Raw genomic sequence first — 576,716 nt, forward strand, 5'->3', positions numbered from 1 at the left:
TGTTTCTCTCTCATTGACGTTTCTAGCTCTCTATCTCTCTCCCTTCCTCTCTGTAAAAAATCAATAAAACATATTTTTTTAAAATTAAAAATAAAAAGAAATATTAATCATGCTCTGTTACCATGATGGTTCTGTTCTGATTGGAGAAAGCACATTCTAACCTCTCTGGGAGTTGTATGCCCTGGGACATGGGAGCTAGCATTGGAATGCAGTCCATCCTCCTTTCCTGAGTACTGCCTGTCATTATGGAAAGATTTACAACCTTGTGGGCGAAACAATCTAGTCCAGGAGACACCTGCTCTTTACAACCCCAGACCCTATTACCTGTAATCTGGATCTGGGGTGCCCGGAGGCACCCACCTTCTGTAACTCCTCCTCTCAGCCCACTTTCCCATACCTCTAATTCCAACTTTTCCACATAATCTTTGTCCTTCTACCCAGTATAAGCAGCTGGATTATGGTGGGGCAGAGCAGGTTTTTGTGAATGACCTGCTGTTCTCCCCCTTCTGCCAGCACTATTGGAATATATGATTCAACCCTATCTCTGCTTAATTGGCTAAAATAGTGACAGGCAACCTGTACCCCTTGGTTGTCTGGTACACAATTACAGCTGACATTTAATTTTATATTAGTTTCAGGTGTACCGAATGGTGGAAATTTTATATAGTTTACAAAGTGATCCCCTGATAAGTCTAGTATCCTTTTGGTGCCATACAAAGTTGTTAGAATATTATTGTCTAAATCCCCTATGATATACTTTACATCCCTGTGACTATTCTGTAATTCCCAATTAGTACTTCTAAATGCCTTTATCTTTTTCACCCAGCCTCCTAACCTCTGGCAACCATCGTTTGTTCTCTGAATCTATGAGTCTGTTTCTGTTTTGTTTGTTCATTTATTTTGTTTTTTTAGATTTCACATATAAGTGAAATCATATGGTAGTTGTCTTTGTCTAAGCTATTTCAATTAACATAATATCCTCTAGATCCATCCATGCTGTGCAAATGGTAAGGTTTCATTATTTTTTATTATCAAGTAATATTCCATTGTATATTCTTTCCAACACTTCTTTATCCATTCCTGTATCAATGAACACTTAAGTTGCTTTCATATGTTAGCTATTGTAAATATCTTTTTGAATTAGTATTTTGGATTAACTTGGATAAAGACTCAGAAATGGAATTGCTGAGTCATAAGTTAATTCTGTTTAAAAAATTTTTGAGGAACGTCCATACTGTTTTCCATAGTGGCTACACCAATTTGCAATCCTACCAACAGTGTACAGAAGTTTCCTTTTCTCCTTGTCATCACCAATACTTATTGTATGTTGATTTATTGGTGATAACCATTCTGATGGGTGTGAGGTGATCTGGTGGATTTAATTTGCATTTCTCTGATGATTAGTGATCTTGAGCATCTTTTCATATTTTATAGCATCTGTCCTCTTTGGAGAAATGTATATTCAGGTCCCCTACACATTTTTAATTCAATTTTTTTTTTTTTTCGGGTGTTAAGTTGTAGGAGTTCTTTACAAATTTTGGATATTAACCTCTTATCAGATGTATCATTGGCAAATATGTTCTTCCATTCAGTAGATTGTCTTTTTGTTTTGTTGATGGTTTCCTTTGTGATACAAAACTTTTTAGTTTACTGTAGTCTCATTTTTTGTTTGTTTGTTTGTTTTGTTTTGTTTTCCTTGCGTAAGGAGCTATATCAGAAAAAATAAACCTAAGAAAATGTCAGAGAGTTTATTGCCTATGTTTTCTCTTAGGAGTTTGTTTTATGGTTTAGGGCACATGTGTCAAACACAAGGCCCGAGGGCCAAATCCGTCCCGCCAGGCCTTGCAATGTGGCCCGCACTGCGCTGTCATCACTGCACTCCGCTGCATTTCCATCACAATGACAGTTTATGACTGTTCAGTAAACCATTCGGCCCGCGATTTAGGCTGGATTTTAGATTTTGGCCCCTTCTCTGATTGAGTTCGACACCCCTAGTTTAGGGTGTTCTTTTTGAGTATTTAATTTTGAGCTTATTCTTCTATATGGTGCAAAAAAAGTGGTCTGGTTTCATTTTTTTACATGTATCTGTTCAGTTTTCCCAACACCATTTATTAATAGACTGTCTTTACACATTGTATAGCTTTTCCCTCTTAGTCATAGATTAATTGATCATATAGGCCTCTGTTTATTTCGGGGCTCTCTGATCTGTTTTATGCCAGTACCAGGATATTTTGTTTGTTTGTTTGTTTGCTAATTCTCACTGGAGGATATTGATTTTCAGATACAGTGAGAGTGGGGGAAAGGAGGAGGGGAGGGAGAGAGAGAGAGAGAGAGAGAGAGAGAGAGAGAGAGATATGACATCCATTGGTTGTCTCCTACATGAGCCCCGACAGGCTGGGTGGAATCTGCAAACCAGGTACATTCTCCTGACTAGAATCTAATTCTCGACCCTTCAGTTCGAGGGCTGTTTTCTATGCACTGAGCAAAACTGGCTACGGCACTTTTTTTTATATTACATTTACTAGTATAAGCAGGATAAAATCTGGTTAAAAAAATTATATCACTAAAAACCATGTGAGACAGCATTTGGCTTAGGTCTTACTGTCAAATGGTGGATTATTGCTTCTATGATTTTTTGTCCTTTCACAGTCTGCAAATTAAAGTTAATATACTATATCTTTGTAACTCACAATATGAACTATACTATCAATATAATTATTATATAATCTATATATAATGTATAACTATATACTTAAAGTGAATTGTGACTACATTTAGATGAGATTAAGCTTAACTTTTTGTGGTTTTATTGACTTAGATGGTTATTTCTGATTAATGTAGCAACATCAGGACAAACTGAAGCTGCTGCAAGAGGAAGAGATTAAAAACCACAATCATTTGTTGCCTTTTTTGTTATTGTAGATGGTGAGATTGATTTTCTTTTTGCATGCAGAGAAACGAGCTATAAATGAACCTTCCAAGGTGAGCAGAGGGAGAATGACTTTCCACACCACCTTCTGCATTCTCTGGCTTCCATTCGGTTATGCTGCGTGGCTGAAAGGAGAAGGACCTGGTATGTCCAATCAGTTTTGGCCAGATTGGGGCGTTTGCTTGCATACCTTCACAGCCCCTCCATGCTCTTTCTCCTCTGGGAATGTATACGTGTCCACTCTTACCCTCATTTTCCTTATGAAATCTGCTCTCAGAAATGTTGTCCTAAAGTGTCACTTTGGCCCAAGGTGCAATTAGAGAACAGACGTAAGGCAAAGTGGGGACTGGAATGGCCAAGTCTGGGAGGTCTGTGGAACTTGACCTCAGATCAGCTGAAGGGGAAAGCTCCCCTATCTCTACATCGATGAATGTACTCTCTCTAAAGTTATATCACCTAGGTTTTATCTCTAAACCCTATAGTTTAACTTACTTTTAAAAATATAGAAATCTTTTTAAAAAAATACATTTTTTATTCATTTTTCACAGAGAGGAAGAAAGAGGGATAGAGAGTTAGAAACATCAAAGAGAGAGAAACATCGATCAGCTACCTCTTGTACACCCTTTATTGGGGGTGTGCCCACAACTAAGGTACATGCCCTTGACTGGAATTGAACCTGGGACCTTTATTCACTGAACCAAACCAGTTTCGGCTAGACATCTTTTAAGTGTCTTCCAATTTTTCAAGTGCCCCTCTGTTCTCCTCTTGCCCTATCTTTTTCTTTACAACTTTTAATTTCACTTGTAGAGTTTCCCACATCTAGATTTTTATTTTTGTTTTTTTGGTTAATTCTTGACCAAGGATATTTTTCCCATTGATTTTTAGAGAGTCAAAGGGAAGGGGGAGAGACAGACATGATGTGAGAGAGACACATTGATTGGTTGCCTCCTGCATGTGCCCCAACCAGGGACTGAGCCTGCAACTGAGGTATGAGTATATGAATAAGAACACTTCTTGCAGCAATTTTTTTTTTTGAACCTGGGAAAAACTGGAAGTAACTTAAATGTGCATCAACAGGAAAATGGGTTTACTGAAATGCAATTCTAGATAGTTAATAAATGACCTAGAGTTACCATATTAGTATGAGATAAATTAAAAACACGTATATAAAGAGGAGAAAAAGGACATCACAGAATGATAAGTAGAATATGATAATATGTAAAATGTAAAACATGCATGTACAGCAATAGCACAGGTCATTTATAGATATATATTATGGTAAAAATAGGAAAAATATGTGGAAATGATCTGCAACATTTATAGAGTGATTTTCCGAGAAAGGGAGAAAGATGCTTCCAATACTTTAGAAATAAAAGTGATGACTAATAGGGTGAGTACCATATCCTATCAATCTACTTTAGAATATAGGTAGGCTTACTTATGTGAAGTTTATAAAGTCTAAGAAAAAAGTCTGTAGCTACTAGAATGGCACATGAAGGTGTCTGCTGTCAGTTTTCAGAATAGCTGCAGTTTTTATCATCAAGGCAATAATCTATATTCCCTGGGAAACCTGGCAAATGGGAACCACATGTTAGTTTTACCCGAGTTGTCCTTCACTTCATTTGTGGTTTATAAATAGTACACTCATGTTAAGTCAGGTTTGCATGGCTTTGGTCAAATTAATCAGTCAACAGTTGCACCTTTATTGAGTGTCATATCTGCAAGGCCCTGTAGAAAATTTAAAATAAATATAAAATATTTCCCCATACTCAGCCTTAAATCTAATTCTAGAGACAAGACAAATAGAGAATAATACAAAACCAAGTGTGGACTGACTTGTATGCCATGTGTTATAAATGTAGAAAAGCTGGAGATCAGGAGGAGCTCCGATAGCCGTTGATAAAGCTGCTGTGAAGTGAAATCTGAGCTGGGTTTTCCTCTGGTGCAGAGATGGGATTTCAAAGCAAGACTTTTCTTAGTTTGTGCTCCTGTTCCAGATGTGAGGAAGCTTTGTTTCCATCAACCATTGGCACTGGATTGAAAAGCAGCTCAGCTCATAAACACTGGTTTAGTATGGGAGGTTGGGGTTCTATTAGTGTTCAGCTCTTTCCCTAACCCAGGTCTCTACTCGGTTGAAAACTGAAATGAGAGAAAGGATCAGGCCATCCCTCCTTCTGTGCCCCTCAAAGTTTGATACTACTTATGGCAAGTAGTAGAATCCCATTCAAACATGCAAAAGTAAAAATAAGAGCTTATTGAACACATACTGAGGTTTAGTGGATATGAATAGCCAGGATTCAAAGGGCCTGTGAATTAGGAAGTTAAGCTTGAAGTCTGTTCTCCAAATCTCTCCCATCTCTTGCTTCCCTTTGTGTCCGGAATTGTGTGGCTTCCTTTCTTCATGCCTCTTGAACTTATCTCAAAACAGCAGCCCTGTGCTATCAAAACTTGACATGCACATTAAAAGAGTATAGGCTTAGAAATATTTTTAAATTATAAAATATAGTTATCTCTGGGTAGGTGGATGAGTAGATGAAACTGGAATTCTAGGGTAGAAAAGAAACTTTTACTTACCTTTGGGAACCCTTTTATTCCATTTGAATTCTCCAGGGATAGTCAATGTTGTTTTTAGACACAAAACTTTGAGGCAGTGTGTCTGGCAGTTGTAGATAAAATTAACAAAGATGAATATTAAAAACTTAGCAACAGCTAAGATGCAATAATTGGCTAATAACTGCTATGGCGGGTGGCAGTAGAAGTGAATGCAGGAGAGGGTGCTCATACATTACATTTGGAGCAGTCCCTTGGGAAAACAATCTGGCAGTTAGTTGTTTTTTTTCTTCTTTTTTTCTTTTTTTTTTTTCTTATGGGGGATGGTTGATCTTGAGCCTGCAGGGAGCAAGCTGGCTCCAGACTTCTCCAATTCCACATTTCTTTGCCTCCAGTTCTTATGTGTCCAAAGACATGTAACTACAGACACACCTTTGTAGGAGGGTTGGCAGTTAGTTTTAAAAGAAAAGTATGCATATGTTTGCCCCAGTAATCTCACCCCCAGGAGTTCTTAGAAATAAAGACACTAGTACATAAGAACAAGCATAAAAGACCTTTTTTGCAGCATTTTCTGTAGTGATAAAAAATTGGAACCAAAGTGTATGCCCATCAATAGGGAAATAATTGACTAAATGGCCATGTCATATACTATTGTATTAAGCAACATGGACTACTACATATTTTAAAAAATGAGTGAGCTCTCTATCAATTGACTTGGAGAGATTTCCAAGATGTATTTTTACAAAAAGAGGAAATGCAGAGAGTTTTATATTGTAAAACAGGGAATAGTTAATCCCCATGCATTATATGTTTACCTAATTAAGAGAGCCGAGAGAAGGTTTACAGGGACACACAGAGGTTTTTAATTTGCTCAAAATAAAGGAAAGGGGGTTACTGGGGAGAAGAAAAGAGAGGGGAGGTCAGCGAGATGGAGACAGAAGCAGGACAATGGAAGCAAGCAATGAGAAGCCTAGCACCAGAGCAGAGTGGGCTGATGCTTTAAAACTTTACATTTCTGAAAACTAACATACAAACTAACATGTTTTTGTATAGCTTTAAATATATATATTAAAAAATCAATTTATTTATTAAAAAATCAATAAAATATCAATTTATTGATATTTTATTAAAATATCAATAAATCAATTTATTTATTAAAAATCAATAAAATATATATATTTTATTGATTTTTTACAGAGAGGAAGGGAGAGAGATAGAGAGCTAGAAACATCGATGAGAGAGAAACATCAACTAGCTGCCTCTTGCACACCCCCTATTGGGGATGTCTTGCACACCCCCTACTGGGGATGTGCCCGCAACCCAGGTACATGCCCTGGACCGGAATCGAACCTGGGACCTTTCAGTCCGCAGACGGACGCTCTACCACTGAGCCAAACTGGTTTCGGCCAGTTTTGTATAGCTTTTATGGAGCTCTGGTGGCATGGGTGTTTTACCTAAATTAGGGAAGCATGCTATACATGTCAAGTTTAGCAATGCAGATTCTCTTCTGTAGAAAATTAAATAAATAGACTTTAATGTAGACAATGAAACAAGGCCAAAACAGCAGTTTTTTTTTAAACCTGGCAGTCTGTGTGCTGGTCATTATTTGCCATTCTTTCCCAAATAAATACTTCTAAAGCAATGGGACTCAAAAGCCAGAGGTAGATAATAAAAAAAAAAAAAAAAAAAAAAAAAAAAAAAAAAGATTTTAGAGAGAGAGGAAGAGAGAAACATTGATTGGTTGCCTCCTGCACATGTTCCAGGGCTTGAACCTGCAAGCTGGGTATGTGTCCTGACCAGGAATTGAACCTGAGACCCTCGGTGCATGGGGTGCTCCACTCAACTGAGCCACACCAGTTTGAGGTAGATAATCTTTAAGACTTATATAACTTAGGAAACTGCAAATTTATGGTTCACTTACCCCACTGTTATGAAAATAAAGCTATCTATGGCCAAATGTAAGGAAAGTAATAATTTATTTTTGCATATTAATAATATTATGGCTTGGGCTTCTTAAGCATAAAAATTGCATACATCATGTATTCCCAGAGTAAGTCCTTCATTGATTTGCATGAATTTTTTATATTGAAAGTTAGGAAAATTCACTTTTAGAAGTCTTTTAGTAATAAAAACAATTAAGTTCATTTAAGTAGTAAAATAGAGGGCATTTAATTTTTGCATTAAAAAAAGAGAAATCTAAAAAAAAAAAAAAAAGGAGAAATCTCTCAAAACTGTCCATATGAGCGATGAAATTTAATGTAGTAATGCTCTTCATGGACATTTGCATTATTTGAGGGGAAAAACTTTAGGACAAATGAATGATATTCTTAAATGGTATTTCCAACATTAATGAAAATCTGGATTTGGTCCGTAGTGAGAGCAGGCAAAACACTAGAACCAAGAGAAGTGGGCCCTCACCCAGTGCCACTTCTCAGAGCCCCCGCCAACAAAGGCCAGAAGCAGATTAGAACAATTACCAAAACCTCTTCAAACATAACCTGATCTTTTATTACTAGTGTGTTTCCCCGAAAATAAGACATCCTCCGAAAATAAGACCTACTTACAGGTTTCCTTCTGAGTGAAATATAAGGCATCCCCCATGAAAATAAGGCCCCCCTAGGCTAAACATGAAGAGATTTGGTCCACTGATTCTGAAAGAAATGGAGTCACAAGAAATTCACCAGGAAATTCAGGAATTGAATTGTTATGATGATGTTCCAGAAGATGATGACATGATTGTCATTGAATAAATGAGTAAATTCTTGATACTGTAGGATTCACAGTTTGTCTGGTTTGTGTTGACAACTACTGCACTACCGTACCGCATACAGGTAATACATTTCTTTTATTTTCATTTAACAATAAATGTGTACCGTATTCTTCTTCATGGAAAAATAAGACATCCCCTGAAAATAAGACCTAGCACATCTTTGGGAGCAAAAATTAATATAAGACACTGTCTTAATTTTGGGGAAACGGTATGTCTCTGACTCAGACAGTGTAGCCTCTCACCAACAACTCCCTTTCCATTCCACACCCCTCCCCCACGTTCTGGTTCTGCTTAGGGGCCATCCAAACCTGGGGTTGGGACTTGGCCTCCTGGGTGCTCTTTGACTTTCCACTCACTCTCTCAAATGACTCTGACCTGGAACCCCCCTTCTCCTCTGCAGGGCCTTGCATCAGCCCTAATATGCTGATGGAAAGCTCCGTGGCATGCAAATCTATAACCTTCAGGTTGCTTGGACAGTTGAATTGACATGAAGCCTAAGTGAAGTGATTTTTGAAGGTTAAAGGTCCTCCTTGGAGGCAGAGCCAAGAAGATGGTCAGTCTGGCTGCTCAGTGTGTCTCCAGTCTATGGGAATTGGTGAGGCTGTGCCAAATTCTACATCTCAATTCTCTTCCAGGCTTTCCTCTATGTCTTGCTGACTCATTGTTTTTCTAGAGGTGTGACTAATGTTAGCCCACTGTCTGATTCAGCTCTTCCCACTTGGACTTATGAGACAGTTTTCTGCAGATATCATATTTCATTCATGATAAATTGATTTTGTTAGTGTAATTGGAGTGCTCTCAAGTTCTTCAGGTATCAGAGGTCATTCTTGTTTAGGGCCAAAGTAGTGGGGCCTAAGCTCCCATCTCCAGCCCAAGGTCACTCTCTTGTTTTGGCTGCTGCTCCACTCCTGCCAATCATCTGTTACTCTCTTACATTTTTTTTTCATGTCACTCTTCTTTCCCAATAACCATACACTCAAGGTGTAGATATAGACCACTTCCTTGATTCCCCAAGTACAAGACCAGACTTAGTGTATTAGTCAGGATTCAGGATTGCAAGAAGCAGACAAGATGGTGTTAAAGAGTAACAACACCATCAGTAAAAGAGAAAGTTCTGGCTAAGATAATGAAAAATCCAAGAGCTAACCATGGTTCAATGCTCCGTGGGATTCCAGGGCTCAAATAGTATGATCAGAACTGTTGGTTTTTATTTTCATCTCTTATTCCGTTCCTCTTATTGGCTTTGTTCTCAGGCAGGTTGTTGGAGTGACAAAGCACAGGATCTCCCGGCTATGTTCTTAGCACTAGCAGGCTGAGCAGAAAAAGGCAATTCTGTCCCAATAAGTCCAGCAAATATCCTAGCATTGGCTCTTTTGAGCCTGGCTTGGGTTCCTAGCTTATCCCTTAAATAATCATTGTGACAAATGTTCTAAGAGTTACTGGATAGGGTGAAGGGGTTGGAGGAATTAAACCCACCCAACTGCATGGATGAGAATGAGGAAGTACTCCTGCAGGAAAATAGCTTCATGTTACCAGAGGAAAAATGGATGCTGAGAAGTAAAAGAGAAAGAGGAAGAGGGAGAGGGAGCATACCTTGGTTGTAGGCTCCTCCCAGGCCCCGGCCCTGGTCTGGGCTTGTGTAGGAGTCAACCAATCGATGCTTCTCTCACATCAATGTTTCTCTGTCTTTCCTTCTCTCATCCACTCTCTCTAAAAAATTAATAGAAAAATATCCTTGGGTGAGAGTTAAAAAAAAAAAAAAGAATAAACTACTAATGCAACAACATGGAATACTCTATAAAAAGCATAATGCTAGCCCTGGCCAGTATTACTCAGTGGTTAGAGCATGATCCCAAGCACCACAAAGAGTCCTGGGTTTGATTCCCAGTCACAGGCACGAACCTAAATTGCAGGTTTCATCCCAAGCCCCAAATGTGGGAGGCAACCAATTGATTTCTCTCTCTCTCTCTCTCTCTCTCTCTCTCTCTCTCTCTCTCTCTCTCTCTCTCTCTCTCTCTCTCTCTCCCCTTCCCATCCATCTCCCTCCCTCCTCCCCTCCACTCTCTCTAAAAGTAAAAATAAAAAACTAAAAAAAATCAGTGGTAAAATATTCTTGGGTTAGGATTAAAAAAAAAAAAACAAAAAAAACAAAGAGAGAAAGGCCTGGCTGGTGTGGCTCAATGGTTGAGCATCAACCTATAAACCAGGAGATGATAGTACAATTCCTGTTCAGGTCACATACCTGGGTTGTGGGCTTGATCCCCAGTAGAGAGCATGCAGGAGGCAGCCAATCAATGATTATATTCTATCATTGATATTTCTATCTTTCCCTCTCCCTTCTTCTCTAAAATCAATAAAATATATTTCTAAATTTTTTTTTTTAAATTAAAGGAGAGGAAGTTCTTTCTTTCTGCTCTTTCTCCCATTAACAGCTTCACTCAAAGGAAGATAAAATTTTGCACCATTTCACAGAGCTATTTACCTTCTAATTTTTTCAAACCCTCAGTTTTTAATTGTTTCAGGCTCTTTATTTTATACTAGAGGCCTAGTGCATGGATTCATGCACCAGTGGGGTTCCTCAGCCTGGCCTGAGCACTCTTGCAATCCAGGACTCCTTGAGGGATATTGGACTGCCAGTTTTGGGCCAATCCCCACAGGCTAGGCTGAGGGACTCCACCAGTGCACAAATTCATGCACCGGGCCTCTATTATGCTTATAAGATTTTGGTTAATCTCTTCCCACTCTCCCCCCTCCTACCTTCCCTTGAGATTCATCAGTCTGTTCCATGTTTCCATGCCTGTGAGTAGAGCCTCTGGTGGTCAGTGCATGTCATAACTACCGTTCAATGGTTGTGGGCATATCCCCAGTGGGGGCTGTGCAGGAGGTAGCTGATTGATCTTTCTCTTTCATCAATGTTTCCAATTCTTCCTCTCCCTTCCTTTCTGAAAATAAATAAATAAATAAATAAATAAATAAATAAATAAATAAAATATATATTTTTTAAAAGATCCTGAAACAAGTTTCATTTTCCTGATTTGCCCCTCATAGAAATGACGATTGTTTAAACTAAATTAGAGCTTTTTTATTTGGGTCTGAGAGCTTCATTTGCTCCCTTTCAATTGCCTCCTCCCATTCTGGGCAAAACTTGTTAAAGCATGGGAGTTAGACAAGACAGAAGAACAGAAGGGGAGGGCAAGCCTTAACCAGTTTGGTTCAGTAGATAGAGCATCAGCCTGTGGACTAAAGGGTCCCAGGTTCCATTCTGGTCAAAGGTATGTACCTTAGTTGTGGACACATCCCCAGTGAGGAGTGTGTAGGAGGCAGCTGATGGATATTTCTCATCAATGTTTCTAACTCTCCATCCCTCTCCCCTTCTCTCTGTAAAAGATTAATAAAATACGTTTAAAAAAAAGAAAGAAAGAAAGAAAGAAAGAAAGAAAGAAAGAAAGAAAGAAAGGAAGAGAGAGAGAAAGAAAGAAAGGAAGGAAGAAAGGGGAGGGCAAAAGCCCTAGCTGGTTTGGCTCAGTGGATAGAATACTGGCCTGCAGACCAAAGGGTCCCGGGTTCGATACCAGTCAAGGGCACATTCCTCCGTTGCCTGGTTGGACTCCTGCAGTAGGCAACCAATCAATGTGTTTCCCTCACATCAGCATTTCTCTCTGTCTTTTCCTCTCTTTTACACTCTCTCTGAAAATCAATGGGGGAAAAAAGAAAATATCAATTTTCTAGTGTTTCATCATCTTAGCTTATTAGGCTTTTATTATATAGGATGTTTATATTTAATATAGTTATATATTTTGTATATTTATAGTATTTTCTGAGGCCTGGTGCACAGATTTGTGTGCATTGAAAGGAAATTAATTAGAAGGTGGCCGGTGGGGAGGGACTGGACAAGAAGGGCTAGACATACCCCTGGAGCACCCCCCCCCCCCAAGCAGGTGGGATCTTTCAGCCTGGCCTGTGGGGATCAGGCTGAAACTGGCTCTCCAACATCCCTGAGGGGTCCCAGATTGCAAGAGGGTGATTCTTGGGTGATGCACCCTGGAATTGGGCTCCCTCCTCCTTGGTTCCGGGTGCATCACCCAATAACTGCAGCTCCAATTTACCACAGCTTGGCAACTACTGCGTTGAGCATCTGCCTTCTTGTGGTCACTATGCATCATAACTACTGGTCAGACAGTCAAACGGTCGGATTGTTGGATGGTCACTTAGGCTTTTATATATATAGATGTTTTTTATATTACATAATATATTGAATATATTTATAAAATATATTACATACACTTACATAACATATCTAATATAAACACAGAGCAAGTGAGCTCTGCGTTAATTAGTATTCTTTGGTGAAAGTAACAAAAACTCATCTGAGCTAGAAGGAGTTCATCTTTTCCAATAAGTTTCTAAGCAGAGATTCACTCTTTTATTAAGATTCACTCTTAATTCACGCTTACTCATATTAAGACTTTTCACCTCATCACCTCCTCCTCAGTAACCTCAGCACATATATGATGATAACATGCTCATTTGCCTATTTTTTAGTCAGCAAATGTGTATAGAGTAGCTACCATATGTCAAAGATACTTTAAGTACTGGGGATTCAGTGAATAACATAGAAGAGATTCCTGCTTTCTTGTAACTTTAGTATAGTGGGGACGAGGAAAAAAAATGATAGAAAAAAATTCAAATTGAGGAAGCACAGTATGAAGGAAACAAAGGAATTGATAGCTAGTAACAGTAGAGACTCTTTAGATAGAATGGTCAGGGGAGGATTTCTGATGAGGTGGTGTTTAAGCTGCACACAAAGGAAAAAACGAGGGAATTATGGGTGGGCAGTATTCCAGGATGAGGGAATGGTATGCAGAAAGGGCTTGGAGTATTGATGAATTGGACAAAGACTAGAGTGGCTAGAAGGAGAGATGAAGATGGGACACAGAATGAAGGTAGAGAGATAGTCAGGTGCCCCATCATATAAAGTCTTAGGCCATGGCAGGCAAATTGGATTTTACTCTAAGGGTCATGAAGATTTTCAAGCAGGAGAGTAATGTGATCAAATTTATGTTTTATGACAATCACTTTTGATGCAATGTGGAGGATGGATAAAAATGTGGTTACGAGTGATAGACAGGAGACCAGTTAGTAGCTTATTGAGTAGTCCAAGGGAAAGATGAGGTGACTTGGTCTAAGATGGCTTGAGGCAAATTGAAGTAAAGAAGATATATGTTTTAGATCAAGCATATCAAACTCAAAGGCTTACAAGGACCAAAGAAACAAGGTTTAAGTTTATGTAGGCCACACAAAAAAACAAAAGCTTCAGTTTTCATAGAAATATAGGTTTATTTTGATAGAGACATGTTGAATACAAAGGGTGGAAATAAATGAGTAATTATTAACATAAAATAATAGAACATTTTAATAAAAATTAATATTTTTTAACATTAACTTACCAGACACTGGAAAACTGCACAAATTAATAAGTGTAACTCAAATAAACCTATTTTTTCTTGTTCTCAGAAAGTGAAATATTTCCTGTTGCACACACCAAACAAGTCAGTCCGAGACTAATGACATGGCAATCAGCTGCTAAAATATTCGCTGCTAGTATCAGTGGAGAAAAATGGTGCGCCTGCGCATAAGGTGGGTAAGGGAAATGAAGGCAACATGATTATAGTAATCAGTTATTAGGAACGTTGTAGTTAATAATTATGTATAACTGGATGTTGTTAAAATTAAGTTACAAAATTTTATTAAAACGTTTCTTACATGCTGTTACATTGGCTGGGCCAATATTCGTTGTGGGCCGCATGCAGCTCACAGGCTGCGAGTTTGATATGCTTTTTTTTTTTTTTTTTTTAGATCTTACGTGTTTTAAAGGTAGACTGGACAAGACTCACTGATGGATTGGACATGGCAATGTGTGAGAAAGACAGGAATCTTAGCTTTACTTAAGGTTCACTGGGTGGCTAGTGAACATATCAGTTGGAATGATTTGGGCCTGAGTAACAGAAATCTTTGGTTGAAACACAAAGAAATGAATGGGTTCCTGTAAGTTCAGAGGTAAGACAGGCTTCAGGGTTTACTTAGCACCAGTAGTTCTGGAGAAGTCTAGCTCGTGGTTAAACACCCAGGTGTGGCTGTTTGGGCCTAACTGTAGGCAATTACAAAATTTACCTGGCATGCCTCCTGGGGATTAACTGCTTTTCCTTAGCTTAGCAGACTTGGTGCACAGCCAGTGCACTGCATTCTCTGAAGGGCTTTGCAGTCAAGGACTTGGGCCTCTCTGACTCATATGCTTCATATACTTGCATTCCTAGCTCCAGGGCCTTTAATCCTAGGTCTCTTAATCAGAGACCTTTGGCTGAGGTCTTTAGGCTCCTCTGCTTATCCCTTATTACAGGGGGAGGAGTACTTTTCTGCTCCTAGCCTTTCCTCCTCGGCCCTCCCTCCCCGGGTCCATCAAAATGCTGGAGCCTTTGTTCCGTGAGATGTCCTCCAGAGGCAGGTATATCTAACTCACCTGAAACCTTGACTGGTGACCTGTTCCACGGGGGAAATGGAGGGAGTATGCTTTGTCTGGTTTTAACCTTTTGTTCATACCACCGTAGTGATTAAAAGCTTAAGGCTTTCTCATCTTTGGCTTGCCCATAATCTGCTATACTGACACCTGACGGCTCTTTCTTTCTTTTTATTGAATGCCATTGGGTCAGTTTTACGGGCAGAAATAGACTATTGGGGACTACCGTGTTTCCCCGAAAATAAGACCTACTTACAGGTTTCCTTCTGAGTGAAATATAAGGCATCCCCCCGAAAATAGCCTCCCCCCCCCCCCCCCCCCCGGCTAAACATGAGAGATTTGGTCCACTGATTCTGAAAGAAATGGAGTCACAAGAAATTCACCAGGAAATTCAGGAATTGGTTTGTTATGATGATGTTCCAGAAGATGACATGATTGTCATTGAATAAATGAGTAAATTCTTGATACTGTAGGACTCACAGTTTGTCTGGTTTGTGTTGACAACTACCATACTACCGTGCCGTATACAGGTAATAAATTTCCTTTATTTTCATTTAACAATAAATGCGTACCATATTCTTCTTCATGGAAAAATAAGACATCCCCTGAAAATAAGACCTAGTGCATCTTTGGGAGAAAAAATTAATATAAGACACTGTCTTATTTTCGGGGAAACAGGGTAGCTATTAGTTATAAGAAATATTAATCATGCTCTGTGAACCGTGATTGCTTTGTTCTTACTAAAGAAAGCATTCTAACCTGGCTGGGAGTTTGCACGTGGGACCTGGGGGCTCACCTGGAAATTTGGCCCATACTCCCCATCCAGGAGCCTATTATCATGGAAAGATGAACAACCTTATTGCAGAAAATGGAGGCACCAGCCCTTTGCAAAACCCCAGCTTTTTGTACTCCTCACCCCCAGCCCTTTTCAGACCCTCAGTCCACATTGTCTGTAAACTGTAACCATTTTGCATATCCATTCTTATTCCTTTTGCCTATTTCCCCATGTAATATTTGTCCTTCTACCCAATATAAGCAACTGGCTTATAGAGGGAGGTGGGAGAGCAGATTTTGTGGATAACCTCTGCTCTCCCACACTGCAGGCAGTATTGGAATAAATACTCATATATGATTCAACTCTGTCTCTGATGAATTGGCCGGAGTAGTGACAGGCAGCCTGTCACCTTGGTTGTGTAAGTGATTAAAGGCTTAAGGCTTTCTAATCGTTGGCTTACTGGTTTAATCAGCTCTGCTGACATCTGACAGCTCTCTCCCTCTCTCTCTGTTTATTGAATGTCAGCAGGTCAGGATATGATGATGTCTGAACTACTGGGACATCTCCCCATCATCCTGAGGATAAAGGTAATAGGTGGAGTAGGGCAAAGATGAAAGATTTGTAGAGAAATAGAGCCAGAGCTGTCAGGAGTTCAGCTGGGTTGGGAGAGGCCATTTAGCATGTTAAATTTTTTTTTTTAATTCCATGGCAACTTGGAATTGTAGTGCTAGAAAAAACAAACAAACAAAATCCAACTGAGGAAATTTGGTAATCTAATTAGCTTTATTAAGTGACTCACAAATTGAATAACATGCCAACTAGCAACTCCTACGGTGCTTGAGGGACTGTACAAAATGGAAGGATTTTATAGGAAGAAGGATAGAGCAAGGGAGCTGTTGAGAACAGGAAGGATTGTCTATGGCCATACCACCCTGAATGTGCCTGATCTCAGAAGCTAAGCAGGGTTGGCCTGGTTAGTACTTGGATGGGAGAATAGGAAGGATTATTCTCAGGGCTTGACATCTTTTCTTTGGGGGAAGAAAAGGAAAGGGTTATCATCACACAGATTGCCTCTTCTTTCTATAGGGGTTGGAGAGGGCCCCTGTGACAGATTTCCTTACTGATGCTTGGCCAGAAAATTCCACACTTATTGGTTAAAATTACATTTCTGGGAAAAGTTGAAACTGAAATTAGACCCGCTATTAAATCTTGATTTGGTATCATGGGCTTTTAGTGCCAGTGATGCTATTTTAGGCTCATGTTTTCTTCCTTTAACAATTGTGAGAATTATGATATTTGAAAATAATTTTATACTAATTTATATTATAACTAGAGGCCCGTGCATGAAATTTGTGCATGGGGTAGGGGGGTGTCCCTTAGCCCACCCTGCACCCTCTCCATTCTGGGACACCTCGAGGGTTGTTAAACTGCCCGTTTAGACACTGTCCCACCAGGTCTAAATGAGCAGTCGGACATCCTTCTCACAATCCAAGACTGCTGGCTCCCAACTTCTTGTCTACCTGCCTTCCTGATTGCCCCTAACTACTTCTTCCTGCCAGCCTGATTACCCCCTAACCACTTCCATGCCATCCTGATTGATGTCTAACTGCTCCCCTGCCAGCCTGTTTGCCCCCAACTTCCCTCCTCTGCCAGCCTGGTCATCCCTAACTGCTCTCCCCTGCAGGGTTGATCACCTCCAATGGCCCTCCCTTGCAGACCCGGTCCCTCTCAACTGCCCTTCCCTGCTGGCCATCTTGTGGTGGCCATATTGTGTCCACATGGGGGCAGCCATATTGTGTTTTGGAGTGATGGTCAATCTGCATATTACTTTTATTAGATAGGATAGAGGCCTGGTGAATGGGTGGGGGTCAGCTGGTTTGCCCTGAAGGGTGTCCTGGATCAGGGTGGGGATGCCCTTGGGGTGTGAGGTGGCCTGCGCCAGGGGCCTGTGGTGGTTTGCAGGTCAGCCACTCCCCCTGGCAATCCAAGCAGATCTGGAATTTATTTACCTTCTACAATTGAAACTTTGTAGCCTGGAATGGAGCCAAGCCCCCTGCTCGCTCTGTGACCATTAGCCATTTCTATTGGGACTTACGTATCTTCTATAATTGAAACTTTGTAGCCTTGAGTGAAGGTCTAGGTAGGCCAGGGTGTGTGGAAAGCTTGGCTTCCATTGTTGCTGGGGAAACCCAAGCCTCTCTCAACTGCTCTCTGTGGCTGCAGCCATCTTGGCTGGGGTTAATTTACATATTTGCTCTGATTGGTTGGTGGGCATGGCTTGAGCGGAGTGATGGTTAATTTGCATATTATTAATTTATAAGGTAGGATATGCTATGTAGATATTAGTAATTATTATTGTCTCATTATCCCTAAAGCAGAATTTCTGCTATGAGTTTAGAAGAACTGAATTCTAGTCCTGGCTCCATTACATGCAGTGATTTAATCATTTAATCTTTATAATTTACTTAATATTTTTAAAAAAATATATTTTATTGACCTTTTACAGAGAGGAAGGGAGAGGGATAGAAAGTTAGAAACACCGATGAGAGAGAAACATCGGTCAGCTGCCTCCTGCACACGCCCTACTGGGGATGTGCCCACAACCAAGATACATGCCCTTGACTGGGACCCTTCAGTTGGCAGATTATTATCCTTTGGATAATTGGAGAAGTAGACACCTGGAAAAGAATCCAAAATCCCAACAGATATACAGGAATGTGAGCAATCTTTGCTGTCAGAACTGGTCCACAGCCAATAACAGGCTACCTGTCCTATCTTTTTCTCACTCTCTGGCTGCTGTCGTTTTAAGTTAGAACATCTCAAAATTGTTTTCTTGTCGAAGGCTTTGATCAACCCAACCATTTAAAACTCGTGTCAGCATTATAATTTAAGAAGCCTAGCATCTCCTTTTCCCTCATCTCCAAACCCCCATTTCTCTGCCTTCGCCTCCTGGGGCCTGTGGACAGTTGGGTTTGAGTGAGGCCTTGGGTTCTATGGACTCCGTTCTCAGAGGACTGCTATGAGGGCTGCTCTATGTGCACTGGCCCAGCTCTAGAAATGTGTGTGTGAGGAAGCAGGGGTGGGGTGAGGAAGAGGCAGGAAAGTAGCTTGGACGGTGCTTGCTCCTAGCCGTCTCTGGGACTCTCTGTCGGGGAGATGGGTTTAGCAATATGTGACAGTTTGAGGACTTCCTGGCCCCTAAGAGCTCAAAAAGGAGTTGTATAGCTGTCCCTGGGCTGGGAGACTACAGAGAGATAGGAAGCAGGAACACTCCTCTAGGGCCTTCAGCAGGGGACTTGGTAATCTGCTTGTTTGTTCACCATTAGCCCCTGGGAGGTAAACACCTCTTTGCTTTGCAGTGTTGTTTCACTGCCATCCTTCAGAAAACTAAGAACCAGACTTGAGCTCCAAGTGGACAATTAAGAAAACCTCAAAGGTGCCTCCCAGACAGAGAAAAGAATTTCAGTTAGGACAGATAGAATGTACCCCCAGCAAACTAGGACTAGGGAAGAGGATCACCAATGCATCACACCATGCTGTCTGAACGTCCAACTGCCAGTAAGTATCTGCATTTCTTTTCCTGAGGGCTTTTTCTGGACCCAGAGCCTGCCTTGTTACACATCTGGCAGGCTGGGGTGCAGGCCCCAGGGGCCACCCTCAAATAGTGGCAGATGGAAGTTAGTGTATAAAACTCCATCTTCACTGAAACCAGTTTGGCTCAGTGGTTAGAGCATCAGCCTGCAGACTGAAAGGTTCTGGGTTCGATTCCGGTCAAGGGCATGTACCTTGGTTGTGGGCACATACCTAGGGGGTATGCAAGAGGCAGCTAGTTGATGTCTCTCTCTCATCGATGTTTCTAACTTTCTATCTCTCTCCCTTCCTCTCTGTAAAAAAAAAATCAATAAAATATATTTAAAAAAATAAAATAAAACTCCATCTTCCTCACTCCTTGAGTGGGAAAACTCTAAGGTGTCTTTTATTCTGTCCTCCAAAGTTCTCCAGCAGGATGAGCGCTAGTTACAGAGCTAACTTCCCTAATAATAATTCTTTTATTGGCTTTCTTCCCTTCCTTGACTCACTTTCCTGTTTGCTACCAAACTTTCCCAGGATCACCTCCCACATAAACTACTTGTACTCAAATTCTTGTCTCGGGGCCTACTTCTTAGGACCAAATAAATTTGTACTGTGACAAGAAGGACTGAATAAAGCAAAGGGATATTCCAGCCTGTGCTCCCTGACTTGACTCCCAAAATACTTCAAGGTTGGCCTGAGGAAACAAAAAAGAAGTATGTAATAAGACTGACAAGCTCAGGGGGCCTTCTGGCAGGCCTGACATGCTCAGTAACCGAAAGTAACCACACAGAATGGTCTGATCACAAATTCCTAACTAGACAGATTATAGCAGGTAAACACTTCCCAAAGGTCAATCTTTACCTTAAGCAAGCTTTGCCCATTGTTCTTATACATCTAGGATAACATCCTTTAAAATGTCAGAGTAATTTTCTTTTTCTATCCCTCAAAGACACAACCAAGGGCACCAAAGCACAAAACCCACAGAATCCCTCATTGTTATCTTGTTCCCAAATACCATCTCTGTGCTGTAAATGTTAATCACTAACTATCCTGTACCCATCAATGTAAAAGAAGTACATGTTTCTCTATTTTGCCTTTCATCCAGTCCTAGAGATTCCCCTGCTATACATCTACTGTTACAGAATTCACCAGCTGACTGAAAAATACACAGGACTACTTGGAGGTCCAGAATAAACCCATTTATTTTCATACTAGAGGTCTGGTGCATGAAATTTCATAGACTGGAGGGGGGAGGGTCCCTCAGCCTGGCCTGCCCCCTCACAGTCTGGTAGCCCTCAGGGGCGGGAGGTGCCCCTGTGATCAGGGCAGGGAAAACAGCGCCCCCCATTACACTTCTGCTGCTGCCAGTGTCCGCAGCGCAAGCCTCGGCCTGCCCTGGTTACCTGAGCCTCAGACAGCCCTAGGTTGCTGGGCAGTTCTCCAAATCCTGAGTAATATGGAAGAAGCTTTCTCTTTATACCCTTTGGTTTCTTTGTTTTCTTTGAGTTTCCTAACTACCAGGCTTTTGTGGTGGGCTTCCATAGACCCTTCTGAGTCAGTTAGAATGGGGAAGTTAGATTGTATCTAAATGCCTGCTCTGGGTTGTACCAGTGACCTCCCCTCTAGCTAAGCTGTTACATTCTTTGTTTATGGCCCCTTTATAAATTGGGAGTAATTAGGAAAACAGGTCCTGCCAGACCAGATTGTGGAGAAAGGGGCAGTGACTTAATTTTAGGCTGTCAAGAATGTACATTAAAAAAAAAAGGAGGGATCCAAGATGGCTGCTCGGGTAGACACCTAACCGCAGCAGCACACAACAATTTCAATGGAATACAACTAAAATGTAGAGTGGACATTGCCCAGAGCTACAGGTAGTCGACTGACTGAAAATTCTACAACAAGAAGGAAAGAGAAAACCAGAAGGAAAATCAGAGGAGCTGAAAAAAAAGCCTAAGGTACGGAGACATGCTGCGCGCTCGCACGCACGCGTGCGGAGAGGTCACAGCCGGAGAGGAGGAGAGGGCTGGGTGCTGCCTGGCGTTCCCTAGCAGGAAGGAAATAAAACCCCCAGCCTGGGCTGAACCCCCAAACCGGCAGCGCTGAGCCCCAGTTATGAGCCAGACCCTGGGGACCCAGGCTCCGGCCGGGGAGACGGGGCTGTGAGGCGGAATCCCAGGGGAGCAGTGAAAAGCATGGCGGCCCCCTCCCCCCCCCAGAGTCGTGCGCACATTGCGTGCAGAGGACTGAATGTTGACTCTGATGCTGGATTACCCTAGCGTGAAGAAACAAAGCCTCCGGCAGCGCTGAGCCTCAGTCCGGACTGCTCTGAACCCCAGTCCTGGACCAGACCCTGGGGACCCAGGCTCGGGCAGGGGGAGACGGGGCTGTGAGGCAGAATCCCAGGGGAGTGGCGAAAAGCGGAGCCCCCAGAGTCGCGCGCACTGCGCGCAGAGGCCAGTCTGTTGACTCTGATCCTAGACTCCCCTAGCGGGAAGGAGAAAAAAAAGCTCCAGACTGGAGGAATGCGACAGGGAGCAGGAGCCCCTGCCGGACACCAGCCAGCCGGGCGCCAGCAGGGAGCCGGGCGACGGGGCTCCCAGCGGGGGGGTGCCCCTGAGCCATCGACCTCTGAGCTGGAACAACGGAGCCAAGGCCGGGGGCTGCTTCCTGGGCGGCGCCGACCCCGGCAACAGGCTGGAGCAGCGCGGGAGCCCGTGGAGAACAAAGGGGTGCCACAGGCCAACCTGCTGAGCTCCCAGGAAAAGGAGGAAGAAACCAAAGTTCTCAATGTGAAGAAATCAAGTGAGAGCAAAATATAGTAAAATTACTTAAGAAAGAATACAAAGAAGGTCTTGAAAAATCAAAGACTAAGTCAGAACTCAACTCACCAGTCAACATTGCAACATAAATGCATTAAAAAAAAAAAAAAAAGGACAGAATGTTGGAACAGCGGCAGCCAGGCCTAGAGTGCCCAGGCACAAAGCAATGGCAACCGGGCCCGGAGCAGCAACAGCCAGGCCCCAGAGCAGCAGCAGCCAGAACCAGAGCAACAACAGCCAGCACTGGAGCAGCCAGACCTGGGGCAGTGGCAGCCAGGCCTGAGGCGGAGGCAGCCAAGTCCAGGGAGGCCAGTCCAGGAACACCCAGACCCGGAGTGGCCGGGCCCGGAGAAGCCAGGCCCAGAGCAGCCAGGTTGGGAGCAGCCAGGTCCAGAACAGCAGTAGCCAAGCCCGGAGCATCCAGGCTGGGAGCGGCCAGGTCCGGAGCGGCCGAGCCCGGAGCAGCAGCAGCCAGGTCCAGAGCAACTAGGTAGGGAGCGGCGGTGACCAGACCCGGAGCAGCTGGTTGTGGAACGAACCAGAGCAACAGAGGCCAGGCCCAGAGCAGCCAGGCCCGGAACAGCTCGCTCCTCGCCTGCCCCTGCCCCACGGCTGCCTCTCAGACATGGCTGGAAACTTTTATGGGAACTTGAGTGTCTGCTGAATCAAGTGATGAAGGCTTAGATCTGGATGTGTTGAGTTAGTATAGGGCTGGGGTGTTGATCTGTGAGTGCCTTGGGTGGGGCCTGGATGAGGCTGGTTGACCTATTTGGAAATGTCTTTTGTGTGAAATGTATCATTGGGCATGTGGTGGTATTACTGATATGAGAAAATGCTAAGTAACTGATTTACTATCTGAAAAGGGATTTAGTATTGCGGAAAGGGAGGGAGGAAGAGACTGAACATAAACTGCACCTATGGATGAGGACAATGGGGGATGGGGAGGGGGCGGAGGGTGGGGTGGGAACCTGTTGGAGGGGGGAAGAAATGAGGAACCTTTGTAACAATATGAACAATAAAGATTGATTTAAAAAAAAAGTACATTAAGTTACTAGCACAGAATGCTAGCCTCCCCCAAAATGTCTTATTTTCCCCATCACTACAACCAGTGGATTTTATGCACCTTCTTTACTTATTCTCCTGTTGTGGGTTCGAACCATGGAGTCAAAATAAGATCACTGGAGGCTGCTAATTGATTTGAAAAAGCAGGCAAGGATTTATTGAACTGGCCAGGACGGCCTTGAAAGTACCACACACAGGTGGAGTTCATACTCACGACTGCACCATTTCAGGTGTAGGCAGTCCTTTTAAAGGTCTAAACAGCAAAAATTTTCCTTTGTTTTAAATTCTAAATTATGAATGTTGGGAATAGCCAACAAGGTCGTTCCAAGCCACATCCTGCTGGACATTGGAATGTGGACCTATCTTCAAAAAGCAGATAGTACAGAAGCAGATCTGAGCAAAGTTAATCTCTAAAGGTTATCTGCAGTTTCAACTCTTGGGGCTACTGAGTCAATGGGAATCAATCTCCTATGGTCCACGACATAGGAAAATTACCTTTGTGAGTTTTCAGGTCTCAATCTGGAAGCTGAGGGAACTTCTCTATTGTTTAAGCAAGTAAGTGAGTGCAGAAGCCAGAAGAGCAGGGTTAAAATTCAAACAGCATTTTTTACCCAGGTATGGTTGCTACCATACTTCACTCCCTTAATTCTAATATATAAAATAAGCTGAAAAACTGCCATTCTCAGGAGCACTTAAGATCTTGCTCACTAGCTATGTTCCCAGTTTGGCTCAAATAAAGTCATAGAAATTATCTACAGATTTGGACATTTCTTAACACCTGAAAGGATTTTGTTTAGGGAATTTGACTGGCAGGAAATAATGACCTACAGATACTGATGTCATGTGTTCCCAGCTTAGTCAAATCATCCTATAGAGCCGAAACCGGTTTGGCTCAGTGGTAGAGCGTCGGTCTGCGGACTGAAGGGTCCCGGATTCAATTCTGGTCAGGGGCATGTACATTGGTTGCGGGCATATCCCTGGCAGGGGGTTTGCAAGAGGCAGCTGGTCGATGTTTCTCTCTCATCGATGTTTCTAGCTCTCTATCCCTCTCCCTTCCTCTCTGTAAAAAGTCAATAAAATATATTAAAAAAAAATCATCCTATAGTGAAACTCTTACATGCTGGGAGCTTCCAATCACCTTTTATAGTACTTAACTCCAGTTTTTAGTTCCCTACCTTTAATTATGAACGAATACAAGAATACTTCAAAGATATTCTGGGTTTAGTTTCAGACCACTGCAATAAAGGGAATATTGTAATAAAGTGAGGCATAATTTCTTTGCTGGTGAGGATAGTCTTGTCTTCAATTTGTAAAAATATGCAACACCTGTGAATCGCAATAAAACAAAGTGCAATAAAAGAAAATAAAGTATACCTTATTTTATAGTTGAGTACCACCAGAAAATTTCTAACATGATAGATGGAGATCAAATTATTAGCAAAATTCCAGCTGAGAGGAATATGGTACTATTCAGGAAGAAGAAAACTTATAAAATGTAATATTAATATCTTCACAGGGATAAGAAATCTATGAAGCAAGGCTATGATGCTACACAGAGAGATCTGAAAAATAAAAGAATTCTAGAAAAGTAAAAACTCTACTATAGTATAGGTGGCCAGGAGATAAATTTAAGAAATTCTCCAATAAGCTGAAACCGGTTTGGCTCAATGGATAGAGCGTTGGCCTGCAGACTGAAAGGTCCCGGGTTTGATTCCGGTCAAGGGCATGTACCTTGGTTGCGGGCACATCCCAGTGGGGGTTGTGCAAGAGGCAGCTGGTTGATGTTTCTCTCTCATCGACATTTCTAACTCTCTATCCTTCTCAATTCCTCTCTGTGTAAAATCAATAAAAATATATTTAAAAAAAAGAAATTCTCCAATAAGTAGGAGAAGGACCAATATGGAAAACAGGAGAGTAAGATAAATGGCAATGGAACTCTAGAATAGATGTTAACAGTTTGGGCTTGATCATAGATAGTAACCTTTTTATATTTGAACAAAAAAACAAAACTTGGGCAAGAATGGAGGCAGAGGTGCTTGGCTAGGCAGCTCTTGCACTGGTGAGGAGAAATGTGAATCTGATGTGCACGTGGGCATTTTGACAGAAATGAACTGAAAGGATGGGAGATTAAACAGTGGAACTGACTCAACTAGTGACCTAGCAGGTGTAGGCGGTGGGCCTGTGGGTCTGATGTAAAAAGAGGAGGTGGTATCTCAGATGAATTTGAGTCAATTAAGAAAGAGGAGGAATGAATAATTAAGCAAGATGAGGAATGAATGAGGAGACTAGCAGATTGGAGTGCTGCGTAAAGAGGTAGGATGCAGATTTCCTAGGCTCAGGTTCACTGTGTGTCCCACACTGGGATAAAGTCCTGGTCTTCACCTTCGGAGCTTGGTGCCCGAACAGGGTCAGATGTGAACTACCACGAAACTGGTGGGGGCAGCGGTGAGCGTGTGTGCAGGGTATCTGCTAGGAGGAGTGTGAATGCACACTCCCGCAGAGCTCACAGCCCCTGCGGGGCCCGCCCGCTCCAGGCACAGCCCGCTCTCAATCAGGAAGGCGTGGGACCACGCCCAAGCCCCGCAGTTAGTCTCTAGCCCCGGGGGAAGCCCCGAGCCCTCGACTTCCTGGTAGCGCAAACGCTGCTCGGTGCGCACGCGCGTACCCACCCCCAGCTCAGTCTGAGGCGGCGGGAAGTAGGCTTTCTGAGGAGCAACTGAGCAGCAATTGAGCAGCTCAAGACGACGGATCAATAAGCAAACGTCTCATTGGCTTACGCGCGCAGGCTCCCCATTGTCCAGCTTCCCATTGGACCGTTCAAGTAGGACCGGGGCGTGGCTCCAGGGGCTCCGCCCCCCGCCTCGGCCCAGCCTCGGGGGTCTTGGGCTGAAGGCGCCGGACGGAAGTGAGCGGGTGTCGCCCCTTCCCCCGCTCTGGTTCCCGTGAGCGCCGCCGCCGCGCCGCCCGCTCTCCGGCCAGCCGGAGCCTCCGAGCCGTCCCCTCGTCCCCGGCCGCGCGGAGCCGGGATGCACTGCTTCTGCGGTGGGTCCTCATCATGGAGACGAAGCGGGTGGAGATTCCCGGCGGCGTCCTGGATGATCTCTGCAGGTACCGCGGCGCCCGCGCCATCCCGGCCCGCTTCGTCCTCTCGGGTTCGAGGCCCGCGGAGGCCTCCCGCCCGCCCGTCCGCCCACAGCCGGGCCCCCGCTTTCCGGTCCCGCCGTGGAGCCCTTTCCCTGGGGGAACCCCACCCCCACCCCCCTCCGGACGACACCACCCCTCTTTTTCCGCCACAGCCTCGGCCTCCCTAGATCTCACCCCCATCCACCCCCCCGTCGCGGAGCCCCGGAATGTCCTCCTTTTCTCAGTTCCCCAGAAGCTTGGGTCGGTAGCGGTTTTGGCTGTTCCTACCCCTGCCCCCCGCCGGCTTCTCTGGCTCCGGCTTTTTCCGCCCCTTCCCCCTCCTCCCGCCGTCTCTGCCGAGAGACCCCGAGGCTTTAAACCTTAGAGTCCCGGCTCCCGGACCTCCGCACGGAGCAGTTTTCAAACTTACCCTTTTCCCTGCTACATTGTTCTGCAAACTGCTATAAAGAATCACTCTTGTTCCCCCCGAAACTTATAGTGGGAAGAGGAAAACAATGGCTAGAGTTGGTTTTCTTTTCACCCCTTACTTATCCTTCAAGGAAGTTCTCGACTTCAGGGTTTTAACTCCCCGCGTACTTGTACAAATGCAATGCCTTGCATGCTTCCCTTTTGTCAGCTGTGATTTCAGAGAGCCAAACGTGTAACATAGACTTAAAAATATACATACCCTAACCCCCCACCCCTCCCGAAGTGAAATTTTTGGTGCAGTACTACCCCGAGTTGTGACCAGGTGTAAGGGGGCTGTGAACTAATTTTAAATTGCAAGTGAGTTAAAGCTCCGACAAAATACCTGTTCCATTATAGTTAACTGTATTTGTGTCTACAAGTCTGCTTTTTAGGAGTTGTCTCGCATTCACATTTTTTTTTTTTTTAAGTAGGAAAGAACTAAGATTTATGAGGTTACTACGAGGCGCCAGGTACTGAGTCCTCCCGTAACTTTTTATTTAATCCCCCAAACAACCCTACTTTGTAGGTGCATTTATTTCCATTTTCACCTGACAGACTCAGGAGGTTGTAATTGACCCAAGCTCATGTTCATCCTACGTATTTCAGAAGATCAAGATTTGAAATAGGCCTTTTTCTTTACGGTGCTTGTGCTGTTTCTTCGCCAGGTGGATGTAATAGAAAATCAGATACAGCATTTTAAGCCTTACAAAAGAAAGGCACATGTAATTAAGTAAATAGAATACTTTTGCAACTAATGAATACTGTCACTGTATTTCTGTGGCAGTGGTATGATTATAATAGATTTGGATGAACCACTTAAAAGGCACTTATTTTCTGTAGTCCCAAATTTTGTAAGAAAAGGAAAAAAAAAACACATTTGGTGTCTGTATGGATAAATGACTAGAAGAACATGTTCCATTTATTTCCCATTTCCTTCAGCTTCTCTCCTGATGAGCCTAAAATTAAAAAAAAGGTAATATTTACATTTCATTTTATAAACTTAGATGTCTGTTATACTTTTTACTATTGGTTGATTGCAAAAGCTGAACAATAATAAATAGCATTTGAAAAACATGTGCATGTTTTTCCACAGTAAAGGCAATTCTACAGTGGCTAGGGTCTTGTTTCTTTTCTGTCAGGAAACCTTGCTTTGTTTCTTTTCCATCAGTCATGTGATAAGGCTCTTTTGATTGTCTAAATGCATTTTCCTTTCTTAAATTTTACAGATTGATCAAAATGATGCTGCCTTTTAGTTTTTTTCCTCTTTATTCCCCTTTAGTTTTTTTCCTTGATTCCTTCTACCGTGTTTCTCCGAAAATAAGACCTAGCGCTTGGAAAAATAAGACATCCCCTGAAAATAAGACCTAGCGCATCTTTGGGAGCAAAAATTAATATAAGACACTGTCTTATTTTCGGGGAAACAGGGTAGCTATTCTTTTTTTAAAATTATTTATTTATTTAAAACATATTTTAGGGGTAGCTATTCTTGAAATCCTTTTTTTTTTGCATTGTTTTTCTTTTTTAATTTTGGTGTTTTGCTTCATATTTGAACTATGATTCTTTTTTTTAATATATTTTATTGATTTTTTTACAGAGAGGAAGAGAGAGGAATAGAGAGTTAGAAACATTAATGAGAGAGAAACATTGATCAGCTGCCTCCTGCACATCTGCTGGGGATGTGCCCCCCGACCAAGGTACGTGCCCTTGACCGGAATCGAACCTGGGACCCTTCCGTCCGCAGGCCGATGCTCTATCCATTGAGCGAAACAGGTTAGGGCTGATTCTTTTGTATATATTTACCCCTCTCACCCAGTACCTCCAAGTTTTTATTTATTTTATTTAATTTTCAATTACAGTTTTACATTCAGTATTACTATGTATTAGTTTCAAATGTATAGCATAGTGGTTAGACAGTTATGTACATATCCAAAGTTTTTAGCTGTCCTTCCACCTTCTCCCATCTGCTCCTTTATTATATCCTCAGTCACATCCTCAATCATACAGAAGTCCTTTTTTCCTCCAGCGTTCCCCTCTTGGAGACTTCCACTCTCCTAGTCCAATCTGGACTGGTTCACTTGTCATACAGCTAGTGTTCTAAAATTCCCTTCTACCGCTCTCCCTGGTTGTCCCTATTTTCTCTAGAATCTCATGTTTTATGCTTTCTTGGTTTTCATTCTTATTTTGCTGGTGCACATTGTAATTTCCTTTGAGGGAGGTCATTAGGAAGTAACCTAATAACCTATGATTAAAATGTTTCCCCTTTCACACTTCATGTTCCCACCTGGTCCAGGGTTAGGGTTAGGGTAACAAGGTTCTAGGAAACCAGCTTTTAAATTTATTTAATTTTTTCTTTGGCACGGCCCAGGTTTTCCTTAGATGTTGAGTGATTCTTGGTTGCCTTTTCATATTTACGGTAAGATGAGATAGTAGAGGGGCTTATGGGGAGGCTTCTCCTGTTATGTGAGTAGATAGAAAGCTGACTCTTATCTTGGAGGGCTCTTGAAAACCAGGTGTGTTGAGTTTTGCTTTGGGGTACTAGTACCCAAACCTATCTGCTAAAGTTAGGAAGCAACCTCTGGTGTTCCCTCTTTTCCAATCCTTTGCAGGAGAAACTTCTGAAAAGGAGTAAAAGTGATATAAACGCTACATAAATAGAACTTGCTGTCCTCTACCTCCTGCCCCCTTTTTGTCCTATTTCTTATACTCATCCTTCTGCTTACCTTCCTTCACTTGGGCCTTTCTTTTCTGGGTTGGGATTGGATTTCTCTTTGTCTTTAGGCATTTTCTTACTACAGTGGTTGGCACACTCATTAGTCAACAGAACCAAATATCAATAGTACGATTAAAATTTATTTTGAGAGCCAAAGTTTTTAAACTTAAACTAAATAGGTAGGTACATTGTTATTCACTTAATTAGGATACTCCTAAGCTGGCCTTTGCTAAAAATCAAGGGGCCAAAGAGCTGCATGTGGCTCGGGAGCCATGGTTTGCTGACCCCACTGGGTTAGGATCTCCTAGAAGTTTGTTGAAGTGGGAATTTCTAGTTAAAGATAATAGATTGAACACAAACATCTCACTAAAACAGTAAAGTTTAAAAAAAAAATACATTTTTGATTTCAGAGAGGAAGGGAGAGGGAGAATGAGATAGAAACATCAATGATGAAAGAGAACCATTGATTGATTGCCTCCTGCACACCCCCTACTGGGGATTGAGCCCACAACCTGGTCATGTGCCCTCATCAGGAATTGAGCCATGACCTCCTGGTTTATAGGTCAAAGCTCAACTTCTGAGCCACATAGGCTGGGCTGTTTTGTTTTTTAAATGTGTAAATCCACAAGGAAAGTAAGAATGGGTGAAGAGGTGAGCAACAACCTTTGGAAATGATAAAGCAAAAGGGAAAGTGGTATATGACTTAGCAGACCTGATAGACCAGAATGCGAGAATACTATAGTAGTGCCAGTCTACTGAAAAATGGTAGAAGTGAATTTATATATCTTGTATACATACTGACAGCCCTCTGCCCCTTTCGCCAGCTCAGCTCCCAGAATATGACAGCTTCGCCTTTACCTTCCAGGTAAGAGGTTGGAAGGTTCTTCTCCAGGCATCTGACTAGCCCCATAAGGAAAGACCTAAAGATAGTGACTGACATTGGAAGTTCCTCAGTGAAAGTTTGAACTAGGTTCTGCAGTTGAGGCTCTTTGAAATGTGTGTAGTCTATTAAAGAACAGAGTATTGATTTCTGTAGTATTTTTTTGTAATACTTTAAATGTGAAGATTAAGCAGCTGTGATCTTTTCTGTTTGATTATATGAATGCATTTGCATATGTTCTTAGAATATGTTACTAGACATGGGAGAAAATCCTAGGGAAGGTTTTCTTGTTCACCTTTAATTCATTGTTACTGAGCCTTTAGTTTATCCCTGTATTTGTGCATAGAATGTAAATGGCCTCTTAAAAAAAAAAATCAGCTGTTTATTCCATACTCATCTTCTCTATAGTAATTTCCCCAAATTTTGCTTTCTTGATCAGCACTTCATTCTTGGTCCCTTTTCTCTGGTGATGAGTCAGTGATGAAGCAATTAAATATGTTAAAACTAGAGGACTAGTGCACGAAATTCATGCACGGGTGCTGGGAGTGTCCCTCAAACCAGCCTGCACCCTCTCCAATCTGGGATCCCTTGAGGGATGTTCGACTGCCCATTTAGACCCGATTGAGCCTAAACAGGCAGTCAGACATCCCTCTCACAATCCAGAACTGCTGGCTCCCAACTGCTTGCCTGCCTGATAACCCACTAACCATTCCCATGCCAGCCTGATTTATGTCTAACTGCTCCTCTTCCAGTCTGTTTGCCCCCAACTTCCCTCCTCTGCTGACCTGGTCATCCCTAACTGCTCTCCCCTGCAGGGTTGATATCTCTGACTGTCCTTCCTTGTAGGCCTAGTCCCTCTCAACTGCACTCCCTTGCAGGCCTGGTGCCTCCTAACTGCCCTTCCCTGCTGGCCATCTTGTAGCAGTCATATTGTGTCCACGTGGGGGCAGGATCTTTGACCATATGGGGAAAGCCATATTGTGTGTTGGAGTGATGATCAATCTGCATATTACTCTTTAATTAAATAGGATAGAGACCTGGTGCATGGGTGAGGGCCAGCTGGTTTGACATGAAAGGTGTCCTGGATCAGGGTGGGGGTTACCTTGGGGCGTTGGGCAGCCTGAGTGAGGGGTCTTTGGTAGTTTGCAGGCCGGCCACGCCCCCCTGGCGAGCCAAGCGGAGGCCCTGGTATCTGGAATTACCCTGGTATCTGGAATTTATTTACCGTACCTTCTATAATTGAAACTCCGTAGCCTAGAGCAGAGCCAAGCCTCCCTGCTCCGCAGCCATTTGTTTGGATTTGTTTACCTTCTATAATTGAAATTTTGTAGCCTGGAGTGGAGGCTGAGGTCAGCAAGGTCAGGCAGAAAGCTTGCCTTCTTCTGTTGCCTGGGAAACCCAAGCCTCCTTCCTGTTCTCTCTGGCTGTAGCCATCTTGGTTGGGTTTATTTGCATATTCACTCTGGCTGGTGGGCGTGGCTGGTGGGTGTAGTGGAGTGATGGTTAGTTTGCATATCACTCTTTTGTTAGGTAGTATAAATCATTTTGGCTTGTAAATAATTTGTATATGTTTTGTTTTTGACAGCCGATTTATTTTGCATATTCCCAGCGAGGAAAGAGACAATGCTATCCGAGTATGTTTTCAGATTGAACTTGCCCATTGGTTTTACTTGGATTTCTACATGCAGAACACACCAGGATTACCTCAGTGTGGGATAAGAGACTTTGCTAAAGCTGATATCCTTTTTGTTACAATAATGATTGTCTTTATTTTAGTAAAATACTTAGCACAAGTTTTATTTTGCTTGTCCTTCAGAATTATCTATTTGATAAAATGTATTTGGTTTCAAAAATTGTCAAATATAAATAGTAGAAACATTCAGTCATGTTCTTACTATGTAGAGGACCCCTTGAAATGCACACTGATGATTACAAGTAAATTTTATTAATATTTTTTTCTAAAATAGTTATCCTAGTTCTAGAAATCTGTGTTAGTGTCTTCTGCTTCCTCTTTTTTTTTGTTTTTTTTTTGTTGTTTGTGTGTGTTCTTTTTGCTGTTTGATTTAACCAGGCGATCTTTAATCAGATTACTATCTGTATGGGATAGAAATTTTTTTTTTTTTAAATATATTTTATTGATTTTGTACAGAGAGAAAGGGAGAGAGATAGCAAGTTAGAAACATCGATGAGAGAGAGTCATCGATCAGCTGCCTCTTGCACACCCCCTACTGGGGATGTGCCCTCAACCAAGGTACATGCCCTTGACCGGAATCGAACCCGGACCCTTCAGTCCCCAAGCCGACGCTCTATCCACTGAGCCAAACCGGTCTCGGCGGGATAGAAATTCTTAAGAAATTATTAAGTACAATGTTCAAAGCAATGTTTTTGGTTATGTGGCAACTTAGTAGAAAAGTCTTTGCCTTTGAAGAAGCATTTTTTTTTTCCAGATAAGATAGAAGCTTATCATAATTTATTAGTTACAAGAATTATATGACTAAGGTTATAAAAGAAGCTGTGTCACAAGGCAAAAAATAGTGAATTGTTAGTTGTCCTGATATTAAAGGTTTTTAAATTTTGAAAAAGGGTTAGAAAGATTTTGGGCAATTTTATGTTTTTAAGAGAGTTTAGGATTTTTTTAAATAGCTTGGAACGGGGAATATATCCCAGGTAAAGAAAATGGATTGAGCAAAGTTGGTGAGTTGGAATGAAATGAGGTATATATATTGGAAGTAAAATTTAATTTTAATTTTATTTTATTTTATTAGTTTTTCATTGATTTCAGAGAGGAAGGGAGAGGGAGAGATAGAAACATCAATGATGAGAGAGAATCATTGATTGGCTGCCTTCAGCACATCCCCTATTAGGGATGGAATCTGCAACCCAGACATGTGCCCTTGACTGGAGTTGAACCTGGGACCTTTTAGTCCATAGGCCTGCTCTTTATCCATGGAGCCAAACCAGCTAGGTTGGAAGTAAATTTTTATTGAGCAGAGGGTTCTTACGGGATAATAGTGGCCCAGTGCACAGATTCATGCACATTGAAAGGAAATTAATTAGAATAGCAGTTGCCAACCTTTCGGACCTTGTAGACCACCAGTGGTTTGAGGACCATAGGTTGGTGACTGCTGCTCCAAACGTTATCTTAAATCAGTGGTCGTCAACCTTTCAGACCTCACAGACCACCGAATTAGAATTTGGCCTGTGGAGTGGGACTGGGTGAGAGGGGCCATTCACACCCTGTAGTCAACTTCCCACAGTCCCTCCCGAGGCATCATGGCTCAAAGGGTGTCTGTGGAATGAGATGAGGGTCCCTCCAGCAGGTGCTGTCTGGGGACTGAAGGGTCCCAGGTTCGATTCCAGTCAAGGGCAGCATGTCCATTGGTTGCTGGCACATCCCTGGTGGGGGGTGTGCAAGAGGCAGTTGATCGATGTATCTCTCTCATGGATGTTTCTAGCTCTCTATTCCTCTCTGAAAAATCAATAAAATATATTTTAAAAGAAAAAAAAGAAAAGAAAACAGAAACCTGGCTGGTATGGCTCAGTGGTTGAGCATTGAACCATGTACCAAGAGGTCAGCAGTTTGATTCCCAGTCAGGGCATATGCCTGGTGGGGGGATTTACAGGAGGCAGTTGATGGATATTTTTTTCATAGATGTTTCTAGCTCTTCCTCTTCCTTTCTGTAAAAATTAATAATAAAAAAAAATCTTTAAAAAAAAGATGCAAACAGAATCTGGAGGTTTTCAGAGGACTTGAGGACTCTTAAGAATATATCTTTGGTTTGAGAAATAGTATAAGTTGTTATTTCCCCATTAACACTTTTCATAATAACTGTTACAATGATGAGTTATTTGACAGCATGGAGTATTGAAAGCCTGAGCATATACTGGATGGGGTAAAAGTAGGTTTACAATTGTTTATATGGAAAACCTATATATATAAAAGCCCAAGTGTTCGTCTAACCATTGTCTGGTACCTATGATGCTCACAGGCCTCCAGGGGCCGACGCTTAATGCAGGAGCTGCCATGATGCGCACTGGCCATTAAACAGGAATGACACATGGGCCTGGCTCCGACAAACCAACACTTGGCTTCCCCCAAGTGGGACCTTAATGCAGGAGCTGCCATGATGCGCACTGGCCATTAAACAGGAATGACACATGGGCCTGGCTCCGACAAACCAACACTTGGCTTCCCCCAAGTGGGACCTAAGTCCTGCCACTACCTTTGAGTGGCAGCCCACCAAATTGCAGCCAGTGTTGCCAAGACCCCCATGGCTCTAAATGCCCACAGCCCAGCTCGAAAACGGCCTCTGTGGGTGCTGGGTAATGACATCACGTAGCAATGCCCGGCTTCCTCTTCTTAGCGACTGGCCTTCTTGGAGTGTCTTCAGCCCAGGAACACAACTTGCTTTATAACCAGGTGCAAACATTTTATACTTTAACCAAATGTCTGTGTAGTGTTTTCACATTCCTCATTTGATCCTCACAGAAATCCTGGAGTAGGTAGATAGGAGACTCGGTAGAATCTTGTTTTCATTAGCTGGGAAACAGAGATTTAGAAAGTTTAGAAACTTGACCAGACTGAAAAGAAGTAAGAAGTGGTGGATCTTGAAAATGACTTCAGGTTTTCTCACTGTGCAAAATTATAGTCAAACACTGCTGCAGTTAAATATTTTACCCTTTGTTCTCCCTGTGATCTACGTACTCTGCTTTGTGATGATATTTACTGCTGTGTTGCTGACAATTACCTGAAAGAGAAGTTGGGGTGCTTCACTGGGCTTGAAAAAGTTTAGCTAAATCAGAAAGCAGGTCTAATTAAGCAAGTTTGTGAGATATATATATATATATATATATATATATATATATATATATATATGGCTAAGTTGACTTGTGCATGCGAGTTACATATAAAGCTCTCGATAATGCCAATTGCACATGTGTTTCGATCTGTCATTGTCGATTGTGAATTTGGTTGACATTTCTATTATGGAGAAAGGGCGAGTAGTGATATTAAAATATTCTTTTTAAAAAATATATATTTTATTGATTTTTTTCAGAGAGGAAGAGAGAGGGATAGAGAGTGAGAAACATCGATGAGAGAGAAATATCAATCAGCTGCCTCCTGCACACCCCCTACTGGGGATGTACCCGCAACCAAGGTACATGCCCTTGACCGGAATCGAACCTGGGACCCTTGAGTCCACAGGCCGACGCTCTATCCACTGAGCCAAACCGGTTTTGGCTAAAATATTTATTCTAATTAATTTCCTTTTAATGTGCACGAATCCATGCACCAGGACACTAGTAATACAATCCTAATATATAAAAAGCCAGGGGCTGTCATGACCAGAAACAATCAGACAGATGACTGAATGCAGGCTGTGTGGGCTGACCTGGCCAGCAGTGGGATTAATGAGGGATGACCAAATGACAGAGCAGCCTGCGTGGGGCAACCAGGCCAGCAGGGGGTTTAGTGAGGGACTATCAAATGACTGAACAGGCTGGGTGGGGTGACCAGGCCAGCAGGGGGAGCCTGTTGGGGATGACCAGACAGGCCGGGGATGGGGTGGGGGGGAGGGACCAGCAGTGAGATGTGGCCAGGCCGGCAGGGCACCAGGGTGGGCAATTAGGTGTGATCAGGCAGGCAGGCAGGCAGATAGATGAGTAGTTAGGTGCCAGTGGTTCTGGACTGTGAGAGGGATGTCCGGCAGTTGGACATCCCCTGAGGGGTCCTGGATTGGAGAGGGTGCAGGCTGGGCTGAGGGGACCTCCCCCTTTCCATGCATGAATTTTGTGCACCAGGCCTGTAGTAATTAATAACTCAAAAATAAACTCTGTTTTGTGTACTCAAAATTGTAAACCTGCTTTTCCCCTTCCTGTACTGTGCAAGTTTAAGTTTTTACTTTAAAAAAAAAAATTATTTTACTCTGCCCAGTTTTTGGGAGGGGGCATGTCCAGTTTCTTTTGAAATGGGCTATATTTTAATACCCATATTTACTTTTCTCTATTATCCTTGGTAAATCTTAAAAAATGTTTTTAATTGTAAAAGCAATACATGCAAATGGAAAAGAAACACAGTATGTAGAGTGGTATACTTTATCCCTAGTTCTACTTCCATAGTTAACCACTTTAACTTATTCTGACAGTTTCTACCTCTTACCAGTATATATACTGTACTTGTTTCTTGCTATTCACTTCAGTGTCTGTTAACTCCTGATATGATGAATTTGACTCAATGAGAAGTATTTGAGGTGTTCACATGGTCCTGAATTTATTTATGTTCACTTAGGGATCCAGGACTATGAGTAACCAAAGCTTACTTAATTAACATCTAGGCTAAATGCACAAGTTAACAATGACATATTCAAGAGAAAACAAATGTGAAAAAAGCAAGAGGGTTAAACTTAAGTGAGGTGAACATTTGAGTAATTTCATAGAAAATACACAGTAGGTCTCTTTCTGAATATATGTGCTCAGGCTGTATTGGGGAAGAAAGTAACTTCCTTAACATTATGTATACTCTTCAGTCATTGTCCATTTTTGCTGCCTCAAGGCGAAGACGTGGAAAAAGTTTTGGATGAATGGAAGGAGTATAAAATGGGAGTACCAACATATGGTGCAATTATTCTTGATGAGACACTTGAAAATGTGAGTAATAAAATGAAAGATTTTTAGTGGAAAAAAAATAGAATTTCTACAAATGTCTGAAATTAACGTTTTTAAAAATACATTAGAGTTTTAGTGCTGAAAGGTCAATTTTTTTATGAATTTTGTCTGCATTCTGTCTTAATATTTTATACTTGTTACAGTATAGCTTATTGCAGAGTGCCCTTTCATTGTTGAAGGAATACTTTAAAATGGGCAGAATACCTTTCTTCACTCTTTCTAGTAGTATATCCAGAGTCATGAGAGATAAAGCAAATACTATATCAAATTATTGGTGATTAACTTACCTGAAGGAAGGAGAAAAACACGTTTGACTTTTAGAAAGGCGTGTGGGAAAGCAAGACAAGTTTTATTTCTATCTCTGCTTGTTTTGTAGGTACTACTGGTTCAGGGATACCTAGCAAAATCAGGCTGGGGATTTCCAAAAGGAAAAGTAAATAAAGAAGAAGCTCCTCATGATTGTGCTGCTAGAGAGGTGAGTTACAACTGTTGCTGCTTTTGGTCACACCTCTCCATCATTTACTCTTCCCTTATTTGTTTCTATTTTCTTCATTGTCTATTATCTCTAACTCGTATGAGGAGGGATAGCATTTCTTCTTACCTTTCCTTTTAGAATTGGATTTGCAATTATTAAAATATTTTGATTAAATTTATCTTTTTTAAAAAAAATATATATTTTATTGAGTTTTGCACAGAGAGGAAGGGAGAGAGAGAGAGAGTTAGAAACATCAATGAGAGATGTGCCTCTTGCACATCCCCTACTGGGGATGTGCCCGCAACCAATGTAGGTGCCCTTGACCGGAATCGAACCTGGGGCCCTTCAGTCCCCAAGCCGATGCTTTATCCATTGAGCCAAACTGGTCCTGGCTTTTTTTTTTTTTTTTTTTTTTTTTTTAATCTTGGCTTTCAGACAAGGCACAATTTGAGCTTTTCTAAGAAATTGATAATTGTTGTTCAAAACCCACTCTAGCTTCCCACTACCTAAAGGGTAAAGTTTAATTCTTTAAGTATTGATACTCCCTTCCTTACTCCAACACAAAACTTAGCCTTCCTAAATTTGTTTTCATTTATAATCAAAAGGATTTATTGTTTGTCCCTTGAATTTGACTGGTTTGTCTCAGCCTTAAACTTTTGCTTATATTTTTCCTACTGAAACTTCTCTCTCCTTCCCGACTTTTCAAGTCCTATCTACGTACCTTTCTAGACTCAGCTCAATTTATCCTCTTTTTTTTTTCTTCCTGAAGTACTGTCACCAACTAGTTCTATACCCAGAAACTGACCTTTTTATTTGTAAGATGAGGTTTAGCATGGATAGTTTCTAAAGTTTATTCTTTCTTTTTTTTTTTTTTTTTTTTTTTTTTTTATATATTTTATTGATTTTGTACAGAGAGGAAGGGAGAGAGATAGAGAGTTAGAAACATCGATGAGAGAGAGTCATCGATCAGTTGCCTCTTGCACACCCCCTACTGGGGATATGCCCGCAACCAAGGTACATGCCCTTGACCGGAATCGAACCCGGGACCCTTCAGTCCCCAAGCCGACGCTCTATCCATTGAGCTAAACCGGTCCCGGCGAAAGTTTATTCTTTCTTAAAATTTTCTTTTTAAATCTAATGAGTCAGCTCTATCTCACAGTAGTCTCTGAACTGTAATAGCACTTGTCTTTATCTTTTGTTTGTCATTAATTATGTAGTACCTTGTGATAGATTGTGTACTGTGTTCTTATTTATCAATTCCTTAGTGTTTATCATCATTACTATTTTTGACTCAGTATTTTCTTTTAAAAAAAATATACTTTTGATTTTTTTACAGAGAGGAAGGGAGAGGGATAACTTGTGATTTTTTTAAGTGTATTTTCTAATATAATTTACCTTTTTGATTTGGATCAATATGAAATTTTGTTTTAGAGTTTTTGTTTTGCTCTGAGAAACCGTAGTTCCTTAAATTCATGGAAAAATTATTTTACTTTGATAATAAGAATTGATCTTAACTTCTCTCTTTTTTGATCTTCATAACATCCTGATAGGGGACCTTGTTAGAAAAGGCTTGAGTTTAATTTATATAAAATTTTGGATTAGAATTAAAACAATTTTTTTATGAGTTTATTTGAGCTCAAACAGAGTTGCTGGGAAAAAGATCTCAAATGATCCCTGGATTAGAATTTTTAAAGGCAAGTTTTGATTTTTATATGACCACCATTGTCATAAAGAGAGAAAGATTTTGGTATTAAGGTAGAGTATTGCTCTATTAGTCTACATAGGCTGTCACAACAAAATACCACAGATTGGGTGACTTAAAGAGCAGAAATTCTTGTTCTGAGTTTGGGAAGTCCAAGATCATGGTGATTATTGGATTCCTGGTGAGAGCTCTCGTCCTGGCTTGTAGCTGGCAGCCTTCTCACTATATGTTCACAAGGCCTTTCCTGATGCTAGAGAGGGAGGAACTAGTGTCTCTTCCTTTTCTTATAAGAGCATTAGCCTTATTAATCCCATCCATATGACTTTTTAAAAAATATATATTTTTTATTGATTTTTCACAGAGAGGAAGGGAGAGGGATAGAGAGCTAGAAACATCAATGAGAGAGATACATCGACCAGCTGCCTCCTGCACAACCCCCACTGGGAATGTGCCAGCAAGCAATGTACATGCCCTTGACCAGAATCGAACCCGATACCTTTCAGTCTCTATCCATTAAGCCAAACCGGTTTCGGCCCATATGACTTCTTTTAACCTTTATCACCTCACAGGCCCCATCTCCAAATACAGTCACATTGGGGGCTTGGATTTCAGCATAAGAATTTGAAGGAACATAGTTCAGTGTATAGCAGTTGCCATTTTTGAGGGATGAAAGTGTTCAACTAGTTCTACAGTTGCAGTTTGTCATTCTGCTGCTGGGTGGTGCTGTAGTATAAGATAAGCAGCACTGTTTAAGAGGAGGAACCACCAGTGTTCAGTCTCAGATGAAAATTAGATTGCTATCCATTCTTAATAGGAGTTTATATTAATATCACATTGTTCATTTTATTTTCACCTTATTAACATACAAAGAGAGGTTTTATCCTAATTTTCAGCTGCCATTCATTAGACTTAGACTGATGTCTTAAGCACCTTTTCTCTAGCTTTTAAGTTATGCTGTTCTACCATGGATGATTAGCCTTATTAAGTTGCTAGTATTTTAATTTGCTTATTATTGCATTTTATTTTGGTTTATTATAATTTTATTAATATTATTTCACTATATATTGCTACATCCCATAAGGAGTGTGTATATGGACTGAGCGTAAAGAAGCAGGGGCAAGTTGGCTTCTCAGGGAGAAGGTTTTTTGTTTGTTTTTTAAATTGATTTGAGAGAAAGAAACCTATTTTGTTGTTCCACTAATGTAGTGGTCCTCAAACTTCGGCTCTCGAGCGACATGCGGCTTTTTGGTCCCTTGAGTTTTTAGCAAAGGCCACCTTAGGGTACCCTAATTAAGTTAATAACAATGTACCTACCTATATAGATTTAAGTTTAAAAAATTTGGCTCTCAAAATAAATTTCAATCATTGTACTGTTGATATTTGGCTCTGTTGACTAATGAATTTTCTGACCACTGCACTAATGCATTTATTGATTGATTGTTGAATGTGCCCTGACCAAGAATCAAACTTGCAACCATGCCATATGGGGATGATGCTCTATCTTAGGGGTGTCGAACTCAATCAGAGAAGGGGCCAAAATCTAAAATCCAGCCTAAATCGCGGGCCGAATGGTTTACTGAACAGTCATAAACTGTCATTGTGATGGAAACGCAGCGGAGTGCAGTGATGACAGCGCGGTGAGGGCCACATTGCAAGGCCTGGTGGGACGGATTTGGCCCGTGGGCCTTGTGTTTGACACATGTGCTCTATCTAATCAACTGAGCTTACCCAGCCAGGGTCAGGGAGAAGGTTTGAATGATTGTTGATAGAAAGCTAAGGTTTATCTTACTTAGTAATTTCCAGTGTTCTCTTTTGACCTTTTGATTCACCTTTGTTGTTTTTTTCTGATCACTTTTATTCAGTGAAGTAGATTTATGACAAAAATGAAAAATGTTTTCTAGATATTGTTGAAAGAATATGTTAGGATAACCTCACTATTTTTGTTGTTAGTTGTGAAACATCAGCTGATCTTGAGAACAGGCAAGGGATACGCGGCAGTTCACTTGTAGGTGTTTTTTTTTTAAAAAAATATATCTTATTGATTTTCCACAGAGAGAAAGGCTTGGTGGATAGAGTGTCGGTCTGCAGACTGAAAGGTCTCGGGTTCGATTCTGGTCAGGGGCATTACCTTGGTTGCGGGCACATCTCTGGCAGGAGGAGTATAGGAGGCAGCTGGTCGATGTTTCTCTCTCATCGACGTTTCTATCTCTCTATCCCTCTTCTTTTCTCTCTGTGGAAAATCATTAAAATATATTAAAAAAAAAAAAAGTGGTAGGTTCAATTCCTGGTCAGGGCACATACCGAGGTTGTAGGTTCGATCCCCAGTCGGGGTATGTGTGGGAGGCAACTGATGAATCAATCTTTTTCCCTCTCTCGCCCCTCTACCCCCCCCTTCTGCTGGGGGCATATCTGTCTGTCTCCTTTCTCCCCCCCCCCCCCCATCTCTTCCTTTCTCCTTCTTTCCTCTTTTCTTCTGTTCACTTTCTCTCAAATCAATATAATTTTTTTTTTTCATGTATGTTATTCAAAAATTTTCTCAGTAAATACTGCCCTGACCAGAAATCGAACCTGCAACCTTTTGGTATATGGGACAATGCTCCAACCAGCTGAGCCACCCAGCCAAGACAATATGTATTTCCCCCCCACAGTTTAGCATATTTCGGAGTGTATAGAAATTATGATAGAAATGAATTAGATGTCCTAGATGAATTTAAATTGACAGTCACAGACTTCACATGCCTGAGAAACATATAGATGTTCCCGATTGAGGAAGATAGGAAGATGTACATCAACTGACAAGGAGGGAAGAGATAAAAAAAAAAATTGGGTAAGAAGTGCCTCCACATGCTTACCTTGAAGAGATTCAGACCTGTGCACATGTTTTAATGTCTCTGCTCGATTGGTTGAGGAGATGCTAAATATAGAGGGAAGGGGAGGAACTCCAGCATATAAGATCCACAGTGATTTTTAGCTGCTGAGAGTCCAGAGTTGTTTTGATTTTGAGGGTGAAGTGGGTAAGGACATTGTTAGAGTATTACAATTGTTACTTGAAGGAGAACTTTAAGGCTAGAAGAGACAAAAAATAAGTGTTTTTTTGTTTTGTTTTAACAGAAGCCCAGTATTTAATCAGATTAAGCATGGCTTCTTTGGTTGCTGAAAAGGTGAGAGGGTTAGATGTAACATTAATTCCTGAGATTTACTTTCTTTCAATTCATCCTTCCCCAGCCTTTGAGGCCTTCCTAAGGAAAGGCAGTCTTAGAACCATTAACCCAGCTGCCCAGTTTTCAGTTCTTTTGCATTTATATCCCCACCCCCACCCAGTTGGTTGTAGCTATAATTTTGAAATCTGTCCATTTAAATGTTAGTATTCACAATTCAATTTTCATGTTTGAAAAAGTTTTATTTATATAAGACATTTAAAATCTGTAGTTTGGCATATATGTCGATTCATGGATCCTGTATCCCACAGAACTCAGAAAAACATTTTACTTACAAAGCACTGATTAATTAGAAAAGAATATAACTCAGGAACAGCGAGATGTACAAGATGCATCCGGCAAGGGATGGGGAAAGGACGTGGAGTTTCCATGCCTTCTAGAGCAACATTCTCCAAATCTCCTCGTGATCAAAAACCTTCAGGTTCTTGAAATCTGTTCTCTTGGGTTTCTGTGGAGGCTTTGTGACTCTGGTATGGCCTATTAAATCATTGGCCACAGGGAATGAGCCCAGTCTCAGCCTCTCTTCCCTCCCGGGAGGGTTCCAACCCTCTGCTCACTTCGTTGGTTCTCCTGGGAACCAAGGCTCCATCCTTCCCAGGGGATTTAAAAAACTTCATTGCCCTCGCTGGTTTGGCTCAGTGGATAGAGCAAAATGGCTTGCCAACTGAAGGGTCCCAGGTTTAATTCTTTCTAAGGGCACATGCTTTGGTTGCAAGCTTGATCCCCAATAAATAGGGGGCGTGCAGGAGGCAGCCGATCAATGATTCTCTCAAATCATTGATGTTTCTCTCTAACCCTCTCCTTTCCTCTCTGAAATCAATAAAAATATTTTTAAAAATCACGTCATTAACATAACAAAAGATACTTTGATGCTCTTATCACTAGGAAATTCCAAGGGTTTTAGGAACTGTGCACCAGAAAGAAGACGACCAAGTAAAAATATATTTATTATTGTAAATCACAATATCACAAATGTCCCTTCATTGAATAGCTGAAGAAACACTCAGATACGTAAAAAAGTTTTACCATATTGGAACAATTTAATAGAGGCAGAGCTAGAACTAGACCCTGGAATATTCTGCCTAGTGCTTTCATGCCTTTAATTGCCTGGATATACCTGAATTTTCACCTTTGAAATAAGCAAATTTTAGTAAATTGGAGGTCTGATAGCAAAAATTGAAAATTATTGCCCTAGCCGGTTTTGCTCAGTGGATAGAACATCTGCCTGTGGACTCAAGGATCCCAGGTTCGATTCCAGTCAAGGGCCTGCCTGTACCTTGGTTGCAGGCACATACTCAGTAGGTATATCAGGAGATAGCTGATTGATGTTTTTCTCTCATTGATGTTTCTAACTCTTTATCCCTCTCCCTCTCTGTAAATCAAAAAAACATATAACTAAAGTACATATATATAAAAAAATTGAAAATTATCATCCAAATTTTTTATTTCCAGGTTTTTGAAGAAACTGGTTTTGATATCAAAGATTATATTTGTAAGGATGATTACATTGAACTTCGAATAAATGACCAGCTTGCTCGTTTGTACATCATTCCAGGAATTCCAAAAGACACAAAATTTAACCCGAAAACTAGAAGAGAAATTCGGGTATGGAATTGAAAATACTTTCAGATGGCTGGGTGAAGTAGGAAATGGCTTTCAGAAACTCTGATAATCATATTAACTAAGTGAATTGTTTTTTTCTTGTGTTTCAGAACATTGAATGGTTCTCCATAGAGAAATTGCCCTGTCATAGAAATGATATGACCCCAAAATCCAAACTTGGTTTGGCTCCTAACAAATTTTTTATGGCTATTCCCTTTATCAGGTATGTTCATATTTCTTGAAATTAAAAAACAAAAAACTACCTTCATAATTCTGATACTCAGTTTTTTCATATAGTCTAGTTTTAAAAGTGAATTCTTAATGTTTCCATAGACCATTAAGGGACTGGCTTTCTCGAAGATTTGGAGATTCCTCAGACAGTGACAATGGATTTTCCTCAACTAGTAGCACACCAGCTAAACCTACTGTGGAAAAATTGAGGTAAAGAAATATATTTAAAAAATATATATATATATATATTCATAGGATTCTGACTTTCTGATAGTTTTTTTTTTTTTTTAAATCAATCTTTATTGTTCATATTATTACAAAGGTTCCTCATTTCTTCCCCCCTCGACCAGGTTCCCACCCCACCCTCCGCCCCCTCCCCATCCCCCATTGTCCTCATCCATAGGTGCACAGTTTATGTTCAGTCTCTTCCTCCCTCCCTTTCCCCGAAAGTAAATCCCTTTTCAGATAGTAAATCAGTTACTTAGCATTTTCTCATATCAATAATACCTCCACATGCCCAATGATACACTTCACACAAAAGACATTTCCAAATAGGTCAACCAGCCTCATCCAGGCCCCACCCAAGGCACTCACAGATCAACACCCCAGCGCTATACTAACTCAACACATCCAGATCTAAGCCTTCATCACTTGATTCAGCAGACCGTCAAGTTCCCACAAAAGTTTCCAGCCATGTCTGAGAGGCAGCCGTGGGGCAGGGGCAGGCGAGGAGCGAGCTGTTCCGGGCCTGGCTGCTCCGGGCCTGGCCTCTGTTGCTCTGGTTCGTTCCACAACCAGCTGCTCCGGGTCTGGTCACTGCCGCTCTCGACCTACTTGCTCTGGACTTGGCTACTGCTGCTCCCTTTCTGATAGTTTTTAATACAGTAGCATTTTGCTTCTAAAGTTTGCAGAGATGTTAGACTCCTTTATAGGAGCTACTTTGTTGTTGGATTTTTAAAATGTTTCTGAGATGAAAGGGAAGGAACTTTTGGCACATTAAAAAAATTATACAAAGAGTGTACCAACTCTTGAGATGATTCCATCGAAGAAGAGGAAAAGAGAAATCATCTGTGTGTGATTATACTGTTACTTCTCTGTTCTCATATTCTACTTTATTTCTAAATATATATTTTAATTATTTTTTTACAGAAAGGAAGGGAGAGGGATAGAGTTAGAAACATCAATCAGCTGCCTCCTACATACTCCCTACTCAGTATGTGCCTGCAACCAAGGTACATGCCCTTGACTGGAATCGAACCAGGGACCCTTTAGTCCACAGGTCGACGCTCTGTCCACTGAGTCATATCGGTTAGGGCTCTCATATTCTACTTTAGAAATACTTGAGTTTCTGAAGACAGTTGAATGGAACATATATTGAGGTCTGTTTCTTGTGTAGAGGAGGTGAAGGATGCTCATGTATTACTTGTTCAGAAAGAACTGAAGACTTGAGTGAAGACTTTGTTTGCCTCGTACTATAAAGAGTGACTATTACATGGTTATAAACCACAAGAACATTTTTTTGGTTGGAACTAAATAATATATAAATCATAATTACAGAGTAGGCTGAGTAATTTTGTTCAATAAGCATATATATTTGTAGTCAATTTGTTAGAACTTTGCCTATGTTAGGTTAAGAGAGTTGTTTTTACATTTTCTTTAATTTAGATGTTCTGTTTTTAATCCCAGAACTTCAAAAATTAAACAATAGAAGGAAACCACATTGGCAGTGAATATTTTTTAAATACATAGAGAATATTCCATTTTATTTGGGTTTTATGAGGACAGGTGCTTGAACTAAATGTAAATGTCATTTTTACCTATCAGAAACTGATTATTATAATCAAATTATATACCTCTAGGTATATGTGAAACAGTTAAAAAGTATAAAATAAGCAAGAATGCAGCCAGTTTTGAAAGATACAAGATACTGTTGAAAAGTTATAAAATAATGAGTGGGGAAAAAATATTGACCGTTTATGTTTGGAAAATCTGTATGAGATGACAACCATACCTTTTAGTCTTAGGGTTTATGGTGTTGGAGAGTAGAATAAAGAGATAATAAACCTTAACTACTTTAATCACATTTCAGGTTTCTTAGGGAAGGAAGTACGTGTTTTTAGCATAATCTAATGTCTGTGATAATGTATTGAAGTATCTGAATTTTTTCTAAAAGAGTTGATAGTCTAAAATTTTATTTATTTATTTTTAAAGATCATGGTTTATTTTATTTTATTTTATTTTTAAAATATATTTTCATTGACTTTTCAGCGAGGAAGGAAGAGAGAGATAAGAACATCAATGATGAGAGAGAATCATTGATCGGCTGCCTCTTGCACGCCCCTTGCTAGAGATTGAGCCCATAACCTGGGCATACTCCCTTGACTAGAATTGAATACAGGACCCTTCAGTTCACAGGTTGATGCTCTATCCACTGTGCCAAACCGGCTAGGGCAGTATAGTAATTTTTAGGGGAGAAAGAGGAAGAATTCCAAAATATTCAGAAACAATCCTACTGTATAATATGGTTCTTTGGATTAGCGACTGTGTTGTATTATACATGGGAGTGTATTATAGAACGGGATTTATTTATTCCAAACTATTGTGTGAGTGCAATCTTCCATAATGAAATTCTTTTGCATAAAAATTTATGACTAGGTCTTTATTTGCTCAGCCTTTGTCTTGGGCCCCTTAATATTTTGCTTTGGATTATAGCTTAATTTTTCATATCCTTTTCCAACATAGATGTGGTCCATAACTGACCTTTGTAGAATCAAACTGTATACTTTAAACATGCCAGTAAGAATATGAGTAGTCTGTCCTATTAAGAAGGAAAGTTTATTTACATTTGATTCAAGTACCATATTTTTCGGACCATAAGACGCACTTTTCCCCCCCCAGAAGTGGGGGGGAAAAGTCCCTGCGTCTTATGGTCCAAATATAGCCTACACATATACTTTAAAAAAAAAGTTTTTTTACTTGCCCGGCTCTGTGTGGTCTGTGTGCTTGCCCGGCTCTAAAATGGTTCTAAATGCTGCTGTTTACTTTACAGGGTTGATTACATGTGTTTATGACTGTGATGTTGGGTTTTAATGCACATAAAATATTTTAGGACACTATTTGTTTCAGAATCTTTTTTTCTTCATTTCCCTTCTCTAAAAACTGGTGCGTCTTATGGTCCGGAGCGTCTTATGGTCCGAAAAATACGGTAAATTTAGGCAGAATTGTTTTCACATTTTTAAATGTATAACCACTCATAGGGAAGAGATGGTATGGATAGTTCAGAAAAGTTTCGGATTAAAAATAACGGATTATTCATTCAAATACTCTTCTGCATGCTGGTGATATAGACAAAGCAGACTTACACTCCAAAAGTGGGAGATAGTCAATAAGAAAGTAAAATTTGTAATCTATAAGATAAATTATCAAAGTGGTAGAAGAGCTATAAGAGAAAATTTTCTGATGTGATTTTTATTTTTTTTATTTTTAAAAATTTTATTTTATTTTATTCTATTTTTTTATTTTTTAAATCTTGGTATAGTCGAACCAAATTCCGCCACAGTCAGCAGTTATTTCCGGAAGGTTCCCCAGGTGACCAGTGGGTAAAGCACAGGCAGCCCCTGCAGCAAAAGCCATATAATAATCATTCTGAAATGTCTGACCTTCTAAAAGCAAAGGTAAGTGATATACATTTAAAGATTTTCATAACTTTAGGTTATTTGTCTTTGAAACCTATCTGAGTTGAGGAATTGCTAATTAATAGTTTTAGAGCTCTAAATTGTTGATGAAAGAATCCTGTGTTCCTGATTTGTGATATGAAGTTGGCCCTAAGGCTCCTTAACTTTTATATCATGGTTATAAATTCAATAAGTGAAAGGATTAATATCTGACTTTGTTATATATGCTATCAGCGAAAAATTCCTTACTGTGTTGTATTTTAGTCTATGATTATACGACAGTTTATTCTACTCTTTAAAATTTTTATTTTTCAATTGCCATCAACAGGCAATATAAGAGTAGTTTCAGGTATAAAACAGTGATTATAAATTTATATAACTTACAAAGCTATCACCCTAAGTCTAGTACTCATAACACACCATCTATGGTTATTACAATATTACTAGAGGCCTGATGAATGAAATTTATGCAAGAGTAGGCCTTTCTTCCCCTGGCTGCCGGCACCAGCTTCCCTTGCAGCCCTGGCTTCATTCGGAAGGTCATCAGAAGCATATTTGGAAGGACGTCCAGTCTAATTAGCATATTATGCTTTTATTATTATAGATTGACTGTATTCCTTATGCTGTACTTTATATCTCTGTGACTCTTTTGTAACTGCCAATTTGTACTTAACCCCTTTACCTTTTCCCAACAAATTATACGTCTCTTGTTGGGCATATTCCTTTGGAATTGAATTTGTTTTTCATCTGGCAACCATCAGTTTGTTCTCTGTGTTTGTGAATTTGTTTCTATTTTATTTTTTTAATTTACTTTGTTTTTTAGAAGGCTGATTAATATTTCATTTATATACTACTGTGTTTCCCCGAAAATAAGACATCCTCCGAAAATAAGACCTAGTGCATGGAAAGATAAGACATCCCCTGAAAATAAGACCTAGCGCAACTTTGGGAGAAAAAATTAATATAAGACACTGTCTTATTTTTGGGGAAACAGGGTAGTAAGTAATACCTTTTCTTTATCCATTTATCTATCAGTAGACATTTAGGTTGCTTCCACATCGTTGCTATTGTAAATAGTGCTGCATTGAACATAGGGGTGTATATATCTTTTTGAATTAGTGCCTGGGATTTTTTTGTAGATAAATATTCAGTAGTGGGATTGCTTGGCCATATGGTAGTTCTATTTTTAATTTTTTTGTTGTTGTTAAAATATTTTTATTGATTTCAGAGAGGAAGGGAGAGGGGGAGAAAGATATAGAAATATCAATGATGAGAGAGAATCATTGATTGGCTGCCTGCTGCATGCCTTACACTGGAGATCAAGCCTGCAACCTGGGTATATGTCCTGATCAGGAATTGAACCATGACCACCTGATTCATATAGGTCAACACTCAACCACAGAGTCATGCTAACTGGGCTATTTTGAATTTTTTTAGGAACCTCTCTACTGTTTATATAGTGGCTGCACTAGTAATCTCAACAACAGCGTTCAAGGGCTCCCTTTTCTCCACATCTTACCCAACACATTTCTTTATTGATAGTAGCCATTCTGACAGGTGTGAGGTGATATCTCGTTGTGGTTTTAATTTGCATTTCCTTGATGATTACTGATGTTGAGCATCTTTTCATGTCCGTTGGACATCTGTATGGTCTCATTGGAAAAATGTCTATTCTGGTCCTCTGCCCATTAAAAAAAAAGTTATTTATTGATTTGAGAGAAAGAGGAAGAGAGAAAGAAATATCATTTTATTGTCCTACTTACTTAGGCATTCATTGGTTGATTCTTGTATGTGCCCTGACCAGGGATTGAACCTGCAACCTTGGTGGATCAAGAGGACACTTTAACCAACTGAGTCACCCAGCCAGGGCCTCTTCTCATTTTTTACATCGGATTGTTTATTGTTTTTTTTGTGTGTGTGTGTGTTATATGAGTTTCTTAGGTATTTTGGATATTAACTGTTTATCAGATTTATCATTGGCAAATATCTTCTCCCATTCAGTAGGTTACCTTTTTGTTTTGTTGATGGTTTCCTGAGCTGTCAAAAAAAATCTTTAATTTGATGTAGTCTCTCCCATTTGTTTACTTTTTCTGTTTTCCTTCCCTGAGGAGACATATTTAAAAATATATTAGCAAGAGTAATATGAAAGAGTTGCCTACTGATTTTTCTAGGAGTTTTATGTGTTTTTTTTTTTTTTTTTTTTTTTTTTTTGGGGGGTGTCTTATTGAAATCTTTAATCCATTTTGAGTTTATTCTTATATATGGTGTAAGAAAATTATCAGTTTCTGTGACATGAGTCTGTTTAGTGCTTTTAAAAATATATATATATCTTTATTGATTTTAGAGAGGAAGGGAGAGGGAGAGATAGAAATGTCAATGATGAGAGAGAATCATTGATTGACTGCCTCCCGCACGTTCCTCAATGGGGATCAAGCCCGTAACCTAGGCATGTGCCCTTGACCAGAATCGAACCTGGGACCTTCAGTCCACAGGCTCTATCCACTGAGCCAAACCAGCCAGGGCAAGTCTGTTTAGTTTTCACAGCACCATTTATTAAAGAGAACTGTCTTTGAACCATTGTATATTTTTACCTCCTTTGTCATAGATTAATTGATTATATAGGTGTGGGTTTATTTGTTTCATTGATCTATGTGTCTGTTTTTATGCCAGTATATGCAGTTTTGATTACTACAGCCTTATAGTTTGATACTAGGTCGCATGATTTTGTTCTTATCAAGATTGCTTTGGCTATTCAGTGTGTTTTTTGGTTACATATACATTTTTGGATTATTTGTTACAGTTCTGTGAAAAATGCCATTGGTTTTTTTATATGGATTGCTTTGAATCAATTGATTGTTATGAGTAGTATGGACATTTTAATGATGTTAATTCTTCCTGTTCATGAGCACTGTATATGCCTCAATTTCTTTCTTCAATTTCTTCTATGACATTATTTTCTGGGCACAGGTGTTTTACCATCTTTTTTTAAAATTTTTATTTATTTTTTATTTTTTATTTTTTACCCCCCCGCCCCATTCCTGTTTTACCATCTTGTTTAAATTTATTCCTGAGTACTTTTTTTTTAAATTAATTGGGATTGTTTGTTTTTTAAATTATTTTTCCGATAGTTTGTTATTGGTGTATAAAACTGCAACTAATTTCTGAATATTAATTTTGTATCCTGCTACTTTATTGAATTCATTTTCAATTCTAATAGCCTAATAGCATTTTAGTGGACTCTTTAGAGTGCTTTATATCATGTCATATGCAAGTAATTACAATTTTACTTCTTTTCAATTTGGATGTCTTTTATTATTTTTTCTTGTGATTGCTGTGGCTAGGACTTTGAAAATTGTATTGAATAGAAGTGTACTGAAAGTAGACATCCCTGTCTTGTTCCTGATCTTAAGAGAAACGCTTTTAGCTTTACCATTGCATATGGTGTGAACTGTGGGTTACGGTACATACGGTCTTTATTATGTTGAGATGTATTTCCTCTGTTCACATTTTGCATAGAATTTTTATAGTAAAAGGATGGTGAATTTTGTGAAATGCTTTTCTGCAACTTTTATATATGATTTTTATCCTTTTGTTTATGTGGTGTATTATGTTAATTAATATTGAACCAACCCTGTATCCCAGAAATAAATTCCACTTGATCATGCTGTAAAATCTTATTAATGTATTGCTGGATTTGGCTTGCTAATATTATGTTGAGGATTTTAGCATCTGTGTTTATCAGGAAGATTGGCTTGTCATTTTTTGGGGTAATATCTTTGTTTTTGTAATCTGGGTAATGCTGGCCTCATCAATTTTTTTGGACTAGTTTGAAAAGGAGAGGTTTTAAATCTTTGACTGTTTGGTAAAATTCATCTGTGATGCTATCTGATCCAGGACTTTTGTTTGTTGGGAGTTTTTTTTATTATTTTTTATATTAATGATTTGATTTCATTAGTATTTATTGGTCTGTTCAGATTTTTTGTTTCCTTTTGATTGAGTCTTAGAAGATTGTATCTTTTAGGAATTTATTCTTTTCTTCAAGGATGTGCAGTTTGTCATATAATTGTTTGCAGTGTTTTCTTATAATAGTTTGTATTTCAGTGTTCACATTGTCACTTCTCTTTTATATCTGAGTAGAGGCTCAGTGCACGAATTCATGCAACAGTGGGGTCCCTCAGCCTGGCTTGCAGGATTGGGCCAAACTGGCTCTCCAACAAACATCCCCTGAGGGGTCCTGGATTGTGAGAGGGTGCAGGCCAAGCCAAGGGACCCCACCAGTGCACAATCAGAGCCAGGGAGGGACTGCAGGAGAGCTCCAGGGCATGTCTGGCTTATCTTACTCAGTCCTGATTGGCCTGACTCCAGCACAAAGCTAACCTACCAGTTGGAGCGTCTGTACCCTGATGACCAGTGCACATAATAGAGAGCGATTGAGTGGCCTTAGCATATCATTAGCATATTATGCTTAGATTGGTTGAATGGCCGACTGGTCGACCAGACACTTAGCTTATTAGGCTTTTATTATTGTATATAGGATTTTATTTATTTTGTTCCTCTTTGTTTTTGTGATGAGTCTGGTTACAGGTTTATTAAATTTATTTTCAGCTCTTACATTCATTGATCTTTTTAATTTTTTAAAAAACTTTTTTTTTTATTGTTTAAAGTATTACAAATAGTAGTACATATGTCTCCTTTTTTCTCCCATTGACCTTCCCCCATCCTCCCCTACCTCCTGGCACATGCCCTCAACCCATTCCCCCAATGTCTTGTGCCCATTGGTTATGCTTATTTGCATGCATACAAGTTCTTGGGTTAATCTCTTACTCCCGCTCCCAAACACTCCCCAGCCTTCCTCTGTAATTTGACAGTCTGTTCAATGCTTTTCTGCCTCTGTATCTATTGTTTTGTTCATCAGGTTATACTATTCTTTATTATCCATAAATGAGTGAGATCATGTGGTATTTTTCTTTCACTGCCTGGCTTATTTCACTTAGCATAAGCTCTTCAGTTCCATCCATGCTGTTGCAAATGGTAAGAATTTCTTCTTTTTTACAGCAGGGTAGTATTCCATTGTGTAGATAGATGTAACATAGTTTTCTAATTCATTTGTCTGCTGATGGGCATTTAGGCTGTTTCCAAGTCTTAGCTATTGTAAATTGTGCTGCTATGAACATAGGAGTGCATATATCCTTTCCGATTGATGTTTCTGTTTTCTTGGGATATATTCCTAGAAGTGGTATTACTGGGCCAAATGGGAGTTTCATTTTAAAATTTTTGAGGAAACTCCATACTGTTTTCCACAATAGTTGCACCAATCTGCATTCTCACCACCAATGAAGAAGGGTTCGTTTTTCTCCCCATCCTCTCCAGTACTTGTCATTTGTTGATTTGTTGATGATACACATTCTGACACGTGTGAGGTGGTACCTCATTGTTTTGATTTGCATCTCTCAGATGATTAGTGACTTTGAGCATGTTTTCATGTGTCTCTTGGCTTCTGAATGTTTGCTTTCAAAAAGTGTCTATTTAGGTCCTTTACCCATTTTTGATTGGGTTGTTTATCTTTTATTAGGTTGTAATAGTTCTCTGTAAATGTTGGAAATTAAACCTTTATCAGAGATAACATTGGCAAATAAGTCCTCCCATGCAGCAGTGTGCTTTCTTGTTGTTTTGTTCGTTTCTTTTGTTGTGTAGAAGCTTTTTATTTTGATGCACTCCCATTTGTTTATTTTTTTCTTGCCCTAGGATCCGTGTCTGTAAAGATATTGGTATGATATATGTGCAGTTTTGCTGCCTCTCAAGTCTTGTAGGATTTTTATGGTTTCTCATCTTATATTCAAGTCCTTTACCCATTTTTAGTTTGTTTTTGTGTATGGTGTAAGTTGGTGGTTTAGTTTCTTTCTTTTTTTTTTTTTTTTTTGCATGTATCTAAAATTTCCTAGCACCATTTATTCAAGAGGTTGTTTTGATTTTGTTGTATATGCTCTTGCTTCCTTTGTCAAATATTAATTGAGTATAATGGCTTGGGTCAATTTCTGGGTTCTGTATTCTGTTCCATTGGTCTACATGTTTGCTCTTGTGCCAGTATCAGGCAGTTTTGAGAAGTTTGCTTATATAGTTTGATGTCTGGTATTGTGATCCTTCCAACTTTGTTCTTCTTTCTCAGGATAGCTGTGGCTATTTGGGGTCTTTTTTTATTCCAGATGAATTTTTGAAGAGTTTGTTCTAGATCTTTGAAATATGCCATTGGTATTTTAATAGGTATTGCATTGAATCTATAGATTGTGTTAGGTTGTATGGACCAGCTGCCTCCTGACTCCCCCTATGGGAATGTGCCCACAACCAAGTTATGTGCCCTTGATCGGAATCAAACCTGGGACCCTTCAGTCCACAGGCCGATGCTCTATCCACTGAGCCACACCAGTTAGGGCCCAGATAACTTTTTTTTGAAAGTCACACAAACTTGTCCCTCTACCCCCATTATTTGCTTTTCTTTAAAAAATAGTTTTTTATCTATTGATTTGGGGGGGGGGGCAGAGAGATAGAAATATCTGTTGCTCCACCAACTTAATGCATTCATTGGTTGTTTCCTATATGCACTCTAATTGGGATTGAATCTTGGTGCTTTGGGACAATGCTCCAACCAACTGAGCTACCTGGCCAGGGCTCTCTCCCATTGTTTATTCATGCATTGGAAACAAAATCTGTAAGCAGAAATGAAATAAGGCAAGAGATGTGGGAAGGTTCCTAGGGACCTTGCTTTGTGACACAGTATAATAATAATAGATCGGACGTCCTTTCAGACGAAGCCAGGGCTGCGAGGGAAGCCCAGGTTCCGGGTACCTGCTGGCAGCTGGAGAGAAGCCAGCCTGGGTCCTGGGTGCCAGAGGGAAGTTGGTGCGGCAGCTGAGGGAAGGAAGGTCTACTCTTGCATGGATTTTGTGCATTGAGCCTCTGTGCTTCTATAAGAAAGTATACTGATATGGTATGATTTCCCCAATGTTTTAGGAAGATTTATTTGGAGGAGGGGGTTGCTTTGCTAAACTCTGATTTAACCAGCTTATCAAATTCATATAGTATGATATTTGTCCATTACATAATACTATAGGTTTACATTTTATTTCTTATTGTAAATACAGAATCAAAGTATGAAGGGAAATGGCAGAAAACAGTATCAAGATTCACCTAATCAAAAGAAAAGAACAAATGGGGTCCACAGCCAGCCAGCTAAGCAGCAGAATTCCTTGATGGTAAGAGTTTCAGTTATTTCATGCTAATAAGGGAGTTCACTCTTTTTACAAGTGGGGCAAGGCATTATCAAGGCACATTGAATTGATAAAAGACTTCATTTTTATGGAGTGAAATTGTGTAGTTTGCCCACAAAAAATTCTTACCTTAAAAGAGGAATTTAAAGAATGTTTATTCCTTTACTCTTCTTAATAATGAAAAACTAGAAACTATGTAAATAATCTAAGAAAACAATATTAAATGCAGTGTTTTAGCCCTAGCCGGTTTGGGTTGAGCGTTGGCCTTCGGACTGAAGAGTCCCGGGTTCAGTTTTGGCCAAGGCACGTGCCTGGGTTTCAGGCTCAATCCTAGTGTGGGGTATGCAGGAGGCAGCCAATGATTCTCTTTCATCATTGATGTTTCTCTTTTTCTCTCCCTCTTCCTTCCTCTCTGAAATAAATAAAAATATATTAAAAAAAAATAAATGCAGTATTGTAGATCTATGTCATAGACTATTATGTAGTTATTAAAAATGATGGTATAGATTTGTGTTTAGTGAAAAAGAAATATGTTCAGAGTATATTACATTTTAAAAGTAGGTATCATTTATAATAAGTGAAATAACTAGAAATAGTATATTTTATATGTTTATGTTTTGTTTTTTTAATAGAAATTTGAAAAAAGACTTCATCCACGAAAACTTCAGGATAATTTTGAAACAGGCAAGTTATTTTCTTTTTAAAGCTTTTTCCTCATGGAATTTGGTTTTGGCCTAACCTTGATTTTACTGGAGTGTGTGATAAACTATAATGGATAAACAGAGAGTTGCACATGTCTGTAGAGAGAGTTTATATATATGGTCAAGTACACTATATATGAAACTGGCAAAATGAATTTATTTACATGATTAATATGAAATTATTTGCCCTTTCAGTGTGCTATTTATTTTGTGAATGCCAAACCTGTGTGCTGTGCATGAATATTATAGGTAAATAATAGCTCAAGGTTTAGAGAGGGAATAGAATCAAATATTGTAAAGATGAAGAGGCCTCATTCTATGTATTATATAGAATGTATGTAAGGGGTACACAGACTTAGAAGGGGAACATTTTCCCACTTTTGGAGGTAGAGATCAACTTTTTAAGCTGGTATTAAGGATAACTTATTAAAATGACGTTTAGAACTTCTCCATCTTCAATTATGATGAAGAGTAGGTGTGTGACTTTACTTGGAAAGTAATGTTGATGAATGTAGTAACCTCTTTGGTATTACTGATGTAGTTGGGATATACAGCAGACTGTTTTCTTCTTAGGTGCTATTTTGAATCTAATGAAATTCTCAATGTATTATAATAGGCATTTGTTCATCTAACTAGAGGCCCATTGCATGATATTTGTGCAAGAATAGGCCCCTGGCCGAGGCCGGTTTGGCTCAATGGATAGAGCGTTGGCTTGGGGACTGAAAGGTCCCAGGTTCGATTCCAGTCAAGGGCATGTACCTTGGTTGCGGGCATATCGCCAGTAGGGGGTGTGCAAGAGGCAGCTGATCGATGACTCTCATCGATGTTTCTAACTATCTCTCTCCCTTCCTCTCTGTACAAAATCAATAAAATATATTTAAAAAAAAAAAAAATAGGCCCCTGGCTTCACTACCAGCTTTCCTGGAGCCAGCAAGTCCCTGCTCCTATCAGGAGCTGGCAAATCCCCAGCTCCCTGGCCGCCTGCGATCCGGCCGGCAAGTCCCCGCTCCCCGGCCAGCTGAAGCCAGCAAGTCCTCATTTCTGTCTGGAGCCACAACTCCAGTAGCTCCATCCGCTGCCCCCATTTCCCTCATAGCAGGCTTCACACCGCTCTGTGCCTTCATAAGCAAATTAATCTCCATCTTTGTTGGGTTAATTTGCATACTCTGATCAGCTGTGTGTATGGTTAATTTGCATGTTTCTCTTTTATTAGGTAAGATTAAAAGATCTTAACAAATGAAAAACATCCTATTTTTTGGAGTATTGTCTATGATTTAAGCAAGATAAATTTTTAAAGAGATGCTTTAACCATATTTTGGAAAATTAAGGTTAACTACGGAGAAGCAGAAACTATCATTAGTTTAGTATAGGGTAGGAATCCTCTTCATGGGGTTTTTCTGGCCATCTTGGCTGGTGGAATCATGTAAGCTGTGGTTTAATCAAGATTTCAGAAATAAATTATTTCACAAAATTTTGAAAAAAATCTATGTTCAGGAATATTAAAGAAGGAGCACTATAACTTTGTAGCCCTAGCTTAGTTGGGCATCATACGGATGTATAAAATTTTGAGTCATCTTGAGAAGGAAGTATAAAAGAAGTCTTGTCCTGGGAAACCTCATTTCAGAGTTTTCATCTTGGCTTCTTCTTGTCTGTTCCAAACATATTTTCCTAGTCAGGCTCCTGCTCTACTTCAGAAAACTACCCCAAACCCTGATAATAAGTCAGTGCTTTGTTGTACTGTGGTTTTGAAAAGTTGGATTTTTCTTTAGGTTGTATATTCCCTGAAGATTGGTAAGCTCCAAATAAAGCTTTAGCTTGATTTTTCTATAATTAAAATCTTTACAAACTGTATGTTGTAATTATTATCTTACAATGCTTACATTTTTATTTCTGTCAAGAAGCTCCCACTATTTTGACACAGAATATGAATATTGGAGGTTAAAAACAGGTATGCCCAGTTTTGAAAATAAAGGCTGAGGTTAAGATTTTGAAAGTTTGTGTGGAAATAAGCAATAACAGGTAATACTCAAGAGTGTGGGAGATATAAAGGAATTTATCATGTACAGTATATTTTTAACAAAAGGTTACACATTACTGAGCTTATTTCTTTTGTATTTTAACACAGATGCTGCATATGACTTACCTTGCTCTGGTGAAGACCAGTTGTTAGAACATGCTGAGGGACAGACTGTGGCATGTAATGGACATTGCAAGTTTCCCTTTTCATCCAGAGCCTTTTTGAGCTTCAAGTTTGACCATAATGCTATAATGAAAATCTTGGACCTTTGAGGCAGCAGATGTGTTGTGGAAGTTCCAAGAGCCAGAGACCTGTTGCATTTGAGTGGGTGTCTCTCTGAGCCTTACCTTTCTCAGGTGTTTTAAAGAAATGCAGGAAGGCAATGACGTTTCTGAGGAGATGATTTTCCGTATAAGAGAGAGAAAAGAAACATGAGTTTGGACTAAATGCAGTTTTATAAACTTTTATACAGTGTACCTTTTCAGTGTTTGGCTAATGAATTTAAGTTACTTTTTATGAGGGCTTTTTTTTTTATGATTGAGGTGTGTTTTTTTTTATATTCTAATCAAGAAAATAGTATTTGAGTTTTCATTAAGTAAATGGAAATGCTCTATCTACTCACTTTAGTTTCCTTATATTGAAATTTTAAAAGAAACAAGGTATATAATTTGTTAAACATAAAAGCTGAAATATGGAAGTCAAGATTGCAGGTCATCTTTGGTTTCATTTTGTGAATTTCTTTATTTCTCACCACGTAGGTTCTTTAATCCTCCTCTGCTTGAAATTTAGTTGAAAGGTTTTTAGAGCCAGCATCTCTTATATAATGTTCATGTTCAAAATGAACTCTCTTAGCCCTTCGTTTAAGGACCCAGTTCTCAGCCTGGAGAGGACTGGGTTGTTGGGTGGGGAGTTGCTGCTCTCTCTGACCTGTGAGGCAGCCGGAAAGTGGGTAGCAGAGAGCATGGAGGCTGGGACGCAGCAGCTGCCTTTGTTAGGTCTTCATCCTGACGCCAACTCTTCAAGTGTTATACAATTATTTTGTTCTTGTGAAGATATACTCTATATACGGTTGTGTAAATAAGTTTGGAATACTGACATTATTAGGTTTTACATTGCATCTCAGTGTTGATCTCTGGAAACAGATGTTATATTTGGTTCCAATTTGCAGTAGTAAGAGACTGACTTGCTTTTATTAGCATGCTGAAGCCCCTGTGTGATGGAGTGAGAATGGAAGGGGCGTGCAGTGTACCCAAGTACAGGTAAAGCCTCTCTCTCGGGGAAGATCAGAACATGAAATTAACATACATAACTCACTTCTAGGAATGTATTTTTCATCTTCGGGATTTGTACTTCCAAATAAGGATGGTAGTGCCCATTTTAAGAATTTCAGCTATAATTAAGGACAATCACCAGAGCTTTAATGGGGCTTCAGTGTTTGGGCTATTTCTGACCTCAATGATGGTAATTCTTTGTGGGGGGTGGAGTTGTGGGAGCATATACGTGTGTGTGCATCTGTCATGTGGGTTTTAAAAATCGTTTTTACATGTGGTATCCACAAAATATATCTCTGCTTGTAAATTTTATCATAGAAATCTTTATTCTGTATAGGTAGCCTATTTAATAGGGGTTCATGTAACCAATGGGACTTTCAAAAGAAATGCTATTGTAAGGAATTTACTTGGTGTTACTTTGCTTTAGCTGTTAAATGGCTTGATTTTAAAGGAGAAATTATATTTATTAATGAAAGTTACCTTCTTGGTGCTAAGCAGGAGAATTCACAATTGCAGCATTGTGTTTAGCATAAAGTTATTTACAATCCTGCATCTTTTAATGTGACACATTTGTGAATCCTCTGTGACTTCTTAAAAAACATGTTTTATGATTGTGTGTGGAAGTTCTTACTCTTCTTTCCAGAAATACAACTGCTTTGCTTGGGTCTCCTTGAGCCATATTTATAGTTGGTCCCAGCATTCCAGATTTCTGTTCAGTTATTAAGGGAGTGAAACTTCGTTTTCCTGGTAGTTAAATCATTTTCACTCATTTACTGTCATCTGGAAGCCATTTAATTTTTAGTGTTTTTTCTTTTTAAGTGAGTGCTATATACCATGGTCAGTCTGGTGCCTAGATTTGGATTTTTTTTTAGCTCTCAATACTAAAGCAAAAGAGATTAGAGTCTTCAGAAGTGTGTCTAGTAATGTTGAGCCTTTCAAGAACCAACACATTCTCTCTTCAGTGATGGTGGTTTAACCATAGCTCAACGTTACTGCTATTGTACTGCTTCACACATGCACTGTGGAGCAAAATAGGTATTGTGGGGATGGTATTTTGATAATTTGAAGCTTTTAGCTATCTTGAGTTTGAGATTAAAAAAATGTTAAAAGATGTGAGTAAAGTTTGTGATGTGATTAAACTATGCAGAGAATGTGTAAGTTGGATGTATCTGCTTTATGTACATCTGCTATACTTATTCCCTCAAACCTGTGTATTAGTTTCTCAGTGTTCAGGTTTCCTTGAGAAAGGCCATGCTTAGCACAGAACTAGATTTCTCCTTTGAGAAATGATAGCATGGTCTGAAGAAATCAAGTGATAAAGAAGTGTGCTGTGAATATGCAATAACTTCTGTGTGCTGCATTTTAAGCTATATAAGAGTAGTTTTGTTAGCTTCATATTATGTTTATGTTTTTGAATCCCCTTTTTAAATGTTCTTATGTTCCAACTTTATATGTTTGAAGGTTCAGTGCACTGTGAATCTTTTATTTTTTAAATTTTGTAGGTGCTTTTATATATAACTGTAATGATTGGTAAGATGTTAAATGAATTGTTTTTGTACTTAACTGTTGTAATCCAAAAGATAGGGTATGGTTTATACGTTTTTATTAAGAAATAGCAAGTTAATGGTTTTATGATTTCAGATAGTGATGCTCTTCTGAGACATGAACATTTGAAGATTTCTGAGAACCTAATAGGATTCTTTTATGAGCATAAGTGAAATTTGATTGAAGATATTTGAAAATTAAGTTGGATTTTCCTACTAATATAGAAGGCAAGTCTTTGTTGTCAAAGGAACTGTGTTCCCTGTTTGCTGCTTTAAGCTTTGGAGATCCTTATTTTTCTATTAAATGCCAGTTAGTACAGATATTGAAGATATGTAGCAAAATTGATTTTATGCTATAAGATTGGGTTGGTAGTTTGTCTTCTAATAATTTGTTCAATAGTCCTCATTTATCTGTAGCTTTGCTTTCTGTGGTTTTAGTTACCTATAAGCAACTGCGGTCTGAAAATTATAAGCGGAAAATTCCAGAAATAGACAATTTAAAGTTTTAAATTGTGTTGTTCTAATTTGCGTGATGAAATCTCATGTTGTCCTGCTTCCTCCAGCCAGGGACTTGAATCATCCCTTTGTTTAGGATCCATGCTGTATATGTTCCTGCTGCCCATTATTCAGTTAGTAGCCATCAGATTCATTTTCATGGTATCACAGTGCTTGTGTGTTCAAGTGACCCTTATCCTATATAATAAAAAGCCTAATATGCTAAGTGTCTGGTCATCTGGTCGACCGTTTAACCAATCAAAGTGTAATATGCTAATGATATGCTAAGGCCTCTGAACTGCTTGCTCTGATGTGCATTGACCACCAGGGGGCAGACAGTCAACTGATCGACCAGTTGCTATGACATACACTGACCACCAGGCGCAGACACTCTGACCAGTAGGTTAGCTTGCTGCTGGGGTCCAGCTGATCTGGATTGAACAAGATGGGCATCTGTGGTTTCAAGCATCCACTGGGGATTTTGGAATGCATCTCTGTGGGTAAGTGGGGGCTACTGTAATATCACCTGAACAGAACTCAAATGTAAGTGAATAGCATCCTTCCAAAGGGATTAAATTCTATAAAATTTAATATATTGTGGTGGTCTTTAGAAATATTTAGGTCTGAATGCATGTTTTCATCTAAAAACATTTCATTACCTTTTCTCTCATTTAACTTTTTTTTTTCTGTGTGTGTGTCCAGTAGGTAGTTAATTTGAATAGTAAGGAACAAAGTTAGTTATAAAGTCAGCCAAGTAATTTTTCTTATTACCAATAAGAAAATCTCTTGTGTTTTTTTTTTTTTTTTTAATATCTTTGTATGGTTGGACTTTTTTTTTGCCTGCTCAGAGATTTTGTTTTGATTGACATGTGTTGTGTCTCAATGACTCTCTGAGGCAGCATTTCTTTTTTATATTAATCACTAGGAGCCCAGCTCGAAAAATCGTGCAGCCCCCACTCAGCCACCTGCCACCCTGCCTTGATATCCAAACCTCTCCCCGCAGAGCTCCAGTGTGCCTGGCCCAGCCCCCTTTCCTCTCTGGCCTTCTCTGGCCGCTTCAAGCCCCACCCTCAGTCCCTTGAGTTGCCTCCGGCTGGTCCTGCCTCCTGGTGCCTGCCAGGTTGAGCCCTGTCTCTGGAGCATGTGATAGGTTGTTAAAGTGTTATGACGTCCTGACCATTAGCATATTGGCTCTTATTACTATGATGATTATGATAGATATAAGGTCAGATTCATTAATATTTTTTGATTGGAGAAAAATAAGTCTTACTTAGTAATTTTGACTTGGATTATCTTCTAGCCTAGAGAAAAGGGCTCATGTATTGCTGTAACTAATGATAAATAAGACAAACTCTTATTTTGTCTGATGGTATCAATATACTTTTTTTTTAAGTACTTACCTGTCTCTAGGTTAACAGTTGTTAGTAAAACAAGTTTTGTTAAACTTTATTCCTGATAGCTTAGTAAAGCCTAGCTAGAGCTCTTCATTTTGTATTCTGTCCTAAGACTTTAAAGTGCTTTTGTATAGTTGCCAAACATTTTAAAAGTGAGATTTGATGGGCTTTCTCAGTCCCTTTTTTCCTGGAATTGAGTTACTCTTAAAGTCTGTACATCTCTGTCATAACGATGGCAGATTGCCAATGGCCAGGAAAGGGTCTGTCCATGCTTTCAAAGTAGAGTTCTGGATTGAAGTTTTAAAAATATGACAGGTTATTATTTTAGAATAAAAATGCCCTAAAAGAAGAAGATAAGTTTAGTTGCTGGGCAGAGAGAGTGTAAAGAAAAAAATTTAGAGGAGATAAATCAGTTCTTGAGTGCTTTATGATGTATTACACTAGAACTGTGAGCACTGCTTACCCAAGCAGAGTCTTAACATTATGTGGCCATTACCAGGTGTTTTCTAGCTCTGGATAGTTCATTTATCCTATGTCAGTTGCCAAGCAATCCAGGAAATCTGAAGTAAATTTCCTCACTTTAAAGATCAGTATTTGGGTGTCTGGTCCTTCCTTTGCTGACACTGCAAGTCCAGCCATACTGAAGTGCCCTGCTTTCTCACAGCTTAACCCAGAGCACACACAGCTGTAGTCAGTCATGTCATAGTCTCTTAATGCGGAAGGCATACATTTGTCTTGTATAGTGATCCATTCCTTCCCATTGAGTTGCCTTGTGACCAACAGCATTTGCCATTGAAATAGTAGTCTATATTTGGTTAGGGAAAACAGTAAAGCTAGCTCTCGCGCATGGGAGTAGACTTGAACGGCTGGCTTTCATGAACTTAGTGGCTCAGAGTTTAACATAAAGTACAAAGAAGTATAAATAAATAAAAACTATAATAAAGAATGGAAGTATTATATCTTGAGAAATGGATCCCCAGATTAATAATTTTGTCAGTTAAAAGATTCCATTTGTCTTTGGTCTTCTGTGGTTAGCAGAGAGGCTGGTACGCTGGGATAGCAGCTTGAAAGAAAAATGTAAAAGGCACTCACCTTGACAAGGTGCTTGTATTGACACTGTAGTGCTGGTCAGGTGCTCTGGGGAAAGGGATTCAATATAGAAACCAATTGCCCTTGTTTATAATTTTGTTCCATATGGACCCTATTCTTAGTAGACTTTCAGTCCAGTGGGGGAAGAATAGGCCCTGAACATAGATATGTTGCTTTTTTGGTGGGAGGATTCTTGCAGGTGTTTGGGTGTTTAGTTACTGGCTTCTATCTGTTGTCCACTTTAAGATTTGTTTTTTAATTCTTTTTCTTGGTGTGACTAGCCAGGAAGAGGCCATTGAATCCCTCTCCCTACTCCCCTACTCTTATATTGTAGGAGAGTTTTTTAAAATTTTTGTGCTGCATACTTAACGGTGAATCCGCACTCTGGGCATTTGTAAGCAGCGATAATGTCTTGCTTTTGAGAATTGATCTCACTATGGTCCTTGAAGCAGTAAGCACATGGGAGGGTATAGAAACCAGTGCTATTTTAAGTCTCGATATATGTGGCTGTCAAATTGGGTTGGGAATAAAGAAAACATCTATGCGTTTCTAGGGTAAAAGGAGCAGTGTTCTGCTGGTCCTCAGTCTTTTAGAGGTCTCAGTTAATATTCCTAGGCAGTAGACTTTTTTATTTTTAGATATTTTTTAAGGACTTTTAAAAAACATATACTTTTGCCCGAACCGGTTTGGATCAGTGGATAGAGCATCGGCCTGCGGACTGAAAGGTCCCGGGTTCAATTCCGGGCATGTACCTTGGTTACGGGCACATCCCCAGTGGGAGGTGTGCAAGAGGCAGCTGATCGATGACTCTCATCGATGTTTCTAATTCTCTATCCCTCTCTCTTCCTCTGTAAAAAAATCAATATATTTTAAAAAAATGTAAACAATGATGAACTACAGAAAGTACTTTATTAAAATAAATAAATAAATAAATAAAAATATATACTTTTATTGATTTCAGAGAGAAAGGGAGAGATAGAAACATCAATGATGAGACTCTTTGATCGGCTGCCTCCTGCACACCCCCTACTGAGGATCGAGCCCACAACCCAGGCATGTGCACTTGACCGGAATCGAACGTGGGACCCTTCACTCTGCAGGTTGATGCTCTACCCACTTAGCTAAACTGGCTAGGGTGGCTGTAGACTTTTTAAGGTAGAATTTAACAATTTAATCTGTTTTTAATTAATTGAATCTGAGGTCCTAAAGCAGTCTATAGCTACAGTGTATGGAATGAAACATTTGTGGCACAAATCTACATTTAGTCATTTCTCAAGCTTTAAGTAGTTAGCTAGTTCTTTGTAAAATTATATCTTGGCTTATGCTTTTGTGATATTTAGGAATAGACTACATGGCAGCAAATGGAAGCAAAGGTTTGCAATGGTGAATGAAATGGAGAGAGGCAGTAACTCTTCCTCAGCAGTTTGGCTAGATGTGCTGATACAGTGAGTAGCTGTGGACTGGCGCTCTGTGTACTTTACCTAGGATATGTATGGATGGAAAGGCACAGAGCACATCTCCCCACTGTCCTAGGGCACCATGATCTTTATGTTCATTTTGGGTTTGTGTTTGTATCTTGCACAAGTATCTTTTAGTTTCAAATGCAAGTGTCCAAAGAACTGTGTCTTTAATGTTACTTATGGTGTATATTTCACTTTGGAGTTAGGACAGGAGGCAGCTAACCTGACTTCTATTTGATAAATATTACAAACTTTCTTTAATAACAAACAGGGAAGGAAAATAAAAGTCATGAACTATTTTACATACATATATTAATATTTGTGTATATACATAATACATATATATTTCCTTATAATTGTTTTTGAACTTTGCTTATTGACTTAATACCTTATAAAATTCTTTGGTAGGTACTGACTCATACAAGTCAGATAGTTGATTTTACTTGTTGGCTTTAATTAAAATTTCAAACAATCTTATTTCAGAATAAAATGATTAATCAAATGGAATTATAATTCATGTATTATTATAGCTAACTTAAGTGAAATCTATGTATCTTTCATCTAAGCAAAATAAGGGCATACTCTTTAGTTTGGATGGGAAAGGGAGTTAAGAATTCACTTCTTTTTACTCCCTATTTCCAAAACAAGATATGAACAAATGTTTTTTATGCTGTGAGGACTAGATATTATTCATGGAAAATATGTAGTCCTAAAATAACTTCTTGGGAATAGTTTTTGTCTGAAAAAGGTGACATTTATGCTGAGCCATGTTAAACAATTTTATTTGGAACTTTAAAAGCTGGCAAAAAAAATTGATGAAATGGTCTAAGTATATGATATTCAATTGAGAAAACTGTACTTTAGGATAAATGTGATAACTAAATAGATTTGTAAATGTTATTCAATAATCAGTTGTTTTATGTGAAGTTTAACATTTAAATTTTGCCTTAATAGCATCATTTCATTACTCTATCTTAGGGCATTTTAATGTTTGCAGAAAGACTATGTAAGTAAACTTTACATTAAGAGTTATTCTGTCTGTAGTAGTAATGAAATTCTTGGTGCTTGTTTGGTTAATTGTCAAACATTCAGGGAGAGCAGAATACCTGTTGGGTTCACACCATGTAGTTATATCAGTTGATACTTCAGAATGGATTTATTACATCCTGGTTGAACCAGTAGCTTTGTCTCCTTCCCTTAGTGTAAATGACTGTTTTTCATTTATATTGGGTGTAACTATCATAAATGAAGACTCAAGTTTATGAACTGGGAGTTTAAATGTTTGAGGATTACTGCACTTCCAAAGTTACTAGAAATGCCAGCTGTACTCTCCACTGAGAGAATGAACAAATCCCTATGTGTTATGTATGATGTTCTTTTTGAAAGCGTTTTGATGTAACACCAATTTAGAAATTACAGAATACAATTTGAATAATGGAAGGTTTTCTTTGTAATTAAAAAAAAAAATTTTTAGTTGATTGCTCAAATACTGGCTTTCTGTAAAAACATTATCATGTTAAATTTTGACTAGTGCAATACTAATAAATTTGCTGCTTGGCAGTTTTACTTACTACCTTTTAATTTGCTTTCTGCTATTACTTGTTATAGGTTCCATGTTGCTCATATTATGGTTGCATCTCTTTGGACCGATAAGTATAAGATAAAGGTACGTTTATTTGATAGGAAGAAATATTAAACTGTAGAGGGTCTCTGCAATGGAAATAAAGAACTGGTATGTAATTTTCTATCTCAAAACAATTAGTTTGGTTGTTGAGTATGAGTTAGATACATAATCTTGCAATTCTTGAATTGTTCTATAATCATGTTTTTAATACTTGACAGTCCTTGGATCTCAGGGAAGAAATATATTCTCTTCTATAGATCTCAATATTTTTATTTTAGTTAAAATATTGAGAGTAACCAAGGTATTACACTCTTGTCAGAGGTACTTTGCCTTGAGATAGTGAGAAATGACATATTACAAAGCTGGTTGCCATCCTTTCTTGTAGTCACGTATGACTTCCTTGTATTTCCAATTCTTGATTATATTCCCCGTTTCAGTGATGTTTTAAAAGGAAAAGAAAATCCGTTAATAACTTCGCATTCATATTAAACTTGAACAGGCTGCCAAATAGAAATTTGGTGATAAATTAGGTTTCTTTTTAACCTAACTATAGTCTGTCTTCTAGTCCTGCTTTGACTAGGGCTGTGATTTAGTGTGAACCCCCACAGATCTGATATTTACATGTTAGACAAACAGTATTATGAAAGGACAGTCTTCCCCTTTAATGAACACAGTTCCAGTACATCTTGGAATTAGAAATATTTATTCAGAATATAAGAATGTTTGTAAAATATTATAAATGTCTCTGTATAAATAAATGGAGATTTTAAAAAACAATTATATATCAAAGAACACAAAGTAGCTATTTTACATCTGCTAATAAAATGAAAGGCATCTAGAAACATTTAAAGCATAGAAATGAATAATCTACAAGGTATAGAACAAGGCTAAGTAGCAACTGTAAAATGAGACTTTTAGTACAAACAGTAGAACAATACTGACAGTCACATGTGCTTTAATAACTGATAGTACATTCAAGCAGGTTTTTCTAATAGTTCAAGTGGTTTAAAAGTAGCACATTTTCAAATAGGAAACAAATCTCATGCAAAGTAAGTCTTGACAATGTCTAAAAACTTATCAGAAGTAGTAAGAAAGGAACACGTTTCATTAGCAAAGCAGATTATTAGGGTCCTTTGCTTTTTTCACTTGGCAGTCCTTTTTTCACTTGGCAGTCCTAACTTGAACACTATAAGTGAGTACCAGAGTTCTACAAACAGAACATTTTCCACATGGATTTAATTTGCAGAAAGTGCAAAAGTGAATGTAGACCAGGAACAACTACACATGTCATCATTATGAATATGGGGAATTTTGTATATAGCTTGTTCTATTCTGTTGAGCTGATATTTCAGATGATTATTGGATCAGTGATTTTGTATCTACCTACTATGGAAAAATCAAGAACTGTTGGTGAAGTCTATGGTTATCCAGTAGTAGTTGTTGTTATGGAGCAGAGATTTCTTGTCAAGGTCACATGCAAAATCTTAACTAAAAATGTAATTGTCTATATGTGGAACTAGCTTCTTTTATACAAGATTTAGCAAAACAGCTGCTATTCAGACTTGTACCATTTTCTAGTCTTATCAGTGATAATTCTAATTCCAGTTATTATATATGCTTTAGGCTAACTTTTATATCTGTTAGTGACTACAAATATAGTCAGGCAGGAAGTAACTGCAAAAAGTGGCATGTTCAAGGTTAACTTCAGCCTGGCCTGTGGACACACGGAGTTTCAATGATCTAGAATAGGATTTGGGTAAACTTGAGTGAGAATTGGGAGTGCAGGAAAAGGCATAATTTTTGTTTTGTAACAAGTTTTGTCTCTTACAAAATAGTGCCAGCTTCTGAGCACTAGTAAGTTTGTAAGCCTCAGTGAAAGGTGGCAGTTGTATTATTTCTTGACAAGACATTCTCTAGATAAAATGAAAAATAATTACATATGATTTTTTAGTGTCACCTACTATAGAAAAAACAAAAATTGTTATTTATGTCTGCCCACCCCAAATAAAAACTTGCCAATATAATGACTATGCCCTCAATGCAAAACTTAATCATCAGAGACCTTGCTCCCCTTTTGGCCTCTAGAAACTATATTTGCTGCATCAAGAAATAGATGCAGCTGTAAACTTAGTGAACATGATGAAATTTTCACTTTAAATAGTTCATGGTTGAGCCATACTCCTAATTATGCATTTTGCACGTCACTCTGGGGTTCCTGCAAAGTACTGCTCAGAAGAGAACTCAGAAGGGCATGCACCTCAAAGGAGAATTGAGCAATTATGTTTAACTGGTACTTAATTTTTTTTATTGACATATTTCCAGTTTCAAGCACTGGATATTAACTTCAGAAAGCTGACATGCCAGCAGATGAGAGTGAGTATGAAACAGTTAATTAGCTGCATTGGCAATGCTGAGACACTTTGTAATTCCTCTGGAGCTCGAGGGCATGATGAGTAAATATCTGTCATCAGACAGCTGACAATCATAAATAACTTTTGGTGGAAGTTTCAAAAAGCAATCTTACCACCCATGGTGTGTGGCTTGGCAGTTTTGGTAGCTGGAGCACTTGGAGCCTTGGCAGACATCAGATATCGTTGGTAGGCCCACTTAGACGTTGATGGTACTACAGTAGAATTCTCTTACTGATTTTTGCCTCCATTCAGCAGCGGGCAGGAACTGCACTCAAGAAAACTGAAATGGGTCTTTTCTTCCCATGCCCACTGCTCTAAGGGACAAAGACTGAACCCTGAACAGAGAAGTTAACTGCCTAAAAGGGGTAAGAAACCACTGGGAGAAAACAGTTAAAAATATGAAGATTTTTGTTTGTTTTTTTAATACCTCATACAAGTTAGAATTAAGAACATTGTTTTACCTCTGATGGAGATGTTAATATAAACCAGCTTCTATTTAGGAAGAATTCAGCTTATAAAAAAGGAAAATTACCCAGGCACCTGCAATCACTTAATGATCAATTCAGTTTTAGTAGGCCCCACAATTAGCATAACCAAGTGCCTGTTGGTTCATCTTCAATGAGGAGTATTTGAAAAATACCAGGAAAGGAAATCAACTATTTAATGATAGCTTTTTTATTCTACACATTTATAAAAGTAACAGTTTCACTGGGGAATAGTTTCACCTACTCAACACATATTTAAAAAGTATTATAGTGAAGTATAAACTCAGAATGAGGCCAGGTAGTTTCAGTAATACATGGGCTCTTAATGGAAGAGCCAAGACCTTCTGGTCTGGAGGGGTTACATGAACTAACCCTACAAGGGTGGGTTCTCTGTTTTAACTTGGAATGAGAATGGTAGGCCAGCTGATAGGACTTTATTCCTGTGTCAGAAAGCCATGAATGCATGCCCCATTTGCTTAGAGGAGGACATTCACCTAGGCCAGTGGTCGGCAAACTCATTAGTCAACAGAGCCAAATATCAACAGTAAAATTGAAATTTCTTTTGAGAGCCAAGTTTTTTAAACCTCTTCTAACGCCACTTCTTCAAAATAGACTCACCCAGGCCGTGGTATTTTGTGGAAGAGCCACACTCAAGGGGCCAAAGAGCCGCATGTGTCTCATGAGCCATGGTTTGCTGACCACTGCCCTAGGCAAGCTGGAAAAAGGGAGAAAACTAATTTTTGGAAATACTTTTCAGCCAAAACATTTTCCTTGTGACAACATGAAAATTTACCCAAAGAGTACACACGAACCAGCAGGCACTTTCTTAGTGACCTAAGTATCCACAAGCTAGTATCCACAAGCTAGTTCTTCCAGACCGATTCCAGTTGACTTTTTTTTTTTTTTTTTTTTTAGATTGGGCAGCCTCACTGCTTACCTGAGAAAGTTGGTTGCTTTTGGGATAAAACTCTGCCCTCCAAGGTTGTGGCTAGAGTGTCCTTGTCCATTGTGCCGAAGGCTGAGGACTTGGATTCATGCTCTCTGAAAACATTTAGCTTGGGGACGTAATTACCTGTCATAAGCAAAACTGGCATTGGGGTGGACATTAGGTACTATAGAATAAATGGCAAGTGGTCCTTGAAAATAAAATCTCTGTAGGGCAACTATAGTAAGTGAAAGGGTGAAGGTTACAATAGGAAAGAAATGATGAATTTAAGATGGAAGCCCTTCCTGAAAGAATTCAGGTACTTTGGTCCTGCCCTGCCACCATTTTGTTGAGATTTTACCTGTTTAAGCACCATATGCTAACCATCACCACGTCTCCGGGGAGAAAAGGAGGCCTCAAGGACCATTCCCTCACCCCTGCCCTTCATAGCCTTGGGAGCAGAGTCGAACTGGCAGGTCAGTAGAAATCTCTTAAATGGGTGGGATCAGCCTGCGAAACTCCTTCCTTTACAGAAATTAGAGGCAGGCCCAGAGCTACATATAATTTGTGGATGAACTTTGATTCATACAAATAGCAATTATGTAGTCCTCTGGGGTGGGTGGAAAGTACTAAAAATGTTCCTCTGCTCTGAAAAAAATTAGATGCAATTTTAGTTGCAATACACATATCAACAGGATTCTGTCAGCGCCAAGCCTTGGCTATTGATAAGGCTCCACTTGATAGGGGCAATACCAAAGTGAGAGCTGAAGGCAATTTCATTCTTCCATACAGAATTGTTCAGGCACAAGCCTGTGCCTGCTTTACCTATAACTTCATATCTGGGACTGAAACAGCTATCTGCCTTTTTCCTTTAATCTGCCTCCCAGAGCATCTAAGTGGCAACCTGTATCTTAGAGTTGAAAACCAAAGCCTTCAGTAAGCAAATCTAGACATGAAGGCCCCCCCATTCCCCTGGAGGAGAACGAAAGGAGAAATCAGGATGCCAGAGATGAGGTCACTGTCTGCCAAACCGAAGGAAAGGGTGGAAAATCCAATAAGACAAATGCCTGGGACACCACTGACGCAGGAAAGGTGGGAGCATGACAAAGCCAGTGCCGGAAGCAACAGCAAGGCCTGCTGAGCGTGGCGCGCACAGCGGGTATTTACATGCGGTCCATGGGCCGGTAGTGGAGGAACAGGATCCTTGGGGGGTGGTCTGTACAGTGTCACCAGGGATGCTCACCTCCAGGGCTGAGTTCACGGTGCTCTGTTGTCCTAGTGCTGACCTACCTGCCAATCTCCTTAATTTTCCCAACAGGTACTCTGTCACCTGGAGCCTTTCTCTCTCCAGTGACCTGCTATAATTTAGCTTCCACTGGTAGGACTTTGGTGCCCGAGTGCCAAGTAGTTAAAGAGAAGTTTCATTGGTGTGAGGCCTGGAGTTCTCCTCCTCTAGCAGAGCTATTCTTTGCTTGAGCATCCTTACTTGGGTCTCATGTCTCTCCACCATGGCCATCATCTGAGACTCCAGCTTCTTGAGTTTGTTTTGATGCTTCTTCTTTGCTTTCTCATAGGCAGCCACCAGGTTGCTATGTGGGAGCAGAAGGGAATGAGATTGAAGATTCACCTGAGATAGCACTGAGACAGACACACACACTCTCTTGTCCACTGGGTAGCCAGGTCCAGTCAGCACTGCTCCGAAATACAGGTCACTCAGCCTCTCAGTAAGAATCTGAAGTCAAGTGGTTAGTATTTCAGTGCTCATGGCCATGCATCTCTTGGTTTAACCATGACGCATTCAGCTCAACTGCTAGAGGCTTGTCACTAATGCATTACAAAGATTTAAACCAACAATCCAAACTAGCCACATCCAAAATAAGCAGAAAGAGAGCTGAAGTCCAGAAATCTGTCATTTAAATACAAATACTGTGTCTGTCTGTCTGTTCATGGCTCCCTGCAACAAACGGTCAAGTGTTCACTACAGGAAAGAGTGCCTCACTGTAGTGTAGACCTCTTAGCTCACCTGGGACGAGGGCAGAGTGGCTGGACAACTTCCTGTTATTCTGTGGACTGGTGGGATTCAGAGCACTCAGGCCAGAAAGCTAACGCCAGCCAGACAAGAATAAAATACAGGCCCCTGTGAACTGTCCCCGCTGGAAGCCCGTGAAGAGAGGGCAGGTTAAGCCCAGGGCTAGGTAAGTCCCGGTGCCCTCTGCCTCCAAAGCAGCACCCCATGTGCATTCAGATTCGCCTGAGCCTTTTTTGGGGAGGGAGGTGTGTGAGGTCCTGTATTTTCTCCCTACAGTGGAGGCTGATTTCCTTGATCTATTTCAAAACAAACTGTTGCCAGGAGAAGCAGTTGTGAGGTTCTAGCTGTCTTCTATTAAACCAGCTACTAGCAATGTATAAATTGTAAAACAGTACCATTCTATTTTTTGTAAAATAAGTTACAGTTTAAATAAAGGTCGCGTGTATTACAGGTAAATAATGTATATTTTTAAGTAAATGAATTAATAAAAACTTGCAAAAAATTGTGTTTTTGTTTCTAAAATGAAAAACGTCATTAGTTTTTTTATGAGTATAAAGGGGTCCTGAGCCCAAAAAGTTTGAGACTGCTGTCTCAGAGCAACGCTTCCTAAAATGTTCCCACCAGACAGTAAATGTTACTCAAATAAAAGGTCTGGGGCCAATTTTGTTTGGAAAACATTGGCATAAACACAAATAGGTTTTTAAAAAATTGCATGCTTTCCCAGAACTTTACTGTATGGAGTAAGAAGGGAAAGACCACACACTGTGCGGCATGTCCCAGACTCTTGGCTCAAGGCCGTGTCTTTACCCAGCATTTCTCAGGTTTCTGTGGGCAGTGGGACGTTGTGCCATAGGGAAGACCAGGCTCTAAGAGGGCAGGGAAGGACTTTTCCATTCCCAAGTGTGGCTCCCAGTAATTATGGAACCATTCTCCCTGGTGTGAGTTCACAAGCAAGGGGGCTTACCTGTTGGCTCTCTTCAGGTCATTCACAAACTCCGCTGATTGCTGGTGGCGGATTTCACTGCTCTTGGTGAGTCTTTCCAAGGCACTCACCAACTCCTGAACTCTGGACTTCAACTTCTTTTCTCTGTCATGGAGAGAGCATGCCAAGAGTAACTTGAGATGATGATGGAGGTGGCTAGTACTCTGGCAGTGTTTAGCCTGCCAAGTCCACAGGTGGTACGAAAAGGAAGATAGTACTAGAGGGTGCAAGAGTTCCCTTTCCCCTCACTGCAGCCTCCAACCTCCCTCTGCACTCCTGAAGGCCGGTGTGAGCCTGCTTCCTTTAATGGTAAGTCCCTTCCAGATGGAGAAACTGAGCTAATCTAGAAATTCCCTGTCCCAGTCTCTACACTCTTCTTTTTCCAAGTGTCCTAAGCATAACCCTAACCTTTCGGATTCAAGAACAGAAACCTCTGCTCTGGGCAGCCTGCCATGGACAAATCCTGACTCATTGAAATCATCATGATCCTACCTTGCAAAACAAAAAGGTGGAGTAGAATTAGTGTTACTCTCATTTCCAAGGTCCTTGTTTCCCTTGAAAATATTTAGGTTATGTTTGCATTTTCATTGGACTCCCCATTTAAGTTAACTGCCTCTGTTAGCGTCCTTGCATGGTGTCACACTTCACATCTGCTATGACTTGGTTCATCTATTTGAACTTCAGGCTCCCCACTGACATGCAGGCCCTGGGATTGCAAGGATCTCACTTGGTTTGGTTCCCCATGTGTCCCCAGGACTGAGCACCACAGGAGGGGTGGGAGGGTGAGCAGTTCCTCAGCGACAATGGTTAAAACCCCTTCAGAACAAAGGTATTGGTTCCCTGGAACAAACCAAGAAACCAGAATTTATGGAAGAAAGTCCTAGAAAGATCACTCCGAGTGTGAGGAATGTGAATTAGCACAATCATTTTGGAATGCAACTTGGCAGTATCTAGCAAAATGGAAAATGAACACATTCCTTGGCTAAGCAACTTGATTTCTAGGATTTTTTTCTTAAGAGGTAGTGTAGGCGCTGAAAGACAAGATCACAGCTGCATTCACTCAAGCATCCTATATAATAAAGCCTAATATGCTAAGTGTCTAGTTGGCTATTCAGCCAATCAAAGCATAATATGCTAATGATATGTTAAGGCTGCTCAACCACTTGCTATGACGTGCACTGACCACTAGGGGGTAGATGCTCTGACTGGTAGGTTAGCTTGCTGCTGGGGTCCAGCCGATGGGGACTGAGCAAGACAGGCTAGACACACCTTGAGCCCTCCCACAGTCCCTCCTTGGCTGGCCAACCTCTCCTGTCTCCCTGGACCTGATGGTACACTGTTGGGGTCCCTCAGCCTGGCCTGTGCCCTCATAATCTGGGACCCCTTGAGGGATGTTGGAGAGCGGTTTTGGTCCAATCCCACAGGCGAGGCCAAGAGACCTCACTGGTGCACCAATTCATGCACTGGGCCTCTAGTTCGCTATAACAGTTTAGAGGGGTGGGTGGAGGGGTGGGTAGCCAGGTTAGGGTATGTCTACCATTCTGCAACCTAAAAAAGTGCAGATGGAAATGCATTAGCATGGTGTCTGATAAATTGTCAAGTAAAAAGGAAGAGTTCTATTGGATGCCATTTTTGCAGAAACACTAAAAATCTGATATAGATCAGGTTATATAAATCTGATATAACCCTCAGCAAAGGTTAATGCACATAAAAAGGATGACAGAAGGCTTTCATAGTCTACTCATGCATTGCTTAGAATTTTTACAACTCGTGCTTTTGTCAAATATGTGAGCTCTCTGCTTCCTGTAGGAGGGGCAGGGAGGTAACCTGGGGGGAGGACTCAGGAGATGGTTCAGTGGCTCTCTAATCTGTTCCTGCCTTCAGGGAGTCAAGCTTCCCAAACAGTTAACAGAGGAATTGCAACACCAAACTCCAGCCTGCTTTGTGAGGGAGGTTGAAGGGGAAAGATCTTTCAAAGCAAAGCCTAGCCACCAGGCCCTCCTTGTTCCCCAGAGAGGCCTCCCTACCACCAAGGATCCCTGCAGAGTCTTGCAGCAAAGTGGGTCCCACCTGCTGGGGAAGGTGTGTTTCTCGGGCCCTAGAAGCCACCAGGAAAATTGGTTGCAATTCCTACAGGAATCTGAGAGTGGCACTATTTCCTACCAGAAGGGTGACCGGTGTGTAGGAAGGATGTCTGTCTCCTTCCTTCCCTCCTTTACTGTTCTCCTTAGCCTTCCCGCAAGGCTGAGGAAGGGTAGGAGAACACAAATGACCTCCCCCCTCCCATTTCCCTCTGACTAAAGTAATTAAAATAATTTTTTTAAAATAGAAAAGTGTTATTTCTCCTGCATTTTGTTACTGTTTTCCTTTCCATTCTAACAATGCAATAGTGCAAATGAAAAAAAAACACACAACTATGACAATTAAAAATGTCCCCATGAACTCAATAAATTCACAACAAAAAAATCTGCTAAGAGCAATACCCTCCCCCCCGTTCATATCCTTGCCCCACCCCGCATACAGGGAGAATATGGGACCCCCAACAAAACAAAGGGCTTCCTTCCCTGGTGCCCACGTCGCTGAGACACCAGAACCCAGCGAGGCCCTCACAGAGCCTGCCCAACGGTGAGGTGGAGGGGAGCCATTGCCAGGAGCTGAGAACTGCCTAGAAGAGCTCCCTAGGCCTCGGGGGGGAGGGAACTGCTCCTGTGAACTACAGGACAGTAGGATGCCGGTTATTTAAAGGTACAAAGGGAGGCTCACCCTCATGTTTAAACCTCAAATGCGGGCTACTCTGTTTTCCTCTGAGTGAGGCAGGAGCCTGCAGTAAACGTCCTGTCCCCGTGGCTGCTCATTTGGACGGAAACAAACACTAAACTACTGAGACAGAACAGCTCCAGACCCACAGACATGTGGTGAGTCCAAAATGGGATGTGCAGAAAATACAAAATCCACTCTGGGATTTGAAGATTTAATACGGGGGGAAAAAAAGGACTAAAATATTGCAATAATTTAAAAAATACTGATTACATGTTGAAATGGTAGTATTTTGGATATGCTGGGCTGTTATTAAAGCTAACTTCACCATTTTCTTAGTGTGGCTATTGGAAAACTCACAATTACACCCGTCCAGAGTGGCTGGGAGTGACTTACTAAGTTCCAGAGCACCATTGACAGTTTACAGTACTGGGCGGGTCCCTGGATTCCGATGCAGTAGGTTTGGGCTGAGATCTAGGAATTGCAGCTTAATAAGTGCCCTTGATGATTCTTATTTTCAGGCACATCTGGGAAACTGGATGGGCCTGTGGATGGGCTGCATGTGGTCCTGGAACTCAGTCTAGACTAGAGGCATGACTACACGCACGGGCACACTGGCTATGGCGCGAAGTCCGGCCTTCCTCGGATTCTCGAGGACAACCCGAGGAGGAGCCAGAAGCTTGCTGGTCCCAAGTTGCTTTGGAACCTCAACCATTCACGTCCAGTTCTGTCTGGTTTCTAGTTAGAATCTGCTTGGCCTTCAGCTAAGGAAGAATTTGTTGAGTTTGTCCAGATAAGGTAACAACCCCCAAAAGAGCACTTCCAAGACTCCACAAAGATGAGAAAGTAAAAATTAAACCCTGCATGCACATTTGCTCCCTCGATAATAATGCATTCATAAACCGTTTTCTCAAATGCCCAGGACTGTGTCATCCCGTCCTCACCCGTCCTTACTCCCAGTAGTGCAGGCACGCAGGACACATGCTGTATCACCACGTACAGACAGTCCCGGACCACACTGTTACCAGGCGCACCACGTCATCAGCATGCACGTGGATTTCAGTTACAGGTGTTCCCGCTCCACCAAAAATGAAGGTTATTTCTGATCACAAAAGGTCCTATTAATCTTACTCTAACCACACAGCAAGGGAGGTGCTTCTCTCTCTTTTTAGTTGAAACATGATTTTAGGCAGTGGCACATACACAGAGCATGCGAGGCAGACTCCTGGTGGCAGTTTGCAGGTGAGGAGAAAAACGAGGTGACCTGCCAGGGAAGTGAGCTGGGCAGGAGACCCAGCCACGCAGGCCTCTGCCATTGTGCCAGGGGAGCCGGGAGCGGAGCTCTGAGCAATCAGGGAGGAGGTGGCACTCTCCCTGAAATAAAAAGCCAGCCGCTCTCCTTTAATCACAAAGTCCAAACGAGCAGCTGGGGGAGTGGCCAGGGCCAGAGCCCGGGCTTGATGAGGTAGTGAGTGGCTCTGCAGCCACCAGGAACCCCTCCGAGTCACTGTAATCAGAGCAGACCGCAGGGAGTCACAGCCATGCCTCCACAAGGCCTGCAGTTCCTCAGCAGTTGCTCATTACGCGGAGTTAGTCACGGATTGTCTGCGTGGGCAGTTCCTCTGTTCCTCACCTTCCTGGTACCCGTGAGCAGGGCTCCATCTCCACCGAAGCTGCTCACAAGGTGACCGATGATCTTGGCGCTGCCACACGCCAAGTCTCCACTGTCCTGAACTCTCAGCACGGCTTTCCTCCGGAGTATCCGGGTTTTGCCTGTGTCGCTGCGGTTCCCCAGGTTCCTGCACTGACTCCTTGCTCTCTGCTCCCACCCTAAGTACTCAGCGTATTGAAGACTTGGGCTTGGACCCTATTTTGTAGCATACTGTTTCTCCTCCCCATTCCCATTTATTTTTCTAAAAACATGCCAAACACCTCTACATCTTTATCTCTGGACTTGTCTTTTTGACATCTCTACTTCACAGGCATCTTCAATGTAACATGTCTAAGGTGGGACTTCGGAGATGCTCTCGGAAACCATCCTTGCTCCCTTGCTAGCAAAGGGCAACACCCTTCGCCCACCTGCTGACACCTGTCTTGAGTCAGCTGTCGCTCCCCCCTTTGCCCGGACCTCCTCATCCATTCAACGGTAAACCCCACCTACCAAAACTCCATTCATGCCACAGCCGGCCCGGGGCCATCACTTCTCACCGAGTGACCACAGAGCCTACCAATAGTTGCTTGCTGCCCCTTTGCACTCTGATCTGGTTTTCACAGAGCACCCAGAACTTTTTAATATGACAGCTGCCTTTCCGTGCCTTCTGCCTGCAGTTGGGATGAAGTCTATGGTCTTTGATCTATAAGGTCCTATATGACCCTACCTCCTGCCTACCCAGGTTTTGGCATCCTCTCCCCCTTGCATGCCAGAATGCAGTCAATCCCTAACACACTGAGCTGTTTCTCTCTGCTTGGAACGTATTTCCTCCATTCAGCTGCTCTTCTTCCTCATCTCAGCTTAAAGGTCATCTCCGAGAAGCCCACCCACCTAAGCAAATGTCTCAGAGTCGTAACATCAGAGCCCCTTGTCATTGCTTCCAAATTATTCATTGTAATCTATTATTTAATATTTTGGAAACAAACTCAAGAGGAAGAAACAAATAAGTGGAATCATATAACATGCTCACACACAGCGTGATGATGTCTTGAATCTGGATGCCCGGAGCCCACAGATTCCTTTTTTATGGAAGAAATGTTTCCCTCAACTGACTTCAACCACTAGCTCAGTGATTTAATTCCTTCAAAGAGGGTGTTAGTTTCCACTTGATTTTTAAAAATAAAAACATCCTCAAGCCTTAGTTATCACTCAGGTGTCTGTGTTACATAAACTCATGAAATGATTATTCCACTTTTTGAGCTCCATTTACCACATAATCATGTTACTGCTCGTTTCCCTGTAGCCCTGTGGGTTCTGTCTTGGCTCCATCTTAACTGGGTCCTGATTAGAAGAAATCCATGCTAACCAGCTTAAGGCTGGTTCCTGGAAACCCGTTCGTTGTGCTGACCGATGTCTGTATGGTGTCAGCAGAACCTGCACCCTCCTGTGCCCGCAAATGCCCCTGAGGTCTGGGAAATGTAAGAAATGAAGGGGCTTAGCGTACGGACACCATGTCCACACGGCCCCCCGTGGGAAGCAGGCAGCGGGTCTGCCCCCCCTGCTGCTGGCACAGGGAGCTGCCGATGGGCTGAGAGAGTTCTCCCGGGAAGCTTCTCTCTCCACCTCAAGCCAAGCAGTTCCAATGGAACCGCATGGCCAGAGGCACTGGCAGCATAAAACCTGGGCTGGTGCACGTTGCAAGGAAAGACGGAAGGCACGGGGAGTGGGGGTAATGAAGTTCCCACGGGCAGCCCTCCTGCCGCCCACTCTCGGCCTGGAGGCCACGCTGTGAACAGCAGCCCGCTGGGCCGGGACAGCAGGCTGTGCCCTGTAGCTGTTCCTCCCTGTTGCCCCAAACCCCAGAAAGGATGGGAAATGTGTTTTTAAAAAATCCCCAAACATGTTAGAAAGGCGTGTTCTTTGTATACCAGAGAGGACGAGCATCCATAGGAAAAAAGGCAAGGAAGATGCATTCTCCTCGGAAAAGGAAACCGCACGCAGACGGCGAACAGAGGGCGGTGCTGGCAGCAGGGTGGTGGGGGGCAGGGACCGGGGTCAGAGGTGCCGCCCAAGGAGCTGCTGGGGCCCCAAGGACGTGAGCTTGTGAACCAACCCCAAGCGAGTCCCCGAACTCAGCTCCCAGGAGAAGGTGCTGTGAGGAGACGGTCAGCACAGCAGGCGGAGCAGCCTTTAGCAGCAGCACAGCCATCTCCTGGGCGAGGACCGCACAGCGCTGGGGAGATGACAGACGTCGTCACCAGGACGCCCAGCGCTGACCTAACGGGCCTCTGATGGGAAGGAGCGGCCACGTGGAGGCAGCATTCCCGCCGAAGCTGCACACGGGCCAACATGCCCATGTCCACCGTCCCACTGTCACCGTCCTGAAGGTTCCCGCCATGGCAACAACACAACAGAGAAGCAGGGACGGGATGCTCTCCCTTCGCAGGCGAAGCCTGCACGCTCGCCCGCCACTCCCCCTCTGCGAGGCCGGGGCCCATGTGGCTCTCCGTCTCACCGGCAGGGACGGACAGACGGAGGCCCCTCACTACAGGGACGGCAGGCTTCGTCCCCGAAATAAAGCTCAGCTTGTGAGCCAAACCCCACAGTGACGGAGCGGAAGCTCTGCCTTCCTAAGCCCGGATGCTGGCCTGAGCAGCAAGAGAGAGGATAGGGCTGTGCTCCCAGAATCAGCTGCTCGTGGGGGTCCCGGGCAGGTGCTTACCGGCGGATGGCGCTGGCGAACTCTGCGGCCAGCTCGCTGTCGCTGTACGTGGTCCTGAGCTCGGCCAGGGAGAGAGCGGGGGAGGCAGCGTCAGCACACTCCTGAGAACAGCAAGCAGTGCCTGTTAGTCCCGGAGCCAACGGCAGGCGGCAATTCTGCCCTCGGTGGCCCTGACCTCCGACCTCCGACCCCTCCCCGTGGGCTCCCTGGGAGCCAGGCGCTGGTCTAAGTGGCCACACGCATCTCCTCTCCCTGACTCATCATGATGACCCTGAGGTAGGTGCTGACATGATCCCCGTGCTACCCAGGAGGGAACGATGGCTGAGGTCACACTGCCCCCAGTCTCCAGCCATGACAGGGAGGACTGAGGATCCAAACCCAGACTGGGGCTGCCGATCAGGGCTCTTCACCCCTGAGCCAGCCTCTCCTCCTCAGGGAGACAAGTGGGGGGCAGCAGGTGAGAATCCTCCCCCAGCCTCACTTCTCCTGTCTTCTCCACCGTGAGGGGCTTCAGCGAGGGCAGTGCCGTCACCTCGGAAACCCAGAGAGGAGGGCACCCTCCCATGTGGTAGCATTAGACCGGGTCACAGGCATCTCCAAGCCAAACGAACTCCCACATCCCACACTGAGCCACACTGCTCCTCCAGCAGCGTCACACCGGCCCGCGGGCTCTGACAGAGGCCTGGGAGGGCACTCCCTGATGGCTGGCTCAGCAGACTGTTACTGAGCACCTCACAGCCCAGGCTGGAGAGGAAAGCATAGCGCTGCAGCTGCTTGTGTGCCCAGTGTAAGCAGAGACATGGCGGTGGGATGTGAATTTGGTGCTGGAAATCCAGACAACGGGAGGGCTCTGTGTCTCCCTCAGCCCTCGGATACAGAAATGCCACCACATCCAGGGGGTCCCCTCCCTCTGCCTGGCTCTCCCCCTGCACGGCTCTCCCTCTCTCCGCTCCCTCTCACTGTCCTGCAGACACAGCCCCCCCATCCCGACCCGCCCCCCCGCCCCCCCACCAGCCATGGATGCTGGGAGGTCCCAGCAGCCTCCCTTTTTGTATATCAGCTCCTGATGATGTGAACATTTCCTAAGCCTCCTAAAGACCCGGGCAGCTTTGTCTCGCCCGAGGCCTCTCCCTGAACATGCGCGGGGGCATAGTTGCAGAGAAACAGGAAGTGTAAAGAAAGACCTGATGCAACGTAGGTGAGACTTGGTTCCAGCTTGTTGTTGGAGGGGAGTCTTAAAACAGGGACCCCTGTCCTATGGAGCGAGAGTGCATGTCCTGGACCCACATCAGTCTTGCCACCTGTTTTTATAAGGCCCGCAGGCTAAGAATTGTTTTGTTTTTAAAATCATGCAAAAAGATTTAGAAAGCATTTTGTGATGTGTAGAATTTGTACGAAATTCACATTTCAGTGTCCGTAAGTGAAGTGTTAGCAGAACCCTGCCACACCGGTTGGCGCCCACAGCCTCTGCCTTCACACTGCCGTTCATTCCTCGGTGGCCACGCTAGGAGGTGCAGCCGAGTCTGTAGGGCTCAAACACCCTATCAACAGGGGTCGGCAAACTCATTAGTTAACAGAGCCAAATATCAACAGTACAACAATTGAAATTTCTTTGGAGAGCCAATTTTTTAAAACTTAAACTTCCTCTAACACCACTTCTTCAAAATAGACTCGCCCAGGCCGTATTTTGTGGAAGAGCCAGACTCAAGGGGCCAAAGAGCCGCATGTGGCTCGCGAGCTGTGGTTTGTCGACCACGGCCCTAACAGATTGGCTCTGACTCCTTACAGTTCCTCAACCCTAGCACTGGAAAGTCTGCTTCATCCACCAACGACAAGGAAAATGAACAGCCCAGAAGGGAGGTTTTATTGAAACGGTAAATGGTTCCAATATTTGAAGGACAAGAGAATCAGCTTATACTCTTAATTTCATTACCTGAACAACCCAAGATACTTTTCTAAGGCTCCTTACTCTAATGTTAAAAAAAATAAAAAATAAAAATCATCATCTGGCCTTTTCCATCAAAGAGACTTCTGTGCTTTGAAGCCATTCCACAAAACAGTGCTTCCCTGAGTCAAAATACCGGGGAGGAGGGAGAAGGCTCCGAGGGCTTCTGGCCCGACCCCAGAGCCGTTCCCACCACACCCTGAGGGCTCACAACTGGGCTCTGTCTCTGAGCTCTGTCCCCAGGTGACTGCTAATAGCCCGGGCTGCACAGAGATCACCGGGAGGCCTGGAACAGGAAACCCGGCCCCCGCCGGGACTGCGCCATAAAACAGTTCCGCAGGCCCTGCCCGCAGGCCCTGCCCGCTGGGGCAGCGGGTTGCAGGGTGCGCTCCAAAGCAAGGCGACCTGCCCCAAGCCCACGGGGTGTCACCCCCGAGCAAACCCTCCAGTGACTCCTCACTGTCCTGGGAGGGCACAGCGGCCAGGTCTGCAGCCAACGTGTCCATCCCATCCCCTCCCCTCCGGGCACTCCCCTCTGGGCATTCCATCGCCTGGAGCGGACTTGCTCTCCCCCCACCCTCTCCATCCCACTCTCCACAGGGTCTCAGCTCAGGAAACTGGTCCCGACCCCACACCCGATGCTGCGTCTGGGCTGCGGCCTCGTGGGAGTGATCCTGGCACTCCGGACATCTTGTCACTGTGCTAGGATCCTCTATTTGCCCCGCAGTGTCCCGTCCGTCCCCCCCCCCCCCCCCCCCCCCGAGTATAAACCTGGAACTGCCCCCAGCGCCTGGCCAGGACCAAGTCACAATTTGTCAAACGAATGGATAACTGAGGCGGCTGGGGTCCCGGCAGAGCTGGCCCAGCGGGAGCCACGTATGGATGCCCTGGCTCCCGAGGAGGGAGGGGAGGGCAGAGGGCAGCTGTGGCGCTTGGCGTAGCCGCTCCGAAGTCTTAGCTGGTTGGGGGGTGGCAGTTCACTGCCTCATGGCATCCGCAAGTGGCTTCGGTCCCAGGGGCACGACCCGCCCTCTAACCCCCCAACATGCGGGCTGTGAGAAGCCGCTGCTCCTTAGACCAGCAGTCAGCATGTGCCCATGAGTCTTGGGCCCGAAACAAAGCGAGGGCAAGAGAAGCTGGCATTCACTAGGCAGCTAGAATGGCTGGCAGGTCCTATGCCAGTAAGGAGAGTGCGTGGGCAGTGAGTGGTGGGAGGTGGGTGGGAAGTGAGGCCTGAGCCTGGGGGGCCCGAGCCCCCGGGCCCTACCTTGCCGGACTTGTCCTTGCCGCCGCTGCTGGTGGAGCTGAGGGACCGCATGCGCTGCTCCTTGTGCTCCTCCACCTCGGACTTGAGGTGCTCGATGTGCACCAGGTAGGCCTGCTCCTGGGCCTCCCGGGTGCTCAGCTTCAGCTCCAGGGCCTTCTTCTCCTTCTCCAGCAGGTAGAGCTGGGCCTTCAGCTCCGCCATCTCCTCCTGCCGAGGACACAGAGTGGGGAGGCAGGTGAGCGAGGTCTGCGGCTACCGGCAAGGCCCTGCGGTAGCTATTCCCTGAGGGACAAGAGCGGGCAGGGCTGCCCTGCAGACAAACCCCGCGCTGCCCCCTGTGGGCCAGAATTGAGATGCGTGAACAGAAGACCCAGGCAGGCAGGTCTGTCCCCCTGAGGAGAAACGCTCTAAGCTGCAGCCCCTGCACCTGCGCAGGGCTCCGCTGCCTGGGTGGGGACCAGTCTTCCAGTGTGGGCAGACGAAGTGTCGTCGGACAGAGAGGTTACACAGGAGGGTCGCCCACACAGGCTAAGGTGTGCGCTGCCCTTTACCGAGGCACCATCCACAGATTTGCTCACCCCTGAGGGCAACCTTGGTGCCCGGGACCTGAGTCAGACAGGAAGGGAATGCCCCCGGCAACGGTATCGCCCCCAGAGGAAAGCAACAGAAACAGCGTCCCTTACAGGTGACTCACTGAGGAGTGACTTCTCCAAGTGTCTTAGAGAACCCTGAGTAGAACTTTTGTGGAGAATTAAGCATGACTCCAAAAGGGGACAATGCCGTGCTGGGACCAAGAGCCCGGCCACAATGGTAATCAGCCGTGTTTGGTGGGCACGCAACACCGTTCAGATGCTCACTCAAAGGGCGTCATTTAACCCTTCCCACCACGGTATGAGTCTCTCCATTTACGGATGGGATGAGGAGGCACGTAGAGGGAGGACCCCCACGGGGTGCACTGTGGGCCAGAGCGCGAAGCCAGGCCATCTGCTCCGAACCCAGGCTCCTGGCCATGAAGCTCCAGCCCGTGCCCACCATCACATGACCCCAGGCTCCCAGCTGCCTCCGTGACCTTACGTAAGGGGCGTCTTGCAGGGCTGAGTCACTGTCTTGTCAGGGATTCGCCATGGTCACTGACTCGAGTCACCGTGGAGTTGCCCTCACCCAAGGTGACAAGCCACAGGCCTGGTGTGCTGCCTGGACACACCAGCCCCGGGGGAAACCAGAGGGCACCCATCACAGCGTGTGACGCCCAGGACCCGAGCCATCAGACATGGAGGAGGCCATGTGCTCAGCGACTACTCAAGAGGAGATGCCAAACCTTCCCTAAGATGAGACACGAGACCAGAACAAAGGGTTTTCACACACGGAGCCCTTCTTTTGCCCAAAGCAGCAGGACCTGAAGGGCCTGGGAGCTCCGCACACTGAGCTAACGCGGACAGTCAGGTCCACACACACGTGATGGCTGCTTGGAAGGAGGAAAGGCGGTTGCCAGCAGCGGGAGAGGAAAGGCCTGCGGGGACAGGTAAGGCGGCCACTGTGCGGGCAACAGAGGCTCAGCCCGGATGGGGCCGGGACCTGGGCAGAGCCAGGACGGAGACTTGACGTGCCAGGACTCAGAGGGCGACCTAGAATCGGAGACGAGGAAGTTCCTTTTCCAGAGACTTGGCAGGAAAGCTGGCCATTGCTCTGGCTCTGGGTGTTGTGATCTTAGCAGCGTTCAAACGGCTCCCATCCAAGTTCCGCCCATGGCCTTGCCCTGCTCGCTGGCCTCAGAGGCTGCTCCAGCCTGCAGGGGTCCGAGGTGGCTTCTCCTGGGGAACCAGGAGACCAACTCACCCCTCCAGGAACACGCGGGCCCAAGGGAGAGAGCCCCTGGCGCTGGAGTTGTCTGCCCTTATCTACAATGAGGTGCTGGAGTTCCCTGGGGAGAGGCTTCTGAGCAGGAACAGTGACTCCGCCTCCTTAGCTGACCTGTCTCAGGGGCCTTTCTCTCCTCCTCCCGATGACAGTGGAGTCAAAGGGAGCCGAGTTCTCGAACCCGCCCCCGCCCCCATACCTTCATGGCCATCAGCTCCTGCATCAGCACCGCATTCTCCAGGTCCAGCCGCTGGCTGTCTCCCCGGGGCTTGACGTCGTAGCTGAGAGGGTCGATGTGGATGCTCTCCAGCTCCAGCATGGTCAGCTTCACCGCCGCCCGGTCGTTCTTGAGCTGCTGGATGTAGTCCTTCAGCCTCTGCTCGTCCTCCTTCGTGAACTCCGTGTCACAGCTGCTGGCCGTGGAGCTGGTCGTGCTGAGAAGACAGACAAAGAGAAGCCATCGCATTTCCAAGTCACCGCTCCCGGGTGCTTTCTCCTCGCTCTTCTCCACACCCCGTCTCCCCAACAGTATTTAGATGGCAGTCCAGGGGGAAAAGGCATAGTAAACTGGTACCACCTTTTAGGAAATGAATGTAAAGAATAACAGAAATAGTCACACCCCTTAGCCTAACAGTGCGGGCCCTAGGAGTGAAATCTAAGGAAGCAATTCCACAAAAGCAACAAGATACACACAAGCAAAAGTGTTTCATGGAACAGAGGGCTCAGCCAGGCGGGGAGGGCTTTTGTTTTGCCATCTCTGCGAAGGGTTTCCTGTCAGAGAGGAAGGGAAGGAGAAAAGAACAGAAGAGCTCTCGCACAGATCCTACACCCCCCTCCTCTCCCCCCAACCCCTTCCTCGCCTGACAGAAGCTGGGAGCTTTACAAGGCTTTTACCGGGGGAAAGTTGAATTTCAAGATAAGTGCCCCAGCCCCGCACCCCTCCGACTCTCCCCTCTCCCTTCCAGGATGCCAGCGGGAGCAGACCAGGCGGGGTTAATGACAATCCTGCTTTGTGCCCTGAATGCTCCACCGCGGAATATGATTATGACGATGGCGGGAGGGAGGCCACTGGCCTTTCCTCCGGCCTCCTGCAGGCAAAGGCTGCCGGTCTCTGAGGGCTGGCTGCCGGCGCTGGGCAGGGGTTAAGTCATCCATTAACTCTCCGCCCGAACGCTGGGTGATCTCAGTAGTTAAGAGGGAATAAATCACTCTGTAGGGCGGGAGGCGGTCCGTGATCTCCGAGAGGAAAGGGCTGAGATGAAGACCCAGCCGCCTAAGCATGGGGAGCGGCTTTGGTTTGCGAGGAGCTGGGCCAGGCCAGAGGGGGTGTCCTCCCTGTGATGCTCCGCTGGCGCCTGTTGGGCTGGCTTCACCCTGTGGCCAGCCCTGCACCCGGTGCCCTGCGGCCGGGGACCCTGCATGGACCAGGCTGGGCACGCGGCCCTTCTGCCTGCCTGGCCAAGCAGGACGTGGGTGTGGGTGGGTTCGAGCCACTGTAGAGTTCAATGGTCCTCTCTGCTCCTCTCCACCATGTCTCATCCTTGTGCCCAAGACTAAACTCCCTGGCCTGCTTTTAAGAAGAAAAATCATTTTTTGGAGGGCTTCCTCGGCTTGTCTTGGCAAAAAGCTAGAAGGGCGTCTCCTTTGCCTGGAACACCAGGGATGTGTTTTTCCTGAAGTTTTATCACTTTACCGGCCCCACGTGAGGAGCAGCTTGTTTCCAGAAGGAAAGTGCCACGAGACTGGCCTTCTGTTTTGCTAAACACTCAAACTGCATTTGGAGGAAGGGGTTGGCCCACGTGACGTGTGGCCACATCAGCCACTCCTAAGTGGCTCTGGTCTTCCGAGAAGGCTGGACCTTGTCAACTGCCTGTGTGTCTCTCTCTCTCTCTCTCCCCAATTCTTGGTCACAAAGGACTAAAAGCACTAAGCACCATCCAAACTGTGTTCGCAACCCAAGCATGTGCCCTTGATCAGAACTGAACCCGTGACTCTTGAGTCCTCAGGCCGATGCTCTATACACTGAGCCAAACTGCCTAGGGCTGTAATCCCTGGTGTTATTTTTACAATGAGCATTTAATTATTTTGAAATCAGGAAGTTAGGTCTTAAAGAAAAGAAAAAAAAGCATTTCAGGTGTCTACCTCGTTTTCCTAGGACCTAACAGATAAGTGAGCAGGTGTCTGAGCAGGAGCATGGTGGGGAATGGTCTGAGCAGGACTCGGGGATTTCCAAACACTTTCGAGCATGACCCCAAGGCTTCCAGTGAACTCTTCTGAGACTTGGATGTTTCTCAGAAACACGTAAGGGTGACGATGATGGCAGCCAGGTCTGGTCCGGCTCTTATTCCCCGAAGCTTGCTGCTGATGGTGGCACGGGCCTGTCCTAACCGGAGAGTTGCTTCAGTCCCGTTCATACTTTTCAGTGGGCATGATTCTCGTCCCCAAGGAGCCTTCATCTTAATCCAGGCGAGCTCAGAGGGCGAGCGAGGGCTGGGCATCCTGAGCTCCACTGCCCTCCATTTCAGTTTCAGGGCACGCCCCGTGTGGTCAGCCAGGCGGCACCCTGGCTCCCACAGTGCCCAGGGCTCACCACAAGGCTGCGATCCCCATTCTCACACGGCTCGCCATGGTCCCCCACCTGACGGGGACAAAAGGGACTCAATTCTAGTCTCCGCGAGAGACCTGCTGAGGCTTATTCTGTCTGAGGCACACGTTCTTTTACAGATTGAGATAGATGACTCTGCTTCTATCAAAGGAACTGAAATTGTGATGCTTGACAGAAAGGGTGGGCTTCAGAATCCGCACTCCCAGCAGTTGAGTCCCTCTGCCTTTCTGCTGTGATAATGTTGACAAAGTGCTCCAGGCTACCAACAGAACCTCGTTACTGTCCATTAAGACGATGACACTTTGGGATGAGGCCAGGGCTCCTTTCCAGAGTCAAACAGCAGCGTTCCTGGGTTCCTGCCAACAGTCAATGGATGGGCTACCTGCCACTTTAAAAAATATGTATTTTTATTGATTTCAAGAAGGGAGAGGGAGGGAGAGAGAAAAGCATCAATGATGAGAGAGAATCATCGATCAGTTGCCTCCTGCACACCCCCTCCTGGGGATTGAGCCCGCAAACCTGTGCCCCGAATCGAACCATGACCTCCTGGTTTACATGTCAACGCTCAACCACTGAGCCACGCTGGTTGGGAGTTACCACTTTTTACTCTCCTCGCTGGTCACTACTCTGCTGCTCCTTTCCAAAAGCATGACCCTCTTGCCATCAGGAGCTGTCATGTGCTGCCAGGCAGGCCCAGTACTCAGCATTCCTTTCCTAAGACCCCCTGAGGAGCAGCTGACGGGTCCTCTGATTGGACTTCTCTACGCCAGTGGTTACGGTGGGGAGTGGGAATGTACGGAGCCACATGAAGCCCCAACCCAGAAAGCCCCTTTTCTTCCTTCCTTCCATAAACTGGACATGGGAGGATGTCTGAACCAGAATTGCCAGATTTACAAACAAAATGATCAGATAGAAGGGCTTGTGGTGACTGAGCCCATGTTCAGCATAAAGGTAGTCCAGTTGTGTGATGAACTGAGAATGTGGGGTGCATATGACAGCCGTGTGTGCGGTTCTCCTGTGTCCCCTCTGAGCTGCTCTGACGTGGGGGGTGTGGGAAGGTGAACTTCTAGGAAGAGCGGAGTGAGATCTGAGCTGAAGTCCTCTGTCCTTTGCTGGGAAGACCCACTGGTGACGGAAACTAGTTGGAGGGCCATTCTTTGGGGAGCTCACCCTCAGAAACAGGGGCTGTGTGCTGAATTGATCTTGACCTCTGAGATGTGTGATCTGAAAGTAAGTGTGTGAAAACTGCCTCAAAATCAAGGCTCATCCATGTCCCAGTATTTCTAACAGATTTTCAGAACCAGGATTTCCACCACATGAATGGTGAGAGTTCCCATTCCTGACTCCCAACTTGTCTCTGATTTGGATTAAAACAACGAAATTATTTTTGGGGTTGGGAGGTGTGAGCAAAAACCTGAGCTGCTGGGACAGCAGGCATTTCCTGTCAACCCAATTCTTCGGCTCACTAATTCAACAGCAAGATCGCTGACAAGATGAGAACCACATTCTCCTCTAAACGAACACGGGAATTAAGGATTGCACACATCTGGAAAAGCCATTAAGAAGATCATCTGCTTTCTGCGTTCAGACAGAAGAATCTGGTTTTTAGAAAGAAATAAATTATAATCTGAGCTTCCCTGAATAAGACAATTGTTGGTGGAGTTGAGAGAAAATGCGTCTCCTGTGCTGGTGGGCACCCGGCCAAGCGCCTCGCTGCGGATGTGCCCTTTCCCAAGGCCCCGGGGGCCGGGACAGGTGAGTGGATGCCGCGGGGTAGGTGACTGTCCTGCCGTGGGAAAGAGTCGGGCACCACGGAGACATCAGTATTTCTCCTTCGGCTCTTGAGAGTCAATCTATCCTCAGGTGGCTCTAGTCACTTGATCTGCAAGTACACACTGGGTTTTTGTGCATGTGTGTTTTTTTTTTTTTTAAAATAGTCTTATTGATTTCAGAGAGGAAGGGAAAGGGAGAGCGTCAGAAACACCAATGATGAGAGAAAATCATTGATTTGCTGCCTCCTGCACCTCCCTCCTCCCCCCCCCCGGGGACTGAGCCCACAACCCAGGCGTGTGCTCTCATCGGGAATTGAACTGTGACTTCCTGGTTCGACGCTCAACCACAGAGCCTCATCGGCAGGACAACGCTGTGTTTTGATATTCTGAGGTCCAACCTGGTAGAGTGGGAACACCACACGCTTGCTGCTGAAGCCCTGTTTTGGGCCCCGATTTCCCTCGCGGCTACCAGCCCTGTGACCTTGTCTGGGCAAGTCGCTTACACGTCTCTAAGCCCAGGTTTTTCCACCTGTGAAAATGGGGGTACGCTACCCCTCTTGTCTTTCCAGATTTAGTTATCACGTAAGAATTCCTAACAAACCCTAATTGGTTTGGCTCAGTGGATAGAGCGTCGGCCTGCGGACTGAAGGGTCCCAGGTTCGATTCCGGTCAGGGGCATGTGCCTTGGTTGGGGGCACATCCCCAGTGGGAGGTGTGCAGGAGGCAGCTGATCAATGTTTTTCTCTCTCATCTGTCCCTGTTTTCTGGCTCTCTGTCCCTCTCCCTTCCTTTCTGTAAAAAAATCAATAAAATATATTAAAAAAAAAGGATTCCTAACAAAGTACTTCCTAGACTGAGAACTGGCAAGGAGAGGGAAGGCATTCATGTTTTCAGGGCTTCGGTGGCAAGCAAGGAGAAGATCACTAGAAAAAGGTTTCATTCCGAAGTTCCATGGACGCCCCACCCGTCATCCAGAAGAGCCCAGAAGCCCCGGCAGGCTATGTGTGGCAGGTCTCCCCGCTGTCTGCCTCATCTTTTTCAAGTTCTCACCTGAGTTTTCTAGATGCACAGACCTGCACTCAGGCTCCTGACCAAGCATCCATTAAGCACGTGCTATGGCGATGGCGTCACCCCGAGACAAGAGGTGAGGCCGGGAGGCTGCTCTTCCCTGAGAGGAGCTCACAGAGGAGAGACTCGGGAGGAAGGGAGGGGGCGGGGCCTGGAGACCGTGCAGAGGTCCGGGCCTCAGGCGATTAGGGCTTATTTGCAACAAATAGCTGTCCCAAATGCTCCTGGGAAATCATCACTATAAAGAAAATGGAGAAGAGAAAAGCAAGACGAAACAGGAGAAAGAGCCCTGACAGGAAGGCCGGTGTGGGTGCCGGCCCTGCCACCTTTTTGAACAAATCACCCCTTCTCTCGGGCCTGCACTTCCCACAGCGAGAAGGCCCTTTCTGACCTCCCACTCTGACTCCCCTTGGAGGGAGCAGGCTGCATGCGGGAGAGAATCTGCCCTCTCCCATTGTTCCTCCCCCGCCCCCCAAGCCTGGCCACCATGTGCCATGCTCAGTGAGCAGATGACACACGGACACGGCCCCTCCCGGAGCCCGGAGGTACCTGGTGTGGCTGTTGGAGGACAGGCTCTCCCAGGGCTGCACGCTGCAGCCGGCCACGGCGAAGGCGCCCCCGCAGCTGCCGTCCAGCTTCATGAGTAGGGCCTTGGCCGCGTTCTCCGCCGTCTTCCTGCAGTCGTGGGCTCGCTTCAGCATCTGAGTGATGTTCTCGTCCCCCGACTGGTCTCCTGAGAGAAGCCCATGGATTAGTCAGCACAGGCCTGGGCACGACAAGCTGGGGACACGTCTGGGCAGAGGCGGCAGGGTGGGGAGGATGCCCGGACCCGGCTCTGCCACTCGGGAGCCAGGTAACTGGGCTGGAGCAAGAGGTCAGGAGTAGAGGCCACCAGCACCGAGTCAGGAAATGCTCTGCCCAGGAAAACACTGCACTGTTGCCCTAGTCCAGGTGTCGGCAACCTACTGCTCCAGAGCCGCATGCGGCTCTTTTGAAGCTTTGCCGCGGCTCCGACAACTTGCAAGCCTGTGTGAAAATGAAGGTAACGTCTTACAGCCCTGATGTGCTGACACTGTGCACTGAGGTTCAGGAGCAAAAATCCCATTAACCAGGTAAATTAAATATTTTAATTAGCTATTAATTTGCAAAAACATATTTTACATTGTTAAGTGAAAAAGTCCTTTTTTTCTTCAGATTGACAGCTAACTGCACCATCCGGTCTATAGCATTAAGGTAAGAAACAATATATGCAGTGTTATATTTGTTTTAAATGTCACAATGGTTTTGCAGCTCCCAGGTTTTTTTTTTTTCCTTTGAAAACGGGTCCAAGTGGCTCTTTATGTCTTAAAGGTTGCAGACCCCTGCCCTAGCCAGTTTGGGGACTACATTCAGCTCACAGACACAGGTGTCCTGGGTTCGACTCCAGTCAAGGGCATGCACCTTGGTTGCATGCTCAATTCAATCCCCGGCCCTGGTCAGAGCGCATGTGGGAGGTAACCAATCGATGTGCCTCTCTCACATTGATGTTTCCCTTCCACTCTTTCTAAAATTCAATGGAAAAACATGGCTGGTATGATATAGTGGTTGAGCACTGACTCATGAATCATGAAAGTCACAGTTCAATTCCTGGTCAGGACACATGCCTGGGTTTCAGGCTCAATCCCCAACAGAGGCTTGTAGGAAGCAGCTGATCAGTGGTTTTCTCCCATCATTGTTGTTTCTGTTCCTTTTTCCTTCTCCCTTCCCCTCTCTGAAATCAATAAAAAACATTTAAAAACAACCACCACAAAACCTGTCCTGCCCTGGCCAGTGTGGGTCGGTGGTTAGACAGGACGCGGACTCCGCCCGCGGAGAGCGGGGAGCAGATGCGGGCACGCACATCTGCAGGTAAGGTGCCCGGGCCCCCTCGGGCCATTTCTGACCACCTTTGTGCCTCTCTTCTCCCAAAATAACGTGTTTCCCAGCTCCTACCAAGTCACGCGGAAGCGTGGATGTAAGCCCAATGAAAGGTATCAGTCAAGGACAAAACGGTTTAAAACATTCCTCTGACACAAACGGGAAACAAGATGATTAATTCTCCCCCTCCCCCCTTTTTATTGATCGGTTTTCTTAATACATATATTTAAAAAAAAAAAAAACCTTGACAGCAGGCCAAGATCATTTTAGGATCTGTTTAATATGAGGAATAACGTTTTACGGTTCAGTTAAAAGACCCTGGAAAATGAGGTTTCTAATGGAAATGCTGGCAGAGTTTCTAGTTCTGGGCTGAGATGGTAACACTATTTAAAAAAAAAGAAACAGCAGAGAGAGGAGGGGAGGACGGCAGAGGCCTGCTGCCCCGCTGCGTAACGGGAAGCAGGAAATGAACACCAGGGTGCTTCCTTTCCTTCAGCCCGCTCAGGTTCCTGCCCACGTCAGAACCGTCAGAACCGAAGGAGGGAAACCATGTGGGTGTTCCCTGCAGAAGCTGCACCCCAGACCGGGGAGGGACCTGGCGGGCGGGCGGGGACACTCACTCCAGTTCCAGAGGTGCCCGGGGCGAGCTTTGCAAGGCGGTCCCGGAAGGACAAGCCCCGATGGCGCTCACAACTCCTGCCCCATAGGGAGGCTCGGCCTACCCACTCCGCCCGTCGCCGGAGACCCGGACACCCAGCTTTCTGTCCACGGCTGTTACTGCTCTGAAGCCGCTGCCATCATAGAGTGTGGGCTCCAGCCTCAGGGCTGCGGGGGGACCCTCTTTCCCGACCTCTCCTGCTGCCCACACACCAGTTCTACTGCAGACAATGGTTTCAGCCCATGCTGCTCATTAGGATGCCTTGCTGTGTCTTTTTCTGTTAAACTCCTACTAGTGACTCACATGGAGGACAGGAGTGGGGGCAGTGCAGGCCTGGAGGGGCAAAGAGGCTGAGGGGACACAGGGCCCTGGGGCGGGAGGGAGGCGGGCGTACACCTGTGCTCCCCCTCGGGGCAGAGCCGGGTGTTGCGCTCTGAGAGCGACAGCACAGGGTGGGGAACCATCTTCTGTGCTCCGGAGACGCCCGGGGACAGGTGGCGGGAACTCACGCTTCAGACACCCCGACAGAACAGGCCTGGAGAAAGGGCACAGCCACAGAGGCCGCGGTGGGCAGAGGCGGCGTGGGCACCAGAGGAAGCTGAACCTGGGCCTCCGCTCCGCCTGGGCCTCCTGTCAGCCCAGGAATGTTTCCTGGGAGGGCTTGTTTGTTTACCTCGTCTGCAATTGTTTCCACTCCAGTTCCCGCTGCATCCAACTAAACAACTCACTCAGTCACGAGGAAAAAAACGAAAAACACACTTGACAAGCAAATTTCAAATGTGTGTGCATGTGCGTGTGTGTGTGTGTGTGTGTGTGTGTGTGTGTGTGTGTCAGGGGGTGGGCTGCTCCAATGCCAGCAGCTGAGAGAGGGGCAGTGGGGCAGAAGAGGTGGGGGGGGGGATGAGGGAGAGGGGCGAGATCGGGCCACACTCACCAGGGGAGGAGCCCACGCCTGCCGCCCGGAACTGCCCCAGGATGAGGCTCTGCTCGGTCTCGGCCAGCGCCAGGAGGAGTTCGTAGGCTTCTATGCACTGCTCGCTGAAACAGAGCAGGGCATCTCAGCTTGGGCTGCGGGTGTCCATCCCCCCAACTCCCCTCCCCCCACCTCCCGGCTCCAGCCCTGCTCTCGGCTCCGTGTCCTGTCCGCGAGGGAACACCCTGGACGGAGCCCAGGCGTGCCCTGCTACGCTGTGCCTGCCTTTCACTGTAAACCAGGATCCAGAAAAAGACAAGAAACAATGCCTGTGGGAGAGGTCAGGTGGCTGCCCTTGGGGTGATCCACCGAGAGGGAAAGGTGACCCAACCCGTAGGGGGGTGTCCACACCCCGTTCGGTCCGGTAACACGGGCACCGGGTGGACGGCCCCCAGGACCACGGAAAAGACCCTGAGTCAGAGCAAACCTAGCTAAGTCACTCCCAGATTCCTGACCCTAAAAGCGGTGACATGGTAACAGTTATAGAATAATAGACAGCTGAGGTTATGCCCCAGAAAGGAGGCCATTTTGACCTAGTTCTGCACTATTCAGTACAGTAGCCACCAGCCACATGTGGCTATGGAAGAGAAACACGAAACAAAAAGTAAGCTGGGTGACAGTAGCCATATTTCACGTTGCACAGTCACATGTGCCTCCCAGTTCTACAGATACTTGTAAAATCGTCTCATGAAATATAAATTCTCTGACAAGAGTATGAGTTTGGATTTCTAAAAACAAAACCAAAAACATTAGTCTCTTGTCCTTCTGCCCATTATCATGGGCACACCAGGTAGAGGATGGAAAAGTGACCCCTTCTCATTGCCCCTGGTGACCCCCCAGGGAGCCACAGCCACAGGCCTCGGAGCACGTGGGCAGCGCCGAGTGGTCTGGGACAAGATGCCCGCGGAAGTCCACCCCTAAGTAGGTAACTGGTGAGCGTCTCCACGCTGAGTAGGGGGAAGACTGCTTAACTCAACAGACCCTGTTTTCTGATGACCCCGCCTTTCATCTTCCTTCGCTGAGCGATAGGAAAAGGGCCCCATCAGGAGCCCTGTGTGCTGGCACCCTCCTTCCCGGGTACAGAACCGGGGGAGGAGGGGGTGGAAGGCAGCCTGTGGGGCGGAGCGGCCTGGCTCGGCCTTAGCCACACGGCTCCCTGTTTGCTCCGGTGCGCCTGTGAGCGAGTGCGCCTGCTCTCTTGTATATCTTCGTTTGATTTTGTTTCCTGAAGGAACAACCTTTCTTAAAACAATATTGAACTTTTTAGAAGATGCCAAGAGTAAGATGCAATCGCTACGCTGGGAACCTGGCAAGTATGCTTAGGTGGGGACACTAATAAAATAACCTGTGAAGACAATCATAGGCATTCCTTGGTAGCTACTAAAAGCAGTCCTTTAAAAGTAGATCAATTCCCGGTTTGGCTCAATGGATAGAGCGTGGGCTTGGGCATGTACCTTGGTTGCGGGCATATCCCCAGTAGGGGGTGTACAAGAGGCAGCTGATCGATGACTCTCATTGATGTTTCTAACTATCTTTCTCCCTTCCTCTCTGTACAAAAATCAATAAAATATATTAAAAAAAAAAAAAAAAGTAGATCAATTCCAAAGCCGATGAGGCTTAAAAGAGGTGGTACGTTCCTACACTACTTGCCCATCAGTGACTGCGTCAGAGTTTATTCAGAATGGTTTGTTTTTATGGGAAAAACGGGCAGCTCTCCTGAGGAGCCATGAAAATATTCTTATCCTTTGACCTGCCATTCCTGTTTCAGGTATTTTATCCCCAGGAAAAGGTTAAAAAGGATGAAGATATTATCTGCGTGAAATTGTTCACCGTAGAATTATTTTCAACGTCAAAGTCTGCGCAAGTCTTTCAGAAAAACAGTCCATAAACCTGATGCAGGGATACGGCCCACGTACACGGAGGCTCCTAAGCAACATTACACAACGGTGGCTAACACGTTGGAGAAATGGAATGCACTAGATTCACAACAACGTAAAATATGCACGGCCATGCATACATACTGAAAGGAACAGCAAATGAATATGTAACGCGAAGACTGATATTTTGATTGACGTGACTTGAGCAAAATAACAGTTAAGTTGAATGTGCTGGCAGACACATATTTCCTTACTAACACCACACCCATGACTCTTGCTTCCTGAGTGGCGACAGGGTGCTCATGGATTTCCAATGTGTATCGCATGAGTACTTGCTGGTGCAACCCCCCTGGTGTCTCAGAAAGCCCGCTTTGTCTTCGAGCAGAAGGCCCCTAGGCCTGTGACAGCGGCCTGGCCCTCCGGTCCCACCTGTACTGCAGGGCCAGCCGCAGGGCTGTGGCGTTGGACTCGTATTTGCCCACCAGCATGCTCATCCTCTCCGCGTTGCTTTTGCATTCTTCCAGGGTTATGGTCAGGAGGTCATTTTGCGATTTGAGGTGTTCGATGCGGCTGCAAAGGAAGGAAAACCTCTTTCACAATTTCACACGAGGACCACAATGAATTTGCCAACATTTCAGGCGTCTAATCTGGCTTCAGGCTGGAAATGCAGGTTAGGAGGTGAGCCCGTCAGATGTTTTAGCAAATGCAACTGACAGGAAGCAAATGGAGGAAGTGACTGTAGATGGAAGGGCCACTGGGTGAGTTAGAAATGAGAATAAGGTATTTCCCACCCAGCCTTCCACCATGTACCGGGAAAGGAGCTGACGGCGTGGCTTCAGGCCCTCGGAGGGCATGGCTAGTCTACTTCGATAAACCACTTTCCACGAGGACAGACGAAAACAGCATCACAGTTACAGCGGCCACACACTGAGCCCCTGCTCAGTAACCCTCTCCATTGCCTCTTGCATTATTATCTCCACTTCTCAGAGGAGCGCATGGAGGCACAGAAAAGTTAAGTACCTTGTCCTGGAGTTTGACCCCAGATCCTGTGCTCTTAATCGCTAGCTACAGAGCAGAAGCAGAAGGTGAGTTAGTGAGAGAGAGAGACCGCCCGGCAGGCCTCGCCGGGAAGAGGACGGGGAACTGCGGAGCGTGTCCGCGGCTCCTTCCCGGTCGACATCCTGCAGCTGCTGACTCCCAGCAGGACCAGCAGCGGGGACACTGGGCTTCACAGAAACCAGAGCGACACACTCAGTGCAGATGAGCTTATGACGAAATCAGAAAAGCATAAGCCTCCAGCCTCTCTGTGTTCTGTCCCCGGACAGACACCGGCCCTCTTTCCCCCGAGACACACCCTTTTGTAGTGCTCTGACCGCCACCTCCTACAGAGGCAGAGGGAGTCACTCACAACATGCAAGCGACTCTTGACATGTGAAGGGGCTTGAGAATCCAGCTTACAACCACATATCTGAGCACAGAACACAGACACACCCCCATGGGAGATGCCTGGTGAACACTGAGACAGCGTGAGGCTGAGGCGGCTCCAGGTCAGTGCGATGTAAGGTGTTGCAAGAACATCCTTGTCTGTCCTTGCTCACACTGAGACCTCCTGACACATCCCTATTTTCTCATTACCCGTCAGCTTGCTTCTGCACACATTTGGTCCCCACGAATCAGAGGAAACTCTTTCCCAGCTCCCAGACCTCTGGGCGGCCAGAGCCGTCTTAGGGGCCTTCTCCGGGAACACCCTAGTGGGCCACTCCTTCCTCTTACAATGTTCTCCTTCGCCTGGGCCATGACAGGTCTCTGCTGGGTTCCCTCCTGCCTTAAAGGCTGTTTCTTCTGTCTCCTTTGCTGGCTCCTGTTGTCTATAAAAGCTGTGAGTGTTGGCATTTCCTCAGGACTCAGTCCCCGACCCCCTCCGCTGTCAACACTGTCCCCCTGGGGGTGCTGTTTGTCCCATCCTATGGCTCTCACAGGCATCTGTGTTCCCATGGCGCCTACACTCTCTCCTGTTTACTGTTTTTTCTGTTTTGTTATCACAGGGACCTCTTGATTTTCCCCAAACCCGTGTCCTCCCTCAGCTCAGTCACTGCCTCCATCGTCTACCCAACTACACAGGTGAGCTACCTGAGGATCTCTGAGACCATCCCTTTCTCTCAGATCCAGATCTAAACCAGACACCCTTCCCCTTGATTCTACCAGTAAACAAATACTGCCCCGCCCCTTCTCGGTTTCGGCCACACGGGCCCACTGCAGACTCTCTCTGCTTCTGCTCCAGCCCCACCCTTTCCATCCCTCACACCTGAGCAATCCTTCAAAATTTAGATCAGATCAGATCTGTTCTCCCTGCTACGTGACACCCTCAAACGGCATTCACTGACTCTTTGGATAAGGAGTAAACTTTGTCCTACCCCGTCCTGCCTAGTCTGCCTCCTCCTCTCACTCACTCTATTTTAGCTCCATTGGCCTCTGGACATGTCCTAATCATGCCAACCTCGTGGCTGATTAAGCTGGCCCATAAGAGACTTCTTACTTTGCCACATGGGTGCTCCTTTTTCCTCTTAGAATCTCAACTTAAACATTGCCTCTTCCGAGATGCCTTCCCCGGCCACCTATCAAAAATCAGTTCAGACTTGGAGCTTCTTATGATCTTATTCCTTTGCTTTTTGTCTAGGTCCCTAGCAGGGACCATGTCCGTTTTACTTTCTTTTGCATGCCAAGTAGCTTTGCACATAGTGGTTTTAACGAGGAAGCACTTTTGAGGAGCATGACTCTCCCTGCCAACACACAAAGGTAAAGGCCGTCACTTTTTGGAGTGAAACGGGCCTCCAACGTTGCCACACGTAGCTAAGTAACAGACGTGAGGGCATGCTGCTATGTTACTTTTAAGAACTCCCACGTCAGAGCTGCAGCTACGGCTGCAGAGAGGACAATGGAGGCAACGTCAAAGGGCAGGGCTTGGTTTCTGAAGAGGCTAATTCGTAGCTCTGGGATGGGGCGAGTCACTCATCCTGGAAGCCTGTGTTTCCTCATTTGCAAAATGGGGCTATTCCATCCTCCCACGGCGGTGATTAGGTGGTTTCTGTGAGCGCCCTTTGTAAACCGTTAACACTACAATGATGTGAGCTATGGCACCAAGTATTTCCTCCTCCTTTGATCTCTTCTGGTTGCTCCTTACTGAAGAGAATGGAGCCTCCCTCCAGCTCAACTGCAAAGCAGGCTTGTTAAATCCCAGAATCTGCAGAGAGGAGATCCTCTCTAAAACCAGGGCCCCCGAGGCAGCTGACTCCATTAAATTGCAAGGGGCACATCTGCTTCCATTTTTAAGCACCCCCGGGCCTGGGGTGTGCAGAGGGCCGCTGCTTCCCTGGTACAAGGTAATCATCAGGACTGCCACCCGTAAGTATTTTGGATTTAATACGGAAACCATTTAATTTCAAGATTTAAAATGACCTAGATTTGCCACATTTCCTTCATTCCCAAGCTCTATATTAAACAGCTTCAAGTCAGGGAGGACTAACACGGTAATTCAATTTATTCAGGTTTGCCACACGCAAGGGGAATGCTATTAAGCAACGGTGGATGGGAAGGCCGGCGCATTTCTTCCCAGTTAGTTCATAAGCCTTTCCAGTTCTCACTGTGCCCTCCCCCTGAAGACTGGGAGGCCGAGGCAGCCACATCACACATCGCGGGTGAGACTCCACAGTCCATTCTGCCACCACGGGCTGACTCTGAGTCAGTGTGGTTACCATGGTCTGGCTCTGGTCCTCTGCCTTTTTTTTTTTTTTTTTTTTTTAGAAGCTCTTGCTCATTGCTGGAAGGACACAGGAACCAGTCTTTTTGCCCAGAGGCAGGAGAGCAAACTCAACCTACCTCTGTTGTGAGACTTGGGAGAAATCCATAAAACTGGGTACATGACAAACTGTTCTAAGTAAGAATATACTTACCGAGGATTGTGCACATTAGCAAAAACCATAAATAAAATTAGGCGACCCTCAGAACAGGGAGGCTCAGACCAGCACGCCCTGTGAGCCGCAGGAGTGCTTCTATCCGATTGCCATGGCTGGCTCCTGGTGCCTCCCGCTGTCTCTGGGATGCCGACTCAACATTCCAGAACTTTCTCAGTGGTTCTCGGAAGCACAGGCCTGCATGCTTGGTGGCCATGCTGTCATTCTGACCTATTTGTCATCCTGAATGAACTGCTCCGGGAATTACAACATAATTTCCAACGGACAGTGCCAAATGAAAAGGCTGGGCCCTCGTTCGTAAATTAAGAATTTAAAACAGTCCAGCAGGCATGGCTCAGTGGTTGAGCATTGACCTATGACCCAGGAGGTCATGGTTTGATTCCTGATCAGGGCACATGCCCAAGTTGTGAGCTTGACCTCCAGTGTGGGGCCTGCAGGAGGCAGTCAATAAATGATTTGGTCTCATCACTGATGTTTCTCTCTCCCTCTCTCTCTCTCTCTCTCCCTCTCTCTCTCCCTCTCTCTCTCCCTCTCCTTCTCCTTCTCCCCCTTCCCCTCTGAAATCAATAAAAAAAATATATATATATATATGTAAAAAGCCAGCAACCAGAATGCAGTAAATAACACCATTTGGGGATGGGGCTGGCCCGCCGCCAACCTCCCATGGCCCCTTCCCGGGGCACTGACCCCTGATCGGCCTCTCTTCCCCATTCGGGGGTGGGGCCGGCCAGTCCACTACAGTCCCTCCCTCTGGCTGGCCTGGTTTTGACAGGGCGGGTGGCCAGCCAACCTCTGACCATCTCCTCCTCCTCCCAACAGGCCCAGCCCCAATCATTGGACCTCACCCCACCTGTGCACTGGGCTTCCCGTTATATAAAGAATTTAAAACAGTGAGAGCAGAGCAGTAAAGCAAGTGTGGAGTCCTTCCGAGTACGAGGCTCCACACATTCGAGTCTCAGGCCTCCCGCCTGAGAAGCATACTACCCACTAGCCTGGCAGCATCACAGCGCCACAATACACAAGCCCACTTTAGTCCATCTTTGGGAAGGGGAAGGAGGGCAGCTCCCACCAACATGCAAATATACACGTTTCCCTTTACCTGTTCAACCGCTCGGTTTCCACCTCAAACTCTCTGATTTTGCTTTCGGAGATGGCAGATCCGTGTGAGTAGAGCGTCTGGAAGATCTCTTGGATGTTGGAGCAGTCCTGAAGGGAGTGGGCCAGGTGCTCCGCCACGCTGCTGGATACCTGTACAGGGAGCACGAGTCCCCATTGGGATGGTGTCACTGCAGGAACACTGACCCCGGGCATGCTGTGCGTGCAAAATTACTTAAAGCTTCTCTTCCTGAGGATCAGGCCCCAGGAGATGGTTACCCTGATCTTTCCCATTTTTTATGTAATTCTAGTGCAGAAAGCTAACTACGAGCTGTGCAAGCAATACAGAAACAGGGCCAAAATACAGCTGCGTCCTTCAAATGCATGCTGCTGGGGACAGTGCCTCCTGAGAGTCCCCAACGCGTTGGATACTGAGCAGAGTGTGGGCCCTCCTCCCCCTTCCTGAACCGCTGCCACGCCAGGCCCTTGTCCCTGGCTGCGATAGCCACGGAGAATGGCTGACTCCTTTAATTTCATAATTTAAATCTGGCACGGAATCTGGATGCATGCAAATTTTGCTCAGTGTAGAATTCTAAATGAGGGCCTTAAAAGTGCCATTAAGGCTCTCTCCACCCCTGAGGAACAAACAGCTGGCTCTCCTAACCTCATCCCCAATCCTAAAAGGTATCCCTTGGGGAACCTAAACCGCTGCCTTCCCACCATCCCTCAGCCTAGCCTGGGTGCTGGCAGGCTCTACCAATGAGCACTCGGGCGCTGGGCGCGAGGGTCCTGGTCTGCCAGAGCGCTGGGCTTTACGTCACAGGCAGCGTTTGTCCCCGCTGGAGAGGGCACTGCCCTCCAAGGAGGGGTGCCAAAGGCGAAGTTCTTTCAGGGCTCCCGGCTCAGCCTCTGGGGAGCAGGCGGACAGAAAGCAAACAGTCCCAGACTTTCACGGACAGCCCCAGCAACGAGACTGAAATCGTTTCTTTCTGAACAGTTTGAAGTCGAGGAAAAAAAAGTCTCCCTTAAAGCTGGAGAAGTAATTCCCCATGTGGATTTTAATCTGACTCTGGGAGGAAGTCGTAATTACCATTATAATTAACTGGCCCCCTGGAAGTGAGCTTGGGGAGTTCCTCCGTGACCTCGAAGCCACTGTCTGAGCAGCTCCACTGGGAGCTTTCTGGCCCCGCTGCTCATGGACACTCACCCCGATGCTGCTGATTTCTGAGCCCAGGACGGGCCGATCAGACGAGGAGGACTCGGACCTGGTCTTGGATAGCTTCACCCTCTCAGCAATCTTAAAAAAGCAAAAACAACAAACCATCAAAAAAAAAAAAGGACACGCCATTCCCTAGATAAACCGTTCACACAGTTTACATCAGCCCACTGGTTAACCATGGCAACTACACCGATTCATATCTTAAAAACAATCCACTTGTCCGATTTTTCTACCATCCATTTAACCCAGGGTTTTCAACCCTAGCTCCGCTGGCCTTTGGGGTCGGGTGCTCTTGGTGGTGGGGGCTGTCCTGTGCGCTGTAGGATGTTTAGCAGCATCCCTGGCTTCTAGCCGCAGATACCAGTAGCACTACATTGGTGACCACCAAATTTATCTCCAATAACTGCCAACTAACTGTCCCTTGGGGGACAAAATGACTTGTCGTTGCGAATCACTGTTTTGACCTAAAGTATTCAACTTGATGGCTGAGAGCTGATCTTCTTGTGGAGACTGGCTGTCTACTGGGGAAGAGAAAGGGGAGAGTTTGAACCGTCTCTCTAGGATGGACTCCACATAGGAGCCTGGAGCTGTGGCAGAGAGCGGGAGGGGCTCCTTCTCGCAGCGACCGTGGCCGCCCATCCTAACCGATCTTCCCGCTGGCAGCGCCGGCAGTCTGATGAGTGGGGAGACCGGGGTTCATCACGTAGGGTCTCCTCCTGGGCTGGACCTTAGTCCTCGCAAGCACCTCTCCATCCCAACCCCCTTAGTGTTGTAGAACTGGACAAAACGTCTCCCTCTCCACAGGGACCTGCCAGTGGTGACATGCTCCAGCTGGCTGGCTAATGGGTGCTGGAGTCCAGGCTGCAGCTCAGAGAGACTTAAAACTGCCAGCGGGTTATCTCCCTGCAGCTCCAGCGTGGGAGGCCTGAGTGGGACCCTAGGGAAAGCCCTGGGCGTCTGAGCTCATCGCATGCCTGCACAGCGGCCTCCTCGGTACAGGCTGGGAAACACTGTTTTGACCTCAAGTGCCCAACGGGATGGCCGCCCCCAGAAGCTCACCTTGGCGATGGGGATGTCATTGCTGCTGCTGCTCGTGCTCAGCTCCCCGGTGCTGGGGTTCACGGGGCGGTTGGTGGAAGTGAGGCGGCCGGGGCTGGAGGGCCCTGTGGCCTGCACGCTCTGCAGTCGGGTCTGAAGCTCCCGCACCTGAAATAATAATAAAATAATAATAATAATAAAATAATAATAAATAATGCCTTTAGACACAGCGGGTGGATTCCCTGGCCAGATGGTGGATGTAGGACACTGATCTACATTATGGGATCACCTTCACTAACAAATTAAGTTGGTAGAGTCCACATTCATGTCACTGGTGTCACTGTGTTCTTTAAAAAAAAAACAAAAAACAAACAAATATATATATCTATATCTATCTATATATCTATATATCTATATATATCTATATCTATCTATCTATCTATCTATCTATCTATATATATATATATATATATAAAATTGGCTTTATGTTCTCTCTTTTTTAAGGTGTCATTGTATTCCTCACTAGACCTGCCATGGCCATCATCTGTGCTCCACAGACAGGAGGTGGGCATGCTGTCGAAGGCACCGGGAGCGTCTGGCAGGGGTGCAGCGATCCTCTCTGAGGGAGTCTGCTCCTCGTGTGCGTGACGCTGTGCCGGGCACCGCAGCCAAGGAGCCAGGATGGCATCTCCACTCCCCCGGAGCTCAGAGCTCAGAGGAGGGAGACTAATGGGTTCCACACTGTGCACACTGCGGGCTATACACGTCTGACCCAAAGCGGTGCAGGAGGCAGAGAAGGGGAGGTATGCCTCCATCTGAGAGGACCAAGGACAGGTTCTGAGGGAGCGGTACGCAGCAGCCTGACGGGCGGACAGGGCTGGCTTTGGTGGGGGTGCAGGTGAGTGGGCTGGGGAACAGCTTACACACGAACACAGGCACCATGCTGATGGGCCGCCTGTGAAGAACCGCAGGTGGAAGAGAGATGCGAACTGGTAAGGCCGCGAGGTTAAGGAGGAGACAGAGGTGGCACCTTCAAGACGGGCTTATCTCTGGGGCAGTGGGAAGGAATATCCAAATAGTGCTTTTGTATAAAAATGAACAACACGGCCCTCTGGAGGATACTGAGAACACACTTTTACCTGCACAGAATTTAAGTGTTCAAATCCTGCTTCTCTGTAACAAGTCAGTGAAGACTGTAGAGATTGGTCTCTCAGATGACCTGGAGCACAGCTTTGTCGCTGTGCACAGCGTCCATCTTAAAGGGCAAACAGACGGCAGCACCCACAGGCCCTTGCAAAAGGGTGACAGGCTCTAGCAAACGGGCAGCAGGCCCTGCTGGGAACAATTAGCACCAGGATGTCTAAGGCAGGGCTTTCCAAACGTGTAGGCGCACCAGATGTCCAGGGCTGTTAAAAACCCGCATCCCCCTGGGGGTTCTGGCCGAGCAGATGCGGTGAAGGCCCAGGAGCCCGCACTCCCAACAAGCTCCAGGAGGTCCGACGCCCCCGGGAAGGGGCCCACATCCTCAGCAGCACCGACCGTAAGGACTTCCAGGGCCATAAGCCCATTAGTCCCAGCGGCAGGAGGAGCAGAATCTGACCCTGCGGCCCTGGAGCCACACCCTGCGAGGCAAACGCTTCTCTAAAAGCAACTGAAAAGCTTTCATGTTATGTACTTTGGATGTCTCCATCCTGCTAAATTGGGAGCCAAAAGTAATTGAAATTTCAATAATTTATCAGCACGTTAGAAGCCAAATGGGAACATTTCCTGGGAGCAAAGGGCACTCGACAGTGACACGCCAGGCACAGGGCTGACCTCAAGAGAGTTAAAGACTGGAGAACACACGCCTGTCAAAGCTGAGGGTGTTGCTGGTGAGAGATCCGGGGCTTGTTATGGAATGTGCCCTGCAAACCACGAACGGGTGTAGTGTGGATGCCTCGTTACACGCTTCAGCGAAGGGAGCGGACCTGCTCCCCTCTCAGGCCTGCTCCCCGGCACCAGGGAAGCCTCCCTGATGGAGACCATGGATCTCACTTTCTATTGTGGAAGCCCAAGAGGCCCTGAAAAGTAACCCTGTTAACGCCGCTCCACAACCGCAGAGTGTCCGAGTCCCTCACGGCACCATCAGTGATCTGTGCCAAGAACCCCGATGGGCCTGCCCATCTTGCTTAAAAAAAAAAAAAAATACAAACTGCCCTGGGCAATTCATAAAAACCTCATTAAAACTTCCCATGTTTCAAAAAACGTTTCTCCTTATCACTAAAGCAAAACGTGTTCACTGTGGAGACTTTAGGTGACACGGAAAAGACGGAAACAGAGAAAGCACCAGGCTCTTTCTTACTCTACAGAGACATTTCTCCGCGTCCTTTTCCACGGCGAAGGCGTGCACAGGCATGCACGCTGAAAGTACCCCTGCGTCTACATATCCACTTTCACTGAAAAGCTTTGGACCCGAAGAATGTCTTTGAGAACGAAAGGATGATAAACATGTTTATTCTGATCTACGCTTTATTACTTAATGATCATTGTTATGCACTGAAAGAAATCGAGCCGAAGGGAGTGGGAGTTAAACAGCCTTCTCTCCTCTTGATTTGGGCTTGGGAGGGTGTGTGTGTGTGTGTGTGTGTGTGTGTGTGTGTTAATTTCAATGCACAGAAATGAAGGAACGGACTGGAATGAGAAGATAAAGGAGGCGAGTCAAGGGCTGTATGGATAGTTCAGGTGAGAAATGCTAAGAACTCAGTGATATGGGAGCAACCATGGCAAGTCCACCCTACACCTGCCCACCAGGAGTTCCGAAAGCGATGGTAATGTTCCGACCGCACTGTCCATCACGGTCACACGTGGTAGTGAGTTCCGGCCATGTGCCTGTATACCTCTGGGAGCAAGGGCACAGCCCTCCCTGGCTACTGTTCCACTTAGACTTCAAGGGAGGCATACCCACACCCACCCCCACCTTGGCACCAGGGCTGTGGCTTCAGCAGTGAGCAGATACGCACTAGCACCAGAGGATCCACCAGCGTGCTGCCATGGACAGAGGTAGATTAAGAGGTCAGCAGTGGGTCACCTCTGCGCACTAGATGTTTAGCTCAACCTGGGGCATTTGGTGGAACTGGAGCTGGAAGCTGGTGGCAAGCTGAAAAGATTAAAAATTGATATGTATTGTGGGGAAAAAACAAAAACAAAACTGAGTTTGCAATTGTATTCTATTTTCATCACCTTAAATTCAAACTTAAATTGCAGCCAGTAGCTACTCTATTAGCCATTGCACTTCTAAAACTACTCAAGGAAAAAAAAAAAAAAACCACTCAAATTTGTGGTGGGGTGACTCAGTGGACATGGTACTACTCGGTGAAATGGGGACAACTTGAGGAGGAGTTAATTTTTCAGAGAAAGATGCCAGCTTTGGACATGTTGAATTTGAAGAAGTACCGGGTATTCAGTCAACAACTAGGAATGTAATCTGGAGAAAGAAGGTCAGAACTGAATGCAGAGCTTCGGAATCTTGTTGTGGGGAGGCTGCCCAGGGAAGAGGGAGGAGAGAGCCTACGTAGCTTGTTGGGTGGAAGGGTCAGTGGAGGACAGTGATGGGGGGCACGCCTCCTCCAGGAGAGAAAGCAGAGGTAAGGATGGGCAATAAGAAGGTGAGTCTGCGGACTGGAGAATGAGGACGGGAGACAGGAGGTTTCTGTTTTTCTGAGAGAAAGGATTAAGGCCCCTCTGCTGGGAATGGGGGAGGGAATAGCAGATGTCAGAAAAGAAGAAGAAAGCTGACCTAGGTCCAAAAATGAAAAAGGGGGAAGGGGAAAGCTTAGACAGCACCGAGAACTCAGCTGAGCGCTTCCATTCAAGACAGTAGACCGAGCAAATGCATTGTTTCCTTCCAACTCTGGAGGCCTCAGGACAATGACAGGAAGGAGTAAAAAACGATTAAACCACACAGTGAAAAGAATACGCTTCAGCATTAGTAGAAACAAGATTTGAGCACATTCCTTAAAGCTAAACTGGAAGGAAGAGCTTATGAAAGAAACAGAGCAGAAAAAGCCAGACTCTCTAAGATATATAAGGGGAGGGGCCAGTGTACAGGAGAAGGCTGGCAGGGTCCGACTCTCCCCTTGGCAGGTTCCACAGGGGACGAGGATGAGAAGTGGGCTGAAAGCAGGGGGAGCAACTCTGTGTACAGAACAAATGAAAATGTCCAGCATGTGACAGCCCAGCTAAAATAAACAGGCACTCCTCCTATTAAAATTGCATGGAAATGCTGCCATAAAAAGGAACAATAAGAAAGAAATCCACTGCCAAGTTTAAAAGAAAGGCAATAAAATCTCCAGATGCCAGAAGTGAAGTGAAAAATAAGGCTAGAGGTTAGGGGGGGGGAAGGAGGGAGGCGGTGTGGGGGTAGGGGGAATTAGGGGTGGGAGGGAGAGCCATGGGAACTGAGGCCAGGGCGTGGACTGCTCATGTCAGGAGGGGCGGGGCATGAAGAGTTGGCCCCTGCCCATCAGTCTGTTTGAGCTGATCCTCCACATAAAGCCGGGAGCCTTCCTGCCCCACCATCTGTGGACAGGGGATTCAGTGCTGACCTGGAAGCCAGAGAGAAAGCCTAGAACGGTGCAGAGAGCCAACCATATACATTAAAATCCCAGGCCCATGACACACTTGGATGTGAAGCCGACATGTGTATCATCTGCATATTGCTGGCCCCAATCTTACAAGGCCTGGGTTTGGCCAGGCTACACACTGCCTTGAGACCTAAACTGTAAACCATCCAATAGCATGAGGGAACGGGAGACGTAAGCTTCCCATGTCGGGGAGCTCAGGACCAGGAAGCTGCTGGCCAGGGAGGTGTGGTGGCAGAGGAAGGAGGATGGAACAAGAGCTAGCAATCTCACTCAGGAGATGAACTCACCTCAGGAGAAATGAAAATAACGGAGACAGTGAGCTATATCACAGTAAACACGATCACCATCCTTAGTAAGATGAAAGGAATTTCCATAAAGAATAAGAAACTATGACATAAAAACAGGCGGGAATCCAATAAGAATAGGCAGAGGAGAAGAAAGCCAGCAGAAGAGGTAACCAATGCAATGAAATCAGTGTACTGGTTAAACTCTAGGCTGGATTACACTGAAGAGAGAATTAGTGAACTGGAACATAGAGCAGAGATTAACTCAGAACACAGCATGGGGAGCTAAAAAGATACAAAATATGCAAACATGGATGAGAGACATAGATGACTGCGAAGGCTCCTAAGTACTTTTAAAGGCGTTCCAGAGGAAGAGAACATGGGAGATGACAGAGAAACAGGACCTGAAAAGAAAGTAGATGAGTTTTCCAGAAGCAGAGTCTGAGGTCTTGAGACTGACTGACTGCATCAGTGCTAAGCAGAGGTTTGTAGATTCACCGGGCAGGAGGGGCAGGAGTCAGGACAGCCCGGCAACCATCTGACTGCAGCACATCTGAGCCCAAGCGAGACCTGCCCATTGCCCACCAACACGGGAGCCCACCACAGCTCACGTTACCTCTTCATCTCCACGGCACAACTGCCCCCGAAGCCCTTTTAGAGTAACCGGAACTATTTCCGAAGAAGACCCGGAAGAATCCTGGTTCTGAGGGGCTTTTACCCGTATCTCACTTAAAACTTCCTCAAACTACAGCGAGGAGGGGTGACAGGTTTTACCAGTAATGCTCTCCTGGGATCAACTCAAGATCAGTAAAATACACGCCCAAAAAGCTTCTCTTCTATGAAGCAAACTGTCTGCCTCTACTTTGTGTCCCCGAATGCAGGAAGATGGACCCATGGAGCCCTCAGGAAATCTGGCACCACGTGCTGTATCTAACAGAGGACGTTTTCTGACTTCGGGCCTGTGTGGAGGCAGGAAAGAGAATGGGAAAAACGGGTGAAGAGAACCTAGGAAAGGAATTCAAACAGCAGGACAGTAACAAACGCATCCCACAGTCAAGTTACCAGATCTTAAATGTTGGTGCTAGGGATTAACATCCGTGTAGACCAGGACAAGAGAACAAAACTTCTGTGGGCCTGAGTTTTCTCATCTCTAAAAAGAATATAATAGTAGTACCCATCTGGTAGAGTTCTAGCATAGGTTAAAAGAGAAGTGCATAAACCACTGCATTATCAAAAACAAATGCTAAAAATTACGCTCAGTGCTATAATACAGACTTTAAGTCCTGCTTTGTCTTCAGAGGTTTCTGTTTTTATTCTGGGAGGGGGTATATTTAACCTATAAATGCTCGAAGACTGTTAACTCTATCAATATTAACAGACTCTTAACAATAAACTCTTATCAAGATTGCATTGGAATAAAAAAGATTGCATTGGAAAGAGGCACCTGTGAAACTGCTCTCCTTCTGGGGGAGCCTGGGAAGTGCTGCCCGTGCCAGGCAAAGCCTCCGTGCCTCTCTGCAGAGCCCCAGGTGCCCGTGACCTGCAGATCCCAGTAAAGCTCACCCCTCACTACCCTCCCTCCTCCAACTCAGGGGACCCTGTGAGTGGGCAGCGCAGGGTCTTTCAGATGCAGGGCTCATCGCTGCCATACGCTGGGCTCCAGGAGGAACAGGCCACGTGTGAGTAGAAGAACTCAAAGAGCTGTGGATCTCTCCAGTGCATGACTGAAAGGCACCTCTTATTTTTTCCTGTTCTGAGCATTTGCTGGGATCGCAAGGGGAGGTGTGCTGGGTCCCTAACCCCACTCAGTGATTCAGCGGCTCATGAAGGGCCTGGAAGATGTCCTTTGAAAGAGCTTCCCAATGATTCTGACACACATGATGAGAACCATCCCAAGACGGGCGAGTGAAGTAGCCTCTTACTCATGTCCAAGTCTCTCTGATGTCACATCAAGTAAATAAAAAATAAGTCAGCTGTGATAGGAACATTTACTACTGCTCAACAAGTATCTACCTGGCTCCCACCCCATTTCTCGGTCCCTCTATGGCTAATGCGGAGCAACTGCCTAATTCTGTCCAACAGGCCGTGGGAGGAAGAATTTAGTGCAGGACGAGTCCGTTTAAGTGATGTTTTAGGGGATGGGCTGCCATCAGCCTGTGTTCCTGAGTGAATATATGGGGCAGAGCTGCGCTCCCGTGCCCACACCTGCACTGGACATGCAATGCGAGAAACAAGCGCTTCTGGTGTGCCATTCCCCTGAACTTCGGGGGTTCATTTGTTACTGCTGTACAACCTCTTCTTATCTCCACCAACAAACCAGCCATACAAAGAGCAGCCACCCGAGAAGCCCACATTGAGGTTGGAAGTAGAGCCAGACCCCCTCCTCTCAGCCCCTCCTACTTGGCCTGCTCAGGGCCAGAAGTGTTCAAACAGGGTTTACTCTTTTACAAACCTTTTTATAAATTTAAACTTAGCTAATATTAGTATTCTCTCCCTTGTCATATAAAGAAACACCTAAGAAGAGATGGGACAAATAAGATATGAACAAAGTTTCATTAAGGATAAAAGAGAAGAGTGTGTTTACATATAAACATCACATTGTTAAAGGCAGGAAGTAGAGCCTACTGTCCATAATCCATACTTTATTTTTTGTTTAATTTGAAAATGAAAAATGAAAAATATGACAGCATTATCGCTGCCTAGATTTAGCCTCTCATAATATTTTGGCATTTTAATAGAAGCTTCCCTTCTATTTCTGTGTTTAAACTTCTGTGATATAAAAATTGCACAACTAAAAGAACAACTTCATTTTAAAAAAGAAACTAGTATACTAGAAAAGTTCAACTAACCTTTGACTTACATCCAGTAACTCCTTACGACTATTATTATGAGACCTGCTGTATGTTGCTCTGGTCTATTTTAAATATTTTTACATACACACATACTATATATAGTTAATATAAATTTACACAAATTCACAGTAAATACGAAGTGTGGTTTCAAAGTCCTGTTTTTTCTGTATGCAGACACCGTGGTCAAGAAAAGTATCATTAAAGGAAAGACAGAGATGGAAGAATTCAGATGAGACCTAAGGCCAAATAAGGTGAAACAAAGATGAGTCTTTATCTGACCTGCACGAGGCCACACAATTTCACTTCCAGACATCTCTCCTGTCACTGACTTTCAGTTAAAAATATCAAAGAGCGGCCAGGCCCGGAGCAGCCGGGTCTGGTGCGGCCAGGCCCGGAGCAGCGGCTGCCAGGCTGGGAGCGGCCAGGCCCGGAGCAGCGGCTGCCAGGCTGGGAGTGGCCAGGCCCGGAACAGCTCGCTCCTCGCCTGCCCCTGCCCCACGGCTGCCTCTCAGACATGGCTGGAAACTTTTGGGGGAACTTGAGGGTCTGCTGAATCAAGTGATGAAGGCTTAGATCTGGATGTGTTGAGTTAGTATAGCGCTGGGGTGTTGATCTGTGAGTGCCTTGGGTGGGGCCTGGATGAGGCTGGTTGACCTATTTGGAAATGTCTTTTGTGTGAAATGTATCACTGGGCATGTGGTGGTATTACTGATATGAGAAAATGCTAAGTAACTGATTTACTATCTGAAAAGGGATTTACTATTGGGGAAAGGGAGGGAGGAAGAGGCTGAACATAAACTGCACCTATGGATGAGGACAATGGGGGATGGGGAGGGAACCTGGTGGAGGGGGGAAGAAATGAGGAACCTTTGTAACAATATGAACAATAAAGATTGATTTAAAAAATAAATAAATAAAAATATCAAAGAGTACTGATTTAGTCTACACCTATAGCTATAACTGAAGGAGACAATTCAAAGTGAAAGGCTGCTTCAGAGACAGACCATGCTCTGGACGCCTCAGTACGATACCCTAAATCTTATTTCCCAGTAGGGATGGGCAGCCCAATACTAAATATGTTACGAATGAACTAATTAGTAGAAAGAAGTACATAACGAAATACACGGTCAACCATTAAGATAATTACTCTTTCTAAGCAGGCCCATTGGTTTAATCTGGATTCCTCTTTTCAACTCCTTTAAGCGTGACCATTGATCGACCAGTGCCCTTGGAGATTACGTGGGTAAATACTGAAGGTGGATTTGATTTAGTGTTTAGAACCAGCTCAGTATTTGGAAACTGGTACCAATGGATTCATAACTAATGGCTCTGAGGGAGGACCTTGGGGACACAGAAGAGGATGCTCTGTACATTACCATGGTCAGAGAGTTCACGGGACAAATGCTAGACAACACTCCACCCCAACAAATCTGTGATATCTCCTGAATGAAATGATTATGGGCAGACACGGGAGCTCTGTCATAATCACAGACTTAAAGGTGGCCCAAAGGATAGAGGCCTGATCTCCCTGACAGAGAAGGAGCTGCATGTTGAGCTCCCCCACATGGCCAATGGTTCCATCAGTCACACTTACAGAATGGTACGCCGATAAAAACTTTAAACACTGACGTCTGGATGAACCTCCCTGGTTGGCAATGCTCTGAGTGTGGTCACATGTCTCAGCCAAGAGGAAAAAAGGCCATCCAGGACTCCACAGGGAGCTTTGCGTTTACCTCTTTCAGACCTCATGGAAGCATCTCTCACTTTGGCAGGTTCTGATTTGTATCTTTTTGCTGCCGTAAAACTAATCATAATTTAAAAAAAAAAAAAAAAATGGCCGAAAGAAATACATGAGAGGATTGTTACTTTGCAAAGCTAAAGGGGTAAATGGGCCCTGAGGGCGACAGTGCATGCAGGAAATGTCTCTCTCCTGCTCCGAGGCCTTCCTTTCATGCTTCCATTCCCACCACCACCTCACAGGAGGCTGCATCACCAGAAACTTGGGGCCACTTTTTGTTAAGGAGGCCAAGTGAGAAGGAAGGAAACAGTACTGCAGCATTCTGAAAGATTACCTGGCCTTTTTCTGGCTAAGGAGCCAAATGGCAGCCATGTAAAAACCTGGCTTTTCGATTATACAACTGATTAAATGCTGAATCCTTAAGAAGTGAATTTTCTTTACTTTTTAAAAAATACCTTTCTATTATTTCTAAGCAAAATAAAAGTTTGCTTGAAGGTTTTTCAATTGACAAGTCACACAATTTAATGTAAAATACAAAACACAGTCTGTCTATCATTAATAAATTCCATGTCTCTATGCTTCCACCCCCAAACTCCCCCAAAGAAATACCACCTGGACTTTGGAGTCCTCGTTTATATTTTAAAAGACTTTAGCTGAACAGGGTGATCATTTTATTATATGGGCCCTATAAACACAGAACAATGAAATCCCTTCATAAATTTAACACAAGAGTGATTGGATTAGAAAAGAGACACTTGTTACCATCTTAACATCGATAGAAATACTGCCTACCTCCTACCGAGGCAAGCTAATTAACTAACATTCAGGGTCTTAAGGACATTTTGAGGGAGGGTGCACAAAATTGAGAGGGAAACTTCAAATTAGGACAACTTTTATTTGATTCAAAACAGTGTGTCCTCTCGTCTCTTGAATTTACACTGTGGTGATGACCAGAGAGTCCAAGCAGAAGCCAGACCCGAGGGCTGAGGGCAGCCCAGGAGAGGTGATGGGATTCCTTCCCAGACATGTTAAAAATACCCAGGTGGGCACGGATGCAGGGAATAAACTCTGCTCCCACCAACCAATGCCACGAACTTGCAGAACTTTAGGAAGAATTTGAATAAAATCTCAGAAAGAACTTTTTTGGCCCACTTTTGATTCAAGTCTATAATTCGGTGGGTCACATAAGCCTGTGGTCACATCCAGTTTGCTTTATCAAACGATCATTTTGGAACATGGCAGGTGACCTAAAGGATTAGGTAAAAAATGTAAATGGTGTGTGTGGAGGAGCCAGACCTGCCACCACAGGTCCTTCCAATAAGGCACCCTCCGTGTACACCCTCCCGACCACTGGACATACACCATCGTAACGAGCTGTTTACCTGCCTGTCTCCCCAAGCCAGGGACTGTGTCCTATTCGCCACTGTGACCCCTCTGCCAGGAGACAACCAGTCACATTTACAAAATGAATAAGCAAATGAATGAAGAGCAAAGTGCTTCCTTTCGAGAGTAATTAATTCTACCTCACCTAAATTAAGTCTGTTTCTTTAAGTGTGAGGAAATGAATGGGTATATTACTGAGCATACAGATATAAGTGATTATCTCATTTAATAATGAGCTGGGACCAGTAATAAAAATTGCCTGCTGTCTGCTCTGCCAAGCAGCTCTATCTGTTAACTAACATTAAGGATGTAATTTAATTAAATCTTGAACAAGCTCAGAAAATCTACTGAGAGCACTTTGTTTAATTACAGTCAGGGGCCAAGCACCAATCCTATTGATCTGGTCAGTTCAAATTCTATACAATCAATGTGGGTAGTGAAGAAGAAAAAAGTGGCCTCAACTGCTTTCCAGGCAACTTTGATGAACTGTGGATTGGGAAGTGCCATGAAGGCAGCATGGACCATGTGGAATCACAAGGCGGGCACTCCACAGAGCTGCTCATGATGGAGAACAGAAGACAACCAACCACAAGAAACAGACTCCTCCTCGGGGAAATGATATATAATGAGTGGTGGTGGGTGGAAGTCGTCCAGCATTAAAGGCTAGTAAACTGGTAAAGGCATCTAGTAAATTCTGTGAGACCCACAACTGTCTTGAAATAAAGGGAGATAGATCCAATCCATGCGTATGTATACAAATTCCTGAGGACTTTTCCAGTTGAGGAAAAGGTACAAGTCCCTTGACACATTTTTATTTGGAGGTAATTGAAATATAAATTAAATACATTTAATATAAAACCATATTAAAAGACAGAAACACACACACACACACACAAAAACAAACAAACAAACAAAAAAACAACCCACATAGTCACTGCAAAACTTAAATTACCGTTTCAATATGATCAGAAGCAAGGTTAGTGCATTATGAGTATTAACTAATTTCCTTGCATTGGGTATTAGCATTATCCCTACTTCACGGCAGAGTAAACCACAGCACAGAGAATTAGGTAACTTGCCACAGACTCATGGTGACTTGGGTGTGACCCGAGGTGGTCAGGCTCCAGACCTGGCACAGAGCATCCAAAGGATGCGGTTCTTAATACTAACCTCCAGAGTTAGAGACAATACTTGAAGATGGGGACCAGCTTTTTATCTTCTGCTGGTCACAATCCAGGGCTCTCCTGTGCTTTAGTAACTCAAGTTAGAGGAGGACATTTATTCTAAACCACAACGTGTAATTACACCCGGGACCCCCATTTCCTTCACAAAACACGCACCATCAGAATGCACATGCTAAGAGCAAGCACACCTAATTAGGGCATTAGTCACGATCATCAGGGAGCTCAGCCCAGGAAATTACAGGTGGTGGGGGCCTTCGCACGCAGGAAATGTCATCAGCTGGCCCAGATAAAGCCTTGCTGACGGGGATGATTTACACCTGCTGATGCAAGGATGAAGAATGGCATCTGATACAGCTGGGTACTGGAAACAAGCTTATTATGCACATGAGTTCAGACAAAATGATGTTCAGATCTGAGCGGCAGGGAGGCTGGCCTTTTAATTATAACATTAGCCACAAGTGAGGAAAAGAGCTGATAACGCTGAAAAATAGCGATTCCTTCCATACACAAACGTACTTGTGGATTAGAAACAGAATGAGCTACACATGCTGACCTTTTGGAAGAACAAGGTATTTCCAAGATGTTCTTTAGAAGGAAGGGGTGGGGGGGGGGGGGGAAGAGAGAACAATGATTACAGATCTTTTTCTCCCTCTCTAATTCAATTCCACCTGTGTGCAAAGTTTCCAGTTAGAGCAGAACTAGAAAGCAAACTTCTACTATCGCCAAGAATGAGAGAGTAAGCGGTCTGGTAATTCAAAGTGGAGTTCAGAGGGAATTGCTTCTGATTGAAGAATTCCTTGCTTCACCTCCAGTCGATTCACAGATCAAATTCACAGCCAAACAAAGAAGTATTTGTGGGTTCCTGAGGAAAAAACCCCTCCATCTTTGGAAAATTGAGTGCTTTTAACAATTCTGCCAAACATTTCTATCCTAAAACATCAGCGTCTTTAGTAATGGATATATTTCCTACACAGAGTGATTAGCAAACTGCTTCAGGTCATAGAGCCATGGGTACATGGGGGTGAATACCAGGAGTCACACACACACATACTTAACACATATACACATACACAAAACACACATATAGACACAGCTATACATACATATGATTATTTTAACCTTCATAAGTCTGCACTAAAAGAGTTGACATTTCTCATTAGATTCACTGATAAGTGAAAGCAACTGCTATAAATTTAAAGAATGTTAGAAAAGACTGCAAAGGGGGAAAATTCTATATATTTTTGCAAATTATAAAATAGTATTAATTTATTTTAAAAGAAGAACATTTTAATGGAGCTGGGGAAGATGTGCACACCCAGGAGAATGGGTTGAGAATCACTGATATAATTTTATTCTATAAAAAAAAGTACATTGATTTTTCACAGAGAGGAAGGGAGAGGGAGAGAGAGTTAGAAACATTGATGAGAGAGAAACATCAACCAGCTGCCTCATGCACACCCCCTACTGGGGATGTTTCCGTAACCAAGGTACATGCCCTTGGCCGGAATCGAACCCGGGACCCTTCAGTCTGCAGGCTGACGCTTTATCCACTGAGCCAAACCAGCTAGGGCCACTGATATAATTTTACCATCCACTAAGATTTGCAATCTTGGAGAATAGTGTTCTTTAAAAATCTCTTCGCCACACCTCAGCGGTTTTAAATTATTTTCATTTTAAGAATCTCTCTTTTTTTTTTTTTTTAAAAAGAAAAACTGACTTCATAACCAGAAAGGGATGGTGATTCCAAAAGCTATAAACGCCCCAGAATTCCTGGGGCTGCCCCGGGCCCTGCCGCTGGCCCCTCTGGCCCGCACCCCGGGAAGAGGCCCAGGCCGGGCCGCGTGCTCACCCTCCTCCGGAGCCGGTCCCGCTCCTCCCGGACGGCGTTCATGGTGGCCTTGGTCCGGTTGAGCTCCTCCTCTTTGCTGCACAGCATGGCGGTCAGGCTCTCGTTCTCTTCCCGCAGCCCGGCCAGCTCCTTCTCCCAGCGGGACCGCTCCTCAGCCAGGTTGGGATACAGGTCCCGGCCGAGGACCCCCTCGATCTCCTCGACGGTCTAGAACACAGAGCCACAAAAACAAGCCAGGTGAGCGACGCGGAGAACGCGGAGGGGAGGAACACAGGCTGGGCGGAGCGAGTGTCCACAGCCTCCTCCTCACTGTAAAGTGTCATCCTGACCAGTGACACCCCAAACCCTCCTCTCCCTACTTTCAAACCAGACTCTGTTGCTTCCTTGGCTCCTAGTCTGTGTTACCCAGCAGTCCCGGGAGTAAGAAAAACACAGCCCAGATCCAGAGGCCGAGAAGCATCGATCAGACTGCCAGACCTCAGGGGGAAGCTAGGCGAAAGGGGAGAGATCAACCAAAGGACTTGTATGTATGCACATAAGCCTAACCACTGGACATGAACACCAGGGGGGTGAGGACGTGAATGGGGGGGTGGGGGTGGGGTCAATGGAGGGATCAGGACATATATGTAATAACTTAATCAATAAAGAAATAAAAAAAGAAAAAGAAAAAGAAAAACACAGTTCCTCCCTGGCGCTAACTGTCCACAATGTTTATCTCCTTCGTCCGCATTCCAGAGCTGGTGACTACGCACCAGCACAAGGCAAGCCAGTGAGTGAGCCCGACAATGCAGAAGTGAAGTTGCCAACTGCACACAAAACCTAGCTCGCCGTTTCCTGAATCACAGGCCTCCCCTGTTCCAACTGGGCCGCGGGAGGCCACATCGCCGTTCCCAGCGTCAGTGTCACCGCAGAACTGAGAAGGTGTGAATGAGGTTCAGTCCCAAGATGCCCAAGCCGAAAATAAACCTGTGACACAGAACCGAGGATTGCTCGTGGTGGAGGTTTCTAAGACAGCAGGGATTTAACTAATGAATAAGACAGCTGTGAGCTACGAAAAGCAGGATCTTAATAGCACTTGGAGAGTTTTTAAATAATCCACTTAAAACACAGTCTTAATGGGGAAGGAACGTGCAGAAAACTGGAGGTGGGGGGGAAAGGAAGAGCTCATTGTGGTGTTTTCAGAAACCACTCATTCACATTTCTTGTTGTTTGGAAAAAGAAGCAGAAGCCAAGTGGCATGAGAGAGGAGGGAGAACTCCCAGGTTGGAGTAGAAGGCAGTGAAGAGAGGTGATGAGAAACAGGTCTCGGAGACAAAACAAAACAACAACAAAAGGGGAGGTCACTGGCGGCTGCTCACACTGGTCTCCCAATGGCGCTGCCACTTTCCCTGCGGTGTGCACTGTCCTTCCTCTCAGCTCGGAGGCCTGGCCTGTCCCTGGCTGGCTGGCAGAAGTCCTTGGCTTCTCCTTCCCTCTCAAAGCTGAGGCTGGGGCCAGGACCCAAGTTGACATTAAGATTAAATATGGGGCCTGGGAGACGCCAGACAAAGAAACAACAGTGGTTGCTTCTCCAAACCACATCGCTGATATATTAATAATTGAGACGAATAAAGATGGAGAACCAGCTGTGTGATAAATATGAATCACGGTTCACCTTGAGATACCACCGCTCTTTTGTAAGATCCAGGGTTGTTGCTGATAGACACTTGGGCCTGGAGTGCTAAAATTTTTTTTTTTCTTTTTCCTTCAAGTAACACATCACGTTGTCCCTTCCCACAGGCCCCTCTCTGACTTTTCAGAATCAGTCACTATGCCTAGGTCACCAAGCCAAGGTGAAGTAACAGAAAGACCCCAGAGGCCCAGTACCAACAAGACTTGACGTCCCCATTGTCCATGATGAGTCTGTGCAGATGCAGCAGATTCCTCTCCTCTCACTCTCCTTTGGAGGGAAGATGAATGGACGGGAAAGGCGTGGCTGGGGCCGAGCACCATGTGCTCAGGATGCGTGACTCACGGAGGCCTGGGACTTCCCCCCGGTTAGCCCCGTGAACTGATAACTCCCGAAATAATATTCTAGAGGCCACGGAGCGTTCATAAAACCTCCAAGTTAATCTCTGGGCTACATGTCAAACCATACTAACAGGAGATGGTTCAATACGGGCAAGTCTGAGCGTTTCCAAGAAAACTGCCATTTTTGCTGCAAAGCCAGCGATCCTGACTGCGGACATAATGACTTTTTCCGAATGTACAATAGTTCAGCCCGACAAACACGTACAGGGCTCCGTCCGGCTTCTCGCTGGTGGCCCAATCCTTGAGCACGGCTTCCTCAGAAACACTCACTCCTAACAGGTGTCTGGGAAAACCACACTTCCAAAGAGAGGCATCTGATCATTTCCCCCCTGTGACCGCCGCCGAGAGCCACGCGGAGGGCGGGCGGGTTTACCTTAATGGCCAGGTCGCAGTGCTCGCTGGCCGTGGTGAGCTGCTCGATGTGCCGGTCCACCTCGGCCACGGACAGGCTGCAGCTGCTCTTCTTCCTGCAGCAGACGACGTTCTCCAGCCCCGTCAGCACCCGCTGCAGCTCCGAGTTCAGGTCGCTGCAGGTATCTGCGAGGGAACGGGGGCAGAATGAGTGGGGCAGGCGGGGGCAGGCAGCGGATGCTCTTCATTTCGTTCACCTTGGAAAACCTGTTCAAGTAAAATGAAATGGCAGCAGAGCTTGAAATGTCAAAGTTTGACTCTGGGCAGCCGAATCCCAGCCTGCTGGCGCCCTGAGGCTTGGAGACAGCGTAGAACCTTTCCTAAGGGGTTGCATTCACAGTCCTTTTCTACTTAGCCACGCCAAGTGGATCCTCCGGTCTTTCACCGAGGGCAGCCCCAACCTGAGGCTCTCTAATAAGAACGAAGAAGTGTCAGAGAGGCTGGTGGGGCCCCCTAAGCCATCTGGCCTACCTTCTTGCTCAGCCATTCAGACAAACACCGGCTCCAGAAAGAGGGGCAGCAAACACGGATATCATAACATTACTGAACAAACAAAACGAAACCCCCCCAGAGTGAGCAGACACACTAGGTATTTTAAAACATGGGAACTGGGTCAGACCCTGTCCTTGCCCTCAACGAGCTTACAGTCGGGACACGTGGCTGCCCCGACCACGGTTCCCTGCTCGGAGCCCCACAGGAGGACAAAGTGGATAAGCTGCAGGAGCGAGTATTCGGGGTCCCCTGACTGAGTGTGGTCACACAGCACCAGTCACTCACCACCAGTCACCCCCAGCACCAGCGCTGCTCAACCCGGGCTGGGATGCTCGTTCAGAGCCTGTGGCGTATTCTTCTAAACACAGACTCAGAATCAATGCTCAGTTCCTTCCGTGGCCTGCAACCCCCTGCGCAGTCTGGGCCCCTACCAGAGACTGGACTGTCGGCACTAAAGGCTGAGGCAGTTGGAGTCTCTACAAAAAGGTGAGAGGGTGTATGTTTCGGAATCAGAAGAGCAACAGAGGCTGAGACAAGGGACTCCGTGGGCTCGAGGGCGAACAAAAAGTGTCTCATGTATCAATCAAAATCACAATGAGTTATCACCTCCCTCATCAGGGTGGACCCTATATTCAAACAGAAAACAGCAAGTGTTGGCAGGGCTGTGGAGAAGTCAGAACCCTGTGCCCTGCCGGTGGGAATATAAAACGGTGCCACCGCTGTGAAAGGCAGTGTGGCAGTTACTCAAAGATTAAAAACAGAACTCCCATAGTATGCAGCAACCCCATTTCTGAGTACGTACCCAAAAGAATGGGAAGGAGAAATGAAAAAGACACGTGTACACCCTTGTTTATAGCAGCAGTGTTCACGACCGCCAAAAGGTGGAAAGAACCCAAATGCTCATGGATGGCCGGACAAACAAAATGTGGCCCAGGCCTGCCACGAGGTGTTCCTCAGCCTCCCAAAGGAGGGTCACCCAGACAGGCTGCAGCCCAAGTGAGGCAAGCCCGTCACAAAAGGACCAAAACTGTAGGACCCCACTTCCCTGTGGTGCTCAGGGCAGGCAACTTCAGAGGCAGAAAGTAGGATACAGGTTACAGGGGCTGTGGGAGGGAGGCAATGTGGCTTAATGGGTACAGAATGTGGGAGGACGAGAACGTTCTAGAAACGGATAATAGCGATGGGTGCACAAGTCTGTGAACATACTTATCACCGCTGAGCTGCACACCTGCCGTGGGACGCTGAGCAGACCCCCTGGCTGTGCTGTGCTTTACACCGGAAAGGTAACGGCTGGGCTCCACGCCCGCGAGACAAAGAGGAGGCGCTCGGTGTCAAATATGCTTTCTCCCAACGGAGGTTCTTAAGTCTTCCCACGGAAGAGCGTGGGGTTGTGCAGAGCGGACAAGCGGGGAAACACAGCGATGAGGGCCGATGAGGGCCAGGGAAAGGCTGAGGAAGCCAACAAAGTGAACAGCTGTTGGGCTGACCACTCTGCTTAACAATCACACGAGCATCCTGGCAGCCAGAGGAACAGTGAGTGATCGATCCCCTGTCGGGGAGGAGGAAGCATCCCAGGGTCACAAGGGAGACCATGTTTTCAGCAATAGATGCTACAAGAACTCAGGAAGGCGGACTTCATGTGTGGCACGAAGCGATGTGATCGCCAGCCTCCTCGCCGGTTTCACCACACATATGCAGATTTCAAAGGCTTTCTTCGTCTACAAGCCTTCAATTAAGATTAAGCTGCCGACCATTAAAGCACAATGCAAAGGGAGTCCTGGGAAGGACTAAGCTGACAGTCTTGGCACGCCGCCTTCCAGTTGTCTAATTGGCTGCGAAGATGAAAGAGCGCGCACAGGAGGATAAATGGGACGGACGTCTCCCTTCGACCAAGCCATGCAGATGAGCCACCTGCAGCAAAGATGTTTCGAGTGGAGGGCAGGGTTTGATAGCTGGCAGCCTTTTTTTTTTTTAAACAATTTTTAAATTAATTGCCAACATTTAAAAGCCATTAGAAGTTAGTATGACTCTTCTTGTAAAACGAGAAGGACTGGCCACACTGGGCCCCGCTTGGCACACAACAATCTGCAGCATGGCCAGCCGCCGGCCTGCTGGGCCTGGCATGGCCACAGCGCCCACGGCTCTGCCACCGGGCCTGCCCGCTGCCCACCTCCCGGGTCTGCCCCTGCTGTCCTTTCTAAAGGTAACGTTCCCAGCTAGACTTCTGCAGCCGCTGCAGGAAAGAGAGCTCAGGTTACATTCTTCTGGGGAACCCAGAGCCTTAGGCTTTCCTGTTGCCGTTGGAGGGAAGATGCAAGGACTTGGGAAATGTACTTGGCTATGAAAACGAAGCCTACCCGGCTTTCTTGCTCACTTACACACACACTGGTGGGCTGGTTTCCTTCTTTTCCTCTGAGCATCAACAAAGCCTACCCTGGAGTTGCACACAGTAAACTATACCAGAGTTGGTTCATTTTTTTTTTCTTTAAAGACTTTTATTATAATTTATTTTTATTGATTTCAGAGAGGAAGGGAGAGGGAGAGAAAGAGATAGGAACATCAATGTTAAGATAGAATCATTGATTGGCTGCCTCCTGCACGCCCTATACTGGGGATCAAGCCCACAACCCGGGCATGAGTCCTTGACTGAAATCAAACCTGGGAGCCATCAGTCTGCAGGCCAACGCTCTATCCACTGAGCCAAACCAGCTAGGGCAGTTGGTTCATTTTGAATAATTTTCAAAGGCTGTCTGGTTTGTTTGTTTTTTGAACCTCCTGTGAAATCCCTAATCCAAATAAAAACACAGCTAAACGGGCTAGGTGTTAGAAACCTTCCCCTGCTCCACCTAATTCTGCGCAGACTTTACAAGAACAAATCTGCTCCAAAATGCGGCAGCAGCTCCAAAACATAGGGACTCCTAGGCTCGGCATTCACTTCACAGCTCATGGCCACGTACCTGCCTTGTCAGGAAGTCCCTCGTTCTTCAGAGTGGCTCTTTTAAAGATTTGCTTTGAAGCCTTCTCTTCCAAGAAGCCTTCCCTGATTACCTATAGTCTCATACTCACTACTTCCACTAGCAGTATTTCCCAAAATGTGGTACAGGCACCCCCAGGGGTACGGGAAGAGTTTGGTGGGGGTACGCGTTGCACCGGAGTTTGGTGGGGATATGCACTGCACCGTGCTTAGCTGCGTCTAATTCTACGTTCTCATGAGGACGAGGGGTATGAAAATTATAGAAGGGGTACACATATGTCAAACGTTTGGGAAACACTGCACTAGGGCATTGCATTCCCTGTAATTACTTATTAACTGACATGATGACCCGACCAAGCCCAGCTGTGGGGAGCAGTGACCCTTCATGAGTCCACGTGTTCTGAGACACACAGCGCTGGGCATGGAGTGGCACTCAGTAGAGGCCACATGAGCTGAACGTGTGAGATAAATAAAAGGCTTTCTGTAAGTCGACTTTTAAAAGTATCACGTTTTTGTTAGCTTGCTCATGACCAAGTATCATGGAATCTAAAACATAGCATGTGGCACACCACACCCGGCTAAAACGCTTTCAATGAAGGTGGATGCTCAAGGCAGAGGCCCTTCCCGGGAAGTTAGAGGGACGAGGCACAGTGCACTTAGCCAGTCTGGGAAAGGGACGTGGCTGAAGGCCTGCTGTGAACGGTCCTCATGCCTGACCTGTGTGGAGAGCAGCAGGTCACGTCGTGACCGTGACCCCCACCGCCTTCTGAGGGCCGACACGCGCCCCCCACCTCTGTTCTGACCGGGCACACAGCATGCCTGACAGAGCAAGCCAAGAGGAGGAGAGAGCTGTGGAGTCTTTCAGCTTCAACGCAGACGTTCTGCTAGGAGGCAGGTCTGCTATCTTGGGGATGTAACAGCTCCGAGCCTGTGGTGGCTCTAAGTCTATTACCAGGAAGACGGGTGCTTTCCTTTCCTCCGCGTGCAGCCTGGCCCTCCCTGACTCCAGCGAGAAAAAAGCAAAACAACACAGGAAATGGGAGAATAGCCGACGTCCAGGTCTGAACACAAGACGATGGAAATGTCTGAGAGGAAAGGAGGAAGGGAGTTTCCTGGAGGTGACCCTGCGTGATGTGCAAGCGTCTGTGTCTACCGAAGACAAGAGGGTCAGCACGATGTCAGCACAGTTTAAAAACACCTCAACATCACCAACAGTGAGCAAACTGACATATGGCCCTCCTGCGCCTTACAGTGTGTGTGTTTTTTAGGTGATGGATGTTAACTAAATTCAATGTGGTAATCATTTTATAATCATGCTGTACACCTTAAATTTAAGTGTTGTATGTCAATTATATCTCAATAACACTGGAAGAAAAAAGAGAAGAAGGCATAGTGGGTAGGGATTCTAAACAGGAATGGTACAGGGGTCAGGGAAGGGGGATAGTACTGAGTGAGAGTCCAGTCAGGCCCTCAGCTCCGGGAGAGGTGAGGAATGGAGCTGAATATGGGGAGAGAGAGAAAAAGGGGGAAGAAATTTCTCTAAGAGCTTTTTTTAAAAGGCTTTTACTTATTACAGAAAATGAATGTTCATTCTAAATAAAATTCTAAACAGACAAGTTCCAAAGAAGCAACTAAAAATGATCCATAATCCTCCAACCTCATTTTAAGCTCTTGGAATTTTATTTTCTATATCTTTTCCCACAATGCATAGATCATGCTCTACATAATATTTTTATTGTGTGTTTTTTCCCCCTCACAAATATTTCTTAAATTATTAATTTTATGACTACTAAAATTTCATTCTTTGGAAACACCATCATTTTTTGGGCATATCACAGACATATTTCCCTTAAATTCCTAGACATGAAATAAATGGGTCAAAAGATTATGAATATTGGCGTATATTATCCTGTTGCTGGGAAACTATTATACATTTCCATTTGTGAATTGCACAACTTTCTTTCAAATGGCTCAGGGGGGGAAAATTGAGTGTTGTGCACAATCAAATGTGGCAAAATGTTAACAATTGGTGAATCTGGGCAAAGGATTTGGGGGGTTAGTTGATCTTTTATGTAAGTTTGAAGTTTTTCAAAAGTAAAAAGCTGAGGAGAAAACAAATACCTCAACATTCAAGGCAAGACTATGCTCAAGTGTAGTTTAACTCAGGGACCACTAGGACGATCAGCTCCTCAATGCGGCTGGAGAACAGGACTGTCTCCTGAGAGCGTCAGGCCACACCCGAATCTCCCCGAGCCTGTGCTCGGGCCAGGGCGATGGTGCCAAGAGGAGGGAGCTGCCACCCGGCTAGGCCCCCGCCAGGCCCCCACCTCACCGGGAAGAAGAACCTATTCCATTTCTTTCCCCCAAAAAATGAGGCTGCATTTTCACCACTTTATTTCAGCCAGATCGTATGGGTATGAGATCTGTTTTCATCTTTGCTGTTGTCCCTCTGCAGTTCTGACAGTTTGTCTCTCGACAACACTAAACTGGGTCTTAAATACGGTGACGGCGTAAGAAAGGTAACTTCGCATCAACTGTCGGAAAACTGTCCTTCGGCCAAAAGACCCCCCCCGTGGCCGGCTGCGTCTTCAGGGCCCCTGGCTCTGAGCTGCCCCAGCGCCCCACCCGCCCACCCGGCCTCTGGCGTGTAAAAGTCCTGGCAGTGGCTTCTGCAGGGCAAGGCTCCAACGACACATATGTAGAAAAGTTCAAGTTCACACTTAATCATTTTACTTATTTGCCTCCTCATCACCTGAACTGGCACAGCCTGGAGGATATGAGGAAACCTTTGTAGGCACGGAAGGGTGCAGTTTGGCAACCTATGGAGAGCCCTGAAGACCATTCCGAGCCTGTGCCTCTGGGAAGTGATCCAGAGGGAACAGGGGCACAGTTAGAGGGGTCCCCCAGCCCCCTCACTGCGCCTCCAAGCCTTCTGACGTTTTGGCCTCACCGCTGACAGTTCTCCCAAAGCTCTCTAACCTCTGGGCCAAATTCGCCTCTCAGGGTCTGCATCTCCCATCTCAACTCCAAGCCCCTTTCCAGGCAGCCCCCTCCGGCCCCTGAGAGCCAACAGCACGGAGCACAGGAGGCCAGCGGCAGCAGCAGGAGGAGGCGTGTGCTTCGGGCACCACCTGCGCCGGTAACCTCTCTCCTCACTCACACACGCTCTCCTCCGTGGCTGGAGGCAGGGACATGAGGGAGGCCCCAGGCCCCATGTCACTGCGGACTGACCCGGCGTTCAGAGGCTCGCCTCAAAGCCAGCACCCCCTTTTTAGGAAACTTACGTTGAGTTTCAGACACCCAGAAAGTAATCCTGCCTGAGAAGGCACGGTCTGTCTAGAAAACAAAGACTGCTTGCCGTGTCTTAGAAAAGGAGGCCGTGAATGCCGGTGATGGGAGCTCATTTTTTTTTTATTTAATTAATTTATTTTTACATATTTTATTGATTTTTCCCTCTCCCTCCCTCCCACACATCCCCTCCCTCCCCAGAGCTTTATGTCCATTGGTTGTACTTATATGCATGTATACAAGTCCTTCAGTTGATCTATTATCTCCCCCAGATCCTCCTCCCCTCCGCGCTGAAATTTGACAATCTGCTTGTTGCTTTACTGTCTCTGTATCTATCTTTTGGTTCATCAGTTTATAATGATCTTTATTATCCACAAATGAGTGAGGTCATGTGGTGTTTCTCTTTCATTGACTGGCTTATTTCACTCAGCATGATGTTCTGGGAGCTCATTTTGAACAAACGTCTTTCCATGTCTCTTACCCCCCAGGCCTCTTGTAGGGACGGAGCGTTCCTGAACGGTTGAATTCGAGGGCGACAGTCCACAGAGACACGAGGTGGAGCGGAGCAATGACCTTTCCTGCCCTCGAGTTGCGTCACGCTCCCGGGAAGCTCTGGAAAGACCTGAGGCGGGCTCCTCAGCAGCTCGGCCCCGTGACCACGCACAGGCGGCCTCACCGGGCCAGGCGCAGATCCCCGGGAGGAAGCCCCGGAGAGCCTCCGGTGAGCGGTGCCAGGGGGGACCGGCCCTGCGGGCCCCCGGGAGGAACTAAGCTGCATGTGTCGTTGGAGCCTTGCCCTGCAGAAGCCACTGCCAGGACTTTTACACGCCAGAGGCTGGGGTGGCGGGTGGGGCTGAGAATTCGGGGGGGGGGGGGGGGGGGCACTGGGGCAGCTTAGAGCCAGGGGTCTGAAGACGTAGCCGGCCACAGGGGTTCTTTTGGCTGTAGGAGAGTTTTCCAACAGTTGATGCTAAGTTATCTTTCTTACGCCTTCACCATACTTAAGACCAAGTTTAGTGCTGTAGAGAGACAAACCGTCACAGTAAAGGGAAGAGAAAACAGGCGACAGAGGGCCCGGCCGGGGTGTGATTCTCAGTCCATCTCACCTTTGCAAGCTGTGAACCGGTTCCTCAAAGTTCCAGAATCAGATCACAGACAATCCGATTCTCATTTAAAAACTGGTTGCTGGGGGATGGCCGACCCCCTTGCCAGCCTGCTCTAACGAGGGCCGCGTTTTCTCCGGATGGCGGGCGCCTTGCCTTCCTGACCGCGCTCTCGGGGCTGCAGGAGGCGTGCTTGGGGGAAGGCAGGGCCATCTTTCCCTTCTCCCCACTGGGAGTGGCTGCTTGACACTTTGGAACATTTTTCCCCCCCGAAGCCATTAAGCCTCATCGCCATTAGAGCCAGGAAAAATCTGGCTTTAACGTTAAACATATTTCACAGTCAGAGCCGTGCCAAAGAGCCAGGTTTCATGTGTAAATTCTTCCTTGGTTGTCCTCCAAAAACTACTCATAAGGAGGAAATCTCTATCTGAACGATCACACCAGCAAGCAAGCTTCCTTTCCTCCCTACGGGCATGAAGAGTTCAGCACTGCCAGAGCCCAGAAAAGTCATTTCTCACCTATACCCAGTGGAGATCTCAAAACAGGGGAGCAGAATCCATCCCGGGCTGTGCGCTAAGACCCCCGGATCAGGGGTTTTGTTAGTTTTACAAACAACGGCTCCTGGCCAGCTCGGCTGTCCTACGGACAGAGTTGGGAAAACAGCCTGCTAGAGAGGACACCACACACGTGCAAACACACATGACGCCATGAGCCACGTGTGCACATCTGTGCTCTGCTCTGTTGAGACACCCCGGTGCGCTTGGTGTAAGAGTGTCGTTTCTACGATGGAGATCTGCAAAACCTCGATCGACAACAAACAGCCTGCGATTAGCCAGGTGCTGTGATCCCACAGCTGCTCCCTACACCCCCCTCAGCACCAGACCTCAAAGGGCTGCAGCAGGCCCAGCGCACCAGCCACGGGCACGGCCCGCTGTGTAAGCAGAGGCGTGTCACAGCAGAGCCATCTGCAAAAACACAGCAGCAACAGCGGCTGAGCTGGATGGCCGTGGGTGGGTGGCTTACCCCTCTGCACTCTGTCTTCCCGACTTTACGGGTCGGGAGAGTCCCAAGGCCTCCTTCACGTCTGAGGATGCATGCAAACGCTTGGCACAGCGTGCGTAAGCAAAGGACATTAGCTGTTACAGCCAACCTCTTCTAATGAGCACTCCTGGTCAGATTAAGAAAATAAAAATCCCCAGCAGTTCCTACCTTTGTTTTTGTCCTTTTAATTACCTTCATTTTCCAAATAACTGTGCACCCAGGTTTGAATTGAGGTAACGTGATGTATTTTTAAGATGCGCTGTGGCCTTACCATGACTGCTCAGGGAAGTCAAACACTTTCCAAATTGCTGGCTTACACCCCTCTGCACCCCCATCCTGCTGCCCCCAGGTCCTCAGGGCAGTGCTTAGGTGCCAGCTTACTGAAAAGGCATCCTTAGCTCCGATGGGTGTGGTTTAAAACAACAAAAGAAAAGTGCCTTTTCAGTGATGGGTACAGGTTTGACTTACTCTTAAATGGAGATCAGCACAGATACCAAGGCAAACTGCATATAAAATCCAGCTCAAGGAAACCTCCGGGCTGCTAATGCATGTTTGCAGATATAGCAACCATAATGAAATGGCTGCTTTTTAATGATTTCCTATAATGGTGTTTATATATGGAAGCTTTTTCCCTAACCGAAGCAATTTAACTGGAAAATGGCAGAGGAGTAAGAGGAGGCAGGCGTCCAGCTCCGAGGAACACGCAGGCACTGTGCTCTGCTGCAGCCTTAACGAGCCTCCCTGCCGTCCCCAGGGCCTTCCCTCCGCAGGGACCCGGCAGGTGTGGGCCCTGTGCCCGCTGCCCTCTCCTCTGCCTCCTGCTCCTCGCTTGCGTTGCCCCTACTTCACTCAGTTTGAATGTACATTAAGGGCGACTCGCTTTCCAATGCTCCCATCCCAGGGAGTCACCGGGGGCCTCTTCGCCCTCTGCTGTGGTTCTGACCCCACTGCTGGCCATTCCCTGTTTTCCTGTCTACATCCACAAAGAATCCTGAGCTCCAAGATGGCATTCACTGCTACTCCAATCCGTGGCTGCCTACTGTGTGCAGGCACTGTTATGTTGGTGAACAGGACAGCTGCCCTCAGGGAGCTGCAGTCCAGCAGGAGAGACTGTGATAAAGGCTGGTGATAGGGAACGAAATCAATGCAGACACGCGACATCACCAGGCAGCACCGAGCGAGGGAGGCTGGTCAGGACTGAGGGTCAGTGAGGAAGGCCAGTGAGGTCAGAGGCTAAAAGAAAAACAGGGATACTGGGAAAGATGAGGTTTGAAATTTGAATAAGTGACCCACTCCAACCAAGTTTCTTACTCAAATAAGGCTGGGAAATGGAGAATAAAGGCACTTACACGGGCTGGGTGTCGTTACGATGGGACTTCTCAGGGTCTGTCCCTCCCTCCCCTCATGAGAGAGCCTGGGGACGCCCAGGTTCGGGGGGCCTGTAGGTCATGGTAAGAAGTCAGGATGTCACTCTGGATGTGAGGAATTGGAGCATGGGAGTACAGCCACCTGATGGCAGGGTCTGTCTTATATCCCCAGCCCCTAGCAGTTCCCCGTGACTTCCTGAATGAATAAATGCCTCCTGTTGTGGACAGAGAACGTATACAGGCACTGGGCAGACAAGGTTCAGCCGTAATGAACATATACGCTGAGTGGCCAGATTATGATGATCTCTGAACACATAATAATCTGGCCTGGTGCATGAGTTCGTGCATGGGTGGGGGTTCGTGCCAGGGGGAGGGGACATAGGTGGTTGGCCAGCCTGCCTGCTGGTTGAACTCCTGGTTGAGAGGACAATTTGCATATTAGCCTTTTAATATATAGGATATACACTGAGTGGCCAGATTATTAAGTGTTCAGAGATCATAGTAATCTGGCCAATCAGTGTATTTTTTTTTTTTAATGAGGGGAAGGAGGGACAGATGCTCTCTCATGTCAGGACCCTGAGGAGGCCCATGGTACAGATGCCCAGCCCCTGTAAGTGGCTTTCTTCCTCCATTTCCCAACCTCATTTAATTAAGACGCTTTGTTGGAATGGGCCATTCATTTTATTTCATAGAATAAAATCACAGAATGCAGGGACTTCCATAGTAATTGGGAGCTTTTTGGCTGCTTGCACTTGTCTGTCTGCCTAAGGCTGGAAGACAGAGTCCAGAGTGGGGGGCCTCTAGGGTTTAGAGGTTATGAGCTGGTATAACTTAGCATGGAGGACTTAGGCCCATGGGAGGGGCCAGGGTCTGGGTTAGGTTTGAAGGAGACAGTTTAGGCCTGAAGCCAAGACCCCAGATCTGAAGAGGTGTCCCAGCTCCTCATTTCTGCCTGGCTCAGCTGGGATCAGCTCTCAGTGACCCTGATGTAGCTCAATTGGTCTCATTTGGCTGTAGCAGCAACCCAGCCTGCTGACCCCTTCTTCCTTACTGAGCCTTCTCTGTCCCACTGGCTTCCGGACACCACGCTCCTCATTGCCTTCACATAGCTTGCTTGACTGACTGCGTGGTACTTGGTTGGCTGCTTCAGTCATTCACTTAAAGAAGTATCTCTGAACACATACGAAGTGCCAGGCCCTGTGGTGGGGCTCTGGAGAGACTCGAGTAGATAAAACAAACATGCTTCTGCCCAGTGGAGATTAGTGGGAGAGTCAGTCAAGCAAAGAAATACAAATATATTATTTAACATTGCAATGTGATATGGGGATCAGATGGGGACAGCGTCAGCACAGGGACTTGCTCATGAGATGCTTTTGAAGGATGTGCAATTAAACCCAGACCAAAATGAGGAGAGCCCGTCCCTGCCAATGAGCTCAGCTTGGGGCCCCCAATGCTGTCTGCAGGCACTCTTACTCTTCACTCCTCGCATAGAGTTCCATTGCCTCAGTGATGTCTGTAAACAGCCGGATGCCTCCTAGCTGCTTTCTTTAGCCCACACCTCTCCTCCCGGCTTATGTATATCACTGCCTACTGCCTTCACAAACATCTCCACCCAGATTATCTCCAGACGCCTTCAATTTATGTCCAACCAAAACACATGATCTCTAATCACCCTACCCTGCCCCCAAACAAAACAAGACAAAATTGAAAGCAAAACCACCTGGTCCTTTCTTCTTTTTTTAATAAAGATTAAAAAAAAAATATATTCTATTGATTTTTTACAGAGAGGAAGGGAGAGAGCTAGAGAGCTAGAAACGTCGATGAGAGAGAAACATCGACCAGCTGCCTCTTGCACACCCCCTACTGGGGATGTGCCCGCAACCAATGTACATGCCCCTGACCAGAATCGAACCTGGGACCTTTCAGTCCACAGACCGACGCTCTACCATTGAGCCAAACCGGTTTCGGCACCTGGTCCTTCCTTCTATGCTCTTGTATTGGTGACTGACCCCACTGTTCATCCACTGCTTAATCCAGACACGTATGCATGGTACATCGCCACCTACATACTGCCTTCACCCTCCATTCCCAATCCTTCAGCCAGATCGTGCCATTTTATACCCTTTCTATACCAGTCTGCTTTTTTACATCTCACATGCCACCACCCGAAATCCTAGCAACAATTTTGCCCACTTACACTTTTTCAATGGCTTCCCAGTTGGCCTCCCCAATTCACTTTTTTTTAAAAAGTATATTTAATTGATTCTTTACAGAGAGGAAGGGAGATAGTTAGAAACATTGATGAGAGAGAAACATCGATCAGCTGTCTTCTGCACACCCCCTACTGGGGATGTGCCCGCAACCAAGGTACATTCCCTTGACCGGAATCGAACCTGGGGCCCTTGAGTCCTCAGGCCGATGCTCTATCCACTGAGCCAAACCAGCTTCTGCCCCAATTCACTCTTGATCCACTGATTCTTTCTCCTTAGTTCAGAATGACACACTCAAAATGCAAATCTGGTCTTCTTTTCCCCTCCCTCCCATGATTAAAATCTTTCCATTGGTTTTTGTGGATCTTTGAAGAAAGATCAAACTCTAACACAGTCTACAAAATCTTGCATGATCTGGCTCCTGCCGGCCTCTCCAGCCTCCATCTCACACCTCTGTGCCCTTCACACATGAAAATCCTTTTTTCACCTCCTAGAAAGCATCTGTCCCTGCCCCCTGAATGCCATCTTCTCTTTTATCTACTTATCTTCCAGATCTCATTCAAATGAAGCTATCCTGAAAACCCTAAACTTAACCCAATTCCTTTGATACATTCTCATGGTACCAAGTTCTTTAATGTTGTAGTTCTTATATATGTTTCGTAATAAAACATAAATGTGTAATATTTGATTCAAGTGTCTCCAATGAAAGTTTAAGTTCTATGAACACTGCAGCACACTTACTCCTCCTTTTCTTGGTTCTTCTCCCATCTCTCCCCTACGTGTGAACATTTCCTAAGATGGGGCTCTCCTCCCTATTTTGACTCTCCACCCCTTTGACCAAAGGGATATGCTTACTTCATAGCTTCAAAGCCTTTATCCTCAACCGCAATCTCTCCAAAGAGCCAGTTAGGCATCTCCCAAGTAGTCCAGTGGTTTTGCAACATTTTGATTGCAACCAACATTTGGAACATTTCATAGGGCAACTTACTACATATACACAGGTGACACATAATTTTCATGAAACAATACTGTCATTCTATCCCCCCCTCCCCATTTTATTTCATTTAAAAATATTTTATTTTTCATATAATTCCAGAACCCACTAATGGGTCATGACCTGCAGTTTAAAAACACATCATACGAACACACAGGACCATATATTTCCACATGAACATTTCTCTGCAACCTCAAACATAATATATCTATTTCCCAACGATTTCTCAATCAAACTTCTTTCTGAGGAATATGATCATCTCTGAGTCACTCAGGATCAACATCTTAGAGCCATTTTGGATCCTCCTTACCCAACAGTTGCTTTTGGTTCTTCCACTGTAATGTGTCACCACCCATTCTAGCCTTTCCATTCCTTCTATCCTAATTCTGATTGTTATTGCAACTTGGAGCACTCCAGCAGCCATTATAACTGGTTTTCTCCTGCCAGGATTTTCAAATAGAGGTGACATATGTATGAATCACAAACATCAGGGCAGAAAGTGAATTCAACTCTTTGGTTCCATTTTGGCCAACACAGTAGTAGGTAAGGGACTCAAATGGATGTGCCTTCATCTACTCACCAAACTCCTTAATTAACATAATTAAATTTTACGCCAGGCTGCCTCACATTCCTATAAATCCCTATTATAGAAACCAGGCTCTGGCTTTGTGGCAGGCAGACTCACCCATGTCGGCAGTGACCATGGTGGACTGGTTCTCAGGGATGGAGACAGAGGTCTGGTCTTGGTCCATGCTCCGAGAGTCCTCGTTGACCTCTTGTTGACTCTGGCTGAGTTCTGATCGAAGTTCTGAGTACTCATCTTCCTCCCTGAGAAAAAAGGAGAGTTGGCCTCCACTTACAGGGGTATGAGGCAAATTCCTAGAGAATATGCCCTTTAAGGACAAGAAAAAAAGACATTCAGAGAGAAAAGAGATAGATATCATCTCCCATAATCCCCCTTCCCCTGGGCGCCTCTTGGAACAGGGTTTCTTCAGGCCAAATAGATGGTCCCATCTATGGTCGGTCTATGAAACTGAAAGGTTGCCGTGTCCACATACACACCCATAGAGCTAAGAGATCCATCCATCAGCCTACTAGAAACTTTTCCCCTTCAAAGATTTCCTGAAGAAATTAGATTTCTTCCTCCCCTCATATTCCAAGGTGAAAAAGAACCAGCGCTGATGCTACAGTGAACAAAATAATTAAGACTCTGGTGGACAGAAACAGTGTTCTGTTGCCTGGAGGGTCCCAATGGCAGGCCTCCTTCCTGGAAAAGGACATGAAGAGGTACTGGGGCCAGAGCTACTAGAAAGCCAGCACCTCATCCATGCAGAACAAAATGAATGCTTTGAGGGGCATGTCTAAAAAAATGCCACTCTTAATTTCCCCAAAGAAAGTAGATAGAGTTAGAGCTTAGGAAAAGAGGAAGGAGTGGGGAGAATAGTGGAAACAATGAGTGAGAGAATTCCACTCAATGGTCTATTTCCTTCCCTTTGCTAACCGGAAGACAATATTTACATGCAGCTATGTTTCATTAGCACAAGAATATCCACCCCTTCCCAGCCCTTCATGGATCCCTCGACCTTTGGTTTCTGAATTAATTATGAGCAAGCTGAGAAAACTTAAAGTTGTATATATTTCAAGGCACACCCATATTTCCTCTCCACACCACCCTCATCACTGTATACACACTGGACACAGATATGGAGAGAGCAAGGTTAACTCTCTTTGAAGCATTTATTGAATATTTTGCAAGTGAGCTAGAAGAGAAAATTGTCAGTGGATTTAATTACGACGTTGGAAAGGCCACAGGTGTCTCAGGCTGACATGCATTTAAAGTTTGTGACGTGTGTGTGTTCGCGCGCACGCGCGCATTCATATGCACAGAAAGTCTACAGTCCTGAGTTTGGGGCAGACCAAGATGGTCAGTGGTAATCTGGAACTTGGAGAAGAGGAAACTGCCTTTTTAAGCTGGGAGACAAATCTAAAAATTAATAAAAATTAAAGAAACATGAAGATCTTTTTCAGATTTCTTCGTTCTTTCAACAAATCACATCCTCCCAGGGAAGGACTTCAGCTGAGCCCCTGCTCCTATGGTAGTCTTAATAAAAGCCACCCGAATCTAGATTAACGTTAAACAGATATAAGCGCCCCCCCCCCCCCAATGTGCAAAATATGAAGTAGAATGGGTGTAGTGAAGGCAAAAAGAAATAGGTTAATGCTCTATGACTAAATTAATTACTAGACACCTGCAAAACTAACAATAATTAGGAATACAACAATTAAAAAGTACTCTTAAGTTTGATGAGTTGATAATTGTGTCCTGATATATGAGCTTTCTTTTCTTTTTTAAACTGTTTTTTTGTTTTGTTTGTTTTGTTTTAGAGAAACAGAAAGGGGGGGGGAGGAAGAGAGAGAGAGAAGGGAAGAGAGAGAAGAAAGAGAGAAGAGAGAAAGAGAGAGAGGAAGAGAGCGAGAGAGAGCAAGAGCGAGCGAGCACGCTCAATGTGAGAATAAAACATTTATGAGCTGCCTCCCATATATCCTCGCCCTTCCCCTTCCTCCACCCCCCTCCTGGCCACAACCTGGGCATGTGTCCAGACTGGGAATCAAACCAGCCCTTTGGTGCATAGGACGATGTCCACCCAACTGTGCCACACTGGCCAGGGCTTAGCTCTCCTTTCAATTAGCACTTAAAATTCCGATTTCCATTAGCAGGAGATTTTGTGTATGATGAATAAATTATCTTTGTTGCATGTCCAATGTAATCAGCTTGGCTGAGACTGTTTTATAGCTAAGAAAGCCAGGTAAATGCTGCTGCTGATCTGTGGTATAAATGGCACATGCAAAGTCTTTAAAAGCCACCTTAAACCATCCTTGCTTGGCAGGTTCCAAAACATGTAGCGCCTGCCAAATCTTCTGCTTTGTAAGGAATTACTTCTAGAGATTATTAGGATGAACTTTATAAAGGAGTGCACAGGGCAGGGGTGTGAAGGTGAATACGTGGAGGCTTGGAGAGGAGTAAGTGGTTTGGTGTAGCTGAAACCAAAATGGAGTGCAGGGTGGAAACATGAGGCTGGCGGGGGTGGTTCACTCAGGCCACTTGTTTAAAAAAAAAAAAAATTTATTGTAGTGAAGGTGTCAAATAATCAGGGTTAGATGGTAGAGATAAAGACAAAATGTGTGAGGCCTAGGGATTCAGGTTCCCAGTAAACATTGCCAAGATTTTGCCTGGAACAGATAACATAAGCAGAGGGAAGCGTCGAAGGTCTGTATTCTTGATCCCACAGGGGGGGTCTGAGCATGAAGGGTTCTTCCTTAGCTCTATATATTAAAGGCTAATATGCAAAGTGTCCCCTCAGAGGTTCAATGGGGAGATCGGGAGTTCAATCGCTCGCTATGATGTGTGCTGACCACCAGGGGGCGGCGCAGAAGGAAGAAAAGCCCTGGCCAGCAGCGGGAAGGCCCTGATCAGCCCTGATCGCTGGCCAGGCCTAGGGAACCTATGTGTGCATGAATTTTGTGCACTGGGCCTCTAGTAGTAATTATAATGCATCTCACAGTACAAAAAAGGTTGCCCTGTGAGAAGAGCAGACAGTGTTCTGTATCACAGAGAATGCAGTATAGGAAGGTTAAACCAAGCCTAAACATCAGAAAGGGTGCAACGTGGTTGTTTCTCCCACTGACTTTGGTAGAAAAAATCATGAGTTGCCTATTCTGACCTAAACATCGTCATGGGCATCGCTCCTGAAAAAAGGCTGGAGGCCGGGGCAGGGAAGTGACAGTCAATTTGGGGTTGCAGCATCTGTAGGAGACTGAGGCTAGGGGTTTTTCCTCCCTTTTGTTATTGAGGGGAGTTGATCCATCAAGAGCAACAGAACAGGAAGCCAAGTACACTCCAGCAGCCCAAGGCAGCTTAACAAAGGCAAAAATATGAGGTGTGTTTTCAGGGCTGTTTTGTGCAGCAGTGAGTCACCAAGCCAGTAAAGACGTTTAGCTGCTGACACAGCATCAGCATCTCAAAGGGACTTGATTGTTTGTTTACTTCTGTTGCGGATATAGTAACTCTTGGCGAGGGATAACTTACTTCCTTGGGGGAAAAGTGCCTCCCCAAAGAACACCAACTGTTAGTGTGGCGATGAAGCTTGATAAACTGATCAATGTTTATAATTACACACTATTGTGGTAGTTTCATAATTATGGAATTGCAAAGTTCTCAGGAACAAAGGATCATTTCACAGGATTCGAAATGTACATTATTTAATTCACTGTTTACAAGCACTTGTGAAGTGCTTCCCGGCTTTTCTATTTAGAGTTACAGTAATTGGTGCTTGCTACTAGCTTAAACAACGAAGGGAAAAACGCTTCTAAGGAGGCAGGCATTAGATTGCACACACACCTGGGTAGCTTGCCGTGGCAGAAATGTCACAGGCTGGCCAACTGGAAGGGATCTTAGAGACCATCTTTGGTCTATCTTTCTAAGACCATCTTTCTAAAACAATACCTTTGTTTTAGAAAAAAGATAGCCGAGGCTTTAAGAGGCTAAGCAACTTACCCAAGATGATGCTATTAGTGAGTATAACAGCCTAACTCCTAAATGTAGTATCAACACAACAATACTCGAGTATGGGAGCCTAAAGAAAAAAAAAAATTTTTGTTGTAATTATTTAAAAATAATTTAAAAAATTGATTTGTGAGAGAGAGATACACACACACAGAGAAACACTAACTTGTTGCTCCACTCACCCTACACTCATTAGAAGACTCCTATATGTGCTCTGACCAGGGATCGACCCTGCAACCTTGACACAACAGGATGATGCTCTTCTAACCAACTAAGCTATTTAGCCAAGGCTGTTGCAGTTATTTTTAAAGATTCCTTCTCTTTAATGGCCAGGGGTAAAATGATCTAATCAGAAAAGGGGAAAAAGTCAATGAAAGTACAATTCTTATCATGCTTTCCAGACCTCAAGCTAAAGTACTGTGGACTCAGCAGCATTTGATAAAAATATTACTTCATTAGCAAAGTCCATATCTATTTAATCTGGGGGAGTGCATTCATGCCTTGTCGCTTCGAGTAATTCTGAACAAGACCCATATGGACATCTGCCTGTCTTGGCAACTGTCAGTCACCTATGTCCTTCCTAACCACATTCTGGATTTTTTTGTGTGTGTGTGTGTGTGTGTTTTTTTTTTTTTACAATTAAAAGTGTACTGCCCTGAATTGCCCATCATTCTTTTAAAGAACAAAGATTTTTCAATATAAGGAGAAAATGTAATCCTTTCTGTTCTCTAATAAGGATCTAAATCAGGAAATAAGTGAAGTCTTGATTCTTTAATTCTACCTCTTCTAATGTTTTAATACAGCACAGAGAAGGCTCAGACTCATCTTTGGATCCTTTAGTTAATAACTGAACAAATGAGATTTTGAAAGGCTGGCCATCCTTGCCATCAACAAATACCAGTTTTAACAAGATCTGACATAGGATCGATATTCAAGAACTTCTAAATATGTATGTCAACCACCCAGGAAGACAGAGAGAGAGAAATCTATCTTATTTTTCTGGATTGTTATTTCAGTATATTTTACTTGTTAGCCCAGAAATTAATCAAAACAATATGTTTTGCTGGGAGATAAAGAGGCTTTGTTTACACTGTTCAAGATGGAGAAATGTGAAGCTAGACAGACAGACACGGTACACAGGTCAATGTATGGATTGAAAGATCAGAAGGAAGGCCAGGTTCATAATACAGGCCTGAGATCTCAGAGATGGAATTATGTTAGAGAGGGAAACTTTGGGTAGTATTTCATTCCCCAAATGAGGAACGTTTTGCGGACAAGGAAGCAGAATGGTTAAGTGCCAATGCCAGGTGATACAGATAGGATGGGTCAGTGCTCTCTGGCTTACGGTCATTCAGGATGAAAGGGGTGAGGGACAGAGCCCAGGGTAAGAGCCAAGGTTGAGGATGGATCTCAGGAACAGAAGAGAAGACCCAAGACCTATAGGGTCCTAGAGCTTCCAGAAAGAACACACCAGGAAGGAAAGAAGATTTAAGGTCAAATGCTGCAGAAAAGGATCAGTAACAAGCAAAAGTCATGGTTTTTTTCCGTTAAGAAATCACCGGTGATTTTTTTTTTTTTTTTAAGTGTCTTAGCTCAGGTTACTGTAACAAAATACCATAGGCTGGCTAGCTCAAACAACAGGAATTAATTTTCTTAGATTTCTAGAGACTAGAAGTCCAAGCCAAAGTGCCAGCATGGCCAGTTTCTGGTCAGGGCTCTCTTCCTGGCTTGCAGGTGGCTGTCTTCTCATTGTGTCTACACATGGCAGGAAGGGGTGGGGTTGAAGGAAGGGAGGGATGAAGTGAGGGTGAGTTTGTGTTCTCTAGTGTCTCGTCTTATAATGTTGCTCAATATCCCAACAAGTAGGCCCCATCCTCATGACCTCATCTAAACTGAATTATCTCCCAAAGGACCCATCTCTAAATACCATCACATAAAGGGTTAGGACTGTAATATATGAATTTTGGCGGGGACACAATTCAGTCCATAGCTACAGGAGTTTCGGCAAACCGTGAGGATCAGAAGCCAGACAGCAGAGGGCTGGTGAGCATGTGGGGAATGCAGCAGAAAACATGGCTGCTCATGAGAGTTGCTAGTGAAAGGTTGATGCTCTTATGAGTAGCTTTTGGAAAAAGAAAATAATCTTAGGAAACAAGATATCTCATGTTTAATTTGCTTTGACACCTCCTTCCCCAGATCCAAAGTGAGCTACTGATGTATTTTTCCCTTCCCCTCTTCCCATTACTAGGATATAAGTCAGATGAGCATTTATAAAATCTACTCATGATATACCGTTAAGTGAAAAAGAACATATTACAAAACAGTGTGTGCTATATGACCCGATTTGTTTAAAACATTCACAAATTAAATTCCTTTAGAAGGCCACATATACCTAATGTCATTGTTTATTCCTGGAGATGGGAGTAGGAAGTATTGAGCAAGGTTCAGCTAGGAATACAAACAACATTGGATGTTTCAAGTAGAAAGGATTTGACTTAGGCAGTTCTGTGCTAGCAAAACCAGGGCAGGGCTGGAGAAGGGAAGGGTGGACGGGGGCCACCAGGCGCTGCCAGGTTTGCCATCATAGCTGTGGTACTCTCTAAGGTCAGGAAACTGCTGCTGCTTTCACACCTGCCCAGAGCAGGTCTGACCAGTCAATGCAGGACCTCATGTCACCAAAGCCTGTATATCAGCTGCCACCATCATGGCCTGAGGGACAATGGCTTCCACCTCCCTTTTTGCCTTCCAAACCCATGCCAAGTGCATCTCATTGGCAGAGCTGAAACTGTATTCAGGACCTAGTAATTAAGAGAGTCTGGGAAGTAGTCCTCAGGACCCAATCTCTGATTCTGGGGAGTGCAGAGAAAGGAGGTGGGAATTGTACCAGGTCCAGACAATGTTCATGGTAGTCTACTCTCTTTGGTTACAAGACAACCAGATACACTCCCTTACACTTAAATTTTACAATTGCAATATCAATGGACACCAATCCTCATTCAAATTGGGGATTGTAACCATCCTTCATTCAAAATGGGAGACCCAAAGTCCCATCAGGTATTGCATCCATTGTTAAGTGATCATTCCTCTTCTAGTTCAATGTTAAATTCATCTAAATATCATGTAACCTAACTATTAAACTATAGGTTTCACCAACTTATTTGTTACTGGTCACGAGGCTAAGTTGGTATTTATAACTTCCTTCTTGCAAGTTGTTCTAATATACTAGTTTTTACCACTGGGCAATTTCTAGGAGTTAACTTAAAGCAGTGGTCAGCAAACTCATTAGTCAACAGAGCCAAATATCAACAGTACAACGATTAAAATTTCTTTTGAGAGCCAAATTTTTTAAACTTAAACTTCTTCTAACGCCACTTCTTCAAAACAGACTCACCCAGGCCGTGGTATTTTGGCCCCACTCAAGGGGCCAAAGAGCCGCATGTGGCCTGCAAACCGCAGTTTGCCAACCACGGATCTAGAGAATCCCTTGGGCTCCAAACATAGTCCTCCCTGCCCCATGATACAGCAACAATCCAATTTCCTTTTGATAGTTAGGACCACTCACCCCATCCAGTACAGAAACTCTCTTCATTGCCAAGGGCCTGGTGGCAGTCCATGGAACCACTGTGATAGTCTTTGATGGAGGCATAATTTCCTTGGGAACTAAGACTTCTATAACTTTTAAAAGTGGGTTTCTGAGTACATAAATGACAGGAGCCATTCCACCATTTGCAACCCCCCATCCCCACACCAAAAAAGAAAAGAAAAGAAAAGAAAAGAAAAAAGAAAAATAGCAGCACCAAATACTATTGCTTATCGGGAGCATTTACTGTATCTCTAGGGCACTGAAACATGTTTATCTCCCAAATGGTACAGTTAGGTCTATCATGGTAGGAATTCAGGTCATAATGTACTTGTCACCTGACCTTCTGCTATGGACTGCATTGTGCCCTCCGCCACCCCTGCCCTTCATATGTTGCAGCCTAACCTTCAATGTAATGGTATTTGGAGGTGGGATTTTTTGAAGATAATTAGGTTTGATAAAGTTCTGAGGTGGAAGCCTCAATGGACTAGTGACCTTGCTTCAGCCCTCTCCCTGCCAGGTGAGGACACAGTGAGGCCACCTTTTCCAAATGAGGAAGAGAGTCCTCAATGGGAACTGAAGTGGCTGGCACCTTAATCTTGTCCTTTCCAAACTCCAGAACGGTAAGAAATAAATTCCACAGTTGGTTAGGCCACCCAATCTGTAGTATTTTGTTACAGCAGCCTGAGCTGACTAATAATATACCTTTGTAAATCCCCACTCTGACTGCTTAAGTGTGGATATATCATAGTTTACATAAACTATTCCCTTATTAATAATTTTCAGCTTTTCCAATAAATTCCTAAGTCAGACCCAGACTGAAGTGAAGGCAAGTCAGCACTGTACGTGACCATAATGATAATCAAATCTCTAGACCCTGGCTATGCTAGGGAAGTTAGCGTTTGTCCAAGTGTCTGGCTGCTACTGTACTGAACCTATCATAGAATCTCAGGACCTGAGGGCGAACCAATTTCCTGGTGTGCTGGGGGCTGGGGCGGTGCCTTGGCCGCGGGAGTTCAGAGGACAAGAAGAGCCTTGTCTTACTGGCCCTCGTGCCCGCGTGTCTCCCAGCCCTTCAGGGAGGCCCCGCAAGCAGGGGTCAGCTCATTTACATAATGAAAACTGGCAGAGTTTAATGTGACATCTGCACAGATGCAATTTTCCTTCAAATAAGAGGCACTCATAAATGTTTACGGTCTAGAAGCTCAACTGTATTTTCACATGGAACAGTTTGGCCACTATATATTCAATTTAAACATCCAGGTGATGTGGGATGCATTTTTTCACAACTCACTGAGCCCATTTGCCTTCATCTTCAAGTGTTGAAAGTGCAACATGTTTTAATGAGAATTACACATCTGCCAATTTACTCTGTCAGCCTCCTTTAAATCCGCTATAATCGTTTCTCTGGGCTGAAAATTCCTCTCTGCTCAGGCACTGCTAACCTGCAATCACTCCGAAGGCCAGGATACAATTTAAAAGTCTGGAGTTCTAAATTGGAATATGAAATTTATTGTGTGGCTCCAGTTCAGTGTCAAGTTTTCCAGGATTTTGCCCAGGAAACACAGGCCCATCAGGGCCCTCATCAAGGAGCCCTGTCATTACTCCGACTCCCAAGAGTTGGAACAAAATACATCCCAAGTTTCTTCTAATGCAGGACTTTGAGGGGAAGAGTTTAGAGTAGCTGCCTCTAAAACTCTTGTAAATGAGGCTTGTGCAAACATTCAGCAAACAAAGCTCTCTTTCTCCATAAAGATATGGGCCAACCATTCGCTTTCTTCAGGGCTGTTTCCTGGGCACAGGCAGGAAAACAACAGTTCTCATCCTTGGCTCAGTACATCACTTACAGCAAACCTCTCCCTTGAACAGCAGGGCGGGCACACGGGCTGTGTGCAGGAGACGCAGGGACCAGTTGATCGACAAGCAAGGAAGAAACAGTCCCTTCATATTACGCCCCCACTTTTTCACTACTGATGGATCAAATCCTGTCTCCGCCTTAGGAGTCTACAAGAGGTTAAGCCAGTGTTGGTAAATCAACTGGAGGTACGCTCAAAATATTAGCTCACCTAGAAGCCTACATGATAAGCCTCATCCCGAAACCTCTCAAAATCCCCACGGAGGCCCACAGTTTACAGACCGAGAGCAGACTTGGTGACTAAAATGCGTGCGAGGGACACTGGTCTCTCAGGAAGAGGGGTTCCACGTGGCACTTGTGATAAGCATCTCACTCAACTTCTGATTCCACGCCCTTATCAATAAACAGAGGATTCCGCCTATCACCCTTAAGAGGAACAGAACAATAAGGGGAAAGTGCGTGGCTAACGGAACAAAGAGAAAACTACTGTATCATCTGTAGAAGTCATAATTCACAGGGGTGACTTCAACTCCGAGACCCAGGCTACAGCGCAGAGGGGCAGGGAGAAAGCATGCGCGGAGGCTGCTACCGGATGGCGGTGCCCTGCAAACGGTCTATCTTCTTGTTGAGCTCCGCGATGACGCTGTGCAGCTCCGTGATGCGCTCCTCGTAGCGCAGCGTCGTCCGCTCCTGGACATCCTCATGCTCTCTCAGGAGGTGGGACTGCTCACACTGGAATCACGAGAACAAGAGAGAAAGGGCGATGAGTTGACATACCTATAGGCTAGTGATTCTAAGCTGTGTAGCCTCAATTCATCACAGCTTCAACAACGAGCATGCCCAAGATAAAACATATGCCTGCTCACTGACCAACAATCCCGAGAGACACAGCGAAGTGCAATTTTACAACGTAAACATCCGCGTCCTGGCCTCTCTGCCACCCATTCTCTCTTTGGGGGAAGATCCCTTTGCCACCGCACATAACCCTCGTAGGACTAGCCAAGCCTCCTCTTTTCCTTAGCCAAGAAGTGGGGAAGGGGCCCAAGCTGGGTCCTTCGGATGCCTTCTTTGGGAATTTGAATCTTAAGTGAATGGACCGAGGGTGCGAGAAGTCGATTCACCTGACTGAGGGCCCTGAAGAGACTGTCCCTTCGCTCCTGGTCCGTATATCTCCAGAGCTTCCTTCCCAAGCTCCTTTATGGCTGTTTAGGCTCCTGTTTACCCATTCCTTCCTTTTTTGCTGAAGTCTGTTGGGTTCTGTTTCAGTGACTTTTCAATCAAAGAATCCCGAGTGATATGACACCATTTCTTATTTGGCTGGTTCTCTGCAGGCCAGAGTGGAAACTCCTGGGAGGCAGGGACTAGATGTTTCTGTGAAATAGCCCTGCACCTGGCACACGGCCTGGGTCACCGAGGATGACCAGGAAGTGTCATGGAATGAATAAACCACCGTGTTTCAGGCTGGCCTGAAGGATGCTTTGCAGAAACAATGACAAAAGAGGCTGAGGAGCTTCCCTTGCTCAGCATTTTATAAACTAAGAGGCAGCAGATGCTATAAAAAAGCATTTTTGTTGCCAGAGTTTAAATCCTAAGGAATCTGTTCACCTCTTTCATTTCTGTCCCTATTCAGAACCCCACACCAGTCACTGTGCATTTAATCTCATTTACACAATAATAAAACACTCGTCAGGGATGGAACAAGGAGTCTAGCTTATGTTCCTGTCTACTGTGTTCAGCCCTGATTAATTTCCTGTCTAGTAGAGGAATTTTTATTTCATTTTCAGCAAAAAGCCAAGAGCCATGGGTACTTGCCCGCTTTGCACTTGTGGGGCTGGTGACAGACAGGCAAGGGTAAGACTTCTCATCCATGCCTTCAATGTCCTCTCTCTTCCCTAAACCTGCTGGGGTCCCCATGGTGTGATGCAGAAGCCCTTGGACAGGGATAAAAAGCCTTCAAAGACAAGTGGGACACTGCACTAAGCCTATCCCAGTAATGAAGCACAGGTGCTCAGCACAGGAGTCTGATGTATACACTGGTATAGAGCGTGGCAAGGACCACACCTCTGAAGAGGACCCTGAACAATGGCTTGATCAGTACTAATGTGGAAACATCCCGAGGGCTGCTCAGGGTTCCAGAAACAAGATCAGATGCAGCCAGGTTGATGAATGCTTTCTTACAGGTTTTTGTGAGACAGTTACTCTCTGAGAAATTGTGATATGACTTTTGTGCTTAGAGACAGCCTGAAACATCCAGTAACATCCATTCAAACTCAAACACTTCGGAACTAAGTGGAAGCACTGAGTGATACTTTCCTAAGCAGGCGACCCTGCTAGAGGTTCTCACAGGTTGAGAACTGCTGCTATAGAGCCTAAGGCATCGGAAAACACAGATATTTACATTACAATTCATTAACAGTAGCAAAATTACAGTTATGAGGTAGCAACAAAAACAATTTTATAGTTGGGGGTCACCACAACATGAAGAATTGCATTAGAAAGGTTGAAAACCATTGTTACAGATGAACAGGCCATTAAGGAAGACAGTAAATTATAAAACCCACTTAAAAATGGAGAGGTGCAAGTGTTTATATTAGAAAAAAGCATATAACCAATTGGTAATCACCAAGACAACTCTCGGCATCCCTGCTGACTGTTAGGAGCTGCCCCCAAGGTAAGACCACATGGGGCTGCCCAGGTTGCAGAGAGATCAGATGGGTGATGACCAGGCTACAAGAGCATGTAGCTGGCGTTGTGCCATCATTACCCCTGGCTCTAACTGCAAAGCCGGCCAGGAAGGTGTCATTATGAACAAGAGACAACAGGAAGCCTGATGATTCAGTCAGATGGAAAAGTGCCTATAGCTAAACGGATAAAAAAGAGTTATATTGTATACTTAGAACTAAGGGGTTCATTTGGGAGTAGCAAGACTATATTGGGGGACATTTCTTAGCTGATGGCAAAGATATCTCCTTTACATTTCTATAGTTTACCAAAATTATGCGTTTAAAAGTGGTAGAAAGCCTCTGCAATTCTACGCTTCCTCTAAAATGAACAGGTATGTTTTGATTTCCCATTGATATCTAAGATACTGTGCTAGGTGCCCTGGTTGGGGCGGGGCGGGGGGGGGGGTGGGAGAGTCACTATGATATCTACTCTAAAGGGAATGGTGGTCACACCTTCTCTACTGGACAATAAAGCCATGGACCGAAGTGAGGGTGGGAGTAGAAGAGATGGTGGAATGGTACCTGAGGATTTCTTTCCCCATGAAAAGAGAATACTGGGAAATCATTATTAAAACTCCTGGCCTGTATGTGGATGAATGATTGAGAAGACTTTATTTAAGGTTTCACCTGTATAAATCAACACCCTCGAGAGGTATCTCATTAAAAACCTCCCCATTCTGTGCACACTGACTGTACACGGCCAAAGGCACTTGAAATGCTGATCTCAACATCAGTGAGAATCCCCTGGGCTTTCCAGGCCGGGGAGCAGGGGAGGGCAGAAGCACGGGAAGAAACAAGTCATCACCTGCAGGAGCCAAAGAGCCCAACAACACACCCTTGTCAGGCCTCCCCTTACACTGCACAGGAGCCAACCCGAGGAATGTGGCACTTCAGTGCAGGAGGAGGAGACGAGGGGGCGGAACCTGGGACAGACAAAGCCGCTCTGTGCACGCTGGGTGCCTTCCTGCCCCGGCAACCTCCCACTCCGGCAGGATGGGCCTGGTAAAGCGAGACCTGATTCTGTCATCACCCTCTAGTCCTGTTACTAATCGGGGCCTCTCACCACCACGAGTTTCCAAGACCTGTGAGAACACTTTAACCTGGGATTGCGGGTATTCGGTTGGACGAGGACAGAGGCTAGGTCACGCGCGATACCACAACTCCACATAAGGTCACCTGTGGCAGGGATCCCAGTAAAGCCTCATTCAAGAAGATAATTCAATGAAGACAGCTATAGAGGAAAAAAGGGTATTACCACTTAACATGTGCACGGTTTTTAAGTTGAAATTTAAGTATGTTATAGACATTTTTAAAAAATGATGATGAGACATCCATTCCGTGCACGGAACAGAATAACAGATCTCAGTGTGGGGTGGTGGGGCCATAGAGAGATTAACCAAAGAACATATATACATAACCCATGGACACAGACAACAGCAAGGGGAAGGCCTGGGGTTGGACGGGGGCTGGGTAGAGGGGGGGCACAAAGGGAGAAAGTGAGAGATACCTGTAGTATTGTCAATAATAAATAAAAATAAAAAATCAATTCTTTCATAATCTATTAACACAATCCTTTTCACATGGTGCTCATTTCTATCCAGCATTTTCTTATGTGGGGTGTGGGGTGCACAATGTGTAAGTATCAGCAACCCTGTAACAGCCAGCAGGGCCTTCACCAAGATGGGTTCACCTCCACCTGTGCACATAGTCAGATTACACTTCCCTTGAAACTTGATATGGCCATGTGACTTGTTTTAACCAATGAGGTGTTAGTGAATATAAATCATTTTTTATTCAAAGCCTTTAAGAGCTGGTGTGGGATTTGCCCCATTCCCTTCCCCAGACCATGGCTGCCTGGCCATGTTCCAGATGTTAGAGGCCCATCACTTTGGGAGGCTGGACCAGGGCAATATCACACAGTCTCCCTTTAGACCCAATGAGCTCCCAGCAAGAAGAAACTCACCTTCAGTATTTTAAGCCACTAAAAATGTGGGGTTGTTTGTTAGTACTGCATATTCTGATGATGCAACTATTTTGTAGAAGAAAATGGACTGTCAAGTGGCCAATTTATTTATAACTAGTGGCCCAGTGCATGAATTCATACACATTGAAAGGAAATTAATTAGAAGAAATATTTTAATATTGCTACTCACCATTTCTCTGTAATAGAAGTGTCAACCAAATTCAGGATCGACAATGACAGATGGAAACACATGTGCAATTGGTGCCTGCAACATCTTTATATGTATTGCCCATGCATGAGTAAACTTGGCCTTTTATAAATCTAGAACAAACTTGCTTAATTAGTCCTGCTTTCTGATTTAGCTGAACCTTTCCCAGCCCAGCGAAGCACCCCAACTTCTCTTCCAGGTAATTGTCAGCACCACAGCAGTAAATATCAACAGGAAGCAGATTATTGTTGTAGATCATACAGGGAGAACAAAGGGTAAAATATTTAACTGCAGCAGTGTTTGACTATATTCTGCGCAGTAAGAAAACCTGAAGTCATTTTCAAGGTCCACCATTTCTTACTTCTTTTTAGTTGGGTCAAGTTTCTAAACTTTCTAAATCTCCGTTTTCTGGGTAATGAAAAGAAAAGAAAATTCCACCGAGTCTCCTTCTCCAGAACTTCTGTGAGGATTAAATGAGATGAGGCACAGGAAAACACTTCACAGACATTTGGTTACAGTGTAAAGTGTTCCTGGGCTGAAGAAACTGCAAGAAGGCTAGTCAATGCTAGGGAGAGGAAGCCGGGTGTTGCTACGTGACATCATTACGTGGATGGAGGGAAGGACACTCAGCATATTAGCCTTAAAAAAAATTATACATACATACACACACACATACATATATATATATATATACACATACATACATACATACATACATATTATATATGGTAACAAGCAGAAACCATGTGAAAACCGCTCTCCTTCCTGTTGATGGCATTAAGCAGTTGCAGCTTCAAGCTTTGTAGCCACAATCTTTTCCTCCCTACTCCCTCTCAGCCCCCTAACTTGCCTCTTCTTTACAATCTGCCTGAAGATCTCAAGTGTCAGCACAGGGATCCCAGCTTGTTTCCTGCTCTGAATCGCTGCAGGTGAACCTCAGGAAATAGTGGACATTATGCTTACAACCAGCAGTTCTCTTCTCAAATCCCTGGGAGCACCCAAACAGCAAAGTAGACAAGGGAGGAGGTAATAAAATGGGGGAACTCCAAGTCCCTCCAGTTTCCAGCCTCAGCTGCCCACCTGAATCAATTATTCAGTGACAACTTTCCTGACAAGGAGTAATGGCAGCTTCTTTTAGCAAATTTTACAAGGGAGAGATTATTTTCTTCTAACCATATGGAACTGTCCCATACAATTTCAGCTGAACAAAATTAAGAAATGATTTCAAATGACACATTACTGCTTTTTTTTTTTTTGGGGGGGGGGGGTATTGGTAATGGCATCCAGGGTTCTCCCTCCTACCAGCCCATATTTCATTGTTGACCGATCCTATAGCACAGCCAAGCCAGAGAGTCCATGGCTGCAGCGTCTTGCCTGCCATTGAGTTTCTGGAGGTCAGTATTGTCAGGATTGTGGATTTCTCCTGCAACTACAGACTTCCAATTTGAAAGGCAAAGAACAAAAAGGCTAAGATTAGATATGATGAAATTTTCTTTTGCTGTATGTCACTGGGAGTCAGTACATATGCCCTAAGCCCTTTCTCTAGGTTCCAGCTCTCCCATCATGATGATGAAGCAAATAAAAATCTACAAAAATACATGTTTAGCCACACAAATTGATAAAATTGCCTAAATGCAAAATGTTTCATAAACATAAGCAACCAACAAGCAATTATACAACCACCAAGAATAAAACCCTTTAGGCTCATCGCTTCTCTGGGTGCAACCAGGGAGAGAGCAGTGAGTCAGCCTTGAGACGGGCTGGCCTGAGAGCTGAGCCCTCGTTGGAAAAACCCTGTGCATTGTGGTGATGCCAAGGAGCTTTATGGTTTCGTTAATGTTCTTCACTGGGTTTTATCTTATTCCACAGAGGCCACAAATCTTTAATCATCACATTAGTCTCAGCTGTCAAACCTGAGAGCGTTATGAGCTCGGTTCTTGAAAAATGCAGACTAATCATTAGTCTGTTAACCCTCTCCACCATGCTCTGGAGGGGGGGTCAGTACCGCTTCCTTGTAAAATACGCTAAGAAGTAATGCTACTTTCTCAGGGTCACATCGGATTGATCACAGCTAACAGCTCACCCCCATTTTCAGTCCTTGCCCAGATTCTCCCGAGGGAAAGGTGGGAGGAACCAGGCCAACTGAACGGAGGCCCAGCTCGAACTGAAACACCATCAATGAGCAAAACAGCCGGAGCAGTTAACCAAGGAAGAGCATAAACAAAAGAGGAGTGGAACGGGGGGTGGGGTGGGGATCCTGACAAAGAGAATGCATGTATATGTCTCATATAAAAAAAAAGAGACAGAAAACACTCTCTCCATTACATTTAACAGAAACAGTTTTATATATTTTTCCTAAAAGTCAAGAAATAGAAAACTCCAAAGACTTGCTTTCCAAACACAAAGAGCTTAGAAAGAGGTGTTCCTTATTGCTACTGACAAATTCAAAGGAGGTTGTCTGAAATATCTCCTCTGCAGTAGGTAAAAAAATACAATAAGTTAAAGGAATGATCAGTACTAAATAAATATCAGATATGCTGAAAGCATGATTGATTCCGTGCTATATACAAGAATGATCTTTGCCAGTTTCCCACAAGGCTGCTCCCCATGGGACTAACGTATGTATGTTGGCCAGAATGCATGCACTTGTCGGTATACCTGTCTTATTTGGGAGGGTAAGGATGTTTAAACAAATTATCCTGTGCCCCATTCCCCATTCCCTTCCAGATCCCCTCTAGATGCTAAGGGCCACCTGGGCAGCTTAAGAGACAATACAGGATTAATGCAGCTATGGGTTCCCATGAAAACTGGATTCAAGTCCTGACTCCTGATACTTTTTGAATACATAATCTTGGGCAAGATATTAAAATTCCCTACACCTCAATTTCCTCATTTGCAAAATGGGAATGTTTAATAGTATTTATGCCTGAGGTCATTATGAGAGTTCATATAAAACATGTGGAATGTTCGGCATAGAGATAAAGAAATGTGATAATTGTCGCTGTTGATACAAGCTAATAGTGATGTGATGAATCAAACCCCCCAGAAAGCTGCAATGAATAGACTCTAAGATGCTCCAATTAGTCTGTGTCTCCTTGTATTCAACCTTTTGGTGATACCCTCTCATTGAATCTGGGCAGGACCTGTGGCTTGCTGCTAACAAAATGCTCAAAGGTGACGGGATGTCACTCCAATGATTGCATTTTATTATATAAGGCTCTGTCTTGTGAGCAGACTTATTCTAGAATTTTTCTCAGCATTGTTGACTTTGAGGAAGCAAGCTACCGCAAATTATACAATCACAAAGAAACAAATTCTGCCAATGAAATGAATGAGTTTGGAGGCAGACTCCTCCCCAGTCGACCCTCCAGATGAGCATTCAGCTCTCCCCAACACCTTGAGTGAAACTTGCAGAGGACCCACCAAAACCATGCCCGGGCTCCCAAAGCATAGAGACTGTGAGACAACAAATGTGTGTTGTTTTAGGCCAGTAAGTGACAATTTATTACACAGCAGTGGAAAACTAACACAGAAGTGCTCTTTGTCTTCCTTATCATATTGGTTCTGGGCTCCTTTATGCAGCTCTCTTCCTTTTTCATCACTACTCTCTAAACTCTACTGACTGGTTGAATCCATGATCATGGATTAAACCTTTTCTTCAGCCAGTTCCAGTGTCACCATTAATAATTACTCAACAGATGCTAAAGCTTGTTTTGATTATTTCAAAAGAACACACTCAAGATTTAAATTTTACATTTTCGGTTTAATCATAGCTCTGTAATATTTAGAGAGCTGGTAAAACTTACTAAAGCCTTGGAGCATACATTTACACACGAACCTGTACTTCCAAAACCTGGTAAAGCCTCATTCTAACACAAATCATTTAGCAAGGCACATAGCACAGAAAGCATGGCACAGTCATTTCGTTGTTCTTATTTTTTCTTGCACAAATCTCACCTTTATATGAGTCTGGCAAATCTGGCGGGTTTTTTTTTTTTGTTTTTGTTTTTCATGCTCTCTTTCCTGGGCCCTAGTATCTGAACTGGGAACACATCTCCAGTGAAAGGAACAGAGAGTAGTTTTTCAGTATATTTAGTGTAAGAATGCAAACAAGCAAAAGTTAATTGGTGGCACTATGATGTGACTACTGTCATTAGGAGAAAAACCAACCATCGGAAACTATTCCATAAGAATGTCCTGACCACAGGTAAGTTAGAAGGGAGGTGAATCAGTCCTTGACACAGACCAGGAAAAGTTGTCCATTGCCTTCTAACCATCCTCTACTCAAGCTGCTGTGTCTTTTTAGGCTTATATTTTCAGAAATACCTTCCTGGTCACCTTTTAAAATCCAAGACATGGCAGCTTCCAATTAAAAGCATTCATAATTTATTTTCCTTTTTAAAAATAAATCTCATTGGAAAAACAACTGACAACAGCTGACTTTGCAGGGTTGTACAGTAGAAAACAGTCACTTCACACCATTGTTATATTTTCCCCTTTCTCAAAAAACTCCTTATGAAATAAAAGTATAAAGAAGTTTTAATTCACCAGAGCCCACCACTGGAGAGCTCTCTCTCTCCAGTTGATTTTCTATAACATTTTTATTACTTTTATAATCAAAAGGAAAATATTTGAAGTAAAGTTTCTATCTAAGTGAAAACTGAAAATCTCTGTCTGTTACAACATTCCATGTGAGAAAAGGACACTGGTGGCCCTGACTGGCTCTGGTCTAAGCAAGTCATTGCCTTGGGTAAATAAGTCAATTCTCTGAGTAGCCTGTCAAATGTGGACATAGATGATCTTAAGTACAAAGGGTCTTTCCTCCCAACTCCAACAGCCTATGATTATGAGACAGAAGGTTTCAAAACTTTCCACAGGTCATTCTAGATAGACCGATGACTGTGGCAGCCTGGTTTTTCAATCTCTCCAAATTCCCACATCAAAACTGACAGAGCACCTACATAGCACAACCAACCACTTAGAAACAAGGTACCCCCTTAAGCAACAGAACACAAGCAGGTAGAGACACCACCATTCACAAGACCCGAGTGATGTCTGTGTGGGCAGAAGCAGATGGAAGTCTGAGAACTGGAAGAGCCCAAAATAACCAAATCAGCATACACAGGAAACTGAGAGGAGAATAGCGGCTAAAGCCAGGAGGAGCTTTTGCCTGAGCCTAGAGTGAGTGAGTAAGGGACCCACAGAAAGATCTGCAGGGGCTAAAGCAGTTGATCTGAAAGGGCTAAACTTTCAAGTTGTCCTCTGCAAACTTTCAAGACTGATCCCAGGTTTCCTCTCCAGAAGGAAAAATTGCAGGGAGTGGGTCAAAATCTAACAGAATGGGGGTAACGGAGGCAAAGGAAAGAACAGATCCAGGTAGAAGTAGGTAAGGGGAACAGAGCCAGGAAGTATCAGAAAGCAGGCTGCCACATTGTAGATTACATGACAGCAGAAGACTTAGCTCTATGAACTTAAGAGAGAGAGAAAAAAAAAAAAGCCATAATAAATCCTGCCTCCTTAAAGTTCAAGGAAGCTATTTTTTCATATAAAAATGAAACACAAAAGTACTGAGGTCAAATTCCATACAAAGGTTATAAGAAAGAAGAAGAGGGGGAAAAAAAGAGCAGAATAACATCCCTATAAACCATGAAAGCATGCCACAAAATAGATGAGAGGGAGAAAAAGCCCAATATAATAGCTTACTATTTCAAAATAAGTTAAGAGATTTTCAGGAAATAAAATTACACAAGACACAAAAGAACATAATTCAAAATCAGAAAAACTCAGAAGGTAATAGAACACAGAAAAAACAGAAAGAAGAAAAAATGCATTTCAGAAATAAAGACTAAACTAGGAGAAACACACATGGGAATAAACAATATATAATACCCCAAGAGAAAGAGAAGGTGGAGAATAGGAAGAACAAAGTAAAAAGAGAGAAAGATATAAAGGATTTGACAGATACTTAACACAGGCAAAGAAAACCTCACATACATAATAAGCATCCTTGAAGAATGAAAAATCAAAGTAAGGGAACTGAACTAATATTAAACATTAACATTTTTTTTTAAAAAACCTTACCAGATATTAAAAACATTTATTTTAAAATATAATCAAAATAATGCACAGCAAACCTGAGAATATCTAACGAGAACGATTAAGATTACGAATTGCTCTAGTAAAATTACTGGACTTAAATAAAAAGAAATGAAATAAAATGCTATGAATATCTAGAATAAGTAAATGTCTTGTGAGGGAAAAGAAAGTTGTATTATAATTATCGACTTTGAGAGCAATGCTGTCTGCCAAAAGAGAATTAAAAAAACATATTCACGTAAAGAAAAGATGAGCCAAGGGCTTTCTATTCAGCAAAAATGCCTTTCAAGTATGAAGGGCACCGACACACTGTTATTAGCAAGCAAAGACTCGGAGAAGATTATTTTAATGAGTCCTTCCCGAGGAATTTAAAAGCAGAGGAGTGACATCGACCTGGTCAACATGAAACTTATAGTTCCTTGTTGAGGACTGAAAGGGAGGGAGGACAGGCTGCAATGGCCATCATCAGGAGTGTGGATGTAGTACAATGGCAAAAAATTGGGGAAATGAGGAGAGCATAATGACAACATTTTAAAAAATACTTCTCAGTAATTATATTTTTTATGGGCATGCTAATATTATCCTGAGCCTGTTTGTATATAATATGGAATAAAACAAATAAGTAATTATGAAATATTCTAATTCAGTCATCCTCTGTAACTTTAAGAACCAGGATTCTAAGTATGAAAAGAAAGATAAAATACAGAAGAGGTTAAGTAAAAGTACTCTGTACTTCTTTGAGTAACTCAGCAAGGTCAATGGTTCAGGGATAGTGTGGGGCTGCCTGATTCTCAATGAAAAAAGTAAGAGTAAGGCAGAACTAAATTAACTTTTACCTTTGGAAAATATGGAAGTAGAATAGGGCAATTCAATTTTTCCCAATTTGAATAGGAGCAATTAGCATAACTCCTATGGTATTTTATCTTAAAATTTATTTATATATAAAAAATTTACATACATATAAATTTTAAGATAAAATACCATAGGAGTTATGCTAATATATATATATATATATTATATTATATTATATTATATTATATTATATTATATTATATTATATAAAATTTCTATTATATAATTTCCTGGCTGTCTGTAAAAACAAGAACCAATCTAGAAGCAATAAACACCCTTAGCACCCACATTGTGGTCTTGAAATACCATTTTCCTTGAGTGAAATGAGGGCTACTTGGAGAATGGTTTATTCCAAGTTTGGGGCAAAAAATGTACAAGGTGAACCTGGAACAACTATTAGGCTCATGTCAAAAGACTCCGAAACCAAGTTGAAGAGGTTCTTACTGTAATTTGAGTTTCTGCAAGAAAAATAATTATAATGAATTGAAACCCAAATATGTTTAAATCTATAAATTCATGACAATATTAGAAAAAATAATTAGATACTTTCAGTAAATCATAGTTAATCAATTCATTACCTTGAAAAATGTTAAGTAAATTAAAAGAATAAAGCATTAATTCTGCTTTTCCTCTATGAAATATATCATTGTTTCAATAAATCATACATGATGGACATTGTCTCTTGAAAGCAGTTAATAAACAAGAAAGAATAACTAAAAAAGAAATGGTCAGAACTAAAATATAATGATTTATAAATCCTCATGAATCAATGAACTTAGGTACTGAGTGTGAATAGCTGCTAACATTACTGAAAGCAAGACAACCAGACATTATATGCTGCCCAGTGAATAAACAAGTGCCCTCTAAAGCCATGCCAAGGGTCTGGACATGATCTGACTGAGCCCCTGCAGCCAGCTAATTTGCAGGAAATACAGGGGACAGAGGCACGTGTGGAACTGCACTGAGTGTGCAATTATCAGCATCCAGATTGTGGGCAACCATAGGTCAAGTGGTTGGGTTTAACAGATTAATTATAAGGCAAACAAAGACTAGAGGAAAAACCTGATGATGAAGAGATTCAATGGAAACAGTTTTTAAATGGATTAAGACTAAACTCTGTCTATAGACTTTAGTGGAAAACTGTAAAGAAACAGAAAGTCTATAATAATAAAAGGGTAATATACTAATTAGACAGGATGTCTTCCAGACGTCATTCCGGACGTCCTTCCTGACGAAGCCAGGGCCGAAGGGAAGCCAGCCTGGGTCCCGGGTGCCTGTGGCTGGCCAGAGGGAAGCCAGCCCAGGTCCCGGGTGCCTAATGACGGCTGGAAGAGGGAAACCCGGGTCCTAGGTGCCAGAGGGAAGCCACTGCTGGTGCCAGCAGCCTGGGACCCAGGTGCCAGAGGGAAGCTGGTGCTGGCAGCTGGGGGAAGGAAGGCCTACTCTTGCATGAATTTTCGTGCATCAGGCCTCTACTATGACTATAAAAAGTCATGGTAGGAGTCACCTTGGTGGGAGGGAAAGTGGAATTGGATAACTGGCAAGTGCTATTTCTTGGCCTCGACAGTGGTTATGAGGATGTTTGCTCATCCTGTATAACAAAAGGCTAATATGCAAATCGACCGAACAATGGAATGACCAGTCACTATGATGTGTACTGTCTACCAGGGGGCAAATGCTCAATGCAGGAGCTGCCCCCCTGGTGGTCAGTGCGCTCCCACAGGGGGAGCACCTCTCAGCCAGAGGCTGGGTTTACAGCTGGCGAGTGCAGCAGTGGTGGCGGGAGCCTCTCCTGCCTCCACAGCAGCACTAAGCCAGCAGCCGGACATCCCCTGAGGGCTCCCAGACTGTGGGAGGGTGCAGGCTGGGCTGAGGGACCTCCATGAGTGCATGCATTTTGTGCGCTGGGCTTCTAGTTCACCTATAATTTGTTTTGTGGGAATGTCTATACCTACATTTTATCCCACAATAAAAAGTTAAAAGTCTTTCCGGTCCCTTACCTGTGCCTTGGCCAATTTCTTTTCCAGAAGGTCCCGTTCCCGCTCTGTTTGCTGCAGTCGTTTATTAAGCTCCACTATGTCTCCCTTGAGTGATGCCAGGGCTGCCAAGTGGAGCTGTGGCGACAGAAAGAAAGAAGCACAAGGTTAGAGCCTTCAGCAGAAACTCATTTCCTTCCTTTCCTTCCCTGTAATTAGTGTGATCATATACTAGTAAAAAATGTTTCATCTCCAACGGGATGCTTTGGGGCTTATTAATCTCAGGGGACACCAGACATAAATCAGATGTCTTACAGGAAGCTGGGTTGTATGACCGCCCTAAATGTAACAGGAGAAAACTGTTGTAGGTGGGCAGTGAGACCCAATTTTGGAAGGTCCAATCAGGATGGAGAGCAAAGCTTCTCATTCTAAGGGCTTCCGCTGAGTTCCTCAGCAAGGATAATATTAAGAGCTGATGTGGGGCTGCCTGATTTTCAACATGAGAAGGATGAGGCGGAACAGAATTAGCTTCTACTTTTGGAAAAAATATGCATGCTGAGTTGGGCAATTTAAATGTTTGTTGCCACCCAATCACCCACATTGCTCTGCAAACAACAGATAGACCAAAGAGCTGAGTTAAAAAAAATATTTAATTTAATTTAATTTAATTTAATTTAATTTAATTTTTTCCATCACCATTATCCCCTCTATGCCCTCTTCCACCTCCACCCATCCCTCCCTCCCCTGGGGCTGAGTTTTAATAAAAAAAAAAAAAAATGGGAGAGCTCATTTCTTCAGATGGCCTCCTCCTACAGTTGCCTGTTGGTTTTTTGCCAGCTCATTCCTCCTCCGTGTCCCTCAGCCCGACTAGACTGACCAGATGCTTTTGCACTGGCAGGTCCTCTCAGAGGAGCAGCAACCAGACTCTGATAAATTATGCTGTGAGCAGGCCAACCAAGAATCCATCCAGATACCTTCCCCTGGCCAATTCGCTCAGGTTAACCGGAGCCAGAAAGAATATCCTTCACAGAGGAACAAGCGGCACCGAGCACTGCCAGGATCTCAGGTGCTTGACGTTCAAGTTCTGAACACCGAGCTCCAGCTGCAGGTGCACCTGCCGCGCACCTGCCTGCTCCGGCTTCCGGGGCCAATGGCCGGGACCAGCCCCGAGATCCAATCCAAACACTAATCCCTTGGCAATGCCACCTTTCAACCTTTGCGAGTCCCCACTTCTCATCTGTCTGCATCAATTCCAGGTGGATTCAGCCCATTCCCTAGATCAGTTCCATGTTATATTTGGTGACTGACTAGAATCAACAAACCCTCCCTCTTTAGATTTTTTTTTTTTTTTTTTTGGTGTGTGTGTGTGTGTGTATGTGTGTGTTTTGTAGCTTTGCCAACAGGGACTTAAAGTAAGGAATGAACAAATAAATGTGATCTTTAAAAATGGATGCAGTACAATAGTACATAGTTCAACTCTGAAGACTTTAATTTCAGGTTTAGTAAAATGCCCTTTTCTGCAGCTAGCACCATCTACACTGCATGCTGTTGGCTGGCAGGCTTTGGGGAGGGGGTGGTGTTATGAGAGAGGGAGAAGGAAATACAGGGCAGACACTGGAACTTCAAAACAGTAGTTTCTGTTAGACTGTAACGGCAATGAAAGTGACTTCACCTAATTGCATCGGGGCTGCAAACCAATAGATCAATAGCCGACGTGAAATCAGGAATGTTTGAAGTTAAAGAAGGAAATGCCAGGCCATCTGGCGGTATTTGCCTTCTCATGGAGGGCTAGGGCCGCTCCGAAAGGTCACTGAGGGTTTCACACACGAGGATCTGTCTGATGAATTCTCAGCACAAATGCCACAGTGTTCCCATTGTGCAATCTTTCTGAGGCTGTTCTGCTTCCGTACGGTGGAGTGGAACACAATCCACTCCCTCTGCAACTGGGGCGACCCTCCGCCTATGAACTGTCAATCTGAGGATTTTCCTCCGGCGTCAGACACCGCACCCTGGTGCTGTTATGTCAGGTCTTAGGAGAAGGTTTTCCACATCACTTCTGGCGAGAAGGATAAACTATTAGTACATGGAGAGCTGAGATGTTCTTTCAGAAATAAAGGAGTGGGAACGAGGGCCTGGACTGTGTCAGCCTTTTCCTCCTTTAAAACATCTCCTCTCTGACTTCTGGGGAAGGGTTGCAGGAAGGGGCTGGGGGAGGATTAGGGGAAAAAGATGCCAGAGGAGGCTGCTGTACACCCCTTTGTGAACTGGGCCAGATGGGGAGACACTGGAGGAGCTATTTCCATCACAGTGCACAGCAGAGGGCACCCAGGATGGGTCACTGCCATCGAGGAGAGAGAGCACTGCTCTCCAGATTGGCAGGAAGATCCATTGGATGAGCATTTGGGGCAGGTCCCTTCACTTCCCTGACGGAAGGGGCCTGTCCATAGAGTGAGACCAGACCAGTGGTTCCTCACCTTCCTCAGGTCACAGATTCCTTAAAAATCTCATAAATGGCACGGACCTTTCTTCTACAAGAGTAAAAATCGGGGGTTCATGCATGTGTTCCACCTAATTATGGTGATAACACACTCTGGAAATATTCATGGATCCCAAATTAAGAAACATCCAGATTTGATGCCAGCTCCGCGATCCCGCATTAAGTGTTGTAGACGGTCTCATATGCCATAACACCAACGTCTAGTGAGGAAAAGGCCTTGGTACTTGACCTCTCCCACTTCCACGTCTGCAGGCGAGTGTCTGAAACCCAGAGGTAACTAGCTTCCTCAAGGTCCCAGGGATAAGTTAACATCAGAACCAAGGCCACCAGTGCCCGTTCCTCACTATATGATGATGTGACAGTAATTTTCAGGGTTTTCTATGAGAATAAAATTTTTACTTTAAATATTTCCCTCTAATTATTAAAAATATGAAAATGTAATAAAAAAAAATAAACCAGAAAGATGACACTCTAAAGTTTAGTGGTGGCATCTGGGTAGTTTCAAACTATTTTTGGATACTTAATTATTTTCAAAAGAGAAAGAGGCTTTTGTATTAAGCAAAAGGGTTGTGATTGTGTTTTCTGCACATACAAGCTGTAGCGGAAAAATTGGAAAGGGTTATGTTCCTTCCTTGCTGTATCTTCCTCCCCATCCACCAGCTTTTCTGATAGAAGGTAAAACTTTAAAAATGAGGTAGAATACACACATGTCCCTAATGTTATTGCCAATTACTCAGCAGAAGCCATAACTACAGAGGATGGGAGAGAGTGGGGGGAAAAGTTGGCTCAGAAGTCACAAGACCTGTTGCTTGGAATTGAGCTGACAGGCCCCTCCTTTACCACCTGGTGAGTGGACACAGATAGGTTAAGTTCCCACCACAAGGTTGCTCCCCACTCCCTGTGAATCTCAGGTCAGCAGCTCTCCTGGTCCCACCTTGCCAATAGCTCGGCAATCAAAAGCTGACTAGCCCCTCCTCTACCCCCCCCCCCCCTTCCTTTTGGGTCTCATCCGCTCATCCTGCCAGAGCTGGTGGTATCTCTGCAAATTCATAAGTTAGAGAGGGTGGGCGGTGGTACAAGTAGTATGATGGGGACCTGTGTAGTGTCAAGATAGGCATTAAAACATAAGTATAAAGTTCTTTCTGGGCAATTTTTAAAAGGAGTGAAAGTGGATTTAAATATCAGGAAAGATAAATTTACCAAAATTGACAATATCTATAGTAAGAAAATTACATATAGTAAATCATTTGGGGGGATGTAGTTACCTATATTTTGGTTTCTGAAATGGCCTCCAACTTGAGTTAGAGCTTCAGACATATGAACTATGAAGTACCATTACATGAAGCTGTTTACTAACCAAAGAGGAAGAAAATATATTTGGAGTCAGGGCTCTTCTCCTTCCCAACACGCATCTCTCTCATGCTCAGGAACAAGACCTTGATTTTTAACTGGTTATACGGCAGTTCAGCTACAATGTCCCAGTTTTCAGCCTCCCTCGCAGTTGGAGCTACATGTGGACATGTGACAAAGCTCTAGCCAATAACATGTAAGCAGAACATTATGGGGGAGTTCTGGGAAACTCTTTTTGAAGGAGGGCCTGCCCTTTTTCTCTTCCTTGCTTGGTATATTAATGTGATGGATGGAGTAGCCATCTTGCTTCATAAAGATGAGGTCACCTTCCAGGGAGCTTCTAGTGGCTCAGGGACTCTGGGGAGTCCCCAAGAGCATCACGTGTATTGTCGGTGATAATGTGCTCCCCCACCTTACTCTACCATAGGGGTGTCGAACTCAATCAGAGAAGGGGCCAAAATCTAAAATCCAGCCTAAATCGCGGGCCGAATGGTTTACTGAACAGTCATAAACTGTCATTGTGATGGAAACGCAGCGGAGTGCAGTGATGACAGCGCTGTGCGGGCCTCATTGCAAGGCCTGGCGGGACGGATTTGGCCCGCGGGCCTTGTGTTTGACACATGTGCTCTACCAGCAGCAAGAACAGCAAACACGTGCTGGCAGTCCTGTTCACTCGGCACTCTCCCATGCATCACCCCATGGGATCTTCACCCTTAACCCCACAGCTCCGCGGTCTGCAGGGAAGCCAAGAATCCCAGTTCGCTGAGGCGCCAAGTCCTTTCCCCCAGGATCAGAGCTGGTGACCGGGACCCAGGACCTGAATCGAGGCTGTCAAACTCTAAGTCCACCAGTTTGCTCGTCTTTCTGAGGCTTTGGTCTGCTCTTTAACAGCCATCAGTGGGACCAATGGCTTCCACAGCCACACCTGAGACAGAGGAACGGGTTCACCCCGAGTCTCCTCAGGGCACCAGGGTGTGATGGCTGAGCCCGCCTTCCCGCGCTGCTGGCAGGCAAGCTCAGCCAGGGCAAGGGGTGCCCGTTCTCTTTCTTTCTCCTCCACCTGACCTGGCTACCTGAATGGCACTCCCGTGAGTCATGCCATTCTCTGTCAGGGAACCTCTGTTTCCTCCCAACCAAACGATGACCACTCTGTCCTGAACGAGCCTCTTGCCCTCCAGGTATAGGGGATACACAGTGTTGCTCATGCTTGAGTGGTGACCACGGGTAGTGCCAACTTCCTTCACCACGTGAACTGTTCTCTTTGTTAAAGGCGAAGAAACAAATGCAACTGAACTTTACCAAACACATACTCTTGGCAGATTCTATGCTAAGTGCTTCCTCCCCTTTACCGGATCCCATCAGCTGAAGAGCCCGGCAGAAGAAAGGCAGGGTCAAAACCCCGTGCCAGCCTCTTGGAACATTTTGAGGATTCTAGTCAACTCCATAGTAATAATAAAAACCACAACATTAATAGTGACCACTGGCTTAATGTTTAATGGGTACCGGGCGCTTGGGCTAACTGTCTCATGTAATCCTCACCACAATGCTGGGAAGATAGGTATTATTACCTCCTGACAAATGAGGAAACCGAGACCCAGAGGATGAATAGGAAATCAGCCAGAAAGCAGAAAACTAATAAACAGTAGAATAAATATTAACATACACATACTCCATGCTCTAGTCTCTGCTGTGTGCTCACTAGCACTTCCAACTCAACCTGTCACAGCTCTCCCATGCTTGTAGGGTGTGTGAGTGTGAGGGCATGTACGTGGGAAGGACGAAGGATGAGGGGTGAGAGGTTGGCTGTGGGTACCGGCAGGGGTGGGGAAAAGCAGGGCAGGGGGGGAGGGAGCAGGGAGAGCCTCCCGCAGCAGGGATGAAGCTGGGGCTTGGCAGTTGGCTTAGCTCAGTGTGTATCTGGGACGTTCTCTTCAGTTTCCTGTGCTTTTTCATCCTTTTAAGAAGGGTTTGTACCCAACGGCCCCACCCTGAGTTTTGGCCTTTGCATACTTTCTTTGCCCACTGGCCCCGGAAAGGGTCTGCGGAAGCTCACCACACGAGGAAGCTTTGCCATGTACAACTGATCAAAGTTCTTCCCCCTGGAACTGAAAGCACACGACAATCTTACACCATCTTATCACCGCAGAAGAAATCCGAGAACGTCTAGTCCACTTCCCTTGCTATGAAGACATGAAACAGACCCAGAGAAACAAAGCTCATCACATTCTGGCTTCCTCTGCCCCGTCCACAGGCTCCCCCTCTCCCATATGGCACCCGGGAGCTCCGGGGAGTGAGTGACTGTAGACATCCAGCCCCGTCCTTGGAAAGAGCCACAGGCATCTGCACACGAGAAAACAGCCTCACTCAGCTTCCTCTCCAAGGCTCCCGCCAGCCCAGCGGCTCTCACTCAGACACACAAGAACAAAATCCCTGGCAAAAGGGGTGCGCTCCCTGCCAGATGGACACAACCAGGCCTGTCCAGCAGCTTCCAGGACTGGACATTCCTATTTGCTGCCAGAAGTCCAGCTGGGGGCACCTGCTAGGTAGTATTTCAAGAAAGGCTGCTCATAACCTTGAAACCTGAAACTCATTAAATATCATCCACGAGCTTGCTCACTGCGCGCAAATCAGTCTTTGCAGCCCTAGACCAGCTCCGAAAGCAGTAGCTTTTGTCTTTTCCTTTGCCAGTAATTACAATGAGAGCTCAGCTCTCCCTGATGTACTCTGTAAACCTCCGTTAAGTTCAGTTGTTGAAAGCAGCATTCTAGGGATCCTTCAATATGGGTAGGGTCCCTGTAAGAAAAATGGACCCCATCCAAGGGGGCCTGATATGGAGGATGGTGCCAACGTGATCACAAAGCAGTCACACCACCAGCCCTAGGGCCCGCCTGAAGCAGCTCTTTCCTTGCCTCAAGTAAATGGCTGGGAGATGACTCCCAAGGAAGGCGGTGACTCTCAAGGATGGGAGGCACCAAGACTGGCTGTTGTGGGATTTGCAGATAACCCTCAATCCCATCTGCTCCTCTAAAAATAAGTCTGGCTCAATGATTTGGAGTCGACCTATGAACTAGGAGGTCATGGTTCAATTCCCAGTCAGGGCACATGCCTGGGTTACGGGCTCAATCCCCAGAAGGGAGCATATAGGAGGCAGCTGATCAATAATTCTCTCTCATCACCGATGGTTCTCTCTCTCGCTCTTCCGCTTTTTATTCCTCTCTGAAATCAATAAAAAATATGTATATATTAAAAAATAAAATAAAAAACAAATCACATAAATTTACTGGAAATAATAATGGCTAGCACATGAGTGCTATCTGCTATACAAAGCATGTAACACTTTCTCAGTCATTATTCACATAGCCTTATAAACTGGATACTATTCAACCCCAATTCAAAGAGGTAGGAATTGAAGCTTAGAAGTTCAGTAAACTGTCGAACTAGTAAATAGCAGAGCTAGAACGAAAGCCCGGGTACATCTAACACCTGAGCTGATTCATAACCACTATGCCTCATGCTTTGCAGCAGAATATCATAGCACTTCCCAGGTCCTTGCAGATGCTGAGAAGGTAAGGTTTCAGAGGTTCCTTTTATGAGAGAGAAAAGCAGAAATGCAAAATTAGAATGGGGGTGGGGGGAATGGTATTATTTAAAACTTCTAATATTTTTGAGAAATAGAAGACCATTCAGCTGCTATCAGATCCAGGAAGGAATCAAAGAAAAATTAATCTCCAGCTATTTACATAACCTCTGAGGGGAAGTTAAAAAGGAAAATGTCGCAGTGGAGGTGAAAAAGCTCTTAATTTTACTAATTAAACTACATGGGAGGAAAGCTCACTTTAGTTAATAGATCTTAAAGAAATAAAAACATCTAAATAGGAGAATATTATATATATTTAAAATTTTACTATACAAATATTATAATACAATAGTTGCCAGTAAGAATAAATAACTTGGTATTTTCCACTAACAAATAACTTCATGAGTTAATTCCAAGGGAAACCAGAATTACATGTGCATACAAGGTTATTTGTAGAGGAACACAGGCAAAATAAAGACACTGCCATAAACTGGCAGTCTCCACTTACATTTCAAGGTGGGCTGCATTCTAATGACACATCATGAAGGAGACGAAGATGTAACAATTAAATCCTGCTAATCAGAGGACATGAATATTTCAGCGTACACTAACTACTGATGTGATCCCCGAGGCAGACACTCCCACAGAGAGTTACATGAACAGGAGTAAAGAGCTCCTGACAAGGCCTGCATTGTTCATAAATTTTTATATTGATCCAATTCAGCACGTATTGAGTTCCTCATTCTAGAGAAACAAAGTACCTTTAATGGTGAAATAGTCAATAAACTCCGCAGATTAGGAAAGGCCATAGTATTTTATGGCAATGGTTTTGAAAAGAGCCCCATCTCCCCTCCTTTTTTTAAAATGAATTGAGGACAATGTTTTTTTCTTTGGGAAAAAAACTGAAAATTTAGATTTGAGTGTGTGGGTGTATTCACAGATACATATATATATATATATATATATATATATATATATATATATATATATATATATATAAATTTACATGTATGAACATATACATATAAACTTTATATAAAAACTCAAAGCACACAAGTTCAGACTTTCCATTAGAGCATAGCATATAGCCAAGTTGTTGCTGACGGAGACACTCCATACAATCGTTAAATGCACTGTCAACTTTTAAAAGAAACTTTAACACACGCTATTTCATTTAAAGAAAGTCACTTTAAATGCTCGATGCCATAAACAAGCTCCGGTTTCGGCGAGGGCACAGGCAGGCGGAGCTTCTCCGTCCTCCCGGCACCCCTGGCTGATAATGGCGTCCGAAGCACCAGGAAAGGTAGGAGGGACACATTTCCAGTCTGCTCGCCATCCTCTCCCATCAGAGCCCTGCAGGCTGCTTCAGAGAACAGTGTGTTTAAATAGAAGGAATGACCTGAACCTTCTCTCCTTTCCAAACCACCTAAACCAGCCAGTGCTAATCCCCAGTGGGATCATCGTCTTCCCAGAAGAGGGAGAGAGGCTGGGAGCGGGAGTGCAGGGAGAGGGACAATGGGGGGGGGGGGGTGTCTTTAGTTAAGGACATAGGTTTTATCACAGTCACAAAACAGAAACACAAATCCGAGTCCCGAGTATCAGTTTAGCCTCGGCGATGTTGTTAAAAATTTTACCAGCCTCGCTGAAACCGGTTTGGCTCAGTGGATAGAGCATCAGTCTGTGGACCGAAAGGACCCAGGTTCGATTCTGGTCAAGGGCATGTATCTTGGTTGTGGGCACATCCCCAGTGGGAGGTGTGCAAGATGCAGCTGATTGATGATTCTCTCTCATCGAAGTTTCTAACTCTCTATCCCTCTCTCTGTAAAAATATCAATAAAATATATATATTTAAAAAATTTTTCCCAGCCTCAGTTCACTTGCCTTGTAATACGGGAACGATAACGGGAACGGAGTTGTGAAGACTAAATGAACATACTGCAGGTAAATCCCTTACCCATCAGGCTGCCTGGCAGGATGTGGGCCACTGTGACCACTACCGTCCTCATTACAACGATCACCACGCCCTGCTCTGTGCTTGCTGCAAAGTGTCAAGGTACCATTGGGCCCTGAAAGAGTGATGGGTGACTATGCTCTCTCCTTGTTTACAGAAACCCTGATTAAGCAATCAGAAGAATGACTCATCACACCGAGGCCCGGACCACATTCATCACAATAATCTATGCTTTGCCTTCCAACATGTGCAATTGAATCAGCTGCTCCCTGCCTGCACCCGGCTGGGCCTGCAGGTAAGCAGGCAAACACATTGATCCTCAGCAGCCTAGGACCTGGAGTAGCCCCAGACCCAGGCTGCAACCCCATCCCCAGCTTACATACCATGAGGTAAGAGAGGATCGAGAGCCAAGTGGGACGTGTACAGTGATCCCAAAACCAGTTAACATAAAAGTGTATCTAAATGGTAAAGCTTACTATACGCAAGGATCTGCACAAAGGCTTGTTCATAATTAAAAAATGATTAGTCGGGCAAATTGCACGATATGCATCATACGCCATGTTGTCAACAAAACAGAACGATATGTAGCAGCTTAACATAGGGATCCTAATTTCCCAGATGAACACTCACTCTCTCCTCAGTCCCTTCAGGCCAGGTTGCCTTCCCCTCATTCCCACCAACCAACCACCTGGAACAAGTTTTCCTCCCCCGAAACCCCCCTTCTCTATCTTCTTACTCTTTATATTTTATAACACTTATTACTACTTGACAATATATTATACAGGTTTCTGGTTGATTCATTCCCCCACAAGTCTGTGAGCTCCAAGAAGGCAGGCGTGTCAAGAAACTGGGAAAATAGCCAGCGAACAAGATGAACTGTGCCTGGCGCATGGTTGAACTTCAGACACTATTTGCGGAATGGATAAATTTAGAAGATTAGAGAAAATTCAGATAAAAGAACTTACATGATCCTTACCCCACCCTCTAGAGATCACATCACTAGCAAAGGTGTCAGACATTTTTCTTGTGTACATACACTTAACGTAGCATATGGGAAACAATATGTTTAATACAGTACTCTCCTCTATGCTGCAAACTCACCAAACAATTCACTGTATCATGAGCATCTGATCTAAGCCGTCAGATCTCTACAACAGCCCCCTGCCGTCCAGCGGCCCTGCGAGGATGCCCGTGTCCCTTTGGATGAGCGCAACCTGCCTGTGTGCCAGGGGCCATGCGATCGCCTCCTGTGGGTTTCCACTGGCTTCTCACAAAGCAAGATGGGCGCTGTTATGACCTCATTTCGCAGATAAAGGAACCGAGGCAGAGTTAAGTTTTTCTAGGATCTGAAACCCCAGACTCGCCATCTGACCCACCCCATGCACCATCACCGCATCTCCTTTGCCGTGGGTATGCAGGGTCACACGTTTGCAGATCACAGAGCTGGCGTGGGCCATGGGAGGGAATCGGAGAAGCTAGGATTGCCCATCTGGATGCCACCCAGCAGCAGATGGTGCACAGCACACAGCTCATACGGGAGAAGGCACCGGCATCCAAAGGGAGTCTCAGCGAGGGCCCCGGGGTGGTGCGCCGGAGGGCAGAAGCTTCGGCAGGTGAAGGGCCAGAGCAGCTCTGTGGCCAAACAGACCCACAGAGACCCCGGACCTGCAAGCGAGCCCTCCGCTCCCCAAAGCGGGTGTGCCCCGTCCCCCAGTGAGCACCAGCCTGCCGGGCCAGGTGAGACCTCACAGTCCCCTGCCAAACCCCAAGCAAGTCAGGGCAGCGAGGAAAGCTGTGACCAAGCCGGTGGCCACAGACTAGAACGGAACAGTGCGGCCGAGGCCGGCGTGATAGCAGCCCGGCTCTTTCCCGCGAGGAGCCGCGTCTCTCCCCACTGGGTTTCCTGCCGCTTTGCCTCCAGAAACTACAACCCAGTGTAACTCAGGCAGGTGCCTAACAGCTCAGCGTCATTTCCACGAACGGAGCCCCCTGCCCCTGTCCCTCTAAGGAACACGTTCTATCACACATGCCTGGCAGTTTTCTCTCGTATAACGTGATTTATTCCCCTCTGCTGCCCCCTCCATCTCGCAGGCTAATTCTGAAATTAATGAAGTAGGGAAGGGGGTTGGGGGGGAGGTGTCGTGGCAGAACTCACTGACCGCAGAAGGGAAGCCGAGGACAGCACGAGGTGGCCACCCGCCTGCTGCCCTGGGACTCTTCCCTCACACCTGCTTCCCTCGGAGGGAAGCGGCAGCAAGGGTAAAGAGGAGGCCGCACCGGCGGGCTGAGGGGAGGAATGCTCCTCTGGGTGCGTGTTTGATCGGCTGCTTCAGGCTTTCTCTAAAACGGAAGGAGCTCCCCTGGGGAGGCACCATCTTCCAGCTCGTACGTGTGGCTCCCGACAAACACAAGCGTGGCCCCAGGCAGGGCCCATGGCTGCGCGTTGCTCGGGCAGGTGGGCAGCTTTGGGGCAATCCCCAGCAGCAGTGGAGGTGCACTGCTCTCTTCCACCGTACAGGTTCGTGTGCACATTAAATGGCTCCTGGGCTTGTAAGGGCGGGCAGAGACTCTCATCTTCCCAAAGCCACCAAGTCAGGCCGCATCCTTAGTTCAAACATAACACAGCAAGAGAGGTGACGGCTAATGCTCGAGTCGCTTGCATTGCGGCAGCCCCCCCCTCCCCCCCACACACACACTCCTTTTCTCTACCTCCTTGTAGACACACCACTGGAACGCAAACAGAAAAATTCCCTAAAGCCGTCTTAGCTTGTTTCCTGAAAGCAGAAAGGCAGGGAGCAGAAAGTGTCTTAAAGATTTCTGTCAAAGAGTGAACCATTTCCAACAAAGAGATGTCAAAGGAAAGCCTAAATGCACCAGCGACTAGAAATACTGCAGCCTCAACAATACAGAAACCCAAATTCCCCCAGACTGCGTGTGAAAGCTCAGCTTCACTGCTGAAGAAGTCGTTCCTGCCAATCACTAGGCAGAGAGGCAAATACGGAGGCAGAAAGCGGCGGCACTCAGATGCAGCTTCCGTAGAGGCCGAGTTGCCCTGTGAGGTCGAAATTCTGAAATGCTAATGATGGAGCAGTGCTGGTGATATTATAGTTTAAATGCAAGTGCCGTTCTGAGATGGGTTAGCAGGATTCTGGGACCCAAAGACTCTGTGAGATAGTCTTCCCATCATTATCAATCCAGAGCACCATTTATCAAAAAGACGGAGCTTCTTTCTGGGCTCCCAGAAAAAATGCCACTAAAGCGGACTGGGATGAGCTCGCTCCGAGGTGGGAAGGGAATGAGCAGTGGCGACAGGCACACGACGTGCTCTCACAGGAGGGCAGCCGCCTGGGTCCATGGCTGATGCCGCAGGAGGAGGATTCGGGTTTGCTGTCCCCGTCGCCCCTGACAGTGATGGCTTGTTAGGTCTCAGCAGGTGCAGCGCAGGCTGTGGGATTCCCCTCTGGAAGGCCTTTCAAGACAGGGCCGAGTCTCCTCTCTCCGGGATGATGTGGCTGCAGCCCTGTCCGAGTGTTCAGTCTGTGGCCTCTCGGCGTCATTCCAGCCTGAAGATTATTCCCTCATTTTACCAACAGATGCACTGGAGCAAAAAGGGTGAGTCAACCCCCAGAGCGGTTACGGGGCGAAGAAAAGCAGAGGTTGTGTATGTCAAGGGAAGCACGGGCACCTCAAAGTAAGCTCTTGCTTATTTATTTTCTGTTTTTGTTTGTAAACCCTGGCAATTGCAGTTCCTGACAGAGGAACACCGACAGGAGCGCAGGATGCGAGCACTTCATTCCCTGTCGTTGTGGCCTGAGCCATGAGCCATGGCATTCACACGCCTGCAGGGCGAGGGCAACCCAGAAAATGGTTGTAAGAGAACCGGGCAGGTATTTAAAGTGATAGCAGCCTAGAGTGGCGGCTCCTCTCCCAACTAACAGGCTGGAGCAGTGATTTCCAGCCTTTTTCAATTCATAGCACACAAAAGTCTAATTACTAAAATTCTGACCAAAAAAAAAATTTTTTTTTTTCAAATTCACACTGGATAACTATTGTGTTGTCTGTTGTCATTTAAAATTTTTTATTTGACAAAAGAGGTCAGTTCCCATGACTCGATCTTTTTGTCAGGTATTGCATGTTTTAAAAACTCGTGAGGCACAGCAGTTGGAACTGCTGGGCTGGAATGCAAAAGGTAAAAGATCGGTTCCATGGGCAGGGGAACAGATCTAAATTTTCTTTGAAACCATCCTTCCAGGGGCTGAGAAATCTGATCTGCAACCACCAACTTCCTCTTTCGATTGCCACCTTAAAAGAAATCAAAGTTATTCAAAATTTGCCAACTGTCTCAAAATTTTAAAAATTAAAAAATGTATCCTCCCTCATTACAGATACTATATTCTGTTGGGCAGTGGATTTATGTTCACGAAGAAAAAGTAGAAACATACATCACTTCCTGGGGAAAACACAGAGCCACAAGGTTATGCTGAACTTTTTCAGTCATTTCACATAACTGACGCAACATTAAACCACGGCGTGTCACGGCAAGGCGAGTGCAGCTTATACACTATTCATCTTGCATCAGTATGGCAGCCAGAGAGCCGTGAGGAATGGGTAACTGAAATGTGGAGTGTTAAAATTTTGCTGAAAATGTTTTTTTTTTCCTAATAAGCTCCAGATGTTAAGAGCATCTCCATATCCATTTAGACCAGTGCTTACATGATCTGTTCTCTGAAACCTGAAAAAATGCCCTTGCATTTCTTCCTCCCACTGCATTTTATGGACAAAAATAGTTACTGACGTTCTTTTTTTTTTTTTTTTTACAAAACTTTAAAAAAAAAGATTAGCTCTGCCCCATAAGTCAAATGATTCCCATAGAGGTAGGTTAATAGAGTATACGGAATGATAAATTTATGCTATGAAAGGTGATAATATGAAGCAGAACTCCCCTATGGTGAGTTCAAATTCCAGACTATGCCATATGCACAAAACTCGCAGTTTATGGAATCCTGGGTCTCCAAGTTTGAATAGCAGGTGCAGGCCAGAGCAAGCCATGCTTTTGCGCTGTCTTTATGTTTTTATTAAGCCCACCCGGTGGGTGGCGGTGGCAGAAAGAGGACAAATAGATTGGTGGGTGAGTGGGGTTTGGGAGCTGGCAGGGCAAGAGGCTTGTGGCCAGGCTAATTCCAGGACTGCACTCTGCCCCTTACGGTCTGTAGTGCAGAGAGCCCCTGGATTTGGGCTAGATTGGCAGCAACATCTTAGGCAGGTGTCAGCCCTATAATATCCACTACTGCTTCTGCAGGCATCCAACAGAAGCAACCAATCGGTGTAAAGACTGCGTTGGCTAAGCAGGCAGAGCTTTAAGACAAGCCCCCCAGGTCTCTCCCTTCCTGGAGTATCTGCCTGAATAGAAATATTGGAACGGCCATTGGCCCAGATGCCTGCCCTTGACATAGGGAGAGGGGAAGGGCAGACACTGACCTGCATCACTCTTACTGTTTTGTGGCTAAGGGAAGAGAGAAAAAAAATCAAAGGTCAGAGGAAAGGGTATGCTGCATGCATGGAGGCAGCCATTAATTCTGAAGGAAGCCAAGAAACCAAGAAGAAAAAGAAAAAGAGAAGATAATTAAAGAAATTAGCATTATAGGTTTTAAAAAAACCCCAAGAACCACCATAGACTCTTTGAAAGACTTCTCCTTGCAGGACCATTTCTGTATTTAAAACGTGTCGAAGCCTTCACCTTGCATCATCTCCTGTAATGACATCCCCACACCCTTCCACCCCAGCGCTGTCAGGAGCACTCAAGCTTAGATAATTGGGTGGAGCTGAGCTGTGGCATGAGAAATAGCTGCCGGTTGTTCTGGCAAAAGAATGCCCTTATTCAGACTCGGTCAAACGGCTCAGGTGCAGAGCCAAGGGGTTAATGTTCAAGTTCAGAAACTCATTGCCGGTCACCGTCTGCCCCTGGGAAGACACAAGGGTGGTTTCTTAAAATGCACCGACTTGCCCTCTTCCCCGTGACAGGCCACCTTTTGAACTGGGGTGGGATGGCCTGGGAGGAGAACAGAGTGCTCTGCCGCCAGGCGCTGTGGTGAGGCTGGGGGACAATCAGAGGGCTGTCTTGAAAACAAAATGCCTCGTAACAGTAGCTAGTCAGGCAGCAAGAGGCAATTCAGACAAGGGCACTGCTTGGGAGATCAGCATCAACGATATGTTTTTATTCTGCTCCAGCATTTATGCATTGCCCTACTTCACTTCGGTGAAGTAAAGTTCTTTCTTCTGGGCACGGCAAGGACGTGATACCTCAGCCACAACCTCTGTGTAGAATTAGATGGAGGCCCCACGTTTCAACTCCTATGTAAAACTCTTAGGATTTTTGATAAGATGCACAAGTGGCTTTATTATTATTATTATTTTTTTTTTTGAAAGGACAAGACCATCAGTAGGTCTGGTGTTCATGGAAAGAAAGTAACGAATGTGTCTATATTAAAGTTTTTTTTTCTTCTTTCTTTCCAGCAATTCCTTCTTTTAAACAAGGGCAAGTAGAGCTGTAGGAGGTACCTGGTTCCATTATTTCTTTTATCCTTTTCTTCAATGGACTCCATGTCTATCCCGTGGCAGAAACAAATAGCCTTCTCTTGTAGAATTGGGCACTACCCCATGTTCCCACCTCTCGGGCATGAAGCCACATTTCTGAAAATTTCTGACCAACCACCTCCACAGGAATGATGGGAAGCTCGGCTGCTTTTGTGTGTGTGCCTGAAATGAAAGTACCTCAGGCCCGTTCTCTGCATGCCCCCACCCACTCCTGCTGCTGTATCTGTTCTGTGGAAGTTTACATCTACCCTACTCACTTCCCAGGGATACTGGGGAAATGTTTTGATAATTGCCCTATGTTACAAGCACTATAAACATGCTATTTTCAAGATATGACAACAGTTCAAGGTGGTACTTACTTTTACAGCTCCCCTTACTTGAGTCCTTACAACTGTGTGTTAATCTCTAACACACTATTATGTTTGCCCCTGTTTATAAAGTTTGACGAAAAGTCACATTACGGACTGTGTTTTCTTAGCTAACAGGGGCAATAATGCAGTATGAGCAAGGACCTCTGAGTGTTCTGCTCCCACACAGAAGCCCCGAGGAGCTGACCTTTAAGAACAAGACTTGGAATTGGAGGGTCAGGACCACATATTGACAAATCACTCCCAATATCTTTACATGAGTGAGAGTCTCCCAAAGTAAAGAGTGAATGTTTGGCTCCCAATATCAGGATTTCTGCATCCTGAACTTAGACTCCTCCCAAGTGCTGGGGTGAGTGTCTCAATCTTTGGTTTCAAATATGCTGGATGCCCTCGTGAACCGTTTCTGTTTTTCAGGGGTGTTTGGCCATGACCTCATCAAATCACAGAACATGAATTCCTAGAAGCTCACTCAGATGACCTTCAACACAAAACCTCTAATGCATTACTGTGCATGTCAACAAGGAAGTTCCTGGGACAGGTTCTGCAGAGCATAACTGCAGCAGGGCACAAGGGGCATTGCTTAGAAGACCAGCATAAATGATATGTTTTTATTCCATCACACAGGGATCCGTTTTCTTGACTCTGATGACTAAAGATTATGAGAAGCAGCACAGACTACAGAGCTGTCCTGTCACTCTGGAACCCATTAGCTCACATTAGAACCCATTCCCAATGTACGAAGCTCAGTCTGGCAATCAGCTGACAAGGGCAAAAATGCACAGATAAGCAACAGGTGCAAACTTAATCAACTCAGAAAACACAGTTGGGGGCTCTGTGTTCCATATCATTTCACAGTAGTTACCGGGCAACCTCCACGGAAAAAGCGAAGGAATTCTCCAGAAAGTGTGGGGTTTCAAGGCGCAGATAGCTTCAGAGATATCTGCTTGTCACACCAGGAAGCCCAGACACTGTTCTAGAAAGCTTCACCGAACAAAGGCTCTCTCCCTTCCCTGCCCCTGGAACCCACCTCCCATCAGTTGAACTTCTTAATCTACAAAAAGTAAAAGGGAAAGCTATCCAAAAGCTGGCTGACCGCCTTCAGGCATTGCGGGAGCCTTGGGAAGGAAAAGAGTATTTAGGATAGGGAATCTGTAAAAAGACACATGAGACATTTTTCTCCACTAGACACATACCAGTGGACAGTTCATACAAAATGAACATAATTCAACTAAAAAAATCCAGGAACCTGGCTCAATACTGATGACCAAGGGCCACTTAAAAATGAGACAGGATTCAGAGCTGACTGGCTCAGCTTCTATCCAGGTGACCACAAAACCACCAGAGTCAACATCTCAGAAGTCAAAAATGCCTCTTTAAAGTTATTTCACAGTCTGGGTAAGGTTTTGGAGGTTACTGCACTACTTAGCTTCTTCGGCAATTCACCTGGATATGGAATATGCTTCATTTTCTCTCACACAGTATGTGATCAGCTACTTCCTACAGCCTTGTCGCTGAGGATTATTTACTTCCCATGTACATCTCTTCCCCTGCTCACTAACCTTGTTTGAATAAAAAGGGGAAGGGCTGCCATGGCCAGTGTGGCTCAGTGACAGAGCATCATCTGGTGCACAGAAGGGTTGTAGGTTCGATTCCTGATCAAGGGCACATACTTGGGTTGCAGGTTCACCCTGAATGCAGGAGACCACCAATTGATGTGTCTCTCTCACATCGATGTTTTCCTCTCTCCCTCCCTTGCTCCCCCTCCCTAAAAAAAGGGGGGGAGAGGACAAATATAAGATTTTGCTCTTTCCCCACACCTTTTAAATATTGACAAAACCAGGCTACAAGACAGAAGACCCCATCTATGGCCATCTGCCAATCTTAATATAATTACCTATGTGCTGGATGTACCATAATTTGGCCAACAACCAATTACTGGATATATAACCAGTTTTCTTTGTTGTATGATGCTGCAATGAAGAACAATAGGAAAAATTCCTGAAAGTGGAATTATTTGGCTAAAGCTTCTGAGTGAGAGAGAGCCTCCCCACCCCCATAAACTATTGTAACATATACTTCTGCCAGCCATATCTGTTTTGCTTTATTCTCAACAACTATAGATATATCATTTAAATATTTTTTGCCCATATGGTTCCAAGATGACTTTTAGTTTTCATTTCCTTGATTATTTAAGGTTAACTTTTTTTCATAAATCTATTGGACATGTGACTTTATTTTTAAATCGTCTGTTCATGTTCTTTGCCCATTTTGACAGGATGCTGACTTCTTAGTGTTTGATGTGTATTACAGATATTAACCTTTCCCCATATGTACTGCAAATATTTTTTCCCAGTTGGCTGTTCACTTTTTAATTTATATAGTGTTTCCTGACATCAATGCTTTATATTCTCATGTTGTCTCAATAAATATTTTCCTTTATAGATCTTTCCCTCTGCTTCTTGTTTAAAAAAGTCCTTCTCCATTCAGATCAGATAGTTATCTACATTTCCTTCATTGTGATTTTTAAAAAATGTAGCCATCTTAATCTTTACTAATTTGGAATTCCATTGCATACGTAAATTACATATCTAAGTTTGCTGTTTTTATTTACTATTATCCTATTACTACTGAATAATTAAACCCTTTCTACTGTTTTTATTTGTAGCCATTACCATGTTGCTAAATCATTTTTATTACTTTAAGTTATAGTATTAGAATGTTTAATGTTGCATTAGTATAAAATCTCCCTTTTGCTTTTTCAAAAATATTTAATCTATTTGTTCATTGATAACAGAGAATTATGAAGATTTTTAAAAATCTCATAGGGTTTTGGGTTAGAACAATCCATATTTTTTCTGTTTTTCCAGGAATGTCAGGTTATACACCATTCTTAGTGCCTACTATTCTGAGCACTGAGTAGAAATAGCCACTTCCTCTGTGCCCTTTCATCACAGGTGAAGCATGTTCAGCACCTGCAGGGCAGAGGTTAGAACAATATTAAACTTCCCCCCAGTCATAGTAGTCATGTATAAGACTGAATCCCATGTAATAACATGAACAATATGTTTAATCAACTGTAATGTTCTTGGTAGTAGATCTCCTTAACCTAGACTCAACTTTCTTAAGGACAAGCACCATGTCTATTTTGCTCCTCCATCTATTAGATTCCTAACAGCCAGCACTGTGCAAGAACTGAATGAATTAAATCAAAGTGACCTTAAATATCTAACTTAGGGTCTATAACTCAAAATAGCTAACATAGCATTGTAACTCTGCATTTGTTATGTGTAAACTGAGCAAAGGTGTATAGTGGATTTATAGGCTATTGCATCCAACTATGGCCCATGGCATAACCAACTCCAAAGATGGAGACCTTCCTTACTGCAATACCAAAACAGAGGGCAAGAGAAAGTGGAGGGTCACATTGGGATAGATTAATATGAACTAAAAGGAGCAGATTTTTCATGCTTGAGAACTAGAGAAACTTATTAGAGTGAGGTCCAGTAATTGGCCAACAACCAAATACACAAATATTCAGATATGTGGTAAATGTGCCATGGAGGAGTACAGAGGTCAGCAAACTACTTTAAAAAGTCCCAGACTCACCTGGCCAGGTGACTCAGTTGGTTGAGTGTTGCCCCATATACCAAAAAAGTTGCGGGTTCAATTCCAAGTCTGGGCACATACCTAAATTGCAAGTTCAATTCCTGGTCTGGGTGTGTACAGGAGGGAAAAGATCAATGTTTCTCTCTCCCTTTCTTTCTCTCCAAAATCACTAAAAGAAATATCCTTGGGTGAGGATTAAAAAAAAAAAAAATCCTAAATCCAGTCAGTACTAAGAGATTTAGGTTAAAGAGCAATGGCCCAGTACAGGGCTGGGTAGAGAGAGAACATCAAAATTAAGGCCTGAATCAGTGTTTCTGACTAGTCTTCTTTCCAAAACCTTGCTAAAGGGACCCAACTAGTAAAAATCAATCTGCTGGTAGAACCTAGAAGCAATGAGGTGAATCATGCCCCAATCAATTCCTGGTAAGGATCACCTCCTTTATTTCTGATACTCAAGGAGCACCTCTTTTGATCTAACAATTTACAAGTTTTAAGATATATTTACAAAGAAATTGGTTGTTGCATTATAATAATGACAAAAAGTAAACAAAACAAATGAAATGCCTATCTACGGGGGGAGGGAATGGATAAACTGTGCCATGTCCACATTTTGCAGCTGTGAAAAAGAGTAAGACCTATTGGACACATTAGCAAGAAAATCATACTATATTAAGTTTTAAAAAAGAGTTAAGATTAGTCTGAATTATACTTCTATAAAAATTTTTACCACATATCTGAATATTTGTGTATTTTACATGAGCATAAATGGGTATTAAAGAATAAACACCAAATTTTGACATGGTTTAGTAGGGAGACAAGTATATATGAGAACTGGTCCAAGTTGGCTTTTCCAGGGTATACTTCTGTGTCAGCTGGTGACAATGGGCATGCAAGTTTCTGTTCTTGAAACAGAGGCTAACAACTTCTTGAAAATAAACAGATGTGTCAACAAATTTTGAAAAAAAAGGATATTAACAATGCAAATGTAAAATTATCTCAGAATGATCAGAAGTAGAACAAACAAAATGATGAGCCTCATTAGAACATACTTGAGACCGTCAAACTTTGATGACTCAAAGCTGGAAAGAGGTACTATAATTAGTTTTCCATTGATTTCAGGGACTTATTTATACGGCTTATCTCAAAACAGAGCTAACAGACCAAATGGTTTTGAAAGGTCCTAAACAGTTCTCAACATTTGGGCATATTCCAGGAAGACTAAGTTAATTCAGCTATTCACAGAGTGGCACATTTGACAGGAAAAATGCAAATCGGATTACTGTAGCTGGTGTTCGATTAGCCACTCAAACTGGAGGGGGAACAGTGGCAGATAAGTAGAGATGCTGCTGCAGCTGCTGGCATTTACTTGGCTTTTGAAAGCTTTGTTCGACTTGCTCAGGAAAATATTTAGAAGGTTGTATGGGGTTTATATGAGATTTTCAGTGGAGTACACCCGGGGCTAAATTAAAGACCAACCAATGATATTCCTTATAATATACTCTAAAATACAGTCAACTCTAAGGAAGAAATAAAATCACTCTCAGTCAACTATTCCTAGAGTACTTTTTATAAATATTTTCAACCTTAAGGTCATAACCAATAAATGTATCTAGAAATAAATTTAGTGTGTTGTGATCACCATGGATATAGATTTCCAAAATGTCTGAAATCCACTGCGTCACATACTCCCATTTTTTCTTGCCCCAATTCCTCCACCTCCTACTCCCAACCAGCAGGAGCAAATCACTTTCTTTCAAGTCTGCACAGCCACATCCTGTGTTGATTTGCAAGAAGCAGATTTTGCCATTAAAAAAGTCAAGTTCAAGTAACCATTCAACAATGTAAGAGACAATTATTTTCTTCAGCTCTCAACAAAGTGTCCGTTATAATGGGTACGTTTGTTGTAATGGGCTCTGCCTTTGGATTTCTCCCCGAGACACAGTTCCTAAAGTCCCTTTTCTTGCACATTAAGTCACCACGTAGGAAGCAGGGGGGAGGACTACAGGAAAGCTGTAACACTGGGGTCAGGCTGGGTTCCCAAGGATTTCATGGACAGCCCAGCACCAGCAGCTGGGCTGTCCATGAAGAACAAAGAGAACACACGCCCGGAGTGCAACCGCTAGGAAACGCTTCCCTCGGAAGAGTGACGTTTGGCAGCTGTACTGCTGGCACTTGGAATTCCGAAGACGACTGTTGCCAGCAGAATCCTCAGGGTAAACACATTTACTACTGAAGCTCTCGGATGTGTCTCCCACACAGAAGTATGACACTGATCTCAAATCCAACAAACGTGGGTGACAGCTCCCTTGTGCTCAAGACATGTTCAGCTGCCCACCAGACCTCTGTACCCAAAGGGACACACTCACCACACTCCAAACTCAACCTGCCTTCTTCCCTTACCAGCCAACACCCCCTCACCACCCCCCACCCACACATCCACCATGCTGTCTACTGTCTCCTTCAACCAAAAGAACAAATAAGTGCCAAGAGCCAGGTTCCACAGGCCCACTTGCCTAAACCTGAGATTCTTTTGAATTTTTCCTCCCTAATCCTCATAATTACTGTTAATTTCTGTTGATCTTACCTCATCCATCCCTCTGGAAACTGTCCACTCTCCCCCAGGCCTGTCATATATTCTAGCTTGGGATACCACTGCTCCCCTGGATTGCGACAACAGTGTTTTAACTGATTTTCCTCCTCTCACCTTCTCTCCATACTGGTCTCTGAAGCCAGCCCAATACTCCAAAGTGCAATGCTGAGTAAATCACTTTCTCGCTAAAAGATAACTAAAAATAAACAGCAACCCTTCAATAGCCATTGAATAGACTCCACCCTCAGGTAGAGTCCAAATTTCTTAATGTGGCCTAAGAACTGTTCCCCTCCCCAAAGCTTTCATTTCTGGCCATACTGAACCAATTGCAGTTCTCCAGATAAAGCATGCCCGGCCCCCGCCCGCCCTCTCCTCCCCATGCCACTGAACTCCACATCTCACTGAGGTGACCTCTAGAAAGATTTTTTGGGTCCTGGTGGGCACCACTCCCATGTTCCCTTTCTCAGCCCTATCACAGCATCTGCCAAAGTACTCATGGCTTCATTTCTTGGGCCTCCACCACTGTGTCTGTAAGTGCCTTGAGGAGCAGGATTATGCCTTACTGGTTTATAACACCCAGCAATGCTTTTGCCACAATGTAAGTATTGAATACATGTATGTTAAAGATTTACATGAATCGATTTTTCTGTTTGGGGCAATGGGTACTATAGGAAAAGTGAAGCCAGACACTGAAGGTCATTGTGTGATTTGCACAATTATGCAATGTGGACACTCAGCAGTGGTTAGGAAACCATAAAACCTGGAGGTATGGAAGGATGGAAAACCTGAAGCTAGCGGGTCATGCAAGGACTCTCAGCCACACAATAGAAAAATAAAAGGAAGCATTCAAATCATTATAAAAGTCTGCTTATGATGCCAAACAATGTCAACGTTAAGTATATTTTACCTTAAAATCACTTTATATAAAGAAATTAGACAAAAAGAATCACAATTGTAAAAGCTATTACATTTCTCCATGGTCCCTTCCAATTTTTATCCACATATATTTGTGTGTTTTTAAACTAGCTATAATAAGAATGTACATATATTGCCAAATTAGCGTTATTCTGTGTAGTTTTCCCAAGTGGCTACACAGTCTTCATATACATAATTTTAATGACTGAGTAAATGCCATGAAGCAAATACATTATAATTTTCTTAATCAAATTTAGGCAGTTTCTAAGTTGTATTAATTTAAATAATGTTTGTAACAGATACATAAACACATGAAATTTCTCTTAAGAAAATCAGAACAGAATTTTTTTTTTCTTCCATTTTAGAGGATTATTTCAGTTCCCGAAAGAACCTGAAAAGAATGCATGGCTGGGACACTGTCCACAGGAGCAATATTTAAAACCGTGGCTAGTGCCATTACGAAAAAAAAGGGCTTACAAATCAAAAACCCATGCCTCGTATACAAAGAGGAATGAGCCTGGGGTGATGGGGAAGAACTGAAAAAGGACGATATGCTGCTGAAATAAACAGGAATCTACACAGTCCAGGTGCAAGACAGACATGAGAAAAGCAACTGCAGAGCTGCCCTCGGTTCTCAGACGGTTAACTGAGACTCCATACCCTTCAGCTGTTCCTGTTCAGAAACGGGATAGCACAGCGGTGAGTGGGCCATCTTGGTATCGGAGGGCACAGCTGCTTTTCTAGGAAGGTGGCTCGGCGCCAGGTTTTAACCTGAACGCCATGATGGCCTGCAGAGGATTTTCACTTTCCCCACTAGCTGGGGGACTAGAAGGAAGGAGAGGAGGAACAAACAAGGGGAGAAGTGGCTATCAGGGCAGAACATCTATGAGGGCCATTTGGGGAGCACATCTGCAGGAACAGTAGAATCTATGCCCATGACGACTGGTCACTCAGTACTACTCCTTCCTCTGCCCCAGCTCTGGCCCTTGCAGTGACAGCTGATTTCAGCCAACAGCCTGGTTCCTTCCTCGGTAAGTTTCTCATAATTAAAATTTGATTCAGCACTCATGTAAATATTATTTCTCACACAACTGCCATCTCCTATCATTCTTTTGCTAACCTCAACAATTTTCCCATTCCACTGCCACTGTCCAAGGGTAATAAAATCCTCCTAGATGCCTTTACTCTTAATTAACATGCTGTTTTCTTTCTGTCCTGCCCTAGTAGCACGGACCCTGAGGCTAGTGGAGAGCAATGAGATCTGGTCTCCCTGCAAACACACATTCACACAGATGGATCTCAAGTCAGTGCAGCCCTATTTCTGTTTGTCATTTGTCTTACCAAAACAATTTACAACAATATTTATATATCCTCTAAGAAGCCAGATTACTGTTAAGCCTTGAATTCGGCAGAGTTTAAAAATAAGGAGAAGAAGAAAAAAAAGGCCAACAAGTCATATTTCACTGTTAAAAATGCTATCTATTGCATGTGCCCCCTTCTGCTGCCTCTTCCATGCCTCATTCAGTACCCTACAGAGACCCTTTAAGAACACAGTCTGTGCTTTCAGCCATAACTGACATCCCTGTAAATCTATGTAATGTTCAAAAAGTAAATCCCGTGCTCTCTGCTGCCCAAATAGCAACATTAATCTTACGGGCAGTATTACAGAGCACCCTCCTCCCCTCCCTCCATCTGCTTTAAGTAGGGCAAGTATTTTACTCATGTTAATTGTTCTGACAGATGAGGATCAACACTGCTTTAATCCATTTGCAGCCTAGCACCGGGAACATTTGTCTTCTCAGATGCTGTGAGAGGTAAGCACACTGGCTGCTGGTAACACGAGAGCTACTTCGGGCAAGGCTGGGTACTCCTGCGTGGCTTTCCTTTCCTTGTAGGGAAAATCCAAGGGAAATCCTTCCCCAAACTAGTCCAAGGTTGTTTGTTTCCCACTGTGGTTGAGTTTTGATCCTTTTAGAACAATAGGTAGTAGGATTTCATTAGGTCGAGACAAATTGAATTGATTTCTATTGATTTTTTTAAAAATGTTATCTCCCCCTTTACCAATTAATCAAATACTAATAGTTTCTACAAGGCAAAAGGATACAAGTGAATTTAGTAGGTCTTTGCTATAAAATTCAACAACCCAATTAGCAACCGTGTGCATTTTGCAAGAATAGGACACCTATTTATGACTCACACTGGAGAGCTGAGGCCTGGGTTCAGGTCCCAGCTCCACTAGTGAGCTCCATGCCCAGCTACCACAGGTACTGCAAGGATCAAATGATTTAGCACTTTTAATACCCAGCCCAATAATGTCCCCAGCCAAGGACTTTGGGTGTGGTTCACTTAAGCATATATTGTATAAATCTTGATTCTGAATTACCCGAAAAAGTAGCTTTTTCGCTTGTGAAACATTCCCTAGCTATTTCTACTCACACCCAAGAAGTATAGTCAGAGATGACTTTTCCAGGGAATGGAGAGTGGCCTGACACCCCTTCCCTGTGTTAAGAGAGATGCGGCTGTCACACTGTCCTCCCGGCACTATTTCTTCACAAGCTTCTGCTCATCCCCGACCTGTTTTTCAATTTGTCTCCTCCTCTTTTCTAATGCCTCTGTCGCTGGCCTTCTATTTCCTCTTCAATTCCATCCTGTCTCCCATACTTTCAATTTAATAACCTTATACATTGTAAGTGCTCAGTACAGGGCTGCCAGCTCAGAAATTTAATGGAGACAAGTACCGTATGATTCAGATTCATGGAATGTGTTGCAGAGAGAACATACTTGGAAAGCGCACTCATTACCCCCTCACGGGCAGGAGCAACGATCCCCTCCCCCTCGCCCTTTTGCTTTCAACCTTGTTCAGGCTTCATGGGGGAGATGAGAGTAAGTGGACAAGAGAATATTCTCCTTTGCGGCTCTGTCCTCTTCAACTTTCAGGTACGGGTGTGGCCCACATCAGCTGCCTAACAAAAATTACTTTACCTGACATTAGAAATGCTTACTCTGCCAGTCCTTCTTGCCCCAAATGAATATACATTCCCACATACGTTAGTATTTCAACAGGGTAAAAAAGATCATTCTTTTATCTATACCAGAGAAAATATTAAATCATTAATAGTCAAATATATTTGGACGTGAGATGTTAGGCAATTTTGGTTTTAGTCTTTTCCTGACTTCCTATATTTTACACGATGGGTACGAATTACTTTTCTAATCAGGAAAAAGTATAACTATGTAAAGTCATTTATGTTCTGTCTGTGCCCCATTCAGCAGCCTACTTTGCAAGCCATCATTAACCCTGTTGACAATTTAATCTGAAGTGATCCTGAGTAGCCACCTCTAATTTTGAAGAGCCAAGCTTCCACTTGCCAAATTGATTGCATTCGTGTGGCCGTGCCCTGAAAACCAGCATGCATTCTTCATGCATGTAAAACCGGTAAGCTCCAAGTTTTACACCGAGACCAATGAATGTCTCTATGAACCGATGACACCACTAAAGACAGCTTGTTTTAAACCATCCAAGACATATAATACCTTAATATAAAAATAAAATGAAATAAAAATAAATAAATAAGCCATCCAAGACAGATGATCGAGACCAGCAGTCGCCAACCTTTGGGACCTCATGGACCACCAGTGGTCCACAGACCACCGGTTGGCAAGTGCTGCTCCAAAAGTTTCCTTAAACTACTGGTTGCCAACCTTTCGAACCTCACAGGCAAACAGTGGTCTGCAGTTGGCCAATTGGCGACTGCTGATCTAGACAGTGGCCAAATTTAGAGAATTCCTGATGATAAATTTTGATGGGAAACTTTGATTTCCAAGAAGCAGTTTTCCTGAGCTGCTGTTAACGGAATATGCCGGATGCACACAGGCCTCTTTAGGACCACACGAGGCACATTTCGGACCAGCCCTATATGTCAGAATACCAAGACCAGCCTTAAAACGTCCTCATAAGAAGAGAAAGAAATTTAGCTTGGCTGTTCTCTTATTTTTAATTGTTGAAGTCAATAGTTAAGAAAATAAAAGACAACACACATGAACTCCAAAGACAAAACTGGTAACATTCAACGAAAGTGCCTTGCGTCTGTAACTATGACAGGAATGTAAATGAGAGAAAATGCGCAGCGGCCTTAGCCATATCCCGACTGCGCACCGCCACAGGAAGAGTGGGTCCAAACTGACTTTGTCCTCCAGGCCTCAGATACAGAATGGGAGAAACACCCTCCTCATTCCCCAAGGATTCACAGAAAGCGAGTGTACGAATGAATGGAAATAGTGACAAAGTTGACAAAAATGTGAGGTATAGGCTTACATTAACCTCAAAAGGCAAACCTCACACCAAAAATGAGTGTCATCACTTGGAGAGTTCCCTTCTTCACAAGTAAAAGTCACAGCTGCAAAACCGAAATCACCTTAAAAACAAAAGACAATGAAACGAGCTCCTGGTCACAGCGCTGAGACTGGTTATGTGCCTGCAGCCCCACCATAGACGCTGAGCTCCGCCAGGTCCTGGTGCTTACACCAGCCACCAGGCAGGGAGGCCGTGTTCCCCGTCAGCTGTGGCTCATCTGTTCTTTCCTAACTACTGGCCAGAGGCCTGCGGCAGGTATGAGGCAGGGACACGCTGTATTCCATGTCAGCTCCCTGGATCCTGCTGGGAGCGCCCTTGTGTGTTTACAAGATAACAGCCTCTTCTGCACAGGCCTTAGTCCTTAACTGTCCATTTAGTTTCTACGCTGGGGGAGTTCCCCTCCACTGAAACGCTGTTAAGGAGGTTTTTATAGGAGAGAAGGGAGTGCGCTCCTTACCCACATTATGCAGTCTCTTCGACCCGTTAGCATTTGCTGGGTGCTCTCCCCGGCCTTCCGTAGCTTCATGGCGTGCTTCCATTAGAGCGCTCCAGCCGGACCAGGTGGAGAGGGCAGCTAACTGGGCCCACATCATTTCTGCTAACTACATGGGGAGGGATTCGTTCAAGACATACACACTGGGAACCTGCTGGGTGCCAGGCATTCTGTTGGGCGTGGAAGTAAGAGACTGATAGGACATCCTCCCGCTTCAAAAGGTAAGAACTCCAAAAGCTATGCGGAGACACGCACATGGAAATATTAAAGCACTTGATACCCACTTTCACCGTCTAACACAAATCACAGTGAGTTTTCTATGCACGTGCCAGACTCCAGAGTGATGGGGAGCACCTGGATTGACCCATTTCCGGTTTCTAGGACAATGCCTGGCACACTGTTGGCTCCCCTGGTGTGCTTACACAATGAGGAGTGGACAAGGTAGACAACAGAAAGGTGTTCGCCCACTAACCGCACTGTTAGGGGAAGCTTGAGAAGGGCCACAGTCCAAGCCCCAATCACGTGACCTGAGAGCACAGGAGAGCTCAGGGCAGGTCCCGCCTGAGTACCTTAGGAAGATTTTATCGAAGAGGGCACATCTGGGCTAAGCCTAGAGGTAGAATTTCAACAGGTAGAGAGGCTAAGAGATGAGGGGAAGGGGTCCAGGTGGACAGAACAGGTTATGTGACAATATGATGTGGCTTACACTGGGGGCACCACTGCCAGAAGACAGCCCCGATGCTGGGCTCTGACGGCTCCCCACCTCTCTGCTCCGACTGTCACTAGGCTTAAAAAGGCTAGTGGCTGCTCTCGTAGCCAAAGCAGGTCCCGTGCAGGTCCCTTACACTCCTGAGAGCAAGGCTCTGTTCAACTGAAGACAGGTATGAAAAGTTTAAGTGGTGTGTGTGTTGGGGGGAGGGGGGACGGGAGGTGGCTAGACAGAAAAATAGACAGACTTTTCTTTTATAGTGTTTCTCTAAATTCCAATTTTTAAAAAATATATATATATATTATTGATTTTTACAGAGAGGAAGGGAAAGGGATAGTTAGAAACATCGATGAGAGAGAAATATTAATCAGCTGCCTCCTGCACAACCCCTACTGGGGATGTGCCCACAACCAAGGTACATGCCCTTGACCGGAATCGAACCTGGGACCTTTCAGTCTGCAGGCCGACGCTCTATCCACTGAGCCAAACCGGTTTTGGGAAAACTTCCAATGCTTTTAATAAATGACTCTTTCCAAACCTATCTTTTCTTTTAGGAAACAGGTTGGAGAAAAACCTGTAAAGTCACTCTTTACAATATTCTTTCCTTTCTCCTCAAGAAAGAAGAGTGTAGAGTTATGACCCTTGATTGAAACGTTATGATCTCAGAGCAACCTCTCCATCCTCAGGTGGGAATTGTCACCAAATAGGCCTGGAGGGGCCCTGTATTAGCCTCCTCCAGTGACACCCCAGCCGCAACTGCATTCAGAGGGCTACTGCTGCCAGCACTGAGCAGGGCTGGGGCCAGAGCTGGTCAGGCACCTGGACAAGTGTGCGTGGAGAGACTGCAGCCTCAGCGCACCTCGGGAAGCCGGGCTGCCCAGAGGGTGTGAACCATCTGGAAACTGGTGAGGAACGATTATGGAATTCTCTTATTCCTGGAAAAAGACTCCAGGAGAAGGGAGGTAGAGAGTAAAGTACTAGCTTCCACTTAGCTTCTTCTGCTTCTTGCTGCTCTACTCTTTCCTTTGTCACTCTTCTCTCCCTCCCTCAGACCTTCCTAATTCCCAATTCAAATTTTGAGCTGTACAAACGGAAGCCCACAGAGGCTGGAGGAAGTCTCCAGTCACAAAGCTGGTGAGTATGATGAATTCAGATGCTAAACCCCATCTGAATTCACCGCCTCCAAAGCTCGTCAGAGAAGGCGATAGTATTTAATTTTTAGAGCTCTTCAGAAAAACTGTCATTTCTCTATGTCAGAGTTTGCTCTTTCAAGACTGCCTACCCGCTTATTAGTGCCATGGATTTGTTGAGATGAATTTAGATAATATTATGCTTTGGCAGGATATGATGGCATAGTTAAGGTCTTTACCACAAAGCTCTGTTTCTATTTAAGATAGTCTAAAAGAGCCTCTGATCTCTGCCACCCACCCTCCCGCCAGCTTAACTAATTTCCCTTAATTACCAGGCAAAACTGAAAGTTTTTGTTTGGACTGGTTAGGAAGACGTTGGAAGAAAAACTAGACCGACTTGTAAAGTCTTATTCTGCTAATTTGTGGACCAGCACATGGCTTTCCTCTATGACAGTTCAGTTTCTATATTCCTAAGAGAACATAGGTCAACCAAGCTTACTTTTATTAAATATATATACGGTATATATGGACACAAGTCAGATGAGTAAGTCTGAAACTGCAGAACAGACAACTTCAGTGTAAAACCTTTAGATTTCACTGACAGATCAGCTGTCATACTAGACAGCTGACAGCTTCCACTGCACATCTCCAGTTCCAGAACTATGCTCTGAAATAGACAGGCAGACCTTAACTTTACCTAAAGGACTCACTGACATGCATGGTAGTGGGAGAGAAGAAAGGAAAAAGTCACTCTGAGAATCTCTATCCAACCCCAAATCCAAATCTCATTTTCTCAAATTTTTCACTGAAGGGCCAAGAGAGAAGAGCTGCAAAAGCACCCTTGGGAGCAATATGATTATGATGGACACACCATTACACTAACACTGGCCTAAAATGTGGAATAAATGTTAGGCCACAGAAGGCTGATAACCATGCCATGTGGGTAAAAGGGATTGAATTCCTCCAAGTTTGGATCCTGATGGTCTAAGGCAGTGGTTCTCAACCCTTCTGATGCCGCGGCCCTTTAGTACAGTTCCTCACGTTGTGGAACTGTATTAAAGGGCCGCGGCATCAGAAGGGTTGAGAACCACTGGTCTAAGGTATCTCCAAGAAGAGGCTCCAATTCTCTGAGCAATCAGAGGACAGAGAAGGCGAGGAGGCGGGGGTGGCTGTACGAATGGCAACAGAGCCACTCTGTGCAGTCAAATCTTACAAGTCCTAGAAGGAGACATTCCTCCACAGACCTGAAAACTGTGAGGACAAAAAATAAATGGCTCTGACCAGTGAAGGAGACACCAATGCCCAACCTGAGCTCACACACCTGACCCATAAGAAGGGTTTACCTGCAGAGACCGAATCCCTTGTTTGAAATTCTAATGATCCTGGTTACATGATTCTCAAAGTCCCAGACACGTGATTTCCCATCTCGCGAAAGATTAGAAGCAGCAAATTAAAAGGCTAGAGACAGCTCCACAGAGAACAGCGAGAACCGACAGCTGACAGAAAGGTAAGCAAGACAATAATTATTTTTTTTTTAAACGAACATATTTCAAAACTCAGCGGCAGCCTAGGGCCACTGAGAGGGACAGACAAGCTCCGGTTACTCTGGAGTCATTACCATTCGCGAGCACGCTACAATAATTTATCGTACGTGCGGGAGAGAAATACGACTTGGTAGCTGGCTGTGTAAAAGAGATTTAGGGATTCTAGTTCGAGTGGAGTTCACGGTGCCCTAGGCATGCCTGTGGCTGCCCCAGGGCTCTGCAGTCTTGGGGTGCAGCTGCCGAGGCTGTGTGGGGAGGAAGGAGAAGTCATTCCTGCCCACCCCACACTGGGCAGATGGGTTCATTTCCGGACTCCTTGTTTTAAGAAGGAAACGCAAATAAATGTGCACTCAGATGAGAGGCACCAGGACCCTCAGATGTGAAAACAGGTAGTACTACGAGAAAGAGGTCTTTTGAGTGGAGGGCATGTGTGAGGAATGAAAAATGCAATACGTAGGACTGAATGAAGCGGCTGCTGCTGAAGCAGGGAAGGGGTCCCGGGGATTCCCGGGGGAGCACCCACACTTGTACTGCAATTAATTCGCTCAGGCTTACCAGGGATATGGCCACATCTGCACAGGATCCCCGGCTTTGGAGGCCCTGCTTCTCAAAGGAGGGGAACTCAGAGTATGGGTGACAGTCTGCGTGCCAAGAGGCACTTGAAGCCACAGTGTGTGTGACTGGGGGTAGGTGAGGTTATACGGCTGCATCGTGTTTGGTTTATACCTCATTTGGAGCTGTTTTATTTATTTATTTAAAACTATATTTTATTGATTTTTTACAGAGAGGAAGGGAGAGGGAGAGAGAGTTAGAAACGTCGATGAGAGAAAAACATCGACCAGCTGCCTCCTGCACACCCCCTACTGGGGATGTGCCCGCAACCAATGTACATGCCCTTGACCAGAATTGAACCTGGGACCTTTCAGTCCGCAGACCAACGCTCTATCCACTGAGCCAAACCAGTTTCGGCATTTGGAGCTGTTTTAAATATGAGTGGACTTAACATGAAAATGTTTTCAGATTTCTTTAAACACCCCGAACCTGCAGCAGGCACGAGGACAAGAATTAGAAGCGAGGGCAGTTTTCCTGCCTTTGCCATCACCCTCCATGTTAGCATCACGACAAAAACGGAACCACATCAACCTCCTAGCCCACTGCACTGTCCTGCAGTTTCTCATCTTGCCCTATCTCAGGGCAGTGGTTCTCAACCCGCAGCAATTCCATTCCCAAGGGAATGCCTGGCAACATCTGGAGAGATTTTTGGTTTTCAAAATGGGAGGGGGAGCGGGGAGAGGGTAGAGGCTAGGGATGCTGCTAAACACCTATAATACACAGGACAAAGAACTGCCTGTCCAAAAGAGCAGGCGCTGAGAATCCCTGTGTTAGGGATTTGCAAGTGCTTATGGGATGTAGGCTACTTTGAGGGTCCTCAACATCTGGCCCCAACCAACCATTTCAAAGGCATCTAAACTTTTCCACCTCCTGTCGTTTCCCCTCCATTCCTCACCTGTCCCCTCACTGCCAGTCTTGCTTCTACTCTCCACATAGTCCATTTGGCCACACCATCCCTGAATGCATTAAGGCCACACCCTTCTATCCTTGCTTTCAAGCTCTCTCCTTATTACCTCCTCCTCGAAGCCGACCCCAAGCTCCCCTTGCCAAAATCAGATTGCTTCCTTGTGTGTTCTCATATTTTAAAAATTAAAGAGCAAAACAAAAGCTGAAACAAAACCCCACCTTGATAATATCTCCAGTATGAAAAGCTTTGTTGTGTGTTGTTCAGTCTCCCTGAACTTACAGCACTGAAATTAAGTCTCACAACAATGCTATTCACAAGACAACAAGGTCACGCATTAATGAGGTGGCTAAAGGCATGGGCTCCGGACCCAGGCGCACTGGGACTTGCACTGTCCCTCATGGGCTCTGTGGTCACAAGCAAGTTTACTCACTTCCTTTTTATGAGACTGGATGGGAGTACCCTCGATGGACTGGGTTGCTGTGAGGATCAGAAGACCCCCACGTATTTAGGAGCTTAGATAAGGGAGCCTTTGGGATGATGGGGTATCTTCAGGGCAAACCCACTTCTAATACTGCAGCTAGACTGCTGTCTGTGTAGCACAGATGTCCCATTTGCTCAGGGAGGGAGGCAGGACTGGCTTGAGAAGCTCCCTGTGTTTCCCAGAAACAGTGCCACCTGACCCCAGAGGAAGGATCTCTGAGGACCCAACAAGACACTGAGAGTATGCCTATTCCTGAATATAGATGGAGTAAATAGCCACCCAGCCAGGCCCATAGCCAAGAGCCTCGTCCCACTTGTCTTCTGTATTCATCTCACTGTGACGCATCCTTGAGTACCATTCCAGTGTTAGCATCATTTAGAGTCTAAGCTGGCTGTGCAGGCCTCACCTCCTGTATGGTAACACACACTTGGCAACTCCAAGCAACCCAGAAGTACCATTTGGTCTAGTAGAGAATGTTGTCAGTAAACACACCAACAAAAGCAAACATGTGTAGCCATGACCCAAACAGAAAAGCCAAACAGACTCTTTCTCAAAGAGGTTATCACAGATGTGCGCTGCATCACAAGCCAGGCTCCCTGCTGTTTCAGTGCACACTCAGAACAAACCAAAGACTAACCAAACCTGGTGTATGGCCCTGCTTGAGTGTGATTCCACTATCATTCTAGGGATGGGGAAGTAGGAGCTGATAAAGCAAGCCATAATGAGCTGCTCTTACTCCTGGGGCTTTGAAAAGGGGTTGAAAAGGGGCCATGCATCATTTAGAGTGACCTCAGATGGAATTAAAATGACAGGTGTAACTTCTATCAGAGCCAGCTTGTCCACACTACATGCAAGCCTGTGGTCGTTTCTGGATGCCCCGTTTTCCATTATAAATTCATCGTAGCCATGATTGGGTTGTCCCCTCCTACCAGCGTTGTATCAGAGTGGCTATTGCTTCTCATCCTCATACAAATGGTGCTGTTAAAGTTTAGTTTTTGATAAATGGGTTGGTGTGAAAATCTTCCTTTCACACTTATTTTCACTAATATTTCAGAGTGGTGAGGAATGTGAACTTTTGAGTCAGAATCCTGGCTCTGAACTCTGCTCCTGCCACCTGCTGTTCATGCAATACTGATAAAGACCTCTGGCTCCACTCAACTTAGGTTCTCTTGTGTATAAAATAGTGGAGATAAAAATAGCATCTTTTTCAGAGGCATTATGATGATTAGATAAAATAGTGTACTTAAAGCACCTAATAAAATATGCCTGGCACATAGCAAGCGCTCAGTAATGTTGGTTGTTATCATCATCATCATCACCATCATCATTATCATACAAGTGGCAAAGGTGAGTTGTTGACTGGATGGATCACTCAGACTTGCTAAAGCAGAGCCAGGACACAAATGCCTCCAAGCCCCACAGTCTATCCATCACTACACTGGACTGCCTTACATACCCCTTTATAGTCATGTCGCAGGATAAATCAAAGTGACTGCAAATCCACTGAGCAAACAGGAGGCCCCAAGGCTGGGGGCATGATCAGGGTCTGATGGAATCATGGCTTAAGCTTTGAAAAGAGAAGTACTTTGGGATCAAGGACACAAATGAGTACTATCAAATTTAACTAGTAAACACTAGCTGCTTACTTTTTATTAGCCACAGTCTTAAACAGTCACCCATAAAAAGGCAGCCCTATAACCATCACCACCATCAGCCAAGATCCTTTCTTTGCTGCAGGTTAGCCTATCAAGATCCTGGCCTGTCTGCCCAGCCTGGCCTCCTGCAGCCCACCATACCTCCTCCCAGAGTCTCTGTCAGCATCATTAAGGTGTTAAAGTGCCTAGGAGGTCTCCATATTTCCTGCCTACACAGCTGCTGTAACAATCTTGGCCAAACTATTGTTGTAAAGTGATCTAACCCCACCACTTACGAGAGTCAGCTGACAAGATGTGAGAGAAGCAGTCACCTTCCACTCACATTCGCTAGGCTGTCTAGTTGTGAAGCAGACAAGAAGCCACTTGGCTCCATTTCCGAATGGAGCTAAGAGGCTACAGGAAAGGATGATGAAAGCACAAGGGCGACAGGTACTGCATTTCCAAATCCAGGCTCTCTGACCAACCTGGCCAGGGCAAAGTCGGGTGAAAAGACTACAAAAATTCTCCAAAACTCTCGAAAACTTTAAGTACACTCTTTACGAGGAAAGGAGGAGCTTGGGACACAGAAAAGTGGTTCCGGGTCAAAATAAAGTCCCCAACCCAGGCGGGAAATCGGTTCATGAATCACAGCAAAACTGTGTCAGGCTTGTCAGTGTTCTCTTTCCCTTCAGGTGATAAAACTAAACAGACAAAACTGCAAAACAGGGTAGGGTGGGGCGGAAGGCAGAAGCTGGGACAGTAGGACAGCGAGGTCCTAATGGTTTGAGAACTTAGCATCTAGAGATGCAAAAAAAGCTGTGTCGAGGAACCCTGGGGGGGTGGGGGGGGTCAGGGCAAGAGTAAAAACACCGATTCCTTTCTCTGGGGGCCTGCCTCATTCTGAGAGGCAAAGAAAACAGTAAATTGTCCCTCAGGTTCCAGCATGAAAACGTCTCTGGAAAACAAGCCCCATCACATACAAACACCCTTAGGGCCAAACGAAAGGCCCCTAACACGGGAGAGGGAGAGGGAGAGGGAGAGGGAGCGGAGGCCGGCACTCCACACCTGCACACGGCAGGTGCGGTCCAGACAGCTGGGTCCCTCCAGATTGTATTAACAGAGTTTTGTTTTTGTTTTTTTTAAAAAAGAGCAGAAATCCTCAAATGCCAAAATTACAATCACCTCCTTTTGGCATTACCCATCACACTGAACTGAAGCTCCCAAATATCATGGAGCAGAAGGTGGAGGCTGTCTCCTTGTCCATGCTCCTGATGTCCCCCATCCAGTCACGACAAGCATCAGAGCTGGGAAGGGTGGCAGCCCCTATCCGCCTGCACAGTCACTTCCCACACGTTCTCCAGGCATCTCGGGTTTCAAGAATTCTTTGCAAGTGTCTGCTCCATTCTCAATCCATGGTCAGCCCCAGGCTTTGCTCCTGCCCCTCTCCTCTCCTTTCATCCCTGCAGAGGAACAGGGAATCCCTTCTTTTTTCTTAGCATCTCTCTTCCCGGCCCTGGCCCATGTGGGAGCCTTGGTGGTCCTGGTTAAGTTTTCCAGACCACTCTGTGGGGTATGGAAGCCAGTTGGGAGCATGAAGTCCTGGAATTCAGAGGGCACCCACAGCCAGGTTGCCGCCCTCCTGGAGCCAAGGAAGGGTGGGTGGATAGGAGAAAAAGGTGCTGAGGAAAGTGAGGATGACAACCAGGGGGTTCCCTGATCCCATGGAGAGGCAGGCAGAGGTTTCCTCCTTATCGCTGGCAGCACTTCTTCTTCTTTTAATATACTTTTATTGATTTTTTTTACAGAGAGGAAGAGAGAGGGATTGAGAGTTAGAAACATCGATGAGAGAGGATCATCAATCAGCTGCCTCTTGCACACCCCCTACTAGGGATATGCCTGCAACCAAGGTACATGCCCTTGACCAGAATCGAACCTGGGACCTTTTAGTCTGCTGGCTGGTGCTCTAACCACTGAGCCAAACCGGTTTCGGCTGGCAGCACTTCTTGAGCCACACCTCTGTGCACATGGAGGTGAGCGGGAAGGGAGCAAGGTCACGGGGCTGGCGGGGGGTGGCCTACTTTTTTGTTCCTTTTTCATGTGACAGTTAAAGTGACACAACTGAATACAGAACAGAAACTAAAAAGAGCAGCCTGCTGGTGGGTCCTGAGTCCCCAGCAGTGCATTTCCACATTACCATTGGGCCTCCTGCCATCTCTGCTCCACCTTCACCTCAGCATCCTCCCACCCCACCCCGGACATGTGCCCTCACCTGAGCGGAACCCAAGGAGATGCTCTCATCAGGCCAAGCATTAGATCAAGGTGCCCTGAGGAAACCACCTCTGGGAAGCGCAGCCTAGAGGGCTTCTGATTCGGAAAGAACATTCTCTGGGAGACTTTGTTGTCAATGACAATAAACCACGACAGGCAAGTTCCTGGTCTTTCACCAAGAAGAAGAATTTTTCTTCTTCTCCTGAACGTACGATTATATTTTCTCTTCAGAACATTTGTATGTTATGAAGAAAGGCAGAAGATATCACTTACAACCCAACCACTATCTATAATGTAGCATGTATCCTTTGCACATAACTCACAAGCTCTGGGCTCTGGGGCCAGATGAAACCCTCGCTCTGACACTAATGGTGTGATGTACCCTTCAACAACGTAAGCTTGTACTTTGCTTATTGCAAAAATGAGAGTCACATCACCTTCCCCACAGGTTTGTGAGGAAGAAGAGCAACGACACAGCAAAGAACCCACATGGTCTGAACACGGAAGCCTGTGCTGAGGCCTAGCAGACAACCACTAGCCATGTGTCTCATTCATGTAGGCTCTGCGTTGGTTTCCTACAGCTGCTGGGATACGTGACCATACACTTCCTGGCTTAACACAACACTCACTTATCCTGTTACTTTTCTGGAGGTCAGGATCTGACTCGGCTTCACTAGGCTGAAATCCAGGTGTTCGGCAGGGCCTGGCTCCCTCCAAGGCTCTGGGGGAGAATCCGTTTCCTTGCCTTTTCCAGCTTCGGTGGCTGCCAAGATACCTTGGCTCGAGGCCCCTTCTTCCATCTTCAGGGCCAACAACCATGCTCTTCCAAGCCCTTTTTGACTCTGACCCGCTGCTTCCATTATGACATCTTTCTTCTGACTTTCCTCTTCCTGCTTCCCTCCTATAAAGAACCTCCTGGTAAAGATGGGGTCACCTGCTAATCCAGGGTTACATTTCCATCTCAAGATGCTTCACTGAATGACATATGAAAGGGAACATATTCATCAAGTCTAGGGATGAGCACCTGTATATCTTTGGGAACAGACATTATTCAGCTAATCAGATGCTCTTACTATATTAAACTATTTGAGAGTGGCAACATGAATTTGTTGGAAACATTTTCTCCAAGTTGTCTAAATTCTTTCCAATAAAAATAACCTATTTGCTGTCAAGTCCTCTTGCTTAATTCTTTTGTCATTTCTCCCACTAATTTTAAGCCTAGAAATTCTTTCCATATCCAATCAGGTTAGTATTTGTGTACATGTGCATGTATCTGTGTGTATTTTACTCATTGTTACAGATTTGAACAATGTAGAAATACATAGAGGAGTAAATTTTACTTTCATGGGAAACCACTTAATATCTTGATTGAGATCCCCTCTCCCAGAGGTTTAGCTCCTCATTCACACTCACGGGTACATGTTCATCTGTGTATGGGGCCAATTTGTACAGCTAGGTTCCCAGTTCAACTGGAATTTACTCTAGTGAATGCTATATACCTAGGAATTCCTCCTCTAATTTGTTTCTTTTCTTTTTTTCTTTTCTTTCTTTTTTTAAATATATTTTATTGATTTTGTACAGATAGGAAGGGAGATAGTTAGAAACATCGATGAGAGAGAGTCATCAACCAGCTGCCTCTTGCACACCCCCTACTGGGGATATGCCCGCAACCAAGGTACATGCCCTTGACTGGAATCGAACCCGGGACCCTCCAGTCCCCAAGCCGATGCTCTATCCATTGAGCCAAACCGGTTTCGGCTAATTTGTTTCTTTTCAAAAAATAACCAAAGCACCATGTAGGTCATATTCTTCCATGAAAGCATATTTTGTGGGCTATTCCTTAGTTTCAGTTACCCACACCCTCAGGATCATCTATCTACCTGCGGGTTCTACCTCATGCTTGCAGGCATCACTCACTGCTCACTTGGTGCAAGTCACAGAAAATAGCACTCACTGTGGTAAAATTACCCAGTGTTCAGAGGACTCATTTTGTAAACTCAAGGCCATTAAGTGGCATAAATGTCACATTTCTGGCATTATGGTTGGGGAAAAAGAAAAATGGTTCTATTTGACAAGTGAATAAATCTGTCTTCAATTTGTCACTAAGAAAATCCAGAAATCCAGCAGGAGTGCATGATGTTAACTTATCTGCCACTCACTCTGGCACCTCCAGAGCCTTGCAGGACTCTCAGTGCACACAAAACACACGTGAGGGGCTTCTGCGGAACGAATGGGGAGCAGAAGTCCAGCGCTGGCCGTGGAAGAGAAAACAACTCCGAAAGGCCTCCTGCTGCCCCTCTCCTCACTAGGAAGACTTCTGCAATCTTGACTCCCTCATCTACTGTCATTTCTTGAGGATTTGCTGTGAACATGAATATAGCTGCAGTGCAAAAAGCAAACAAAATAAGCCATCTCTAGACTAGCCATTGAATTGACAAAGGAATGAGTGCCCATGTGGCACCAGGGGCAGGCCTCTCTTCTCTGCTTTCTGTGGCAACGTCAAGGCCAGGTCAGCAGTTCCATCGCTGGGGGCAGTGATGTTCAGCTCTGAGTGAAACCAGGTCATCCGAGCCAAGAAGCACCTATTTCTGACGGTGTTTGTGTCACAGGCTTTCCAAGGGCCTGGTGTGAATTAGACTGTCAAAGTGCTCATTAAAGGGAACAGCAGAGGAAGCCAAGTCCAAGATCAAGTGTAGATCACAGTCGCATGTGAGGACCATGGCATCAATTATTACCTAGCAGCAGCACTCTCAGCAGGATGTGCCCAAAGTTGGGGTTAGCGGTTCTCTCACCATCACGCACCCAGCACCAAACACCAGGAAGGCAGAGCATAGCTGCCAGCGCTCACGGGCGGGGAGCAAGCATAACAATGAGGATCCAGCAAGTCTCACTTAGAAAATTAGATTTGCAATATGGTCAGAGCCAGCACCATCAGTCTGACAATTTAGAGCTGCCCCAAACAGGTTTTCCATCTCTTTATACCACAGGCAGGTTAAGCTTTCTAGCTGTTACCTCACCCCCTCTTATGCACTTCGAATTGCAAGTGAAATTTATCACCTGTCTATGGGCCCTGGGCCTGAGGTCACGGCCTGAGAAGGAAAGGGCCCTTTTCTGACATCATCGGAGCACGCATAGCAGAAATGGGCTGCAAGAAAAAGCAGGGTGCAGGGTGCATCTAGGCAAACAGGTCAAGAGCCATTTCTGCCTTTCAACTGTTTGCTGACACAGTTGGAAAAATATTTTATTTCCAAAATCTCTTTTGATCACAATATTCTTCTAAAAAATGTTTGCCAGCACCCTGCTGCCCACGGTCCCAATGCCACTGTGTGGCCAGAAAGGCCCCTGGCCTGGCTCCTCCTCTCTTTTCAACTCCCTTTGATCCTCCACGTGTGGGTCAAACTGGTCAAGTCACAGCTGCTTTTTGCTCCCTCTTATGTCACCCGCTCTAGGGGGAAAGGGGGGACAGGGGTCATTTTCTCCTCCAGATACTGAAATCCTATCATCCTCAAAGAGCTAGGTCTCATTCATGAGACACCCTGCAAGCAGCTCAGGCAGAAGCAGGTGCCCCTCCTTCCGGTTCTTGCACCATTAACCTGGCGCATGTCCTCTTTCACCGCAGTCATCCCCGCACACGAACCAGCTCTCCTACTGGTGAGATACCCACTGGTGATACACGTCAAGAGTCCTGTTCTTCATTTCCATCTCCCGTGCCCTCCCCCAGCACCTGGCGCCAGGTCTCAGAAGCAGCACTAACCGGATGAATAACTCTCCTTGTTGACAAACCAGGCTCTGCTACCACAGGGGATGCAGTCACAAGCGCCAGTGTCCAGGAGGAGGCCAGGCAGGGGAGATACGAGGGACGTGGTCTAGGCGAGCATGAGGCAGCGCTGGGGTCCATGTTAAACCGGAGAGGGCACCCCCCACCCTGACCATTGGGCATCTGCTTCTCCACGCCAGCATTCACTGCCAGGGGAGAATGTGGGACCCATGTTGCTAAATAATTCTGTTAAAAAAAATGGGATGTTTAAGTGAAATATTTTGATGTGTAAGAGCTACCTGCTAATGTTATTTTTTTAAACAATGCATGGGCAAAAGGAAGTATGTCTGTGGGTTCCAGTTATGAGTTCTGGGCCTGGGATCTGAACCTACACTGATTTATATATTTATTTATATATATATATATATATATATATATATATATATATATATATATATATATATATATAATTTTTTTTTTTTTTTACCACTATTCATTAAGGGAGCCGTCCAGCATGTAACATTAAAAATAAAAGCCAGCTCTGCCCTCAGGGAACCTGAACCTTAGTTATGGACATTTCTCGTGGCCAAGGGGTCATTGTCAGGAGCTTCTTTCTCATTCCTCCTCTTCCAGCACCAGGGGTCTGATGGCTCAGACGGCAGGGTATAGAGCCCCTCTCCTGTATTTTCACTCTTACTATTTCCTGGGCCACGCGATGGCATCGCGTAGTGAGAACTCGCTATATAATACCCACTCCGGTACTTTATTTCTTTGATTTAAGGGGAACATGAAATAAAGCACATTTATTTCATTTCATGCTCATAGCAACCTTATGAGGGCACACTGCCAGCATCACTTTACAAATGAGGACGAGGAAGAAGGGCGTTGAGTAATCTGCTCAAGGTCACTGAGCAACGGTGAAGCCAGAACTTGAACCCCAGGCCACAGACATCCAGACCCGGGCTCCTCGCTCTGTGCTGCGCTGCCCTCTATGAACCTAGGCTGAGGGAGGGGTGAAGGCAAGTCCCCTGAGGAGAAAAGTAAAGATGTGCCACCGAGTTCTGATGTCTCCGCACGGCTGGGTGGGAGCTGGCGGAAACGTGCCTGTTCGAAAGGGCGGAGCCCGCTGCTGGCCCTGCCACGAGCCAGCGCCGATACAGACGAAAGGAAAGGGCGTGCACGCATAAGCCGGGCACGAAACAGGCCGCTACCGTGTATGGAAATCACATCACCCGTATAACGTGGTTCGACTCTCAGTACTCACGTCTTTGCTGGTGTAATCATCCCAGTTTGAATGGATTTAGCATCCTCCCCGCCCAGCTTCGTGATAGCAGGGGCTGTCGTTTTATTTCTGTCTCCCCCTGTCACTGAGGGCTTACCGCCCAAGGAGGGCTCAGGTATTTTAAAACGAATGAACCATGGAGAACTTACGTACTTCTAGAGGGGACTTAGCCTTTTAGAAATGTACAGACGTGACAAAACTATCTCTTAAATAAGCAAGAAAACCATTTACACAGGATTCAGAAAGTGACCACCCTGGGTGGGGGAAGTAGGACCACACAGGCTGAGACAAATGCTGTCACATTCTAGTTTCTGTGCTGGGGGTGGGCTCGCAGGTGTGGTTTTGCAGAGATAAAATGGATGGAAGAGAGCCCTGCATGGACAGGCCATGCGTGGGATAGAAACCAAGGACCAGTTAACCCAATGCTGTGCACTGGAGGTCCTAAAGTAAATAATGAATGGAAGCACAGGACTACAGCACAGGAGTAGGGCCCTTCTCATGCAATCCGTGATACAGGCTGTAAACATAAATTGCCAAGTTTCAAAGCAAGGTGGGTAGGGTGTATGCAAGGGGGGTCCTTAACCTGGGCTACATGTGCCTTGATTAGGACATGCTCAACCCCCTGCAACTGGACACAGAAGTGAGCATGTGTGTGTTTTCCCCGGGAGGAAGGTTTGCAGCTTTCAGGTTGTTGAGAGAATGCATGATCTACGAGGAGTAAACTTGTGTCAGAGCGGGGAGTGCAGCGGCACCAGCAGGCACGGCATGTCACCAGCAAGTCTCAGGGGAATGGTGAGTGGTGGGAACCTGCTGGGCCACAAATGGCTGAGATAATGACTCCCCCATGTTTGGGGACTTCCTGAAGAAAATGACAAATAGAATAAAAACAGACAGCTCCACAGCCTGCCAAGGCTGGCCTTCCCTTCCCCTTCCCCATCTGCTAATTTACACAGGAACAAGTCACACCGGGAAAACATCCTAAACTTTCTGAGGATAGTCCTGAGACCCCGTGGAGGTATTTTCCTCACGTCCTCTAGGTAAAGGTCATTGATTTTTAAAGGTAATGTGGACATGGATTATAACAACATCCATGACGATGCAAAACAGGGTTCTTATTTGTTTAGGTACAGTGTATAGAAGGCACTAGAATGATGACTCCCAACAGGGAGAAAGGACACCCCCAGAGCGTGGCTGAAAAGCAGTTTTGGAATGGACCATGGCGATCACATTTAGCATGAAATTTGGGACGTAGAGAAAGATACTTAGACAAAATGAAGCCTATAGTGGAAGTCAATAGATAGGAAAGGTTCCCACAGAGGGGTTCCAAACTCAACAGGAAAAAAAACAAAAGCGAACTGGGCTACCATCATAAATGCATAGACTATGGACAGTAAGCATCATGAACCTGAACTTATGGGAGGATGACCTTGATGGAGAAGTGATACGCAAGAGGAAGGTGTCCAATGGAAGCCAGCCAGCAGCGAGGTGTCAAGGTGACGACTTCACAGTGGAACCAGGTGTGGTGCTGTGGGACCACCTCTCTGCCTGCAGCCACAGATCACCATCCCATGCTGGTAGAATGCAGCAGAGGCTACACAGAGCGGGGTGGTGGAAACATAAAATATTTCTTTATGTTGAACCACTAAGCCAACACCAAGGCTTAGTGGTTCAACATAAAGAAATATTTTCACGGCAGAAGAAGATGGTGGTCTCCAAAGGAGTTAAAGTTCCAGGTAACTTTTGCTGTTGGAAGAACTTGAAGAAGGACAAGAAGGAGTAGGCGATGGTGCAGTTAGCTGGGGCCTTGAAGATGATGAAGCTATGACATGTACAAGGTGGACAGGCATGATTATTGGGCCACCAAGGACAAATTATGAAAACAGAACATATAGCCTGCAAGTAGAATGTGGACCTAAATACCCAGAAGCTCCTCCAACAGTTAGATTTGTAACCAAAATTAGTATGAATGGAATAAATAATTCCAGTGGTATGGTAGATGCACAGAGCATACCAGTATTAGCAAAATGGCAAAATTCATATAGCATTCAAGTTGCCCTTCAAGAGCTAAGATGTCTAATGATGTCCAAAGAAAATAGGAAGCCACAGCCACCAGAAAGACAAACATACAACAAATAACTTTAGGGAATCTCAAACTTGTCTTAAATCAACAGTTTTCTACTCATGTTAATGTGTTGATTAAATATCACGATGCAAAATACCCACACACTAAGTAAAAGAATGTCAGCTGATAAATATGACCTGGACATGTGTAAGAATGTATTTAATATATATATATACACATTATGTTTTCAGGTAAGAGAAAAAAAAATGCAGCACTTTTTTAAGGCACTGTCATTTAAACATAAACCTGGAGTATTCAAAATAGAATTCAGGTTTACAGACGAAAGTATGGTGATTTTTACTAAAAAGTAAAAATCCCAAGAAGGAAAAAGAAATGGCATGCTTTATCCATCTTGCTTAGTGAAAGAGCTTCAATTTAAATTGTCTAAAGTAGCAGGTACAATGAAAATTTTCTCAAAGTGTTTTAATTTTTGAAATGGTGTGGCTGCTGACTACCAGTGTATAAAAAATATGTTCAGAATTGTTTTTATATCTGTATTTATAATAAAAAATGTCATGGGGAAGGTCAATGAATTTCTGTTAAAAGCTGTTTCTGGATGTTATAGGTAAAAGACATGGTAAATATTTGTTTATAGTCTTTGCTTGACAAACCATGCATTTAAGTTGAAGTAAAATCAGCAAAAAGGAAATAGGTGAATGGATATGTGATTTCTGAGATTAAAGTTAGTCTTAAAATGTAAATAAAATGTGGATCATATTCTCAGAAAAAAATAAAAATAAAAGAAATGTTCTCACACATCTAACTTGCCAGTTGCATTTAGTCAGGCAGGAGTCTGGGTCTGTATAGCATATTGAATAGCCCCTTACTCATTTCAAATTTATAGAAATTTTGGATAAAACTTAATTTAAAACACACACACCAACAAGTCAACCGCATAAGCAAAAGGGTCATCTGACCCTTTTCAGAGATAGAGCAATGAGGGGCCTTAAAGCTAGATGGCATCCCCAGGGCTTTCTGGGTGATACCAGGAGTGAGGTACGAAGACCCCTCAGCTGGTGCTGTGCTCCACAAAACCAGGAGAAGAGAGGACTTTAGTCAAGCTAAATTTCAAATATATTTGCTTTTCCTGAACACTAACCAGACCGTGCGGTAGACAAAGGGCTAACATCCTGCACTGGGTAACCGGCAGGTCATTTAGAGTACGGCAGCTTGAGAGCAAACATTTAAATTCTTAAGTTGAGTCATTACACACAGGGGGGAAAGCTTCCAATTTAGCCTTCTAAAATTAACTTGCTATCATCTATACCTGGATCTGGAGTTAGCAATGACCGGGCCAGCATAGCTCAGTGGTTAAGCATTGACTCATGAACCAGAAGGTCATGGTTTGATTCCCCATCAGGGCACATGCCCAGGTTTTGGGCTCTATCCCCAGTAGGGGGTGTGCAGGAGGCAGCCGATCAATGATTCTCATTATGGATGCTTCTATCTCTCCTTTTCTCTTCTGCAATGAAATCAATAAATATATATATATTTTAAAAAGAAATGATAGGCCCACTGGGATCCAGCAGCCCACCTGTCCATAACTTATGGCCCCAAGTTAGAAGAAGCCCTACCCATGGCTCCTTGGTGGTGACTTATAAAATCCAAGGACCAACTTGCTTTTGTTTTTCTTCCCAATAATAAGTATTGCTAAACAAACTTCCAGCATTTCAGAGCTGATGCAATGACATTCATTCATTCTCCCTCTCCCTCTCCCTCCCCCCTCTCTCCTTCCCTCCCACCATTTATTAAAACCGGAAAGAAATTTAAGTCATGTTCTGGAACTTAACTTCAACCTTTAATTTTTAGGTATTCCCTTACTTCAAAGCAAGTAATTTAATTATGCAGGAAGGTTAGTTTAGTAAAGGTTTATTAATGCCTAAGACACACATTCCTTTCTCTTTAAAAGGGGAAAGTCTTATTCTGCTAGAGGGACTGATTAAACCCAGCAAGTTTTTACACTCAAGCTAATTGAGATCAGGGAGCCAGGAATGAAATGATTTCCTGACGGGCCATCCAGCAACATGCCATCAGACAGGCTGCAGTCCCTCCAGCCAGGAAGGAGGCGATGGCAGCAAGTAGTGACCTCCCAACCCTGTTTTCTTCATCTTTCCTCCCAGCCCTTATTGGTTGCCAACACAACCAATTAAACAGCAAAGCTCTTTCACACCGATACAGGCTTTCCTTCTTCCCTGACCCCGCACAACCTCTATCCTCTGTTACTCATTTCCCCTTTCACAGAAGCCACCTCGCATCTGCTGCTGCCTTCCTTGCCGTAGACTTCTCTGAATAAATCGGGTTGAACAGAATTCTGTGTTCAGTTCTGCAAAAGCAAAATAAAGGAGGGATGGGGGAGAAACTCCAAACAAAGCAACCCCATGTTCTGCATAAATGCACATGGAGCTTCGAGAGGAAATGACTTTTTCCTAGTTTTTTAAAAAACAAGAGAACTCACCTAGTCCAAGCAGTCACTTTTTATTCTAGATTTGCCAGAATCAATTCGTTAGGATAGATAACCTGGACTGGGGGAGCACTAGCACTCAGAGTTCACTTTAAAAGGTTTTTTCCCAGCCTCCACCAATTTTGGATGCTTTTTTTGGACAACACATGTTGGTCTATAGATTCATCTCTTTAGGTCCTTTTTCAGACATTTACTAATAGTTCACTTATTAACATTCATTCAGATAGGTCATCAGTACATGTGGCGGGGTCACAAAAACACGTATGACATCACCTGGCATGCACGCACGTGTACACACACACACACACACACACACACACACGCACACACACCAGTCCTCTAAGGCTGGGAACAAAACTTATGGCAAAGACCATGTGCTCCCTTTTCCTAGAGAAGTGACACAGTTTAGTAGACTATGACTTCTGCCCCAATTCCCCGCCCACCTCAAGTACCCCCTACTTTCCCGCCAGCCCCAATGCAGACAAAAGTTTGCCATTTTTGTACTTTTTTCTAGTGGTAGAGAAGCTTCAGACTAACTCTGAGGCGCCTACGAAAAAAAACAGTTACTTTAACATATATTTTTTTCTCACATTAACCATGCCTGTACATTGACAAGTTTGAATGTGACTTTAAATTATGCCCAATCTAGAGAAATAGCACTTGGCTGCTAGACTAAGTAAGCATACACAATTTCCTCTTTTCCCTTTCAGAGCTTTGAGGCGTCAAGTCAAGAAACCTTGGAGTAACCACCCCCTTCCCAGCTTCCCATCTTGGTTGGATACAGAAGCCAACACTTAGGACCAGAGGCCCAAGTGCCCTTATGTCAGCAGGGGGGAGGGGAGGGCGCCTCCCTCCTCCATGCTCCTGGAATCTGCCCGGAGTTCTCAGCTGGTAGGAGGTGTCTGACTGTGAGACCAGCTTTCCAGGTTCCTACCTCTGTAAGTGCTGCTGTCCTCCGTGCCCAGCATGGAGTAGAGTCAGCCAACCCAGAGGAGTGGGTGTGGTGGTGGCAGAGTCCAGGAGTGGGTCTTGCTGGCCACCCACCAGCAGCAGCCTTTAAATGAACTCAGTGACTCAGCGGCTCCTCCCTCCCCCACCAGCCTCCCACCTCACTCCTCTCAATTTGCACTGATGGCCATGTGGCAGCATGTTGTCTCCACTGAGACTAATCCTCTGTCAATAAGAGCTTTCAGCACCGCCCAGACCAGATTACTCTGTCTCACAACCACTCTGCTGACCTCCCCCGGGGGCCAGGGAATACTCCCCCAGCGCGTACTATTTACAGAAGAGCCCGCATAAGCCGGATCGCTTGGTGTGACTATTTCACTTCTAAAGATTGTGGCTTTAACAAAGCAATGCGGCAACCAACGTCCGACCACTCAACCAGGCGCCGTGCAAGCCACTGGGAGGAGAAAATCGCCTGGACTTGACACAGAGGCAGGGATAAAAGCCGTCCCTGGGTTCTCTGAGACACAACCACCAGGCGGAGTACTGTTATTGTGGGCACCACCACCACCACCACCACCACCACGTGAAAAGATGACAAAGAGAGGCCACATGTTAAATGACAGGTTAAGAGGAGCTCCAAAATACCAGATGTGTGAGGTTTTGCTACGAGATTTCTTTGCACACAGGCAAGGCAAGGCACCACGGTGTTTTATGCTCAGATTTATCCAGACTAAGTAGGATTCCTTTTCTAAGAATGCGAAGACAATAACGAAAATGGCTTCTTAACCAACCCAGCCTAAACTAATTCTTAACTGAAGTAAAGTAACTAGACTTGATGTAAAGTGCCAGGAAGCCGAGCAGCACACAAAGCAATCTCCTCCACCTTCCCAGCTTTCCAGGCAATTCCCACCCCATCCCTAAAGGGACACCCGTGGGTGCAAGAGAACACCGGCCTCTAGCCACCGAACAGACAACTGCCATACGAGGAATGAGCACAGAGCCTACAAACTGTCAAGGAGATGTAACTGGTGTTCTCAGAGAACACAGGTGCCTGGTGAGAAGGTATCGGGGTTTTGAAAGAACAGTTTCATTAGCGTTACTCTTAAGAACAAGAATGCTGGGCCACATAAAAAGTCGTCACAAAAGGTTTTCCCAGCACTGGCTGTGAAGCTGTAAAGCCACCTCAACGGAGTACACAGCTCTCACCCCTAGGGAAGATCTCTACTTCCTGATCCTGAAAGTTAAGGTGTCAATTCTAAAACTGTTACGATAGCTATTCAGAAAATGCAAACTCTTTTCCTTAGAAATGCATTAAAATGAGAAAATGTGTACCAAATAAAACCTAATTTTTAGTATTAAAATACTTGAAGCTTATTCAAGTCTCTGTTCAAAGCAGGTGGGCAGATCTGAGGGTGCTTCGGAGAACATCAGAGAGGAGGGGGGCTGAGGAGGTTGGGGGGGAAGGCGGGCTGTGTGCTGAAGAGACAGCGTGTCAGACAGAAAAACAGGAGGGGGAAACATAGATGCCAAGAACCCAGAAGAAACTAAGAAGATACATTCCAAAGTTGCTTGCTCTCTGCCTCACAATTCTAATTATTACCAGAGGAAGGATAATTCCAACTACATACCTTTTGCAGTTTGTCAGATTATTAGACTTCAGATCCAAGGTGGATTCATGTAGAAATCTTAGTTTTACATGCTACAATTAACAAATGCTAGCCCTAACTGGTTTGGCTCAGTGGATAGAGCATCGGCCTGCGGACTTAGGAGTCCCAGGTTTGATTCCGGTCAGTGGTGTGTATCTTGGTTGCGGGCACATCCCCAATGGGAGGTGTGTAGGAGGCAGCTGATCGGTGTTTCTCATCGATGTTTCTAACTTTCTATCTCCCTCCCGTCCTCTCTGTAAAACACGCCGGGAGTAGGGGGAGATGAGGAGGGAGTGCTTCTCTGTTGCTTCAGCCTATGAGGGTCTGCCAGCCCCTTCACCAGCAAGCAAAAGGCGGGACGCTGGCAGCAAACACTGTGTGACCAGTGAAAGCCACGCCACTGGATGACTCAATCCTACAGGATTGCCCCAAACACCTGGCTAGAATGACAGGTCACTGGAGCTTAGAGTCACTCAATCCAAACACTCCGCTCCCAGTGCACACTCCACCAGCCTGGACTGCTTTTCCCCATCTAACTGGAATTCCTACGTTTTGCTCATTTGCCAGGATGTATATCCACACCATAAGACTAATTCCTTATCCTTCCCATAGGTCAAGTATTTTCCAAATATTTAAATAGTTCAGGTGCTTTGAGAAAACCTAGCCTTGAACCATTCTGAACCTACAAAACTGTTAAGTTAGGTAATTAATTTATGACTCCTTAACATTTATGTAGTTCCTTATGGTTTTTATAAGCTCTTTCTCCTTTGATCCTCACAAGAGCTCTGTAATATAGGCAGGGCAGGAATTATTTTCCCAATTATGCGGTGCTTGAGAGAGGTTGAATGACTTATTCGTACCAGAACTCCAGCTGAAACAGGTCTTCCAACCACAATCTTGGTCCTTCCTTTCCCATTCATTCATAATAAGAACCTATTGTACACCAGGCCTGGTGGTTGAAACTGAGGGGACAACGATGTATAAAACAGAGTTCAGGTTTTCAGGGAACTGGCATTTGTGTAGTACACACAGAGGTTATAGGGGTTAGAGCGTTAGGCTCACATTTGAGACCAGACTCCACTATTTGCCAGTATTATACAAGCATGGCAAGCTGTGGGCAAGCCTCTGTGAAGTGCAGTTTCTGTATCTCACTGAATTGCCCTGAGGATTAAATGAGATAACAGATGAAAGATGGTTAGTACAATCGTGGTTTATGGTGACTGTCCAATAAGTAGTACGTGTTTTTATTCACACTGACACAGGATACCGGGTAAAGACATATGAAGGACATACTGGAGCAGAGTCTGGCAACACCCACCCTCAGTTTCCTAGAGAATGGCTCTAATGAAAGGGTTTTTCACACGAAAGGACTCTTGTCATCTGTCCATCCATGTAGTTATCCAGTGCCTACTGTGAGCACAGCACTCTACAAAATGGTTCTCAGCAGGGGTCCCTTGAATAAAGGATTTTCCTGAAATACTTAGACCGTGAGCTCATTTATAAAAGTTATACTCGCAGGCTTTTCAGTTATACCTCCTGGGTGAAATGAGGCATATCTGTGGCCCATTCTGATCCTAGCCAGAGGTAACAGCTTAAGAGATACACACCTATTAAAAGAACCTCACCTCAACAAAATGACTTTTTGTTAAGAATACAAACACACATGCCTCCTCCCAAAGGCCACATTAGCGAGGCGGCTGAATGAGGACCCTACTCTCCATAGCAGGGACAGATGAGATTTCAACCATGTTGGCCTTCATCTTTCATTTGAAGGAAAGAATTTGCCTGGACAAGCATGTAGTCATGGGCAATATCTGCTTACCAAAGGTAGCATAGGAAATAATCCCACATGTTCCACTTTATACTATGATTTCAACTTCCTCTCCCTTCACACCTTTCAACTCACATGCTCCCGTAAGCCCAAGGAGCTTATGTGGATGAAGCAGAGATGTGGCCTAAATGGACTAGCTTAGGCACTTTCTTCTGGAGGAGAAAAAAAGAAGAAAGAAAAGTAAAAGAAAAAGAAACAAGTTCTTCTACTAAATATAAAAGGAAAAAAACCCTACACACTAATATACAGGGTGGGGCAAAAAAAAAAAAAATAGGTTTCCAGTTGTGAGCAGACTTTATTCTTGGATTATTATTTAATTATTGTATTATTTTCCCATATGAACAACTGTAAACCAACTTTTGCCCCACCCTGTATAATAATTCATTCGCTGGATAGTTTGTTCAGATCAGTCCTTTGTTGGCCAGCTCTTTATGAGAAGGAAGTTGGCATCTACCTGGCCTTTACCCGGATGGACAAGACTAACTCCTTTGTACGGTTTCCTTAATGTAATGCTGAAGGAACTACCATCCTTCAAAAACACCCAGAGCTATTTATAGCTGGCCTCTTGAATGGCTCTCTCTGTCTTACACTGCAGCCCTGTATTAGAAGAAGAAGAAGAAGAAGAAGAAGAAGAAGAAGAAGAAGAAGAAGAAGAAGAAGAAGAAGAGGAGGAGGAGGAGGAGGAGGAGGAGGAGGAGGAGGAGGAGGAGGAAGAAAAACTGAGTGCTCTACACAATGATCGTTGCAAGTTTCTTCAACTAGAGCCTTTGAAAAACTGGAAAAAAGCACATTTTTCAACCATAAGGAACAAATCCAATTGCTACCATATGATGTAACACCAACCTTTCAAATTTCCTAGTTCACCTGAAGAAATATAGAGGTTTCCCAAAAAAAGGGAAGGGCCACAAAAATGCAGACCTGGGTTTCTTAATGCTCTTGTATATTACAACTCACTCTATAATTCAGAGGCCTAGCACTGAAGTCAGATCCTGAAGACACTATGTGAGGGGTTGAGATGCGGTATTTGTTATTTCCTATAGCTTTTAATCTCATCCAAAGACAGATACTAAAAATACTTCAAGAAGTGGATTGATACAGACTGCTTCCTAAATTATCTTCCCTAAATATCAGCTCTTCCAACCAGGGTTTTTATAGAAGCTGCATATCCGATAGAGCAGGATTATATTCTGTGCCAAGGGTCTGGGTTTTCCTGACAGGCTTGTATATTCCAAGATTGATGTCCTAAGTAATTCATTAATCCAAACTCATTCTGATCTTAGGGAACACTTGACATATTTACCTAAAGTCATAAAGAACAAACTTATTAAAATGCTTTAGAAGTAGTGGAAGTAAGGTTTCAACAGTTATTTTCATTCCCAAAATGTTATAGCTCCCAATTGCCATATATCAATGGCTCCCCAATCTGCCACGCTCTGCCTAAGCAATGCAGCAAAACATGAGACTGTGCTTACGGCAACTCCACTGGGTTCCTCCAACCAGAGCCTATAAAGATTGCCAAGGAAAGAGAGAGATGACAGAATGTATGCACTTTGTTGGAGGCCTATCCTGATTTCCTTTAGGCTTTGGGTACATGACTACCGTTATAGCTATAATAATTGTACTATATAGAGTACAGAAATTTCTTCTGGGAAGAATTTTATATTAAACTGTCAAGCATAAAACAAGGCCAGTATGTTTTCTTCTCATTCAAGGGCACCACTGCACTCAAGACAGGAAAGGAGCTGCTTTCCAACACTAGCCAGCAGGCAGCTCTGGTACTCACTGACCTTTGGACACCCTCTTCCATTCTGTCCCCGAAGGGAATCATCTACTTTCCAGGGTACCATATTTTGGTCAGGTTCCACATGTGTCTTACCTACTCTTTGGAAAACAAAAACAAAAAAATACTAACTTTGGCAAAAGAAAAAAAAAGGGGGGAGGGTATGATGGGGTGAGGATTAAGATGAGGTTTATAAATGGACATGTTGAGAGTGTCATTTTGCTTACAAAATGGTGTCCATGCTTCTGTATCTTGGCTATTGGAAATAAAGCTGCAATGAACATAAGGGTGCATATGTCTTTTCGAATTAGCATTTGGAGTTCCTTTGAATAAATACCCAGAAGGGGAATTGCTGGGTCATATGGTAGTTCTATTTTTAATTTTTTCAGGAAGCTCCAAACTGTTTTTCCACGGTGGCTGCACCTTCCAGGCATCTCTGTCAGCAAGGATAAGATCTGTAAGACACAGTCTCCACCTGACTTAAAGGATGTATGGTTGCATGCTGTTGTTTTCTCCTTCTTTTTTTAAAAAATATTTTTTTATTGATTTTTAGAGAGAAAGAGACAGGGAGAGAGAGAAACATCAACGATGAGAGTGAATCATTGATTGGCTGCATCCTGCATGCCTCCTACTGGGGATTGAGCCCACAAACCATGGGATTGCCCCTGACTAAAATCAAACCCAGGACCCTTAGGTCTGCAGGCCGATGCTCTATCCACTGAGCCAAACCAACTAGGGCTGCTATTTTCTTTTCATTGTAGCCACCACCACTGTGACTACCCTACTACCTTCATAGGCTCTTGCAGCACATATTTGGGCCTCAGTAGAGGATGAATTAGGGCAGGAATGTGGGCAATGCTGTGGCTGGAAGGAGTGAAGCTTGATGCTGTCCACAGTACAACAGGACATTTTCTCCCCCCAGACGAGTGACTCTGACCAGGAATTAGAAGGCCTCTCAGGAAACCTTCCCATAATTTGCCCATATTCTCTCTTCCTCCTCTCCAATTCTCCCTCTTGAACATTTACTCAGTGTTTCATATGTTTGGAACTCTGCTAACCTGGATAGGGGTAGTTTAGAAAATGCATGTGCGACCTCATCTTAAGCCTTAAAGCTTACTCTGGAATACAAGAACATGATGCCACACACCCCTCCTTTACTCAGCACACACATAAGACCAATATTGAGTGAGTCAGCCAGTATATTTGATGAACGTATGTCCTCAGACTCGGTGTGGTTAGGATTCAGAAAGGGGGTGGGGATCAGGAAGAGAGTGCAGTGAGGAAATGGAAGGTGGAATTAGCTGAGGTAAAAAGACAGAGGACTCCTGGTAGCACATGGGCATAATTACATAGGCAAAAAAAGAAGATCTGACATGAGCGGACAGAGGAAGAAGAAGAAACCAAAGTTGATTGGTTCCAGGGAGGCTCCCTAAATGAGGACATAATTGCCAGTAAAGGAAGAGTTATATGAATAACTGGCTTTAAAATAGTCTAACATAGGCAATAGGATAGAGATGTGTTAATTTGTTGTTGTTTTCCTAAGCCTAGTCTCTAAGGTGTCAGTTGTGTGTGCGTGTGTTTTTATTGATTTTAGAGAGGAGGGGAGAGGGGGAGAAGGAGAGAGAGAAACATCAATGATGAGAGAGGATCATTGAATGACTGCCTCCTGCATGCTTTCCACCAGGGATCCAGCCCACAACACGGGCATGTGCCCTGACTGGGAATTGAACTGTGACCTCCTGGTTCATGGGTCGATGCTCAACCACTGAACCATACCAGTCAGGCTAAGATATGTTAAATTTTTTTTAAAAAAAATATTTTTATTTCAGAGAGGAAGAGACAAGGAAAAAGAGACAGAAAAATCAATGATGAGAGACTATCATTGATCTGCTGCTTCCTGCACACCCCCTACCAGGGATCAAGCCTGCAACTAGGGCATGTGCCCTTGATTGGAATTGAACCAGACACCCTTCAACCCACAGGCCAATGCTCTGTCCACTGAGCCAAACCAGGTAGCGTTAAGATGTGTTATTTTTAATCTGGCCTCCAGGGAACATGACCTGCCATAACCAGGCACCCACACTCCAGCACTCTGGAAATATTTAGCTAGCATCTGAAAGATGCTCGTTAAAAGGCCTCAATCTAGAAGCAGAAACTTCAAGCTCTTCACCTCTTTCTCAACACTAAAAGTTTCATAAATTAGCTCAACAGAGGTTAGAAAAGATTTCTCGCTGGTGAAATGAGTGGTGTTTAAGATAGGTGAATCGGCTATAGGGGCCCCCACCCGAGGGTAAATGAGACATGAGAATCTGAAGAGCCCAACTTTACACTTGACCTTTACAGCTCAATCCTGGAACAATCCTGTATGCAGACACTGGTTTAGAGGCCCTGTCACCTGATGCCAGCGAGGTGAGTAGATCTTGCCCCCAGAAATGTCATTATTTGCATCGTGGTGACTTTTCATGAGCGCCTTCGTGAGCTACTCTCAGAGCACCTACACCAGAGAACACCCTCAGAGACCTCTTTTCTGTCTACTTATGCAATTCAGTGTTTGTGTACACAGCAGGGTTTGTTGGAGTCTGCTCTTATATGTGCAAATATAATTGAGGGACAGACTTACATCCCTTGTCTACCTCAATTGTTAGAGGTTGCCGATATCTACCCTAACCCCACTTCATCAAAATCAGCCCAAAGGGCTTCGAGGTCAACGTATGGCATTCCCGGAGACATTTACTCGAAGCTAACATTTTTTGGAAGCATGGAAAAATGGGTGACACATGCCTGAAAAATAAAACCACAAACTACTATAGATTTTCATCAAAATCAGAACCTAAACATGAAAAAAAGCCAAGTATCTAGAATTGGTAAAATCATACAATACATGGTTTTTCTGAGAATGTCCCTAAGAAATTATAAGATTCCAAATGATTATAAAAGAGCACATATTTGCAACTTAGTACTAAGTGCATTTTTACTAAGGTATAGAAATGAAACACAGATGAGTATTTGATAACAAAACCCCATCAGATTTTTCAATAAGAACACATCTGTGCAAAAAATTATGCTGGAATATAAAACACACATGTAACCAATCTTTATCAGTTCTTATATAGACAACACATACTGTCCAATGCTCAAAGGCAAGAGGCCGCCAATCCCCTTTCTCTGCCAGGCAGCACTTCTTCGTGCTAATCTTAACTCCCGACATGTTTTGAACACGGACATTAGTTGCTGACAGCAACCATGAGACAGAGCTCTAGTACCTGCCTCCACGCCAGGCGAGGCCACAGAGGAGGCCCCATACCATTCTCGGAGAGCATTCCACGGCCACATGTAGCCTGATCTAAGTTTTTAAAAATCCCACATTGCAGACAGTTTCGCTATAATATTAGCATCCTTAGTTGTACACACACACACACACACACACACACACACACAACCCTCCAAAAAAAAAGTGAGCCTCTAAAGATAGCCACCTTTATTTTACAGTGCCAATATTCAAACAACATTGATCACTTCCTGCAATGTCCTTCTCTCAACTTCCAGCCCCTTCCGCACGCCAAAGAGCCTAGAAGCCGCTCTTCCAAATATTCACACTCACTGTGTGTGCCAGGACACCGTGCCAGGCACGGAACACACACCTGGACAGACCCAGCTCCTGCCTGCCAGGAGCGCAGAGGGACACATTTCTTTGCTTTGCCCAGTTTCTAAGGTGTCAGTGCCCATCTCACCATGGCTTGGGGAGGTGAGGGTGGGAGTGGGGGGAGGCAAAACCCAACCCACCTGCTCCAACACTCTCCTCTACCCTCCCTCCTACGGGCGCTTCCCCTTCCCATCAAAGTCTGATTTTTTTCTTTACCTTTGATTTACTCTAATCGTGCCCATCTTTAATTCCTTCCAAACATGTCTTCTCTGATTGTAGTGTTTCTTCTTCCTTCTGAAGCAAACTTGTTTTACTTACTTGTTAAAACTCTACCATGCAAGGCTCTCTTTTAGTGGAAATGTTCCTTGACCTGTATTTTAGAATAACCTAGCCAGGCCTATTTTCACAAGCTTATGATAACTGAAATTGCTGCGATCGTGTGCTATGTCACTGCTGTTCCAATTTGCCACTTTCCCCTAGGGTCTCTGTGACTTCCTGACAACCCCACAGCTCCCTATCCCTCCGCCGAAGGAGGAGGCTCATGGACTGGGAGCAAACACGGAAAGAATCAGGAGCTAAGTTTAGCAGGCTAATAAGATATACCATGGGGTATTAAACAGCACGTGAACACCGCTCTGAGAGTTCTACAGTGCCACGGAGGCTTGGGAGGGAGAGAGAACAAAATCTGATTTATAGAAGCCACGTGAAATGTAAAGCGTCCGGTCTCACAGCCGTCACAGCTTTCAGAAAATGTGTGTGATGATCATGGCCTCCAGGCAGTGCATAGCAGTGTCCTAATAAGTAAATAAAATTAGCCATTAAAGGGGAACAAAACGTAACCTGAAGAATGTGAGGGCCCTTGAGAACGGAGGACAGGCTAGCTACACTAACAAGCCACCCGGGGTCCTCACAGCCTCTGTCGAAGCACGTCCCACAGGGAAGAGGCAAGCCGGAGGTCCTTTCAATACACAAGGGGGAGGGGGGGGGGGGGTGGCAATAACCATGCCCACACGTTCTGAGCCACAAGACTAAAAAGTTAAGGCCAATTTCTCATTCCTGACACGTGCACGCTTTCATACACCCTCACAGTGGACCGGCAACTTCCCTTTGTTACCCCATCACTCACAACGCTCACAATTCTGTAACACACTCGCCAAAAGCTGCTCTGTCAGGAAGAGGACACACCAGCTAATCTTTTGAGGGCTAAAGCATTTCCCAGCAGGGTGCGTCGTCTCTGCACCACCACCCCCTCCTGCCCCCTCCCTAAATCCTCCTCATTCCCAGGCACACAAGGGACCCAGGCAGCCAAGTCAGAACTTGTCAGACCGGCATTTTGCAGGGGAATTGTTTCTGGAGTGTCCATTCTCCCAGTCCCCCTCCGCCCCCACCTCCTGTCTTCAATACAAGGCCACACCATGGTAGGAATACACAAAAGCCCAAAGCCACACACCAAGTAGCTCCTACTCCGGCCCTGAGAAGGGCCCAGAGTTGCAGCCAAGGCCTAACATGCCCCCTTGCTCATTCCCTCGGGCCTGCTTCCCAAACCCACAAGAGGACAATAGAGCTGAGGACAGGAGACACCACCACACACTCAGTCCTTTCTGCTCAAGGGCCCCTTCTTGTTGCCACATACACAGAACCCTCGACCTTGCCTGTCCATGTTGCACTCCTACACTGGGTACTGTGGATACAAGAGCAAATCCTTCAGGAGCTTATAGTCAGACTTGAGAACCTAAGAAGTAAACAGCTGAAATACAATAGGATAGGTGCCGGCACAAAGATGGGATTCCACAGCACGCCAGATCTGTTCCTTGACTCCTCCAGCTTCTTGTCCCTCCGACCACCAGTGTTATCAATTCCAGCACCTAAACTCTGACTCACTTCTCCAGCTGTGGCTCACTCCTTTCAAGTAATCAGCATCTACCACGCCTAAGATCACTGTCAGTTGGCTGACTGTTCTCATTGCTTCTAATCTCATCTCCCTACAAGCCATGGTCCTACAACTCAGTCGGGAACATCTTTCAAAGTTCCAATCCTGTGCAGTACCGGGCCCCTCTTAACAATATCACCAGCCAGTGCTTCCTCATTGCCATCAGGATAAAGTTGATGTTATAATGCCATTTGTATTCCCTTCTGTTTCCCCGTGTGCCACCTGCACTGGGTGCAGCCACACTGAAAACCTGGTGGTCCCCAAATCACCATGCTCAACCCTGCCCAGGGACTGCACACAAACCACTCCTCCCCCTGTCTCTTCACCCCTTCCTTGACTAACTGCTCCCAGTCCTTTACGTTTGGGTTTAGCTATATCCTCTGGAAGTCTCTGCTTACCATCCTAATAGGATTAGATGCCTCTCTTTAAATTCCTGCTACAAAACTGACTATCCTGTATTATAATTGCTTGGTAGCATAGCTCTTTCCTCTATTAGATGTCAGACAACTCCAGGGACTAGAATGTAACCTTCCATAGAGTAGTAAGGTTGAAATCTATTGCAAATAGGGAATAACAGGACAGACATTCTGATTTGATTCCCTTTACGTAGTGCCTGACAGAAGCAAATTATTATTTTCAATCCTCACCTGAGAATATTTTTTTATTGATTTTAAAAAGGAAGGGAGGGAGAAGGAAAGAGAGATAGAAACATCAATGAGAGAGAAACACCAATCAGTTGCCTCCTGTATGCACCCTGGGCCAAGGATCAAACCTGGGTATGTGCCCTGACTGGGAATTAAACCTGGAACTTTTCAGTGTATAGGATGACGCTCCAATCAAATGAGCCACCCTTCCAGGGCCAGGAGGCAAGTAACTATTGAATGAAGTTATCATTCCTTTTGGAGGCTTCAATGGAAAACTCCATACAGAAAGGGATTATCAGAATTTTTTGTTTCAATATTCTAACAAATAGATTTTATTTTTACACCAAAAGTCTACATATCTTCAGTTAAGGTTATATTAAACGCGAATTTACAAAAAGACACAAGGTTAAAAAGTCACGATGAAAGTTAGCTGGGTTTTCTTGAGAAATGAAATGAAAGACAGGCTTTTTAACAAATTCTGCTTCACCACAGTTTCAAAAGGAAAAAGCTGAATGTGGTTTCCAGTGCCACCTCCTTGCCTGGGGGAGTCTGGAGCACTCGCTCCTTTCTGACCACCTGCGCTGTCACCCCTGCCCCCAGTCACAAACCCATCCACACAGCTGCACACACAGGTTGGAGGAGATAACCCCCTGCCTCTTCAATGGAGCTGTGGATCTCAGAGGTCTTTCAGAGGCCGCTCTCCGTGCTCCCGTCCATCTGCCTGGAGCTAGTACAAGAAAGGAACTGCATTCCTGGCAGCAGGTTTGTCAACTTTCTGGGGGAAAATCTGGCACATCAGTGGGTTCCTTTATAACTTGAGTAGGTGCCCAGTAGCAATTTTTCTCTCAGAGCTCCTTATCTGTGGCCAAATGCATGAGGAGCATCTGAGTTTTGAAGGAAAGAAAATGTCCATTTTAGGATGGGGAAAGTCCTGTTGTCACCACGGTGTCAATGGTTGCCTCTCTGGAGACATTCTCAAATGAAAACAAATGCAAAGCCCACCACATCCATCATTGCTGTTAGGGACAGCTCCTGTCTCCCACAATATGGGACAAAGTACTTCATTCTGGTGCCACAGAAATTTCACTGAGCTGAATTATGACGACAACTGAGCTGTGGACAGCTGCTGTCACTGTACCTCAAACAACAATAGACCTGGTGTGTTATCCTGTCTCAGACACTCAGAAGTAAGAACAGTGTGAAACGAATGTTACTAAATGGGATGTTATTAAAATCACCTCATAGCAACCTTGACATTTAAGCCTTACCAAAACTATTGATATTCAAGCATTCTGTCTATGCCCTGTGGATAATACATATCCCCAGACTTTTAATGAGAGGTAACATTTTTCTTCAGTATCAACAACTTCAATATTTTTGGACTACCTATCAATAAATATGAATACCTCCCCTCCCGCACAAAAAAACCAACAAAAACCAACAGTATGCCTGCTGAGCCGCAAACAAGTGGCCAGCATTCTGACTCCATTTAAAAGTGAAAGCAAGCTTTTAAAAACGATGTTTGTGTTTTTCTTCAGAATAAAACATCAAGTATTTCATACACAATCTGTTTAAAATTTAAATAAAACTCCTACCACATGTGCCTCTCACTTCTGAGATTGCCTCAGTTACTATGCCAGGTCACAAAGAAGCCATCATTTAGTCATTTGACAAATATCGATACTTACTAGATGCCTAAAATATACTAGGGAGGGCTGGGATGACTACACTAATCTCCAGGTTGCCACTAACTGCTTTGTTGTTCAGTCAAAACTGTACTTTCCAGACAACTCTTCAGTCAACTCTCCGGTCATATCTTGTTTGATGACAAACTCCGTTCCTTCGCCTATTCCAAGGGTCAGGACACAGGCCCAGGGCCCAATCTGGCCTGCTGCCTGTTTTTGTAAATAAACTTTTATTGGAACCAGCCATGCCCGTTCATTTACATGGTGACTGCAGTGCTTTTATTGCTATAATGGGCAGAGTTAAATACTTATGACAGAGCCCATATGGCTTGCAACATGTATAACATTTCTATCTGACCCTTTATAGAAAAAGTTTGCTAGGATACTTTTCTCTAAGTTAATGAAAATATGTGAAACTTTAATCTTTCTTTAAAAGTAAAGGCAGTAGATGGGGACTGGAACAGAGGTACCGAAGCTTTGCACATGTCAAAACATAAAGACAGAGTAATATCAACAAATTTACAAAAAAAAAAAAAAGGAAACACACAGATACCACAGATATTAAAACATTTGGAGGGACTGGGAATTAAGGGCGGAAAGTGGAGTTTAAAACTAATTAGGGAGAAAGCTGTGCCTTCCACCCATATCCCTAAATGGATACTCCCATTGCATCATGGGACTATGATGGATGGCCAGACCACTGTCATTTATCTTTCGGAGTGAAACCAGAGAGTTCAGGCAGAGCCCACTGAGCATTACCCATGGAAGAGCTATCTACTCCCGGGAGAGAAGAGAAATATTGAGAGGTCAAAGGACACGGTGTGTGCCCACCACACCGGAATACTCTCCTCCTTCCAACTCAACCCAGTTTGAGGGGCTGGGGAAGTAAGGAGCAGATATGAAAAACAGAAATCCCCCAGTATTTTCTGCGGCTTGATATGCCCCACATTGACCATAGTGTACAAATAGTTTTGCTTAGACAGGAGCCACAGCGCCTGGCTGAGCACCTGGTTCCTAAGAAGCAGCCAGGAGGAGGGCGGGAAGGAGGTGGGGGAGTCCCCTCCCCAGTGACTTGAGATCACCAACCTGACGCTGGCCTGTAAATGCCTCAGCTATGGTAAATAATGTCTAAATTACATGCTGGGAAGCTGGATCCATACTCTGGCTTTTATTAATTTTATTCTCTTGCACCTCTAACATTTGAATCTTTTCAGGATTTGCTGGTGCTTCTGTCACTGAACTGAAAGGCTGGGGGATGGGCGGGACAGTGTTCAGGCACAGAGTGAAGGTCAGGCAAGGGCAAAGGGCACCATGGGATCTGCTGAGAGCCTCTGCTTTCTCTTCCTTATAACATGCAGTACCATCCACTCGACCAGGAGGGTAGGTGGTAGGTCAGAATACACAGTGCAGCACATTAGGGCTTTCCCCGCTTCTTTCCTGTAAGTCCCACATGAGCAACTAACGAGAAAATGCCCAAAGGTAGACATGAACTTCATAACACCAAAGTGTGGATGCATTTCAATTCACACAAGTCAGGAAGTTAAAAAAAAAAATGCCCTTAAATAGTTAGAAAGCTGTATTTGCACATCATAAATAGAATTCTTTTAGAATATAAATGTCTGCTCAGGCATTTTAAATAACCAAACTTATGACTTACATATGTGTTTAACTGTATCTTTAGTGCAAGTCAAGATATACTCAGGCCCAAAGAAACCCCAGTTTTAGATTTTTAGGTACTTTTAAAAAAATTGAAATTAATAATTATCTTTGAAATAGGAGGGGAAACATTGTAAGAGTGGCTTTGGAAATTATTTCAGGACTAAGATTACCCACAGAAATTCTCCATATCATAGATAATACATAATCCATGCGTTGTGTAGTTTTTGGTAAGAAGAAATCCCTGTATAAGACAGAAATGTAGTAAGAGAGCAGTTTTTAATTGTCCTAGGCCTCCTGAGAGTGTTCCCAGGTTTCCCCAAACAATAAGATGTTTGCTGTCAAACCCAGAACAAACTGCCGCAGGATGTTACCTGGCCATTGCTTTTACCTCTGTGTTGTTTTCACTGTTGGGGGCTGAAGATTTCATTTGAACCGAGCCCCGCTGTGTTAGGAACTATTGTTTGGAAGGTGCCGCGGGCAGTCTGTGCACAGGATGGCTTCGGAAACGGCACTCACTCCCAGGCCTTTCCTTGGGACCCTCAACTCCCCCACTGCCACTTCCAATGGTCAGTCACTAGCATTAAGAATCAGCAAGAAAACTGTGGTACATCTACACAATGGAATACTATGCTGCTGTAAAAAAGAAAGGATTCATACCATTTGCAACAGCATGGATGGAACTGGAGAGCGTTATGCTAAGTGAAATAAGCCAGTGAAAGAAAAATACCTCATGATCTCACTCATTTATGGATAATACAGGACATTATTAACTAATTGGGGGGGAGGGGAACATATGTACTACTATTTGTAATACTTTAAACAATAAAATTAAATTTAAAAAATAAAAAAGAATTAGCAACTAAAAAACAACCCAATGATCAGCTGTTACATTTACTCACAAATGGTTTTTAATACGATGTTTGCATTTTCAAGAGTTTATTTGAAGAAATGTGAGATTAAAACATTCATATCCCACAGAATAGATCATTTCTCACTGTATTAGTCACAGCATATATTGATCATAATTTAAAAATTATTATTAAAGAGTTCTGACTAGGGAACAGTAAAATGAATCACCTTGTAACTATTTTCTCAACTTTTGTACATAGCTGAAATTGTCCATAACAAAGACTTATTTTAAGTCCCAGTAGGCCAGACAGATACTATCTTAAAGGCTAAACTTCATGTCTCTCAACCATAGTCTAGATACTAGGAGGTTTCTATTTGCTTTGATGATGGTATTGCTCCGTCTTCACGCAGCCCAAACTGGCCTTCAGCACAGTTCCCACCCTTTTCTGCTCTATACTTGAGATGTGCTGGGGTACCTGACCCTCCAAGTACAAATACCTGTGGTTCATCACATCTTCCTGATCAATAATTGAAACAAAGCCTACCACCTGATCAAAAATCCTTCTGCCCATTTCAGTTCACTTGGAGACTCTGAAAATAGCAATACAGGATCCAAAGACTAAGTGACTAATGTCTTTTCCAGCGGAGGTATGTTATAAAGCCTCAGAATCAAGAATCTTTAGTCAGGTTTCCTTAGAATAAGGGTGATTCTCCTCTTCCTGTATTAGGCAGGAAAACAAACTTGGGCAGCAACATGACTTGGAGAAAGCAAAGCATCTGTACACAGAATTAATCAACAGGAGAGAGAGAAAAGGTGAAACCATTTTTATGTAAAGGTCAACACTGGGACCAGTCTGGATTCTAGAATTATTCCGGTCCAGCTTACCTATAAAAAACAAACTTTGCTTTCATATTCTTTAAGGCCCCACTGGACATAAAGGCTGTATCAGAGCAAACACCAGCTCTATTTTAGTCTTTTCTCCCAGAAACAAACCTATTAATGACAAGAAAGTAAATAGTGGAGTAGCTTAAAAGGAAAGATGGTCCCTGCCAGCATTCACTTGAATAAATGCAGAACCTCCAGTGGCTCCTCACGTAACTTCCCAGCCTCCAACTTTATTTGAAAAAGAAATTCACTTCAGGAAATAATTAAGCACCTATTATAGGCAACGATGTATTCTGGACAATAAACAAGATTAAAGAAATATATATAGGTCCTGTTTTTTTCTTTTTGAGATATAATAAGCTGCACAGTATATAATTTACAGTATACAATTAGAAAAGTTTTGACATATATACACATATATTATGACCACAATCAAGACAGTGAACATATCCATGATTCTCAAAAAGTTCCTCACCTGTACCCACTGCCCTGACCCCAGGATATTACTGATCTGCTTTCCTTCACTACAGATCAGCTGGAATTTCTATGGTTTCCTATTACCGTATTTTCCGGCGTATAAGACGACCCCATAATTTTACAGTTAAAACATAGGTTTAGGCCTATATTCGCTGTATAAGACTACCCCCCACTTCCGAGGCAACACCAGTTCTTTTTTTTAATAGACCGCCTCTCTAACTCAGCCAATCCAAGCAGGCTTTTTATGCATGCAAATTATACATGTTCTGTACCCAAAGCTACACTGTGTTCTAGTAAGAAGCCTGCTCAGATTGGCCAGAGTCAGAGAGGCAGTCTATTAAAAAAAAGAACTGGTGTTGCCTCGGAAGTGGGGGGTAGTTTTATACAGCGAATATAGGCCTAAACCTATGTTTTAGCTGTAAAATTAGGGGGTCGTCTTATACGCCAGAAAATACGGTAATAAAATCATATGCACTGTCATTTTTGTCTAGTTTGTTTTACTTAGCATCGAGAAGCATCTGTCCCTCATGAAATGCCCCCAGTTCATTAAGCTCCCTACCCACTCTGGGTCCTTGGGAGGCATTTGAGTTTGTGGAACTAGGTGTTAGATAAAATCACTCTGGTGGCACTGCCAACCCTGTCACATGAAGACTGGCTGCAGGAACAAGGTAGAAGATGCAGCAAGCCTTTACTAGGGCAGTAGACACAGGAATGAAAGAAGGAGGATTATTTATTTATTTTTTAAAGTAAGGATTGGATGATGATTCAACAGAGGGAGGAGTTCAAGGTGCCTAGCCTAGATAACAGAATGGCGAAGTCACCAAAAAGGTCAAATTTGTTTCTATTACCTGGCTAAATTGGAGAGATTTGATATTTCTCCAAGTATTTCATTTCCAGTAAATGCAGCTTGGAGACTGGAACTCCTTCTGAGCATTATTTCCAGGTCTCTGGGCCAAGGACTCTTTTTTTTTTTTTTTTTTTTTTTTACAGAGAGGAAGGAAGATAGAGAGTTAGAAACATCAATCAGCTGCCTATTGCACACCCCCTACTGGGGATATGCCCACAATTAAGATACATGCCCTTGACCGGAATCAAACCTGGGACCTTTCAGTCCACAGGCTGATGCTCCATCCATTGAGCCAAACCGGTTTTGGCTGGGCCAAGGACTCCTGAGGCCTTCTTCACACGCTTCTTGTACTGCTGTTATAGCAGCCATACATCCCAAGAGCTTACTGCATGCCAGACACTCTTTTAAGTCTTGAACAAATAATAACTCAAGTAATTCAGCAGTTTCTAGAGTTGGTATTGTAAAAATATCTCACTTACAGGTAAGAAAATTAGAGAGGTTAAGCAACTTCCCAAAGTCACACAGCTAATAAGTGATGAAGATGGAATTTGAACCTAGGAAGTATGCCTCCACATAGAACACATAGGTTCTTACACACTTTTGAATGATTTGTAATGGAGAGACTAAAAAACTCAGAGTAAGGCAACTTTAGGCTAACCTGCTAATTATGGCTACATTTACTATCATCTCTTCTTTGATACTGTCTAGCCTAGTGCCGTGGTCAGCAAACTGCAGCTCGAGAGCTACATGCAGCTCTTCCACAAAACAACATGACCTGGGTGAGTCTATTTTGAAGAAGTGGCATTAGAAGAAGTTGAAGTTTAAAAAATTTGGCTCTCAAAAGGAATTTCAATCGTTGTACTGTTGATATTTGGCTCTGTTGACTAATGAGTTTGCTGACCAATGGCCTAGTGGTTTCCAAAGCTGGCTCATCACTTTCTCCTGGAGGACTGTTACACGAACAGACCTCAAGTTCCCTCCCTAAAGACTAAGTCTGAAAACCTGGGGATCCTTACTCTGTACAACATCACCAGCTGTGCCTCAACACTCAGACTGGGAACGCTGGGTCTCCCATGGGGGCCCCCTCTCTCTGCCAGCATATTTAATGGCTACGGCGTCTGGGTAACAATATCACAGTTTCTACCTGAAGGCCCTGCAAGTTGGATCAAGTGTCCCATGAATCCCAAAAGACATATCTAATGTTTTCTCACAGGAACACCCTTTAGAACCCTTGTCATCCATCACTTCCCCCTTCGGCCTTCTCTTCTTTTGCTTTATGAATAGGGTTCTAAACCATTACATGCAAAGTCCACTTTATTTTCTCCAACCATCTTTAAGTTATCACATATGTTTACTCTCTACTTTTGACTGATTGTTAATTAATTTTCACTTCTGACATTTAGGCTTTAAGCTTCACTGCCATCAGCCTAATATTTAAAACAAAACAAAACAAAACAAAACAAAAAACTTAATTATCTAAAAAATACTTGGAAATATTTATAGCAAATTCTTTTATAGATAAATCAGTTCCCTTCTACCTCCATAACTTTTTCAAATCAAAAAAACTTTTTTTTTAGAATGGGATATTGTTTAAGTTTGGCTCACCAATATTTCCTCTTTGCCTCTTAATTTCTTCCTTTCCTCTCCACCCTCTTTTTAGAAGTCTCCTTTTACATAATGAATGCACGCAAATTACTTTTCCTTATGGCTGAGTTGGAGGAGCCCCAAACTGAAAATGCATGTTTTCCTTGGAGGAAATAGTCTTATCTGTGAAAATTTTCTAATGGTGGCATAACATTACATTTTTTTAACAACACTGTGGGAAGAACTGAAGCCTTTTGAGGCTCCCAGACTCAGTAAACAGTATGTTTTCTTCTGTGTAAATTCCAAAGTATCACCACTAATCCAAACACCAGCTCGTCAAACAGGAGTAAATGGAGGAAAAAATCTCAGCTGAGATCTGAAAGGTCATCGAAAGGACCTTCCTGAAGTACAAACAATGGGCATGGTTGCTACTACCTTTAAATCTCTTACAGATGCAACACAGTGAGTCTGAGTCCCCACTCCCTCTTGTGGAAACAAATTAAACCAGGGAATATCAAGTGGCTCCTTAGGAAAAAATTCTGTCAGAGATCAATGACATAGGATGCACAGACTCCAGGCTGAACAAAAGATGCAGAAGTGATGGCCCTGCTCCGAGTTTGTAGAAAATGAAAAGAGGCTGAAGAATGAGGCCTCATTCACATCACCAAACAACTGATCTATCCGCCTAGTGCTTTACTGATTTACTAAATAAAGCCTTCTATGCATTGCCCGATTTGGGGATAACTTCTGAGAGGGAGAGGACAGATTGGCACACAGAGTCAAAGATGCCAACATCAAAAAGCCGGTTATTATCTGAGTTTTGGCCTGAACCCAAGTACAACACTAAACCTTACATTTTTTTCCCTGCCCTCCACGAAACTAGTGTTATCAATGGATTTCCTTCTAAAACTCTTGCCATGTAGGGATTCTGACTACCACCAGTCTAACATTCTCAGTTCTAACCCACCCTCGGCTGTCACCATTTAGATTTGCTCTAAGAGCTCAGCACCAGGGTTTCCTTCTTCAACCAGACTTCCTGACCGCTGTGCCGCTTGTCCCACCTTACTGCTTATGAACTTCTAGGGCTACAAGAGTTACCTCCAGGCATTCACTGAACATTGGGTAAATTTGGGTAAATTCTTCCAGTCCCTTCCTCTGAATACTCACCATTATCCTCTCCATTCTGATGAGCACTTCATTACTACAAGCCCCGCTAGGTCCTTCACCTCCTTGATCTTCACACATAATTACAACGGGAAGGCGGGAAGTCACAACACAGGGAAGCCATACCAGACACCTCCTCTGTGCCTGGTTTGCTGCTGTGTGCTACACAGTCACATGCACATGCTCACCGATTGAGTGCCAGGAAGCAGTGAGCAGCACAGAATGTCAGAGCTAGAAAGGATATTAAATGACCACATCGAATGCCTTAATGTTGGATATGAAGGAACTAAGGTTAAAGCGAGGGTGCTAGCAAGCAGCAGAATCTGTGCTAACACAATGAACCTTCCAGGGAAAACAAGAAAAGTTTTATTGCAATACCTAAGAGGGGGCAGGAGAGAAACAAAAATAATGACTCTGAGTCCCTCATAATAAGGGACTAATGTGACTGGAAAGGCAAGAGCCATGAAGGATAAAAACGAGATGTGCTTAAATCTTAGTTTGCAGGCAACAGGAATCCATGAACACTTCTGCACAGGGACACCGATTGATGAAAAGTTTTGGAGAAGGCTGTTCAGGCACCCAGGCATAGAAGAAAACCAGGCTTTCAAAGAATAGCTTTCATTTTCAAATTAAGTTACATGTGTCTAAATGCTACAACATTTGCAAGTAACTAATGATTTAATGGGAGGGTCTAGAGTTATTGAACTACATTTTAGAAGAAACTAGGCTACAACTTAAATACTTTCCACATGCTTATTACAAGCTTTAAATTAAGCTAATTGAACACTTTCTCAAACCAATAATGAGCAATATTCCCTAAAATGTTGAAAGTGCTTATCCCTGGGACGTGAAATTATGAGAATTTAAAATATTAAAATGATCAACTTTATACTGTTTTCTTTTTTGCTGTAAATAATACTTATCATCAGGGGAAAACTTTATGAAATAGACTTGGCCTCACACAGGCCCCCATTTAAAGTCTGTCTCTGCTATTATCCAGCTGAGTGACTTGGTTATTTTATCTTAATAATGGTTTTTGCATCTAAAAATGGGGATAGTTGTACTTGTTTTGTGTACTGTTATGAAAAGTTAAGAATATATATTATTTTTTTGTTAGGGATAAAGCAATGTAGTTATGTCAGACATATTTAACAACAGCAGCAAATACAAAGTCTGTTTTCATTTTACATTTCAACCAAAGTGATAAGACAACCTATTTCTAAAGGGGACTTAGTAATTTTTTTAGCATTAGGGCACTATATAAAACTTTGAATAATTAACAACATTTGTCCATAATGTTCTAATGCACATTTTAATCTCTATCTGACCTGTAGAGTAACCACTATCTGCAGTAGTTGACTATCCCAATACCACCATAAAAGAATAAATTTAACCCTATCTCCAATGCACCAGAAAAATTAAGCATGCTGAACTTTTATCAAACAATCTGATGTTAGGTAGTACAAAAGATACCAAAACATTAGGAAAAAAGAGAACATGAAACCTCACCAATAGGAACTATATATACTTTAGAAAACTGACATCCATTTCCCATATATTGCATTCCTAAACTGAATCATATTTTATAGCAACTCAAGTTATCTGTATGGTTCCTGCCAGCTAGAGAATGTGGGCCCTAAATGTGACTTCAGCTCTTATTCTACAGCTACGGAGGTTTGTATGTGGTTCATTCACGTAACTAACCTTTGAGCTTTAAGTAAATACAGTTTATAGTCTAACTCCACCCCCATCCCTTTAAAAAAAAAATCTTTAAACAAAGGTCAAATTCTACCGTTTTAGTACACAGTAGAACTTAAGGCAAGTCTAGAGGAGACAATACTGGGATAGCTCATAAATTTTTCATGGGCATATACTACTTCTATAAACGGCAATGGCTATAAAGTAGGAACTAGATATCTAACACATTCTGTCCCTATCATAAAAGTCAAGTAAAAGGCAGTCTTTTGCCTCTAAGATTGATTACTTTCCATTACTCCCCATTTTTTTTTTAAGCACTTATTATGAAAATACTTTAGTAAGAGAATCTGTAAGGAAGACTTCTCATCAGCTAAGTATTTGATCCTTCACTCCTGGGTCAACACATCCTTCTGTTCAAAGGCAGGTCTAATCCCACCAAACTCACATAGAGGTATTAAGTGACAATAGAGCTGATGTCAGGCCACTTGTAATTAATCCACTGGCTATTATCATTTAGCCCAGTGAGCCTGGGTTCAATTAAACCCAACAGATTAGAGCAGCAATTTTCTACCTTTTTCATGGAATGGCACAAACTAATTACTAAAATTCTGCCCCACAGCAAATAATATATTTTTTGCCAATCTGGAAAAAAAAAATGTATAGTTTTGATTCGGTCACACTGGATGGCTAATTTTGTGTTGGCTATTGTCATTTTTAAAATCTGACAACCTAAGGGAAAAGAAATCAGTGCCCCTGACTAAATAATCAGGTATTGAATGTTTTAAAATTCTTGTGACATATATAATATATCACTTGAAAGTCACCAGACTTGACCACTCAAGTCCTTGTTAAACAAACAAATTAAAAACTCATTTTCAAATCTAAGATAGCAAAGATCACCTGGGGAAAGCTTTTAAACATTCAGAATAGATATGGAGTGCAATTCAAGGAGTCAGATTCTATAGGTCTGGACGTTGTACTAAAGAAGGAGACAAGAAACAAAGTAAAAGTAAGCCAAAATCTCTCTTCCAGTGATCAGTTATATTTGGGGACCACAGCTGAAGTGAATCTTCCAGGTCTCTGCCAAAATGCCCAACTCAAGGCAGGAATGATTCCACGACAAAAAGAACCCACCCAGTTCCAGACCTGCCTCCACCAGGATGGTGTTTATCCAGTGGTTGGCAGGGCCAGCTGAACAAGGCAGTTCTCCTGGATGCTCAAGGCATCTTCATTTCTCCCCTGAAGAGCTTATCATACTATCCATTCTCTTCAATGTTTTACAGTAACTAGGAGACTTCTTTATCTCTTCTAATGACTGACTCCACTGAAGAAAAGGAGCCTCAATTATTTTCCCCATCAAAATGGGTACAGAACTCCCTATAGCAAAATTTGGGACAATTTGAGTGTCAACATGAATGACAATAATGAATTTTAACACACCTCTTATAAAAGAACTCATGAATTCATACTTAAAAAAGATTTTAAAACAAGACAGAAGGGAATGCTTTTTTACAGAAGAAATTCAACTGATTAATTTAGGAGGAATGATAGGAAAAAGCAAATGGCCAGAAGTACAACTATGATAATAATTGCTTCAGGGAAGAATCATTGATGGATACTGACACCATTGGGTGAAAGGCTGTTAGAGAACAGGATGACCACATGGTCTCAGAGGAGCTCTTCAGAGACCATTCGCTGCAGAAGGAAGGCAGACATCTTTAGATCGGGGAGATTGGTGGATGCCATCCTAACTTAATGATCCAAACTGGCATCACCAATAATGAAAGAAGATGACACCATGTGCCTACATCACCTGTGTAATACTACTGCCAAAAATATTTTCTCATGATCAGACTTGGGTTACACAGTCAGACAAATCCAAGTTGAAGGACACATCCTGCCAAACATCTGGTCTGGATTCTTAAAAAATGTGAAGTCATGACAGACCATAAAATCTAGGAAACTATGTTTTAGATTAAAGGGACATGGCCAAAAATGCAGCTAATGAAACTTGATTAGATTCTAGATTAAAAAAAAACACACACAGTTATTTTGGACATTAAGGAGACAATTAGGGAAATCTAAATATGGACTACATTAGTCAGCAGTACCCTACCAATATTAAAGTTTTTGAAAATGATACCTATACCACAGATACATAGGAAAATGCCCTTGTTCGTAGAAGATATACTTTAAAGCTTTTTAGGCAAGTGGTTATGATGTCTATAATTAATTATATGGTTTAGAAAAAAAATTATATAATTCCAGGCATAGTGATTAAACAAAAGAGGCAGAATATTTGAACCACTAACAGGTATACAAGCACTCATTTTACAATGCCTGCAACTTTTCTCAAGGTTTGTAATCTTTCAAAAAACTATTAACATGTACACTTAAAAATTTTTAATGGAAAGAAAATTTAAATGAAATTATTCAGGAGGATAAAGAAAATTACTGAGGACCAACAAAACTATTAAAAGCAGCATAAAATAATGTATTCTTACAACTTTTGCAGAGTGCAAAGTCCATCCATTCTGTAAAATATCTATTGAGAACCTACCACGTACCCAGCACTATACTTACTGTTAGGAGTACAGCAGTATGCAAAATAAGTTTCTGCCTTTTTGCAACTTATACTTCAATCAGGGGTCAAAAAAAATTTAATATATGTACTTAATTTGGGTGACTATATATATTTGTGAGTATACTTAGTCTGTGTGTCTCTATATATTGTATGTACACACACACACATACACACACACACACGGTGTCCCAAAAATATATACACTTTAAATAATTATAAAGGTTTATTAAAATACATTTCATTTTCAAAATGTAATAGAAATCAGTTGTTAAATTATGTTTACATTTTTTGGGACAACATATATGAAAATACAGATGGTGCTGGGAATGCAGTGTGTGTGTGTTGGGGGGTGGGGGGGTGTAGGGAGAATGTTGCCATATTTATAGGATGGTCCAAAAGGCCTCCTTGATAAAGTGACATTTGCACAAGGATCTAAAAAAAATCAAGGGAGCAAATCATGTGGCTATTTGAGGAAAGTGCGGCCCTGAGAAAGAAGTTGTTGGCATGCTAGAGGAACAGGTTCCTGGGGCTGGGAGAAATAAGGGTAACTGTAGGTGGTGATGATGGCAGATGATCATCCAGAGCCTTCTGGCTCACTTTTAGGACTTTGCAGCTTTTATAGTGACTGAGATGGAAAGGGGTTTTAAGCACACGAACTAATTTACATTTTTAAAGGATCACTCAACTACTGTGATGGGAACAGACTGCAGAAAGGCAAGGGTGGTTACAAAAGCTTGTAACAAAACAAAACAAAACAAAACAAAACAAAACAAAACAAAACATGACACAGGTGGATGGTAACTAGCGATCAGATTCTAGATATCTGTTGTAGGGAGAGACCATATAACTTGATGACATATTGAAGGTGGGGTCTGAGAAAGAAAATTCAAGGAAAATTACCAATGTTTTTGGCCTGAGCACATGAAAGGATAGAGTTGCCATTTATACCCATGGGAAGACTGAGAAGTTCACAGAGGTTAGCTTTAGCCTGTTTAGATTGGGATGCCTGTTGAAGTAAGGATGACAAAGAAGCAGTTGAGTATGGACCTGGAATTAGAAGAGGTTTGGCTGGTGAGATGGACTTAGCAGTCAGTGCTCGGATGTTTTTTATAGCCATGAAAACTGGATAGAGCCAGGGAAGAACCAGCACAGGAGACCAAGACGGGTAACAGCCAAAGTTAGCAGCGTACTGACCACACTGTGACAACTGAAGCTAGTGCCTACTTGAAATTTCAGAAACCAGAAAAGATGCCCCTTTTTCCTTTAATGAATGTGCAGTTAAATACCTTGTGAGGATAGATTTAATGTGACTCACAGCAAACAGCAATTATATATTTATAATAATAAAAGCATAATATGCTGTTAGACCAGATGTCCTTCCTTCCAGACAAAGCCGCAGCAGGCAGGGCCTCAGCAGGGGCTCCCGGGCAGTGGGGGTCTGGCCAAGGCCCTTGCATGAATTAAGTGCATCGGGCCTCTAGTTAATATATTTCTCCAAGCACCTAGTGTTATACAACATTAGTGATTTCAACTCACAAAGAATTTGGCTTAAACAAACAAACAAACAAACGAACAAGATGAAAAGTTCTCAGGTCAAGAAAACTGATCGTTAGAGCAGGAATGGAGAAGGTCCGGCCCACAGGCCATATTAGGCCCATGAAATTATTTGGTGTGGCCGTGTGAAGACAACTGTAAGCGGGATGCGAAATTCAATACATTTAGGAGCTTTTTTTCATTGCAACATAAATTTATATTAAGTGAATTATACTAAGCGAATGGTGTTATAAATATCCAAATGGCTCTTGGCAGAACAAAAGTTCCCCACCCCTACTTCAGAGGATTACTTGACCAACTGAACCTTTCCCAAACCCTCTTATAAAGGTTTGGACACCTACCTCAGGCAGGTCTAGGTAGTCACCGAGAGAAGAGCTGCTTGGCAATTACTATATATGCTCTATTTTTACTTCACTGAAATTTTCTCTCCAGCTAATGTGTAGTCAAAGGAGAAAGCTTCACACCACCTCAATAATTCTCAGTCCCCAATCGCGATGTTAAACAGTGGATTCTAAAAATGGCTATAGCATCGTTCAACTACCTAATCATTTTCCCTACTAAATTAGGGCAGTGATTGGATTTTTAAAGAACTAGGATTTTAAAACTCGCTTTCATCATTTAAAAATATCTTCATTAAAAATTCAATTTGAAGACTCTCTTAAGAGAACTAACACATCAATGTCCTTGAAATGTGACTCTCAGGTAGTGCAATTTTAGGTAACACTGTGGGAGAGCTCCCATCTCATACATAAACAACACAGAGCGCCACTGTATTTTCTGAAACTAATCAATCTGATATCACAAATGTTAATAAGAGAGCCCCAATCACACTCTCAATGTGACGATAAGTTAATTAAGAATTCTCAATGTGACATTGCCCATCTTACTATTCCTTCTAGCACAGTGAACTGAAAGCTACAGGAACCTGACCTTTCTTCCTTTAAGAGAAGGAATAATTCACATTGATTTTTCAATTTAGCAAAGTTATGCCTCTGATCTAACAAGATCTAATCCATCCAAAGCAGGAAAAAAGCAAATTAATGCAGCCTAATTTGGAAAAAGGTTACTTTACTCCTTCTCTTCTTTGGAAGCTACACATTAGTGTACTAATCTGCAGATACAAATACAAATACTTGGTGCAACTAGGAGAGAACCCTAGTGTGTTTCCACCTCAGGTATATGAACCTGGCCATGCGACTGCATCTCCACACTGTGATTTTTTAAAACAAAAAATACAGTTGCGTTGATTTCCTTTTCAAGCAGTTGCGCCATATTCCTACCGAGGACTGTAGATGGACCATTACTTCTCACTTCTTATTCACATTCTCCTATGTACTCCCTGCACTTTACAGCAAATTTCTTAATGTGAAGAGCTAAGCCTAGCAAACATATTTCCCTAGTTTCAGAAATTCCTGGGATTGCAGAATTTACATATTGCAGTCAGAATTTTAAAGTCCTCATTCTAAAAAAACAAGTCCTTTCCTTCAAAACTCTTATCTAATTCCAGAAATGTTTCCTTAGGGTGAAAAAAAATTTCTGGTAACAATTACAGAGATTAATTTTTTTTATTTAAATTGGAGTATTAAGGTACCATAACACTTCCCTATTTCAATGTTTCTCCCTGAGACTCTCTAATTTTCTCAGCTTTAGAAATTCCCTAATGTCACACTTCCAACTCTAACTTAATTTAGGAGCTCAGATTGTACTGCATTCTCATCCATTGCCAGTAAATATGCCTCCATATAAAAGCTATTTAGGATGCAAATCCTTAAAAAAGAAGAATCAATTTTTTAAAGTTTTACAAATTAGATATTCTTAACATATTTACTTAAAATATGTTAGTTAATCAGGTCACAACTCAAAGCATTCACATATTCACCACCATGGGACATAGGTGATGTTTTGCCCGTTAGACATGGCTGTTTCCCAGGTTTGCTTTGTTCCTACAGCCAAAAATGCTAATGAGCTCTTTCTCATTAATCCCTTCCCTTCCCCATACCATCTCTGAATTGGAATTTTCTCCTAGAAAGGGGATGCTCACACAAATTTTCTTGACAGCCAAGAAAGTTACCAGTAATGTCTTTAAGGTAATCATGATTACCAATATGTGTGAGAAAAATATGGGAAATATGTATTGAACTTGGACACAATAAAGAATGGCTTGGGTTTGTAGATGCTCAGTGAGTTTTGGGAGCTGTCACATTTATTTCAGGGCCATGTCACACGTCAATGCTACTTTTAAACATCCAAGATATAGTCTCCTTTAGTACATCTCAACTCTCTTTAGCTACACGAGTCACTAGTCTTCATTATATCCAACTATTTATTAACTGACACTATGTTAAATTTTAAGGACCCATGTATCTTTGAACTTAATCCTCTGGTATTCACTGTATAATGGATTAACAAACTATGGAATACAATCACCCCGATAACTTCATCACCACTTTAGGCTCAAAGATTGCACATTATTAACTAGCTTCCACTTTAAAGGAAACTAACACACAAGCAAAAATAAAGTCTATCAGTTCAACCACTGGATTTTCTAAACTCTGGGGGGGGAAAGAACCAAAAAGCATGACAGCCTGAGCATATTGAGGGAGGGAACAACGTACTCAGAAACCTTTTCTGCTTTGGATTAATAATGTCTGCTTAGTCCATTTAATATGACTGCATTCCATCTCACAAGGCTGAGATGCTGAGCCTCAGTGGGCGAGTAAGGGGCCCAACTGACTTTTGGAGTCAATCTCCTAGAATAGAGGCCTAGTCACCAGCACACAATAGCAACAGGCTGTGCGAGTCAATATGCCCATACCTTATCCCGAACGTCCCCTTTGTCTCCCTGTTTGGGACTTAAATCGGGACTTACATGCCTGAAAAGCTCCCAACAGTTGAGACTGGAGAATTTGTTGGTTTATTTGGTAGGTTTCTCGCATTCACCTTCAAATTCAGATTGATGCATAATTATATACACATATATTCAATGTGTCGACACTTCAGAAAATGTCTAACTCTAATGAAAGGTACTTTGGAAATTAAAGTAAGGAAGAACCTACTTGAACATTAGGAAGAATACAGAACTGCAAATTAAGTATAATTTATATAACACTTACATGAGGCAGGACTTTTATACAGATTATCAGGAAAATCCAGCCTCTTCCCTGTGTTCAGGCTTGGAGTCAGACAGCTTGGGCTTCAAGCTGGGCTCTACCACTCACCATGTGACTTGGGGCAGGTTTCTTAACTTATTATCTGCCTAGGAACAGAATCGATTTTGAGGAGCTAAAGCTTATAGAGTGAGTAATCACTCTCAAGGACATATGATAGTGTGAACCTACACAAGTATGCCCTTCCAGAACTTTGAAGTGGCCATGCAAGAGAAGAATAGCTATACTGGATGCTGGCTGGGTAGCTCAGTTGATTGGAGTGTTGTCCTGAAATGCCAAGGTTTCAAGTTCGATCCCCAGCTAGGGCTTACGCAAGCAGCACCCAATGAATGGATAAAAAAGTGCAACAACAAAATTAATCTATCTCTCTCTCTCTCTCTCTCTCTCTCTCTCTCTTTCCCTTTCCTCCTTCCCTCCCCTCCTTCCCTCAAGTCAATAAATTAAAACAAAAGAATAGCTTCACGGTAAATCCATCTCTACACAGTCAAGATACCAAAATTTGCACATGCTCAAGTCCCTTCCTTGGCCCTCTGTATCTGCATCCAACATGTATTTAGCATTCTATGAACTTGACTATAACTAATATTAGTGAGATGAAATGAAATTATACAAAAGAGCAAATGGTATAAGCCCATTCATTTTATCCATTAGGGCAAAGGAAACAGGCTCCTTTGAAATAAATTGTTTTGGGGCCAGATGGAATATTTATTTACAGAGCAAGTTGCCATGAATTGTAAAGGCTGAAAATACCCATATGCAATAGGGAAGAAAATGTTTCCAGAAGGGTTTTGATGTTTTTCTGCAAATATCTTAGATAAGTAAACTTAGACCCAAATGCCTCTTAATGGTTCAGACTAGAAGTTCCGCAGATTCTCTGAAACTCCAGGTGTTAAAAAGTCCTGTATTTTTTTGAGAGACAATCTAGTCTCTCAGAAGTGGGAACAAAACTGCCATTTTTCTGTGACATATAGTTCTGAAGTGATGTGAACTTGCTTGTGTATACATTCTCTTTCCTCTCTCCCTCCCATGAGTCTCCCCTCCATCCCCACTCCAGCCAGATGTTAACAGCATGTCCATCACTTTGGAGAGAAAGGCTGAAACATTTACCATTAAATCACGATTTCTTTGAGAATTAGATCCAAATCCATCCCATGTCTCTTAAGATATATTTGGCTGCCCCAAATCCCTAGATTATAAGTAATAGTCAACCCTAACTACTATGAAATTTGTCAGACTAACAGATGGGCTGAAGAGGATACTGATTGTCAGAAACAATTCTGCTCATCTGATTATCCCCCACTCCTAAGTAAAAAAGGATTCCCAGGGTGGGGAGACCCCGCAGGGAGGGATAGAGAAACAAAGTGTATATGTTAGAGAAAAAGTTCTTCCACCCTGTACACTGAGTGTAAGCATTATTTGGGAGAATGTTCTGAGTCACTTGTCCCTAAAATAGAGTTTAAACATAAAGATCCATTCTGACTCATACCGAAAGAAAAACAGGCACCCAATATTTGCTGACTGACTGAATTCAGCGGTGCAGACTTACTTTCAAGAACATTGCAATGAAAATGAAATGGCCTAATCATTACTTTGATGACGATAGGCATTTAAACGCATGAAGAAATCCAATATACAAATACTGTCATAATATTGAAAATTACTTTTACATAGAGCTGCCTACTTGGATCCATGATCACTTTCAACTTTTAGCATACATAAGATGAATTCTTGACACTGACTTGAGTTACTAGAAGTCTGAAATCTCATATTAAAAAAAAACATATATTTGAATAAAATCAAGTGTTATAATCCTGCCAAGAAGAGGAAGCTTCTGAGAGCAACAATTCAATTACAAAAATGCAGTTAAGCTTCCCAATTTCTCCCCTTGGGGAGTGTGACTGGGAGCAGAGTGTGCATCAGGCCAGGGTAGAGGGACACACAGTAGGACCGGGCCCTGCTTTAGGCTGCCGGGGCAGGCTCTCCTAGATGGGCTTTCTACAAAACCCAGATCCCAGAACCAGAGGTCTCTATCTCTACCCATCGTTTTCAACTTCCCTTCAAAAAGACAGAAAAAGAGAAAGCTACCCTGAGTACAGGTATTATGTATAGAAAACAACGACCCTTAAAATAGGACTCGCCTTCCTGCCCATTTCCTCCAGGAAACTCGCAGCCCCACCCAGCCTTGTACACAACACTCTCCTTCTTCATGGGTCCCAGATACGCAGGCTACAAACAAAGCATGCAGCCACAGGTCCTCTGCAGAAGGATGGACGCTGGAGTTCTAGCACTTCAGCCCAGAGATACATGATAGAGACATACATGCCTTATAAAGGGGCTACAACCAAGAGCCTGATTCTTGGAATTCCTGAGCCTCTGCCACAGATCAAGGTGGTAACTTCAGTCTTCAAAGCTGATTTCCAACCATACTCCTAAAAATGCTCCCTTTAAGTTCTGCTTCTTCTAGGCTGGGCCCAAAAGGTTTTCAGTAACTGCTCAGGGGTGAGATGCCTGTTCTTGGAGCTGCCCAAGATGAAAGGTGCCACATAAACTTTAAATTGTTCCACAATAAAAATGAGTGAGCTTTATTGAAAAGCAACAATTAAGGGACAACAGAAAATTCTTCTTTTCCCTTTACGTTTGGGGGTCTTCAAAAGTATGATTTCGGCACACATGAGAAATGACTCAAAGATTTTCCTCTGAATAGAAACCCAGCTTCCTATTAACTTATGTTCCAGTAACCAAACACATGCATATCCCAAGCTCCTACCCAAAGGGAACTCCAAAGAAATCTAAATCTCATTCAGCTCTGCAAGGGCATTTTCTTCAACCCACTTAATACGCAAAAAGTAAATGATACTCAGAGGAAAAAAAGTACATTTAAATGGAATTGAGCACTTGAGAATTAAAAAGATTCAATTGTACCTAAGAGGAGCTAGGTGGGGAGAGCACAATGAAACAGCGAACATGGGTTTTACAGTCTTGCCACTTGAGGGCAGAGAGCCTGGGGACTCTCCTGGTCCCCGTCTTTCCTGTGACAGAACTACACGAGGAGATTCAGAGCTTGGAGGGGCACATCTTCACTTCAGGTACAAAGACATTTCTTTGTCAGGGCCTGATTGCTTCTGCAGAAAAACTATTTTGGTACCAAAACAGTCAAAAAACCCCACCCCAGAACTTAGAGAAAACCAAACAATTTTGAGGGGCCTTCAGTTTACTTCAACGTCATAACTAGTCTATAGTGAGAAAGGAGATAGACTAGCAGCCTGAATCTGTTAAGCAGTACATTCTTCATAGCCTAAGATTAAGTTACTGCCCTTTTTTAACAATCTGGTCTTGCAAGACCTATTTTCCTATTTACTCCTAATTTACAATGGGCCATAAACAAAAGAATGCAACAGCTTAGCTAGAGACACTACCCAGAGCAGGCATTTACATACAACCTAACTTCCCATCCTAACTGACTCAGGAGGGGCTGTGAAACCCACCACCAAAGCCTGGTAGTTAGATAGAAGACAAAGAAATGGGGGGGGGGGCGCAATTATATAATATCTATATCTATATCTATCTATCTATCTATCTATCTATATCTCATTGTATTACTTGTTCGGGCTTTGGATCTTTGGATCCCCTGAGCCAGTAGCACTGCTTGAGTAAAGGTCTCTCCTGAAACCTCCGAGTGCTTGCCTGCTGCCTTTTTGTGCCAATTCCACAACAATAGCTCCCATTTGGCAGAAGCAGAACGAAGTGGAATGTGAACATTCTAAGGACTGGACCTAATTGTGATAACCACAGGGCAGCCTCAGGGTCTGCTGGGCCATGTGGGAGTCCAGGGGAAGGCCGTGCTAGTGATGCACCTACTCCCATGCCCTTGGCTTCCTAAGCTACGTGGGCTGACCTCCCCAGGCTCACGTCAGACTGCTGAGTGTCTCAAAGCAGGAGATGGTACGATAGGGCTTCTCAGGCTTCTCTGTGCTACACAGCCAAGCCATGCACCCAAGCGGGCGTGAGATGGCAGCTCGTAGGTGTGGTGCACTTGATCCTGGGTTGGAAATGCACTGCTCCGTTAGTGCATTGACCAAGAAGGACACCAATAATCTGGAATGTGAACTCCAACAAATCCTGGGCATGCGGGTGGCAGATGGGCTTGCAGACTCACGGGGAGGCTTCAGTCTCCGCTGTGTCCCTAACCAGCTGTGTGACTTTGGCAAGTTACTTAATTTGTCTGTGTCTCTCTTCCTCACCTGAAAATAAGGGATGACTATGTCTAAGGTTGTTGAGTATTATAGAAGTGCTTAGGATGACACCAGGCATACAGTTGAGTGCGAAATAGTGTTTGTCCTCATTTACTAGTGTCACCAACTACAATGCGATAATCTTCAAGGGAGGCAGGCGCTCTGAGAACCAGCAGTAGAACATTCAGCTAAACACCAACCTTAAGGCAGAGAGATGAGGAGCTAGGCGAACACTCAGAAGAGAACCAAGGTCCTTCCAATGAGCTGATCAGTGTATGTTCAGGGGGACAGTGTGGGTGCTGGGCTGGGGGGCTGGGCTAGAATGTGTTCCTGGAGAGCCAATGCCCAAAAGACTCTTTTTTTCTCAACTGAATTTATAATGAAGTTGGGAAGCGTGAATGCGTACATGAAAAGAAATTATACAGTGAAATTAAGTTGTATTCACTCTGACAATCCTTTTTTTAATTGGGAAGGAAAGTGGTAAAGGGGGTTCCTAATGCGCTGAAAGCCCTCGGGGTATTCATTAAATGCCTGCTAATTGACTGAACTTCCCTGTTCAAAGAAAACTTGGAAACTTATGTGCCTTCAGGGAATAATTCTTGGTGTGTACAATTCACTAAATATCTTCCTTCTTAAAAGCACCCACACAACACAGTTTATATTTAAGTTAAATAACTGTAATAAATATACTACTGAGCTCACTGAGGCAGAAATGTGAACATTTTTATTTCTACCTTTTAATGGGTATAATTCTGGCCATTGTATTTAAAGTTAACACCACAGACATTTTTGAGTTTCACAGCTCAAAGGTATTTTAATATGACTTGGGCATTTTCACTGACATTATGGGCCACGTGGCAGGGAAGTCAGCGTGTCCATGAAACCAGCTATCAACTACTTCTACTATTAATTTATCTTAATGTTCTTAAAATATTTTTATGTAGACACCTGATAATAAAATGGCAAATTAGGAAAACCAGTGCTTCTAGGATTAGAAGGGTTATAAAATTACTTAAATAATCTTATTTCTCTCCCTCCTCCCCCCCCCCAAAAAAAAAATCTAAGTTGACATTTATTGAAATCATTTACATGAAAATAGTAGCTGTCCACCGAGGAGCCAGGGAGGAAAACACAGAGGCTTCAGGTCTAAACTGAGTAAGAAAATAAACACACATTGTATATTAGAGAAAGCATAGCCAACACATGGGTTATAAGGGACTGCCTGAAAAATAAAACTGGGCTTCCTCATTGATCAGTCTCAGTGCTACTATAATTTCTGACTGGTTCAGAAACTTCCAAGGCTCTCAAAGCTAGACAGATAGGAGTTTTGATGTGCGTTAGCTAGAAGCAAAATATTGTGGGTGATTTAATTTCTTCTAAGGCAAGAGCAGTGAAAAACAATCAGCATGCCTCATGCTTTAAGTCCCAGAATTGAATTCTTTTTCAGCAACAGCAGAAGAATAATTTCCATGAATTGAGTATGATGAAAGGTAGGGGTGGGGGTGAGCTGCAGGGAGGGGTGTTAAGGTAAAAACTGAAGTAGAGATTCAGAGAAGGAAGAGCGTGTGCTTTGTGGTATTTCCCCCCTTCAACAATAATAGAGAGTTCAAATATTTCTGGCTGTTAAACATATCAGGAAGATATCAAGAATACCGCTATATTTAGCTTCTCACGTGGCTTAAGCAGCAGTCAAAGCAATACACACTCAGTCTCAGAGTTAAATTCAGAAAGTAGGAGATGCAAGAATTACAAAACTTTGGGGGTGGAGGCACCTGGGTAGTTCAGAATACAATGGAGTAAAATTATCAACTTGTTTTAAAGCCTATCACCGCCAACTGACAACTGACGCAGACATTCTCAGGGTATTCATTAAATGCTTTATTCATTAAATAAGGTGGATGCATTGTTGGCACCTTTAGAAATGACAGGGATTCAGAGTTATCTCTCCCACACCCCAATGTCTGTGCCTCAGTCTCAGGTGATGCAATTTGACAACAGGAAAAGACTCCGGGGTCTCAAATTTATAACAAAAATGTAATTCCAATTTTTATAAAATGGTTGTTTAGATCTTAAAACACATTTTCCAATGAAATAGTACAAGAAAAAGGGTTGGGGCATATTTCTAGTCTACTCTGAAAAATCTACTTAAATCCATGTAATTTGAGCCAAAGGTCCAAAGAAAAGGTAATTGCGACAATTCACTAGGGTGTGGGAAGAATATTCATCCACCTGTTTATTTCTCACCCTTTAACATACAGCTTAAATTTTATAGAATACATAACATTAATACAATAGAAAAAAAATAATTTCTAAATATACAGAAATTGGCAATATAAGCTTTAAAAGCTCAAACTTATTTTTTTTTTAAACAGATAAGATTGGAGACGATTAAACAATGACACTACCATTACTCTTTGCTTGCTACCAAACCATTATTAATAAGATCTCTTTATACAAACATGTCCCATGGTTCAACAGGGATAACTCTGTCACTGGAACATCCCATTACACGGCGGGTTTCTTTCAGAAACACGTGGAATAATGGGCGTGCAGACCCCAGAACCGGAGCCGAGAGGAAGCAGGGCGACTGCACCTCTCCAGGGCTCTCAGGAAGCAGCGGTCCTTAATCTCCTTCAGTTTAGCTCCCTCTTAATCTGATCGGTGACCTTCCACTCAGACATTTTCAGGTTTGATTGATGTATCTGCTAAAGCCCAATCATGGTGTCCTGGACTATGACCCTAGGAAGCAGAATGAAGGCTCAGCCACAACTAGGAAGGACCTCAGTTGTGAAGTCAAGATGGGGCCTTAAGGTCCCATACATCAAAGCGCAGTGCATTTGTGGGAAATTCTCCAGTGGGAGATGGCTTGTGTGGATGCTTATTTTAGTCAACCATGGTGTACACACATTCATTTGTCATACACACATTTCTCATTTGTCAGATTTCCCACAATGAGCTGCCAATTCCTCTCTGGGTGAAATCCAAATATCACAGAAGACAGGTTTCTGGTTCTGTGCCAGGTCCTACCAGTGTCTAATCACTACCTGGTCTCCTATTTCAACTCAGTTTACAGGGGATTGATTTTCCACATAGAGCCCAGGTCAAGCTTTAAGACACAAATCTGATCATTATATCACTTGTGTCCTCCAATGGCTTCATCCTGCCTCCTTTTAAAAGTCCAAATTCGGCTCCTTTCTAGTTTCCTGTTCTGCAAATTAAATCTTCACAAGTGACTGTCCTTTCTGCATACGAAGCAGCGAGTGATGGCGAGTTGTTGTTACTGCCCACCCTGTTCCTTCTGGGAAAAGCTCCTCTCCTTTCTGTGTGGTTGATGGAGGGCCACTGTTGAAGGGGTGTTGGAGAGTCATAATACCATCTCCCTGGCAGAAGGACTGGTCTGGAGGTGGAACTTGACTCAAGTCAGTCTTCTCTGAGGTGAATATGCACAATTAACAGATGGGGAGAGAGTAGGGCCTGAGTATAATGCCTGGGCCTCAGTCATGGTTCAAGTCATTCCTGGACTTATAGACAAGCTAACTTGAAATAGGTTTTTAAACTTTCAACTGAAATAAATCTAGAATGTAGACTACAGTGCCCTGACCTGCTTATTTATAAGGCTACAGGAACACATACTTTCAACTCAGTGGGATACAAGTATATCGCATGATCCATGGTTTTTCATTCTCTAGTTTAGGGGTGTCGAACTTAATCAGAGAAGGGGCCAAAATCTAAAATCCAGCCTAAATTGCGGGCCGAATGGTTTACTGAACAGTCATAAACTGTCATTGTGATGGAAACGCAGCGGAGTGCAGTGATGACAGCGCGGTGCAGGCCACATTGCAAGGCCTGGCGGGATGGATTTGGCCCGCGGGCCTTGTGTTTGACACATGTGCTCTAGTTAATGCAGCTTTACTACACGGAGCCCTCCTTTCCTTCCTCTAAAGTGGCTTGTTTAATAGGTCATTGGGACCATTTACAGTGAGGATAGTTTCAGTGGAGTTTGCTCGGATATCAGTTTCCCCCTTCCCTCCCTCAGAAAGCCTAATGCTAACTGTAACTGTTTCCAGCCCTCCAGCCTACACTCAGCGGAGAGCAAACTGGGCTGTTTCAGTCACACAGTTCACACACCAGCTGCTGCAGGAGAGCAGATGGGAGTCAGCATTGCAGCCAAGGGGAATCTGTGCTCCAGGAACCAAAGCCTCGGGACCAGAAGAGTTGCGAACCGGAGCAGGCACAGTGCTCCCCTTTGCCAAGAAGGCAATGACGTTCTACAGGGTTTTCAGCTCCTATGGGCTTGCGAGTCCCTAGGTCCAGATGAAAGATTCGGGAGTGAGAAGGACAGGGCTTTTACGCAAGCTGTTCCCCACTTCAGCCACATGAAGAGAATCACAGAATGTTTACCCTGAAAGGAGACCAGACCCTTAGTCACCAAATAAGGAGCTGGGTCTGCAGGGGGATTAATTAGACTCACAGCACCATGGGAGGACGACGTGTTCCCGTCTCATGGCACTGCTCATCACTGTGCGGCCTCCGGAGCACAAGGGCCAATGTCCTTGGGTTGCTCTGTAAGTTGGTTGAGTCAGACACTGAGTAACATCAGTAGGTCATTCAGAAATCATTTAGAAATATCTTTAATTTTATAGTAATAACGGTATCTGAGTCATATAATACATTGATGTATATATATAAAACTATTGATATGTATGTATAGAAACTCAGCTAACTCTAACTTGCAGTCTTTTTTCTTCTGAGTGATTGGATAGTCCTATGGTTAAATGGAGTGGAATGACCACACGTGATTCACCTCTCCTTTGCCAAAGCCACCAAAATAATGACAAAGCAATATATAAATTAAAGAAAGAGATGAGGGCAGGATGGGGACTCATGTACTACCCACTTTGGGTGCTTCAGAATATCATTCTCTCCAATCTCATGAAAAGGAATAGAAAACTTTGTGGAAAATTGAGAAAGCAAAGCTGTGACTTTATAAAACAGTAACAAGTGTCAGGCAAGACTAAGACAAGTGAGTGAGCACCAGGTTACAGGAGTAGGTGATAGTGAGAGTTCCCACTCTCCATTCAAACCAGGATCATCAAGGAAATCCAGTTCATGTGAGATGCTATTTAGGGAAATTCTTCTGTTTCTATTCAATTACTTTAAAAATTTAGCCAGAACAACCAGTCAAGCGGTCGACCAAATTCTGAAGCTAACAACCATGCCTTCTGCATCCTGTGTCTTACAATTAATATATTCTAGAAGCCTAGGACTGGAGTCATCGGCACATATAAATGAAAGGTAAAGAAAATATTGTTTTATTAAAAGAAACAATTATTAACTCACATGGCAACAAAGCTTAGGCAGATACAGAACATTCATGAGAGCCAAAAGTTGGTTTCTGATAAATAATTCAATAACTCTCTAGGGGTTGGTAACTGTTTATTCCCTTAATCTTGTTTAAAAACTAGTATTGAGGCCCTCTGACTCCTGAACTAAGTTACCAACTCCCAACCTGGCACTCAAGACCATACCAATGGGCTCAGGGCCCCCAGCCTGGCCCTCCATTTGCCCAGGTTGCAGTATTTCACAATACACACAGCATTTCCCTATCTCCTCTCCTTGCTTCAGGCTCTACTATCATCTTCCTCTGCTGCTCCCACCCATCCAATGCTCAGCCTACCACCAGATCTGAATTCTATGCATGGAGCTATGCAATGGAGTAGATCACTAAAAACCCAGCAACAGTAAGCAGATAATAGGATCTGATTCCACAGCAGAGCCAAAACATACAAAACTCTGGTTAAGCTGTTTCTTTGGATGGTATATATAGAAATACTATCAAAATAGTCAATATCAAAAAATTAATTCTGACAGAGCTGGCTGATCTAGTTAATAAATTTATAAATGTCAACACACCTCTATCACCCCAAATTGTGTATGTAATATGAATATAATTATTGGCCTCAGTTACTGATGTAATTTTAATAATACATGAAATCATCTGTTGATGAGAAATAGATATATAAAAAAATATATATCCACTCTGAAGAAATCTACAAGTAGACTTAACTATGAAAGCCTATGAGAACAACCACAATGTCTTTTGTTTTTTCAATCATCCTATTTTGAGTAAAGAGAGGAAATACTCCAATTTACATAATACTTGATCTAATCTCTGGAACTGGAAGGAGAATGTGTTTGACGTCTGCTCTGAAGTGTAACCTATACATTATGAAACGATAGACGACTCAACTTAAAAAAAGAGAAGACCCTTAAGTAGCATCTCTAAATACATTTGGCTACTAGGAATATCTCTTGCGGCTGAGAATTTACTTAGTCTGAAAGATGAAATGTCAGACTCTAAAAGGAAGGAAACAAAATTAGTGTAAATCCATACCCACTCTCTCACTGGAGAAATGATTTCTCTAAGTGGGTTTGCTGAGTTCTACTCTTAGAGGCTGGTAGTAAAGAGAGCTACAGAAGAGGAAGAGATACCTCCCTAAAGTAATTAGGAAAACAATGTTTCACTTTACTATGATCCCCCAAACACCGCATGTATGTATTGTTATAACACGCCTCAAATAATATGAAGTAAGTCCACCGTGATTTGTCAGATAAAATCTGAGTTTCTCCACTCGCTCTACCAGTAAAGCTGCCTACAATATGCAAAAACTTGTATTGATTAGTTCATTGTGGGTTTAAAAAAATCCACATGAATCTATTAGATTACATCATCAGGTAGCTCTTGCTTCTGGAAAGCACATAAAAATACTGTTTTTGTTTTTTTTTCATGGAGGTTTCACCCAAAGTCTTTTTTTTTTTTTTTTTTACACAGAGAGGAAGGGAGAGGGATAGAGAGCCAGAAACATCCATGAGATTGAAACATTGACCAGCTGCCTTCCGCACACCCCCTACTGGGGATATGTCTGCAACCAGGCTACATGCCCTTGACCGGAATCACACCCGGGACCCTTCAGTCCGCAGGTTGACGCTCTATCTACTGAGCCAAACCCAAAGTCTTTTGAAGAGCAACCGAAAGAAAGCCCTGATGTACTATCTTTATGTTCTCCAAGTCACCTGATTTTTTTCAACCAACTGAACATTTTCTGTTAATCAACATAAATGTTCTGGAGCAGCAATCCAACGTGTCAGAGAGAAGGGTTAGCCGAGTAGAATTCAGAAACAACCAAGGACAGAAGGCCAACGAGAATCGTGCCATCCAGAGTTGGTTTGGAGTCAGTGTAAGAAACAAAACTCTGAGTGATTACTGCTGGGCTCTGCCAGTGCCCTGCAACCTTCCTAGGGGGTGTACAGCTTCTCAATTTCAGTACCACATGTCTGACACAGCCTCCTATTTTAATTTTCACCCCCTCCCCCTAAATGATGGAAAATCCAAGCCACAAAGAACTCCTACTGAGACATTTTAAAACCCATTCAATCACAGCAACTGCCACTTTGAAAGGGAGAAAGTCACCAGGAGTAAGGGCCAACAATGTAATCAGCATCTAATGGGATCAGAAAGTGTCTGGAAGTCTGGGCTTCACCATGACCCCGAGGCCAAGGAGGACAGTGCTACTTCAGAGGTTCTGAAAAAACACCCCAACATATGTTATAAAGGCTTTAAGATAAGGTCCTAACCAAAAATATATCCCAAAGGGACATGGGGAACAAAGGAATGAGGCTTCAGTGGAAAAGAGAGACATTTGGATTCAGTTATAAAGACGGTTTACTAGAAGAGAATTTGATGAACAACGGCAGGACAAGAACACTCAGCCAGAATTTCAAGACTCTCTTTAACTCAGATTCTAGAGGTTTTCCGGTTCCAGAGACAGTTAAAATATGATTCTACTTGTTGGCTCCTAATCAAAGATTTAATACTATAGGGATTCAGAACAGGCTCCCAAAAATGGGCCACTTTGATACGTGAATTACTTTGAGCCAAAGACAATCAAGACCCTGCAGCAGGCTCATGAGAAACATTCAATTCCCATTAAATAATTTAAATTAGGAACTTATCCCATAATAAGAGTTATCACCAGAAAAATATATAATGAGCTTTGTATAAGGCTGGGCAAACTTCTAATTAATAAACATCTGCTCTTCTTCTTTTTTTTTTAAATATATATTTTATTGATTTTTTTACAGAGAGGAAGGGAGAAGGAGAGAGAGAAACATCAATCAGCTGCTTCCTGAACTTCTGCACACCTCCTACGGGGAATGTGCCCCCAACCAAGGTACATGCCCTTGACTGGTATCCAACCTGGGACCTTTAAGCCAATGCTCTATCCGCTGAGCCAAACCAGTTAGGGCACATCTGCTCTTCTTAATGTCTTGCAATGATCTCTGACCCCTCAGAAGCCACAGGACTGACCTCACCTTATCCAGCTCAGATGTACCTCACTTTCCCTTTCTGTCTCTGAGCCTGTTAGACAAACATGAGCAGAGCAAGGATGATTGGCCAGGTACAAACTTACCAGGGCAGAAAGCCCCCGATGCCTTAGCAAGGAGCAAAACTGGGAAAACAAGAACCTTGCCTCCAGGATAACCTATCCTCCTCTAGCATGTCACTGGACAGGTGGTTTAGACACCTTGACCTTTTCCTCCTATAGATAACATCTAGTCCTTAGTTGTATTTCAGCTCCAGGCCCAGGAAAGCAGCAAAACCAAGCAAGTGACCTCATGGCTGCCTCAGAACCAGCTACATTGACTAATGTCCCCGGGCCCTGGCACTGACCAGTGAAGACCTGGACCCTGAAAGGGCACACCTGGAGAGATGATGAATATTGAGATGCTCCTCTGAGACCCTACCCCCCCCCTAAGATTTCCACTAGAGAGAGATAAGTAACTCCAGATGAAGAACACAGTGTGCACTCTCCTCCAAGGAGCAGGCCCATGCCATTCCCTTCCTGCTCTCCTTCCCCCCACAGGCATCTGTCTCCCAACCTCTAAGAAACCTCACGGGACCTGCAACCAGGGGAGCAATGGGCAGTGGCAGCTAGCCCCCTGAAGCTGTCTCCAAGGGGGTTAGCTGCCCTTTTCCTGACTTCCCAGTGAGCCAGAGCAGCCAAGCCTAGACTTTCCTGTTGCTTCTTCTATGCCCTTCCTTGTTGCACTGTCCTAAATATATTTTTGCTGTTATCATAGACTCAATATCCTTTGGCTCAGTGCTGTGCAGCCCTTTCCTTTGGTACCCCCATCTCCAACACATTTTCCTTATATAACTTCAAATTTTCTTTAATCACCATCTGAGATGGCTAGTCTGTTCTCACACCACGGAATTTAACCTCTCAGAATCTCTCAAGTGTATGGTGTCTCTGACTGGCTCATGTATGTGAGGTTCCCATATGTATGTATGTATTAAACTTGGTTATTTTTCTCTTGTTAATCTGTCTTGTGTTGATTTTATTGGACCAGCTGAAAGAAACTTGAGGGTAGAAGAAAGTTTCTTTTTCTCCCACAGTACAAAGAGATTCCTCCTTACCCATTGAAATATTTTTTTAAATTCATAAATGAGAAGCCAATTCATTCTTCCAAAAGCAGTATTTCTTGTGACAGGTAGTCTCATCTTGACTTAGAGGTAGAGGAGAAAGTAGGGCAGTGATAGACTGTGGAACTGAAAAATCTCCCAGATTGCCGGGACCGGTTTGGCTCAGTGGATAGAGCGTCGGCCTGCGGACTGAAGGGTCCCGGGTTCGATTCCCGTCAAGGGCATGTACCTTGGTTGCGGGCACATCCCCAGTGGGGGGTGTGCAAGAGGCAGCTGGTCGATGTTTCTCTGTCATCGACGTTTCTAACTCTCTGTCCCTCTCAATTCCTCTCTGTGTAAAATCAATAAAATATATTTAAAAAAAAAAATCTCCCAGATTGATGGGTGGGTGGGGAAGAAGGGATGGGTTTCCTTTTTAGAAGAATAGGAAGGCCAAGTGACTCTCTGCTAAGTGCCTGCTATTTGCCAATTCAACGAGGAATTTGGAGAAATGTAAAGAAGAGACAGCTAATCCTATTTAGGACACAGAGGCTGAGAGCCAAGTAAATGAATATGAAGAGGAGATACTGTCTTCTGTCTTTAGTTGTGAGCCTTTCATCATTTATTTATTTATTATTTTTTGAAAGTTGTCTCCTCACTTTCTGTGTTTGTGTTTAAGGAAAAACCCTTCCATGTTATTTTGTGAACTCTCTATACTGTCTTTATTAAGTTACATATCACTTCTGTAAACCATTTTGCTCTCCTGATTAATCATAGCAGGGGTGGGGAGGCTGCCATGCTGATATTGTTTCCAAATCCAATCAGTGGAATCATTCACATAATATTAGGTTTAGGACCACAAAAATGGTGTCAGCTCCACTGGTATCAGCTCAAAGGCTGTCCTATTTAAGTTTGCAAAAAACTGATGAGAGTGTGGATCAGTTGGTTGAGAGTCATCCCATTCACCAAAATGTTGTGGGTTTGATTCTCAGTCAGGGCACATGCCCAGGTTGTGGGTTTGATCCACAATTGGGGGGGGGGGGGGGGAGAAGCCACCGATCTCTTTCTCTACCTCTCCTTTCCTCTCTCTCTAAAGTCAATACAAACATATTTTTTAAAAGTATATTTTATTTATTTTTTACAGAGAGAAAGGGAGAGAAATAGAATCATCGATGAGAAACATTGATCAACTGCCTCTTGCACACCTCTTACTGAGGATGTGCCTGCAATCAAGGTATATGCACTTGACTGGAATCGAACCTGAGACCTTTCAGTGTGCAGGCCGACAATGAGCCAAACCGGTTAGGGCCAAACATATTTTTTAAATACTGAGGAAAAGAAATCAGGAGATGTGATAAGGTTTTCTGTGACCTTAAGAGGTGGAAGTGAAAATTTAAACCTATAGTTTTCCTCACTCAGCTCACTGTTCACTCTATCATGGAGCCCTTCTTTCTACCTTTGTCCTCAAATGGTTTGGTAAAAAGGAAGGTGCTGGTCATTGGAGATGTAGTCTTAAGACATGATCACTACCCTGGAGCAGGGCACCACTACTGAGGAAGACATGAAAACACATATGACATAACATGGTTAGCTATAGGAATCCAGGAGAGTGGGCCTTTGCCTCGGGAAAGAGCAGGAGAGGAAGGGTTTGTGAAGGTGTTAGCATTTGGTGGAGAGAGAATAAATCACAGGTGCGGGCCAGGAGGAGCCACAAAGAAAGATGTCGAAATGGCTAATGAGATATTACAGAAAACAGAGAACAGTGATGAGAAGGACGGAGACAAACTATAGAAAGAATTCAATACCAAGCTAAGGAGCTTGGACTTTATTTACGAGATAGCCAGTAAAGATTTCAGTTGGTACAAACAGAAGTTTTAGTAGAAATAAAAGTAATGTGTACGAGGCAGCATTTTAAGGAAATGCAATACAAGGTGGACTGAAGAAAAGACCGAGCGTCAGGGGAACCTGAGAGGAGACCAGCAGTTCAGGTATGAGATAGTGGGGACAGGTGAACACAGGAAGGAGAACAATGTAAAAGAACGTTCTGAAAGAAAGGCCAATGGGATTTGGCCATCAACTGGATATAAGGCAGGAAAGAGAGACGAAGGAATCAACGAAGGCTCCTAATCTTCAGGTACGAATACAGGAGGGTGAAGTCTCTGTGACCAGAGAGGGGAATGACAGAAACACTCTAACAGGGTGGGCAGGGGAGGGTGTGGTCACCTTCAAAGACAGGTCAAACACTGGAGAATGTGAAACAGAATAAGCACAGCACTCAGTTTATCACCCGTTACTGTTGCCTCAATGCTAGGTGTATATAAAGTAGATTAATATCTAAGTGAAAGACATATGTGAAGACCGTGTAAGAAAGGATCTTCCTGCTTTCTGAGTTTTCTTAGTGTTGAAAGCCCAGTGAACTTCTAAATGCTAAAAGGGACACAGGTCAAGTTTTCTTGTTTTAATACCTTTACCAAGAAGGGTTCTGAATTGTAAAGCTGTCCTATCCCAAGGTAATAGTGGGGTTCTGGTATGAAAAAAAAAAAAGACCTCTGCACATTTCAACTCTTTTTGTTTAAATGCCTTGTTGAAAAACTACACTATACAAGAAAGGAAACGGTGAGCTGATGCAGAGTGGAGCCACGTCTTCGTTGTTTACAATAATTATTCTGGTTTATATGCCAATAAAATAGAAAGATCAGGAGGTCTGCAGAGAGAAGAGAACAGTAAGACTTTCCTGCTTTACTGAGGACAAGTCAGAAGAAAAGCAATTTCTCAAAGCCCCATCCCCCAGAGTCTAGGCTAGGGGTGTCGAACTCAATCAGAGAAGGGGCCAAATCTAAAATCCAGCCTAAATCGCGGGCCGAATGGTTCACTGAACATTCATAAACTGTCATTGTGATGGAAACGCAGCGGAATGCAGTGATGACAGCGCGGTGCGGGCCACACTGCAAGGCCTGGCGGGACGGATTTGGCCCGCGGGCCTTGTGTTTGACACATGTGGTCTAGGCTGTACACTCACTCATTCTTTTCCTTCATAGCTTTCTATGATAACAAAATTTCCTTCCCCACCTCAAAAACCCTCACCCTTCACCTACACTCCATCCCACTCTTACCAGCCTCTTGCTAGCTGCTGTTCCATTCGTTCTTTCCTTTGTATCTTTTCTCCCCTCCTCCTGGCTCAGCCCACAAATATGTTCTAGTAGACCTGGCTGTATTTCTATGTGTCTGAGGCACATACAACACACCTGTTACTGCTGGGCTTCAGGGGCAGAAAGCAGAGCTATGCAGAGCAGCATGCTTTATCTCACTTCCTGACCTGCTTGACAAGGACCAAGACACATTTATGACAAGGATGAAAATGGCCTTTAGACTCTTACCACTGTTCCTTACTCAGGTGTCACCATCTTCCCCAATCCTTTGGTGTTGCTATCTGCTAAATGAATCCTCGGTGATTTTTTTAAAAATATATTTTATTAATTTTACACAGAGAGGAATTGAGAGGGATAGAGTTAGAAATGTCGATGAGAGAGAAACATCGACCAGCTACCTCTTGCACACCCCCCACTGGGGATGTGCCTGCAACCAAGGCATGTGCCCTTGACCAGATTCGAACCCGGGACCTTTCAGTCCGCAAGCCAACACTCTATCCACTGAGCCAAACTGGTTTCAGCTGAATCCTCCATGATTCTAAGACTTGCCATCTACTAGTTCTTCAACACCCAGTTTTCAAGAAGGAAAAATAAAAAGGTTAAAGAAAAAAAAATATTGCAGAATTTCAGGACGTTTCAACAGAAGAACATCTGAAAGGAACAGAAAGTCCCTGACATTCTAAAACCCAGAGAGAAAAGACTGTCTCCCCATGAAACCCAGTCTTGCTTCCCATGGTGGCTCCAGATACCAATGCATCCAGCAGGAGTTGATGATGGGCAGCGATGGCCCACCAGCGTCACAAGTTACACTAGGTATTCTGTCATTACCTCAGGGACACAGGAGCTAAGCAAGATCACCGAGAAGATAGTCACTGAGGAGCGTCTCCCTGGGACAAGCATGAAGTACTGCTCCAATGTCAGAGATGGGAACACTGCCTAGAAGATCGGCAGTTCAACCGCCTTCCTTTACACAAAAGGAAAAGGAGACGCAGAGACAATCTGCTCAACATTCACACAGCAAGAGACAGAGCTGGGATTAGAGTAGGTGCTTCCTGAGACATCACCCCAAGCCATTCTGCTACCACAGCACACGGCCTCCCAGCATCCGTTTTTACACACCAAGACACGCACCTTTATAAACGTTACTTAGGTTACCAGGCTTTCTCTGTGATCGTGTGTTCTTGCTATTGGAATCTTAACATCCATCACAACGTTATGTCGCACACTTCCTGAGAAGTGCATGGAACTGTTTATGTAAGCAGTGTGGGGAATTCAGATTGAATATTCAGAGAGGGGCTCAACGTTGAAGACAGACAGCCAACGCTAGAAATGTGGCTTTTTTCTAATGGGCTGGGTTCCAAGCATGTGTAATACCATTCCCTCCACTTCCTATGTTCTGATGACTGGAAATCTTGGGGTTAGTCCAAGGTTGACCTACACACACATAAAGGGAACTCCCGAGGATGGTCTTTCAAAACTACAGACCCCAAAACAGGTAAATTTAGGGCACCTCACTACAATAAACTATTTCAACTGATGCTCTTTATTTCCAACTTTTACGTTGTACATAGGATTTATACTTCTTTCTTACTGACTTAAGAGGCACAGATTTTATCCAGGATTTCTTAGGGCAGTGGTTGGCAAACTCATTAGTCAGCAGAGCCAAATATCAACAGTACAACGATTGAAATTTCTTTTGAGAGCCAAATTTTTTAAACTTAAACTATATAGGTAGGTACATTGTTATTAACTTAGTTAGGGTACTCTTAAGCTGGCCTTTGCTAAAAATTCAAGGGGCCAAAGAGCTGCATGTGGCTTGCGAGCCACAGTTTGCCAACCACTGTCTTAGGGTTTTCCTTCAATAATATAATCAAAACTTTTATCCAGCTCCACTTTCTCCCATGTTAACACAGCACTATTTCCAGATGAAAATAAAGTTATCTGATCTCTTTGCTTATGAACCTCAGAAGGAGAATTACAGTCGTCATCTCACTGCCTCTGTGAACGGTAGAGGGGCTAACCACATCATCAGGAATATTTACATCGGTCTGGCCAAACCAAAAAGATTCTCTTTCATAACTTTTGATCAGTGCTGCCTGCCTTTCTTTTTAAACAAAACAAAAAAAGTTGGTTTGCCTAGGTTAGATTTCAACTTTTAGAATTAACATTTCCATATTATCGCATTTGTCTGTGCTTAGAAGTACCATAATAAAGTGTGCTAGGAGGGTGGTCGGCAAACTGCGGCTCGCAAGCCAGATGCGGCTCTTTGGCCCCTTGAGTGTGGCTCTTCCACAAAATACCACGTACCCTAATTAAGTTAATTAACAACGTACCTACCTATATAGTTTAATTTTAAAAAATCTGGCTCTCAAAAGAAATTTCAATCGCTGTACTGTTGATATTTGGCTCTGTTGACCAATGAGTTTGCCGACCACTGTGCTAGGAGAATCCTCAAGATGGAGACAGTTTGGAATATTTAACAGGGGGATCTCCATAACCAGGATAACTAATGTAGGACTGCAGGGACGTGAATCAAGAGCCAGGGGTGAGTTCACATGCAAACAGGAATTGAGTGTGGGGTCTTAGGCCAAATGGAGAAGGTATAGCCTGTCCCCTGAGGTAGCAACTATTCAGGCTTAGAAAATTACTACAGTGAGAAAGACCATTTCAGTGTAGCAAGAACTTCTTCTTTCTCAAAAGACGCTATAAATCCAGGTTTAGGGGGAGGTCTCAATTTTTTAAAAAGTTAGCTCAAGTTGAAAATAAAATACTATTTGTGCCCAAACAAATATGCCCATGGGCTAGACTTGGTAGCTGAGTTTCCCATTTGCTACCTCTCTCCACTACAGGAAGAGGGAATAATGCATATTCAATAACTATCGTTAAAATTACTTTAGAATGTTACTTACTTCAGAAACCCTCCAGTGTCCTGTGGGAATGTACAAAAGGCAGAGGAACATAGGAGAAACAGAAAATTATTTTTTTTAAAAATGTTTTATTGATTTCTTACAGAGAGGAAAGGAGAGGCTTAGAGAGTTAGAAAGATCGATGAGAGAGAAACATCGATCAGCCGCCTCCTGCACACCCCATACTGGGAATGTGCCCGGAATCATACCTGGGACCCTTCAGTCCGCAGGCCAATGCTCTATCCACCAAGCCAAACCAGCTAGGGCGAAACAGAAAACTATTAATGTTTCATGGGCTCAGGGGAAAAATCAAAGCATTCAGATTCTCTGTGAAGTCACTGGTTTTATGCAAATAAAACCCTGCCCTTTGTCCACCACAAAATCAACAGGAGGACTGCTCTCTTTTCACAGCATTCACACCAGCCACTCTGACATCCTGCCAGCATCTACCCAGTGCCTAGATCCTGTTTATTTCCTTTAGGAATTCTCTCAAACAATCACCACACCCCTCATCCCCTTCCAGTTACCTTACACACACCCATTGCCTAGACCACTGCAGTCACTAAGGTACCTCAGACTCCAGTTTCTCTCTCTTCCTACCTCACTCCAGTCCTAGTTCTATTGTATATACAACTACCGAAGTGATTTTTCTTCAACGTGCACATCATAAACTCTACAGAAGTATGCAGGAAACTGCTAACAGTGGTTGTCTCTAGGAGGGGGAGCTGGAGAACTGGGAGCCTGGGTATAAGGAAGCTTATTTTCCCTTGCATTTCTTTTTGTACCTTTTTAATTTCTTTTTTCACCATATGTGTATTACTTTCCCAAAAATATAAAACTTTAAAAAAAATGTAATATCCCAGGGCTCCTAGACATCTCCTCATCCTGACCCATTGAGGCACACCAATGGACTAAAGATTTTTGTTTTTGTGTGACATGACAGCATACCCTATCAGGGGTCCTCAAACTTTTTAAAGTGGGGGCCAGATCACGGTCCCTCAGAGAGCTGGAGGGCCGGACTATAAGAACTACTAATTCCTACTGTAACACCTCGGCTGCGCTCACTGCCCAAAAAACCTGGCGGGCCGGATCAGACTCCTCTGCGGGCTGCATGTGGCCCGCGGGCCGTAGTTTGAAGACGTCTGATAATAAAACCCTAATATGCAAATCAACCAAATGGGGGAATGACCAGTCACTATGACGTGCACAGACCACCAGGGGGACAGATGAGCTAGCAGGCAGACATCCCCCAAGGGGTCCTGGCTGGGCTGAGTGCCCACCCACCCCTCAGTGCACGAATGTCATGCACCAAGCCTCTAGTTGAGAAATAAATACAATACGCAGAGCTTGGAACACATACAGGGAAGGGCAAGAGCAGAGGTGAAAGTTGGCAGGCACTGAAGAAACTGAAAGGAGTGTCTGTCTGAAGACCTGCCTGCAGATGGTGGCATTGCTTGAGCTCCCCTTCCCTAGCCTATGAGGACAGCAGCTGAGTTGTCCTCTGGTCTGAAGTCAGACATCTACCCTCCAGAGAGAGCAAGGGATTTACCTGGGAAGATCGGTACTCCTAAGTGGGGACCTCTTCTCAGACACTGAGGGAACCTCAGGTTGTATTGCTTGTTTCACCTTGACACACCCTAAAGTGGAACCTGGTCTTTAACAAACTACACCCTTGGTTTCAGAACAAACAGCCAACCTTCCCAATGAAGTTTGAAAAGTTCAACAGGGGCAATAGATGTTCTTAAGATGAGGGGAATTAAGTCAGCTACTTATAACAGTCAACCTGGTCTTTCATTTGTGACTATGGTGATAGCTCAGTGGTTGAGCATCGATCTATGAACAGGGGGTTCATGGTTTGATTCCTGGTCAGGGCACATGCCTGGGTTGTGGGTGCAATTCCCAGTGTGGTGTGCAGGAGGTGGTTGATCAATAATTCTCTCTCTTCTTTGATGTTTCTGTTCCTCTGTTCCTCTCCTTTCCTCTCTGAAATCAATAAAAATACATTGGAAGGAAGGAAGGGAGGGAAGGAGGGAGGGAGGGAGGAAGGAAGGGAGGGAGGAAGAAAGAAAAGAAGGAAGGAATCACAGGAAGAACAAGGCTGTCATGTTCTACATGTGAAGCAAACAAAAGTGTGCTGTAATCCTAAGCAAATGCCTTTGCATAAAGAGGAAATATGACTTAGATGCTCAGAACATCTCCCTTCAACTAGCCCAGTGGTCTGCAAACCGTGGCCTCGTGAGCCACATGCAGCTCTTTGGCCCTTTGAGTGTGACTCTTCCACAAAATACCACGTGCCGATGTGCACATACAGTGCAATTGAAACTTCATGGCCCATGCGCAAAAGTCGGTTTTCGGCCTGGGCGTGACTATTTTGAAGAAGTGGTTCTAATGCGGAGCCACACTCAAAGAGGCCAAAGAGCCGCATGTGGCTTGCGATCTGCAGTTTGCCGACCACTGAACTAGCCTATGCTTAGTTGATAATGTCAGATTCCATCTTTATGATCTATTCATTTTTTTGAACACTACTTTTAAGAGAAATATTTGAGCCTCTGGATCCAATCAAGAAAAAAAGCAAACCATCTCCTTGGATTTTCCCAACCTTGATTTTCTTTGCAACCTGATCACAGTTAGAGCATGGGCATAGGAGCTACCAGAGTCCTTTGTGAAGGTTTTCTTTAAGATGTGAAGCCCAAGACATACTAAAGAGAAAGCCTTGCCCCTTTCCCTTCCCTGTTTGTCCTGCCATTTTGTGACTAACAATGAGAATACCACGTGTTAAGAATGGTGGGGGCAGAGTGTAGAGGGTCCCAAATGACTTCCCTAAGTGCCTCCATCAGCCTTGGATGGGCTGCCTTCTGGCTTCTTGTTACAAGAGAAAACTAACCCCCTGCTTATTTACAATGTTAGTTGCATTATTTGTTGTTGGGGAACACATTCCTAACTGAAACAAGGAACCAATTTTCCATTTTGAATGAAATCCAGTTTGAGTTGGTTTCTGTTGTCTGCAAGCAATAAAGATCTAATACATATCTGCTTTCTTTACACTTTGCTTCAGAGGAAAAAAGTCACACTCAAAGGCCATTCTCTTTTTACCTTCTTCCTTAGAAGGATTACAATGTTGGGGAGGGTTCTACAGAGCTTTCATTCTAATACCTGGCCCCAACCACAGGCTAATTCCTGTGCTACATATGAGACACCAGCCTCACAAGACACCACATTGCCCTAGTGGGCCCCAATAAAATGAAGCAGAGAGTTTACAACCACATAAAATACTGTCAGAGTATGGAACGGTGTTATGTAAGCATAGTGACAAAATCATTTAGATCAATCTGGTAATATTTCAAAACATAGCAAATTCTAAAACTCAAGAGAGTTGGTTTGGTTTGAATCAGTCACAACATCATTTTATTCACCAGTAAACTCTTAATTATTTACTGAACAATGGCACAGATAAGCCAAAATATTTGTCTTGAGTAAATTTATATTACAAACTGGGTGTGTCTGGTGTTTTGGGAATTCACCACACCCCAGATAAATTGAATCCAAATGGAAGGTTCTCATTTAAAAGAAATCAGCATATTATTTAGCTATACTAACCCTATTTTCTTTAGCAGAATTATTCCTGGTTCTCCCCAGTTTCCATGCAAGAGGCAGCTAAATACCACCACTCTAACTGAATCGAATCCTATCCTCATCCTAGCGCTGCTTTATTTCATTCATTTAACAATATTAAATGAGCACCTGCAAAATTGTTAGATGATGTGCCAAGAGTGGTGGATATTCTAGAAAAGACATGCCCTTAAAGGGCTTATGTCTACTGTGTCTAGGGGTAAAGTAAGGGTTCAGACAGGGAACAGTCACCAAGTTATTACAACACATTATACTGAGTCCTAAGGAGAAATGAGAGAGAACTGTGGCAATTACAGATCAGGGACTTCAAGGTAGTCAGGAACGGAGTCCTAGGGAAACTAAGGTATAGTTGGGATGGCTTCTCCAGACAGAGGGAACATCATATGCAAAGGCCTAGAGGCAAGAAACAACATGACAGTCAAGGAACTTGAGTTCAAGTTCAAGGAAGTTGTCTACCTGTACATTTAGGTAGACAGTTGTATCATTGGAATTAAGAACTTAGAAGAACACAGGTTTAATGTAAGGTATTCAAACAGGATTCTGGCAGGCAGTTACATTGGTTAAGAGCTGTACGATTACTGCAGACACTGCCACTCACTCAACCTGACAACTAGTGTAGCCGCACTTCTGCAAAGAGTCCCTGTGGTTTTCAAATCTGGATTAGTGCCTGATTTTGCTTTATTTCTACACCATACCAGCTTTTTTTTTGCATATGTTGCAGAAAATGCTAGTAAAGCAAAACTCAAGTCATCCTGAGAGCCATTCCTTGATTTCTCCAGGTGTCTAATTTTCAGGAAGTGAGACCTAGCTGAGGGTATCATACTTTCCCATCTTGTGGTACCGAGCAGTTGTGACCATTGACTTCTTTTTGCCGTATCCATTCTATCTTGTTGGTGGCGATTATCAGAAGTTTGTGGTATCAAGATACATAGGTAGCTGGGGATTTGTAGGGCTGAGCATGTTCAATTTTTAAGGTTCATGGGCTTTTGGCATATATTCCAGGCACCACTTCTAGTCATCCTGGCCCAGCCTGGAGTGTGGGACCAGAGTTCCCAGAGCAGTATCTAGAGTAGGGGTGTCAAACTCAATCAGAGAAGGGGCCAAAATCTAAAATCCAGCCTAAATCGCGGGCCGAATGGTTTACTGAACAGTCATAAACTGTCATTGTGATGGAAACGCAGCGGAGTGCAGTGATGACAGCGCGGTGCGGGCCACATTGCAAGGCCTGGCAGGACGGATTTGGCCCGCGGGCCTTGTGTTTGACACATGTGATCTAGAGCTTGTGGAGAAGGGAAACCTCTCCCAATTGGGGAGGGAAAGAGGGCGGATGAGTGAATGGTACCAGTGCAGAAGCTTGCATAATGGCAACAAGCTGAGAAGGTACAACTCAATGGCTCCCCCTGCAAAGCACAAGACCAAGGGGTCTGCAGAAACTGAGAGAAGGGATCAGATATGATAACAGAAAAGACAGGGAATAACCACTGTGATCAAGGGCAGAAAGAGTTGTCCAAGGCAGTGTTTTTCAACAAGCTGGTCGCAAGGGGATTTGAAGTCAATACTTTAAAAAAAAAAAAAAAAAGTAATAAAAGATCAGAGCACATGGCATAGAGCAAAGGCAATCATTGTTCATCATCAAATGAATATATCATGTTTATGTATGCAGTGAATCATGATGTAAAATGCTCTTTCTGTGGGTGGCATTCAAAATGTCCAGAGGTCAACAGACAAGGACAAACAGAAGGAATCGCTGGGAAGTCCAGGGACTCAGGTGAGATTGGAAACAATCTAATTGTGGCGACACTAATCTACATTATGGTTTGTGCCTCACATCTGGCCTAAGTTACAGAAGGTAATTAAATTGAAAGTCTGTGAAATGCAGTGACTCAAGAAGAGACTGGATATAAAAAGTCATAAAGGAATGTATCTTATCACTTATCCTACTTAATTATGCTAATTAAAACTTTTAAAGTAATTTGACAGTAAATTAAGAAACTGTACTACTCTGCTTGACCACATAATTATGCTTTTTGCTATCCATTAAAATTCTTAAACCAAAAAATCTTTAAGTGATCTATTTAACTTGCAGGATATATTGTGCACTCAGAGTAAAAAAGGTGAAAAGGGTGTTTTATTTTAAAGCCACGCACATCTTTACAATTTACAAAAAGCAAGACAACCCCCCCCACACACACACACACAAAAAAACCCATTCTTGTTAAATACTCTCTAATAATTGAAGCCAAATAAATTAGCTTAGAAAGCTACTGCGCCACCCTCAGAGGAACCATAAAAGTGACTTCCATTATAGAGAAGTGCATTTATTTTCCTTTCTCAGTCATTTATGAGACGCCCCTTTCTTACGGATGAATCCTAACTGAAACAGTCGAGAAATAAGCTTTGCTTTCTTTCTCATTTACCCACATACCAAATACAGAGATCAAGAATATCCTTCAAAATAATTCAGCCCTGACTTCTAATTCTGTTAATCAACTGCGTGGTTTGAAGACAACTTTTGAAAATACTAACAGTTGTCAGATCACGGACTCCACCCCCAACCCCGATGTCATTTAACACCCCAAAGACATTTAACAAACTCATTATCATTTACTAAAGGAAAACAAAATTAACTGAAAAGCATGTTGCTCTTAATATGCTTCAAAAGTCATTTGCAAAGATAGCTGTGAAGCCACTTATTTCTCTGTCTCCAGGAATCAGATTAAAGATGGGAGAAAGGATTAAGTACCTGGCTATTATTTTTCCTTTCAGGATAATTCCAACTCCTAGGATACATTCATCACCACAATAAAATTGAAGCTATCTATATATATAAAAGCCTAAGCAACTGTCTGACCATCTGATGGCCATGACATACAACGACCACCAGGGGGCAGATGCTCAACACATAGGCAAGGAAACATGGAATGGAATGATCAATCGCAGAGAGAAGGGGAGAGAGGGGAGGGTGGGAAGTGATTAAGCAAAGATTTTATATGTATACTAGAGGCCCAGTGCACAGTTTCATGCATCAGTGGTGTCCCTCTGCCTGGCCTGTAGGCATCAGGTCAGGGCCATGGATTTGTACACTGGTGGGGTCCCTTGGCCTGGTCTACAAGGGATTGGGCCAAAATGGGCTCTCCAACATCCCCTGAGGGGTCCTGGATTGCGAGAGGGTGTAGGCCAGGCTGAGGGACCACACTGGTGCATGAATCCATGCACCGGGGTCTCTAGTTTTATATGTGTGACAATGTTCTAGGTACCACCAAATGTAATAGTTCACTCAGGTAGATACTTATTTCTAGGAAAAGTCAACTAATTACAAAATGATTCTAGAAAAGACAGAAAAATATGAATAATTTAGTTGATTAGTGAACATTATCTTTCAAGGTGGCTTGAATTCATTACAAAATCAAGAATAAAAATAGGAATCAATAATATTCAACTTTGGAAAAAACAGTTTAGATACAGAAATTCATCTCACCCAATGGTTTTCAATTGTTTTTTATCTCAGGCAACTTTTATACTCAAATTATTGAGGATCTCAAAGAGCTTTGTTATGTGGTTACATCTACTACTGTTCAGTATATTCAAAATTGAGAAATTTAAAAAATATTTTAAAAATTACATATTAACTTAAAACCTTTTATGAGTAGCATATTTTTGAAAAGAAAAATGAAGTGAGAAGAGCGCTATTGTTTTGCATTTGCAAATCTCTTAAATGTCTGGCTTAATGGAAAACAGCAGTCTCATGCCTGCTTCTGTATGCAATCTGTTGTGAAATGTTGTTCAGGTTGACATGTATGAAGAAAATCTGGCCTCATATAGCTATGTAGTTGGAAAAAGAAGGAATATTCTAATATCCTGTTCTGAGAATTATGGATATTCTTCTTTGGTACTTCCTGAATATTCACCAAGTGGTAGATCTTTCTTTTTAACCACTTCATTAAGATACAACTGACATACAAAAAGCCGGACATATTTAATGTATACCACTTGGTGAGTGTATACAATTTGGTGAAGCCATTTTCTTAAAAGTTCATTGCAATGTGGAATCTGAAACAAACTCTGTATTCTGTTACCTTAAAATACAATAGTCCATCTTGCACTTTGAAAGGATCTTTTATCCATGCATGATTTTTAGAAAATCCTGGTTCACCAAGTTATGCAGATATTCCAAATGCTGACACATTTCTTTAGAAAAGATGAAGAAATCACAACCATTGGCTTTAGCAAAAACATCTTTAAGTATTGGAAAACTGTCAAGCACAGGGCTGTAAAATCGAGTTTTCCAAAATTCCAATTTTAACTTTTCACCTGACAACTCAAATTGTATGACTGGCAACACAACATTTTCTTAAAGTGATAGGCTTCTCATTTATTTCCGAGTATATATCAAAGCGCTTACGCACTCAAAAAAAAGATGTTAGGATACACCCTTATGAAGAATTATATGGTTATTACGCTGTTTATAAATAATTTAATGGTATCGGAAAAATTCATGATAAATTTTAAATGGATTATAAGGGTAAAAAAACGAACAAAAATTGCATATATATTATGTTATCAGCTACACTTTAAAAGTTTGCATATCTCTTCCTGAGGTTTTTCTGTATTAGATAAAGCCATAAAACCAAAACTAAACTTTTTCTTAAGCAGAACATATATATCTATTCCTTTGGAATAGGAAACTTACTAATAGAGGCTCATTTTTATCAAATATTAATAGTGATGGGAAAGCCTGACAAATGTTATTATCTACCTTCAAGTTAGATTAAAAAAAAAAAAGAATTCAACATCACTGAAACAAACAACAATGAATGAAAGACAAGTCCTGTTCTATTCCACTCAAAGGGGAAGAAAGAGCTTTGTCTTTTGGCACAGGAGGTAAAAAGAATGTAGTTTTACACATTCTTTCTCAAAGACTGTGTGGTGTGTTTTTTGGAGACTTTGCAGAACCAATGGGTTTTGTCCAAAACTCAACACATTATTCTAATCAATTTTTTATTACAGAATTCATGCAATGCTGTATAAATCCCAAAAACTATTTTCAAAGTATGATGTTTGACAACACTAATGTTACTAAAGTATATGCAAATCTTCCTGGCTATTAAAAAAAAAAGTCAAGGGCCTATGCATCCATCTACTCATTTGCTAATAAAGGGTAGGAAAAGAGAATTAGAAAGACTGATTAACCAATTCCTTACCAGTTCAAAAGTATGACACAATAGCTTTTTAAAGTGCAAGGTCCATGCAAAACTAAAGGTGTGTTCTGATAATGTTCCCTGAAACAAAGGCCACTCTAGGATGCCCTGTCCTTTCATTCTCCTGACTATGAATACAAACGCAACAGATTTCCAGCAAAAGTAATGTCAATTCCGTGACTCTAGTTACATCACTACTTGTACTTTCTCCATCTATCCCCTTTGCTATCAGGTAGAGGCTTGATCAAGGAAAATGCCTGAGGGTTGGGTTTCATGAGAAAGGCTACTAGTTTTTGGTCAGATAATCATTTGTATGTAAGTCATCTCTTCTCACTACAAATTCTTCAGGGATGTGACCATCTTTTATGCCTTTATTTTTTCATTGTCTATCAGCATTTGGCCTTTTAAAAGATAGTGCCACATACCAGCGGTTATCGTTTACTGAGTACTTATGTGCAAATATTTATACACATCATTGTAATCCCCACGATAGCCTTCAAAGATACAGATGGTTAGGATCTTTTTATAGAAACAAAGAAACGGAAGGAAAAGTGACTGTCCCCACGTAGCTTTTAAGAAACACAACCAGGATCCAAACACGGGTTTGGCACTGAACAAGTGATTCTCATCAGAATCCCTCGGAGGCCTGTTAAAAAAATTCTTGGGCCCACCCCATGACTTTCTGCTTCAGTCGTTCTGGGGTACGGCCACACAATTTGCATTTCTATCGGGTTCCTCCATGATGCTACTACTGCAAGCCAGGGACCACACTTTGAGACTATTCCTCTACATTACCACAGCCAACATGACCTTAAAGAAGATGCAATGCGCATGCAGAAAGCCAACGAAAGCTAACATAGCCACCAGAGTTTATATGGAGCAAAAAGTTTAGAATTCTGACACATTTTTTAAAATTCAAATTGAGAAATCCTCTTTCCTACTTGGGCATTTTTCTACTCTCTGTGCCTTTCAAGAACACCTTCAGGCTTCACTTGGCCTCCGGGCACGATCAGGAAGCATACAGAGCAACAGGCACTCTCCCCATCACCCTGGCAGAGAAGAGCCCATAGAGAGACCCTAAGTTCACTTCCTCACCTGGGAGAGGGGGAGTGCTCTCAAGTTAGGAAAGAATAAACGAGACTGGCCCAACAACTCAAGAGTCAATGTCTCTTCTAAGCCAATCCATAGCATAGCAATATCTGAGGGAGGAAGACCAGCAGACAGCTCTCAACTGACTAGTCAGGGGAGACTGCAGCTAACTCTAAGTGACTGTGATGGAGAGGACCCTGAAAGGGAATGGAAGCTGCAGCCAAATGACAAGGAAATGGAATGAACGAGAGGAGACATGTTCTTAGTACATTAAGTCTGGATCAGATTTTGACTACCATACCAAAGCATCATAGCTGGGTTACTACTGATTAATCAATAGTGGCCCTGATTCACGTGCACAGCCGAACAGCTAGCTATGGGTTCAGTTAACAACCTCTGCCCAGGAGGCTGCACAATCGGCGCTGTTAAAACATGGCTCTTCCAAGTTGTTTAACACGCTCCCACTGAGAGGCACACATTTTCAGCAACATTTCATTTCTCAGGGTAACATAACTCAAGGACAGGGCAAAAAGACTGCAATAATTTTACTCCAAGGAAGACACTCTGAAAAATAAAAGCTGTAATACAGCTATTACCTAAGGGGTTATCTCCAGGAGCATCTTAATTTTCCTGAGACATTCGTGGGGTGGCAGAAAACAGCTTGACCCTCACATACCACTTCCACACAGATCAAGACACAAAACACATCTCAACATGGCAAAAGCAATATGACCAAAGGAAGTAAAAAAGGAAAGGAAGAAAGAAAACCAGTGGGCTTATATTTAAAGGGAAAGAGAAATGAAAGAAAAAGATAACCCTATCAGACTGGAAGCCAAACTTTGCCTCTAAGTCATACATTTTGTTTGGTCTTTTAATTCCTCATTTTACAAGATGTCCTGGGAATAAAAAGAGGTGCCAGGTATTAAGGCTCTTGGGAAACAAAATGTAAGTAATCCTCAGGATGTGATTTTCCACACTTAAGCAAGTTTTATAAGATAAAGGAGCATCAAAGGGCTTCTTCTAACCAGCACACTTAATTGACTAAGACGTGGAGGAACTAGAACCTTCCTACTGCTGGTGGGGATAGGAAATGGTACAACCTCTTTGGAACACCGTTTGGGCGTTTCTTAAAAAGTTAAAGAAGTGCTTTCCATGGGACCAACTATTCCATTCCCAGGTATTTACCCAAGAGAAATGACACATAAAAAGGCCATGTCTATAAAAAGACTACACACAAATGTGAACAGCGAACTTGTTTGCCATGTCCAAGAAATGGGAACAATTCAAATGCCCATCAACAGAAAATGTGCTGCATTTCTATAATGGAACACTACACAGCCACCAGAAGGAAGGAATTATTGATCCATGCATCTTAAAATCGGCTGAATGAAAGAAGCCAGACCAAAAGTAGTGTAAGACTCTGTTTACATAAAATTCAACAAAATGCAAACTAATCTACAGTAACAAAAAGCAGGTCAGTGATTGCCTAGGGAAGCGGAGAGGAACTGGGAGAAGGGAGAGGCGAGAGGAAGTTTTCCGAGTGGGCATGTTCATGTTCGGTATTATCTTGAGTGTGGGAATGGTTTCCTGGGTACATATATCAAAACTTCTCAATTTGCACACCTTAGATATATGTAGTTCATTGTTAATTATACCTCAATAAAACATCATAATCAACTATTAAACACAGGGAGGTGTGGATTTCAGTGGCTGGACTACAGATAAGAAAATTAAACTGTTATTCTAATCTGGGCTTCATAAAGTATTAGACAATATTCCAAGAGCTTTAATTTCTCTATTTACACTTGGAAACTGCATCTGCTCCCTCTTGCTGTGATGTGGGGAAGCCTCAGTCATGGGTCAAAAACCTAAAAAGACTGTTCTGGTAATTATTAGACCTCAGTTCTAAAACTAGCTGTCTCACCTCCCTCAGCTACAGTGAAAGCACAGGGGTCTGCAAACTACCCCGGAGGCCAAAATCTACCTCACTATGTGAAAGCAACTATGGATGGCTTATAAGCTAAGAACTTTCACATTTTTAAAGTTTGAAAGAGTCAAAAGATTATCTTATGATATGCAAAAATTAGTTTCTGACACTGAAGTTTAAAATTCATATAAAGTTGTACTAGAACATAACTATGCCCATTGTTTCCATGTGTCTATGACTGTGTTTAACTTCTGAGGACAGGGTAATTGGAACAGAGACCATATGACCCAGAAAAGCGTATTTCCTATCTGGCCCTCACAGAAAATGTGTGCCTACCCCTGCTCTGGGCCCCAGTCCTACACCCATGCCTCTAGCATTCTGAGACCTTTAGAAAATTAACCCTGGAGATAGACACTTCATTGAAAAGCAGGAGAGAGGTTGTTTTATCCCAACCTCATCCCTTTAGCAAACGCTTTTCCTTCTAGTTCAGAGCAAGGCTATGATGTCACAGGAAGCGCCCCCTTTAGTGTCTGCAGTCTGGGAAGGGCATAGCAGCTCTCTCCATGGGGCCACGTTTTCCGTACCTCAGCCCACTGCTTACACCCCCCGCATTCCCTCATCACAGGTCCTCAGAGCAGCTGTGAAAACCCCAGGCTGCTTTTAACCACTCTATTACTTAGGTCTCCTTTGGTTACAAGTTCCCTAAACCACTTGGGATAGTTTATGCAAAAAAGTGAACTGTTTTCATTTGTTGCGAGTACACAGGGGTCTCCAGGAGCTTGTGGATGCCATTCAGGGAGGAACATGGGCAGACCTCTTGGCTTTGCCCTTCTTTAAAGATCAACCCTCTTTCCAGTTCATAGGGGCCAGAGTTTACATCTCCCATTTCAGAAATAACTGGGCGAGGAGTGGAAAACACTCCATTTCCACTGATGGGCCAAGCATGCAGGCCCCAGGTAGCAGCATAATGGAGGTCAGGGTGGTATCACTTTGTCTACCCTAACAAGGTGGGGAGATCAAGCCATGTAAATTTAGGAAAAGAGACAGTTAAGTCTCCTTCCAAAGACAAGTCTAATAAGAATCTTACAGTATGGGGTAGTCAGGCATTTGCTTTTAACTTTCATTAAGGCCTAGGTCCCATGGAAACTCCAGGAAACTCCAGGAAATTATATGGGTTTTTGTTTGCTTGTTTTTAATGTTTTTCCTTTATTTCACTTCCTCTACAAACCTAAAATTAATTACCTACCTACACTGTTGGGTGCCAGCTCAGATGACTACCACCTCCACCTCCCATCTACATTTCTTTCCTCTTGGTTCCCCTTTCCACTCCCCCTTTTACACACACACACACACCACACCACACCACACACCACTACCTACCTACCTACCACCTGAAAAAGAATCATGACCTCTTTCCCCAAAAAAAACCCATACAGGAAAAAACTCACGCCAAAGTGTTCACTCTTCCAAAGTGGGGCTTGAGCACTCAGCAACAAGTAATGAGACCATTTGCAAACGTGTTACACAAGATAGCAGGCCTCTTATAAATGCAGCAACATCAGTCCTTGGGAAATTCCCGATGTCATACATCTGGCTTTATTTTTATTTATTAGGAAGAGGGAGAGGCAGCAGAAGGGACAGCACCACTTCCTTAAAGGAGTTTTAAGCTCTGACAGAGTCATTTTGTACACCTTGTTGCATTTCAGGGGATCTTCAACATCCGAGCCAGGGTGTGACCTGCCATGTACAGACAAAGAAAACCCAAGGTTCAACGTGATCAGCGTCAAACTCAAGCCAGCACTTCAGGTAGGGGAATCTTGGCCCAGGATCCTGGTCACAGTTCAAGTGCAGGGTACTTTACTGTTTTGTTCCGCTTTGTTTTTTAAATAAGGGCCCAAGGTACGGGCCAGTTAGCAAGTGGGCTGGGGCCAATAATAAATTGGGTCAGGGAAGCCTGCACAGACATGACTTTGCCAACAGTTAGCTAATTAAGAGAACTTAGCAATGATTGCATTATTAGACCATTTCGGCAGAACAGGTTCAGTGCTCCCAGGTATCCCTAGGCGTGTCTCTCCTCTCTCTCTCTCTCTCTCTCTCTCTCTCTCTCTCTCTCTCTCTCTCTCACACACACACACACACACACACACACTCTCTCTCTCTCTCTCTCTCTCTCTCTCTCTCTCTCTCTCTCTCTCTCACACACACACACACACACACACACACACACACACCATCACTAAAAATCCCTTCCTCCATCCTTCAGGATGGACAACCTTCATCAGCTTCCCTTGACCATTGCTCACCATAATATTGTTTTTCTAAACATTAGGCATCTAGAGTCTATATGACTCACTTGGTACTTCAATATTGAGAGAAGGCACTTTTGCATCTGCCTCCCAGTGAGGGCCAAAGGCAGCTCAGGCAGGTGGAGGGCGTTATATCTTCCATGTCCTCCTCTCCCTGCAGCAGGTCCAGAATACTGTTAACATGCAAAGTGCCCCTATATTTTTTACTATTATAGAACCATGAGCTACTAGAAATTACAGCTCACCCATTCACCATCTAATATATCAATAACACTCCAGAAGCTGTTGGCAAAAACTTTTTAGTTTGGAAAGTTGTTTTAAAAAAACAAAACAAAAAAACAACCCATCCATTAATCTTTGGTTATCAGAACTAGTCTTAACTGGTTTCTATAAAGGTTTCAAATACTGGGGTTCAGGGGAGAAAAACAGCTAAGACAGACCAGCTTGGAGAAGCAGATTATACTCAATGATATCCTGAATGGTTAGTACAGATCACAAGTACAGGAAAATGAACACTGACTGTTATTTTCTGTATGGTCAAACTTCTTCTCTCCCCCCCCCCCCCCCCCGCAAAAAAAAAAAAAAAAAAAAAGATCACAAGGCAAGGAAGGAGCAAAGGATACCAAAAGGACAAAAGGAGGATGGCAGCAAAAATGAGAAACTGTGAGGGGAGCAGGAAATAGCAGGACGAGAGGGTGGGTGAGCACTTGACAGAGAAGACAAGGATGTAGAAACAGAAGTGAGGCCAGCTCTGCAGGCTGGAGAGAGACAAAGCACATCACTCTCTGCTTACAAAACCTGGGGAACCCAGGAGGCTAGTTCCTCTCCTGGCGTCAGGGCTCTCTGGGTGGGGACCCGGCCTTTAAACTCCAACAAACTCTGCTTTGAGGAACCAAAAGCCAGATGAACTCTTTGCTATTAGCTTTTTCAAAGAAAACCTGAGGCGTCAAGCATGCTTATGTGGTGAGACTCCAATGTCTCCCATGTGCGTGCCGAAGTGAGAACACATCAAAAAAGCACTTCTTCGTATCTTTGTAATAATGTGTGTGCTTTTTCACATCGACACTGAAACTAATTATTAAATTGTGGTAGCTTTGTAAATCTGATTGATGTTATTCAGGGACTCCCACAAACTGTTTGCCATTTATTACACTTGCTAATTAGGAGCTATAAGGTCTTTATCTTCCTCAACCTACAGTCATATGCCCAGGATGGAGCTTTGCTAAAAGCAGGACTCCTAGCTAATACTGCTAATGAGTTTAGCACCGCCAAAATGTCAGTGGTTTTTCATTTGGTCAGAAAGGGCTTAATTTATCTAGTTTGCTGCCCTTGGTAATTTTCATGGAAATGTCAGAGCAGCAATCAGCAGAAGTGAATGGCAATAAAGATGATTACTAGAATGGTAGCAAGAACATCCCACTGATAAGACTGCTTTTATTTTTCTTTCCCCACTGAAAGATTTAATTCAGCGATAAGGCAATGGACTCCACAGAGCTCAATCCAGCATACCCACCTATTTTGCCTGAAGTACAATTCCACTTTTGAAATTGTGAGACATGAGAAGAAGCTTCGCTGTAGAAGGAAGAGAGCATAAGAACACACTTCAGGGGGAGAGATAGGAAAATCAGGGCTGTTTAAACAAACCTGCTTTCACGCACAACCTGTTTTAGGAAAGGGTACCTAAAGGAGCTAGACTCAGATTGCTTTTATCACTTTTGCACTAGAAAACTATGCTTACGACTTATTCAACATAAAATGAAAGTGGATTCCTTCTTTAGCAATTTCAATTTATCCTTCCTTAAATAAATGTAAGGAGTAACAAATGCAATCATTCTAAGAGTCAGTAATAGATAGCTGGCTGTTTACCTTTAGGTCACGCATGTCCAGATGTCTGAACATAGAAGGCATTCACTTAAGCTAATTGCAATGGAATCGGGGGGAGAAAAGCTTAGGCATGTGTGATTTGAGGGCTTGGCCTTTCACTGATAAAATTTCCAATATGACCATGGGAAACATCACATTCATTCAGATTATTATGAAAAAGAATGATACAAAATGAAGAATAAAGAAAATAAAGTCCCCATCTAGTCCCCAATGGGTGACCTCATGAGGAATAAAAATTCTAGGCTCCCAAGACATCATTCTGTGCACTTAACCCACTCTCTCGATTCCCTGTATCCACATAATGGGATACCATAGCCATGCTTCATGTTTTCTAATGCAAGGCCCATTGTAACTTTTCAGCTTGTATGATGAAGCAGAGAATATGGTAACAAAGCCTCTGCTTAGAAAGTTTTGAGAAAGAGAAATCCCCAAACCAAATCCCATATGACTTAAGCTACCTCTCTCAGTTTCATGCATGTTATCTTCCCAGCAACCCATTTTGTCTTTGCTCTCTAAATTCTGGGGCCTTGCCCTGCAGGATTAGCTCAGTTGGTTGAGCATTGTTGTCTTATGCACAGAAAGGTTGCTGGTTCAATTTCCAGTCAAGGCACATACCTGGGTTGTGGGTTTAAGCCCTAGTCAGGGAGACAGCTGATATCTCTCTCTCTCTCTCTCTCTCTCTCTCTCCTTTATTCTCTCTTCTCTCTCTCTCCTTTATTCTCTCTTCTTCTTTCTTCTTTCTCTCTAAGCATGTCCTCAGGTAAGAATCAAAAAAGTAAAGGAGACTAAATACTATCAATATAAATGTTAAAAGTAAAACCTTTGACATTACAATAACTATTTCACTTTACTTCATAAATTTCCCTGCAAAAAAATATACAATGTTGGCATATATGAGTTTAAATTAATCTCTCCTTGATGAAAATGAACAGTTTAAACAAGGATAAAAATAACTGCTTCATTAAATTTTCTATCAATTAGTCTAGCTTCACTAAGCAATTTGATCAAGTCACTGAGTGTAGCAGTACTACTTAAAATTAGACCCTTACATGGTTAAGTATGTTTAAGACAACGGAAGGAAATATTTTTATCTAAGAGGCCTTTGTTTATGTTTCTGAGCAGACTCACAAGGTTGTAATGCTGCTAACTGGGCTGCTGTGGATTCCTATGGCCATAAGAAATGCTTTGGTTTTTCTTGACTCAGTTTCCCCATCACTAAAAATGGCACAGCTATTATCTTTTCTACTAACTACCCAGAACATGGGAGGCACAAATTATTACAATAGTAAGTGCTAAGCACTGTATACATGGCGATGGGCTCCAGGCTCAAATTTTAAGGCACATAAAACCCACAGAAAGGAGACTGAACTGATAAAAGAAAAATGTTTCTTACAACCAGCCATCCTTGCTTTAATTCCTACTGTGAAATTAGAAACAGACCTTGCTATCTACATCAGAGATAACGGGGACCAACCATCCCAGTTTTCTCAGGACTAACAGAGTTTTTACACTGAAATTTCTGAATAAACTGAGACAGTTTGTTACCTTAACAGAAATACAAATGGGCCGAAGCCGGTTTGGCTCAGTGGTAGAGCGTCGGTCTGCGGCTGAAAGGTCCCAGGTTCGATTCCGGTCAGGGGCACGTACATTAGCTGCGGGCACATCCCCAGCTGTGCAAGAGGCAGCTGATCGATGATCTCTCTCATCGACGTTTCTAGCTCTCTATCTCTCTCCCTTCCTCTCTGTAAAAAAATCAATAAAATATATTTTTTTAAAAAGAAATACAAATGGGTAGAATATCTGCATAATCAAAAATGACTGATCAACTTAACAAATATAGTTACTTTAAACTCAATGCTCTGCATTAAAAACTGGAGCTTGACTAGCTTTAGCTTGGCTTGCTTTAGCTTGTTTTATCTTTTGCATGATCCCCCCCCGTTTCACCAAGGGAAACTGCTACTTATTCTGTGACCTTGGCAATCTATTTCACATCTGTCTCAAGCTCCATGCCATGCCAGGCACAACAGTAAGCACTCAAATAGGGGCCAGCACTATCATCTCCTTAATACTTAAGGCGAGTGGTATGATTCTATTTGTTCTGCTAGTGGTTTTTAAATATCAGCCACCATCTCTATAAATACCATGGATTTTCTTCCTTTTTAACGTCAGAAGAGCCTACAAGTATAATCAGGTGCTCCGTTAATTCTTACTTTTCCCTGACAGACTTACCTAGAAAATAGAGAAGCAATTTAATTTCTTTCTTCAATTTAAAATCAAGCTCTACCATGCTCATTTTAGCATAACCAAATGTTAGAAAACTCTTTTAATGATAAAATATCATTATGTCTTTCTCGGTAATTTCTAATTACCAGGATATACTTGTCCACGTTAGATTATGCTCCCCTTTCTAACAGCTAACCCAGAAATAGGAATAAGCTTATTAGAATTCTAGCAACACCAGTAACAAAATATAATTAGCTTCTTGGAATTTATGAGCCTACTCTTTCATCAAAATACAGTAATTATTCTTTAAAAATGAATACGATAATGCATGGATTGCAGAGAAACACTTCAGTGAATGGATTAAGGGACATTACTCTCCTATCATATCTGAGTAGGCTCCTTTTACTTTGTTGTCCTGTATTCATTAGAATTTTCAATCTCCAGCTAATAAAACCACTGACTATCAAGTGTGTAGGCAGGCCAGAATCAGAAAAATGTAATAATGCTGATAAGGTGGCTGCTGATTCTTGGGGCTGCTAGCAACAGGGACTGCAGAATGAGGCAAAGAAGGGTTTAGAGAAGTAACTATAACTATTTCACCAATGTGAAAACATTAGTGAAGTAAGAGAGAGGACTATAAGTCCCATGACAATAGAAATGAAAAGAAAATAACCTCTTTCTCTTAACCACATTTACAGGGACAGCACCTGAAGGGCCGAGAGCGACACTGAACAAATTTTTGGAGTGGAAGGAGAAAAGCAGCATTTCCTCAAAGCAGGAAACTGACTCATTGCCAATTATTGAATCAATGCACAGCTCCTGGTGAACAGTGTAATGCCATGAATGTGAGTCCTCTTCCCCTTCTGGCTAAGTTCCATTGTCAGCTAAGCTACAGCATGTTATGTGAGGGGATCAGAGGTTTCTGACTTGCTCGGGGTTTTCTAAAAGCTGCCTGAAGGGAAAGCCCTGTAGCTAGCAATGAGCTCTTAGGATGTTTATATAAAGCTGAGAGTCAGGGATTCTGTGCTCTATTCTGAGTCATGCCTTCAATACACAGTCTTTCTCAATTGGATCCTTTGATATTCCCATGCTGTAGTAAGTATTGCAAAGGAGTACATGAGGTAATGGACACTCCCAGCCATAGATGGTACTTACAAGCTAGTAGGGAAGGAAAAACTTAAGCATGAGAAATAGGAGGAGGTCACATTTTAAAGCATTTAGCATGTGCATGCAGAGACTACATGCAAAAGGATTTTGAGAAAAGAGGGGTGAGGGCAGGCATATGGTGGAGCCAAGCAGAGCCAGCAGGCCCAAGTAAGGGCATTTTCATGACTAAATTGGATTAAGAAAAGAAATAGAAATAATACTATGCAAATGGCCATGGTAATAAAGATCCATAATAATAAACTGGATGATGAAAGAAACAATGAGTAATAACAAGGGTGCATAGGTTAATAAGCCCTTCCTCCAGGAAATATGCTCTTCTCCCTGTTTCCTTCCCAGTTCTGCCGAGCATGTTATGGTAAACTCCACTCCTAACTATGGGGTGTTCTCTGTCACAGTGGCATGCAGAGGACAAGGGGGCTTCACCTCTGCAGAGAGAAATACCAGGTTCTCCAGCACACACAAATTGCTGAACATGGTACACCCACTAGCGACATGAAGCAGGGTCAGAGACTTCCAGAAGGCCACTGAAGGCCACAGAGACTTACTTCAGTCATGCTATCAAACAATGTACTTCCTATGATAGTCTCAATGCTTGTCACAATGTGTAGTAGTAATTAGAGCAGAGCATAAATCCGATTCCGGACATTGGAAACTGGTCATTTCCTTCTTCTACTTTGCTAAGAATGGTGTAATTCTTAGACTAATTTCCTCCTGGAAAGGGGGCAAACCAGTAGAGAAGCATCTTACTAAGCTGGGATCATTTAATTTCAATGAAAGATATTTTGAAAACTAATGACACTGAGGCCAGGTTAGCACACTGAAAGCTATTTGTAATTATCCAATTCGTCCAATTTCTACTACAATCTTTGATAGGCCTAATACTGAGCTATTGGAATCTCCAAGCATAAAGCTTTCCTCAACTAAGTTCCCAAAATCAACATTTTCTGTTTTCACAAATACTCATTTCTGAATGAATGTTACACCTTATGCTTGAAAAAGTATATTTGCATTCAACGACATTTCTGGGTAGGAAACCAGTCTCTGACACCTCCTCCTCAACTTGCCTATCTTCCCAGCTTGACTGTCCGTGTGCCAGAGAATGAAGGGAGGGGATGCAGAGGAAAGGCCAACCTGCAGATGGCTTCGCTCACATGGCCTGCAGCCTTCCCTTCCCTTCCTAAAAGCAGCAAAGACCTAAGACCAACCGAGCAACCAAAGCCTTCAGCTGGTAGGTCATCCAGGATTAATGAGCTCCTTAAAAGAAACAAAACAAAAAACCCCAAGTACCCTGAAGCTACAAGTGGGCCTCCTACATTCTGCTAAAATAAGTTACTCTGCTTCCAGGAGCTAAATTGATTACACAGCATAGTTTGCCAAGCCAGTAGGTTAAATGTTGCTCTAGAATAGTACTTTGGTCTTAAAACACTTTAAATAAAAATTTTAAATAGGGCCTTTAACTGTAGGCTTGTCCTTAGCAACATGGTTCAATTTAGGGATTTCCAAGTAATAATTTTGTTATTTATAGGAAGTCACCATTAAAACAGAGAAATGCCAGCAATTCATAACGGTGATGCTCTTTAGCCAGAAAACAAAATTCGGCAGCCCCTAGGATTGAAAAGGACTCACTGGGCCAAAGGTTTAAGCCTCCCACAATTAGATTTATTCACAGAAAACTATGTGACAATAGACAAACATTAGATTATGCAGAGACAGGTAAGTATCAATGAATATATATATGACAAAGGAGTAATACATTATTAGATGTTCAAGTGGAATATTCTTAATAAAACATCACTTAAAATTGGTTTCATTTGGTGGTTTACAAAAAAAAGGGGGGGTTGGGGCAGCTAACTCACCTTCCCCAGCCCACACCCCTCTGGACCAGTGGCCACAGTCATGCTGGCCCCGAAGTGTAACCTGTACAAAATGGTGCAGCAGTCCAATTGGTTGTGGAAACTAATTCCCCACCTTCCTGGTCTCTCTGCTCTTCTTCCCTGGTACCATCTGATACTTGGGCATCATGCCTTCACCACTTTAAAGGCATTCTTAGATAAGCCCAGGGCAGAAGACTAAGTGAGCAGGCCAAGAGGGAACAACAGATGGTCCCGATTCATTACAGTCTGTGCATCTGGCTTTTTAAACTGACCTTTTTAGTCTTCGGGTTATTTTACAAAGACCACCCCAGGGCTTCCAGGTACCTTGTTTTTTCTTAACATCAGACACTAACTCTGCACAATATACTGCTTAATTTCTGTATTTATACACATTCTCTTTCCCTCCCCTAATCTGCCAAGACATAACACAAGTTATACAGGTGCATTACTTACATGAACAAAGATTGGAAACCTAAATATTTATCCAATAGTTAATTACATGTTATGGTATATAACATGAACTATTAGAGTTATAAAAACTTAAGTTTTTAAAAATAAAATATACCAAGGAAAACTTGAGAAAAAGTAAGGTATAATACTATAAAACCTGAGTAGGAAATCCTTAAAGGAATATTAAAAACTAAAAGATCATATTGAAATATTAGCTGACAGTAAAAGGTGCAAGATTTTGGGGGGTTTACTTGTTTATTTTCCAAATTCTGTATGTACGTGCATTACTTTTTAGGATTACATCCAATCTCCTTACTCCTTTCCCTACCATTTCTTTAAGGCGGAATCAAAGGTAGAAATGTTTGTGTCACATGAAGAATGAGTCCGATTTTTCTTTAAAAATTAGAGAACCATGAATTAAAAATCACAACCCGTGTCAGTTAAATGGCAGATTCTAGCCATAAACTTGTATTTGTATAACATACACATAAAATGCTAAAGGCAGAGGCTAGGGCCTGCACTTGGTACACACAGTGCCATTTGGTTGCTTCACACTGCTCTTTATTTATGTGGTACATCTACTGGGGAGAGGCTGGAAGAGAACATAATATCAGCCATCAACTAATCTGCACTGTGAGTGAACAGCCGTGAAGACCAGGCATTTCCAAATTCCGACCTTTTCCTGAGCCTCATTATTCCATTACCAACCACACATTTCCACTGAGTTGACTGATAGGCATCTCCAAGTTAGCATGCCCAAATCCAGACATCATTCCCCCAAAACTGGATTTCCCATGAAACCTAATCTTACCTACCAGCACAATCCTCTCAGAAGCCTGGACATTAACCTCCATGCCTCTTCATCCCTATACCTACCAGCTCACCCACCAACCCCAGGTCCTAGCATGCCAGTTCTAGAGATCACGACTAGATGATCCCACAAGGCTGTGGGTATCATGCAAATAGTAGGGACTTCTGGATTCAGAGCCATTTAGATTTGGTTTTGTCAACTATTAAGTGTGTGACCTGGGCAAAACCCTTAATGTGCCTGTGCTTCCTTTCCTTCACTATCCAATGCTTTAAAGATAGGACTTGCTCATCCCGTTGAACTACTGCAAGGTTTAAATTAAGGTCATTCACTCACAAGGGAATGCTGAGTGGTCAGTGGGGAATAGCAGCCACTCTGGGAGAACATACCAAGTCTGCAGACCTGTACAGTGCATTACGTGCCATCATGCAGCAATTACTGATGCCATTGAGCACAGGGGAAAGGATGGAATCCAGACCAGAGTGATGTCAGGAAACGTTTTCAGGGGGAAGTGGTACGTCACGTAAGTCCTATGAGATGTGCAGGAGGCAGATTAACAACAGTGAATGATGTGGATAATGTACCGGCTGAGGAACATCAAGTGTGAAGTTCTGAGGTTAAGAGACACAAACGCATCTTAAAGTGGTTGAGCCGGCTGAAGACCCGAATGTGAGGGTGAGAAGTGAGTAGAGGTGTAGCTGGTGAGGTCAATAGGGACTAAGGGTTTGGGTACCCTGACATGAAGGGTGGTAAGCAGGGAAATCACATAAAATAAAATAAAAATGCATGCAACTGTGCTTACACTTTTGACTGCTGCTCCTGAGTACTGTTAACTGCTTTCATTGTTACCATTCTATAGTCTGATTTACGCTGTCCAGAAATTTACAGTCCAAAGTCTTTTCTGCTGTCCTCTTATTATTAATATGTTAGAGAAAAATTTAAAATTTTTCTTCAATTTACTTGGTGAATTCAAGGCAAGAATGTAAGGGACAAAGCCCATCATCCAGGGGGCTCCTCGGGGGTCAGAAGAACAATGAAAAGGTTCATTTCTTACCTAAGTCATAAACCTCAGAACTCTACGCATAACTGATCACGCTAACTTCTCAACACCAACTGCTGTGCTTAGTATTTCTAGGACAGCATATCTCGACCTCATCATTTTGTGGCATAATATGTGCCAGTCTTCCCATCCGGCCCAGGTAAGCGCCACTTGTTCAGGGCACTCAGGGACACTGAAAGCACCACTGCTTTGTGGAAAATTAAATTCTACCCCCAAGGAATACTGCAGTCATATTCTGAATGAAATCTGCCCAGTAACCTCAGGCCTCACTGAAGTCCCTTATTAGGTCCACACAGTAACCTATGAACACTGATATTTGTAAAAACCTAAATTAGTGAAATGAATTACAATCTTTATCATTCCCACCAAATTAAGAATCATTCACCAAAAAAAGCTATTAACATATTTCTGTCCCTTACAAATGATCACCAATGCTGCACTGCAGGGACTTCCCTTCCTTTGTGAGAAAGGCTGTCTTTTCACATGTAGGGCGCATCATATATAAAATCATTCTCCACACCCTTATCCTTAACTCCACATAGTCATTAGTTCTAAACTGGAAAGCACCCTTGATAAGGCAAGGGGCATTATCATGAGTTCTAACTATTTTACTGTAGATTAATCAGTGTAAATGGACAACAGTAATTTCTGAAAGGATGCTTTTGAATATTAGAACTATTATTGGGCATCATTAAACAACCAGTTTTGTTGTACTGAGGCTACCTGTTTTAAAAAGTATAGATTTAGCCAAAATCAGTTTGGCTCAGTGGATAGAGCATCGGCTTGCAGACTGAAAGATCCTAGGTTTGATTCCAGTCAAGGGCATGTACCTTGGTTGCGGGCATATCTCAGGTGGGGGGTGTGCAGGAAGCAGCTGATTAATGATTCTCTCTCATCGATGTTTCTAACCCTCTATCACTCTCTCTTCCTCTCTGTAAAAAATCATAATATATTTTTTTAAAAGTATAAACTTAGCATTCGATATGCATAAAGGGAAGGAATACTTGCAAGACAAAATAGAAGTAATTTTGTATCAGATTGCTTCCCTTGAAATATTTCAACAGAACATTAGCATTCCCATCCTTTTCATTTATCATTTCTAATACAGTAACACACTTTAACTCCAGTTCCTGGAGCTACTCCCACCATTCCCAAGTGGAGAGCCTGCTGCCATACAGCCTCCACTTGGATCACTTCTCTTCCCCAGAGAACACCCAGAGCCATGCTTGGCGGCTCCCGGGAGGTCTGCCTGGAAGTAAAGCTCTCCAACCCCTGGGCCCTCTTTGCCTTTAGAAGGAGATGGTGGGAAGGTGGAGCCAGGATCCAACTTCAGGGAGAGGGAATCTGGGGTTTGTCCACGAGTTGGTACAAAAGCTGTTGTCCTTTGCTTCTCCCCACCCCCAAGTTTTAGTCTTACTTTCTTTTCATCATTAACTGACATGTCTCCTGTCAACCACATTTCAAGAATGTGCTCTGAGAGAAAGCATTTTTCTGGCCACTGACTACCCCCAGCAGCTAAGCTTCCAAGACAGAGAAATACACAAACCAATCACATTATATAGAATGCTGAGGGTTAGTCAGAGGAATGAGTACTATTGTGAGACCGCATGGGGTATGTGGCACTCACTAACTAGGAGGTGAGAAAGACCTGGAGAAGGTGACATGCTGTGGGGCCCAAGATGAGCTGGTGTTACTGTACAAAGGAACAGAAATGCAGGAAAAAGGACTGCAATGAAGAGAGAGAGAGAGAGAGAGAGAGAGAGAGAGAGAGAGAGAGAGAGAGAGTGAGTTTGTTTGTGTGAGTTTTCCCAAGAGGGCAGGAGGGAGAAGGAGGAGGAATACTAACCACAAGAAAATATTACACAAGACTTGTGCTTCTCCTTTTACTTGTTGAATATTCAAATCGATCTGAGTTGGAGATAGAGATATGTGAGGCAACATCTTAGGGATGGTAGTTAAGCCACTGAGATGAGCTGGGACTTGATGTTCAAGGGGTCCAAAACTTCACAACCAAAAGTGAGATGTTATAGCCTCAGGTCTATGACTCCTATCTGTTTCCTTCCAGTTGCCCTCAGGGATACAGTCCTCAGCAAAAGACCAAATTAAGAACTTGAAAACACGAGAGGAAATATTCCACCACTTCCTGCTTCCTACCATTAGAGGAGGGGTAGGGAAGCTTTTTTTATGCCAAGGACTGTGTAGATATTTATAACATCATTTGCAATAAGTTGATACAAAATTATCACCTTAAAAATTAGCCTGCTATATCTGGTCAAACGTTTCATTAACTCACCCTAATACCTTGGTGGGGATAGACCAAATGATTTCATGGGCCCTATACTACCCGAGAGCTGGACGTTTCCCACCCCTACATTAGACACAGCCTTAATAAAATACCAGAGGCTTTTTACTTTGTAAAAAAAACACTCAGCCTGGCCTGAGTGGCTCAGTAATTGAGCATCAACCTATGAACCAGGAGGTCGCGGTTCAATTCCTGGGCAGGGCACAAGCTCAGGTTGCAGGCTCTATTCTCAGTGTGGGGCACGCAGGGGACAGTTGATCTCATCATTGATGCTTCTATCTCTCCCTCTCCCTTCCTCTGTGAATAAAAATATATTTTAAAAAACCTGCAAAACTCACACCCTAGCTGGTTTGCTCAGAGGTTAGAGCATCAGCCTCCACACTGAAGGATTTTGGATTTGATTCCAGTCAAGGGCGCATTCCTTGGTGGCAGGCTCGATCCCTGGCCCCATTGTGGTGTGTGCAGGAGGCAGCCAATCCATGTGTCTCTCACATCAATGCTTCTCTCTCTGTCTCTCCTCCTCCCTTCCACTCTAAGAATCAATGGGGGAAAATGTCCTCGGTGGTGAGGATGAATAAAAAACAACCACCATGCAAATACAAAGTTAGCAGTAAGCAGAAACAAGATGTCTCTCACTGCTGTGGGGCACATCCCAAGTCCTCAGGAACCCAGGTTCCGCTCTCGCTTCCAGATGGCATATCTCCATCCCTCACTGCCACTCCTAAGCAAAGCTCCCAATGGCATTACTGCAGCCTTCTTCCAGTGAACAGACTACAGCTGGTAAGGGAATTCACAAAGTGGTGCATCACTGATAAAAATCTTATCTCTGTGAAAGACACAGTTACTCAACACAGGAGACCTCCACACAGAGGTCTTTCCTCTGCAATGCACCCCTATTCTGGGCGTGGGCCGGGAGGCACCTGCTGTGCCTTCCCTCTCTCATGTTATGGATCAACCAGAATGATCATCCTAAGGTCAGTTTCTGGGCACAAGAAGACCTGAAGATACCACTGCCAGGACAAAACTAGAACAAAATTAATAAAAATAATAAACAAAACTAATAACAATTTAAAAGCAAATTAGAATTGCCAGTTGTTAACTCATTAACGTCCTGGCTCTGTGAATAAAAAATAAATAAACAAACAAATAAATGAAATACCCAATGTTCTCTTTGAAGACTTATCAATATTTGGAAGACTTTTTCCCCCCAGGGAATGAGCTTTTGGCATTAAGGTCCAGAGAGAAAAACATCAGCAGACTGGGAGACTCCCAGGATTCCTGATACTGTCTCAATGACACATTTGTCTCCACTTAAGAACTTCCTTTAAATTATTTCAGTACTCACAACAACAGCTACTAATGTTCAGTTTATAAAGTGCTTCTCTTCTAGTTGGCACATTCCTTGTAGCAGGTAAGCACTGTAGCAGCAAAACAGCAAGTATTATTATCATAGAAGCGAGAGCTAACCACCGGTATTCACCGGGCACTTCGTAAGCATTACATAGGCATGTCACTGGTCTTTGCCACGTTCGCCTGGGGTGGATCTTCTTCTTCTCACCATTTTCTAGTAGGGAATGTGCAGCCCAGAAAAGCAACTTTACGAAAACCACCGAGCAAGGATAGCGAAGCCCACAACTTGACCACATATAGTTTTATAGACAGAAACTATAGGAGATGAAACAGAGATGCATCAAGTGACCTGACCCTGTGGTGAAGTTAGTAAAGAAGGTGGCAAAAAAAAGCAGAGACCTTTCCTAGTCATTTAACATATTATCCTGACCCCAACATGTCATCATTTCTAGTTGGGGACAGTTTAATGACAAATAAGAAAGATGGTCCATCTTTCACATGTGGCGAATGAAAGGGTTTGAAGGCAGTTTTATCAGCATCAGACACTTGGTTTGGCAGTAATTACATGTGTGTCTATACACTATTTTCATAAGGAGCTCAGAAGCCCAAATTGAGACAGTCTTGGAAGTCACTCCATCAATCATACCATAGGCACGTTACACATATCAGGGCATCGTGAAAAGGGGGGTCATTCCAAATTTAAGTTTACATCTACTATTCTAAGTTGGAAATAAAAATTCCTCCTATCCTGGGGGGTCCAACTCAACAATTCCCTCACCCCTCCTACTAACTATCGCTGCCCTATTAATAATCAGTCCGGGCTCAGAAGCCCCTGGACTATCTCATTCCCACACTAGTCTTCTATGGTGCTTACTCTCATCCCAACACTTAATCAGAAGTGCTCCCAATCAAGCATGAAAATAAATTAGATTTTGGTTTAACTGGGATTAGATTCACAGCACCAAGAAATAAAGTAACAGTTATCTAATCTAACAGGCCAGCCTCAGACTTCCTGGCTCCTCTCCACAGGCTCCTCTTGCTAAAGCATGCTCCTAAAATTCCTCTTTACACACTGTGAAATCACAGCACGTCAGTAAAAAAATGTTAACTCTTCAAATGCCATGAATGTAACTCTTAATGCTGGTGCCTGTCTAGCATACGGTAGCTAGAGATTGGCTGGTCTGTGGATAAGGAGAGTTGCCGGGTGTCAGCCTGTGACACGCACATAGGCCCACGATGCTTCGAGAAGTGATTTAAGGAGCCTCCTGGGCTTGAGCAGAGCCCATTTGTTTTCCTGGAGAAGCAGTTTACTTTCATGCCTAAGTTTACACTCACCATCCCTCCATCTGGAAATAGCAAGGGATAAGTGCCATGCAAAGCCCCAACCATGGAGAAAATCAGACTCGAACAAAGGCAAAGAGGGGTAGGGAACTGATGATATGTAGAAAGTATGAAGGCAGTACTACACTGCAACAGCAAAACGATCCCAAACAACCCAATTAAGAGATGGGCTAAGGATTTGAATGGACATTTCCCCACAGAACATGTGGCCTACAAGCACATAAAAAGATGCTCAACATCAGTAACCATTAGGGAAATGCAAAAGAGAAACCTTACACCCATTTAGATGATTATTTAAAAAAAACAAAAACAAGTATTGGCAAGGATGAGGAGAAATTGGAACCTTTGTGAATTGCTGGTGAGAATGATGTAAAATGGTGCAGTTGCTATAGAAAACAGTGTAGCTTGTTATAGAGAAGTAAATCCCCAAAAAAACTGAACAGAATGATCATATGCTCTAGCAATTCCCCTTTTGAGTATATACCCCAAAGAAGTGAAAGCAGGGACTCAAACTGATATTTGTAATCCCAATTTCATAGCAGCATTATTCACAATATACAAAGGTGGAAGTAACCCAAGTGGTCATCAGCTGATGCCTTAAAAAGACATTCTGACATATACTACATCGAAGAACCCTGAAGTAATTACACTACAGGAAATAAACAGTAATAAATGGACAAATATTGCAGGATTCTACTTATATGAGGTACCTAGATGAGTCAAAATCATAGAGATAGAAAGCAGAAATGGTGGTGGCCGGGATCAGGGCAGGGGAAGGCAAATGGAAAGTTAATGCTTAATGGGTACAGTGTTTCAGTGAGTACAGAGTTTCAATGGGAAGGTGAAAAAGCTGTAGATGGTGGTAATGAAGGTTGCACCACAATGTGAATGTATTTAATGCCATAGACCTGTACACTTATAATGGTAACATGGTGCATTTTATATTATTTTAATTAAAAAAGGATGAGAGGGTTGACCTAGTCATGCACCATCAGCACATTGAAGCTGGCAAACCCACCAAACAGTAAGCTCATCTCATTTATCTCCAAAAGAAGGCAACTGAGAGGCCCGTAAAAACCTACTGAGAGCAACCACAGTACACTTGAAATCACAGAGCTAAAGACAAATTAGTCCCGTGGTCGGCAAACTGCGGCTTTCGAGTCACATGCAACTCTTTGGCCCCTTGAGTGTGGCTCTTCCACAAAATACCATGCACTGGGCTAGTCTATTTTGAAGAAGTGGCATTAGAAGAAGTTTAAGTTTAAAAAATTTGGCTCTCAAAAGAAATTTCAATCGCTGTACTGTTGATATTTGGCTCTGTTGACTAATGAGTTTGCCGATCACTAAATTAGTCCAAATGTTTTAATAGTGTGATTGGTGGTCATGCTATATGTAGACAAGATTTCCTGAAGAATGAGACTTCCTTCTTTTAAAATGAAACAGAACATTAGATAACACACATTTTCAAGCAAATCTTGTGACACAGAAATGGAGGAAGGTGAGAAAGAAAAGAAAAACATATTCTTGGGAGTTAAAAAGAATGTGAGTTCTACTTTCCCCACTCTGCCACTAGCTAGCCTTATTCAGGCCTCAGTTTCCTCATCAGTCATGCAAATCAAGGATAAACTTAATGGCACCCTGAACAGAAGCATCCCCTTTGGGCTGTCTAATGCTGCCCATGCAACTTTCTGGCCATACTAGTAATCTGATTCTCAATAAGCTTTTGACAGGAAAAAGGAAGTGTCAGCATTTCAGGATTCTTGAAACTGTATTTGTTATAAACCAATGAACTGAATAAAGTTAATAAGAAATAAATAAAAAAAGCCAGTGATTTAAATAATTGAAGGCAACTGGCCCAAGTGAAAGTGGAAAGTAAAACCCATTTTCCTAATTCAGACCCACTTCTGGTCTCCATTATCAGCATCCATCCACCCTGAACTGTCCATCAAGGAAAGGCAGTTTTCAAATCATTCTTGGCTGATGTCCATGCCACTCAGTTCTCTAAACCATTTCTTTTAAGGGGGAAATACACTCAAAACATGCTGAATATGTCAAATATATAATTATAGTTTATTTTATGGACTATAACAATCATTTCTGATAGGAGAAAAAGACACAATTTGAAAGTTTGGGAATATGCATCGACTTGAAAGGTGTGGAGCAAAAGGGGAAGCATTTTATGACTGATGACGCTAGCTTCTTTTGAAAATACTTTCTTCAATGGGCTTTTGGGACAAAGCCTTCCAGGACTTCTCTTTGCTAATTCCTCTTCTTGACATCTCTCCTACACTGCCCCACAATAAAAGTATACAGGTTTTAAAAATTCAGGTTATGTTCAAAACACTCCAGAGAAATCCTGAATCTCTTCCACAGCTAATGAGGTTGTAGGTGATTTAGGCAGATCTGTTTTCTCAGACCATCTCTTTTTGTTTCCCTAGTTCGCTATACTCCCAGCCATATCACCTTTGCACCTTGGCCTTGTTCTTCCCTCTGCCTGAAATGATCACCCCCTATCTTTGTGTGGCTCTATCCCTCATTTCATTCAGATCTAAAATCACAGATTCCTGCAGGCAGGTCTTCCCTGATCACTGTAATAGCATCCCTCTCTCCTTCAGTCCCTGTGGGATTTTCTCTCTCAAGCATATATCACCTATGGACACACATCTCATCTGTATTCTCCTAGAATGTAAGATCCAATAGAACAGGGACTACATCAATTTTGCTTGTCTGTATTCCCAGTCCTAAGAACAGTACCTGTCATACAGAAGGCACACAATATTTGTTGAATAAACAAATTGGCAACAGGGAGTAAGCTGCAGTAATAATGACCAAACTAAATTCCCTCATTGTACACGTAAACAAAAATGTGAAGTGGTCAATCATCAGTCAGTTTCTGACATGGAAACTGGGCTTTGGTCCAAACAGGTAACTCTGAAGTTTGTTGATGCCCTCCTATGCACATATTGACAAGGTGCTGGCAATACAGTGATGGGCTTTGTTCTGTCCCTGCCTTCAAAGGTCTCCCAGGGAGGCTGGAGATCATTACTGTCAGTTCTGAACACAGATGAAAGAAAGAAAGAACAACTAACTTGGGGGGACAAAGGGGCCTAGGCAGGAGCAAATAGTCATACATGTGCCACATATTCTATGGACAAGTCCATACAACCCATAGGAGACAGGGGCAAGCAGTTACTCCCACCCTTACCATGAAGCCACCCAGAGGACTCCCCTGCTTTCCTAATTGCCAGGCAATCTTCTTGCATGTTGGCATTCTTCCATTGACACCGGCCTCATTATTATTCCTCACAATCCAGCTGGAGCCCTTAGCTGGCATGCACACAGAGGCTTCGGGAGACTTTCTGCTCTCAGGTGACCAAACACTAAAGCTTGGGCTTAAGATGCAAAATTTCCATCTCTGGCCCCAAATGTCCCATCATATATTCCAAGCACTGATCAAACCTCATGACTCAAATTATCTGCTTCAAAACATCCTACCAATCAAAGCATCAAGTAGCTTTGGTTGCTCAGTTGCAAAGGTAACAAACCTAAAGCTATAGGTTGGGCTTTTGTGTGTGTTTTGTTGTTGTTGTTGTTTGTTTTTTGGTATGGCAGTGGCAGCAACAGGTGCCAATTTTGAATTTCCCCTCTTCCCTCAAATTTCTCAAGGTTTAATCTCTTTGCTTCCCCTTAGCCCCTACAAAGCTTCTCAAGGTTTAATCTCTTTGCTGAGTATAAGAAATATCTTGAAAATTTTGCATAAATTGCTTTACAACCTCAGTCACTCCTTACGATAATGCAAACCTCCCCACAGATGTCCTCTTTCGCATATGTATTAATTGCTATTTTGGTTCAGCAAGAAAAAAAAAGAACATTTGCTAGAAAAAGAGGATAGCTCTGTCCTCCAGTAAATATTTACTCTATAAATTGAACTCTTTATCTGAATCCATGTTACTCTCCTGTTTCCTTCAAGAGTGAAAGACACCACTGCTAGGAATCTGGATGTGGTTAGGGGGAGGGACAGTTCAAGAAAATAATTGCATATAATTTATCTCTGCCATGACATCCCTTTGCTGATGTTAAAAAAAAAATCCATAACTATTATTTATCAGTCTTTTTTGGCTTGTCTGATTCTGTAATCTCACCAACACAAACCTCTTCCCCTGAATCTAGAGATTACTTAAAATGCAATCCTGGTTTTCTAAAATTTGATTCCAGTGATCAAAAACTAAACTTGCAATCTTTGCTCATCAACAGCTTCTTAATTGTGCTCCAAGTGCAGGTTTTACCTTCCAGTTGCAGTCTGACTTTGGAAGAAGCCATTCACGCGACTTGCATTCAATAAATCAGCTTCAAGCAGCTATTCAATAGCACCCTCGAGTTTACCATTTCACACCCTGCTCCAAACAGGTGCTCCCACTTAACGTTCAGGCACCTCAAATCAGCTAGCCAGTCCTACCTGCTCTTACTATGAAAAGTCTTGGAATTAATTTTAAAACTTCCTGTTTGGACAAAGCACTTCCTCAAAATCTCTTTGCTTTGGGGTCTGTGGCCCTCTCAGTTCCGGATCAGCTGCTGGTCTCTGACTAACCTCTTCTCACACCACATTTCTCCTTTCTCCTGCCCCTTTGACTTCCACCTGGTTCCAGACACTCCATCTACTTCCCCTTGCAGCTGGGTTTGACGCAGGGTCTCACCATCATGCTCTCTGTGCTTCCTGGGGGCCTGGTTTCCAGCTGCTGCCTTGCCATTCACCCCAGCTGGCTGCCACTTTCATTGGGTTCCCTGGCTTTCTGCCCCAACCCCAGCACTCTGCAACCCACAGGGACTGCACCAACTGTAGTAGCAGACTACAGCCCTAACTGCAGGGGTAGGAGAACCCTAATTCTCATAACAAAGGAAACCTTCTCCTTCTGCACCTTAGATATCCTGGCATTAATCCTTCAGATGCCCCTGAGCACACCCTGTGGGACAGAGGTCTCGGTGCCTCTATCTCCCTTGCAGATCTGCTTTTAGGGCTCTGCAATGCCTAGAATTTCTCAGCCACTTGACCGTATCTGTTTAATCATATCCATTTCGTTTTTATCAAAAACATTTCTCTGGGTATTGAATAGAAGATACAAGTCAAGTCAAACAGGCTTATTAAATAGATTACTCTCCCCTAGGAACATGTGATCAAAAGGTCAGAGCAGAAACCAGTGAAAGAAACCCTGTACAAATGGTGGGCCTGGGCTCAACTCCCAACTCCACCATTTATAGTCTGTATAATCTTGGTACTGTAAGTATTTCACGTCTTTATGCCTCAACTTCTGTACCTGTAACATGGGTATAACAGAATGTGCCTCATGGGGTTTTTTGACGGTGAAGCATGTCAATGCCTGGGAAATGCTCAAAAAGTGTTAGCTATTACAGACCACTGAATTAATAGTTAAAAGACAAAACAACCAAGATTACGCCAAACATCAGGATTTACAAGACCAGTGTTTTAGACACATACTGTCAGTTTGTGGCCTCTGGAGTGGATTAAAAATGGTTGCAAATTCTTTATCACATCCCCCTTGGACAGGTGAGATCTATTTATTCACCCTTTGACTCTGGGCTAAGCATGTTCTGACCAGTAGAGCACGGAGAAGTGACCTGGTGCCGGTTCAGCCCTACATTTTAAAAGCACCTTCAGCTTCCACCTCCTGCTTCTTGGCACCCACCTGCCACAGAGAGAAGAAATCCAGGCAGCCACACGGGCAGGCCCACTTCCAAGAGCACTGAGGTGATCTCGGTCTACAGCCAGCACTGGTTTGCCAGCCATGTGATTGAGCCAGTTTGGAAGCGGATCTTCCAGCTGCAGTTCACAGGTCTTTCCCCTTGAACTCTGCCCAAATTGCAAAATCAGGAGCAAACAAGATAGTCATTTAAATTTCTAAGTTTGAGGGCAATTTGTGACACAACCAAAGAGCCTCTTAAATCAATTCTTCAAATTCTATGTTTATAAAAAATTAAAAAAAAGGGAAAGAGAAGAGGCAAGGTGTTCATCAAATATTCCTAGAACACCTACTATGTGCAGGACTCTGACAGGTCTTAATACTGCCCTTCTGGTGGTTATCATCTGTGGCTAAGACAGACATTGAACACCTCACTGCAATGAAGTGTGATTCTATAGGAACAGAGGAGGGTGAAGAAGTATAACGGGGAGTGGGGATACTAGGCGATCTCACAGGCCCTTCCGACTCTGATTCTGTGTAACTTGACTAAAAAGAGTAAGTACATCTGTGAGATAGCCACTTAGAGATAGTCATACGAGATAATCTATCTAGAGAGCAATTTTCTCCCATATAATCTAACTTCTTAATTAGAATATCAGTGAAGATATGGGGTTTCAGTAGCTACTCAACAAGCAAATGGTGAAAGCTGGGAGTCGCCTCTGTAGCATATATTCAGGTGTGGAATAATCTTATGAAAGAGGCTTTGAATAATGTGATGAGGAGAGAGTTAGGGAAATACAATTTCCAGGGCAACTAAGGTTTCAAAATAAATTGTGATGGAAGAATTTTACATGTTCATTGTTTAATATTTAAAAGGCAAAACTGTAAGTTAATTGCTTCGAACAAAGTATTCTTTGCGTTAGGAAATAATTTTTTTCATTCCTAGTGGTTTCCATGATTGCCAGGAAAGAAACCCCCCCCCCCCCTTTCAGGAATTTAAAGAATGTTTATTTAGCTCATTGTGATTTTCAAGATAACTGAGAATATAAGAATGCTTACAAAACAAATCCAAAACATCAGAACAACAACGGTTTCCATTTCAACATTAAATTCATATTTCATGCAGCAATATCATAGGAGCTTTTCTGTTGAGATCTTGCTATTCAGCTACATCTGTGAAAACCTTGAAAATCTCTTTCTTGACTTAGAAGAACAAACTCTTCAAGATAACTCTTTATTTTGCTACTTAAAGGGAGAGCTGCCTGTTCGACAAGCAGATCGGGTGGACAGGTATTCTGCAAAGATGAGTAAATTCGAGTCGTACTCTGATAATGCTTCCCAAAGTCTGAATTACTCTAAGGACCAAGAGGTGTGATTGTGAAACTGGTCTCACAGGTTTTACCAAGTTAAACAGAATTAACTGCCAACTGAAAACCCATAGAGTTGAGGAAGGAGATTTAAGAGTCTTCCTTGACAAGGTTTGGGAAAATTTAATCTAATGCTGCTGGCAGTGTGTCCAGTCAGCTTCTTGATCTTGGAGGGAGACTGAAAGCCAACCACTTAATTTTCTAAGTACTTTCGATTTGGCTGATATTAAAGCCCTTCCTTAACCCCCCATTAGAAAAAAAAAAAAAAATCCTGAGTCTTTGATAGGGGCAGCTAAGAAAAGAAAAGAAAAAAAGAATAGCCAATTCATGCTTCTCAAATTTTCCTTTTGAATTACCTTTGTTAATGTTAATGACTAGTTTGTTTTGGTTCAAGTATTCAGACTTGACATAAGCCATTTGTGGTCATGGATAAATAAAAATGCACTGAATGACCATAGGTAGAGGACATTTTACTCTCTCCTATAATCACCTCACAGGATCTTAAACAGCTATTGTTCCAAGTAAAGACACAACGGGAACACATTCATGAATTTCCTGTTTTCCAGCATCTTAAAGTTCTCACACATGCAAAACACCTCTTGCCCAACACCCAGCCCTCTCAGTCTCCTCTGTGATCCCTAACCCCCAATCTCTCCTCCTCTCTGGTAAGGAAGCTTTCCTGGAGCAGGGCAGGCAGAGGTCAGCCCCTGAATTGTTGACCAAAGCTTGCTGCTCTCGTGAAGATCCAGCAGATTACAACTAGAAATGGATTCAAGTCACCCTTATTCAGGATGTTATGAAGTCAGTGTCAACACTGTCAAAAAGTCAGTGACTCCTCTGGCTAGAGGACCCTTGCAGAAGGGATAAGCTCACAAGTCAATGCCTACAAGAAAGGCCTCTTGTTTCAGAATAATGCTGAGCCCTTTGAGTTTTTCCTGCCCCTGAAATGCCTGATGAACATCGGGCTGAATCTGACCCCATGGTGACCTCCAGGCAGTGTAGAGACTCCTGGGCAATAAGAGATAGCATTCAAGGGGCCCCTCAGGGATTTTATTAGCTCTGCTTCCAGATGAGGAGGAGCCAACCATAAAAAAAGGATACAGACTTTGCCCCCTCTCCCCCAAGATCTTAAAGCAAAACCAGTGTTTAAGAGAAAAATTACAGTGAAAAGAAGAAACTCTCCTTTACACCAAAGAGAAGAGACTGTGAAACAAGGGTAAAGTGAGAAATACAAATGACTGTATTAGAATCTTCCTGGGTCCATATCATTACTGATCTACAGATATTACAGAACATGGGACTATTGCCCATGACATTTAGGGTCCATAAGGTATGAACAACTCCCCCCTTTCTCCCCCCCAACCGTAACAATCTGTTGCAATTACTTAATCTGCAGGGAAACTAGGATTGGGGGATGGGAGAGCAACTAAGTCACTAAGAAGGCTTTAAAGAAGGCAAGCAATGAATGAGCAGACACTGAGAAAAAGGAAAGAAAATTTGGTAAAGGATATGGTTGGGGCAGAAACTTGTTTATTGCCTTAGGGACAAAACGATGCCTTATAATGCTGAAATATTGCTCCAGCTAATGCAGAGGTCACAGCGCGCCCTCAAAGCTTACAACTGGCCACAGGTTTTCTCAGGAGTGGAAAACGAGGCACACGAGACACAGGATGGAGAATATTACCTCCCACCTAGGTTTTACAGATTCTCAGTTCATCTAATGTACTCCCTGACCCTGCCAATTCTATTAAAGTCAACCCAGGCCTCCCCTCTCTTGTTGATTCATTTTGCAACAGAGGTAATTGAGCAGCACATTTCAGGTGAAAGTGTGAAAGCTGCCAGGTAGAAATAAACAATGTGGAGGGCCTGGCTAAGACTCTCTGCAAGAAGTATGCCTTCAGGGTTTTTTTTTAGTTTTTAAATGACCTTAGTAGATAAGTCAAAGGCATTAGTAATGGAGCAGGACCTGGGTTCTTTTTAGATCTAAAACCGCCCCTGCCTTTAAAATTGGCAAAAGTCACTGAGGTCTTCAGGCCTTTCCCTCTGCCTCCGTTTTAAATTAAGCCCTACCCTTTGCATCACCAGACTTCGTCATCACAAGGAAAGCAGAGGGGTTAGGAAATGCCTCTACTCATTGGACCGCCTCAAAATGCTCTTCCAAACCTCATTAGGCACAGCACAGCACAGCAGTAAGACACTTAGAACGCCAGGCTGGGGCGCTGGACACCAGCCCCAGACCTAATGGAGTTTCCCGTGTACATCCCCTTCCTTCCCCATCACCAGCCCTCTCCCCGAGTGAGGATTTAAGCCTTTCATTTTCCCTTCACGGTAAATAATCTGACATCACTTCTATCTGCCTTCCGGCTGTTTTTACACCGGCCTTCACCCCGCTCCCCCCCCCCTTTTCCTTTCTTCAGCCATTCTGAAGAAGCACAGACTATTTATTCTACTTTTGCTCCCAGAAATGGCTCAGGGATGGCGCTAGGAGGAAGTCCTACAGCCACCCAGCCTCCTGCTGTAGACACCGGCTCAGACTTTCTTCTGAGCTCCCAGTTCTGTGGGTTTCCCACCACTACTTTTCAGGTATTCAAAACCTTGGGGGGGGGGGGGGGGCAGGCATCTTACCGTTCCCATATTTGCATGCCGTTTGATGTAGCCTTCAATTTCAAATCAAGGTCCCAAACACTCAAGTGGCTATGTTACTGTAAGAGCCAGTTATTGCAAATGCTCTTGCCTCAAAGACTCAGGAGTCCAGTCCCGGGCAGGAAACAAAGTTCTAAGCGGCTTTGATGTGCTCCCTCCCCGTGCCCCTCCCCAGCGCGGACCTGCTCCTCCTCCGCCGCGCGCAGACCACCTTCCCTGGATGCACCCAAACGCACCGCACCTGGGAGCCCAGGGGTAGATTTCCTAATCCCACGAGTTCCCCGGCCCCACCAAATCAGTTACCGCTGGTTCAAGCTCAGCCGGGGGATCCCCATGCATTTTGTGGATACGGAAAGGAGCGTGTTGTACCTAAACTGGGGGGAACGAGTGGGAAGGGACAGGGGACCCACACCGCGGAGAGTAAACACGCCTCGGCGGGGTGGTGGGGAGAGCTTGCTTCTTTTTCACGCCGCTCGTTTCAGACGGAACACATCAAGCCAGTTCAGGTCATTTCCTGAGTTAGCACGACAAGTTAAAACACGATCTAGAAAATCTATTAATCTTTAATTGCGCTGCCTCCACGAAGGGAGTGCAAGGCGGGTGCGGCATGGGGCTGGGGAAGATTTAAGAAGCTGGAGGTTGGGGGAATGGGGGTTTGGAAAAGCCATTGCCCAGAGCTCCCGACCCCAGCTGCGTCTTACCTCGCTCAGCTCGGCCGAGGAGTCGTTTCCGTATTTCAAGGCAACTCCAGAATTCATGTCTGCACTTTTCAGAGCCGAGCTCCTCCTCCTCCAGGTCTCGGGGCTGCGAGTGAGGCTTCACGGGCTCGGTCTCCACGGCTTTGGACCCTTCTGGCAGATCCCGGTCTAGACAGCCATTTCCACCCGGGACGAGCGGTGCAGTCCTGGCGGAAGGATGCCAACGCGCCGCCGAGGAGGAGCGGAGCGGAGCCGGCTCGGGGCTCACGGGCGCGGCATGGCTGCGGGAGGCCGGGCGGGAGGCGCGCTCGCAGCTGCTGCAGCGGCCGAGCCGGCGCGGGGACCCGCGCGCCCACCGCCGGGCCCCGGGCAGTGCCACCCGCGGCCGCCGCCTCACCACCCGTGCGGGGTCTCGCCGACCCCCATGACCAGGCTGGCGGGCACCTCCCGGCAAGACACTGCACCCTGGAGCAGAGGCTTCGTCCAGCTCCCGATCACACCCCTGGGGCGGCGGGGGGGGCGGCGGGGGGGGGCGAGGAAGATCCGCTCCGCGGGGGCCGGGCGAGGAGAGGACGCTCACGAGAGCCCGAGCAAGCGGAGCTGCGCTCCACGCCGGGGAAGTTTCCCGTTGGAGCCGTCTGGAGTTGTAAGTGGTTTCTGATTGAACACAGCTGTCTCGCTGCTGGCTGGCTGCGGGGCGCGGGGGGAGGCGGGGCCAGAGAGGGAAAAGGGGGGGGGGGGGCGGGGAGAGGGGGGAGCCCGCAGGAGGCCCAGCCCAGACGTGCGTGCGGGGGAGAGAGCTCTCTAGGACCCAGGTGATTCCGGGCCCCACGGCCAGGAGGGAGAAGAGACACAAGGAAAAAGACACCTGAGTAATTGTGCAGAAAAAATAACATAAAATAAAACACCTTCCCTCCTTGCAAGCCGCTGGCTGGGCACGATTCCATAACGACAAGACACACCTGAACCCTGTCCATCAGGCCACGCCGTGCACTTCTCACGGTACATTAAGATTTCACAAGAGTGCAGGGCGGTTATGTCCCCTCCTCTCGTCTAAAGTCAACACGGAGGGTGTAGATTCACTGTCAAGACCCCTCTGTTGCTCTTCTGGCAGACTGCATTTTCTGGCAGGTCCATAATAAAGATCAAGATGCCCTATCCCTTGAAAGATGTAAGACAGGCTCAAGTAACCTGTGGTCCCCTACGCCCAGACCGTCCTGAAATATATGACATTCCCATCGTCGTCAACGGTAGACCTTCCTTTGAAATCTTACTGCGCATCTGAGCAGAGCTAGATTTGTATGTCTGGGGTTTGGAAGTATGACTCAGGAAAGATTTAAGGGCTGTTATATCCAGTGAACTCCTGGAGTCAGAGCTTCCCCTCAGCCTTGAGATAAAAACAAGGCGGGGAGGGGATTTTCCTCTCCATAAAGGGTAAAGTCCCACTGAACTTGAGATGCACTGAAACGTGCCTGATCCTTTAAAACAGCAGGTCTTCCATCTCTTTCTACACAATGGGAACAAACTGTCTCCAACCCCAATGACAGACCTTGGCATTTCCTGAAGCCTTCTATGAAAAAGCCATTGTATTGTACATTTGCAGGTCTTTTTTTTTTCTTTTCTTCTTCTTCTACTTCTTCTTCCCCTAAACAGAATGTTTATTTTGCTTTGTAAGAAAGAGCAAAGAGTTTTGCATTTGCATATATCTTCTTGCCCATCTGCCTTCCTGTTGGGTTCATTCATTGCCAGGCTGGAGACACTACTGGGATGAAGAAGAGTTTGCTGCTTCTTTGGAGTCCTGAGTCCTACCTTCTGGGGCACTGCCAGACTCCAGCACATGGGGAGACATTCTTTTGCATGGGGAAGGGTTGGGAAGCTGCATTATTTTACTTATTTATTCATTCAAACTTGTTGAGAACTGTCTAGGTGCTTGAAGTTGGAGATGGTGAAAGAATATCTATATACGTAAAAGAGTAATAGGCAAATTGGCCCCACGGGAGTTCGACTGCGAGTTCTATGCTTGCTATGATGTGTGCTGACCAACAGGGGATGGTGTCAAATGAAGGAAGACCCCAGCCAGCAGCCAATAGGCCCCAATCATCCCTGATTGCTGGCCAGGCCTAGGGATCCTACTGGTGCATGAATTTTGTGTACCAGACCTCTAGTAAAAATATAAAGAAGATCCAAGGACTAACCTAGTCCATAGTGTTTAACAGCCTCATAAAACTTAACATATTTTTCCATGTACAAGGCACGCCCATGTATAAGGTGCCCCCCACTTTTCCAACCCCAATTAAGAAATCAATATTTCAAACATTTTGCTGGATTTCCTCTTACAGTCTTCTTCTTTTTTGGCATCTTAAGGGGTTGTTCTTCCTGTTTTCTCCACTGTCTGATATACACTCAGTGGGAGGGGGTCCAAATTGTCTCTCTGCAGCTCTATTTCCATGCTCTTTTGCATAGCTGATTACATTCAATTTGAATTTTGCTGAGTAAGACAATTGCTTATCTGTATTTATCTTTTTATTTTTTGACATCTTTATGGGCTCAGAACACTCCCGTCCCTATTGCATCTGCACAGTTTCCACCTCCACCTCCAATTACCTCATCAGCTGAGGTCAGTAACAATAAGGCTCGTGATTGGAGGAAGCCTGTTTGACAAGGTATGCGCTGTGCAGCTCCCTCCTTGGCTGACTTCCATGTATAAGACGCCCCTTGATTTCCAGTCTGATGATTTTAGAAAAAAATAGTGTCTTATACATGGAAAAACATGGTAAAGAAAGACATGTCTGTTGTGGCTAAATGGTTGGAGTGTCAGCCCTCGCACTGAAGGGTTGCAGATTCAATTCTGGCCCCAGTCAGGCGAGTGTGGGAAGCAACTGATTAATGTATCCCTGTTTCTCTCCCCCACTTCTCTCTCTCTCTCTCCCCCTTCTTCCTACTTCCCTCCCTTCCATTCTCTCTAAAACATAAAAATAAAAATAAAGAATCAATGGAAGAAAAAAATATCCTCTGGTTGAGGATCAACTCATACACAAACAAAAAGTAAATAAAAATGAAAATTCTGGACAGAAAATGATACTTGCTATAAATTCAGTACAGATGAAGACATACTGCAGTTCAGGAAAGGAAGTAGGATTTTGGCTGAGCTGGGCTGGAGAAGAGTCTGTTAGAGGAATCTGAGGAGAGGCAGCATGTGAGATGATCTTTGAAGAATGGCCGAATCCAGCAGAAACAGGGAGTAAGAACAAGCTATATCCGCCGGTGGGACGTGTGAGAGAAAGTGTGGATGGAGACGGGAATGTGTGGGGACATTCCATTCTGGGATGGAACCTGGATGAAATGAGTGAGTTGAAGCCAGATCATGCACAGTTTTAAGTGTAAGCCTGAAGAAATGGGACTTCTGATAAGCAATGGAGAGCCACTAGATGTTTTTGAGCACAGAAATAACAGGATCAGAACTGTGCTTTTATACACTCCAGGGAATTTGTATCACACTCATGAGTAACTAACATGAATTCAAATAGACTAGTGCTGAGAGTTAAACACACACACACACACACACACACACACACACACACAAAACCTCATATTTTAAAAGAAAATAATTAAGGTGTATTAAGAAACATTTTCATATTAGAGGGCCACTAAAACCAAGCAGATGACTTAATCTGATATTCAACAAAAGAAAAGTGATCTGCTCCAAAAGTGGAGGAAAAACTGGCAATGTTAAATTATTAAAAAGCAATATGTCTGTAGATTTTGCTTTATGAGCAATAAAAGGCATTTTTTAATGTATATTTTATTGATTTTTTACAGAGCGGAAGAGTGAGGGACAGAGAGAAACATCGATGAAAGAGAATCATCGATCAGCTGCCCCCTGCACACCCCCCACTGGGGATGTGTCCACAACCAAGGTATATGCCCTTGATCGGAATCGAACCTGGGACCCTTCAGTCCGCAGGCTGACGCCCTATCCACTGAGCCAAACTGGTTTTGGCAATATAAGGCATTTTTTAAGAGTAATATTAACAATAAGAAATTTTCTTCTTAAACAATAGCTTTAATACTCTGCCACCACAAAAGATGCAATTCCACTACCACCTGGCTGCAGTAAATATGGCAAATTGAAAGTGGGAGATGGCCATGCCAAGTGCACTATACACTAACATACCAGCAAGAGGCTACAAAGGCAATGGGAATGGACAGGAGGGGGCAGATGCTATGAAAAGAGAGTAGACAGAAATTGTGTGGAAAAAGAACTTAAAAATGACTTGTAGATCTAGAACTTGTTTGAACAGGGTTTTGGACAATGTCCTAAAACACCAGGGGGTGGAGGGAGGGGGAAGGAGAGAATAGCAGAGAGGAAATGGGCATTCCAGAGAATAAACAGGTTAAGAAAGAAACTATATTTGGGATATCAAAAGTTGCAGGTGGCATCCAGATATTGGGCCAGGTCAGAAACTCACCAGCAAGGGAAAACAAGAATCTCACCCGCAGGGCAACCTGTCCTTCCCGAGCATAGTGCTGTCATTCGGTTTGGACGCCTGATCTTTCACGTTGTTGGTCAGGCTGTTTAGACCCTCTGAAATTTCTCTCTAAAGATAACATCTAGGCCTCAGTTATATTTCAGTTCAAGCCCAGTAAAGCAGCAAATTCAGACATGGCTGCCTCAGGACCAGCTACTTTGACTACTGAGGCATTGAGCAATCAGTGGAGAACACAAACCTGAAAGAGCATACCTGGAAAGCTGATGAATATTCTATTAAGGCCCTCCCCTGAAAACTCCCCTAAGATTTCCACCTGAGAGAGATCAATAACTCAGGACAAAGGACACAGTGCGCACTCTCCCTCCAAGGAGCATGCCTTTGCCATTCCTTTTCTCTCCTTCCCCAACAGGCATCTATCCCCCAACCTCTAAGGGACCCCATGAGACTTGCAATCAGGGGAGCAATGAGAGTGGCAGGTCCTCCTGAGCTAATTCCCTGAACCTGTTTCTCTCCAAGGCCCTGACTTCTCAGTGAGCCAGAACAGCCTGGCCTAGGCTTTCTTATTGCTGTACATTTTGGCTGCTATCTTGGACCCAATACCTTTTGGCTCAGTGCTGTATAGCTCTTTCCTTTGGATATTTCCATCCCTAACCCCTTTTCCTTAAATTCAAATTTTCTTTAATCACCATCTGTGATGGCTATTTAGCCTGCTTGCCACCACTAATTTTAACCTTTCTGAGATGTTCAGCTGAAAAGTTAAAATGGAGCTAATAGAGATAAGTCAGGGCTGAGATAGAGATCAAGTGGAGGCTTGGGATTACCCCTATTAGAATAGTAAGTGAGCCCGGCTGGTGTGGCTCAGCAGTTGAGCATAGACCCAAGAACTAAGAGGTCAACCATTGGGTTCACCGTGGGGTATATGCAGGAGGCAACTGATGGATGATGTTCTTCTCTCATTGATGTTTCTATCTCTCCCTTCCCTTCTCTCTCTCTCTCTCTCTTTCTCCCCCCCCCCTCTCTCTCTCTCTCTCTCTCTCTCTCAAAATAAAAAAATAAATAAATAACATATTTTAAACAAAGAATAATAAATGAAACTGAAATGAGGTAAAGATTTCCAAGGAGTGGATAAAGAAACGAGAAGTGGTCTGAGGACATTGCCTTAAGGAAAGTCTTTTTCATAGAGGGAAGAAAAAAAAAAAAGAAGAAGAGGAAATGGTGGTGGGGAAAGCAACTTGCAGAAATGGGAAGCTAACCAGGAGAACTCTTAGCCTGGGAGTCTAAAGGAGATGTTGTCAAGACAGAAGAGGCAACCTCAAAATATGCTATAGAGTGGGCTTGGCAAGGAGGAGAAGCCTGAAGACAGATAGAAGTCCATTTCAAAGACATTCCTGTCCTTCAAAGGTACATTTCTACAAAACTGAGGAGACAGAATGATGAAGAACTGGGATGATAAGTGTACACTACACTTCATAAATTTGATGGTGGCAGGCAATCAGGAGATGGGACAGTTTCTTAGAGTAGGTAAGCAATGTTGAATAGAGGGTAGAATAGGCATATTTGTAGCCTGTGGCTATGGGAAATCCTGGAGACCCAGAGAGAGGAAAGGAAGATGGAACAAAGTTCCTGAAAAGGGAAGGAAGGAAAGGACCAAGGACAAAACCCATGAGATTAGGTTTGCCGAGGGCTGGGAGAAGAGGAGGATTCCAGTGCTCCTTCTAGGAGACCAGCAACAGCTGGGACAGCTGGAGAATTTATATAGTCAAAAGAGGGCCTCAGATACACAATAACTAATAGCACTTATTTGGAAAGTTATTATGCATCCTCCGTGTGATTGTGGGGGATAATAAAGACTGATGATAATTTATTATTAAATGTTAACTTAAGGCAAGGAAGACCAGAAATTGCCTGTCACTGCAAGGAGAATAGAATAGTTGTGATCCCCACCCCGACACTATTCAAGCATAGGTTAAATGCGGGTGGGACACACGGAAAACCAGTGGCATGTGGAATTTCATGCAACAAGGGGGAGTCCAAATGAGTTGTTTTCTAATCTAAGAGTCCATGAAATTAAGGTGTGTGTGTGTGTGTGTTTTATTTTGTTTTGTTTTGTGTGTTTTTTCTATAACTTAAATATCTTGTGATTTTTTTTAACCTCTTAATCTGGGAATCTCTACTATTAAGAAATCTAAGATATTACTATAGACAAGAATGCAACAGAGTCAATATCCTATGGAGGTCCTCAGCATGTCATCTGAGCACACCAAAGGGGAATGAAGACCCAAGTACAATTCCAGTATAAGAAAAAGGTCTTAAAATTAGCACTCACCAGAGTTTACTAAGTATATAACTGTGCATGCCTCAAATCCCTCCACAGTGTGGCTGCCTCAGCATGATCCCTCCTGAAGAGCTTCTCCAAGCTCTGCTTCTGCAAAGTGTAAGCTCCTATTCATAAGTATGGGCAGGAAGTGGCAAGGGAATTTATAAAGATCAGGGCCCAGGTCTGGGAGAAGGATGAAAACCTGCTTTTCTACCTGCAGTATCCTGAGGCCTGGCTCTCCCTCCTTCCTGGGCCTTGTTTTCTCTAAGGCTGATCTCTTCTTTCCTCTTCTGGTCTCTGGGAGAAGAGGAGGCAGTGAGCAGTAGACCTGGGAAAGAAGTTGCTGTTTGGATGAGTGGGTGGGTCTGTGCACCAATCACATGCTGTAGGTGCCCTGGCATTGCCTTTCTGCTATCAGTGCCAGTCTGGTCCTCTATGTGTGCCTGCTGACCTCAGTGATTTCTACATAGCATGGATTCTATACCGGTTTCTCTGTATCCTCTACTGGCAATAAACATCTTGGGCAAAGATCCTGACCTCCAAAATTAAGGAAATTGAATCTTTGGGACTGGCTGACCTAAGCTCTCTGTCTCTACTCCTAGGGTATCCAAACCACTCTTGTCTTCCACAGGAGTCCACAGTGCTGAGTCCGGTTGTCCTCCTGCAGCTCACACAAGGACCCAAACCAAAGCTAGCCCCTTCCATCTTGATTCTCTTAAACTAAACACAACATTGATACCTCAGACTTTAGGAAGAAAGCAGACTACTTAAGCTAATTCACACAAAGGTGAAAAATACTCATTACCTTCTCAACCAAGCCCAACGTATTTGCATTATAAAAAGAGAGTGCTTTGAAACAATGCTAAATTGGTGGGATTTCCTCAAGAAGAAAGTGACTTTTCAGGGGAAAGGAGGATTTCAAAATGCAGAGATAGCAGGAAGTCGTAGGCCTCTAAATCCTTGAGGGCCATAAAAGTCTGGTAGCTCTCAAAGTATAGACTCAGAAGAATTTCCTGCCTTAAATCTCTAAGCCCACCCCATTCTCCCACCACCCTCTTGAGTCTAGAAATGTTTTTCTTTTCCCTACGCCAACTCCTGTGGTCCTCTGTTCAAACCAGCTCTTCTCTCAGTGGCCTGCCCATCACAAGCATCATTTGCTCCAGGTACCACAACATAAAGAATTTGGGAAACATTGCACTAGATGATCTTTGTCTTGGTCTCTAATGTCCCCAGACAACAACATTAAAAACTGGAAGAAATCCTGCAATTACCTAGCTCATCCCTGCATCTCATTTATATAGGTGAGGACATGTAGATTCAGCAAGTTTAGGTATTCACTCAAAAAAGAAAAGCACTCTGTGTGCAGTTATTGTGCTGTGCCTTAGGATTCAGTGGTGTGTGGAACAGAAAAAAAAAAAATCCTTGCTTTCCAGAGCTAGCATGCTTGGTGGGAAATGATTAATAAACAAATAAAGAAGGTAGTTATAAGTTGTGATGGTGCTATAAAAGAATTAAGTAGGAGCTGAGATGAGGGAGAGCAGGCTCCTTAAGTGAAGCTGTCAGAGAAGGCCTTGATGAGGAAATAACATTGCAGCTTGAAGGTCAAGAAGTACCTACTAGGTACTTCTCTGAGCAAGGACAAAGTCTTGGGTTAGAAAAGGGTTTTACCTTTTTCAATAAATTTCAATAAACTTCAAGTTTTATATTTAGTTTAAATTTTAATTAATAGGTAGACAGTGTGATGGAGCATGGTGAAAAAGATGATGGAGGAGCCAGACTATGCGGTGAGTGTGTAGGTCATAGCTTTTATTCTTTGTGCATGGAGGTGCCAAAGGAAGACTTTAAGCAGGATAGAGATACAATCCAGTTTGTGTTTTTAAAAGGCAAATCTATTCCTGTACAAACTTTACCACTAGGTTATGTAAAAGGTAGACAAAAGGAAGTCCCTTCTTTACAGAAGTATTCTTGTGAATAAATGAAGATGGATAGAATATCCCTATTATGCAACTGCTAACAAATTAATGGATTTAGATATAAAGCACAATGGATACTAATATTATTTAAAAAAAAAAAAAGACATACAACCAAACACATGACTTCTGATAGAAGAATACAATGCCACTTATGAAGCCATCCTAGCAGTTGTTAACATGAAAGAACATGTAATATTACAGAGATGCAATCAGCAAAACCCAGACTATAACTTTACAGGACAAACAGTCTGGTTTCTTCAACAAATCAATTGCAAGGAGGAGGAAAAAGCAAGTGAAAATGGAAGAGGAACCCCACAGACACATCAACCAATATGTGGTCCTTATTAGGACCTTGATTCAAACAATCTGAGTATAAAAAAATAACGATATTTATGAGACATTCAGAAATATATTTTTTGGATGTCTGATTATATGGAAAACTTACTAATTTTTAAGATGTGTTAATGGCTTTGTGGTTATACTTTAAAAGGGTCTTTACCTTTTATAGATCATATGTTGAAATATTTAGGAGTAAAATGATGTAATAAATGGAATTTGTGTCAAAATACTAGAGGAGGCAAGAAATTAGATGTGGTTCTCAATGAATTGATAACTATTAAAGTTGGGTGACAGGTATATGGGAATTCATGCTACTCTGTCCATTTGTATATATTTGAAGATCTTTCTAATAAGAAATAACAAAATAGAGTAATTTTGCTTTTATGCAAAGAGTGGGTGGTAGTGCCATACAAGTGGAGCAGGGAACCCTGTTAATGGTTATAGCAGTTATTTGATAAGAGAATGCCTATGGCTTGAAACTCAGTGGAAAATATTAATGATGAGAAATGGATGAATTTGAAACATATTTAGATAAAAGTGACCAGGACTTTGTGAATGATTGGATGCAGGTAATAAGACTAAGAGAGGAATCAGAATGACTATCAGTTTGGGGGTTGAAGAATTGGCTGTAGGGAAGGACTGAGTTTGGGAGAATCAAGGATTCCATTTTGGGCACGTTAAATTGGAGGCTCCTATTTGATATTAAGAGGATGTCAATAGAGTTGGATAAATGAGTTTTGGATTCAGGGGCGAATCAGGCTAGACATATGAATTTGGAAGTCCTCAGCATACAGGTTATAGTTGATGTTGGGAGCCACAAGCACACATGAGGTCACCTAGGGAGAAAGTGAGCACAAAAAAAGATGCAGCCCCAGGACTTACCACGGAGAGGCTCAAATATTTCCAGGTGGGGAGAGGAAAAGAAGCAGTAAGGGAGGTCAAGGAAAAGCATTCACTGTCTTGTGGTTAGAGGGTTGGCCTGCACACAGAATGGTCATGGGTTTTATTCACTATCAAGGGCACATATCTGGGATGGGGTTTTCTCCCCACTCCCAGTTGGGGTTCATATGGGAAGCAACCAGTCCATCTCTGTTATCGATGTTTCTCTATCACTCTTCCCCCTTCCCCTCTCTCTTCAAAGCACAGGGAAAAACATTCTTATGTGAGGATTAACAAAAAAGGAAGAGGAGGAAGAGAATGAAGAGAAGGAGGAGAAAGAGGAGAAGGAGGAGCAGCAGTAGTCACTGAGGAAGAAAATAAGTGAAGATATGACATCACAGATGCCAAGAGGGAGTATGTCAAGGACACTGGCAATCTATGTGGAATGCTGCTAGGAGTTTGAAAGGTTGGCAACAAAGCAGTGTCCTTTAGTTCTGGAGATGACCTTGAGAGGAGTAATTTTATTAAATAATGGTGATTGATAGATTAGTGTAAATTGAATAATAACTAGAAAGTGAAAAAACTGAGATTACTTTAGAGAAGCATATTGCCCAAAACTGCTGAACTGTCTGATGAGATCTTGAACCAAAGTCCAATGTCTACTTCTGAGCTTTTTACATTTTAATGCCCTTTCAGTCAAGTTACCTTGGAGTCCTTTTGCTGGGATTAGAGACTCTAGTTGTTAGCATAGTGGATTCCTCCCCTAAACTGATAACTGAAGTCTGTTCCATTATTCTGGGTCTTTACCTTATTGTTTATGAAACTGGATACATTACTTTTAGACCCACTTACTTAGAGCTGTAAAATAGATGGAATGCAGAAAATAATTTGGTTAGTCTGTGTTTAAAATTTGGCAAAAAAAAAAAAATGTTTGAAAACTATTTCCATATTAAATCTCACATAGAACAAACAAAAATTTAGCTTCCTCCAACTGCAAATATGACTCACACATTAAGAAAGCACCCCTGTGGTGTTTGTCTGTCTCATTAATCACATTCATGAACTGCCTCATGCATAGCCTACTCATTCTAATAACCTAAATCATTTGGCGTCAATGCCCCTGACATTATCAGTGGGGAATTCCTAGTTGAAATTCACTAACTTATGCAAGCATCACATGATGCTTCAAAAACCTCTTTGTGGTCTGATAAGATATTTTGGAGACCAAAACTTAGAATCTGTGTATTTTTGTCTTAAATATTCAGAGTCTCTTTCAAAAATCTTTACACATTTGTTCTCCAAATTTCTTTAAACTATATCAAATTATCTTTGGAAATGAAAAATAATCAGTGGAGATTAAGGATTTGGATATCTAAGGGAATTTTTAAAAATAAGTATTAAATCCTCCCAGGAGTACTTGTGTATGGTCAATCTCCAAGAAAGGAAAAAGAAAAAAATACATTAAATAGATGCATGAAAATAGAGTAAAATTTCAAAAAAAATGTTTCAATGAAATGAATTCCAAATGCCTGCCACTCTATTTCTGGAGCTCTTTGGGGGGCTAAAACAGCCCTATCTCACTGCTGTCTTTTAGCTAGAAAATGCTGCAGCAGTTGACCAAAGGAGCAGAGAAAAAATTAATATACTATAATGCCTCATAGATCTAATAACAAAAGAGGCAATTCACCTGACATTGTACCAAACTGCCAGAAGACAGAAGATCTGAGGCACAGGCTGGGGAAAGCCATCAGCCTAGACTTTGAGTCCATGAAGTATCAGTGTACAGTTCAGTTTTTAGTATCTCCACAGACATGCAATCATCAAGGAAGAAGTAAATCTCTATTTGTAGATAGTATCATCTCTGGAGAAAAGAAGTCTTATTTCTCCTTCTCCTTTTTTTTTTTTTTTTAATTGATTTTAGAGGAAGATGAAGGAAGGAAGAGAGAGAGAGAGAGAGAGAGAGAGAGAGAGAGAGAGAGAGAGAGAGAGAGAGAGAGAGCGCACACACATTAATTTGTTATTCTGCTTATTTTTGCATTCATTGGTTAATTCTTTTTAAAAAATATATTTTATTGATTTTTTACAGAGAGGAAGGAGAAGGATAGAGAGTTATAATAGAAACATCGATGAGGGAGAAACATCGATCAGCTGCCTCCTGCACACCTCCTACTAAAGATATGCCCGCAACCAAGGTACATGCCCTTGACTGGAATCGAACCTGGGACCTTTCAGTCTGCAGGCTGACGCTCTATCCACTGAGCCACACCGGTCAGGGCCATTGGTTAATTCTTGTATGTGCCCTGATTGGGAATTGAATTTGCAGCCGAGGACTATCGGGAGGATGCGCTAACCAACTGAGCTACTAGGCTGGGGCAAAGTCTGATTTTTAAAGTGAAGACAGGATCGAGGAATACATTTCTTTATTAAAGATACCCAATTACATGGTTCGATTAAACTATCATCATACGCACAGAATTTCCTACAGCGTTTGAAATAGCACCCCTCAACTCCATTACCACTCTAAATATGAAACCCATTTAACGTTCACATCCTCAGCAATGCCAATTCCACTTCCCTTCCCTTCCCTGCTTTTCCCTTCCTCTCTGATTGTATTTCACACTCATTGATTGTTTTAGAATTTCATGCTCTAGAATCAACCAAGCTCCAAATTTTGACTTATTTTTCCAGTTATGAGGAACACGGCTACTTAAAAGCACTATCAGCCTCTTGTTGGTCCTTGAGAACCTTTTATCTGCAATTTATCACTCATGAAAAAGCTTGCACAGACAGTTGTCCAAACTGATAAAAACTACCCTTATTTTTCTCTCATATCCAAAATATTAAGTTTTTCTCCCTTTGTTCATATTTAATCCTTTCCATTTGAAATTATTTTTCAAACACCTTCCATTACTGGCACTAATGACACAGAGGGAAATAAAAGCAAATCTTAAGATGTACTGAGAGTATTAAGAGATGCTTAAGAGTATTAAGCATATTCTCCATATGCTGAATACAGTTATTTATCTGGTGGGTGCTTGACAACTTATAGGTATTAGGATAAGCCTTATGAGGTTGACATTTCATAAAACATAAATAGTAAATAGCATTAATGTTAAATAGTTCAACTAGATACTAAGTTCTGTGTCATAAAGCTGGTTTAGAAAAGTCAAGGTTGAATTGTTATGTAAATAATCTTAATAGCATTCAGAGAGGTCAAATATTCTTTATATGACCTTTCAAAAAAAACGACAGCAGATTGGGGTGATTCAATTATTTCTCATTGTAAAGAACCCAGGCAGTACAAAGCAGACACAAAGTAGACTCTCAAGAGATGATGCTTCTAATAAGTAGGAGAATCTATTTACATGAGTCATATTCACAATTGTAAGACTATAAAGATAACTTGAGAATATTGCTTAAAATCCTTCATAGTATTGCTAACTGAATTAATAATAACAAGTAACAAGAACAAAGGGAAAAATAAACATATAGGCTTCATTGCTAGAAAAGGCAACTACCTATTCTTGTAAGTGAACTCTCCTGAGTTGAATATTCTCCTAGAGCTCACTTATACTTCTGTCATGATCCAATAAGTTCCAAGAGTGAGAGAAACTATATTTCATAGAGCCTATATGAGCCCTGGCACATCTAATCTGCAATTGCCACTTTTAATTTACATCTGAAAGATGAATGAATGAGCAACTACAGGGATATAAAAGGCAGGGTCACATAAACACAGTACATAATTCTATTGCACCTGATGCTCAACTCTGAACAAATAAACTCCATTATTTGTGCTGGCTTTATATCAAAAGGGGTAAAATGAGTTGCTCTTCTATCTCATGGCAGACATGTAGAATCTGTCAGATAACACAGCATTCAACCCAGCCTACTTACTTGGATAGATATATATATATATCTATATATATATATCAAATTTTCACTATAATGGCCTTCCTTTTTAACGTAAGCAAAACAAAATGGAAATAACACTGCTTTAGATGCAAAAGTATGGTGATAATGTCTTCTCCAGTAAAGCTATTTTAATTAAAGAAACTTTATTAGGTTTCCTGATTCCTACTCAGTATTTAACCACCCAAATTAGATTTGCTTCACTGGCTGACTTCATCAGATTTCACAAAACTGGGAACTGTACAAAAGGAAGATAAGGTGAGGGTTTTCCTTAAAGTAGGATGCTGAGTTTTGAACACATTCAGATTAAGTGAAGAAACTTGATTAAACCAACAATTCAAGATAATGATGAAATGAATGCTGGAACTCAGCTGCCTGACACGATTTATCATATGAATTGAATTTGCTGTTAGCTAACCCACTTAAAAAAAAGTGTATTCAAACATCTCCCTTCAGGGAATTGGCCATATGTGGAATTAACAGAGTCTTGGGTCCACAGGAGGCTTGCCTTACAATTTATGGGTTTGTTGGAAAAGTGAATTTATTGCATTATATTAATACAGACATTGGGAGATTTATTGGAACATCTGACATTCTAATGGGCATGTCTATTTAATCAAATGTGCCACCATACAAATAGATACAGGTGTAGCGGCAGTTGTCCTCATGAGGGATAATAGCAAACCGAGATGTGTATGGCCAGATGCTAAAGAAGGCGCTTCAAATAAGGAGGCGAGTGCACATGGCGATGATAGGGAAAGAGCTGTCATGATGTGCGACGTGGATCTTTCTAACTACGTTCGCAACCCTGTAGCAAAACGTTTTCCATAAAACTTTCATTCCACAAATAGAATTTTAAAAGTGGGGTGGTAGCATATGGCCATGTAAATTGTAAATGCAATCCACATGTTCTCAACAATGCCAGTGTGGATGGGCTGATGAAGATGCAAATGGGGAAAGGTATACTGGTAAGTTGGCTACCTCACAACACCCAGATGGCCCAGAAATTCTGGATCTATTTTGTGAATGTCAAAAGGAAAAATATGATCAGAATATAATTTCAGCTTTCATAGTCACAGTATTACAGACTTAAGATTTTTATCTAGCTTAAATATCACAAGATGCATCGGGAGATGTCAGTGCTTTATACATCATATTCAAAGGACAAACAGGAAGCAAACCAATTATAAAGAGGTGAAGGCCAGATAATTTCCAATTATTGATACCTCACTGTTGGGAGATGGCTCAAGATGGATTTGTTAAGGAAATTATATGATGAAGTCTTAAAGAGGCTAGTTAGCTGGAAAGGAGTTTCATTTTAAGCACAGTCACCCCTCAGTAACCAAATGGGATTGGTTCCAAGATCCTATGGATACCAAACTCGAAGGATGCTCAAGTCCCTTATATAAAGTGGTGTGGTATTTGCATAAAACCTATGCAATCCTCCCTTATACTTTAGATCATCTCTAGATTACCTACAATACCTAGTACAATGTAAATGATATGCAAATAGTTGTTATACTGTATTGTTTAGGGAATAATGACAAGAAAAATATTCTGTACATATTCAGTTCAGACACAACCATGGTAGGCCTAACTACACAGTGTACATCAGCAACACTGTAATATTTCCCCCCAGAATATTTTCCACCTGTAGTTGATTGAATCTGTGGATGTGAATGGCTGACTTTACATTTATTGTTTAAAGCACTGTACTACCTACTTTACATATACAGCATCACTGCTACTGCCATTTTTGAGATGAAGAAAGCTCAGAGATGAAATAATTTCCCCAAAGTCACAAAGTCAGTACATGCCCAAATAGATAGTTGAGTTTGAGGTCTAACCCTTCTGATTCCAAAGGCTGTTCTTTTTCTACACTAAGCACTCACCGAGCTGTCTTTCATGTATCACCTTCCTAACCTTTGCTAGACCATGTACTAGCTGTATTGTATTCCACTTAATCTTTTCTCTAATTAATAGATTTGTACTTTAAATATTAATTTTAAATGAACAATTTATAAGACTATTATCAATAGAAAATAATTTACTCTTAGTAGAAGGCAACAGTAAAAATAAATCCTAGCTAAAGCTTACCCAGAGCTCTGAACCTGGGGCCTGCCTTTTCCTTATGCGAAAGGCTTCAGAAGATTAAGGAGGTATTCAAGACCTCCATGCACCAAAATGAGGCTCTTTTCTTGATATAAGCAGAAGAACTGAAAAAGAACTGACACAGACTTATTTGATGACTGCACGTGGTAACAGGTGGGTGTACCACCTGGAATCACCATGCCTGCCACCTGGAGCGTGCCGGCCAGGCTTTGGGAAAGCATGTGCGGCTGGCTGAGCATTTTTCTGTGAGCTGGAGGAAGGGAAGATGAAAGAAAATTGATTAGATTTGATCTTTTCTTCAAATAAAAATTCAACTTGAAAGAAATTAGGTCTCTCTTTCCATCTATGATTCAATTACATTTACCATATGTAATAAATCTGAGACCGAACTCAAATTAAACAGAGGGCCAACTTCTTAAAGAATTCTGATGTTCAGCAGCTTTCAAGTATGCTGGCTCTAGGAACTGCTACTGATAGTTGCCATGCTGCCTGATGAACCACTGCAGGACATCGCAATGCAAGCATCGCCAGGCTCCTCCCTCTTACAAAACTTCTTGGAGGAGACAGGCTAGGAGTTCCTGGTATCTTGGAACTTCTGTGTGAACCTAAGACAAAGAGTGGTCATGTCTCAGCATAATTTTGTCCTGGACGTCTCCTTATTTCTCTAAAAAGTATAGGATGAAAGCATGGCCATTGGAGTACCAAGATCATTACCATAAAATACTAAAAAAACAAAACCCACCAACTGCATGTATCAAGTATAATAGCTGAAAGGTATTTGTACATCCTTATGTCAAAAGTATTTTGTTTCCTAATCTTCAATAACTTGACTTACTAGCATATTTAATAATGTATATAAACTTCTGCAAAAATACAAATAATATTTTGACTTTTTGTATGTTTATATCATGAAGTATGTCTTCCCAGAAAAACCCACATTATATGTGTAAATTCAAATCTACTATGTAGTAACACACACACACACACACATACACGCACACACACAAGCTGTTTGTCTCAAGAAAAACAACAACACACATTTAGTAGCAGAAATGGCAACGGAGCCTAAGTGAGGACCACACTGAAAAAGAAACGCAAATTCAGAATCATGTCAGGAAACAGTTTTTCCAATGGTAATAAAATTGTACATGACACAAGACTAAGAAAATTCTCTAGTCATTGCAAAAAAGTAAAAAAAAAATTTTTTTAAATACAATTTAAATGTCACCTAGTAAAGAAGACTGATAACCTATAAGCCCTCCACTTGTTCCAAATATTTATATTTCTGGACAAATACATGCTTATTTTAGAATTAGGAAAGCATACTGCTTACATCTTAAAAATTTCAGGAGCCAGCAACTAGTTTAATAATTAACAGAGTTTCCTGACTAAACTATTATTTCATAAAAGGTGGTTCCCTCCCATGTTACACCTTCCTCTTTGCAATCAAAGGTGAGGCCCAGTGACTGGCACATGGATACTGCTGAATGAGAACCATAGTCAGTAAATTAGTGCATAGGGGAATTTTTGCTCTTAAATATAATAAAGTTGGGCCAGATTTTAGAAATGTGAAGAGAGACATGACTTACATGTTAATAATTTCACTTCTCTCTAAGGGCTGTCAACTTAGCACTAATGATATTGTCTCAAATATTTAAAATATAATATCCTACCCTCCCCTAGTTGGCACACGATATAAATGGCTTTAGGAAATTCAACTGTTCTAATGTTCTAAAGCTAAATTTTTGTTAAAAAGGAAAAACGCAGGTATGAAATGATATTCCATCACACATGTTTTAGTAGTCATTTTGCTCTGTTTTTGTGAAATATTCTCAGAACAACCGAATCAGCTAAATATAAAGAAAAGAAAACAGTAACGAGAGTGATAAGCAGTTCCACTCTGACCAGGTAGCTCAGCTGGTTAGAGCATCTCCCCTGGGGGACAGGGCACATGCAGGAACCGACCAATGAATGCAGAGATAAGTGGAGCAACAAGTCCATGTCTCTGTTTATCTCCCCCCCCTCCCTCCCTCTCTTTCAAATCAAGGCAATTTTCATTTCTATTGAAATATGAAAGTATAGAATTTCTTTTTTTCTTTTTTTAATAGGAGGTCAAACTGTGTTTGGCATTTGTTTTTAATATATTTTATTGATTTTATACAGAAAGGAAGGGAGAGAGAGAGAGAGTTAGAAACATCGATGAGAGAGAGTCATCGATCAGCTGCCTCTTGCACACCCCCTACTGGGGATATGCCCGCAACCAAGGTACATGCCCTTGACCGGAATCGAACCCAGGACCCTTCAGTCCCTAAGCCGACGCTCTATCCATTGAGCCAAACCGGTCCCGGCTGAAAGTATAGAATTTCTATTTTTTTTAAAATATATTTCTATTGACTTAAAAAAGAGAGGAAGGGAGAGGGAGAACGAGAAACATCAATATGAAGGACAGCCTTTAACCAATTGAACCACACAGGCCAGAGCTAGAATTTCTATTTTTAATTTGAAGTCTAGAAACAAGACTAAAATAGCCTATTAAAAAAAAAAAAAAAAAAGTTTCTTTGTAAAATAAAACACATACTAAAATTAAAAAAAAAACATAAGGAAAATTATTATTCTCAGGGACACATAATTTTAACAATCTCAATTTTCAAAACTTGGTTTTTGGAACTAGAAGCAACCGGTTCTTCAAACTGTTTACTAATTTGAGATAAAACCTAAATCAGAGCTCGGCCTCCTGGATGTGAGAGGAACTGCACCAGGCTGGGCAGAGGCCACATGAGGGAACTACTGTGGTGATGTTTTGAGGTTTAGAATGCATAAAAATGATGGGGAACTGAAGAAGTTAAAATTTTAGCTTCAGTTATATCATTAATAGGCTTGGTAATTAATGCATGTAGAAAGCTATTGTTTCAGGGACTGGAGTATATAACTGGACCTGCTCTGACTTCAGGAGCTCCAAAAGCAAGTCCACCTTTCTGTCCTAGGATGACTGCAAGGGACCAAGAAGGTATCTGAGCCATTGTCCTCCATGGGAGAATGTCTGCTGCCCAGGATGTAGATAGGAGTCACCAGTCAGCAGACGAAGGGATGCTCGAAAAATCACTGGACTGCAGCTTTTGTATGATTAACCTTTTCCCCTAAATTCCAAACTCTTTACCTACACTTTTCTTCTCCGTATAAAAAAGGTTGGCTTGAGCCCTCACTGGTTTTGCTTGGTGATAGAGCATTGGCCTGTGGCTGAAGAGTCCCAGGTTGTGGGCTCAATCCCCTGAGGGGTGTGCAGGGGGCAGCTGATCAATGGTTCTCTCTCATCACTGATGTTTCTATCTCTCCCTACCTCTCTGAAATCAATAATATATGTATATATTTTTTTTTATTTTTTTAAAGGGTTGGCTTGAAATGAGATATAAGACAGTATTTTTAGGGTACATAACCTGCCCATCTCCTCAGGTTGCTGGCCCTCTAAGTAAAGCGCCCATAAAGAGTCAATCCTTGCCTCTACTTACTGGTTCTCATAGTGACAGGTTTCAAAAATATCTCCTCAATTAGAAGCACCTCAGTTATAAGAAGATGAGTCATTTTATTCCTGAACTTGACTCTAGAAGAGCAAATGTTCCATTTTTCTGAAGCTCAAAAGACTTCTTTAAGTGCAAAGCCCCGGTTCTATACTAAAGAGCAGTGCTTCTCAAATGTTAATGTGCAACTGAATCGAGGCCTTGTTAAAATGCAGAATGTTTTTTGTTGTTGTTGTTTTTAAAATATATTTTATTGAATTTTTACAGAGAGGGAGAGGGATAGAAAGCTAGAAACATGGATGAAAGAGAAACATCGATCAGCTGCCTCCTGCACACCCCCTACTAGGGATGTGCCTGCAACCAAGATACATGCCCTTGACAGGAACTGAACCCAGGACCTTTCAGTCCGCAGGCTGATGCTCTATCCACAGGTTTGGGCAAAATGCAGGTTTTGATTCACTAGGTTTTGGATGATGTTCAGGATTTGCATTTCTAATAAAATCCCAGATAAAGTGGATGCTACTGATTCATGAACCAACTTGAGCGCAAGGATATATACGGCATACATTTGTAGCTTCCCAGACTTTACCATCTAGTAGAGGAAAACTTGTAAGTAAACATGTAACCATAGTAGTTTTCTTTGTCATTCCTACCTACTGATTATCTAATACAACGATAGTATTTATTTTTATTATTTCTCAATTATAACTTCTTTTCATGAATATGTTGACATAAAATGATCCCATAGGAAAATATACAAAAGATAAATATTATGAACAGTTTCACTTAAAAAAGAAGAAAATAAACTATGAAAAAATCAAATTGTACAATATAAGCTTCCCAACTGAAATAATTAAAAGTGTTTCAGTAGTCCTAACCAGATTGGTTCAGTGGATAGAGGGTCAGCCTGTGGACTGAAAGGTCCCAGGTTCAATTCCGGTCAAGGGCATGTACCTTGGTTGTGGGCACATCCCCGGTGGAGGGTGTGCAAGAGGCAGCTGATCGATGATGTCTCTCATCGATGTTTCTAACTCTCTATCCCTCTCCCTTCCTCTCTGTAAAAAAATCAATAATATATATATATATATATATATATATATATATATTTTTTTTTTTTTTTTAAGTGTTTCAGTAAACAAAGAAGAAAAAAACTCCTCCTACACCCATCCAATTGTTCCATTAAAGTTTTTTGGATGACGTCAACATTAACCAACAGTGTTCATTTTATCTATATTTATATCTCCTGTTTTAAACAACCAGATGAGTTAAAATACAGGAATTTCTTAGTCATTAAATACATATTTATTGAGTATCAGCAATGTGTTAGGCACTGGGCTGGGTGCAGAGGAAGAGAATGAATGAATGGGGAGAGATAAATAATAAACTCGTAAATAATTCATTGGAAATAGAAACATCCAGCACTACCTGGCCAGGCATGTGAGTGAGCCACTGTGGAAACATTCTCCAGCCCCAGCCTTCAGGTGACTGCAGCCCTGGCTGAGGTCTTGATGGTCATCTAATGAGAGACATGAGCCAGACCACCCCGCCTGGCCATTCTTGGATTACTGAGCCATAGACACTGTGCAAAAACAATAAATGTTGGTTGTTGTAAGCCACTAAGGTTTGGGGTGACTTGTTACACAACCATGAACAATGACTACAGAAAGAAGTAGGTGAGAGGTAAGAACACACCTATTTAATAAGGGTGGTCAGGAAAGCCTTCTTTAAGAAGACATTTGCCCAGCCAGTATGGCTCAGTGGTTTAGCATTGACCCATGAACTAAGAGGTCTCTGGTTCAATTCCTGGTCTGGGCCTGGGTTGTGGGTTTGATCCTCAGAAGAGGGGCATCAGGAAACATCTGATTGATGTTTGTCTCTCAGTGATGTTTCTATCTCTCCCTCTACCTTTCTCTCTTTTCTAAAAATCAATGAAAACATTTAAAAAGAGAAAAGAAGACATTTAAGTTGAGACAGATAAGTTCAGCCCTGAGTAGAAGGTGGTGTTTTTGGTAGCAAGATGAAGAGCACTCCAGAACAAGGGAACCAAGTGACGGTCCTGAACAGGGTGTGGGGGCAGTGTTGCCAGAGCTTTCCTACAGGAAAGATGAGGTGCCAGGACCGGTTTGGCTCAATGGATAGAGCGTTGGCTTGGGGACTGAAGGGTCCTGGGTTCGATTCCGGTCAAGGACATGTACCTTGGTTGTGGGCATATCCCCAGTAGGGGGTGTGCAAGAGGCAGCTGATCGATGACTCTCTCTCATCGATGTTTCTAACTCTCTATCTCTCCCTTCCTCTCTGTACAAAATCAATAAAATATATTTAAAAAAAGAAAAAAAAGAAAGAAAGATGAGGTCACAGAGGTGGTCTTAGCCATAGCAGGCATGGCCTCTTGTAGAGTTTAAGTTATTCTCAACACATTGGGAATCCTTTCACGAGTCTTTAACAGAAGACTAATGTGATGCCCTCTGTTTTAAAAACTTCCAAGGGGCTGCAGTATGGGAAAGGAATCCTTATGCCAGGCCTGCTCTCTACTCTTCATTCCTCCAGAGGCTCAGATAAGCATGATCAGGAAAGGCTTAAAAGTATGAGGAATGGTATGAGTGTGTCATTACTATTACTACCACTGTTGCTGTTACTCTAGACTCAGGCCTGGCATGGCCTCTGGAGTGCTGCAGGGGAAGAAGCAAGCATTGGGAGACAGCAACAGGCTCTCTGGATTCACAGGGCCTCATGGCCTTTTCCGAGGCAGCCTCCGAACCTCAGAGCTCCCAATCACAAGCAGAGATGGGGGTGTATACGTGCTAACCCTACAATGCTGATGAGGAACAAAAACGAATTTACAGCACAAATATTTACTTTTGGGTACAGGTATGATTTTTAAAAATATATAACTTATTTTGCAGGTAATGTGTATTGCAGAAAATTTTCAAGAGCAAATATGTAAAAGAGAAGAAACTAAAATTACCAGTTACCACAATTACTCTAAGATAAAAATTGCTTTCAACTTCCTTTTGGTAAGTATCCTTCTAGTATCCCTATGCCTATATATGAAATATATACTGGTTACAACTATGATTTTTTTTTTAATTTCTCCTCCATTATAAAAACCATAAGTGCTTATTTTAGGCTGTTCGAAAATTGCATAAGGAATAAAAATCTAGCATCAATAATATGACCTCTATCTATTTCTTTCTGAGAATCTAAAGGTAGTGAAACTCACTCCAGTCTGCAGCTGTCACGCTGAGCTGCCATTTTACAAATATTCACTTCCTTAATTTCAGCCTACCTCCTTAGCTCATTAAGAAAGGAAAACAGAAGTTGAGGACTGTTCACTGTATAGAGGATTTGGCATATTTGTATACCTCACTTTGAGATAAATAAGTCATGTGTGGGTGTATAAGAGACTCAAATTCTGCTATCAACAGCTCTCTGTAATATATTATAAAAACTGTGCTTGAAGAAATGGATAAACTTCAAGTAATTCACACAGTAGGAATGCACAAACTGAATTTTCAACCTCAAAACAAAACCTGTCCAGTGAAGTATATTAAATTCTGGCTATCTGGTTGCCTACATTTCTCCCAATGTATTTTCAATGACCTAAATCCATGTTTGACGTAAAAGTTCATCCTTTCCTGGACACCAGCCATTCTTATTTTCATATGCTTCCCTGGACTTGCCTGCAAAGTCTGTTGTTGCAATCTCAGGCATCACCCAGAACCACAAGTGCTGAGAGCCCAGAGAAATGCAAATCTCAGTGGTAATCTTGAATATTTTATCCAACAACTAAAAGCCATTTACTTAATGGAAAGTATTTCAATGCATGATGCCATTCCAATCAAGGTTTAATTCATTTGCAGGCAGACTTTCAAGAGCGTGAACCTGCCTTTTGCTTATAAAAGGAGCCACTCCACTGTTAAATTTCACGGGAATTTAAACCATCCATTCACTGCCAACCTGATCTAGGTTTATCCCTCTGATGCTACAGTTACCTCTTTGGATTCATTGGAAACATTTCTAGCCAACAGGTCCAACAGAGATTGATCTTGATGTACCTGGACTCTGGAAAGCGGTGGTGGAGGCTGGGCCTGGATTGCATTATAGTAAAGGCAACCTGAGATGACTCTGGGGTATGGGGAACTTGGGGGAAGCAATGATCAAATAGGGTTTCATTTACACCTTTGCTTGTAATTTAGATGTCTTGTCTAGATTAAAGCCATTAGTGGGCACAAATGGAGAAAATGTGTTTGAGTGTGATATGGTTTGAATTTCTAATATCTAACTCTGAATCAAAACCAGAGACAAGAGTAATATGGACATACAGAAGAAGCCAGAGAGAATCAAGACTGTTTGGTTAAGGGTTGTATCTGATTTCATGATAAAGGGGAAGTTAGGACACATAATAGAAATCACTATATATTATTTATGTATAGTCAGGGTGCTATATTAAATTTATAATGAATTTTCTATGGTTCTCGCCATAGAGTATGGATTCAGTCATTTTCAAGACACATTTGGTAATTTCCATAAATTCCCATGGTAATGAACCCCTTCAGGTACTGTTAAACACAAGCTGTCTGAACTGGGGTGGATTACATCAGACTAGAGTCAATAGTCTGTAAATGGTCCTTCTTCTCAGAATTCTGTCTCAGTGAGACCTGTTTTTATAATGAAATGGAAACCTCCTTCCCCCAGAATTTCTTGTAAGAAGAATTTCATTTTTATTGAATTGATTGGGGTGACATTGGTTAATAAAATTATATAGGTTTCAGATGTACAATTCTATCATATGTCATTGGTATATTGTATTGTGGATATACACCCCAAATAGTCTCTTCACATCACTACTTATCCCCTGTACCCTTTTCTATCCTCTCCCCGCTTTCCCTCTGGTAACCACCATACTGTTGTCTGTGTCAATGAGTTTGTTTTTTGCTTAATCCCTTCATCCTTTCACCCAGCCCTGAAATCCCCCTCCCCTCTGATAGCTGTCTGTCTGTTACTCTATCTATGAGACTGCCTTTATTTTATTTGTTAGTTTATTTTGTTCATTAGATTCCACATATGCGTGAAATCATATGGTAGTTGTCTTTCTCTGACTGGCTTATTTCACTTAGCATAATGCTCTTCAGGCCTACCCATGCTATTGCAAAAGGTAAGAGTTCCTTTTATTTTTTTTATGGCCAAGTAGTATTCCATTGTGTAAATGTACCACAGCTTTTTGATCCACTTACCCACTGATGGACACTTGGGCTGCTTCCAAATCTTGGCTATTGAAAATAACGAATGCTGCAGTGAACACAGGGGTATACACATTTCAAAGGAATACTTTGCTAAACCACTTAATGTGGAAGTGTGAGATGCTAAGGACATGTCTAGTAGTAAAAGATGGTTTCTACACTACCACATACGCTATTAGGAAAGGAATCTGCATCCCTCCTAAGAAGCAGAAGGAAATAGAGAAGAGTGAACACTGCTGGGATAAGGGTGTGGACCACAGAGAGAAACGCCTCAGTTATGGGCCAGGGGAGGGTCTCGAGAGGTGGAAGTGTCTAATATGGACTCTGATGCTCCTCCTTGCTTAGAAAGAGGTGTATGAGAGTGTTGAGAGCGTGCAGGCGCAGGTGTGTGCATATGTGTGTATGTGTAGGGAGTGATTTACATCTGATCTCCTCTATGTCCTCATCTTTTACTAAAATCCACATTGATCACCAGTTTATTTGTGAACATAGATTCTTCTGAGTTCCAATTCCAGGTAACAGTGGTGGTGGGGGTGGGCACGGAGATGGTACAAACCCTGACACTAAAGAGAAGGAGGCATTGACATTTGAGTTATTATAGTGCTACTACTAATAACTACTATATTTTAGAATGAAACAGTATATTGATGTCTGTAAACAAGAAATATAATCTAACAACTAACAAATGATTCTTTTTTCCCCCCCAATCCTATATAATAAAAGGCAAACATGCAAACAGACCAAATGGTGGAACAAACAACCGGTGGCACTGATATGTGCTGACCACCATGGGTGTGCTGACCACCATGGGTGTGCTGACCACCATTGGGTGGGTGGTGGCAGCAGAGCACAGAACATGGCAGGCATCAGCCATGGCGGGATGGTGGAGGTAAGCGGGGGCACCAGACCAAAGTGGGGCCACTGGTTGCTGTCATCGGGTTGAGCCTCTGCTGGTTACTGAAAATCATTTGCTGCCACAGTCCAACCTGGTGCTCGTACCTGCTGCAGGTGCCTGGCGCTGGCCCTAATTGCTTGGCACCATCAGTGGGTGTGAGCAGCAGCTACAGGCCCTGATCACCCCTTAGGGCTTCTCCACCTCCTCTGATCCTGAGAGGCATCAGGGCAGCAGCTGCTACTTGCACCCGCTAATGGTGTTGACCCCAATTGCTCTGCATGGTCAGCAAGTGGGAGCGGCAGTGGGGGTGGGGGCAGGGGTGGGAGCTGGGCTCCCAGGAGACAGGGGACCAGGGGCTGCAATGGGAGGACCCCGGGGTGGGGCACGGAGGATGGGCTGAGATCTGCCCCTGTGTCCACTACAGTCTCATGGAGCACAGTTCTTTTCAAAGTTCACGAATTCATGCACTGGGATCCTCGTAGAAGTATAATTGACACCATAATTCATAGATCTAATAATCCTTTTCTGCCTTAGTCACTGGCAATGTTTACTTCTTCTGGGGTTTCTAATAATCAGTGCCTGCCTGCCCCTGGCCCTCACACTCACAGAGAAACAACTGGCACAAGTGATAGTTGGGGGAGGAGAGGAGAAGGTAAGGGAGGGGCTGGCCATCTCAGGATTCCGTGACTTTATCTGTGATAGTCGTGCAGATTTTTTGTGAGAGGATTAATAAACTATAAAATAAAAAAAATAAAAAAAAAAAAGGATTAGGTGAGATGATACAGATAAGGCCCTTCCATCACATCCCAACATACAGTAAACACTTAACAAATGTGACCAATTATTATTAATAGTAATAACAGGAACACATTAGTCCTTCTGCCTGCTTCTGTCTCTAGGGAAGGTGTTGCCATGGCACAAGGACAATTACCTCAAAGACCCAAGAGAGACAGGACTGGGGTGGGGATTACTCCTCTGCCCCCGAAGATCCAACAGAGAAGTTAAGGTGGGGCCGACCTCTCTCACTACTAACTCTTTTTTTCCTCCTTTAATTGTGACCAAAGAAAGCCTTCAGCATTCCTGGCAATTAGATTGAGGACTCTCAGTTCCAAATGCATCTTTGATAGATGCCTCTAACTGCATCTAAGTGGTCGGAGCATTTCTCTCAGCATTTAATGCTAATCTTCTCTGTCATCTAGGCATAAATAACTGCACAATCATGTCAGGAGGTCCAACATAAATCCACCAGGGGTTTTAATTACTCTCCAGCGAGTGTGTCTTATACAAAATCAGAGACACAAAATCCCAACCAGTGAGTGTGTGTGTGTCTGCGAGTGTGTGTGTGTGAGTGTTTGTGTGTGTGTGTTAGTGTGTGTGAATGTGTGTGTGAATGTGTGTGTGAGTGTGTGTGTGAATGTGTGAGTGTGAATGTGTGAGTGTGAATGTGTGTGTGAGTGTGAATGTGTGTGTGAATGTGTGTGTGAGTGTGAATGTGTGTGTGAGTGTGAATGTGTGTGTGAATGTGTGTATGAATGTTGTCTGTGTGTGTGTGTGTGTGTGTGTGTGTGTGTGTGATAGCTCCAGCCCAGCCATGGAAGAATAAGATCAGAATCCACACCCAGTTCAGGGTATGACAGCACTGCACCATGTAGGCTTGGTCAGGAGAAGGGATGATCTTATGTTGACATTGCTTGCATCACTGTTTCTTCTTCTAAGGGCACACAAATCTCAGCCTGCTGCAGCCTCACTGTTTCATCCCAGGCAATCTCCCTAATCCTCAAATTCCTAATCTGTGTGCATACGACATAAGGTTGTTGTAAGGATTAACAGGTCATCTATGCAAACCACATTTTGTAGTATACAGTAGGTGCTTAATAAATATTAGCAACACCAAGAGAAATGCAGAGGGCGTCCCCATCTCAGCTGCAAAGCACAGGGTGTTAGGAGGGTCCAAGTGTCTTTTCTCCCACTCAGGACTCTTAGCTCCCATCTGTGCCAAAGAGTAAGCATAATGAACAAACTGCTATAGATCTCACAAATTCAAAAACAAACCCCTACAAGTTCATTTTACATATAACTTCTATAAATCAAGGCTCAGATAATCCAGTCTTAGAGGGTTATCCATTTCAAAGAAACAGTCCAGCAACCAAAGTAAATCAAATCCCTTATGTAGGTTCCTCAGATTCTATCAAAGGTTGACTCAAATAAAACACTGACATACTTCTTAATGCACCATTGCTTTCCTCTTAGACTCTATTACACTATTTAGCAGCCCTGGAACTTCTCTTCAATGCCCTAGAACTCTGCAAACACAAAGTCTAGTGGGTTCACTGTTTCTCAATCCACTCACCCGCCCTTTCCCCAACTATCTTTTCATTATACAGAGCAGCTGTGCCTTTCTTCTTCATCATTGTTAATTCATAACTTTATTTGCAAATACAAAAATGCAAAAATAAAAAGCCTTACCAAATTAGAAATGTATGTCTCCTATCTCTCCTTTGCCTTGTCTTAAAAAAAAAAAAAGAAAAGGTCATTAAGTTGTTAATAATAGCGAACTCTACTATTAAAGCCGCCCCTGAGGTAAATCATTGGAAGGATAGAAAAGAAACGACAAGGAACGATTAGTGCTGTCAAGTAGCTGATCTGTTTTCATAAAATACGTCAGGCATAAATGGTATTTGTGTGATGTGGAGGAGGCTCTGCCCCTCTCCCCTCCCACACACACACAAAGGAGGGCAGAGACGTGCAAAGTGGTAACTGGCAGGTATCTAGATATGGGGCCACTGCCCTCTAGTGTGTACTCTAAAACTTATAAAATCCCTTTAACCTGGTTAATCCCAAAGACAGTAGAAAACAGAATAAAACATGAGCCCCCGTGGAACTATCCAACAGAATCATTTTAAAATAATTTAAATCATTGAGAGAGTGCGATCTAATGACTTCCCACACCTCACTGTCTGTTGGGGCCCACATTCCCATCAGGCCATAAACATTGATTTGTTGTTTCAGTTGCACAGATTGCCAAAAGAACAAGAGAGATATTAAACATGTTTAACAACGTGGTGTGGCACAACCACTGGCATTCAGAACAGATGCCCACAAGCTGCCAGCTGGCAGCAGTTCTTAGGGGCACCTCTAGGGCCAGCATTCACCCCCCCCTCCCTTTTTTTTTTTTTTTTTAATATTTTATTGATTTTGTACAGAGAGGAAGGGAGAGAGATAGAGAGTTAGAAACATCGAAGAGAGAGAGTCATCAATCATACCCCCTACTTGACCGGAATTGAACCAGGGACCCTTCAGTCCCCAAGCTGATGCTCTATCCATTGAGCCAAACAGGTTTCGGCCAGCATTCACCCCTTAAAGACTGATTCAATCGGAGGCTGCAGGTTCCTGGGAGATAGGATTAGGTACCCAGGAGAAGAGGGGCCTGGTACAGAAGTACGTCAATATTGTGACAACCGTCATGTATACTGCGGTGCTGTGGCTGAACATTAGCTCCACAGAGGGAACCAGAGGACATGAAACCAACAACCCAGCACCAGCCGGCACCATGGAAGAGCGACCTAGAGCCGGACAGCAAAGCTCCTAAGGAGAGGGTGCGGGGCCCTCATTTCCCACCAGCACCGGTTCTTTCTCTAGCCAACAATGAGGCACATGCCCCTAGTCCAGGGCAAGGTCATGGAGGGGTGTCAGGAAACCCACCTTTTAGTCTCAGTTTTCCTGCTTCTCCCTATGTGACGTTAGGCAGACATTTTATGATCTGTGCTTCTATGTTCCCATTTTCTTTTTAAATGGCAAGGTTAGACAAAGGACCCTTTTTTTTTTTTAAGGACCCTTTCATCTTTAGGTAGGAATTATTGTCCTTTTTCAAGATCTGGTATTTCCAAATGAATTCTACCTACAAGATTGTTCAGCATAATTTTAGAGACTTGCTCATAAAAAGGTGCTCAGTAAATGTCTTGAAGCGTGCTTGAGCAATCTCATTCTTCAGAATTTTTAAAGTTTGTATTTCCAAATTCTCCCCCAAACGTATCCACTTGCAAGGAACTCTCAAGATCTGTTTCTGATATTTTAGATGAGGAAAATAGCACCGGTAATCGCTGCTGTTTATTGAGCATCCAACTGCACCAGGCATTGACATAGGCTCTTTCTATGCATTATCTTGTTTAAGTCCCATGACAACCACAGGAGGAATGTATTATTCCTATTTTATGAGAAGAGACTGAAAAAGTTACGTGACTTGTCCAAAGTCAGACAAAAGAGCAGAAACAGTGTATGTCTCTAAAATCCATAACCATAGTTACTCTGCTACAGGGCTTCACACATGCCACGGTTCCCACTAGTTAATGGAGAAATGTGAAAAGCAAAAATAAATGTGAATTCTTTCATGAAGTTATTTTATTCTCATTTATTTACTAACTGAGAGATACTACCTTGGCTTTTGATTTTTGTCAACATAAAGAACTGGCAAGTTTCAATCTTTTGAAATGTTACTGGTCCATGAAATTGCAATATCTGGGAGCCATTGTTCTCCTGTTGTACAAACATCTGTTGTACTGGTACTACATTCATTGCCAAGATTAAAAGCTTTTGACGAATGACATGTCTGCCTTTTGTAAGTCTGATTGATGATACTTTTATCTCTTCACAATCTGATTAGATTATAGGGGAGAAAGAAGAGGATTCCTCTGACCATCATATAAATTATTCGGTCCTTCCATTTGTGACAGACATGGAGGAAACAGAAGCTTCACAGGGGAAAAAGCAAGAGTAAGCTCAGACTCTGCTAAAGAAAAACAGAGAACCTATCCAGAAAATAAACAAACAAATGGAAAAAACTCAATCCTTTAACTAAAGAGCCTGTAGTTTCAGATTTTACACGAATAATAGCAATAATAGTACCAGCAATAATCAATCCTTTGTCTTCATTTTTACAAATGAAGAAAAACTACTGTCAAATTTTAAGTTCTTCCCAAAAAAAGAATTGTGATTTTAGAAGGATGTTAGAACATAATCTCAAATTTATGCCTGAAGAGTATCTTGGAGATTAAAAAGTACTTGTGAAGGCTTTGTAATAACTCAAGTCTTTCTGAAGTTGGGCAAGTGGTGAAACTCAAAAGAAGGTGCTTATCTATCTTACCACTATCACACACATTTCCTTATTTATTTGCACATATTTTGAATATTTTTCTGTATTGGCTGAAATGGTAGATTTGAATTGTCCCCTGAAGTAATATAACTATGGACTCTGTATCAAATAAAGTTCAATTAATAATGAATGATGTGAATAATAATGATCATATAGATTTGCATGACCAGAGACACTGCAGGCCGATGCTCTATCCACTGAGCCAAACCGGTCAGGGCCTATGTCTGTTTTTTTAAATTCACTTACTTTTATTACCATAGCTCCTAACTGTCTTTGCTTTCCTTCCTTAAAAATGTAAATCACTTTTCCAACAATAATGGCAATACAGTAAATGCAAAATTAAATCAGAAAATGGCTATGTTGAAGCCAGATTGTCTAAAGGATTCTAGAGGAAGCTGGCTTTGAGCAGCAGGTGGCAGACGGCAGACACTGCTACCTTCCCCTGCACATGCCAGCTTCTCCTGCAGGTCACCCCAGCATCGAAGGAGAAATGAGGCCATGCCACCATTTGAAATGTTCGAAAAAATTCATGGAACAGTGCACTTCCCCAGGGATAGCTGGCATTTAAGATGACTAACAACACAAAGCCAAATGTATGTCTCTCTCTAGCTAACCAAATTTGTTTATTTATTGAAATTCAGCTTTAATCACTTGGAAGTGGCAATTTGGAATACTAAAACTTTTTTTTATCAACACCATATTCTAGAGCCTTCTGTAGCCACTCTGAAAAATGCAATATTTTGTTTGTTCTGTCCCATCTCTATGAAAATAGGAAGGGTGATAAGCATGCCCGGAAGAGAGCCTCCCAGAACAATCCGCCTTGCTCTAGTCTTATCAGGACACCTCCTCCTGACCAAAGGTTACAATATTGTAATCCCAATTTTGGCAAATAGTGTAATGATTACAACATCTTAAAATTGCAAAAGGACAAATGGAAAGTTCCCTATATTAAAGCAATTCAGGGATAGATTTTTTTTTAAAATGTTGAAGACCCTTTAAACAAGGGAAGATGGGAGATAAATGATGACTAACTTTTCATCAACTTTCTGAACTGGTTCAAATACTTTATATCCTGTGCATGACTTCTTTTATGGTATAACTAGAGGCCTGATACATGAAATTCATACAAGAGTAAGCCTTTCTTCCCCCGGCTGCCAGCACTGGCTTCCCTCTGGCATCTGGGACCCGGGCTTCCCTCTGGCCACTGGCAGGCACCCAGAACCCGAGCTTCCCTTGCAGCCCGGCTTTGTCCAGAAGAGTGTCCAGGCTAATGAGCATACTATGCTTTTATTATTATAGATTGCATTTCATTAACATCAATGAATACTTTTATTAACATAATTTTTCAAGTTGATAATGAATACTTTAAAAAGACAAGCAGCATGGCTGAGAGGTTCTTTCATGAAATTGATATTTTGGAGCCCTGGCCAGGTCTCTCAGTTGGTTAAAGCACCCTGATACATCAAGTTTGTAGGTTTGATTCCTAGTCAGGGCACATACAAGAATCAACCAATGAGTGCATAACTAATTGGAACAACAAATCTCTCTCTCTTTTAAATCAATAAGTAAAAATTTAAAAAAGAAACATATTTTGTTCATAAATTGGTTAGTATTGTAACTATGTTTTATATTTTATAATATTTAAATATGTCACTACTTAGGTTCCATAACATTATAATTTACTAGTGACCCAGTGCACAAAATTCGTGCATGGGGAGGGGGGGAGTATCCCTCAGCCTGACCTGCATCCTCTCCAATCTAGGACCCCTTGAGGGATGTCTGACTGCCGGTTTAGGCCCTATCCCACAGGGATCCTAACCGCTCACCCGCCTGCCTGCTTGATCACTCCTAACCACGCTGCCTACTGGCCTGCTTGCACCCAATTGCAACCTCCCTTGCCAGCCTGATCCCAACTGCCCTCCCCTCCTGGCCTGATCACCCTAACCTCCTCTGCCTTGGCCCTGCCACCATGGCTTTGTCTGGAAGGACGTCTGGAAGGTCTTATGGTCTAATTAGCATATTACCCTTTTATTAATATAGTTAGGATATGACATACTGCCATAACTATAACATATCTATCTACATTGTACTATATTTGTAGCAATAATATACACCATGTGGCTTCCCTTCCTGTTTTAGTTATGGTTCCCCAGTTCTTTGAACGTTTCCTGGCCCCTAGTGTGTGTGTGTGTGTGTGTGTGTGTATTTTTTTAAATTTTTTTTTGTCATTCAGTGTAACTTTATTTACTGTTTATTGCACATGATTTGAGGTCTTTAATTTCTAACCACGAAAGATTCAAAGGACTATTTTATCCATGAAGTTTAACATTAACATTAGTGAATTCATGTATTCATGTGTTTTTATTGTAAACATCTGAATTATTCACATTGTCATAGATCCTGAACTCATAAGTGTGGACCATGCACAGGCTGGCAGCAAGCCAGGAAGCCACTCTGCAAGTAAACAGATACTCTGCATAAGGAGAAAAGTCATAGCACATTTAATGTTCAACCTGAGTCACCTCAGAATGTGACTTATATTGACTTCTTAATTTATATAGTACCGGGAATGCAACTGCTTGGTTGGTGATAGGTAGGCCTGGTTTCAGGAGGATTATTCCTAAAATAATTAAGGAAAGGAGGCTCAATCTTTCTTCTTGGTTGCTTGCTCCTCCCCAACACCTTCATCTTTCTTCTCATCCTCAGCTTCTTGGGCATCTTCTCCTTCATCTTCAAGTCCTTCTTCCTCCTTTGAGTCCTCAAATTCTTCCTTGGCACCTTCTCTTCCTTTCCTTCCTCTTCTTTCCCCTCCTTCTCTTCAGTTTCTCCTTCAGAGGGAGGTTCATCCTTAGATTCCTCAGCTTTTGCAACCTCAGTGGTCTCCTCCACCTCTATCTGCTCCTCCTGGAGCAGATTAAGAAGGGAAGGAGCGAGCAGGCATCAAGTAGGAGCTGGTCTGTAACCATAGGCAGATTGAGCAAAGACCTGGGAACTCCGGGAGTAGCCGCTGGCTATGCTTCCCACGCTGGTGAAACTGAGCCGGGTCTCCTCACCTTGCAAGAGTTTCCTGTTAGCTGCAATGCCAATGTCCAAAGCCATCTTCAAATTGAGGAGGTCCTGGAATTCTTTTAAATATCGTGCCATATCACTCTTGGTAATTCTCAATTCATTTTCTAATTTGTTGACTGTGTCTTGCATAGTAACATCTGAGTTCTGTTTATCCTCCAGCTCTTGCAGATGCTTTTCCAGTGCTTTGTTCATGCCCCAGCATGCTTTGATCGCCAGGGTCTTGGCCTTGAGCAGACAGTGGCTCTCGGACACCTCGTCCTTGGGGGCGTGCACCGCGTAGGGATTCTTGGCAGTGCCCTCGGTCAGCACGGAGAACCTTCGGCATTCTGCATGTTCTTAGCAGCCAGCTTCTCGTTCTGGGTGCAGATGTCCTTGAGCGTGGCGGAGAGGTCGGACTTGGAGAACACGTCCATCTCTACGGAGATCTGAGCATACTGGATCTGCACCTGCAGCTCGGCGATCTCCTCTTTGTGCACCTTCTTCAGAAAGGCGATTTCCTCCATCAGGCTATCGATGTACTTTTTGAGTTCAGCGCAGGTGAGAGCCACCTCATCTGTAGCTTTGCGTGCTCCATCAGCCAGCCCTCGGTGTCCTCATTGTTCAGCACCTCTTCCTGGTAGCGCGCCTGCAGGTTGCTCCTAGTCCCTTCCAAGTCCTGGTGCCTCCTAACTGCACACTGCCCTCTCCTTGCCAGGGACGGGGCACGGTGGGACAGGGCACAGGCATCCCATTTTCATTAAAATGTTCAACCTGGGCCGAAACCGGTTTGGTGGCTCAATGGATAGAGCGTCGGCCTGGGGACTGAAAGGTCCCGGGTTCGATTCCGGTCAAGGGCATGTACCTTGGTTGCGGGCATATCCCCAGTAGGGGGTGTGCAAGAGGCAGCTGATCGATGACTCTCTCTCATCGATGTTTCTAACTCTCTATCTCTCTCCTTTCCTCTCTGTACAAAATCAATAAAATATATATTTTTTTAAAATGTTCAACCTGGGCCTGCTCCACCGGTGTCCACGGGCTGCCCGGGGGCAGACAGTGATCCTGAAGATGCTGTCTGCCTCCGCCTGCCCAGGGCCCAATCAGGCCCAGACCCTGGGCAGGCAGTGTCTGGCGCTGGCTGCCCACCCCTGCCTGCCTGGGTCCCTGATTGGGGGCCCGGACGTGGGCAGGTGGCATCTGGCTTTAGGCTTGAGCGGGGGAGAGGGGGGGCTGTCCCTTCGATGACTGGCTGGGAGTTACCTGAGTACCTAGGATATTCTCAGGACTCAGGTACATATGCAAATTAACCACAATCTTTGTTGGATTAATTTGCATACTCACTCTGATTGGCTGTGGGCATAGCAGAGGTATGGTCAATTTACATGTTTGTCTATTATTAGGTAAGATACCAGCACCCTCCCCTGAAATACAAATCCTGGGAGAGAAACTTATCAGGGAACAGAGTATATCTTTCCCAATACATCTCTTCTTCGCTAACCTAGTGTCTCACATTGCTTTGCTGATAGCTTTCTGAATAAGGCTCAGTTTGTACCAGCAATTTTATTGCTGCTCTGGGGTGGCCTGGTACTAACTCAACTTAGCCAAGCTGGAACTATGTTTCCCAGAGTTCTATTTCCTGTGTGGTTCTGTATGGCCATGCAAGACCATAGTGAAATTCAAGAGGCAGAAGTTACATTTTTTATGATCTGAAAGTTGTTGCTTCTCTGTCACTTACCTATGTGGTGAACCAGGCTTGCTCCAACTCTCACCTGGTCTCCTCCTTCAGCTGGTCTTTCCAAGTTCAACTCCTATATTCATTAGTGTTTTCTTTACTTCTCAGTAGGCAACCCCCTGCTACTACTGTGTTTCCCCGAAAATAAGACATCCTCTGAAAATGAGACCTAGTGCATGGAAAGATAAGACATCGCCTGAAAATAAGACCTAGTGCAACTTTGGGAGAAAAAATTAATATAAGACACTTTCTTATTTTCGGGGAAACAGGGTAGTTAATGAAATTGTGTTACACTTTCCCAGTGTGAATTACTATGTGCTCTCTGTCTCTGAACTAGGCACTGATAAAATGCCTTTTGCTGTTTAAAAAAAAAAAAAAAGAACAGAACTTAATTTTATTAGCTTAGCATTTGCTTTGGAAGGAACATATTTTTAATGCGAGTACTATGTAAGTGAAGACATTGCCCAAGTGTGCAGTTTAGAGAAGTTATTTGCTTTCTTTGGCCACCTATACAGGGCATTTCTCAAGCTGAGCTCCATGGACCTCTGTGAGCAGACCCTGCATCAGCTATTGCTATAAAACCAACCATCCTAAGCACCGTGGATAAAACAAAGATCATTTTCTATTTCCCACATTTGACAGGAGGACTCCAACATCACATGACAAATGACAAAAATATAGGAAGAGCGAGGAAGTGTGACTCAAAATGCACTCTCCCACAAAGTCCAAAGACGTTATCAAGGATCTGAGAATTTAAACAGAATTAGAGGTTTTTCAAAATTTTCAATTCAGTGAGATAATTAATGTAATCACCATCACAGGACTTCAGTGCATTTATGGTCTTGTTCTCACCAAGGGATCATCTTAAGTGAGTGTGCACACGTTGTTTGTGGAATTGTAGCTTTAAAAAAACTTATTCGATGTATTCCAATAAACAGTCACCCTCATAGGCTATGGGCTTGTCTTAAGCTCTTCTAGATGCATATACAGAACAATGTGCAAGCTGTTAGTGTGCAGTTCATGAATTTTAGTAAGGTGAGCACTCCTGCCTGAGCTGTGTGCTCGACATTTAAGGGAGTGTTTCTTACACTGGCACCTGCAGAGGCCATCTTGGGCAGCTACATCAGTTCCAACGTTTCACCCACAACACACAGAGAACATGGGGGTGGGAAACTCCGGGGATGAGCTGGCCTCTGACCAGGAGAGATGGGTATACAAAATGAAATCCAAGAGGTTACTGCCGAGGCCAAGAACCAAGCAGCCACATACAGGTAGGTAACAGCCAACTCCTGCTGCTTTCAACAGTAGGCTTGCTGCGGAAAACTGGTGAGCCATGAAACCTGAATCAGTCACAGCAGGTGCTACTAAAGTTTGATCAATGTGTTTTGACCAATGCCAACTCTGATAAAAATAAATCTGATGAAGTGATTCTTGCTATGTAACCCATATTGCTCTGGTGTGTTTGTTTTGACAAAGGCTGAGCTGATATAGTATAAAGTCCAACTAGCTGCAAATTATGTGTAACAGCACAGTCTAAATCCAAGTCTGTGCCCGAGAAAGATGACATGTTTACTGATGCTTGCCTAGTCTCCCGAGCAAGCAGGAAGGCAAGATTAGGATAGATAATGGTTCTCCTTAAACTGAGCAAGAATGTCCTTGAAGGGTGACCAAGTGACAAATAGTGCAATAACGACGGAGGCTTTCACAGATTGTATGAGCCATGGTCATACCCTAGTAGTGACTGTGTGTATGTGCGTTTTTAATACATTTAAAATTTTATCATAGTTTTAGATTTACAGAAAAGTTGCAAAAATAGGACAGAAAATTCTCATATACCCCATATCCAGTTTCCCCTATTAATATCTTACATTATAATAATAATAATTTTTTGTTGTTAATCCTCATCAAGGATATTTTTTCCATTGATTTTTTAGAGAGTGTAGAAGAGAGGGGTAGAGACAAAGACAGAAACATCAATGTAAGAGAAACACACCAATTGATCGCCTTTTGCACATGCTCTTGACCAGAATCAAACCCATGACCCTTCAGTCCAAAGGCTGACATTCTAACCACTGAGAAAACCTGCTAGGGCAGCATCTTATGTTATCTTACCTAATAATAGACAAACATGTAAATTGACCGTATCTCCGCCATGCCACCAGCCAATCAAGAGTGATACACAAATTAACCCAACAAAATGGCGATTAATTTGCATACACAGGTGTCAAGTGGCGGGTTGGGTGGGACACAGGCATTCTGTCCCACCCCTGTTCTCTCAGGGCCTCTGGGCAGCGTGGGAAGGCAGGGCAGAGTCTAAAGAGGTGGCTCCTGGGCCTGAGCAGAAAGGGGCTAGGCCAGAGTGGAAAGGCAGTGCCAGCAGCCAGGAAAAGGAAAGCCCATTCTAGCATGAATCTTTGTGCATTGGGATTCTAGTTACGGTATAATTGTCACAATTAATGAACTAATATAGATACATTATTAACTAAAGTCCACAGTTTACTCAGCTTCCCTTAGTTTGTACCTAAAGTCCCCTTCCTAGGCTCCTCTTAGCTGTGACAGTTTCTCTTTCTCAGACTTTTCTTGCTTTGGGTGTCCTTGACAGTTTCAAGGAATACTGGTCAGGTATTTTATAGAATGTCCTTTTATTGGGATTTGTCCAATGATTGTATGTTAATTATTGCTGGAATATGTAGAATTGTTAGTTCCTTCAGACATACCACCAAAAATGTCTGAATCAGAAAATGTTTCTCAAGCACAAAACGTCTGGAAAACCACTGTCGATGTCAAAACAGAGTGTAAATATATACAAGATAAGTGACATTGTCAAGATCCTCCACCATTCAAACTTCAGTGTCAAGAAGCAAGGTAGGCTGGGTAGCAATCTCAATTTGTGAACTGTCCACACGTCTCCCCAAATAGTGCAGGCCATCAGCCACCCACCCTCATTCCTCAGAACTAACTCAAAAGGATGACAATAGCTTTTCACACAGAGTGCCTCATGGTAATGATTCACCCTAAGGTAAAAAGGAAGATTAACCTGAGCAAAATTAAACTCTAAGTTGTATCATAGTTTTTTTACAGACAATATTTTAAAAGTACAAGCAGAAACAATAAGCTTACTATCCTCTTTGTTTTTCAATTGAGTAAATACCAAATTAGGGAACAGAAAGGATTATGTCCTATTAATTTGTAATTTCTGGTAACACAGACATTCCAGTTGTAGAAAAGCTGTTATTGATATTCTAGTAATTAAATCTGTACAAGTTACCAACCAAAAACACATTAGGGGTCCATTCTGCTCTTAGTAACGAGTAAAGCCACTGACGTAAGTGTTTGGAGCACGTAATGTTATGGGCAATGCTGGAGCCTAAACCATGCTCATTAGGTAAATACGGGAGATAACACCCAATACGTCCCCTGGAGTTCAACATGAACACATGTGCACTGGAACGCACGCAGGCCTAAAGGTGTGGTCTGTACACCAGAAAGCACTCACTGTGTTGGCCAGTTCTAGGTAGCTTCCTCCCACAGAGTCGCCGACGTGTGGGGCCTGTGCGAGCAGTTTGTGCAGAGCGGCGGCCTGCTGGTGTTCGAAGCTGCTGCCACTGCACTCAAGAAGCTTCTGCAGGGCCGGCTGACTCTGCAGGTCCGGGCTCTGGAGGTCCCTGGCACCCGAGTCGTATTCCCAGCTCTCCCTGGCCGCTGACAGGGCACCTAGGAGAGGAAATAAAAAGATGCTGCCTTTAGTAGCCTGTGGGTGGCCAGTGGGCAACGAGGTGGAACCTCCTAACACTTCCATGGGCCAGCAAGTCAGAACACATGTGGCACCCAGCCTACATGCTAAGCACTTTCCCTTTCAAAGGAACACATGGGGAGCCCGGAGACGAAAACAGTTATAGGCAGAGCCCGGAGACGAAAGCAGTTATAGGCAAAGCATTCAGGAACAGCTATCCAGTGAATATGTGCCACCACAAGCAGCAATACTTGGCAAAAAAAAAAAAGCACCAGAGGCCGAGAAAAGGGAATGCAGGTCCGAGCCACATCTATCTGTGATGGACACAGGGTTAATATATGAGGAGGCTTCTGACTGTGATTCTTTTTTCCATCTGAGAAAGAAAGAAGCAAGTGAAAAGATAGAGAGTTAAGATATGGCATCTTATCATACTTTTCTGGTGTCGATGTCCTCTTACCTGGAAGAAGCTACGGAGAGACAGATTGTATCTGCCAGTTAGGGGTAGCCATGCAGCTGAGCTCTGAGCGATAGGAGGCGAATAGAAGTAGTAAGCATCAGTCCAGGGCTGTTACACCCCCTCGTGTGTGGTTCTCCATGCCCTTGCCTTCAGGCCTTGTTCAGATGGGCCTGGCACCCTGGGACGACATGTACTACAGATAGGGAAGTCACAGGATGGGAGCTGTCAGGGCCCCTGAATTACCTGCTGCATTAGCCTGTTCATGGCCAATAGGCGACCCACAGGCACCCTGTTTTGACTTTATAGGATTAGGAAAGGGAAACTTCTTTTGTGTTTGGTCCACCATGTATTTTTGTTTTGTTTGTGAGAGCAGTGAGTATTACCTTAAATATTATAGCAGATTGCAACCTAATAAAATATGCTAATAATTATATCAATAATACAATGGGGAAAGTACAATACAAAGTCAACAAGTCAACCCTCTTACATACATATTAAAGGCCCAGTGGACAAAATTTGTGCACGGGGGTGGAGTGGGGGGGGGGGGGGGAAGGTCCCCTCAGCCCAGCCTGCACCCTCTCCAATCTGGGACCCCTCTGGGGATGTCCGACTGCTGGTTTGGGCCCAATCCTGGGGATCAGGCCTAAACTGGCAGTCAGACATCCTTCTCATAATCCTGGACCGCTGGCTCCTAATTGCTCGCCTATCTGCCTGCCTGCCTGCCTGGTTGCCCCTAACTGCTTCTCCTGCTGGCCTGATCACCCCCAACTGCCCCCCCTGCTGGCCTGGTTGCCCCTCATGGGCCCCCTGCCAGCCTAGTTGCCCACACAGCCTGCTGTTCAGTCATTTGGTCATCCCTCACTAACCCCCCTGCTGGCCTGGTCATCCCATACAGCCTGCTTGTTCAGCTGTTTGGTCATCCCTCACTAACCCCCCTGCCGGCTTGGTTGTAGGCAGCCATCTTGTGAGAGTGTGATGGTCAATTTGCATATTACCTCTTTATTATTTAGAATTAAAGTCTGCCAACTGTATTGCAAGGGTGGGCTTGCTTCCCTTCTGCAAAATGCCAGTCCTTTCTCCCCTGCTTTTTTTTTTTTTTTTTTTTAATAGCAGAGATAGAGATTTCTTGAAGAACAAGTACAGACTCCCATGTAGGGACAGGGAAGAGTCTCCTCCCCTGCTCTTTTGAATGATCTTTGCCACCTGCCCAGCGGCCTGACGCTCCCTGTTCTGGTCCCCACAACATGTAGCAAGAAGACTGACTGAGGTCAGAGTTGAACAATGGGCTGAATCACAGATAGCTGTATATCTCACATGTAAGACAAAAAGCACAGGGTTGGGCCTTGCCTGTTATGTTTCACCACAGTATCCTCAGTACCTTGCACATGGCATTTAATATACATTAACTGAATGGATTTCTGAATTACCCATGGTTGTACTGTATGTAGGGTTTCACTTCTTAACTGGGACAAAGCAACAGGGAGATTAATTTTTAAAATCAAAATAAATTATACACCTGAACTTTTTCCTTATGCAAACAGGGAGCCTCATTTTCAAATAATAAAATGCCACAGTTCTGGAACAGATGAGCCAAGGTGCTTCATTTGAACTTAATATGCTGTAGTAACAGATCTAAACACAGTTTCTGGCAGAATCATGTAATCAGGTTAGCCAAGCTCCATGTTAATCAGCAAGATCAAAAGGCCCTCACACTATTACCCTCACAACTTTGGCTGAAGTGATGCTGAGGAACTCAGATCTTCTGCTTTGGAGCCAAGTCAACCCTATTAGTATTCATATAAAGGGACCCCAAAAAGGGAAGTGCATTTTTTAAGAATACAGTAGACTGTTCCCATCATTCTCTTTTAATGTGTCTTCATATCATATTTTCTGAATAAAACCCAACATTCCTGAGGCAAAATTTGTCATTTAATTGGGATGATCTCACTGAAAAACATAAAAATTGTATGTCTGGTAATCAACTTCCTTTTGCTTTTTGAAGCATGATGTAACCTGATGTTTCTAGGCTCCCATTCAACCTCTTGTCAATCTCTCTTCGCTCCCTTACTAACCTCAAAAAAGAGAAAAAGCCCACTGACTTAGGGAGATGGCTGTGCTTCCTTCTCCACAAATTGGACAGCATTACCGTTCTATTGTCCCCATGCTCACTAGGCTCTTTGGTGTCTCTTCTGATTAAGACACTAATTCCATCGTGAGGGCCCCATCATCGTGACCTCATCTAATTACCTCCCAATAGCTCCATCTCCAAACACTACCACAGTGGGGGCTAGCAGGTCAACATGCACATTTAAGGGGAGACACACACATTCTATCCATAACAACTACTAAGCAGTTATTTTGTAAGCCAGTAAGGAAACTGGCTGCATGGCATCCTTGGAAAACCACAGGCCAAAGCACTCCCTGGAACCGAGGTCTCTGCACACACAGAATCAACGGAAGCCATCACTTCTGCCACTATCAACCCACTGGATGCTCTGAAGTAAGCGGGAAGGTGTATTCTTTTTTTCTTCTTTTTTTCCCCCCAGTCAAAATATTTAGTGTTTAAAGGTGACAGAGCACGGATTCTAAATGTTTTGCTTATCAGAAAAGCATAGGAAACATGTGGCATTTTGACATGTTCATAAAACACATTGCTGGGAAAATCCTGCTTTCTGAGAGATGCTGGAATAGAACATCTGCCAAACACTGCTGTGCTGGGTACTTGGCAGCTACCTGCTAGTTTTAATTCCATCTTCAAAGTGCCACCCAGGTTTGGCCTCGAGGTTTATAATTACTGTGCTTATACACCAAAGGCACTATGCCACCTTCCCGTGGGGGCAGGCTCCCTATGAAAATAAGGCAAGCCAAAGCATATAGAAAACCTATACTTCACCTTAAACATGATACCCAACATCTTTTCAAAGGCACCAGGGAGCAGGCACTGTTCTAAGCAGCCTACACATCTTACTTAGTCCTACCTATGACCTATGAATGACTAAATAATCCCCCCCCCCCATTTTTATAGGAGGACATTTTCTCTCTTTCAGCTTCATTTTGTAGACATTGCTCATTTGCACAGAATGGTGGTTAAGAGCTAGGGTTTTGCAATCACTCAGATCGCTTGGGGTCAAATCAAGAGTCAGCATGACCAGCTATATGACCTCAAGCAAGTTATCTTAATCTGAACTTCAGTTTTCTCATCTTTAAAATGGGGACAAGAACATGTACTTCATAAAGATGTTGCGAGAATTAAATAAGATTAAAATTTTATAACACATTAGACAATGTCTGGCATATGATAAACTCACCAACACATGTTAGTAACTATCACTTGTAGTTATTTGAAGTTCATTTTGGACAACTTAATAGGGAACAAATATCTGAGGGAAATGTACACTCTCTCCCAACTTCTGAGAGTTACCTGGTAAAAGGGCTAATTCTTAAAAAAACAAACTTTTGGCACTTAACCAGTCACTATAATTTCATCAATAGTTTGTAATTAATAATGGTGTTAATGTAAAGGAGACGAAAACAGCCAATTAGGTCAGGACCAAAATCATGTCTCTCTGAGTATGGAATATTCCACCAGTAAGTCAAAGTCTTTGGTTATTGGGTTTGATAGACTTTGCTTCCCTATTCAACTTGGCCAACTCTTATCTCCAGAGGACAAGTGGCCTTCCCTAAACTTGTGGCCAGCACCGTGCTGCACAGCCCAGCAGTAACAGCTGGACGGGCTCCAGAGCTGAGCAGGTATAAAATCTTCATCAGGCCTGTGCTGTGGCCACCCTAGCCACCCCTCTGTTTTTTCCATCTAGTTCTTGTTTTTCCATCCTTCATGTGAATGCTGGGGTGTCTCATCATATCACAGGCAGACAGTAATGCAGAGAGCTTAGAGGATCCTGAGACTTGGATTAATAGTATCTTATAATATTGTCTCTATGTAGTGATCATTAATCTTTCATTTATGTGGATTGTTTAGATAACATTGCCGAATTTATTACCCTCAGTGGCATGACAGAAAATACTACTTCCAAAACACCAGAAGCAGCTACTGTTCTGAATTTAGAACTACCACACCAATAAAAAATTGCATGGGAGAATTTGAACAAATTGGCTGCCAGGTGTCGGCTTTCCCTGTCATAGCGCATTTACTATTTCTAGATAATACTGACATCAACAGAAGCAGCAGTAATTCATTTAGTTCAAAACAGAACCAGCATGAGTCTTTAGTCATTTTCAGTGCTTGTACGAAATTCAGGAGCCTAGATCCCATGAGAACCACTAGCTTCTTCCAGCATAAATTACATGGCAAATCTATATAGATCAATTGTCTTAAAACCTGTAACTGTGATCACCAGGAAAATTGGGTGGGAAAGGATTTCTCCGGGGGGGTGCGGAGGTGGGGAGGGAAACCCCAAAAGCAAAAGCAATTCAAAGCATGCATCCTATTAAGGGGAGGTAAATAATATTACCTTCCAAGTGATACAAGTCATTTTGTTGGCCTTCGGCAGCTATTTCAGAAAGTGAGCTTATTAGTGTTCTTCTGAATATATGTCACATGTATCCAATCTAGGGTCAATGTACTGAATTTAATGAAACATCGAGAATAGAGTGGAAGATGTATTTTGAAATGCAACTACTGTTGCTATGTGACAAGAAGAAAAGATGAAAGGCAAATGCATTTTTCTTACTGAAGTGTGCTTATCAACATCATCATCATTAGTGGATGTTGCTTAATAGCCCTTCATAACAAGTAAATTCACCAGTCCTTGATGTATTTAAGCATGGGCTTGAGAACGCCCACTGCAAGACGGTTTAGAGAAAACCAAAAGGACGGCTGGAATAACTAGCCTTTAAAATTCTTCCCCAGCTCGACATTCTATTGTTCTGTTCACCAAATTTAATATAAATGGCGAAGTGCCCTTTGGCAGTTAATAATACAGTTATAAAAGCACAGCTGAGGCAAGCATTTTTTTTACTCAAAAAAGTAATTAAAAACAATATTTGGCGGCTATTCTCTTGGCTTGTCTAAACTAGATATATAAAGGCGATAAGCAAGTGGTTTGACTCGGGGCTAAAGAATTCAAAGGAAAGTTTAGGGAAAGTGTTATAAAGAGGAGGCAGTAGAGCAAGGATGGGTTAATTGAGTTTAACCTGAACCTGGGGATGGTTTGGAGTTACGGGGGATAATGTCCATGGTCCATAAGAGTTTAAGATGAAAAAATAAATAAAAAACCTGTCTCTCTTGGTTAGAAAGAGAGAGACTGAATTTTCAATCAATTTATCTTTCCCCTACAAGGCATACTAATGGGCCATGTATTCAGCAAGTCCTGGGTAGTCCCTAGTTTTCGCGTTCCATAAAGCCAGATTGGATGGGGATAACACTGGTCTGGGCCTGCATGCTGTGATGAGAAGCACCACACACATTCTTTGGGTGGCATGCCCATGGCGCTCACCACATTTTTGGCTGAAAATGAGCCTAATTAAAATGGAAAATGCCAAGTAGGAAAAATACAAACAAGAATACAAAATGGTTCTAAGCCCAGCTTTTTAGCAAAAAGTAGAACTATATTATCCTTTATTCCTAGAAAGTTGGTATGTTTCATTTACTTTTTTAAATGTGGTGGATTATTTTGATTTCTTAATGTTAAAACAAGCTTGCATTCAAAAGACAAACCCAACATGCTCAAAATATGTGATATGTTATTTATATACTATGGATTTGGGTTTGTACAATTATATAAAATTTCAGCATCTCTAGTCAAAAGTAAAGCTGGCCTCTAAGTTTTCTTTCTTATATTGTCCTTTTCATGTTTTGGTATTAAGGTTATATGTGAGTCTATATAAAACTGGAATTATTTGTTCTTTTTGACTATTAGATAGACTTGCCAGTGAAGCTGTCTGAACCTGATTGTTCTTTGTGGAAAGATTTTAAAAATAACTCTTTTAATTTAATTCTTAGTTACAGAACTATTCAGACTTTATATTCCTTAATGAATCAGTTTTTAATTTATTTTTTAATTATTATTATTTTTTAATCCTCATTTTAAAATATGCTCACCTGAGAATATTTTTCCATTGATTTTCAGAGAGAGTGGGAGAAGGAAAGACAGAGAGAAACATGAATGTAAGAAAAACACAATGATTGGTTGCCTCCTGCATGAGCCCCGACTAGGACCTGGGCAGGGGAGGACACTGCAACCAAGGTATGTGCTCTTGACCAGAATCGAACCCGGGACCCTTCGGTCCACAGGCCAATGCTCTGTCCACTGAGCTTAACCGGTTAGGGCTGAATCAGTTTTAGTAAGTTCTATTTTTCTGAAAATGTCCTTATTTCTTCTAAATTTCAAAATACATTGGTGGAAAATGCTCGCATTTTCTTTTTATTGATGTCTGCAGCATCTGTAGGAATGTCTCCTTTTCACTCCTGATATTGGTTTTAACAAACCTTGACTTGGCCACCTACTCTGCCAACAACTGTGCAGGCTGGCTTGACTCATTTGCTACTTGTGCAAACGAGAGGCCCCTGGCTGGATGCCTTTCTCCTGATACATGCCATATCTACACACATATGACCTTCATCTAGCCCAGTGTATACCCAGTCAACAAACATAAGATGTTGCTTATCAACAGTGTCTAGGTACTCTGCATTAATACAGGGCTGAGACAGTTTGTGATCTTTTCTCCCACACCTCAACTTGGAGAGAGCCTTTCTGGACTCCATGCTTGATTGGATTGCCTACATGGCAATAGAATTTCCCCACTCAGCAATCAATCCTTGCTTTCTGATAATCTTTACTCATTTTCTTTTCTTTTCTTTTTCTTTCTCTTTTTTTTTAAATATATTTTATTGACTTTTTACAGAGAGGAAGGGAGAAGGATAGAGAGTTAGAAACATCAATGAGAGAGTCATCGGTCAGCTACCTCCTGCACACCCCCTACTGTGTATGTGCCCACAACCAAGGTACATGCCCTTGACCAGAATCGAACCCGGGACCTTTCAGTCCACAGGTCGATGCTCTATCCACTGAGCCAAACCAGTTTCGGCTACTCATTTTCTTTAACAATTATTTGTGCCTTCTCTGTTTTTACTTTAGCATTCTTGCCAGGAAGTCATCAATTTCATATATCTTTTAATTTAATTTTAATTTAATTTTTGTCTTTTAAAATAATAGGTTTTATTACATTGAAGTCATAAATATTCATTACACAACTGGTAGGGATTTCATTCAGGTATTATATCCTCTGCTGAAAACAGTTTGCAAAAAACCCATTGAGAGTGTTCAAACACTTCACTATAGGTTTTATACAAAGCCTTTTATATGTCCATTACGTCAAGCACAGGAACAGGGAGCAAAACAATATATATTTTTTATTATATCACAAAAGCATTATTAAAAATAGGCCTATTTAAAAATGGTAAAGGATTAAAGTCACCAGAAAGATATAACAACTTTAAATTTGTACATAACAATAAAAAAAACATCAAAATACATAGAGTAAAATTGATACCTATGAGAGAAAGAGAAATATACCAATCCACAATCATATTAAAGATATCAGCATATTTCTCATTAAATACCAGAACAAACAGACCAAAAACAAGTAAGATTTGAACAATCCCATTTATAAGCTTGAAATAATGGACATATAAAACTATTTCACTAATTCTCCATTTCCAACTCATTTGTTGTTCATTTTAATTGTTCTTATTTAAATTACTATAGGCCCTTTGTATGGATTCGTGCACCAGTGGGGTCCCTCAGCCTACAATCTGGGACCCCTCAGGGGATGTGGGACTGCAGGAATATGGTTGAAACCGGCAGTCCAACATCCCCCGAGGGATGTATAGCGCGAGAAATGGCAGGAGGCTGGGGAGGAGCCCGGGCTGGGAGCCACTCTGGCCCAGCCCAGCCCTGCTGCACCTGCCACAGCTGCTGCTTGGAGGTGAGAGAGGCTTGTGCCACCACAACTCCACTTGCTGGCCATGAGCCCGGTGTTTGGTGTCCTTGGTCAGCTGAGCGGCACTCCCGCTGTGGGAGTGCACTGACCACCAGGGGGCAGCTCCTGCATCGAGCAACTGGTCCCTGGTGGTCAGTGGGTGTCATAGTGACTGGTAAACTGGTCGTTTGGTCGCTTGGGCTTTTATATATATATATCTGTAGATAACAATTCTCATTCCTAGATATTGATTTGGTTGTTTTTCACATCTACTTTTTAATTTTATTTTTTAGCTAGGATTTTCTTTCTGAACATAGTAAATTAAATTACTTTATATTCTGAGTCTGATAAGTCCAATAAATAAAATCTTCATGGGTTTACTTTTTATATTAATTCTTTAAAAAATATATATATATTATTGATTTTTTTTACAGAGAGGTAGGGAGAGGGATAGAGAGTTGGAAACATCAATGAGAGAGAAACATTGATCAGCTGCCTCCTACACACTTCCTACTGAGGATGTGCCTGCAACCAAGGTACATGTCCTTGACCGGAATCAAACCTGGGACTTTTCAGTCTGCAGGCAGACACTCTATCCACTGAGCCAAACTGGTTAGGGCTATGTTAATTCTTGCTTATGGTATTTACTGTCCTTACATACTTAGTAATGATAGATACTGAGTCATCCATAATCCCTGGAAAATTATGTGTTGATATTCTTTTAGAACTACTTTACTCATCTCCAAAACAATTTGCGTTAGAATACTCAGAGGGTAGTATATGGGGTAATATACTTCTGATTCAACCTTACACAGAGGGTAGAATCCTCTAATAGTCTGGCTTTTGAATTAGATTAGATTCCCACTTGTGCAGTCCTTGGAATTGTTTTCTGTTCTCAGGGCCCACACAATCAGATAATCCAAAATTCAATTTTAGCAGGTTTAGACAATAATCTTAAGGTAAAAGTAGTGTGCTGCTCCTGATTTCCTCATTCATTTAGATTTTACACTCACAAATCTTTACTATTTTGCTGGAAATTCAGTGTCTTAAAATACAACTTAAAAATATAGTTATTTCAATTTTTTAAATTATTTTCAGATAGAAGCTATGTCTTGATATCTAATTATGTTACTTGATATGGAAATCAATATTTTTTCTTTACATTATGACCATATGAATTATGATGATGTAAATCATATATTCACAAGTGGGAAATGACTGCTCTTCTTTTCTAGACCAATTTTTAGTTTTTCCTGGGATTAACAGTGTTTTTCTTTTTGTATTTTCATTTGTTTAGCTTTCTATATAAAAAAAATTCTTAGCCAATTATCTAACCTTAAATTCTTAGCCAATTATCTAACCTTCTCTCAATAATTTAAGGTGCATAAATATCCCATCAAATTTTGTATGAAAATTTTCTCCTGGGACTTTTTGACCTGCTTAGTCTAGTCTAGACTGGTTCCAATAACCATTATGCTTCACTTCTAACCTGTTTACTCTTTGTTTCAAGGTTCCAAGTTTTTCTCTTTCTAGGTTAACCTTTCCCCTTCCTTCCTTTCTTCCTTTTTTTTTTTTTTTTTTTTTTTTTAGATCCAGTAGATTTCTAAGAAATTAGGCATGGGGCCTTAACTGGTTTGGCTCAGTGGATAGACAGTTGGCCCATGGACTGAAGGTCCTGGGTTCAGTTCCAGTCAAGGGCACGTACCCCGATGTTTATCCCTCTTTGTCTCTTCTCCTTCCTTCCACTCTCTCTAAAAATCAATGGAAAAGTATCCTTAGGTGAGGATTAATAAACAAACAAAGAAAACTTGAGTAAAAAAAAAAAACACATAAAAAAAACTAGGCATGGAAATAAATTTTCTGAGACTTTGCATGCATGAAAATACTTACTTTTATCCTTACACTTCACTAATAATTTGGTAAGGAATTCTAGTTGGAAATAATTTTTCTTCAGAATTTTGAAGATATTGTTCATTTAAATATCTGTCATTGTAAGAAATCAAAAGCCACTTTGATTCTAAATCTTTTATATTTGTCCTGTTTTGTTTTTCTCTCTGAAAGTTTGAAGAACTTTTTCTTTGTTCCTAGTGTTATAAAATTTCACAATGATGTGTGTTTTAATGTGAGCCAACTTTTGCCTTTTAAAGCTGGTGAGACTCACTGGTAGTAGACCCTTTCTATCGAGAAACCCTCCATCCTTCATTTGGAAGGGAAATATCTTTGACCATTTGTTGATGATTTCTTCCTCTCCGTTTTCTGTTTGCTCCTTCTAGAATGTTTATTATTTAAAGGGGAGACTTCCTGTACCGGCCCTCTAATTTTCTTATCTCTTTTCTACTAATGTATATTTATTTGTTTCTTTGCTCCTTTCTGGAGAGTTCCAGTCTAGTCTCAGCCATGTCACCAAATAATTCTGTGAACTGAGAATTATTATTTAACTCTCCATTCTCTCATTTATACTATTTAAAGAGTGAAACTAGATAACATTTAACAGACTCTCTGGACTGTAATCTTGTAATTCAAGGCAAAAAATTTTATCAAAGAACTCTAAATATTAAGTCAGATAAATCAATAAAAACACTATAAATACCAAGCAAGGAGTCTGACATAGTAATTTTAAAAATATTTAAAACTGACAGATATGCATCCATAAAATGATAACTAAATAAATACACAAGGTAATAGATTAAATTCTGCTTCAATTAGAAGCAAAAATGTTTTTCTTGTAGATAGCAAACTTAAATGAATCATCTGGAAAACATGAAATCTTTCCAAACAACCATAAAAATGTAACTGATTTAAACAGTCATTTACTAATGCCCTTTCATTTATGTTCCCCCATGAACTTGCAGTAGTCTTAGAAGAAATAACAAGAAAGCAAAATAAGCCTTTCTGAGCCTTTTGTGATTGTAATGGTGAGTGACAGATTCTCTAGAATGAACAATGGACAATGAAATAGTCTGGCCAAAGTAAACCTTTATCTCAGCCAAGTAATCATTTTTATTCTATGGGGGGGGGGGAGAAATACCTAAAATCATGCCAAGTTGTAGCACTGCCACTGAAATTGGAATGGTTTCAACATCCAATAAAAACAGTGACACTAAATGAATCGCTTCAGTTAAATCATGTGGGAGAGAAAACAGATGAGCAATTTTATTGTGTTATATGTGGTTCAAAAGATACGATCAACACAGGTAATCACTGGCACCCTTCATGCCAGATTGCCACCGAGATAAGCACACCTGGGTTCCCAGGAACTAAAATAAAGTGATTAATGCTATAGGAAAATGGCCAAAATACTATATTTAAAAGGAGCAGCACCAAGTGGCTTGAAACACCAATGAGAGACAAAATCAGAAAGTAAGATGAAACCAGTTTGTACTATTTGTGACATCATTTTACAAGAATTCAGACCATCACAGACCAGTGTGTTGACTTATATAAGATACTAATCTACATAAGAAACTCAAAATATTTAATACTTCAAAGAGTACTGGAAAATCCATGTACTTGCTTAAGAGTTTAAGAAAAAGAAATATACCCTATTTTTTCCTTCTTACATCATCCTTTAGTTTTTCCTTCTGTAGATGGTTTTGGGTCTTTTGTCTTGATTCATATTCATAGTAATTTCATGAAGTTCTTAAGGGTAATTCCCTATGTGTATAACTTATCTACTGCTACATAACAAGAGATCACAAAATTTAGTAACTTAAAACAGAAATGGTTTCTTTGTGATTCTGGTTCAATACTTTTGAATGGGCTCTCCTGGTAAATTCTCTGTTGTATCTCATCTAGAATCACCAGTGTGACCTGCAGTCCCCTAGTAGCACAAGCAGGGTTGAAGGGACTAAGATGTGCACACTCATGTGCCTGGAGCCTAGATGCTGGCTGTTGGCTAGGCCTCTCTATGTGATCTCTCTTGTCATTTGTTAGTCTAGCCCAGACTTTCTTTCATTGTTCCAAGAATGTTCCAAGAGGTAAAGCAAAAAATTGTAAGGTATTTTGAAGCCTAGACTCCAAAACTTGCACAATTTTACTTTCATCAGATTCTGTTGGTCAAAATAAATCACAAAGCCTCCCTAGATTCAAGGGGAAAAATCTCCACCTCTTGATAGGAAGAGCTGAAAAACATTGTGGCCATAATTTTAAGTTAAGCACACTATGGCTTCTCCTTGTTTTGTCATTTTAGCAGCAAACATCACAGTGAAGGCATCTACTGGATATTAGCTGAAAGGAAATCAATGTTCTGGCACTTTTATTACATCCAGCTTGAGACTATAAATTCAGTATAAGAATAAACTTGAAGGGAAAATTTAATTTTGATCAGATTGACCTACAACTCATTACTTGGACTCATTTTCTTTTTAAAAATTGCCCAGATCCAAACACACATGTTTTATTTCAAAGGAAAAGCTGTACCTCAAAGAAAGAAGCCTATGCTTTGATGGTTGACAATAAATCAACAAATAGTTACAATAGAGACTAGGGTACCAAAAAGTGTTGCTCATTAATACATTCATTTATTGATCAAGTATTCTTCCAGTGCTTGCCATGTGTCAGACTCTGTGCTATTTGTCCAGGATGTATAATCTAGTAAAGTGGATAGACATACTAATAGATAATGGTAACACAGTATAGTTCATAATTACAATGACAGTTATACTCATAAAATTCATTTAAAAAATTTACAGTTTGGTTGCGTGAGAAAACACACAACTCACTTAGTTGCTAAACATATTATGTGCACATATCAATTTTATGAAGCATTATTAAAGCCTTTTGAGGATTTCAAGGTTAAATATACAAAGAAAAGAAAGAAGGCAAGATTTATAGTACAGGATCATGTGGTGGACATCTGTTCTTTTTGTCTGTCTAGCAACCATTTGCTCTTCGTGTGGTGACATCACCTTGATTCTCTGTCTCCCTTCTTTAAGTCTTAGTCTATATGATAGGAACAGAGACAACTCTACTCCAGTCTTACAGGTGATATGTGTTACCCAGGCCCTGCCAATCATACCACTGCATTTTTCTGGCCAAAGGGACTTCCTAGGGATAGTTATATGACCCAAGAAGACACAGTGAGGATGATTTCCAGGACTTTTGAGGAACTAGGGTGAAGAGAAAAATCACTTTTTTTTTTTTTTTTTTACTCAACAGAATGAGTATAAATCTGTGGCTGCTAGAGGCCACAACAAGGAGCCTGAGAATAAAGCCACTTCTGAAGGAAGAGCTGAGATATGGAGGGAAGAAGATTGATGGCATTCAAGCCTCTGGATCCACCTATGATAGATTCAACTGCCTAGACTTCAATATATTCACGTTCATGTTCTCTCTCTTTTTCCTTCTCCTTTCCTTCAAACTTATTAATGTTGCCCCCTTTCACCAAAAAAAACCTGTAACAGTAAAGAAGGTACAAAACTCAAGAAGAAGGTTTGAGGAGTATGTATCAATAAGACCAGTATTATTGAAACTAAGGGTCCCTGAGGGGAAATTATGGGGAACAAAATAAGATAGGATGAGGCCACTAGATGGTAAGGTGTCTTGACATCTAAAAGAGTTCAGAGGTGATATAGTGGAGTCTCTTAAGTAGACAGAAGAGAAATAATTAATTTTACCATGAGTACATATTTACTAGATATATTAGGAGTCATAGCAGCATCAACTGAAATCAGTCAGAGAAAAGTTAGGAGGAAATGTAGTAATTTGGAGGAGGATGAAAAGGAGGACCTAGATATGGACAATGGAAGTGCCAATCTGAGAAGCATAGACAGGTAAATAACGGGGATAGAGACTGCTCAAGGACTGGAAAGAAAAGGTTAATAAAAAGAGATACAGGGAGACTAAATTAATTAAAGAACTGACCAAGTCTACCCAAACTAAATCTAAACAACAATCAATCTGAAGAAAATTGCTTGATGGTATTCTCAGTACGCAGTTAAAAAACATAAAATGGTGCCTATTACTTACAGATTTTAGAAACCTATTCTAAGTCCCAATTCAGGAGTAGAATACATTAAATAAACATATTGTTCACACTATGACACAGGGCTTAGAGTATATAAAACAACAACCACAAAAAACAAATTTCCTGAAACCTTCAATTAGGGCTAAAAACTGTTGTGTGACTTTAGTCTGGATTTATGCTAGCTGGATAGTATTTTTAACAATGACTCATGGCGACTTTATTTAAAAGGCTCTGTGTTAATTATTAATTGCTCATTCAGGGCCCATAGAGGATTTAAGACACTTTTACTTTCTTTACTCACCAGCCAGAACCCTACCTATTAGGGCCAATCCAATTGGATTGAATAATGCCTTCTTGTCTCACTTAATTTAATCTGTTTTAAGGGTTTAGAAAAGATGTTTACATACAGAGAGAAAAAATAAAAACAATATTTAAGAGTAACATTTATTTTGGAACATTGGAATGTGGCAGGACTAAACAGATTTTTGGCTATTAAATAAATGTGGTTTTAATTTTTTTAAAGCAAGATACTAATCCAATAGTCAGAGGGCTGCTTATTTGTTTCTTTAAATCTGCCAAGGAATCAGGATATCGCCTTACATTTCCTCCCTCAGGCTTGGAGGGTTTTGATCTAACTCCTTGCTTTGAGTTCCTGTTAAGGAAAGCACATGCTATTAGCGATCTCCGAGAAACCCCCGTACTTTTTATATTCCTTCTGGACCACAGGGGTATTATCAGAGCAGTAATGAAGGCTGACACGTCAGGTGGGAATATATCTCGAGGAAAGGCCTATAAAGAGGCTTTGAAGATATAGGTTATTGGAAACTGTGCTCACTGTTCTAATCTTAGCATAAATTAGATTTAGTTGTATTAATTAGCAGGTTTTAATGTCTGCTGACTTAAATGATGCTTTAAACCCATAGGGATTTGATTCAAATAAGTGCATGGGCTCTCTGAGACCTGGCCAAAGAAAGAAAAACAAGTGCCCCCAAAGATCTGAAAGGCACAGGCTTGTAACAAACTCATTAGGAGAGCTTGAAAGCATACACCAGCTCTCCTTGGGCAATCCCCGTTTTTCTCAATGGTCATCACTCTGAAGCACTAGCTCTTTCATATAATCTATACATTTGACACACATGTGGAAGTCATGTGTAGAATTTACAGCTTGGTTGAAGTAAAAGCAAACAAAACCTGTTTATTTAAGAGGCATGTTTTAATAAGGTTCTGTTGGAACTGCTAATATATACATAAATACCTAATACTGTAACTTTTTTAAAACTCTAGAGTCCTGATCACAAAATTTTTTTTAAAAATTAAATCACAATTTTAAAAATGTAACTTAAAAATTTTTAATTAAAAAATGTTAATCATAAATTTAAACAATTACAAATCATTATATTGAATCTAGGTTGTTTTCCACTGGGAATTTCGGCAGTCTATGAAAAACCTTGTAACTATTTTGGTATATTGTCGCTTTGCTATCAAAGAAATGGGCTAATTCTAATAGGAATTGTCCTCTGCCCCTCCTCAAGACCCTGGGGACTATGTGTCTGCAGTTTCTGGGAGTGGCCTCCAAGTGGCAGTGTTCTTTTTAGTTTGTGTCTTGATAATCAAGAAAGTTTTTTCTAAGTAAAAGTTGCAGGGGACTCAAAGAATCATCTATTTCAATAAGCTATTTCTTAGTGGTTTCAACTCCTAGTAGTAGCTCTGTGGTTTAGACTTAACTTATATATATATATATATATATATATATATATATATATATATATATATAGAGAGAGAGAGAGAGAGAGAGAGAGAGAGAGAGAGAGAGAGAGAGAGAGAGAAGAGAGAGAGAGAGAGAGGAGAGAGAGAGAGAGATTTTATTCTAAACTTAGAAGGTAGTGGCAAGGAGTAGATAATGTGAATAGGTACTGTGTAGGAACTTTCAAATGCTATCTCCCTAAGTCCTTCCATACCTTATAATGCGGCTTTACCATTCTATCTTTGAGATTAAAAAAAACTGAAGCTCAGAATAATCAGGAATGTAATTTAAGTACCATGAAAACTCAGTGGTGAACTGGGATTTATGGTTTTAGCATATAATACAAGTAAAATGCCTAATAAATTACCTTGTGTATAGTAAATATTAGCAATTTTTAACCATTTTTATTATTGTTATTGATATAACTGTTAAGTTTTATATAGCTGGTACCTGAAAGACACTGAAATTTTAAAATATTATTTCTATGATGACTTAACATATGTAATACTTTCAACAAGATTTTTAAAAAATAAAAAAGTAAAATAGATATAAAAATCTATTATGTCCTAGTTATTCAGATATCTTAATTTTTTCCCCAATGTATATTTGAACAGAGAATTCAGTGCCAGAGGAAATATTTGTAAATAAAAGTTATGGTCAATTAAATTTGAGAAATATATTTTATTATTATATTATTATATATTATTATATTTTATTATAATAATAATTATTATATATATTTTATTATTATCCTTGAGACTGACAAGAAACAATAACATATACAATCATCTGAGATACCTCACAATAAAGAAAATTATTAATATAGTTTAAACCCAAAGTTTTCAATGTATTTTACAAAGGAATTCTTTCTTCATATTATATTTATGATCATCCCATAAATTGGTATTCTGTAGAAAACATTTGGGAAAAACGAACCTATTGAAATTCCTCTTCCAAATCGATCATATAATATTTTGAAGGGTCTTCTTTTTCTGCTGATTTATAATAATTCCCTGCTGTGGATGTGCTGTTAAATGTCAGAACTACAATAAAGTCTTTCTGACACTTAACTGTTAAACCTAAGTTTTTCTAACTACAGTACAACATTATTTAAACACCTCTCTCCATAATTGCAGTCACAGCTAAAATATCAACCCTTTCCTGAAACTCCTGCTATAGTAATTCTGAGACCCCCTTATCTTTTGCACCATAATGGTTTCTTAATTTTCACTGATGCTAATTTAAGCTTTTTAATTTATCATGTGCTTATGACTCTACAATTAAATGGTGACTTCCTTAGTGTCTGGAGCCATGCATTGAACTTCCACGTATCCCTCCCTAACAAAACATGAACATGGAGCACTGATCATTCATTCATTCATTCATTCATTCAACAAATATGCACTGAGCATCCCCCATGTGCCAGGGATTAAGTGCCGAGGTCTACCAGTGCCTGATCAAGATCACCAGTGCAAGATCACTAGTACTCTAGTAGAACTTTTATTGTACTGTAGCAGAGAGATATATATTACTTAAGTCTTTAAGTAATTACATCATGTAATGTCAGATAAGAGTTAAGTGGCATGAAGCGATAACAGCATGTGAGAAAGTGACTGAGAAGAGATTACCTTGGAAAGGACTCTCTAAAGGGGGAATCTGTAAACTGAACTTAAATAACAGAGAAGAACCAACCATGCCATGAGAAAGTCAGAAAGAAAGGTGTTCTAGACCAGAGCAAAGAGCCAGGGCAAAAAGTAGAGGCCAGCTGAATTTTCTAAGAGGAAAAGAAGGAAGGCTAGGGTGGTTAGAGCATGCATAATGAGTCAGAGGGAACACTATGATATCACGTAGAGTGGTGGGTATGAACCAGATTGCAATAACCAATGTGACTTTTATTTTAGGCGCTATGGAAGTCACTGAACGTTATTGGGGCCATTTATAGGCTGTTTTAGTACTCAAGGGCAAGATAAGATGGTGATTTAGACAAAGGTGGTGGCAGGAGAGCAAAGGAAGTGGAGAAATTCTGAATATACCTTGGCAAAAGAGACAATGGGATTTGCTGGCCTAAGCAAAAAAGTGGTTGGTGCTATTTCCTAGATAGGGATACCTGGGAGAGGAATGAAGGTTGACAGGTCTGTAGCATATCTAGAAAGATGTGTCAATTTTACCTGATTCTGAAGCTCATGGGAAAGGGCACGGCTAGATCATACATTTGGGAGTCATTGGCACAAAAATAATATTAAAATCACAAGACCACATGAAATCATGTAGGCAGAAAATGTAATCAGAGGCACCTAAAAATATGGAAGTGGTACAGGAGAAGAGTAGTGACAGAGGAAAGAAGGGAGGGAAAGATGAAGGGAGGAAAGGAGAAAGGGGGAAGAGAGAGACAGAGAGACAGAGAGAGACAGAGACAGAGAGACAGGGGGGGGGGGGAATCAAAATGGTAGGCAGAAACTAGAAACTCAGGAGAATGTGTTGAGAAGTCCAAAAGAATAAAGTACAGCTGAGTCAAATGCCAAAGATCTAGATGAAGAGGAAACCATCTGGTTGGCCAACTTGGAGACAATAAGGGCATGTTCAATGGAGTGGTGATGACTGAAGATGAGAGGCATAGTTGAAGCAAGAATGAGAGGTCAGAACTGATAAACATTCAATTCAGACAAACTCTTCAAAAAACTTGCTATGAAGAGCACCAGAGAAGTTGGGCAGTAGTTAGAAGGGACATGAAGTCAAGAGAGGTTTTCTCCTACTCGCCACCCCCAAATGGGAGATACTAAAGTCTGTATAGAGTCAGAAGGAAAGATTAATAATGCAGCAAAGAGAGGGACTAATTTAACACACAAATCTTCAATTATGAAAATTTTAAATGTATTTGATTCATATTAGACTGAATAGGTGGTTATTTTTCAATATATGAGTTGTAATTGTGACAATTTCCAGGAAACAAAATTGGGTGCTAATAATAATAATAACAATATTAACTAATATGTAGTGCTTATTATGTGCTTTAACATATACACTGAATGGCCAGATTATTATGATCTCTGAACTTATAATAATCTGGCCACTCAGTGTGTGTGTGTGTGTGTGTGTGTGTGTGTGTGTGTGTGTGTGTATATATATATATATATATATATATATATATATATATATATATATTAGAGCCTGATATTGTGCATGGATGGGGTCCAGCCAGCCTGGCCAGGGGGAGGGGACATGAGCGATAGGCCGGTCTGCCTGCTGGTCAAACTCCTGGTCTAGGGGACAATTTGCATATTAGCCTTTTATTATATAGGATATACACTGAGTGGCCAGATTATTATGTGTTCAGATAATATATATACATATACACTGGCCACTCGGTGTATATGTATATGTGTGTGTGTATGCTTTATAAATCCATATAAATAGATGCTTTACATATGTGTAAATATATATTTGCTTCCGCAGTCCTCCAAATAACAATAATTGTTCTCATAGCACATTTAATTAGGAAACTGAGATACAGGGAGGTCAAGTAACTTGTCTAGTGTCATGCAGGCTGTAAAACCAGGATTCACGAACAACCTGACTCTGAAGCCTAAACTACAGGAAAAACTGGTAAAAGATTTCACATCAACTGGCATTTCCTCAGTTCATGACGTGTTTTATGATTCACCTCTTCTCAGTTACCTCTTCTTTGTCCAAGGGTATATATTATAAAAAAGGATAAAAAAAGGAATTGTTTTTAACCCTTTCCCTATTTGGGGCAATCTTATGAGATGCTCAAACCAATTAGGTGTGGTTAGCAATTTTATCAAACCTGTTGTTTTTAGAATAGTTATAGATATATACTTCATATTAAAAAATTTTTTTTTATATATAATGGTTTTTTCCACAAAAGTATTCCTTCTATATATATCCAATACATTTGATACACATTTATATATTACTTTAATGGCTATCTGGTATTCAATTATATGCAAAATATATGTGTTTGTGGTATGTATCTACATAAAAAGTCTATGATCTTGGCAGAAAACTTAGAAAATATAGTTTAGCAAAAAGAACTTCACTCATTCGTTCATTTAATAAATGTCCATTTTATGTCATGCAACCATTACAAATCATGCTTTCAAATGCTATTAAAAAGCATGAGGAAAATACAAAGGGCTATATAGAAAGCATGTCAAAAAATCAATAAAAAACAAATCACTCATATATGAGAAAGGAGAGAAGAGAGGAAGAAATGTAAGCAGTAGTTATTATTTCTAGGTGATGAGATATTAAGGATGATTTTTATTTTCTTCTGCTTGCCTTTTCCTTATTTTCTATAATGAACATGTGTTACTTTAATACTCAGAAAAATGTCACTTAAAAATGAAAATTTTCTGCATATTATCCTGAGAGCACATGCATTACCAAACATCTGATTTGAAGCTAAAATGGAACCCATTAATAGTAAGGCATAGGGAATAAGAGGACAGTTAATTATTTTAATTACTCAATAATAATCCTCTAAATTATTCCACTGCCAGGAGCCGTGAACTTACTTCTCTAAAGGTCCACTTCCTCAGGATTGTGTGTGTGTGTGTGGTGTGTGTGTGTGGGTGTGTGTGTGTGTGTGTGTGTGTGTGTGTGTGTGTGTGTTTAGGGCACTATATAGCTATCCATACTAATTAGTATATATTCACAGATGATGGACTATCATCATAGAGTTTGCTTCTTGCCACTAGATCTTCCCAGAAATAGAGATTCAGGAGACACTGTTAAGGGGAAAAAATCCATAAAGCATAGGTAGAAAATTCAGCCACTTTCCTCTGTCTTGTTCAAGCTACCCTTTAAGATGCCTCTTTTTTTTTTTCTTTCTTTCTTTTAAATTTTCTATTGTGATAAATTGCAAACATACTACAAAATACCTATTTGATTGCTCAGAAATGTGTACAATAAACTACAAGTTCCTATCACCTAGGTTCAACATTTTTATGAACTTTCTTTCCAATTGCTTATCATGTATTACTAGGAAACCAACAATATTTATGAACAGAAAAACTATACTTATAGGAAAAATTTAAAACATTAAATAAAAAAGAAAAGCTTTTTAAAAACCTTACTGCACTAAGCTTTGAAGAAACCCCCCAAATAGTTTCTAAGGTCTGCTAATGCAGCCGTCACCTTTCCAACCCAATTTGCCCTTCTTCCCTAAGAGCTATTTGAATACATCCTTATGCTTGGAAAAGGGAAAAACTAAAATAAGAAAAGCAGTAAACGAGGAGCTGTGAAGCTTCAAGAGAGAACAGGGGGAATAGCCAGCACTCATCCCGGGAAGTGCAGCCAAGAGCAGCCCAGGGATAAGCCGGCAGCAGGCTGGCAGGTCACTCACATTGACAAGGACGCAGAGCCAGTGGAGCACCAGGTTGTACCTACCCAAACTGTTGTCACTGCTCGTGGGCCAGGAAGCAATTCTATCCCTCAGTCGCTTCTTTTCACAGGAGTTGTCTGACTTCTCAGAGAGGCCCACTTCTTCCTTCCTAATTTCTCGAACCAGCTGCATGCGGCATCTTATAAAATCCTGAAAGGAAATCTTCCCATTTTCATCTGCGCCCAGTTGGTTCATGATCTCAGCCACAGACTCTTCCATGTTCAATTGGCGACAGACCATCAGCAAGTCATTCCTACAAAAGGGGTTGAACCGAAGAAATGTTGTTTAGGAGAGAGATTTGAAGTGGTGAGTGGAAAAAAAAAAAAAAAAAAGGGTTTTTTTTTTTTAGTCTATTCACCCCAGGCTAATTGTATTTCTAACATTCTGGTAGCTTCTAGAAAAGTGGTAAGTGTGCAAAATGATCTGTTTCACCTGAGTTATTCTAGACAAGAACTCTATTATTATTTGGGAGAGTGAGGCAACTTTAAATCTTTTGTTCTCGTTTTTTCTTCCTGTTTCCACACCCGTCCCTCCTTTTCACCCTTTTGAATTTGACGGAGCACCTGTAGAATGTAGCACTGTAATCCTACTGTAAGATAAAGTTTCAGAACATAGAAAAGACATTGTTTCTACTCTTGGCTGAGTTTTAAATCTAGTCAAGTTGTAAGAACAAAGATTTTAACAAGATCAGTTTTCAGCTTTCTGGACCATTCAGTTAATTTTAGTGCTTCTTCAAAATATTATTTAATCTTGACTTTCATGACTCAGTGCTCGACTACCTCTGGTTTTTCCTGATTTTCTTTTAATATTTGTCATGCTCCCATAGACAATTAGCAATTCCTTAGACTTAGAGCAGGGATCAAATCCCAAGTGCCTTGCAGGTCTGGGACATAATGTAAATGTGTGAAGTAAGTAGATCCTAGACAAGAGGGATTGATGAAGTCTGTGGTTTGACTAAGTGGTATATCCAGCTTCGAGGTTCTCAAATTTAAAAAATAAATAAAAAGAGTTAAAAAGGAACAACAATAAAACACTATGTTGTCCAAGAACATATATCTGGAGGACATCATTGGAACCTGCCACATAAGTCTTGTGTTTTTTCTTTCTCTCTCACTGAACTCTTTGGGGAAATATTTTGTTCATATATTTTTTAATGGTAAGTCTCAATAAAGGTCAAAAGATTATGAATTTAAGAGCTGGAAGAGACATTCAAAACTAGTCCATGGTCACTAACTAAGTTAGTGCTCCTGTCTCAACATATTGATACCACCAAAGTCCAATCATTCCTCTTTGGTAGTGCCATACATCCATACCCTTGTCTTGGGCGAGGGCCAAGGACACTGATGGTAGGTGTGTCCCTCTCTTAACTTTAGAATTGACATACAACTTGCTTTGACCCTTGAGATTTTAGCCGATTTGTGTTTACATAGTTGGGCTTGCCAACCCCCCCTGATTCTGCCATTATTACGAGAGGACCAAATCATGGTAGCTATTAACCCATAACCCAAAATGAGCCACCTTGACTGACCTGTTGACCTGTAGCCTAAGGAGGGCCACTCTAGCTGACCCCAAGATGTGTAATCAGGAATAAAATCTTATTGCCTATGCCAATAAAATGTTGTGATTGCTCCCCAGCAGCAAACTGATACACAATACATTTCTATGTTGTTGTTTTTGCCCTTGCCTGAATACAACTTGTCAGATATTCAGCTTGATTCACCCAAAATTTAGGGAAGATTAAGATTGCTAAAGTATGAATGCACACAGAAAGAAGGGTTGATGTTCAGATTTTACATTCCAAAATAAGAATGTCTTTGTTATATTTTTAGATAATAGTCTAAAAATGAAGTTTGATGAAAGATAAAGAAGTTTTATGAATTCCAGAGATTCACATAAAAAGATGTTAACACTAATGTTTTCTGAATGGTAGGAATATGGTGTTTATATTCTTATTTTTTCAACTTCCTACAACATACTACAGTATTTCATAAATTACTAAGTCCTTTTTTTTTTTTTTTTTTATGAGGATAATAATAGGATCTCTCTATAGGTTTGTTTGTTCTGAGGATAAATTACCTAACACATGTATAGCAGTGAACATGATTCCTGACACATATGAAATACTCGGTAAATAGTAGCTATTATTATGATTATTTAGTTGTGGTCTATAAACACATGGGACAAGAACATAATAAGCCATGAAGAAAAAAAAATTAATGGATGATATTATCTAAACAAGCAAAATACCATATAACAGGCATCTTTAAAAAATTAAGGCTAGGATCCTTCTACTATGGTTTTAACACAGTAGGTGAGCCAAAGTAATGAATGTCTAAGACTAGCTCAAAGTTGAGTCTAGGGGTTCATTCTCATTCTCTCTCTTTCTCTCTCTCTCTCTCTCTCTCTCTCTCTCTCTCTTCTCTTTTCTCATAAAATATACTACTAGAAATAGAAATAATAAAGCTTTTGGCATAATGCTTGTATCTGAAAACTGCTTTTGAGCACTGTTGTCAACTTGTAACATATACAGAAAAAATAGCAAAGATAAAACAAGGTCAAGATATAAAGAAGGAATGTTTTAAGTCATCTAATTTATTACAGGATTCTTTTTGAAATCTCACAGCTAATGAAATATTAAGATATTCTATTATAAAACCAGAAATTCTGTTACCAACTTCCTCAATATTGTCTACATGGGAACCTATTTTAACTCTTGTGAATTAATATTCACATTCTTATATTCCACTGCAAATATATACACACAGGTGGCTATTTAAGTTCACATTTAAATTAATTAAAATTAAATACAATTGAAAACTCATTCTTCAGTTGCACTAGCTCAATGGCCACATTAAACATTTTATTTTTATTTTTAAAATACAGTTGATGTACAATCTTCTATTATAACAGTTTCAGGCCAACGGCCACATTTTGAATGCTCAATAGCAACATATGGCTGATGGCCACCACACTGTGCAGCGCAGAGACAGTACAGCTCTATCATTGCAGAGAGTTCTACTGAAGAGCACTGGGAAAATAAAATAGAATGCAGCATCCTCAATAAGCTTCAGGCAATAGACTCAGTCAAGCAAGGAAATTGTTACAAATGTCAGTTATTACTTCTAGGTAATAAAGGAATTATAAAACTCGAGGCATTTCCCTCCGAATATAGAAAAGCCATTGTATCATAAATCTGTTAGTTTTCTTTGAACCTGATTTTCTAAGATTGAGTTCATCTCCATCCATAGGACACACAAAAACATGCCTACTTTTTAGATTAAGTAAATCTGATCAGATTTAAATTCATATCCAATACACCACCTGTGGACAAAAAAATTCTGGTTGATTTACTAGATTCAGGGGGTTGGGGAAGGATGTGCCTGTTTCCTAGAGGAAGCACTACCTTTGTCTTCTTGGATTTGAGTTATTGTAATATTAATTCTTTCGGATGTTTAGCCTGAACTTCCTGAGGACTCACTGAAGTAATGAATAGCCAAGATCAGTCACTGACGTGATGGCTTCCCCTTCTCCAGGTGAAATGTCAAGAGGGACTAAAAGCAAACATTCAAGAAGAAATCATCTGCAAACAAGTACAATATTACTTTTACATATTCTTTAAAAGCTCTTCTACTTTATAACTGTTTCCTAATATTCTTACTCTTTATTCTTTTGACAATTTCTCCATTTGGACTTTGCTATTAATATTTCAGTGGAAGAAAATATTTTAATGTATCTGACCCTTGGATTATTTTTTTAAAATCAGTAAATTAACGTTCTATATTAAGCAAGATTCAGACTATCCTCACAGTGATTTGTAAATACTTCTCAAAAGCAGCCTCAGCCATTTCTAGGGAAAAATAATCAGAACACTGATGTTTCAGGGGCTGTGCTAAGTGCTTTGGAAATGTTATTTCACTTAATCCTCATAATAACTTTAAGATATATTATCTCCACTAGAGGCCTGGTGTATGGGTTCGTGTACCAGGTGGGGTGCCTCAGCCTGACCTGCAGGAATCAGGCCAAAACCGGCTCTCTGCCTTCCCCTGAGGGTTCCCAGATTGCGAGAGGGTGGTTCTTGGGTGATGCACCCCAGAATCGGGCTCCCTCCTCTCTGGTTATGGGTGTGTCACCCGAGAACTGCAGCTGCCAAGTCACCACAGCTCAGCAGTTCCTGCGCTGAGCATCTGCCCCATGGTGGTCAGTGTGTATGATAGCTACCAGCAGGATGGTCGAACGGTCACTTAGGCTTTTATATATAGAGATATATTATATAGGCTTTATCAGCTCCTTATAAGAGGGAACCTGTCCCAAGTTCCTGGCACCATGCTTAATTCATAGCAGGTACTTAAATAGGTTGGTGGCTAAATGAATGAACAAAGGGCACCTCTCATAACCCCAGACATAGACATTGCAGAGAGCATTCAGTAAATCTTTACTAATTGAATAAACTAGCAATAACAGTCAGTATGACTAATGGTTAACTTGTTCTTAATATATAAATGTCCCTTCAAAACCCCACTAAGGCTAAGTAATTGACCCCATTTCCAAAAAATATGTCCAAGACAGTCACATCTGGAAGATGCAGAAAGAGAGGATACTTGGAAAAGGCTACTAGATATCAGTTTGGAGGCAATAAAAATGTTTGGAAAGGATGCCACTTTGTAAAAATTTATTTCTAAGTGTATTTCAACAAACCTAGAGAATAGTTAACCTTTCAGATAATTTTAGGTCATATTTTTATGGGTAAATTAGACATAACGACATTATTATAAAAAGAAGAGTGGACCCAAATTTTCACATCAAGGCAAAAAGTTTTATATTACACCATGTATTTAACATATATAAGACTCACAACCTGCAGTGAATGATAAACTTGTAATTCAATTTATTTTTTCCATTCTCAAAGAGGAGTAGCTAAAGGTGGAAGTAGGAGATAAAGCAAAATTTTTCATCAAGTGCTCTTCAACTGAATAACCGATGATAATTCCTTTTTTTTTTTTTTTTTTTTTTTTGCTAGGCTCCTCCTGTGCACTTGATCTCTGGCCTGGGAAATGGAAGTAGCCTGCCACGAGGAGCCTCCAGGCGCAGCCACCCTGGAAGCCTCCTGCCTGTCCCCATTCTTTTCAACTCTGTTCCTTGGTTTCGTTCTCGCTCTCATTTAACACCCCTCTCAGTTCTTCTGGCTTCACAAGTCATTTGGCTTTATATGTCTGTCCTTAATCTCCATTCATATCTGCTCAAAATCAGAGATAGTCTCAATATTTATTCTGGCTCCTTGCGTCTTCCTTTGGCCTGGGCAGAAACTCAAACCTCTCTCAGAGGCTGACACTGTGACGCTAGCAAATTTCCCCCAATTTTATTATTTTTATTCTCTCCGCCCGCACTTAAAAATATTCAGCACACAGGGAATTTTTCCTAAGTGCGAAGACTTCATATAAACTTCTTCTAAATATCTCCCAAAGTACTTTAGTTTTAGAATATGGCACTAAAAGAAAAATAATATGGGAGGAAATGCTATTTATTGGTATACCTTTCTTTGAAGAATAAAAAAACGCAATGTTCTTTTCACGAATAATTTTCTTTCTATGCCACTCAGTCTCTCCGATTCTAATTTAAATATCATAACATGAAAGGTAGATGAAGCTGTGTAGTCTGATCACAGAAATGAGAAGGGAATGATTAAATCCCAATATATGCAGCAGCCTGAGGCTAGAAATTTTGTCATTGTGTCTCATTTCCTCAAATGTTACATGGGGATATCAAATATGGCATACTGTGAAAACAAGTGAAGGCAACACTTTTTAAAGCAATGCACATGCCTTAAAATATATTTAAATTAAAATGAAGTTAAAATTAAATCCTTGAAAAAAATCCCTCAATGAAACATATATATAAAAGCCTAAGTGACCAAATGACTGAATGACAAAAAGCTTGGTTGACCAGTCACGATGAGGCACACTGACCACCAGGGGACAGACGCTCAATGCAGGAGCTGCCTCCTGATGGTCAATGCACTCCCATAGCCAACCTTCCATGGCCAGCCAACCTCCCATGGTCCCTCCCCAAGCTGGCCAGCCCCTATTGGCCCCGATCGGCCCGGATCATCAGTCAGGGCAAGGAATCCTACCCCTGCAGGAATCCCTGCACTGGGCCTCTAGTTGTATATATAAGTGAGCACTGTGAGCGAGGTACTCTGCATATTGAACAAAAAGGGATCTTAATATTTTAGAAATTTAGAATATAAACTATAGCCCATACTATAAAATAGGAAGCACAGGGAGGAAGATGTACAGGTGGAAAAATCAAAGGGCACTCTGGTTTGTGCTTGGAGCTGTTGTATTATTATAGTAGTTTAAGGAGAAGTGGTAGAGTTCATAAAAAGTTGTTTGGGTAAGTAGGGAAAGAGGAACTGAAGGTGAGGGACAAGAGGAAGTGGCAGAGTGAGAGGGCTGCAGGCCCCAGAGAAAGAACTAGTGGGAAGCCAGGCCCACAGGGACAGTGTGATGTCGGCTTAGCAGAGATTGTGGCTCAGTGGTGAAGTGATAGCTATATGACACCACCAACATTCAGCTTTAAAGGTCAAAAAAATTCAGTTTGTTTATTTAAGGGTGGAAGACTCCCTCCTATAAAGTATGTTGACTTTCAAATCAATGCTTCCACATTGCCAAAACCCAGGGACTGAAACATCAGCACCTCCTCAATGCCCTTGACTATGAGGAAACACACATATATATAAAAGCCTATTGAGGCTGTAAGCAAGGCCATCAAATGGCTGGGAAGAAAAATAGTGGCACAGAAGTGTTGGAACCTGAGTCCTGATCATGGACAGAATGTCACCCATGTAACAAAGTGAGCCCAGAGGCTCTGAGCTCTGGCCAAGTTCAGAAAAACACATCCTTCAGTAACAAAGGCCAGGTCTAGGATTTAAAAGCGCATGCCACGCTCAAACCCTGCTGGTGGGTTTATAACCTGTAAACCATCTTCTGCAGTTTGGCAATATTTGTCAAAATAAAAATTGCACAGACCATTTGACCCAGAAGTTCCATTTCTAGAAATCTGCTTATGTGTGCAAAACAATTAATATTTGGGGTTATTCAATGCAGCACTGTTTGTATTAGCAAAAGATTAGAAGTCATCTAAATATCCACCAGTAAGGTTATGGTTCATCTATACAATGCAGTGAATATAAAACAGCCTTTAAAAAGAATGAAGCAGCTGTATAAAATGATGGCGCAATCTCCAAAAATGGGTTAACTTAAAAAGGGCAGTTGCAGATCAGTGTATATATTAGGTGGCCAGATGTGTAAAAGAAGAGGTAGAATATGTGCACAGATAATCTCTGGAAGGATGGCTAAAGAACTGTTACCGGGGCTGCCTCTCGGAGGGGACTGTATCTGGAGGACAGGGACAGGACAGAAACTTACTCTGCCATCTACCCTTTTGGGCAAAATTGCAAATTTTAATTCATGTAAACACAGAAGGCATTTGAGCAAAAGCTACATGCCAGGTCTCCAGTGGCAATCAGAATCCTGGTATTTAAAGAACCGTGTCAGAGAAAAGTCAGCCACGGAGTTCAGCCTCGGCACCCAGAGCCCTGCCAAGAGGAAAGCCAGGTGCCTCTTTACAGTGTATCAGCTCGCAGGTCATTCCGGTTATTACCCTGTCAAGATTTTTTATTAGCTTGCAATTCGCACTTGGCCTTCAGTTGTCTAAAACTCCTTAGTTCAGTGGTCGGCAAACTCATTAGTAAACAGAGCCAAATATCAGCAGTACAACGATTGAAATTTCTTTTGAGAGCCAAATTTTTTAAACTTAAACTTCTTCTAATGCCACTTCTTCAAAACAGATTCACCCAGGCCATGATATTTTGTGGAAGAGTCACACTCAAGGGGCCAAAGAGCCGCATGTGGCTCTCGAGCCATAGTTTGCCGACCACGGCCTTAGTTAATCTTATGTAGGTGACTTACATAAATAGGCATCAGTATATAAAACTTCCAAAAAGGATTTAATGACTTGGTAATTACATAAAACTTGAATTCTTTTCCTTCTCCAAACTTTGTAAAGATAAAAAAAAATGCTCAAAATTTACCAGGCAATGTGATTTTTAAGGAAAGAATCCACGTCAATGTGATTTTTTAAGGAAAGACTCATACAAAATAGGTTTTTTATGAAACCAAAAGATTTTCAATAATAATACAATTTTGAGTATCTAGCCTATGCCTACATATTTTTTTAATGTAACAAGACCATGATTAGTGAACACCAAAGCTGGTGGTACAGGAAGGACTGTGGGGGCTCCGGGAAGGGAAAACCACTGTATAATTTTCAGTAAAGGGCGTAATTTTCCCCTTGATGATTCAGAAAATCAAAATGCTCTCCATGGCCCATCCTCCTCTAAATATGTATGTCTCAAAAGCTAGACAATTCAAGGGCTAATTACTCCAAATCGATGTATAAATTAAAAATTCATAGGTTCATTTTAGAAATTACAACCCGGAAATAAATTTACACTTGTTAAAGGCCTTACTTCTTGCCTTCCCCGTCTAATGTACAATTTGTTCTTCCTGAAAAATCATGGTAAAATTAAACACAAACAGTATTTTCTTAATTACAGACAGAGCTTCCCTGCAATTTACATCTCAGAATCCAGCTGTATGCTGTTTTATTTCCTTCCAGCTGAAGGAAAGGAGTTGCTACCTTAAGTTCATCTTGCATGTGGATATCTGATTTTAATAAACCAAGACAGTCACACATTCATTTATAACATTGGAGAATTTTTAAAATTACCCAGATCAGACACATTCTGTTGTGACACAATAAACTCTTGCCTATGTAAATGCTATGCAGTTTCTTCAAGCTGCAACTCTGCTGTCCTCTGCCCTCTCCTCTGAACTAGCAATAAAAAGAATTCTCCGCAATCTTGCTAGTAGTCTATATCTGGACCCACTAGAGAAAGGATAATTCAACCACATTTTTTCAACTTAGTCTAAAAATGTAGCTGACTATTCATTCAGAGTAAGATTTAAAAAAATAATTGTTATTTTATTGGGGGATCATTTTGTGAAATATAGACATGTCTAATCACTATGCTGTATACTTGAAAACAATATAAAATAATAATGAATATCAACAAGTAGTTGAAAAATTTTAAGAAGAAAATTGCATGAATAAAATTTCAATATAAATTAAATTTTAACTGAAATAAATTAAAAATAAATAAATAAATAAATAAATAATAAAATTTAAAACGACATGACAACTAAATGGAGTAGGAAATCTTGGATTGGATCCTGGACCAGAAAATGGATCTTAGTGGGACATGGTGATATTTGAATAAGGTCTATAGTTTAGTTGATGGTATTGTGTAGGGTTGATTTTCTATGTTGGTTATTGTACTTATTGCTCTATGGTTAAGATGTAAACATTGGGGAAAGTGGGTTATAAGGGAATTCTTTGTGCCACTTTGCTACTTTCTATAAGTCTGAAATTATTTTAAAATGAATGGTTAATAAGATAAAAATAATACTTAGGGGTTTTGAATTTTTAAAAAAAGAAAGAAAAATAATTTTTACTCACAGAAAAGCAAATAAAACATAAATTAAGAACTAAAGAGTACTTTTAAGATTGCAGCCATGCATCTTACATGGAGATGTGCGTGTCACTGCTATTCCACCAGCAGGCTGAAGCAGAGGTCTGCGTGTAGAGAAGCTCAGTGAGGTTTGTATTGATCCACAAGAAGAGCTTCCAGAAACGGGAGCCAGAGCCTTTCCCATGCATGTCTTGATAATGTATGATGTTCCTGGCAAAGTGTTGCAGTTTAATAGCTGTTGTCTGTATTATTTAATTCTCATAACAATGCTGCAAAATAAGTATTATCATCAGAAATTTACTAAACCCAAACCAAATAGAGGTAGATTTAGAAATTTTTAACTCAAACATGTCTGAATTTTCAAATCTATGTCCATTCCACTATGATAACATAAGCAATAGGACCTAAATATCAATCACAGCAGAATGGTTGAGTAAATACTATTTATCCACTTAGTGAAGACAGATGGAGAGACTGGGCAACATAAGAAATGCTTATAATAAACTGTTCAAGAGTGAAAGGCATAATACAAAAGTGTATCTACAGTGATTATAATCCCAGAATAAGTTAATATAATTATTATTTATTGAGCACATACTTTGTGCTCAGAACTTGACATAATCCTTATGATAAACATGCAAAGACGATATTATTATCCTCTTTTTGAAGTTGAGGAGACTAAAGACCAGGCAGGTTGAGTAACTTGCTAGCTATAAAGAAGGTGAACTGAGATTTAGTCCAAAACCTAGTTGATCTCAAAGGACCTACAGGAAATGTTTAGAAATAAAAACATTTTAAGGGGAAGCTGAGTATAGGTATACTATGACAGTGGACAAAGTGGAAAGCATTCTTTAGACGCAGAGATACAAATTTCATATGTATAGTATTGCCTGTGTCCCAATTTTTCTGAAATCCTGCCTGTGCTATTTTCTACATGTGTAACTTTGTTAGTGAACCTCTTTTGATTTCTATAACCTCCGCTGCAGGGGTCGTTTTTTATTCAGGATGATGACAGAATGAGCCCAGTGCCTCCCCTTTGATAGGGCCCACATATTCGATACGTTCCACACCATTCAGTTATTCACTCAGTCAAACATCTCCTGCAGGCTCAAGAATCTGAGCGCTGCCATCTCTGCTTTCATCTGGTCAAACCCCCTCAGTTTACAGATTACCAAACTAGTGACTAGTTCGAGGCAGAGCTTACGTCTCCTAACTCCCCGTCCAATGCTCTTTCCAGCTCAAGGGTGAGGTTGGAGAGGGGAGCACAGGAAAACGAATGAATGTATATTAATACGAACTCCTCACATACTAATAATCCTAGCAAAAAACCTCAGGTTCTCTCAGGGGCAGTGGCTTTCAGACTGCTCATCAGGCCCGAAGAGAGCAAGGGGGCAGGAGACAGAAGATGAAAGGGCTGGCTTGAGGGCAGGTCACGTATAGCATCCCCACCCTGCTTGTCTTTTTTTACATGTTAGACTACAGATTCAGGTTGTATGAAAGTTTTGAATGGAAGTTTTAAGAGTTTAATCGGATGTTCAAAGCTCTCAGTTAGGAAGCGTTAAGGAGTTCAGGACCTGGATCCATTAGGGTCCTCTGGTGGCTTCAGATGGGAATAGAAGTCCAGGAAGGCCCCGGAGTAAAACAGGGATTGATGCTAATTGCTGGACCCTGTAGTTATCCTTCTCTTCTGCATCCGAGAGTGAAGAACGTGTATTTGTACTTGTTAGGAATATGGCTAGCTAGAAAAGTCATTTCTAAACCTCTGCTCTGATTGTCATTTACAACCCTTCTTAAAATAAGTCCTTTGACCATTCTTAGAGAGAATGAAAATGCATCATGAAATCTAAATCATTAGGATAATTCTTACCAATTGAGATTTGGCAGTTTTCATTTAAAAAAAAATCAAGAATCATTCATGACAATTTATATATCAGATGTGAGAACAGGAATATTTATTGGTCTCTCTCCCTTCCCAACATGTAGATCAGAGGCTCACACATAGCAGGCACTTAGTAAATGTTACCTGAATAAATGACTTTTAACATATTTAACCTTACAGATTTGGTGCAATATGTATGTCTTCTCTCTTTTTCACACCTATACCAACACTAAGTATTCTCTTACTTAAAAACAACTGCCAAAACAATAAGAAAAAATAGTATCTTGGTTTTTCATCCATTTATAGTAGAGAGCCATGGTTAGTATATGTATAAATGGCTACAATCTCCATAGGAAAAACTTAGCAATATCTAAAAATTTAAAAATACACATACCCCTTACCTAGCAATTTCACTCTTTGTAATTCTACTGATATATTCCCACATAGGTCAAATAACCTATGTATAAGGATTTTATTGCAGTGTTATTTCATAAAGACAAATGATAGTAAATAATTGAAATATTTTTAAAGGGGACTAGTAAATGAACTATGGTATATCTACATAATGAAATGTTATGCATCTATTGAAAAGAATAAGGCCCCAACTTTTCAATATGTTTGAAAATTTTTGTTTAAAAAATGTTAGGGGGATCAAGTGCAAGGCAGCTATATATGTGTTGATATGAAAAAATTTACAAGAATAACTTCAGGGGAAAAAGCAAGTATGTAATATTGTGCATAGTATTACATATGTATGTATTTTATATACATATATATATTATGATACATACACGTGTCAGTGTATATGTATACACATTCCCATGTTCATAGACAGCCATTAAAGTTGTCCATTAAAAAATGGTAATGGTAGTTGCCTTTGGGGAAGAGAATGGCGTGGCTGGAGTAGAGCACAGGAGGAGAGAATTATACTTTTTATTGCATAATTGTACATGGTTTTGTATTCTAGAATTTTGTACCATGTTCATATACTTGTTCCATAATAACTATCCAACTAACTAAATAAACATTTACATTTCATTTCAGTTTAAATATTTTGACAACTAGAGGTTGAACAGCTTTTTATTTAAATATTGGCCATTTCTATTTCTTATCTTATAGATCATCTTTTCATGTTCTTGCATAAAATTTGCACTTCTAAAACTATTGAAATCAAGGGGCAATTTTGGAAAACCTACAATATTTCAAAAATAGAGCTATGTGTGGGGCTGTGCTACCAGGGGCCATGCTTTCATTTAGGAAAATGCTGTTACGGCTTACACCACTGTTGCCTAAGCAATCAGTGATTTCCCTCGGCACCAAATGCAGCAAGGGAAATCTACTGAGGCACAAAACAGCTTCCACATTTGAAAAGCTAGGACCATGACGAATCTGGAGAGGAAGGACTTTTTATCTTGGGAATCTAAAAGCCAATAATCATTTTTCTAGGTTTATAATGCTTATGGGACAACATTAAATGTCACACCACAGTGGAATAAGAATCTTCCTAGTGCAACTTATAACAAATACTAGAGGCCGGATGCACGAAATTAGTACAAGAGTAGGCCTTCCTTCCCCTAGCTGCTGACACTGGCTTCCCTCCGGCACCCAGAACCCAGTTTCCCTCCGGCCACCACAGGCACCTGAAACCAGAGCTTCCCTCTGGTCACTGGGAGGCAGCTGGGACCCAGGCGAAGCCCCGGCTCTGTCTGGAAGGTTATCCAAAAGGATGTCCAGTCTAATTAGCATATTATGCTTTTATTATTATAGATTACGCTTAAATATTAAATAGCATAAAAGGTTATTGCATGCTGCTTTTATGGGTCATCCCCCCCCCCCCATATATTTTTTAGGTATAGAATTTGAAACTATGTGGTGGTTTTGTCTAAGGTCTTCTTTTATCTTTTTTTTTTATCTTTTTTTTTTTTTTAATATAGGCATGATCTTGGTTTTCAAACACCAGGTTTGTCCAGTAGAACCACACTTGAGTAGACAGATTCCTGCTGACCTGTCAACCTTCAGCAATGTGGAATGTCTTCACTGATTAAAACGTTGGTTTGGCCCATACAATGTGGCTCAGTGGTTGAGCACCAATCCCTAAATAAGGAGATCATGGTTCCATTCTGGTCAGGGCACATACTTGGGTTGCGGGCTTGATCCCTAGTAGGAGGCTTGCAAGAGGAAACCGATAGATGATTCTCTCTCATCATTGATGTTTCTAACTCCCCCTCTCCCTTCCTCTCTCTGAAATCAATAAAAACATACTTAGAAAAATAAATAAATCTTGGTCTGAACAAGTGAGGAAGGATTAAAAATATCCATTTCAGAAGTGTATTGTGAGGATTAAATTATGTAACATGTAAACCTCTTAGCATGGTGCTGTGCACTGGAAATGCACCTAACAAGTTGCAATAACATCATCACCATCATCATCAAGAACATGAATACAAGTATGTGGCCATTTATCAAGCTGAAGGCAAAACAGACACGGAAACCACAAGTGAATCTGCATACCTAATTCTGGGACTATGTGGGTCTTGAAATAAATACTTCCTGACAAGTTGCAGAAAACAGAACAAACCAAAAAGCAGCTATTTTGCATGCTACTTTAAGTAGCACCTCATTACAGAAATTGAACATTTTGCCTCCTATTCACATTTCTCACAGAACATCAAAGAAGGATGAATATTTGTAGGAGAACTGAACAATGAAAAACATAAGGGTAAGTGACTAACAAAAATGAATTCACTGGATAACACTTTGGAGGTTTCTCAAAAAGTTAGGCATAGCTGAAACCGGTTTGGCTCAGTGGATAGAAAGGTCCCGGGTTCGATTCAGGTCATGGGCATGTACCTTGGTTGTGGGCACATCCCCAATGAGGGGTGTGCAGGAGGCGGCAGATCAGTGTTTCTCTCTCATCAATGTTTCTAACTCTCTATCCCTCTCTCTTTCCCTCTGTAAAAAATCAAAAAATATATTAAAAAAACAACAACACTGAGTTTTACACTTTAAAATGGTAAATTACATGTTATGTAAATTATATTGACTTAAAAAAAAGAAATTAATTCATTGATCGCTCCAAATATTTAAGATTAGGCCATGTAATTTAGGAGAATGACTTTATGTTGTCCACGGAAGAAAAAAGCAGATGCAACAACAGCACCGAAGACAAGTTAAACACAAACTAGTAACCATTAAAACAGAGAAGAGGAAAAAAAATAAGTCAGATAAGACTACTTATAAATTTTCTATTATATGAAGATTATACCAAACAACTCAGGAGAAACATTTTTTGCCTTATCTCTTGAGCAACTTTATGAAATCTTTCAATTTAACTTCAAGGGATAACAGTTCACACAAGGATCACCTCTGTGAAGTAAACTTCAATATACAAACCTGACAGCAATTCTTCCCTCAGAGACATGACTAGTGTACTACAAGGTCCCAAAACCAGAGTCTGGAACGAAAACTAGGAATCAGCATGATAGTGGGCCCAGAGGTGGGTGTGCCTTCCCCTGCATATGAAGCAGGAGGGATTATTCTCTTTTAAGAATATGAGCAGTCTCTTCATGACAGTGATAACCAGGGAGAACAGCAGCATAACTGGTCTCTATTTTTACCTCCTACATTGATTCCTCCTAAACCCCCCCCCCCCCCCCACTTGCCTTTCCAGGATCTATCAGTCAATTAGCTCTTTTTTGCTCTTTGGAATCAAAGATTCTAAGCACTCACGTTAAATCTAACACATTTACATCTTTCTAAAAATACTGACTTTACAGTAGAAACCAGTCTCTTGAACTTTAGAAATATCTACAACTGGTAGAAATTTTGTATAAGGATTTTAAACATGATTTTTTTTCCTCCTGGAATTTCCTGGAACACTTCAACAAAAACTGCCCTCGTGCTATTGCTCAGGGAAAACCCAACTCTTCAATGTCACAACAATAGTAACTGGTTGTAGGGGTGTCGAACTCAATCAGAGAAGGGGCCAAAATCTAAAATCCAGCCTAAATTGCGGGCCGAATGGTTTACTGAACAGTCATAAACTGTCATTGTGATGGAAACGCAGCGGAGTGCAGTGATGACAGCACGGTGCGGGCCACATTGCAAGGCCTGGCGGGACGGATTTGGCCCGCAGGCCTTGTGTTTGACACATGTGGGTTAGAGAATAACATCTCTTATTCACACATATCTTTTCTTATGCGGCATGATTCAAATTATGCACCAATAAATTTTAACCCCTATCTGCCAACTAGAGAGGCTTCAGTCTTTCAAGCGGATATGTACAAGATCCTTTCATTTAGCTGGGCCAGATGCTTTGTATATATTGTAAAAATGGCCCAGATTCTTTTTCTGTGAACCTGTCTTACCACTCTTCATTTCATTTATTCTTTATTTCTGCTTAATAAACACTCAAGCAGCTAAGGAGCATCTTTGTACTATCTTGCTACCAGCTCCTTTGCCCATTGCCTTTGTTAGTTAATTTCTATTTTTATGAAATCCCATGTAATTTTCAGGCTATGGGGTGTGCTAGTGAATTAACAATGGCCAGATTTGGAGAATTTGCTGATTTCTATGGTATAAATTCTCCAGTCACTGCCAATGTCAAATTCTCACTGCCATATCACTGACTGTGGGCTTAGAAGAGATGTTCAGTAGCACCCCATGATATATGAGAGATACAAATAACCTTAAGCATAGCTAACTATAAAGCAACTAGAGGCCTGGTGCACAAATGTGTGCACGGGTGAGGTACAGCCGGCCTGCCCCAATGGGGGCCCATCAGGCCAGGCTATCTAGGGAAGGGGACTCGGAGATTGGCTGGCTCCATCTTGGATTGGGGTGTGGGAGGCCAACTGGAGGCAGGGCCTGCTGGGGAGAGAGGCCCTAGGTGGTTGGTGGGCCAGCCCTGCCCCTTGGTAGAACTCAGGTCGAATTCCCAGTCGAGGGGACAATTTGCATATTACCCTTTTATTATGTAGGATGCATTTTGAGTATTTATTACCTTTGTTGTTAATATAATTTAATTGTAAGCTTATGTGCTTTAAATTTTTAATAACTGTAATGTTTAAGATGGCTTCACAAAATTTCTGAAAATTGGCTTTTGTGAGCCAGTTTGAGTCAGCTCTAGCACACCGACTGATTACAGGATATATGAAAAACCTATATGTTACCATCAGTGTGTGGTGGCATGGCCAGGCATGGCCCTGATTGTGGCAGAGGGCCTGGACCATCTGAGGAACACTGGGGTCTTGACCTGGGTGAGCCCAGTGGGATACATGAGGTGAAAGAGGCAGACTGAGCTGGAAGAACTTGACATGTCAAGAAGCTGCCAGAGGCTCATTTACCTTACCCGTTTCCCTTCAATCCCTCTTAAAATCACCCTAAAAAGAAAAAAGGAATAAAACTATATTCAACCCTCATTCACAGATTCTGTATTTTTTTTTATTCTGTATTTTTGAGCTTGCCTATTCTCTATATTCATTTGTAACCCCAAAATCAATACTCATGATACTTTCACAGTCATTTGTGAACACGCTCAAAGTGGTGAAAAACTTGAGTCTCCTGATGTTCATGCTACCAGTCGAGGTTGAACAAAATGACGCTGCCTTTTTGTTTCTGCTCTCACACTGCACACAAGTATCCTTCTCGAAGTCTAAGTACTGGCATGTTTTTCTTACTTTTGGGTTGGAATGACCTGACTGCTGATTTGTGGGTGATTTTGCTGTTTAATTGCCTGCAATGCTGAAGTGGGTCTGGTGTTCTAAGCACCAGAAGGCTGTCATGCACCTGATGAAGAAAATCCGTGTGTGGATAAGCCTCGTTCAGGCATGAGATACAGTGCTGCTGGCCACGAGTTCAATGTTAACAAATCAATAAAGTGTATTAGATAAGGTTTCTTCAAACAGAAACACACATAACACAAGGTTATAGATTGATTAGTCGATGCGGCTCACAAGTACCTACTCCCATATTTCCCTTAAGTAATGGTTCAGTATTTACTAACTCAGGGTTTGAAGTGACTTTATGGAACATAATTATTGGAAATAATGAGAATTGATTTTGTAGTAGCAAGAACAGAAGAGAAGATCAGAACAATTAAATTTTGGAAGTTGCAAGGCAGATGTATGAGTGATTTCACTCACCAGAGTGAAGCAGGACCTTGGTTAGGCTCAGAAACAGGACAAATAAGGCAGCATAGCTCAAAACAAGAGGATACGTGAAGGTGTGTGTAAGAAGCTGTTAGATCCATATTTTGCATCCCCAACCCAGCAGTCAAGTCTTTTCAACCCAGACAGAAAACTAGAGGTTGATCCCAAACTGATTCTGAATTCCAGGCCACCACTCAGAGGATACGGGTACTATTCTGAAATTGGGGGATGAAGTGAAAGTCCACTTAGTGAATGACAAGACGATTAGCCCCTCCCCTCCATTCAGCTCTGAGAACCTTTACTAAAGCTGGAAGACAGAGGGATGATTCTCTGGAGATACTGCCTGGGCCCCAAAAACACATCTATATATATTGAGCTCAGGAGGGAGGTTTCACCCAACGAAACAGCCCAGGTCTCTCAGATCATCCTACAGTGAAGCCCACTGACGAAAAGACCCCCACCAGCTAAATGCACGGGCACACGCGCGCGCGCACACACACACACACACCTCCTATCACCTTTGTTGTGCCTTACTCTTAAATACGAGGAGACACCCCAAAACAAGTAGATATTTGAACAAAACATCCAACATTAGACAGACAAAAAACAAACAAAAACCCTCAGATGTAATTTTAAAAGTTTTCCTGGAACTGAAAGATGTCTGTTTCCAAAGGATTGGAAAATATAATGGCACCTGTTTTATCAATAGCAATTTCGAGGGTGCTAGGAGACACTGGACCAATCTCTTCAAAATTCCAAGAAAAAATAATTTCCAACTTCAAAATCTACACCCAAATAATCAAATAAAAGGGCAGAATTAAGATTTCTCAAAACATTGAGCTGTCATACACCCTTTCTCAGGAAGCTAGAGGAGAAAATCCACCAAAGAGAGGGCAGGACGTTCACAGGAAAGGCAGAAACACAGTCAAGTGTTGGCTTTGGCTGCATATAACCAAGGACCAATAAAAAGTGATACAAACATGAAAGTTTAATTCCTTTTATGTAACTAGACATCTGAATACTGATTTAATAAAAAAATTATGACTAGAAGAATGGGTAAAGGGGAAGTGTGTGTGTGTGTGTGTGTGTGTGTGTGTGTGTGTGTGTGTATTTGGGGAGGAGCATTAAAGTCACATCTTCCTTTGCAGAAAAATCAATATATAACATCTCCACTTGAAGTAAAATGGAAGAAATAGTGATACAAGCATGTTATAAATTATGGAGGTGAGCGTGAAGCAGCAGCTAAAAGTGTTGTGTTACACAGAAAAGAACTGGATGAAGGGACGAGTGGACAGACTGTTTTTCATTATGAATGTTGAATATCTGACTTTTAAGAGCACACACAACAGCTCGTATGTGGTGGTGGCGGCGGCAGTGGACTGGTAGATGGAGGCCAGGTGAGCGATCAGATGTCACGGGAGCTGGTAATGCTCTGCAGCCAGAGGCACCGTGCAGTGATTCTGTCAGTAAACCCCAGCCATTAAGCAGAAGCTCCAAGATAGGATTTCCCTCCCTAGAGGGGAGCGAATGAGAACGAGGCAGGACAGGTCCTCCAGGGAGTGAGGGCTGGTAGGTTTCCAAGGTAGGGAGTCAGGCTCAGGAAACAATGCCGTGAGGGGACTTGGGTATCAGAACTGGGACACCAGGCTGGAGCCAGTCCGGCAGCCAATGAGAGCAGATGCCGAGGCTCACAGTGCTTGGAGCTCACTCTTTTCCTCCCTTTTACCTGAGCTGAGCATTAAGATCAGTCTGAGCTTGGAAGATGAGGGCAATGAGGGAAGCAAAACTAGAAACCTTGTCAGCCTAACAAACACGAAGTCAATACCAGCTACCAAATCTGAGAGCGGCAGGTCATTCTCTTCGATGTTTCTTATTCCCCAGATGGGTGCCATAATAGATCCAGAAAGTCTATCCAAGGACTACTTCAATTGTGCTACGTCAACACAGTGAAATAATATGCAGCTAATCAAACAAATGTGGAAAGCTCCTGGAGAAAGCTATTCTTCCCTGACAGAGGTGCCACCATTTCCTACTTCCTTTTCCTAGCTTATTCATACTTAGAACACGGTTACCAGAAAATGCAGCAACACTGGCATGGGCTGACCATGTTGCAACCCCGAGGCAAGAAGCATCCTACGAATGGCAGAATATACAGATGGAAAAAATTTTATTGTTAGTGCTATTACAGATGTTCCCATTTCCCCCTCCTTCACCCATCTCCACCCAGCCCCAAGTTCCCCTTCCTTCTGGTCATCACCACATTATTATTGTCTGTGTCTATGGCTTGTGCATATGTTTTTTGTTTAATCCCTTCACCTTCTTTCATCTGGTACCTCCCACATTCTCCCCTCTGACAGCTGTCAGTCTGATCCTTGTATCCATGCCTCTGTTCCGAGGCATGGATACAAGGATCAGACTGTTCCTTGTTCGTCAGTTTATTTTATTCATTATATTCCTCATATAAGTAAGATCTGTTCCTTGTTCGTCAGTTTATCAGACTGTTCCTTGTTCGTCAGTTTATTTTATTCATTATATTCCTCATATAAGTAAAATCATATGGTGTTTATCTTTTCTGACAGACTTATTTCATTGAGCATGATAATCTCCAGAATTCTCGATGCCTGAAATAAAATAACTTAACACATTCCTAACTAATGTGCCTTCCCCATACGAGCTGTTGTGTGTGCTCTTATCAGAGATCACAACTTCTAAGCTTTTAAAAAATATTTCAGAAACTCAAAAGTCATTCCTCTATAATCCACTGGAAGAGGAAAACAAGGCCACTATTTCCCCCCAGACTCCTGTTTGGAGTAATTACCTCTCCACAAACAAAATCCACAAAACTCATCCTCAGTTAAAATTGCCTTTGAGACTCTAGAGAACTCAACGTGTGCTTATTTAATCACATATTGCCTCCTCACATCCTAATTGGCATTGCTTCTACAGACCCTATTGTGCAGATGGGAAGACTGAGGGACACACCTTCCCCAGGTCCAAACATTAGGTCAATGGATTACAAAATATATTTATTGTCCTAAAAAGTTTTCTAAAAAATAATTTTGAATATATTCCACAAAGAATATTTGCAACCAGATTAAACATTTTAAGCCAATTTAAATGAATTGCTTACGTACTTTAAAAAGCTATAATAAGAGGTTTGTGCCATTTCACTAAAATGCAATTAAAGCAATTAAAAACATTTCCCAAATGCTTATGTGGGCCACTGCTGCTACAAGCTGCTGCTGTTCAGGACTTGATTGGAGAGTTCCCACTGATTGCTTGAAAAGGGAAAAACATATTGTTGACATTTTGTAAGAAATCAAGTTATTCAATTTAATGGATCAATACAGAAAACAAAACTCTGTTTGCCAAGCAGAATATTTTGCTGTGTTTGTGTTTCCCCTGATGTAAATTTGCTAGCTTTGAATGCTGCTTTTAAACTAACACACACAAATGGCATTTGAGATGGCCTGCTTTATTCATTAAAACAAAGTAGATATCATTATGGAGTCACTTTGAAAGGTAGTTTGGGCTTTCTTATTTAATTAATCCATTACATTTAACCTTCTAGTATTTTACTGTCTGAAAGTCCTGCAGCCATTATTAACACTCCACAAATATGTTTTGCATTATTAAATTTAAGGATTTAGTACCTAATAAAATTCTCAGCAGGAATATTGTTATTAAATGACTTCATTAAACCTAACCATACTAATAACAGTCAAGTGTTAAGGAACACATACAGCAATGGGCCATATTCCATATTCATAATTCCTCTGCTAATTCTAGCAAACGAACATAGACAATCTCAGAAAACAAAAGTCCAGGAAGGTTACTGTAACCTCACGTACCTTTTGTATAAATCAGCTCCTCCAAAATAAATGTCCAGGCTTGTCTCAACCTTACTTCTCATCACATCATCTATCAGTAATTTTCAATTAAGCGTACAACTGGTTCTAGCTTCTCTTTCCCTTATGCTTGTAATGACATGACTGGAAATATTGTGCACTTTAGTCTTACAATTAATTACTAGTCTTAACTGGCAGCACCCAGCATTTTCAGAGGGCTCCTACATAAAAAAATATTTAGCCTCTAGCACAAGGATAATCTTGTAACCACAAGAAAAAGTACACACAAATCCCAACTAAAGAAATGTCAACAGATTTTGATGTATAATTAATGGCTCCTTGGCCCCAGCCCTTACCGGTGTAGTGGATGCAGTGATGTGGCACCAGACTGCCTTTTGTGGATTGCAGCTGTGAGAAGTGCTACCTGCTGAAGGCTCATGACTGAGTCCCTTTCTGGGAATTACTCTTTGCATAACTGAGCCACCTTTCCCACAGTTATGCCCCTTCCAGAGGCAGCCAACATCTCATGACTGGTTAACATGAGGGTACAAAAGCCTGGCCTCCTTTCCTCAACTCTTGGATATGCTTAAGGGCCATCTTACTTCCAAAGCTTCTGATAAGATCAGCTGAGACATCTCTTAGAAATGCATCACAGTTCAGTTTCTCCATCTGCCTAATCCCAGTTCTTTCAACTCCTTTTACAGGTGTTGACCCCTAGAGTGCTTCCAACAAACGTTCTGCACCCTAATCTCCATCTGTGTCTGTTTCCTCGGGAATCTGACATCAAGAGATTCTCATCATCATTGACCCAAACTCAAGAAGAATTTAAGGGAAACCCCATCTACATAGTTTGGCTTTCTGTAAATAAATTAATTAATTTAAACCAAACTCAGTTGAACTTTGTAGATTAAGGGTTCAATTCTTCATAGGTCAAAAATATTAAATAAAATTTAATTATCTTTGAAGCCTCTAGGCTTACTTATCTTAAAACAAGAAGATGGTATCAGACTGAATTGTTTGCCAGCCTAGCTAATAATCTAGTGGTTGGCAAACTCATTAGTCAACAGAGCCAAATATCAACAGTACAATGATTGAAATTTCTTTTGAGTCCCAAATTTTTTCAACTTCAACTTAAACTTCTAATGCCACTTCTTCAAAATAGACTCGTCCAGGCAGTAGTATTTTGTGGAAGGGTCACACTCAAGAAGCCAAAGAGCCGCATGTGGCTCATGACCCGCGGTTTGCTGACCACAAACCTAGACATATTAGATAGTTAAGTTGGGTCAGAACTTACTGTATATATAATCACCATTACATAAGTATTGCACTATTTAAAACCTTTATGTATACTTTTTTTTTCAATTTTTTTTATTAAGGTATTACATGAGTCCATATCTTCCCAGTGCCCCCCCATACATGCCCTCACCCCCAAGTCCATTGGTTATGCTTATATGCATGCATACAAGTCCTTCAGTTGATCTCTTACCTCCCTTCCCCTCCCCAACCTTCCCGTTGTAATTTGACAGTCTGTTCGATACTTCTCTACCTCTGTATCTATATTTTTGTTCATCAGGTTATAATGTTCTTTATTTTCCACAAATGAGTGAGACCATGTGGTATTTTTCTTTCACTGCCTGACTTATTTCACTGAGCATAGGGAGCATGCTATAGACTGAATTGTGCCCCTCAGTCAAGTTAATATGGTGAAACCCTAATCCCCAATGTACAATGGAGACTTTGGGAAGTAATTAGGTTCAATAAAGTCATGAGGGTGGGAAGCTCATCCGATAGGACACTGGCCTTCTAAGAAGAGGAAAAGGGAGACTTTTCTTTCTTTGTCATGTGAGGGCATAGCAAGAAGATGGCCATCTTCAAGCCAGGAAGAGAACTCTCACCAGAAACCAAATCGGCTGGCACCTTGATGGACTTCCCAACCTCCAGAACTGTGAGAAAATAAATCTCTGTTTTTTAAGCTACTCAGTCTCTAGTACTTTTTTATGGTGAAGATCATTATTAGTCCACCCAAGCTGCCTAATAAAGGAGTGAGGGGATATGTAATGTAAGTATACTATAGCACAGTACTAGTCCTCACAAATACATCACTTGTTTTCTTTTTAGCTCTGCTTGTCTGCTTTTTCTCAAGTTTTCTTCAACTCCTTTCCCCCCCATTCAGTGTCAGTGTTGTTAACTCAAGAATAACGTACTTTTTTATTTTTTGGCCCTAGCTGGACCAGCTTGACATCGTCGTGTTCAGGATTTCAGAGGCAGCTGAGATGAGTCCTAAAATCTATTCAGAGAGTCCTGAGAGAGTTCCATATTGTAAGGAGCCCTGAGAATTTGGAGATAAGGCAGCTGAAAGATAAATTAGCAAACATATAAACAAATGAATAAAGAAGCCAACACTGAATGAGGTTATCCACAGGTAGAAGTAATATGGCCTGTGGTTAGGGAAACACTAAAACCCAATTTAGGCCCTATCTTTGTATACCCATGTATAAAATACAATCATGACAGATGCTGTGTATTTCACGGATTTTGTTAACATGAATTTCAGCTGAGCCAGGTCAACTCTGGCAGAATGATCTAGTTTCAGACCATAAAGTTTCCACTAACTTAAACAAGTAAAGCTCTTCCTGGTCTCCCTTAGTTATTTTAGGGGACCATATGGAGGTACCCTGGGGCTGTATTAAAGAGGAACCTTGAGTGCCAAGATTAAGAAGGGCCTTGTTGTATGTGCAGCCAGGGTCCAGTACAGCTAAGGTAATGACATGAACATAATTATCTGTTGGGAAGATGACTCTGGCAGCATATGAAAAAACGCTGAAAGCTAGAGAGAGGAGAATAGTAAAACCACTGCAGTTGTTTGGGAGGGTTTGAAATGGTCTAGTGAAATTAGAAAGTATGCACATGAGATGCCTGCAAAGAAAGAATCAACATGCCTTTGTGACTTTGTTTGTAGGAGGGAATGGAAAGTTTGGGGGTATAGTTGACTGCGGGAAGGAGAAAAGAGAGAAGATGACTTGCTCAGTTTAGAGGGCAGTTGGGGCAGAAGAGACAGCAGGAGGAACTGACCATCAAGCAGTTGTAAATAAGGATCATGTGCTCTGGAAAGAAGTTGGGTTACAGGAATAAGCTTCAGGGTTAATGGCGCAGGGCTGATATGTGAAATTATGAAAATGAATATGAACACTGAGAGGAACACATGAAGAGAGAAAAGGAGAAGGACCAGCCACGCCTGTGGAAAGCTGAAATGTGCATGGTAGGAAGAGCTATGGTCTGAGGGAGAAAGGAGCCAGAGGTAAGGAGGAGGAGGAGGGGAACGAAAGGCATCATTAGAGGTACTGTGGTCTCAAAGAGTACTGAGTGCAACTGTCTGCTAAGGGAGGAAGGGGAGGAGCTTGAGACAGTGAGAGCATTGGGGAAAGCAACCATGGGATTAAGATGGAGCACATGTGTCAAACACAAGGCCCTCGGGCCAAATCCGTCCCGCCAGACCTTGCAATGTGGCCCGCACCGAGCTGTCATCACTGCATTCCGCTGCGTTTCCATCACAATGACAGTTTATGACTGTTCAGTAAACCATTCGGCCCTCGATTTAGGCTGGATTTTAGATTTTGGCCCCTTCTCTGATTGAGTTAGACACCCCTAAGATGGAGAGTTGAGAAGAGGTGCAGAGAAGACTGACTGAACAGTGGTAAGGGCCTACCTAACCAGTTTAAGTTATATGGCTTGTGCTTACTAGGGCTGCCATAATGAAGTACCACAAACAGCTGCTGAAACAAGGAAAATGTATTGTACAGTTCTGGAGCCCAGAAGTCTGAGATCAAGGACTCAGGACCATGTTACCTCTGAAGGCATTAGGAAGGGTTATTCCAGGCACTCTCTGAGCTTCTGGTACTTACTTGGCTTGTGGCAGCATAATCCTACACTTTCAATTTTAAGGAGAAAGATCAAGAATACAGAAGAAGTAGAAGTAGAAATAAAATTTCCAAGCACTTATTTTCAAATACTACCAATATAGAATTTGAACAGGAGAGAGAGTGAAATAAGAACATCACAATTGAATAACTTGAGGTTAAGTCAGATCCTATGTCTTCTTGTCTTTCCTCCCATTTTCTCTAGTTTCTATGCTACTTCTGTCGGCTTACTGCTTTAACAATACTTGTCAAGTCTTCTTTAAAAGTTTATCTTTATTGCTGCCTACAATGGCAAACATCCAGTGCTATGTTTACCCTTGGGAATCAAACAGCTACAACAATTTTATTTTAGTCCCAATGTTATTATCTTACAGAGGAAATAGGGAAAGACAAGCAGAGGCAAACACAAGAGTCAACCAAGACAGCTTCTTGCAAACTGGGCTTTCTCATCTGTGTGTCCCCTGGCTGCCCTCGGCACAGAGCCTCAACAGTCACGCACTGAATGACTGTCTGTGGCACAGAGAGGGAGAAGCGGGGAAAACGGCTTTATTACTCCCTTATGCTTTCTGGGTTCTGTGTAGTCCAAGGATAAAGACGGTGAGGTATGAGCTATTCACTCAGACAGACAAGTAATTACTGTGGGGTTGTGTAGGAACATCACACCTAAATTCCCAAATTGATGGGGTGATTGAATATTTGCATTTGGCAAAAATCTGGACAACAGATGATACACACACACACACACACACACACACACACACATTTACAAGACAAAACACTTGGAGATAAAGCCAAAATAGTGCAGCACTCAGATGATATCTGTGTTTGTGCAAAATTCCCTGAGCCATAATTCTAAATTCAACTCTCTGCAGCCGCCCCATTCCCACCTTTTGTCCTCCTTTGATTCTTCAGACACTTTCAGGACAAAGAGCTCCTTATCAGCTTTGCAGGTAATAAAGCTATGCTAGAGCCCTAAGGCTTTTTATTATTGATTAGGTTGCTTCTTAACTCCGCATATAAGCTCCTTTAGTGATGGTATCCTAAAAGAAAATTTCAAACTATTAGCATCTTAGTCTTCAGGACAGAGCAAGCTGAACTCTGAGGGGCTGGTAAGGAAAATAGTTTTTCTACATAGAGTGTAAGGAAGGAGACCTGACTCCTGGTGCCAGGGCTCTGACAGCTCATTTTGTGACTTGTGTCTCTCCTCTCTTCCCAAAATAAGTTACTTTATTTGCAGGGGAGAAAACAAGTTTTCACCAGAGAGTCTTAAGATCTTTTCCACATCGAACACTTTACGATTCTTTATCTTATGGTCTCAAGAGCTCCATCTACCATATGGTAAGGCACAAGGGCTGAGGTTGGTTAAGAAATCCAGATATGGAGTAGGTAAATCTGGTTTTAAATCTCAGTAGCTCCCTTTTATTAGCAGTTGGCTTGAAAAGTAGGACAATAAGATCCTGAAGGCCTGGAAAAAATTTCAGTTGAAAGTAAGGAAAGAGAAGGAAGATCTTGGATAGTTAAAGGTAAAAAATATAGAGACACTGGGATTATTAAAACTATAGTTGTAGATTACTCATTGTATCTCCTATGATGTCCTTCAAGAGTTACTGGATTGAGTTTCTTTGAAGGAATGAAAAAGGAAACAAGACTGGGTCATGTGGGTCCCAAATTTGTTTGGGTTACAACTGCGGAGTCCACATCTAGACCATACAAGGTTGAGGGACAATTAAGGTGTTTGGCCTTCAAAACAATGCCTGGTTTCATCACCGGTACTCAAAGGCCACCTATCTTCTTCTTTTGTTATTGTTACTTGGGATTCCTGACTCTTGTACTTATTCTAATAATAAAAAAAAAAGCTCCTCTTGTTCATCAATTAATTGCTCACTTGGTATTATAATTCTCTAGACCAGGGGTCAGCAAACTCATTAGTCAACAGAGCCAAATATCAACAATACAATGATTGAAATTTCTTTTGAGAGCCAAATTTTTTAAACTTAAACTTCTTCAAACGCCACTTCTTCAAAATATACTCACCCAGGCAGTGGTATTTTGTGGAAGAGTCACACTCAAGGGGCCAAAGAGCCCCATGTGGCTCGCGAGCCGCAGTTTGCCGACCACGGCTCTAGATTGAAAGCCTTAAATCTCTTTCTAGGTCAGTGATTCCAATGACAATAGTAATAACAAAAATAATAATGTAGAGTGGGATTCATACTGTTTAATGCCATTTATCCACACAATAGCCCTACAAAGAAAGTATTGCTATAGATAAGGAAACTGAGGTTCAAAGTAACTTATCCAAGATCAGAGCTAGTGAAAGGCAGGGCTGTATGTTTAACTTACATGGTATAATCAGTTAATCTTAAATCATTCAATCTCTCTGAATGATTACAAATCAGTATTTCAGGTACTGCCCAAGTGCTTTCACTCTCTCCCCCATGGAGTATGGTCCCTAGTCTCACTTTCCACCCCCAGTTTCCAGGAAGGCTCAGGCAAGCTTCCTTGTCTCTGAGTCCTGAACTGAGTCGTAGGTATCAGGTCTAGGGAGTTATGGGAATATGATATACTAATCATTTGTAGTAACTGGTCCAGTCCTCCCCTCACCTTCCTTTCTTCCACTCCGAATACACCCCTCACTCTGAGGGTTTGCAGATATCTGTCAGTATTATGATACCACTTTGATTTTTCTACAGCTGAATTTTAAGCTGGAAAAGGTCTTAGAAATATCTAGTCCAATCACTTTCTTTGTCACATGAGGAAGTCCACATGTTCAATATGGATACATTTTGACATTATCTTACAGTCATTCCCCAAGGATTTAAAAAAAAAAAAAAAAAGATATGTCTTTAAAAAGAAAAAAGAAAAAACTTGAGATACTATTAAATTGGCTCAAATTCAAATAAACACATCCTCCCCACATTCTCTCTCTCCAGATCAGCTCTCTCAGGGATGGCAGAGGCTGCCTCTGAGACTGTCAACACATGGGGCCTCTATGCTCGTGCCAGAAGCCCAGCCGCGCCGTGAACTGCCACGGGCGGCCCATCGAGGAGAGCGTTGAGGGGGAGCATTTTGAGACAGAGGGCCAGCTGCCTCATTCTGGGGCAATCGCTGGAAGAGAGCCAGCAAATCGCTGTGGCTTTGTTGACCTTCTTCAGGAGTCTTATGGGGCTGGAATCTGGCCATTATTTGGGGAGAGTGGAAAAGGGAACAGAAGGAGGAAGGGAAATGAAGACTACCTCGAACACGATAGAATTGAAACGTGGATTTTTACCGCCGCTGTAAATAAAATAACACATATCACATCTTGCAATAGCCGGTGTCTATCATTTTCCTACTTGCAGCTTCCAAAAGCTTTAACTTAATCTGAGGCTCAGAGCCCTTTCTTTGTGAGATGGAGGGCCCCTCGCATGGGCGGGTGCTGCCCTATTAGGGGTGTCAGTTGGTCTTGGCTCTCCTTTCTTCTCCTTTCTGGTGCCTAACCTTTGAAAGAAGAACATATGTTCGAGAGCTGTGAGTCTTGTAGGACACATAGCTTGTGAAAATATCATGCTTCCAGGCACAACTGGCTTCACATCAGAAAAATCCTTCCAGGGTAAACATTTTATTTAAATATTAAACTTAACTAAAGCCAGACACAAGAGTTCAGTCTAAACAGCAAAGAAAGGCAGCAACGACCTCAAATGAAGGGGAGTTAATAAATGCTTCCTCAGACAGACAGACAGACCCTACTGACACAGAATGACAGCTGTAGTCCAAGGACTTCTGAAGTCCTTTATTTTTCAGATTTGCTCCACCGCCCTCAGCTGTAATGTGTACAGACCCCAGCTTTCTAAAAATGTGTCCTTTGTACTTGATAGGAGTAAGTACCCTGTTTTTCCATATTAAGGATTTCTTCTTTAATTTTTTCCTTCTGGCATTATAAAATTGTCACTTTTAAGATCGGTACTCTAATGTCCTTTGATTTCAATGCTAACAGTGAAGGAGGAAGTGTCTAAAAACAAAAGGGGAGGCGGGGAGGATCTTTAAAAAAGTCTCCAAAACAACTACACAAATGAAGGCATAATGTTTTATTCTGATCTCGTCAATCCTGTATATGATTTATCCCTAAAGAAATTTATTCCTAATAAAGAAGGCTTGCAATACAGATTCACTTTTTTAATTAATCCATTTTGTGACACATATATTGCATGTAACAGGTAATATTAACACTGTTTGTTTGTCTGCTGCTAATGATTTACTCTTAACATTCAACCACTCATCAGTGCTGGCCCAATCTCTAATGGCCACCAGAAAAATCCTGCAGAGGGTCTGCTCGCCTGATTACTGAGAAAGAAATAGCACAAATGGCTCATGAACTAATCAACTGTGTAATTACTCTCAGGCCAGGGTAGATCCTTACTGGAAGACAATTTGATTTTCCTCAGCACCAGGGATTGAGGTGAGAGGGAATAGGCTAATTGTGAAAGCTTGAGAATAGGACCTATGAGAAAAGCTAAAATAAACAAATTACTTAACCCGGCAAAGACATGTTCTAATAAAGACTCTCCTTTTAAGTGAAAAGCAGAAACAATGGTTGGAGCAAGGAAGAAAGAACAAGAATAAAATGAGAGAAATACAGTGAAGTCAAGGATTCAACATTATAATTGAGAAGCGAGAGAAGATCATTTCATTCATTCATCCACTCATTCAACAGTGTCTCGGCCAGGCACTGGCTGGACGCTGTCTCAGCAGCGGCCAGTCAACCACTTTCTTGTGATGATTTCTGTGGGGTCGTATCTAAAGACAAAGGGATAAACTTAGCATCAGCATAACAGAGATTCCTTTCTTCCTTTTTGAGGGAAGCACGCAGGGTGGAGTGAAATGGAAAAGAGCAGAGGTGAGACTGCCCAGGAGTGCCCAGCCCCAGGACAATCTGTATGTGGGCTTGGAAGATGGAGGAAGGTAGAAACCAGGCATGAATTTATCTCTTGGGTAACAGTTGTCTAAACTGGTCCTAGCAGTATCTTTAAATCAAGACAAACAATGATTTTAAAACATAAGTATTGCCAGATTAGAAACTTTAAAAAATGTAGCCCTCTGGGATGAAGAAAGGAACACCTTTGTTTAGACAAGTGCACCTAGGTGGTCGCACATGTAGGTAGAATATATGGCTGCATTTGAAGCATGACTTTTTCTATTTTAAAATGTTGAGCCCGGCCACCATGGCTCAGTGGATGAGCTTCGAACTATGAACCAGGAGGTCACAGTTTGATTCCTGGACAGGGCACATGCCCAGGTTTCAGGCTCTACCCCAGTTGGGGGGGAGGGGGGCAGGTGGTCATGCAGGAGGCAGCAGATCAATGATACTCTCTCATCATTAATGTTTCTATCTCTCTCTCTCCCTCTAACTTCCTCTCTGAAATCAATAAAAAAATATTTTTAAAAGTTTATTCTTTCCTTATAAGTTCATTTTGTGCATTTTGAAGAATACACTGCCAATATTTTAGTGGATTTTTTAAAAAAGATATGATCTTATAAACTTTGGAGGGTCTTTCTCTCTATATACCCGCCCCAAGTCCCTAAGAATAAAATTCCTTCATTAAACTCTTTCCTTGAGTTACAGTATAAGTTCACAGTTTAAATCAAATATTGGGTGAGAAGAGGTAATATTAAATGCGACCTTGTTGTTAACATGTCGCCTTGAATTTGTTTATTAATTTATCCCTAGAGAACTGCCTCTGGGTACCTGAGGGGCCAGCTCGGGGCTCAGGCTGCTGAGCGTGTCTGGCAGGAGATGAAGATGTATTCTGTGGCTGCTGTGGGTTTAGCTGTGGGCCTGGCCCTGCTGGGGACCTGGGAGCTTGAGACGGTTCTTTTGGCAGCTATAACTGTCTCTGACTGATACAGTGCCCCTCAAACCTGGCAGAATCATGAGCAGAGATGTGTGTGAACCCCAGGAGGTAACGCATTTGGGCCAGAACCATTTGCTTAACATAATCCTTATGGGACCCGGCATGCTTTGGAAGCCACTGAACAGATGTTCTCACAGCATATGCTACATTAAGAAATGCTTGTAATGTAGTTCCGAGTCTCCACTACCCTCTCTACAGCTGATTTTGTATTTCTTTTCATAAGCATTTTAGAATCTGTTCCCCTTAAACGGCTTCCTCCCTCCTCCCCAGCCCACACATAGACTCATACACACATACATGCCCAAGAAACCCGTTCTCCGGACGGAGCACTTTTGTGATGCAGCATCAGCATCTTTGAGAACATCTGCACACACACAAACTCCTGAAATGTTTTTTTAAAGACTTACCTTTCCACTCTAAAAGAGGATGAGTAGCCTTCATTCTTCTTATTAAAATGTATTAACAGAAGGGCCTTATAGGTTGAAATTCATCCTTTCTGAGGATAGCATCTACCCTCTTTTCTTGTCTTTTCCCTCACCATTCTCTCTCTGACCCAGACCCCTTTTGCCTTTTTTATTCCCATGCATTTTTCCTTTTCCACAACTGTCTATTTTTCTTTCCTGCCTGTGACACCACTACACAGTTTGCTCCCCTTAAGTGGAATTGAGAGGCGGTAAAATAAGAGTTTCTGCCGGTGGCATACTCCTGACCACACCTGATGAGATACTTTACCCCAAGACCCTTCCCTTCATCGCTTTTTCAGACCCCTGAGATGAAACCAATTGTCTGTGAAAAGCTGGGAGCAGGTGGTAGTGGGGAGGGGGAGATTATAGAAAGGGGGTATGTCTTTATTATAATAACAATAGCGAATACTTATTAAGTACTTACTGAGTTCCAAACACTGTTCTACATGCTTTATTTGTATGTAAAAGTACATTCTGGAATAATAACTTTCAACTCCATACTTAAAAGCGGAGGAGGGAATATACTAGTATTCCATGTCCAAATTCTTTCCTTTTTTTATGACCTACATAAAGTAATTTAGAGGAGAACGTCTTCTCAACCAACACTGAAATATTTCTATTCTTGGAAGTAATTCAACACATACATAAATGTGTACATATCAGACTGTCAAAAAAAAAAGGGGGGGGGATAAATATAGAGAAAAATAACACCAAGAAAAATGTTTTAAATGCCCCGACTGAGGTGGTATTTCTTTGCATGGATACCTTCTACAGGAGCCTTCTTTTGCTCTGCACTATAACAAAAAAACCCTAAGGTAAACCAAGTGATTCTTTGGGATGATATAAAGAAAGAATAACAATTCAGCAACTGGCATTTTAAATTTAATGTGTCCAGTACATTTACTTACATTTATCTGACTTGTCCCCATGACAAACCTGTGAAGCAGTTATCATTTTTATAATCCCCATTGTACAGATTAAGAAAAGTGAGTTTGGGAATAGTCAAATAATTTGCTCAAGCCACACCTAGCATTTCAGTTATCTCCTGCTGTGAAATCAACTACCCCGACATGTAGTGGCTTTAAATTCAATTTATAATTACGCATGATTCTGTGGGTTGGCTGGGCAGGTCGCCTATTCCACAATGTGTCCACTGGGATCTTGGCTGGGCATAAGACAACAAAGATGGCCTCACGCTCATGTTTGGCTGTAGGTGCTGGTCACTGGCAGGGTGCCTTGGTTCCCCTCCCCATGGCCTCTCATCCTCTAAGTCCTCTCTTCTCATCGTCTCTCTAGTAGGATAGCCTAGACTTCTTTATTTTTATTTTTTTAATTTTATCTTTATTGTATAAAATATTACTGGTATCCCCATTTCTTCCTCCTCCCCACACATGCCCCGTCCTAAGGCCTCACCACACTATTATTAGCTCAGTCCATGGCTTATGCATATATGCATATAAATTATTTGATTAATTTCTTCCCTCGCCCTTCTTCCCTTTGAGATTCATCCGTGTGTGGCATGCTTCCATGCCTCTGGATCTATTTTGTCCATCAGTTTATTTTGTTCATTAGATTACACATATAACATCTAGGAAAAGCCCAAGTGCCCATCAGTAGATGAGTGGATAAAAAAAAGCTGCAGTACATTTACATGATGGAACACTATGCTGCTGTGAAAAAGGATCTATTATCCTTTGAGACAACATGGAGGGACCTGGAGGATAGACTAGACATCTTTACATGGCGATATTTCCCCGAGGGCAAAAATGGAAAACTTCCAGGTCATTTCCCTTGCATTCTGCTGGTCAAAGAAAGCCATGGCCAACCAGATTTGGCGGGGGGAAGGGGGGAGGGGGGTATAGATTCAATATGTTGATGGACAAGCCACATGCATGTACAGTAATTGCAAGAATTGTAGGCAGATATATTTGGAGACAATCTACTACACTGAGGAGCCTAGTTGGAACTCAGAAAGATCACTGAGAATGCCACTATTCCACTCATTCTTTCATGTTCCATTTTAGGGATGGTTTCAGTACAGACACATACAAAGTGCAGGAAAATAATTCCCCACTCGCCCTCAGGTGATGTTGGCATTATATGCTATTTATTTGGAAGGCAGAGATTAATCTAGGCCCATTTACAAATGTGTGTTAATTTAACTTAATTTGTCTAATGCCAATGTTCTCAATAAAGACTTTAAGAACAAAGCATAGCCAAAACCGGTTTGGCTCAGTGGATAGAGCACCAGCCTGCGGACTGAAAGGTCCCAGATTCAATTCCTGTCAAGGGCATGTACCTTAGTTTTGGGCGCATCCCCAGTAGGGGGTGTGCAGGAGGCAGCTGGTCAATGATTCTCTCTTATCAATGTTTCTAACTCTCTATCCCTCTCTCCCTTCCTCTCTGCAAAAAAAAATCAATAAAGTATTTTTTAAAAAGAACAAAGTAGAAGGTGACAAAAAATTGGCTGAATAACGGGTACTTGCTGGTTAAGTTAATGGCAAAGACCCACTGTGGCAGCAGAAACCATGGGTGGAAGGTTGTTTCTATGACTTTCTAGCTTGAAAACACATTTCATGGTCATCCAGTTAAATTCTCTCCCTTAGACAGAGAAATTTTAGGCAATAAAGACCTCCCATACCTTACTCACCTAACACATCACTTCCCTTGCTCCCTAGAATGTGTGCACCTGTGTGTACATGTGCGTGCAAGTACACACACACACACACACACACACACACACACAGAGTCCCACCATTAAAAAATATTATAGGACAGCCATTTAAAATAAGTAAAAATTAAAGTTGACCCCCCCTCCCGATTTTCATAAATCTTTTGAAGTAACTAGAGCCCCCACAGAGTGTCACAGTCTAAGCTGTCATCACTAGTGCATCACAAGCAGTCCCCAGGTAGCAGAGGCTGCGACTCTCCCACCTTGCTCAGCCAAGGGCAGGTATGATGATTCCCTTCCTGGTTTTGAAACATTATAAACGTATACCCCCCTCTGTCAAAGCAGGCCTGGCTTATAAGGGACTTTATAGCTGCCTTCCAGTTGCTTTCTGTGTCCTCATGATTAGACTGGATGGGATAACAAGAAGAAGGTCACAGAAGAGATCCCTGGGGCAAGGATGCAGAGATTAATTTAAAAATTATTAAAGTAATAAATATAGAATAAAGAGTATTCTATAAAGAACCCCCTGGTGGTAAACACACAATATAATACACTGCTGCTGTATTATAAACTGTATACCTGAAACCTATATAATTTTACTAGAGGCCCAGTGCATGAAATTTGTGCATAGGTGGGGTCCCTAGGCCTGGCCTGCAATCAAGGCTGATCAGGTTCCCTGCCTCCCCCACTCCCTGCCTCCTCCTTCCCTACATGAATTCTTACAGTTTCCCCCTCTCTTGCATCCTTTACCTTCTACTTGGAAAACCTGTAACTTGCTCCAAATCATACAGCTAATAAACTAGAATTTAATGTCTGACTCCAGAACTCTACTCTTAAAATGAAAAAGGTTAAATGATGTCATATTCAATATACATAAAATAAAATAAAATATGTGACATACATAAATTAAAGAATAATAATTAAAATGATAAATTAAAAATTAACCTGCCACTTAACTTAAAGATAAACCCCTATCTCCACCCCTGGCACAGTACTGCAAGGCTGGCTACGGCTCAGTTATTTGTGGATGTGTTGCACAGGCTGCGTTGTAATGGCTTTGAATGTCAGCATCATGGATGGGACCCAGGAGATCACACCAGGGGAAATTAAGTGCCCTGTGAATTGGGGAGGGGGACTAAGTCATACTGATTCCAAGATATAAAAATGATGTAATTTGAGGTATAAATGAAGGCGGAATCTTTCATAGGCACGTTGGGTAAAAAGAAACGTTGGTGTGTGAGACCAGGACAGTCGTGCTGGTGCGAGTTGCTTGTGTAGGCCAGCATAACAAGACCTCAGGCTATTCCTGGACCTGAGCTGCTAAGCCAATTAAGAGGAATTAGAAAAGAAGGCTTGAGGGGTTACACAAAGAGAGAGTGCCCCAGGCCCTGACCAGCAAGTATCTGGTGTGCTTATTTGCAGATAATGGCAAAACCCACAGCAGCTTGGTTTGTTTAAGTTTTCAGAGGCTTCCAGCACAAGAATTGACTGGTGGGATCTTCACCTCACCTAGATCAAAGGTTCAGAAGGATGAAAAGGGTTTCACATCAGCTAAAGTGGAACTGACTTTGTGGGAGAGTTATCGATTAGTGGACCTTCATCCTGAGAACAAATATCCCAAACCTGCCAGATACCAGCCTCTCCCAGACAGCTTGCTCAAGAAGATTTGGGCGCCCACCTGGTGTGGCTCAGCGGTTTAGCACTGATTCCCGGTCAGGGCACAAGCCTGGGTTGCAGGCTCAATCCCCAGTGTGGGGTGTGCAGGAGGCAGCCAATCAGTGATTCTCTCTCATCATTGATGTTTCTATTTTTCTCTCTCTTCCTCTATGAAATCAATAAAAATATATATGTTAAAAAAAAAAAGTTGGGGCAAGCTCAAAGATCCAGCATCAGGGCTGAGGGTTCAGTGTGTGTGTGTGTGTGTGTGTGTGTGTGTGTGTATGTATGTGAAGGCCCCAGAAAAATAAAACTGTTGGGGGGGGATCAGAATTCTATGTTCAAAGAATCTTATCTCAGCTATACACGTGCCGTTATTAACTGGCAGGTTGGGGTGGAGGAGCAGTCCTGCTACTTCAGAAGTCTGTGTTGCTGCTAAACTTTCCAACTTTAGCCCAAGGTGATTACTATTTTGAAAGTGGAGAACAGACAAATGTTTCAAATAGAGCTGGATGGAAAAAAACACACACCACAGAATCACTATGGAAAACACACATATGGACCCACATGTGCACCCACACCTTAGCTGTATTCTGTGGTATAGATTCATCCTAAGGTGGGGAACTGAGTTATAAACATTGGTTCCATTCATACGATATTCAGGAAAGCTCAGAAAAAAGAAAAGTAACTGAAGCACTAGAGAATAAATAGGTTGCCTAAGAGTCCCTTGCTTGAAAACAGATATAGTTTTATATATAAACCATTTTAAAAAGTTGGAGGAAAAAAAAAACACCTCCTAAGAATTTGTAGATAAAGTTATTTCTAGCTTTTCTCTATTGCTACAGGTGAACTTTTATTATATCCTATGTGAAAAGTACCCTCTTTTCATTAGAAATCCTGACAACCTGTGTGGGCAGGAAAGAGAGTCAAGCCTGAGGCACCTGACAAATCCTCTGAGGCATCTTGTCAGACCTGATACATCAGTGGAAGAGGCACAGAAAGTCTCTATTTGAATGTGACCATTTGTTCTTTTGTCCAACTAATATTCGGATTAACAGAATTTCCTGTTAATTTTCTCATTAGCATTCCCTCCTCTTTTCCTTTTCTTTCCCCTGAAACACACAACACACATACTGTGTCAGTACCTCACATCCAGTTGAACAGAGAACTAGTTTCCAACAATAAAGATTATGATTTCTCCCCATTAAAAGCTGTGGGAAAAGATACAAAACCAATATACAGAAATTTGTTGCATTTCTATACACTTATAATAAACAACCAGAAAGAGAAATCAAACAAACAATTTCATTTATAATGGAACCAAAAAGAACGAAATACTTATGAACAAATTTAACCAACGAGCTGAAAACTATAAGACAATAATGAAAAAAAAATTGAATAAGATACAAATAAATAGAAAGATATTCCATGCTCATGGATTGGGAAAATTAATATTGTTAAAATGTCCATATTACCAAATCAATCAATAGATTCAATGCAATCTTCCTCAAAATTTCAATGACATTTTTCACAAAAAGAGAACAAATAATTTTAAAACTTGTATGGGACCATGAAAGACACTAAAAACATTATGCTCCCTGGTTTCAAACTATATTAGAAAGCTATAGTAATCAAACAGTAGGGTACTGGTATAAAAACAGAAACATAAATCAATGGAACAGAATAGAGAGCCCAGAAATAAATTTATGCATATATGGTCAATTAATTTATGATAAAGGAAGCAAAAATATAGTGGGGGAAAGACAGTCTCTTCAATAAATGGTGTTGTGGGAAACTGGATTGCCACATGCAAAAGAATGAACTGGACCACTATCTTACACCATACACAAAAATTAATGCAAAATAGATTTAAGACTTACATGTAAGATCTGAAACCATAAAACTCCTAGAAGAAAATATAGACAGTAAGCTCCTTGATATGGATCTTGCAATAATTTTTTGGATTTGACATCAGAAAGCAACAGAAGCAAAAATAAACAAGTGGGACTACATCAAATTAAAAAGCTTCTGCAGATTGGTGCAACCACTGTGGAGAACAGTGTGGAGTTTCCTCAAAAAACTGAAAATGGAACTCCCATTTGACCCAGTAATCCCACTCCTAGAAATATATCCCAAGAAACTAGAAACACGATTCAGAAAGGATATATATACCCCTATGTTCATAGCAGCACAATCTATAATAGCTAGAATTTGGAAACAGCCTAGGTGCCCGTCAGCAGATGATTGGATCCAAAAACTATGGTACATCTACACAATGGAATACTGTGCTGCCATAAAAAAGAAGGAATTCTCATCATTTGCAGCAACTTGGATGGAGAACATCATGCTGAGTGAAATAAGCCAGTCAATGAAAGAGAAACACCACATGACCTCACTCATTTATAGATAATAAAGAACATTATAAACTGATGAACCAAAAGATAAGATATAGGGACAGTAAAGCAACAAGCAGACTGTCAAATTACAGCAGGGAGGGTAGGGAGATCTGGAGGAGATAAGAGATCAACTGAAGGACTTGTATACATGCATATAAGTACAACCAATGGACACAAAACTCGGGGAGGGAGGGTATGAATGGCAGGGGGGGAATGGTAAGATACAGATAATAATTTAATAAAATAAATAAAAATTTAAAAAAATTAAAAGCTTCTGCAGAGCAAAGGAAACCATTAACAAAATGAAAAGGCAACTTACTAAATGGGAGAAAATATTGCAAATCATATATTTGATAAGGGAGTAATATCCAAAATATATAAAGAACTCATACAACTTAAAAGTAACAAAACCCTCAAACAATCCATTAAAAAATTAGCAGAGGAGCTGAATAGACATTTTTCTAAAGACATACAAATAGGCAACAGCTATATGAAAAGATGCTCACCATCACTAATTAGAGAAATGCAAATCAAAACCACAAAGGATATGATACATCATGAGAATGACAATTATAAAAAAGACACGAAATAACAAGTGTTGGAAAAAATATGGAGAAAAGAGAACCCTGAGCACAGTTAGAAATGTAAATTTGGTGGAGTCACTATGGAAAATAATATGAAAGTTGCTCAAAAAATTATAAATAGAACTACCAGATGACCCACAATTCCACTTCTGGGTATTTATTCACAGAAAATGAAGACACGATCTCAAGAAGATATCTGTTCTCCATGTTCATTACAGCACTATTCACAATAACCAAGATAGAGAAACAACCTAAATATTCACCAATACATAAATGGATAAAGAAAACGTGATATATAAATGACAAGAAGGAAAGCTTGCCATTTTAGACAACATAGATGGACCTTGAGGGCATTATGCTAAGTGAAATGAGTCAGATAAAGACTTATACCATATGATCTCACTTTTATATGGAATCTAAAAAAAACAAACAACAACAACAACAAAAAACCTAAACTGAAAAAACACTAAGCTCATAGACACAGAGAAGAGGTTGGTGGTTGCCAGAGGTGGGGGTGGAGGGTGGGCAAAATGAGTTCAGGAAGTCATGGAAATATAATGGACAGCACGGCAACTACTGTTAATAATATTGTATTGCATATTTGAAATTTGCTAAGAGAGTAAATCTTTAACGTTCTTATGACAAGAAAACAAAAATCTGTAGCTCTGTGTGGTGACAGTAAGATTGGACTTACTGTGCTGACTTAACAGTCCTGTTGTGTACACTGTGTCCATGGTGCCCAGAGCTGCCGAGAGTAGATCACTTTAAAGCCCCGGCTTCTTCTAAATGCAGCCTGTCATGCCAGAGCAGACTTTTGGAGATGGATGTGGTTTGCTGCCTGATATTTGGAGGCTGCTCTCCAAGTGTGGTCTGTGGACTTGCAGTTTCTGCAACACCTGGTAGCTTATAAGAAATTCAGAGCCTCAGGTTTGATACCCGAACTGCAGAGTCAGAATCTGCAACTTAAGAATATCCCTAAATGGTTTCAATGCACATTGAAATTTGTGAAGTTTATGGAACTGCTAGTATCTAGTGTTACTGTTTAAGACACACTCATAGTAATTACTACAAACCGAGCACTCTTTAAAAAAACTCTTGAAATAGTAACTAATCTCCTCAGAACAACCCCATTTCCAGTAGTATAGTAGATAGACACTTTTACACCCCCATTTCACAGATGAGTAAACCAAGATATTAAAGTATCAAGATCTGGCCTAAGGTCACACACCGAGTATGTAGTGAATTTGGGATTAGAACTCCAGAATCCATTCCCTATGTCACAACTCATATTTATTATATGGGACATATAATAAATAATTAAAATAGGTATTGGATGGACACTTTGCATGATTAAAAAAAAATACCCAAAGGTGTTTAAAACGACAACTGTTCCGGAAGCTACAGATCATACTAGAACGCCCAGAGGAATCCTCTGTCGCAGAAGTAGTATTAATGCAGGAAGGACCACAAGAAGCCATGAGCTATCAGGCAGCAAAGATAAGCAAGAGTGATAACTTAATATTGAATAACTAGAGGGCATGCTACTGAATAAACAAAAATTGTTACACATTAATGATGAACTTATAAACACTGCTAGAAATAAAAGGCAGCCCTGGCCAGGTAGTTCAGTTGGTTAGAGGATTGTCATGTTATGTCAAGGTTTTGGGTTTGATCCCTGGTCAGAGAGCAGCCAATGAATGCATAAATAAGTAGAACAACAAATCAATGTCTGTTTCTCTCTTTCTCCCTCTTTCTCTTTCTCTCTCTCCCCCAATCCTATCTAAGGAAAGAGTAATATGCAAATTAATCATCATTCCATCACAAAGATGGCAGTGCCCAGTCCTCTCAGCTCCACCGGAGTCCCCAGCCCCAAGGTGTGTGGGGAGGGTGAGTAGGCAGCGTGGATGGGTCTCTGGGCCAACGGAGAGCCTCTGGGCAGTGGGTGCTGAGTGGCCAGGCCCTGCAGAGAGCTACTGGTGCATGGATTCCTACGAAGGGCTACTAGTCATTAAATAAACAAATAGAAAGAAATGAAAGGCAGTCTGATGGTAAAGTAAAAAGATTTAACCAACATGCCTAAGAACCTTACCTATTAATGCCCTTGCAACACATTAGAAACTGAGGGAAATAAACAAGATTTAAAAATTGGTACTTTCTTGCTTGACTTGGCAAGTCAGGTCAAAATACCTTAAAGTAGCTGCAGACCACCCACAGAGCTGGGCTTCTCACCTTTTGGAACTGTTCTTGTGGTGATAAAACTTCAACTGAACCAAGCACTCACCAGCTTTCTACTTTATCTTCTGGGTCTTGAATCCTTTTAAAACAACTCATAGCACCCTAGCTGGTTTGGCTCAGTGCATAGAGCATCGGCTTATGGACTCAAGGGTCCCGGGTTCAATTCTAGTCAAGGGCACATGCCCAGTGGGGGGCCTGCAGGAAGAAGCCAATCAATGATTCCCTCTTATCATTGATGATTCTCTCTCTTCCTCTCCCTTCCTCTCTGAAATCAATAAAAAATATATTTAAAAAAAACAACAAACAAAAGACAAACAAACAAAAAAACCCACTTCATAGCTCTGATCTCAAATTTTCCAAAGACTTGTGTTTTCCTGGCTGCCTATTTCACAGTCACCAAGACAGTTTTTGACAGAATCACTAGAAAACAGCACCTCAGGCTGCAATATTTTCCTGAGTTTTCCAGAAACGAATTTCACCCCAGTCAAAACGACTCCTTTAACACATCTGGAAATGTCATGTACAATGCTGACTAGCCATAAGACGAGAACATGTGCATTACTCAATCCTTAGTCCAGGAGACATGCACCAAGGACAGAGGGCAGTTATATCAGATCTTAATAAGTTTAGAAAAACCCAACAGTAATTTTCTCTCTAGCAATTCCAGAAAAACCTCAAAATATCTCAGAAAGGGTATTTTACCAGTGTCCCAATTATGCAAAAATACAACTTTTTGGTTTAATTCTAAGAAGCAAAGAGGACTTCATTGATTCAGTTCACAAATATTTACTACCTACCTACAATGTGCCAGGTTACTGTGCTAGGTCTGCGAACTTAATGGTGAATAAAACAGTCATTGAATAGAAACTGTAATTAAAAATTTTTTTTAATAAAAAAGTTTAAAAATCCACATAATCCCGGTCCTCACAGAGCTCATGGTTGAGTGGACCAGAAAGACATTAATAAAGAAATTCCCACAAATGAACATATCATTGCAAACTCAAAAAAATGCTCTGAAGGCCAGGAAAGTGGGAGGGCCAAAGAAGGTTGGAAAATTCAGCAGTTTGAGAACAGCTGGAGATATCCAGTTGCATGGGAATTGGATGGGAACTGACAGCAGAACACGTTGGAGAGTGAAACTAAAAGAAGGCTAGAGGGATTAGTGGACAGAGATTCGGAAGGAGTAAGAATAAAATGAGCCAGGAGAGAAAGGAGGAGGTGAAACCATGCAGGGTCTTTGTTGGCCAAAGTTATGGATTTTGACTCACCTGGAGGGTTATAGCAGGGACAATACAAGCAGATTAGCATTTCAGAAAGATATCTCTGGCTGGAGTGGAAGACTAGACTTGAAGAGGGCCAGAGGAGACACAAGAGAGTCAGTCAGGAGTATCTGCAGTGGTGGAAAAGAGATGAAAAGAAGTGGGCAGATTTGAGAGAGATTTATTAGATAAGAGGACCTGGCAATGAAACCAACATGGGAACTGATGGAAAAGGGGGTGTCAAGAGTAAAGTCAAGATTTCTTGTGGCTTGTATAAATGGGTGTACAGTGGTCAAATTCATTAAGACAGCAAGACTATGAGATTACATTTTGTGGTGAGAGAAAATGATTCCAATATTGGAATTGTGTAGTTCAAGACGTTTTAGAAATATCTGATGGAAGAAGGTTTATACGCAATTGAATTCATTGGTTTTGCAGGTCTGAGCCTCCAAAGAGAAGTCTGAGCTGGACGCTTACAGTGGGAGTCACTGGCATCTGATAACTGAAGCGAAAACATAGATGCCTAGAAAGAATGTATAGGGTTAAAGGAGGGATGGGCAAAAGTTGATGCCTTGAGAAATTCTGACTAATAGCTAGGTAGAAGAGATGAACCTGCAGGTGAGATTAAAAAAAAAAAGGAGGAGCCAGCCAGGTGGGAGAAAATTAAGAAGATTGTGCGATTATAGGAGCCAGGGAAATAGGAGGCTGTGAAGGTAGGCGATGGTCAACTCAATGGATTGCTGAGTGGCAATACGGGCGTGGACTGAAAATACCCCTTTTATTAACTGACCAAGAGGTCACTAGTGACTTAAGCACTGTTTGAATGGAGTGATAGTTTGAATTGATCTGAGTGACACATGCCAGAATTGAGTTTCTGAGAAGGAAATAGACATAATCAAGCAGAAACCTCTCACTCAAGCTAAAAGCCAAAGTCCTTGTAATAATCTATAAGATAATAAAATCTGCTCCCCTCCTATTTCATCTGCTTCTTTTCCCTTTCTCACTCCTTATTCTTTGAATGCACCTGCTTCTGCCTTATGACTTTTTTTAAAAATATATTTTATTAATTTTTTTACAGAGAGGAAGGGAGAGAGATAGAGAGTTAAAAACATCGATGAGAGAGTCATCAATCAGCTGCCCCTTGCACATCCCCTACCGGGGATGTGCCCGAAACCAAGGTACATGCCCTTGACCAGAATCGAACCCAGGACTCTTCTGTCCATAGGCTGACTATCCACTGAGCCAAATTGGTTTTGGCTGACTTTTGCTTTTGTTGTTCTTTCAATCAGGAACCTGTTCCTTCATATAAATAAATAGTTACTCCTGAACTCTTCAGGTGTTTGCACAAATATTATTTTCTCAGTGAGCTCTTTCATAACTATCCTACTTAATATTAAAATTAACCTGTCACACCTGCACTCACTGTTCCACTCCCTGCTTTATTTGTTGTCTCACCATCTGACAGATCTTATTTTGTTTTTGTGCTTAACAATGTATCTCACACCACCCTCCTCCAAAGAATGTCTTGAGAGCAAAAAATTTTGTTGATTTTGTTCACTGATATATTATCAGTGCTTAGAAGAGTCTATCCTATCTAACAAGAGTAATATGCAAATTGATCATCACTCCAAGACACAAGATGGCTGCTCCCATGTGGTCAAAGATGGCTGCCCCCATGTGGACACAAGGTGGCTGCCACAAGATGGCTGGTAGGGGAGGGCAGTTAGGGGTGACCAGGCCAGCAGGGGAGGGCAGTTAGGGGAGAACAAGCTTGCAGGGGAGGGTAATTGGGGGGGATCAGGCCTGCAGTTGTAGGCAATTGGGGGTGACCAGGCCAGCAGAGGAAAGGAGTTAGAGGAGGACCAGGCCTACAGGGGAGGGCAGTTGGGAGGGAACCAGGCCTGCATGGGAGGGCAGTTGTGGGCGATCAGTTATGGGTGACCAGATTGGTAGAGGAGGGCAGTTGTGGGGAGACCAGGCCTGCAAGAGAGAGCAGTTGGTGGGGGACCTGGCCTGCAGAAGAAGGCAGTTGGGGGTGGGAGGAAGAACCAGGCTGCAAGGGAGGACAGTTGTGAGTGATCAGGCAAGCAGGAAGGGCTATTAGGGGTGACTGGGCCAGCAAAGGAGGGCAGTTTGGGGGGAACAGAAATGTAGGGGAGGATAATTAAGGGCAACCAGTCTGGGAGGGGAGGGCAGTTAGGGGAAATCGGGCCAGCCGAGGTGCAGTTAGGTATCGATCAGGTTCACAGGGAGTGGTTAGAGAGTGAGCAGGCTGGCAGACAGAAGCAGTTAGGGGCAATCAGTCCTGGATTGTGAGAGGGATGTCCAACTGCCCAATGGGATTGGGCCTAAACGGGCGGGCGGACATCCCTCAAGGGTCCCAGATTGGAGAGGGTGCAGGCTGGGCTGAGGGACATCCCCCCCTCCATGCACAAATTTCGTGCACTGGGCCTCTAGTTTATTATCGATATATAGTAAGCATTCAATAAATGTCTTAAAAAATAAAATATTTGGCCGAAGCTGGTTTGGCTCAGTGGTAGAGCGTCAGTCTGTGGACTGAAAGGTCCCGGGTTCGATTCTGGTCAAGGGCATGTACCTTGGTTGCGGGCACATCCCCGGTGTGGGGTGTGCAGGAGGCAGCTGGTCAATGTTTCTCTCTCATTGTTTCTAGCTCTCTATCTCTCTCCCTTTCTTTCTGTTAAAAATCAATAAAATATATTTAAAAAATAAAATAAAATAATAAAATATTTGAACAAATATAATAAATAATCTAATATATACAATCAATGAATTGTATGAATTATAAAAAAGAGGTTTTTTAAAAAAGCTCTTTTCGTGACAGCTAGAAAATTTGTAGAAAAAGATAAAACAAAACAAAAACAAAGCATAAACTGAGGAAAACCACTGAGTATCAAAACAAAAAGACTTGAATAAATGTAGAAATATATAACAATTCAGTTAGAGATTAAGGAGTTTAGAAAATCTAGAAGGAGGAGGGAGATGACCAGCCTTGACTCCACCCTTTGCTTATAATAAATAGAATACTGTCAACACATTTCTAGAAGAGTGAATACTTTCCCAATTATATTCTCTCACTGATTTTTATCCTATTTATTATAAAATATGTTCAGGTTAAGATTCTAGAATACATAAAATTATTGCAGTAAAACCCTGGCCTAATAACACTAACCTCTAATGTAGAATATTCTATTAGGTTTATTATTTCTCAGAAAGAAATTCTGAATTTTTGTAAGTAAGTAAAAATTTTTGACATTTAAAGGAAATATAGACACATTTTTACAAAAATGCCCTCCTTACTCCCATCTACTTCCTTCATCTCTACCCCAAATTTGTACATGCTGAACTTTTAAACAATAGGCAATAGGTGTCTTAACCAATAGCACTTACCATTTATCTAATAAGATGCCCAGTTAACTCCAACGTCAAGTTTAAGCTGTGTTTTCAAGTATCTTATACATCATTGATGTAAATGTTTAAAAACAACAACACAAAGCTCATCTATCTAGAATTACACAAGAAGCAGTTTCATGACTAAATATTCCACTGAGGGCTACACTTAAACTCAGCCAACAATTGTCATAGAAGACAAAAACATTAATGGTTATTGGTCAATCCAGAAATTAGTTCCATTTACATTTTTACTCTGTTGGGTAACAGGGATCCAAATGTTTGAACAATGGTCCAGACAGTCCTTCTGCTTACCCAACAGTTTTTCTTTCATCATTGAGAGCCATCAATAATCAATGTCATGAATTTAGTAATTATTCATTTACATATTTAAACTGATATTTTGAAATGACAATGAGAAGCTGACAATTAACTGTTCTCAAAGGAGATGCCCTTTCTTGTCATATGGTTTCTATTCTGGGACTAGCACTTAAAGAGATTTTCAATTAACTGAACAACAGAGTGTCTCTCCAGCTGAGACTTCATTTAGAATGCAAATGCCTTACCTTCTGTACCAATAATTTAAATACCAATCCCATTGATGTTAAGAAGCCAGTTACAAAATCAAAATTCATCCCCACTATAGACCTTGAGTGAATTAAACAGTAAAGAACTTTAAGGCTTTTGAAAAACATGGTTTCTGTGTTAGCTTGGAAGCATGCAAGGTGGAAAGATCCTCACGTAAGGGCCACAGACTTGCCCTTCCCCTTAGAGACTATCTTATCTTGACTTTGTGGCTTAAAATAGAGATATTAATTCCTGTTGCAAGCATTACATGACATAATGGATGGACTAATTGTAAACTCTAAAGCTTCTATAAACATATGCCATTATAACTTTGGACATCCACTAATATGCTGACTCAACGTAAAAAGCTTGTAAAATAAAGATATGGGCTGGGGGAGAAACAAAAATACCCTGAAAAATACCACTAAAAATACATGTGAACAAACTGCTCTATAGAATCAATACAATCTCTATCCAAAATCTCATTTGCCTGTTTTGAAAAAATTGACAAGCTTATCTTAGAAGTTGTATGGGAATTCAAGGGTCTAAGAATAGCCAAACAATCTTAAAAAAAAAAAAAAAAAAAAAAAAGAACAAAATCAGAAGATTCACATCTCCTAATTTCAAAAATTCCAACAAGGCAATAACAATCAAGACAGTGTGGTACTGGTATAAGAATTGGCAATATATTGCAGAAACCGGTTTGGCTCAGCGGTAGAGTGTCGGTCTGCGGACTGAAAGGTCCCAGGTTTGATTCCGGTCAAGGGCATGTACATTGGTTGCAGGCACATCCCCGGTAGGGGGTGTGCAAGAGGCAGCTGGTCGATGTTTCTCTCTCATCGACGTTTCTAGCTCTCTATCTCTCTCCCTTTCTCTCTGTAAAAAATCAATAAAATATATATTTTTTTAAAAAAACAAAAAACCTCAATTGTTTAAAAAAAAGAAAAAAAGAATTGGCATATATATATATATATATATATATATATATATATATATATATATTTTCCATATATATATATATGGAAAATAACTGAAAGTCCAGAATAAACTCTCATATTTATGGTAAATTAATTTTTGACAAGAGTGTCAAGAAAATGGAAAAATAATAGTCTTTTCAACACTGTTGTTGGGACAACTGAATATCTACATGCAAAAGAATAAACTTGGACCCCTTCTTTACATCATTCACAAAAATTTAACTCAAAATGGGTCATAGACCTAAATAAGAACAAAAACTATAAAACCCTTAGAAGAGTACATCTTTGTGACCTCGGGTTAGGCAGTCTTCTTGGATATGCTACCAAAACACAATCTATGAAATCTTAGAATTAATGCAATTCCAAAAGCACATTATTGAAAACAACCTAAATGTCCAATAACAGGAGGATATTTAAATAAATAGATAATGGCATATTATAATTGCAAACACACCTTCCAATCTTTTTCTGTGTATTCGTGACAGTTTTATTGAGTTATAACCCATATGCCATAAAATTCAGCCATGTAAAGTGTGCAATCCAATGGTTTTTAGTATATTCGTAGAGTTGTGCAACTAACACTACAATGAGTTTTGAAAGATTGTCCTCATCTCAAAAACAAATCCCCTATTCTTTAACTACCATCCTTCATACCCCACCCCCTCATTCCATTACCTCCAGTCCAAAGAAACCACTAATCTACTTTTATTATCTCCATAATTTATATATTTTAGCCATTTCATATAAGAGAAATCATATATTATGCCCTACTTTGTTATTGGCTCTTTTCACTTAGCATAATGCTTTCAAAGTTCATCCATGTGGTTTTAGTACTTCATTCATTTTTCATGACGGCTTAATATTCCATTATGTAAATATACCACATCCTGTTTATTCATTCATCCATTGATAGACATTTGGGTTATAGACATCTTTTGAATATTATGAATAATGCTGCTATGAACATTCATGTATTGTACAAGTTTGTGTGAGGACATATGTTTCAATTCTTTTGCATATATACCTAGGAGAATTGCTGGGTCATAATGGTAATTCTGTGTTTAAGTTGATGAGAAACTGCTAGGCTATTTTCTAAAGTGGCTGCATCATTTCACATTTCTACTAGGAATATAAGAGGGTTCTGATTTCTCCACATCCTTGTCAATACTTGTTATTATCTAACTTTTTATTATTGCTATCTTACTGGAGGTAAAGTGCTATCTCATTATAGTTTTGATTTGTATTTCCCTAATATCCAATATGTTAAACTCTTTTCAGATCTTTTTAAAATTGGGTTACTTATCAAGTTGCAGCAGAAGAAACCTTTTTTTTTGGGGGGGGGGGGGTGGGGGAGGGATGTTTAACCACTGTGAAAATGCTTATCAGAGAAGAGCTGGCATTTGTCAGCCTCTGGTCTGAGAAAGGGCAAAGCATTCTGCAGCAGTTTCTATCAGGTGAGGACTCTGGATATTCATTTCTTTTTTGCTTCTGAGCCCAGAGACTAGAAAACAACAACTAGCCAGAGGACTGCTAGGTGGGTTTTCCCTGCAGCACAGCTCCGAAGACCATGGAGCTACCAAATGAGAATGACAAAAGGTGTTTATTTTTTCCAATTGGGCAAGTTTTGGGCCTACATGAATAAATCGCCTGCCCAGCACATTTTTAAAGAGGCAACAGAAGAGTAAAATAAAGTTGCTCTTGAGTTATATAAAAAAAAATTAATTTGGTTACTTATCTTTCTATTGACTTATACAATCTAGGTACAAGTTTCTTATCAAATATATAATTTGCAAATATTTTCTCCCATTCTTTTACTATTTAGATAATTTTTTAAAGCATAAATTTAAAAAATTTTTTAATGAGATCCAATTTACCTATTTTTTCTTTTATAGCCTCTGTTTTGATGTCATATATAAGAATCCTCTGCCAAATCTAAAGTGACAAAGATTTTAGCTCTTCCATCTACATTTTTTATCCACTTTTGAGTTAATTTTTATATAGGAAGAATGTGAGGAATATACATTTTTCTATGTGAGGAATGTGTTCAACTTCATTCTTTTATATGTGTCTATCCATTTGTCCCAGTATCATTTGTCAAATTGTCTATTCTTTCCTCATTTCACCCTTGATTCTGACACTCTTGTCTTGCTCTGTTAAAAATTGACTCATGGGTTTGTTTCTGGACTCTCAGATCTATTCATGGATCTATGCACCTATCTTTGCCAGGGCTACACTGTCTTAATTACTATTGCTTTGTAGTAAGTTTTGAAATTGGGAAGTGTGAATCCTCCAACTTCATTCTTCAAATATTTTCAAGATTGTTTTGACAATTTTGGGTCTCTTCGATTTCCATATGAATTTTAGGATCAGATTGTGAGTTTCTACAAAAAAATAGCAGCTGGGATTTTGAGAAAAGCTGTGTTGAATCTGTAGAACAATTTTTGAGAGTATTGCCATCAAAACAATATTAAGTCTTCCTATACAACATAAACAGAAGATGGCTTTCTTTTTGTCCAAACATTTCTAATGTACTACAGCAGTGGTCCGCGAACCGTGGCCCTCGAGCCACGTGCGGCTCTTTGGCCCCTTGAATGTGACACTTCCATAAAATACCACAGCCTGGGCAAGTCTATTTTGAAAAAGTGGCATTATGTCAAAACCAGTTCGGCTCAGTGGATAGAGCGTTGGCCTGCGGACTGAAAAGGGTCCCAGGTTCAGTTCCAGCCAAGAGCACATGCCTGGGTTGTGGGCTCAATCCCCGTGCAGGAGGCAGCTAATCGATGATTCTCTCATCATTGATGCTTTTATCTCTCTATCCCTCTCCCTTCATCTCTGAAATCAATAAAAATATATTTTTAAAATAAATAAATAAATAAATAGGGTCCAAAAATTCAATGCCATAAAACATGAAGTTACATCCCTGTACAGCTAATGAAATGCACAGAAGAGCCTGCTGCAGTCCCACTGCACAGCCAGCTCCTGCCCTGCTCAGGCTGCTGGTATCTGCTCCAGGTTAAACATCCTGGAGGATGATTCCAGGTCCCTCTGGCAGGCTGGGAGTACTTTGGCAGAAGCAGCTATTCCCGGAATATCCAGTTAGCAGATGCCTTTTTTGTCAGCCTGATGGGGAAGGTTAGGCCAAGAGAATATTGATTCAAATCCCTGCCTTTGACGTGCCTCTTCCTGAGATGGCATTCTGTTGTTGACATTTCCCCTCCAGGACTCAGTCTATCTTTCACTTATCCTTTCTCCAAACTTAAGATCTCTAGCCCACTCCTGCTTGAGAATGAGGACCAGGCAAAGAACCAGAGAAAGAACACAGGTGAATGTGGATTATTTATTACAGTATATGTTATGGTTGATCCTTGCTTACCCAATATCATTCCCTGCTCTTAGTAACAGAACTCTGATTTTGTTTAGGAAGCAACATGACCAACTGAATTACATGCTTCTTTGAACTCTATTGGAAAAAGGCATGGTAAGGTAATGTTGTTTGACCAATAAGATGTCAATTAAGGGACTTGAGAAAGCTCTGTTTTAATGATATAGGCAACTCTCATTTCAGCTTCCTTTTATACCTTCCTCCCTAGAATTTGGAGATGGGAGCGGAAATAGAGCAATCATTTGAAGAACATGAGATAACCATGAGGATGGATGTGAAGATTGGCGATGTGTTAAGATAGACGGAAGCTGGGCATTGACACCATAGGGAAACAACTGTCCCAGCCTGGATGGATCTCCTCCAGATTTCTAGATGAGAAATCCAACTCTTTATTTTTTATTTTTTATTGTGCTTAGGCTTCTATTATATATAACCAACTAAAAACCTAACCAATACAGCTGTATACCATGAGTGTAAAGATTGACATCTTTTGAGGAACCTGAGGGTTTTAAGGTTTTCGTGTAGAAAGTGCAACTCTCATTTAATAAAAGAGAATATTCATAGCATTCCTTTACACCTACACTAAAGTGGCCAGTAAAGGTCATTAAACACGGTCAGCACAAATATACAGCTTTGCAGAGGGAGTCGTTTAATGCCACTTATCTTCGCTTGCTCCATTCCCCAAGCCATCCTATATAATAAAAGGCTAATATGCAAATCAACCGAACAGCAGAACAACCGGTCGCTATGACGTGCTCTGATCACCAGGGGGCAGACGCTCAATACAGGAGCTGCCCCCTGGTGGTCACTGAGCTCCCACAGGGGGAGCACTGCTCAGCCAGAAGCCAGGCTCATGGCTGGTGAGCCCAGCGGCATCCACAGAGGAGCTAAGGAGTCCTCAGGAATATCCAACTGCCAGGGAGTGGGCTATGCTAGCAGTCACACATCCCCCAAGGGGTCCCCGATGGTGAGAGGGCACAGGCTGGGCTGAGGGACCCCGCCCGCCCCCCCCCAGTGCACAAACCTCGTGCACTGGGCCTCTAGTGCCAAATAAACATATATCCCAGGAAAAACTGTACTTGCTGTGTAAACATACTTCTAGAGAAGTTCCTTGGTGCTCCCTTTCAATGAAATTATATCCTTGAAATCCTCCTATATGGGAGTCCTGTCACAGCACACAACTGCCAGGGCAACTCTGCCCACAGTTAAAATTCAAGGTTCATTACCTACAGTTCAGGGCGTACTAGTAAACCTTTCACCTTCGAAGTGGATATATTAAAGTTCTGTGCTTCAAGCAATGACACAGTGTGTCCCCCCACACACACACTTTTGCTCCAGCAGGTTTCTACTCCAAATCCCCTTTACCACCAGCACCTTACACACAATGCCTTCTCCTCCAACACAAAGCCCTCAAATCATGCTCACAGAATTACTTATCCTTCAGGGTAGATGCAGCCACCATTCAAAATAATAGTATATGCATTTGTATAGGAAGTCTGGATTAGATAAAGCAACATATTAACATGCTAGATTAGGAGGAGAAAATTCTACTAGTTTTCTATATGCACTCTTGCTTATGTGAATTATATTCTTTTTGCTTCCTAACATGAAAAATGTAGATTGTTTTTATTATTGAAAGTGAAATAATAATGATCTTTCAAGTAAGAACACTACCATGACAAATCTAAATTATATAACCTTTATTATTATTATTCTTATCCCAGAACCAAAACAGGAACAGACTTCCAGATAAAAATCTATGTGGGGTCAAACTAGAGTTACATATATTTTTTCATTTCAGAACAGAATCACTTCCATAAAGTTTTCTGATATCTTTTTAATGTTTCCCAGTGAAGCTTTAGAAAAATAATAAAATCCAGCTAAAATGAACATAATCCAATCAAAAGTTCAAAGTAAATTATTGTGGTTTTTTTTTTAAGTGTTAAATTCTTACATGTCAAATTACCTGTTTCAGATATCTTTAGATTTTTTTTTTTAATTCCCCATTCTTTTTCTTTACGTAGACAAGGACAATCAGCACGAGGCAGCCTGGAATGTTCAGAGCTCTTTAGCACCACCAAGACACCGGTGTAATACACGAAAGTGTAATATACAGGTGTAATTCACAACTTAGGCCGCCTACTTCCTGGAAGGCAATTCAAATTCCGGCTGGTAAGGTCTTCAGCCCGCTGTTACAACCTTTCATAGAAGCGTTCGGTGACACATTACGATCGCCCCCTTTACTATCAGTGCCCGACAAGTGATGCAATCTGGACCGAAGCAATTATTTGCCAAGCCCTGCGGCTAGAAGCGGCGGCCCCGCCCCCGTAGGGGATCTGGAGGCAAACAGGGCAGGGTTGTGCGCGGTGGTGAGGCGAGCCCCGGACCCCTCCGGGCGCTCACCTGGCCAGCGCGCGGCGGCGGGTGGGGAGTCAGGTCTAGACTTCAGACTCGTCTCTTACATTCTCCAGTTTGCGCCTGAGTGCTTCGTTCCCCTCTCACTAATAGGTTTCATCAGTACAGGTGGCAAACTCTGGGTTCCCAAGTTTGGAACGTAGAGATCCTGAAAGTTCTCCACAGCCTGCTTTCCTGTGCCACTCTGTCCCCGAGAGCGCATCCCCCTGCTGGTCCGTGCGCCCCTGGGGAGGCTGTCCACCCACAGCCGGACAGGTCGCTGCCGGTGCCACAGCATCGTGACGCCCAGGCTCCTGCCCGAGGCTGCAGATGCGCCCCTCTGACCTGGGACAGGCGCCCCGACCCCTCACCTCCACCCCCCACCCCCATCCCACCCCACACCCTCCAGGCACAGGGTCTCCGAGACTCAGGGGCAGACTCGCACCCCACGGAGCTGCCTCCCCGCGCCCAGACAAAGCCGGAGCTGGGAAAAGTTGGACCCACTGGCTGCTCCTCCAGAAGGCGAGTCCCACGGCCCCTCGGCCTCCGCGCCCGGGCAGGGCGACGCGCTCCCGAGGTCGCAGCCAACTTTTCCCGGGAGCTTCGGCGCAACTTGCTGCAAGTTGGGGCGCGAGAGGGCAGCGCCAAGGGGCTGCTCTGGCCCCGCCGCCCGCCGCGGGCGCGCACCGCTCCGAGGTACCTGCTGATGTAGCCGTCCCCGTCGCCGTCGCACGTCTGGAAGAGGCGCCGCATCCGCTCCTCCTCGCCGGTGCTGGACGTGTCGCTGCTGCTGCTGCTGCCGCCGCCGCTGCTACTGCCGCCGCCGCTGGCGCTCCCCGCCGCCGCCGCCATCATGCGCCCGCGCCCGCTCGCCAGGAGGACGCGCCGCCGCCGCCGGAGGATCCGCGAGGCTCCGCCGTCGGCCGCCGCCGCCGCCGGGACCCTGCCTGGCCACGGAGCATGCCCAGTGGCCGCCGGGCGGGCGGGCGGGCGGGCGCTCCGGGCGCGGAGTCCGCTGCTCCGGGTTTTGCCGGGGCTGGGAGGATGGGCGTTCGTGCTGCGATCGTGGGAGCAGGCACCTGAGGGGAGAGGGAGGGGGAAGAAGAGGAAGGGGTTCCCCGGTCTGGGAGCCCCGGGTGGCGACGGGGACGCGAGGGGAGAGGACACACGGGAGGGGCGCCTTTGGGAAGGTGTCAGCTCCGTGCATCCGGCCGCGAAGCGGGGGCGGGGGGGGGGGGCTGGACACTTGGAGGCGGCGATGAGGGCAGAAGGCCGGTGTTCTCCCCGCAGAATGCTTCCTACAGCCTGTAGTCATGCATTCCCTTTTTCAGGAACAAAATAAACATTACCTTATTATTATTATTATTATTATTATTATTATTTTCCAAACTCAAAGCTGTGCTCCTGGTCCCCACTCTGCAAACTGCGCAGGAGACTGCACCCCTAGTTTTAAATGAGACTTGGACTGGTTGGTCTTTTTTTATGCGTTTTAAACAACTGTCAAAAAAAAAAAAAAAATCTGACCCCTCTTGCCCCAAACTGGTCTTCCACCTCTAGTGGGAAAAACCTGTGCTGCATTGGGCACACGGCTAGCGGATTTCTAGAATCGCCTCGCTCTCCTGACCTGGTGTCAGCAGAATTTGCCCCAGCAGCTTTAGCGACCGTAATAAGTAGTCCCATTTGATCCACACAACAGACCTGAGAGACAGCTTTGTTATTACCAACTTTATGTCTTAGGAAGTAGAGTTGCCTTGGTTATAAAATAAGATAGTATACAATGCACTTGGGACAATACCTGGCATCTACTAAATGCTCAATAAATGTTAACTCTCATTATCCCAATTTATGGATAAGAAAAGGGGCACTGGGATTTGCTTATGGCCCCAGACTCAGGAAGTGTCAAGAGAGAGGCAAGCCCAGGTAGACAGTTTTTAGACAGTACCCTTCCACCTCTGCAGAAAGGAACCCACAATGAACCAATTTGTGGTTTTGTGAATGACTCATTATTTTGTCCCAGACTTTCTGCCAGAGGTCTGTGAAATCCTGTGCTGGTTTGAAAACACATCTGCAGATTCTTTAGTGCACCTCTCATCACCAGGTGGGGCCTGTCGCCTCCCCTGGAAACTGGGCAGGCCTTGGTGACTGTGCTGACTTGTGAGGCCAGGTTAGAAAACACAGTGTAGATTCCACCTGGCTTTTCACCAGGGACACAGGCCTCTGAAGTCCAGAACTGCCTTGAAAGAAGTTCACCCACCTTGATGCTGCTTTGCTGGAGAGACCAGGCGTATAGACAGAAAGAAATGCCCAGGGAGCCTCAGCTGTTTGAGTCTTCCCAGCCCAAGAGCTAGATAAGTGAGTGAGTCTTAAGAGGCTGGTAGACCTGGTGCTGCAACTGCCTGAAAGACCCTGAGCAAAAATTGTCCAGCTGAGCCCAGCCAACCCCCAAAGATCCTATATAATAAAAGGCTAATATGCAAATCGACCAAAGTGCAGAACGACCAGTTGCTATGATGTGCACTGACCACCAGCAGGCAGATGCTCAATGCAGGAGCTGCCCACTGATGGTCAGTGCGCTCCTACAGGGGGAGTGCCACTCAGCCAGAAGCTTGGCTCACAGCTGGGGAGTGCAGTGGTAGTGGTGAAAGCCTCACCTGCCTCTGTGGCAGAGCTAAGGATGTCCCACGGCCAGATATCCAGGCCTAAGCCATCAGTCAGACATCCCCTGAGGGCTCCAGAACTGCGAGAGGGTGAAAGCCATCCTGAGGGACTTCCCCCAACCATCCCGAGTGCACGAATTTCATGCACCAGGCCTCTAGTATAATAATGAAAGGATTATTGCTGTTTTAAGTCACTAAGTTTTGAGGTGTTTTGACATGCAAAATAGGTAACTGGAACATGCCCATATGTCTTGGGGCCCTCTGCCCAGTCATTAAAAAAGTTTCCCTGCACTATTGTCTCTCTCCATCCCATCCACCCATTCCTACTTTAGGTTTTTTGTTTGTTTGTTTTTTCCATTCTGTAAATTCTCAGTATTTCAGGACACATATAGGATGTCATCTTAGAAAAACTATGTTGGTCTAACCTATATTTGCTTAATAGATGCTACTAGCACCACAAATATTCTTGTCTATAATGGAAGGACCAGTGACCAAGTTCCTAAAAATAAATAAATAAATATTTTAAACCTTTATTTTTCTAATTTTTCATAGAGTAAAACTTATTGTCTGAGAAACAGCCAGACAGGTATTGTCATCCCTCAAATCTTGGGGTTAGGGGGTGGAGGGAAGCATTTTTTCTACATACAACATGAATAGAGGATCTGGAAACCCAAAGGATTGTCCAGGATTTGAGTAGATCTCTTCATAACCACACTCCGTATACACACAAAGTGGAATGTAAACCTAAACCAGTTATATCTCAAAGCAAAGAATGCTTTTCTCCTGAGAGAATATGTGCATGATCGCTCCAGAGATTTAAATTGAAACCATCTTGGATTAAATCTGAACACACAAAAAGTGGATCTTGACAAATTTCCGTAATAACACTAGCTAAAGCTTGGGTAACTCAGAAATGACTGAACAGATAGGTTCAACCTTCCAGAAAAGAATTTGCTTCTGAGCTGATATGAAGCATATGAAATTTCACCAGAAAGGTTTACTAGGAGAGGGAGAAATTGGTAAGACATTGAAAATAGAGGTGCCATCTGAATATAAAGATGATAAATAGAAAGTACGAACTTGAAATGAGAACTATACACATGGCCATAAATCTAGCAGTACTGGTTATATCATAATTCCAAAGGTTTTATATATTGATCTGAGGTTAACACATAGCTAAACATTGTTGTCCTTATCCTCCTTTTTTTCCTTCTTCTCTTGGTTATAATAGCACTTCATATTTGAAAATCCACTGTATACATTACCAGTTAAAACAAAACAATTGCAGGGTTGTGCAAGCTTAATTTTTTGTTTTTTGCCCCTCCAAATTTTGTTTACCTGAACTAGGACTACATGCTAGACTAGGAGCGAGGACATCTCTGGTGCCCTCTGTCCACTTTTCTCTCTGTTGGTGTTTTTATGAGGTCAGCTAAGTTCCCATGTCTCTTAAGGAGTCCTTCTTCACCTTCCCAGGTCACACAGATCTCCCAGGGCTCTCAGCTCACACATTTTGAGAGCAGAATCACGTAATAATGGTAATTTCCCACCTCCTCCAAACAATATCTGTTATTTATTATTAAGTGAGATTATTCCTATTATTGAAAGAAAGTAGTGAGGAAGAATTGGGTAACTCGACTAACTTCTATTAAGCCATTATTGCAAGACAATGAATACCGATTTACATGTTTAAATATTTTACCTTACTTAATACTATCTAGTGGAAGAGCTGATGTTCATGAGCCCATTCCTAAACTTCAAGTGATATGGGTTACCTGAATTGACACAATCTGATGTGGGATCCCATGTCAACAGAGGAGATACACTGCAAGGAATACTGGCTGATGTCCTGCAAGTAAAAAAGACAAACCCATACTAGCAATAAACGCCTAGTGTGAGCATCAATCACTGGCCCTTTCAAAATAGAAGTGGCCCAATGTAGCCAAGTTGCCATCAGGTGGTCAGTAAGGGTTCCTCAAAGAATGGTGCCATCTTGGGTGCCCAGCATTAGTCTCTGTTAATAGCAGGTTGGACATTTGATAGCAGTAACAGCTGATTGTTAAGTTGGTGCCCATGATATTGTGAAGAATATCACGTGAAGAATGAAACTGGTATTCAGTGAAGAAAATGATGAAGCCAAGAAACCAACATTTTAGGCAATGCCCTTAGGGCAGTGGTTTTCAGATTGCAGGCTGCAGTCAACCAGTGAGTTGCAAAACATTCAGTAGATGGTGACTGGCTTTTTTTTTTTTTTTTTTTTTTTCAAGCTAGAGAAATATAAAGTAAAAATATGGGGATGTATTTAACCTCGTAGTCTTACACATTGTTTCAGAAAACTTTTCCATTTGTGCATGTATGTTTTTGTTCTGGAATACAATATTTAAGAAAAAAAAAAGTATGTATGTGCCTAAAATACACTGCCTTGGGGGGAAGATACTTATAGCAAGAACAATTATCATGACACTCTGCCCACATGTCCTACTTTTTATTTTTTTTATTTTTTATTTTTATTTTTATTTTTATGAGGAGTGGCTTAAGGCATTTCTCTTAATTCTCTCCACTTCATTTTGAGTGATCAGGGTAGACTATATTTTATTTCTCCTTCTCCTACAACCCTTCTCAGTTTCTCAATGGTGCCTGGGTTGGGCCAAGAAAACTTATCTGATCCATTTCTTTCTCTTATCAGGCAAAGCAGTCAAGAGTGAGCTAGGCTGCTGGGTTCTGGGAAGGGGTTGGAGCAGGCTTCTGATCTTAAATGAATGGACCCAATAAAGAAATTACTGGAAGTATCATTTGGATCCTCAAATCTAAATTGCTAGACAGAAATGTGGAGCCAATGTGCGGAGGCAAACAGTATCAGAAACAAGGTGAGAGGAAAGGTTGATTTTGCAGGGTAGAAATAGGGGGAGGAAAGGCTAAAGGGAAGAAATCTCAAAAAGAGGAATATTCACAGCAATGCTTCATGAAGTGAAAATGTATAAACTATTTCCTTATCTACCAATCTACCTATTTTAAGTGTGCTCCAAAAGAGATGATAGGGGTGTGGGTTACACAGGTGTATCATTTTCAAATTATATATATATATATATATATATATATATATATATATATATGTGTGTGTGTGTGTGTGTATGTATGTATATGTATGTATATATAGTGCATATATATATTTTAGTAGGTATGTATTTTACTTAAAAAATAATAGGTCTCTTCTACTATGTGAGAATGCAGGGAGAAGACACATGTTATGAACCAGGAAGAGGCTCTCATCAGAGAGACCATGCTGGTGCCTTGCTATTGGACTTCCAGTCTTCATAATTATGAGAAATAAATTCATGTTTTTGTGTTGTTGTTTTTAAAATATAATTTAAAGTAAGAATGGGAAGTGTCTGGAAGTACAGATGAACGAGGAATGGCAGGGTTGAGGCTGGGTGATGGGTACATGGGGATTCATTATACTGTTCTGTTTACGTCATATTTGAAAATATCCACACTATTTTAAAATGCCTTTAACAATCTTCTTTGTTATTAATCCACCCAAGGGCTGATATTATCTTTTTCTCCATAACCTCAAACCAACATGGAAGCAATGAACGACTACATGGTCTCCACATTCTTGGCTTCTCCCAAGAACCAGGTCCCAAAGTTGGGATAGAGGAAGCTTTCCAGGAGAGACAATCTTTCATTGTCTTACACAGACAATCAGCAGGGATCTAAGAAAGATGGCGGATTTGTGTCTAAAACATTTATTAAATCCAGCATTTATCCATTGATTTAACAGATTTCTCTAGGAAATCTGTCAGAAGGTCCCTGGAGCCCGTGAAGGTAATAAAAGGCTTGTGCTTGCTAGTTCAGTTTTGCATTGATAATTAAAGAGGCAATAAGACCTGTACCTGCCTGGAAATTGCCTAATGTGAATTATGAATAGAGAAGCTATGGTAGCAACAGCTGGCATTTCAACATGTGTGGTTTTCTTTAACAGGAAGCCACAAACTAATCTCTGAGGCCCAACACAGCATGAAACCTTTAGAATTGCTTGCTCAGGGCTAAGAATTTAAAGGCTTGATGGTGATGAAATGGTTCCCCTCATCCTTCTCCTCATTAACAGGTCCAGTGTGAGGGTGTGTGGCCAGTGGCTGATCTTGATGTCTAATGATATGAGGCAGAACTGCAGCATTGGTGTAAAACAGTATGGTGGAAAAGTATTCTAATCTTGAGTCTTTAAGTAACTGTACAGTATTGGACAATCCACCCAGGCAAGCTATACTTTCATTCCCTCACCTGTAAAATGATCTGGTTGAATTCTAAAGATTCCTTTCATTTCTAAAATTTTATGATTTATTTGCCATTAAGTTCCACTCACCCAGTACATTGGCTAATTATTAATAATGCAGAATTTTCCCCCATGCATTACCTAATCCTCAGCAAGAGTCAGTCTTGCAAGCAGAGAGAATGGTAACTACTGCAATGTGGTGACTTAGAGCATAATGAGATGGAATCTCAAGTTTGCTAACTTTTTTTTTTAGAATATATTTTATTGATTTTTTTAACAGAGAGGAAGAGAGAGGGATAGAGAGTTAGAAACATCGATGAGAGAGAGTCATCGATCAGCTGCCTCTTGCGCATCCCCAATGTGCCCGCAACTAAGGTACATGCCCTTGACTGGAATCGAACCTGGGACCTTTCAGTCCACAAGCCAACGCTCTATCCACTGAGCCAAACTGGTTTCAGCAAGTTTGCTAACTTCTTACTAGCTATAGTGTTTCCTGAAATTACACTAAAAGAGATCTGTGTCTTTGCATTTTGGAGGTTAAGACTCCCTTATTAAAATGGAAATATCCCTGGAAGGCTACTATATACTTAATACTAATTTAAAACTTTATGGAAATAGTAGATTAGACAGGGCTAATGGGCAGAGAGAAAAGGGCTGAAGAAGAATACAAAGGCACCTATGTGAATCCAGTGCACTTCTTGGATTCAACTGCCTTGAATGATGGATCACATGAGCTTTAACACATAACTCTGAAGTCCCATATATATCTATTATGAACTTAATGCTTGTATCCCTGCCCCAAATTCACTTGTTGAAGCCCTCGCCTCCAGTGTGGTGGTATTTGGAGGTGGGACCTATGGGAAGTAATTAGGGTTAGATGAGGCTATGAGGGTGGGGCCCTCATGATGGGTTTAGTGCCTCATAAGAGGAGCTTGCTAATCTCTTTCTGTACTCACATACAAAAAAAGTGGAGGGGGCTGGTGGTGGCATGTGAGTACTAAGCAAGAAAGTGGCTATCTGAAACCAGGAAAAGATCTCTCACCAGAACCAGTTCCTACTGGATGTTGATTTTGGGGTTTTCCACCTCCCGCACTGTGAGAAAATAAATTTCCAGTTTAAGCTACCTGGTCTGTATGTAGATAGTATTGGGTCATGCAGCTTGAGCTGACTAAAACAATATTTTTAAATCCTCCTGAGGTTAGCCAAGAGACAATTTGTCAAAATGGACATGAAAGAAGTGTCCCCAAAACATCTGGCAAGGGATTATTCTCAGAGGCTCACCAGGCTGGCCTTTCTGCTGGTGCTACTGCTCAGGTTGGCTACTTTTGGATGACCTTGACTATTTTTGGATGATGCATCCAAAAAGGTGATCGCAGTTTCTAAAAAACAACAACAACAATAACAAAAAAGCACTACCACTTCTCCCTTAACCTATCCCACATGTGAAATAGGTTTGCTAACTTGATATGTGTTAGAATTAAAAGATTTTTAATGATTAAAAAAAAACCAGTCAACTTTTTCAAACATGCTTCAAAGTAAAGGGAATGGTACAAAGAAAGCTCATATATTCATCATCCAGATTCAGCAATTTCCAGAATTTTGCTTGTGAAGATTTTAAAGAAAATTTCAGCAAGAGACAAAGTATATTTACAAAGTACTAGCATGCCGTGGGGGAAATAAACTCATTGTTTTGTGGGGTGTATAGAAACTATCAAGCTATTGAAAAATGTACCTAGTCCCTTTTCAACTATATGTAAAGGTAAATTTGGCCTAAGCTTTAAAAACTGGATTCTTTAATAAAATGAAAACATGAAATATTCAGTGGTAAACCTTTTTTTCTTCCAGTAGGTTTTTGATGTTTCCTTCTCTTCGGAGTGGCCCAGGAGGGGATTGCCAGAAGAGGACTCCCTGAATAGACAGACTCTCCCTCTTCATATCCAACTTCTTTGTAACTGTCCCCTGAGGGAGAAGCCTAGGGATATTTATTGTCCCAGCCCTATTGCTTCTTCTCAGAGATTCTCATCTGATTCCTTTTACAATCAGTTACATCCTAAAGTGTCATCATTCCTACACTTGATTTATACAGCCTACTCTTGACTGACATTTGAATAGCATCATTTCCTTTCAATTCTACAAGGACATATGCCAGCTGACATATTTATATCACTCCTATCTTTAAAACTAGGTAGTGTTCTATGTCCCAGTAAAGTAAATTTCCTCTGTGACTAGACCATAGACTAGATTCATCTTGATCATCGCAGGTCACTGATTTTTTTCCTTGTGTCCTTCAACCTTCTTCTCCATGTTCCCAGTGAGTGGTCCTCGGGGTTGGACGTGGCACTTTCTCTTCTACACCACCTCTTTCCTTAGAAAGTTCTCTGTAAGTTCTTTTCCCATCTCTCTTCCCCTTTTATTGTACCTCTTTAAAATTACATTTACTTAAAACACACACACACACACACACACACACACACACACACACACACACAGCATGAGAACAAGTGTTCCATAAGATACATAATGCATTTGCTGACCTATTGTGTTCACATTTGGGGGGCTGAGATTTAATGCTTGGGAAGTGGCTTAAGGCAGTGGTTGGCAAACTAATTAGTCAACAGAGCCGAAATATCAACAGTACAACAATTGAAATTTCTTTTGAGAGCCAATTTTTTTAAATTTAAACTCCTTCTAATGTCACTTCTTCAAAATAGACTGGCCCAGGCCGAAAACCGACTTCTGTGCATGGGCCACGAAGTTTCAATCGCACTGTACGTGCGCGCCAGCAAATGATATTTTGTGGAAGAGCCACACTCAGGGGCCAAAGAGTTGCATATGGCTCGATAGCAGCAGTTTGCCGACCACTGGTTTAAGGGGTTCCAGGTGGTTTTGAGGCACATCCTATAAAAATATTCCTTTAAATTTTTTTAATTCTAAGACTTAAGAGATCATGTCTATTTACATTTTTCTCTATAAGTGCTGAATGTATTTAGGGTTTGATGTTTTGGGTAATGATCAGAATATGCATGATGATATGACAGTGGGTAAGAAAAAGAGGAAGAATATTAACTAATTCATAGCATCTCCAGAGAGACTATTTTTATAATTTTTAAGTATAAGCGCTGCCTCACATGAGCCCAGCTGCTGCTGTCTCAACCATTAGTATGATTTATATGTTCACAGCTGTATGTTAAAATGAATGACCTTCATGATGTAGGACCTAAAGCAAAAAAAGATAGCTTTTAGTACCACCTTGTGGCTAACCTCTTAATATGCATTTTAAGCATATCTAAGGTAAGTAGAGACATATACAAAGCTTTAGCAAAATATGCATTTTGATGTATATATAATTATATAGGTAACAATTGGTAGAGTGGGAAGAAATTTTTACACTTCAGGTAGGGGGGATAAATTTCATTTCACAGATTCAGAGATGAAGGACTTAATTTCTCTGTAATTAACTTACACTCATTCAGGAGCCCCCTGGCCCGTCCCTAACTTGTTTCTAAATTCCAGGCCATGTGGGAAGGGGCTTCCAACATCAGTCGCTTTTGAGTCCTTCATTGCTTTTTTTTCCTGCTGCGAAACACCTTCAGGTCTGATGTATATCTCTGCCACTTCTAGACCGTTCTTAGACACCAGGGATTCTCTGCTTCTCTACACTGCACTCACAACATTTGCAACAACAAATGAGCTACCTGCTTAGACACAGCACAGTACCATTCTTCCCTGGGCTGCCCTCTGGTGCTCCACCTGGGAAAGCAGCACATGTCATTGCTGTTCTAGGATCTCCCAAATCCTCTGGAGGTTTTGTTAGTCCTCTTCTAGGAGCCCAGGGCTCAGGATCTTTTTTATCGACTCACTTCGTGTTAGTGCATGACTTCTTCCTCTGCTAAGCCTCCTTATTCCTCCTGCCCTCCTGCCCCCCAGCCACTGGCAACCATTTTTCTAATCTCTACTTCAACAAGTTTTATATATATACATACATACACACACACACACACACACACACACACACACATATATATATATATTCCACACATAACTGATTCCATGGTTTCCTTGGTCTGGCTTATTTCATTTAGTATAATGCTCTCTAGGTTCATCTATATTGTTGCAAATGATAGGATTTCCTTTTTTGTAAGGCTGAATAATATTCCATTGCATATATATCACATTTTCTTTATTAATTTATTTGTCATTAGACACTACATTGTTTTCAAACCTTGGCTATTTGAATAATGCTGCAATAAACATGGAAGTACAGATATTTCTTTAAGATAATGGTTTTGTTTCCTTTGGATATGTACACAGGAGTGGGAATGCTGGATCATATAGTAGTTCTGTTTTTTATTTCTTGAGAAACTTCCATACTGTTGTTCTTAGTGGCTGCACCAATTTACATCCCATTATTCATGTGCATGTGGGCTATTTCTATGTCTCCTTTGGAAAAATGTCTATTTAGGTTCTTTGCCCATTTAAAAAAAATTTTTTTATTGTTGACACTATTGCAGATGTCTCCCATCCAACTCTCCCACCTTTATCCACCTCCACCCTCTCTGCCCCCCATCTCTTGGCCCTCCTCTCACTATTGTCTGTGTCCATGAATTATTTGTGTATGTTCTTTTTAAAAATATATATTTTATTGATTTTTTACAGAGAGGAAGGGAGAGAGATAGTTAGAAACATTGATGAGAGAGAATCATCGATCAGCTGCCGCAACCAAGGTACATGCCCTTGACCGGAATCGAACCCAGGACCTTTCAGTCCGCTCTATCCACTGAGCCAAACCAGTTCCGACTATTTGTATATGTTCTTTAGCTAATCCTTTCACCTTACTTTTCCAGTCCCTTTCACCTTCCCTCCTCTCTTACATTTATTTGTCAGTCTGTTCCACATCTCTGGTTCTATTTTGTTCATCAGTTTATTTTGTTCATTAGATTCTACATATTAATGGGATCATATGGGATCATATTAATTCTACATATTAATGGGATCTCTTTCTATGATTTCTTTGCACATTTTATAGCTGCTTTGTTTGTCTTATTGAGTTGTATGGGTGTTTTATATTTTTTTGGATATGACCCCTTTTGGGATATGTGACTTGCAAATCTTTTCTCCCATTTCATAGGTTGCCTTTTCATTTTGTTTCCTTTGCAGAGCAGAAGTTTTAGTTTGAAGTAGGTCTTCTTGTTTATTTTTGTTGTCTTTGTTTTGTGTGTCAAATTAAAAAAAATCATTGTCAAAACCATTGTTAAGGAGCTTATTCCCTAGGCTTTATTCTATAGGTTTTATGATTTCAGGTCTTATGATAATCTTTTTGTGTGTGTGTGTGTGTGTGTTTATGGTATAATATAAGGTTCATTTCATTCTTTTGAATGTGGCTGTCCAGTTCTCCTAGCACCATTTATTAATTATAATCCTTCTGTAAAGAAGAGCTGTCTTTTCTCTAATGTATTTAATAATTTATTTATTATATTATTGTGGGCTCATAGCTATTTATGTTACTTTTTGGGTTATAAATCAATACTATTTTAATTTTATTATTCAAATTGTTGCCAAAACCGGTTTGGCTCAGTGGATAGAGCCTCAACCTGCGTACTGAAGGGTCCCAGGTTCAATTCCAGCTAAGGGCATGTACCTTGGTTTCGGGCACATCCCCAATAGAGGGTATGCAAGAGGCAGCTGATTGATGTTTCTCTCTCATAGATGTTTCTAACTCTCTATTCCTCTCTGTAAAAAATCAGTAATATATAGGTATTAAAAATAAATAAATGATAAGAAAGAGGCATCCATATAAAGTACTGAGGGAAACTGCCTTTTGCAGGAGGAAACTGTGTAATTGGAAAGTTCCTCTGACCATAATGAGCTTGTTAAACATCAATAATGAGCTTGTTAAACATCAAGATACAGAATGAAAGGGGGAAGCCTTTGTTGTGCTTTACATAGGCATGTCATTCACCTGGATTATATTAAAAAGACAACTCTGGTTGCAGCAGTCTGGAGAATGGTTCCCTGGAAAACCAGAATGGAAGCAGTTAAGGTAGCTGGGATTAGGTTTATGTGAGTGGAATTGTATACTAGCAAGTGGGAATCCTCATCATCTTCCTTGACCTCCTAAATTAAAGCGTTCCACCTTCCCATTTCGCCATCTCATATGGCACAAAACTATCATTCAGTCATTTACTTGTTGATTGTCTGTTACTCCCATTTAGGCTATCCAGATGAAATACAGACGCTGTTAAATTTGTATTTCAGGTAATGCATATACGTATTTTTTTTTTTAACCAAATGTGTTCCCAAATATTGCGCGGGGACGTACATATGCTAAAAAAAATTTATTCGGCATCTGAAATAAAAAAACAACTCGGCACCCTGTGTTTTTATTTCCTGCGTCTGGCAAACTCTACCCTCACTAGAATGTAAACCCAAGACAGCAGGAAACGTGTCTGTTTGGTTCCCCAATGTATATCAAGGACATAGTAGCATCGCGCTTGCAGGGCACACAGGAGCCTACCGGGCTTATTGAATAAATGAAGGAAGGAAGGATTCAACACAATAACGAGTGCCGGAATAGAGGTGTGAGTCCGGGCGCCTTGGTTGGATTGGGGGGTGGGGACAGGCGGAGACCAGCTGGGGTTCCCGGAGCGTTTGAATGAGCCGGTCCGCGGTCCGGGGGCGCCGGGCGCGCCGGGGTCACGTGCGCCGCGGCCCGGCGACGTCATCACGCTCGCCCTCGCGGCCACGCCCCGGGCTTCAGTGGCGCCCGCGCCTCCTCGGCTGTTGTGGCTGCCTGCAGCTTCTTCCCGGCGACTTCGGCACCGCGCAGGCCGCCCGTGGCGCGGTCCGGCCCGGCAGAGGCCCGCTGTCCTTTACCGGTGACTGTCCGCCCGCCAGGATGGCCGCCTCCCGGCGGGGTGACCTCCGGGCCATGTCCAGGCCGAGCAGCGTCTCCCCACGGCCGCCGGTTCCCGGTGGCGGTGGCGGTGGCGGTGGCGGTGGCGGCGGCGGCGGCGGCGGAGGCGGCCCGGGTCCGTGTGGCCCTGGGGGCGGCGCCCGGGCCAAGGGGCTGAAGGACGTCCGCATAGACGAGGAGGTGAAAATCGCCGTGAATATCGCCCTGGAACGCTTCCGATATGGGGACCAGAAAGGTGAAGCTCCCGGCCGGGACCCCGCGGGCGGCCCCACCTCCCACCCCCCGGCCCTCGGCCCCCGGCCCCCGGCCCCGGGAGCGAAGGGGCTGCCTCCGTGCGGGGCGGGCGGACCCGGCCCAGCGGGGAGCCCCGGGGGGTGGGAAGGGTGGGGGGGCCTCGGGCCGGGCACCCTGCTGAGCGGCGGCGTCCGGGGCGCTCCTGTGGGTGTAGCGTCAGGTGGAGAAGTCCGGGTGCTGCTCTGCGGCCGTAGGCGTTTCCTTTCCCCGGGGAGAGGCTGTTGGGCAGCTTTGGGCGTGTGAGCGAGGCACCGTGTGGAACTACTGATAAGCCCCTACTTTTATTTATTTTTTATTTTTAAGGAAGTTGTACGTGTAAGCCACAGAAGAAGAGCAGAAGGAAATAAAAAAATCAGACACATAAATGCACTGGCAATAGGTAGTGCTTTGGTTAAATCCTAGAAGCAACACGCTTAACACATAAAAAAAAAAAATCAAACCTGCTTTGGTCTGTGAAATTTGCACACCTGCTCAGGTTGGAGAGCTGCTGGCCTGGCGTCGCGCGCGGTGCAGACCCAGCAGCTGATCTCTGGGGATGAGGCCAGGATGGTGGGGCTCGCTTGGGTTGGCTGGCTTCAGTAGGGAAACCCCTCACTCTGGGGGCTTGCAGTGGGAATGACCTGTACAGAGTGATTCTGAACTCACTGTGAACAGAGGTAACAGCCTCAGCAAAATCTGCTTTGAGCTGGTGAAGTATGAAGTCTGCACGGTTTTGAAGGCAAGGAAAATACCTTTAGGTGTTTGATGTCGAGCATTTGTAATTAACCACGAGCGTAATTAAACGTGGAAGGAAATGAACATTTTGTTAATGAAGCAAATAAGGGCTAAGTTAAAACACTCAAATATCTTCATCGGTCATCATACCAACGCAAGCTTCTAGCATAAATAAGTAGAATCTTTGGTGAACCATTAGAATTCTTTGCACACTTGGATTTAATTTTTATTACTGTAATTGTGGTAGACATTCAGTAGCTATTGAATATCTACTTTTCACAGAAAATATAATGTGATTATATGCATACATGATATTTTTTCATATTTTATATCTATGGATGCATATTGAAGCACCTTGAAGGAGAACTACCTGTCCTCACATGGTACTTTGTGTGTTTCTTCCCCTGTAGAAATGGAATTTCCTTCATCTTTGACCAGTACGGAACGAGCCTTTATTCATCGATTGAGCCAGTCTCTTGGTTTGGTCTCTAAAAGTAAAGGGTAAGCTGATAGCTTTTCTTATTTAAAGAAAATTATTTACCAAGAAAATAACAATTATTCTGACTACATTTAAATAGTCAGTACTGTTCTAGATTCACATTCTTAATTATATTGTATGTAGATAACCTGGGCTCTGTAAAAAGTCTGTACCAAACTTAAGCTCTTTCCTTTTCCTTCAATCCCACCTCTCCCCTTTTTATTTTCCCCTAGGGGCAAAAAAAAAAGTAAAAAAAGTAAACTTTAAGATGATGAAAGACACATCTTGAAAATGCCTAAAGAAAGTTGTCATTTTTTCTTGGTGAAGGGACTGGAGTCCGTATTGATGAAAACACCTTAGTGGCTATGATGACTGGCAGCGGCTGCAGCAGCGGGGTGATGGGGCTGGTGCCTTTCCCTGATCAGCCCAGTGCCTCTCCCAAAAGGAGACCAGGGGAGTGGGCCTAAGCTGTCAGTAGGATATCCCCCGAGGGCTCCCAATATGTGAGAGGGGGCAGGTTAGACTGAGGGACTTCCCACCCCCAGAGCACAAATTTCATGTACCAGGCCCCTAGTATATGTATATATGAGTAATTTCATAACATTTTTATGCATATGTGCTGGATTAATATTAGGCATTTTAATTATTAGGGAAGTTCAGTCTGACTCATTATTTTAGTAGTGAGCTTATTAAAGAAAGAGTATATTTTACTCACTTTGTAATCCCAGCTTCTACACTTGATCTTAGCCAAAAGGCCGAGAAGTGATTGTAATCCCAGCTTCTAGCACAGTGTCTGGCACACAGTAGGTGCTCAATATATGATGTTTGGTTGAATGAATTAAAAAATGAATTAAAGGTAAAATATAGCAAAAACTTCCTGACATGATTTTTAAGGAAATGAAAGCATCTTGGAGCTGATAGAAATAGAGATTTTAAAATTAATTAGTATGCACTGTCAGAAAATTACAACGATTTACTTTTGATCATATAGCTATTTAGTTGAAAGAGTATTATTAGGTAGCTGAACACAAGCCTCTTAACTCTTGCTCTAGTGCTCACTTCAGCATGCTTCCTGCCTTCTATAGTTAAAATTTTATAAAGTAAATGTCACAGAATAGGAATAAGTGATTGAATCTATGGTAGCTGTGCTGAAGTTTTAGAATGGTCTGTGTACAGAGCATTTCTCTAAAATCCAATAATTCCACTTTATCATGGAGATAACTAAAATTTCTAGATCAGGTTAAATTATTTCATCTTTATGACATAATTTAAGCATCACTAAGCATATTAAAGAGTAGATGACAGTATAGAAAACTTATAATTCATTGAAGAAGTCCAGAAATTAAAAATCATGGGAAATTGAAAGCCTCATTTTGAAAGCTTAGATGGCTAAAACTATATAGGTTAATCCCTAGTTACATATCTTTCTTATAGTGAAGATACTGAAACAATTTTAATCTAATGAAAATTAGGAAAATCATACATGTACTTATTGTGTTTGTAGCTATGTTGCTCATGTCTGTGATATGACAGTGCATTAACAAATGATAACACATTTAATCAAATATTTGGAGCAAAATTAAAAAAAAAACATAAATGATATTTTTGTCCTCACTATAATTATAATAATAGGTTTTATTTATTTAGTGCTTACTCTAACAGATACTGCTCTTTACATCCATTATCTTATTTAATTGTATACATAGTCCTTTAAGGCAGGTATTATTATTATTATTATTATTATTATTGTTATTATTAGTGGCCTGGTTTATGAAATTCGTGCACATTAAAAGGGAATTAATTAGAGGAAATATTTTAATATTGCTATTTGCCCTTTCTCTATAATAGAAGTGTCAGAGATGAAAGAAAATTAGTAAAATGTATATGAAAACCTTCCTCCTTGTCAGAGTCTGGGGTGCGCCATGGGACCCAGAGTCAAGTCCTCGCTTTCCCATTCCCATCTTGAAATTGCGCAAGAACCAGACCTGGTCAGCCTCACCCCCATCATGCCCTGCTGGGCAGGGGGGTGTGGGTGGTGGTGGTGGTGGTGGTGGTGCAGCCTCAGGTCCCCCGCCAGGTGGGGGACGTGGCCTGAGGTCCCTGGCCTGGATGGAGTTGCGGCCTAAGGTCCACCCTCAAGCCTTGCCGGGTGGGCTAGGGGCACAGCCTCGGGTCCCCCACCCTGGCCCAGCACCATGCAGCCTCAGGTCCCCACTGATTGCTCATTATGGCTCGTTACAGGAATCCTGCCTCCACTGTGGGCGCAACCATCTTGTGTTATGGAACCCAGCCTTCGCTCTGTGTGCCACCATCTTGTGATGGCATGAGGGTCAATTTGCATATTACCTCTTTATCATGTAGGATTATGTTAGGTTCAGAGCTATTAAATAATATATTTATAGTCCCACAGTTCGAAAGTGATAGAGCTGGAATTCAAAATCTTGTCAATGAGTTACTTACTACTACTACTTTGAACTATATTATAGAGATATATATTATTAAATCATTCAAAAACATTTGAAAATTCCCTGAGTGTTTAACATGGACAGTCCTAGACCAGTTGCAGAAACAAATATACCTACATCAAGTAATTCGAGAACATTTATAAATCAGCATTGCTTTATATATGAAGGCTAGTATTATCAGAAGCTTTGAAAAAATGTTTTCCCCAGTATGCATTTGAAAATTCTTATCAATAATGTTGACTTATGCTTTTTTGGGGGGTCCAACCACTAGGGCTCTTAGGTCTTCATGAAAGTGTGAAATTGCCAGCATGCTGTGGAGACATTCAGTGGGATATGTTAGTCTGGACAGTGAACCATAACTTTTTTATTATTACTTTTAGATTTTGTTGTTCAGATTGTCGTCGTCCTCCCCCTCCCCCCCAATATGCTTCCCAGCATGCATGAATTAATTGTTGTCTTACTCCATGAAGTCCGCTAGGACAAACTAACACTTGTGAGTAAGTAAGCCATTTACTTACTGATTTAAAATTGGATTTGCAGTATTTTGAAATTTTAATTAAAAGCGGTCTTGTGGTCTCTTTAGCACCACAGCCCTCTTTAATTGAGTTTTTGGAATTTTCAGCATCTTTTCCCAAATCATTTTTATTTTTTTTCAGTGTTTTGTTTGAGATGTGTTTTCTAGGTAAGCATACATCATATGTGAACAAATTGACTATATAAAGTAAATAAATGATTTTTATTAATATTCAGAAAGGGAGCAAATAGATACCTAACTGTGAAGAAGAAAGATGGATCAGAAACAGCTCATGCAATGATGACCTGTAATTTGACTCATAATACAAAACATGCTGTTAGGAGCTTAATTCAGAGATTTCCAGTCACCAATAAAGAACGTACTGAACTTCTGCCTAAAACAGAAAGAGGAAATGTGTTTGCAGTTGAAGCTGGTATGTATTTTCTGGGGAGCTTCTATGTTTATCCTATTATATGATGACTGTTCTTTTTCCATTTTAAACTTATTTTTAAAAACTTAGAAGAAGTAAGATTTCTTAATGTGAATAGCTTATTGAAATGATTAAAACTTATAAAAATTTTGGAATGAAATGCAGAGTTAAGGCATGTCATGAAGTTAGACAAGTTTTCTTATTAAGTGTCACGGTAATAGCTATCATTTATTGAGCGTTTACTCTGTGCTAGGCAATATTAAACTCTCTATATGGGGCCTCATAGAAATTATTGCAAGGTAGGAATTTCCCCTATCTCCTAGGTGAATAAGCTGGAGTTCAGAGAAGTTAAGTAATTTGTTCAAGACCATTCAATCAGCCAATAAACTGCAGAGCTGGGATTTGACTACAACGTCTAGACTTCCCTATATTATGCTGCTGTAACATGCTAATAAGTGAGATTTGGAATTGAGTTTTAGCTTCTGGTAAGAGACAGGACAGAATGTTCAGTACATTCATTTGTTGAAAGGTAGATAATATATTTAGGTTATAAAATTAAGTTGTAATTTCACTGTTTAAAAAATAACTTCCCTAATGAGAAAATTATTTATTACCTGAAGTGACAGTATATGCATAATTTTCAGTCTATTGGAATAGGTTTGCAGAATCCAGAAAACACATGGTACTAGATATCAAGGAATTTAAGTTTAAATACATACATGCAAAATATTTTTAATTGTGTGAAGAATGTAAATACATCATGGTGGGTGGTAAGGAGCGAGGACCTTGGACTGCGAGAGGGATGTCTGACTGCCAGCTTCGGCCTGATCCCTAGGGGTCGGGCGTAAGCTGGCAGGTGGATATCCCCTAGGGGTCCCAGACTGTGCGAGGGCGCAGGCCAGGCTGGGGGACTTCTCCCCCGCAGTGCACAGATCACATGCACTGGGCCTCTAGTTTACGCGTATTATTCTATTTGGTCACATAATCTTACATGTTTAATTTAAACATACAGAGTATTTTTTTCATGACATGTTTTCACATTGTACTTGGTAAATATAATGCACATTGTTTCCTACTATCATATTTCCTAATTTTCTGTGTCATTGATAGAAATAAGCCTGAAAATCATTTTAAAATATCAAATCATGCTTTATTATTAATGGTTATTGAATGATTGATTTTTGTTTATTTGTAAACATTATGCACCAAAAATACTTTTGAGAAATTTGTTTTCTAAATAATACTGAAATTTGTAACATACTCTCTTAAGAATAATAAGTATAGGAGTACACAGTTGAGGCCTTGCTTGCAAACTTTATGTAGGCTGAGTAGAGAAGAAACACTTGAATGAAATTATATTAGAAATTACTTATTTTGTTTTTAACACATTTTTTAATGTTGATTATAAATTTATTTTTATAATTTATTTTCAAAGAAAACCGGGAAATGAGCAAGACAAGTGGACGACTCAACAATGGCATACCTCAGATTCCAGTGAAAAGAGGAGAATCCGAATTTGATTCTTTCAGGCAGTCTTTGCCAGTGTTTGAGAAACAAGAAGAAATTGTTAAAATAATTAAAGAAAATAAAGTAGTTTTGATTGTAGGAGAAACTGGGTCTGGAAAGACTACACAGGTTTGTTTCCTTGTTTTTAGCAGAAAAAATATTTTATTTAATGTGACAGTTTTATACAGTAAACCCTTGATTTTTCAGACCTTTATTTAACAGTCCTTGGATTTAACAGACAAAATTTCCAGTCCATGTTATATATGAAAATTAACAACCTTTTAATTTAAAAATGCTTTTAAATAAGATTTGCTTATAATTAAATTAACAGGTTATTTTTTTGTTATTAATTACTGTTATTTTTAACAAATTTTAACAGGCCGTTGTTGGAAAAACTGTAGTAATTTCACTGACATAAATAAATATTACATGTCTACAACCATAGTGTACATATTTCAGTCCAAGAATCTCTGCTGGTAAACAGTGTTTGGCAAATGATTAGCTTGGGATCACACTGCATCGCAGGTAGTAACTGGTTCTGTTGTTGTGTAGTGTAACTTTCTGCAATAGTTTTAATGTGTGCCGGCCTATGTTTGGATGTGCGCTAAACAATCCCCCATCCGTGTGCATTTATTTACTCTCAGTGACTGGTGAATGCGTGCATTTACTAGACCTACTCAGTATAAATTTAAAATTACTGTAATACATATAGAAAACTTTTCTATGAAGTTAAACTTTTCATACATGTTTAATTTTAATTACACAAACATGTCTACATAAATAAAAACAGGCAAATAATTTGTCTATTTAAAATTACATTTTACTGATTTTTTTACAGAGAGGAAGGGAGAGGGAGAGAGTCAGAAACATCGATGAGAGAGAAACACTGATCAACTGCCTCCTGCACACCTCCCACTGGGGATGTGCCTGCAACCAGGGTACATGCCCTTGACTGGAATCAAACCTGGGACCTTTCGGTCCGCAGGCTGATGCTCTATCCACTGTGCCAAACCGGTTAGGGCTAATTTGTCGATTTTTTAACATACACATTCAGAAAGCCTACTTTATTACATAAGAGACTTTCCACTTTAATGGACATTCGCTTGCCTGAATTGGTCCATTATATCAAGGTTTTACTGTATTAAATTTATACTACGTGTATTTAAACAGGGAAAGAAACTTCTGGTTACTTTAATGGTTATTTTAGAAATAAGTTATTATTGGGAGTACATTTAAAACTTTGTAGAAAGGAAATATTTTCAAGTATTTATTTTTAAACTTAGTACATTGCACCTTTATTTAAATGAAAGTGAGGATATGATTTGGCATCAATAGAAAGATTGTGGATTTTGACTTTAAGTTCAAATTCTATCTTCCTCATTTATTAGGAGTAAACTTTAGACTGTAAGCAAGAATTTTCATTTGTAAAATGGAATTAATAATAGGTACTATTCAAAGTAAAATTTAGAGAGGTATATAAAGTGCCTAATACAGTGATTTTATAAGTAGCAGCTAAATTAAAAGCAATGTTAATAACATGCTAATATAAAATTGACTGTAGAATAGAATTAATATGACAAGTTTAACTTGGATGTTCAGAATCAAAATACTTTATTATCATGAAGTTTCAATCATGGTGAGAGTTTGGAAGTAAGAGTGGTAAAATGATAGGACCTTTTCTTGGTTATGTTCTCTAACATGTTAGTATGTTAAAATAGTAAAATTATTTTGTTTATGATAGAGATTCAGATAGGATAGCTAATATAATTTTATATTCTTTTCTTTTATGGACAAATATATTTATTTTGACAATTGCTTAAGATTTCTTATGGTTATGTTGATTGGTTTAAAAAACAGTCCGGGAATGCAAGGTAGTAGGAGAGGCTGACTATAAACTTTACAAACTATTTATTGGTAAGATTTAACTGTTTTCACAGAAGTGTAACTCTTTATCCTTAAAACTTGACACTGTAAAACCAAATAATTGAAAACATAATGAAATTCTTATCTGAAGATAAATATAAGATTTTTCTTCAGCATGAATTTTTTTATGATTAAGTGAAATTCCATGGAGTCTAATCTGTCCAGATGTCTTAGATTGTTATGATTGTTTTAGTATTACTATAAGTTTTGCCAGTGAGTGTTATTTGTAGTGTTTTTAATTTTATGAATAGAGATTGTGAAGACTGGTAAATATAATGAATATATTTTTATTAAAATTCTTTGAATGTCCTTGCTAATAATATTTGTACATTGGAATTATATATGCCTATTTTCACAACTTGGTATATCATTTTACTAGCTATGAAAGGATACTTGAGAAATTAATTAGGAATTAAATATGCCCTTTGTTAATCTGATAGATTTAAACCTGAGACATAGTTGTATCTTGTTTGGGGAATTAAAATAAAATTATTAATATTTCTGGTCTATGAAATATAAATATAACTGAATTTAAAGTTAATATCATTAGCTAGTTTCATCTTGCTTTAGTAGCATTAGGAAGTTAAGTATCTTTTGAATTTTCATGTTAATTATTCATGATTATTATGTAAAATTCAAACACTCTGAAAAATATTACATAGAAAGTGAAAGATTCCTAATTTTCTTGCCATACTCTGTCCTTGTGTTTTTGTCAGAAATTTGGAGTGTATATTTCTCTGTTGTGTTTTTTTGTGTGTATGTGTATGTGTATGTGTGTTTTGTTCTATCTATACTAATAATAGAGGAATAAGCAAATTGTCCCGGATGCTGTCATAATAACAGTAACGACTGAACAGCAGGCTGTGTAGGGTGACCAGGCTGGCAGGAGAGTTAGCGAGGGGTGACCAAACGATGAACAGCCGGCTGCATGGGGCGACTAGGTCAGCAGGGGGACTCGTGAGGGGCAACCAAACTACTGAACAGCAGGATGCGTGAGGGTGACCAAGCCAGCAGGAGGAGCAGTTTGGGGCGACCAGGCCTGTAAGAGGGCAGTAAGGAGAGACCAGACCAGCAGGGGCGGAGGCAGTTAGGGGAAACCAGGCCAGCAAGGGAGGCAGTAAGGGGTGATCAGGCTGGCAGGCAAAGGCGGTTAGGGGTGATCAAACTGGCAGGGGGGCACTTAGGGGTGATCAGGCAGGCAGGCAGGTAAGCAGTTAGGAGCCAGCAGTCCTGGGTTGTTAGAGGGATGTCCAAATGCCAGTTTGTCGGACATCCCTGAAGGAGACCCAGGGAGAGGGTGCAGGCTGGGTTGTAGGGGTCCGTCCCCCATCCGGGCCCCTGCCCCCTCCCCATTTTTAAAAAAAATAATTATTTTATCTTAATATCTTTTTATTTATAGTTTCAAAATCCACCTGGAATTTATTTTCTCATATCAAGGAGAAATCTTACTTTTTCCCTCATGTTAATATCTAGTTCCAATATAATTTTTAATTATATATTTTTTCCCTTATTTAAGATACCACTTTTGATCAAATACTAAGTTTCTATAGCCTGTGGGATAATTTCTAGAAATTTTTAAAAAAATATATATTTTATTAATTTTTTACAGAGAGGAGGAGAGAGCGATAGAGAGCTAGAAACGTCGATGAGAGAGAAACATCTACAGCTGCCTCTTGCACACCCCCTACCGGGGATGTGCCCGCAACCAATGTACATGCCCTTGACAGGAATCTAACCTGGGACCTTTCAGTCCGCAGACCGACGCTCTACCACTGAGCCAAACCGGTTTTGGCTAATTTCTAGAATTTTTGTTATGTATATTTGTATTTTTGCACTAGGATCTCACCTTTTGCTTTTTGTAGCTTTATAGTATGTAGAACAATATTCCTCTTCATTATATTTTCTTTTAAAATGTTTCTTAGCTTGTGTACATGCATGCTTCTGGGTAAAGTAGTCGAGTTTAAGAAAATCCCAGAGGCTAAGATGTGTATGAAAAGATGCTCTCACTCAGAGTTAAAAGAAATGAAATCTGAACAATTTTATTTTTCAACTATCAGTTTGGCATAAATTTAAAAATGATCGATATACAATATTTGCATAGGTGTTGGGAAAACAGCATCTTCTGCTTTATTGATAGGAGTATACATTGTTTTGGAGGGAAATTTATAGTTTTTCTGTTCAAATTTAATTTATATTCTCAGACTATAAAAGTATATGAAGATAGACATTCAGTGCAGCATTGGTGGTAATAAGTAACAACATCAATAATAACAAATCCAAAAACCTGGAAATTACTTATGTGTAGTTAAATTTTAGCACATCCATAGGATAGGATATACAATTATTAAAGTGGATTAGGTAATATATGTTAAGTGAAATCTACAAATTACAAAATTGTGTAAGTAATCAATTTGTATGAATAAAAACCAACGTAGATACACAAATATTCTAAATTGTGTAAACATTTTTTTCCCTGAAAGAGTTCATAAGAAACTTAATGGTAATTATTTATTTATTTATTTATTTTTGCAGAGGACTATTGGTAGTGGAAGGGATAGGAAGACTTACTTTTACTTTTGATTATTTCTGGCCTGTTTGAATTTAATTATAGAAAAGTGTCTGCAATCCTAGAATTAAGCTTTTCACTATTAAATACCCCAGTGGAATTTTGATTGTTGTTTCATTGACTTTATAGAATAATTTAAGAGAATTGACATTTTTGTAATATTGATTATTCACCTATAGGAATATATCATTTATTTATATATTCAGATCTTTTATGCTTTTCATTAGTGTTTTAGTAGTCTTTGTATAAACATTAGCTATTTCTTTTTTTATATAGTTGATTATTTTATCATGTAGATTCATGAATATTTATTTTATATACGGTTTATAATTAATTAGCTTATATTTTTTTACTCAACTCTTCTAGATTTGGCCATTAAGTACTCTTTCCACTTGGTTCCTGTGTCCTTTTGGCATGACTCCACATCACTTTTTATCACTTCCTTACTTCCTGGCATTGCAAGATGTTTCAAGTTGATCTTGAATAAGATCTTTTTAAATCACATTTTTAGTTGATTATTAGCAATTACATGAAAGTTGTTGATTTTATGATTATTTTATATTTGGAATTTTTTTAGTTTTAATAGTGTTTTAGTGGATTTTCTGGGTATAAAATTATGTCATTTTATAGCACTTTAAAACTTGTATTTCAGATTCCTCAGTTCCTATTAGATGATTGCTTTAAAAATGGTATTCCTTGCCGAATATTTTGTACTCAACCAAGACGATTAGCAGCTATTGCTGTGGCTGAAAGAGTTGCTGCAGAGAGAAGAGAAAGGATTGGCCAAACAATTGGGTATCAGATACGATTAGAAAGCAGGTAAAGAATTCTTCACTAGCTTATTTCTTATCATTCTTAGAAGAGATAAATTTCTATGCTTCACTGAATATGGAGAATGTGTTAGTTGAAAAGTTAGATGATTATTCAAGTAGTAATACTTCTATGATAGATCATTAAGGTTAGGTCTAAACTTAGTAAGATTTTTAATAAATAGTTGAGAAAGGATTTGGGCCATAGATACATTTCCAAATTTCATAGTTTTATGATCAAGTACAAGTTATTTCACCTCTTTGAATCTCAGTTTTCTCGTCTGTAAAATGGGACTAATAAAGGCATTTAGAGTACTTTTATGTGAAATTTATAGTAAGTACTCAATAAATGTTAGTGACTGAATTGAATATCGTTAGTATTAGGAGTACTTTCTTTATCAATAGCACTATTTCTGTGCTTTCATAATTTGGATTTGGTGGTTTAAAAAGCTGATCCCTTTTATGATATGCTTTTGTCCTCAAGCAAAAAGTATAGAGTGGCTCCAAAAAAACTTATGCACACACTTTGAATGATTATAAAGTCAATGTTTATACAGTTTATTTTCAAAATTTAAAAGAATTTACAGGAAGGAATCAATTTTTTTGTCAATGCCTTTTTTCAACTGATGACCGTTCTGGTCCAGGCATTACTGATAACGTGAAGCAGTGGAATCACAAGCATCAATAATCATTTTGTTTGGTATTTGTATGCCCTCATTTCGTAGATTGTTGCTAGTTTTGTACCATAAACTTTATCTTTATGAATCTCCAGTAAAAAAGTCTAGGCCACTTTAGGGTAAATTTTCTTTGCTCAAAACTTAGTCTGGCTTTACTCATCACAAACTAGTTAAACCTGGAAAAGAGTGAAAATTAAGTAGTTATCAGCTGTCAAGTGTTTATACATTTTTTGGGGACATTCTATATTTAAGGTCTTTTAAAAAATCTGTTTATGGCTTTTTAACAAAATAACCATACTGTCTAATAAAGAGGGAATATGCTAATTGACCATCATACCCTCAAAAAGATGGTGGCATCCACAGCCAATGAGGAGGAAATATACTAATTTACCATCACACCCTCAAAGATGGCAGTGCCCACAGCCACAAAGTTGCAGCGCCCAGTCTCCTCAGCCCCACTGGGGCAGCAGGCATGTGGCAAGGCCAGGCCCACTCCCAGGCGAATCTGGCTGCTCTGTGAGCCTGCCTCTAGAGTCCCCCATTCCCCCAACCCCCTAGCTGCCCAGGGCCGGCCCGAGGTGCAGGCAAGCCTCCGATGGCCGCTGCCCAGCTGACGCCCAAGGCACAGGCAAGCCTCGGATGGTGGCTTCCTAGCCACCCAGGAATAGCCCAAGGCACAGGCAAGCCTCAGATGGCAGCTGCTCAGCTACCCAGGGCTTCCCAAGACTTAGGTAACCAGGGCCTGCTGAGGCTTGCACTGCCGGCAGTGGTAGCAGCAGAGTTGTAATGGGGGTGTTGCCTTCCCCTGATTACCGCATTGCCTCCAGCCCCTGAGGACTCCCGGATTGTGAGAGGTGGCAGGCCAGGCTGAGGGACCCCCCACCCCCACTCTAGTGCATGAATTTTCATGCACCAGGACTCTTGTTTAATTAATTAAAGGCTGTTAGTAATAAAAATTTTGTGAGGTTGTCAGGCATAAAATAAATATTTCACATAAGTTTGCTGATAAATCACAGGATTATATTTTTTACTTTAAAATATTTTTATTCATTTCAGAGAAGTGAGAGGGAAAGAGGGATAGAAATATCACTGATGAGAGAGAATCATTGATCAGCTGCCTCCATGCCCCCCTCCTGGTGATCAAGCCTGCATCCTGGGCATGTGCCTGACTGGGAATCAAACTGTGACCTCTTGGTTCATAGGTCGACACTCAACCACTGAGCCACACCAGTCGGACTATATTAGTTACTTAAAGTAACATTTGTTAAAGTACATATGAGACTAGCATTTAATGTGATCATGTTTTAATTACATATAATGCTTGTAATTGTGCATGTTATTTTGATTTTTTAAAAAGGGTTTCTCCAAAGACACTTCTGACATTTTGCACTAATGGGGTATTGCTTCGAACATTGATGGCAGGAGATAGTACATTGTCAGCTGTGACACATGTTATTGTGGTAAGAATATTGCTGAATTTACCATAAATTTTCATAAAATTTAAATACATAATTACATTTTTAGAATAGGCTATAAGTGAGAACCGATTTGTTTTTGTTTGAACAGGCTATTATAATCAAATTACTTTTTATTTTATATTATTATTAGAAGTATATATTTTATATTTAAGCTATTATCAGATTTTATGAGAAAATAAGTAGTTTTTTTAAAAGTGCTTTTTTATGTCTGAAAACAATACATGCATGCATTTACTTAGAGCTTTCTAGAATAGTGAACTTTTTCTTTTCTCTGTACGTATGCTTAATCATCTGGTTCCCCTTTAATATGTATTTATCAGCCTTAGGGCATACTTTACAGTCATTTAACTTCATGGTGAAGCTGCTAAATTAACTAGCTACTAATGAAGATAGTAGATGAATTATCACCCTTCTAAAGAGTTATAAGCTTTTATCCTGTTTGTATAAAAACAAGTAGATTGAATTTTATAAACTTGTAATAAGTAGCTTTTGTAAACTTATTAGTTCTGTGTATTCAAACCAATGGATGCACCTGATCCCTGATGCTAACAGATTTTGTATATTATATTAAAAGAACATTAAATCAGACTGTACTAATTCAGAGTTTATTTTAGATTGTGTGGTTTTATATTCTGTGAAAAACAACAACCTATATCAGGTTGTTAATATCTATTTCTGAATTGTCCATAATACAAAATTTTCACTAATACCGATTGGCTTTGTCTAAATCAATTTGAATTAGTGTAAGACCTAGCAGTTCCATAATTGTAAAGACTTAGTCATCTATAATTTTTAACTATTCCATGATTTTATTTTTGTTTACTGCAGGATGAAGTACATGAAAGAGATCGATTTAGTGATTTTTTACTTACAAAGTTAAGAGATTTGTTGCAAAAGCATCCAACTTTGAAACTAATTCTTTCTAGTGCTGCTTTGGATGTAAATCTCTTTATAAGATATTTTGGAAGTTGTCCAGTGATATATAGTAAGTTAAATTATAAGATTTCTTTTAGCATTTTTACAAAAGAATGCTTTTTGGCATGATTATATTTATTGTAATCAGAATTGGGAAATGTTCTGAAGTAAAAATATCCATTTCTGTTTCTTTGAGATATGCTTAATTGTTGCTCAATTATTTATCCTTTTCCATATTGTGTTGTGAGGCCAATTCTTTAATATTAAAAGGAAATAGTCTTTATTTTGGCCCTGTATTCCTCTTTAAAATCTGTCCTATAGCTTCCCCTTTATTGCTAGACTCCTTGAAAGAGTAGACTACATTCCCTTGTTTACTTCTCATGTACTTCTGAACATGCTGTCACTTAACTTTTATTCTTGTCCTTTACTCAAGGACAAGGATAAAAATTATTAAATTTATCCTCAAAAATAGAAAAAGTTGTATTTGTTTACTTCAATGATATGGTGCAAACATATATAGGAAAAACTTCACAATTGCTCCTGTCCTCTTGTTATTCTATGTTCTCCTTTCCTGAGATTAATTGATGTTAAAGCTTAGTGTATATCCTTTTTTCCCCTTGTCCAGACTCATATGACATATGCAAATACACATATATATCGAGTTTACAGAAATTGGTTTTACAGAACTGAGCACATACATTATTTTGCAATTTGCTTTATTCATATGACAGTACATCGTGAATAGTTCTTCAGATCAGCGGTCTTGGATGTAGTTCATTATTTTAAGCAGCTGTTTTAATATTTTATAATATGAATGTACAATGATTTATTTAACTATTTATTTTTTGATAGTCAGATTAGTTTTAGATTCTCCCTTTCATAAACAATATTGTAATAAACATACTTATATGTATGTCCTTATATACTGGTATCCTTATTTCTAAGAATAGGTTCCTGAAAATGTACTTGTTGAGTAAAAAAATTTATTTTTAATTTTAGCAGATTTTTCAATTTTAATTTCTTAGAAGTCTGAAATTATTTACATTTCTGTAGTGTATAGGGCTGTTTATTTATATATTCTATGCAGTATTGTTTTTGACACTAATTTAATTGCCAAGCCTATGGTTCATATTTTATACAAAATCTTAAATTTTCTTTAGTATTTTTCATGGTTGCCCCCCCCCCCCTTTGTGTGTGTGTGTGTGTGTGTGTGTGTGTGTGTGTGTGTGTGAAATGCTCAGATCCCATAATTTATTTGACAAAGCTGCCTTCTGAGACTTAATTACATCACAGTTTGCACTTTCTTTTGTGGTCTCCTTTGTAGGTTTATTTTGCATGGTGCTTAAATGTTGGTATTATGATTATCCTCTTGATTTATTTTCTTTTCCTTCTACACCTTCACTTTCTTTCTTCCCTTTGTTTTTCCTCTTCTTTTCTGCTCTCTGCTACACTCTGTGAGGTACTGGGGAAGCACAGTTAGTGTCCCTAGAAGTTCTCAGTGCCCTTCTGCTTTTTTATTTTTATTTACTTATTTAAATTAGTTAAAAAATTTTTTATTGACTTCAGAGAAGAAGGGAGAGGGAGAGAGAGAAAGAAACATCAATGATGAGAGGGAATCATTGATCGGCTGCCTCTTGCAAGCCCCCCACTGGGGATTGATCCTGCAATCTGGGGCTCCTGTGCCTTTAGCCGGAATCGAACTTGGGACTCTTCAATGTGCGGGCTGATGCTCTGTCCACCAAGCCAAACTGGCTAGGGCTACTTAGTTTTTTAGACCGATGACTCCTGAATCTTTATTTCCAACAGACTCTTTTCCCCAATTCAGACTGTTCCCTAGAGCTTTGGTCTTAGATATATTATAAACAGTTTACTTCGAATATGACCCAAACTGAATACTTAATAGTTCTACAAAAATCTTTTCTTATGTTGCTTGTTTTGATTAATCCTACCATTGACCTTGTCAACTAAGTCACAAACCTGTATATTTTCCTTCTCAATACTCTTGGATGATAAAGCACATGAAATACACTAGCATCTGCTAATTAAAATCTAATTTTGGCATCTCACAATTGACATTTCTAAAACTAAATTCTAACTTGTACCAGCTAATTAACCTGTGCCTTTTTTAGTTTTTTTTGTTCCATCAAAGAATAATCTCATCATCTATCCAGTTTTGTAAGCCAGAAATCTAAGACCTATGATTGACTTTTCCCTATCGTTTCTCCATATCCAATCGAATGATGAGTTCTGTATGTTTTACTTTCTGTCTCTAAAGTTTCTTTTTTTCATTTTTACTATCACCAACCTCATTCAAGTTGTTTTCTTTTTTTATCTGAACTATTGAAATAACTTTTATACTTTTTTAAAAAAAATATTTTTATTAATTTTGTACAGAGAAGAAGGGAGAGAGAGTTAGAAACATCGATGAGAGAGAGTCATCGATCAGCTGCCACTTGCACACCCCCTACTGGGGATATGCCTGCAACCAAGGTACATGCCCTTGACCGGAATCGAACCCAGGACCTTCCAGTCCCCAAGCCGACGATCTATCCATTGAGCCAAACCGGTTTCGGCTGGAATAACTTTTACCTGCCCTGTTCTTTCCACTCTGCTCTCCTTTAAATCCATTCTCCATGGTGCAGTCAGAACGATCTTTTCTGAATTGGAATTCGATGATGTTGAACACTCCCCTGAGCTTAAAACTTTGAATGACCATTACTTTAAGATAAATACCCTTAATAAGACTTATCTGTTTCTCCTGCCTCATCTTGAACTACAATCCTCTCAACACTCCCTCTCCTACTAGATTCCAGTTATCTTGAAATTAGTTGGGTCTTTTCATATCATTTCCCACAGTGGGCTCTTTGTATTATATATGCTATATTTCCCCACATAGCTTAGTTATTTTGTTTACCCCTTCTCTTGGTCTTCATTTTCTCAGTGAGGAATATTTTCTTAACACAGTTAGACCCCCACCCCCATATTACTGGTAGATATTGTCATGACATCTTGTATTTCTCTTTGATAACACTTATCACAGCTCTGTTTTAAAATTTATATTCTGGATTATTGGATTAATGTCTGTCTCCTCTGCTAGCTTGCAAGCTTCAAGAGATCAGGAGGTAGCTCTGTTTCTGCTTACCATTTGTATTCCTGGTGCCTAGCATGATGCCAAACACATGATAAATAGAGGGTAAACATTGCAAAAAACAAGCATATGAACAGTTTTCTAAAATAAAGATCACCGTTATATTTAAAGGGCAATATCATGAGACTCACTTGACCTATGGAATTGCATTTGGATTTTACACTCAATGTTTGTTAACTTGAGAACCTCATGGTTTTGTGTGAATTATCTCTGAGATGCAATAACTACTTTTAAAAATGTATGTTGTTTAGTACAGGGAAGACCATTTGAAGTAAAGGAAATGTTTCTAGAAGATATTTTAAGAACTACTGGATATACAAATAAAGAAATGTTAAAATACAAAAAGGAAAAACAGCGAGGTAAGCTTTTTTATTTTTTTATCCCTCTCCTCCCCCCCATTGATTTTTAGAGTGGAAAGGAGGGAGGGGGGAAGGCAAGATGAGAGAAGGAGGGAGGGAGAGGGAGAGGGAGAGGGAGAGAAAGAGAGAGGGAGGGAGAGAGAGATATCAACATGAGAGACATATGATTGGTTACCTCCAGCATGTGCCCCGACTGGGACGAGGATCAAACCTGCAACCCTTGTACATGCCCTTGACCAGGAATCGAATCTGAGAATCTTTGGTGCTCAGGCCAGTGCTCTAACTACTGAGCAAACACTGGCCAGGGTGGGAGGTAAGCTTTTTTTTTTTTTATCAAACACATACAAATAGGAAATTACTATTCCTATTGACCTTTTAGAATACTCCAGTATTATACTAAGGAAGTACAAGGACAATTGGAAGTGTCTTGTATATAATTGTATAATATTATATTAGAATACTGTCCCAAATATACCTTTTAAAATATGGTTCATGTCCAGAAGTTATAATATATAGTGAGGAATTGAAAGTGGATGCCATATGGTGAATACAACAGAAAAGGGGTGGGGGGTGGGGAGAGGTAGGAGAGTGTAAAAGGGGGATAAATGGTGATGGGAAAAGACTTTATTTGGGATGGTGAATACACAATACAGTATACAGATAATGTATTATAGAATTGTACACCTGAAACCTATATAATTTTATTAACCAATGCCAGCCCAATAAATTCAATTTTTAAAAACTTAATTAAAAAGAAAGAGATTTAAACAAAGGAAGAAAGAAAGGAAGGAAGGAAGAAAGAAAGAAAAGAAAAGAAAGGGAATACCAGAATTGAGAAGGTTGTGTGCATCTTTATCAAAGATTTGAATAAAGAAATGTTCAACTACTGCCCTGGCTGGTGTGGCTTGGTTGGCTTGGCATTCCGTGCACTGAAAGGTTGCAGGTTGTCAGATTGATATCCAGCCAGAATGCGTGCCAGGGTTGCTGGCTAGATCCCCTGTAGGGACATGCTGGAGGCAGCCAGTTGATGTTTTACTCTCACATTAATGTTTCCCTGTCTGTCCCTCCATTTCTCTCTTTCTAAAAATAAATCAATAAAGATATTTTAAGGAAAAGATTTAACCACTATTTGAAGGGGAAGAAAAGTATGATATGCCACGGCATATCTCAGGACAAGAATAGGGAGTGGGTGGGAGGGAACTCATCTTTGATACACATGTCAAGTTTTTCAAATCTTGATATTGTTATGAATTGCTTCTATTCCTGGATTTTAGCATTATTTGCCTATTAATACATTTCTTATGACATATCTCAGATTTTGAATTAGGATTAGCCTCTTCTTATTTACCTTCAACTACATTATTTATGATGGAAGATTTGGCTTAAAGCTTTGATTCTGTTGTTTTGTCTGTATGATCTTGGATAAATAAGTTTGGATTTTTCACTTAATAAAGCTGTTAGTAATACTTATTTCACAGCATAGGGCTAAATCACTAATGTGTAAATTATAAAATCTAGATCTTGAAACTTTTGAACATGAAAGTTGTATAGAACTTATATCTCAAACAACTAGCATGGTGGCAGAAGTTCAGTAAATTGTTTTCTACAAAGCACTATATGAATACCAGTCATTGATTTAAACAGTATTTATTGTATGGCTAAAATACTGTTCTTTGAATTATGGTTATAGAAGTAAACATTTTACTAATTGATAAGGTTTTAAGCAATTTCATGTGTTTTTATGATTCAGCATAATACATTTCATTAAATGTTGTTAATTAATATTTAAAAATTATTTATGTAAAAGGCTAATATACTAAGTGTTCGACTGACCAGTTACTGTGACGCACACTGATCACCAGGGGGCAGATGCTCAATGCAGGAGCTGCTGTGAGAAATGGCACTGCGGCTCTGGCGCACACAAAGCAACACTTGGCTTCCCTCAAGTGAGACATAGGCCCTGCCACCACCAAATTGCAGCTGTCACTGCCACGACTCCATGGCGCAAAATGTGGCCCACAGCCCCGCCCAGCCCGGAAGCAGTTGCTGTGGGCACGGGGTAATGAAGTCACATAGCAAAGCCTGGCTTCCTCTCCCTAGAGATGACTGGCCTCCTTGCAGCTTCTTCAGTCCAGGAACACGACTTGCTTTATAGCCAAGGGCAAATATTTTACACTGTAACCAAATGTCTAAGAAGCATTTTCCCATGCCTCATCTCATTTGATCATCACAGAAGTCCTGGAGTAGGTAGATAGGAGACTTGGTGGAATCCTATTTTCTCTTCACTAGCTGGAAAACGAAGATTTAGAAAGGTTAGAAGCTTGACCCAACTGAAGAGAAGTAAGAAATGGTGGACCTTGGGAATGATTTCAGGTTTTCTTACTGCACAGAATATAGTCAAACTCTGCTGCAGTTAAATATTTTATCCTTTGTTCTCCCTGCATGATCTACAATAATTATCTGCATTGTATTGGTATTTACTGCTGTGTTGCTAACCATTACCTGAAAGAGAAGAAGGGTGCTTCATTGGGCTGGGAAAAGTTTAGCTACATCAGAAAGCAGGTCTAATTAAGCAAGTTTATTATATAAAAGGCTACGTTGACTCGCATGTGCGATACAAAGCTCTTGCTGGCGCCAATCGTACACGTGTTTCAATCTGTCATTGTTGATCGTGAATTTGGTTGACACTTCTATTATAAAGGGTGAAGAGTGATATTAAAATATTCTAATGAATTTCTCTTAAATGTGCACAAATTTGTGTACTAGGCCACTAGTATTTAATAAAGGAAGTATGCTCTTGTCTTCCTGACATCTGGCTGTGTAAAGATGTTAATGTTTTTGCTCAGGTTTTTCATGTTACTTTAACTGAAAATATGAGTGTAATTTATTTTAAATAAGGCCAACTTTAAAGTATTTTCAGATTCATTATAGTTCTAAAACAAAGGAAAATATTTCACAAAGCAAATAATTTATTCATAAAATCTTTTTTTTATAATTAATTTAGAAGAAAAACAACAAACCACACTTACAGAATGGTATTCAGCTCAAGAGAATACTGTCAAACCTGAATCTCAGAGGCAAAGAACAATTCCAAATGTGACTGAAGAGTATGATTTATTGGATGATGGTGGTGATGCTGTTTTCAGTCAGTTGGTAAGACCTAATTGGTTTCATACTGAGACTTTAAGTAAAAATTTTATAGTTTAAAGAACGTCGTAGGAGTTCATAATATTTTTATGCATTTTTAAATTGTTTAAAGTATTATGTATGCCTCCTTTCCCCTCAATTAACCCCCCCACCCACCCCCAGCCACTCCCATGCCCACAGCCCCAACTGCCCCAGTGTCCATGTCCATTGGTCATGCCAGTATGCATGCTTATAAGTCCTTTGGTTGATCTCCCTCCCCATTCCCTCCCCTGCCTTCTTCCTGAGGCTGCACAGTCTGTTCAGTGTTTCTTTGTTTCTGGATCTATTTTTGTTCATCAGTTTTTGTTGTTCATTATAACTCACATATGAGTGAGATCATGTGATATTTATCTTTCTCCAACTGGCTTATTTTTTCTTTTTTTTAAAAAAAATATATTTTATTGATTTTTTGCAGAGAGGAAGAGAGAGAGGGATAGAGAGTTAGAAACATCTTTGAGAGAGAATCATCGATCAGCTGCATCTTGCACACCCCCTACTGGGCATGTGCCCGCAACCAAGGTACATGCCCTTGCCCGGAATCAAACCCGGGACCTTTCAATCTGCAGGCCGACGCTCTATCCATTGAGCCAAACCGGTCCCGGCCTCTAACTGGCTTATTTCGCTTAGTATAATTCTCTTCAGGTCCATCCATGCTGTTGCAAATGGTAAAAGTTCCTTTTTTATAGCAGTGTAGTATTTCATTGTATAGATGTACCACAGTTTTTTAATCCACTCATTTGCTGATGGGCACTTCAAAATATCAGACTTATGTTGTAGCAATTTCTTTACTAATACAAGCTCCTAGGACAATGGAAACTAAGGAGAAAATAAACAAATGGGACTACATTATGTAAAATGTATAAAAAGCTGCATAGCAGAAGAAACCATTAACAAAACAATAAGAAAGCCCTCTGCATGGGAGAACATATTTGCCAGTGCTATCTCAGATAAGGGTTTAATCTCCAAAATTTACAGGGAATTCATACAGCTTAACAAAAGGAAGATAATCCAATCAAAAAAATGGGCAAAGAATCTAAATAAACACTTTTTGAAAGAAGACATACAGAAGGCTGAGAGACATATGAAAAACATGCTCAAAGTTACTAATCATCTGAGAGATGCAAATCAAAACACCAATGAGGCACCATCACACTTGTCAGATTGGCTATCATCAACAAATCAACAAACAACAAGTGCTGGAGAGGATGTGGAGTAAAAGGAACTCTTATGCACTGTTGGTGGGAATGCAGACTGGTGCAGCCACTGTGGAAGACAGTATGGAGTTTCCTCAAAAAATTAAAAAATGGAACTCCCATTTGACCCACTTCAGGGAATATATCCCAAGAAACCAGAAACAACAATCAGAAAGGACATATGCACCCCTATGTTCATAGCAGCACAATTTATGTATTGTTAAAGTGTGATTTTTTAGTTTATTTTAGGCTACAACACATTTTTCAGAATGACTTTCTAACACTTTCTTTTTGTAAATAATGCAAAATCTTTTACTGTTTCATTTTAACTTTAAATTATTTCAATATTTTCTCTAAATATTTTGAAGTATATACTTTTGTAGATATTATGCATATGCATTATTATTACTTGCTATTTTGTCATCTCAAACGTTTAAGCGCCTATGAGCTAAATAATATCATACATGCTAACTTAGGAGAAAATTGAGGACAGATAATTGGTCATAGAGCAAATAATCAATACTGTTATTGTTTCTGTCACCAGTCAGCTTTGAGACTGTATAAAGTCAATTGCCTAATATAGATAAAACCAAGTTCTCTTATTTTTACAAGTGAATATTTTGTAGAAGCCCTGCCTGGTCATCCATAACTCTTCATCCCATTCCCAAGTGGTGCTTCTCCTTCACTGGGTTCCATGAAGTCTGAAAACCTGAGCTAGCTGATTTCCAAGGACCCTTCTGGTCTTTGACTCTGGTTTGGAATTCTTTAAAAGACATTGATGATAATGCAGAATATAGCTGGGAGTATGCACTTTCTATAAAAGGAATTTAATTTACTGTTTTGAGAAGGTATATAATGCATATATGACAGTTTTTTGCCATTATTTAGAGTTATAATGTATATTTATCTATCTATCTATCTATTTATTGATTTTGTACAGAGAGGAAGGGAAACAGAGAGTTTGAAACATCTATGAGAGAGAGTCATTGATCAGCTGCCTTTTGCACACCCCCCCACTGGGGATATGCCCGCAACTAAGGTACATGCCCTTGACCGAAATCGAACCCGGGACCCTTCAGTCCCCAAGCCGACGCTCTATCCATTGAGCCAAACCGGTTTCAGCAGAGTTATAATGTATCTAAATGAACTACACATGAGTTTTGAAATGCTTTTAAAGAATGTTTAAAATTGTTTTTTAATATAGGAAACATTCATTTGGTTCAATGAACAGCATTTTGATTATTCTTAAGACTGGGTTACACATTAGCATCACCTAAGGAACTTTTAAAGCCCTATCATCACAGATTCTAGTGTACTTGCTCTGGGGTGGAACCTGGATCAGTATTGAAAAGCTCCAGGTGATGGTCCCTCTGGTGTACAGGTGGGAGAGAGAACCACTGGTATACATTTTGCAACATCCTCTCAGAAGCATATTTAGTTAATATTTTGTTCAGGTCATACTACTTTGTTGACAAACATTCTTATTCTCAGATGAAAAATGAATGTAAGAACATATAGTAATGTAAGTGATATGTTTATGATGAGATGAGAAACTTAAGTAAAATTCTATGCTATAGTATTACCGTATTTTTCGGACCATAAGACGCACCGGACCATAAGACGCACCAGTTTTTAGAGAAGGGAAATGAAGAAAAAAAGATTCTGAAACAAATAGTGTCCTAAAATATTTTATGTGCATTAAAACCCAACATCACAGTCATAAACACATGTAATCAACCCTGTAAAGTAAACAGCAGCATTTAGAACCATTTTAGAGCCAGGCAAGCACACAGAGACCACACAGAGCTGGGCAAGTAAAAAAACTTTTTTTTTAAAGTATATGTGTAGGCTATATTTGGACCATAAGACGCAGGGACTTTTTCCCCCCACTTCTGGGGGGAAAAAAGTGCGTCTTATGGTCCGAAAAATACGGTATGTGGTTACCGTATTTTCCGGCGTATAAGACGACCGGGCATATAAGACGACCCCCTAATTTTACAGTTAAAACATAGGTTTAGGCCTATATTCGCTGTATAAGACTACCGAGAGGCGGTCTATTAAAAAAGAACTGGTGTTGCCTCGGAAGTGGGGGGTAGTCTTATATAGCGAATATAGGCCTAAACCTATGTTTTAACTGTAAAATTAGGGGGTCGTCTTATACGCCGGAAAATACTAGTAGTTTATGTGATCATTATGGTCATCTCATGTTCTTTGCAAGCAAAGATTAAGCTGTTAGGTAATTTATAACCTTTGTTTTTTTTTTGTTGTTGTTGTTTTTTTTTGTAAAGACAGAAAAAGATGTGAATTGCCTTGAACCATGGTTAATAAAGGAAATGGATGCTTGTCTTTCTGATATATGGCTGAATAAAGATGTTGAGGCCTTTGCTCAGATTTTTCACCTTATTTTAACGGAAAATGTTAGTGGTAAGTGTAATTTATTTTAATTTATTACTCAGAATTATGCTGAAAATTTAATCCAAAATGTATGTACTATAATTTTTATTCACAACCAATAATTTATTCTTTTGTAATACTTATTTGAAATGCCCTATCAGGATCTTCTTATTAGCATCGTACACTAAATAAATGTTGTGTTAAATCAGGATTCTTAACCTAATTATACTAGAATAGTTTAATGGGATCTGTGAGTGTATGCCAATTATGTACATGCAAAAGTATTTTTATGTTTATGTATTGTACACATACCTTCCCACTCCCAGGGGAATGGCTTGGATTTTTAAAACATTTGTGATTTTAAAAGGAGAAGAAAAAAAAGTTAACTTTGCTCTAAATTTTTAAGTAAATGAATGGAGAATTTTAACATATCTTTAGTTATATGAGCTCAAATTCTAATTCACATGTATATGTTGTAAGTCATGTGACATGTTTTCACTAGTGAGTTATTGTGATGTTGTTAGTTGATGATAGTGGATATTGGCAATCAGAGATGAGCTTTAGAACCTTGAAGGCTTCCTAGCAAAAGGTAGAATAAAATATCATAAAAAGTCAGTACTGGAAAGGATTTAGATGTTCTTTCACCTAAACTTCTCAGCATTATCCTATATAATAAAAGGTAATATGCAAATTGTCCCCTCCAGAGTTCTATTGACTGGGAGTTTGACTGTTCACTGTGATGTGCCTGTCCACCAAGGAGTGGTGCGGACCGAAGGAGCCCCAGCCAGCAGTGGGCAGCCGGGGGAAGAAAGGCCCCGGATGGCCCTAGTCACCAGCCAGGCTGAGGGACCCTATTTATGCACGTATTTGGTGAATTGGGCCTCTGGTTATTATAATAATTACCAGAGGCCTAGTGCATGAAATTTGTGCACTTGGGGGGGGGGTGTCCCTCACCCTGGCTTATGCTCTCTTGCAGTTTGGGAGTCCTTGGGGGATGTCTGGCTGACAGTTTAGGCCCACCCAGCTGTCAGTCGGACATCCTTAGTGCTGCTGCGGAGGTGGGAGAGACTCCCACCACCACCGCTGCTTCTTGCCAGTCTTGAGCACACTGACCACTAGGGGGCAGCTCCTGCATTGAGCATCTGCCTCATAGCAACTGGCCATTTCTCTGTTTGGTCAGTTTGCATATTAGCCTTTTATTATATAGGACTGGAAGGCTTGGTGCATGAAAATTCATGCACTGGGGGGAAGTCCCTCAGCCCGCCTGTGCCCTCTTACAGTCCGGGAGTCCTCAGGATATGTTCTACTGATAGCTTAGGGGGAGCGGGCCTAAGCCACAGTCTGGCCTCCCTCTGTGGGAGGCAACCAGATAGGCCCACCAGGGGATAGAGCCAGCTCCACCCCACTGCTCCTCCGATGCCGCTGGTCACTGCCTCCCCCCATCGCCATTCCCTCCCTCTGCCCGCTGGCATGCGCCTTGCCTGGCTTGGTGCCACCTGCTCGCCGGCCCCTCCCCCCCCCAACTGGTCATTCCACCATTTGGTCAATTTGCATGTGAAATTGCACAGCCCTGCCTACCTGCCTGCCTCCCTGCCTTAACACCCTAACCTCTATACCCAGAGCTCGAGTGCGCCTGGTCCCGCCCCTGACCCCTCTGGCCTTCTCTGGCTGCTTCAAGCCCCGCCCTTGGTCCCATGTGTTGCCATGGGCTGGTCTTGCCTCTTCCTGGTGCCTCCCTGCTTCCTCCCCATCTCTGGAGCAACGTGGTGGCTTTGCCCCATCATTGCACAGGAGGAGAACGTGGAAGCCTTGTGCCTGCTGCAGAGTTTCGAGCGCTACTTCTTGGCGGCACATGAGCTGCACTCCTTCCCCTGGAAGGTGGGTGGTGGGGTGCTGAGTGTGAGCAGTGGATGGTAAAGGACTGGTGAGGGGGCCCTATGGGCTCTCACCCTTGCCCTCCCTGCCATGGGATGGTCCTGCCTTCTCCTGGCGCCTCCCTGCTTTTGCCTCATCTCTGGAGCAAGGTGGCAGCTCTGCCCTGCCTCGCTTGCAGCCTCCTGCTGATCTGTTGTTACAGCATGAGGGCATCACAACCATTTGCATATTAGCCTTTTATTATATAGAATTATTGATCACTTCCTGAAACATTTTTTTTTTACATTAACTTCTGTTATTCCATACTTGATTTTCCTTCTTCTTATCTCCCTGGATGGAATTACTTGGTTTTCTTGGTAGTTTTATTCTTTTTTTGGACCTATAAATAAGAAATGTCCCAGGCCTCTGTCCTTTGACCTTCCTTATACTTACCATCGATCTCATTTAATCATAGCTTTATGTATTTATTTAAAATTACTTGTAGTTTTATGTCTCCAGTCTTGACCTCCCTCTCTCTCCAATATATCTGATCACTTGACATCTCTAGTTGGATGTCTATCTGATAAAACTGAATTTGCCCCACACAACTTTTGATTTCTTCTCAATTTGCTCTTTCCTTAGTGTTTCCTAAGTATACATAACCAATTGTAAATCTTTTTGAAAATCCAAGTGCCTGGCCATCTGAGACCATCTGAATTTGAACATAGAGTACTATCATTCATTTACTAGTAGTTGCTAAGTCACCAAAACATAAAATCATCCTTGACTTTATTCTCATACCCCACATACAATCCATTAAAAAATCCTGTTAGTTTTACTTTCTAAATAAATCCAAATCTGACTACATTGTACTTTCCCTTTGCTGCCATCCTAGTATAAGCCAACATTTCTCTCCTGGACTATAGCAGTAGCATATTAACTGCTTCTATTGTTATTGTAGACTCTTCTTCAGAGAACAATCAGATTGAACCTTTCAAAAAGGAAATTAGATCATGCTGCTTCCCTGTTCTCTTACTTTTCCATGGCTGTCAATTACACTTTGAATAAAAATCAAAGACCCTTCCCTGATTTGATCTTTGGTTGCCTTTTTTTTATTTAATTTTCTACTACTTTTCCCCTTGTTCACTCTGCTTTAGTTACCCTTACCGTCATTCCCATATTTGGGCCTTTGTTTTGTTGTTTCCTGTATCTGGAACTCTGTTCCCACAGATACTCATAAGGCCCCATATCTATTCCATTTAGCTCTCTATTTAATAGTGACTTTTCAGAGAGGTCTTTTCTTATCATTTCCTTACCCTGCTTTATTCTTCTTTATTGTACAGTTGACCCTTGAACAATGTGGGGTTAGGCGTGCAGTTCCCCATGCAGTTGAAAATTCCACATATACTTTGACTCCCCAAAAACTTAACTACATTTCCACCCTGGTTGGTTGGAATGTTGTCTCAAGTACCAAAGGGTCACGTATTCAATCCCTGGTTGGGACATGTATGGGAGGAAGCCCATTAGTGTATCTTGGTGAGCTTAAGATAGTTTAATAACTATCTTTTCTTCTCTGAAATTCCAAAGAAATTCCATCCTGTTTATACTAAGGGCATATTAATAATGGATCCTTTGGGATGATATGAGTTAAGGGTTATGTAATGATGTTAATCATATAGTTAGGTGAAGTAGCCTAATTCTTCTGATGCTTAATTCTTAATTCTTTCATTTAAATAAAAGTTAAAATGATTCTAAATAATTTGGAAATTTAACACATATTTATCTTTTTCTTATTTTAGTCGATTACAGACATAGTGACACCAGTGCAACAGTTCTGATGGTTGCTGCAGGACGAGGTTTTTCAAGTCAAGTGGAGCAGTTGATTAGTATGGGAGCCAATGTCCATAGCAAAGCATCAAATGGCTGGTAATTTTTATTTTATTTATTTATTTTAAAATATATTTTATTGATTTTTTGCAGAGAGGAAGAGAGAGGGTTAGAGAGTTAGAAACATCGATGAGAGAGAATCATCAATTAGCTGCCTCTTGCACACCTCCTACTGGGGATGTGCCCACAACCAAGGTACATGCCCTTGACCGTAATCGAACCTGGGACCTGTCAGTCCGCAGGCCGACGCTCTGTCCACTGAGCCAAACCGGTTTCGGCGCGGCGGGTAATTTTTAACTGCATCTATTCTTTTGTATTTTTGTGTATGTACACATATCTTTTTGATTTTTCATATTTATCTTTATATTAAAAGCTATTGTGTGATAATTGCTGGTACATCTTTAATGGGTGAATGAAAAATTTTGAGCAACTACTGGTTTTGTAATTGTGAGAACATTATTTCTTTGTCTTAATTTGATATCTTTGAATTTTGGCAGGATGGCTTTAGATTGGGCTAAACACTTTGGGCAGACGGAAGTTGTGGATCTTCTAGAATCTTACAGGTAAAACTTTATACTATGTTTAATTAATCCTAACTGCTTTTTGAAAAACCTTAGCCATGTAAATGATAGAAATTGACAAATTTACAGTCTCTTACTGAGATTGTGTGTGTGTGTGTGTGTGTGTGTGTGTGTGTGTGTGTTTGTGTGTGATTCTAAGGAATTTCTCTGATTTTTTTTTGTGTAGGTTGCTAATAAGATCCACTGTGGTATGATATTTATCTTATTTTTTATTTTATTTTGAAAAAGCAGAAGGGGAATTTCAAGTTTAACATAGTAGCTACAAATATGTATTTATTGCTGCATTTTACCAAAACTTCACTAAAATGGTAAGGAAAGGAATATAAAATGTGTAAACTGGCAAAGTTATTTGGCAGATCCAAGTGTTAAATTCTAGTATGGTGGGTTTTGTTGTTATTTTAATAATAGCACTCATAACTTGCAATCCTTTTAGTGCTAACATTTTTTTTTCCTTCCAGTTTATGTGTGTTAGTTTTTCAAATAGTACTAACATTTTGAATGTTTCAGACATTCTTTTTTTATTTTTATAAAATATATTTTTATTGATTTCAGAGAGGAAGAGGGAGAGAAAGATAGAAACATCAATGATGAGAGAGAATCCTTGATCGGCTATCTCCTGCACAACCCACACTGGAGATTGAGCCTGCATATGCCCTGACCAGGAATTGATCCATGACCTCCTGGATCATAGGTTGACGCTCAACCACTGAACCAAGCTGGTTAGATTGTTCAAATATTTTTATGGTGTCAGGTATAGCACACTAGACACTACAAATTGCCAAGTAAAGTTATTATCTGGGTAATATTTTAATTATCCTGGTTAATTGGGCTTTCTTTTTAATACGTGTTATGTACCGCAACCAATGTACTTGCCCTTGATCGGAATCAAACCTGGGACCTCTCAGTCCGTAGACCAACGCTCTACCACTGAGCCAAACCGGTTTCGGTGGTAACACTGTGTTTAACATTTGAGGAACTGACACATTGTTTCCTAAGTGGTTGAGATGTTTTATATTCCTAATTAGCAATGTGTGAGGGGAAAGTTCCAATTTCTCCACATCTGTAACATTATGTTTTTTAATGAAGTGTTATCTCATTGTGGTTTTGATATTTGTTTCTCTAATGACTATATTACATTTTTTCATGTGCTTTTTGGCCACTTGCCTATTTTCTGTGGAGAAATTTCTTCAGGTTGTATTTTTTTAAAAAGCACTTATTCAGTAAGGTGACTAGACGTCCCGCTTTTGGCGAGACAGTCCCGATTTTAACAATTTGTCCCGCGTCCTGTGGCATTTTCCAGATTTACTGGGAATAATGTATTATACTTTAAATCAAAACATGAATTGTAGCTAGGACATTAAGTATCACTTATCTTTCTTGATGTGTATTGAAAATTTGAAGAAGGACATAGTGGGACTCATTGGCCTTAAAGGGTTACTCTTTTTAATTAAAATTGATTTGGCCTCTTTTTTTTTTTTTAGTGCTTCATTGGAATTTGGAAATCTAGATGAAAGTTCCCTGGTTCAAACAAATGGAAGTGACCTCAACGCAGAAGATAGAGAGCTCCTGAAAGCTTATCATCATAGTTTTGATGATGAAAAAGTAGACTTGGATTTGATCATGCATCTTCTGTACAATATCTGCCATAGTTGTGATGCTGGTAAGTAAGTGTTGTCTAAAAAATTTGGAACAAAAATCTATACTTTGATTTAAAAATTAATAACTTGTTTGTACAAATTTTTGTGTAATTTCCTTGACAATAATGCATAACCTCTTAAGTATCTTAAGTATTACAGTTTATCAGTACTTGAAAACATTTGATATAGTTCATTTTAGCTAATTCTATTGTTTGGTTCTGGTTTTACAGTGAAATTTAAAATTAACAAAATCATTTCTCTCCGAGGTGCAATATTAATTTTTCTGCCTGGATATGATGAAATTGTTGGACTGAGGGATCGCATCCTATATGATGATAAGCGGTTTGCTGACAATACACATAGGTAAAAGCTAAAGCTTTACATTTTTTTATTTAAATAATAGATAGGTACCATAGAATATTTTCTCTTTCAATTGTCAACAGATATCAAGTTTTTATGCTTCATTCAAACATGCAAACATCTGATCAAAAGAAAGTATTAAAAAACCCACCTGCAGGTGTTCGAAAAATAGTAAGCTTCATAAAATTTTCTTTTTTCTATTTTAGTAGTCATTGGTTCTGTTTTCATATTAACTATAACACAACATCCCATTGCAGATCCTTTCCACCAATATTGCTGAAACCAGTATCACAGTCAATGATGTTGTCTTTGTTATTGATTCTGGTAAGGTGAAAGAGGTATGTATGCTTAAGTTGTATTTTCAACTCAAATGAGAAAGGTTAAGATGCATTTAAGTGCATACTTTCATAAGCAGAATTCACTTTAATGGGAACATTTCTGGTTCTAGATAAATTTAACAACAAATGTTAATTTCACTAACGTGAATATTTTACCTTACACAATTCAGGGTATAGGATCTATCTTTTTATTTTAACAAATTATACAAAAAAGTAGTATTTGCTCACTAAATACTAGGAAGAAAGTAAAGGGTTTGGCTAGTTACAGTGAAAATTTTGTCAAACTGGGCATTTGATTACATATTTTCATTCTACATGTAGGAATGGCCCATATCCTTCTTATTTATTATTATATCTTCAGTGCTTCAAGTATAGTAGGCAGTCAGGAGATACTTAATACAAGGGAACCATGCTAAGAGAAAGCAAACAAAAAAATTTCATTGAAACACTGCCATGTTTAATCTTTGACCTATTGTCTATGGCTGCTTTTACACTGTAATAGCAGAATAGTTGCAATAAAGACCCTCTGCAAAGGCTAAATTATTTAGTACCAGCCTCTGCTATAAATAAAAGTCAGTATTTATTTCCTTTTAGTAATGGAATGCCTATCAACTCTCATTTCACTAAAAGAATTGGAAATGATAAAAGGAATTGATTTGTCAAGAAAGTAAATACTATCCATGTTGTAGAAGGCAAATATATCTGTTCTAGTGGATATAAATGATGGTTTTTAATGTGAAAATTTTGTTAATTACTTTATAATATTTTCGATGTTCATATTCAAGATGTTTCTAGGAATAATCTTGTAGAAAAAATTTTATAAAATTTGGACATTTCATTGTAGTTGGGTACTGTAAAGAAGGGATACATTTTATTTTTTATGGGAGAATAATTATGAACTAAAGGCCCAGTGTGTGACATTTGTGCACTCATGGGGGTCCCTCAGCCCGGCCTGCACCCTCTTGCAGTCCAGGAGCCCTCGGGTGATGTCTGACTTAGTGCTGCCACAGAGGCAGGAGAGGTTCCTGACACCAATGCTGTACTCGCCAGCTGTGAGCAGCCTTCTGGCTGAGCAGTGCTCCCTCTGTGGGAACCCACTGATCACCAGGGGGCAGCTTCTACATTGAGCATCTGACCCCTGGTGGTCAATGTGCATCATAGCGACTGGTCTTTCTGCTGTTCAGTCAATTTGCATATTAGCTTTTTATTATATAGAATATTATCATTAAAAATCTGAATTGTGAGTTAATGAAAATTCAGATTTTATTGCCCTAAAATTATCTAGAGCTCAAGTAGATTTTGAATATCTTAGAAATTAATTTCTCTAGATGTTATTTATCAAATAAACATGCCAAATGCAACACTTTATTAAAAACTAAATAAGTAGCATCTTTTCTAAAAATCCCACAAACTATTATGAGAAACACATTTGTATTTGTTTTATATAATTGTATTTTTGAAAGGGATTATTGTCAGTGAATGTTTGAAGTATATTTTAGTCAGGAATGCAGTCTTTAAAAATATTTCTTTACAGTAAATTTTCTTTGAGGAAGTATGCTGTAACATTCTGGATAGGCTAACTACCATAGTAGTTCAGCAGGAAGTAAAGTGGAAGGGATTAAATTTTTTTCACTTTGGGATAGGATTGTTTCAGCTATTGTTATTCTTATTTCTCTGGATCAAGCTTTCTAGAAAGTATTTTTAAAAATGTTTTTTTTCCTGATCATATCTATTCTTCACAATGATGTAAACCTGATGGACAATGATATGAAGAGAATAGATTAGTTCTTTCCCATCTTGATGCCTTATGAGACCTGACTGCTATTATTTAACTGTAGAAGAGAGAAACAAATAGCTCAGCAAGGCACAGAATGAGGAAGTTTTCAGGTCTTCTGAGTTTTTATTCTTTTTCCTTAGAATCTTTGTAGTCAGAAATCTGGGTTAAAAAGAAATTAGTACTCTGCTGTAATTATCTAATCACTGGGTGATGTGAATTAAACTTGGCATATTAAAATATATTATATTGGTTTTGCTATTTCTTAAATGCCTTTTATGTTTTAACATGAAGATGATTTAAATATTACAGAAATCCTTTGATGCATTGAATTTTGTTACAATGTTAAAAATGGTGTGGATTTCCAAAGCTAGTGCCATACAACGAAAGGGCAGGTAATGTATATTTAATGTACATTCAAAAATTGCCTATAAAATGGAAACATATTCATATGTATTACATATTAATGTATATTCCACTTTCTGTAAAATGTTAAACATTTTCATGTTAGTCTTCATTTTATATTAATTTTGCAAAGCATACTAATTTAACATTGTTTAAAAAGTATCACATTCAGGTTATGTTAAAATTAAAAATTTTTGCCTGGTATAAACCACATTTATGACATGTAAGAAACTTAAAACAAAAAATAAAAACAAAAATGTCAGACATTTACAATATGGGATGAAGGACTAATTTTTGTATTATACAAAAAAGCTTTTAAAAATTGGTTAATAAAGATCAGCCCATTAACTTCACATATGCTGCCTTATGAATATACCAAAATAAATGCAAATTAATGAGGTACTGCTTTTTGCTTATCAGATTGACATTGATGAAAACGTTAACAGTGCATGCAACAGATAATAATAATAATTACAATTGGAATGTCAAAAGTGTGGGCTTATAGGCTTTCATAATTTGCTGATGGGAATGTAAATTGGTGTGATTTCTTCAGAGGGCAGTTTGAAACTGTTTATCCAAATCTACCCTTTCATAGTGGATTCCGCTTCTCATAATTTATCCTGAATATACTTGCACATGTGTGCAAAGATGTATGTTTAAGAATGTTTTTCATGCCAAAACCGGTTTGGCTCAGTGGATGGAGCGCTGGCCTGTGGACTGAAGTGTCCCGGATTCGATTCCGGTCAAGGGCATGTGCCTTGGTTGCAGGCACATTCCCATTAGGGGTGTGCAAGAAGCAGCTGATCGATGATTCTCTCTCATCGATGTTTCTAGCTATCTATCCCTCTCTCTTCCTCTCTGTTAAAAATCAATAAAATGTATTAAAAAAATGTTTTTCATAGCATTTTTTGTAACAGTTTGGGAACACTGTAATGTCCATCAACAGTTTAAGTGGTTAGATTGCTAAAGCCTCACAGTGGTATACTGTTAAAAGGAAAATATATAGATGTATGTCTTTTTATGAGGGATGAGTTTTCAGAATATATTAAATGAGAAAAGTAAGGAATGAAACATTTGCCTCATATTCTCTGTATTAAAAAATATATATATATGTTTGTGTGTGTGTGTGTGTGTGTGTGTGTGTGTGTGTGTGTGTATATATAAATGCATTGTTAAGTCTGAGAGAAACATTGAAAAACAATTGTTGGCTCTGAGAAGAAGGATTTGTGGGGCTCTTCAAGGAAGGAGACTTAGTTTTTATCCTAAATTTTGTTGTAGTTTGGTCATTTTCGTATATGCTTAATTTTTCATTTTTAAAAAGATAAGATTAAAAAAATATATTTTTCAGTAATTATTTGACCAATTTTTTTGAATTTTAACTAACAGGAAAACATATTGACTAGACACTGTTATTAGTGTTTTGTCAGGGATAAAAATCAGAAATTTTGTAAGTAATCATTGTCATGTTGGGGAGAAGAATTAACTTTTTTTTGGTTGTGTTGTGTTTGAGGTGACTGGAAAATCAAGTGGAGCTAAGAGGCTTCTGAAGTATAGGTTAGAATTAGGATAAGGAGATCTAGATGGATAGAAGTTGATGTCAGGAGGATAATTAAGATCACCTTGGGGGAGAGGGTAGAATGAGGAGAGCAGAGGGCTGAGATTCAAATTCAGAGGAACATAAGGACTGTGCAAAGGGAAATCTCTCAAAGGAGGCTGTATAAGTAAGAAAGCTGATGGGTATACAGTGAGGAAAGTATTCAATGGAGGAAGGAATGGTCCAAACAATGCCAGATTTTGTAATTTGCATCACATTGTTATAGTTACGTGTGCCATTTTGGACTATAAGCTTTGCGAAGATAGAGATTATTTCTGTATCTTTATAATTACTATATTCAGCCTTGCCATTAGCTGATATGCCAATTTTGGGTGAAATTAAGAGACTACTTTTCCTTAAGATATTTTTGTTACTTCCAATAAGTTATACATGTCTTTATGATGATGGGGTAAATAACAGTGGCTTGGAATTGTGTAATTGATAATTTGTACAACTCTCATCAGTGTGTCTGAACTCAGTGCTTGGTATCAGCTCAGTAAAGTTGATTAAACTTAAATTACCATATGTTTATTCATGCTTTACTTTTTTACTCACTTTCATATACAATTCTTTTTTATTTTTACCATTACCCTAGAATGTATATAGTTGGACAAAAGTAGGCTAATAATAATAAATAAATAATAATACTAGAATAAACTGTGTTTCACTTACTACAACTGTAAACTTACTTTGTCCACCCCTATATATGAGTTAGATATTATTCATGAATCTCACTTTATAAATGAAATAATAGAGTCCTAGACAAGTGAAGTGCCTTCATAAAGGATAAGTGTCAGAGAAGGAATTCAAACTCAGATGTCCTGATACTGGTTCGTTTTCTATATCATCTAAATCACATTGGTTGTACAGTTTACTTATTATAGTCTTTATTCCTGAGTCTTAATTTTGTATTTTATTTTAAAGGGCTGGGCGATGTAGACCTGGGATTTGTTTTCGTCTGTTCAGTAGACTCCGATTCCAGAATATGTTGGAATTTCAGACTCCAGAACTTTTGAGAATGCCATTACAGGTAGAAATTTACTTAACTCTAAAAGCCTATATTTGTGGGTGAAGGAGGAGGAGGGATCATTTCAACTTATGCTGATTGGACTTTTCAATAATCAATGTATAAAACAATTTATAAAACAAAATTATCAAATATAATGGAAGGTGGTTATGTATATAACTAATATTTTTTCATATACAGAAATTTTAATATACAAACCTCCAAAGTTTTAAAAATTACTTGAGTGCACTTAAGTTATGGTATAGTTTATAAGAATAGCATTTGTTTTTGTGCAACATTCTAAGAGTCTGTCAACCATATAGTTTTCACCTTTTATATTTTCAATGAGGATTAGAAAACAAATTATTTGAGGTCCAAAATATCATACCAGCATCTCACTTTAAGATGCTGAGATTACCTTGGTAGATTTGGAACGAAGTTCACTGAGATTTTCTGGCCGTTATTGTTTTCCTTCAGGTTTTTTTACTTCATGGGACACCGACACTGCAGCTCCTAGGGAAAACTATCATGACATTAATTCGATTCTCTGCTGTGCTGAACTAGGTGCTAATATCCAAACCTTTAAAAAGACAGTAGATCATATTTTTGGTAACCACATATCTAGATGACTTCCCTTTTCCTCATGTTCATGTGCCATTTTATGTTCTTAGGATAAAATACAAAATTCTTAACAAATGACTAAATTATTTCTCCTGCTTGTGTCTCCAGTTTTAAGTTTTTAATTCTTACCTTTTGTCCTCTCTTCACTCATACCAGTAGTTTTCATTTCCCAAGCACATCTTTTAAAAATATATATTTTATTGACTTTTTACAGAGAGGAAGGGAGAGGGAGAGAGAGTTAGAAACATCAATGAGAAAGAAACATTTATCAGCTGCTGCCTACACACTTCCTACTGGGTATGTACCCACAACCCAGGTACATGCCCTTGACCGGAATTGAACCTGGGACCCTTGAATCCACAGAGCGACACTCTATTCACTGAGCCAAACCAGTTAGGGCTTCTAAGCACATCATATTTATATTGATTGTAGGACCTTCATATGTGCTATTCCCTTTTCCGAGACTCCTTCCCCTTATTTTTTTTTAATAATTAACTCCTACTCAGTCTTTATGTCTTATTTTAAATGTCATTTCCTCAAGAAATTGTTTTTGATTTCAGTGGCTTCCTTTTCCTGCTTCTTCCTAAACTTGATTAATTAATTCAGCTCTCTGTGTCCTTCAAAGCATTTATCACAGTTGTATTTAAGGAGTTGATTATGTAATTATTCTGTTCACATACAATGAAAACTTCATGAGAATGGACACTTGTCTGATAATCTGTCCTCTTCTTTTTCTCCAATTTGCTGCACAGTGCCTAGCACTTAAATATTTGTTGAATAGATACAAGATTCTAGAAGGTAATGTAAAGGAAAAAGAAGATATTTTGGATAGTGACTCTTTAAACTGTGTGAGGAGACATTGTCACTGGTGGCAATGGTAATTTTGATATGAGTTGTTGGAGGATGTTGATAAAAATTTTGGAACTTAGGGCAAAGTATAAGCCTATGTTTCCTTGAAAGACATTGTTCCTTGTTGTTCAGTTTAGTCAGAGACTCTACTAGTCTTTGTTTGGGAACTGTAGTTCTCATGATTTCTTTAAAAATAAATGTCAATATTTCAAAATTATTTGCTATTTTTATTTGTAGGAACTTTGTTTACATACCAAGCTGTTAGCCCCAGTTAATTGCCCTATTGCGGATTTCCTTATGAAAGCTCCTGAACCTCCACCGGCTTTAATTGTACGGAATGCTGTACAAATGCTTAAGGTTTGTGTCTTAGTGGTTTTATTTAACCTATATGAAATCTAAAACAAATGAAAACACATCTTAATTAATTTTATACTTTAAAAATTGTATTAACCATGTACTTTGAATAAATACTGTTGTGGTAGTTATAATAAAACAGTAGCTCATTTTTATATATTTAAAGCAAAATATATTTTTTGTGTGCGATGTGAAAGCAAATCAAAATTTATATTCTCATTTCTTATAGACTTTTAGATATGTTGCTTGCTTAAACATAGTTTTTGATTATGTCAAATTCTGTTTTGTATTCTTCTGTTTAGACAATAGATGCAATGGATGCGTGGGAAGATCTCACTGAACTTGGCTATCATTTGGCTGACTTGCCAGTAGAGCCACATCTTGGTAAAATGGTCCTGTGCGCTGTTGTCTTAAAGTGCCTGGACCCTATCCTTACAATTGCCTGCACACTAGCCTATCGAGATCCTTTTGTCCTGCCAACCCAGGCCTCTCAAAAACGCGCAGCTATGCTTTGTAGGAAACGTTTCACTGCTGGAACTTTCAGTGATCATATGGCACTTCTCAGAGCATTCCAGGTACGACATTGTTATTTTATTTCTGAAAATGTTGCTGGTTAAACACATTTCTGGAGCAAATGTGAGAAATTAAAAAAATAGATATATTCCATTAATTTTGTTTCATTATAACATTACATTTTATTAATTTCCCAGAAAAAAAATCTTCCTATTGTTAATGTTAAAATTATCACAGTTTTTCTCTACTTTTTTTCTTTCATTTTATCTTTGTAGGAATATGTATATTATAAGTGTGTACATATTTATTTTTATTTATACTTGTATTTATTTTTAATACTCAAGTTTCTTATCTTTCTATTATATCTTTGGCAAGGAATGCTCTAAAATTTTAATTAATAACACTATGTTATTGGAAATATATAGAACAAAGCTTGGAAGAAATTAATGTCTTTTTTTTTTAGAGTACACTTTTTTTTGTATGATCAAGATACTATGCTAAGAACTTAATTTTATAAAGCAAAATTAAAAAATCACTTAAAACCTATGAAGATAATAGTAGTAAAAAATGAAGAAAGTGCTAAATGGGAAAGGAAAGATAAGGAAAGTGAGACTCTGAAGAAGGGAAATTATATATAATTTAGAAATTCAGATGCAGGGGAGAATTTGTTATTTCTTCATAAGGTAGACATGTTATTTATCCTTAAATTCTTTTGAATGTAGTTTATGCCTGTACATTAAAAAGCATTTTTTTGTTTATGCAGAAAATACTTTTTCTCAAGTATTTCCTTAAAATACATACAATTTACAAAAATATTTACAAGCTTCTTTTGTGTGAGTATCATTAAACAACTAGAGGACTGCGCACGAAATTCATGTATAGATACAGTCCCTAGGCCTAGCTATCTTCCCTGGCTGCCCGCAGCCGGCCCTGCCCCCCACCAACACCCTTTCCCCGTTTGCCACCAGGGGATCGAGCCTGATGGCCAGGGTAAGGGGTCCTGCCCCCACCATGGGTTGCCTTCTGTCTGTTGGGTGACTCGTGGGGCGGGGGTCTAGGCCTCGTGCTGCCTGTGTCCCCTGCCACCCATTCTCAGTTCCCTGTTTGCCATTGGGCAACTGAAGCCTGTCAGCTGGGGTAAGGGTGGTCAGTGCGCTTCATAGTGACTGGTCGAGCAGTCATTCTGGTTGTTCTGCTGTTAGGGTCAATTTGCATATTACCCTTATATAGAATAAAGGCTTGGCACAGGGGTCGGGGCTGGCTGCACTGCCCTGATGGGGGCCCCGGATTGGGGTGGGGGTCCCCACTGAGGGGCAGGGCTGGCTGGGGTGAGGGATTGCAGGCATTCTGGTTTCTGGATGTTCTGATCATCCCGCTATTTTGGTCTCTGGGCTTTTATTATATAGGATGGATAATGCATTGCTCTTAATTGAGTCTATGATACCTTATATTATCACAGATCATTTGAGTGATAATAATTGAGAAAGATTTGGAGAATTCTTGTCTATTCTTTTTTTAATTTTTTTAAATTGATTTTTTTACAGAGTGGAAGGGAGAGGGATAGAGAGCTAAACATCGATGAGAGAGAAACATCAATCAGCTGCCTCCTGCACACTCCCTACTGAGTATGTGTCCGCAACCAAGGTACATGCCCTTGACTGGAATCAAACCTGGGACCCTTGAGTCCACAGGCTGACACTATTCACTGAGCTGGGATAGATAGATTACTGCTTTGACCTATCAGCTATATTTCAAAGCAAAAGAGCCCATTTTAAAAGAGGAGCTATTTTATACTGCACATGGATGGTTTCTAGAAATCCCATTTCCCTTCTCAGACTGATTAGGAGGTTGATACTATTATTTACTATTTTTGGAGGAACGGAGGATTCTTAGATATAAATGTTCGATATGGCTTAGTTTTAAAGGCTCTATACTTTTGTGAAGGATAATTAGCACCTTTATCTGAAAGGTAAATATTTTTATATAGCTGCTCATTTAGGTTTCCTGATACTTAGCTCTCTCATTGAGATTTTTATAAACTCAAACTTTCTTAGCATTTGAGTATAAATTAACTGATGTTAAATCACAGTCTTAGATTTTATTTTTTATATTTAAATTTTAAATATTTATTTTTCAAATATATTTTTATTGAAAACAGAGAGAGAAAGGAAGAGGGAGAGAGAGATAGAAACATCAATCAGCTGCCTCCTACATACCTCATACTGGGGATCGAGCCTGCAACTTGGGCATGTGTCCTGACCAAGAATCGAACCAGCCACCTCCTGGTGAATGGGATGATGCTCAACCAACCAAATCACTCCATCCAGGCATTAAATTATTTACTTTTTTAAAAATGGAGATATAATTGGCATATAAGTTTCAGGTATATGGCATAATGATAAAATATTTGTATATATTGCAGAATGATCATAGTAAATCTAGTTAACATCCATCTTCAAACAGTTATAATTTTTTTCTCTTGTGATGGGATCTTTTAAGATCTACTCTCTAGTCTGTTAATTAGATTTATTCTGAAGATTATTTCACAATACATACAAATATAGAATCACTATGTTGTACACCTGAAACTAAAATAATGTTACATGTCAAGTATATCTCATTAAAAAAAAAAGTTTATTTTTAAAAAGTTCTACTCTCATAGCTACTTCCAAATATCCAATACAGTGTTATCAACTATATTACCCATGCTGTACATTTCATCCCCAGTGTTTAAACTTCATTTATAACTGACAGTATGTGTCTTTGACCACCTTTACCCATTTTGCTCACTGCTGGCAAGTATCAGTCTGTTCTCTGCATCTACAATATTTATTTTTATTTTTATTTTTTTATTTTTTTTCTGTTTATGTATTTTTATTTTCCCCCCCACTTTTTTATTTTTTAATAAATTTTTATTGTTCATATTATTACAAATGTTCCTTCCCCCTCCCCCCCTTCATTGCTCTCCTCCACCAGGTTCCCACCCCACCCTCTGCCCTTTCCCCAACCCCCATTGTCCTCATCCATAGGTGAACAGTTTATGTTCAGTCTCTTCCCACATCCCCCTTTCCCCTTTTCCCCAAGAATCGTCAGTTCACTCCCATTCCATACCTCTGATTCTATTATATTCAACAGTTAATATTGTTCATCAGATTTTTTTTTTAATTTCCTTGGTTTTTAGATTCACTTGTTGATAGTTATGTATTTGTTGTTCATAGTTTTTATCTTTATTTACTTTCTCTTCCGAAAGAACCCCCTTCAGCAATTCATATAATTCTGGTTTGGTGGTGGTGAACTCCTTTAGCTTTTTTTTTATTAGTGAAGCTCTTTATCTGGCCTTTGATTTTGAGTGATAGCTTTTCTGGGTAGATTATCTTTGGCTGTAGATTCTTACTGTTCATCACCTTGAATATTTCTTGCCATTCCCGTCTGGCCTGCATGGTTTCTGTTGAGAAATTAGCTGACAATTGTATAGGCGATCCTTTATAGGTAACTACCTGCTTTGCTTTTGCTGCTTTTAGTATTCTTTCTTTGTCTTTTGCTCTTGGAATTTTAATTATTATTTGTCTTGGTGTGGTCTTCTTTGGATTCCTTTTGTTTGGAGTTCTGTGTGCTTCCTGGACTTGTAAGTCTAATTCTTTCACCAGGTGGGGGAAGTTTTCTGTCACTATTTCTTTCAGTATATTTTCGATATCTTGCTCTCTCTCATCTTCTGGGACCCCCATAATTCTGATGTTGGTTCGCTTGAAGTTGTCCCAGAGGTTTCTTACATTATCTTCAATTTTCTGGATTCTCTTGCCTTCTAGCTTCTGCGGAGGAGTGTCTTCTGGCTCTTTATTTTCCAAATCTTGACTTGATTCTTGCGATCTTCCATTCTGTTTTTAGGACTCTGTATAATATTTTTTATTTCAGGCAATGTATTCTTTATTTCTTGTTGATCCCTTATTATTTCTTGTTGATCTCTTATTATTTCTTGTTGAGTCCTTATTAATTCTAGTTGATCCCTTTTCATATCCTCATAGGTCTTATCGACCTTTCTAGGAAATTCTTAAAAAACCTTATAAGCGTAGATTTGAACTCTATATTCAGTCGCTTTTTGTCCTCCATTTCTTTCGTTTTTGATCTATTTTGATGTCTTGACATTTTCGCAGCTTCCCTGATGGGGCGGGATTTCAGGGTGGAGCCTACCGCCTTGTCTTCCCTCATCCCTGCCCTATGTGGGTCCTGGGTCTCAGTAATTCCCAGGGTCCTTCAGTACTCATTGCAAGCACCTCTGAGAGAAAGGTGCCCTGGATTTTCTCCTGCTACCAAACAGTCTAGGCTCTCCCCCAATGAGCCCAGAACTGGGGTTCAGTTCAGTTGGAAGTGGTGTTGGAGGTGGCGTTCAGAGCAGTCTGGAGCTTTTGTCTCCTTCCCACCAGGGCACTCCCGAAGCACAGCCAACAGTCCGTTCTCTGCGCGTAATGTGCGTGCCTCTGAGGGCTCTACCTTTTGCCGCTCCCCCAGGGTTCCGCCTTACAGCCCAGCTCCCTATGGATGAGCCTGGGTCCCAGGGGTCTGGCCTGGAACTGAGGTTCAGAGCATTCGGAACTGGGGCCCAGCACAGTCTGGAGCCTTTGTCTCCTTCCCGCTAGGGAACGCCAGCCAGGCACTCAGCCGCCCCGCCCTTCCTCTCCGGCTCTCTCCTCTCCGCGCATGCTGCGTGTCTCTGTACCTTAGGCTTTTACAATTCCTTCGCTCTTCCTTCTGGTTTTCTCCTTGCTTCTCATTGTAGAATTTCCAGTCAGTTGGCTTTCCTGTAGTTCTGGGTAATGTCCATTTTATATTTTAGTTGTATTTTATTAAAATTGTTGTGTGCGGCTGCGGCTAGGTGTTTACCTGTGCAGCCATCTTGGATTCTCTCTACAATATATATATTTTTTAATAAAGTCTTAGATTTTATAACATAATTAGAAGAGTAAGAATTGACCTTGAGTGGTTAATGTGATTTTCAGTTATTTTGTTGCCTAAGAAGTGTCTGGTACATGTTATATAATTATATTTTTTATAGGCATGGCAGAAAGCACGAAGTGATGGGTGGGAGCGAGCCTTTTGTGAAAAGAATTTTCTTTCACAAGCTACCATGGAAATAATCATAGGCATGAGAACCCAATTGCTTGGTCAACTTAGAGCATCAGGTAATATTTTCCTACTAAGAACCCATTTTAACAACTGAGAGAACCCTGCCTATACCTTGTCGTATTTCTAGTATTAACTGAAGCCATCTTATATTATTTTTATGACATTATTACTTTTTTGTGGTACTCATTACCTGCTTTGTAGACGTCTGTGTGACCTCAGCTTTTGTTTGTTGAAAAAACTTACACTGCAGAATTGTCATTGAGAAATGTGTGAATTGGCAGTGAACACTTTATAATGTATTTGTTGGTAAAGATCAGTCTAGATATTACATTTATATTTTATCACTATTAATAAACAGCTCTATGAAATATAAATTATAAAAAATTAACCAGTTTGATACAAATTCTGGCCTTCATATTTTTAAAACATAAGACAACAAGTAATCACTTGAAGGCATTTTGATTTTTTGAAAAATAGCTATTTTATTTTAGAATTGCTAATTCCTTTTTGAGTAACATAATACATTGAAAAAAATAGAAGAAAACTACCAGAGTCTGGATTTGCAGATGAGCTGAAGTGCCAAAGTAACATAAGGAATAAACCAGAGGATTTAAAGTTATCTCAGATATCGGACAATATGAACTTTTGAAATTATTAGAAGAATGGCTTAGGTTTTCAGCTATGATTTTAGTGTGTTTCAGATAGCAGCTCATGAATAACTTTACTGCAAGAATGTGTACATTTTTAAAATGTATTTTTATTGACTTCAGAGAGGAAGGGGGAGAAAGAGAGACAGAAAGAGAAACAGAAGTAATGAGAGAGAATCATTGATCAGCTGCCTCCTGCTCACCCCACACTGGCATGTGCCCTGACTGGGAATTGAACTGTGACCTCTTGGTTCATAGGTCAACGCTCAACCACTGAGCTATGCCAGCCAGACAAGAATGTGTAATTTTTAAAAAGTTTCTAATCCCCCAATGAATCTTCTACTTTCTTTAACCTGAGCAAATGAAACTTCCTTAGAACATTGATTCTACATTTTAAATTAGATTTTATTAATTATTGTGGAATTTGAATATCATTAAACTTACTACATAGGTTCTACAATTTTTTTTTTAAATAAAAAATACACAAATTTAAAAAGTATGTTGTGAATAGGAAAAGTAGGTGTGGTTTTTTTTTCCCCTCTTTCTAGGTTTTGTTAGAGCACGAGGTGGTGGTGACATTCGAGATGTTAACACAAATTCCGAGAATTGGGCTGTCGTTAAAGCTGCATTGGTGGCAGGCATGTATCCTAATTTAGTCCATGTGGACAGAGAGAATTTAGTATTGACAGGGTCAAAGGAGAAAAAAGTACGATTTCATCCCACTTCAGTTCTCAGTCAGCCTCAATATAAAAAGGTAAAACATTTTTAATGCTCTTAGGCCTTGAGGTGAAACTCATCTAATTTAGATGTTTGAAAAAATCAGTGAAAAATGTTCTAAATACTGACCTGCTTTAAGAAATTAGTTATATATGTGTGTGTGTGTAATTCAGCATTGGAACAAAATTTTGATTGACTCTTAGAGCTGGAAGAGTTAATGTGTTAAGTAATGAGAACTTTTTTATTTTATTATTTTTTAAAATATATTTTATTGATTTTGTACAGAGAGGAAGGGAGAGAGATAGAGTTTAGAAACATCGATGAGAGAGAGTCATCGATCAGCTGCCTCTTGCACACCCCCTACTGAGGATGTGCCCGCAACCAAGGTACATGCCCTTGACCGGAATCGAACCCAGGACCTTTCAGTCCCCAAGCCGACACTCTATCCATTGAGCCAAACCGGTTTCGGCAGTAATGAGAACTTTTGTACAAACTACATGAACAATGACTTGCTTTAATTTTTGCTTGGGTATACATCACCCATTTTATTAAGGGATGGTTTATAGTTTAAAAGTATTACCAGTAAATTAGGTGATAAACATGGTTAACAAATTTTAAATATATTTTCCTAATAGATTCCTCCAGCCAATGGTCAAGCTGCAGCAATTCAGGCACTGCCCACAGATTGGCTTATTTATGATGAAATGACCAGAGCACATAGAATAGCTAACATTAGATGTTGTTCAGCAGTGACACCTGTCACTGTATTGGTATTCTGTGGACCAGCTAGATTGGCAAGTAATGCTCTTCAGGAATCTTCATCCTTTCGAGGTAAATATGTTATGAAGGAAATAAAAATGTATTTGAAATGAAATTTTTTTTCTTTTTACTAAACCAAACAAATTATGAAATTATAAAAAACTTACGTAGTATTAGCTCCCTTTTGATGTAAGACTAATTAGAATATACTAAAGCATACCACTGTTCTTGAAAGGAATTAATATAACTTGATTTGTATGTTTTTTATTAATCTTGCAGATAGGAAGTTTGTTTCTCTCTTCCACTGAATTTAAATGACTAACAAAAATAAAAGGTATTTGTTTAAAGGAAATAATAATAGTTACCCATAATCTTATTACTCTTATGTAGACTTTTTAAAATATTATCTATCTATATATATATATAATAATTTTATATATATATAATTATTTTACCCATACTATTTTATATTCTGATTTGATCATAAATATCGAATATAAAAAATGAAATATTTTATATTAATGGCTGCAAAATATTCTATCATATTAAAGTGGTATAATGTACTTAAAATGTTTCTTTACAGTTGGACATCTTGACTATTTCTAATTTTTTGCTATTTGGTGACTCAGCCAATATTTATTGAATAACTACTATATGTCAGGTATTGTGGAAGGTATTGAGGATGTAACAGAAAACAAGATAGACAAGTTATTTCTGTCCTTAGGAGTTTACATGGTTGTGGATGGTAGACAGACAGCAAAAAAGTAAGTGTTTTAATTAGAAATAAAGCAGGCTGCCTTAGGGAAGACCTACTTTAGCAAGAAACCCTATACAAATTTCTCTGAGGAGATATCATTTAAGCTGAGACCTAAAATATATGAAGAAGCTAGTCCTGTGAAGATATATAAATAAATTGGCAGGGGCCAAGATTCTGCACTCAGAAATGATCTAGGAATTGACCTAAAGGTATGTTATTGGAAACACAATAATCAAAGAGAGAGTGGGTGGGATAAGGATTGAGTACTGATGTTTTTCTTAATTTTACCTACAGTTTCATGATTTAAAGCTATTAGCCTTTTTTCTATCATATATAATATCCATTTTTGTTAGTTTTATATATTTTGAGTTCTGTAGTGTTTTTGTATTGTTTTGTTTTTAAAATCCTCACCTGAAGACATGTTTAGAGAGAGAGGAGGGAGAGAGAAAAACTTTGGTTGCTTTCTCTAAGTGTCCTAATTGGGAAGTGAGCCTGAAACCTAGGTATGTGCCCTGACTGGGAATCCATCCGGCAACTTTTAGGGCATACGGCCCAGCCCAGCCAACTGAGCCCCTCTGGCTGTTCTAGTTCTGTGTTTTGACTACTATAGATTAAATTGAATAGTCTTTTTCTATACTGCTCACTTCAAAGCTGGAAAAGTTTCATGCTTCATGGACCTGATAAGTACTGTTTTGTTTTTCTTCTTTTGCTCTAATTTGATTTTTAAGATAATTTTTTCAACCATGTTGAGTTGACTCTGTTTTAAAATGTAGATTTCATGTATTTCCAAGTGCTTTCCCTCACCTGCACCAAAAGAATTGTTATGTATTGTCTTTTGAAAGCTTACATTGATTTCATATTACATTTGGCATTGTAAAACTCTCTGTATCTTCTGTTCCTTTAAATTTCTGCCTTTATATTATAACATGTTATTCATTAATTTTTTATTTTTTTATTTTTTATTATTACTATTTTTAATTTCATAAATCTTGTTCAGATGATTACATTTGCTCCTCTTTTTCCCCTCATAGCTCTTCTCCACCCAGTTCCCATCCCATCCTCTGCCCTTACCTCCTCCCCACTGTCCTCATCCATAGGTGTACGATTTTTGTCCAGTCTCTTCCTGCACCTCCCACACCCATCCTCCCCAAGAATTGTCAGTCCACTCCCTTTCTATGCCCCTGATCCTATTATATTCACCAGTTTATTCTGTTCATCAGATTTTTTTATTCACTTGATTTTTAGATTCACTTGTTGATAGACATGTATTTGTTGTTCATAATTTTTATCTTTACCTTTTTCTTCTTCCTCCTCCTCTTAAAGAATACCTTTCAGCATTTCATATAATACTGGTTTGGTGGTGATGAACTCCTTTAGCTTTTTCTTATTTGTGAAGCACTTTATCCGACCTTCAATTTTGAATGATAGCTTTTCTGGGTAGAGTAATCTTGGTTTTAGGTTCTTGTTATTCACCACTTTGAATATTTCTTGCCATTCCCATCTAGCCTGCATAGCTTCTGTTGAGAAATCAGCTGACAATCCTATGGGTACAGCCTTGTAGGTAACTGTTTTTCTCTTGCTGCTTTTAAGATTCTCTCTTTGTCTTTTGCTCTTGGCATTTAAATTATGATGTGTCTTGGTGTGATCCTCTTTGGATTCCTTTTCTTTGGAGTTCTGTATGCTTCCTGGACTTGTAAGTCTATTTTTTTCCACCAGGTGGGGGAAGTTTTCTGTCATTATTTCTGCAAATAGGTTTTCAGTGTCTTGTGCTCTCTTCTTTTGACATCCCCATAATTCAGATGTTGGTATGCTTGAAGTTGTCCCAGAGGTTCCTTACACTATCTTCATATTTTTGGATTCTTTTTTCTTTTTGCTTTTTTGGCTTAGTGTTTTTTGCTTCTTTGTATTTCAAATCTTTGACTTGATTCTTGTGTTCCTCTAGTTTGCTGTTGGGTGTCTGTATAATATTTTTCATTTCATTTAGTGTCTGTTTAATTTCTAGTTGGTCCTTTTCCATATCCACAAGGGTTCTCTCATATCTTCGAGGGTCTATTAAATTTATCGACGTTTTCTAGGAAATTCTTGAAAAATCTTATAACCGTGGTTTTGAACTCTATCTCCAGTTGTTAAATTCTAAAGTTGTACCATTGATTATAATGTTAATTCTTGTTTTAATAAATTATTTTATTCATTAAAACAGAATTGTTCTATTTTTAATGTTTTAAAAATGTGTTGAATATGTTAAATAACTTTTGAGCATTTGTACATATAATCAGAATTTGTTTCATTTATTGATGATGTGTATATATATTTTTTAATGGAACTGCCATCATATTGTTCCAAGGAGAAACCGTTCTTGGATTAAGAGTAATTTAAAGCAATGCTAATATTTTGCTAGCACTTATTAAAATTGTAATATTTGTATTCATTAGTGAGGCTCAGCTACATAGATTTTGTGTGGTGTGTGCATTTGCATATTTAAGTATCTTTAGGTTTTATCAGTTTTAAGGTTAGGTTTAGATTTTCTCATTAAAGGAACTGGCTATTACTTTATTTCTTAAAAGTTTGAGAGACTTGGTGTTCTGGATTTCTTTGTTGTTGTTCTTTAAGGACATCTCAAATTTCTTCCTTAAATAGTCTGAGTTTTTCTATTTCTTATTCTTTAAGTTTTAGTAATTACTTATTCTTTCAATTTGTTTTATAGAAATGAATAATTTTCTTTGAAGGTTTCAAGATTATATAATTATTATTTTTTTAAAATATATTTTATTGATTTTGTACAAAGAGGAAGGGAGAGAGATAGAGAGCTAGAAACATCGTTGAGAGAGAGTCATCGATCGGCTGCCTCTTGCACACCCCCTACTGGGGATATGCCCACAACCAAGGTACATGCCCTTGACCGGAATCGAACCTGGGTCCCTTCAGTCCCCAAGCCGACGCTCTATCCATTGAGCCAAATCGGTCTCGGCTATATAATTATTTTAAGCTTACCACATTTTGTGTAATTTTTATAGTTTTATTTTGTAGTTTTGTGTTTTTTTCTCCCTTTATTAAATTTATCAGAGGATTGCTTATTATGTTTTAAGGATCTGGACTATAGTTTTAACTACTAATAATATTTTCTCTTACCTAATGTATCAAATTTTTGCTTACTATTTTTAATGTTTTATTCCTTTCTGTTAATTTTTCATCTACTTATTATTTAAATTTTTTTTGATTTTTTAACTTGTCTTTTTTGTTTTGTTTTGTTGCCTTGTGATTAGAGATTGTAGTCTTTACAATTCCTTTTTCCCCCTCCTTTTAAATATTGAGATTTAATTTGTGGCCTGTGAGGTTTAGAGAACTCCCCACACAAATTGTTAGCATATCAGGAGGATTTGTGTAAATATGGTATGTCAATGTATATTTGCTTATTCTTTTTGCTATAATATAAAATGGTAAAAGTGAAAATTTTTCTTTCAATATTTGTTTGGACAGCAGATGGTATTCCTAATGATAGTAGTGATAGTGAAATGGAAGATAGAACTACTGCTAATCTGGCAGCTTTGAAACTTGATGAGTGGCTCAATTTCAAACTAGAACCTGAGGTAAGTGTGATCCAGTTAGTATGATCTGATAAACAAATATAATGAAAATTATATCTTTAATAGGTTCTTAGCATTAGAGAATACAATTTCTTTTTCAGTTTTCATAGGGCCTTCAGGGCCAACAGTGGATTTGAAAAACCTGAATGCAGGTCAGTATTTACGCATGGCAATATTTTGAGTATTTCTGTGTATATAAGGAAATACTGAGTATTGGGTACACAAGAAATCCCTTTATTTTAACTATTTCTAAGAGAAAGATTTGAATTCCATTCTCTTTTCTCTTTTCACATATTTCTGAATTGGGAAAGAGGAATGTTGTTGTTTTTTTTTTCCAAATTAAAATATTTCTTGACAAAGCCTACCCTTAATTTCATCTCTACTTTTAAAGGCCATTTTATAGCTTTTTGTTTTGTTTAGGCAGCTAAGCTGTCATTAGTCAACATGGGCTAGATTTTACTTTTTTAGGATTCTTCCATCATTTGAACTTACTTGAATATCCAATAGCCTGTCACTTCACTGGAATTGTTCTTGTTGAGGCCATTATTGTCCTCCATGTTGTCAAAACCAGCCTGCTGTCCTTGACAAATTTGACCTTTTCTCATTTTTGGCAGTATTGTTCATAACCTTCGTTTTGTAATTTTATCTTTCTCATTTTTCCTCCCCATCCCTGTCCCAACTTACTTTGTCACCACATACTGTGACATTAATCTTTCTTGATTCTTCTTTCTAGAGAGGCTATTCCTTCTTAAGTTCTTTCACAGACTCTTCTGTGTTTGTGCCTTAAACTTAGATGTTCTCCAATACTTTGTGCTTTGTTCTTTTTGCTGTCTCTGCACAGTCCTTAGGGATTACCTGTAACCATTTATGCATTGATAACTACACGTTTATATCTAGCTTAGGCCTTTCTCTGGACCTATGAATCCAGCTGCCTTTTGGACATCATTATATGGATGTTCCACAATCACTAAAATAAAATGAATGGAACTAAATGTATTTTGTATGTTTACTCTGCTTTTGTTTTTCCATATTAATCACACTCTATCACATATTGTCTCTCTCAATAAATTGTTTCATTTGATTTTGTGCCTCAGATATGGGAAAGAAGAAATTTTATTTCATTCTTTCAATAAAAAGAATGAAATTAGTAGTAAATTATATGAAATGTAAAGCTTGTTCTTTGGAAACATTTACAGACCCTTAACTAATAAACAAATAGGTGCTTGCAAGCATATTTGAACTGAGGAAACTATTTTATTATAGGCCGCCAATTTATTGCTGCAGCTCAGACAGAAGTGGCACAGCTTATTTTTACGCCGAATGAGAGCTCCATCGAAACCGTGGTCTCAAGTTGATGAAGCGACCATTAGAGCAATTATAGCTGCTTTAAGCACTGAAGAACAGTCTGCAGGTTTACAACAACCATCTGGGATTGGCCAAAGGCCAAGGCCTATGTCTTCAGAAGAACTTCCTTTGGCATCATCTTGGAGGTCAAATAATAGTAGGAAAAGTTCAGCAGATACTGAATTTCCTGACGAGTCTACTTCTACAGAAAGGTAAATTAATGGCTTGAAACAGGAGACATTTTCTCCAGGAAAAGGAGTTATTTATCATGGAATAATGTGCTTTTATAATATCTAGAAATTATGTTGTTATTATGTAAGGTATATAGAAAGGTCACAATAAAATGGGAATAGATTTTTCCTTTTAAAGCCTCTATATAAAAGCCTAATGTGCAAATTGTCCCCTTGGGAATTCGACTGGGAGTTCAGTTGCTTGCTATGATGTGTGCTGACCACCAGGGGGCAGCACGGAACATGGCAGGCATCAGTAATGCAGCGCTAGCAGAGGGCACCGGGGTGGAGGTGCTACCAGCCCTGATTAGCCCCAATGACAGCAGGACCGAGGCGGGATGGTAGAGGTCAGTGGGTGACGCCAGGCCAAGGCGGGGTGTCAAGCAGGGCTGTGGGGCTGTGAGGCTGGAATGTGACTGGGGCTGCCAGTGCGAGAAGGGGCTGTACATGCCCTGAAGCCCTCCTGCAGTCCCTTCCAGGCAGGCCAATCTCCCATGGTCCCTCCTTGGCCAGCCAGCCACAATTGTACCTCTGTAGCTGAAAGAAGCTGGAGTCATCCCCACAATATCTCTTAAGACCAACTATTGGCACAGCGTACCTCTGCAGCTGAAAGAAAGCATCATCATTGACAGAATATGTCTGAAAAACTGTCATCAGCAAGTACTATCAGTACTGGTAGGAACTGCCTGTACAGCGAAAATGAAGTAAATGAGGATGCAGTTATTGAACATAGTTGTGGTGGAATGACTATTACATATTAATTTTGCCTATCACTAAATTTCTCCAATGAAAAACCATCTGATGGAAAATTTACTTGATATTGCAGCAAAGGTAAAGTTTGTCCAAATGATATAAATTTTTGAGAATACCGGCATATTTAAAAAAATTAATAATAAACGAAGATTCTGACAGTAAAAATGTTACGGAAAATAATTGTTCCATAAATAGTTCTTTTGCTTTTGCTTCAGTGGGTGCAAATATCGCTTCACCATCAGGATATGGGCCATGCTGTTTTAGAATACACGGTCAATTTTATCACCATACTGGAACCTGACTATTTCAAATGGTGTTTCTTGGAAGTTTGCTCAACTCTACGTTTTAGACATGGCCAAAGCAACAAGTAAAAGATTAGCATGCCAGAAAACCAAGGCTGCTCAAAAGATTCATGATCAATATCAACAACCTCATGCATGAAATAAACGAATTGACAAAATCATACAAGATGCTACATGAGGTAGAAAAGGAAGCCCAATCTGAAGCAGCAGCGAAAGATATTGCTCCCACGGAAGTAACAGTGGTGATTAAATACGATCATAACAGTGATCAGGTAGATATAACTCTCCCGTGTAACTGAGGTTGCCATCATATTAAGAAACGAAGATGGAGAATCTCCTTTTGAAAGGGACATGCTCATTTATTGTAAACCAGATCCCAATAATCCAAATGCCACTAAACTGAAGTCAGTATCCTGTTTCCTACTTTATATGTAATGATGCATCCTATTCTTTTTCCACATAGTGGAAAAGGCTGGGGAACAGATATTACATTAAGACTCAGAGACAACAATATAATCAGCAATAATACTGGACAAAATGTAAGGACATGAGGCACACAAATGCAGTATTATGGATTTCATCTCTGTCCGGGACACATTCAATCCTATTTTAAATGCAGGAAAATTAACTCAACAGTATATTGTCGATTCATATGAAAAAAATGGAAGCCAATTGGATAAATTTTATTAAAGCAAACCAATCTAAGTTGAGAGTTGAAAAATATAGTGATTTGATGGATCATCTCACATCTAGATCTGAAAATCACAATGTGCTGATTGGTAAAATGATAATACTTCCATCATCTTTTGAGGGCACTCCCAGAAATATACAACAGTGATATCAGGAAGCTGTGGCAATTGTAATGAAGTATGGCAAGCCCGATATATTCATAATCATGACGTGCAACCCCAAATGGGCAGGTATTACAAATAATTTACAATGCTGGCAAAAAGTTGAAAACAGACCTGACTTGGTAGCCAGTGTCTTTAATATTAAGCTGAAGGCTCTTTTAAATGATAATGTAAATTTGATTTATTTGGCAAAGCTACAGCTAAAATTCATGTCATCGAATTTCAGAAATGTGGACTGCTTCATGCTCACATATTGATATTAGATAGTGAATTCAAATTATGAATGGAACATGACATTGACTATATAGTTAAGGCAGAAATTCTGAAAGAAGACCAGTGTACTCAACTTTTTCAAATTGTAAAATCAGATATGGTACATGGACCATGTGAATACAAAATCCAATATTAAATATTAAAATACTTCTAATTATTTTCCTCTCAAAGTGTATGAATCCATGCACTAGGCCACTAGTAATTCTTATAAGTTTTAAGATAATATGAAGGATTTCAGGCTACTGAAATATGTGAATTATTTAATAAGAAAACTTTTTTTCAGGAAAAACTCAAAATGTTTAATTTTAAGAATTCACAAATTTAGGGTCTGTTGAGAAGTTAGAAACATTTTTTATTATACATGTTAGTTAATACATATTAAGTGGCATCTTTCCTAGGTACCCTACAGCAAGAAGTGATAACTATACCCATTTAAAAGAATAACCCACAGGTATTACCTAGACATCAATATTGCTGACTAGTATTCCTACAGAAAAACCATCCATTTATTCAGTGATACATTGAATGCCTGTTGTTCTTGGTGTGAGGGATAGAGCAATGTACAAAAAAAAATAGACCTCTTCAAAGAATTTACATTTTATTGAGAGGTATATAAGTAAACAAATTTATTGTGACAAAATTTGTTTAAATTTAATCAAATTATTTTATTCTTTCTAGCATTTAGCAATTAGATATGAGATTTTTATTTATTATGTGATTATCAGTAGTTAGAAATCTCTTCTTGAATTATTTATCCAAAAATAAATTATGATATAACTAGAGGCCTGGTGCGTGGATTCATGCACCAGTGGGGTCCCTTGGCCTGGCCTGCAGGGATCAGGCTGAAACTGGCTCTCTGACATCCTTCACGGGGTCTCAGATTATGAGAGGGCACAGGTAAGGCCAAGGGACCCTACAGGTGCATGATTTGGGCCAGGGAAGGACCAGGGGAAGGCTGTAGGGTGTGTCTGGCTTGTCTCGCCCAGCCTGATTTCTGGACCCCAGCAGCAAGCTAACCTGGTCAGAGCGTCTGCCCTCTGGTAATCAGTGCAAGTCATAGTGACTGGTTGAACAGTCGGACACTTAGCATACTAGGTTTTTATTATATAGGATATGATAGTGGTTATAATGAATCATTGGGCATGATTCAGAACTATTTCTTGTAAACACACTTAATAAAATCAAATATGTTTCTTTTTATCTTTAGAAAAAATTTTCTTACCTTGTTGATAACAAACACAACATGTTGCCTGTGATGCTAGTTTTGGCAATATTGGTGGAAAGTTTCTAGTAAGAATATGATTTCACTGGTAAAAAACTGAAAATAGAAACAATGGAAATAAAAGATATGTGATGTTCAAGGATCAGATGGGGATTTCATTACCTTCTTTTGATCAAATTTTGCTTATTTCAGTGAAGCATAAAGGCTGTATTAGTTCAGACTTCAATGAAAGAGTAATAATATATATTGGTTTCCAAGTTCTTCAGATAACCAATTTTAGGAATAATTTAGCCAATTGCCAAGAAAACACACATTGTGTGCAGCTGAACCTTATGTAGGCCCTTCTAAACAAAAGAATAGTAAAAAACATATTTTTTAGACATCTACCGCTTTTTTGAAAAGATTATTCTAAGAGCTTACTTGACCAGCAAATATTTAGAATGTGCACATACAATTATTTAGATATTTCAATGTGGTCTTATTATTCCTACACCTATCTATAAAAAAACCTGTTAGATTCATAGAGAACTGTGTGTGTATAAACGCTTATGTATTATGTTACCTATATTCACATACTAACAGAGGCACACAGACATTTTTTTCAATAAAAACTTCCTTTTTCCTTTATAAAGTAATTTCATATTCATTTGATAAAATTTGGAAATACAGAAAAAAATCAGAATTATAAAGTGTAATTAGTTAGAGCCTACTTGCCTTATAAGTTCATTCCCCCACCTTGTGATACTAGGATCAAGCATTTCCTTTTCATACAAGTTGTAGCTTGACATTTTTCATTCTCTTACCTGTTGCACAATAGGACTTTTTGTAGAATTGATGGATAATGCGTAGAGTTTATGTATTTTGGTGAGGAATAGAATGAGAACTGGTAGGAAGATTTATTTTTGAAGAGAGAAATTAATCTTTGTGGGATTATTTCTTAGAGAAAAATTATTTATAGTTGAAGTTTTCACTCTAGGATGGCAAGATGTAGATTAAATGTTTTCAATAAAGACACACGTTTTGTCAGTGAATTTTTAATAAATCTTTATTGTTCAGATTATTAGTTGTTCCTCTTTTTTCTCCTCATAGCTCCTCTCAACCTGGATCCCACCCTCTGCCCTCACCCTCCCACTGCACTGTCCTCATCCATAGGTGTATGATTTTTGTCCAGTCTCTTCCCGCACCCCCCAACACCCCTTTCCCCCTGAGAATTGTCAGTCCACTCCCTTTCTATGCCCTTGATCCTATTATATTCACCAGTTTATTCTGTTCATCAGATTTTTTATTCACTTGACTTTTAGATTCACTTGTTGATAGACATGTATTTGTTGTTCATAATTTTTATCTTTACCTTTTTCTTCCTCTTCTTAATACCTTTCAGCATTTCATATAATACTGGTTTGGTGGTGATGAACTCCTTTAGCTTTTTCTTATCTGTGAAGCTCTTTATCTGACCTTCAATTCTGAATGATAGCTTTTCTGGGTAGAGTAATCTTGGTTGTGCCCGCAGCCAACATACACTGGGGATGTGCCCGCAGCCAACGTACATGCCCCTGACCAGAATCGAACCTGGGACCCTTCAATCCGCAGACCGACGCTCTACCACTGAGCCAAACCGGTTTTGGCATGCACCTCAGTCTTATAATATTCTCCATCCTATAAAGTTTTTACCTAAAAGCATTTTTTGAATTGAAAATATTTAAAAAGAGTTGAAGAAATTAAAATAATACAAATTGCCCATGTCCCATCCTAAAGCCAAACCAATGTTTTTTTCTTTCACTTTCAAATGGTAATTTAATGGCAAAGATTTCCATAAGAAAAAATGAGCTTTAAATGAGTTCTATATCAGAACTCTTTGTTCCTCCTAAATGAAAATTTACTTATGTGGAAAGGCTTATGGGAATACTTTGTTTCTACTTGAATGAAATGTTTTGGGGAAGCCAAATAAACATGAGAAAAAAAGCTAAAATAAAGCTCAGAGTAAAAGATCAATTTGAAAACCACAAAAATAGATATTTAATTCTATTAAAATATTTTTATTTTAATAAGGTTTTGCCTTTATTAAGTTCTGTCAGCTAATTTTCAGGTCAGTTAGGCAGCAAGGTAAGAATGATGGAATTTTAGAAGTAACTAAAAAAGTCATTGAACTTTGGTTATGAGAGGAAAACTTTGAAAAGTTAATTTTTGTACTTCTTATCAAGTTGTTAATGACTCAAATATGCATACATCACATTTTTATTAATATCTTTAAGTTTTGCTATTTCATTTGTAAAAGAAACAATCCTTCATCTAAGATATTTTTAAAAATGGAATAAATTGTGGGCATAAGCTATTTCAACTTGTCTTGTAGGCAGGACTTGCAAGACTCTATGGAAGCTGTGAATTATTGAACACTTACCCTTTTCTGCTTTAAATTTATTCATTATAAATATTGTGAAACACAGCAAAGTAAATGAAATACTATACTGAACTCCACAGCCCAGATTCAGTAATAACCAAGATTTCACCTACTGGTTGTATGTAGCCAAATATTTTTTCTTTTGCTTTCTTTTTTTGTTTACATATTTCAAAATAAATATCATACATTCTTTCATTTTTATCCTTCCACATTTAACTATGCATCTCTTAATATAACAGGCATTTTTTTCTACATAATCAAAATCCAATTATCAATTTCAATAAAATGATAATTTCCCCAGTTCTCTATAGATTTATTTGAATTAGCATCCAAGGAGGACTTATATTGTACTTGAGCAGTGGTCAGCAAACTCATTAGTCAACAGAGGCAAATATCAACAGTACAACGATTGAAATTTCTTTTGAGAGCCAAATTTTTTAAACTTAAACTTTTTCTGACGCCACTTATTCAAAATAAACTCGCCCAGGCCGTGGTATTTTGTGGAAGAGCCAACTCAAGGGGCCAAAGAGCCACATGTGGCTCGTGAGCAGCAGTTTGCCAACCACAGTACTAGGGTGTTGTGTTTCTTGAGTCTCTTGTGATCAGAGCAATTCCTTTGTTGGCCTATTTGAATAAACTAGGACAGTGGTATTGTGAGATGTAAAGCACGTCCTTGAATAACATCATTTCATTCAAAGTGTTTTATTATAATGTTGATGAGACGCCATAGTAACTTAACTCTTGTTTATGTCAGTTAGCCTATGGTAAAATTGGTCCATTATACATCATTTGGCTTAAAGTCACAGAACTTGTTGATAACACCGAGTACTTGTTGTACCACATTCTGGATTTGGCTGTTCATTTCTCCTGACGTTATTTATTGCTATATGCCTAAGTAGTTCATGTAAACTACTGAACTAACTCTCAGTGCTGGTTTAGATCCAGTATTTGGGTGAGAGTATTCTATAGGTGGTGCTGTCACATTTATATTGCACGATTTTAGGAAGTACTTAGTTTATTTTTAAATGTCTGGTTGTTCCACAAATATATACTTTTTAAGCTCATAAATTAAGAGACTTGCCCAGGATCATATACCTATTTAGTTGTAAATTTAGTGCGGTCCTAGAAATCTTCTATCCTGACTCTAGTCCAGCATTATTTCCACTTTACCTTACTACAATTTTTAGTATGCTTTTAATATTTATTTTACTAGGCTCTAAGATATGCTGTGGGGGTGGAAAGGAAATGGAGTAGGTAATATTCTTGTAAAGGCTATTGGTTTAGATGTAGTTAAATAATTTTATAATGTTAAAATATATTAAATGTCAATATAAAATCTAATTGTTAAGTTCTCTCCTATACCATCATAAAAGAGGATAGGGATTTTGTAAGGGGAATAATATTTGGATAATTGTTAATATTAAGTTAAAGTCTTTTGTAGATTGTTTTAAAAAAATATTTTTTGCATATTTGTTTTTGTAGATTGTTTTAAAAAATATTTTTTGCATATTTGTTTTTGTAAACTGGACCTTAATAGTCTGTTTCTTAACTTCCAAATGTAATGGAAGAATGAAATTCCCTTTAAAAAAGTGTCTTATCAACTATAATGTCTTTGAAAGTGATTTAAAATAGCATCTGCTTTGTATTATGAACTTATATTCAACTTACATATAATGGGTCATCTTTGCTTCTTCCTTCTCAAGAGTATTGATGAAATCTCCATCTCCAGCACTACATCCACCTCAGAAGTACAAAGATAGAGGAATTTTACATCCTAAACGAAGCACTGATGACCGACCAGATCAGGCTTCTGCAAAATCTACAGAAGATTACCCAAGTCCTTGTGTTAGCCCTTCTCCTCCATCTTCAGGAAAGGTAGAGTATCTAAAAGTTGATATAGCAAGGAACACATTTGTAGCATATCGAATATTACATATTTAAAATAATAAGTCACTTATTTTTTAGTTACTAATTGTGGGCTCTGTTCTAGATATATATTGAAACTGGCAAACTTGAGATACCTTGAGTAAATTTTTTGTTTCTTTTGCTTGCCAATTTTTTCTATATTACCATGTTGGTGTCTTTTAAAACTAATAGGTCATTCACTGATGGCATGTAGCTAAATAGTTCATTATTTCCTTTCTATTTCTTGAGAACTTCTTTTTTTGTTGTTAAAACAAATAATGAGAAGATTATCTTAACTTTGGTTTGTAATTTCAGAATTGAAAAGAATGGTGTTTTTTTATTGTTAATTGATTTTATTAACTCAATGGCTAGGTTATATAAGACAGGATGGATAGGAAGATAGGAAATTTTGATATGGAATTGAGAACTGTGTATCTTTTTAAAAATTTGTAAAATGAATGAATTCTAATGTTTAGAATATATTTAGTTTTACCTTCTTGTGTTGTCAATACCTGAGTAAGTATTTGACTAGGGTTATTTGTTGTACTGCATGTTGTGTTGTGGTGAATCTGCAACATTTTTGTTGTATAGGGTGACATGACATTCAACCGAGTCACTCACCTGGACCCTCTAGTTGTTTTTATTAAGATTTTCTTTTGACCACTTTTTTTTTTTTTTTTTTTTTTTTTTAGCAGTTTGATTTTGATATGATTTGGTCTGGTTTTCCTTCTGTTTCTTCTTCATTCTGTGTATTTACAGTTTCCATCAATTTTGGGAAATGTAAGACCACCACTTTTTCACCTTTTTTTTTGTTTTGTTAATCCTTACTTGAGGGTATTTTTTCTATTGCTCTTTTAGAGAGAATAGGAGGGAGGGAGGGGGAAAGAGAAAAATATTGATGTGAGAAAGGCATATTAATTGGTTGCCTCCCACACATGCTCCAACTCATGTGGAGATTGAACCTGAAATCCAGGTAGATGCCCTTGACCAGGAATCGAACCTTTGACCCTTCAGTGCATGGGCTGATATACTGCTGATCAACACTGGCCAGGGCTCTTCACTTATATTTTATATTTCACCTCTCACTTTTCCTTTTTGGGATCCCGGATATACAAATCTAAGGCTACTTGATATTTTCCCACAGGTCACTGATGCTCTGTTTATTGTATTTTGTTTATTATCTCTGCTTCATTTGAGATGTTTCTATTGCTCTATCTGTTATTTCACTGGTATTTTTATTTGTAGTGCCTTATTTACTATACATTCTTTCTAGTGTGCTTTCACTTCAGATACTGTAAGTTCATCTCTAGAACATCCTTTGGGTTTTTAAAAAATAGCTTCCATTTCTCTTTTCATCATGTTCATGTTTCCTTTACCTTCATGAAGATAGTAAGCATATTTATCATAACTGCATTAACATTCTTGTTTCCTAATTGCATCATCTGAGTTTATTCCTATTGATTAATTTATTTCCAGTTATGGTTCATATTCTTCTGTTTCTTTGCATTCCTTATAATTTTGTTTGGCTAATGATTTTTGTTTTATCCTTTAAATAGTGTTAGATATCCTTTTGGTATACAGTTAAGTTAGTGGCAATCAATTTAATCTTTTCAGGATTTGCTAGTAAGCACTGCTTGGGTGGGTCCAGGGCAGTTTTTATCTGGTATTAATTTAGTTCTAATACTTAGGTGTGATGTTTCTGTGGACTAATGACCCATTATTAGTCTAAATTATTTCTATTTTGGTTGGGTGTAACATGAAATATTCCCAGCCATATGTGTGAGTGCTCAGAATTATTTGGTCTACTGCTTTTCTTTGGGTCTTTTCCTGGTCTCAGGTCATTTAGTCTCACTGTGTGCAGGTCAGCACTTAACCAAAAACCATGGGAATCCCTCGCAGTTCTCCATGAGCTCACTTTCTGTGTAGCTTTCTTCTGTCTAGTTCACTGCCACGCAATTACTAGTTGCCTTGGTCTGTCTCTGCATTTCAGCAAGACCACTGGTTTCTGCTTGTTTCCTTTCCTTGCACTGTTACCTGGAAACTGTATCCTGGAAATAAGCTGAAGCAATATTTGTTTTGTTTTCAGATTTTGAAGTTTATTAAAATATTTTCTGAAAGTACATTTGGAGTACAAATCAAAGTTTGGTAATCCAGGATCCTTTCTTGATAAGGGATTTTGAATGCTCTGAAACTGAGTACTTGGTTTGGGCTTGTTAATCTCATTTTGATTGAGTCTTGTGTAGGTTTTCAGGAATGAATGACAGAGCTGTTGAATATTTGTTGAATATTTGGTAAAATATTTTGGTTTATATGTTCATGAAGATGTTATTTAATGGAGCCTATTGATTTCGAAAGGTCAAATTACCTTTCAAGAATTTATGCATTCTTTTATAGGGGTCAAAATCTCCTTCACCAAGACCAAACATGCCTATTCGATACTTCATAATGAAGAGTAGCAATTTGAGAAACCTTGAAATTTCTCAACAGAAGGGTATTTGGTCTACAACCCCTAGTAATGAGCGGAAGCTAAATCGAGCCTTTTGGGAAAGCAGCATGGTTTACTTGGTTTTTTCTGTTCAAGGATCTGGACATTTCCAGGTGAGCCATCCTGAAGCAGTAAGGGTTCTTCTGGCTGCAGGTTAGACCATAGAGATAAAAACAACAACAAAAAAACTCTGGCTTTGTATTGCATCGGAATGCAATCTTGTCTGTCTTAGAATGAGAAATACATTGCACCTTGTCAAGGGATTGATAAATAGGGATCCTTTGTTTTTGCCTTATCTTACCAGAACCTCTCCAGATAAACAATTTCTGCTTCTGAAGACAACTGTAGATTTAATATTTCTGGGTAGATTAAAAGTAATGAGAACTTTGAAGTTTGATAAAATGTTTATTTAAAAAGGCCAAGGAAGTTAGTATTGACAGTCAAGAAACTGTGTGTGTGTCTTAACTCATACATCTGAATTTATAAAATAATAAATTTGATATTATTATAATTTTTGTAAGTAAAATCATAGAGGTTAGGTTGTATCCATTTATCATGGAATATATGTGGGTTTAGAACTATTGAAACATCATTTAGAAAATATCTGTCATATCTGAAATTATGTTAGAAGGCTGGAACTTATCTTTTCTATAAAATTTGCTCATATCTTTTAATGAAAACACTTAAGCAGTTTATTTTTAATTTATCTCTATTGTTGAAAGTATTATGGATGTTCCCCCCTTTTTTGTTAGCTATGTATTATTTCTATATTATATTTTTCCCTTAAAAAACCTCTCATAGCTTTCTCAGATAAATTGAATTCAGACATTTAATATCCTCACTTTCACCCTTCCACCTCATTTTACTCACAGGGATTTTCTAGGATGTCATCTGAGATAGGAAAGGAGAAGAGCCAGGATTGGGGCTCAGCTGGACTAGGAGGAGTATTTAAGGTGGAGTGGATACGAAAAGAAAGTCTTCCCTTTCAGTTTGCACATCATTTACTCAATCCTTGGAATGATAACAAGAAAGTCCAGATAAGCAGAGATGGTCAGGTATACAATGGCATTTAATATTTTTCTTCTACTTTTCTTTTTATTTTGATTTGCTGTTATTTAGTGATTTGTTTGAGGAGCCAATGTAAGAATATATATCCTAATTTCCACATGCACATGGTGGTTCAGATTTGTAAAGAAGCTAGTAAAAACTTGCTTGCAAAATATCTCTTGTAGAGCTCATTGCTTTTTTTTTTATTTTTTTTTTTTAACATTTTGTAAATTTGACGTCTTTCTGTCATTGCATATATAAAATAGTTCTTAAGTTCCTTTTTGGAGACTCCTATTATCTTCCTAAGATATGATCAAAACCGAGTGTGATCCTGAAGTATTGTAATTTTAAAAAAGTCTAAGGATAACAACAGTATTTAACTCTATTAAGACTTTAATTATGTAATGTAAAAAAAAATAACCTTTTAATATTTTTGTGGCTTGTTTTACTTCTGTTTTACCTTGTCTTCATGATGTTGCTGACATACATTTTAAACTAGTTAGGGTGATGGGAATTAACATACATATGGACTACTGTGCTAACTGCTTTATATAAGGTAATTTAATTGCATATAATGAATTATTAGCCCAGTTTTATGTAGGATAAAATAGATTCAGAGAAATTAGTTTTGCCTAAGGTCACACAGCTAATAATTTATTTGAACCAGTTTGAGTCACTTCAGATTACCACATGAAGAATGGATTCTTTTTAAAAGCACATCTTGTCTTAAGAGGACTGTAAATAACATTCTTTTAAGTTATATAAGAATATTTTTATTTTTATACTAAATAGTGATTTTTAAAATAAGTCTAATACCTAAGATAAGATTATTATATAGTCATCTAAGTTAGTCTCTTGGAAAAAAACCACTGGAAATAATCTAATATGCTATGTTTTATAGTTCAAAATGAATGCTTTTGCTAAATATCCAGTAGAAACAAAATTCATTATTTTCAGATTAAAAAAAAAAATTCTAGCAGAACTCCATGGAAATCTCTCACCAAGTTATCACAAATAGTTGTGATATTTGCAGGTTAACTACAGTCTTAAATTCTGGAGGTCAACTTTATAAATCTTAAAGCAAAGAATTAGAGCAATGTACACCATATAATTTTAGTATGTGCTAGTAGAAAAATAAAATTTAAAGTGTTTTTCTTATATTTTTATCAGTGTAGGTATTGGTGATTTTAAAAATTCAATCCAGTTATTTTAATGTTTATTTTGACTTTTGATTTATCTAGGAACTAGAACCTCAGATTGGGGAACAGTTGCTACAATTATGGGACCGACTTCCATCAGGAGAAAAAACGACAACTGATTGACACTGGGGTTATACCATTTTTGACTTTGAGTACTGGCAGTATTTGTGATCATTAAGGATATCTTTCAGATAACTTATCTTTTTATCTTTAAATCTTTCAAGAGCACTTAGTTATAGAATGCACTGACTTCCAAAAATTTAGATGGGCTTTTCTGGTTTAGAGTATTGCTTTAGAACCACAAGAGAAAATGATAATTTTAATAGTGATAACATAAAATGATTATGTAATGTTTATTAATTGTATGTTTCTAATTGAATAAAACATAGTAGTTTCATTATTTGACACAATAGCAGTTATTTTAAATATACTTAATTTGAAGTTGAATATTTCACTTGTTTAAAACACTGAATTATAATTCATATTGATTATTTTTTTAATGCAAAGTAAGTTTGTTTATTACTATTGTTGACATTGTTATAGATGCCCCCTATTTAAATTGTTTACTTTTAAGAAAGGTCTGAATATATCAGTACATATGCACACCATTTTAGAAGAGTCAGCTCTTAAGATTTATGATTAAAAAGCAAATAAGCAAACAACCAGATTAAAAAATGTTTCTTTTAAAAATAGTGTGTGTTAATTAAGGACTATTTATTCTGCCATTTTTAGCCTAAGATATATTAAGAAAAAAAGGAGGGGTATTCTTTTTCTGCTATTATGTAATGCAGGAAAGTCTGAAAAGAGGCAACATTCCTCCCTATTTGTGATCAGATCGAATTCAGTGCTTCGTTTTCTTCCTGGTTCTGCCTCTTTAACCTGATGGGTGCCATACCCCATTCTTCCTCCCATATTACAGCATTCACACATCTCTTACATGAGCACAGTAATTATGACCTTTTTGTTTTGTGTAGGGCAACTTGATTTAGACAAGTTAGAAATTTAAAACAAATTATACAAATAGTTTAACAGCTAGTGATAACTTGCTTGCTGTATGTCTTCCAAACTGAAGCTCACAAGCATCACAGTTCTAAATGCCTTCTATTTGTTTTCCAGTACTTTTTATCCTGCTATGTTTTTGGATATGATATCTTCCTTATTTTGCACTTATGGTTTAATAAGTTGGAGTGGTGATGGTGGTGATTTTTTAAAAATAAAACTGTGTTAGCGCCAACTATCTACTTCTTTGCCAATTCAGAATTATTTGGTTTGAACTCTTTACCACCACTATCTATAAAGTTTCCTAAGAAGCTTTTTGAAGGGAAATAGAGGTACAAGTAAAAAAGAAATGTTTTGGTCACTGAGCTCTAAATAGAACAGTTTGGTAGCATGTCTCGTGATACATCTGGGTTATTCCTATATAATAAAACACCAGCAGTAAATAATTTAAAGACAAGAAGAACTCTGAGTCATCTGCTTCTGCATTTGAGAACAAAGAAGTGAAAATTTATAGGCCAACATAAAATCTTGAGAACCTTTCTACTTCCTCTGGGAAAGCATTATATGTTGGTGTATTAGTTTAGAATATCATCAGTGATTTTGGCCTGTAGTTGTAGATATTTGGTTTTTAAAATTTATTTTATACTTTGAGACATACCTATAAATTGAATCTATGTGAATTATGTTCCACTATATGTGTATTACAGTGTTTTTTCCCTATTAGAGCAACTTGTGTTTCTCTAATAATGTTTACATTTTGTTTAGGTGTATATTTAGCAGTTCCTGGTGTTCTAAATTTGGAAGTTAAGGACTTTTGAAAAATAAAACTTGTTTCATTTTTATCTGTTTTCTAATATCTCGCCCCCCGTGGAAATGATGACTTTGTTGATATCTAAAATGAGTACAATTTGAATGTAATTAAAATGCCGTTTTTGGAAGAGATGAACTTTAAATATACTTATTAGATAAAATTCTATTCAATTATTTATATCTTGTTATTTATGATACTACATTTTAGGACTAAGGTAACAGTGATCTGCAATATCCCTTGAGATATTAATGAATTTCAAGCACCTTGAAGAATATTATAATGACATTGAAAGTGATGGTTTCATATTAATACAACCTCCTTGAGAAAAAATAACCTTATTATGATGGCATAGAAAAAGATTTCAAGACATAAACATTGCAACTGAACATGTTACAAGTGACCATGCTTCTGGGTCTGAGTGAGCCTCGCATAATATAGATCTTCACTGGGCTCCAGAATTCTCCACAACTCCGTTCTACCCAAAGGACCACACACTGTCAATATGCCCACGGCCACTGGATGCAGCTTGTTCTTTCAACCAAATGGGATATTTCCACTTGGCAGTCTAACATAATCTGAAACTCTGCATATTCAAAATTGAACTGCTATTGCTTCCCCACAGACTGTTCTACCAAAGCTGTCTGTCCTCTTTTCAATTGATGTCAGTTCCCTTCTTTTGGTGGCTCAGGCCAGAAAACTCAGAGTCATCCTTGATGCTTTTCTTTTTCTCAGCGTTATCAGAAACTTTTCTTGGGTCTACTTTCAAAATATTTCTAGACTCCAGCTGTTTCTCACTACAAAGTGTCATAACCACTCTGATCTGAGCCACCATCATTCTCACCTGGGTTATTGAACGAGCTTCCTAAGATTTCTCTTCTCTCCCTTCTGCAGCCAATCTTTTCTCAACAGAAAAATTTTAAAACATTGAGTTAATATTACGGTGCCACTCAAAATCCTGCAGTGGCTCCCCATTTCACTCGAAAGCCAAAGTCTTCATAATGGCATAAATGTCTTACATGGTCTGGTCCATTATATTTCTGACCTCTACTCATTCCACTTTAGCCACATTGAGCTCTTCACTCTTCTTGCATGTGCCAGCCTCAGAAACTTGTTTTAGCTGTGTACTCTGCCTAAAATGCTCTTCTCAAAATCTATGGCCAACTAATTGTTACCATTAGCGTAAGTTTATTGTAAGGTTTTATTTAAATTTTATTTAACTTTTAGAATTAACATAAATTAACTTTTTAAAAATATATATATATTTTATTAATTTTTACAGAGAGGAAGGGAGAGAGATAGAGTTAGAAACATTGATGAGAGAGTCATCAATCAGCTGCCTCTTGCACACCCCCTACTGGGGATGTGCCCGCAACCAAGGTACATGCCCTTAACCGGAATCGAACCCAGGACCCTTCAGTCCCCAAGCTGATGCTCTATCCATTGAGCCAAACCAGTTTCGGCCATAAATTAACTTTTTAACAAGATGTATAGTACAGCTCTCTGAATTTTAACACATGTACAGATTTATATCTTGACCACAATCTGGATACATTTCAATCACTCCCCCTCATGCTATATCCCTTTGCAGTTATAGCCTCCTCTTACCCCTAATCCCTGGCAGCCATTGATCTATTCTCTGACATTCTAGTTTTCGCCTTTTGAGAATATCATATAAATGGAATTATTTTTCAGCACAATGTCTTTGGAATCAATCCAAGTTATTGTGTAAATCAAAGCTCATTTCCAGACTTCTGGTCAAAATGAAGAGTAGATAAAACACTATACTTGCCTTCTCCAACACTACATCAAAATTACAACTGAATTATAGAATAACCATCATTGAAAACCACCTGAAGACTAACAAAAATCCTGTAAGGATATAAAGAAAAACCATGTTGAGAATGGGCAGGTCCCACTCCACGGTGTAATTAAAAATTGCGAAGGATAGATGAACTGTGAAGGTCTCCCTGAGGAACGAGACCCCAACTCCACACGGACTCTCCAATCCAGTGCTCCAGTGCCATGAACAGCCCCTGTAACATCTGGCTGTGAAAGCCAGCAGGGATTACATCCAATTGACATGAGGGCTGCTGGAGACCTAGGTGCTACATGTCTTAAGCGCCCAAGGGCAGATTTACTTGTTTACAAAGTTACTTGCTCCGGCCTCCAGTACAGGAACAGCAGCTCAAAAGAGTGCCAGGGACAGATGGGAAGTAAATTGACTAGATTCAGGACAAAGTCTGGAGGGGCAGGGATCAGGGTGTGGGAGTGCTGGCAAGTGTTTTTTATTCAGCTCTCCCCTCACTTTGCTGGCCAGGCACAGGTGGGCACCAAATCTGAGCTCCATTAACCTGCCTAACCTGTTTGCAACATCAAACACATGGGTACTACCCAACCTCTTCTAGCAGATTCTCCACATGAGCAGCCTGCCTCAGCTCACGCTGTGGACTTTTCTAAATTCTCAGAGGTCCAACCCTCTCTTCTTACCCGCCCCCCCAAAAACAAACAAACAAACAAACAAAACAAAACAAAACCGCTGGCCTTGGTGTAACCTGTACCTCTTGCTAATTTACCTCAAGCCTGGCATAAGCTCTGACTGGTCTCAACTTGTATTATAGCCCCTTTCATTAGATAGCCCCAAGTCTGGGATAAGCAGCAGACATTTTTGACTTGGAATGAAGCCTCAAAAAGTGGCAACAAAGATGACACAAGTGGCAGCTGGCCTCAGCTAACGTGGTGGTGCCCACCAAAGGCCCTAGTCTGAAACTAGTGGAATCCAGCCCCAGTTCACACAATAGCCTTATCCAAGCACCTCCAAGCCCAGCACAAATGGCAATCAACCACAGCCCACTTTGTAACTCCGACCACACAGTGCCTAACTAGCACTGGTTGACCTTGATCTACATGCTCCCATGAGACTCCAGAACCAACACACCAGCTAGCTGGCTTCAGACCACACCAGAGTACTACCCAATCAGCTCCACAAATGACTCAAAGAGTGGACTTGGCTGGTACTAAAGCTCTGCTAAAGTGACTCCCATCCCACAGGGTCAGCCTCAGCACAACAGCTCATCAGCTGTTAAAATTCCAAAGGTTAAAGTCAGAGAAAATCTTAAAAGCAACAAGAGAAAAGCAGTTATGTACAAAAGAGCTCCCATTGAGACTGTCAGCTGATTTCTCAACAGAAACTTTGCAGGTGAGTAGGGATTGGCATGAAATATTTAAAGTGGTGAAAAGCAAAGACCTACAACCAGGATTGCTCTAACCAGCAAGGCTATCACTTAGAAATGAGAGATACCATTTCCCAGACAAGGAAAATGCTAAAGGATTTATCATCACTAACCAAGTTTTACAAGAAACATTAAAGGGACTCCTTAAAAAAAAAAAAAAAAAAAAAAAAAAAAAAAAAAAAAGAAAAGAAAAAGAAAAGATAAATATGACTAAGAAAATATAGAAGACAAATCTTTACTGATAAAGACAAAGCAGTAGGTCAACAACTATAAAGCTATCATAAAATGACAATAACTACATATCTATCAAAAAATTTCTTTAATGTAAATGAACTAAATGTTCCAATCAAAAGACATAGGTTGTCTGAATAGATTAAAAAAAAAACACAGACCCACTCATATGCTTCCTACAAGAGAGACACTACAGATTAAAAAATAATAATAATAAATGAAAGTAAAGGGATAAAAAAAGACATTTGTGCAAACAGAAACAACAAAGCTAGGGTAGCAGTACTCATATAAGACAAACATTTTCCAGGATAGATAGATGTCATATCAGGGTATAATACAAGCCTCAATAAATTTAAGAATGAAATCCTATCAAGCATCATCTCTGACCACAATGGCTTGAAACTAGAAATCAATCCCAAGAAGAAACCTGAAAAACACAAACACATGGAGGCTAAATAACATGCTACTAAAAATGAAGGGGTTAAGAAGGAGATCAGGGGAGAAATCAAAACATACCTTGAGGAACATTAAGATAAAAACACCATGACCCAGGTCGGTTTTTTGGGGCCTGGAAGATGGCGGTGGGGCCGGTGTGGGGTGAGTGTGTGTGAATGTGTGTGTGTGTGTGTGTGTGTGTGTGTGTGTGTGTGAGCACGTGTGTGAATGGGTGTGTGGGTGCTGGGTGTAGTGTGCAGCGGCCAGGAGCACCTGCAGCGTCTTCCGGGAAGGGACTTCTGGCGGCGGCTGCGGCTCGGGGCCCAGCTTCTGCGGCTGCTGCCGCTGCTGCCACTGCCCCTCTCCTCGTCAGGTGGGACAGCGTGGTCCCCAGCGGTAAGTCAGGGTCCTGGGCTAGGAGTTGGTCACAGAGGGGCAGTCACTACCCATGCCTTGGTGCTACTGGAACCGCAAACTGGACAGGAAGTGAGTAAATTGTGGCCAGGCCGCAGGGCTGGGTGCTGGGGGTGGGTGGAGGTGGATGGAGAGGGGTGGAGGGGGGTAGAGGGGGTGGAGGAAGATGATGGAGGTGGATGGAGGTAGGTGGAGATAGGTGGTGGTGGAGGAGGAAAGTGGAGGGGGCTGATAGAAGTGGATGGAGGTGGATGGGGGTGATGGAGGTGGGTAGAGGTGGGTGGAGATGAGTGGAGGGAGGTGGGTGGAGATGGGTAGAGATGGAGGTGGGTGAAGGTGGGTGGAGATGGGTGGACGGAGGTGGGTGACGGTGGGTGGAGATGGGTGGGTGGAGGTGGAGGTGGGTGAAGGTACGTGGAGGTAGATGGATGGAGGTGACCAGGACAGCGCTGCTTGCTGGGCGCATTGGGAGCTCAGGGCAGGGTGAGTTCCCTGCTATGTCCCACCTGGGATCTCAGTCTGCAGGAGGGAGCCACGCAGCTGAGCTCAGGGCTAGCAGAGATGTTGATAGATCACTGCTAGCCCCTACAGTGATCCTGAGGGACCCTTGACTGAGAGGAACTATTGAAGGAGAGCAAAAAGGAGACTACAGTGGGGCTGGGGCAGGAGAGCCTGTCCACCTCCAGGGCACACTCCCTGGAATGGCTGGTTGTGCCCTGCTCTGCGGTGACCTGAGGCAATGAGGAAAGGCTCTGGGCTGGAAAATTCTGCGCCCCTGTGACTAGGTCAGGCAGCGCCCAGGACGCAGACCTTTGGCCTGGTGGGCTTGGGAGGAGGCCCCATGGGGACAGCAGCACTGAAAGAGTGGAGTGCCAAGCAGGCTGATTTATTTGATTGCATTTCATACACCAATAACAGACTATCAAAAGGAAAAATTAAGAAAACAATCTCATGTATAATTGCATCAAAAACATAAAATAGCCCTGACTGGGTTGGTGGGTCCATTGTCCTCTATTCCAAAAGGTTGCAGATTTGATTCCTCCAGTCAGGGAACATAATCTAGGTTGCTGGGTTGTCTCCCCTACAATTTTGATGTGTGCATAAATAAAAAACGTTGGTGTTACTTAGTTGTAAATAACACCCTCTGATGAAAGCAGTGAAGGGGTTTATTGAGAGGAAGGATGTCCGTCAACAGAACTGATTATTTGAACCAGATATGAGAGTTAGAGCCAGGGAAAGGTCGGGCCAGTACCTCACCCCTGGCTTCGCTGCCGATGGGCATGGTCAATGCTAGATTCTCACTTCTTTCTTCAGTGATTTTCCCGTCTCCCCCATGTCTTCGTCACACCCTCTCAAGAATCAAAGCGTATGGGAGCAAATGACTGGCCACGTAAGTGCCTTCCTGCTAAGGAGCAAGAAGCAGAAGGATCTGGCCTCTTCTGCCATGGAAGGTGGGACCCCGCCTCCACCAGCCCTAATACAATGAAGTACCACTGCCAATAGGAAGGAGGTTTGGGTTATAGTTAGATATTTTTTAAAAAGACACAAATCTGCTACAACATCTATTGATTCCTTATGGCTATAAGATCATTTTTTATTTTCCCAGTGGTTGAAATCATGTATACACAGGGGAGGTTGTTAAATTGTGAACCAAGCATACTTTGGGAAAGTTGGGGAAGGCCATATACTCCCTGAGACTGCATGCAGAATTTTGATACATTTGCGTTTTGCATTCCTGGAGGGTGGGTTGGTCTGTAACTTTTGTTCGATTCTCCTCCGAGATGCCCACATTTACAAAAAAAGTTAAGAAATGCAACCTGGAATGTTCTACATAATTACTTTCTCCTCGTGAAGTTTCATTTCATTTGTCTGTAGAGTCACTATTTACTACCTTTGGTCCACTAGATGGTACTGTTGTATACATTTTCAGACCCCAGTCACATCTTATTGATACAGATGAAAAACCATGGTGGTTTAAATGGCAAGTTCTCAAGATCACTTTAGGATTAAAAGTAATCTTGCCTATCACGCACTTCAGTCTGAAGAACCCGATGCCCAAAAAGTTAAGGGAGGGATTTGACCAGAACCAGGTTTTGGAAAAGCCAAAAGGGAAAGGAACAAGTGGACGTGGGGGTCTCCTTCAACCATACCATAATTTAACGCTGTGCTCTGGCTGCTGAGGGACTGGGGGCGGTATTGGCTGTGGAATTTAGCTTCTTTGGCCCTGAGCTATTTGTATATGTTGGTTACAGTCATGACTTACAGTGTGTTCCTTCTCTCTTGAGGATTCAGTGGTAATACTCAGGAGGGCTTCAGTTAAGGAGGAGGCTTGTTCAGATCCTTGCTGTGACTGAGTCTCCTGCTCCCTTGCCAGGTCTGCTTTAGACATGTCTTACAAGTATGAGCATTATGTTCTTCCCAGAGCCACTGATAACCCTATAAATGCATTTATGAGAAGTATCAGTGACGTATGATACTGGTGTTTGGATTCCTCAGACCAAAAGAGAGAGAAACTTCAAGTCAAATGGGGAAGCCACTCCAGAAAAGTGGCTGCACAGTTCCTCCGTGGCATTTGGTGTTCAGACCCGTAAACCAAGGCCCAAAGAGGCACCATGGTCTGTGCTCAGGACCCACCTCTCTAGAGGATAGTCCTTCCAGATTTCTCCCAAAAGAGTCTTGAAATGCCCAAATCTTCAAAAGATGTGCTGAGTTTGTTTTTGTTTTGTTTTGTTTTTTTTGCTTCCACTTCTCTGTTCTCTTTGCTCTTTGATCCTTCCCGGTTTGGGCAATATCCCCAGGCACACCTCTCCAAGACAGGAATCAGAGTGCTCTCCATCCACACCCGTTTTCATCAAAGCTACCAATATTGAATCAATAAGGCACCCTTTTATAGAGCAACCTTTTCATTTGCACTGATAAACATACCTAACTAGGTCTAAAACTTACATTTCAATAAACCATTGTGAAGGTCAGTATGATGGATATTCTCTGTCCACAGATCCAGTCTCTTTTGTGCCCACGATGCTAACTTTTATGTCCCCTGACTTCCAGGTGGTTTGGTCAATGGGAAACACCAGCAAGAGATGGGAAGGGGAGAGGAGACAGAGCTGGAGAAGGTTTCTGTCTGCTGGGTCCCAGGGCAGTTTGGCCCGGTCCTTTATCCTCTGCTGAAGGCCATAGCTCCTGCCTGGCAGCACTTCCTGCAGCCAGGACTGTCTGGTTTCCTGTAACTTCTCATTCCTTCCTTTGCTCCCTCGGGGGTAGAGGGGTGTTAGTATCTTCCTCTGTGGGGTGCTTCATTCTCCCTTGTGGTTTGACCTGAAGCCTGCCTCCTCTTTGTGAGCACACCCTTCTTTAAAATATATTCATTGTTTTTGTCTGTTTCCAACTAAAACCCCGGACTCATTCATCGGGGAAACTTCTTGAATTCCTATATTATGAGTTTCCGATAAACATCCAGTTATGATGTTGGATTTAAAATGTGTGTGAGTTTTCAACCTGAAACATGAATGATCAAGTTTCATTAGATTTAGTTAGAAAACACTTACCGAGTGCCAGGCATGACACGAGCACTTCTGTCTCTATGCTATTTGATTATTATCATAACCCTCTAGGTTCAATCAAAGGTTTGTAAGAACAGTAAGTTGATATTGTTCACCACTCTAAGTCAAGTCTCCTCCCATCACTCTCTTCTACTTCTCCCCACTCTCCAAGACAATATGTGTGTTTTAAATTTATCTTTATTATCGAAAATATTACAGATATTTTCCCCATTGGCCCTCTCCACCCCACTTTCCCTCCTTCCCCCAGTCCTTCACTGCACGATTGAAAAACAAACAAACAAACAAATTTCAATAGGTTGAAAGTTTTTAGGCATTTAAAAATAGTTGAACACTGACATTTTTATTGTAAATTTGATTGTGTTTTAAAACATTACTACTAAAGTCCATTGATATTACTAATCACAGTTTCTATGATGAGCACCATGGTATGTTACCAAGATACATCTTTAGGAAGGAAGAACTTATTGGCGCCATACCGGGTGGACTGCTGGCCTAACGCACCAAGATGCCAGACCCTTGTGGGAATTATCTGAGTTGGAGAGAACTGCCTTGCCCAAGTCCTGCCCCTTTCCCAGGGTGGTCCATCTCCAGTGCTGATTGGTGTTTGGGGTATAGAGGCTTGAGACAGCTTTGAAGAGTTGCTTCTCGCTTTCAGAAATCTATCATGAGAATAACTCCTTTATGACGTTATCTTTCCCAGAGTTGGACCAAACTTGTGACATTTGATACCAAGTATCGATGCAAGAAAACAGATGCTGGGACAGGATTTTGGATCTGAATTATGTATCTCCTGGCTGAATTTGAGGATTCATTATCAGTGGTAAGTGGAGTGCAGGCAGCCTCTGGCACAGGATAGCAATGCGGTGGTTAAGACTTGTAAGCTTGCTTGAGTTCCATGACTAACTATTCACTGTGTACTGGATGAGAGGAGTCCATGCTGGGTCATGTACTTGGCAGGCGGGGCGTAGACAGGGTGGTGTGATAGAAATTCAATAGAACCGCATGGAGGAGTGTGGGAGTTTTCTAAAGAAAGGAATGATGTGTTCGGTGCCATGGGAGATGCAGTCCTTGTTACCAAGGCCCTTGTCATGGTCTGTAATGCTCTACGTGATCTGGTTTATCTTTTTAAACTTCGTCTCAGACCACTCCCCCCAACCCTGTCTCCCATGTTTCTAGGCAACACTCAGCTTTCTTGCAGTTCCTTAAATAAGCCAAGCCTCAGTTCCTGCCTCCAGGCCTTTGCACCTGTTCTCTCTCTGTGGGTGGCTTTCCCCTCCTCTCACATGATCGTCCCCTCATTATATTTGGTCCTCTGCTCACATGTCACTTACTCAGAGAGTTCTTCCCTGACCCCTTCTAGGGTCATTGTATTTGTCTTGCTCTTTACCTAGCTTAACTTTTCTTCATAGAACCAAAGTGCACTTGACATTAAATTATTTTTTGCTTGCTACTTTGAATATGCGCTCATAGAGCAAGAATTGTGCCCTTTTCAGCACTATATCCATAATCCTTAGAATAGTGGTTGGCATATAGTAGGTGCTGAGTAATAATTACTGAATTAATGAGGATACAGGGTAGATGGTAAAACGGAGATGCCAAAGTGGGGAAAGGTTAATTTTGACTGGAGAAAACAATGACAAAGGCTTCATGGAGGATAATGCATTTGAACTAGATGTTGAAGGATGGGTAAAATGGACAGACAGAAATGGAAAAGTTCAGGTAGAGACTTCTGTGGGGAAAGGCACGTTTGTGGGGAAAACACACATATGGGAGTGATTAGTCCATTGTTACAAGAGTTTTGGGGTGGTCTGGTGGCACAGGCCATGTGGTTTTTGGGCTGGTTCATACTTTGGTCGAAGTTCAGTTGATAAGCAGCATCTAACCATGGAGTTTATAATCTGAAAAGTATTGCTGCTGTTCTTTCTTTCTTTCAAAAATATTTATTGCTGAGATTATTACAGATGTCACTCTTTTCCCCCCATTGCCTCCCACCACCCAGTTCCCATCCCATATCAGGCCTTTGCCACCCTATTGTCTGTGTCTGTAGGTAATGCTTATATGCATATAAGACCTTTGTTTAAGCTCTGGTGGTTTGGCTCAGTGGATTGAGTTGTGGACTGAAGGATCCCGGGTTCGATTCAAGGGCATGTACCTTGGTTTCAGGTGGGGGGGGTGTGTGTGTGCAGGAGGCAGCTGATCAATGTTTCTAACTCTCTATCTCTCTCCCTTCCTCTCTGTAAAAAAATCAATAAAATATATTTTAAAGAAGAGTTAGTTGACTGGAGGTAAAGATTTCATTGAAAATCTTTGTTAGTGGGCGATTTCTTTTTCCACTCCGAGGATTTCTAATCTACACAGATTACCAGTTGTTCCTTGCCAGTATTTCTTACAGCGTGTAGGTTCTTACAGAGAACATACTGTAAGTTCACAGTAGTCCAAATTCAAGGTATTAATTATGGCTCTGCTCTGTGCGACTTGGTGGGGAGAGGGTCAGTTTCTTAATGTGCTCAGGTCTTGCCTTTGTAAAATGCATATACTATAATACCTCATAATGTTGTTGTGAGGATTGAACAAGACATCATACAAAACACCTGGTTCAGAGCCTGGCACATAGAGGGCATCTCATAAATATACTGTTGTTTCCTATTCAACCATAAGAGCTCATAAGTGATGAAATATGATGATGCCAAATGGCATGCTTCCTTCACTGAAAAATTTTTTTTCCCTCCTAGGTAGTAGCCTACCCATGACATCTGTTACATTACTCTATATTCTTAAAATTAGCATAGCATAGCATTCTTCTGGATATTTTATGGATGGAAATAATTATAAATTTTATTTTTGGTTCACATAATGGCCTCTGAGCATATGGAATTCTCCTAATTCATTGGCAATGAGTTCATAAACTCTGTTGGATCTGCAGCTGTGAACCTACAGTATACATCCTCTGGGCATTTTTAACAGATTTTTACTTGGTGATAGTTAATAAATTAATAATTGGTGCTAAGAGAATTTAATGTATCATGCCAGGGAAAGCAGAAATAGCAAGTAAGAAATGCATGTTTCTATAAGGTACACACTATTAGAACAAAAGAAAATCTTGAAGGGTGACTTGACCTTGGCCCCCACCCACTTGTGATGGTAGAACGAGTGTCCTTCATTTAAACACCAATTACTGATGCTATGGAAGTTATTATGCTTTATTAGAATAGTGGTATGATGGGAACTTTTGAATTATTAACGATTGGTGCTTAACTATTAAATTCATACAGACTACATCTATAGCTTTGTTAAGGAAAAGTGATGCACATACTGTCTTTGAAAAACTGTTCATGTTGGAAGTCATATTCTACATAATTGCTCTCCTTTAGTAAGAAAGATCTCTTTGTACAGTCTCGTCATTATTCTCAATATTTTCCCCACAGTTCAACACAATCGTAGGCATCCAATAGTAAGAATTCAGAATCCATACATTGCTTTTTAAAGAGCTTTCTCAAGTTATTTTGCATTAAATGTGTTGTTACTATTAATTACCATAACTTAGTGTCCAGGGATTGGCAGTTTTTGTTTGCCAGAGATCATAGGTTGTAGTGCCCTTGAGAGAAAGAGCTGTGTTCAGAGGGTGAGCTGTCCTAGTAAAAACAGTACCTCTGTCTTCATTAATTTCCTTAAAAACGGAGAAAGGAGTAAGAAAAGTGCTGGAAGAGAACATTGATTTTGTGCCTTTTCTTTTTTTCAACCTATGATGAACTCCTAAGTGAGATCCAAGGCTGTGTGAAAGGCTAATGTCCCACCGCCTAGCCTACATCTCTCAGAGGAAAGTTAAAGCACCATGTCCACAACGGCACCGCGCTCACCGTTTGCACTCCCTGCCCCTCTCCACCCCCTGCCCTCATGTGTTCCTGTTTTTGGGTTTCCTGAGTCAGCAAATACCATCACAGTTCACTGAGATGCGTATGCCAGGAACAAGGGGTTATTCTTAATCTGGACACACCCCTTTGTTTCAGCTTCCACTACCACAACTGACCATTTTACTTCTTAGTATCTTTCAAATCGATCGGTGTCTCTCCATCTTCCCTGCCACTGCTCTGAACAAGCCATCAGTATAAATCACCTGGTGCACTGCAGTAGCCACCTAACTGGTCTCTCCATTTCCACTTTTCCCTGCCAATCCACTCTTAAACTCAACAGACCCAATTTAAAACACAATCTGATCACATCACTGACCTATTTAAAATCTCGGCTCTTTAGGATTTGGCCTGTTTGGCCCAGCCTCTGCTTATCTCTCCAGGCTTGACTGAACACCTCCTCTTCATTTGCTGTAAACTGTCTTCTTAGACTCCTTCAGCTGTGTTGTGCTCCCTCCCCCAGTTAACTCTTTCAGATCAGAAGTTACCTCTGGAAAGCCGCCTCAGATACTTCAGGCTTAGTCACATCCCCATTATGTGCTTGTATTGCACCAAGTACTTTCTCCTTGAGTATTTATCACACATATACGTTGTGTGATCATTTGTCCAATATTTTTTGTGTGTGCAGGAACCCTGTCTATAGGTTTGCTATTGTAGCATGCTGCCTGGGACATTGTAGCCTTTCCCCATTATTTTTACATTAATTCCTTAGCTTCATTCCTGATTCTTTTTTATGTGTCATCTTTAGGGATGTAAGTAAGAGCTGAAGATAGCCATCTTTCCAGGATCAGGAAATTCCTTACTTTTATTCCCTATAATTTTCATAATTAAAATGTTAGTGGCTTTCGTATATTTTATCTTATTGATGTGCCACAATATGAGACATTCATTAAGGTAAGGAAACTAAACTATAGGATTTAGGATCATATATAAACGATAAAATTATTTAAAAAAAATGAAGTGATTACCATAAAAGTCAGGATAGATATTATCTTTATGGAGAGGGAAGGGATTATAATTTGTAAGGGACTGGTTGGTATCTTCAGACATGTAGCAAATTTTTTGTTTGTGGACATGAGCTACATAACTTGTGGAGCCAGTAAAAATGAAAATGTGGAGTCCTTTGCTTTCAAAATTATTAAAAATCTCAAGACAGTGAGAGCAGCTCACTTAACCAAACATGGCACCCTTTGAATGGTGGGTCTCTGTGTAACTGCACAAGCTGCCTGCCTGTGAAGCCAGCCTTGGTGGGGATGTATGAGTATTCACTCTACAATAATTTGTTAAGCATAGATGTTTATGTTTTATGCATTTTTTTTCTCTGTGTTGCTATGTTTTACAATAAAAGTTTAAGATAATGGAATAAAATGAGATTTCACAAGTAACAAAGGATTAATTAAAACTCTATGATTAACTCGAGGAACTCTCACAGATTAGGAAGAGATAAAAAGGCAGAAAATATAAACAAAAAGTCAAGACATATGAACAGTAGGAGGAACTGTGTTAATATCTGTGTAATAAATAGGCTCCACAGGAGAGAAAAAAGTAATACAGGAATAAATATTTTAAGAAGTAATAACTGAACATAAGGGTGCATATATTCTTTCAAATTAGTATTTCAGGTTTCTTTGGATATATTCCCAGAAGTGGATGGACATGGAGAGTGTTATGTTAAGTGAAGTAAGCCAGTCAGAGAAAGATAAGTACCATATGATTTCACTTATGTGGAATCTAATAAACAAAAAAACCCTAACAAATAAAATAGAAACAGACTTTTGATACAAAGAATAGACTGAGAGCTATCAGAAGGGAGGAGGGTTGAGGGACTGGATGAAAAAGGTGAAGGGGATAAGAAAACACACACACACCACAAAACCTCACAGAATAATAGTATGATGATTACAAGAAGGAAAGGGGGAGCAGGGAGAGGGCATAGGAAAAGGGAGATGCTTAGTCAGATAGGCTGAGTTCTGGGGTCCTCTTACCCTCCCCGCACCCTTTAGGGCTGAAGATGCTGCTGCCCCGTATGCATGGCTGAGAAGCATGACCTTCCCAGAGAGAGAAAGGAGGTTTACAAAGGGTGACAATGTGTCTCATATGTCTGGTCCTTTAAATAGGAAATCAAATTCTCAGTATTGCATAAGCAAGTGAGAACTTACTATTTTACTAAAGGCCCGGTGCATGAATTAGTTCACCAGTGCACTTGGCCAGGCCCGCGGGATCGGACCAAAACCAGCTCCCTGACACCCCCCGAGGGCCCTGGATTGCAAGAGGGCATAGGCCAGGCTGAGGAACCCCAGCAGTGCATGATCAGGGCCGGGGAGGGTCATGGGAGGTTGGCCAGCCATGGAGGGACTGCGGGAGGGCTCCAGGGTGTGTCTGGCCCTTCTTGCTCAGTCCCGATTGGCCAGATCCCAGCAGCAAGCTAACCTACCGGTTGGAGCATCTGCCCCCTGGTGGTTAGTGCACATCATAGTGAGTAGTTGAGCAGCCTTAGCTTATCATTAGCATATTATGTTTTGATTGGTTGAATGGCTGACTGGATGACTGGACACTTAGCATATTAGGCTTTTATTATATAGGATAGGGAAAACAAGGTCGTGATTGTGTGTGTATTTTATCTTATGTGTGTGTATGTGTATATATATATACACACATAATTTTTCATTTTAACAACTTTTAAGTGTGCAGTGCCATGATACTAAGTACATTCATAGTGCTGTGCAACTATTATCACTATCCCTTTCTAGAACTTTATCATTCCTATGTAGATACCTTATGTAAGTGGAATTCTACAGTATTGTTCTTCTGTGACAAGCGTATTTCACTTAAAATGTCTTCAAGATTCATCAATGGTGTAGCATGTGTTACAATTTCTGTTTTTAAAAGCTGAATAGTATTCCATTGTATGTATGTGTGTGTGTGTGTGTATGTGTGTGTGTGTGTGTGTATATATCTGGTTTTGTATCCATTCATCTACCCACACACATTTGGGGTTGTTTCCACCTCTTGGCTACTGTGACTAATTCTACTATGAATGTGAGTATACAAATATTTGTTTGGGAGGTTAGTGTTTTTATTTATTTATTTATTTATTTATTTATTTATTAAAAATATATATTTTATTGATTTTTGTACAGAGTGGAAGGGAGAGAGATAGAGAGTTCGAAACATCAATGAGAGAGAGTCATCGATCAGCTGCCTCTTGCACACCCCCTGCTGGGGATATGCCCACAACCAAGGTACATGCCCTTGACTGGAATCAAACCCAGGGCCCTTTAGTCCCCAAGCTGACGCTCTATCCATTGAGCCAAACCGGTCCCGGCGAGGTTAGTGTTTTTAATTTGAAAAATTGCATGATAGGTATCTATAGTTTGGGGTTGTAGTATTATATATTCTTATTTGGGTTAATGTTTTTGTCATCCTTGATGAGTGTCCCAGCATGAGGGAAAGGAAGACCTTTCCAAACATTTATCCAGGCTAGAAAAACTGGACACAACCTGGTAGTTTGAAGGCAGAGCACCAGTAAATTAATGCTAATTTGTTTGTTTTTTTCCTTTTTTTTCTGGTGACCAAATCTTTTTCAGGGTAGTATGCTGCCAGTCAACTTTAGAAAGTGAAGGTTCTTTTGATTTTCTAAATCCTAACTGATCTTCTCGACTTTAGCTGCCAGTGTTTTGGGTGGCAGCTCAGGTTAAAGTGCCCAGCAGTTTCTGCCTTGGGCCTGCCTCCAGCCTTTGTTCATTTTACTTCCCTACACTTTGCTGAGAAAATGAGTTGGTGGTAATGGAAGGAAAACAATCAGAAGAACAAAATGGAAACACAGGAAAGTGCTAATTTGAGTGAAAGCCCAGCAGGGAAGTGAAAGTAGAAGGCTACATTTATCAATCTACCTCCCTGCAGAGTATTTTTTTTTTTTTTTTTTGGTGGTGGTAGTGGTGGTGGGGGAGGGGGTGTTACAAGGCTAGCATGTGATAGAGACTTCCTATGAACTTAAGGCTTTCTGTATATTTTCTATCTGTAGAAGTAATGCTGATTCTCTTTGGTGCACTGTATTCATTTTGCTATCTTCAGGAGAGTTAAGATTGTAGGCATTTGCTTCTGGCTTAGTATTGTTGTTGTTGATACTGGGAGGCAGTGTGGTGATAGTTTCTCATTCATGAAAATCCACACCAACCGACTGCACTGCAGAACAGACCATCAGAGTCACAGTAACCATGGTAAACATGCTTTATAAATGAAAGATACCTGAAGCAAAGATGTTGCTAAAAGATGAAAAGAAGATGAAGAGCACTTTCTGAAATTAATCTAATTATTCCACATAGTTTTTTCTCAGCAGTTAGGAGTTACATATACCTGTTATTAATCAAGAGAAAGGTCCATTTAAAAGCACATAAGTGGCATAAGTGATAAAAATACCTCCAATGATGAATAGGAGAACATTTTAAAGAAAAAGTAGAAGCAATATTTACATATAAGTGTCATAGAGAATATGCACACGCCCATAGCTGTCAAATGTGAGTGTAGTATTCTTAAAAATATTTGTGTTTTGCACTTTGTCTTTTTTCATGCAGCCTGAGGGATTCATATGGCTGAAGGTGGGGGTGAAGCTATAGGACTGTTACAGTAGAAATGTAAAGAGAAAGAATTAACATTCATTTCTGCTACTTCAAACAGGATTTTACACAAAAGCAATAGGGTTTAAGGAAGAGACAATTTTCTCAAAATTTAAGCAAATCAGAACCAAACAGGGAGGAGTTGGATCTGAGCATCAGACTCCCTTCCATAAAGGACCCTCATCATCTATGATGGCTATCCCATAAGACTTGCTGCCCTAAGGATGGGATGAAATTCTCTTTCCTGAGGGATTGTGGGATTAGTGGGAAGGAGAGAGGCAGAAGAGTTAAGATCGTAGGCATTTGCTATCTTCTCTGGACTAAAATATATTAAATAATCTGGAAGGAACAACAGGATCAAGAAGCCAATTCCCCGATTGTTATGGTATTTTGGTGTTGAGAGTAGGGGATTAACTACGAATTACCCCCTAATTAGCGGCAAGGGACACCTCAAATTAAACTTGCTGACTCAGTAGTTTTAGGTATAAAGCAGGGGATTGGGGATGCTAAGCTTAGCTTTCTTACTCACCGTTGCTTAATGGTGGCCTAGACAATATTTTCTAGGGAGCTTCCAAAATTCTCTAGGAAGGCACAAAGCTTTGCTAAGAGTCTAGCTAAATCTTCTGCTTTAGGTTGGGTGGGAGGTCAGAGTGGATGGTGATGGAATTGCCATGTGGCTGAAGATCACACAGGGGACAAGCGAGACTTCCAGCGGCCCAATAAATCAGCCAAAGATATCAAAACACAAATCATACCAGGCACCGATTTGTGATGTAAAGGCCGGCAGAGGGAGAAATGACCAATCCTGCGAGGATGGTGGATGTAGAGGTCAGAGAAGCAAGAGGATACTACCCAGATCAGAGACCCCTTTCTCCTCTGCCATGAGTATGCATCTTGGAGGGCAAGGGTGGTGGGCGGGAGAATTCTGAAAGCCTGGCCTTGGTCCCTGCCTGCCAGCCCCCAGTAAAAGTCTAGTACTACTTCCTGTATGATCAGGCCAGGGGCTCTGCCTCACCATCTTCAAAAGACGTGCTACTCGAAGTGTGCACACAGACAGACAGATGACTATGTTGAGCTAAATGTCCATGTTTTCTCCTTGCTCCTGGTGGGTGAGTGCTTGTGAGCACTAGCAAAAGAATTATAGGCAAGATAAAAAAATGTACATTTTCTCTCCCCACCTGAGTGAAAGGTGACAAACTTATAGCTCCAATCAATCAATAAAACACTAAAACAAACAATGTAGTATGCCAAATGATAGATACAACAAATTAAGGTCAGAAAACCCTTGTGACAATTTTTGACATTTTAAAATTCTAGTAATGTATCGAGGAAATGCTATAAACCCTGGGGGTTGGTTGATTCTGACGGAATGTACTGGGCAGGGAAGAAGAACTATTGTTCCTACGGCCAGTGGGTATAAAGGTGAGGCTCTGGGCTCAGATCCCGACTCCCCCATCTCCCAAACTGGAGTGCAGGCAAGTTGCTGGACACCAATGTGTCCTCATCTGGAGGGAAGGATCCAACAGCTTCACAGGGTGGCTAGACACATGAGTTAATATATGTAAACTGCGTGGTAAGTGTCACACATCTTCACTTTCATAAAAAAATGTGCACGATCAGTGGCCTTGTGTGAAATCATAGACTGGAAGAGACTGCCCAGCAGTAGATAAATTACAGGCCCTGTTGGAGGGTCTTCTCTGCAGGAGCCGTTGGAGTGTCCTGGGTCTTCACACTTGGCAGCAGCTTGATTCTAAATTGGCAGTTCCTTCGGCAGGCAATGAATCATTCTTTTACCTTGTTAGGAAAGAGCAGAGAAAGACCATGACATGAATGGGTCATTACTGAGAATCCATTGCATTTTATCACATTGAATGCCACTGTCAGAGATCAGATTAAGATCATCAGACATAAAAATCAGCTACAGATTCGCTTAGTATATGTTTTTTAAATGTCACAGTAGAAGCTTATCTCATTATATGGTAAAATTGCCCCCAATATTTAAGTGTCCTCAATAATTTACTTTGCATTTTTTACTCTCATATTTGTCTAAATGTTTGAGTAAACACACTGACATGATATCTTAAAGGTAATAGGTTTTCTCAGATTTTGCTCACGCTGTTAAGTAGAAATTCCTTTATTTATAATAAAACCATGTCTCTCAAACACAAGTTTTGGTTTTGGGATTTTTTTGGGGTGGTTATTTTCTCAGGCAAAGAAATGAGAAAAACAGTGTTTCAACTGTCATGATGCATTTTCATTTATAAAATGATAAAGGGTAGTTTGAACCTGACTCGCGTGGTTTGGTGATTGAACATCGACCTATGAACCAGGAAGTCACTGATTCCTGGTCAGGCACATGCCTGAATTTGGGCTCAATCCCCATTGGGGGGCATGCAGAAGCCAACCAATCATTGATTCTGTCTCATCATTGATGTTTCTATCTCTCTCTCCCTCTCCCTTCCTTTCTAAAGTCAATAAAAATTATATTTAAAAATAAATAAATAAATAAATAAATACAAAATAACTTAACAAAAATGATATAGCTTGAAAGTGACCTGGCAAATGGAATTGATTATTTACAAAAATACAAAAAGCTCTGTGCTTTCTACTCCAGTAAAAGCAGATGATTTCTTAAAATGGTTGCATACTGTCTCTCACTGTGAAATCCAAAGCCCTCTTAGTAATTAAAGTTTGGGGACTGCTGTCTTAGAAATACTTGGACAGATTTTTCTCAGCAAGGCTTCTCTGCTTTTCTGAGGCATGGTTAAGCACAGCACCTAATGTGGATATTGTGGTCCTTACTGTCCACTAGGAAATTAAGAAAACAAACTAGATGACTAGGAGGTTGTAATGAAGTAGTTATATACCAATTATACTTCCTGAGATGAATGACTAAAAAACAAACTGTTTGTTGGTTGAAAGTTCTCCCTGTGTCTCTTGCATTTCTGCCTATTTTGTGAGCATAGGCTCTGAGTGGCTTTGTTTTGGGCTATTTTTTCAATGATGTTTGTGTAGCAAACAGCCTTGGAAAATACAGTGTCTCCTTCTGGAACAAAGGGTAGGCATGTGTATTGTCCTTGAAGAAGGCTGGGTCCCTGCAGCACCCCACTGTGTGTGCAGGTGCCCCTTGAGTCTCTTTGCATTGCCCTTTGGAAATGGGCTCAAAGAACTGACACAAGAAAATGCAAATACTCTGGCAACTGCTATTGCTGTGAGCAGTCAAGCATTTTAACTCTGATCCAGGAATTTTATGTCTTCTATCAGGATCCATAAATGGTGGCAGATTGAGGGTAAAAGAGGAGTGGATTTTGAAAGGAAAGCTGAGGTACAATTACCTGAAAAGGAAGGAATGGATTCTGGGCAAATAGAATGAGCAGGCATCTATTACCGTGACATATACTTCAATATCTGGTTCTTTGCTGCTACCGATTTTCTTGCTTAGTAACTCTCCCTGTCCATGTCCTAGTCTTTACTCAAGGCTTAAGCATGTCTCTCCAGCCCAGAAATAGCAATGAACCTCTTAACTCATTTCTAGAAAAAATGCATTATATAAAGTAGTCACTCAATAAGTAATTGTTAATGGATTTGATCTGTGTTTTCCTGTGTCCTTTGGGTATAAAATCTTGGAGAAAGTATGACATCTGGGATTTATTAAAATCTAAATTTTAATAAATTATGTTATACTTTAATATTTACTAATATTAATTATAAAAGTCTTATTAATCTAGTAAGCACACGTTAAAATGAACTATGTTAATAAAAAAAATTAACTATGTTAATAAATAGCTTATTTGTGCCAAGCTTATATTGTGGGGGGAAAATCACTCAGTAGTATAAAAAACATATAAAATAGGTCCAAAATCCATCTTTGGTAAATGTAAGTTGTGTTCTTTGGTAAATGTAATATGTTCTGAGCTTTCAGATCATGTAATTACTTTTGGCTGTATCCTTTGTTGATAACTTTAAGGTTTAGTGTGAAAAGAGATGCATACTGGGAAATAATTTTACCTAAAACGTTTGACTAGAATGATGGCAAATTTGGTTAAAAAATTAATAAGAAGAATGGAAAGATGGGTGATGGCTTTAAAATGCAAGGAATAGTTCCCCTATATGTGTGGTTCAAGGTGAACTTCTACAATATTTGCACAAAGAGAAACTAGGCATCTTCCTGAATGCACTAAGTCTTAGCCCCAAAGTTATGCCCTAATATTCTCTCTAAGATCATGGACCTCATTTGAAAAAATCCCAAAATTAAATATGAAAACTATGAACATCTCTTTTCCATATTCATATCAAGTTTCCTTCAGAATGTCATCTCTCTATTCTCTTGGGTTAATATTTTTAGAACTTAAAGGTTTAAATATTTAATCATTTATTTTCAAGAAATACTTTGAAAATAAATAATTTCAGTGTGTACAAAGCTTTACTCAAAGGAATGAAATCCAAAATGATTTGCCTTTGCCTAGGGCAGAGATGTGTGTACAGAGGCAAATTTGTGGATGTCTAGAGTGAGAGCAGTTCCTAGAAACATGATCAAAGGGAAAACATAACCAAATACCCAATGGTATATTTTGTTTTTTATAAAATGACTTCATTTTTAATAAGAGGGACCGTAAGGAAAAGTTAGAGTTTTAATAAACAAGCAGAAAAAGTAAACTGGAGAGTTTTGAACTTGAAGATTAGTAAAAATATACAGAAACAAAGAGCTGCTATGAAAGCAGTGGTTCCCAAGTGTTGTTGCACATCAGAATGACCTGGGGCCTCTTTAAAAACTGCTGATACCTGGTTCTCACTCTTACATATTGCAATTCAATTGGCATGGGGTGCCACCTGGTAGTTTCAAATATTTTTTTTAACACTACCATGACAAAGAAATATTTCTTCAAGAAGATGTTTCATGATCTGTGACAGGTTTTAATTACTTAATTACTGTGACATTAATTACTTGTAGTACAAGTGGTGGCCTCCCTAAAGGTATGTCCACGTTCTGTGTTACCTTATTTGGAAACAAGGGTCTTTGCAGATGTAACTAAGTTAAGGATCTTGAGCAAGGGGATCATCTTCAATTCTCTGAGTGGCCTCCAAATCTAATGACAAGTGCATTTTTATTGTTGTTGTTGTTGTTAATTATAACCCAAGGATATTTTTTTCATTGATTTTTAGAGAGAGTAGAAGAGAAGGAGTGGGGGAGGAGAGAGAGAGGGGGGGAGAGAGAGAGAGAGAGAGAGAGAGAGAGAGAGAGGGACATCAATGGAAGAAAGACACATAGATTGGTTGCCTCCTGCACATGCACCAATGAGGGCTGGGGATCGATCTGCAACCTAAGTATTGACCTGGAATCAAACCCTTGATCTTTAGGTGCATGGGACAATACTTTAATCACTGAGAAACACTGACCAGGATGACAAGTATCTTTGTAAGAGGGAAGTGGAAGGATATTAGAGAAAAGAGGAGAAGGCTGTGTGACCAGGAGTCAGAGATTCCCCCTTTTCCATTACTGGGTTCTTATGGCTAGATTAATAATAAAATTGACATGAGCCCAGAGGAAAACAATTTTTATATGTGCTCATAGGAGATAATAAATGAGACTCAAAGAAATTGTAGATCTAGACAACTTTTTATGTTTTTTCGATAAATATAAATTTGTGAAGAATTGACAGAACAAAGAAACAGGTTTGGTCTAAACAGAAAGAGTACTTGGATAGTAAATTAGTAAAAAATAACAAGCTTTGTTTACACAGACTTCCAGCTCTGGATTCTTTGACTCTAGAAATGAAGATGTCTCTCCAAACCCTTTTGGAGCAAAGAGGGTACCTTTCACAGGAGGGATTTATTTCATGTAATCAAGGAGACAAAGGACAGTCAACATGGTAGCTAATTGTAATTAGTTAGTTATTAATAATAGGAAAGGAGCAAAGGGGGAACAGACATTATAGGCATGTCATTTGGGCAGATTCACCAGAAAGCTGCAATTTCATTCTCCCTAGGGCACCATGGCCCATCTCCCCTAGAATACTGAGGGAAGGGGTCCAACAAATGGGGCATAGATGCACAGTGAAGTTGGGGTGACTAGGGAAGGTGCCAGTCAGTCATACCCGGGAACAGATATCATTGACCAGAATGGGCATGGCCATTGTAAGCCCCTGAAAATTTGGGAATGCATAACCCCCTAAACAAAGGAATTTCTCTCTTATTGCTTGTGGGGCTTGCTCATACCTACTTTCTTGCATTTGCCCATGTGGGCTCCACATACAGTGGATTGATGGGCTGCAGCAGGAAATCTACACTAAGCTATCCTGATGATGTAATGTACTGCTCCAACATGGAATGGAAACTCTGGATACTGACTCTGATTCTAGCCCAGTGGTCGGCAAACTCATTAGTCAACAGAGCCAAATATCAAGAGTACAATGATTGAAATTTCTTTTGAGAGCCCAATTTTTTAAACTTAAACTTCTTCTAAGGCCACTTCTTCAAAATAATCTCACCCAGGCTATGGTATTTTGTGGAAGAGCCACACTCAAGGGGTCAAAGAGCCGCATGCAGCTCACGACCCGCAGTTTGCCACCCATTGTTCTAGCCCTATCGGAGCCACAGCTACACACTTCTTCCTCGGTGGGACAAGAAGAAGTGGGACCTCAGGAACTCAGGGATGTAATTCCACATAAATAAAAATCACTGTTCTCCTGTGTGAGTCTCAGAACATGGTTTTTTTCTCAGGATATTGCAAAAAGTCCACTCCTATGAGCAACAGGTGATAGAGACCTCTTCTCCATCAGTAACAAACACACCCTTTTTGCATTGGCTACTTTTCAAGTAACTTTAATACAAAAGAGTCAATATGCCATTGTGGGATATTTTAGGCACCCAGTCCTGGGTCCCAACAAAATGCTGTCTCCACAAGCCAGGAATACCAATAGTCACCAGAAACTGGAAGAGGCAAGGGATGGAACCTCTGCGGAGAGTGTGGCCCTGCTGACATCTTGATTTCAAACCTGTGACCTCCCAAAGTCTGAGAGAATGCTTTTTGGTTATCGTAAGTCACCAAGTTTTTGGAGCTTTGTTATGGTAGCTCCAGGAAACTAATACATCACCTAATGTTGCTGTAGCAGCAGAGCAGAGGCTAAAATGAGGGGTAAAGTTGACAAATGCTAGGTTCTTGACACAATTGCATCCTAAGCAGAGGGCAGCTTTGAAATTCAGCTTCACATGTTCCCATTGTGGGGAGTTGGGCTGGAGTAACTGCTTGGCAGGCCATTGTTTGTAAAGGGAAACCTCCTCTGCTTCAAGTATCCTTTTTTTAAAAAAAAATTCTTTATTGATTAAGGTATTACATATGTGTCCTTATCCCCCCTCAAGTATCCTTTATCTTTGTATCATTTAGGACATTTGCAGTTGGGACAATAAAAGTCCAACTGGCTTCCCCAAACTGGTAATTAGACGATTGACTGAAAGATCCTAGTAGAATGAGCAGTAGCTTAATTAGGGGATCAAATGGTGAACTGAGAGTTTCTTTTCCTCTGTTTGCTTTGTCCCCTCCACTTGGACACAATTCTCAGACAAGCGATGTCTTTTGGGGCCAAGATGGCAGCAGCTGCAGATCTTTTGTCCTCACAATTGCGATAGCTCCTCTCTAAAAAGCATCGGCAAACATCTGGAGCTAGAAGGCTAAAGGCTAATTCTTTCTGTAACATCTGGTTTCCTGTCAGGGAACTTTCCTCAAGCGAAACAATGTAACTCAGATGGCAAAATATAACCTGTTGCTCTGTTTCCTGCAGTCTGGGCCACCAAGATTTGTTGCCTGTTTGCTCACATGTTACAGAGGCCATAAATCGTAAAACAATACACAACCCTCAGAGAGGGCTGTCAGTGCTGGCGTCAGACCTGGCCCTTAGGTATGGTCTCACGACCCCCATCCCCACACACGGGGCTTTTTGCAAAGCCCCCGAAAGGTCCGGAAGTCCCACCCATATTTGGGGGACAAAGAAGCCAAAAAGGTATAAAGGAAAAGCTTCCACCAGATTGCTTTGCTCAGACTTTGAGAAGCAACTCCTCTGAGTCCGCCAGCGTAATAAAGCTGTGCAACTCCATTTCTCTAAGCGTTGCTTGGTTTTTCTCCGTTCTTCTATGACAGTGCTTCGTTGTGGTGATAGGGTCAGATGCTAATCACGTGGGTCAGACCCATGCTGTGGTCAGCAGAACACCATGTATTCATGGACTTAGCCTAGAGTACATGCATCTAGACACATTTTGAGGTTCCTGAGTGCTTGGCTCTGTCTCACAACTAAATTTTAACGATTAGGGGTTCTGATTATAATTCATTCTTATAGGGAGAATATTTATTTCTAGCATTTTAGTTTTGCTCGTCTTCACTAGTAGTACTCAGAATCTATTTTTGGGGCATGAGTTCAGCTTTTTTCTTTTTTTAAAGATTACATATAGAAGTGATCTCATTCAGCATTTGTCTTCCTCTGTTTGACTTAATTCATTAGCATGATGCCCTCCCGAACCATTCATGTTGTCAAAATTGACAGGATTTCCTTTTTTCTATGGCTGAAAAGTATGCTCCTTAATGCTTTGAAGGCATAATCCAATTGTCATCAAGCTTTCAGTGTTCTGTGAAGTTATGATGACATTTTTGATTCCTCATCCTTTGTATATGTCATTTTTCCTCTCTAGAGGCTCATACTTGTATGAACCAATTCTATATGAAAATGCATGTCATTTAGCTATGGGGAATTTTGTTGAATTATTTCTGCAGTAATTTCCTTTTTTATATTGTCTGTCCTTTCTTTAAAATGAAGCTACTTTCAGTTAGAGATTGTATTTTCTAAATCAGTCCTCTAAGTGCCTTTTCTGTCCTAGTTTTCATCTTTTTATGTTTTTGCTCTATTTTCCAGGACATTTCCTCAATTTTATTACTTTCTAACTCTCCACTGATCTTTTTAATTTTGGCTCTCTTGTTTTTAATTTCCAAGTTCTCTGTTGCTTTAAGCATTTCTTCCTTGTTTCTTGATATCCTAATCTTTTAGGGACTCAATGGTGTTTTTATAATTTTTCCCCCTATATGGCCTTTCTTTTGTCTTATTTGCTAGCTTTGGTCTTATTTTGCACAGTAGAAGCTTTCGCCAAAAAGCTATTCCATTTATAGTGGATTGTCCATTCACCTTTCAGTGCAGTTTTAACAAACTGGTAAAGGCTGTGTGCATGGGTAGGTCTGTCTATTGGTAGTTTCACTGTAGGATGATCCTGGGGGTATTGTGTCATTTATTAGGGCACTCCCAAATATCAGAATTTCCCCCTTAGTTAGTTAGTTTTTCCAGAAAAGCACTCTCCCATCTCCTGCCTGGGTAGGGTGATGTAATAATCTACCTCCTAGATTCATGGCTGCTGAATTAGAGTACAGGATAGAGAAGTTCTATAGATCAGTACTAAACTCTTAATACTGTCCTTTTTTTTCATGTCTTCTCTTTTCCTTCTGCTGATTAGGATGTCCCTAAATCCAGGGTCTTCAGAGCAGTGGTTCTGAAATTCTTTGGTCTAAAAAACCCCTCTACATGATCTTAAACATTTTTGTGATTGCCAAAGAGCATTTTTTTATGTTGGTGATATCAATGGACATTTACCATATTAGAAATTAAAATGGAAATTTAAGACATATTTATTAATTTATTTAAAATAACAGTAAGCCAATTGTATTTTAATATAAACATCACACATTTATGAAAAATTTCCAAAACCAACAAATTATTTAGTGAGAAGAGCAGCTATCTTTTGTATTTTTGCACCTTCATTTAAGTGTTTAATAGCTTAATAGAAGTTAGCTGGATTCTCATAACTGTTCTGCATGTAGTCTCTGGAATACTCAACTATACACTAATGAGAATAAAAAAGGCAAATAATATTCTGGTATCATTATAAGGTAGTTTTGACCTAGTTGACCCCCTGAAAGTGTCTTGAGGACTCCACACTTTGAGAACTGCTGCTCTACAAAACATACTTCCCTCCTCCTGCTGGGATGAGAATGGGTTGGTGGTACATCTGTGCAAGTTAGGAAAAAGATCTGGGGTCTAGGCATTTCTTTTAAAAAAAAATATATATTTTATTGATTTTTTTACAGAGAGGAAGAGAGAGGGATAGAGAGTTAGAAACATCAATGAGAGAGAATCATCCATCAGCTGCCTCTTGCAACCCCCCCCCTCCCAACTGGGGATGTGCCTGCAACCAAGGTACATGCCCTTGATCAGAATCGAACCCAGGACCCTTCAGTCCACAGGCTGACACTCTATCCACTGAGCCAAACCGGTTTCTGCCAGGCATTTATTATACAAAGGCTCACCCAGTCCTACTATTCCCAGCTTCACTCTCATCCCTGCCCTCTATTCCTTCTCCTTCTGGTGTGTTAAATGCCTGAGATTTACTACGGTTCTACAGCAATAATAGCTTGTTTTCATTTGTGCCTCCCTTTACAAACTCTAAATTCTTCTAAGTCAATGTAGTGGTTTAAAAATATATCTAGAAATATTTTTACATTCCTCTAATTGAAAGATGGTGGTCCTATGTATTCTTTTCTTAAATATGGACTGTCCTCAATGACTGGTTGGCCAATTCAATGCAGTAAAACAGTAAGAGAGGATTCCAAAGCTATATCAGAAAAGATGGTACACCTTCTACTTGGTTCTCTTAGGATACTCATTTTTTGGACCCTTGAGTTGTTATGTAATAAGCCTTAGACTGCCATGCTCTGAAGAAGCCCAGACCAAATAACAAGGACCTTTATATACAGCCTTTCAGCCAGTAGCCTAAACTGGGACCCCAGCAAACAGCCAGTGTTAACTCTCAGACACAAAGCCCCCAGTTGTTGAATCCCTCCAACTTTCGAGTCTTCCCGACTTAGATTGCAGACATTATGGTGAAATGGCAAGCTGTTCCTGCCAAGTCCTTTTCAAATTCCTGACTTGCATAATTCATGAGCATAAAAATAGTTGTGTAAAGTTGCTAAGTTTTGGGGGTAGCTTGTTATACAACTGTAGGTAACCAGAGCAGTCAATGACTACTCATTTCTTTGTTCTCCATCTTCTAGAATTTTATTGTCATTACTCATACTCATTTATTGTTTTCTTATGTTCTTTTTCTCTTTTTTGTTTGGTAACTCCTTTATTTCTTTAATGTTTTTTTAGGGATTTTGGCAGGTAGTAAAGAGGAATACATATACAGTTTGCAATGTTTTGATGGATAACTTTTTCAAGTGTCTTTTATCCCCTTGAAGTACATTTCAAGATGTTTTTATTTTAAGTGTAGTATGGGTATAAATTAGTATCTCTCTGACTGGGCATGTCTCTGTACTCATGGAATTTAATTTATTTGATCTATTAAACAAAATAGATAAAGCAGAATGCGTATTGTCAAGCATGCCTGAACTCTAAGGTTGAGGTGTTCTAGATAAAATATATGTTTCCTCATATCATTGGTACTTGAGGATAGTATATTTTTGAGTTGTACAAGCAGTTATAGAAATATTCAAAATCTCCAACAGAAATAACTACTCTTAACATTTTTTATGCACTGAAATTATGTTCCCTCAAAATTCTTAGGTGAAATTCCTAACCCCCGGGACCTCAGAATGTGGCTGTATTTGGAGATAGGACTTATGAAAAGGTAATTAAGTTAAAATGAGACTTTTAGGGGTGGCCCTGGCACAATCTGATTGGTGTTATTAATAGAAAAGGACAAACAGATACCAGAGAAAAGACCACATGATGACCATCGAGAGAAGGTGGCTATTTGCAAGCCAAGGAGAAAAGTCTCAAAGGAAACCAAACCTGCTGGCACTTTGCTCTTGAACTTCTAGCCTCTATGACGGTAAGAATATAAATTTCTGTTGTTTAAGCCACTTCGCCTGTGGTGTTTTGTTATTATAGCAGACAACAAAAGTAGCAAATTAATATAAACATTAAGTATTTATATTTCCTCCATTGGTCCCTACACCTGTCAGAGAACAAAGGATCAAATCAAATCAAATCAGGTAAAATAAAATCCAGTGGTGCTTGTTGAGCTCTTTAGGTAGACTGAGGTGCCTGGAAGAGATCAGTGTGGAACTATATGCTGGCCATCCAGGTAAGATTGGGCTGATGGTGCTAATGCATCCTATTTGTTCATGTTTCTCCGCCCCCCCTCTGTTTAGGGAGAGATAAACATTTAAATGGACTCCCTAAAACAGAAATATTTGACTTGTTCTAGCTAGCATCTGAGATATTTCCTTTTAATTTTTAATTCCATCAAGATGTTCATTCTTCTGAACCACTGAGTATACTATTAAAGAATTTAGCACTTCTGAATGAAAAGAATAACAGCAACACAACAGAGACCAATCCAAAGTGTTCACAGAGAAAGCCCATGGAAGGAGAAGGGTGGGGTGACTTAAGGAGCCCAGATCCTTTCTCTCACAGGGCTCTTCCTTTCACCTTTGAGGTGCCACCACTTCTATGTACAGGGCCCCCTGACAAAAGATTTTCCGTAGCCAACCATGTCAGCACAGTAAACTGTAATCAGTCCTCATCCTCAGATCTAATGTACCACATTGTGAAGCCTTCTCAGCTCAGCCACACCAGTTCCTCATTAAGCTTTTTCTGGGACCAGTCATCGTTGATGGCTCCAGTAAGGCATCTACCTGTCTCACATATACTGGCTCATTTCTGTGTGTCTTCAGTTGTCAGCTTCTGTCCTTGCTTGCATCCATGAAGCATGGCCTTTCCTAATGGATTCAAGTGCAAGTTCTAGAATATGTTCTCTGTTCCCTCAATCTGACTGACCTCGAGTCTTCTTTAGGTTGGTGGGCTCTCTCTGCTACATTGAGCCTCCTTAGGGTTGGTTAGAGGAGACTTTTGATGATCTTTCGAGCCAAGTTGAGTCATGAGAACTCAGTGGAGCTGTCTGCCTTGAGTTCCTTTTGTCTGGTCACCATGTCTGCTCCACCACTGCAGGATGTATGTGTGTGGATTTGAGGATTTCATTTAGAAAACAAAGTTCAGATTTTGTCTGCGCTTACCTCTTCAAACCTATGGTGGCTTTTTTTCAGCTGGCAGAGGTCAGAGGCAGTTATCTGGTTAAACTCACTAGTCTCTGGTTTTCTTTCTTTTTTGTTTTGTTTAATACCCACCCAAGGATACTTTCCCTTTGATTTCTAGAGAAACTGGAAGGGAGGTGGAGAGACATAGAGGGAGAAACATCAATGCGAGAGTGACACATCAATTGGTTGCCTCCTGCACCTCCCTTGACCGAGGCCAAGGATCAAGCCTGCAACTAAGGTATGTGCCCTTGACAGGAATCGAACCTGGGCCCCTTCAGTCCACAGGCCAACACTCTATCCACTGAGCCAAACTGGCTAGGGCATCTCTGATTTTCTTGTTTCTCTTTGAAGTGCTCATGTGGCTGACACTGCCTTCTTTAGGGTGGAAAATTCTTGCTGCATGTAGCCTTCTATGTGTTTCATATCTGGACTTAGATACACCAAAGCCCATAATTTTGATCCTTTTTTTCTCAGGGTTGCCTGTGACAATCCTTGTGTCCTTTCACCCCGAGATAATGGGCACAAAGTGCGACTTCTCTTTCAGTCACGCGCATGCGTGTGTGTGTGTGTGTGTGTGTGTGTCCTCATTTTGCTCTTCTATTTTCTCTGTTGGGCTGACTGTAGTTCATATATGACAACTGGAACAGCTGTAAGGCATCCTTGGGGATATAAGTCAGATTCTAAATATGGTAGGGCTGAAAACTAAGAGGAATCCTGGGTCCTTGATAACTTCACAGAGCAAAATCTCTTAGCCCAGACAGACAGCCCTATGTCTGGATTCTCTTTTGGAGAGAAAATACCTTTTGTACTTAAACAACTAATATTTTTCTTTATATGCTGCTGAACCTATTTTCTCATCAATTCAAACTTGAGTCTCTAAGACACAAGGTAAATAGGACATTGTTGCTATTCTTCAGGAGTTCAGTAGGGGGGCCGGAACCTGCAGAACTCTTTGGCCAAGATAAAGTAGAAGCACAAAAGAGATGTGCAGAATGCTGCAGGAGTTCTCAGGAGCAGGATATACATGTTTAGCATGGAGCAAAAGTCTCAGGGAAAGGTGGATTTTGAAGATAAAGGATTTATTTATTTGCCTGGAGACAAGAAGGGAGGGTTTTCTGGGCAGAATGAATTGCATGAGCAAAGGGGACTTGTGTGGTATCTCTTCAAGAATGCCACACTGTCTAGTTTGGCAATATTCTGGTGTGGAGAAGGCTATTTCAATGTACTTGGCTTTCTTCATAGTCAGTCAAAGCATACAACTTCCTTGGGACCAGAGACATTAAAATTCCTAAAGTTGGAATGCAAATGAGAAGCAAGTGCTAATATTTAGCTTATGAAATTCAAAACAGGATTTAGCACCAAGACAATAAGCTTGAAAGCCAAGTTTTATCTTAAAAGGAGAACAACTTTCTGAATTCCCTTAACAGGCTGAGAATATAGCCCGGAGGCCTCAGATCATAGCATTCTGCTACAGTGTTTAAAAGATTTCCTTGTCTCTTGTGTAGGCCTGGAGGCTTGATGCCCAAGTAGGAGTCAAAAATAAGATAGTATGAAGCTTCCCAATCTGTGAGTTAAAAGCATCTTTTCATCATTGGTTTTTAGAAAAGCATTGCATGAGCAGAGGTGGCTATACCTCTTCGCTAGTAGCTATGGATCCTTACTGGTAGCTTCTTGACATGAACTATATGGTCTGGGACTTGAGCAAAATGGAATTAGCACCTTCTCTGGGTTTGGCTTAGGAGATAACTATATTCAGGCAGAGCGTGTTGCTTCCCATTCTGGACACGTGGCCTCTGATGCTGTTGGGAATTGCATTGTGAGTGTGTATGTGGTGGTGGTGATGGTGGTGGTGGTGGTGATGGTGGTGGTGGTGGTGATGGTGGTGGTGGTGGTGATGGTGGTGGTGGTGGTGATGGTGGTGGTGGTGGTGATGGTGGTGGTGGTGGTGATGGTGGTAGTGGTGGTGCTGGTGTGCGTACGTAATCTTTCAGGATGATCTTGGGAGCACAGGATGCAGCCTGAGATCCTGTGGGCAGGGTTCAGAGTTGGGGAGTCTGCTGGGAGCTCCCGGTAGACTTCATCTTGCTGTTTTTCCATTTGTCAAATACAGTTGACTTTGTGCAGCAGATGTGCCCTTTTATAGCACGCAAGCTCGTGGTGGAGTGCCTGCTAACTGCACGTGCTGTCTGCGAATTAGCTTTACCATTGGTTGTGAATACTTCATGTGGGGAAAAGGTTTGATTGGACTGGAAGTACTTTTGCATTATCACCAAAATTTTAACATTACTTTTGTCCACGAAGGAAAAGAAAGAGCTGATAAATGCTTTATATGTCATATGAGCATTCTAACTTTTGGGTTTTATAAAATTCCAACATGTTGAATGATCATAAAATATTTGGTATAAAAATGGCTTTAAATGTATCACCCATTTGAGAGAATAAAGTTTCTCATCAATGTGATCTATCCAGAATTTGAAGAGCTCGTCATTAAAAACTTGATTAGGAGTTGCTTGTGCCCGTATTTGGCATAAAAGCTGATAAAAAATTTATGCACATAGGAACAATTTATGAACTTCCCACCAGTTCCAAGATGAACACACACTGTTCCTGGAACAAGAGCCCATCTCCACTCCCTCCAACAACCCAAATTAAAGTCTCTTTTTAATGAAAGTTATAAGTTTTCCTGTTAGGAAATAATCTGGCTCAATGAATATGCTAATTAGAGCTTTAATTTCAGTTCACACTATTTATCTTTTTTCCTCCTAAATTCTAAATATACTAAAATACATTAAGTGCCAAAATGGTGATGAATCCCCTTACATAAAGTAGAGATTGTTTTTTAAAAAGCTAGCATTTGAACATCATAAAAACTCACCCTCCCAGGTCTGCAGAAAGGATTTTCCAAATGTCAATGGATACATTAATCCTACTTTCCACATACCGTGGAATAATTATTTTTTAAAGCTGAAATTATTGGATGATTGTTTGTAATGTGAAGTGCTTTCCCACCACAAATGTGCGTTGTGAAATCCCTATGGTCTCTAGTTGGTAGTCTCTCGGGTGAAGACAAGTAAACATGAAAGTAGAGAAGTGGGTGTTGGGAGGCAGCCAGGCCTCCCGTTGCTGACGTTAGTGTCTCAGCCACTCCCACCACTGGGGTGACACTTCTGTTCAGGCTTTAACTTATTGGCTCTTCTGTCTTGCTCTGTTCTCTTTCTCCACGGGATGCAGCATCTCTTGGAACACTCATATTTTACCACATATTGTGTGGGAATCATTTAGTAAATATGCTTTGCAATTTAGAAAATGATTTTTATTGATTTCTTTGGGGGAAAAAGGAAAGAGTCCAGTTAAGATGCTCAAACTTGAATTATATACAGAAAAAGATGTGACTATTACTCATTGAAAATACAACTTCTCTACCATTTTTTGGTTCTAAATGACACCATTTATCAAAATGTTATAAGGAATAGCTGGCTTATGAAAGGTGATTAAGTTAGGAGTGATGGATGCTCAGCTTTTAAATAAAACACATCAGCTGTTTAATGTATCACAGAGTCCTAATGCACGAGTTCCTCCCCTTTTAGCAGCCTGCCCATCCCGCTGCCTCCTGGGCTTTATTTCGATGGCACACAGTGCTGTTATTCCAGTGGGGGGTGGAGTCCTCTGTGTACTGGTGATGGGAAACTAAGGAGAAGTTTCACATTGATGACACAATGCTTTTCTTTATTCTGACATTCTTTGATTGTGATAAGGGTTAATATGTTCACTATTTAAGTTAATTACAAACCTTTTTTTTTAACTCTGAAAAAAGGGAAAACATTAAGGTTTTCTGTGGTAATTGTTCTTTGACTCTGGACATGAGACTTTGGAGAAATTCTCTTTGATAATTGCAATTCACGCACAGGCAGTGGAAACAGCCATCGAAAGCTTTCATAAAGAAGCTAATAGTATAGAGTAATAACTACTTTGCAAGGGCGTTGGGGGAATTAATCAGAGAGGCTCTGTAAAGTGGTTTGGAGACGAAAAGTGCAATATAAATGCTAAGTAGCCATACATTTTTCTGGGAAGAGGTGCAGTAAATGCAATCAGGGCTCTGCTCAAGCTGAGCAGCCCGATGGCCACCTCCACGCTCATATTTAATGTTGAGAAGAATCACTGGCAAATAGCGTTTTCTCCTCTCTCACCACAATGTAAATAATCCTCACAAAACTCAGGGAAAGTAAAGATTTTGAAAACGTTTGCAGCATTGTAAAGAAAAAAGTATTTCATAGTAAGTGCTCAATAAAAATGTTTTTAATTTTACTTCACCATTGCTTTTTAGGACCCCTGTACCCAGGAGCTTTTGAATTCCTCAAGACAGTACTCGCACTAGATGGCGCTATATCACTGTGGAAGGTGATGGTGGTGGTGGTGGTGGTGGTGGTGGTGAGTGAATCTCTCTAGTTTTGTAATTAGTCAAGAATGTAGATAAAGAGAGGTTTAATTTAAGTATTTTTCCTATTCCTTTACTTGATAAGAAATCATGACCTTTTTATATTGGAGGAGAGGTGACAGGGACCTACCATATTATTTTACCTCTGCATAAGGCAACTTCAATTTGCTTTAATTCTCACTTTGAGGGAGAGAATGCCAGGCCACTGCCAGCTCTGCTTCACAGTGTGAGATGTTGGTAATGGGCTTTGACATTAACTCTGTGTCACAGGAGCAGTCCTAAGGTGACTTGAAATTTGGAGAAAGGAAGGTGCCTGATTGATTTTCACAGTGAGAACATGCTGTCTGGCCTTCTCTGAAAGCTAATGACTTCTTAATTTTTATTAGAATAAAAGTATTGGTTTTCTCAGAGTCCTTGGAGATTCCCATAGTGAATCGAAGTGTTCCTTTGCCCTTTAAAAAACAGTTTTTAATGATTCAGATTCTTACTTTGATTTTAAGAATAATTGAACATTTAAGCCTTAAGGGGATATTTCAGAGAAATTCTAGTAAAAGAGATTACTGGCTTTCAATATAAATAGACTTATCTTTTTGGGGACAGAGAATATTTCCCTCGGTCTCCCATAATTTGTAGGTATGGGGAGATGTGTTTTCTTAATGGTGTTATGATCTATTTGGTGCTTACAACATTCGAAAGGGGATAACTCCTTTAAAAACCCAGAGAATGAAGGAAATGAGTCCACCCCGGGACAGAGGCCTCTGAATGACTGTGTGACTATAATGAGATGCATTGTTATATACATGAACTCATGCCTTATTAAGACCGTCTGGGATTTTGGAAAGGAAGCCAGAGAAGCTATTTAAGAGGCTAGAAGTAGCTTGATGCAAGAGAGGGAAAGAGTTTAGGGATGCAGTAACTCCTCAATTCTTACACCGTGCACTGGAACGCCTGAGGGACTGTGCAAACACCCAGGGATGCCTGGGGCGAGCCGATCTTTGCGAGACACAGAGCAACATCTGACAGAGACCAAAGCAGACTACTTCAGAATTTCAGTACTAGATTGCACTCCAAATTCCTTCAGATGACATCATATATTTGCAAAATTGGCTTTTCAGAGGTTGATGGGATAAAAGCAAGTACTGTTTAAAAATCAGTATGGAATAGTTTGTGAGGATGGCAGTGTCTGATCAGATTACAATGTTCAAGGAGCTGTGCAGTGTCCAAGAGACACAGTCTCCTCATTTGTAAGTAGTTGTTGCTATTAAACAATTAAATATAATTATTTTTCCCTTTAATTTATGCATATTATTTTTGTGAATGACTACTAAACACTTATGTGAATGGACATAAACACTTTAGTTTTTGGATCTAATTAATACTAAAAGTAACTGGTAGGTATTTATTTTGGCATAGGGGTGCTGTCTTAATAATAAAATAATTAAGACACTAAGAATTTTGAGAACTTCTAGGCTAACACTCTGAGTGCCTCCTTGATTTTCCGTGAGGAGAGGCAGCCAGGCTCTTGCCTCACGTGGTCATGGAGGCCCACGCTCACCACCACCGCATCCATCCTCCCCAGCACTCAGCTTCCCCTTCCTTAATCTACTTTTCCATCATGCATATCACTTTTTAAGGCACTACGTAATTTAGTTGTTTATTATTTTTATTGTTCATTCCTCTCACAAAACTAAGTGTCATCTGGGCAAGGTTCTTTGCTATTTTATTTACTAAACAGTAAATAAAAAGTGTTTAAAAGAGTGCCTGGCACTTAGAGCTTTTTGTAACTATTTGTTGAATGAATAAAAAATAAGCAGTGGTATCTCAAGTCTGGTGTATATGTAGGATATACCCAAAAATGTAACCTTTGAATGTTTATAAAGTCAGTGTTTATTAACATACAGTTCATTTTCAAAATTTAAAAGAATCTACAGATATGAATAATATTTTTTTTGTCAATGCCTGTTTTCAAACAGATGATGTTCTGGTCCAGGCACTGCTGGTAACACAACGCAATGGAATCGCAAACATCAAGAAACATTTTGTTCGGTATTTGTGCACCCTCAATTCATCGACTTGCTGGTTTTGTACGGTAAACTTTATTTTTCATGTATCCCCATAAAAACCGTCTAGTGGCATTTTAGGCTAAAACTTCTTTGTCCATTCATCATTTCAAATTAGTTAAATTTAAAAAGAAGTGAAAATTTAAGTGAGTTATCAGCTGTTAAAGTATGTATATATTTTTGGGACACCCTATATTTCTTATAAAAAAGTGTACAAAAATTGCACAGATGAAAATATATTAGGACCCCTTTCTTGCTTAGAGGTACTTTTGTGGTTCATATATTGGAAAAATAATTAATTGAGTCACTGTTTTCATTATTATTGCTACTTAGATAAATCCTATGTTTTTGCTGTAATAGAATGAGGAAGTGAGTGGATCAAAGATTCTGTTCTTATTTTTCCTAGTTCTCTGTTCTTTAAGATGAACCTACTGCTATACTTACGAATTCTTTTAATTGTCTTACAGTAGAGGTGATTCTGTTTCTGTGAAAGAATCAAAAAGCATTTCCTTAAATGCAGGTGTTTACTTAGACCTTCAGACCTCTCTAAAGTAAAGAAAACCTCCCAGAGATAAGTACTGCAAACTTTATAGTGAGGGTTGAAATCATTATGACTCAATGAGGGAAGGACATTACTAGACTTGGTTGATTCAAAGAACAAAGGATTCCATGTTAATTTTGTATATTCGTTTTCTACACCGAATAACAAGTTACCACAAACTTAGTGGCTTAAAATGAGGCACGTTTATTGTCACAATTAGTGTGGGCTGGGAGTCTGCACAGGCTCCTCGGGCACTCTGCTTAGGCCCTCACAGGGCTGCGATCCAGGTGTTGGCCAGGCTGCACCCTCAGCTGGAGGTGTAATGGGGAAGAAATGCATCCAGACTCATTCAGGTTGTGGGCAGAAACTCACTTTCTTTTGGCTGAGTGACTGAAGACCCTGCTTCTTAGTGGCTATTGGCTGGAGGCCCTCTCCGGTTCTAGAGACCACTTGCAGGCATTGTGTTAGGGGTTTTAAGCTTTTTTTTGGAAGTTTAGTTGTTACATTTGTGATTGAATGAATTATGGCCTTTGAATCAATAAAAACATGTTATGTCTAGCAAAGTATATTTAGATATATCTGTATTATAGGACCTGACATGATACATACATTTTCTTAAAACAAATATAAAAAAATACCTATTAGGAACTCTATGCTTTAACCCTGCTTTTATCTAATTCAAATGGCTAGTCTATTTATTAGTATTGCTAACATAGGGAGTGGAAGGAAGCACTCTTAGTATTACTAGAAGTGGTGAACAGCAGGTGGAGTTACCATGTAGCTACAACCTATCACTTGTGAATAAACTCTAACCCTCCCACACTCTCTTTCCTTCCATGCTCTTAGATTTTTCTCAGGAGTGTCATCCATGAAACAGACCCCAGTCCTTGGAAATGTTGGGGGGAGTTTTCATTCACCGACATAAGAAAAGTTTGGACAAAAATGTGACTATTTATTATGCAAAGTGATATTAAATGCACAGTAAGTAAATATACTTTAATTACTTTGACCATAAACTGTCACAACATATAGTATGCATTTTATTGAATATTGGTAATCAATACCTTTTAAAAAATCAGGATAGAGATTACATTTTGGCATTAGAAAAAAATTCTAAAATAGATTTCTTGCATTAATCTCTACAAAATAGTTCTCCTAATACTACAAATTATGAAAGTGAATTACAAAAACAAAAGGAAAATACAAAATACTGACTTAAGGAAATTAAGCTATCCTTTAAACAGTGAATATATATAGTCTCTTTAATAAGAAAAATCAAATGTTATTAATAAATTAACCCATCAAAAGACATAAGCATTATTTAGAGTGGAGAAGGAGAAAAGTCATTTTTGAGGTATTATGAATTAAAATTTCACTGGGGAAAAACATGTACTAGAATATTTTCCTAAGACTCATGAGAATCATAAATCCATAGAAATTGAAGAGTCTCATTCTGCTTTGGTAAAAAAATACTGTGTGAAGCTTTACCTAGGGATATGAATTTGCATTTATAAAAAGCTATAAACATTTCACTAAAACTCTGTTTTCAATCATCTCACCATTCCATGGGTTTCATTGTACTGTAAGTATACTCTGTCTATGGAAAGCCTATGATAGGTAGTTACCTAACAAAATATTAATAGTCAGGATTCAACTATTCTAATAGGAAAACAAGCAATTTGAAAATATTTGTTAAGCACTGCCAATGTCCTGGGTGTCATGTAGAAATACATGATTTTTCAACATGGCTTCATAATTCAAGGTGTCATACATAGGTTACCTTTGGCTGTCAAAATACAACATTGTACTTATGTGTACAATCATTTTAGGGGAGTATTCTTTTTAATCTCTTAAGGTTTTATAGGTTTGATGTGGACTTTATATCTAAGGACAAATTTTTAAGGACATAAGGCAGAGATTTTTCTGTGCCCAGAGGGGGGCAGCTTCTTGTAAGAGGTCAGTGGCTGCCCTTGACAGGGTTTAATGAGAGACAGGCAGGTGATTGCCCCAGGGCAGTGGTCGGCAAACTCATTAGTCAACAGAGCCAAATATTGAAATTTCTTTTGAGAACCAAATTTTTTAAACTTAAACTTCTTCTAACGCCACTTCTTCAAAATCAACTTGCCCAGGCCGTGGTATTTTGTGGAAGAGCCACACTCAAAGGGCCAAAGAGCCACATGTGGCTCGCAAGCCGCAGTTTGCTGACCACAGCTCCAAGGGAGCTACACTGAGAAGGCACAGCATCCAGAACAGCTGTGAGACCCACAGCAGTGACTCAGACTTAAGACTCCAGCAGAATCACCTGGAGAGCTTGTTAAAGATGGCAGTCTCCACCCAGTTTCCATCCCACAGGCCTGGTTCGGGGCTCTGGGCATCAGAATTTCTCACAAGTTACTGGTGAATCGAATCGGTGACCACTGAGCCACACCAACTGATGCGATGCGGCTGTTCTGAGGACTACAACCTGAGAAACAATGACCTGCAGGGCCCAGCCACCACCTGGCTTGATTAGAACTAGCAGCTTGCAGATTGAAGAAAAGGTAAGGACAGCTGGCAGAAACAGCTAATGTGAGAGTATCCTGAGGCTTGATGTGGATGCTTTTTAAAATTTTTATTTTTATTTATTTTTTTAAAATATATTTTATTGATTTTTTACAGAGAGGAAGGGAGGAGAGAGACAGAGAGCTAGAAACATCGATGAGAGAGAAACACCAACCAGCTGCCTCTTGCACACCTCCTACCGGGGATGTGTCCCTGACCGGAATTGAACCTGGGACCTTTCAGTCTGCAGACAGAAGCTCTACCACTGAGCCAAACCGGTTTCAGCTTGATATGGATGCTTTTAGTGAGCCCATGGTTCACACTGACTTTGGGAGCAGTCACTCCCTCCCCTTTCGTACTGGCAAGAAAACAAGTAATTGTTCACTTGGAGAAACAATTCTCACTGTGATTGGGGTCACTGGCTTTGGAATCAGCCGAGACAGGAGTCTAAATTCCTGCTCCACCTCCCAGTGCCAGAGCAAGCCATTCAACCTCTTTACAGCCACAACCACCTCTCAGCGAGGAATGTCACAGAGGAGGTTCTCAGAAACAAGAGTGGGGCGTGCATTCATCCTTCCAACCGGGAGGAAACCACAATGATGCAACGCAGCCCATCCTCCCCCTGTCCATTCCTGATACAGGGCAGGGAGCCCGGGTGTGGCTTTACCTCTACCATCTTCTGCTTTCAGCTGGGACTCTTACAAAGACAGATTGACAAGAGAGTTCATTAACAAGTGCAGTGCACATCCCGTACAAAGAGTAACTCAAAAGGTGGCTTAGAACTCCTGCTTCTGCAGCATCTTCGACAAAGAACAATAGATTTGCGGAGAAGTGAGAGGACAGAGGAAAGTAATTTTAGGCTTCTGAGAATGGCAGACTGTCAGGAAACTAGTGGAGTAAGGGCTGTTTGCAGATTCCTCTGGTGCTATCTGTGGGCTGATTAGAGTCTGTATCCAGTAGAAGCAGAATTTATGTCCTGCCTTTAGGCAGAAGAGAGGGAGGATAGAGAGAGCCTTTCCTGCCTTTGCCACTTCCTAATTGACTTCAGTTTAAAATATGTTTTTTTATGTGAATGAGGCCTACTTTGGGATGACGTATTCTGGTTTCCTTCAGCCACATAGGCGTTCTGCCTAGAGAGGGGATAACATCGATGGAGACAAAAATAAAGGGATGGTTAGAATTTATTAGTGGTTGCAGTCCTGTCAGTGTCCATCTGCAGTGGTGGCAGCATCCAGGGGTGGCGGTATTGATCGACTGTTAAAGTTGTCCATGCTGACTTATGGGATGTCTTCCCTATTATTTTTTAAAAATATGTTTTTATTGATTTTTTTAGAAAGGAAGGGAGAGGAATAGAGAGATAGAAACATCAAAGAGAGAGAAACTTCATTGATCAGCTGCCATCTGCACATTCCCTACTAGGGATCCAGTCCATAACCTGGGCATGTGCCCTGACCTGGAATTGAACCAGTGACCTCTTGGTTCCTGGGTTGATGCTCAACCACTGAGCTACACTGATGGGGCTTCTCTAACCATTCTTACTTAAAAGAGTCTTCCCTAAACCCCATTAAAAATCTCCTTCTCCTCATCCCTGCTTTAGTTTTCCGTTTAGCATCATCTACCACGCTGTGTATTTTTCTTATTTATTTTTGTCTGACTGTCCATTAGAGGTTCAGCTTCATGATGGAAGAGATTTTGTCTCTTGTTCACTGTTGTATCCTGATGCTCAGAATAATACCTGACATACTTTTAGATCAAGAATTTATAAATTGAGTGAATACGCTATGTCTGTGACACTCTCCAGTAAATCCACCCGGAGTCTGAGAAACCTAAAATCTATTTATAGTTATTAACCCTGGCTAACTCAGGCAGCTGTCATTATGAAGATATTTTAGTTCATTTAAAAGGCTTTCACTCTGGCTGGGTAGCTCAGTTGGTTAGAGCATCATCGTGATAAGGCAAGGCTGAAGGGGGTTCAGTCCCCTGTCAGGACACATACAAGAACCAATCAAAGAATGCATAAATAAATGAGAGAACAAATCACTGTTTCTCTCTTCCCCCCTCTCTAAAATCAATCAATGCATGAAAAACAATCTTTCTATTCATATATTGGGATTGCTACCATACTTTGATTTAGAAAAATTATCAGCTGAGATTGTTCTTTATTAACCAGGATTTGGTGAGATGCAAATATGAAACAGCGTTGTTTCTTGTCTAGATGTTTTTTTCTTTTTGCCATCAAACATGTGCTGTCATAGCTTTTCCTTGCCAATAATATCTTACACAGATCCATCTCATTGCTTCGTGGACACGTTGGGCATAAAAGTCCAGTCCAGTTTAATCAGGTCGGAATTTCTGCCTCATGTCCAATAGAGAATTCTCCTCTGCCAGGCTTGGCCTGAAACTCACAGGACCTGTGTTGGTGAGGGGACTGCCTTGGTGATGGGCTGGCTTGCTCCTTGTTTTCTTCTGTGCCTTCTTTCCTTGTCTGTCTCAGGGCTCCTCTTTCCTCCAGTGAGAGTGAGAGGAGGAGTGACAGAAGGGGCAGATGTCTCCATAAGGATGCTGTGTTTCTTCTTGCCTTGCCATGTCCTCCGTATGGCAGGCACCAAATGACAATTCCCTTATTTCCCACTGGGCAGTTCTCTGGCTACACAGATAACTTCCATGATGTCCACTGGGCCCAGAGGAGGTACACCTAAAAGGTGGGAGGGAGACCACTGCATTGCTGCCCCTTTCTTCAGCCAGCCATTTCCCCACAGTCCATTCCCTGTATTCCTGCTTACACGGGCACAGAGGCATATCAACAAGTTCCCTCAGGTGGTCTACCTTGGGAATGAATGTTCATCACCCCTTCTTGCAGCCACTGCTAATCCCTGAATCCCATCTTACTTGTCTTTGTAGTAAGAGAACAGTCCTGTCCCCGAAGGAGAGTGGAGAACCCATGGGATTTTTCACCTCTGCCAGTATTTCTTAATGGGACTGCTATTGGCAATCTGGATGGGAAAAGTCTTTGCTGGGCAGGGCTCTCTCTTTCAGGTTATTGATCAAGCTTGAACCCTGCCCGTTTGTGGAGAGTGGTTTCAGTATTTGGACAGGTTCAAGCCTTGGACTAATGAGAGGGCACAGTCCTCTCATGACCGCATGCAAGTTCCAGCTTGGAGGGCAGAGCCCTCCCAGTGCAATTATAGCCAACAGCTATAGCTGTAAGCTTGAATCTATGGTCTGAACATGTGGCCCCACGTGCCTAAGCGATATAGGTGCAAGTAAACAAAGCTTGATCAGGTGCATGTGATTGAGTAGGATTGAAACCCATGAGAATGTTGTAAACATCTTGACCACGCCCTTACTTTGCCTTGTGGCATCTGACTATAAAATAAAGACACGGCTTGTAGTCCGTGATGCTGTCATTAGCTCTCCATCCGAGAGGTTCTCCGTAAGAGAGAACAGCATCCCACTGAGACCCAGCTTTCATTCTCTTGTCTGTCTTTTTTCAATCATTCACAGCCCCTACTCAGGCTCACTGAACCCGGCTGAGCTGGCGGGCACATAAGGCGCTTTGGGTCTGAGTATGCCATGGCCATGCCGGCTCACCACACCCATTAAATGCTAGTAGCATTTCCAGAAATGTCTCCTCTAAACTCTACTCAGTTTGTGAACCGTAACTAGGCCAACAACTCAATAACATATGGGAATTTTAGAATTTCAATCCATTACTTATACAGACTGGTGAGAGTCGTGGGTGAGAGCAGTGTGATTGATAAATTCTGTAGGAATATGCCTGGCAGTTCTCTTTAGAATGTGGGTGTTCTTAGTACTTATTGTCCTCAGCTTTGGGCTTTAGTTGAAATTCTGAGGCAAGAGAAAAAGAGTCTTTCAGCATCCTATTATAAGCTGAGAGAAACATGTCTCCAAATGACAGCATAAGATGTATTATGTCTGGGGGTTTCTTTTACATACTAGTATCTCATTCCCTTCTGGATTGTGAGTTCCAGTCAACTTCAACCAGAAAAACTGCGCCTTTCCTATCTTCTTCCTTCAAGTTTTTATGGAGGGACCCCATTCTTTGGAACAGTAGAGCTTTAATTTATTTTATATAAATGCAAATCTTATCAGAAACATTGCAACTAATTTTTATGTCTATAATTTTACAGGATCTTAAAAGTGAAACAAGATTAGGTTGCATTTGGTTGAACTATAAAATGGCCATTCATGGATGTTAAAAATGATTGAATACCAGTAATTTTGTGTAATATAATCTAATAATGTTAGTGAACTCTATACCTAATTTGAATATAACCATGCAGCTTGAGCATAAAGCAGTAATGACTGTGAGGGTGATTGAGACATGTTTTTTACAAGAGAGGCAGACTCAGATTTTATCCTGGCTTTGTGTGATCAGTCTTATCTGAAGAATGGAAGGGATAGGGAGGGAACTAATCCCTTAGTTTTGCAGTATGTTCGGCAGTTACAAAATGTTTTCACATGCATGATCTCATTTGCTCTTCATACCACCCTTGTGTACTGTTGGTGGGAATGCAAATTGGTACAGCCACTACAGAAAGAAGTTTGGAGTTATCTCATAAAATCAAAAGTGAACCCAGTGATTCCACTTCTGGAAATATATCTGAAGAAACCCAAAACACTTATTCAAAAGTATACCCCTATGTTGCAGTGTTATTTACACCTAGAGGCCCGGTGCACAAAATTTGTGCACAGGGGGTGCGGTACCTCAGCCAGGCCTGCACCCTCTTGCAATCTGGGACCTCACGGGGGATGTCTGACTGTCAGTTTAGGCAGTCAGACACCCCTCTCGTAATCTGGGACCTCTGGCTCATAACTGCTCACCAGCCTGCCTGCCTGATTGCCCCTAACCACTTTGCCTTGGCCCTGCTGCCTTGGTTTCATCTGGAAGGACATCCAGAATGATGTCTAGGAGGTCATTCAGCTGTCTGGTCTAATTAGCATATTACACTTTTATTATTATAGATAGTACCGAAGTAGCCTTTTTAATTTGAATGCTATGTATTATATTTATTGTAATTGTTTTAGCTACTCCTTTCTTTTCACAGAGAAGAACACATGAGAATTCTGATGCTGTGTCCTTTATTTTTCTTGTCAGGGAAGAAGCCATGACATCATGTTGATCAGATTTACATGAATTCCTTTTTTTTTTTTTTTTAAATAAATTTTATTGATTTTTTTTTTTTTTTTTTACAGAGAGGAAGAGAGAGGGATAGAGAGTCAGAAACATCGATGAGAGAGCATCATCGATCAGCTGCCTTTTGCACACACCCCCCACCGGGAATGTGCCCACAACCAAGACACATGCCCTTGACCGGAATCGAACCCGGGACCCTTCAATCTGCAAACCGATGCTCCATCCATGAGCCAAACCGGTTTCGGCTACATGAATTCCTTCTGTTTGTCCTCAGTAATAATTCTTGCTGACCCACCTTACTGACTCCTTGAGAGGAACAGTTCTAAATCTCTGTAACTCTGCCTCACCCTCACTTCTGCCCTAGTCATTCAGCAGATGACACTAAAAAGTCCTAAAATATTCTTGGAAGAAAAAGGTCAAGGTACATTGGGCTAGCCAGATATTTACCTTTATAATAACTTAAAAGAAACAAAAGCATCACATTTAATCAAACACCCCATGGTGTACAGCTGTCTTTTAGATGTGACCTGAGATAATGAATATATAAATAGAGTGTTTGGTATAAAGCAAATAACTGTTTTTATCTGTCTGTCTTTAATAACTTCTGACCAGGAAAGATGGTGTAGAAAAATATTAGATAACTCAGTTTCAGCAATTGATGACGATGTAATGAGTTACACTGACCTATTGTCCTTGCTTCACTTGGTGTCCCAGGTGGTACAGTGTTTGCCGCTTCCTAAAATGATTGTCTGTTTCACTGCTGCTGTGGTTTCCACTGTTTACTGCGACTGATTGTACCGTTCCCACCCCTCTTCTCAAATTCAAGAACTAGCTCATGAGAGCCTTTCCACTTGGTCTAATACAATGTGTGCTCTCTTGTGCATGCTGGGACCATTTTCAGTGAGAGGTTCATAGTGGCACTAACTCAACAGCAAAGACTGAATTTGTGACAAAAATGAGCTAATATATGCTCAGTGCTTAGCAGGTTTCAAGTTACTTCTCATATATTGCTTTATTTTATCCTTACATTAACCCCATGAGTAGACAGTGTTTTTTTTTTTTTTTTTTTTTTTTTTTTTTTTTTATCTCTTTTTGTCCATAGAGTTAAATACAATAATATTGTTTGAGAGTATTTTTTTCCCTTTTAGAGGAAATGTGTATGTCCACCTTTTAAATGAATTCATAGGGTGGCTAGTCCCAAATGAAATGGCTAACCTTCACTCTTTTAAACACCTTTTTAAAACACTCTTTAGGTAATACTTTGAGAGGTACAATTGCATGTAATTGGGATGGTCTAATTGTATGAGTGCTTTATCATTGATGCTTTCTGCTTTGAACCAGTTTCTTCCAACAGGCTATTCTGTTGCCCCCATTGGAATAATAAAACTTCTTCATGAATGTCACATTAAACACAAAAATTTTTTAGCTACATCATCTGTGATATTGTAATGTTAACACAGGCATTGTGATTTCTTTTAAAAAAATATGTTTTTATTGATTTTTAGAGAGAAGGGAAGGGAGAGGAATAGAGAGATAGAAACATCAGCGAGAGAGAAACATTATCGATTGGCTGCCTCCTGTATGCCTCCCTACTAGGAATTGAGCCCATAATCTGGGCATGTGCCCTGACTAGGAATTGAACCGGTAACCTCTTGGTTTTTGGGTTGACACACAACCACAGAGCCACACAAGCTGGACTGGTATAGTGATTTCTAATCAGCAACTGGTGAAGGGGCTTGTTAAAAATTATCACAGAATCACTTAGTTATTATTGTTTTTTAAAATGTTATTTTAAGTCCTGACAAGAAGGGTGGGTACCTGATAAATATTTGTTGAATGAATGAGTGAATAAATTGTCAGAGACATCATTTTAGGTTGATTTGAAACTGGCAATCCTTTGCTTTGACTAAACTGAGCCACTGACCGATTCCTGGATGTTACCTGCACCTTCCTGCCCCCTAGGCCTTTGGGTAATCCATTTTCTCCATCCCGATTGCCCATCCATTGACCTGGGTCAGATGCCATTTTCTTCCTAAAGCCTTTTCAACTTCTTCCATCACCACAGATAGAAAAAACTGTATTTAAAAATGTTCTCATAGCACATTGCTTGTGTCTTTTTAGGTCCTTATCATATTCTTCTTTTATTAGAATAAAGCACATGACAGCTTTCTTTTTGAATTTAAGTTCTCTGAGAATAGAGTCTGTGTTGTGTCCATCTTCATACCTCAGACATATCTTTTTTGGCCTAGAGTCACGTAAGCTGGTTTCTCAAGCTTTTTGTTGTTGTTGAATGAAGTTTACAGGGAGCATTCTATATTATAATACTGAATATAATATATTCCGCATCCTTCATAAAACTTTTCAACAAAGATGCTGACTGTTAGGGTTGCCATGAGTCCCAAAGGGGTAAAGAATTATGATTTTATTAAGGTCATCTGGATACCAGATGGGCTGAGCACCAAAATGGTGTTCGTATCCAGGGATGGGGAGTCAGAGATTTTAAAGGACTCCAGGTGGACTTTTTTTTTTTTTTTTTTTTTTTTTTAGCAGAGCATTCTCTGGGCAGGTCTGGATCCAAGGAAGGTCCGAAGGGAAGGATAATGGTCTTAGCAAGTGGTATGTGGTCTAAGTGAAAGGGAATGTTGGTTGCGAAGTGGCTTAAAGGTCAGTTCCCAGGGGCGGGGTATCGATTAAATTATTTCATCAAACCTATCACTGACAAATAGGAAAAATATTCAGATTTGGCTTCCACAGAAACTTAAGGCCACTGATGAAGATATAAGTAAACAGTAAAATAGACAAGACCCCAAGAGTACTAGATTTTTAAAAGATACCCAGCAGAAAACCTGTTTTAATTAGTTGGGGATGAACAGAATCACTGTAAGTACCATTGGCATTTAGTTTAGTCTAAAAACCCAGGGAGATAATGTAGCATTTTTCTTCTGACGAGAGCAAAATGTTAATTTTAAAAAATTGTCTAGTTTTTAATATAGCATGTGGAATAGTCTTCGAATTATTTCTTTACCTCACAAAGTCAAAACAGCAACAATAAAAATAGCTCTAGAATATTATTTCTATTTCAGGTAATGGAGCTAAAGATAACTGGCAGGGGGTTGGCCTGGGATGGAGGTGGGGCTGGAGCCAAGGTGTGGAATGCAGCAGTTATTCATTCTAGGCAGGTGCCTATTGGGGCTGATTACCTATAGGTGAATCTGCAGTGTGAAGCCTCCGGCAGTGAGGTTCGAAGACATAGGCATGACACTGCAGATTTCTGAGAGAACCAGGGAAGGAGCCATAAGCAATCCCTTCTCCCAGCCAACCCCTCCTTGTGTTATTCTTATAACACATTTTTTTCGCAGGGGATTTGCAAAAACACTGCTTCATTTTAAAAGGTGTTATGGTAAATTCCCCAGCAGAAGCTTTCTTCCCTGCAGAGACAAATATCAGAGCCAGCAGAAATCTGGGCTGCTGACTTTGAAACCAAATAATTGGGCTGAATGAATGGTCAGGAGTAAAGAGGCTGCACATAAAGGGAATCCCTTCCGACTGCATCTCTCATGCTGGAGGACATTAGGATGAAGGCAGACACAGCCCTGTGGGTTTGGGTTGCCAGGTAACCAGAGTTTCCACAGATTTCCATTTTAACTTTATTTCTGATTCAGGGAAGCTTTTTTTTTTTTTTTTTTTAATTAACACAGAAAGAATTCAAGAACACTCCCCCTCACCCATCCTCATTAAGGTCAAATTAATCACAATTACCTGCTGTTGGATAAAACGTTTCAAATGTCACAATTGTTTTTAAACATTTAGCTGTTAGGAAATTGTTGGGAAACATCAAGATAAAAATCAAAGGGTGGTAATATGCCTGTTTGGTACTCAGTCAGCCAATGGAAAACCTCATGTGGCCTGGGGGTCTCTGGGTTGGCCAAGCTTTGTAAAGCTGCAGCTTTAGCTACCCAGGCTCTTCTGCCCCTTGCTGTGAAGTTCCCTGGCCCTGGAAAACACCAGGACTTACTAAGTATTCTCCCCAATGGCTTGATTTTTTTTTTTTTTAAATGCGGCTCTCTCTCTCTCTTTAAAAAAAAAAAAAAAATATATATATATATATATATATATATATTATTGATTTTTTTACAGAGAGGAAGGGAGAGAGATAGAGAGCTAGAAACGTCGATGAGAGAGAAACATTGACCAGCTGCCTCCTGCACAACCCCTATCGGGGATGTGGCCGCAACCCATGTACATGCCCTTGACCGGAATCGAACCTGGGACCCTTCAGTCCGCAGACTGACGCTCTACCACTGAGCCAAACCGGTTTCGGCCAATGGCTTGATTTTTATGTTCTTTAAAAGTTTATTCTTAACCCACGATTTTCTGAAGGAGAAATCAGCTCTTTTATGGGTAACTTAACAATAGAGTAAAACCAAACAGGACAAAGAGAAGGAATTTGAGGATGTAACGCTTAAAGTATTGTGTTAAGCAATTTTCTTCCCACATGGTGGAAAAGCAGCTAAATCAAATGGCTTTTGAAATTATATGGAGCAAAGGCAAATAAGCTTGCAGGCTCATGGGTGGTCAGCAGTGAGCTCGTTGGGTTGTATGTGGCTGGATATGAGTGTGCACGTGTGTGTACAGTGGGGTTTCATTGTGTGTATGTGGTAAAATTATCTGTTTATGAGGATACCCAACAGGATGCTTACTATAATATTTTGCCCTTTAGGGTGGCAGTCAATATTAAGGGGACATTAATATTTTTCCTATAAGCAGACAAGTCCAGGAAATGTCACTGAGAGAAGTTTCTACAGTTTGTTGAGTCTAAAGGGGACTGGAAAGACAAATCTTCAATCCGTATAACAAGATGTTATTTCTTCTTAAACATTTCCATAGAGATGAACTCTGGGTAAAATTAGTATCAAGGGTAATGTAGCCGAGACCGGTTTGGCTCAATGGATAGAGCATCGGCTTGGGGACTGAAGGGTCCTGGGTTCGATTCCGGTCAAGGGCATGTACCTTGATTGTGGGCATATCCCCAGTAGGGGGTGTGCAAGAGGCAGCTGATCGATGACTGTCTCTCATCGATGTTTCTAATTCTCTATCTCTCTCCCTTCCTCTCTGTACAAAATCAATAAAATATATTTTTTTAAAAAAAGGGGGTATGTAGAGGGGGAAGAGATGTCACAAAAAAAAAACCTCCAAAAAATGTCCTGAAATGGTACTTGGGTGGGGATAGCTGCATTACATAGTGCTCTAGGCAAAGGGGCTAATAAGTGATAATTGTGGTTATTTCTATATGTTTATGTGTACTTATGGGCACAAATATGAGTATGTAAACACATGTACCCACCTCATTTTTAGCACGAATGAACACCACTGCATTCTCCTTCACTTCTCTTTTGGAGCGTGGATTTATCAAAATCAGGGAACTAGAGTCACCCCAGTTGGTCCTGTTGTAGGAAAGTCTGTCTGTGAAATAGTCAGGTTGGAAAGAATATGAACTTTTCAGATATAGTTTATTAGCAATAAAGGTGTAACTTATTGAATGGTGAGGGAGAAGGCGGGAGTGGGGAGGAGAGAATCAGGAGAGCCAACCGATGAGCTCCTTTTCTGATAGGAAGAAGTGGAAATGTTGGCCCACGGGAGTTGAAATGCCAGAACCAGAATTTGCAAACCTGGAGACTATAATGTGGCTTCCAAGCAGACGGACTGCACTTGCCCACTTTGATTTCAAGGACCCCAAAGCAAAGACTTCTTGCATTAATGATGAGCTATATGCAGGGATGGGCAAAGTGGTTTACAGCTGCGATTCTGTGAAACAGAGTTTATGCTTCATTATGATTAATTAATCATTGTATTATTTATTATGAACAACTGTGAACTTACTTTTGCCCACCCGTGTATTCTTCTCATATTTCTCCAGCGTCTCCCAGTCATCTTGATGGCTGTCCTCCACTTTTCCCTCCTGCCTGCCACCCTCTACCTTTCTAAGAGCAAAAGAAAGGGCAAGTGGCTCTCATTGCAAGGTGAGTACATTGTCAGTTTAAGTTAAAACGCCCTCTCCCTTTTGGACTCAACTCAGCAGAGAAATGGTTTTATTTAGAGTTTATTCACAATTCCTCAGAAGCCGCAAGTACAACTTCCCAGCATGTAAATGTGTGTGCAGGCTGCTAGATCCAGTCATGATGAGGCTCCCAAGGATGCTTTCAAGGCTGTGTCTGCCTGTTCTGCCAGTAATATTAATAGCATTTACATCGCAAAATGTTTTTTTGTCTTATTTCTATGTAGTACATTGTTTATGCTACCAAATGCTATTGCAAAAATGGTGTTTACTGTGTAGTGATTTAAGATATCTTGCCCTTTTAAAGGAGTCTCCAGTTTTGATGTAATGTAAGAGTTGTTTAGGAATAAAATCATGTGGCCGCGAGGAAACAGAGAGTTGCAGTATTTTTTTATTTGGTTTGCCTTCATGTCTGGTTTCCTCAGCAGACTCTTTTTAAAAATATATATATTTTATTGATTTTTTAGAGAGGAAGAGAGAGGGATTGAGAGTTAGAAACATCGATGAGAGAGAATCATTGATCAGCTGCCTCTTGCACATCCCCCACCAAGGATGTGCCCGCAACCAAGGTATATGCCCTTAACAGGAATTGAACCTGGGACCTTTCAGTCCACAGGCCAATGCTCTACCCACTGAGCCAAACCGGTCTCGGCCATAACAGGTTCTCATTCAAAGTAATCATGGGGAGGAGGCAGCAGCTGAAGAAAAATGATAATGGGATGCAAGTTGTCCTTGTTCCCCAAAGACTTGGAGGAATGCCAGAGAGCTCTTTGCTAATAGACAAGTGATGGCGGAACCAGAAAGCTTTCAGGAACACTTTTAACCATGCTCCATCCTTTTGAAGAAATTACGTCCCATGGGTGCCTAAAAATGGGGAGGAAGCAGCAGGGCACACGGAGCACTTATCTCCTCTATTCCCATGCACACCGTGTGCACTTTGGAAATTGGTTCTACGTGTGCTCTTTCACAGGTGGGAGCTGGTCAGAGCCCTTGGAAGATTCAGGAGGGGGTTGGGAGAGAGTTTGAGAATCTATATCCTTAAGGAACCCAATATTTCTCAAAAACAACAAAGTTGTTGCACCAGAAATTACCACCTTGAAACCCCTTTAGAAAGTAGGGGAGAAGTGTGGGGTCAGATGAAACTGTGGAAACAAACTGTTCAGAGGTCATATGAAACTGTGGAAACAAACACATGTGGTCCAACTATTATGCTCCCCGCCAACTACTGCCCCATTTTTTTTTTTGTTATTTTATTTTATTTTATTTTTTATTTATTTATTTTTGTACATATACCAATGCCCACCCCCCCGTACATACCCTCCCTCCCCAGAGTTTTGTGTCCATTGGTTGTACTTATATGCATGTATATAAGTCCTTCGGTTGATCTCTTATCTCCCCCAGATCTCCCCAACCTCCCCGCTGTAATTTGACGGTCTGCTTGTTGGTTTACTGTCTCTATATCTATCTTTTGGTTCTTCAGTTTATAATGTTCTTTATCATCCATAAATATGTGAGGTCATGTGGTGTCTCTCTTTCCTTGACTGTACTGCCCCATTTTTATCTCTGCTTTGCAGAAAAATACTTGAAGGAGTTGCCTGTATTTGCTGTCTCATTCTCTTTTCCCTTCTTATCAGTGCAGCTTTTATTCAAACCACTCTAGTGAAGAAACTCTTACCACACCTATCAAGGTCACCGGTGATTTATACCATGTCAGAGTCAATCGCCAGATCTCTCTCTTTGTTCCATTTGACCTCTCAGCAGTAATTGACATGGTTGATGACTCTCCCTTGAAATGCTTTCTTCTTTAGGCTTCAGTGACAAAGTAAGCTTGGTTTCCTTCACCTTTTGGGGACTTCTTCTCTGTCTCATTGCTGGTGTATCTCTCTCCTCTGTCAGCCTCTGAAAGTAAGAGCCCTCTGGGACTCAGTATTTGGTCCTTTTTTTTTTCTTTTTCTTTTCTTTATCTATATTCCTATCCTACCTGTTCCTACCTAGTCTCATGACTTCAGATGACATCTGTATGTTGGTGAATCCTCAAATTTATGTTCCAGTCTGAATCTCTTTCCTGGGTTCCTCACTTACACATTGAACTAATTATTGGGCATTACTACAGAGATACGCATTTGGGAGATAACTTGCCCAAAATAGAATTATTCACTCCTCTTCTCCAAAGCTGTTCCCCGCCACGGGCCGAGGCACCATACCCCCATCCCAAGTAAATGGCACACTGTCATTTTGGGCTGCAGTATAGGAGTCATCCTGGATTGCATTATTATTTTTATTTCCTATTAGAGTCCCCATAATCTTTCTTTCTTTTTTTTTTTTTTAAATATATTTTATTGGTTTTTCACGGAGAGTAAGGAAGAGGGATAGAAAGCTAGAAACATCGATGAGAGAGAAACATCGACCAGCTGCCTCCTGCACACTCCCTACCGGGGATGTGCCCACAAACAATGTACATGCCCTTGATCAGAATCGAACCTGGGACCTTGCAGCTCGCAGACCGATGCTCTATTCACTGAGCCAAACCGGTTTCGGCCCCATAATCTCTTTTTGAACTATTTCTCCCTGGCTTTACTTTTCACACCCCCTTTTGTCTTACTGACCGATCTTAACGCATGAATCAGGACATGTCACCCTTGCTTTAAACCTTCCATTACATTTGGAATAAAATCTAATCTCCTTGACCTGACCCAGAAGGCCTCACATGATTTTGTTCTTTCCTACCTCTGGGAGCTCATCTTTTCCTTTCTTCCTTACTATTTTCCCTGCAGCCCATTGGATTTCTTTGACCTTGAGTATGCAAGTTCATTCCAGTATTAGTGCCTTTGCACTAGTTTTTCCTTCTATAGTAATGTTCTTTCCCTAAATCTTTACATGGGTGCTACCTTCTCATCAATAATATGAACATAATTGCCTATATTTATCTAGAATTATTAATTAAAAATGAGCTCTTATTGATATGTATTTTATTTTTATAATTGTTATAAAGTAGATATCTAATTTAATTTTTCTTACAAAGTTTAGCTGATTGTTCTAACACTATTTAACAGACAACTAATTTCTTCATTCAGTTGAAGTGCTAATAGTGGACACCCAGCTTGAACTGGCATTTCTTATGAAAGAAACCCAGATCTGGCTTTCACAGGTTAGCCAACAAATCCTATGAATTGTGGTCAAGGTTTACATTCGATTGAAAATTCCTCTGCCTCTAAGAAATTTTAATTTTATGTTGGCATCTACAATCTAAAAGAATTAGTGAGCAACTATGACTATCTTGTAACCATTATAAGAAATGTCCAAATTAAATATTTGTTAACTTACCTTCTCATCTGTAAAATAATTTTCTAGTCTCTTCAGGTCGAAATCTTGTGATTCTAGGCTTAGACTTTTTAAAAGCGTTTTCCTAATTTTTAAATGAACTCTACTCATGTACACTGATTTTCGAGATATTCTATCATTTCCATACTACCTTCTTTGTTTTAGGGATCACAGTGTAGAAATTCAACCATTTCTAAATATGCATATTTTTTTTTGGAAAAGCATTTGTCAACATCAAAGACCAAGTGTTTGTTGTTAGCTTTTTGAGATTCTAGAATTTCCCTCTCATCCATCATTGTTCCCTCAGTATCTCTTTTCAAATATATGACCAGACAAAGTCCTGATAATAGTGGGTACCTCGGGAGTATTCTTGAGTTGTGCAAGCTTCACTCTTTTTTTATTATTAATGCTGAAATTTTCTGATCCTTGGAAGCAAAATGGAATGCGGAAATATCATGTTTGCTCAAGGTCTTTCTTTAAAAAAATGTTTTTTTTTCAAATAGCTGTACAGAATCCGTACCTTATTTGGACAATTGCCATATTAATAGGCTCTTAATGCTTTACAATGTGACTTTGTTCTTGCCCTCTAAGAAAAAGGGCTAAACGTTTCAGATGGAAATAGCAAGCCTATTACATTGTAAGTGTGGTTGGAAAGCAAAATGTCATTTTGATTACTGAAAGCAAGAAAACTGAACAGAGCATGCCTTCCCTATTTTCAGTGCCAAATAAATAATGTATTTTTTTTTTTCCCAACGCCTGTATCTTTGGATACAAACCTAGTTTTTGGTAAAAAAAAGAGAAAGGCATTTCAACTCTCTTATTGGCCTTTGGATTGTTTCTGTTTTCCACCAATTCTGAAATTGCAGTCAATTAGAAACCAGATTGTGACAGATTGGAACCAGAAGGGAGCTTTATGAATTTAAACAGAGAAATCTGAACAAAAAATGTTTTTAAAGCACTTTGCACATTTTCTCTTTAAAATTATAAGGTACATTAATTTTCTGAGGTAGTTAATTATGAGATGTTTAAAGCTTAGCCATGTGTAAAGTTAATAAAATACATGCTTTATTATGAATCCATATCTATTTTAATAATTTACATTTTCTTACATATTTGGTAGACTAACTAGAATGTGACCTCTTAATCATGGATTCCCACACCTTCTCCTTGATTCTTTTTTAAAAAAATATATATTTTATTAATTTTTTACAGAGAGGAAGAGAGAGGGACAGAGTTAGAAACATCGATGAGAGAGTCATCAGTCAGTTGCCCCTGTACACCCCCTATTGGGGATGTGCCTGCAACCAAGGCACATGCCCTCGACTGGAATCGAACCTGGGACCTTTCAGTCCACAGGCCGACATTCTATCCACTGAGCCAAACTGGCTTTGGCCTCCTTGACTCTTAATTCCTATATTTTTAGACTGTATTCCTTATTGATGATCTATAATAGCTAAACTTTTTTGAGTATGTCACATCATCTGGATTTTTCATTCTAAGTTTATGGAGTGAAAGGGATGTTTCTTTTTGTTGTTGGGCAGTTTTTGGTTTTCTTTTGGAAGAAACTCCCATTTCAAGATCTTCATTTCAGAAGAGATGTTTCAGGTTCTATAAGCACCAGCCTGAGAGAGCAGTGGTCGTGTTTGAAATGTTTAGTGGATAGGGACTTTGGTAGATACCGTTGGTGTCTTGCCCAGATCCCCTTTGCTTAGGTATTTAAACGTCTAGTTCAGACTCTGCTTCTAGAAAATCTGACCTTTGATAATCGGTACCAGCAGAGGGATCATAAGAAGTGGGCTCCAAGCCATTCTGAAGTTGGATTATTGTACTTTCCAGGTGGCTGGCAAGGATCCCTATCACTAGCGATAGGTGAGGTACTTTGGTATGTAGCAGTAGCGTAATTGTTAAACCTTTTACTTGTGGTGAACTGGGGTGGGAGATAGGTGGAAGGAGATGCACTGGCTCATGTACCTATCCCAGTCAAGATGAATGCCCTTTCTAGGGTAGAAGAGATTCAATTAACTTGCCACCAAGTGCCTGATTATTGACATATATTTACACTTCATGTCTACTCCATATGTTCATCCACATGCTTATACACAAAGTTTCCTTGTCATATACCTTTCAATTTTGCTTATTATAGGCCCCCAACCAATTATCTTCTGCCACTGCTCATGAATCCATATATATCATTACCTTAGGTCACTTTCCCTTTCAGTGGATGCATTTGAGAGGTTTGGGAGCAATCTACACTAATAAAAGGGTAATATGCTAATTTGACTGGACATCTTCAGGACTACCTTCTGGACATCCTTCTGGACAAAGCTGTGGCTGTGAAGGCTGAGGCCAGCCACCAAGGCTGGGAGGGCCCATCGCAGAGCCCCAGCCAGGTGGGCAGGGCCTCCCTGTGAGTCGGGGTTAATGGCAGAGCCCAGACCAGGTAGGAAATGCCTGGCTCTGCTCTGCCATCGATCCCAGAGCCCCAGCAAGGTGGACAGGGCCTCGGTGTGGGCGGGGATCAGTGGTGAGCCCAGGACTGGTGTGAAGGGCCTCTCTCTGCTCTGCCATTGATCTCAGAGCCCCAGAAGGGTGGGAAGGACCTCCCTGTAAGCAGGAATTAACGGCGGAGACCAGGCCCGGTGGGAAGGGCTTCCCTCTGCTCTGCCATTGATTGCAGAGCCCAGGCCTGGTGTAGGCAGCGATTTATCGAATGATCAAAGAGCCCAGGTCAAGTAGAAGGGGCCTCCCTCTGCTCTGCCATTGATCAGAGCCCAGGCTTGGTGGGCAGGGCCTCCCTGTGGGCGGGGATTAATGGCAGAGCCCAGACTAGGTGAGAAGGGCCTCCCTCTGCTCTGCCATTGATCCCTGAGGACGGGAATCAATGGGGGCCATCAGGCGGGAGGGCAGTTGGGGGCCATCAGGCCGGCAGGGAAGTGGTTAGGTGGAGATCAGGCTGGCAGAGGCAGTTAGGGGTGATCAGGCAAGCAGGCAGGCAAGTGGTTAGGGGTGATCAGGCAAGCAGACAGGTGAGCCAGTGGTCCTGGATTGCAAGGTGGGGCCTATACTGGCAGTTGGACATCCCCTGAGGGGTCCCAGATTGAAGGGGGTGCAGGCTGGGCTGAAGGACCCCACAACCCATGCACAAATTTTGTGCACTGGATCTCTAATAGTAGTATAAGGATGGAAGTGGGTGTCGTTCATGGTGACCGATCACCAACTCAGATGAAAGTGTGAGACTAGATGGCCTCCTTAGTAGCATTTAAATGCATGACAGAGTTAAAGACCAGGCATACAACTTAATTGTAAAACTGACAGAACTTAAGAAAAGGCTGAATTTTCAGCCTTAGCAAGTCATCTATGACAAAGTCATGTCCTTGTAAGAGAAAGAGTAGGACTATGAGATTTGGGATGGAGATAGTTGGGTAGATGTACTCAAGCACCTGAAATTCCCAGATTCCTTTAACTCTTGGAACTGTAATAGATTCCCTTGTTGGAAGAGAGTGCTTCTGCTTGCTTTAATACTATGGAGATGCCATTATGATAGAAGTGCCTACAGGGCAATACTGGCTGGCCCTCTCAGGATCTTTTCTCATCTCTCTTCCTAGCCACCAGACCAATAACTAAGGTCAAGTCTCAGCATGCCCCAACAGGAAAAGAATAGGTTTGCTAATGGAGGGAAATTATATGCAAAAGGAGCTGCAGGACCTGTCAAAAACTGGGAGACTATGCCTGGGAGTAAATACTCAGGTGCTTAAGAGAGATGGAACTTAAAGCTACACAAGAGAGATTTTTAAAAACTATGAGCTATTAATACCCTGGCAAGGACTGTGGAGAGAGTTTTAATATTTTTGTTGGGATGGGTCTTGGAAATTTAGAAAAAATTATAGCCCCACTAAATTGGGTAGAGATATTGGAACTGCTGTGGCTGACCAACGAGGGGTTACAATGAGGCCTGTGATTTCATGAGAAGTCCCTTACAATCAGCTGGTGGGAGGTAGGAAATCTGAGCTTGGTTTATGGATGGGTAGGCCTGTATATTGTTACAAGTGAAATTTTACTGCTATTGCGTGTCATCCCCATTTGGGGTGGTGAAGACAGTGGTGTGGGGGAAATATTGCCTATGGGCAGATCGTTGGGCAGTACACTTGGCCATTCACTGGAAGAGGAAGTGGCCTAAGGTAAGATATACATAGATTTATGAACAGTGTTAGTAGGTAATCAGTTGGGGGCCTGTAATACAAAGGATTGAAATGTAGGAGACAAGGAAATTTTGTGTAGAGGGATGTGGATGGACATATGGAGTAGACATGAAGTATGAATATCTTTGTATTACATATATACAATAGAAAACATTTACTGAGGAAGAGTCACTAACCAAGTGGATAGAATGATAGCCAACTGCTATTTTCAGTCACCTCAGAGTTCATGATGGGAGATACAAAGATGATGTATAGACCCATTATAGAAGGAAAAACTAGTGCAAAGGCACTAATACTGGAATGAACTTGCATACTCAAGGTCAAAGAAATCCAATGGGCTGCAGGGAAAATAGTAAGGAAGAAAGGAAAAGATGAGCTCCCAGAGGTAGGAAAGAACAAAATCATGTGAGGCCTTCTGGGTCTCTCCATTTAGGCTTAACTGGATGGTTATGTACAATATTCTGATGCCGAGCTCCTGATATGTCAATAATTCCTCAAGGTTAAGCAATCAGGCACATGGTGGCAAGTTGATTAAATTGAATTTCTTCTACCTTGGAAATGGTATTCATCTCGACTGGGATAGAAACATGTTCTGGTTATGGGTTTGCAATGCCTCAGTCAGAAGCACTGAGAGACTCTTTGACTTAGAGAATGTTTGACTTAGAGAATATGGGATCCAAGGACTTAGAGAATGTTTGACTCACCAATATGGGATCCTGCATAACATCACATAGGACCAAGAGACATACTTTACAGAAAAAGAAGGTGTGGCAGGAGGCATATGACCATGGGATTCACATCATGCCAAAGGTGTCAGTATGGCCTATACTAGTAAGCCACGGAGGGCATTTCCAACAATATTCACAAAAGTGCCACTACATGTTCATAGAATGTAAATCAACAACTAGGTGCCTTAGAATTCAGTAGGCAATTAACAGATAATTATTGAGTGGGTTTGAATTACTTGATAAATGCTAAGTAATAAAATTACCTTGATTTTTTATTTTGTCTGTTTTACTGTGACCTCCTTAAAAGTTAACTTATCACGATATATCTATGTAATAAAAGCCTAAGTAACCATTATGGCAGAATGACCAGAACGACTGGTTGCTATGATGCACACTGACCACCAGGGGGCAGATGCTCAAAGCAGGAGCTGCCCCCTGGTGGTCAGTGCGCTCCCACAGGGGGAGTGATGCTTAGCCACAAATCAGACTCACAGCTTGCAAGCACCGTGGCAGTGGTGGGCACCTCTCCCGCCTCCATGGCAGCGCTGAGGAGTAGCAAGCTGAGTGGCAAGGAGCAGTGAGCAGGCAGGCAGTAAGGAGCAAGGGTTCCAGACTGTGAGAGGGCTCAGGATGGGTTGAGGGACTCCCCCCTTCTCTTCCCTCCCCCCTCGCCCCTCCCCACTCAGAGTATGAATTTTGTGCACCAGGACTCTAGTATAATAATAAAATACTATATCTGATTAACATAATACAATCCAATTATATGACAGTAATAGAAAAGGAAGACAGTCTTTTCTACAAAGAGCACAATAGATACATGGCTCAATATAAAAACACTTAATTTAAAAAGCGGCTGTGTATGAGTTGCTTGCTTGTAGGCAATTATGATGCTGCTGCTTTGAAATCACATTTTCTTCAACAAGTTAAAATCACTTTCTGCACTTAAAATTTTCACAACAGAATGACAAAGGTATTTGACATCCTGGTTCATAGGTCAGTGCTGTCCAGGTGAGATTTTCTACATACCGAGAATGTCTATTTGGATTAGGTTCAGCGTTACAAAACTGTAATTGAATTGTCAATATTTACAAAGGTTCTGTTGATATTATTCTGAGAAAGGATAAAAGATAAGAGCTGGGTAGGTGACTCCTAAATGAGAGACAAGTACTAAATTGTGCAGGAAAAAAAAGTGACATTTGGGAGGCCTGGTGAAGATACAAAAAAGAATGATAAAGCTTCAGCAATAGGTGCTCTTGGGCATAATATATTTGAAACCTCACAGGAGATCCATATGAAAAAGCTTCCCCTGGATCCAAGGGGCGAATGTTTAAAACAATTCTTGCATTGAAATGAAGTAAGAGTGAACCATTAAGAAATGATAGATGTGCCCAATTATAGTTTATATCTGAAAGATTCCTGAATTATAACAAAGTAGAGTGTGTAATTTATTTATTTATATTTTAAAATAAATCTTTATTGTTCATATTATTACAAATGTTCCTCCCCCCCCCCCCCCCCCCCCCCCTCCCCGCTCCATTGCTCTCCTCCACCAGGTTCCCACCCCACCCTCTGCCCTTTCTTTCCCCACCCCGCATTGTCCTCATCCATAGGTGCACAGTTTATGTTCAGTCTCTTCCCACATCCCCCTTTCCCCTTTTCCCCAAGAAATGTCAGTTCACTCCCCTTCCATACCTTTGATTATATTATATTCAACAGTTAATATTGTTCATCAGTTGTTGTTTTTTTAATTTCCTTGGTTTTTAGATTCACTTGTTGATAGTTACATATTTGTTGTTCATAGTTTTTATCTTTATTTACTTTATCTTTATTTACTTTATCTTTATTTACTTTCTCTTCCGAAAGAACCCCTTTCAGCAATTCATATAATTCTGGTTTGGTGGTGAACTCCTTTAGCTTTTTATTTATTTATTAGTGAAGCTCTTTATCTGGCCTTTGATTCTGAGTGATAGCTTTTCTAGGTAAATTATTTTTGGCTGTAGGTTCTTACTATTTACCTTTAATATTTCTTGCCATTCCCGTCTGGCCTGCATGGCTTCTGTTGAGAAATCAGCTGACAATTGTATAGGTGCTCCTTTATAGGTAACTACCTGCTTTGCTCTTGCTGCTTTTAATATTCTCTCTTTGTCTTTTGCTCTTGGAATTTTAATTATGATTTGTCTTGGTGTGGTCTTCTTTGGATTCCTTTTGTTTGGAGTTCTGTGCGTTTCCTGGACTTGTAAGTCTAATTCTTTCACCAGGTGGGGGAAGTTTTCTGTCACTATTTCTTTCAGTATGTTTTCGATATCTTGCTCTCTCTCATCTTCTGGGACCTCCATAATTCTGATGTTGGTTTGCTTGAAGTTGTCCCAGAGGTTTCTTACATTATCTTCAATTTTTTGGATTCTCTTGCCTTCTAGCTTCTGCGGAGGAGTGTCTTCTGGCTCTTAATGTTCCAAATCTTGACTTGATTCTTGCGATCTTCCATTCTGTTTTTAGGACTCTGTATAATATTTTTTATTTCAGACAATGTATTCTTTATTTCTTGTTGATCCCTTATTATTTCTTGTTGATCCCTTATTATTTCTTGTTGATTCCTTATTAATTCTAGTTGACCCCTTTTCATATCCTCATAGGTCTTATCGACCCTTTCTAGGAAATTCTTGAAAAACCTTATAAGCGTAGATTTGAACTCTATCTCCAGTCACTTTTTGTCTTCCATTTCTTTCGTTTCTGATCTATTTTCTTGTCTTGGCATTTTCGCAGCTTCCCTGAGTTGGTAACCTTAAAAGTCTCTATGTTCTGTTTGGATGGTGCTGGGTTTCAGGGTGGAGCCTACAGCCTTGGCTTCTGTCAGCCCCGCCCTATGAGGCTCCTGAGTCTCAGTATTCCCCAGGGCCTTCAGTACTCGCTGCAAGCACCTCTGAGAGAAAGGTGCCCTCGATTTTCGCCTGCTACCAAACAGTCTAGCCTCTCCCCCAATGAGCCCGGAACTGGGGTTCAGTTCAGTTGGAAGTGGAGTTGGAGGTGGCGTTCAGAGCAGTCTGGAGCTTTTGTCTCCTTCCCGCCAGGGCATTCCCGTGGCACAGCCAACCATCCCTTCTCTGCGTGCAATGTGCGCGCCTCGGGGACCTCCTTTCGCCACTCCTCTGGGGTTTCGCCTTACAGCCCAGCTCCCTCTGTATGAGCCTGGGTCCCTGGGGTCTGGCCTAGAACTGGGGTTCAGAGCAGTCGGAACTGGGGCCCAGCACAGTCTGGAGCCTTTGTCTCCTTCCCGCTAGGGCAATCTGGCAGCAGAGTCAACAGTCCGTCCTCTGTGCGCAATGTGGGCGCCTCTGGGGGCTCTGCGTTTCGCTGCTCCCCTGGGATTCCGCCTCACAGCCCAGGCTCCCTCTGTTTGAGCCTGGGTCCCTAGAGTCTGGCCTAGAACTGGGGTTCAGCGCTTTCGGGTCTGGGGTTCAGCACAGTCGGAGCTTTTATCTCCTTTCCGCTAGGGAACGCCAGCCAGGCACTCAGCCGCCCCTCCTCTCAGGCTCTGTTCTCTCTGCGCGCGCAGCGTGTCTCCATACCTTAGGCTTTTACAGCTCCTCTGCTCTTCCTTCTGGTTTTCTCCTTGCTTCTCGTTGTAGAATTTCCAGTCAGTCGAGGAGTTCTGTGTAATGTCCATTTTATATTTTAGTTGTATCTTATTGAAATTGTTGTGTGCGGCTGCAGCTAGGTGTTTACCTGTGCAGCCATCTTGGATTCTTCTAGAGTGTGTAATTTAAATAGCTGATGCTATAGGCTTTACCACTGACTAGAGCATATAGGGAAAAGTGGAAGGGGGGAAATGCTATGGATTACAGCTAAGCCATCCTCGGATGAGTAATTTCTGTGCTATAGCAGTCAGAAGATACCAACTTTGCAAATTCCATGAAGAATTAAAGGTTAATCATGTAAAGAAGTAGCAGGAATTTCCTGATACCTCTATGTTACTTCAAGAATCTATTGATTCTACACTATAATTGGCAGCCAATGATTTTGAGTAGAGCCTCAGACATTTTCTTTCTATGGCAGGTCACAATTTTCAAGTTGGCTTGTGGAAACAGAAGGTAAGGAGAAGTGTAAGGTGCATATGAACAACTTTACACCCACAATGAGCACTGTTTTGTGGAGATCCTTCTGTCTGAGTATAATGCTGCACTGTGATTTGATATATGTTTTTATTATAAAAAGGTCTAATATCATAATAGCATGATCAATCTTATTTTCAAGGGCTTGATATTCCTGAAGAGAGTAAGAGTGGTTCCAAACACTTGAATAATATCTCTTTTGAAGATTTGCAAATGTGAACATCAAAGAGAAGAACGTAGAATTTAGGTATCCTTTTTATAACGGAATCTGTTATAAGAGTATACTGATTAATTTGTGCTCATGTGTGGAAACAAAATCTAAGCTATGGAGAAGTGTATATGTTCTGTTTCTTTTAAAATGAATTAGCAGGAAAGGTCCTGGGGACAGACCCCAGGACAGGTGTAAGGGTAAAGACCAGTAAACGTACAAATACCTGCATAAGCGTTGTCAGTGCTCTCCCAAGCCTCGTCAGGGTCAATTCCATTTACCTGTTCATGTCCCCCTAGTGCTTTCCCCTGGAAGGTCTGGCCTCAAGCTGCTGGAGATGGCTTTGCCATAGTGCAGGGAAAGCAGGAAGTGCCCAGAACCAGCCTTAACCAGTGATAGAGACCTGTGAGGCAATAAATACTCATCTTCCTTATGGGATAATGGTTTACTCTGTCTCCTGTGGGATTGAGCTAGAGCTGCCTTCTCTAAGGCTTATCCTGAAATCCCAATCTTGTGTGGCTTCCTTTCTTCTGCTTTCTCCTCCCCCGACTGTTTGTTCCTAAGAATACTTCCTAATAAGTGAGTTCACACGAATTGGCATCTTAGGGTCTGCATTTGGAGAAACAAACCTCAGAAATTTACCAGTTGGAGTTAGAACTGTAGGGACATAGAATGGCAGATTGTGGTACTGTAATTCTTAATATATTTTCATTTTCTGGCTACTTTAATCACCATTCCTGCTTCTGTTTTCTATAAAAATTGCTCAGTCGTCCTCTGTATGTTTTTAATATAGGTATGCCTTGTTAAAAATTCATAGTATATTTAAGTACATCTTCAATTTTGTGTATTAGTGAACTATTTGCTAAGAAGTAAGAGTTATTTTTATGCTTGGGAAGGGAATTCCTCCTTAGCATTCAGATTCATGCATCTGCCTTAAAAACAAATTACTTCCTATAACGATTTATTTCAGTGGGTTGGAAGAACAGTAAAAGTAGATCTGGATAAATCTATAAATGAACGAGGGAGAAGGAAAAATGAGAGGTGGGGGAAGGCTGCTAATATTTATTGAGATGCTACCATGTACAAGACCTGTTATGTAATCTGAAGAATGAGAGGTTAAGGAACTTGGCTCAAGTTCCTTAGTTAGTGAATAGTAAGCCAGGAATTTAAACCAGAACAGAACAGGAAAGAAACGAGTAAAGTTAAGCTCCATTGTGGTTTAATTTTTACATGGTGTGGTAATTTTGCTTCCGTTATCTTCATGCAAGCACACGTCTTCTTGGGTTAGCTGGCCCATTTCCACCCACTCTCACAGCCAAGGGCCTACATCAGGATTCAGTGGCCTGTTGCCTCCTGTTCTGCTGACTCCCTTATGTATGGGAGGGCCAGCATCACCTCTTTTTTTGTGTGTTTTGTGGTTTGTCTTTGTTCCCAGAACACAGCTGTGACTCCCCAATTACTTTTTCCATACTCGGATAATTTTATTATGGTTTTATGGACTCTTCATAATTTGAAGGAAAGTCCTCCTTTTGCCAGTTTCTGTCATTGCTCATTTGCTTCAGCACATACTTTTGGCTTAGGAGGATAAGCCAATTTGCTTGTGAGCCAGGCATGCGCCAGACTTAGGCCTTGGACACCCTCTTTCCGCCTGACTCTGAGGGAGAAGGTGGGCAGACCCATGTGTCCTTCTGAGATGTCCACCAGGCCCCAGCACTTGAGTTCAGATGAGTATCTCTGGTATCTGCATTTGGACCTTCTCTGTATTTTCCTGTTGTGAATATTTATATGTTGCTTTCATTTATCCTCCTCAGACTTTCCCATCAGTTGGTCAAACCTCCAATTTTCTTGTAAATTTCTGCTATTTTGATAATTGGTATTGATTTTAAGTGAAATATCAGAGAGTTCAGAGCTTACAGCTAGAAGCAACTTTATTTATTTATTTATTTTCTAGGGACTTGTATGCATGCATATAAACATAATGAATGGACACAGACACGGGGGCTGGGGTGAGGGCATGAGTGAGTGGATATGGGGCAATGGGGGGATAAGGATGTATATGTAATACCTTAATCAATAAAGAAAAGAAAATAGAAGTAACTTTAGAAGTCATCTATTCCAATCATCTCAATTTAATTTAATTTGTCCAATTCATGATATAAATCTTTTCATAATTATAAAGTTTTATAAGTTTTAGTTCAGGAAACTTTGTAGACAGAAAAGAAAATACGAACAGATCACATATGATACAACTGTCTAACAGTAATTGCTGCTAATATTTTGATGTACATATTTAAAAGAAAAACTGTTTATGTCTGCCATTTAAAAATATAGTATAAATATTTATTTCCTTCATATATGTTTTCTTTCAAGATACTTAAATATATAATAAATAAGTGGATATTAATTGTTAAAAATTCTAACAATGTAGGTAAATTACATTTTTCCTTGACCCTTTATTATTTCTGTTTACCTCCCAGTCTATTTTGTACTTAGACATAGACACTACACCCTCACACCACTCCTCCCCACCTTATCCCCATCTGATCTAAAGGTGGTAACCTCATTATTACTAACCCCATTATTACTAATCTCATTGTACTTGTCCCCTGTGCTTTCCCTATTCCAGGGACACAAATTTCAGTTTCTCAAACTCTCCTCAAATTACTTGAGTTGAGCCATTTGTTTTCTGTCAGAATCCTGACTGACATGGATAGATGTCTAGCATATTTATTAAGTACACAATACAAGTTTCAGACCAGCATACAGATAAGGATGTAATTAATGTTTTATATATATATAAAACATTATATATATATATAATACACACACACACGTATATAAATACATAAAAATAGATATGAAAGGATTCACATTAAGTTGATAATGGTGACTAGTGTCCCATGGAATGCAGAGTATTTCTTAGCTTGCATGCTTCTGAATTTGTTAAGGATTTGTTACTGATGGGACTTAGAACTTTAAAAATATATATATTTTTATTGATTTTATAGAGGAAGGGAGAGGGAGAGAGAAACATCAATGATGAGAGAGAATCATTGATCAGCTGCCTCCTGCACACCCAACACTGGGGATTGAGCCCACAACTGGTCACCTGACCAAGAATCAAATCATGACCTCCTGGTTCATAGGCCAATGATCAACCTATGAGCCATGCCAGCTGGGAGTGACTTAGAATTCTTTAATGTATTTAATGTATTTATGTCTGTCTGTGTTCCCTCTTTTGTGAATTGTCTTGGTTGTTCATATCCTTTGGCTATGATTTTAAAGATTCATTTTTTTTTTCATTTATCTCTAAGAATTCTTTATATAGTTTATGTTATTCTAAAGTTTTATTCTATTTGGTTTAGTAACACTGTTTCCTTGGGTTTTAGGTTGTGCTTCTACTTGAGAGCTCTCAGTTATGGTGTTGATGTTAGGCATTGTTCATTTGTGCTCATCTCATTAAGATTCCCTCTTCACTCCTTTGCGAATGTGTCATCCTATCTGCAGTGAATGAGTTCTGTCCCAATGGGTAGAATATACAGTAGCTATTTGCCCAGGAACGCATTGCCTCTGGTTTTCCAGAGTGCTGTGAGTCACTTGGGGCACAGTTTTCATGTGTTCCACCTCATTGTTCTATCTGGGGGCCGATGTCTTTGTCCCAAAGGTAGGCATGGAGAGTTTGGTGAGGGGCAGGCTACCTGGTTGCTCCTGCTGTAGGCTCCTAGCTGGCCACACTACAGCTACCCAGAGACCCTTCTCCTCTCTGTCCTGCTTCTCTGAGCTAGGTGTTCCCTGGAGTCACATCTGTCTTCCACAGCTGTTCCTTTTTTGTATGTACTGTGGGCCAATCCCATCTGCCTTTGTCTCTCAGGGAGTCCTCAGAATTTTATGTGCCCAAGAATACCCCCTCTTGTTTTTTAGGGCTCTTAGAGAATTCAAATGTATTAAAAAAAAAATTAATCTGACATTATCAGAGAGTTTCAGCCAGAGGAAGAAGGCCGAAGCATGAACTAGCCAAAAGGTTGCCAAACTTTTTCTGTACAGGGACAGTAGGAAGTATCTGAGTCTTTGCATGCCAGATGGTTTCTGTCATAGCTACTCAACTCTGCCTTTGTAGTACAGAAGCAGCCATAGATGTTAAGTGATAAATGGACGTGGCTGTGTTCCAATCAACCTGAGTTATAAAACAGGCATTGGACAGGATTTGCAACCCTCATTTGCAAAAACCTGGCCTAGATGCCTTCTACCTTTTGTAATAAATGAAGAATCTAAGGCCTAGAGGAAGTAGAGAGATGTGCCCAAAGCTACTCAAGTAGTGAGTGGAAGAACTAGATTGATTACCTCGTGTGCTTACTCATTTGTGAGCTTTTATCCACTTTGTTCTTTTTTGCAGCATTAAAGAGACTCCTAAACATAATCTAAGTTCCCCCAGAGCCTTGGAAACAAGGAAATTACTTTCAACTTTTTTATTTTTGGTCTGTGATTGGAAGGCAGTGCAGGCCAAGTCCCTTAACTCTGGAGCTTTGGGAAATCAGAGAGCTGAGGGGTTGGTTGGATTGTTGGCTTTAGGACTGGGGCCTATGGTCACATTCCAGACTTTCCTTTTATGAGCTGTAGAGAAATTTGGCAGGATAGATGGAGCATAAAGTATATGAGCTCTTCAGAGACAAGGCTCGAACTGAACCATAAATATTATTCCTCAGTTTTAGTCAGTGTGGTCCATTAGGGATAGAATTTTATATCATAGTGCAAGCCGTTCCTCTTTTTGTCTAGCTTTGGGGCAACAGTAAAGGGATTAAGCTTGCAGTTTGGATTGAGGGATGTGTCTGTATTCTGCCACTTACCAGCTGTGTGACCTTGGAAACAAATTACTAAAACTCCTAATTTGTCATTTGATGCATCCTAAAATGAGAATTATAATGCTCATAGCATGGGGCTGTTTTGAAGACTGAGATACTGTATAAGAAAATAATTTATACATTGAAAAGAACTGTAACAATGTAAGTTAGTATTGTAGTATATGGATTGAGACTTGAAGCCCAGATACAAACAACAAATTGCTGTGATTGCTGTGATTTGTGATTTGAAATGCAGGAAATGAGAAGGTATAACAGAAACAATACACTAGAAATATGTTAATAAGCAAGCCTCTCTGACATTTAGTAGAAACTAAATATTATGTATATTTCTGTTTAAAATTTATTGTTCCCAGGGGCTTTATTTCAAATTAGTGTTTCTACTTTCAATCTTCTTACAATTATCCAGGAGAATAAACGAAATCATTTCTCCACTGGGGGTGATTAAATGAAGTGTCCCATTTAAACAGCCACCTGTATAAAATACAGTAATGTTTTAGATCTGAGGAATGCAATAGTGAGCTGAATTTCACATGTTTGTTTAATAAAGTTATTCATCATGTGCCTTTATTCATCCTATCTAATAAAGAGGAAATATGCAAAATGACATCACACGGTCACAAAGATGGCAGTGCCCATAGCCACAAGATGGTGGTGCACAGTCCCCTCAGCCCCGCCAGAATCCCCAGTCCTTTCAGCCCCACCAGGGGGGCAGGTGGCAGGCGTGCAGGGCAGCTGGACCCACCCTCAGTCCCTCAGCTGCCCAGGGCTGGTTGAGGCTTGTGCTGCTGGCAGTGGCAGCAGCAGAGGTGTGATGGGGGCATTGCCTTCCCCTAATTGCTGGGTTGCCTCCCACCCCTGAGGGCTCCTAGACTGTAAGAGAGGGCAGGCTGGGCTAAGGGATCCCCCCTCTGTTGCATGAATTTTCATGCACCTAGCCTTTAGTTCAAAATAAGATAGTAGGACATCATGGTGAGAGGTGGCCTCTGGACCTAGATTACCTGGCTTGAATTCTGGCTTTGACATTTACCAGCTATGTTACTCTCTCTGCTTCTCACTTTCTTCATGAAATTGAGATAATCATAATCAATCCAATTTTTTTATTGCTTGTTTTAAGAAGTAATGTGTTTGTGCATATAAAATATTTAGAAGAGTGCTTGGCATACAGTTCACTAAGTATCAGATATTATTGCTTATTGCTATCACTATGCTAAGCATGGTGCTAAGGCTCTAAGAGACCTGATCCAGGTGTTAAGGGAGCAAAATGAATTGCTCTGGCATTTTAGAATTTTGTACTCTGAGTGATATGGGGAGAACTGGAAGTGTTGTAGAAGCAAAACAGGGACATGTTTAAAAATGAAACAGTTGATTAATTTTAAGAAAACCTTCTGAACAAGCCTTCTAAACCTGATTTGCATTTACTTTTATGGCTAAGGAAACCCGAACTGCATAAGTAATGAGTGGTAAAGCCTTGTTTTGATCTAAAAATATCTGTCTTTCTCTGGTAGGCTGAGGTCATTACCAGGCCTGTTCCATGGAAATATCTGGTAGTCCAAACAGATAGTGAGAAATATAATACGGCAATAGCTATTATATAAAATGCCTTTTGCTGTATTATGTGACTGATGTGCAGTGACACATTTTGGAACCAAATCTGTGATATTAGCTCACTTGACACATGGTAATAAGTTGGATACAAATGCTGAAGTGTCCTACTTATCTCCAGTGCAAGCTCCAAGCTCTAAAATCAGACAGAAGATGGTGAATCTATAGTTACTGGCTCCTTTGGATGTGAGGAGTGGATCCCTCTGTTCATGCATGCTGCTGAGAAGACTAAAACTCAGCTGCACCTTCTTGAGGATTAAGGGAGGTTTAGGGGAATTGCATCTTTACACACTATCACAAATCCCTTAGTCTTGCAGGTATTCTTGCATCATTTGCTTGGTTGTCCAGTGGTAAAACACAATGAAAAGAATGATGCTCAAGTTCAAGTCATTGTTTTCACTTCTTGCAAACTGAACCATCTTTGGGCTGGCCTGTCTCTTATTTTAGTGCCTCGTTGCTCTGTTACTGAGCTCAGACCTTCCCAAGACTCTCCACAAAGACGTGATTTTCACCACCAGCAGAGTCCAGAAGGACCACTTCACTGTGGGGAAGTGGAATTGACTCTGCAAAAAACCTGACACTCTCCACAGTAAACTTTCTTTTTGGAGCTTTCTCTGTGGGCCATTCTTAATAATCTGATAATGTTGTCCATGAACTTGGGTCCAATTATGAAGAGATTAAGTACATTTAAAAAAATATTTATAAATTAAGGGAGGTTCAGCTTCCAGTTATGACAGGATGAAGATGATGGCAATTCCTCTCTGCAAAAACAAGTGCAAAAATAGGTAAAATTGTAAAAAACAACCATTTAAGAGCATTTGAAATCTACTAAAGGCAGATAATGAAGTCAGAAGAATTTATCCTTAAAAACGAAAGAATATTAGGTAAGAACAGCAAGCTTATATGACCTTCTTGTCCGAGTCTCTTCTCATACCCCTAAGGATACCAGATAAACTGCAGGATGTCTGGTTATGTTTGAATTTGAGATAAATAGCAAATAATTTTTAGGATAAGTATGTCCCAAATATTGCATGGGATATACTCATACTAAAAATTCACTCATTATTCACTTGAATTTCAAATTTAACTGGAAATCCTATATTAGTACATTTGGATAAATCAGGCAGCCAAATTAGTACATTTGGATAAATCAGACAGGATAAATCTCTGTCTACCCCAATAGCTGAATCAGCAAAGCATGTGCGGCTGGATGAGAAAACCAGTAGTTTTGTTGTCAGAGGGGATGGCTAGGATTTGAAGTGGGAAATGGGGGTGAAAACCCATGGCCTTGTCAGCTAAAAGTGATGAACTTGGTTGGGAACAGGAAAAATCACCTGCTTTACTAACCTGAGGTTTTATTCTTGTTGGGATAAGTTTCAGGCCAGCCAGAAACTTAACAGAGAAATGCCTGAAATGAGATCGTCTTTTCAAACATCCCTAGCTGAGTGGAAAACTACACAGATTCTTGGATGAGTCTTGAGAGAGCTGAGGGGAAAATAAATGCCAAAGATGATCTAAGTGATTGAAAATTTGAATTCCTTCCCAGACTACATACTTATCAATCAGCAGAAGGTGTAAGATTTATGGTCTTAAGATGTTTGCATCCAATCTTGATTCAAAATATTGATTGACCATTAAGTTGTGTAGACACAGGGGAAACCACGAAGAAGCTGGATTAAAAAACAAAAACAAAAGTTATAAAGTCTGTCCAGAGACATCAGTGACTGCCTACTATAGGGGAGACAGATGTTAAAGTTTATGTCAAGCAAGTTACAAAGAAAAGAAAAATATTTTTTCCCCCAGAATAATAAAACAGAATTAGAATTGTTAAAATGTATTATCTAAAATGTTCAGTTCTCAACCAAAAATTGTGAGATATACAAGAAAATTGGGAAATGTGATCAATATTCAGGAATAAAAGCAGTTAATAGAAACTGACTCTACATTGGGCCCAAAGTAGCTTTTATAAAAATGTCAAAAAATTAAAGGAAATTATGTTTAATTATTCTTTTAAAAGCAAGCAATGACAGGTAATAAGAAATCTCAATAGATAAATGAAAATAATTAAAAATGAAAACAAAAGACAATCTAGCATTGAAAAATTAAGTAACCAAGTTAAAAACTCAGTAGATAGGCTCAACAGCATATTTGAGATGGCAGAAAAAAGAATATCTGATCCTGAAGATAGAAGTTATCCAATTCAAAGAACAGAAGAAGAAAGAAATAGAAGAACTGAGCCTCAGAGAGCTGCGGGACAACAGCAATATAAGTCTCAACATAACTGTAATGGTAATCATAGAGAGAGAAAAGGGAGAAAGGGACAGAGTATATTTGAAGAACCAGTGCTCTAAAACTTCTGCAAATTTGATGAAAATCTTTATTCTACAGATTCAAAAAAGCTCAGTACACTCCAATAAGAATAAACACAAAGAGAAATATAACCAGTCACATCACATATAACTGCTGAAACCCAAAGAGCAAGTCTTGAAAGCAGCAAGAGAAAAATGACTCATCATTTATAAAGAAATAACAATGTGGATAGTGTCTAACTTATCAAAATGCAATGGAGTTCAGAAGGCTGCAGAATTACAAATTAAGATGCAGAAAGAAAAAAGTGTCATTTAGTAATTCTATATATAACAAAACCATTCTTTAAAAAATAAGAGTGAAATGAAGACATTCCCAGATTAATCAGAATGGAGAGTATACCTACCATATAAGAAACAGTTATGAAAGTCCTTCAGGATGAAAGAAACAAATAATAGGCAGTAACTTGGATTCACCAGAAGAAATGAAGAATAATTTTTCACAAGAAATGATAAAGATGTGAATCAGTATAAAAGAGACTATATATGTTTCTTTTCTTTTTCTAATTTCTTTAAAAACATACTGTTGTTTAGAAAATAAGTGTTAGACTGTGTTCAGTTTATAACACATGTATATTTAATATATAGGATGACAAATACATAAAAGACGGGGATGAAATGGAGCTATATTGCATCAAATTTGCTATATTTTATCAAAGTTAAATCAGTATTAACATGAAGTAGATTGTAATGCATTGTGATAGTAATTCCTAGATACACAACTAATTTAAAAACAAAGCAAAGCTTAAAAATCAACAGGAATTAAAATAGTACAAAATAGTACAACAATAGAAAATGCATATTTAGCACAAAGTAGGGCAATGATGTAAAAGGGAGATGACTAAATAGGGCACAAGCTGTAATAGAAGCCGTTGTAAAATGGCAGACAAGTCCAATCATATCAATAAGTATATGAATAGGCAGAGTTCATCAGACTAGATAAAACAGCAAGCTCCTACTATGTGCTGTCTTGTAAGAGATGTACATTTGTTTAAAGGTATAAAATTGGTGAAAATAAAGGCATGGAAAAGATACAGCTTGCCAAAAGTAGCCATAAGAGAGCTAGAGTGACTATATTAATCTCAGACAAAGTAGACTTTATAACAAATAATATTACTATAAACAACAAAAGTTATTTTAATAACAAAAGATAAATACATCAGGAAGGTATAACATTTATAAATTATTATACATATAACAACATTCTCAAAATACATAAAGCAACAAGATGGAGTTGAAAGACAAAACTGACATTTCAGAATTAAAGTTGGAGATGTTAATAGTTCTAGAGTAGTTAATAGAACTACTAAATAAAAAATCAATTAAGAATATAGAAGAAAATCACTGTCAAACAACTTGACCTATCTGAAATTTATGGAATACATCCAGCAATAGCAGGATATCCATTTTTGTTGTGTATCTCATAATTTTTTATTGAAAGTAGGACATTTTGTATAAAAGAACAGTAGAGCTTGAGGCGAATAGTATGTATGCCTGGAAATGGGCTTACCTCTTCTTCTTAGTGTTTTGTGAGGGGAGATTGAGTCAATCTAGCTCCCAGATTTTAGGTTTTATTGCTATAATGTCCATTAATGTATGATATTCTTCCAGTCTTTCTAGTGGTGGACTGCTGCTGCCTCATCCTTAATGTGAACTCCAGGGTGCTGGAGGATTTTTCTCAGTCTTCCCACTTCACCCTCAGCTTTAAGCAACCTTGAATGCCTGTACCATGTTCTTATTCTTCCTGCACTGTATACCACTGCTGTATTTGGTGGGAGGCTAAAGCTAAGGGTAGGGGCAGTGGCCCTTAGTTTTCTTGGTCCAGCCTCATTTAACCGGTTTCTAGGTACTTGGAACTCAGAAGTGGGGCTTTTGAAAAACAATCCTGTCCACATGACAGCCCAATACTGCCTGGTGTCTGGGCAGAATTTTGGGCCTGGGAGCTCCCAGCTCCTCCTCCAGTGGTAGCTGACCGCTGCTTTGTGTCAACAGAGAAGCCTGGGCCCTCAGCTCTCCGGACCCAGGGACAGCAGCTATTGCTTTATTCCTCCCCCAGCAGGACCTTTGCTTGAGATGAGTGGCAGGCAGGTTGCCCTGTTCCTCTGCACCTAAACCCCAGTGGTAGATGGCCAGCCTTTCTATACCCAGCGCACGGTTGGTGGTGGAGATGAGTGGAGTGGGGGTCGGGTGTCCTGAGTCTGCTCTCAGAGTTTACCTTTGCCTGGGCCTGGGAGAGGGAGGGGGAGGCTTTTTTATACCACGGCAGATGGTTTGGCTTCTATCCCTGAGTAGAGGCCATGAACCATTGTCTGGGCTCTGGGAGAGGAAGCAGTTCCTTCTCCTCCCCCAGGACCCATAGTACTTGGCCCCCATTTCTAGAAGGGTCTGTCTTCAGGAAGGGAACATGGTGGGGCTTTGTGCGCCTTGCACTGAAGCAGGGAGTGGGAGGGGAAGGGGGGCAAGGGATCAATGGTGGGGAGCCTGGGATGGAAAGAATTTGAGGGCATGCAGACTTTCTTATGTAATGGGCAACCAGGGTCTAAATATCACTCTAGTCCACACTTGCCCTTTAATAATTTATTTTTTAAAAATATATTTTTATTGATTTTAGAGAGGAAGGGAAAAGGAGAGAGAGAGAGAGACGTATCAATAATGAGAGACTGCTACCCGGTCAAATCAAACCGTGACCAGGAATCAAACCGTGACCTCCTGGTTCATAGGTCAATGCTCAACCATCGAGCCACTCCACTGGTCGGATTAATAACTTCTTAAACTTTTATCTGTTTTCTACTTATTCTCTTTTAAGGTGGTTGCTGTGCTTTGCAACAGGTGAAGGAAGCAGTTCATGCATTTTGCCTCTCCTCAGAGGGGCCTTTTACCTGAAATTTAGTTCACTTCTTCACCTTCTTGTCCTGCTGCCTCAGCTCTCTGGTGGACTCTGGGCAAGTCATGATTTTATTAATTATCCAGTTCGTTCTTGCTTTTAATGAGGGTCACATTTTTGTGTGACTCTAATTCTTTTGTGCCTTTCTGCATTTAAGGGGAGGAGAAACAGGATCTTCCTTTAATTAGTCTCTCCCATTTCTGAATTCCTTCTTGAGTTTCCTGTTCCACAAAATAATAGGAATCCCTTATCCTTTTTGGAAGAAGCACCTGACAAGAAACTAAAGAGCTCTCCCTCTTAGAAGTTGAATGAAGAATAAAATCTTCTCAAGTTCATATTCTCAAGTTTAAAATTTTAGTGTTTTAATACTAGTTAAACAATTGCTTTTAAAAATGGGGGTGATGAATGGGGGAACAGATTTTGACTGGCTTTTGCTTTGAATAATTTATAATTTTTAACATATTCCACAAGGTATTACATAGAATATATGTTCTTAAAATGCTCCAATTTTCTGTATGACTTAGCTATATGCACTATAATCTTTGGAGAAGAGTGGGTTAAACAGCATTGGAAATAGACTTGACTTTGGCCAGTGGAGGGAATTTTATTTGATCTTAATATCAAATGACTTTAAAAGTGAAATAAAAAGTTTCAGTTACCCACTTTTTAAATTTTCTTGGCAAGATGTTAAAAGAAAAACAAGAAGAGTACATTGAGTGGGATGATGTAATGTGAGCTGCCAAGAACACTGATGTCTTAAGAATGAAAAAATAGGAATCTGTTTTAAGGTAGAGTTATTCAAATGTTGAGAAAAATACTCATTTTGATGAGAGAGAAACTTTCAACTTTATTTCTTTTAAAAAAATATTTTATTGTGTTTTTTTTTTACAGAGAGAAAGAGAGAGGGATAGAGAGTTAGAAACATCAATGAGAGAGTTAGAAACATCAAGAGAGAATCATCGACCAGCTGCCTCTTGCACACTCCCTACTGGGGATGTGCCTGCAACCAAGGTACATGCCCTTGACCGGAATCGAACACGGGATCTTTTAGTCCGCAAACCAATGCTCTATCCACTGAGCCAACCCGATTTCGGCTAATTTTATTTCTCTTAATAAAGAATCATTTATGGAATATAATGAACAACATAAACTGATGAGCAAAAACAGAGACAAAGAAGCATGGATCAGACCGTCAAACCTCAGAGGGAAGGTAGGGGAGGGTGGAGGTAAGGGGGAGAGATCAACCAAAGGACTTGTATGCATACATATAAGTCCTAACCAATGGACACAGACAGTGGGGGTGGGGGGTGAGGGCATGAGTGGGGGGATGGGGAAAATGGGGCGATAAGGACACATATATAATATTTTAATAATGAAATAAAATAAAAAGTCAATCACAGGCACCCCCCCAAAAAAACCCCCACAAAAAACAAAAACACAAAACAACAACAACAACAACACAACAATTGGTTAGATTTAGAAGCCTGCATTTTATTGGGAGAAGAGCCCTGCTTAATAGTAAAGCAAGGAATTGATATGAACTCTGACCCATTTGCAAAGCTTTAAAGGTCTAGAGAAATAGAGGTAAAACAACAAGCAAACAAAGAAACTCACAAAATTAATCCTTAGAAAGAAATATTTGGTTTACATGCCTAAAGATTTTGTGAATGTCCGAGGCACCTATCAGAGTGAGGCAATTGTCTTCTCTTCTGGAGGTTGCAGGCATTTTTCTTCTCACTTTATTTGGTCCCAGAGGAATATGCTTTAGCCACACAGATCTAGTCTGAGTGTGGCCACAATGTGAAGAAGGCAGCCAACATAATCCCCTTTGTCAGTCCAGCTAGTTGATAGGGCAGGACAGTAGGGAGGGAGCCATATCCTACCCTGAAATATGTCCTCACCTGCTCAATATGGCATCTTCCCTAACCTTCCCCTGCCTGGCCTAACCTCCCCATCATTGAACTCACATAGGTGTAGAATAGGATTCGTGTTGGTCTCTGTTTCAGTAAGCTAGGCTGACATGGTGAGAACTCCTGGTACTCTTTTGCCTCTCTGGCTTCTCTTTTCTTTTCCTGTAGTCGGTCAAGCTTCTGTCTTGTCCCTCTTCTCTTCTTTGTATTCTTTTCCCAGGCAATGCCAGCTGTTTCCATGGCGTCTGTGCTATTTTTATATCGACAACTTCCAAAATATTTCTTGTCTGGGCTTTCTTCTGAGTAGTTGTTTGTCCACTTGAGGTTTCTACTTACAGGTATCACACTCAATTCAAATTTAGATCGAAAAGCAGTTACCTTGTTGTTGCAAGGGATGGCAATGTCCACGTAGCGCAGAGGAGAGTCTGTGTTACACAGAGCAATGGTGGGCAGGTTAACATAAGACGCCTCTGGGAGAGGCTGGTGGTCAGCCCTGGGGTCAGTCACCACCAGAAGTCTTGGCTCCCAGAAGGCTGCCTGGATCTGGTTGGTGAAGGTTCCCGGGGTGAAGCGGCCGGCAATAGGAGTGGCTCCAGTGGCAGCAGCAAACTTCAGCACAGCTCGCTGGCCAGTATTCCTGGACGATATGACACTGACGTCAGCTGGGTTTTCAATGGCAACAATGGCCCGAGCTGCCAGCAGAAGCTTCTCCCAGGTTCTCTTCAGATTGATGATGTAGATGCCATCGCTTTTCCTCTTGTAGATGTACTGCTCCATCTGGAAGTCAAGGTTGGTGCCACCTAAGTGGGTTCCTGCTGCAAGGAATTTGAGGACATCCTCCTCCTTCATTTGCAGGACATCAAGCGCTCTGGACATTGTGAAGTTGCCCTTTAAGTTACGTGGGAACTGAGAACAACGCCGTATGGAGCCCTCCCTGGGTAGCGCGGAAAGCTCAATTCAAATTTAATATTCCCCCAAATGAGCTCATCATCAGTAGCTTAAGACTGTCCTCCAGTATTCTCTCTAACAGTAAATGATTAGCACTTCCCACTCAGAGACATGCTAGTCAGCTTTGCTTCTCTTTCTTTCTTTCTGTCCATGAACTATGATTATTAGCACCTCCTAAATTCTCTGGAATCCATCCATTTCTTTCCTTTTTCAATGTCACCATTTTAATCCAAGTCAGCATTATTTGTCAACTGTTTTGTGTTTTTGTTTTCCCCCCAGTAGTTTTCTGTTGAATTCCTTATATCTAATTTTGTTATACCAAAATCACTTGTCCTCATTGTGATCAATCTAAACAGATAAAATGAAAACATGATCAGATCTCACTTTGCTGGGATAAGGTCTAAGCTTGATGGTCTACAGGTCCTGCATATCAGGTGCCATCCCGTGTCTCCGGCCTGTCTTGTTACTTATTCCTTCTCTTCCTATGTTCCTGCCATATTATATTTTTAAAAAATAGATTTAAAAAAAGGATTTTCTGCAAAGGATTTCAAATATAATACTGCCTCTAATACTCCTACCCATTATTAAATGCCTTTTATTTCTGGCCTTAAAATCCATTCCCCCTGGGATGCTTTTTCCGCATCACCAGATGAAGTCACACATCTGGGGTATGTGTTTCTGTGGCACCCAGCGCTTTCTCAGTGTCCCCATTAGGCTGCAAGCTCTGTGAGCTCAGGGATGGGGTCTTTTCCTCCACTGTCCTACGTTCTTGGCAGAAGGCCTGACATTCATAACTATCAGTGGATAAATTAAAAAAATATAGACAACCAGTTTGATTTTGATACAAATAATGTGAATGTTTAACATTCATAGAATAATTTCTAATTTCACTCCCTGTAGGTAATCCACTTAAATCACTAGTATTACTATGGACCCCATCAGGGCTTAAATGCTTCCCATGTGTGCACTGTATAAACCAAAGTTATGGTGGGAAATTCCCATCAAAAGATAAGCTTTCTGCTTAGACACCTGACATGTTCTAAGTAGAAAGAGAGTTCAGAGGGAAGAAAAATATGATATGAGACTTTACAGAGTCATGTGCCCCTCATATTATTGAGTAAATGAGTCCCCAGCAGTAGCCACCTTTCTAAATGAGGCATTGAGACAACATCCATCCTCCAACAACAATTCCAGTACATGAACTTTCCCTTTGAGGATTTTTGAGGTTCATTTGTTCTTTTCAGGTGTTAGAGACATTATCTCAATTTTAATAGCTTGAAATTCCATTTTTATTGAATTTAGTGGTATACTCACTGTATTGAAAATTTATTGAGAAATAACTTATTTTCCTCATTGTAGACTTGCAATGAGACATTTACCATTCTCTTTCTTACATGTCACTCCCTGGCCTACCTTCTCATCCCAGGCTAGGCTGTCTCTCCTCCTCTGAGGTCCTCATCTCTGTCTCATCCTTCTCCTCAATGCCTCCCATCTTGTAGTTCACAATCTGTGTTTGCTAGGGTGAACTTAGAATGCTCTGGCCCAGAGGCAGGGCAGTGGGCTAAGCATGGATTTGTTTTTTAAGGTTTTTAGCCCATTAGAAGATGAACATAGATTTGTTATTGGTGGTAATGGTGTGTAGGGCGGGTGGGGGGGAGTGCGGATTGGAGGGTTAGCATTTTGAAGGGTGAAGGGAGAAGCTGTCAGGAGAGTTGTGAGGATTCCCCCAAGTGGGAACGAAGAGAGTTTTGGGGGTTTGAACACTGAGTGCCACTGAGATGGGAAGAATGATGACTACATGGCAAGCCCACCAAGAGTGGAGGCAAAGGTCATCAAGGCCAACTTGGCTTGGAGGGAGTGGAGCTGCTGGAGGGGAAAGCTCACATTTAAATGGATCCTGGCTTGGGCAGGTGACCATAAGGCTGAGGAACAAGCCCTTCCCTTGTACCCAACGTCCTATAAAACCTGGGTTGTTAAATGATGCAAGTGTGTGGAGGGAGACCTGAAAATTGACTGGTATATTTGGCTTCTAGCCCATCATGGTTGGGTAGGCCTTAGAGTAAGTATAGTTGTACCTGCACATGTACAACATGGAAATCTGATATTATGTGCATTTTGAGTGTCCTGGAACCTGCCAGTGTTTTAGTAGGCCTTGGTAACTCCCCATCTTGCATGTTAGCCCAGATTAAAATCTCGGCCTTGATAAAATAAAAATAAAAAAAGGTGGCTAACTGGCAATTGCTGAATAAACTTACCTAGAATATTATACAGATTATTATAGAGAAGGAGATCTTGAAAAATCAATCATCCCCAGAAAGCACTCGCTAAAGAATCAGACTTTTTGTATAGCACTTTTTATCTAGACTCGAGAGTTATTGCTGATGGTAACACTTAGTTTAAAATGCCAGTTATAAATAAAGTGAGAAAATACAACCTTTGAATTTACCTGTAATACAACAGAATGTGATATGAACAACTGTGAAATCTTATTTTTATTTAGCTTTATCCAGCCTACATGTAATTTCCATCAGCCTGAGGATGCTCCCAATGTAATTTCCTGGTGTTGAATTATATTAGATCAATGATAACTATACCTTTTAAAATATGTTTCGAGGACAGTCAAATAGTATTCAGATTAGCATATTAAAAAAGATAGTTTTTCCACAAGGGAAATTTAAATAATGTATTTTAAAGGTTATCTGAGGTCTCTGTGTTTTAGCATTCCATGTGAATGTGAAATCTAAAACATATTTGTAAAGTATAATTTTCAAAGAGGTAATAACATGATTTCCCAGGCAAAAATAAAATGAACATATGTCATTGATTTTATTTAAGTCATTACTTAAAGAAGGTACCCGTTAGATATTAATACTGGTTGGAAGAACATATAAGAAGCTTGCACATTTATAGGCAACTTAATAAAGAAATATTAGTTAAGTTAGTTCTAAAAACTGTTTAATGTGTAGCAAAGCATAAATCTTTGGGTTTAGCTCTTCTACTAAACAGAAATAGAAATATACAAGTTAACAAGCAAGTTCATTAAGTCTAAGACCTTTCATCAATAGTAAATAGTCCGTTCTCTATACAGGGTATCCCTCAAAAATGTATACACACACTTTGAATAATTTTAAAGGCAGTGTTTATTAAAATACATATCATTTTCTTTTTATTGATTTTTAACAGAGATAAAGGGAGAGAGATAGAGAGCTAGAAAAAGTCGATGAGAGAGAAACATTGACCAGCTGTCCCCTGCACGCACCCTCCCTCCGGGGATGTGCCCGCAACCAAGGTACATGCCCTTGACCGGAATCGAACCTGGGACCTTTCAGTCTGCAGACCGACACTCCACCACTGAGCCAAACTGGCTTTGGCAAAATACATATCATTTTCAAAATTGAACTATTTGCTGTTAAAGTATGTATATATATTTTTGTGAAAACCAAACGGAATGGCCAAGCCTAAATATAAGAAATGTAGGAAGAAACTCAGCATGTTTGTCTTGGAGAAGATAGATGTAGGATGGTTGAGAGAGGATTTGAGTGAAAAAATGTCATGTTTTAAAAAATATATATATTTTCAAATCTTAAGGAATGAGGATATAGTCTACATATATGTATCAGAAGAGGCAGGAAGACAGTTGACCCTATCTTGGTTCTTTGGGTTCTGAAGCAGTCTTAAGTGCAGGTCTCTGGCAGCCCTGTCTAGTCACTTGCCACTAGCAGAAGCTGGATCTGAGGAATGATGTGTCTATGAAAACCAACCTGCCAAAGAGGCTCAGGGGGGGTTAGGCATCGCACCCTAATAGCAAAGGGTGGAATTCAGACTTTGGTTGCTAAATTTGCAGGCCAGAACTTATCACATCCCAGCTATATTCCTTCCATTTACTTCACATGGTGGAACTGGGGTATGTCTGTACCATGCTATGTATTGCATTTTCCACTCACCAGATTTTACAAATGTAAATCCTAGCATTGATTCAGTCTATGTAGTTGACATTCTTAATGACTAAATTCCCTGAATCATGTTGAGACATCATAATGTACCTAGTCATTATAAGTAAAGAATATTTTGAGTATTCTTAGTAAAAAAAAAAGTGCTTATAAGAATATGAAGTATCACTATAATATTAGACTATCTACTAGAATATTCATATATTTATACATACATGTACATATATATTTAATTAAATACATATATTTAATTGTGGAACCATTAGAATTATAAATCCAGATTTTAAACGAATGAGAAACCTAAAAAGAGTTCTTTAGCTGAAAATGCTATGTAGTGTTGGTCTAAACCACTTATAAACATGCCCAAGGCGATATATCATTCTTTCTTATCACAGTCTTCTGCTTGACTTCAAGGAAAAACAATTAAAAACAGCTCAGTAAACCCTGAAAAGATTCTATTTTATGGATGATTGCATCACTAAATAAGAAACCATTCCCTGTGAAGTAGTCTAATTGAATTCCTGATGGCATGGGTCAACTTTATTGTTTTTCAAAAGAAAGCTACAAGATAGAGTGGACTTCAAATGGTTATTAAGCTCTCAAATATTTTTGTATTTTTGTATAGTGGACATAAAACATTTGAAAAACTAATAAAATGTTTACGAACTCAGATTAATAACAAAATACATTAAAATCTTTGAAGTGATAGATTAGTTGAGTCTAACTCACTTTCTCTCTGACCAACCAGAAACTGTATCCTTAACCCTTTTCAATACGTTTAATACTATTCTACTTTTTAAATTGTTACTGGTTCACTTCAATTGCCACATTGCTTCAGGCTCTGTCCTTTTTTAAAATAAATTATTTTTTATTTTTTTACTATGAGACATAAAATACATAAATAGCTTTAAGTGTCAGTTCTCAAATCTTTTAAAAAAAACTGTTACTGCCTTCTAGTTGAAAGTGGACTCATGGAAAACAGAGACTTGGTGACAAATAAAATAACGAAAATGGTACAAAAATGTATGTGCGGTGGATCTATCAAAGGGTTTGTTCTTTGATAGGATTCCTGGTCTGTAAAATGAAAGTGTCCAGAATTGCAGGTCATTGTCCTGTGGAGACAGAGAAAGGACTTGCATTTTTGGTCAGTTTTTAGTTCAGAAGGAAGAGCCTCATCTCCTAGCAGCAGGTCATAGACTATGTTTTTTGAGTCACTAGTTTAAAGCAACAGAAGTGATCTGTGTCAGACTTGTTCAGTGCAGGGAAGCAGTGACTGAAGTGAGACTGGAAGGCAGTTTGCTGTGGCAGGACAGTGATAATTCCCTGACACGGATGGAAAGCCTATGATAGAGACTGCAAATGAATGCGGTGTTACAGGTTTGGCTTTTAAATACTGACAGGCCTGAATGGTTTTCTTTTTATCCTGTGAAGGACTATCTGTGCTTGTGTATTTGGGAGAAGAGAGGACAGGCAGGGAGGGGAGGGAGATAGAAGGAGAGTTGAGGAGAAGATAAGAAATTTCCAGGGAGACAATCAGATCATCTGTCAGTAATAAGCATTTTGTCCTCTCTTTTCAAAATGGGTGTTTATGCATTTTACTTCCCCTCTTATCTTAGTTCAGAAGTAAATAACAGTAGAGTGAGCATATTTTTTTCTAATCCCTGATAAGGAAATGCCTCTGAGTTTTCACCATTAAGTGAAAAACAATTGCTTTTGCTTTAAGGTAAATATTCTTTATCAAATGAAGTGATAATTGTTCATGCAATCATTTGAGAATTATTTATCGAATGCTTCCAACATTGAAGGCAATCTTCTAGGACTCTAGGTGCTTGAAATATTCTTCTGAGTCTAGGTTACTAAAAGGTTTTTAATGCATTTAAAAAAGCAATATGGACTGTATGCTGAGTGTTATCAAATACCTTTTCTATAATTGTTTAAAAAACAGGTGTTTTTTTAAAAAAAAATTCCAATACATCACAAATTACATTAATATATCTCCTCATATATATATATTATAAATCACTCTTACTTTCTTACAATAAAATAGATTTGGCCATTAAAAACAAATATTCTGTCCTGGCTGGTTTAGTTGAGCATCTTCCTGTACACTAAAAGGTTGCAGGTTCAATTCCCTGTCAGGGCACATGCCCAGGTTGCCAGCTCAATCCCTGACAAGAGGCAAGCAGGAGGCAACCGATTCATGTTTCTCTCTCAGATCAAGTTTTTTCTCTTCCTTCCCCCCACCCCGCCCCTCTTTCTCTCTCCCTCTCTCTCTCTCTCTCTCTCTCTCTCTCTCTCTCTCTCTCTCTCTCTCTCTCTCTCTCACACACACACACACACACACACACACACACACACAATAAATAAATACATACATAAATAAATAAATATCAGTGAATATGTTCTCAGGTAAGGATAAGAAAGAAAAAAAAAGGTTATCTCAATAAACACTCTCATAAGACAAGTATTTTAGTATTTTTTCCTTATCTTCTCTCTAAAATAGATTTCAACTTTTTCAATTTTAGTTAATATTATGGTTGATAAAAAAATTTGTTTCTCTTTTTTTTAAATATATTTTATTGATTTTTCACAGAGAGGAAGGGAGAGAGATAGAGAGCTAGAAACGTCGATGAGAGAGAAACATCGACCAGCTGCCTCTTGCACACCCCCCACCGGGGATGTGCTCGCAACCAAAGTACATGCCCTTGACTGGAATTGAACCCGGGACCTTTCAGTTCACAGACCGACGCTCTACCACTGAGCCAAACCGGTTTCGGCAAAATTTGTTTCTTTTCTTGTGATATATCTGTTGTGCCTTTTGCCCCTTTAAAAATTGGGCTACTAACCTATTTATTTTTGGTTTGTATGAATACTTTTTGTGACTATTCCTCTCATTTGCTAAATTTTTTCTCTCAGCTTGTTCTTTTCCTTTATTGAATTTATTTTTGTTTAGATAATTTTAATTTCTATGTGGTCATATCAGCCCTTAGTTACTTCCCTGCCATCCTCAGAAAGACTACTCAGACCTTGAGCTGATTAGAAGACTTACTCATGTTCTTATAGTACTTTTCTTTTTTTATTGTTTACATTTAAATCTTTGATCCCCTTGGAATTTATGCAATAGTTGTTATATAAAAATCACCTTAATTTTTCTCTCAAGTAGGTACCTCATTTTCCCATAGCATTAACTTAATAGTTTGTCCTTTTCTTTCTAGTCAAAATGTCACCTTTACCATACGCTAAATTCACAACTACCTGTTCTCCATTTATTTACCTGTTTTAAAAAACCATACTCTTTCAATTTCAAAATCTTTATAGTATATTTTGATATTTGATAGGAAATCTCCCGTTCTTTTTCAAAATTGACAAGGGTATTCTTGCGTATGAACTCTTCTGTGTATTTTGGAATCTATTTTGTTTTGTGTTTCACGAAAAGTCTGGTTTAGTTTTTATTTGGAGTGAGCCAGTTTTATATAATATTTGGAGGAGAATTTTATGCAATATTTGGAGGAGAAAAAGGTCCACAAGATTCCCTTCCCTTCCTCCATTTTTTCAGGCCTTATTTTAAGGCCTACGGTACATTTTTTCTCCAGTAGTTTTGTTTAGTTGATTCTATCTCTCTCATCCTACCAGTTTTCTTCAAACCACTGGTGATCCTTGGCTGTGCATGTATTTTTTGCTGATTAGAATGGGCCACCGATGTTTATGTTCACTCAGACTGCAGATCCCTTGCAGGGATGTGGGGCTCTAAGCTGTGTGGTAGTGCGCATGTGTGTCTCACAGGTGGACTTTCCTTTGGTCCATATGGAAGGGCCCCTACAATTGCCAAATGAAGATGCCTGTACAGGTGGGGGTGGGGAGATGCGTACCTCATGTGTTTTCGCTCCCAAAAAGAGCTGGATCAGGCTCCATGACAGATTAGAAAAGCACAACTTTCCCTTTGCTAGACTCAGGAAGCAGTTCTCAGCATTCTGGCGGAGGGCAGGTGCTGCTGACAGCTGTTCTGTGCACACCAGGCAGAGGATGGACTGCCTGGCTTAGCTGTCAAAGACAATTCCTAACTTAACTACCTAAATGCTGCCCCACGGTCCCTCTAGCTTCGGTCCCTGCCAACTCTGAGCCTGGAGCTTTTTTTGGCAGGAATGACCCCTACCTCTCCTAACGCTTCCCCTGTGCTTATTTTGAGTTTGTTTTCTCTGCTCTGGTTTATCTGTCATTATGCTCTGTGCTGCTTTTTATCTTCTAGAAAGCCATCACATTTCTGATAAAAACATTTCTTACTTCAGTATTGCCATGATTAATGTTTATTAGTATGCATTTACTGTCATTTCAATGAAAATTTTATGTATATGAGCATATGTATGATTGGGGAGGAAACATCTAAATCAGAAATCTGGAATTTAGAAAAATTCTATTTTCTAACATGCTACCTTTCTTATATAAGAAATTAACTGAGGCTTATATATGAACTGGTCACCTTTCTTAACTTCTTTTTATTTCTAATAACTTTATCAGTTCATTTCTTTGTGGTTTAGGAGTTGCTTTCCATTGATTTTATCATTTCAATCTGCAGATTCTAGACTTTCTTCTTCTTAAGAATATTTTCTTCTGTAATTGCTTCTGTCTCATCTATTCTGTTGCCCCATTCTGGAAAAATCATGTGTACATATAAATACATATGTATGATTTGTATCTTCTCTTCTTATTTTTCTTGCCTTTCCTGTACTTAGTTCTGGAGACACAGCAGACATTTATTAAAAAATGTATACGCAGCCCAGCCAGGGTGGTTCAGTGGTTGAGCATTGCCCTATGCACCAAGAGGTCACTGTTTTGGTTCCTGGTCAGGGCACATGCTCGGGTTGCAGGCTAGATCCCTAGCAAAGGGTGTGCGGAGGGTTCTCTGTTTCCCTAGAAGGGCTGTGCTGTTTCTCTCTTATCGATGTTTCTACATCTCTCTTCCTATTTCTCTAAAAAATGTCAATAAAAATGAAAATTTAAAAATGTACAATATATGCAGTTTAGTTATGACAGCAGCTTTTCCAAAGAAGTAATTCCTGTGAAGTCTTGATATCTCTGAGTGAGTGCAAAGTGGCCAGCCCCGGGAGTGTGCAAACAGCGGAAGATGGAACCAGCGGCCACTAAAACCAACTGCTATAAAGGCCATTGCTGAGGCAATATAGAACAGGAAGGAGAAAGCCCTTTGTCCCTCCTCCAGCCTCACATTCTCCCTCTGGTGACCTCTACTGGCGAAACCTTACAGGAAGCCGCTGGCACAGGAGAAATGTTTGTAGAGTTCCAGCCATAGCATCACAAAGCTGGGTAGGGAAGGGAGGGTTTGGAGGTGAGAGATACCAGTTAATATCCTGCAAAGTGACTGTCATATGTGAAGTGGACAAATACTAAGGTAAATATTTACATTCATCAGAGGCACACTCACTAACCCATGTCATGGAAATATTATTTATGGGCAAAGAAGGACAAATAGAGCAATGAAATAGAGTCCAGAAAGAGATGTGCACATAAGCAGTTACATGATTTGCCATAAAGCTGATATTTCAGTTCAGTGGATAAAAGATCACTTTATAATAAATGACGTTGGATAAAGTGGTATCTATTTGGGAAAAAAATGAGTCTTGAACTTGACCTCACACCATACATAAGAATTAATTCAAAGTGGGTCATAGGTCTAAATGTGAATAGTAAAACAATAAAACTTCTAACAAAGGTAAATGACTGTGGAATATACAAGATTTCTTAAGGCACAAAAAGTGCTAAGCCATAAAAGAAAAGAGAAAGAGATAAATTGGACTTCATTAAAATTAAGAACCTGTGTTGATCAAAAGACATAATTAAGAGAGTTAATGGCAAACTGCAGATAGGGGAAGATATTAACAATACATACATTTATATGTATATATAATATATACATTTGTATTATATTCATAACACATACATTTATGTAAATACATACATTTGTGTTTTGGACAAAGGACTCATATGCAATATATATAGATATTAAACATCTATAAATCAATAAGGATAAGACATAAAACTTAAATGAAAACCACAGTGAGAAAATAGTACAAACCCAGTAGAACAGAAAGGAGAAAGCCCTTTGTCCCTCCTCCAGCCTCACAGTCTCCCTCTAGTGACCTCTACTGGTGGAACCTTACAGGAAGTAATACTGAAAGTGTTGGTCAGATTGTAGAGCAGCTGGAGCTGCTGATTGGTTCAACTATTTGTTGATATCTAGTAAAGCTAACTTAGATCCAGCAATTCTACTTCCAAGTGAATTCAGTGTATATATTCATCAATTGAATACAAGATTGTTGTTTGCAGCTCTAGTCATAATAATTCCAAACTGGAAAAAGTACAAATATCCAGCAATATACAATTTGCTTTTGGGGAAAAAAAAAAAAAAAAAAAAGGCAAAAGCAAATTAAGGTATATTTATAAAATGGAATACCATGTAGCAATAACAAGAAAAACTAATATGTAGTAGCAAGAATAAATCTTAAAAACCTTCAGTTGGAGTGAAACCAGACACAAAAGTGTATGTACTGTGCATTCACATGCATGAACTTAAGGACAGTTAAATATGACTGGTGATGAGGAAAGTCAAAATAGAGGTTATTGTTGTGGGTCCTGCACTGAGAAGAGGCACAAGGGGATTTTCTGGAGTGACTGCATACATAAGAAAAAAATGTATCTAGCTGCACAGCTAAGAATGTGCTCTAGTGTACAAGTCATATCTCCATAAAGAAAAAAAAATGCCCTAAAAAAGGAAAGAATATTTCTTTTGTTAGCATGTCCTGCCACTTCAGGAACAATAGGTTCCCATCATTATGCTGAGAAGCATTTTTCTCTTTCCTGTCCTGCTGAAGAAGGCTAGCATCAAATAAAAACAGAACAGAAACAGAGAGATTGGCCATTCTGTGTCCCGTGAGGAGTGGCATCAATTGCAAATTGAATTCTTTTCATTTTATGACTCTTTCTGAGACAGAGCAGGGCGATAGGGAATTTGTTCATTACACCTTAACATACATCCTTTGAAAAATGAAGAAAACTTGCCTACAAAGACCTTACAGCACATGGAGGATGAAGTGCTTTGGAGGGGATACAGATGAAGCAGTACACAGAGCACAGTGCCAAAGGGCACAGGTGTGCAGTCAGATTACCTG

At 41.4% G+C, this 576,716-nt stretch overlaps 4 protein-coding genes, 1 non-coding gene and 4 pseudogenes across 13 annotated transcripts; 4 read left to right on the top strand and 5 right to left on the bottom strand.

Annotated features, from left to right (window-relative positions):
• The first annotated feature begins 2,940 nt into the window (after positions 1-2,940).
• On the top strand, positions 2,941-61,049 carry DCP2 (decapping mRNA 2). Of its 3 annotated transcripts, none has more exons than XM_036410936.2 (11): positions 2,941-3,073; positions 31,759-31,910; positions 36,694-36,821; positions 37,216-37,314; positions 43,687-43,839; positions 43,947-44,059; positions 44,170-44,277; positions 47,606-47,741; positions 54,881-54,991; positions 55,639-55,690; positions 57,833-61,049. In XM_036410936.2, exons 2-11 carry the CDS (start codon positions 31,856-31,858, stop codon positions 57,994-57,996), a joined length of 1,119 nt encoding a protein of 372 aa, XP_036266829.1. In that variant the 5' UTR covers positions 2,941-3,073; positions 31,759-31,855; the 3' UTR covers positions 57,997-61,049. The 3 variants fall into 3 exon arrangements, with proteins under 3 accessions (XP_036266829.1, XP_036266828.1, XP_036266830.1); XM_036410935.2 differs by lacking the exon at positions 2,941-3,073 and adding an exon at positions 25,728-26,100; XM_036410937.2 differs by lacking the exons at positions 2,941-3,073; positions 55,639-55,690 and adding an exon at positions 25,730-26,100.
• Positions 5,794-5,924, bottom strand: LOC118704018. Its single transcript, XR_004983252.1, has one exon. It is a non-coding gene; the product is annotated as a small nucleolar RNA SNORA38 (small nucleolar RNA).
• Positions 61,050-70,367: 9,318 nt separating the features above from the next.
• Positions 70,368-409,016, bottom strand: MCC (MCC regulator of WNT signaling pathway). 2 transcript variants are annotated; one of them, XM_036410932.2, is made up of 19 exons: positions 408,830-409,016; positions 354,872-355,119; positions 333,119-333,336; positions 157,508-157,621; positions 144,255-144,397; positions 134,352-134,494; positions 120,160-120,323; positions 117,717-117,923; positions 103,826-103,972; positions 102,755-102,844; positions 101,552-101,700; positions 96,911-97,051; positions 94,566-94,669; positions 91,627-91,810; positions 85,832-86,066; positions 83,776-83,982; positions 80,564-80,664; positions 73,416-73,538; positions 70,368-72,011 (listed from the first exon to the last, which is right to left on the bottom strand). In XM_036410932.2, exons 1-19 carry the CDS (start codon positions 408,982-408,984, stop codon positions 71,831-71,833), a joined length of 3,054 nt encoding a protein of 1,017 aa, XP_036266825.1. In that variant the 5' UTR covers positions 408,985-409,016; the 3' UTR covers positions 70,368-71,830. The 2 variants fall into 2 exon arrangements, with proteins under 2 accessions (XP_036266825.1, XP_036266826.1); XM_036410933.2 differs by lacking the exons at positions 333,119-333,336; positions 354,872-355,119; positions 408,830-409,016 and adding an exon at positions 294,028-294,155.
• On the top strand, positions 201,805-202,238 carry LOC118702956 (annotated as a pseudogene).
• Positions 294,242-318,384, top strand: LOC123651236. Its single transcript, XM_045571844.1, has 3 exons — positions 294,242-294,670; positions 316,465-316,575; positions 317,583-318,384. Exons 1-3 carry the CDS (start codon positions 294,242-294,244, stop codon positions 317,682-317,684), a joined length of 642 nt encoding a protein of 213 aa, XP_045427800.1. The 3' UTR covers positions 317,685-318,384.
• Positions 327,490-330,485, bottom strand: LOC118702957 (annotated as a pseudogene).
• A 12,783-nt stretch (positions 409,017-421,799) lies between the features above and the next one.
• On the top strand, positions 421,800-488,243 carry YTHDC2 (YTH domain containing 2). Of its 6 annotated transcripts, none has more exons than XM_036409643.2 (29): positions 421,801-422,204; positions 423,388-423,478; positions 426,671-426,867; positions 428,300-428,499; positions 433,512-433,678; positions 435,703-435,805; positions 436,652-436,808; positions 440,138-440,245; positions 443,250-443,398; positions 446,913-447,048; positions 450,672-450,798; positions 451,257-451,322; positions 452,822-453,000; positions 453,244-453,340; positions 453,421-453,508; positions 453,595-453,675; positions 455,762-455,844; positions 458,373-458,478; positions 460,162-460,281; positions 460,581-460,853; positions 465,842-465,968; positions 467,108-467,313; positions 467,912-468,107; positions 472,270-472,379; positions 473,640-473,932; positions 481,453-481,624; positions 484,049-484,252; positions 485,012-485,194; positions 486,428-488,243. In XM_036409643.2, exons 1-29 carry the CDS (start codon positions 421,952-421,954, stop codon positions 486,506-486,508), a joined length of 4,353 nt encoding a protein of 1,450 aa, XP_036265536.1. In that variant the 5' UTR covers positions 421,801-421,951; the 3' UTR covers positions 486,509-488,243. The 6 variants fall into 6 exon arrangements, 5 of the variants coding, with proteins under 5 accessions (XP_036265539.1, XP_036265536.1, XP_036265537.1 ...); XM_036409644.2 differs by having other exon boundaries at positions 472,273-472,379; XM_036409645.2 differs by lacking the exon at positions 484,049-484,252.
• Positions 424,131-424,222, bottom strand: LOC118704061 (annotated as a pseudogene).
• A 76,764-nt stretch (positions 488,244-565,007) lies between the features above and the next one.
• On the bottom strand, positions 565,008-565,584 carry LOC118703620 (annotated as a pseudogene).
• Between the last annotated feature and the right edge of the window lie 11,132 nt (positions 565,585-576,716).

The sequence above is a fragment of the Pipistrellus kuhlii genome, unplaced genomic scaffold (assembly GCF_014108245.1).
Source record: "Pipistrellus kuhlii isolate mPipKuh1 unplaced genomic scaffold, mPipKuh1.p scaffold_m20_p_4, whole genome shotgun sequence".
In the NCBI taxonomy this organism is placed as follows: Eukaryota; Metazoa; Chordata; class Mammalia; order Chiroptera; family Vespertilionidae; genus Pipistrellus; species Pipistrellus kuhlii.

Coding starts and splice junctions, on each gene's coding strand:
- YTHDC2 (XM_036409643.2), top strand. CDS start 421,952: ATGGCCGCCTCCCGGCGGGGTGACCTCCGGGCCATGTCCAGGCCGAGC. Junction 422,205..423,387: donor CCGATATGGGGACCAGAAAG/GTGAAGCTCCCG, acceptor CTTCCCCTGTAG/AAATGGAATTTCCTTCATCT. Junction 485,195..486,427: donor AGATAAGCAGAGATGGTCAG/GTATACAATGGC, acceptor TGATTTATCTAG/GAACTAGAACCTCAGATTGG.
- LOC123651236 (XM_045571844.1), top strand. CDS start 294,242: ATGCCAACGCGCCGCCGAGGAGGAGCGGAGCGGAGCCGGCTCGGGGCT. Junction 294,671..316,464: donor CGTTGGAGCCGTCTGGAGTT/GTAAGTGGTTTC, acceptor CTTATTTTGCAG/GTAATGTGTATTGCAGAAAA. Junction 316,576..317,582: donor TTGCTTTCAACTTCCTTTTG/GTAAGTATCCTT, acceptor AAACATTTCTAG/CCAACAGGTCCAACAGAGAT.
- MCC (XM_036410932.2), bottom strand. CDS start 408,984: ATGATGGCGGCGGCGGCGGGGAGCGCCAGCGGCGGCGGCAGTAGCAGC. Junction 86,067..91,626: donor TCCTCCAACAGCCACACCAG/GTACCTCCGGGC, acceptor CTGTCTTCTCAG/CACGACCAGCTCCACGGCCA. Junction 80,665..83,775: donor GCAAGGACAAGTCCGGCAAG/GTAGGGCCCGGG, acceptor TGCTGTTCTCAG/GAGTGTGCTGACGCTGCCTC.
- DCP2 (XM_036410935.2), top strand. CDS start 26,048: ATGGAGACGAAGCGGGTGGAGATTCCCGGCGGCGTCCTGGATGATCTC. Junction 26,101..31,758: donor GTCCTGGATGATCTCTGCAG/GTACCGCGGCGC, acceptor TGTTTTTGACAG/CCGATTTATTTTGCATATTC. Junction 55,691..57,832: donor TCAGGATAATTTTGAAACAG/GCAAGTTATTTT, acceptor ATTTTAACACAG/ATGCTGCATATGACTTACCT.